The 575,354-nt window shown below is 42.8% G+C and overlaps 6 protein-coding genes, 3 long non-coding RNA genes and 3 pseudogenes across 13 annotated transcripts; 6 read left to right on the top strand and 6 right to left on the bottom strand.

The window, feature by feature from the left end:
* Positions 1–11,338: 11,338 nt before the first annotated feature.
* Positions 11,339–28,429, bottom strand: LOC123647411. Its single transcript, XR_006738227.1, has 2 exons — positions 28,264–28,429; positions 11,339–11,564 (listed from the first exon to the last, which is right to left on the bottom strand). It is a non-coding gene; the product is annotated as an uncharacterized LOC123647411 (long non-coding RNA).
* Positions 28,430–36,591: 8,162 nt separating this feature from the next.
* Positions 36,592–54,362, bottom strand: GCC1 (GRIP and coiled-coil domain containing 1). 2 transcript variants are annotated; one of them, XR_006738226.1, is made up of 3 exons: positions 52,933–54,360; positions 49,765–52,066; positions 36,592–36,675 (listed from the first exon to the last, which is right to left on the bottom strand). XR_006738226.1 is itself a non-coding variant. In XM_045564824.1 (2 exons), exons 1-2 carry the CDS (start codon positions 53,965–53,967, stop codon positions 50,771–50,773), a joined length of 2,331 nt encoding a protein of 776 aa, XP_045420780.1. In that variant the 5' UTR covers positions 53,968–54,362; the 3' UTR covers positions 49,361–50,770. The 2 variants fall into 2 exon arrangements, 1 of the variants encoding a protein (XP_045420780.1); XM_045564824.1 differs by lacking the exon at positions 36,592–36,675 and having other exon boundaries at positions 49,361–52,066; positions 52,933–54,362.
* A 1,559-nt stretch (positions 54,363–55,921) lies between these two features.
* LOC123647409 lies at positions 55,922–57,558 on the bottom strand. The gene is made up of 2 exons (XR_006738225.1): positions 57,224–57,558; positions 55,922–56,478 (listed from the first exon to the last, which is right to left on the bottom strand). It is a non-coding gene; the product is annotated as an uncharacterized LOC123647409 (long non-coding RNA).
* Positions 56,925–60,002, top strand: ARF5 (ADP ribosylation factor 5). Its single transcript, XM_045564823.1, has 6 exons — positions 56,925–57,140; positions 57,663–57,743; positions 58,070–58,179; positions 58,658–58,729; positions 59,266–59,391; positions 59,516–60,002. Exons 1-6 carry the CDS (start codon positions 57,074–57,076, stop codon positions 59,600–59,602), a joined length of 543 nt encoding a protein of 180 aa, XP_045420779.1. The 5' UTR covers positions 56,925–57,073; the 3' UTR covers positions 59,603–60,002.
* A 1,403-nt stretch (positions 60,003–61,405) lies between these two features.
* On the top strand, positions 61,406–69,075 carry FSCN3 (fascin actin-bundling protein 3). 2 transcript variants are annotated; one of them, XM_045564821.1, is made up of 7 exons: positions 61,406–61,722; positions 62,779–63,475; positions 63,818–63,936; positions 65,637–65,796; positions 66,262–66,432; positions 66,754–66,954; positions 68,847–69,075. In XM_045564821.1, the coding sequence occupies exons 1-7, from the start codon at positions 61,579–61,581 to the stop codon at positions 69,047–69,049; spliced, it is 1,695 nt and encodes a 564-aa protein (XP_045420777.1). In that variant the 5' UTR covers positions 61,406–61,578; the 3' UTR covers positions 69,050–69,075. The 2 variants fall into 2 exon arrangements, with proteins under 2 accessions (XP_045420777.1, XP_045420778.1); XM_045564822.1 differs by lacking the exon at positions 68,847–69,075 and having other exon boundaries at positions 61,453–61,722; positions 66,749–66,954.
* A 6,444-nt stretch (positions 69,076–75,519) lies between these two features.
* PAX4 (paired box 4) lies at positions 75,520–79,835 on the bottom strand. The gene is made up of 10 exons (XM_045564820.1): positions 79,727–79,835; positions 79,269–79,399; positions 78,769–78,984; positions 78,386–78,461; positions 77,674–77,799; positions 77,371–77,453; positions 76,934–77,003; positions 76,608–76,663; positions 76,179–76,320; positions 75,520–75,656 (listed from the first exon to the last, which is right to left on the bottom strand). Exons 1-10 carry the CDS (start codon positions 79,737–79,739, stop codon positions 75,520–75,522), a joined length of 1,050 nt encoding a protein of 349 aa, XP_045420776.1. The 5' UTR covers positions 79,740–79,835.
* Positions 79,836–102,682: 22,847 nt separating this feature from the next.
* LOC123647925 lies at positions 102,683–102,883 on the top strand (annotated as a pseudogene).
* Positions 102,884–105,784: 2,901 nt separating this feature from the next.
* Positions 105,785–107,875, bottom strand: LOC123647319. The gene is made up of 3 exons (XR_006738199.1): positions 107,827–107,875; positions 106,619–106,682; positions 105,785–105,978 (listed from the first exon to the last, which is right to left on the bottom strand). It is a non-coding gene; the product is annotated as an uncharacterized LOC123647319 (long non-coding RNA).
* Positions 107,876–108,037: 162 nt separating this feature from the next.
* On the top strand, positions 108,038–524,753 carry SND1 (staphylococcal nuclease and tudor domain containing 1). Its single transcript, XM_045564681.1, has 24 exons — positions 108,038–108,491; positions 140,849–140,998; positions 147,422–147,542; positions 151,591–151,669; positions 154,033–154,193; positions 155,533–155,624; positions 156,274–156,432; positions 158,035–158,141; positions 160,394–160,484; positions 173,831–173,944; positions 260,179–260,268; positions 293,397–293,497; positions 331,778–331,888; positions 346,753–346,825; positions 369,158–369,299; positions 424,986–425,095; positions 508,451–508,639; positions 514,913–515,054; positions 518,186–518,309; positions 519,153–519,222; positions 520,353–520,466; positions 521,987–522,190; positions 523,998–524,042; positions 524,152–524,753. The coding sequence occupies exons 1-24, from the start codon at positions 108,414–108,416 to the stop codon at positions 524,215–524,217; spliced, it is 2,733 nt and encodes a 910-aa protein (XP_045420637.1). The 5' UTR covers positions 108,038–108,413; the 3' UTR covers positions 524,218–524,753.
* Positions 218,627–218,732, top strand: LOC123647801 (annotated as a pseudogene).
* Positions 433,908–464,141, bottom strand: LRRC4 (leucine rich repeat containing 4). Of its 3 annotated transcripts, none has more exons than XM_045564684.1 (3): positions 463,911–464,027; positions 461,850–463,723; positions 433,908–434,302 (listed from the first exon to the last, which is right to left on the bottom strand). In XM_045564684.1, the coding sequence occupies exons 2-3, from the start codon at positions 463,621–463,623 to the stop codon at positions 434,259–434,261; spliced, it is 1,818 nt and encodes a 605-aa protein (XP_045420640.1). In that variant the 5' UTR covers positions 463,624–463,723; positions 463,911–464,027; the 3' UTR covers positions 433,908–434,258. The 3 variants fall into 3 exon arrangements, with proteins under 3 accessions (XP_045420640.1, XP_045420639.1, XP_045420638.1); XM_045564683.1 differs by lacking the exon at positions 433,908–434,302 and adding an exon at positions 451,006–451,104; XM_045564682.1 differs by lacking the exon at positions 433,908–434,302 and having other exon boundaries at positions 460,052–463,723; positions 463,911–464,141.
* LOC123647854 lies at positions 487,027–487,083 on the top strand (annotated as a pseudogene).
* Positions 524,754–575,354: the final 50,601 nt, after the last annotated feature.

The raw sequence follows: 575,354 nt of genomic DNA, 5'->3' as shown, positions 1-575,354 counted from the left end.
GTCATTTGAAAGAATTATATGGACATATATACTGATATGGAAAGTGTACTAAGACATACTAGGAGAAAAAGTGAACTTGAGTCAACAGTATTATCCAATTTATGTAAAAATCTAATCCTATATTTTTTTTATGAACCTATAAGTATATGTAAATGCATAGGAAAAGAACCAGAAAGATGCAAACCAAATTGTTCATGATAATTACCTCCGGGGAAGAGAGGAGAGTTGGGGAAAAGAAACTTTCATTTGTTACTCAACTGTTTTGCTTTAAATTTTTACAACAAAAATGTGCTAGTGTCTAGTACACTCTTATTAAAATTTTCAAAAAACAAAAATCATTCCAATGGCAAAGTACAGAAAAATTAAAGAGGAGCAAGGTTAGAAACAGTGAGGAGGAGGTTGTCATCATGTAAACAAGAAGGCAGGGGAGCCCAGAGAGGGAGGCACTTGGGATAAAGAAGACATGCATTCAAGAAAGATAGGGAAGTGGAATTGGTGATTGTTCAGATGTGGACATGAAGAGGAAGGAACACTAAAAATATGTAAGTTTATGGGGCAACTTAATAGATGGATTGTACCATTTACTGAGATAGAGAGCCTGGGAAGAGAAGCAGGTTTGGAGAAAATATGTGTTCAGGTTTAGTCATATTTGGGGGTGCTGTGGAGCACTCCAGTAGAGATATTCTTTAGACATTAAGCTGAAGATATAAACACAAATAATCAGTATACAAATGGGGCCTGAACTTACAGGTCTAAATGAGATCCCCTAGAAACTACATATAGAGTGAGAAAAGCAGAAATCCAAGAGAATGCCCAGGAAAATACTGACCTTTAAAGGGGTGACCAAAGGAAGAGAAAATCATGAGGAAGGCTGAAAAGGAATTACCAGGGAGGTGGGGGAGGAAAATCGAGGGAAAAGGGTGACATGGAAGTTAAATGGGGAGAGAACTTGGAGAAGGGAGAAATGGTCAACAAGGTTTTTCTAGTACCAAGAGCAAAAGACCCAGAAAGTGTAGAAATCACTGCTGAGGGACAAGAACAGCTTCAGTGAGAGGGAGGAGCTGACACCAGGCCACAGAGGCTTCCATGGGGATGGCTGTTGAAAAAGGGCAGAATTCATGTCTTAGTCTGTTCAGGATATTATAACAAAGTACTCTAGACTGGGTGGCTTATAAACAACACAAATTTATTATTCACAGTCCTGAGGTGGGAAAATTTGGTGTCTAGTGAGGGCTTGCCATCTTGTTCACAGATGGCCATCTTCTGGCTGTGTCCTCACATGGTAGAAGGAGCAAGGGGTTTCTCTCAAGCCTCTTTTATAAAGGCACTAATCCCATTCTTCATGGCTCTACCCTCATGACTTAATCACTTCCCAAGGCCCCACCTCTTAATACCATCACCTTGAGGGTTAGGATTTCAACACATGAATTTTGAAGGTCAAATCATAGTAATCCCCAAGGAAAAGGAAAGGATGAGCTCCAAATTAACATAAAAAGGGTACCATCTCTCTTATTAAGACAGAAGAGAAGAGGAAAGAACAGAGCAGACTGATGTGTTTTCTTCAAGGAGGAGGACTTTTCCAGTTTTCTCCTGATAGCCTCTACTTGCAATGTGAGGTGAAGGCAAATTCTCAGAGAATCATGAAGGAGGTAATAGAGAACAGACTTGAGGACCAAAGATAAATTTTTAAATAGCTACCGAAGACACTGGACACATTAAAGAATTGCTAAACAGTATACAGCAGTAACTGTCAAACATTTGTATTCTACATTAAGAAGTACACTTTATATTATGGCCCAGCACACACACATATATATGCATATAACTAACACAAAAGATTTATGAAATAATACTTACACTTGCTTTCTGAGATGAATGTTTTCTACTCTATTCTATTTTACCTTTAAAAAATACACTACTCATGATTAAAACTTCAATAGATTAGGTATAGAGGGAATGTATCTTAATACAATAAAGGCCACATATGACAAACCCATAATTAACATCATTCTCAACAGTGAAAAGTTGAAAGCTTCTTTTCCTCTAAAATAAGAGACAAGACAATGGAGCCCACTCTCAACACTTCACTTCAACATAGTATGGGAAGTCCTAGCAACTAGGCAAGAGAAAGAAATAAAAGGTATCCTAATAGAAAAGAAAGAGATAAAGTCTCTATTTGTGGATGACATGATCTTATATATATAACATCATCCTAAAGACTGTTAGAACTGATAAATGAATTCAGTAAAGGTGTAGGATACAAAAATCAACACACAAAAATCTGTAGTGTTTCTATATACTAATAACAAATTGAGCAAAAAGGAAATCAAGAAAATAATCCCATTTACATTAGTAATGACAACAACAAAAATACCTAGGTGTACATTTAACCAAGGAGGGAAAGACCTGTATACTTAAAACTATATAACACTGATGAAAGCAAATGAAAAAAACACAAATAAATGGAAAGATATTGCATGTTCATGGATTGGAAGAATTAATATTGTGAAAATGTCCATACTACTCAAAGCTATCTATAGATTCAATGCAATCCTTATAAAAATTCCAATGTCATTTTTCACAGAAATAGAAAAAGAACAATCCTCAAATTCATACAGAACCACAAAAGACCCCAAAAACCTAAAACAATCTTGAGCAAAAAGAACAAAGCCGGAGGCATCACAGTTCCTGATTTCAAAACATATTATAAAGCAAATGCAAACAAAACAGCATGGTACTGGCATCAAATCAGACACATCAAACAATGGAACAGGATAGAAAGCCCAGAAATAAACTCACACATTTATGGTCAATTTATTTTTGACAAGGGTGCCACAAATATGCAATGGGAAAAGGACAGTTTCTTTAATAAATGGTGTTGGGAAAATTGGCTATCCACATGCAGAAAAACAAAATTGGATCCTATCTCACACCATATACAAATTGGATCCTATCTCACACCATATACAAAAATCAACTCAAAATGAATTAAAGACTTAAATATGAGACCTGAAGCTATAAAACTGCCAGAAGAAAACATGGGGAAAGTTCCACAGCATTGGTTTGGGCAGTGATTTTTTTGGATATGACCCTGAAAGCATGGGCAACAAAAGCAAAAATAGACAAATGGGATGGCATCAAACTAAAAAGCTTCTGCACAGTAAAGGAAACAATTAACAAAGTGAAGAGATAACCAACAAAATGGGAGAAAATATTTGCAAACCACACATTTGATAAGGGGATTAATATCCAAAACATATAAAGAACTCAAACAACTCAATAGCAAGATAACAAATAACTCGTTTTAAAAATGGACGAAGGGCCTGAATAGATATTTCTCAAAAAGAAAACATACAAATAGCCAACAGGTACATTAAAAAATACTCAGCATCACTAATCGTTATGGAAATGCAAATTAAAACTACAATGAGATATCGCCTCATACCTTTTAAAATGGCTATGCCAAAGAGATGAAAGATGACAGAGCTATCAAGGATGCAGAGAAAAGGGAACTCTTGTACATTGTTGATGGAAATGTAAGTTAGTATAGCCATTATGAAAAACAGTATGGAGATTCTTCAAAAAACTAAAAATAGAACTACCATATGATCCAGTAATCCCACTTCTGGGTGTATATCCAAAGGAATTGAAATCAATATATCAAAGAGATATCTGTACTCCCATGTTCATTGCAGCATTGTTCACAATAGCCAAGATATGGAATCAACCTAAGTGCTCACCAACAAATGAATGAATAAAAACATGTGGTATGTATACACAATGGAATACTATTCAGCCTTAAAAAAGAAGGAAATCCTGACATTTGTGACAACATGGATGAACCTGGATGACATTATGCTAAGTGAAATAAGCTGGTCACAGAAAGACAAATACCACATGATCTTACTTATATATGGAATATTAAAAAGTTGAACTTACAGAAGTAGAGAGTAGAATGATGGTCACCAGAGGCTGGGGGAGATGGGGGGGTGGGGGCGGGAAATGCACAATTGTTGATTAAATGGGACAAAGTTTCAGAAAGACAAGTTTTGAGATCTATTACACAGGGTGACTATAGCCAACAATGTATTACATATTTCAAAATAACTAAGAGGAAATTTCAAATGCCTCACCATAAAAAAGATAGGTAAGCAAGGTGATACAGTAATTAGCTTGAGTTAATTATTCCACATTATGTACATATATCAAAGCACTACACTGTACCCATAGGGGTATACAATTGTGATTTTTTAATTAAAAATTAATTTTTAAAAATCTACTATGGAACCGGAGAAGTTAAGGGGGATATGTTAGAGGATAAGGGTTGCTATATTCTAGGATAATGGCAAGAAAAATGTATAGACACTAGGCTGGATAAAAAAGAAGTCATATGAGAACAAATGGAGAGGTCCAGGAATTGGAGGTCTCGGTGTACCTGAAGAATAGGTGTTGTGGGTACTAGTGAGCAAAGCAGCTGAAAACTAGTACTTAAAGTGTCAGAGGCTGAGTGATTCTGGGCGATGACAAGGCCTGGGTATGACCCTGAGATTCTGGGTGATTCAGGGAAGTAGACTGCAAGGACTGAGAAATCAGAGAGAGAAGATCACAAAGTGTTTGGTGCAGAAGTCTAAGCATATTGTGGATATTGCCTAGGTTAGTTGGTAGAGAAAATTAAAAGCTCAAGACATATGAGAGGCTGGATGTGGTGGCTCACACCTGTAATTCTAGCACTCTGGGAGGCCAAGGTGGGAGGATTGCTTGAGGCCAGGAGTTTGAGACCAGCCTGAGCAAGAGTGAGACCCTGTCTCTACTAAAAATAGAAAAAAGTAGCTGGGCAACTAAAAATAAAAACAAAAAATTAGCCCAGCATGGTAGTGAGCACCTGTAATCCCAGCTACTTGGGAGGCTGAGGCAGGAGGATGGGTTGAGCCCAGGACTCTGAGGTTGCTGTGAGCTAGGCTGACATCACGGCATTCTAGTCCGAGCAACAGAGAGAGACTCTGTCTCCAAAAAATAAAAAAAGAAAGAAAGGAAAAAAACCAGGATATGAGACATGTTTTAAATTTTAAATCAGCACTGACCAAGGGAACTTCCTCTAATCCTCTAATTATGGAAGTGTTCTATATCTGCTCTGTCCAATTCAGTAGCCAGTAGCCACATGTGGCTATTAAACATTTTAAATGTGGCTAGTGTGACTGAGAAACTGAAATTTTCATTGTATTGATTTCAATTAATTTAAATTTAAATAGCCACATGCAGCTAGTGGCTATGGTAGAAGGCGGTACAGTTCTAGATGAAAAATTATCAGGAAGACATACAGTCAATTAATATTGCCACAATGGGATGGGTCTAAAGCACCAGGGACCTAACGGCACCATTTATTTTGATGGGAAAAAGCAATGTAACCTTTATATTTTAATTAACAGAATTTCAAGCATGCAGAAATGTCCTTTACAGACCCAGAATGCTTGTTCTGCAGAGAATATAAGATATTAGGGCAGGAAATGTAGACATACAATTCATCTGTATAAGCTGGTGTGTAAACTAATGAGTGGATGAATTCCCCAAGACAGTGAAGGCTGTGGTAAGCCAATGGTGCTCTGTATGACCACCATCACACACTTTGGGGAGCTTGGAGGTTAATGATGTGGGAATGAGACTGAAGAAATTCATAGAGGGATATAAGATGAAATTTTAAAATACTTCAACAACTTTCATAAAGATTTATTTGCATATTCATAGCTCTTTCTGTTAAATTTTTCTACTTATTCCCATATGGCTTATGTTTCTCCCTTTAACTCGAGGAGACTCAGCTATCAATAAAAGCTATCACAGGCTTTGAATCAAATTATCTCAGGATGAACTGAGCCATAGCTCACCAGGCAACTGCTTCCCAAGTCTGGAGTGCTCAAATACAATGAAACATCACACAAGGTGTATTTTCCAGGCAGGAACTCTTGAGCTATAGAAAGAATGGCTGCACTTTATAGATTACACCTGTGGGGAAACATGGAGGAACATTTGAATACCTAAAGCTTTACCATTCTGTCCATATCATCCATTTTTGTAGGATCTGTGGCATCCTATATTCTAGATGGAAGGTGTTCATTTTAGGGAAATACTCTAGATTTTATGGAATTAGATAGCTAAGGGAGAGATTTCCTCGATTAAGATCCTCAAAATTTGGCTGTAAGTACTATGCTTCCTCCGAACATGTGCACCAAACTCTCCTTCCCCAAGTTTTTCCTATCCCGGAGTACATTTCCCATACTTCTAGTGTCATATAGCAGTCCCTGTAAAAGCAGCCTCTTCCAGAAATGGAAGAGATTCTTTCTTCTGCCTTGTCTAATCTATTCTTAAAACTTTCCACTGTGTTTTGTATTTCTTTAAATGAATTTTTCAATTCCAGAACTTCTATTTGTTTGTTTTGTTTTGTTTTTTCTTTTTTTTTATCTCTTTAGTCAATTTTTCATTCATTTCCTGAAATGTTTTTCTGGTTTCTTTGATTTAGTTTTCCATTTTCTCTTAGATTTCATTGAGCTTCCTTACAATCCATAATTGGAATTCTTTATCTGTCATTTCAATATTTTCATTTTGGTTGGTACCCCTTGCTAGAGAGCTGGTTGTTCCCTTTTGGGGGTGTCCTTTTGCTCTGATTTTTTGTACTTCTGGAGCTCTTTCAGTGATTCCTTCTTATCTGGGGCAGCTGTCACTTATTTTTGGGTTTTCTTTTATTAAGATGGGGCTTCCCGCACACATACACTTGTAAGGTTTGGTCTGTAGTATATGTTGGGTAAGAACCTTTGGCTTTGCTTGTGGGTGCTTTGAGGGTGATCTAAGTTCTGGATGGATGCGTTGGTTATAGATATCCTTAGTTTGGTGGTTTTCTCAGTTGCTAGTTGTTTGTAGGCTATTGCAGTGTTGAGCTATGTGTGTGAGCAGATTCCCTCTCTCTCTTTGATGATGGGGGATGGAGGTCTTTGAAATTCTTCCTCTTTTCCCAGCCCTGTGGTCTTCTTAGCAGTGTGAATTGTATTGGCATACCCAGTTTAATCTCTGAGACAGCAGGTAATGCTTGTGGGTAAGAATCAACCACACCTTGTATGACTGAGTCAGCAAATGCTGTGAAGTGTTGTGCAAATTGACCTCCCTCTCAGTAGGTGGCACTTGCTGGAAGGAACAGGCTGCAGTGTTGTTTGGGGACCTGTGACCAGCTCTAGCCTCTCAGGAGAAGCACGTGAATGCCCGAAGTGGTGGGCAGGGCCCTGGAACTTCCAGGTGAGTTCTTATTCTCCACCACAGCAGAGGCAGGTTGGGAGTGAGGCTGAGTGGGGCTGGGTCAGATGAGCTTGCCCTTAGTCTCCACAACAGCTATAAGATAGCTGTTTCAGCAGGGGTCAAAAATCTGCTCCCAGCTTCTGGAGAATGCCACCAGAGAGGGGCTGAAGTAGCCCCACCCAGCCAGAAATTCTGCTTACGCAGGCAGGACCTTTTGAGATTCACAATCTGGCTGTCAGGATGGGTTTTGCTCTTCTATCCCCTCTCCTGATTCACAGTCTTTTTTTGGCGTCTGCCGGCAGGCAGGAGCTCAAACTAGCTGAGTTCCCCCACAATAGCCCTGCAGGCTGGGAGACTCCCTGTCCAGGATCCCAACCTGTGCTGAGAGTGTGGCCTTCCTGTAGGGGAAGGGGTGCTCTACGAGTGCCCTGTGGCTGGGACCCACACTGTGCTCTCTTTTCAGTTCTGCCCAGGGCTCCCTCCGAGATTCATTCACAAACTCCCCTCCATGTCCCCAGGCAACACAGTGAAGTCCTGGGGGTACAGGATCTGACCTGCAGACCTGTCCCCAGGTCCCTGAAGATCAATCCCTGGCTGTGCCAGGGAGAAGTATGCTGGTACCGAGTTGCCTGTGGGGTGATCAAGCAGGTTTGATGTCCCTCCACTTCAGGGTGTGCCCTGCTCTGATGGAGCAGCCAGGCAAGCAGCACGGGGGAGGGCCAGTGAGCAGGGAGCTCATAATCCAAGCACCCCTTGGTCTTCTGCAGTTCTTTAAGAGGAACGGTTTGAGTCCCACTCTCTGTGGAAGCCCCAGTGTGGTGTATGTACCAATGGGGGGAAGCAGCAGCTCCTGAGAGCCCTGGCTCTATTGTCTCTCTCAGTAGCTGCAGGCAGGGGAGGGAAAAGGGATGAAAAGAGTCTGGGTGGTGGTAGCTAGCACTCTGGTCCTCTCTGTCTCTCTCTCTCTGGAAGGCAGCCTGCTCAGAATGTCCAGGCTCTGGAGTCACATGGATTCCCCTGGGACCCACTAGCCTCCTGTGGCTCCTGTAATCTGGGTCGGAGTTTGGAAATGTTTGTGTGGGAATAAGCAAGAAGAAAACTGAGGAGCTGAAGCCCCCAAGGAGGACAATGGCACATGGAGGTAAAGAAGCAATATGGCACCTGTCGTCTCAGCTTGGGTCTCTGGTGACAGGAAGCACTCCAACAGGGCTGGCAGGCTGGTGCTTTATCTTCAAGAAGCTCTCAGTTCATTGGTGGCAGCAGATTTTGGGCTCATGAAGGTAGAAAAGCTCTCCATCAGCTCAGGAGCCTGCTGGTTGCCAGAGATGTGGGGTAGGAAGAAAAACTGCTCCATCTACCCTTTTTGCTGGACTCCAAGCCTTTCTCAGGTAGTCCTCTGCCGGTATCTTGCTCCTTCTTGTCCTGCTCCACAACTTCTTCCCAAGGAATCTCTTGTAGGTTCTGGCATTTTTCCCTCAGAATTATACTCAATCTATGATTGTTTGTTAGTTTTTTCTCTTTCACCTAAAACTTTTCCTTCTTTCTGAGATGATCTGGCAGCTGAGTCTCTGGTCAGCCATCTTGTCTGTGCTTTACCTTCTTATTGATGCTATAGGAAGCCTGTAGAGTCTTTAAACTTGCTAGGTAGACAATTATATTATCTGATGACTATATAATGACTAGTTTGCTTCTTGTCTATTTCTTGCCTTTCTGGAAATCCAATAAAATGTTGGTGAGAACTGACAATCATGGGTGTTCTTGCATTTTCCTATTCTTAAAAAGAATGCTTCTAAGTTTTCACCATTAAGAAATAATGTTCACTGTAGGATTTTGTTTGTTTTGTTTTGTTTTGTTTAGAACACCTTTATCTGGTTAAGAAAATGTCCCTCAGTTTTTAGTTTCATACAACTTTTTAAAATCATAAATAAGTTTTGAATTTGTCATGTTTTCTGCTGACTTCTCATGCAAGTTTGGATCTCAGTTTTCCCAGTTTGTCTAAGTCAGTCACCACTCATTCACCTGCTTTCCGCCTTCCTAATTTTGACTGCTATTATCTCCTCACTTGTTCTTATAGGTTTATATCTCCAAAATACTTTCATTTGTTATCATTTTTGTGATTTAGGGGAGGGAGTGAAAATAAATACATATATTCAATCCATAATCTTTAACTGGACATTCCCCATCTTTAAAATTCTTCCTTCGTATTGAAATTAAATTCTGAAGTTAATCAGTACCAGACCCCTCCCTCCTAAACACCCTCCCCACTATGCTATTTTCACCCTTTGCAATTTATATGCTACTGTTGTCTATCATTTAATTCTAATTTTTGAATTTCCCAAACAAGACATTATTGTTTTAGATAGATAAGATCCATTAGATTATCAATATTTTTGCCCACAAGACCTTTTACTTCTGGAGGCACTTTTTCTCATTACTTTAGAATTGCAGTCTCAAAGTATGATTTATGAGCCTATAGGGACCCCAAGACCCTTTCAGGGGCCCACAAGGTTAAAACTACTTTCATAATAATATGAAGATATTATTTGTCTTTTTCACTGTATTGACGCATACATTGATGGTGCGAGAGCAATAGTGGGTGAAACTTCTGGTGCCTTATCACAAATCAAGGCAGTGGTACCAAACGGTACTGGTAGTCATTGTATTCTTCACTGCCACACATTCACAGTAAATCTCTAAAATGCCAGTTTTTCTTAACAATGTGCTTGGTGAAGCAGAAAAATATATATTAATTTTATTAAATTTTGACCTTTAAACAATGTCTTTTAAATATTCTCTGTGACCAAATGGGAAGTACAAAAAGCACTTCTGCTGAATACCAAAGTATGATGGTTGTCTCGAGGAAAAACACTTGTGTGACTGAGCTGCAAGCTGACGTAACCATTTTTTTCCTTGGAACACTATCTTTACTTAAAAGAATGACTGACAGATGAACTATGGCTATTCAGACTTGAATAACTGGCAGACATTTTCTCAAAATTGAACAAAGTAAGCCTGTTACTTTAAGGAAAACAACTGACAGAATTTGTTGCCAATGATAAAATTTATGTTTTCAAGCAAATATAAGAATTTTAGAAAACTTGTATTTGCCACCATGAGCTTTACACCTTCCCAATACTTGGACTTTCCTAATGAGATCACTGATGATGTTGATGAATGTACTTTTTGTGTCAATGTTTGGAAGATCTACATTACTCCGTGAAACAATATTTTCAAAACAGAAAAAAAAAAAACACAATTGTTGAAATTCTTAAAATTAATGTTTTGGTGAAACAGGTTTGACAATTAAAAAGAGAATTATTGATATGTAGATTAAGAGAAATTACCCATAAGGTGGCATAGAAAGACAAGAGATGGAAAATATGAAAGAGAATTTATCACCAACAAGTATATTTCCATTTTGAAAATTCTATTTGGTTTATTTTCTATATTATTGATTATTTTAGAGATTTTTCTTATTGATTTTTCATTTTTTTTGAGATAGCTGGGTATTTCTTTAAATTTTATACATAATCGTTTGATATTCTACATCTGGTAATTCCAAAATCTGAATTCATTAGGGCTCTAAGATCCTTCATTTATTGTTTCTGCTGACTCTCCTTATGTGAGACAGAGGCTTTTTCTTCTGTCATTTTGGTGATCTTTGTGAGTTTATATTTGATATATCTTAATCTACAGTTATCCTGAGGGGCTAATTGAGGTTGCCTTCCTCTAGAGCCGGTTTCCCTTGCTTCCACTGGGGGTGCTAGACCTGGGGCTGCCTTATTCCCCTTCCAAGTTCCATTGACTGGCTTTGCACTGAGCTCAAAGCTTAGTCTCCTGGTTATATTTGCTTACTGCTCACTGCATCTCCTTTTCATATTTCAACAAAGTATTCTTTTCCACCCTTGAACATTTCCCTCATTTCCTACAAACCTACCACTGCATTTGAAATTGCACTGTTATTCGAGCACATACTATAATATAATCAAAATACAACTTTATTTTTGCTGCCTACTGTTCCATTAGGCTTAATTTAATAGGTGTAACGTTTCCCTGAGCCTGGATGAAAAACAGTCTTTATTTAGAAACTAGAATGTCCAATTCTGTATAATAATAATAACTCTGGGCTTGACTTAGCAGTGAATCTTCTCTCCCACCTTGGTTCTCTTCAGGCTGGAAGCCTACAGTGAGAAAGAGAGGTTAGTTGGCTTCTTCCTTGATTTGTTGCCTTGTGCTTCTCTTCTCTCCCTTCTTCTTCCTACTCCCCAGCGGATGTTTTGATGTCCCTATTATCAAAGCAGGAAGATGGCAAAGAGAAAATGATCTTACATGAACTGATATCCTCATGATGTGAGGGTAATGAACTCTTCAAAGGATGTGTGTCTCCTGTGACTTCTAGCCCCACATTGGTGTATTTCTAACCTGAATGGTCATTTATGATTCCTCACTTAGTCTTTGCATACCAGTGGTACTTAACCAGCCCCTATCTTCTAAGATCTTCTCACTCCTTCCAGATGGCAGACCCTAAGAGAAATCATGCTGGTTCTCTCAAGTGCCCACATGTAGTCACTTTGAAACAATGAGACAAGCTTTGCTTAAAAAAAAAAAAATCTAGGCCAATCCCTTCCCATATCTGCCAAGAGAGTGGTTAGTCAGTTCTTCTCTTGCCCTCTAGACTTCCAACATCAGAGAGTCAAACCACAGCCTACACACATCAAAGCTCTCCAGGTGCCGTAGTAATCCTCCTCACTAGACCTTAGACAAAGAAGGAAGTATCTTCCTCTGTGCAGAGTGAAGAAGTGGAAATTATAGCACTGTTTTCTCCAAAGATACCTCTTTACTACACACTTTTCCTCTCTCCATGTACTAACCTCTTTTCATATCATCATCATGGGGCTGGTTCTCAGAATATTCGCGTTGTCTTTGGTACCCATCATGTTGGTGTTTCAGTCAAAACTTAGGAGGAGCCAGGCGCGGTGGCTCACGCCCGTAATCCTAGCACTCTGGGAGGCCGAGGCGGGTGGATCGCTCGAGGTCAGGAGTTCGAGACCAGCCTGAGCAAGAGCGAGACCCTGTCTCTACTAAAAAATAGAAAGAAATTATCTGGCCAACTAAAAATATATATAGAAAAAATTAGCCAGGCACGGTGGCGCATGCCTGTAGTCCTAGCTACTCGGGAGGCTGAGGCAGTAGGATCGCTTAAGCCCAGGAGTTTGAGGTTGCTGTGAGCTAGGCTGACGCCATGGCACTCACTTTAGCCAGGGCAACAAAGAGACACTATGTCTCAAAAAAAAAAAAAACTTAGAAGGAAGAATCTCAACCCAACATCCTGTTGGACTCATCAAAAGAATGTTTTATCCAAGCTCTAGCTGTGTATTTAGTTCAACATACTAGAGGAAGCAGAAGCCTGTTCTAATAAACTTAATGTAAAGTAACTCATTTAAATGTCATAAATATAAGATAAACCGACTTAAAAACAAGGCTGCAATGTTTATTTAGTCATATGCTGAAGTCCCTGAGCTGTGAAGAATAGTGTAGCCATAAATCAAAGTCATTTCTGGGAAACAATTATCAAGAATTATCGATTATTGAAGGGCCTGGCTTCTCCACCACACATTGTGCTTCATGTACCATGTTACGTGAGTATGTCCAAGCCCACTTTTACCTCATTTGGATGCACATGAGGCCATTTATTCCTCTAGATACACATTGTATAATTATTTTCCGCTCTAGTAAGTAAATAGCTTAATTAGCACCTTAATTTGATTTTAAAGGCTGAAAAATGTAAGTAATAATGCATTCCTTTTAGAAAAAAATATTCTAAATAATCACACATTATGTCTAGTTCCTAAATATGAAAACTGTACAATTTTCTTACAAAAATAGAAAAAAAGCAATATATACTAAAAGCTATTTTGGGCAATTAGGAGGAATTCTCTTGTTTACATTAGAGGAGAAATAGTACAAAAGTAACTGAACACTTGCCAGAATAATTAGCAGCTCTTGGCTCATTTAAATTATGTGCACATTGCCATTTTAATGCATTTTTTAAACACCCACTTGCAATCCTATTTTATTCTTGGAAGAAATTAATAGCTTTCTACTAGGTATAACTAGTAAAACCAGATTTGTTTCCTGTTTTCTTAGAAAACATAAATATTCCTGGTTTTATAGACCTACTTTTAATAATAATTAAAAACATGAGACAATAATAATTATACTTTGGATTCATACAACACTTCTGCATGAAGACTAAAGGCATTTTATGTAAGCTAATTCCTCTGTAAGAATATTATGCTATTTCCTCACTATTTAATATGTTGATTCTAAGGATCATCTAATATTAATAATAAGAGGATTAAGAGAGTGATTTTCTTTTTTCAGGAAAACACCAAAGTGAGACCCTCAAAAACAAATTCAGGGCATGAATTTTACACATTTTCTTCTAAATTTAAGGTCTCTGATGATTAGTCACAGAGTAGTGATTAACAAGAAGTGCTTGTATAAGCATGCATTGTATTCTAGGAGATAAAAACAGGGATCAAAGAGAGAAGATAGTCATTTCTCTTTTTGAAGACGTAAGTGCAAAAAATTTGGTCATAAGGACAGCAGATCCACTGATCTGAAAGGTATGATCCAGACCAACAAAAGCTTTATCATTAAAATGTGACAACATACACAGCTCAGCTAAGCATGATATGCCTCACTCAGACTTCAGAATATGTGGAAAACATAAACACAACCTGTCCACAGCTATCCTGTGCCAAATCAGCCCCAGGCCTCAACCAGATGCCATGTGAGAATGCAAAAGTGACTCTGACAAGGCATGAGTCCTCCAGAGGCTTCTAGTCTATCAAGAAGAATGACTGGGGCACAGGTGACTATTATGTCAAAGTAAAGTCAGAAAATCCCTAAGAGAGAATCAACATGCTGAGGAAATTCACAGAAAAGAGCTATTACTTTTGCAAGGAGGGACCAGAGAAGTCAAACATTGCCCTCAAGCAAGTGGCCAAATAATGCAATGGAAGTGAATGGACCTCAGGAAGGGCCCCTCCAGGCTAAAGTGAACTTTGTTATACTCAATCACTGCGCAGGGATGCACTCCCACTTCATTCATGCAACCTCTGTTTGCATACTATACAAAAATAAATATTGGATGTGAGGGCGATCTGGCTGTGACATCTGTCACCCCATTGATCACCTGGGTTGATTTGACTGATCTGGCTGGCTAGGTGGGTGTCCCCTTCCTCCCTCACCACTCCACGTGAGTCCCTCCCGAAGCTGCACGCTCTGTATCGAAGAGGAAGACCTTCCCGGATAGAGGAGGATGGTTCTTCGGTCAAGGGTATAGAGTAGCTGCACTCCCCTGCTAGAACCTCCAAACAAGCTCTCAAAAATAAATATTAATGATAAGGATATCACTATCTTGGAAATGTCTAAAAGCAGAAGCTAGTGAGTCAAGGTCAGAAAATGTGATCAGGTTATTCAAAAAGATAAAAGCAGAGACCCTGATCAAGTAATTAGCCTCATACATAATATTTTACATTGGGCCTCTTTAGCTCTAGATTTAAGTCTTAAATAGGATATTTAGAAAGTGCAATCTGGTCCCACAGGACCTAGACATGTAGTGTTAGGAAGCTGTCATGTAAGGGAGGAGTCTGCATGTCACAGGACATTTCTGTGCTCTCTCTGAGACTGAGAATGAGGAACAACTAGCATATAAATTGAGATGAAGTGAAAGGAAGAAACTGGACTGTTAGCTCAAGAAGCCCAGGGTTTTCTGCTTTCCACTAATATCTCTATTCCCCTCTTTGCTTTGAAAGAAAGAAGACTAATCATAATAGTGTCATCTTTATTTTTGGAGATTTATTCCCTTAAAACAACAATTATGGAGATACATCACCAAGGTCCTTTAAATTATTCATTTATCATTTTCAAGGTTTGTGTGCAGTAATGATATTCATATTATTCTATCACATTTTTGACAACAAAATAACATGTATAAAATATTCTCTTTAAAACTAATAATTTTTGCAAAAGAATAAAGATTTGATCATATACAGTATTTTAAAATAGCTCTTCCAGTACATGTAGCTACTAGTTTGTGAGCTGATTTAATTTGACATGTGAAAATTAATCAACATTCTATCTTTGATCCATGCATGTAATTTCATTGATTTCAGTGGAATCTATCTTCGAGGGCCAAGGGTAGAACCACTCCATAATTATCTTTACCAATCTACTTGCTATATTTATTACAAAAGCCACTGTACTTTCCACACTGACTTTTTGAAACTCAGAGTACATACATTATATTCTATTGGATTTATTCCTTCCATGTGCGGAATATGAAATCCATCATGAAATTTGTAATATAAAATAACCAGAACAAGTATTATTTATCTGAATTGATGACAGTGAAAACTCCCAAATATTTCAGAGTGAGTTTCAAATTTATGTTTACTTCTTCAGTATACAACCTGGGATGCCGTCAAAGACATCTGATTCTCCCCTTCATGGGTCTGTTATTACCATGCAGTATTAATACTAATATACGTTAATATATGTAAACCTTATGTTTTTGTCTCATCCTTCGAGATGATAGTTTTAAGCTTTTATAAGTTTCTCCCTGATCCCTTTTCAAAAGTCACTCTACCACTTACCCTCTAGCCATAGTCCAACAACATAACATGGAACTTAATTAGATGCTTAACCACTGAAAAAGTCACTTCCTACTTCCAAAACCAGAAGAATAGATAATAAAACAACCAGTATCAAGAAAATTAAACCAGTTCACAGAGCTCTTGACTAATAAGGCATCAGTTAAAATTACTCAAATCCACATCAAAACAAATTGAGCAGTATGTCATAGATTCAAAATGTCATAAAATCTTTTTTCATTATTTTTCTTCATGAAAGAACTACAAAGTCTGGCATTCCTTTTATACATACACATGAAAAAGAGCCCAGGGCTATGCCTGGGGGAATCAGAAACATTTTAGATTTCTTTCTGCTACTAAAACCTTTCATCAGGCAGAGTTATCTGCGAAGTAGATGTCTGTTGTAGCACCAACTGACAGTCTTACTAAATAAACTAGGTGACACCAGGAATACCATCTTCAGGAGCCAAAGACACTGAAATCAGCTCATATCACCCAATTTTTTTTCTATCAAAAACATCTATTCCTTCTCCAAAAATTAAGTCAAAATGGATCACAGGAATCATTGTAAACAGAAAACTAAAATTTTTGGAGAAAAACTTCAGGTCTAGGGCTAAGCAAAAAGTGCTCAGATTTGACACAAAAAGCATGATCCATGAAAGGAAAATTGATAAACTGGACTTCATAAAATTAAGAACTTTTACTTTGCAAAAGACCATGTGAAGAGGATGAAAAGTAAGCTACACACTGGGAGAAAATATTTGCAAACCACGTATCTAACAAAACTCTGGTATTAAAAAATATATAAAGAATGCTCCAAATTCAACAGTAAAAAGATAATCCATTAGAAAATGGGCAAAAACCATGAATGGACTTTTCAATGAAAAAGATATGCAGTGCCAAATAAGCACATGAAAAGATGTTCAACATCATTAGCCATCAGGGAAACACAAATGAGAACCAACCACAATGACATATCACTACACACTTAATCAGAAAGACTAAAGTGCAAAATAGTGGCAGCATCAAGAGCTGGTGAGAATGCAGGGAAAAAAAATGAATCACTCTCACATTGCTGGTGACAGCGTAAAATGGTACAGTCACTCTGGAAAACAGTTTGGCAGTGTGGGAGGCTGAATTATGGCCTCCAAAACATGTCTAAGTCCCAATCTCTGGAAGCTTTTAATGTGTTACCTTATATATGGCAAAAGAGACTTAGCAGATGTGATTAAGTTAAAATCTTGAGACGGAACTATTATCTGAGATTATCTAGGTGGGTGCAATATAATCACATGAGTCCTTGTAAGAGGAAGGAAGAAGGTTAGAGAGAAAAGAAGATGCTACGAAGCTGGCTTTAAACAAGCAGCCTCTAGAAGGTAGAGGAGTCAAGGAATAGATTCTCTCCTGGAGCCTCCAGAAGGAATCAGCCCCTGCTGACCCTGTAAGGCTTATTTCAGACTTCTGACCTCTAGAACTATAAGAGAACAAATTTGTGTTGCTTTAAGCTATTAAGTTTGCAGCAGCAACAGGAAAGTAATACAGGCGGTATCTTACAAAACTAAATACACAACTGCCATATGACACAGTAATTGCACTCTTGGGCATTTATCTCAGAGAAATGAAAAACTTTTGTTCACACAAAAACTTGTACACAAGTAGTTACAGCAGCCTCACTTGTATTAAATAATAGTCAAAACTGCAAACAGCCCAGATGTCCTTTAACAGGTGGGTTAAACAAATGGCGGTACATACATACTGCAGAATTATTACTCAGCAATAAAAAGGAATGAACTATTTGTTACTAATAGGATACTAAAATAATCTCTTCCTCCTTAGTAGGCATTTTATGTCCCTCCTACAAGCAAATACCATGAGCATCTTAGTAGAGCTACTTTTTGTATCTATTACAACTATTTATATGCTGATATATATGAAATTTTTAGTAATAGAGGAAAACCACTCTTAAGTCAGATATGATTTCATACTCCAAACATTTGATTTTATTTTTGCCACGTATTCATTTCTAAATGGCCTACTCTACTAAATCCTTCATCTCTAATATCTCCAGTAGAATGGTAGATAAGATTTTTGGTTCTAAAATCAGATTATTTGTGTCATATCCAAGCTTCACTATTTATGATTTATGTGTCCTTAAGTTCTCCATGACTCAGTTTCCTCAACTGAGAAATTGGTTAAAAACTAATACTTATGTGAAAGAGTCATTGTGGTAATTAAATGGTTAATGTGTATATACATATAAAGACACAGAGTATTACACAGATTAAGCACTCAATAAATATTAATTATAATTCTAGTATAGACCACTATTCACGCAATTTTATCACCACCAAAGTGCATACTATTATTGCACACAGACAGGGTCCATAGTTTCTATGAGAAGAAACTATAGGGTGCAGCCCATTCCATGAGGGAGCGTTCATCTTTGTGATGGCATGAATGCAACCCCTCGAGGCCAGTCAAATGACTAATTTCTGGAAATCTCCTTTGTATTTTCCACTAAGAAGTCAACTTGCTATCTTCCTTCCTGTCTGGATGTCCATTGCCCACATTCTGATAATACAAACTGATCTCTTTGATTAAATTGAGTTGAGGGTACCTCCAACTAAGTACCTTGCCCCTTGCCAGGCTAGACAACCTTTTTTCTCCCACACAGCTCATGCACCCCAAAAGTCCACATTTACTAATACTGTTTCCTCGGGCTGGAATTCCTGATATCCCCCAACATTTTCAAACTTCTCCTACATAGCTCATGCACCCTAAAATTCCACATTTACTAATACTATTGCCTTGAGCTGGAATTCCTGACATCACCCCCCCAATATTTTCCACATTAACAATGATACTGATCTTAGATCAACAGAAAGTTTGTGAGTTGAATTCAGTGACTATGATGCTTAGGCAGCCATGACAGCCATCAACTGTGACCCTGAACCTGACCATAACACTGGCAAGCACAAGAGCAAATGGTCGTCAGTTCTCCCAAATCTACTCCTGGAACCATCATATATAAACCTTGACTACCCCACTCCCACTTCCCAGAACACCACCACCCCAGTTCCTGACTGGTGCTCAAAAGGGAACAGGGCAATATTGACTACTTTGCCCCTCACAACTGGCCTTCAACTACTGGAATCCAACCTGAGCTCTCTTTACTTTGTGTCTCCTGGTTTGGGCTTTCTGAGTCATAATCAGATCTGGGCACATCTTCTACAACTTCTGGTGAGCCACTGGCCTTTCTTAGCACTATCCTAGCAAAATTATTGGTGCCAAATATGTGCTATTATAGTGTTAAGATCTATCTTGAATATCCACCTGTCAGACTTCTGGTTTCTATCTTAGGCTCAGCCATTGACAGTGAGACTGACACAGTGTGGCTCAATGTCACAGGCAGTAAAATATCTCCGAAGGCACCGTGGTCATTAGCATCCACCTTGTGTGCTGATAGAATCAGCTTCCTACACTCTAAGGTTGAATCCTACTACCACACAAAGTAGTTTAATAGTCATGAGGGCTAAGTTGTAACTATGTGCAAATTCTTGCAACTGCTAAGAAAGTCAGTATTATTTCTATATTATAACTAGGTAAATGGAATTACGGAAATCAGGATTATTTTCTCCAGTACCAACCATCAGAGTCCAAGTTCCCTTCCTTTCAGAAAGAATTTTACTCAAAAGAACAGTTGGCCATATCTAGGAAGCCAGACAACCAGGAAGATCAAATCCCCATGTAGACTTGAGAATACGGGGTGGCTGGGGTGCTGCTGGTTCTCAGAGGTGGGGCTTGTCTTCCTGTGACCTTGGCCCCATGCCATCCCCTCTCCTCACTTGTGCTTTCACCAGACACTTGCTTATACTGTCAGCAACTCTGTCAGGGCCACAGGAATAAGACCTAAAAGAGACTGGACTGGGCCAAAAAGAATTAAGTCTGCAAGCTTATCCTCATTCGATTCAAAGTTTAATATCCAAGCCACCACTTTGGGTAATGGTCTAAAACAGCAGTCCCCAACCTTTTTGGCACCAGGGACCAATTTTAAGCAAGACAATTTTTCTACAGACCAGGGTAAGGGATGGTTTCAGGATGATTCAAGCACATTACATTTACTGTGCAGTCAAACCTCTCTGCTAATGATAATCTGTATTTGCAGCCGCTCCCCAGCGTTAGCATCACTGCCTCAGATCCATCTCAGATCATCAGGTGTTAGATTCTCATAAGGAGCACCAACCTAGATCCTTCACATGCGCAGTTTACAGTAGGGTTCTTGCTCCTGTGAGAATATAATGCCTCCACTGATCTGACAGGAGGTGGAGCTTATGTGGTGATGTGAGTGATGGGGAGAGGCCATAAATACAGATGAAGCTTCGCTGGCTCGCCCGCCGCTCACCTTCTGCTGCTTGGTTCCTAACAGGCCACGGACTGGAACCCGGGGTTTGGGGACCACAGCAGCCTGGTGAGATGTGTATTTCAGCCTCTAACAATAATACGTGCTTTTGGTCACAGAATCAGGCTGTCTGAAGAACAAAAAGAAATCAACTGCTTACCTCATTCTTAGTCCTCTCAGGTTGTTCAAACCCCACAAAACAACTGGGCCCAAGCCTCTGTAACACCTAGGCGTGAGGCAAGAAGGACACAGCAACTACAGAGCCATTGAATATTTTAAATCAGCATAAATTTTCAAAGGATATGATGAAGCCTAATAAAAGAGTAAATATGGCCCTCTTAAGAGCCAGTGGCTCTTAGCAAAAAGATCTGTGCTAACATTTAGCCAACTTAGCCCTTACCATTAACTATTCATTCCTCCCCACCCTGGTCCCTTTTAAGACATTCTTTGGCAAATACAGTTTAGCCTAGGTGCTATCATTTTGCAGTTTGTTGCAAAAAGATGCATTGAAATGGCATCAACTCTCCTTCATTCTCACAATCAGATGGAATTTCCAGGGTGTAAGAAGCTATTCTCTGTATATAGAAGAGCTTTCATTATAATGTACTTGTGTTGACATTTTTTAAGGGGGAGAGGTAGCTGACAAAATTGATGCATTAAATCAGAGCCTGAAGTATGGCATGAGAGGAGACTCCCAAAGCCTGCTGTGTATTGTATCACAACACTGACATCTGTTGGCTACAAGTGTACTGAATTCTCCTTGTCTGGTCCTGTGCCTCCTTTCTCTGTGGCTTTCACAGCTCCTAAATCACTAAATCTCTTACCCTAAACCATTTAAGGTATGTTATATCCTTCATCCCTAATAGATTGCAAACTCAGTGTTCATGGTTTCTTGTGTTAGCCTTTAATTCTCTTAGGAAACAAGATTTTATGCCATTTTAATTCTTTTCTAAACCAAAATCAAACACCTGTTCATGCAATAGCTCCGTTAATCCGAGCACAAGCTACACAAATAAGAACTGTCATTTTCCTGATAAAATTGTGAAATGTAAATTTTGAGGAAGATTACACAAACATATTTATTGACATATCATGTGTCCCCATACAATGCTTTCTGCCATTCACACTGGTAACTACTCTCTCCTCCTCAGCCCTCCTTTAATCCCCCTTTCCTGGCCCCATCCTCCACTGAGTGTTCTCTTCTCTGTGACTGACACTCCCCTTTTCCCTCTGCCCACTATCTGGGGGCATCCACAAAGACTGCTTGTCTAGCCCTCCAGAGTTTTCCTTCCAACACTCAGTACCTAGGGGACTGCATCTAGGCATATGGTTTAATCTCTAACAATAAGAATGCACAAATCAAAACCTTCAGCCCTGACCTTCCCTCCTCTTTCCTAGTCTGTATCTCCTGATGTCTCAAAGACTTAGAATAAGAGGGATTACCTTCAAAGGCTCTTCTTTGATGCTATGATTTTATACCCTATCGATATCTATAGCTCTAGCATTCTAAAAACTAAGAATTATCTCCCTGCTGAATCATCTTTTTCCAATTCCCCTATCTCTATCAAATCCTCCTAGCCCCATCACTGATGTTGTGGCTGGCTCCTCTCTCTTCTCCCATAGAACATTCCGTATCTATTCCTGCAGCAAGAGTTCTGATCTCCAATCCCACTGCCTCTCACCTGGGCAAAAACAACAGAGCTTCATCTTCCTCCATGACACCCATCACTCTCTGTGCCTGATGACTCCCAAATCCCTGTCTCCAGCTCAGACCTCTCAGCTAACCTCCAAATCCACATAATCCAAATGGCTATTGGTCACCCTCTCTTGAGTATCTTGAGGTATATGACACACCACACATCCAAAATCACATTTCTCTTTCTCCCCGACACCTGCCTCCATCCCTTCTGTTCCTTATCTCTGTAAATAGAAAGACTAGTGACTTTACTGTCCAAGCTAGAAACCTGGGTGTCATCTACAACTCCTTCAGATATCATACCCAATCAATCACAGAAGCTTAATTAATTTGTCTGTTGATTCTGGCTCCTGTGTTACTCTTTATTTCATTGATGTCTCACCAACCAGACCATAGCAGAGACTGCTATTCAATCACCCAAGATTTATGTTCCTCTACAGTGGTGTGGAATTGTTATGTGGAAACAGCTGTCAAGCCAGGAACTGTATCTTCCAAGTCCCTAGTGTCTGGAGAGGAGAAGAGGGCATATGAGTAGTTCCTGCTCGTGGAATTTAAGCTGATGTTACTTGTACTGCTTAGTACTAACAAAGCAGGTGGGCCTTTCTCAGTCTCATTCCTCATCCCCAGCTGAGTGGAGTGGACTCTTGGGTCTTAGAGGACCACGAGGCCACAAGATAGAAGGAGCCTGGGTCTGCGAAGGAGCCCTTGGAAGGCCATCTACAAGGAATATCTGTATTGGGCTGTGACACAGCATGAAACAAATATGTATTGTGTCAAGCCACAGGGAATTCTGGGCTTATCTGTTACAGCACCTATTGCACTCTCTGACACTACCTAGTTCAGGCCACCATCGTTCTTCCCCAGATTATTATGGGTGGCTCCCAGCTGATCTCTGTGCTTTGGTCTTATCTATATCTGTGAAGGCAGAGGCTGGTTCTACCTGGTTTGTGGGGCACCCCATCACATGGCACAGTGACTAGTATCCAATAAAAATAACTAGGGTCTTTTCTTCTCAATTACTCCCTAGCTCATACCTTCCATTCCTGGTTTTTATTACCTAACACTCCTCTTCCAGTCTCTTATCCCAACATACATATGTGCATGTGCATGTGTGCGCACACGTGCATACACACACACTCTCTCATGGAAGGTTGATGTGAGACCTCCATCTAGTCCCCGTTGCTGACAACTCCCCCAAACCTCCCCCCATCCTTCCTACTAAGGTCCTCCCTCTTTCAAGCTGCTCATAGCTGAACTTCCATGAACTTTTCCCTGACTTCATCTAGGACTGATTATTCTAACAGTTATCCTGTTGCCTATGTACCTTGTCCTAGACTTCCGCGTGCATTTGCTATAACCCCTTTGTGTCTGGTGTGTATTCCTTCCCATCTCCCTCGCTACATCACACACTCACTGAGGGAAGAATCGAGGTTCACTCTTTATAGAGTTCTTCCGTGAATCCTCAACAAATGTCACCCACTGAATCCAATAATTCGCTTTGTATAATACTCTGCCTTGCATCTTCTGAGGTGTTTCTGGGTCCAGCTTTTTTTTTTCTTTTTAGTATACATCAGTATGAGGAATTTTAGTGGAAAAGTATACATAAATCTAAAATGAAACACCATATTTACAAAGCAAAGTACCTTTCTATTACCCCCTTTGTGCCTCTGTAGTTTTTCCATAAAGGGGAAATGGATTGTTAGAGTATGAAATAAGCAACTAGGCCTAAAGTACAATTATTAACAATAATAACAATTAATAATAATTTAATGTCTATTAAATCAGTGCCTAGCACACAGTAAGTGCTCTGTAAACATCTCATTTAATTCCAACAGCAACCCTATAAAGTCATCTTCTTGCTGTTTTTATTTTTATCAGCTTTTTCCTGCACTTCCTTTCTTGAAAGCCCATAACTGGGGAAGGGGCTGCGCTTGAGACATCTGAAAGGCTCTCTGCCAAGGGCTTCCAAAGACAAGGGGTTTGGTGAATGTGTCAGAACACAGCTGAAGAAGAGGCACCAGAGGGATTAGCTGTGGAGAAGACTCTCCTGTCTTACCAGGGTGGCTGCTGGGAAGCAGCAGGGGAATACTAGAGGTTAGAGGCCTATTCCTAATACCGTAAGCCACCATTATCACCACCATGAGCCACTGTTATCACGACCGTAAGCCACCTGCCCCTGTGTTCCACTCAGCACACGACTCTATACACCAACGTCCAACAGTTGTTCTGCCCAGTTGTCGTGAGTCATCCTACTACACAGAAGCTGCGCATCCCACATTCCTGGGATACTGACACACAGGCCAGCCCAGGACGCAAATCTCTTCAAGCCATTCAACTTAGCCTTCCTCAAAGAGACGTAACCTAGCTCGCCAGTAAATTTGTTAAAGCTTTCAGGCATGCTTCACCCTGCCTTTGAAAAATTATTTTTCATTTATGTGCTGTACATTATTACTTTGCGTGCAGGCATCATCTATATTGTACTGCACAAAAATAATTGATTACTCATGAGTGACAGAGTAATTGGCACTACCCTGGTTATTCAGCTATTTTTATGCATTATAATTACCAGCTTCAGTACACTAGACAGAATTTAATGTTCTTGAAAATTAATATTATCGAAGGACTTGATACAAAAGAATGTAATGTTCTTAAATTAAAAACTTGTCACATACTGATAGAGTCTCACATTGTTGGGTATTTATCAACATTTTATTTTAATCATTTCAGACCCTTTTATCAAATTGCAGAGCCTGTAGCCCATGCCAATTCAGTACAACTGAATTCTTGTATATTTACAATCTGGATTAGTGTTTTCCATAGTAATATTACATGTTTAATGCTGTACATGTATTGAAGATCTAGAATCTTTTGCCTACTGACCTGAATTATAACTGTGAGTTTCTTGAAAGCAAAAAAATAAAATAAAAGGGAGTTATTTATATATGATCCTAAGTGCCTGATGTGCTAAAGTTACATGAAATATATTAAATAAGCAAAATAATATACAACAATGATGCTTAAAATCTAGAAGAAATTCCATCCTCTCTGCACTGTGGTCTAGCTGTGATGGAAGAGAAAGACCCTTCCAGGATAAAGACAGACATGGTGTGGCGTGGCTGTTAATATCATCCTACTCACAGTGACAGGACCAAGACAGGACATATTTACGCTTTTGATCATATAAAGAGAACCCTCTTTTAAATGACTTAATCACAGTATCTCAAAATATGTATCACTTCATGAAACTTGGTTTCTCTTCATCACTATGTATAATGCCTATGTTTACTCCAGTCTCTTTCTTTCCTCCTCTATTCTGTCTACCTTTGCACTTTTAACAGCCCAGGTGTCTCAGTGTTTGTAACTGAGTGCCACTCACAGGAACTCTCCACTCTGCCGCAGTCCTCACTCCCTCTTGCTCACCCCCCCCCGCCCCCCCCCAACCCCCATTACCTCCCAAACCATGTGAACTGCCATCTGGGTGGCTTCCTGAATATCCATCTCTCTCCTGTCTTCATTTTATCTCATCCTCCCTTCCAATCCTTTCTATCTTTTTCTTTTGCTCAGTAGTTGGTCAATGTACAGAACTACGGCACACTTAAACACTTAAGTACTTAAATAATGATGTCAGTTGCCTGTTCCTAATGCAAAAACTAGATTAGTGGACTCTTTTTCTTTAATCTTGTTATTTTCTTTAAAATGATAAAGTTACATTGTACTCTTGAATTGCTTTTTTTTTTTTACTGGGAGTTAGCAAAAGATCCTTAATAGAAAATTCTTTCCCATCCCCATTATAATTAATGGCTTAATAAATGTGAATTGAAGAATCATAGAATATTTACTATTATTACCTTTAGGAAAATTAAAGTGAGAAAATACAAAATCTATCTTAACTTTGGAGCCAAAATTCTATTTTTTCACAATCAGATTAATAGATTAACATAATTGCAAGTAATTTACTATATTAATATACTTAGTAATCAAAGTGATATCTGCCAACTTGATTAACTCCCATAAATTTTGTTTTTATTTCAAAGTATTGTGGGGGTGCAAATGTTTCTGGTTACATGGATCACTTTTGTAATGCTTGAGTCAGTCAAGTATGCCCATCACCCAGACATAAATTTACATAGAAAAAAATGCTCAGAGTGGAGGCAAGATGGCTGACCAGAGACATCAGCTGCCAGATTGTCTCAGAAAGAAGCAAAAATTTTAGGTGAAAAAGAGAAAACAAATAAACAAACATAATTGGGTGTAATTCTGAGGGGAAAGTGCCAGAACCTACAAGAGATTTCACAGGAAGAAGTTGCGGAGCAGAACAAAAAGGAGCAAGATATCGGCAGAGATCAACCCCTGAGAGGCTTGGAGTCCAGTGAGACTAGAAAAGCTAAACATAGAGTTATCATATGATCCAGCCATTCCAATCCTAGGTATATACAAAAAATGTGAAAAATATACATCCATACAAAAAGTTGTACATGAATGTGCATAGCACATTATTCACAATATCCAATTGTGTAATTTGGAATAACTCAAATGTCCATTGACTGATGAACAGATAAACAAAATGTTCACGGAAAAAACAATGGAATCCATACAATAGAATATTATTCAGCCTTAAAAAGCAACTGATTTATGCTGCAACATAGATGAACCTTGAAAATATTATGCTAAATGAAAGAAGCCAGACACAGAAAGCCACACATTGTGTGCTTCCATTTATATGAAATGTCCAGGATAGGCAAACCCATACAGACAGAAAACAGGTAAGTGGTTGCCAGGGGATACAGAAGCAGGGTGATGAGAATTGACTGCTAATGGGTGTGGGGTTCTTTCTGGAGTGATTAAAATATTCTGGAATTAGCAAGTAGTGATGGTTATACAACTCTGTGAATACACTAAAAACCACTGAATTGTATACTTTAAAAGGGTGAACATTATGGTATGTAAATTATCTGTTAATAGAGCTGTTATTGCTCTGTAAATGTTTGCTGATAGGAAGAAGTTTACATTCTGATTGGTGAAGGAGTTCCCAGAGATAGAGACTGAGGTATGGGGTCCTAAACCCTGGCAAGGGTAGAGCTCCATTCCAGAGCACCAGGTTCTTCAACCTGGCCTTCACCTCTTTCCCCCTTTTTAATTCAGAAAATCAGCAGTGTATTGATGTTACTTTAGGTAAATTAACGTCTCCTGACTTTAGTTTTTTTTTCTAAAATATTCACCCAAGGGAGTGTTATTCTAGACATTAAGCTCACACATTGGAGTCAGAAGGGCTACTATTTTAATCCCAGCTCTTCCAGCTGGGAGACTTCGGTCATGTTAATTAACCTTGTTGGCCTCATTTATCCTCACTGTAAAGTGAGGGATGATTATACCCACCTTACAGATTGTAGAGATGAAACAATGTACATTGCACCAGCTCGGGTCCCTGACTGGGAGTGAACACTCTGTAATCGCAACCGTTCTCTCCAAGCCTCTGTCCAGTTCTAAAATTCTCTCAGATGTCTAACAGCATTACATTTTAAGTCATATAAATTACAAAAATAGTAATGAACATAGGATAATAGCTTAAGTTGACATGACACAGAGCTTGAAATAGTAAGAAAACGTAGACGTCCTCTGGTCATTCTGCACAAACACTCCTGTTACAACAGCGTGTACTTAAATACTTTTTCCCATCTTCTGTCAGTTTCCTGATTTCTCAGATAAAATAGAGTGTCCCATAAGGTTTGATATGGCAGTTCAGTTGTTCCTGAATATGCAAGCATTTTCTTTCCATAATGCAGCTAAATTCTGGGCCATGACTTTCTGATCATAGTTAAGACTGATTGCTCTGGTGGGTCACAAAATCGGCAGATGTGCACGTGTAAGTCTATGGCAAGTCACCTGGACAGATACTGTTCTCTGCCCTTTATGTTCTGAGTCAGAGAGAAGATACTTTGATGATGGCTTGGGGTTTTTTTCCTTGCTAATGTTAATGGCTATGTGCTTGAGATGCTATTTCTTAGATCACCAAGCAAACATTACTGGAATCATTTGCAAAATAACAAAATTACAGGGACATCTCCACTGACTGTTTTGACAGACTGACTTCCAGCTCTCAAGGTGTCTTCCCTTTTCTTCAGGCAGTAACTTATCTAAAAGCTAGTTACCAACCATTAGTTCCCCCACAGAGCTAGGCTAGCAGTCTAAAAAGTTGAGAGTGAAGAAAAAGTGAAAATCATATAACTTACCCCCAGAGCAGCCACTGATTTTTCTCAGATAACAGAGAAACAGAAGTAAGATTAGAGGAGAATCTCATTAATAATAATAATGCGGCCGGGTGAGGAAGCTCATGCCTGGAATCTCAGTACTTTGGGAGGCCAGGAATTCGAGACCAAACTGGACAACACAGAGAGAGACCCCATCTCTACAAAAAATAAAAAAAATTAGCTGGGCATAGTGGTACCTGCCTATAGTCCCAGCTACTCAGGAGGCTGAGGCAGGAGAATTGCTTGAGCCCAGGAGTTCGACGTTACAGTGAGCTATGATTGTACTGCACTCTAGCCTGCATGACCAGAGTGAGACCCTGTCTCTAAATAATAATAATAATAATAATGCCAGTAACAATTAATTCCTGCAAAAAAGACTCCCTTAGACCTGGTTTTGAGATAATAAGGCCATATTTTAATTTTAAATGTATATACGCCACACCAAGAAACAGCAGCCAGTGATTAAATGTAGAGCCATTCAAATCCCTCCAAGCCTACGAACATCCCATAAAATTTTAAATGTTCTGGTGTTCATAGATCAGCCCATCTGTAGTGCATTTGTTAACCTGGGAAAGGGGGAAGAGCAGATATATGCTGCAGATAATTCCTCTAAAACTCATTAGGGTTTCTATAGCAAGCTTGTCCTTCATCTTCAAAGGTCTCTTGGGAAAATAACAACCAGTGAATATAAACAAATGACACATTATGTTGGATGATAATCTCAAATAAATGAAAATGATACAGTTCAACAAATTATTCCCTAGTACCAGTAAATTATGCAGGCCTCATCAAAACAGATAACGTGCACAATGAAATTTAGAATAACATTACTCCATCTTGATCTTGTTTTGCCATCTGAAAGACCCTACAGTTAATGCATCCTACTGTGACTTTACTGTCTTGTTAAACCAGAATATTGCATGTAGGTCCACAGGCTTTGTGATATAGACATTTAATGGATAAATTGATTCAGTAAAAAGAACCAAAACAAATTCCAGAAAATTTGAGCATATTAAAAAAAAATATTTGGCATTCAAATAGATGATCTATTAAAAAGCCTATACATTTACATAGTTTTTTGAAAGGAACTGGCCTACACAGCCATAGAGTGAACTGAGTTCTGCTCTGCTAAGCTTTCTGACACTGGTTCTTATGTCTATGGGACTAAAGGTGGGAGGTCCGGTGCGGTGCCACTTTAGCATGACCAACACAAACGAGCCCTTTAGCTTGATACTTCAGGATGCCTAGACCCAAAAATCTAGTCTTTTTATGAATCATAGTTTTGGTGTCAATTTGAGAACCCCATAGCAATTAATGCAATTACCGAGAAAAAAAAAAAGAAAGAGAACCCCATAGTAATTAATGCAATTACTGAGAAAAGAAAACAGAAAAAAAAGGAAAGAGAACCTCATAGTAAGAGTCATTGCACTAGAACTAGGGTGACCAACTCATCAAGTTTCCCTGGGACTTTTCTGGTTTTAGCACTGTAAGTCTCACATCCTGGGAAATCCCTCAGTTCCAGAGAAACCGGGACAGTTAATCAACCTGCATAGAACCTGCCCTTCTTTTGTACCAAAGAAACCTCAGCTGAACAAATGGGGCTACTGCCAGGGAGACACCATATCCTGTGATTTAGAATCAGCACGTGACGTAACCACACATGAGCCTGTCGTGACGCTACCGACTTATGACATGCACACATAATAACTTTGCCGTTCCCTCCCTCACTGTGTGGGCCTCATGCTCTGGAAAGCTGGGCAGGCAGGGAAAGAGGGTGTCCCTTGTTTGGTCCTCCCACTGTTGCCCCAGCTCTGGAGTCTGGGCCTGAGGCAGCTTTTCTCACAATTCCCACCCACATCCACCCACATCTAGTTCAATCCTCTGGGCCAGGGGTCCTCAGTCCTGGCTCCACTGAGGAGCTCTTCAAAAATGCTGGTGATTAGGCCCCTCCCAAAATAATTAAATTTGATTCCCTGGGAGTGGGAATGAGGCCCAGGCATTTCTCAGTTATAAAAACTCCCCAGGTGATTCCAGTGTGTGGCCAGGGCTAAGCCCCACTGCACTGGGCTCTAGGAGTGCAAACCGCTGAAGGGCAGGGACGAGATCTGTCTGCCACCACCGTACCTGCAGCACCTGGCACAGTGCCTGCATACAGTAGGCCTCCAACGTTTATCTGGTAATTTTTAAAATCAGAGAATAATACAGAAATGATCAAAGACTGGGACCAAATATTGTTTACTTTCTTCCCTCTGCTTGAAAATGAAGAATCAAATCAGGTGCAAGATAAACCATAAGATAAGCCTTCCTAAAACTAGACTGTCCCCAAACCCCTAGTCATCTCCCAAAAAGCTATTGGAGTGGAAAACTCAAGAAATCTCTCATCACATCAATAGGCATTTTTATCCCCATCATTGACTAGATATTAATACTCTGGCTCTGGGATACTGCGAGCTGTACCTCATCCCCAGGCAAGCTAGAACCCAGAGCCCCAGGCATCACTGGCCTCACCAGGGAGCGTGTTAGAAATGCAGATTGTCAGGCCCCATTCCGAACCAACTAAATTAGAATCTGCACAGTAACTAGACCCCCAGGTCAGCCACATGCTCACTGAAGCCTGGGGAGCACTGAGGGACAGAATCCGGTAGCTCCGCTGGGGCAGGGTCCTCCGCACCTGAGACAGCTATGACCCCCCTCCCCCACGCAGCCCAGGTGTGCAGGAAGAGACCGCAGATGAGGATGGGGAAGGGGTGGAGCCACACACAGAGGTCAAATCACAGAGGTTTCAGCCTTCACAAAACCTTTAAGTTATCTTACGACTTGAATCCTTAACCTTTCAAGTCTAAGCCTTGAACTTGGGAGATTAATGAGCAAGCCACCCAACACAGCAGAGGAGAATAACCTACAAATACCAGGTAGTATGTTTGTTTTCACTTCCTGAAGGATTTGGGTGAAAACAGAGCCAGGAACAGGTACTAAGTGTCACCCTGAGATGGATCAGAGAATGTGGCCGTGTCCCTGAATTACGTGGCAGCTAAGGCAAGCCCTTGGGGGTTGTTCCTGGGAGGCAGGGTGGGTGGGCCTCCTCACTCCCTCCCCCACGTGGCCAGAGTTTGGTAATTCCCACATGACGTCCACCGTGCCGGGCAATCCCCTCACAGCACCAAGGAACTGCACCAGGTTCCCTTAGAAACCTTTGCTTGTTTCTGTCCCCTTTCGTTTTTAGTTAGCTCATCAGCATCCTCACGAGCATTTACGATTAGTAGCTTTTAATCATTTACTTCATTCTAAAAGCAGCCTTCTCTGGGATTTGAAGACGAAAAGGGATGGCTGAGGTCGTCTTTTCTTTTGTATTACAGGGGAACGTACACCTGCGAGGAAATTATTTATTTTCTGAGAATTCTAGATACCTCATTGTACCCCTTTATGCAATTTTCTCTAGATTCTGGTATCACCGGTGCATCCTTTCCTGCAGAGACAATAGTTGACGCCCATGAGAAGTTTATGGAGAACAGCTCCCAAACCATCAGGGAGACAGCTAAAAACTGCAACAACTCCATTCAAAACCCCTCTCTGCCCCCAACCCTAACCTGAGTAGGGCAGCACAGACACAGAAGCACCAGAACGGGTGAGCTCGGCTAGAGATTGTGCTGAAACAATTGCGCTTTTGCCCTTGATGAAATTGCTTAAACTATTTACTGCTTTGCGACATCATATACAGAAAACATTTTTCATGCTTCAGCCATGGCTTGAGGCAGTTTTTGCATTCTGCATCAGGAGGAAATTGATTAATGTGAATGTTTTAGCTGTGGTTGTTGTTTGTGTATAAACTTTTGTTAAAACAAGTACGGCAGAATAAATGACCTTTATGTAGACACCTATTAAGGCCCTAAAAGGCTTGGCTACATTCATCTGAGACGCGTACACATAACGAGTGGAACAATGAGGGGATCAGCAGCTGCAAGGGGTTGAATTGAATTCTTCAACAATAGAAAAGTTTTTCAGACCCAAATACCAGCAATCAAAGAGAATTTTTGCAGATAATCCGAGAGAAAGAAAATAAAAAAAAAAAATGCTAGCCAACTTTGCACCAGTTAGCATAAGGTTGCCATCTGAAACATGTCAGCTTAAGAGCAGACCGTCTCTCCATTCTTTTGCCCAACTGCAGTATTCAGAACTGTTTCCCCAAATAATCCCAGATGGCATGCCACAAAATTTCAATTCATTTTAAAAGCTTTCTTTGCTGTTATTATGTGATTGAAAGTGCAAAAGCAAGTTGCCATTCTCATGGCACTATTTGCATTGGCTATTATCCCCTAAAATCCCCTTTAAACAGCTACATTGTCAGCCCATAGGCCTCATTTAGAACTACAAAAAAGCCCAGATTAATTCGATCAAAGAAAGAACCAAGTACAAAATGCACTTTTCAAACTGTATCAGAGTGGGTTCGCCTTACAGATCGCTTCGGGGCAAGAACCACAGGGGAAAGAAAGCCCTGAAATAAAGCTTGGTTGCGAAGCGAAATAACTAGGTTTGGCTCCCTATCTGATTTACTTGAGCATCTCAAGGTGAAATCCCCAATTAAAAATTCTTCGAGGGAAATGTATTTAAATATAAATGCTGAAACAGACCCCTACAAATTGCAGCATCCCATTTGCAACCATGGGCTTTTAGCCACCCTTCTCAGGAGGCAGTTCGAAGCCTTGCATGGGTAACCTGGTTAGTAGGAGGCATTTCTGAAATCTGTACACTGAATCAAGCCAAAGTATTTTGCACTTGTAAAAATTTATAGCTGACTTTTTTCACCCCATCCCAGAGGAAATGTTTTACATTACCACAAGAAAATAAATTGCTGGAAAACAAAAGAAAACGATGATGACAGCATTTCTTTTCACAAAACCAAACATGCTAGGATTCAGGTCGAATTCCAGGATTAGAAGCATGCTGCCAGCCTACATTCTTAGAGGAATGCTGACTGAGCCGTCTGCTGGTCGCGTGCTTTGTTGGTTTGTTTTAGTCTCACCTGGGGGTCTGGAGGTGGGGGAGAATGCTGGGTGAGCCAAGCTGGAGTTTGGGTTTCTTAGGGACGCTCCATTAGTTTCCTAGGCAGGGCTGGCAGCGTCACCGCTGGAGATGGTGCAGCGGTGTACCGCAGCCGGCAAGCTCCCCTTACTCTCTGCCGGAAGCTCTTCCCGTCAGCCACTGCTTTTGTATGCTGAGAACATTTTACTGAGGAGGGAACAGCTGCACAAAGGTAGAGCTACAGGACGTGTGCAGCAAGATGTGCAATTGCCTCTTCAGGCACAGAGCAGAGCAGGGCCGGGAGAGCTCTGGAAACAGGCAACAGCGGTAAATATGAAAGTCATCTACAGGAGGAAGCAACCAGGAGTGATTTTAGCCAGTTGTTTGGGCTCAATATTTTGCTCCAGGAGAGGTGAACTCAAAGTTCTGAGCTGTCTGCTGTTCCCCAAACCCATCCTGGAAACAAAAGACCATCATGCTGCTCTAAGCATCAAAAACAATGTCTAGAAAGGGCACGTTTACCAAGGGGTTCCACCCACAATACACTGGTCCCAAACTTCTTGGTCACATGTTTAGCTAGAAATTTACAGAGCTAATAAGTTGTTCAAATTGCATATAGGTGTCCACAACCTCCATCCACCAAATCCACCTAACCATCCTGAGAACTACATAGAGAAAACAAATATGGATAGCAAAACTCTGCAAATTGGAAAAATACTACCCACCTCCCACCCCTAAAATCAGAAAGAGGGAAAGAAGTAAATGGCAAACACATACACAGGAAAGGGAAAATAGAATTGAATTGTTTTCAGTGAAGGAAAACATTCAGTTTTCCTGCAAATCTTCCAAATTATTTGGAGTCCTGATGGTCCTAACTATTAATTACAGCAATACCGTATCCAAAAAATGCTTTTGATATTTTTTTGAGAGCTGTATAAACCTTCTGAAATTTTGCAAACCTAAACTTGTCAAGGATAGGGGGAAAGACAACCACATTTGTTGATTCATTATGAGACAAACTATGTCACTGTGAGAAAACACAACCGATGTAATTTCTTTCTAGTAAATTTCAGTAGACTAATAACTAGTTGTAATGAGAATGTTTACTGTGACTTTTTAGGTCTCACTGGAGTCCTACATGAAAATATAGCGACTTCCCTTTGATAATAAATATGTGCCTGATGATGACTCAAGAATAGTCTACGCAAAACTGGAAAGGAAGATCAGCACCTTCCTCATTCCCACCACTGCAGGATTCAGAGACCCCTGGTGATTCTGCCAGGACGTTGTTTAAGGGAAATCCTATTGGGTTTGTTGTTTTGTTTTTCAGTGTTTTTTTAGGGGGATAGAAGGATAAAGGAATGGGTACCATAGTATATTGTAAAAGTTTGTACTCTTTTTTAGGAGCTCCGAATTCTGGTCTTGGCTCTGCCTCTAGGTAACAGAATGACCTTAGACTAGTCACTTGCTCTCTCTAGACTACTTCCCTCATCTATAAAGTGGGAATACTAAACTAGATGATTTCTAAGGGCCATCCCAAAAGTAACACCAAAGAGCAATGAGAGCGTCCCTCTGGAGAATTTGTACAATAGTAACGTGAGGGTTCTAAAATGCATGCCTTTACATTGTGTGCTTTCCACAAAAGAACCTCACCGGTACAGGCTGTGGTTTCCAAGATTTTCTCTTAGCCTCCTAGAGGCTCTAGTCATCTCTGTTCTACACAGATGAACTAACTTCAACATGCTCAATTTAAAATTTTCAGCCATATTAGTCAGAACTAGCTAAACCAACTGATCCAAAATCCAAATTCTCCTTAAAAAAGCATAAATTTCATATCTAGGCCATGGACTCAAACTGTTAGTCCTCTGGAAATAGACTCTACATTTTCTTTAGTCAAATGGGAAAACTACATGCTATTTTTAAAAATTATTCTAAAGATATATTTATTGGGCATTTTGTATTTATAAAGAGGAAGTCTTATTTTAGTTATAAATACTTCCATTGTAAGTATCAATATCCATGTGCTCATTCAAGAAATATTTATTAAGTGCCTACTTTGTGCCAAGCACTATTCTAGGTACAGTAAATATTATACAAGAGGGAAAAAGTGACAAGTTCTCTGCTGTCATGGAGCTCACACACTAATGGGGACAGGGCAGAGACAATAAAGAAGCAAAGATGAAATTAGAAATAAGGAGATATGACAGCTACTAAGTAGGCTACATTGGGCTGGGCAGATTCTTTGAGATGACATTTGAGCTGAGCCATGAATCACAAGAACCAGCCATGCATAAATCAGGGAGAAAAGCATTCTGGGCAGAGGTAACAGCCAGTGCAAACTCCTCAAAACTTAGGACAGAAAGAAAGCCAGTATGGCTAGAATGCAGCAGTGGAGGAAGTGAGTGGTGTCAGATAGGATGAGAGAGACGAGCAGGAACCAGACCATGCACATCATTGGATTTTCTGCTAACTACAGGATGGGGGCATATAGAGAGTTTTAAGCAGGGTAGTGACGTGATCTACTTTATATTTTTTTTAAAAATTACTCCTGCTGCTGTGTGAGGAATGGACTCTAGGTAGAGCAGGTGTAGAATAAGGGAGAACTATTAGGAAGTTATCATACCAGTACAAATTGAGGTAAAAGTGGCTTCAACTGGGATGGAGAAAAGCAAACAGATTCAAGATATGTCTTGGAAGATTTATTACTGGGGTAAATGAGGTGATTAGAGAGGGTGGTCACTGAGGGAAAGAGAGGCACAAGTGCAACTTCTTGGGAACTGACCAACTCAGGGGAGAAGCAAATCTGATGGGGCAGGAGGAACAAGAGTTCTGTTATGGACACGTTACATTTGAGATGCTGCTCCCTGTGGAGAGACCAAAGAGGCAGTTGAGCACATGAGTTTGGAGCTACAGGGACAGGCCAGAGCTGCAGATGAGATTTTTGAGTCATTGAGATAAAGTAAATGACAGACATAGTTAATAATTCAGATTAAGACAATTCATCTCGGAGATAAATGCAGCTGAATCTCTCTGATCCAATTCATCTCAGACCTGTAGTTGATCGATAAGTCAGAGGCTCTTGGGTCTCACTTGAATCTAGGGATTGGGGTCACTTGTTCTGCACCCAGCTGCCAATGCAACAGTACCTACCTTTGTGCCCATATCCCACATCTCTCACATCCGCCCCCCAGGTTTCTCCTGGGGTCCTCCCTGTTAATACCAAAGACGTCCAAAGCTGAGGCAGACCTGCTCAGCTTCCCCCGGGGCACATTTGGGAAGTGTGAGGAAATTAATGCCCATAGCATGAATCTTTGACTGAGGCAAGATGACAGCTGACAGATAAATTCTTCTTCTTCCAACTCCATATGGCCTGCCCTGAGGGGAAAAAAAAATCAGAGCCTGTCAGAAAACAATCCCACAAGATTGAGAAACCTGTCATTCTTAAATCCAAGTGGTGGCCAGTTGAATCATAGCATGCTTATATTTCCACTCTCCTCTCCTGCCTCGCTCCCCTTTTCCCTCTTCCTACCCCCCGCAATTGCACTTGGAAGACAGACACCCAAGCAGAAGTGCCAGGTGCTCTGCCATCTTATCACTTAGCAGATCTCCTGGTGCCAGAAGTATCTGTGGTGGATAAGAATGATTCGTGGAGGGTCTGGAAAGCCTCAATAGGAGAGTTAGCACTAAATGCTAGGGTCATGGAGCAAGACCACACCTTCTGTGGCCAAGAATTATTTTCCATTTGAAAAACAGCTCCTGGTATACCACCAAGACCTAGTAGAGATTGAGAACCTGACCTGGGGGCACCAAATGGCTGGACAACTGGAATTGCCCATCAAGCTGGATATGAGCAGATTCACTGAATCATGAGTTCAGGCAAGCACAGGAACAATTCTCTGTGAGATGGAAATGGTATATTCAGGATTGGGCCTCCACGAGTCCAGAAGGTATGAGTATTTATATGTGAACAGGTCCAGAAGGTATGAGCATTTTTACATGAACAGACAGCCCAGATTCCTATTCACCTATCTCTATTAAATTAACACCTCTTCCTGAACTCAATCCTAGCTTCCTAAAGGATTCCTTAACACCAATTAACAGAGGAAGGAAGAACTCAGGCACGATTCCTAGATGGGTCAATACAATATATTGGTGGTAAAATAAAATAAGCTATGCTGCAGCTGCAGTACCCAGAAGTGGGCTTAAAGGACAGTGATGAAGGAAAAATCTCCCTGTAGGCAGAGCTCTGAGCAGTATACTTGGTCATCTACTCCATATGGAGTGTCTTGAACACAGATATACGTATATTCCTGGGCAGTGCAAAATGGTTTAACTGTTTGGTCAGGGTCCTGAAAAGAGCAAGATTAGAAGATTGGGAATAAGGAGGTCTGGGGAAGAGGTATGTAGATGGACCTATGCATGTAGACACTAAGTGTTTAGACCTTTGTGTCCCACCAGAGAGTGTCCCTCCCAGATAAGGCTCTTACCAACTGGGTGCACAGGGTGACTTATCTTATAGGCATGAGCTAGCCTAGGTCTATTGCCTAGCACTGCTGCAACAGACCCATGCTGCTTGGCTCATCCATAGGCTCCATCCATGTTACCAGGCTGAGGACAACCAAATAGCATGAATTACCCCCTCACTAAGGTCAGCAAAGCTCATACCACTGCTGAATGCCCAACCTTCCAACAGCAGAGACTAACACTAAGACACTGATATACTCCTCAAGTAATTGCACTTACATCACCTTCCATCTTAGACAGATCAGCAGCTGTCCTTTCCAGATTTGATATCTGCTTTAGATAAGGTTTGCCTTTCGTCTCCAAAATGCCTCAAACATCCAAGCCATCCAAGGCTTACAAAGGCCTATTCTTTTGACATTATAGCACAAATAATATTGCCTGCTTAAGAAGACCCATTTGATAGCAAAAAAAGTGTGACAATGGACACATGACCAGGGGCTCAAGTGTCTTACCATATGTTTCATCATCCTGAAACATCCTGCCTAGTAGAACACTGTAATGACCTGGTAGGACTCATTGAAGGTGCTAGAATAACACTCTGGAAAGTTATTGTGCTCTTTTCCAGTTTGTGATGTAGGCACTGAACCTGTAGACAGTGTCTGCAATAGCTAGAATACTAACGTCCAAGAACCAATGAGTGGAAGTAGGATTAACCCTTATCACCACCACTCCTAGTCACTCACAGACTCTGTCTAGGTTCTGCTGCATTAGGGGTCCTGGTCCTGGGTGGGGATACATCCACCAGGGAACACAGTAAGAGCTCTACTGCCTTGAAGCCTCAACTCCTCCTTGCTCACTTTCATCTCTTCATTTTAGTAGATCAACAGCAAATATATGAGTTTATTTCTAATCATCATGAAAAGCTAGGTGATGCTATACAATGAGGTCAAGAAGGAATATATCTGAAACCCCAGGCAACTCACTGGAGTGTCTCTTGATGCTTCCAAGCCCAATGATATCAATAAATGGACAATTGAGCAACCAGTGCCTGACTGAGCTAAGGCAACTATAGATCCCTCAAGGATGAAGGTCCAGGTCACTCTACCAGTAAAGAAATATAGGCCAACCAGGTGTTGACCAAAGGAGACGGAAATATGGAATGAGTGGTAGAAGAGAGAGATAATGAATATATACTATGGCAAAAGGACCAGCTGTGGCATCAGGGACTGTAATTCATTTTGGTAACTCTCTTACTATAAATCTTTTCAGAAATTGTAGGTAGCAACCATCTTGAAGATGACTCTGCGAATGATTGAACTTGTACCTACTTTCTAAGGGAAGAGAGAACTTTACATCACAAAAATAAAAGCCACATATTACAGTGTGAGAGGCAGACATAATGACAGGGCAGAGCTAATTTCAATGATGTAAGAGAGAGAATTGTGTCAGCACCTTTCATGTACCAGTTCAGATCTTCTTGCTTTTAGTAAGTCAAAGCAAGAAACATGACCATGCCTGACTTCGAGCAGGTGACCAAGTGCCAAGGAGGAGATCTGGAAACACTGGTGACTAATGTACCAGGTTCCTTGATGTCAGAAACAATGTCTTACTACCTTTGTATCTAAGGATCTCAGTAAATGAAGAATTATTTGCTCAATGGAAGTTTTAAAATCCCCCCAAATCAGCTCATCAAACCAATCACTCCTAGAATTCATCCAGGTAGTGAAAAAATTAAAACTTGCTGAAAATTAGATTCTGCACAACTCCATCACCTGCCACCATCCAGGGTAAGGACTTTCCAAGAAAGTGCAGGCACCAGCCCCTAGAGGAGGAAACACTTTGACTTTTGTGCTGCAGCACTATTTGATATGTGAAAATTCTGTCTTTAATCTGCCCTTTCACAATGTAGTAATAACAAATGTTGTTATGGGAATTACATTTTTCAGATGATTAGATTATATAGCAGACTAATCACTTTTGCTTTAATGAAGAATAAAATATACCACACTGCTGGCATTGTTGTTAGAGATTGTCAACTAAATAATTTAAGCTGTGCTATTTACGTAAGTCCCTAATGACTTCTAAAATTTGTACAGTAAGGTAGAGTTAATGATCTTTCCAGTCATATCTCTTTTGTAATGTGATGCCTTTTGTGAGCTTCTTCCTTCTAATTGCACAAAACAACTAAAATGCTCTGTTAGGGAAAAATGGGTAACTAAATAATGATGAGTCAAAACCCACTTAATTAAGACATGAGTGCCAGAACCATGTCTAGAGCTGCTTAGGGGCACACTTCTAATCATTGCTGGATGTCTCAAAAACAAACCATGCTTTAATATACCCAGGGAAAGAGCCAATATTATCCACCTAAGCATCTTCTTCAATACATTCCTGAGCCTCTGGGGTCAGGATTTCAACATAGTTAGCAACAGAATGCTAGAATTAGACAATTTTATACCACATTTGGAATAAATCTTACGTGGGTTCTCATCCCACTTCTCAACTCTCCAGCTCACTTCTGGATCCATGAACACTTTAAGTTAAAAAGAGGGGCCCTTAGCCATTGCAGCCTTTTAATCTTTCTTACAATTTCATGGACATGTTTGCTGGTCTGGACTACCCAGGGGGGTGGAGATAGAAGTGTGATGGCCCCAAGGCACAGGACTCAGGACAGCAGATCAGAACAGAGGTTCTAGGTTCATCCACCTGCTGGAACATACCAAGAGCAAGGCCAGGAAGGTGACATTACAGAGAGGAAGGGCAGACTCTAGCTGCAGAGTTGAGGAGTGGGACAAGAAAAGACTGCTTTTCCATCCATTTAGCAGACTCCACAGGGCTCAGCCTGACCTTAGGACGAAACAAGGTGACCAAGAAGAGTAGCCCCTATGTCAGGTCTGAGAAACGAAAAGGAGAGAGACTAAAGGATCTGGGAGGAGCTATTAAATGCATTATATTTTTGCCTATAACTTCCTCAACCGTGTTTATTTTGTGTCCTAAAATCCCATTGTATCATGTTAAAAGTTAGCTCTGATAGTCTGTTGATTGGGCAACTACACTGCCACCAACCATAATTCTTTGTGTGGTTTTTGGTTTTGTTCTTTTACTTTCTCCAAAACTGTTCAATATCTATCTTTTTAACTTAATAAAAGCTGCATGAATTCTTCATTTTGAAAGAGAAGAGTCCGTGTTTCTAGCCAAGGGAAGAGAGAAATTAGCAAAGGGCTTGGAGTATGCTGAGTGTGCAGTGCTGGGCACCTCCAGGCGGAGGCGCTGCACTGACCACATGAAGCTGGGGCTGACAGAAAGCTCCACCTGGAACAGAGACTCTGGAGTTGCATGGTGGGTGGGGACTAAGGTAAGGAAGCTGGGTGGTTACCCAAGACGATTTTAGAGTGTTAAAAGAAGACCAAATACAGAACCCAAGTGAACATCATCATTTTTTAGCAGAGTAGAAGAAGAAAAGACAATTAAGTCACCAAAGTAAGAAAAGAGGAAGTCACGGGAAAAAGAAGAAAGAAGTATTTCTGCATTGGGGAGATGTTTCAGAAAGGGATGGTTAATAGTATCAGAGGCCACAGTGATTAAGTAGGTCAAGGATCTAAAAAGAGAGGTACTTCTGTTTGGAGCTGCAGGAAAGGGAACCCTAAACAAGAAAAAATGGGCACATACCATGAAAGATGGGGCAGTCTTTGCAGGAGGGTTCTACACCTTTTGGTTCCTTCAGAACAAGGATTTCAGAAAGAAATCCCCCTGAGGGAGCCTTCACTATGGGGATTGGAAGGCAAGAAGTAACCCATTTTATCACCTGTACTAATTATTAATTAATTTTCGGACGATGTTGGAGCCCACAACTATGAAGCACCCACTTCAGGCCTCAGATCTGCCAGGGAACAGGAATCCCCACAGCCCAGGCCCTCAAAGGGACCTAAGTGGCTAAGTACCGTACACCCTCTCAGCATCGTCCTCACCAAATGCAGTTTGCAAAGGTTTCATTTCCTAGGACTGCCATAACAAAGTACCACAAACTGGGGGGCTTAAAACAACAGAAATGTATTCTCTCACAGTTCTGGAGGTTGGCAGTCCAAGGTCAAGGCGTCAGCAGGGCCATGCTCCCTTTAAGGCTCTAGGGAAGAATCCTCTTGCCTCTTCCTAGCACTGGTGGCCCCCAGAAATCCTTTGTGTTCCTTGGCTTGTAGCCACATCACTCCAATCTCTGCCTCCATCTTCATGTGGCCTTTTTCTCTGTCGTACCTGTGTGTCCTCTCCTCTTATAAGGACAGTATAACCTCATCTTAACTAATTATATCTGTACGACCCTAATTCAAAACAAGGTCATATTCTGAGGTTAGACACAAATTTGGTGGGAGACACTATTCAACTTACTAGGCTGAATTGTGGAAGCAGCTCCTGGGAAAACGAGTCTCAGCTTGAAGAGTAGGACTGGCTGTCAGGGCATCTCCCTCCCTCCACCTCATCAATCCTCTTTCTCCTCATCAGGGCCCCTGGAGGGTGGGCAGTAGTTTCGGGGGTATCTCATTCAGCCTGACTACCTGTCTTCAACGGTCTATCGCAGGAAATATGCTGACCCCTTGTGCATGTGATCAGATTCCCAGGCCCCAGAGCCCCTTCAGTCACACTATCTTGTGCAAGCCTGAGCCCCTGTTTATTCTCAGACTGAACTCTCAGGTTTGGCAGAAAGGGTGGCTACACCTTCAGTTCCTGATGTTTATGTGGCTCTGTGTCCTGGCTGCAAAACTTGCTGCAACTCTCCAAGATGGTGTCCTCATGGATTGATCCTTCCCTAACAGCCATTTGGACGTGGCCCAGGTTTCGTCCATGTTGAAGCATGTATCAATACTTTATTCCTTTTGATGGCTGAAAAATATTCCAGTGTATGGATATAATCACATGTTGCTTTTCCATTGATTGTTGATGGGCATTTGTGTTGGTTCCACTTTTTGGCTTTTATGAACAACGCTATGATGAACATTCATGTGCAAGTTTTTGTGTGGACACATTTTTCAATTCTAGAAGTAGAATTGCTTGGTCATATAGTAACTCCATATTTAACTTTTTGAGGAACTGCCAAAGTGGTTTCCGAAGTAGCTAAACCAGTTCTTTCCCAAGAGCAAGAAATAAACTTCTCTGCTGTTTAATTCACTGTTCTCTTGGGTTTCACTTTATGTACAACTGAACTTAATTATAACTGGTACACTTGGCCCTTAAGTCTTAGTGCTTTGTAAATGAGCACCTGTGCTTTAATCAGAATGTGTCTCATCTGCCCTGTGAGAATATAAGCAATTTGAGGATAGGGATCACATTCTTATCTTTCTGCATCTACCACAGAGCCCAGTATGGTACCATGCCCCAAACAGAATTAATGTAAATACTTTTGGACAGAAGCATAGATGTGGGGACTCAGAATAAATCTAAAGAACATATAGAAGGAGAATCAGCAGCCTTCTCCCTCTTTGCATAATGAGAATTTCCTCTCTCTTCCATCAGTCACTGAGTGTAATTACAGGACACTTTCAGTAAGTTTTCTGTTGAAATTTATCTAGAGAACACTAGGTGTTGCTGGTTTCTCATGAAAGAGAATATTGCTAGGCTTCATTCAGCAGTTCCTGGAGCAAATTAGGAAGAATTTTGATTTTCCATTTTGCTTTTTCCAAAGTTCTTTTCAGATATAAAATTTACAAAACAGATACTGTGGCAGTCAGACTAATAACCCCCGACAGAGGGCCACATCCTCATCCCCAGCACCTGTGACTACGTTAGATTACATGTTACATGGCAAAGAGGCCTCACAGTTGCTAATTGGCTGACCTTAAAGTAAAGAGATTATCCCAGATTATCTGGGTGATCCTAATGTAATCACAAGGGTCCTTAGGAGTGGAAGACAGGCAGAAGAGAGAGGAGGGTGTGACTGTGGCAATGCAGCATCGCCAGCTTTGGAGGAAGGGACCCACGAGAAAGTAACACAGGTGGCCTCTAGAAGATGGAAAGGGGAAGAAAACAGATTCTCCTCTTGAGCCTCCAGAAGGCATGCAGCACTGTGGACACCTTGATTTTAGCCCAGACAGACCCCTTTCACACTTCTGACTTCATCATTCATGGCCAGGCGCATACCCTGAAACCTTTCTTCCTCACCCGGGATCATTCCTGCCCCCACCCTCATATGACCCATTCATCATCCCACTCTTGGTGTACAGAGTCCTCCTGCAGTTGCAGTTTGGATGAACATGATGTGTGAATCTCAACAAGCTGTGAGCAACTTCAGGGCAGGAATCATGATTTATATTGGGGAAGCATCAGGGCTGAAAGGGAGAGAGGGATGGAAAGAGGGACAGAGGAGAAGAGGGGAGGGAGGGGAGAGGAGGGGAGGGGAGAGGACAGGAGGAGAGGGGAGGGGAGAGGTGCTGCAGCAGCATCACTCATGCCAGGTTAGTGGATCCACTCTGGTTGGTGGATCAGCCTCTGATTCCCTAGGCCTCTCAGCCAGCCAAGTCGGCCACCACAACTCAAAAGGATCACAGGAACAATCACAGGAGTCATCCTTCTGATTCGTATAACACCCAGATATGATCAGTCACCCTGAGGGCTGAAGGACCAGGGGCTGCTGGCTTGAGTGATTTTTGCCTCAGGTGTCTCCAAGCATGCTTCACCAATCACTGAAAATGCTGTTTCCTTCCGTACCCAGGGGACTCACTGACCACCAGCCATTCACGAGTACTGACCAAGGTGCTCGAGGGGCTCCCAGAAAGCTCACTGGTAAGAGTCAGAAGAGAAAGATTGTGCCACTCTCGACTCTTAACTCACGCCAGGCAAGCATATTGTGGCTGGTCCCTCTCCAGAAGCTGGGTGCTGGTCTGAAGGACCAAGTGTCAACTCATAGAAAAAGAATATTTGTTCATGACTAAGCCTAGGCACCAGACAGGAAGAACAACTTCCATTTGCCACAACCACAGAAGGACGTGAGAGGAAAGGAAGATTCCTAATCCCTTTGAGAGATCAGGCAGGGGAGGTGCCTACTCTACACAGCCCTCACGCACAGGGCCCTCCAAGGACAGGTTCACGCCGACGAGAGGCTTCCTGCTGCAGTCTTCATCAGGAGACCTGCAGCCCAAAGCTGGGCTTTGTGCCTGAGCCTAAAGCACTTGTCACATCTTATACTGTCCTTTTCTCAGTGATCTTCCTACTAGCTCTGAAGAGAATTCCGTGATGGGGCTAAGACTAGCCCCTCAACTCCTCTAGCAACAAAAGGAAGCTATTTTACCTAAAGTCCAATCTAGTCATATTCCCAGAGACCTAGAGAAACAAAGCACATCCACTAATATGGCTGAAGAGATGACCAGGGGGAGAAAGCAATACTAGCAAAGATTGAAGCTTTTGCTCTGAGAGGACGTGATCAGTATTGGTATTTGTCAGTCTCTTGGTCATTCAGCTGTTTATGGAGCACTTACTGTGTGTGAGGCTATGAAAAGCCCTGAGAGCACAAAGATGAATGGGGCATGGGCATGACCTTGAGGGGGTTATAGAGAACTCAAGTAGACAGGGAAGTAAACTGAAAAATGAAAGTGTAATAAATCACTTCTGTGTCCAAGGTCAGTATGAATAAAGTGTTGAGGGACCTCAGAGGATGAGGAACCTGAGCATCCCTGGGTATCACAGACACTGATGGAGGAAGTGACATTTCAGTAGAGTCTTAAAGGGTAGGATCGTACTACAAGGGTTAAGACGGGGGAGGGATTTTGAAGGTGGAGGGAACAGTGCGCCTAAGGATCCTAGATTTGAAAAATGTACACTCACCAGGTGATACAATGCAGGCATTCAAAAACACCACCAAACCAAATATTAATAAGTTTGGCCTTCCGACTCATCTCAAATCTCATCTCAGCTGGCTGAGGCTCCCTGTTGGGCACCTACCCTAGTGGAGTAAACAGGATGCCAGGGCAGCATATCCCCAAAGGGCCTGTGAAATTACCTAGAAGGAGGCTTCATTTTCAAAGGCTTGGTAGCTGTTCAACTAAGGGAAGGACAACAGACCCTACTCTAAATATTAGTCTCCAAGTATTTTGACTGTGGACAGCATAGCCTCAATTAATATAAAATTTATGTGTAAATCTACATTTTAAAACACATTTGTATAAGGTGGTATCAATATTCAGATTCCTTCTCTCAGATATGAAAGAGATACTTTTTGGTCCCTCAGCAACAGACCATGGCGATGGATGAATTTACACTGAACCAGAGATGGTCTCCTTGCTAAAGTCAAGGGACAGGGTTTTTCTTCTTATAAGGGTCATTGGCCTCCAAGCGTCCTTTGCTTTTCTGGGCTCCCTGCACTGTGAGCTTGTCAGCCCCTTTGATACTTAGGTTATCCCAATCTGGGTCCCAGGAAAAACAGGCTGTCACTACTCAACTCACATAAAACTGACTTACAACAAAATAGTCCATTTCATAATTTTCGGTGTGAAATAGCTCTCCTGCTAGGAAAGTAGAAGCCTTCGGAGCAATTATGAGGCAGTCAGTTGCCTCCGAAGAGGGAACTACCTGGACAAGGACCCTTCTTCCCTGGCCCGTGCCAGAAACATAGCCCCCTACGTTTCTCAGCGAGCAACGTGTTTTCAGTATTCCATGTTGCCCTCTGCTGGGAGACAGCACAGACAGCAGAAAGGGCCTGGTCTATTTGGTCCACATAAACAAACGTATTTGATTCCTAATTCTGCCGCGACTGGCTCTGGGCTTTGGCTAATCCATATCATCTCACCAAGCCTCCATTTCCTCTACTGCAAAAGATAGACTTTACAAGACTGTTGTGAGAGTCAAATAAAATAATACTGGGAAAATGCTGTCTCCCTCATAGTACGCACTTGATAAAAGACAGTGGTTATTTTTCCTTTTGTTTACAGAAAAATTTGTGATTAAGAAACACTAGATTGAAATCCAGAAGACCTCAGTCTGGTTTCCAATTCTGTCACTTAACATTCTTGGGGAAAAAAAAAAAAGGAGTGGACTGGGCACAGTGGATGATGCTTGTAATCCTAGCACTTTGGGAAGCCAAGATGGGAGGATCGCTTGAGGCCAGGAGTTCGAGACCAGCCTGAGCAACATAGTGTGACAGCCCCTTCCCAATCTCTACAAAAATATGGAAAAATTAACCAGGCATGCTGGCATGCACCCGGAGTCCCAGCTACTTGGGAGGTTAAGCCAAGAGGATTGCTTGAGCCCAGGAGTTTGAGGTTGCAATGAGCTATGATGACACCACTAAACTCTAGCCTGGGCAACAGAGCAAGACTCTGTCTCAAAAAAAAAAAAAAAAAAAAAGAAGTGAATGTGTTTTAGCCCGCTCTATATGTACTTAGCTTTTCTTTAATCTGAGGACTGAGGATATAACCCTGAAACAGGTACTATTAATAGTACCCCCATTATAAGAAAATTAAGTTCACAGCCAGGCATGGTGGCTCATGCCTATAATTCCAGCACTTTGGAAGGCCAAAGCAGGAGGATTGCTTGAGCCCAGGAATTCGAGATTAGGCTGGGCAACATAGTGAGACCCCATCTTTACAAAAAATTAAAAAATCAGCCAGGCGTAGTGGTATACGCCTCTAGTCTCAGCTAATCAGGAGGCTGAGGTGGATCATGAGCGTAGGAGCGTCAGGCTGCAGTGAGCTATGATCATGCCACTGCACTCCAGCCTGGGTGACAAAGTGAGACCTTGTCTCCAAAAAACAAACAAAAAAGAATTTTTTTAAAAAGGAAAATTAAGCTCAGAGAGATTAAGAAATTTACCAAGGTGACATAGCTGGCGGGAGGTTGGACTTGGATTTCAACAAGTTCCTTGCTCCAAAAACCATCTATCTGACATGACCAAGCTGCCTGAGGTGGGGAACCAAGGTGGGGGGAAGGGAGTAAAATGATCCATCCGTGAGGATTCTTTCCAATTCCCAAAGCTGTTTTCCCAGCTTTACCAGAGGTGACAGTTGGAACGCACTGAAGCAATAGCTAGTACCCAGTCTTCATTTTGTTAGAATTATTTGAGTTCAAAAGTTAGCAACAAACTAGAAACTGGGGACAGAGCAGCTTTAGGGCTGTTATGAGGCACTGTGGCCTGTTCATATCTACAGTGTAGCAACTTTGCTTGGCTGAAATTTATACCTGGAGTCATTCTCTCCACTTGAACCAGCCCAGTTCAGCCTAGAGATCAGACTCTCCCTCACTAGAAATCTCTGGAGACACGCCCTGGCCCTCCCGGTGCTAAGGAGGCAGGAGCACACCCAGATTAAGTGGGCTTTGGAGATAACGCGACCTGATTCAAACATGATCCTCGGCAAATTTAACATCTGTAAAATGGGACATAAGAGCACCTAGGGGAGTAAATGACAAAAGGGTATAAATGGCTCAACATGATACTGGCATACTTGACAAGAGTTAGCAAAAACCACCCTTACTAGTAGCTTCACGAGACAACACTGAGAGCCTTGGAGTTCTGGATATTGGACAGGAACTTAATATAGCAACATCTAGGGTGTGATATACAGACATGTTTATTCCCTAGATGGGAGGTACCCAAAAGGGGAGAAAAAGAGAGAGCAGAAAACCCTTACAGCTGAGTGGTCAGATGGCCTTCCCTCCACTTTCTCCCTCTGTCTCCTTCACGGTGATCCTCTCTGAACTGTGTGGTAATAAATAAATAAGGCTTAGTCTCATTACCTCACTAACACACCTCTTCTACTGTCTAATATTCTGGGACCAGGGCCCAAGGAAAATTTATTTTTCTCTGACTGCTTCTGATCTTAATTCTTTCATTCTCGCTCTCCTTTTCCTTTCATGAAGTATCTATTATAGGCAAACTGGTCAAATAACTGGAAAACTTATTTGCGGGAAGAGGGTGTAGAGATAAGGAAGGTTGAATTTAGCATGTCTGCATTAACATTGCCTGTTTCTAGGCTTTAAGTGTCCTTAGAGGTAAAAGGTGATCAAGTCTTTTCTTTTCAGTTGGGAGCACTCACAGCTTTCTATATATGAAGATACTTAAAATTATTAATCAGAAATTGACTTGCTTCTTTGCCTATTTGGTATCTTCTCAAAAGTCAAAAGCACAGGAATTATTACTCCCAGGAAGGTAACTGGGACTATGGATCTTTTGATTCTGTCCACAGCCACCTAGAAATCACAAGATATCCTAATTAATACATTTAGAGGGAACAGGGCAAGAAAACTAAGGAAGTCTATTATTATCATTATTTAGTTTAGCTTGATGTCCTGAGATACTTTTTCAAGAGATGATGAATCCTGATTTTAAGGATAATAAAGTTTTCATAAGCAGATTACTTCTGGAGTTTGAAGCAGTAATTACAGAAGTTTCAAGCCCACCCACTAAACCCACGAAAAAGCTTTTTCCAGTATAGCTGCCTACACACAAACACATACACACACAATTCCAGGCTAGATAACTTGTGCTGTAACTGAAGTGGTTAAAACACTGATGGATTTAAGCTCATGAATTAATACATGGAAATATGTCCATCCTTTTCATTCATCATTTACATTCACTCTATTTTTGTCTACATATAGATACCATTAGGGAAACACACAAGTCAAGGTACTTGGGTTTAATGATTCCGTGGTTTATATCATTATCATTTGAACACATCTTCTGTTCCATTTAAGTCTGCTCACTGTAGATAATCCTGGTCACCTAGCCTCTCGTTCAGAACACTTAAAGTTGTCTGCACTCTAAACCCTCATAAAACAGACCTCTAAAATGAAATAACAGAAAAATACACATTAGTCCAGTTAATGGCCAAGCATTTGTCTTTAGGGTCCAGAAACACCTATAAACAGTAAGAGCAGATAGGAGAAAGAACAGAGGCACTGATAATATTTGAACCCAAGTTTTTTGAGAACCTCCTTTCCAGACTGCCAGAATAACAAGCTGCCTTTCCTTAAAGAGCAGAGTTAATCTACTTATGTAAAGACCCAGAGGGCAGAAAGTACCTCAGCCCAGCTTCAGCTGAACTTTCACCACTTTCCGGCTAGAGTAACAGCAATCTTTTAGAATCTTCTGCAGCAAATCTTCCTCCTCTTCCCTGTCCCTGCAAAGGCAGAAATGGGTGGGAGCAAATCTCTGGGCTAACTCCTTATATCCAGACAGGACCAGAGCTTACTATTCAGACTCCTCTCTGTAAGAAGCTAAGATCTTACTTCTTCATGAAGTTCCAACTTTGTGGAAAAGACAGCAAAGTCATTCACTCCCAATCTCAAGCCAACCTTAGGTAGATAGGTAAAGGCAGGGACAAGCAAGAGGTCTATTTTAACCCTATCCAGACCAAAAGGAGGTCACCCAAGAAATCCCTAAGATCAAACTGATGCTCAGAGCCCTCTCTAGGATGGTCCCAAGTGGTATGTTTAGTCTAGATAGCACAGGTTGTCCCTAGGCCCTAACTAGACCAAGCTTTCCAGTTCCAGAATGAATTCACTATTCCTTGGCCCTTTGGACTAGTAGACAATCTGTCACTATTTCAAACTTCCTGGTCCCTTCTCAGCCTGGCTTTATGTCCCCAGAGAATTGGGGCAGCAATGGACCAGACTCAGATTGTGACGAGGTGGAGAAAACAGCTGGTCACTGTGCCTGTTCAGAAATTACCTGAACTCCCTTTGGAGTCACATTTACTCCTAGCTCTGTGCTAGGAACATAGTATTAAAACAAAAAATTGTAAAGGATCCTTACTACTTTCCCAACTTTTGTACCTCTCAGTCCTAACCTCTTCCCCCACTTCCCCTCACATACACCCCACGAGAAGATGCTGTCCCAACACTTTCAGTATCACTAGGGCCCAAAGACAAAGCAGCATTAATGGCATTTGGCAGAACATCCCATCCTCCCAATTTCAACACCGTAAAGTAATAAATGATAATCCAAGAGAATAGGCAGTAGAAACCAGAGCCTGCCCCTTCCCACATAAAAGAGGCACAGAAATTTCAGGAGTCAGTGAAAACGGCATCATCTCTTGCCAGAAGGCCACCAGCTACCACTGGTTGGGAGCCGCATTATCACTTGTTTCTCCTCTGGACTAAAGTGTAAGATAGTCAGTATGGCTGTGAGAGTCTGTTGGCGGCCCAGGGAGTCAGGTAAGGTCAGGAAGCGGTAGATGATGTTTTTGAGGTACTCCAGGTTGGCTCCCTCCCTGCTCTGGTCCCTGATGTTCTTTTCGATGCGGCTCTGCAGGGCTCCAACCTCCTCACGATGCCGCTCGCCCTCCTCCAGCAGCCGGTCCTGCAGCTGATGCACCTCCACCTCCAGCCTGTGCTTCTGCTTCTTCAGCGATGTGATCTCCACCTCCTTGCGGGCCAGCTGCTCCGCGTACAGGAAGAAAGTGGGCTCATTGGCTGCAGCAAGTTGTAGCGCTTGAGTCAGGCTATCTGGGGAAGATGTGTCAGCCGGGTCCCCAGGAACCCCACCACCCACAGGGCTTCTGCGTCCTGGCAGCCCAGAGGACAAGGCCACAGAACGCAGCTGCTCCAGCTCCAAGTCCTTCTCAGCGAGCACAGCCAGGGCACGGTCCCGCTGCTTGTGCAGCTCCTCCTCGAGTTTCAGTGTGCGGTCCCTGAAGTCCAGCTGACTTCGCTCTAGCTCCTGCCGGTGGAGCTGCTGCAGGCGGGCCAGCTCCTGCTTCCAGTCTTCAGCCTCCCGCTGGTGCTGGTGTTCGAGTTCCTCGCAGGACAGCCGCAGGGAGATATATTTCTCCTTCAACTCCGCAAGCTGTTCCTGGGCTGCCTCCAGCTCCTTTGCCAGGTTACCATCTTTGGAATTCTTGCTCTTAAGGACGACCTGGGCCCTCATCTTGTACCTCTCAAACTCTTCCTTCAGCTGTTTCAGCTCCTGTTGGTAGTACAGTGCAGTAGCTTTCTCCCCATCGGCAGCCTCCGAGCTGGGTATTATCTCCAGGTCGCAGAGCTTCTCCACATCCAGGGTCACCTGGCTTTTCCTGGCTGCAACCTGCAACAGCCTCTTCAGCTTCTCCATCTTATCCTTCAGGACATTGACATCCAGACTGGACTCGTCTCCATGGCTGTCTAGAGAGGACCGGCTGGAGGCTGCTAGAGCCAGCGTCTTATTCTCCAGGTCCAGCTGCAGAATGCGCTCCTTCAGCTTCTGGATGGCCAGCTGGTCCTTCTGCTTGGCTTTCTCATAGGTGCCCAGCAGCTCAGACACTTCAGATATTTGATTCTCTAGGGCTGCAACCCTCTGCTCTTCCACCTGAGACTGCTGACGGAGTTGATCTTCTGCAAGGGCTGTCTGCAAAACATGGGAACAGACAAAAATGCACCCAGAAAAGCCACAAAGCCCATAGCAAACTCTGGGAAGGCAGGAGAGGGGAGCAAAAGGGTCACAAAATTGGGATGGCCTAGCAAGAATGGGAACTGGGGATTTTTCTGTTGATTCAGGAGCTAACAAAAGTTACTATAACCTGCTTGGGTTCTGCTCCAAGACACATATTATAGCAAACAATGTTAAGCACCTTTATATATCTGCTGTTGTTTTGCTTCAGAGCTTCCACTTTCCCCCTAACTCACACATAAAGTGCATTGCTCTTGGTTATCATGTGCTTCCCCAAATCCAAATAAGAAATTATATAACATTCTTTTCCTAGTCCAATATTCCTGGAATTTCAAAACTGAGTTGGAGCTCTCTCTCCCCATGGAAAGGAGGCACCTTAAAATAGCACTTTTCCAAAACAGGCAAATCTTGACTGAAAGCAATTACAAGAGGTTATTTCTTCTGAGAAAATCCCCTTTGCCTTCAGCCACATTACTTACCGGCACACACCTATAGGCATACACAACACCTCTCACTGTACAGCTGCCACTATATTGCTTCGTAGAGCACAGCTGGTAAGATGCCAATGCCCAAGAGCTCAGAGTCGTCTGGCTCCAACCCAACCCACACTCAGAAACTCCACATCCTGCTGGAGGCACACCCTGTCTATGTCATTGACACTATATAGAACAGGACTTCCCAGGACTCACTAGTGGAACTTTTCAGGTAGCATCAAAAATGACAGTGTAGCCACTCAGTTCTAACTACCAAAAGAGAAAAATAAAAACTAATATTTCCCATTTTAAGTCAAATGACTAATATTTAAAGGAGATGAGGATAATTACCTTCCTCATTTCCTGCTGCAACTGAGCCTGGAAATGGCTCTTAAGGCGGGTAGCTTCTTCCTGCAGTTCTTGCAGCTGGGGGTCTGGCTGATTCTTCTCATCTCGAATGGCCTGCAGCTCACCTTTCAGCTCCTCTACCTCACGGGTCAGCTGCTTGGTCTGCAATTCAAACCCTTCCATCTGTTCAGCTGCATATGCCCGCCCTGCCAGGGCTTCTCGGGTCTCTTCTAACCGAAGCTCCAAGTCCTGGCGCTGGGTCCTCTCCTCCTGCAGCAATTTCTGGAGCTCACGAAGCATTATTGCATGGTCACTCTGCTCTTGGGCCCGATCATGCTGTTGTGTGATAAGTCGGGCTTTGGTTTCTGCTATCTGTTCCTGCAGCCCCTTCAATTCTCCCTCCAGACGGCCCCTCTCCTCCTCTGCCCTTTTATTGGCATCCTCTAAGTCCTGTTTCATTTTCTTCTTGTCAGCCAGGTAAGAAGCCTCCATGCGGGACTTCTCCTGGGTGACTGTAGCCAAAGAGCTGGTCAAAGTAGCCAACTGAGTCTTCAGCTGGTGCAGTCTTTTGTCCACCTCCCCACCTGCAAATGGCCCATCCCCACTGCTACTGCTAACGCCACTCTCCGACCCACTGGCCTCTTCGGACTTTGGAGGTGGTGGTCCCCCACGGGCAGCTCTGTCATCTTCCAGTCCAAACTCACCCTTGGTGCTGGTGAGACTGGCCGCAGTATCCAAGCTGGTGGCGGTGCCAGTGCTGTCCTCGCTGTGAGTGGAGCACCGGTCATCCACAGAGTCAGGAAAGGAGAGGCCTGGAGACTGGACACCTGCGAGGCCCACATCTGCCTCGTGGGACACCGACAGCACCTTTATGCTGGCCTCTAACGCCTCCTTCTCCTTCAGCAGGCTTTTATAGGCGCGGACCACATCCTTGAGCCGTGCCTGGTACTGGAAGAGCTGCTTCTTCTGCGTCTCTATCGTCTCCAGCAAGTCCTTCTTGCTCGGGCCGCCCCCGAAATTCATCCCAAACTTCTCCATGGGAGTTCCGGGCGGACAGCTCCCCGTCAGCGTTCCGGTAGCCCGAGAAAGGGTCGCGAAGACGCGAGCGGGGGCTTAACAAGGCAGGAAGGGGGCTGTCCGGCCACGGGCCGCACGCCCGCTCTACCCAGCTGTCCGCGACCAAAAGCAGGTCGGTGGGGCAGCCTGGCAACGGCGCCCGCTGGGTCCCAGGCCCGGAAGGCGGGACCGGGTCCTACCCGGGAGGCGGGCAACGCCGCCAGGGCTCGTCCTCACTGGCCCTAAAGCCGCTCCGCACTCTCCGCTCGTCCGGGCCACAGCGGCCCCGGCCAGACCCCCCGGCCCGCGGTCGGCCGAGGGTTTACGCTGAGCGCGGCTCCATCGCGACTTCCCAACTACAGCTACCCAGCGACAACGGCGCTTCCGGGTTCGCGGGAAGTGACGTCAGCGTGACGTCAGTGGGCGCGAGGTGTGCGGGGCCACTTAGGCCTGTGGGTAGGAGGCGGCCTGTAGGGTACCCGACCCGGCGGCCAACAGAAGAGGACCGGCCTTGGGAAGAGCTGAGCAAGCTAAGCTGAGGTGGCGGGAGTGATGTTGGTTTGGTGGGAGCGCTCGGGCTTGACCTCGGGCTACGATCAGCGAGCGACAGAGGGCGACGTCGCACCGCGTTCTCACCAAACACCCAGGGGAAGGAGGCAAACAATTATTTGGGGCTCTGTGCCCCTAAAGGGCAACAATTAAGACTCCCATTTAGACTATGAAAACTGCAGCCCTCTCTAGCACAGTCTTGGCACCTGGTAGGCGTACGGTAAAATAGCACCCTTAGTTCTGCTGAGTTAATGCAATAAATATTTATAGAGAGCACTCTACAGCCATGAGGTCAATCCTAAGTGCTGACTATATGCCAGGAGTCTCACAAGAATTTTGCTGTTTAGTCTTTACAATAATTCTGCTCAGGGGGTATCCTCAGCACTATTTTACAGATATGGGAGCATGAGGCACAGAGAGGCTAAGTAAACATGCCCGAGGTCACACAGCTAGTAAGTTTAGGAATTCTATCCAAATTAGTCTGATTCTGAACATACCAAGTGCTGTGCCAAGTCATAACACCATGAAGAGGCATGGCATTGCCCTCAAGGAGTTCACAATCTAGTGAGGAACCAGACATGCAAACAAGTCCTGCTGTCACACCAGTATGTATGGGTATATTCAAAGTGGTATGACAATTAAGAGAAGGGACTCACCTAGGAATCATTAAGAATCATCTCAAGGCAGTAGCTTAGAGTAGGTGAAGGACGTGACAACAGATGGGGTTGGCACAAGAGGTGGGGATCCAACTTATGGCATTTAGGTTTTATCTTGGGTGATACGAAGGCCTGAAAGGATTTTAATCTGAAGAGTGAGGCACCATCAAGACTTTTATGACAGGATGCAGATACCAAGGGACAGGAGACCTGTAAGGAGGCTCTTTCAGTCATGGGGAAGAGAAGGCAGTGAAATAAAGTAGTGACAACAGAGATGGAGAGAAAGAGGCTGATAAGACAGCCAAATATAGAATTGACCTGACTTGGTGATCACTAGTTCTGTTATTATATTGCGACTCTTTAAGATGTACTCTTCAATCTTGTAAAAGCCTTCTGATGAATGCAAGTCTATGACTGAAGAGAAGAGGAAATTCATGCCCTCACTCACACCTGTTTCCCAAAGTCTGTTCTCCTTACAGACTTTGCAAGTAGGATGGGGCAAGCCCCAGAGGTGTGTTCAGACAAAGATTTAGTAGCCCAAATAACGTCCAGCTGCACTATACATAACATGCAGTTACATTACTTCATCATCTTAATATTCACCATAACCCCTTGAGTTAGAACAAATTTGTCTGCTTTTATACCTGAGAAAATAATGGAAGGGTTGTGAGTACTGTTAAAGCCAAATCCTCAAGAAATGGCAGAATTGAGATTTGAACTAAGGCCAGAAATAGTGCTTTCACATTTATTTACGGTCAATAAATATGTGTTGGAAAAGTGAATGAATGAGTGAAAGTTTCTGATTTTCAGCTCAGCTTCACCTCTAGCCCATAAGCCATGCATCCTGGAAGCCCAGTAGGAATCCGGAATATGCATAACGCCTGCCCTAGCTCCACTGAGCAACCTGTCAGTCCAGTTCAACCCCACAGGCACCTGTTAAGCATATTTGTTAGATGCCTGGCATTGAGCTCGTCCCCACTATAGAAGAAATTTCCTATTTTACTATTCTCCTAGATGCTAAAATGAAGGGGGAAATTACATGTGAAGCTCTTTGGCTCTAGGGAGGCAAGATTCTCACAAAATCCTGAATAGGTGCGCATTAATAATCCAGGTCCACAAGTCTGTAGCAAAGTGAAAAAGGAACTTCAGAAAGGCAGCCTGCGCCTGGATTGAAAGACGGTGTCCACAGGGCGATCAAGGGAAGGCGGAGTTCTCCAGTTGGTCCAGGAGTGGGTCTGTGACACTCGCCCAAGGCTGGGAATCTTCCACTGGTTCCGCTGATGGGGACCTATGAGGTAGACGTTTTAAGGATCCATGAAAGCTAGCAGAGACTTCTCGGGCATCTTCTTCCCCTACCTCCGGCACACTCACACGACCACCTACTCCGCGAAAAGCCCTCGGTGGAAGCCGAAAGGGCAAAAGGGGGGACTAAGCCCCCTGCACTCAGCTTCCGCTCCCCTAAGGAGGGTGGCGCACGCGCTCGGTGCTGCTAGTTCTCCAGAGCTAAACCGGAGCGCACGGTGGGCTGGACGCAACAAACTAGAGCTCGGAGGCCGGCCGCCGCTGCGCAGCGATGAAGCCTTTCCTCAGCCCCGCTCGGGCCGCCGGTGTCGCGGCCACAGGCCCGACCCAGACCCGCCCCCTCCCGGAGGCCGCGCGGGACCCGGCCGCACCGCGGAGCACCGCTCGGCTCGGGCGACTCCGGGCCCGAGCTGGGGGCGGGGCCGGCGGGGGCGGGCCCGCGGTGACGTCGGGCAGGCCGGGACGCGCGGAGGCGGCGGCGGAGCCTCCGCCTTCTGCTGCTGCGCCCCATCCCCCCGCGGCCGGCCGGTTCCAGCCCGCACCCCAAGTCCGCGCCCGCGCCCCCTCCCCCGGGCCCCGCCATGGGCCTCACCGTGTCCGCGCTCTTTTCGCGGATCTTCGGGAAGAAGCAGATGCGGATTCTCATGGGTGAGGCATAGCAAGCGCGGCCCGGACCGGGGCGCCGGCCCGGCGCAGCCCTCCCGCCCCCGCGTCCCTCCAGCCCCGCTCACCTGGGTCTCTGACGCCGACTCACCCACCTCCTAACTCCCCGCTGCCTCTGCTCTCGGGCGGGTCCCAGTCCGCGGCGCTGCCCCCGGGGCCTGAGACCCCGAGCTGTGGGCCTGGGTGGGGTGAAGCTCCCTCCGCCCCAACCCCGCTGGTAAGAAAGGAGGATTCCGCCCTTGGAGACGACTTTTAAAAGGAGCGCGGCCTTCCTCCCGTGCCCCTTACCTCCCAGTCCTCTCCCGTCCCTCGCCCACCTTGGGGGCCGGAGTTGGCGCACGCCACCCAGACTGCCCTCCAGGCCCCGAAGGCAGATACGAGCGCGCACCTGGAGGCGCTCCCGCTCTCCGCCCCGATCACCATCAGCTGTCCTGGCCTCTCCCTTTCCCTGGTCTCTAGGGGGCTCCCTCGCTCCCATCTCCATCCCTGTGCCCCTCTCCGTTGCAGTTGGTTTGGATGCGGCTGGCAAGACCACAATCCTGTACAAACTCAAGTTGGGGGAGATTGTCACCACCATCCCGACCATAGGTGAGCCCAGGGGCGAGGCAGGGAGGAGCGGGAGCGCCGCGGCGGGCCTTCTCGGGGTCCTCTGCGGGTTCTGCCCCTTTCCTGGCACTGACCCTGACATCAGATACGGCTACTTGAGAAGTGGGTCAAGGTATCTCTACGGGCCCGCGGGGTGGATGTGACCTAGCCCCGCCCTGTCTGTTGGCTGCGGGTCCTCTTGGGGCTCTGTTCGCCTGGGCCTTGATCGTTGCTTTCTGGTTCTGTGTTCCTGCTGAGATCCTAGTAGTTTTAGTGAGCTTCTTCCTTTCGGGACTTTTTCTCATTTTTTTGTTTCCAATTATCTGCAGGCTTCAATGTAGAAACAGTGGAATATAAGAACATCTGTTTCACAGTCTGGGACGTGGGAGGCCAGGACAAGATTCGGCCTCTGTGGCGGCACTACTTCCAGAACACTCAGGTGGAGTGTGTGGGGGGACTTCCCAACTCCAGGGAAAGAGGTGTTAGGGCTGGGAGGACTGAGATATTGGCCTAGGCTGGGCCCCCAAGCCAGGAAAAAACCCTTCCCTGCTTATGCTTCCTTTGGTTGGCCTGCCTTTACTCATCCTTCAGAATTCTCCTTAGTCTTCTTAGACTTGGCCTCCTGGAACTTCTCCTGAGAAGCAGGGTTCTAGGGCCATGCTGCCTGATTTAGCGTCATCACGTATCTCTCTATTCCTTTGCACATCTTTAGATAACCTGCTTGCTCCTTGAGGGCAGAGGCTATATCCTTTGCAGTGGCATCTCTAGTTTATGCTAGGATTTCTGCAGAGCCTTAGTAGAAATTTACCAGATGAGAAGGGTCAGCACAATTAAAGATAGGAAGAAGAGAGAAAGGGCCAGATTAGAGTTTGTCCCAGGTGGGAGTGATTGACTCTCCTTCCTTCCTCCCTGCCCAGGGCCTCATCTTCGTGGTGGACAGTAATGACCGGGAGCGGGTCCAGGAATCTGCTGATGAACTCCAGAAGATGGTGAGTACCCACAGTCCTGGGAACTGATCTGTTGGCTTGGGGACAGACAGATCTCGGTGGTGGTATGGAAGTCAGGGAACCTCCAAGAGGCATCAAAGGCCAGGAATGTGAGTTTGTATTTGTGGGCACAAACACGTTGTGTATCTCACCTGGTAAGGATAGGACTGACTTTTCCCCTTAATTCTCATGCCTTTACATTTGAGTCTTAGAAGTTGGTGGATAGAGGAGAATTATATGTGGTAGAAAAAAATGTCATCTTATGTTCTTGCTTTTTCCATTTGGAAATCTTGTCATTTTACCTAAGGCAAGTACTCAAATTAGAAAAAGGCCTTTTCTGGACTTAAGGCTTAGGTGACCTCAAGCTCATTAATAACTCTGTGTCTGTGTTTAGCAACAGACTACATGATACTGTATTTTTCCCACAGAGAAGCTAGAAGGTAGGAAGGGGGACTCCCCAGCATAGCAGGGAAAAAGGAACCTGGGGACCTTGCTGCGAGCTGAGTCCACAGGTCCCACCCTGTCTTCTCTCCTTTAAGTTGCAAGAGGACGAGCTGCGGGATGCGGTGCTGCTGGTGTTTGCTAACAAGCAGGACATGCCTAACGCCATGCCTGTGAGCGAGCTGACTGACAAGCTGGGGCTACAGCACTTGCGCAGCCGCACGGTAAGGGTCCTGTCCCTTCACGCTGGACCCTGCCTCTCCAGGGGAGCCACAGGCTGGGGCACGGATATAAAGGCATCCCCTTTTCTTCTCTGCTGCTGACCTCTTTCTTTCCTTCCTCCCACAGTGGTACGTCCAGGCCACCTGTGCCACCCAAGGCACAGGCCTGTACGATGGGCTGGACTGGCTGTCCCATGAGCTGTCGAAGCGCTAACCAGCCAGGGGCAGGCCCCTGCTGCCCAGAAGCTCCCGCGTGCATCCCCGGGATAACCAGACTCCCGGACTCCTCAGGCAGTGCCCTTCCCTCCCACTCTTCCACCCCCACAGACACAGGCCTCTGCTCCTGCTCCTGCCTGCATGTTCTCTCTGTTGTTGGAGCCTGGAGCCTCTCTCTCTGGCCACAGAGGGGTCCACTCTCCTGCCTGCTGGGACCTGTGGAAGGGGCTTCCTGGCCAAGGCCCCATCTTTCAGAGGAGGAGCAGGGATCTGGATTTACTTTTGTTTTTTCAGTTTTGGGTGTACCTTCGGGGCCAGGTTGGTGGGGGAAGGTGAGCGCTCGGGTGGTGCTATGATGTGGCACTGGATATTGAGTAATAAATTTGCTGTGGTTTGTATACGGTGTTGTCTGTAGCCTAGAAATGGGAGGCTGGGTTGTTGGGTGCAAAGAGACAATGTGGGAGAGGCTCAAAGAAGCTCAATCTGCAGGACTACCCACCCCCCACCACACAAAAACACACCTTCATCCAGCTCAGCTTCTCCCTCCTTATTCTTGGGCTGGAAATACTATAGGGTTTCCAGTGGTAGAAATCTCATTCCTTCCCCAATTCCAAGGAACCTCTGCTGAAGGCAACAGTATCTACCTTCATGGCTGCATAAACCATATAGCTCCACTCCCCATGATTCTCCTAGCTACTTAGAGCAGCTGTTCTTAATGATTGCTTTGCATGTTAAAATTTGAGGGGGAGGGAATGTGTGTTTAAAATACAGGTCCTGAGGTATGCATCAGAAAATGTGATTCATCAGGACTAGTATGAGGCCCAACAATATGCATACTTAAAATCATGCAGATGATGCTGGTACTAGTAGTCTGTTAGCCTTATTTTACAAAACATTGGTGAAGCCTGGGGGCTACAGTTCCTCACTGTGCAGCACTGGGGTTCTTTCTACCCAGAAAGACCCCATCTATGAGGAGTAGGAAAGCATGCGTAAGGGACCAGGGCTGTGGCCTATTTTCCAAGTGTGGTTGACTCTACCCATTTGCCTTTGGATCCCAGCAAAGCTTAAACAAAACTCATTATTTATGTTTGCCTTTCTCTGTTTTTTTATGTTGTCAGTTTCTTCAGGTTCTGGGCTAGCTTTTCTCCCCTTGAGCTTTGCAGGAAGTGAGTCCCAGAGACTATTAGAGAACAGAGACTCTTTGGAGGGGAAAGGCTGGTCTTCTTACAGGAGCTCTGGCTGTCTGCCCAGCCATCTGTCCTACCCACCAGAAGTGCAGCTATGGGTTGATGAGGTGGGGTGCTCCGTGCTCTTTCCACCTCAGTCACTCCTTACCCTGGTTCTGAGCCAGCCTTCCCAATTAATATGGGTAATTTGATCCTCACTGGTTATCTATCTAGGGTTTCCTCATATTTCCTACAAAGTAACTTCTGGACATTTTGGCCCCATCCTCCCAAAGGCCATAAAAGCTGATAGATTTTCCTTGGATATTGAACTTAAAAAAATACTTGAGCCAGAAGGGAGCCAGGCAGAACCCATTTCCTAGGGAGGAAAGAAGTTGACTTCTATGCAGTTATCAAAACGAGAAACAGAGGTAAAGAAAGGGAGGGACTTGCCTAAAGTTGAAAATTGAAGTTCTGATTCCCAGTCTCAGATCACCCTACCTTGGTGCCCGGAGTGGCGTAGGAGGGCAGTTGCCAGAGCCTCTGGACTCAATTCCTCTGGGCCATGGATTGACCTTGCTGGGCCAGGGCCCTTTCCCCGCTGTGGTGGGATAAGAGGCAGCCCTCACAGTCACAATGCTCCCGGGTCACAGAGGCTCTGGGCCCCTGGCCAGCCTCTGCCTGGAAATTCCTTCTGGGAACGTCTTGTGGTGAGTACTACGGGCCTTATTCCAGGCCCTATGGCCTGTAGAACCTCACCACTGGGGGGAAGGCTGGGCCGGACAGAGTCATCACCTGTGGCACCAGCCCCATGGATGAGGTGGAATGGATACACAGACATCCCAAGGCTGAGGACCTAAGGATTGGGCTCATCAGCTGGGCAGGAACCTACCTCACCTTTGAGGCATACAAGAATACGGTCACTGCTACTGCAAAGAGTTTGGGCAGGAGACAGGTAACAAGGCAAATTTGTACTGGAATCAGTTTAGTAGCCAAGCTCTTTGTGTTTGTGTGTGTGTGTGTGTGTGTGTGTGTGTGTGTGTGTGTGTGTGTGGCAGCAGGGGTGCACTCTCAACCTAATCACTTTCCTAGCCTCTGTCATTGCCAGCATGAGACCTTTCTACTCCAGGCTTTTGCTCACAGGTCCCCATTGCTCCATCTCCCCTCTAAACGTATTCCACGAGGTGTAGCCTCAGCCCTGGCTTTGCTGTCTTGTCCCTCTGGCTGCTCCCTACCTTCCGTCTCAGCACAGGATGGTTGTGTCATCACAAAGAGCAGAGGTGGAAAGCCCAGGCTGGAAGGCAGAATTCTGGACATCCAGGGGAGGTTGGACCAGTGGAGTTATTGCAAGGCCTCTGTTTCTGTTCTGGTTGAAAATGAGGAACTGTGGAAGCCCGAGCAGTACTGGTCTTCATTTGAGAGAGGAATATAGGCACCTCTGGAATGGGTGCCAGAGTTCAGCAGAAGCAAAGTCCTCTCACTTATAACAAGGTTGATCAGCTGAACCAGACAATTGCATCTCAACTGTCCGTGCTCCGATCTTTTTCCCTGGAGCCTAGGAGAGCTCTTGCTTTTCTCCCGCCATGTTGGGGAGGCAGCCTTTGGGGATGAGAGTATTGGCTGAGTGTGCCATCCAGGGGCAACAGTGGGAAAGAAAAAAGTAAGACTCTTAAACTACAGCATTTCTTGGAAAATTAGGTATTGCAGGATAGGATCAAGGAAGGGAGAGGGAGGTTTACCTTCAGTTAGCTGAAGGAAGTGGGCATCTAGAACTTCTCTTTGGACCTTAAGAAGCCCTATGGCTCCAGTGGTGGCAGGGCCCAGAGATCTTTTAATTACTGTTGGGTGGGAGGGTGGAAGAGCTGACGGCAAGGAGACACCAGGGCTGACGTGGAGGTGGAGGTGGTTGGTCTTGATGCAGGTGCTGGGGTGACAATAGCGGTGACGGTTGCAGGGCTCCTTGGCTGGTCACATGGCAGTACTGATTTCCCTCTTCTCCCAATGCCTGCAGACCTGTGAGCTCCTGGTGAGCAATGAGCATGAGACACAGGCCGTGGTACGACTAAAGAGCTTGCAGGGCTTCTATCTGCTGTGTGAGGGGGATGGCACTGTGTGTTATGGCCGGCCAAGGAACAGCCACCATGGATGCTTCCTACTCCATTTCCACCGTAACAGCAAGTGGACCCTGCAGTGCTTAATCTCTGGTCGTTATCTGGAGTCCAACGGTGAGGATGTGTTCTGCAACTCCAGGGTCCTCTCAGCTTACCACATGTGGACACCCCGGCCAGCCCTGCATGTCCATGTGATCCTCTATAGCCCCATCCACCGCTGCTACGCCCGGACTGACCCTACCGTGGGCCGCATCTGGGTGGATGCAGTAGTCCCCTGCCTGGAGGAATGCGGATTCCTATTGCATTTCCGAGATGGATGCTACCACCTGGAGACCTCGACACACCACTTCTTGTCACACGTAGACCGGCTGGTCTCCCAACCCTCATCACAGACAGCTTTTCACATGCAAGTGCGGCCTGGAGGGCTCGTGGCACTGTGCGATGGAGAAGGAGGCATGTTGTATGCACAGGGCACACATCTGCTCCTGGGCCTCGGCTCTAATCCTGTGAGGGGTGAGGAGTGGTTCGTCCTACAGCACTGCCCCACCTGGGTCACCCTCAGGACAAAGACTCGGAGGTTCATCTCAGTCACCTACGGCAAGTGCTGGGTCCAACACAGCCATGGAGGGAGGAAGGGCTGGCTGCTGAAAAGAGGAAAATGTGTTTGGGATCAGCAAGGATTTTTGAATCTGCTAATAATGAAGATTCTGGGGTCCCAAGGGGACCTTTTGTGCCATGGAGAAGGACAGAAAAGCAGGGATATGGGCTTTAGGGGAAAGTCACTTGGGTCTTCTGCAGACTACCATGGTCTGACATGAGGTGCTGAAGGTTGAGAGGAAAAGTAAGGAGAAGGAAGCCCAGTTATAAAGCATGGAGGAAGGGCTGAGACTTCGGGCAAGGCCAGACTCGGGCTCCTACTGACATGTTCTTCCTCTGCAGATGCTGAGGTACATGCCACCTCTGAGCACTTAACCCCGATGTCCTTGTTCCAGTTTGAATGTGACAGTGAGAGCCCCACCTTGCAGCTTCGTACAGCCACTGGCTACTACCTAGCCCAGGTGAGACCTTGGCTTTCTGAGCAAGAGAAACCTTAAGCTTTGAGCTCTCCCTCTCTAGATACGCTTTCCGCTTCTTCAAGGCAGATGACCAGATGGTGAGGTGAGCTGGGACACCCTTGTCTGTACGCATGCATTTTCACCCAATGGAGCGTCTTTAAAAAAAAAAAAAAACTTTATTGAGGTATAATTTAAATATATGCAAATTATATAATATACATATGTATAAATTATGTGTATTATGTACAAATATGTACAGTACATATATTTGTTTTATAAATACACCTATTTTAAGTATAAAATTCTGTAAGTTTTGACAAATATTAATATATACACTCGTGCAACAATGCCATAACCATACCACAAGTTAGAGAATATTTCTGTCACCACAAAAATTCCCTCTTGCCCCTTTGCAGTTTTCCTCCATCCTTCTTCCCACCCTTACCCCCACCCTGCTATCACTGGTCTCTGTTCTGCACTATAGACTAGATTTGCCTACTTTGGAATTTCATATAAACAGTAACATACAGTATGTATGGTATATGTCCTCCTTTTTCTTGGCACAATGGTTTTAAGATTCATCTGTGACATTGCATGTATCAGTGGTTCATTCCTTTTTATTGCTGGGTAGTATTCTGTAATACTACTCATAAACAAAATTTATTTACCCATTAACTTGTTGATGTACACTTGGGTTGTTTCTAGTTTGGGCTATTATGAATAAAATTGCTATGAGCACTTGCGAACAAATCTTTTTGTGAGCCTACATTTTCATTTATCTTGGGTAAATACCTAGGAATGAAATTACAAAGTTATATCATAGATGTGTGCTTAACTTTATAAGAAAATCAGTTTTCTAAAATGACTATACCACTTTACATTCTCACCAGTAATGTATGAGGGTTCTAAGTGAGGGCTCCATATCCTCACCAGCATTTGGTATTGCCTGTCTTTTTCATTTTAGCCACTCTAGTGGGGGTGTAATGGCCTCTTTTGATGGCTTTCATTTGCATTTACCTTAAAATTAGTCATTTTTAGCATCTTTTCATGTGCTTCTTTCCCATTTGTATGTTTTCTCTGTGAGGTGTCTGTTCAGGTCTTTTGCTATTTGTTATTTGCCATTTGTTTTGAGTTGCAAGAATTCTTTACATGTTCTCAATTCATAGTCCTTTGCCAAATATATGTATTGTAAATGTTTTCTCCCAGTCTGTGGCTTGCCTTTTTACTTGCTTTATGGTATCTTTTGAGAAGCAAATTTTTAATTTCAATGAAGTTGAATCTGTCAACTTTTTAAACAGTTACTGCTTTTCTTACCCCAAGAAATCATAGCCTACTGCAAAGTTACAAAGAACTCTTATGTTTTCTTCTAGACATTTTGTAGTTTAGCTCTCACTTTTTTACATCTATGATCCATTGCAAAATAATCTGGGAATCAGAGCTGAGGTTCATTTCTCTCCATAGGCTATCCTGACCCCCTTTTTATGCTGTCTCTGGGACATGACACAGGCTGGGGGAAGTGGGCAAGCCACAACATGTTTTTCAAAAAGGATCTGAAGGCATAAAGCAGACTCTGGGAGAATGAAAAGGGCTGGCGGGGGGTAGGGGGTGGGTTGTGGGAAGAGGGTCTGGGAATAAAAATGATGGGAAGAGGGCTGAGATTGTTAATCCTCACTCCTTGTCCCTGTTCCTGATATTTTCTCCAGAGGCGCCACAAGATAGTGATGGCTGACGGGCACCCCCTGGAGACTGACACCTTCTTCCATGTGCAGTGGAACTGTGGCAGGATCATCCTGCAGTCCCTCAGTGGGCGCTTCCTGGGCGTTGCAGCCAATGGTCTGCTGATGGCCGGTGCCTCCCTTCCAGGTGAGCTGAGCAGCCCTCCTGCCAGGTTATTCCAAGTCAGGGATGCTTTTAGAGAGAAGTGGAATATGATTTAAAAAAAAAAAAAAAGCACTGGAGTTGGGTCAGAAGAGTTGGGTCTGAATTTTTGTTATCGCTTGAACAAACCATCTCTGAACCTCAGTTTCATTGTCTATAAAAGCAGAGATGATATTCATCCTGGTGCTTCACACGGTTGTCATGAGGATTAAACAGATCAACACATCTCAAGGAAGGAAGAATATTAAAATTTCTTGGGCTCCACACTGTGCTAAGTGCTCTCACAAACACTCCATAAGTACTTAACATTAGACCTGACACATAGTAGGTGTTTGTTAAATGTTAAAATATTGACAATACCCTTCTGCAATTACTGTTCCCCCTCCTGCTTCCATCTGAAAAAACATCTAGAGGCAGCCTATCCAGATAACTCCTTCCTACTTCTTTCAGGCCCCAATGAGGAATTTGGGATTCGATTAGCCAACCGCAGCTTCCTCGCACTGCGGGGTCGGTATGGGTACGTGGGCTCCTCGTCAGAACATGACCTCATACAGTGCAATATGGAGCAGCCCGACTGCATTCACTTACTGCCCTGCCGCCAGGGAATCTACCACTTCCAGGGTGAGTGGCTCCTCTTGCCTGGCCCTGGGGTTCACAATCTGGCCCCTGCCTTAGCCCCAGCTCAGACTTCAGGCCTGCTCATCAGAAAAGTAAAAACAGGGCTTCTGTTTGTTTTCACACTTCAAAGCCCCAGAGTGGGTTAGCAGAACAGAAACCAGTGGAACCCTGCTGACCCTCCTGCATTTCCATAGACAGACCTGCCAACAGGCAGGATGGGGCACCAGGGGAGGGTGGTCTGCCTTCAGGAAGCCCCCTGGAGGCAGCAAGCAGTTCCTTCGGAAGAATGGCCCATGAACCTGAGCTCTTCCCTCCCCAGCACAGGGTGGATCCTTCTGGTCAATAACATCCTTTGGCACCTTTCGCCCATGGGGCAAGTTTGCCCTCAACTTCTGTATAGAGCTCCAGGGGAGCAACTTGCTCACCGTGCTGGCACCCAATGGCTTCTACATGCGAGCGGACCGCAGTGGAACCCTATTGGCAGACAGCGAAGACATTACCAAAGAGTGTATCTGGGAATTTTAGGTAAGGGAAAGAGGGTAAAGGGCTGGGGGCTGGGGGGCAGGAGCTGAGGGTGAGAGGAGAAGGGAGGTGGGTGAGGACATGTGATGGGAAGACCAAAATGCATGCACAGGATGACTTCTGTCCCACAATTTGATTGACTCCAGACATTTACTCCAAATCTGTACCATTCCTTGAGGGCTTCTAAACCCAGACTTGGTAGAGAGAGGAGAAGAAAATGCATCTGAGTCTCCTGCTATTATGCTGCACTGGCATGTGGGCTTGCAAGCAAGCCTGGAGGGGACAGGGTGAGGTGTTCTTGCCTCTCTGCCTCTCCACTAAGATGCAGAATTTTTCCCCATTTTCAGGGAATATAGATGACTTTAACTATGTGTATAAGTGAAAAAAAAAAAAGATGTGATTTCTATCCTATGGGCTTTCTATCCCTACCCCCGGATCTCAGACATTTATCTCCAGCCCTGACCCTCTTCCTGAGCCCTAACGTCATCTCTCTCCAACTTCCTCATGGACAGTTGACTTGACTTCGTCCTGCCAGTCCCTCAAAATCTGCATAGCTGAAGTCAGCTTCCTTATCCTCCCCTCCTAAGGTGATTCTCTTCTTCCTGCCATCCCCAGGCATACCCAGGCATTCCACCCTCCCAGATGCTCAGGCTCAAGACCTCAGCACCATCTCTCTGTCCTCCATTTCTCTCCCTTCACCGGACCCTGCAGGTTCTTGGGTACTTCCTTAACAATGCCTCTTGAGTGCCTGCTCCTTCCTGATTAGCACCGTTGCCACTTGGTTCCAGGCTCTTCACCAGCAGGTGTATGGCTTCCAGGGCTCCCCAGCAGCACACAGCCACCAGATCTGTCCCTATCCAAAGTCATCTTCACACCAAGTTTGCTTCCCTAACATGCTTCTTCCCTTCCATCATTCCCTATTCACACTCTTCAGGGCACCTCTTTGCTCTTAGTCCTGTCCCTTCACAACCTTGCTTTCCTTTCTTGTTTTGGAAGGCACTTCAGTTTTGACATCAGATAGACCTGGAATCAAGAGCTAGTAAGCGGCCGAGCACAGTGGCTCACACCTGTAATCCTAGCACTTTGGGAGGCCAAGACGGGGGATCTCTTGAGGATCTGAGGATTTCTTGCGCTCAGGAGTTCAAGACCAGCCTGAGCAAGAGAAAGACCCTGTCTCTACTAAAAATAGAAAAAATTAGCAGGATGTGTTGGTGCATGTCTGTTTTCCCAGCTACTAGGGAGGCTGAGGCAGAAGGATGGCTTGAGCCCAGGAGTTTGAGGTTGCAGTGAGCTACGATAAGGCCACGGCACTCTAAGCCAAGCAACAGAGTGAGACTCTGTCTCAAAACAATAACAACAACGATAAAAGAGCTAGTAAGCTTTTTCCTATAAGTTAACTTGACATATGTCTGGTGTTCATCAAGAATAGGACAAATCACTTTTTTTTTTTTTTTTTTTTTGAGACAGAGTCTCGCTTTGTTGCCTGGGCTACAGTGAGTGCCATGGCGTCAGCCTAGTTCACAGGAACCTCAAACTCCTGGGCTTAAACGATCCTACTGCCTCAGCCTCCCGAGTAGCTGGGACTACAGGCATGTGCTACCATGCCCAGCTAATTTTTTCTATATATATTTTTTAGTTGGCCAGATAATTTCTTTCTATTTTTAGTAGAGATGGGGTCTCGCTCTTGCTCAGGCTGGTCTCGAACTCCTGAGCTCAAACAATCCACCCGCCTCAGCCTCCCAGAGTGCTAGGATTACAGGCGTGAGCCACCACGCCTGGCCTGGACAAATCACTTTATTCTCTCTCCTCGTACAGGATCTTACCCAGTGATCTAAAAGCCAGAGATCAGCAAATGACTGATTACTGAAGGATTCCATTTCCTGTTTCCTCCCCAGGTCAATGGGAGGCCATCTACCAAAATCCAAATCCTCCAGGAAAGACTACTGCACCAAACAGAGCAGGAACCCCAGAGTCAAGATCCAAGAGAAGAATATCTGTTACATTTTTCCTACCCAGTTTAGCAAAACACCTGCTTCAAAGAACAATACATCACAACAGGCCACCCCCAAGATCCTGGTGTGCATCTGACTCAGTATAGAGCAGGGGTCTGGATGTGAGTGGAGATTGAGGCCCCAGGCCACAGCTCTAAGTTCTGTTCAGAAGAGGGGACACCAAATAGTACCCGTTTCTTCCACCGATCCTCCCCATCCCCACCCAGAACCACTAGGCTTTTCCCAAGGACTTCTAGGGAGCCAGCCTTGTCCTGAAGGAGTCAGAATCCAGTTGTGAGTTTAAATGTCTTTTTGGTTTAGAAAGAAGGAAGGATTATTAATCCCGTGGGCATAGGGTAATGGCAATAACACCTTATGCCTGTGTAGCTCACCCGTCCCTCCCCTACCACATTTCACCACATTGTTGTTACCTTTGACCCACTGAGGTGGATATTTCCTCCACCGATTCTTGTCTTTTACAGGGAGCTGGAGGGATTTGCCCAAGGTTCCATGACTAATCATAACAGAGCTAGGCCTAGGACCCATGTCTTCTGACTCTAACGTCCATTATTCTTTCCATCAAAGAACGTCTGTCATTCTTGCACTGTCTTCATGATTTCGGCTTTTAGCTACCTACCACCTGCCTTATTAATCTTTTTATTGACAAAGACTCTTAAATAGATTTATTTAGAAAGGCATAGTTTTTTTTTGTTGTTTTGTTTTTGTTTTTTTTTTGAGACAGGGTCTCACTCTGTTGCCCAGGCTAGAGTGCCGTGGCGTCAGCCTAGCTCACAGCACCCTCAAACTCCTGGGCTCAAGCGATCGTCCTGCCTCAGCCTCCCAAGTAGCTAGGACTACAAACATGTGCCACTATGCCCAGCTAATTTTTTGCATATATATTTTTAGTTGTCCATATAATTTCTTTCTTTTTTTTTTAGTAGAGACGGGGTCTCGCTCTTGCTCAGGCTGGTCTCAAACTCCTGAGCACAAAGGATCCGCCTGCCTCGGCCTGCCAGAGTGCTAGGATTACAGGCGTGAGCCACCACACCCGGCCTAGAAAGGCATAATTTTATCGTTATCATAAAATGGAAAACCAGAATCAATTGCCATAAATGGAAAATGACTATAGAAATAAATACAGAGATACCTCAGAGATATTGTGGGTTCAGTTCCAGGCCACAGCAATAAGCAAATATCATTATAAAGTGAGTCACACAAATTTTTTGATTTCCCAGTACATATAAAAGTTATGATTACACTATACTGTAGTCTATTAAGTATACAATGACACTGTCTAAAAAAACCAATGCACATACCTTAATTTAAAAATACTTGAAGACTGGGTATGGTGTGGTGGCTCATGCCTATAATCCCAGCACTTTGGGAGGCCATAGTGGGAGGATGGCTTGAGCCAGGAGTTCAAGACCAGCTAGGCAACATAGTGAGACCCTGTCTCTGCAAAAAAGTTTTAAAAATTAGTTGGGTGTGTTGGCAGATCCCTATAGTCCCAGATATTCAGGAGGCTGAGGCAGGAGGATTGCTTGAGCCCAGGAGGTTGAGGTTGCAGTGAGCTACGATAAGGCCACTATACTCTAGCCCAGGCAACAGAGAAAGACCCTGTCTCAAAAAAAAATGCTTTATTGCTAAATAATGTTAACAATCATCTAAGCCTCCAGGGAGTTGTAATCCTTTTGCTGTTGGAGGGTCTTGCCATGATGTTGACGGCTGCTGCCTGATCAGGATGGTGGTTGCTGAAGGTTGGGGTGGCTGTGGCAATTTCTTAAAATAAGACAACAATGAAGTTTGCCACATTGATTGACTCTTCTTTACACTAAAGATTCCTCTGTAGCATGTGATGCTGTTTTTACAAAATGATAGCATTTGACTCACAGTAGAACTTTCAAAATTGGAGTCAATCCTCTCAAACTGTACTGCTGCTTTATCAACTGAGTTTATGGAATATTCTAACTCCTTTGTTGTCATTTCAACAATGTTCACAGCATCTTCATCAAGAGTAGATTCCATCTCAAGAAACCACTTTCTCTGCTCATCCATAAGAAGCAACTCGGCCGGGCGCGGTGGCTCACGCCTGTAGTCCCAGCTTCTTGGGAGGCTGAGGCGGCGGGCGGATAGCTGCAGCTCGCCGGTTCGACACCAGCCCGAGCGCAGTGAGACCCCGTCTCCGTAAACAAAAAATCATAAAAAAGACCAAAAAAATACTCAAAACCAACAAAACCCAGCCGGGCGCTCTGGCAAGCGCCTGTAGTCCCAGCTACCCGGGAGGCTGAGGCACGAGGATCGCTCACAGCCCGGGACCTGGAGCTTGCGGTGACCCAGCCTCACTGCACTCTACCCAGGACACCGAGTGACACTCTGCCTCCACAAAAAAAAAAAAAAAAAAAAAAAACATAAGAAGCAACTCCTCATCTGTTCAAGTTTTATCATGAGATTGCAGCAATTCAGTAACATTTTCAGGCTCCACTTCTAATTCTAGTTCTCTTCCTATTTCCACCACATTTGCAGTTACTTCCTCCACTGATGTCTTGAACCCCTCAAAATTATCCATGAGGGTTGAAATTAACTTCCTCCAAACTCCTGTTAAGGTTGACATTTTGACCTCCTCCCATGAATCACAAATCTTCTTAATGGCATCTAAAATGGTGAATCCTTTCCAGAAGGTTTTCAATTTACTTTGCTCATATCCACCAGAGGAATCACTTTCTATGGCAGCTGTAGCCTTACAAAATGAATTTCTTGAATAATGAGACTTGAAAGTTGAAATTACTCCTCAATCCATGGGCTGTAGAATGGATGTTATGTTAGCAGGCATGAAAATAACATTAATCTCCTATATATCACCATCATATCTCTTGGGCGACCAGGTACATTGTCAATGAACAGTAATATTTTGAAAGAAATCTTTTTTTCTGAGCAGTAGGTTTCAACAGTCGGCTTAAAGTATTCCATAAACCATGCTGTAAACAGATGTGCTGTCATCCAGGTTTGGTTATTCCATTTTGTAGAGCACATGCAGAATAGATTTAGCATCATTCTTAAGGGCCCTAGAATGATAAATGAGCATTTGCTTCAATTTAAAGTCACCAGCTGCATTAGCCCTAACAAGAGAGTCCACCTGTCCTTTGAAGCTTTGAAGTGAGGCATTGGCTTCTCCTCTCTAGCAATGAAAAGTCCTAGATGGCATCTTCTTCCAATAGAAGGCTATTTTGTCTGCACTGAAAATCCGTTATTTAGTGTAGCCACTTTTATCAATGATCTTAGCTAGATATTCTAGATAACTTGCTGCAGCTTCTACATCTGCACTTGTTGTTTCACCTTGCACTTTTATGTTGTGGTGATGGCTTCTTTCCTTAAACTTCATGAACCAACCTCTGCTAGCTTCAGACTTTTCTTCTGCAGCTTCCTCACCTCTCTTGGCCTTCATAGAGTTGAGGAGAGTTAGGGCCTTCTATCCAGACCACTAAAAGCAATGTTTATCTTTCTTATCATTCATGTATTCACTGGAGTAGCACTGTTTATTTCTTTCCAGAACTCTTCCTTTGCATTCACAACTTGGCTAACTGTTTGGCACAAGAGGCCTCGCTTTCAGCCCGTCTTGGCTTTCAGCCTGCCTTCCTCACCAAGCTTCATTATTTCTAGCTTTTGATTTAAAGTGAAAGAAGTGTGACTCTTACTTGAACACTGAGAGACCATTGCAGGGTTATTAATTGACCTAATTTCATTTATCTCAGGGAATAGGGAGGCCCGAGGAGTGGGAGAGAGAAGTGGGAACAGACATTTGGTGGCGCAGTCAGAATATATGTGACATTTATCAATTAAGTTCACCATTTTATATGGGCATGGGTCATAGCCTCCCCAAAACAATTACAATAGTAACATCAAAGATCACTGATCACAGATTACCATAACAGATATAATAATAATGAAAAAGTTTTGAAATGTTGCAAGAATTACCAAAATGTGATACAGAGCCATGTAGTGAGCACATGCTATTGGAAAAATGGTGCCGATAGACTTGCCACAAACCTTCAATTTACAGAAAACACAATATAACGAGGTATGCCTGTATAATGAAAACAAAGTGCTGTTATCAAATCCTAGTGAGATTTTCCTTCCTGGCCCAAGGCATAGAGCCTGAGGCTCCCTTTCCCTTTGTTAATAAAGGAGATTAAGAACCATTAAAGAGATACTAAAGACTATGACCAAAATGAAACTTTCTCCTTGGTGCAACCAGAATTAAAAGGGAGTTGAAAACGGGATGATTTTCTCACTTCTGGCTCAATATTATTTAGGATACCAACAGTGATGCCTGTTCCCCACTTTGGAAAAATTGCCGCATATCATAATAAATGCCTGATTTTTAAATCCATTAAGAAGAGAAGGCTGAAACTGGAACATGAGAGAGATTCCGTTTGGATGGAGGAAAGTTTTAAAGTATATTGTTTCTCGAGAGATAGAAAAGAATTTTTTTTCATAATTTTAATCCAATAAGTGAAGGTTGAAAATACTAGGGACTAGGGCATCTCCTTTCCTCAAGAGCATTAAGAACATACCAAAGATGTGCAGTTTGGATACACTCTTCAGAGAGATAGGACCTCGGAGGTTATTTAATGCAGAATCTCTTCCTCAGCATTCTGTAAATTCATAGACTTAGTCCCCCCTGATCTGCAGAGGGAATGTTTCAAGACCCCCAGCTGATGCTGAAACCACAGATAGTACTGAACGCTATATATACTAGGTTTTTTCCTAAACATACATACCTATGATAAAGTTTAATTTATAAATTAGGTGCAGTAAGATATTAACAACAATAACTAATAATAAAATAGAACAATTATAACGATATGCCAGTATCACCACTCTTGTGCTTTGGGGCCATTATTAAGTCAAATAGGGGTTACTCGAACACAAGCACTGTGATACCACGACAGTTGATCTGATAACCGGGACTGCTACTCGAGTGACCAGCAGGTGGGTGGCGTAGTAGACAGGATGAAGACGTGAGATTTCAGCATGCTACTCAAAATGGTGTGTCATTTGAAACTTATGAGTTGTTTATTTCCGGAATTTTCCATTTGATATTTTCAGACTGCTGTTGACCACAGGTAACTGAAACCCAGAAAGCCAAACCATGGATAAGGGGGACTACTACTCAGATGCCTGGGCACGTGTGTACATGGGGATATACAAGCACGTGTGCACGCGCACACACACACACACACACACACAAACGTGCGCACACTGATGCTGCGCTCCCCACAATTGGCCAGCCACGGGGCTTCAGCTGAGTAGCTCCTTCCATTGCCGACATCAGCCCTGTCGCTGAAGTGCACGGCTTATTCTCAGGCTGTGTTGTCTTATTTTTGTCACCCCATGAAACCTCGACTATTTCCCTGGACAGTTCTGCCCAGCAGGGCGTCCAGCTTGAAATAGAGAAGGCAGGGCAGGAGCAGAGTGTGCCCTGTTACCCTGGAAATTTCACTCTAGAGCTGTGCGGTCCGGTAGGACTTTCTGCACTGATGAAACGCTCAAAAATCCTCACCATCCCACACAGTAGCCAGGAGCCACGTGTAACTGTTGGGCATTTGAAATGTGGCTAGTGTGGCTAGTGAGGATCTGAATTGTTCATTTTACTTAATTTTAATTACATTTTGAATAGCCACAGGTGGTTGGTGGCTGCTTATTGACCAGCACAGCGCAAGAGTATTTGGTAATAAAGAGACTTCTTGAAGGACATCCAGGTCAGTGCCTGTTCCAGATGGGAGTAAACAAACGTGCCCCCACTCCCACTCCCACTCCCCCCCGGCACACACCATCATCATCCATCCCCTGCCCTTCAAAAGGAAAAGAATCTAGAGGGATGAGCCCATCCTCCTTTCCAAATATCCCCTTCTTCACCTCCTTCCCCCCTTTCCCTGCATCTCAAGACCTCTCAGGAGGGCCCTAGAGCTTCCTCTGCAGAAGGACAGAATTGAAACGATTTGCAACTTGTTGCCAAGAAGAACCAAGCAAACGTGACCCTGGAGCATGTAGAAATGGAAAAGCAGAATATGAAAAGTGGCATTTCACTCTATTTCCTGCTGTGGCAAAAAATACATAAGCAATTAGGGAACTGATGTCTATTTTCTTAGATTAAGGAATTACAGTAAATTTTCTTAGAGGTGGATGAGGTATTGTGGTTATGTGAGAAAAAATCCTTATTTTTTTGCGATGCATGCTGGAAGACTTAGGGATGAAGTGCCGTGATGTAATATTAGTGTGTGTCTGTGCACACACGCATATGTGTGGGCATATGAGCACCCAAACACCAAGACAGATAGACACATATATACGTATATAGATACATGCGTGATAGATGCATTGATACATAGATAAATACATCGATTAAATACATACATGCATAGATTAGATGATAGATATAGATAAATGACAGGGCAAACTGTTTATAATTGTTAAATACAGGGGTGAGCATAGGGACGCTCATGGGGACAACATGATGGACAAGAACCACTGCTAACAAAAAATGCTTTTATTACTGCTGAGTGAAGGCCTCTTAAGGTCAGTGTGAGAAGCATGTGAGTGTCGCTCCTCCAGCCCCTCCAATCAGGTGGTGCACGGGGTAGGAGGCAGCAATGCAGGGGCAGGCAAGGTCCCCGTATGAGGGGGAGACCACAGGAAGGAGGAAGGGGCCATGGGCTGCGTGGGCAGGACAGTATTAGATGCCCCCTAGCCCATCTCCTTCCCTCTCGGGGCCTCTTGCCTCCTCCCAGGCCTTACAGTAGCAGGGGGCCCGGCCAGGGCAGGGCCTGAGGGGCACCAAGACTGGTGAGGAAGGACGCGGAAGGCAAAGTAGTACTGAGTCCTGGGAACTCGGCTGTGGGGGCAAGTAGCCTGCAGGGATAAGGAGAAGGGAGCTTGGGCTTATTCCTGCCCCACCCCTCAAAGTGACTTTAGGGAAGGGGCTGAGACCTCAGTTTCCTACCCTAGATGTACACACTCAAATCTCAGTTCTACCCCCTTTACCTGCTGTGGCTATCAGTGGTGCTACAGACTCAGGGGGTGCTAGTTTCCCCAACTTTGTGGGCCATGCAAGGAATGAGGAAAGCTGTACAAAGGTTCATTTAATGATCCCAACTGGAGATCCATGCCTCTGGGGGTTAAAGAGTCCATGGGCCCTCCCCATACCCTTCAGGATTGAGGCCAGGCCAGAATTCTTACCCCAGCAGGGCTGGAGTCGGGCTTGGGGTTGAGCGTCACTCAGAAACCTGTCTGGTGCTGTTGCCCAGCACAGCTGACAGCAGGGGGAACCCAGTGGCTCCAGGGCAGGCAGGGCTGCTGTGGGCACGCTGCCAGGGGACTGCTGGAAAAAGTGAGAGGAGATCCTTAGCTGCTAGTGATGCCTTCTCTTCAGAAGGCCTGGGACCCCAGGGCCGCCTGCCACCCAGGCTGTATCCTGCACAACTCCAGAGGGCACCATTCACATAGTAGACTATGAGGATGGAACTTTCTAGAAGTGTGCACTATGGGGCCCTGGGGAGTCATGGCCCTGGGGAGTCATGGATCTTAGCTCAGGCCTTCCCCAGAAATGGGAGAGGCAGTGAGCCCTTTGGTCTTCCCAGCACACAAATTCTCTCGCCTCCAGAGTACCTGTGCAGAGACGATCCCTGCGGAGACCTTCGGTACAGTCAGACCCTGGGAAGCACCTATAAGGTGAGGGTAGATCTGCTCAGAGGGAGGATTTGGGGGTGGGGCTGGGGAGTGCAGTGAGAGGCAGGCAGGTTCCAGGGAGGGCAGCAACTTCTGGCAGGGTTGGGAGGAGATGGTTGTTACAACCCTAAACTGTCCTCCTCCCCACTGCAGAGAACAGTACAGCCCTTAAAACAGGGACTGTGTGTGCTCAGCATCTGGCACAGGGCCTGGCACATGGGAGGTGCTGGGTAAATGTTGGATGGATGAATGTGCAGAGAAATCACCTGGCAGCTGCATTTCCCACTTGAGCTTCTCTTGCCGGCGCCATTTGGCTCTTCTGTTGGAAAACCAGACCTGAGGGACGACAAGGACAATGTAGCGGGCTGCGCTTTCTGCCGCCTGGCACCTGCTGCTCTCACCATGTGTTCCTGGCCTGTGCTCAGAATGTGACCCTTCCTCAGGCCTCACATCCTCCCTCCCTGCTCTAACCCTTGCTCTCTGGCCCCTTCCTCAACTCAGAGGCTTGGGGTGGAGAAGAGAAGCAAGCAATCAGCAGAAGGGGAATGAGGAGGGTCTCATCTCCAGTTTTTGCACCAAATTTGTTTCCACCTCCTTGCCCCCGCTCCACCTCATCAGAACCCAAATCCCTGGCGGCACAGACTCCTGGCAGAGACTCCTCCTCCTTGTGGTTTGTGCACACCGTGTGGCAGAGCTCACTCACCCTCACAGTGTCCTCAGGCAGAGAGGTGGCAGCAGCCAGCTTTCCACGGGCCACTGAATCAGGATACTGCCCACGCTGGAACTCTGCAGAGATCGGGGCTCACACAGTAAGGGCACAGGGACAGGAGCAAGGCATGGGTCTTCCCTGGCCTCATTCCCTACCTGCCACAACCCTAAACTGCCTTCCTCCCCATGCAGGGCCACCCACAGCCTACACCTCTCCACCTTTGCCCCCAGGCCTCAGGCTGCTGCCTCCATGTCATACCAAGCACCCTCTAATCTGCCATCTGCCCCAGCCCAGCACCTTTCTCCAGTGCCTCTGCTTGGCCTGGGGAGAAGATAGTCCGATTCCGGTGGCCGGTCCCAGGGTGGGGTCCCCGGGGAGCCTCAAAGCCACTTTGGGGAGTGGGAAGAGCCGGAGCCAAAACAGCTGCAAAGGAGGACAATGGCTTATGGCAGTTTGTGACAGTGATTCCTCTGGTCAGATGGGGTCACTGAGTTCCTGTGCCTGTGCCCAGGGGACAGCATGGGGGCAAGTGCAGAGCTGAGTTGGTGGGGCATTCACAGTTACCTTGGAGGTCACCACAAGGACACTTGGTGGGAAGTGCACTCAATACCTTGGTGGGGTCACACTTAGTGTTTAGGGGGAAACAGCAGCAGGGTTGGTCCACATTTGTGTGATCCCAAAGAACATGAAGGATGCTCTAAGAAGCAGTGCACGAGGCAGAGGGAGGATTTGAAACATCAGTACTGCCTCTTTCTCAGCAGAACCAAGGGCCTAGGGGACCTGGGCTCAGTTCCAGGCCCTGCCATCAACTAGCTGGTGACCTTGAGTAAGTCACTTTACTTCTCTGAGCCTCAGATTTCTTCTGCCAGGTGGGAATGAGACTCCCTGTCTGGCCCTCCTTACTGGGTTGTTATGAAGGTGATCCAAGAAAGAATGAGAAGGGCTTTGAGAACTGTAAAATGCTGAAGATTTGGCTCTGATTGTCCTTGGGGGCAGCTCCAAGACCCACCTGGTGACCTGAGCTGTGCCCAGGGCAGTCCCTGTTCCTCTTGTAGTGCCCGCAGGACTCGGTTGATGGAGGAGACCTGGGACGTCAGGGTGTTAGTGGGGGCATGGTGCACAGCCCAGGGTTGCATCCTCAGGATATTCCCCCCAATATCTTTTCTCCCCTCCGTCTCCACTCGCACGTCATTCCCAGGGGCAGCCTCTTCTCTCTCCCCATGCTTGCACCTTCTCTCCACCATCACTTTTTAGAAGAGAAACCTATGGGCCAGAAGGGCCCAGGAGCCCTTCCCCCAGCCTGGCATGCCCACATTGCCAAGTAAGAAGGGCTCCCATTCTCCCCAGACAGCCTGTTGGCCAGCCCCAGCACAGGCAGGGGAGCATACTTACACTGGGAGTCTTGTCCTGGGTGCAAAGCCCTTCAGCACAAAGCTGGCGTTGGATCTCCCAGGCAAAGAGGGCTGGGCACTCACCCTTCAGCTGGGCAATTCGAGCCACCACAGGGGGTGTGGCCAGCCGAGGCTTGCTTCCCCCAATACCTTTGGGCTCCAAGACACCCGTGCGGTAGTAACGCCCTAGGATCTTGCTCACACAGCCATTAGATACCTGAGTCAGGTGAGAGAGAAGCAGGGACAGGTGAGGCACGATGAGCAGAAGGAAAGGGAGTATCCCTGGGACAGAAGGAGGCCACACAGCAAAGTGAGACTTACAGGCTGTGGAGGGGAGACTCTAACCTCACCTGTGAGAGCCTGAAGCTCCCCTTCTCAGCCTCCAAGAGGGTCTTCTAGGCAGTAGCCCAAGCCCCAGAGGCCCTCAGAGTCTACAACAGCCCAGACTCTTGCCTTCAGAGAGGTCTTTTCTCCCTGCTTCTTAAGGCCCTGGCACTCTACCTTAAGGCTCCGTGAGATGTCGCAGGGCCGCATTCCGCTGACTGCCAGCTGCACAATCTGCTGCCTGGTGTCCAAAGGCAGGGGCCGACCGTTCACAAAGAGCCCGCCCAGCTGATTCACGCTGCTGATCCCTGGCCATGAGAAAGAGACATCCGCATCCCACCTCTCCCCACTCCCCCACCCACCTGTGGAGAGGGTCACTCAGGCCCCTTCAGCCTGGCTTCCCACCATGGAGAAAGTCCTCCCCCAGGAAGATGCCCGCCTTCTGCTCCCAGGCTCTCAAAACCTGCCACTTTCTTTGGCAGCTGGCTCTTGGGTGACTCTCCTGATCTAGGGGAAGTGGGGTGGAGCAGAGGGAGTGTCTGGAAAAAGCTTCCCCCAGAACTTTGGCCAATGGCAGATGAAACTGTGTTGATGGAAGCCAAGCCTTGAGACCTTCCCATCTCTAGGCTCCTTACCGTCCTGCTGCATGCTCCAGGCTGGCCCTCCACAGAGGGACAGGAAACTAACTGGGAAGACTGGAAAGGGGAGTTCCTTCTAGGAGCTTCTTTTCTGGTTTGGGGCTGGGTCTGCAACAATAGGGGGTTATTTGGATGAAATCTCTTGCTTGCAATGGTCTTAAGATGTAGTGTTTTGTGATAGTCAAGTTTCTAAGATTTGCCAGGAGGTTGGCTAAAATTAGCAAATTAGGATTCCTTTTACTTAAACTCTGAAGTGATGAACTAAAACATCAAAGGTGGCAGAGGACTAGATCTTTCTGGATGTCCTGACAAGGGGCTGGGAGGGTTGGGAGGGGTCTCATTTCCCACATATCCGTTACAAAAGGTCAGGGAGGTAGAAGGGGATGATGCTTCCAAATGCTCACGCTTTCCCTTTCCCAAATGGGCAACTGTTGTCTCTGACCACTCATGATCCTCCTCAGTCCTGGCTGACACACTGGAGCCAGAGACTCTGGAGTCCCCAAGTTCAGGGCTCTACTTTCACTATCAGGCAGTCATGGGTTAGGTTCTCCAAACCACCAGCTGGATGGTTCAGAGCACTTCAAAAGGAGGGCTTGTGCCTGTTTTTTATACTCTCCAGGAAGCCTTGGGGAAACGTAGGGCTCAGCTCTGCACCCCAGGTATTGGGGCTCTGATCCCACACATTGGAGGTAGAGATGAACAAGCCCGAAGTGCTGGCTTCTCCTAGAAGACACACCTCTTGGCATCTCTAACTTGCTGGGGTTGTTGGTTCCTGTTAACTCAGAGGGGTTCTAGATCTCACAGTGAAGCTTCAGTTTCAGAGACCACCTTTCTCAGATCCATACTCATTCATTCAACTAACACTTATTGAAAGCATATTGAAGGGAGGGAATGGGAAGAAGAAGAAGGATATCTGTGACTGGCGCAGAAGCCATCATGAGCACAAGAGAGTCTCTGGGTGGCAAGGGACACAGGTCACAGGCCCCCATGTCTTTCCTGCTCTCATCAGAAGTTCATGGGAATCTACCTCCCTTCATGCCTGGAACCCCGGCAGGGCTGATGGTCAACCCAGGGAACAGCTTTTGCATAGAACTTTCTTATAATAACCATGTCATCTTGGCTCAGTTAATTCACCTGCAACTATTTACTGAATAAAGTATTAAGCAGCTGCTCACTGCTGGTTGTTCAGGATGAAGGGAGTAAAAAGAAAAGGAACGAGGTTTTTGCTCTCCAAGAGATGACAATGCCACCCAGGAAAGGAGACTAGCACAGGTGGAACAACGCTGAATTCCAAAGAGTATGGAATCCAGAGCCTACTTTTTCAGCTCAGTAGCTAAATTGGCTTGTACTCACTCCTTTCTAGGCAGGTAGAGACACAATCCCCTTTAAATTCTCATCTCTCTAGGAAGTACGGAAGGAAGGCAGAGGTTTTGCCAAAGAAAAAACCGAGGCACAGATTGGGGCTCCCACAAGTTGGGGGCCACCCAGAGAGTAAAATTCAAGGTTTGGGAGCCAGTTCCTCACCAGAAGCCAAAATTTCTGGCTTCTAATCCTTGGCTGTCATTCTCTGCCCCCACCCCTGCTCTATGTTTGTGTAATTGTCACCAAAACAATGGGGAGAGGAGAGTCGAGCTGGGAATGTAAAGGGCTGTGCCAGGACAAGGAGAAGGAGCTGAGAATATCAGCCAAACCCGGAATTCCTGATAGGATTAGTCGTCCGAAGTGACCAGAACTCAAAGGAGCAGTGGGGATGCAGGTTCAATATCAAAACCTAAATAATCTCCAAACCTAAAATCATCATGCTCCAACTCACGAACAGAAACCCCATTTTCAACAGCCATCCCACACATCCCCAACATTCACATCAACTTGTCTGAAAAAGTAACCAGTGCTGGCAAAATGGGAAAGCAGGATGGGGGTGGAAGGGGAAGGAGGGTGGGGAGTTGCAAAGACAGAGGGGAGTTGCAAAAACAGAGGGGAGTTGGGCTTGGCCACACAAAGACATGGAGACAGCATGGGAGACAGAGCAGACAATGAGCCTGCAGGTGAGCTACCTGTGTATAGGAAATGAGGTGGGAGCGTCAGTGGGAGGTCTCAGTTTCTTATGCTGGGCTCCTGAGACCCCTGCAGGCTCCAGGGGTGGTGGTGTTCTGGTCCTGGTGACAGCCTCCACTCTGCTCCTGCTTCAGTCCTGCCAGGGGGTCCAGAGCTACAGAGAGCCCGTGCTCTGGAACAGAGGGCAGCCTTCTGGGAGCAGCCAGTGATGTCACAGGCCATGAGCAGAGGAGAGAGGAGGAGGGAGGTGTGCATGGGCTGACTGACACCAGCCCTGAGGCAGGGCAAACCACAGCCAATGACCCATTGTGTCCTTCCATGGGGAGTCCTCAGAGCCCACTTTGTGTCCACCTATCACCCTGAAGCAGGGACAGAGCCATTCTCATGCAGGCCCCCTGGACCCAGAGAGCCCACACACAGGTACCAGTACTCCTGAAGGGCACAGGGATGTGGAAGATGGGGAACTTCAGACTGTGTCCCAAATGCTTTGAATGCACAGAAGCACAAGGAGCCTTCCAGCACCACCACCAACACAGCTTCTTAACCAGAACACACATGCCTGGGCTTTGGTGACGACTTCTGGGTCATGTGTGTATTACTCTAAAAGATAGATGGGTATATAGACTGATACCTAAACACTGATTGAGTTGGTACCTAAAACTCTGAGAGAATGAGGGTAAATGGAGAAGAATGTACGTCACATAGCATTGGTTCTCCCCAGGGAATATCCTCACCAATTCTCCAATGGACTCCATGACCGAGGTGACACCAAGGCTGAGTTCTTGCCTGGAAGCAGGGGTATCCTGGGCTTTGGAACACTGAAATGGTAGTGGTGGTGGGAATGAGCCTCTGAGGGTAGTTAGACATGCGTGTGGGGTGTTTATGAGGAGGCGTGCAGTCTGTTTTTCCTTCTGCCATCGCTAGATGTTATCGGGCTCCGTTCTACTAGGGATTTGGTGCTTTTAGACTCTAAGTTATTAATGGCACTGCTGTTCCCACAAAAGACACCACAGGTTATCTGGGCCACTGGTGGGATGAGGGGCCCCAGTTGCTGGGTAGGTGGTTCCTGCAGAGTGGGATGCTGGAAGTGAAACACGACCTCCAGTGCACGGAAGCTTTGTTGCCAGCATGGGCTTGGGTAGATCCCTGGTGTGGGTGTGTGTGAAGAAGCCAACATGGAAAGCCTTTGGGGTCCATTCCATATCTCAGATTCTGTGACACTGCTGCAGAAGTCAGGCAGAAGGTAAGCAGGGTGTAGGACAATAAGACTAGACCCAGAAGTAAGAGGAAAGAAGACTGGATTCCACTGGTAAATGCTTTGGGTTTGGGGGGGGTGAGAGTGGGTGTTGTACATTCAGCTTGATCCTAGGGTTAAGAACTCTTGTTCTCAAAAGCCAAATGTCTCACAAAAGTGGGTTTCCTACTTTACCCAGACACATACTTCCCTCCTCTTCCAGTTTCCTCCAGCCTCCTCAGGCTGGGCCAGCGCCGCAGGGTACAGGGGAGACTGCAGCAAGTGGTTTCAGCACCCGCAGGCAGGACAGCACATGTCCCCAGGCAGTAGAGCCCATTCCATTCCAGGGCAGCTGGGGACTGCTGGTCACTCTGCTTAGCCATGCTAGGGTGAGAGCAGGTCCCCAGCAAGGCCTATGGTGGCCCTGCTCTTAGTCCCCCTTTCCTGCCTCATGCCTCCCCCCTGGATCTGCCCCTGCATCTGGGGGCTCATGGCTCATGCCCTGACCAGCTATTCCCATAGACAGCTGCATGAGGGCGGAGATAGGGGTGTCAGGGGGAGAAGAGACAAGCCCTGGCAGATGGTGGTGGCAGTGATTTCCCCCATAAACTACCCTCTCCCTCCGCCTTTATGACTACGTGCTCTCAGGTCTGAACAAACAGAGGCTTTCGACCCACAAGTGATGAGGGGAGGGAAAACGGGGAAAGGGCCCTGGCAGGGGGGCCTAGCGAGCCCAAAGGCTCAGCCACTCAGCCCTCTGCCCAGCGCGCCAGACTGTTTGAGGAGCAAATATCTGCCTCCACTGTCTGACTCTCTCAACCACCCCCACCGGGTCTAGGGCTAATTGTCCCTCATTAGCTGGGCCCAGGCCCCAAGCTGCCGCCATCCCCCGCCATCTGCTCACAATTATACATTAACTCATAGGTCTTGCCACCCGCCAACCAGGCTGTGCGCCCCTCTCCAGGGCCAGCCGTGGCCATTCCAGCCTGCCCCTTGTCCTGATGCAGAGCCTTGAGCGCTGGCTTCTTCTGTCTTTGGGAGCCCCTAGTACAAAGCCCTGTGGCTGTGGAAAAAGTCCTATCCTCAAGAGAGGCGGCTGGAGTTCCCTTGCCCTCCTCACGGGGCCAGAAGGCGACCCAAAGCCCGTGCGTAAAGCTGGAGAGGAGAGGGCGCGGCTAGCGCAGGGACTCGCCGGCTTTGGTCTGACACCTCGCCGCAGGCTCTTGGCACCCGCTGGGGAAGGTGACACCAATTCTAGGCTTCCTCCACCCCTTCCTAGAGCGCCTTTTAGTAGGCTGTGGGGTCCTGGCCCCCTTTCCTCTCTCCTGAGAGCCCCATCTCTTGCCAAACCTCAGCTATCCAGAGCGCACGCGCCACCTGTCCAAAAAACCACTCTCAGGCAGCTGGCGCCTCCCACTTTAAAGTCAAAGTGGTTCCCTTGCTACAAAAACGTGGATATTCCACGGATATTCCCGAGCTTGGGACCTTCACCCTAAAGTTGCACACACCCCCACCCCAAACTTTATGCAGTTACCCTACTCTCCCCGCCCAAACTCGCTGTAACACCAAAACTCTCTCCCTGCAAACGCCTGCGGCTTTCAGCTCAGTTTCCGGAAAGCAGGCAACCGGCTTCCTCCCTCTGAACTCCCCAGAGGGAGTGAAGAGCACACCCTCCCAGCCGGGGCTTTGAACTAGGGCACAAAAAGCCCTCCTTTTCCCCTCTTTTCTCACCGTAAGCTCCTAACCTCTGCACTCACCCCTGCCTCCTGTTTCTCTCAAGACTACCGTGAGTCGAGTGGGGTGGTGAGCTGCACACCCCTAAGTTAACTCCCGCAGAGCTGGGGAGTTCGGGGGCTAGAGCCAAGGGCCTAAGGAGGCTGGGGGAGGAAGCCCATGGGATGTGAAGCGCAGCCTGTGAAGAGCCCAGGCCAGAGTCACCAGGACAGGCAGGCACTGTATGCCCCGACCACAGCCCACCAGGGCGGTCCAAAGACACTGCCAGCCACCCTCGGAGAGTGCCTCCGTGGGTCCGCGTGAGCACCCAGCCTGACCGTGTGGGGAAGGTTTGGGAACTGCAAGTTGGGAACCCGTTCTGTTCCCTGGGAATTGCCAGCTCTGCTCTCCCGGAGGCTTTTCTCACCCCACCCGGCCAGACTTTGCACCAGATGATCTGGAGAGGCAGATAGCCAGTTTGTTTGTTTTTAAGTAAACTTTATTTTAATGTGCTTTATTTTTTAGGATAATGTTAGATTTACGGAGAAATTTCAAAGACAGTACAGATAGTTCCCACGGCACCCCACACTGTTTTCCCTACTACTAACATTTTACGTTACGATGGTGCATTTGTTATAATTAATAAACTCCTATTAATATGTTATTATTAACTAAAGTCCATACTTTATTCAGATTTTCTCAGTTTTTCCCTAATGTCATTTTTCTGTTCCAGAATCCTTTCCAGGAGACCACTTTCCATGAATTATGGTCTTGGGCTCCTCTTGGCTGTGACAGTGTCTTGGACTTTTCTTGTTTTCTATGACTTGGACCCTTTTGAGGAGTCAGGTATTTTGTAGAATATCCCTTGATTGGGATCTGTCTAATGCTTTTCTCATGATTAGACTGGGCTTATGGATTTGGGGGAAGAAGACCAAAGAGGTAAAGTACCGTTTTTACCATGTCATATCAAGGGTATATACTGTGAACATGATTTATCACTGTTGATATTGACCTTGATCACCTGGCTGAGATAGTGTTTTTTAGGTCTGTCCACTAAAGTTACTCTCCCCCACCCCCTTTCCAAACAGTGCTTTTGCTAAGGAAGTCATTATGCACAACACACACTTAAGGAGTAAGGAGTTTTGCTCCATTTACTTGAGAGTGGAATATCTACATAAACCATGTGGATGTCTTCTGCTGGGGAGATTTGTCTCTTCTGTCTCATTTATTTATTCATTCATTCATTTGTTGATTCAATAATTTATTTGTATCAGTATGGACTTATTTTATTTATAAGGAAACTTATATGGGGAGTTATAATCCAATATAATACTTTATTTTGTTGCTCAAATTGTTCCAACTTTGAAACTCAGTTGACTCTATCCTTTGGCATACCTCCATTACTGTGGGCTTTGGTTTATTTGTTTGTTGTTGTTGTGTTTTTTTTTTGTCAGCACTTCCTTACTTTCTGATACTACCAGATGTTCCAAGTTCACCTTGTATATTTCTTGCCCCAGTCCTACTATCAGCCATTTCTCTAAGGAGCCCTGGCTCCTTTTATTGAAAAGTGGTATAAGAAACCAACATCTGGGTACCATTTGTGCTTGTTGCTACTGGGATGTCAGTGCTTCTTAGTTCTCCCAGCTGACAGAGCAAAGAAATATATGTGTGTATACTAGCCTGTGTATATACACATATCTATAAATATTTCCATCTGTAACTATTTGTATCTATGTTAAACTAAACATAAATTCATACTGATGTCTCCAGCTCTAATCCATTATTACATGGATCATTCTAGTTTCCTCTCTGCTCATCTATAAACTCCCACTCCAACAGTAAGAAACCTGGCTCCCATAATCCACCATCTATCTACTTAATCGTTCAGTTCCAGTACACATTTTTGTAGCATCAAAATTGTTAACACAAACCCTCATAGGAAACAACTTTATCAACTAGATTATAATGCTTATGTACAATTTCTTTTATCTTTAATCTTACAGACTCCACTCATTCCCAAAGTTACTTAAATCAGCACCTTTATCCCCACTCCCTTCAGTGGTTTTATACATTTGTAATACAGTTTGATTATTTTGTCACATTCTGCATTCTTAGAATCCCCTGACCTCCTACATGATTTTTTTAAAATTTGCATACATTAAGGTTCACTGTGTTGTAAAATTCTATAGGTTTTGACAAATATATAGTGTTATATATCCACAATTACAGTATCATACAGAATAATTTCACCACCCTAAGAAATCCTAGTGATTCACCTACTCAACCCTTCCTCTTTCCCCCTAACCTCCTGGTAACCATTGATTTATTTACCATTGCTGTGGTTTTGCCCTCTCCAGAATGTCATACAATGGAATCAGAGTATATAGCCTTTTCAGACTGGTTTCTTTCCCTTTAACATTCATCCATGTCTATTTATAGTTTGATAGTTCATTTCTTTTGTATTGCTGAATAATATTTTATTGCACAAATGTACCATAGTTTATCCATTCATGTATTGAAGGACACCGAAGGACATCTTGGGTGCTTCCAAGTTTTGGCAATTGTAAATAAGGCTACTATAAGCATTTATGTGCAGGTTTTCATTTAGACATAAATTTTTAGCTCATTCGGGTAAATACCAAGGAGCAGATTGTATGTGGACACTGTGTCAACTTTGTAAGAAACTGTCTAACTGTCTTCCAAAGTTACTGTACCATTTTGCATTCCTAGCAACAATGGTTGCTTTGTATATTTGCCTCAGTTTTTTTGTATGTCAGCTGTTCTCTTAGGTGTATAGTGGAATCTGGTGGTTGTTTTAATTTGCAATTCCCTATTAACAAATAATATTGAGTATCTTTTCATATGCTTATTTTCCATGTGTATATATTCTTTGGTGAAGTATCTGATCAGAACTTTTGCCCATTTTAAAAAAATTGGATTGCTCATTTTTTATTGTTTTTTTTAATTTTTATTTATTTTTTTTTAAAAGAGATAGAGTCTCACTATGTTGCCCAGCCTGGACTCAAACTCCTGGACTCAAGTAATCCTCCTACCTCAGCCTCCCAAGTAGCTGGGACTACAGGCATGTGCTGCCATGCCTTGCTCATTGTTGAGTTTTAAGAGTTCCTTGTATATTTTGGATATGGGTCCTTTATGAGATATATGTTTTGCAAATATTTTCTCTAAGTCTGGGATTTGTCTTTTGATTTTCTTAACAGTGTGTTTTGCAGAGAAGAAAATTTAATTTTAATAAAGTCCAATTTATCAACTTTTTATTGATTATGTTTTTGGTTTGTATCTAAAAACTTGTCACCAAATCCAAGGTCTTCTAGATTGTCTTCTATGTTCTCTTCTAGAAGTTTTATAGTTTTATATTTTACATTTAGAGGCTGGGCACAGTGGCTCACGCCTATGATCCTAACGCTCTGGGAGGCCGAGGCAGGAGGATTGCTTGAGATCAGGAGTTGGAGACCAGCCTCAGCAAGAACAAGACCCCCGTTTCTATTAAAAATAGAAAAAAATTAGCTGGGCAACTAAATATAGAAAAAATTAGCTGAGTGTGGTGGTGCACACCTGTCGTCCCAGCTACTGGGGAGGCTGAGGCAGGAGGATCGCTTGAGCCCAGGAATTTGAGGTTGCTGTGAGCTAGGCTGACGCCACAGCACTCTAGCTCAGACAACAGAGCAAGACTCTGTCTCAAAAAAAAAAAAAATTTACATTTACGTTTATGATCCATTTTGAGTTAATTTTATAAAATATATAAGATCTGTGTCTAGGTTCATTTTTTTATTAAAAATGTACCCTTTATCCATTGAATTGCCTTTGCTCCTTTATCAAAGGTTAATTGGCTATATTTGTGTTGATCAATTTCTGAGCTCTCTATTCTGTTCCTTTGCTCTATGAGTCTGTTCTATCGTCAATATCATGCTGTCTTCTTGATAATGTCTCTTTATAGTAAGGCTTGAAATTGGGTAATATGAGTTCTCTAGCTTTATTCTTCTTCAATATTGCATTGGCTAAGCTATGTCTTTGCTTTTTCATATAGACTTTAGAATCACTTTGTCAATATCTATAAAATAGCTTGCTGGAATTTTGATTGGGATTTCATTGAATCTATAGATAAAGTTGGAAAGAATTGACATTTTGATAATACTGAGTTTTCCAAATCAATGAATATGGACTATTTCTTTATTTATTTAGATTTTCTTTGATTTCTTTCATCAGAGTTTTATAGTTTTCCCCATATAAAGCCTTATATGTTTTGATAGATTTATACCTAAGTATTTCACTTTTTTGGTGGTTCATTTTGGTAAATGGTATCATTCTAAAATTTCCATTCCAATTGTTTACTGATGGTATAAAGGTAGGCAATTGCCTTTTGTAAATTAACTTTATATCTTGAGAATTTGTTATACTCACTTATTAATTCCAGGAGGTTTGTTTGATTGATTACTTGGGATTTTACACATAAATAATCATGTCTTCTGTGAACAAAGACAGTTTTGTTTATTCCTTCCCAATCTATATATCTTTTATTTCCTTTTCTTGTCTTATTGTAGCTGTTAGGATTTCCAACATGATGCTAAATAGAAGTGGTGAGAGAGAACATCCTTGCCTTGTTCCCTATCTTGGGTAAGTATTCAGTTTCTCACCATCAAATATGATGCTAGTTGTAGGTTTTCTTTTAATCTTCTGAAAATTTTATTCAGCTTAATTTTTTATTTCCATGTGGCTACTACACTTTCAAACTTATAATTGTGCTATAATGCATTTTAAGTAGCTGAAGGAGCTAGTCCCTTTTACATTACTCTTTGTTCAGAATTTTTTATTTGTCCTGCTTAAGTTTAGTTTTCAGTTGAGCATTAGTATTTTGTCAAGTTAAAAAGTTTTGATTCTATAATAATTAATTTAGAGAGATTGACATCTTTACAATATCAAGACTCCCTATCCAAGACAATATGTATTTTTTAATAGACTTCATTTTTTACAGCAGTTTTAGATTCACAGCAAAATTGAGATTTCCCATATACCTCTTGTCCCCAAACATGTATAGCTTCCCACATTATCAATATCCCCCACCTGAGTGGTACATTTGTTACAATTGATGAACTTAAGCTGTAGGATTTTTGTAGATGTTCTTTATCAAATTGAAGAAGTTCTCCCTCCATTCCTAGTTTGCTGATAGTTTTTATCACAAATGGGTACTGGATTTTGTTAAATGCTTTTTCTACATCACCTGATATGGTTATATGATTTCTTCTTCTTTAGCTTGTTGAAGTGGTGGGTTACAATGAATGATTTTTTAATATTGAACCAGCTTTGTGTACCTGGAATAAATCCCACTTGGTGATGGTATATAATTCTTTTTATAAGTGTTGAATTTGATGTGCTAATATTTTGTTAAGGGTTTTTGCGTCTGTGTTCGGGAGAGATATTGTAGCCTCCGTTTCTTGTAATGTCTTTGTCTCTTGATATTAGGGTAATATTGGCCTCATAAAATGAGTTAGGAAGTGTTTCCTCAGATAGCCAGCTTTGAGGGTGAGAGCAGGGTTTATTAAGCAGATATGACTCAAGCTGAGAGACACACAAAGCTCATCTCCTATAACAGCATCTAGGACAGTACGACTCAGTAATTAACAGTGAGACTTCTAGAGACATCAAACCTCATTTCTTATCCCAGCCCTGCCATGCCATCTGCATGATCTTGGATCAGTTAACTGTTAATTTAACAAATAATTATTGAACATGTGCCAGGTATTGGGATAACAGCAGTGAATAAAAAAGACAGAAATCTTTGCCCTCTTTGAGCTTACATCCTTTTTTTAAAGCTTACTTTTTTTTTTTTTTTTTTTTTTTTTGAGACAGAGCCTCACTCTGTTGCCTGGGCTAGAGTGCCGTGGTGTCAGCCTAGCTCACAGCAACCTCCAACTCCTGGGCTCAAGCAATCCTCCTGCCTCAACCTCCCGAGTAGTTGGGACTACAGTCATATACCACCATGCCCGGCTAATTTTTTCTATATATTTATAGTTGTTCAGCTAATTTCTTTCTATTCTTAGTAGAGACGGAGTCTCGCTCTTGCTTGCTGGTCTCTAACTCCTGAGCTCAAACGATCCTCCTGCCTCGGCCTCCCAGAGTGCTAGCAAAGCTTACATTTTTTAACTTTCTGTACTTCATTTTTCTGCATTTATAAAATAGAAATGACAATAGTAGCTACCTCATGGAATTATTGAATTATATAAGTTAACATATGTAAGAACATTCTATGTAAGTATTTGATATTATTACTACTACTATTATGCACCAATAGTTACCATTATTATCTATGGACTGAGTTCAGTAGTTACAGTCTAGCAGACCACCAGGCCACCCTCCCTGCCCTGACTCTGTGTTGCTGTTATGTCTGTCTCTCTGCTTCTTCAGCTGGCCCTCTTGATCTGCAGGTTCATTAGCCTATTATATGAAATTCCTTCTCTGACCTAGGGTTACCTTGCCCAGGAGATAGTTGGGTGGCTGTTTTCCTGCTGCCTTTGAAATACACCAAAACTTTTGCATGTTTTAAAGGGAAGAAAATGAGTATCCTAAGTTACCAGTGACCCAAGGTCTTTACTTATATGCTGTCTGAAGGTTGTGGAGACTTGTCCTGTCCTAGGTTAGAGTAAAGGGGACCATAGTGGTTTTTTCTAACCATCACTGAAAATAAGTGTATGACAGGCCCCACGTAGGAAAACTCAGTACTCCAGCTTGTGTACCTTTCTACTGCTTAACAAGACCCAAAGGAAATGGGAAAGAAAACTCACTCCCTAAGAATAAGGATCCTACCTCTGTCCCAGAGCTCTTCATCTTTACTGTGCCCACAAAGGCCCCCAAAGCAACACCTGCTCAGCCCAACAGAGGCACTACACTACCCAGAGAACAAGCTAGGTAAAGATAGAAAATTATAAATCAAGTCTCATTACTGTCTTTGGCTTGGCACCATTAAACAAAATAACCAGACTTTGACTGATCCATTGTCCCAGGTTTTATGATCAGCCCAGCTGGCCTCTCCTCTACCACTAACCCTCAGCTCACCCAGTTCCTCTTCCGGGTCCTCAGGTCCACTTCTTGGTTCTAGATCAAAACAGCTCTTACTCTCTGAAGTCTCCACTACCTGAAATCAGTGATGTTAGCCTTCCCTGAGAGGCTCCACATTTATTTCTCTTTCTCTCTCTCTCTCTTTTTTTTCTGGAAGAGAGCCCAATACTAATCTTTAGAGGAAACCTCTTTTTTACTCTCTGATTTTCTTTCTTTTCTTCTCCCACTCTCCAGCATTTAGACCTTTCACAGCAACACTTTTTCCACCTACTATGCTGGCTTCTCTTCAGTCTCTGGTATTTTGAATTCTTTCTCTTAGTTGTCTTTATGTAATATTTCTCATAATTGAATGTTTAATTATAGTTGGTCTAACAACCAGTGTTTGGAGAGAACCCTCACTGGAGCTGCTTGACCCCAACCACCTAGATCAGTCACGTGGGAGGCTGGCACACCCCAATAGCCCCCTGGGTCAGCACCAGGGTGCTCCCTGCATTCTGCCCAGTGCTCTGTATTTTGTAGGGACACTGAGCAGGAGGGTTGTCAGCAACCCAGGCTCCCTCTTCTCCACTTCTCCGGAGAGCCTAGGAATGTGACTGGAAGGGGAGTCAGCACAGAACAGAAGGGGCAAAAGGAGATGCAGGCTTGGGAAAGAGCTGCTGTGAGCGCCTTGGGGGTGCCAGCGCCCGTACCATGTGTTGGACTTTCTCTAGGGATGGAATTGAAAAGACAGACTCAAACCTAACAGAGTGAAATCCTTTGGATGTTATTGACACTGTTAGAGGAAGCTGGGTCTGAGAATGGAATTATTCTTCTTCTTGAAAAAATGAGGAATTTATTTTAAAACAACGTAAAAAGATCAATCAAATTATCTAACACAATTGCCCAAAGGTGCTGATCTTAGTAACGCAGAAAGAATGGTAATTATGTTGGATTGGTAGTAAAGAATGCTGATTTTTACCTCTAGGATTTTCTTTTCTTTTCTTCTCTTTTTCTTTTTAATTGTGGTAAAATATACATCACAATAAAATTTACCATTTTAGCTAATTTTAAGCATATAATTCAGAGGCATTAAATGCATTCTCAATGTTGTACAACCATCACCAACATCCATCTCCAGAATTTTTCATCATCCCAAACAAAAACTCTGTACCCATTAAAACATAACTCCCCAGCCCTTAGTAAACTCTACTCTACTCTTTGTCTCTATGAATTTGATTTGCCTATTCTACACACCACATATACATGGGATCATGCAGTATTTGTCCTTTTGTGTCTGGCTTATTTCACTTAGCATCATGGGGGGGAGTTTGTTATTGTGGTTGTTTGTTTGTTTGTTTGGGTCTCACTCTGTTGCCCAGGCTGGAGTGCAGTGGCACAATCTTAGCTCACTGAAGCCTCAAACTCCTGGACTGAAGCAATCCTCCCACCTCAGCCTCCTGAGTAGCTGGGACTACAAGCACACACCACCATACCTGGCTAATTTTTTTTTAGTTTTGTAGAGACAGGGGCTCATTACGTTGCCCAGGCTGGTTTCAAACTCCTAGCCTCAAGCAATCCTCCCACCTCAGCCTCCAAAAGTGCTGAGATTACAGGTCTGATAGAGTTCTTATGTATGCTTTTACTTTCCTCCTCTTTAACACCCTGGTCTCAAGAAAAAATGAAAGCTGCTTTTGGAGCTATTGATGAAGCCCTGGGGAAGAATGGAGATGTCAGTCTATGAAGATAAATGGTAAAAGCAAAGCAAGTGTGCAAAGGTTTCAGTCTATGAAACAAGAACAGATGTCCTTAGAGTTCAGTTCACATATCTAGAGCTTTGGGAGAGCTCCACATGAGAGAAAAGACAAGGCAAAAGAAATTCATCAGCAAAACCACAGAGACAATTCAAATAGGAAATGGCACCTGGCCTCTCTCTCCATGTTTCCTCTCACCAAACTGGGCAAGGGGGTTCCCACAAGGGAGTGCCCCAAACTGTCCTGAGATGGGGCCACTTGGGATTCCAAAGAGAGAAGCACTAAATGTCTGAGCAATCAGTCCAAAGCATTTATTAGGGGAACTTGCATGCAGAATGGGCTGCAGTGTATCCTCAAGACAGACAGCAAGAGGAAAGGCATGTTCCACCTAGGTCTGTCCACAGCAAGGGGTCAGGGTATGGAGTTTATGTGAGAGTTTAAGGAATTTAGCTCCTGGCCAGGGCCAGTTTCTTTCAGTGTTTTGAGCAACAACCTAGATACCTTTATCAGCGCCTAGGGGAATGTTCAAGGCCCCATGTTGGGTTCAAACCTGCTAGAAAAAAACTTGCTGCTGGCTGGGTCACAAAGCGGTCAGGGTACTCTGCGATTCTCAGTCCAAACATAGAAAGAAAGTTGGGTGAACTGAGGGACCCTGCACCCCAGATGCTTGGGTTTCTCTGAACTGAAGACTAAGAACCCCTGAGTTGTCAGAAAGGCAACAAAGAGATAGGGGGGAAACAGGAATTAAGATGCCAGAGTGAGTCCTGCCTCCTAGTTTCTAAATTTCTTCCTCTCCCAATCCATTTTCATCTTTTAGAAGACCTTTAAGCTGCAATCTCAAAAATTCATGGAGTAGGAGACAAAGGGAGAAAATTTGAAGTAGGAGGGAGGAGTGTGTGGGAGGGGAATGGAGAAAGAGAAGGCACAGGAAGCTCCATCCTCTGGACTTCTGGCTGCTTCTGTCCTGCCCATTAAGGGACAGTAGGAAGACACCATTGTCCAATGTGTGGAGGGGAGCACATTGCCTAGAAAAACTGAGACTTAGGCCAAACCCTGCTACTTTTTTGCAGTGGGATCTCAGCTATCTAATGAATAAACTAACACTAGTTCACCTTTTTCTTTTCATCATAGGGAACTGTATTCGTTTGCTACAAGCTACGGTAACTAAGTGGCTTAAATAGCATAAATTTATCTCATCTCACAGTTCTGAAGGCTAGAAGTCTGTGATTAGGATATTATTTATTCCAGTCCTTTTACCACCTCCTGATAGTTCCTTGGCTTGTGGCAGCATAACTCAAATCCTGGGCATTTGTATATCATTTTACTCTGTCTTCGCATTCTTTTTGTAAGGACACCAGTCATATTGGAATTAGGGCCATACCCTGTGCTGGTATGCCCTTGTCTTAACTAATTACATCAATAATGACCTTATCTCCAAAGATAGTCACAATATGAGGTACTGGGGATGAGAAGGTCAACACATGAATTTTGGAAAGACACAATTCAACACACACCATGAATGATTCCATTGTTCCCATTAGCACCTCTCCTATGGTAATCCTTTAGCATTGAGACCTGGAGAATCAGGCCCCTTCCAAGCCACATCCCAAAAAACACGCACCTTCTGCTCAGTCCTTTCCTACCTGGCCCTGAGGATGAGGCCTTACCCTGCTTCCTGGTCAGGGATTGTAGAGGGAGTGCCCAGCAAGGCAGTAATTCTCCCGGCTCTCACCAATGTGCCATTTCTCCTTTCACCCTCACCGCGAGCTCTTCTTTGGGGACCACTCCGTGGAACCAGCACCACTTTCTACTGGTCATCATATTCCTGTCGGTGCTTTTAGATCTCAATTTAAATCCATCCTATCTTTCACTGAAAATTTGAGGCTACAGGGTGAGGAGAAGACCAGGATCCATCTGGAAAACACAGTTTCAAGTTACTTGCTGCCTCTGGACAGTGTTTGGCTATTAAGGACTTGGGAGGAAGAAATCCCTAAAAGGGGGAAAAGGCCCTGCAAATGAATCTGAGCTGGAGATAATCAAGGTCTATTAAAGCAAATCTCCTTCTTAAAAAACATTCCCAGGTCTTCTGAAACTTCTCAGATATTGTCAGCTCTGTCTTAACCCAGTAAAGAGGTTAGAGGAGACTCCCTCTAATCTCTAATTTGTAGGAACAAAAATTTTCTTGGCAGATAAAGGACAGACAATCAAGTTGGCTAAAAGGGAAAAAACTACTTAAGGTTCTGGATAAAAGTTTCTGTAGGAGGAACACAGAGAATTGCCACAGTAGCTTGAAGCAATGATTCATCCAACCCAGCATTTTGTTTCTAGGACTGGAGGAAAAAAAGGGCTCATCTGATGGGGAAAACAAAGATGAGTGGGCAGTAAGAAAAAATGGGCATGCACAGTGAATGTTATGAAATGGAAGAGGTCTTTGGCAATGGTCCCAGCCTTTGTGCAGGGTGGGATGGTCTCTGAGACTTCCAAAAACAATGCCTCATGAATAGTTTAACTGGTAGAAGGACTAGGAGCTTGAATTTAGAAGTCAAATAGACTGGGTTGGAAACTTGTCCTCCTGAGCCTCAGTTTTATTGCCATTAAAATGGAAACAACATGTCCCCTATGGGATTATTATAGCAATTTCACGAGATAATATGATAATCCATGTAAAGTATCTAGTACTGTGCCTGCTCCACTGTAGAGGTTGAATAAATGGTAGCTTTTATAATTTACTTAAGCACCAATAGAAGGCAACAAGAGACTTCTGAGCTATCAGAACTTAAAAGCATGTGGATTATACAGGTATACTGAAATGGTGCACAACAAAACAAAGCTAAGCAAAAAACTCAAAATAGGAAAGAGTCTTTTGCTGCTTTTCTGGGCTGCTGTTTTATGGTCACTTGGGACTGACTCCTATTCATTCTTCTCACCTAGGTGAATTCTGTCTAGAGGTTAGAACAATGTAGCTATCAATCATGCTGGCACTGAAGAGAAGCAATTTGCTCTCCTTCTAGGGTACACACTATATTGTATTGGCCGGTGCCCAGGGCTGGTAGGACCAAGTCCTGCAGAGTAACAGCAACACTATTCCCTTAATGAGTGATTAAAACTGAACTTCTGGGCTTTTCTTTAGCATTATACAACCAGAAGCACCCCCCTTTCTATCCCTATGGGAAACTGACCCTGAGAAATGCCCTCCTTATGGAGATTGGGAGTAGGAGGGAGGTGAGGGCCTCTGTGAGCACCCAGGCACTTCCGGGCCACCTTGTTGGAGAAAAGTTCACCAGTACCACCACCTCCTAACCAATTACAACCTTTTCTGGGAGCCTTTATTATGCTACCACTATGTTCTGACTCCTTTTCTCTCTCTTGCATTTCCTGGCCCTAGAAAGTTTTTATACTATTACGAGATGGAGGCTAAAAATCTTTAAGGTAAATAATGCATGAAGGTGGAATATTTTTTGGGGTGCTGTTTAATTATAATTTGGTTATTTTTAGTTTGCAAGAAGAGACAAAGCCATTTAACCATATGAAGTCATAAGCAAGAAGAAACATGAATGGGAAGAAGAGAAAAAAGAAGAGGAAGGGAAGTGAATGACTGGTAGAGTCTGTGTAGCAGAGAGCATTAGCATAATGGAACATATTTTCCCATTTGCCTTTCCTGTGCTAGGAAGAAGAAATTGGTCTCATATCTTAGAAAAGAATAAGTTAGAAATCTCACTTCCTTGGAATTTCACGGGTAGCAACCCCCAGGAAGAGAATCCATCCTAATCCTTCCATGGGAACCCAAATACCAAGATGGAAATGTCTAAAGTTACAGTGAAAATGAACTAACATCTTATGTTTGCCCCTGAATCTGGGTATCCAGTGTTCAGAAGAGGCACTCCACTTAATTACCTTGTCTTAGCCACCAGGGCCAGATGGGAGTGAAAAAGTTTATGCTTGTTTGGCTATCACAGTGAGAAAGGCGGAAAGTCACAGCTTCAAGTGGAACTTGGTTTGGAGGAGAGGCCTGAGATGGGGAGACCAGAGTGAGTAGGCAACATAGGTGACCTCTTCTGCAGAGGTTGGGTCCCAAATGACTTGGGTTAGACTGCTTGAAGAATAAAGAGTTTTACTCTTGTAGGGCCTTAGGATTTTGATTTTATTATTTGGTTTGCAATGAAGAAATTCTAAATTCTGGAAACAGGAGACTGACTATTCCAGGGTTAGAGCCTCTCTGCCTTTCTTACCTCATTTTGGATTAGATAGGATATAAAAGGCTACAAGAAAATGATTTGAGGGAAAACAAATGAAATGGTATCACCGTAATTTCTGGAATTGTTGCTACTAATGTGAAAGGCAAAATAATAAAGCTCTTAGAAGATAATATAGGAGAATATCTTTATGACCATATGCCAGAAACACACATTATAAAATGCTTGACCTCATTAGAAATCAGGGAAATGCAAATTAAGACCACGATGAGATACTGCTACACATCCGCCAGATGGCTGAAATTTAAAAAGACTAGCAATATCAAATGTTAGTGAGGATGCAGAACTAGAACTCTCATATACTGCTGGTGGGAGTCAAAATTGCTGCAATCATTTTGGGAAAAGTTTGGCATTATCTACCGAAGTTAAAAATATTCATAACCTATGACCTCTATATATTCCCAAAAGAAATGCACGCACATGAATGTTTATTTGTAATGATTAAAAACTGTATACAGTCTTGTTCCAAATACTATTTCTGTGTATTAAACTAATTCAAACTTAGTGGCATAAACCAACCACTATTTTATTATGTTTATAGATTCTGTGGATCAGAGTTTGGAAACGGCTTAGAAGGGATTGCTTGTCTCAGTTCCACAATGTGTATGGCCTCTGCTGGGAAGACTCAAAGGCTGTAACTCAATGGTGAAGGGCTGGAGTCAGCTAAAGGCTTGTTCACTCATACATCTGGCTGTTAATGCCAGCTGTTGGCCAGGAACTTACCTGGACCTGTTAGCCAGAACATGGGTATGTACATAGCTTCTCCATGTTGTAGCTTGGGCTTTCTCCAAACAAAGTGGTGGATTCCAAGTGTATGCATCCTAGAAAAACAAGGGGGAAGTACATGGCATTTTTACAACATACCCTCAGAAGTCACTTTTGCTGTACTCTATTGGCTAAGGCAGAGCAAAGGCCCACCCAAATTCAAGGGGGAAAGACATAGATTCCACCCCCTAATGGGAGGAATGTCAAGGTCACTTTGTAAAAAGAACTTGTTTTGAGAGATATTGCTGCAGTCATCTTTGGAAAATACAATCTTCCATAAGTCAAATGTCCATCAACAGATTGGATAAATATATTGTGATATATTACTTACAGTGGAATACTATGTAACAATGAAGATGAACAACAGCTACATGAAACAACATGGATGAATCTCACAAACACAATGCTGAGCAAAAGCAGCTACACAAGGTAATACATATTGTTTAATTCCAGTTATAGGTTTTAAAAGCAAGCAAAACTCGTGTTTCAAGATGCATGCCTAGAAAGGGCAATGATTAGGAGGTTTCTGGGGATGCTGGCCATTCATTTTCTCGACTTGGGTGGTTTTTGCTTTTGATAAATCCATTAAGCTGTGCATTTTTGTTTTGAGCACTTTTGTGTGTCTTATACTTCACAATAAAAAGGTTAAGAAATTAATCTCCTGACACTGAGAACAAAGTTTATTTGAAAAAGAATTCACTATGAACCCTAGAAACATTACCTAGCAAACAGAGCATTAAATTCTGTTCCTACCTCTAAACATTCTGTTGGATTATTTTTAATGTACACATGTCTTATTACTGTGTTGAAATCAATATGCAAAACTGTTTTGTGTTCTGTCTTTTTATATTACACTTAATTTATATAAAGTTAGTTTACATACATGTCATTTTAATAGCTATCTAGTATTTCATTGTGTTTATATATCATCGTTTTCTTAGTTTCATATCCTTGAGACTTTGAGTGGTTTTAAATTCTCAAGACATTTATAATTATCACTAACCTTATTAAGAGCTTCCTAGATCCTAGGCACAAGTAGAACTTTTCATTCATTATCTAATATCGTAACAACCCAGTGAGGCAGGTACTACTTTTATTCCCATTTTAAAGATGAGGAAATTGAGACTTACAGAGATTAAGTAACTTGCAAGTTTCACAAAGAATAAATTTCACAAATAATTGACACTCTGACAATCACACTGCAGTGCCCTTACTTTCAAGCCCTATGCCATAATATTTGCTTTGAACTCCTCCCATTCTGCCCTGGACATTTTTTTTCCCTTGGAGTTTCCCAAAGTGAAATTGCCAGGTCAAAGGGCATGAACAAGTTTTGAAGACTGTTATGCATATTCCAGGTTATTCTTCATCCACTCTGAACCAATTTACAATGATATTAAGAGGGTTTTGAAGGGCTAGAGTCATGTCAAGTTTAGGGAATCCAATTCTAGGGCTTCTCTGTACTGCTTCCCTCACCAAGGTGGTGTGTGCTAGTGAATGCCTAAATATTATCTTCTTCATTTGACCCACTTAAAATATTTTGGAAGGTCTTGTTTTCCCTCTCTCTCTTTTCTTTTCTTTCTTTCTTTCTTTCTTTCTTTCTTTCTTTCTTTTTTTTTTTTTTTTTTTTGATACGGAGTCTCACAGGTAGAGTGCAGTGGCATCATCATAGCTCACTGCAACCTCAAACTACTGGGCTCAAGGGATCCTCCTGCCTCAGCCTCCTGAGTTGCTGAAATGACAGGTGCACACCACCACTCCCAGCTAATTTTTTCTATTTTTAGTAGAGATGGGGTCTCATTCTTGTTCAGGCTGATCTTGAGCTCCTGAGCTCAAGTGATTCCTCTGCCCCAGCCTCCCAGAGTGTTAGGATTACAGGTGTGAGCCACTGGGCCAGGCCTTGTTTTCCCTCTGTTACATGTTTTGGTTGACTGTCAGTACCTGGGAAGAGAGAAGTAGGTATTTTGGCCCTATTGTTTTTAAGTACTTTTTTTTTTTTTTAATGATCACTGTTTCCTACCATGGAAGCTTTCACTGAGTTACAATCCAATAGTATTCCTTGAAGTTTTATGTGATCTTTTATAAGAAATAGCCACACTTCTGCATCTCTTACAAACCTTTGTTAAAAACATTGCCCATTATATTACTCATTGTTCTTTAGATAGAGTCATGTAATGAAAGCCTTCTAGAATTCAATGTCAAGGGAAATGTTTGTCTCTTCCCATTAAATAATATGCTTCCTTTGATCAGACAGTGAGACTTACATAACCTTAATGTGTATTTTTTGCTTTTGCCTTGGTTGCAAGTAATTCTAATCCAAATTTAAAGTTTAACCATCATAATGATCCCATCTTGAGTTTCTGATATTAAAATGTGAGTTCCTGGGAGGCAGAGATTTTATCCATGTTTGTTCACTATTCTAGGGACAGAGCTCCAGGCTGAGGGAAAGAGCACAAAGGACCTGTGGTGTTGGGAAAGAGCTTTCTTTCTTTCTTTCTTTCTTTCTTTCTTTCTTTCTTTCTTTCTTTCTTTCTTTCTTTCTTTCTTTCTTTCTTTCTTTCTTTCTTTTCTTTCCTTCCTTCTTTCTTTCCTTCCTTCTTCTTTCTTTCTTTCTTTCTTTCTTTCTTTCTTTCTTTCTTTCTTTCTTTCTCTCTCTCTCTCTCTCTCTCTCTCTCTTTCTTTCTTTCTTTCTTTCTTTCTTTCTTTCTTTCAGCATATAAAATCACGTAACTCTTTGGTTGCTTAGTCTGTTTCAATTGCAGCATAAAGCAACATCCTATCCTCTGAAGCACTCTTAAGAGAGCAAACTCTATTAACTGTTCTCCACTGAACAATGGGTGTAGTATAATTTTAGAATTATCATGCCATTTCATAAAATCATTTCTATTGCAATTTATGGCACTCTCAAACGCATGAAATGAAGGCTTGGGGTAAAGAGGAAAGAGAGATGATTTTCCATTTTTTGGTGTCTCTGTGGTATTTGTGGGAAAAGCTGTGTCTGACCTGAGCTGAAGAAGGGCATTCCAAGTGGAGGGAATTGGGTGTGGGGAAAAACACAGGGACAGGAAGCCCTGGGTGTATTGGGGTGAGTTTCCCAGTGTGGCTAGAGCTGCTGGACCTACAGTGAGCAGCAGAGGGCAATGCGCACAGGGTTATGTCCTGCGGACGGAAGGCCTTTCCACAGGAAGGAGACAGGAGGAAGCCCCTGCTCCCTGGCCTGCGAACTCCACGGAGGCCGGCCTTTGGGAGTGGAGACCCTGGTCTAGAGACAGCAGCGATGAAACATAGGCTAACTGCTTTGGGCTTTTTCAGTCTGGAGAGAATGAGGGGCCAGGATTCTGCCTTGATAAAAGGGAATGAGGCTTGGGAATAGTCCAGAGTTCTAGAACAGTAGAAAGGGGCCAAAAGCAAAGAAGGGGTCCAGTGCTCAGGTCACTCTAGCACGAATTCCTGATTCCCTCTCCCTTGTCAATCTAAATGCCTTCCCAGCCCCCGCCTGCAATGAGGAGAGGCCTTAGGACAGGCACTTCTGGGAAAGCTTTTGCTGTCCCGATAAAAATGGGCAGATATTTCTGGGACGGGCACTTTCCTTCTTCTTGAAGACTCTTCCCCTCCCCTCCTCCTCCTCATCCCCTTTCTCCTCCCTTCCCCGCCTTCCATCCTCCCCCTCTTCTCCTTCCTCCTCTTCTCTCTTCTCCCCCTCCTCTTCCCGTCCTCCTCATCCCCTCCTCCTGCTGCTCCTCTCCTCCTCCTCTTTCTTCTTCCAGTGTTTGATGCTGAAGCAGGTATTTTGCAACTACAAGAGAAAAAGCCAAGAAATTTGCAGAGATGCCTGCGCTGAGATGTTTGAGCCTCTAAACAAATACCTTCACTTTTTGATCTGTGAAAGAAAAATGTATAGTAGTCTCTGCAACCCCCCACCTCCCCCAAATCTGAGGTTTTGCTTTGTGCAGTTTCAGTTACCGGTAGTCAGTTGTGGTCCAAAAGTATTAAGATATTTTGAGAGAGAGAGAGAGAGAGACCACATTCATATAACTTTTATTACGGTGTATTATTATAATTGTTATATTTTATTATTGGTGCTGTTAATCTCTTACTGTGCCCAATTTATAAATTAGATTTTATCATAGGTATGAAGACTATACTTTCAGGAGTCATTTCTGTAGTTTGTTACTAGGGAAATTTCTCTGAGCGTGTAGAGCACCAGAAACCACCAGGAGGAGGTGCAGTGTTCTCTCCTGAGCATGAAGCTGGCTTTTGGTGTTGCTTTGCTGCAACTGCCACTTGCCATTGATGATTGTTCTTCTCTTCAGAGGGAGAGGACACAGTCTGAGTGTCTACTGTATAAAAAAATATGTATGTATAGGAAAAAACATAATGTATATATAGGGTTTGGTACTATCCAAGGTTTCAGCATCCACGGGGGGGTCTTGGAACGTATCCCCAGCGGATAAGAGGGAACTAATGTATGTTTATCTCATGGGTAATCTAGCTTGCTATCACTTGCTGAAGTTTTCCTCACTCTGAATTTGCTGACTTCAGAATTCCGGGGATAGAGAGGAAGGAATCTTCAATTCCATCCTTTCTTGATCTTCTCAGTTTACAGAGACCCAGAACAACACGCTGCCATATAATAAAGGTGGTACCATTGGATGGGGTTTTCCTTATGCCTTTTTCTATTAAAAATTTGTGTGGCAGCAAGGTCTGGAGTGATGAAATGCGACAGTGGTCAAAGCCTATAGCTGTAACAGCAGCAAATCAATATACAATTATCTAAGGCCACTGAGAGAACCCAGAGGCATTGATTAATAGCATTTGGGAGAATAGAATGAAGGTTGGCCTTGTCATTAAATGACAACAAGCCAAAGTATAAAGTTGACCCATTAATTAAAAGTTTTATAGCCATTGCTCAAATCATATAGTTGTAAAAACACGTATTATAACTTCTTAAATCCTTTACATCAAGTTACTATATAAATAGGGCAACTTGGGGGGAAGAATGCATTGTCTTCCTTAAGTTGAAATAAATTTTGTTTTACTATGAGGTTTGAGAAATAATGTCTAAGCCTAAAGCATAGGACAAATTGTTTTCCTTTTCTTTTTTTAAACAGGATTTGCATTCCACTTTTAGTTATAAACTTTTGTTGTCTGCAGCCTTGACCTCCTGGGCTGAGGCAATCCTCCCACCTCAGCCTCCCAAGTGGTTGGGACTACAAGTACGTACCATCACACCTGGCTAATTTTTTTATTTAAAATTTCTTTTTGTAGAGATGGGGTATTACTATGTTATTCAGGCTGGTCTCAAGCTCCTGGCTTCAAGCAATTCTCACCCTTCCAGAGTGCCAGGATAATAGGTGTGAGCCATTATACCCGGCCTTAAAATGTTTTTTTAAATGATAGCTTATACCATTATGCATTTTAATTAAGTTTGAATCACTCAAAGCATACAGAAATGATTATAAAGCCTATATAGAAGATTAAAAACCTACATAGAAGGTTATGATAACAGATATGACAGCAATATTCAAATTTAACCACATAGGCTGACACTGTGCAATAAAGTCACTAGCCACATGTGTTAAATTAATTAAAATGAAATAACATTAAAAATTCACTTCCTCAGTTACACTGGTCACATTTCAAGGGTTCATTATCCATGTGTGGCTGGTGGCTCCCATGTTGGGCAGAGCATATATACAACATTTTAATCACTGCAGAAAGTTCTTTTAGATAACATTGATCTAGATGACTTGCGTTTGTGAAGCTTTTCTTTTAAGTAAACATACAGTGACACTTCAAAACAGGAGGAGGAAGAGAAGGAGAAGAAGGAAAAGAAGCAGAAGCTGAAAAGTAGGTCAGGGCCAGGTGGTGAGGGTGCTATACCATATGCTATGCTAAGGAGTTCAAATTTTATCCTGAAGAGGGAGGAGCCACTGGAATTTTAAGGAGGGAGGTTAATGTGATTGAAAATTACATTTTAGAAAGAACACCAGGTTCATAGTATGGAGAATGGGTTGAAGTTGGAGGTGGGCTGGGGAGAATGGAGGCAGGAAGTTACTTCACAGTGTTGAGTTTTCTCCTGTTTTCCCAAATGAAACTTACCAGAGAATTGAAAACACTTGCTTTGCCCAGCTTCTGAATTCTACAGGTGCAGGCCCAGGCTGAAGGGGGCACATTTGTACACCTTAGAAGAAGGCCAGTCAAATAGCGAAGAGCAGACTATTTACGGTAGAAAGTTCTGGGTTCAAATTTTGACTCCATCCTTATTAGCTGTTGACCTAGAATTGGTGGTTCACCTTTTCTATGCACTAATGTTCTCCTTTGTAGAAACAGATTGATTATATCTACTTCATAGGGTTGTTCTAAGGATTAAATTATGTAATGTGGGTAAAAGCATGGAATCTGTTAAGTGCATATGTTTTTTTTGTTTGTTTGCTTTGTTTTGTGGTTTTTTTTTTTTTTTTTTTTTTTTTGAGACAGTCTCACTCTGTTGCCCAGACTAGGGTGCCGTGGCATCAGCCTAGCTCACAGCAACCTCAAACTCCTGGGCTCAAGCAATCCTCCTGCCTCAGCCTCCCGAGTAGCTGGGACTACAGGCATGCGCCACCATGCCTGGCTAATTTTTTCTATATATTTTTAGTTGTCCAGCTAATTTCTTTCTATTTTTAGTAGAGATGGGGTCTCGCTCTTGCTCAGGCTAGTCTCGAACTCCTGAGCTCAAACGATCCTCCAGCCTCGGCCTCCCAGAGTGCTAGGATTATAGGCGTGAGCCACCGCACCCGACCCAAGTGCATATGTTTAGTGCTCAATATTTAGGCCATTATTACTGCTAGGAACATATTTCTTAAATTTACTTTCAAAGGAGTTCAGGAAATAGGGTGTTTTGTTTGTTCTTTTCAATGAATCTTATCCATCTTCAGATTGCACACACACGTGTGTGTGTGTGTGTGTGTGTGTGTGTTGTCCACTGCACAAAAGGAGTCTTCTTTAAGGATTTCAAAGTCCCTTTCCTTCCTGTAAAGGTACAGTGGAAAGATCATGAGATTTAGAGTCATAGGAGCTAATGTCAAATCCTTTCTCTATCAGTAATCATAAAAAATTTAACACATAGATTCAGGTAATATTCTAAGTTTTTAGTACATAGTAACTCATATGATTCAGAAAACTGAAACAACCCTTAGAGGTAGATCCTTTTATCATTTTTATTTTACAGATGAGAAATCTAAGGCACAGAGATATGACACAACCTTCTCAACGTTATACAGTGTCGGGATGTAATCCCAGGCAGTGTGGTTCCAGGGCCTGTGACTGTTCTGTAGATCCTACAGATTTCAGAGATTGACTCAGGAGTGGGGAGTGAGGAAGATGACATCCAGGTTTTGGCTGGCAACTGGGTAGCTTTTGGTGTCATTATTTGGGCTGAGACACACACTAGGGAAGAGCAGGTTTGGGAGGAAAGAAAATTAGTTTCTTGTGAAACATGTTGAATTTGAGTTCTCCAAGTGACAGTCATAGGCAGATCTCCAGAGTATTGATGGATGTATGGTCTGGAGCTCAAGAGAGATTTTAACAGGAGCTATGTATTTGGGAATCATTGGCACACAGTCATGGGAGTAGATAGGATGTCTTAGGAAGAATGTTTAGAATGAGAAAAGATGCCTTGAGAAGAACCCCGAGGAGCAACAATATTAAGGGGCAGGCAAAGGAGGAGTCCTTCACAGCTGACATGAGAAGGTGCAGCTAGGAAAGGAATACAAAAAGTATGGTATGTGATATCTTGGAAGGAGAAATGGATTTCAAGAGGCAAACAGTGTCAAATGCTATGGAAACATCAGGAAAGTGAGGTCTGAAAAATGTCCGTTGAAAAGTAGTAACAAGAAGGTCACTAGTGACCTTGGAAAGAAGTATTTCTGTAAACTGGTAAGGGCAATAGTCAGAGTGCAGTGGGCTGAAGATTGGATGTGGGGTGAGATTGTGGTGGCAACAAAGAATTTCACTCAGAAGGTTTGCCTGTGAAGGGAGATCTCTGGAGAGGGATGTGAAGTAAAGAAAGATTTATTTAATTACTTACTTCTATAATGCAAGAAATTTGAGACTTTTTAAAGGCTAATGAGAATCCAGGATAAACTGAGAGTCTGTAAAAAGAGGAGAGGGTAAATTAGTTCAACCTCTACGGAAAATAGTATGGAGATTCCTCAAGAACTAAAAGTAGACCTATCATTCGATATAGCAATCCCACTACTGGGTACCTACTCGACGGAAAAGAAGTCATTATATCAAAAAGACACATGCGGCCGGGCGCGGTGGCTCACGCCTGTAATCCTAGCCCTCTGGGAGGCCGAGGCGGGTGGATCGCTGGAGGTCAGGAGTTCGAGATCAGCCTGAGCGAGACCCCATCTCTACTAAAAATAGAAATAAAAATTATCTGGCCAACTAAAAATATATATAGAAAAAATTAGCCAGGCATGGTGGCGCATGCCTGTAGTCCCAGCTACTCGGGAGGCTGAGGCAGTAGGATCGCTTAAGCCCAGGAGTTTGAGGTTGCTGTGAGCTAGGCTGACGCCATGGCACTCACTCTAGCCCGGGCAACAGAGCGAGACTCTGTCTCAAAAAAAAAAACTTGACTCTGGGGAATATGAAGTGTGGGAGAATAAGCAAAGCTCATCTCAAAAAAGCTGCAGGGGAAGTGGTATCCTTTGTATAGATTCAGGTTTTAGGACTAAATGACAACTCATGCAAGGTCCAGGGCTTCACTTAAATATTTGTAGGCCCTGGTTCTTCCGTCCCTTCCCCCACCTCTTTACTCTCAAACCTGGGGCTAGGTGAGATCAGGCGGTTAGAGACGCTTCACAATCGGTCAGGGGCTGCCTCCTTCTGGCCCAGGGAAAGCCTGAAGCGAGGCTTTTCCTAACTTCACTGGAGCAGCTGGGAAGAGGCCCAGGACAGGGCACGTGATCATTTATTCCTTCCCGGAGACACATTTATCCCTTCCATCAACAAACATTAATGGAGCGTCTTACAAGTGCTAGACCCCAGGTACACAAATACGAGGGAGACACCCTCCCGACTGCAGGCAGGGCGCGCGGCCGCGTTCCAGGTCAAGGCCAATATCGGTGGGAGGTTTCACAATGCTCTAACTTTTCCAAGTTCTTCTCTCTCTACTTTTAGCAAACATAAAATGTCGGAAGTCAGTGTGCAGCCAGTACAGAGACTCCTTCAGGACCTAGCCTGCGGTGATCCCGCCTCCCAGCCCGCACCCTCCACTGCAGTTGAGCCCACCTAGCTCGCAGGCGTCAGAGTGGGCTCCCCCGCGGCCGCGGGCGGGGCGCAATGGGCGGGGCCAGGCGGGAGGGCGCGGCTGGCTCCGCCCCCAGGGCTCCCATGGCCCCCCGCGCCCCGCGGCCAGATGCTGACGTGTCCTTTCCTTTCCACTACACCTCCCGACACCACCTACTCCGGCTGTCCCGGAAGTCCCGCCCCACACTTAGCCCGTCACCGCAAATCAGCTCTTTCAGCGCTTCCTGGAGCTTGCCACCCCTTTGGGGACCAAGGGGCGGAGCTCCGCGAATAGGGTGTCTATTGGCTTGAGGTGCGGCGGGCTCTGGGCGCTAATTGGCCTGGGGACGGTGGCGCTCTGGCACGCTTGCGCGGCGAGTAGAACGTGTGGCGGTGGCGGAGATCGCGTCTTCTCTTTCGCTCCTAGTCCCGCTACTGCTCTTGTGAGTGCTCAGCGCGTCCGTCCCGTCCGTCGCCCGCAGCTGATCGCCTACTCGCCCCTCGCCTCGGCGGCCTCATTAACACCGACACCCACATTGACACCTCCAGCCGGACGGGCCGCCTCGTTCGCTGCCTTTGCATCTCCACACATGGCCTCCTCCGCGCAGAGCGGCGGCTCCTCCGGGGGACCCGCGGTCCCCACCGTGCAGCGGGGCATCGTCAAGATGGTGAGAACGGGGCCCCGGACACTGACCCCTTTGCCTGCCTTCGGGGGGGAGTCAGGTGTTGAGTCCTCTTCACCTCCCGCCTGCCTGCATGGTTTCCCAGATGCCCTTACCTCTCTCCTTCTTCACTTTTCACCCATTCTGCGAATCCCCTCACTAGACGGCGGAACTCGACACGGGCTCCCCTTGGTCGTTGCTTCCGGACACCCTGGCATCAAGGGTCACAGTGATTTCCGTGGCCGTGGCATTCTAATCTTCTGGCTGTCTACCGGGACAGATTGAATACTGATTGATTAACGGAGATAATTGGTTGATATCTGTCCTCCCATCCGCCGTCTTTCTGTCCATTTTGACATATGCTGAACAGTTTGCAGTTTTTCGAGATCCTAACATCTGCTCTTGCCTGGAACCACAGGAGTGCTTGACCATCACGAGGCTTTTCTCTTTCCACTGAAGCTCAGTTACTTGAAGTTTTCTCACTCTCTGGCCCTCTTTTCCTTTTTTCCTCCACCTTTTGTTTCTAGTGTGTAGGCCTGAGAGCTCCTGATCTTTGTGTCCTTTTGACTTTTGAAACGTTAGGCTGGCAGAATCTTAGTACTCATTGTTGTTCTACGTCTTACAGATAAGGAGACAGGTTTAAAGAGGGCAAGTGACTTGCCTAAGGTTGCATGGTGGTTTGGGTTGAAGCCAGGACAAAAACCCAAGTGTTCTGATTCCCAGTCTAGGGCTCATAATACCATAGATTCTGCCTGATTTTATATCCCGTCACTTTCTACATTGTTCAATTTTGAATGTAACCCTGCAAGGTTCATTTTAAAAATTTACCCGTAGCTGCATGATAATTTTGTAATAATATATTATAAATTTGCTTTACCACCTGCTCCTGCTGTTGTCCTTCCGCCAGCCCTCCCAATTCTTGGAACCTGACGTTTCTTAGTTATTACCAGATTTTCTGGTTGCAATGACTGTAAACTTCTAGGTTTCATTTCAGACTGCAGTTCTGACTTTTCCATCTGGAACAGCATGTATCCTTTATGATACTTTCTCCCAATCTCCACAGTTTTTGCTATTGTAGAAAGTTTTAAAAATTCTATTTTCATTGTCCCATTGTCCTTGACAGGATTAAAATGTTCTGTAACTTGTGAGTAAATTTGATTTCAAGATTTTTTTTTTCCCCCCTAATTCCCACGTGTTCTTTTCTTAGGTTATATCCTGCCGCCAGCTGGGATTCTTGGGATTTTCAATATTGTCTTTTCCCTTTATTTATACATAATGGAGAGTCAGAATTTATCAGAAACTGAATGAGAAGGGAATTTCCAACATCCACATATTTTTCCCCCCTTGAAATATTGACCTGACTCATGAAAGAATTATCCTGAAGCTGCTCCTCTTCAATTGGGCTGATCCTCCCTTCACCATAGGAACAAAGCATCGCTTGGCTGTCTGGTGTTGGGATTGGCAGCACCAAGTGTATCTTTCAGAGTTTTTTCCTTGCTAAGTCTTACCTCTCATTTGTGGGATGGGAATGGAATGAGGCTGAATGTATTTTCACTTCTGCCAATACTGGAGACTTCCAGGGCAGCTGGGTTCTTTGAGGTAACTGCCTACAAATTACCCCCATGGATACTGAATGTCCATAATTGCTTTTTAATTGTCATGTCTTGTGCTAGGTATTCTGTTTATATTATCTCATTTATAATACCTAACAAGTAGATATGATTTTTGGCTATATTTTACAGATGTGTAATTTGAGGTTTAGAAAGATTGGTTTACTGAAGGGTAGGTACTCTATGTTGGTAATAAGAGGCAGAGCTGAGACTTGAACCTAGGCCTATCTGCCAGAGCACGCACTCTTCAACATCATTCTATGATGCCTCTGACTCCAGGACTCCAGGGTATTACTTTATAACATGGAGAGCATGACCAATGATGCATGGCTGCAAATTGCAGGAAAGTGAAGTGGACTATAATTGAGTTGAGAAAAGATTAGATGTTACTCCTTGTCTTGTCCGGAAGCTGCTATTGTGGTAAGTGACTTCGTTTGGTGCTTATGGTCTTTGTGTGCACAGGAGTGTGGTGGAAGATGTTTGAGTATGGGAGGTGGCATTTAAAACTCAGTGATTTGAGCAGTCTTTGTTGAGCAGACTGCACTGTATTCTCTAACCACACTACAGAGGATGGGTGAATGAGTTACAGGCAGGGATTAGGGGAGGGAAGCCGAGTGAACTGAAGAGTGACAGGCAGATTTGTGCCAGGCTTAGAAGCCTTGTCTGGAATGAAAAATTGACCACTGGCAAACTGCTCTGTGTGAAGCTCTTCTGCTAAGCAAAGTTGTATTTTCCTGGAGAGTAATCGTTTCTAGTGGTACTGGGAACTGCTTTGTAAAAACTGTAAAGGAGTTTGGAGCTCTATGACAGATGAAAGTGAGAAAGAGTTTGATGAGTAGGAAAACAGGAGATACTGCTTTTCTGCTTTTTGGGAAAGGGGCAGAAATTGGAACACTGACTAACCAGAGGTAGGTGTGCTTTTCAGTGTGAACCCTCCAGATTTGTCTGGACTCAGGCTGAGCTGAAGGTCTGAAATGGTCTAGGGTTGAGGTTTGCCTCGGTGAAGTGGGGGGAATAGTCCTTCCTCTTTTCACAAAGTGTTCTAGGGCCACGGAATGTATAAGTTTCTTCTGGTCCCTGCTTTGCCATTCTAGTAAATCTTGTATTATTTTGTTTGAGGTTGAACAACTTGGGAATCAAGTTGTAAAACACTTCTATCAGTTTTTTTTTTTTTTTTTTTAATTTTTTTGAGACAGAGTCTCATTCTGTTGCCCGGGCTAGAGTGCCGTGGTGTCAGCCTAGTTCAGAGCAACCTCAAACTCCTGGGCTCAAGCGATCCTCCTGCCTCAGCCTCCCAAGTAGCTGGGACTACAGGCACATGCCACCATGCCCGGCTGATTTTTTTGTATAAATATTTTAGTTGTTTGGCTAATTTCTTTCTATTTTTAGTAGAGACGGGGTCTTGCTCTTGCTCAGGCTGGTCTTGAACTCCTGAGCTCAAACGATCCGCCCGCCTTGGCCTCCCAGAGTGCTAGGATTACAGGCGTGAGCCACCGCGCCCTGCCTTCTATCAGTTTTTAAAAAGTGATGATGATGGTAGTGCCTCTGTCTGCTATTGAGAGTAGGGGTGAAGGGGCAGAGTTGGTTCTGGAATGTTTAAGGAGGAAGTGGGCAGTTAGTCGATAGTTATAAGCATACCGGAGCTGTTCTGTTACGGAAAAAGTCAGTAAGGATGATGGAAAAACTGAAGATGGATTTGTATTTTCTGAGTTAAGATGAGACTAGCAAGAGTGTGGGTGGACAAAATATAACCTGGTTAAATAAATGTCTTTTATTAAGTTAGATCTTATTTTCTTAAAACCGTGAAGAATTCTAACTCTGGGTTTCTTTGAATAATTTGCTAGACCTTCTGTAGCTGCAACAGAATATTGGCAGCAGATGTTAAGCCGATGAGGTTGGAAGAAATCGTAGGGTACTTATTAAATAGTATAAATTCAGTTACCCCACTTGGCAGCTACTTAGAGATGGCCACTTTCTCTGGTTTTACTGACCTGGTTTACTCTCTGTTTTTGAAATAGAGACCTTTTCTATGTCTTTTCACATTTACTTTTCCTCTAATTTGGTATGTTTGCATGTCTTTTCAAGCAGGAGAACATTTCGTAACAGCAGAATGAATTAGCCACAGTTCTTTAATCTTCTGTGCTTATCAGAAGCAGCCATGGAAACAGCCTATCTTGTCTTGCCTATGGTGTGAAAGGCTAAAAGGAGGCCGTTGCCAAATCCCAGTTCCCATTTCCCCCCTACCTTCTCCCCTCACCCATTTAATTGCCTGAGAAGGGGAAAGGGATCCCTCTGCCAGTCTCTGTTTTATACTAAGAACCATGATTCTCACTCCTTGAATGTCTTCAAGTTCAATGTCCCACTTAAATGGTATGGGTTTAACCTGAGTTATTATGTAATACACATGTTTAAGGGTGATAAAAGGAAGAGAGGCAGTGGAGGTGGTCCTTGTTCTGGTACCCTGGTGAGATCAGTAGCTGACATTAAGCCCACTGAATAAATATAAAGAATAGGAAACAGAAAAGAAAAAAAACTTGCTCTTAGTCATATGCTTGCTTCTTATAGGGCCAAGACTAAGGTTTTCAGACTTACTGTCAGCTAGTTTTGTGTATTCCGAAGTCATTATTTTTCTTCTGATAGAGGGAACATGCATGAAAAATGTCAAAAGCAGGCTCAATAAGAGTTATGTTAAATAACATCTAGAACTTGTCAGTGTGTATACTCTTGTTAGCATTTTGTTACTCCATGGAATTTACTGCTGCTCTGGCTCTGGTGAAAAGCAAAGTAGCATGCTTCAGGGCTCGAAACTAATGGTCAGGAAGAAACTAGCTCATATACAGTGTGGGTCATCAACATGGGTCAGGACTTCTGAGGCTAGTGACCAGTGATGGCAATAGTGGGCAAATGATTTGGTGAAGTCTGTGCCCCAGTTTCTTGGAGAGTGAAATTTGGGAAACAAGTAAAAGTTTTAGTTTTCATTTTTAGGTTCAAAAGAGAAAATTGGCCAGGTTTTCAATTCAGGTAAGGTTATCTGAGGCCTGTTGAGCACTCACTTCTCAGCATGGGCTAACTATCCATCTGACAGGTGTGGTTCTAGCAGGGCACAGTAGATATCCTTTGGGCTCTGGTCTTTGGATTTATTTCATTTCTTCTAGCAGAGCATAGCCAAAAACTGTAGGAAATTCTGTACCTTACCAGGGAAAAGGAATAAAATAGAAACTCAACTCTTAGTGGGTTTATGTAGCTTTTCCTCTTATTTCTTGTTGGGAGATGGATACACACCCAGTTTCTGTTGCTGCTTCCTCTCTTGGGAGACTGACATATGCTTTTTGTTTTTACAGCAGAAATTGATGCAGAATCACAGGTTGTGAACATTTGATACAGATGGAGTGTTACGGGATTTCACTTTCATGAGACTCAATATGATAAATTAATGTTATGTTTTTCCTCACTTAACTCTAATGTTTAAGAAATAAATGAACAGTGGTTTCAGTTAGCATTTTTTAAAAATTAGGAAGTTCAGCAACTTATAGGAAAAATAAAACTAATGAAAATGTTGATGTCATTTTCAGGTGCCATTTTTGGAATGTTTAATCTATGCTATAAACCTGGCTTGGCACATTTTCTCAGTTTATATGCTTAGAGTGAGTGACTTAAGGCACCATCTCCTCTTTATTCCTCAACAAAATTTGAGCTGCTTTAAGTTCTATTTATGTGTGAAGTATTCTTCTTGGGATGGTCTTGTAACACCAACTTCATTTGTAATAGGAGGAATTAGGGAGATTTGGAGAATCTAATATATTAAAGTTAATAAATCTAATTTCCAGGAACATTGTTCCTGGAAGCAGCATGGCAGAGATGTGAGGTCATTGGCCTAGAAGTTGGGACACAAGTTCTGGCCTGGGTGCTGCTGTTCTCCATCTGGGTAATGTTGAATAAGATATTCCACCTCAAACTCTCCTTTCCTCTGAAGTGAGGTGGCTGGTCTCTAACCATCTTGCAGTCCCATAAGGCTGTGATTATATAAGAAACCTTGTGTTACGTTTCTTTTAGGCATGCTGAAACAAAGCTGAGAAATGTCATACCTATGGCAGGCTTGACTTTGAATTGTTGCTTATCCTGCATGAAGCATGTTTTCTATTCCCACTGCTTGGTTTTTTTTTTTTTTTTTTTTTTTTTTAGAAGGTAGATTAGTGGAAATATGGTTTTCTAGCATGGAAGGCTAGAGGGTTAGAATTTGAATTAGACTAACTGGATAGTGGAGTGGGTAGAGAGTGGATAGAAGTTAGGGGGGTTCTTGGCTTCTTTTCAGTGGTGGTATCAGGATAAACTACTGAGAGTGGTTGTTTGTAAGCCAGAGGAACATGGTGCCAGCGGATTTTATTCACCCAGTTTTATCTCTATCTCAGAACACCCTGACCGTGACATTTTCCTGGAGGTAGCAGGTCCTGACTTGAGAAAGGTAGGGATGAGGAGGGAACTTAAGGATCCTCTAGCTCATGGGGAGAGTCTATTCTTGCCCTGCTCTTGATTGGGAGACACAGGTGATAATGTGGGGCATGATAGGGTTCTGAGCTCTACTTTTCTTGAGTGGAGCCAGATCTTTGTTTTTTTCTTCCCCCATGTCTTTTCCATTTCCATTTAATGTGCAAATACAGTTTGAGTATCCCTTATCTGAAATGCTTGGGACCAGAAGTGTTTCAGAGTTTTTCAGATTTTGGAATGTTTACGTTCTATTTACAGTTCAGCATCCCTAATCTGAAAACCTGAAATCTGAAATGTTCCAGTGAACATTTCCTTTGAGTGTCATTTCAGTGCTCAAAAAATTTTGGATTTTGAAGCATTTCAGATTTTTGTATTAGAGATGCTCAACATGAATAGCAATCATCTTAAGCTATTCTTGGTAGTTCCTCACATGGTTTCTTTTGAGTTTGTTTTTTATAGTAAGACTTCTTAAATCCTTTCTGGGTTTAGATTTAGAATGAGAGAAAAGTGTCCAGTGAAGTCCTAAATCATTGCATCAGGACCACCTGGAAGACCTTTTATAGCAGCTGTCCCCCACCTTTTTGGCACCAGGGACTGGTTTCACGGAAAACAATTTTTTCACGGATGGACTGGGTGTGGATTGGGGGTTGGGAGGAGGCGGAGCTCGGTTGATGATGCAAGCTGCAAGCTGCAAGCAATGGGGGAGCCAGCTGCAAGCGATGGGGAGTGGCTTTAAGTACAGGTGAAGCTTTGCTCACTTGCCACTACTCTCTTCCTGCTGTGCTGCCTTGTTCCTAAGTTTCAGGGAAGAAAATTTTTTCATGGCCGGGGGTGGGTGGGGAACTCAGGTGATGATGTGCAGCCCATTTCCTAACAGGCCATGGGATTGGGGACCACAGTTTTATAGGCACTGAATTAGGATCTTGGGGACTGGCTTGGGAATCTGTTTTCATAAAAGCTACTGCTAGGCAATTCTGAAAGAATTGGTTTGGGATTAATCTGAGGCAGGCATATGAGACCCACTGATCTTGTTTAACCCCTGTGCTGTATGTAGTTGAAGGGGTAGGACACAGATCATAAATGAAGTAGATGTTTGTAGGGGTGGGTGCACCAGAATTTTATGAGGGGAGGAGAGTTGTTTCTTTCTTTTTGGCATTTGCCTTGATAGTTCCCAGGGCACTTTATATTGCTTTTAATTTGTAGCTTCTTATTGGGCTGGTGTCCTTAGGGTCCATTTACGGTGACTCTCAGATGCTATTCCTGGGTCATAACTGACAGCTGAGTTGTTGTTTTGTGTGCCTGATTTAGGCCATGTGCTCATTTTAACACTCATCTGCCACTTTTCCTGCTATTTGCATAGATTCCTAGCATCTTCCTATAATTTGGCACCAATAACTTGGCACATTATTGCTATGGAAGTCTTTAGTGTCATTTACAAATACAAAGATTCTATGTTCCTCACTTTCTGCTCTTGCAATCCTGAGGAGCCTCATCCTTGGGCCTTTTGGCTTAACGGTCTATTTAGATCTGTCCTCTCTTATTTATAAGCCCTATTCTTAACAAAAACAACTAAAATCCAAAATGATCTACCCAGTGGTCTCAGTCTTTACTTTTTATTTCACTAGTTGTCTAATATGCAAATAAACTTTTCTTGTAATTTCAGGTCTTATAAAGTCCTTACGATTAGGGGTCACATTTGCAGTTTACTTAGGGGCCTTTCCTCATTTTGGCCAATGGTTTTCCAGTTTATTCTGGAATTCCTTCAAAATGCTCAGGTGGATACGATCCAGTATTAGTAATTTAATAATTGACATTTAAATTATGGACTTGCTTTTAAAACTTCAAACAGTATAGAAGTATGTAAAGTTAAATACTAAGATCTTTCTCCCTTTGCCCTCCTTGTCCCTCAGTTTTCAACCATTCATTCTCATACCCTTCAGCATATGTCAACGGTATGTTTGCTTCCAAAATTTTTCATGTAGATACATGCCCTCCCCTCCTTTTTTTTTTTTTTAATTTTATAGAGACAGGGTCTTACTCTGTCACCCACGCTGGAACTTGTAGGTTCAAGTGATCCTCCCACCTCAGCCTCCAAGTAACTGGGATTACAGGTGCAAGCCTCCCCAACATTTTTTAAGAAACAGAAATGGAGTCATAGTCTATGTGTCTGGCAATTTTCTTTTTTTAGTTAATTGTCATGGCTATCCTTGTATGTCATATTTATAGATCTACCTCATTCTTTTTTAATGATTGGGCAGTACTCCATAGTTTAGGCATTTATCAATTTTTTTGTTGACATGTTTTTAGCTTTTCATAATTCTAAATATTGCTGCATTGACTGAACTGTACATCTTTGTACTCTTGTGCTAGAATTTCTATAAGATTTGTAAAAGTGTAATCGCTGATACCTTTTTTTAATCATTTAGTGTTTTTGGTGGTGGTTGGGGTACTTTAACTGTTTGTTTCTTAGAAGTATCTTATATCAAATTTAGGGCAAAACACAGCTTAACATCTCATTACTCATTAATTACATGTTTGGTGGTTTTGTTTCCCCAGTAAGAGTATTCTTAAAAGCCACTTTGTCTCCTCTGTGGAGGGCAGAGCCTAGCACTTGGGACTTGGTAAATAACTACAGTTGCAGCCATATGGTTCCAGTATCCCTTCCCCCGCCCTTGGATATCAAAATCCAGAGATGCTTAAGTCCCTTATATAAAGTAGCATGGTATTTGCATATAACCTATACACATCCTCCTGTATACTTTAAATCATCTCTAGATTACTTATAATACCTGATACAACAAAATACTGTGTAAATAGTTGCTATACTGTATTGGTTTTTAATTGTATTATTTTTTATTATCTCCCCCCACAAATAGTTTTGATCTCCAGTTGGTTGACTCCACGGATGTGACGGCCTACTGTACTTCTTAATTGGTTGACCCCTAGGTATTTTAAGGTCTTTGTACTGACAAGTGGAGTAGGCCCTTTTGAGCTTTGTCCTTGTCTGCTTTCTGAGTTCAGGAGAGCTCCATGACTAAGGAAATTGGTGACTACCTAAGGTACAAATGACAAACGGACATGAGAAGCAAAGTCATGGGAGAGAAGTCTGACTTTTTTCCTACTGGCTGGCTCATAGCTCTTCCTCTTTTTTTCTTCTTGGATAAGCAGGTGGGGGTGGTGTGATCTTGTGATATATAAGAAATATATATTTGGTCTTGGTCACCCTGGCACAGAGCTCTTAAAAAGAACCCTCCTAATTTCTTGAGTGATAAAGGTGAAAGGAGCATCTTCAGTTGTTTGTAACAAACCCTTTTAAACCTCACCTGAGTTTATGTTAATGAGTGACTTTGGAAAAATTTTGGAATGGGGGTTGGTCTCTTCAGCCTCACTCTGCCCCTTCTCCAGGGAGGGGAGAAGGGCTAGAGATTGAGCATAATTGCCAATGGCCAGTGATGTAATCACTCATGCCTGTGTAAGGTAACCCTCTTAAATGATGGGGTTTGGAGGGTTTGGAGAGCTTAGGGGTTGGTGAACCCAGGGAAGTACATAAAAATTCCAGTAATCTACCAAGTACACTATTTTCTAGAGTTATGTGAGCTGTTACCTGAGAAGAGGCTCATGAGGTCCCCCAATGTATAGTCAGTTAGTCATAAGGGAGGCTTGGACTTGGCATTTGCAGTGGGGGCAGTCTTGTAGAACTGTCCCCTGAACTTGTGGGATCTGATGCTAACTCCAGGAAGACAGTGACTGAATTCAGTTGCATTATAAGACACCCAGTTGGCTTGGTGTGGGGAAAAATCCCACACATTTGGTATCAGAAATATTGGTGTGAGTACAGATGAAAAACAGTTATTTTTTCTTTTTAGGGTGGCAGGTGATAGTAAGCATTACAACATCCAGCATGGGGAACACTGTCATGTTTAGAGTTTGGAGAGAAACCTCTGGGCTAAGGGATCTGGTTTGCAGGCTTTCAGGATTTGGAAGTGCTCATCTCAATCCTGATATTGGTTTACCTGGCTTCAGATGTGTGTGTACTCACTTCTACCATGGTTTTTGACATACACTTTATTGAATTTTTGGAAATCTTTGACAGTCAACTATTTTTAAAATTTAAATTATTTTATTTTAAAAGGTAACTTAACTTTACTATTAAAAATGAAAAATCAGTATTAAAGAAAACATTATTCATGACACTTGTTAAAGATGGTACGGCAGACTTTGTTCAAGGGGAGTTGTGGCGCTAGGAATAGGGACCATTGTAATGGGGTCTTGCAGTGTGGGGGGGTGTGGAGATTTAGAGGTTGACTCAACTATGACTCCAACAAGGTCAAGTGGGAGTTTATAACCAAGGAGCAGGGAGAGTGGAGGTCAGTGTGGATGGGAAATTACTAAGCGGTACATCAATCCTAAGGGATTTCTGACTAAACTGACTTGGTAGGATTCTTGCTGAAGGCTGGCCAGGGTGATAAGATATCCAGGGTAGTCAGGTGCCAACGGTGGAGAATTTTCTCTAAATTAACTTAGCAGGATTTGTGCCCAAACTCAGTTCTACAAGGATAGAGAGGGAAGCCCAAAGTCCCGTCTAGTCAAGCAGAGGACTCAGAGGAGCCTGGCTAAAGTTTTAGTCAAGGGAGAGAGTCTTTGTCACCCCTGTTACTTGACATAAGTAGAAAGTACTTTTAAATAATCCACAATGAAAACAAAACAACATTACTAAATTCTAGCTAGGTGTTGTCATTTTGCAGAGAGTTCTGAGTTCTGTTCTCCAACAAAGAAATTGGAGGCTTCCTAGCACCAAGCTGAAACTTTCTTCTTGATTTTATAGGAAGGATTGAAAGAGAATTGAAAAGGTAACAGTCTTATGTGTGTGAAAATACTATTAAATGCTAGTACATACAGTGATCATGTACCACCTACAATATTTTTTTTTAAACTAGTCCACGCTTAGGGAAACACACATACTTTATGTCTTGAAGCAGAACTGAACTGATTTTCTGCCTGTGGTTTAAATCATTAGTTTCACTGATGACTAGCTGTGTAGCCTTGGGCAAGTAATTTTACCCCTTAAAGTTCCAGGTTCACCTGTAAAATGGGGATAATAACAGAACTGACTTCATGGGGCTGTTGCTGATTAAATGAGAGAATGCTTGTAAAATACTCAGTACAGTGTCTGGCACATTGGGTGTTCGGTACACATTAGCTATTTTTAGTAGTCCAGAGGTTTCCAGAAAGACCCCAAGTCAAATGAGGATGCAAATGGAACTGACTGAGGCAAAATGTGAGGAATACACACACAGCAAGTTTTTGTGATGTTATTCAGTTTGAAGGACTGGCTTTAGTTTTGAGATTATGTTATTCCTACCCTTTTTTGGGGGGCGGGTAGCAGTAAGTATTCTTTATAAATATATTTTCTTTAATGTCTTTGGCAGAAAAATAAACAATGGATAACATGTCAGTCCTAAATTTTTGGAGCTGGGGGAGACTTCACAGTTTTGTGAAGTTTCGTGTGGGAATCCCTGGCATAGCGGAAACTGGCAAATGTGTAACTCTTCTGAGTTGAGAGGCATCATCCATTAAACTGTTATTTAGGAAAGATTAAGCAAATTTAGGCACTTAATGCAGTTGTGTGTGTGAATACTGGCTGTTATTCAGTGTGTCTAAATAAGCAAATATACAACAGGCTTTCTCTGTCCTACCCCGTCTTCTAGCACCCATATCTTGGTCCCCCCAGGAAAAACACTTACCAAAACTTAATACATTTGGAACAAAAAAATACATTTGGAACAAAAATTTTACTACAATGTAATGCATTTTATATTTTTTTGCCCCAAGGGGGAACTCGGTAATTCCAATTTGTTTTTCTGTTCTTCTTTGCTGACTCCCAAAACTGCCAGGGAAGTCTCTCAGGGAAGAGCAATAGGCTCAATCAGTAGAAATTCATTCTTTGCAAATAAGAACCCCTTACTTGGCCTTAGCACCATTATAAGGACAGGGTGACTTACATTTACATTTGGTCTGCTCAGGAATGTTGTGGTTCACACATGCTGTTCTGGCATAATTATCAGTAACACCCTGTTTCACTCTCTGAAGTGTCCTGATCTGAGTGATAAAATGTATGCTTTATGGGTTTAGTAAGAACAAATTTGGGGAGGAAGAAGTGTGAAGTGGCACCATCCTCAGAGACTGGTATAAACTGAAGGTCGATCATCTCTGTGAGTCTCACTGCTGGGATGGCCAGAGAGGAAGAGGGCCTCATAGCTGAAAAGAGAGCCTTTTGTGGAGAGTTAGGGTAAGCTTGGGACCCTAGGCTGTGTGTTTGATTCTGGGTTAAAGCTTTGGGCTGATAAGGTTTTAGTTGTCAGTCTCATATTATGTTGCTGGTAGAGTCAAGTAGCTTTATTTTATCGTGGAAGGAGCAACTTATGAATTTAATACTGATGTTTTCTTAGAGAATGGATGGGTTGGAAAATTCAGATGTGATATTTTTAGATCAGTTTATTTGTTTAAAAAATCTTTTCAGGAGAGAGAGTGAAAGTGACAGGTGACTTGACAGAGACAAAGGAATAAATGGATGAGATAAAAGGCAGGAGAAGTATAGGTAGGAATACTCAGAGGTATTCTTTTTCTTAAATTAAGAAAATTTTTTCTTTCTAGAAGGCTACACACAGATGTTCTTGAAAGCAGCTTTGAGCAATCTGGATTTGACATGCCTAAAGTGAATAAGGGTGGCTTGATGTTTGTAGTAGAGAAAGGAAAAAGAAATAAGTGTCCAAGTTTTTGTTTCCAGTCTCTGGAATACACTCATGTGATGTTAGTGAACTTCTCAACTTTATGAATTCAGTTCCAGGAGAGGGAAAATCCACTGTTTTATAGCCTTTAACACAGGGGCATTTTTATTTTTGGTAACAACCCAAAACAGAATGACTATGCCAAGTGAAATTTATCTACTTACCTATCAGGACTCTATCCCAGGTCTTAATGAGAAAAGTGGTGCTTTCTATTCCTCCCTGTGTGGAAAGTAGAGGGAGACTCCAGAGTACCTGGGTCCTGGAATCCCACTGAGATCTATTATTCTGTGTGCAGTAATTACTTGCATTATTGTAAGTGTGCAGTAATTACTTGCATTATTGCAGGTGAGCCCTTTCACAGCGTAAGAGGCCAAGAGGCTGCCCGTTACTTAAAAACTGAGTTATCTTGTTAAACTCCTCTCTTAGGAGAGCTTTATAATCTCCTGAGACCTCCTGCAGGCTCTCTCTGGGGCACAGGCGCAGCCCTGCCCTTGTATTAGGCATCAGAATTCCAGCTCTAAAGAAATAACTTTCTGTTACATACACAGCAAAGCAATGTGGGGCTGCTAGTCTGTACTGCTTGGGTTCCATTAAATTCTTAAGAGTTTCTATATCGATGCTTTTAATGAAAGTACGTACCTCTCTTACTCTCGGGTGAGAAGAAAATGTCTTTCTTTGATTATCAACAGGAGAAGCTGGAAGGCAATGTAGAAAGAGTAATAAGCTCAGGACTCAGATTACTCGAGGAAAAGGAACTCAAAACATTGATTTTTGAAAGTGGTGATGGCACAAGGTTAAGCATATAGTAAAGGTGCCCCATGAGTCGGAGCTGTCCATAAACTTTCATTTGAAATCTCTATGCTTTATATGGTAAAGAATTTATTTAATTTGTTATTCACTGGAGAAAGTGCCCTCCTCAAAAAAAAGGTACAGGGAATCACAGGGCTGTGCTTTAGTGATAGCATTAGGTTAGGTAGAAGAATATTGTGGGTGTTCTTAATAAAAATGGATGAGCAGTCTCTTTTATTAGCACTACTTGCAGTGAAGGTATGATAAATAAGTTCCAAATGTGGCCAAATAGCCTTTGGTTTAACTTCTTGAGGAGATATGCGGTTTTTTGTTTTTTTTTTTTTTTTCTGAGAGAGACAGAGTCTTGCTCTGTCACCCATGCTGGAGTGCAGTGGTGTGATCACAGCCCACTGTAAACTGGAACTTCTGGGGTCAAGTGTTCCTCCCATCTCTGTCTCCCAAGTAGCCAGGACCACAGGTGTGTGCCACCACACCTGGCTAATTATTTATTATTATTTTTTGTAGAGAGAGTGTCTTGCCATGTTGCCTAGGCTGATCTTGAACTATTGGCCTCACTTGATCCTTCTGTCTTGTCTTCCCAAAGTGCCAGGATTACAGGCATGAGCCACTGTGCCTGGCCCAGATCTATACATTATGGTGAAGGACAGACGAGGCCTGGGACACCAGCAGCAGTGGGAAGGAATAACCAGTTCTCTTATAATCTCCAGCTTTGTTAGATGACCGGAGACTTCGGCTTTTATTCCTTTATGATAGTCTCCCTAGGATTTTAATGGTAAGGAGAATCCTGGAGGGTGTGTTAATTCAGCAGTAAAGAACGCTGGAATGTTTTTGGTGGATTTATACTTTGTACTTTATTTTGACATTGAAAATTGACTATCAACATTTCAAATATGAAAATAAATTAGGAAAATTAATGCTTTTCATGGGTAGCATAGAAGTTGTCTTATTTTCTCAAGTTCTATGATCAGTCCGCATTAAACTAAAATAAATATATTAGACATTCTTTAGAGATGATTCACTCTGAATAATATTGCATATTATGCTTAGCATCCCTATTGCTGTAGGTCAATTTAAAAAAAAATGTACATGACTTTACATAAACAAACCTGAGGAACAGTAAATGCAATACTTTTCATTTCTCTAAGATATTTCGGGATCTCTGGTATGCTTTCATTTAGTTGTATTTGGTACACAAGTCCTCATCCCCTTTTTATCATTTTATTATCATTTGATATTTTGTACAGTACATTTCACTCAGGGACCCAGTGATGGTATGCTGTGAGAAGAGGTGATGGCATTCTCAGTCACTGGGGCTAGTAAGTAATACAGCAGCTGTGCTCTCCCTTTCTCTGGATCAGGAACTGTAGCTGCACTTCTCTCTTTTCTCTGGGGAGGAAGAAAGAGTCACAGTTAAAGGAAGCTGGGGCTAGACATCCGGATCCAGTGAGCTGAGTAGCCCTGGAGTGGGATCCCAGGCTTCTCCACCCTGCTTCACCTCCATCTTCCCCCGAAGCCAGGCAGACTCTTTCATCATCTTGAGTTTCCTTAACAGAAGACCACTAGTGTCTTTGGGCAATTGCTTTTTATACCTGCAGTACTATATAACGTACATTCAAGAGAAATAAGACCCTCAACCTTCCTCTCTAGTATGTGTCCACATGGAATAGTTCTGAAACTATGTATATTCTGAATGTGTCTACAAAATATCAACAGAAAAACTTCATCAGTTCTTTCAAACCCACAGAATAGGCTGAGGCCAGGTACCCTAGAACTGTATATTTTGAAGTGTTTAAGAAAATAGTAAATAATTGATGTCTTATTAAAATACTTTTAAGCGCTTTAAAATTTCTGGTAATACCAAAACCAAATCTTTGGACTAGGACTCCAGTCCATCATTGTTTGGTAAACACTGTTACAGCTTGGGCATTGGAAAATATTCAGAAGGTCTGGTCCTTGGAATTGTTAACCGTACACCTGACGGGGTGCAAGATCACATCTGTAATACACACATATGCACATACATTGCCTAGACTAGACCTTTACATCAAAGTCATAGAGTTTAGAATTCGATATTTGTAGGGGCTGCATTGTGTTCCATTATGTAAACTGCTGCATTAACTTTGTCCAGCTGGGATCTGGCAAATAGCGGTGGAGTTGGATTTAGAGCATGTCAGAGACTGTGACCTTGTTTGATAGTAGCCTAAGCTTGTTTGAGCACCTCCCTCCCTGTCACAGTGTGTTCTTTGCCCATCCACTTACATTTCTGTCTGAGCTTTTTTCCCAAAGATAAAAGGAAATAATGTTACTCTCTCATTGCTATCAGTTTAAGCATTTGGATATGTTTTTGTTACCATAGTATTTGGATATAAGCTTTGGGATATAAATCTACTGAGAGATTCTTGTCTATTAAGAAAGAATGAATATAAGAATTAAAGAGAATACAATCATAGAAGAGATAACATTTGCTCAGACACCAGGTATCCCTTTGGGGGAATATAGGAAGTGACAGAGAAAAGTTGGAAGATAATTGAATATCGAACAGTTAATTGGGAGATTCTCCAAAGTGGTTAGGGATATAGATTTGAGTGGTTTCCATTGAAAATAGAGTAGGCTTGACAGCTCACAGGAAATAATCAATTGAGTGGTCAGAAATGAGTTAGGTAAGACATTACTGAAGGAGGTAACAAGGGAAATTCGACATCCTGTAATAAGAGGACTGATGAGGGAAGCAAGCTGGACAGTATATTGCCAGAAAGAACATGCACTTCCTAGGAGAGCGTGAAATGATGCTGAGCAAGTTGGAGCTGTATTAGAGAGGGCAGAGAGAGAAGGCTGGACAAGGGATTACACTCTGGGGATGGAGAATCCAAGTGAGGGGAGGAGTAGGTGAGGGTGTGCTTGCCTGTAGGTCATGCTGAGGGGACAGAAGGCTTCAGAGAACATTTGGGCTACCTCTGTCATTTGGCAGAGAAATGGGTAAAGTACCTGTGAGTGTAGCACATGTTCTTAGGGGTTTGGCTCTTGTTAGCCTCAGTAGAAATTCACTAAGCTTTGAGCTACTTCAGGACAAGGACCCTGTCTTAATTGTTCTCTTCTTCTTTCTCCAGAGTCTAGCACTGTACTTGATATATAGTAGGGCCATTCATTTATTCAATAAAAATATTATCCTTTGTCTCTGGTCTTGTTGTGGGCTCTGGGCTTACCATGGTCAGCAAGATAGATATAGTCCTTGCCCTTATAGAACTTCCAGCATAGAGAGTAAGACTGTTACTAACAGTTACACTATTATTTAATATGGTGATGAGCTCTATGGGAGAGAAGTGTAGTTTTCAAGGAATATACATTGCAGGGCAGCTGACCTAAGTCTGGCGATTGGGAAGGCCTCTTTGAGGAAGACCAAAATGAGCAAATTTGCTGGTGCTCATATGGTTCTGAGCCAGGTAGTTAGGGTGGGGAATATAGGCAGGGAATTAATGGTCAGCACTCCTCAAACTTCACTGTGCATAAGGATCACTTAGGGATCTTGTGAAAATGCAGATTCTGATTTAGTATGTCTGGGGTAGGGTCCAGTTTGCATTCTTTCTTTCTTTGTTTTGAGTCAGGGTCTTACTCTGTTGCCTGGGCTAGAGTACAGTTCACTACAACCTCTAACTTCAGAGCTCAAGTGATCCTTCTGCCTCAGCCTCCCAAATGTGTAGCTGGGACTACTGGGGCACACCACCACACCCGGCTAATCAGGGTTCATATTTCTAACAAGCTTTCTGGTGATTACAGGTCTGTAGTCTCCTTCAGAAGCTTCCTATGCTTGCTTCTCCTCACTTCTGCCTTTTTTTCTCTTTTGTTTCTATTGAAAGATGATGGAATTCATTTTTTCCTTCCCTCCAGTTTGCAGCTGTGGTAGCTGCAGTGACATAACCTAACTGTTTAGTGCTTTCAAACTGTAGTTGATGAGCAGTAGAGGCTCTTCTTGTCCCCTCTATGTGTCATGCTAGCTGAAAATATTACTCTACTGCCCTTGCATTTTGATCCAGACAGCCTACATTGTAGAGAAGGCCATAGGTATGGGGACAGGAGGAGGAAATCTGAGGATTTGATAAGGAAAAAAGAAAATAAAACCCAGTGTCTTGCAAATTAACAGAATTTCTCTTGATATTTCCCAAAGCATCTTTTCTGTTTCTAGATTAGGGTGGAGGACTCAGGCATTGTTTTTGATAAACTAATACCTTTTTGGTAATGAAGGCCAACTCTTAGAGGTAAAGGGATTGTAAACAAGATTATAAAGCTTCACTTACACTAAAAATATATATAGTGAAAGTTCCTAATCACTGTAACTCTGAACTTTCATCATTTGTTTCTCAAAATTTTGAGACATTAAGGGGTTTCTGGCTTTTCTGAATATAAAACCTAATTAGATCATATTTTATATGTGATTTTTAAAAATCCCCGCCAAATAACTGGCTTAGAAAGGAAAAGGAATCTCCTTAAAACCGAAGGTCTTTTTTGGGGTGATAGACTTTTTGAATGGTATACTCAGAGAAGGTCTGATTTCTCTGATTTGCAAGCATCTTACATTTTATTTCATTTGGAAAAGAACATGAAACAATGAATGGATCACATTGAGAGATACAGGTTCTGCAATAAAATAATAGTTTGACATTCACGTTCTTGGAAGTTGTGTGTGCATGGAGAGGGAAATTAGGGGTAGGAAGAGACAAAGTTTCAGAACCACCAATGAGACCTAGTTCTAGTGATATGTTTATCATTGAGACTCTAAAATAGCCTGTAGTATGTTTAGCATCTTCAAAGGTGTTTTTTTAAAGCTTTTTATTTTGAAATAATTTCAAACTTTAAGAAAAGTTGGAAGAATAGTACAAACAACTCTTGTGTTGCCTTCCCCCGAAGTCTCCAATTGCCTTATCATCGTCTGTGCATATATGTTGGTATTCACCGTAGTTATGTTTTATAAGATTGCAAACACAGAATTAGTGAATACTGAACCATTGCTGCTAGGGGAAATACAGGGTTAGGTCCCTCTGAGCCTCTGGTCACAGCATTTTCATCAACTGATCAATACATAACCTTGTTCCATGTGTGCTTCTGTTTAAAGACAATATATTTATATTATTAGTATATAAATATGTGATATTATATATAAATATATTTAATATATAATATATACAATTTAATATATATTGTTGATTCATTAACTTTGAACTTACAGCCAACAGCACTGTAACTTATGCCTGAATGAAGCTTATCTAACACATGTGTTTTCTCTGTAAGGTACATCACAACAGCTTTCTTGTGCTTGGGAATACTAGATAGCACATCAGGACTACCCTTAGGGGCTATTTTAAACAGTGAAATCAACAAAAAGGACAAAAATATTAAAAATGTGGCAATAAATTGACCACAAAGAGAATACTTTAGCATGTGAGAACTAAAACAAGAAGGCAGCGCATTGTCTTGTTGGACCTCTGCTGGGAATGCGGGCATCAGGCAACTCAAATTTTTGCTTTGTGTGTGTGCATACCTGTGAATGACAGCAAAAGTGCTACGAGTATTGATTTTGGGGTTACAAATAAATTACAGTGAGTTGGCGAATTTGCAAATTTAGAATCTGAATAGTGAGGATCTTCTATATTTTGTTTCTGAAATATTTTAGCATTATTCACAGATATGATATCCCATTACCCTTTATTACAGTGGTCCCAACCTTTTTGGCATCAGGGACCATTTTAATGGAAGACAATTTTTCCACGGACTGGGGAGTGGGGGGATGGTCTCGGATGATTCAAGCACGTTACATTTATTGTGCACATTATTTCTATTATTACTACATTATAATATATAATGAAATAATTATACAGCTCACCATAGGTTGGGGGCCCCAGCTTTAATACTTCTTAGTATCATCCTAAAAACAAGGTCATTCATCTGTATGACACAATAAAATCAGAAATTAACATGGATACAATACTGCCATCCAACCTACAGACTCCCTTCAGATTTTGCTGTTTGCCCTGATAGTGCAGGATCCATCCCAGGATCACCTATTGTCATGTCTGTTTAGTTTCTTTAAGATTAATTCTTCAGTCTTTCCTTGATTTTCATGACCCTGACATTTCCCAAGAGTTACTTTATAGAATGTCCTTCATTATAGGTTTGTCTTTTGCCTCTTTATTATTAGATTTAAAGCTATACATTTTTGACAGGAATACCACCTAAATGATGCTAGGTTCTCCTCAGTGCATCCTATCACTGAGGCCATACCACATCATTGTCCCATTACTGGTGCTGATAACTTTTACTACTTAATTAAGATGGTATCTGTCTGGTTTCTCCAGTGTAATTTTAGTTAACAAGAATGTTATAGAACTTTTTCCTTCACATTAGTTCATTTATTCATTTATTGAATTATTTTAGATTTTCAAGTTGTCACAGCTTTGGTCAATGAGAGCTTTTATAAGCTGGCTCCTCTCTCATTTTGGTATGTCCCCATCATTCTTAGAGCACTTTCTTACTTCCTGACACAGCAAGATGTTCGAGGCTCATATTGTACTTTCCCTGTCTCAGCCCTGGAATTGACTCTTGGTTCTTGTTAGCAGGGAAGAGTACTTAGAAGCCAAGATCTGGGTACCAGGTGTGCTCATTGCTACTACAGTATCATAGTTTTTAGGCCCTCTTTCTTCTTTGTTGGAGCTAAGAAATACGTGTATGAACACACACATCTCTGTCTATTTTTATATTAATCTTTATATATTAAAAAGCAGGGGTTTACCTTTACTTACAATTCAAGAGGATTTTTTTCTAACCTTTCTATATTTGTAATTCTGCTCTGAGAAACCTAGCTCTCATTATTTTCAGTATATGATTTGCTCACTTCCCCTGTGGGTAACCAACTTCCTGCTTGCAACATGTGAATCCTCAGCTTCTAGTGACTTGCCAGTAAGGGCTGGCTGACTCTGCAGGCCCCAGTTTCCTACCAGCCTGTGCTGACCAAGGGAAAGGAGGGTTTAGGGCTTTTTTGATCTGTTGGTAGCTTACGGTGATTTGGTCTTGTAAATGTTCACCCTTAAAATAAAGACTGCCTAGCATCATAGCAGAAATATAACATCTCTTCTGTTTTTGGAGGAAAAAAATACTTTGCTTTTAGGCTTTTTTTCTTTGAAATATTTCCAGCTTCCTTTTTAAACTTCTTAGAAGGCTTGAGCTGGGTTGTTACTTCAAATACCATGTGCTTTTGGTATTTATCTGGGATTGAAATAAAGCACTTTAAAAAATTACCTCCAATATTTCTGTAGTTTATTTTGTGTTTAAAAAAACCTTCATTTTTTTAAAAATTAAAACATGTTTCTTCACCAGAAGTTTATAAATTCACTCCTATTGTATGTCTTTGATTTCCTTTTTCCTGTCAGAACATTGAATTTAGGAGTTGTGATCACTGTTAGATTGCGCTTTCTCACTGGCTATTCAGAATTAAACCTCACTGATATGTAGGTGTCTACATTTAGACTTCTGGTTTTTCTGACTTAATACTTTTATTTTTCAAGAAAATAATATGTAGTTATTAAAGATCCTGCAAAGAGACTCCTGGAATTGATAAATAAATTCAGCAAAGTCTCAGGTTACAAAATGATGTACACAAATCAGTAGCATTGCTATACGCTGACAACAGTCAAGCTGAGAATCAAATCAAAGACTCAATACCTTTCGCAATAGCAACAAAGAAAATAAAATACCTAGGAATATATTTAACCAAGGAGGTGAAGGACTCTACAGGAAGTATGAAACACTGAGGAAGGAAATCGCAGAGGATGTAAACAAGTGGAAAATATATCATGCTCATGGATCAGTAGAATCAACATTGTTAAAATGTCTATACTACCCAAAGTGATCTAAAGATTCAGTACAACTCACATTAAAATACCAGTGTCATTTTTTCACAGATCTGGAAAAAATAATTCTATGGTCATATGGAACCAGAAAAGACCCTGTATAGCCAAACAACCTTAAGCAAAAAGAACAAATAGGGAGGCATCATTTACCAGACTTCAAGCTATACTACAAGGCTATAGTAACCAAAGCAGCATGGTACTGGCACAAGAAGAGAAACATAGACCTATGGATCAGAACAGAGACCCTGATATAAAGCCATCCTCATATTGCCATGTAATCTTTGACAAAGCAGACAAAAACATACACTGGAGAAGAGAATTCCTGTTCAATAAATGGTGCTGAGAAAATTGGATAGCCACATGTAGAAGACTGAAACAGGATCCACACTTCTTACTACTCAAAAAACTTAATTCACGGTGGATAACAGACTTAAACCTAAGGCATGAGACTATAAGAATTCTAGAAGAAAATGTTGGAAAAACTCTTATGGACATCAGCCTAGGCAAAGCATTTATGAAGAAGATCCCAAAAGCAATTGCAGCAACAACAAAAATAAATGGACCTAATTAAATTAAGAAGCTTCTGCATAGCTAAGGATACAATCAGTAGAGTGAACAGACAATGTACAGAATGGGAGAAAATATTTTTATGCTATATATCTGATAAAGGGCTGATAACCAGAATCTACAAAGAACTCAAGCAATTCAGCAAGAAAAAAATCAAACAACCCCATTAAAAAGTGGGCCAAAGATGTGAAAAGAAACTTTTCACAAGAAGATAGGTTAATGCCAACAAACATGAAAAAATGCTCAGTATCTCTAATAATCAGGGAAATGCAAATCTAAACCACAGTGAGATATCACTTAACTCCAGTGAGAATGGCTTTTATCAAAAAGTCCTGAAACAACAAATGCTGACATGGATGTGGAGAAATAGGAACACTTATACACTGTTAGTGGGACTACAAACTAGTTACAACCTCTATGGAAAGTAGTATGGAGATACCTCAAAGAGCTAAAAGTAGACCTACCATTTGATCCAACAATCCCACTGCTGGGTATTTACTCAAAGGAAAAAAAGACATTTTATAAAAAAGACACCTGCACCTGAATTTTTTTTATTTAAATATATAAATATTTTATAATCTTTATATATTTTTACTTCTTTTTCTTTCTTAATTTTTCTCTCTACCCTGGTTTATGTAGCACGCACCCAAATATTTATAGCAGCACAATTCACAATTGCAAAGATGTGGAAACAACCCAAGTGCCCATCAATGCAAGAGTGGATTAATAAAATGTCATATATTTATATCATGGAGCACTACTCAGCCATAAAAAGAAATGGTGAACGAATACCTCTTGTATTAACCTAGATGGAACTGGAGACCATTCTTCTAAGTGAAGTCTCACAGGAATGGATAAAAAACAAACACCATGTGTACTGACCATTAAATTGGAGCTAATTGATCAACATATATGGAAATAACACTCAACAGAAATCAAGCAGGTAGGAGGGGGGAGGAGAGGATGGGTGAATTCATACCTAATGGGTACAATAACTTTGACTGAAACTATAGAAAAGCAATTTATGTAACCAAAATGTTTTTCCTCCTGTAATATTCTGAAATAAAAAAACTTATTGAATGGTTTTGTTTGATGCTCTATTCTTCCTTTATACTTTGTTTCCAGATTTTGATACCAAAGAAAATTCAGAAATGTTTCCTTTCTGAAGAGAGTATGGGAAGAGAATAAAGGGCCCTGATCACTGCAATTTTCCTTTACCTTTAATAGTCTGAATGCTTGACCCTAACCATTTAGTAGAGGGGAAGGTACTCTCTGTAGTGATATTCTTTTTTATGTTCTGGAGTCAGTTAATTTTTGGTTCTTCCTCTGGTAAGTTAACACATGACTGTTAACCACTCTGAAAAATTTTCTTTTGACAACTGGGGTGGATGTCTCTGAAATGTCCCTTCACATTTGTCTGCTATACGTGGCTTCCTGAGTTCTCTCTTATTTCTGAGTAAATATGCCTTGATCTCCCAGACCCTTGGCAATGGCAGAGCTCAGCATGAGGTACTGAGGACTTGGCTTTGCAGAGGACTATTTTCCTGGAGATGGTCGTGATACTGGTTTCTAGGAGATTGAGTTAGTTCCTTCATGGTAAGGCTTTGATTGTGAAGACTAAGCTACAGGATTGGTGGTGTTCTTTTATGTAAGTTACCAATATTTTGGCTTATGGTTCTCATATCATAGAGGTAGTATTTGGGCTTTATTAGAAAGTGTTCTGGGAAAATCTGTGTTCTAGCCCTGATGCCATCATCTTACTGTGCCATAGTTTTCTTGTCTGTAAAAAGAGGATAAGTGTGCCTGCCCTGCTTCCTGAGAGCATTGTTGTGAGGATGAAGAGGGGTGGAGAGTAGGGAAGGGAGACCAATGTTCCCTTAACATTTATTGCGTTACCCACTAGGTTTCAGGCACTGTCAGGCATGTCAGTTAATAGTCAAACAACCCAGAGAAGATAGTAGTATTGTCCTCATTTACAGATGAGGGATTATCACAGTGTTCAGAATGGTTTTCACTTGAGTTTGTGTTCAGACTAAAGACTATCTAATTTCAGAGCTCGTGGTGGTTCCAGCTGGCCACACCAACTGAGGCTGTGATTGCCAAAACACTTTGTCAAGTACGAAGTTCAGTACAAACTTAAGAGATGATATTTATTACCATTACCTCTGAGGACAGAGATTCTGACATAGGCACTTAAATTGTTTTCCTAGAGAGTGGGTATCTTAACTGGTAAATCAGGGTAATTAGACTATAGGTTATCTATTAATTCTGTCTGAATTCAGTGGTGGTAGAATTTTTGTGAGTTTGATATTTACTTTTATACCCCTGGAGGAAATATCACATCTTTTTCTATTGTACATACTACTGTGATCTTACTTTAGAGCACAGTTTGAGCCATTTCTTTATAATAGCAACGTTGGCTATTATTTATTATATCTTTGGGCAGGGCTCTCTTGTTTAGGTTTCATAACAACTCTTAGGAATATTCTTATATATTTAACTTTGTAAGTGATGAAACTAAGGCTAATGGAGCCAACTGAGTAACTTTCAAAAGTTACTGTTAACATCAATTTGATTCTGAAACTAAATTCTTGTTGCCATATACTGCTGCTCCTTCTCTGATTATAAACACAAGCAGTTTGTGTAACTTAAAGTAGTCCAGAATTTATTTTTGCCGTGTACTTGCTATTTAGACTACCATAAAACCAGTTTTCATCTCACTCCCTTGTCATAATGCTTTCTATCAGAGGTTGGCAAACTTACTCTGTAAAGGACCAGGTAATAAATATTGGCTTTGCCAGCCATATGGTCTCTGTCGCAACTACTCAATTCTGCCATTCTAGTGTGAAAGCAGCCGTAGACAATACATAAATGAATGAGCTTGGCATGTTCCAATAAAACTTTATTTATGGACACAAATTTGAATTTTATTCTCTTTTCACATGTTACATAATCTTTTGATATTTTTCCAACTATTTCAAAATGTAAAAACCATTTTTAGCTCATGGACTGTACAAAAACAGGCAGTAAGCTAGATTTGGCCAGCGGGCTGTAGTTTGCCAATTCTGCTTTTTGTAATTCTGAAGTTTTCTTTCTTGTGTCTTCTTTTTGGGTGTTCTTTTGTAATATTGGACTCTTAGTCTCTGCTTGCCTTACAGATGGTAGTGTTTAATAAATGCTGGTTTGATTTGGGGCAGCCAGCTTAAGGAAGCTTTACTTGCTTAGTGATTTGGTCTCTGACACCTGCTCTTCTGGCACATATAAATGGAGATTTTTAATTGGGAAAAAGATTTAATCAGTAGGTAACTTCAGATACCATTTTAACAGAGAAATAAACTCCCAAATTCTTGTTTCTATATTGACCTAGTGGGATACTAGGATTGGGAGACTTCAAGTACGGTCCTTCTTCCACTATCAGTACCTTGTTGTTTTAGGCAAAGGTTACTTTACCTGTCTTGCTTTCAGGGTTTTTAGCTGTTAAAAAAAAGGGAGGGGGGCCCAGATTACCTTAGATGTTCTTTTTATCTGACCCCTCTCTGTATATGACTGTCATGGTTCTCCTGAGATTTCAACTGTTTGCAAACTGAGTCTCGATTCATGGCACAACTGGCTCAGGAGCAGCAGCTTGTGTTTGCGTCTGCTGATGTATCCAGAGCCAGTGAAATGGCAACGCTGTGAGCCCTGGGCTTCCACTTCATTGGCTTTGAATGTTGGGCTCTCTAATTTAGGTTTGACTCTTGCTCTTGCCAGAAAAAGGAAAAAAAAAAAAAAACAACAAAAACTGGCCATGTTGGTGAATATTCTGGGAAAGACCTCCCAGACCACACAGCTTATATTCTTTGGGGATTGCTCGCTTTGTCTAGATGACTTTTTAATTTTCAAGAGATGATTCTTCCTGTGGAGCAACAGGCCTGGCTGCCAGGAATCTTTTTCCTGGTATACTTTTCGATATTTTCCCCAGTTGAGTTTCTGTTTAGTTACTTTTCCTTTTATTCAGTTTCTTCAGATGTTTTTGCTTTATTAAAGTGGATCTTAGTAGGACCAAACCTTGCCTCCTCTTTCTATAGCAGCTCCTTCCTCATCCTTTCATGGTGTTTTCAGGTGTGGAAAATGCCTTCCATGGAGGAGAGTTCCTGGCCTGCTTCTCCGCCACCCTGTCAAAGAGCCCCTGCACATGCAGCCTTTGGGTTGTTGTAGCTGAAAGCTTCCAGATGGCATTATGGAACGTTCAACTCGATGACTTTGCTGGTTCTCCTTTCTGTGTGTCACACAGAATACTTGTGTTGCTTCTGAGAAAAAGCTTATATTGTTTCTGGCCATTTTTATCCTTTTTAGAGCTTTATAGATTTCACTGAAGTTCTGTGTCCTTCCTGTGGCTTCCTACCTAGTTATTTCTAGAAGACTTAAAGGTTTACACTACAGCCTCTTTTGTGGTGAGTCACTATGCCTGACTTTTGGTTTTCAGTCAGCTGCTTTTTTTCCTTTTTTAAAATTTTTGTTAATCTTGTTCAGCTAAGCATCTAATCCTCCTGCAAGAATATGGAAATCTCTGTAATGAAATATACATTTATGTCCCCATATTTTTTACTTCCATATGGGGCCTTAAAACATTTTTTTTTGAGATATAATTCGCATACCATGAAATTCACCCTTTTAAAGTATCTAATTCAAAGGTTTTTACTGTATTCACATAACCACCACCACCATTAATTTCAGAACTTTTTTTTCACCTCAGAAGGAACCTGTACCCATTTGTAGTTACTCCCTCTTCTCCCCTTCCCATCAGTCACTGGGAATCACTATATGTTCTGTCCCTGTGGATTTGCCTATTCTAGACATGTCATATAAATGGAATCATTCAGTATGTGACATCTTGTGTCTGGCTTCTTTCACTTAGCATAATGTTTTCAAGGTTAACACATGTTGTAGCATCAATCAGTACTTAATTTCTTTTTGTTTCTGAATAATATTCATGTTGTATGGATATACCACATTTTATTTATCCATTCATCAGTTGATGAACATTGGAGTTTTCTGTTTTTCGGATTGTTATGAACAATGTGGCAGTGAATATTTGTGTATAAGTTTTTGTGTGGGCATATGTTTTTATTTCTCTTAGGTCTATACCTAGGAGTGGAATTACTGGGTCATACGGTAACTTTATGTTTATATTTTGAAGAACTACCAGACTGTTTTCCAAAGCAGTTGCACTACCAGCAATGTGTGAGGGTTCCAATTCCTCCACATCCTTGTCAGCACTTGCTATATTGTCTGTCTAACTAATTGTAGCCATCCTAGTGGTTGTGAAGTGGTATGTCATTGTGGTTTTGATTTGCATTTCCCTGGTAACTAATGATGCTGGGCATCTTTTCATGTGCTTCTCTTTTGGGTACATGTCAATTCAACTCCTTTGCCCATTTTTAATTGGATTGTCTTTTGATTATTGAGTTATAATAGTTCTTTATTCTGGGTACTAGATTCTTATCAGATACATGTTTTGCAAATTTTTTTTAACACTTTCTTGATAGTGTCCATTGAAGCACAATGTTTTTAATTTTGATGAAGTCCAATTTATATTTTTTTAGTTGCTTGTGTTTTTGGTGCCATATCTAAGAAACCACCATTTAATGCAAGGTCATGAAGATTTACGTCTGTTTCCTTCAAAGACTTTTATAGTTTAACTCTTACATTTAGATCTCTGATCCTTTTTTGAGTTATCTTTTGTATAAGGTGTGAAGTAGAGGGCCAACTTCATTCTTTTGCGTATGGAGATTTAGTTATCCCAACACTCTTTCTCCATTGAATTATCTTGAAATGCTTGTTGAAAATCAATTGGCCATAATTGTATGGATTTGTTTTGGACCTTTTGTAATATTCATTATCAGGTGTCTGCCCTCATTCCTTATATTGGTTCTTCATATTGGCAGTATTGCCATTACAATATACCTGTTATATATACCTTACTGGGTAGATGTGCCTGTTAAGCCAGTCCTTCTTGCAGGGCTGACAAGATGCCATTCTCAGGCCAAGATGATTTTTGTTGTTGGGCTGGGGAAAAAATACTGACTTTATTGACAAATTTCTATACCATCACTTTTTTGCCCTAAGAATAGTATGGCTAGGTTTTTGTATAAGAAGTTTTCTATCTTCTTGTATCAGTGACTTGGGGGATGAAGAGTTAAACATACCAAATCATTAATCAGAATCTAGTGAAGGTTTAATGTGTTCCTGGTGCTGGGCAACATTTTAGTGGCTGCCTATATAGTGTTACACTGTAGGTAAATCTCCCAGTAAACCTGTAAGTGGGTTTGAACAGTTTGAGTCCCCATTTTACTTCTCATTTGCCTTGTTTCAGCTTTTGTAACCGTCTGACTTGTGCCCTGAAGCCAGGTCCTTTGAATCACACCACGTCCCTCTGCAGCCTCTGCAACCTTTATTGGCAGAGCTGAGAAATGTCTAATCCATAACCTCACTCAAACTGACTCATTGTGACAGCTGGTTTCACAAACATCCTGCTGTATCAGGTAGTCCCATGATTGTTCTTCTAGAATGTCATTTTATTAATATAATTGGATAAAGCAGTAACCATTTGACTTGCTTTCTATGCTCTATAAATTAGCAATTAAGTATAATTACTGCATCCATGAAAGTTTGCAACATGAATCAGTACAGCTTTGGCAGACCAATTACCCGTGACAGTTTCTTCTGAATCTTAATATTATTTGCCTGAAATTAAAATTCTGATAAACAATGTATTTTCCTTATATGTGATATTTATTATTTGTCTATCTCCCCCCACTAGAATGGCAGCTCCCCAAGAGCAGAAATTTATGTCTGTTTTGTTTCAATGCCTAGCATATAGTTGGCACTTAGTAAGTTTGTATTAATTTAATAAGTGAATAAATGAATCAATTAATGAAGAAAATCATAAAAATAGTCCAATTTAGATGGAAAGTCTTTCAGAGAGGAAAAATGACTTATTTTGGTGCCGTATGAGGTATAAGTCAACTGACATATCGACTCTTGGCCTTTTTAAGTATTTTTCCCCCAGAAGATACTTTTTCTTTGCTTTATGTAGTGGAGAACCTTAGATATGGGAAGGCCATTACAATATTTTTATTAAGGGAGAAACTAGAATAAAGACTGTTGACAAGTAAGACAGGTGGGAGAGGTTTAACAGTGCCTAGAAGATGAAATGGAGATAGTGAAAAGGTGTAGTGTGCTTTGAACGATTTCAGTTCCGATGAACAGTAGGAGGGAAACTAGTTCTTCCCTAAAAGAAACAGGTCTCTTCCTTCCATAATGGTCTACAGACACAGTTTTTTCCTACCTCACCACCAAGGCAATGACCAAATGAGAGAAAGAGATTTTCAGAGGAAAGATGTACACGCCAGTCCTTTCCTCATGGAGGAACAGGAGTAGCAATGCCTGCCACAATGAATCTATTCTTGTTGCTTGGGAGGTTGAACTGCTTCAATTTGTATACTCAATAGTATAAAGCTGTTGAGCACCCTGTAGAGTAAAAATCGTCTCTCTAGTACTATTGCAAGCATCGACTGTTGTCTGAACAGCATTTTTGATGGCATAATGCAAAGAACTTCTGACTGCAGCCTTTAGAATAGCATTCAGGGAGAGGGAGGGCGTATAAAGGAGTTTTGCACAATTACTACCTACAGGTTGTTTGCCAAAGCCCTTAGTGGGACCAGGATAATAGTTGTGGACTCATTGCCCCCAGGGATCTAGTTTACTAGGCAGAGGAATTAGAAGCAATACATTTCTGATATTTAGAGGTGAAAAGGGGCTCTTCTCATCAGTCACCGTGTCCTTGAGCTTTTCAGTAGTGTTTGGCATGTTTGAGAAACAAAGATGGTTTCCTAGTCTGGGTCAGTGCTTATTTATCAGAGTTTACTTTGATCAACCAAGGTAAATAGGAGTTTTCTTGTAAATGGGTCTTTGCTTTTCCAATTGGACTTTACTAAGAGGTCTCCTGGAATGCTTTATTACTTTTTGTGAAAACTTTACTAAAATTGAGGAGCAGGCATGGGAGACAGATGATCTGGTTTGTATGCTGTATGTAACTTGGCTCTCCTCAGCCCCATTTGGAATTTGTGCTTGAATGATTTTAAGTGCAGGTATTTTACACTGTGCTGTGTGTTTTGTTTTGACCACTTATGAGGAAGAATTGACTATAAATGAGTCAGATCCAAGCTTTTTTCCATTTCTTCCTTGGCCATCCTCATTCAGGAAGTTCAAGCATCCTTTACTCTAGTATATCTGCTCTTTTCTGGCTTGTTTTTGCTTGAGAGCTTATCTTTTCAGAATATCAGTTCCCTGGGATGATGGCCAGGGTATGGGTCCTCAGGATAGGCTTTTAGCAAGGTTGTTTGGTTGGAAGTTTAAGGGACTAATTACTGATAACACTTGATCAGAAAAGGTAAAAATGAAAAGCATGCCTTTTATAGCTGGATTAGGAAGAGAGTCTTTTTGTGTGTGTGTGTGTGTCATAATATAGCTAGGGAGAAGTGATTTAGGCCAAGATCTATGTGCTTAGGGTATTGGGGATAATTAGACATTAACCATACTACTAGTTGTTAAAAATCGGCATATGTATATTCGTTTGATAGAGTTTTCATAAAAAAGTAGAAGAATGGGTAAATGAATTGTGGTATAGTCATCAAATGGAATACTATACAGCTGTGAAAATGAATAAATTACAGGTTGAATATCCCTTATTGGAAATGCTTGGGACTGGAAATGTTTCCAATTTTGAATTTTTTCACATTTTGGAATATTTGCATTATACTTACCAGTTAAGCATCCCTAATTCAAAAATCCAAAATCTGAAATGCTCCAGTGAGCATTTCCTTTGAGCCTCCTGTCAGCACTCAAAGAGTTTCAAATTTTGGAAGATTTTGTATTTTTGGATTTGGAATGTTCAACTTATATAGTGTTTCATATCAACACGGATGAGTTTCACCAAACCAGATGAGCAAAAGAAGCAAGTCATTGGTGGGCACATGCAGTAGACTTTATAGAGTTTAGAATTAGGAAAAATGAAACCACATTTCTTAGGGATGTGTATGTAGATGAACTATACAGAACGAAAAACAAGGGAGGGATTATCACCATGGTCAGGATAATGGTGGGGGTCTGGAAAAGGGGCTAGTTAGAGAGGGGCCCAGAGGGAATCCAAGGTACTGGCAGCGTTCTAGTTCTTATCTTGGGTGGTATTTACTCAATTGTTTACTTTCCTTTAACTTGTACATATAGGTTTAAATGTACTTCTGTATTTATATTAATATTTCACAATTTAAAGCATGAAGAGAGAGGTGAGGGAGAAAGGTCAACCAAGTGGAAAGTGTATGTATACGAGTGACTTCCCTTTATACTCCTTTTTCTTTTCCTTTGATTCAGCTTCCTTTACAGGGATCACTCCTTTACAGAGAACTCTATGGTCTTGTCTGAGCAGTGTTCTACATCGACAGAACCCTCCAACTTTCTATCTACTAAACCTTTCAGCACCTATTTCTTATTTCTTGGTTTTGTTTTTTGTTTTGATTTGTTTTGTTTTGAGAGACAGGGTCTCACTGTTGCCCAGGCTGAAGTGCAGAAGCTATTACAAGTATGATCATAGTGCACTGTAGCCTTGAATTCCTGGCCTCAAGTGATCCTCCTGCCTCACCCTCCTGAGTAGCTGGGACTACAGACCTGCACCACCATGCCTGGCTAATTAAAAAAAAAAATTACTTTTTTGTAGAGATGAGGTCTCACTATGTTGCCCAGGCTGGTCTCAAATTCTTGGCTTCCCAAAGTGCTGGGGTTATAGGCATGAGCCACCGTACCTGGCCTGAGAGACTAACTTTTTAATAATTGAAAAGAACACAGTAGTGGTGCTTGCTGGGATGAAATTACAAAGGTCATTAATCTCCACGTCTCACATGCCTTTTCACCTCAGTCTATTTATTTTATGACTTTTCTGTTGTTTAATTCCTACTTGTATTTCTGGGTCCGTCATTTCAGAATCTGACCTAAAGCTTAATGTAGGCATTTCACTTACAAAATTAAAACAATCCTATTCATTCAGTCATTCAAATATTTGAGTGCCTCTGATGTCATTCTAGATGTTGGAGATACAGTAGTAGACAATCTACATTATGGTGATATTTCATGTAGACCACTAATTTTCTCATTTCCCCCCCACTTAGGTCCTCTCAGGGTGTGCCATCATTGTCCGAGGGCAGCCTCGTGGTGGGCCTCCTCCTGAGCGACAGATTAACCTCAGCAACATTCGCGCTGGAAATCTTGCCCGCCGGGCAGCTGCCACACAACCTGATGCAAAAGATACCCCCGATGAGGTACGTGCTTCCTGAGGCCGTAGACCTATGTGACAGCCCACTCTCTTCCTTCACTGATGCAATTTTGATGTACTCTTTTTCTGTGTATTTTGAGCATTTTTGCATCATAGGACTGATGATTCTGGATATCCCCACAGTGGCTTCCATCTGTTGTTTATACATTTACTACCTTTAGCAGCAGTTGTAGACTTGGGGATTTTTCTCATACCCTTTTCCGTAGGCTTAGGTTTCACTACTCCGTGTCTTGGAATATGTTAGGAACATTTCCTTGGTAGTCTCAGCCATTTGAAGTCACCATTGGTTATGGCAGAGCTCTTTTATTAATTTATTTTTGAATTCTTTATTCATTCACATTGCTCAAAATTCAGAAGGATATACAGTGAAAATTCCATCAAATAGTACTTCTTCCGGAGATAACTGATGTCACTAGGGTCTTATGTTTCCTTCCAGAGATATTTAATGCTTATAAGAGCAGACACTTTCAGTTTTATAAGCAGTAGCATACTATAAATGCTAGGTGCATACTTTATTGCAGATTCTTAATCTGGGATCCATGTACCTCTAAAGGCATCTGTGAATCCCAAGAAATTGCAAAATTTTGTGTAAACCTGAATTTTTTAGAGAGGGAGTTTTTATCAGTTTCTTAAGGCAACTTGTGGTTCATGAATAGTTCAGAACCATTGTGTTATGTTGAATTGAGAAACTGAGCTTGTTTCCCACCATTTCTCCATCCTCCCCACCGCCCCCTGGGCCACCTTGCCTTCGTTGTGGTCTGCCTTCCACTCCTTAAGTTACTGCCTTTTCAGGAAGCTGCTATGAGTCCAACTTGGCATTGGTAGTCTTCTTGGCTCCTGTGGCTCCTCTACAATTGGAAACATCGGTGCTTGGCTCTCCCTTAGTAGTACTTTGGCTATCAGAAATGAAGTTTCTGGATTGTAATTATTTGTCCTCTACCCCAACTTAGTGACATTGGGCAGGTTACCTCAGCTTTCGTATACTATGCCCTGTCAAGGAGGTGAAGAAAAGGCAAGAGTTCATGGGGGTCTTGTATTTATGGAAAACATTTAGTTTTTTCATCTATAATAAAGGACATTTTGTTGGAATTAGGAAGATAGTGAAGCAATGTTATAGATAGTAGAGATAGAGAAAAATCACCCACAATTCTGCTACCAATAGTAATCAGACTAAATAGATTAAAATAAGTTTAAATAGATTAAAATCAGTTCTTTTTCATTGGTCCTCCACTAGTGACCACAGGTATTGGGAATAATAGTGTATACCTCAGGGTTATTTAATGAGGATTAAACAACATAACATGAAGTACTTAGTGCATGTTTATGAAGTACTTAATAAATGTTAGTTGTGGTAGTCACTACTGCTTGTTAATTTCTCTTACTCCAGTTAGTCCGAGTACTATTAGCCCAAGCACTGAAGATTAAATCTCTTTCATCATTTTTCAAATTTTGGGTGCTAACCAAATGGGTGAACCAACATTTTGAATAGTTCTTTTCCTTTCAGTTATCTGTGTAAGTGCTTGACTGTTTCTGAGAGAAGAGTGTTGACTTTTCTTGGAGCCGATCAAGTTCATTTCCCTAGATGTAAGAAGTAGTAGAGCCTCTAAGAGAGAGAGGTTGGATTTTAATTTCCCGTTTCATGGATGAGAATTGAGAAAAACACAAGGCCAGTTGGAACTTACTGTAAAATATCACAACTGTATCCCATGTAACAGGACAATAAAATATTACCAGAACTGTCCTAGGTGAGCAGATACTATGCAGTCTGATCCCAGCATTGTATATTTAGCTCCATATAAATATACAGTCTGGTGCTTTTTGTCTCTTCTAGAGCAACTCAGTTTCTCTTAGTAACTCTTCAAAGATCCCTGTGAGTTAATGTATTTGATAGCTGGAGATTTCATCATCCTTTCCTAGCCCACAGTCATTATTTCTCCTTCCTAATAATTCAATCTCTCCTTGCCCTGCTGTGATCTGGTTTTCCTCCTACCGTGCCCTGAAAGCTGCTCTGACGCGAGTTGCCAGTAATGCCAACTGATCCCAAAACCTGATTTTGACACAACCTCCTCACTCCCCCTTGCCCCACGCCAGCATCCAGGCCTTTATCAAGACCTAGAGATTCTGCCTCCTCAAAACTTGTTTTATCCTTGACATTTCATTAATACTGCTATTGTTCTTTGTTCCACTCTGATAGGGTACTTGGAACATTGACATAATAGTCTCTTTGCCTTCATTTTCCTCCTTCTATTCCTTTCTCCATATGCTCCCAAATCTTTTTGAAACATAATTTCATTTATTCTCTTGCTCAGTGTTATTCCCAGACTCTAAAGTGATTCCTCATTACCTCTGTGACAAATCTAAATGCCTTAGCCTGTGATACAAGCCCATTTGTGATTTGACTTTTAGACTTCTCTTACTGAAGCCCCTCTGGGTTGCTAAGCCCTAACCATGCTGAAGTACTTATTAGATCTTCTCAGAGGCCGCTTGAGTCCTGCCTCCTCGCGCTGCTCCCTCCATTAGGAGCTTCTTCCCCACCTTGTGTGGCCTCGTACATGCCGTCTTTTAAGATTCGACTACTTGAGAAGTCACACCTGACATTTCCTTTCATCATTCCATCTTCGTGTTGTCATAGCATTCACACCATTTCATTCCATGTTTATGTGTCTTTTGCTACTAAATTGTAAGTTCTTCAAAGGGAGAGACCCTTTCTCTCCATACTCTTTCTCTCCCTGGTCAATACCTGACACAGTGGAGGTATACAGTGAATAATGAGGGAAAGAACCCATGTGTCTCCTTTTTGGTTGAGTGTCCGTGGATTGTACAATGTGGCACTACCCTTCTCTCTGGCTTTCCATTGCTTGGAGCATGTTTTCTAGTTTTTTTTTTTTTGAGACAGAGTCTCACTTTGTTGCCAGGGCTAGAGTGAGTGCCGTGCGTCAGCCTCGCTCACAGCAACCTCAAACTCCTGGGCTTAAGCGATCCTACTGCCTCAGCCTCCCGAGTAGCTGGGACTACAGGCATGTGCCACCATGCCCGGCTAATTTTTTCTATATATATTTTAGTTGGCCATATAATTTCTTTCTATTTTTTAGTAGAGACGGGGTCTCGCTCTTGCTCAGGCTGGTCTCGAACTCCTGAGCTCAAACGATCCGCCTGCCTCGGCCTCCCAGAGTGCTAGGATTACAGGCGTGAGCCACCGCGCCCGGCGTAGTTTTTTTACATTGAAGAAGAATCAAGGACATTATTATTCATTTGCTTCCCTTTGTATCACTGTCCCAAATATCACATTTGATTATTCTGTGTTTTCTCTCATGATATCTTCTCTCAGAGAAACTCAGATCTCTCCTAAGTCCTGTGGCAGTGAAAGAAGCTCCACTCTATGTCCCTAGCCGTCTCTGCCCTGCTCCAGGCTAATCCCCAGTGTTGCCTAGCTACTCCAGGCAGCCTAGATACTTCATTGATGGGCACTGTGGGAATTATATATTTATTTCTCACAGATTTATTGAGCTCTTGCTGTGTGTAAAGCTGTATATTGGTTTCATGACAAATATAGTAATGAATGTCATAGTCTTGTGTTCATTGGAGCTTTTGAGGATTGGGTTGGTGCGGGAGAGATGGCAGAGCAGGATTATCAGTTCTAGATGGTACAGTGGGACCGTCAGAAGAGAAAGAGGGACAAGAAGTATTGAGCAATTGGGCCATACATACGAATAATTAGTTTTAAGGTTTTACATTGTTCTGGGGTTTAATCTTGTCCCAGTAGTTTTAGGAGTCTACCTGATGAAAGAGAAGATTGGAATTAAAAGTTCCATTTCATTGTGGTAGACATCACAACCTTGCTTGGGTCCTGGAGTGCAGAGTGAGCTACCAACACAGCCGGGCTTTTTAAAGGAAAGAGGTACTTCTGCGTCTCAACTACTTAAAGGCCACTTGCTTCTTAAATGGAGTTCCAGGGTATCATTTGAATAGACCACAGTTATTCTTCCTCTTAGACCATTCTGACCCTTTTTTGATAAATGCTTTGAGCAAAATTCTCTATACCTGAATCTTAAAGAGTTGTTCTGGGAGATTCTGTTGGGACAGATGTCTCCATCAGATAGCCTTCTGCATGGCTGTCCTCTGCGTGGACACATGGATAATACTGGCCTCACTTCCCCAAGAATTCTCTCCCAGAGTGCTCTCTTGCCCTTGTGAGGAGTGATGTGGTCAATTACTTTCCTACATATCTCATGGAGTCTCCTGGTTGCCTTTCTTAGCTGGTATCTTGTGCAGTTGCTGAATTTGCCCAACCCTGGATGAAGCACAACTTGAGAAGGTTGGTTTAGGAAAGAAAGATTAGAGAAACTAGATTATTTTTTAAATAAGGTTAGGTATATGTCCTTTTCAAGACTTCCAGTATGGCTTCTTCTTATTGACCAGTGACTGACTAGCTGTAAACATGAGGTCCTAAGAGGAGGATGTCCCTTGAGCAAGCATTAAAAGGTTTTAGAGACGTTCTGCCTGGTTGGTAGCCATTGGAGGTTTCCGCACAGAGGTTGGATATTTCCTTTCTAGTTTGGTGAACTGACCCTTGATGAGTGAGTGTTCACCAAAGTCTTGGTTTCCTTTAGGAGCACTTGTTTTGTCAGAGCTTTTCCCAGTATTAAAGAAAGCTTTTTATTACTGAATTGTAAATATTAGTGTGGTATTCAGGGCTAAATCTTACATATATCTATAGCTGGGGATGTTCTTAGAATAAGTTGATTACTAAGGTTATAAAAATGTGGGAGATTATGTTCAATACTGTTTCTGTGATGTGTTTAATAATTGAGATGATTTATCAACAATCAGACTTTTAGAGAGTGGTTGAGGTAGAAATGGGACATAAAAATAAAATGAATTCAATGTTGCCATTGAGTGAAGTGCTCCTTTGCTTGTTGGCACTTTGAGGAGAGAGCATCAGGTTAGTGAGGATATGCTTCATTTTGTGTCTTTGAAAGCCCTTCCTCGGGCTCAGCTCATCTTAGAACCATTCATGATTGATGTTATGTGACAGTACTGTTTTTATGAATACCAGAACAACAGATTGGTGAACTTGCCATCTTTTGATTGGGTTCTGGTTTCTGGGAAGTCATATGGATGCTTTTCTCCTAGAAAAGCTTGTTGGATGACTCCATGGTATAATCTTTGTAGACCAAAGAGGTTAGACGCTTCCTTTTAGGCCACCAATGTACTGTTTTGCCTTTACTATGTGTCACCTGAGTTCTGTGGTTTCAGGAGATTATAGTAGACAACATATGCATACTTAATACCACTTTCCCCTTTTATACTTTGCATTTTTTCAGCACATAAGCTCCTACTGATCATATGCTCCTTGAACTCTCACACCATCCCTCCTCACTTCTGTTCTGAAGTGCCTTGGGATGCTGAACTAGGTCCAGACCATAAACTCAAGTGCCAGTGGCCACTGTGACAGGGCTGCTTCAGAGGAGATATCTCCCTTTGTCTAAACCATCCTAGGAATGATGGGATGGGGTTGAGGCAAGACCACCCCTTTGCACATTATCTTGAGATAACATGGAGATTCTGCTTCCTACAGTGTGGATGTCTGGCTCACCCCCTGTGTCTTTGTCTTGAATGGGTGAGAGGGAAGAATTGCCATTGTCAAGGTGATCCTTTATCAGGGTCTGTTACTGGTGTCCTCCCCAGGATTCTGAGACCTGTAAAGGCTTCACACTAGAGCAGAAGTAGAAGAGAAGACATTTTGGGGAATGTCTTCTAAACTGTTGATGATCTTTGAAAAGGAGATAGAAATGACACAAATAAGGCTCTTACTTGAGCAGCAGATTCACCCTAAAATAATAATAGCAGTAGAACCTTGTCTCTCCTCCAGCAATGCCTTCAATTGTTTTCAGGTTAGTTTAATTGTCAGTGAAAGTGCTTTTGTAAACTGGAGAGAGGTGAACAAATGGAGGTGGTTGTCATTATTTATGACTTCTCTCTGCCTAGGTGGGTTCCTGGGGCCTGGACTTCCATTTCAGTGAGTGGGTTGATATATATACAGCATTTAAAGCAGTGGCTGGCACATGATAAGTGTTATAAAAGTGTTGGCAAATGTTATTTACAAAGTAAGCTATAACTCTGAACAGACAGTGATGGGAAGAAGTGCTGCTACCAGTGTCTGGGAAATTCTCAGGCCTGTTTTTAGGGTCTGTGCAAGTTAAACCAACTGCTGGACCCTCCTTTTTTATGAGCCCCTTAAGGGTACTATCTGTGTTGTGTGCATTTCATTTTTATATTCTCAGGGCCTAGCATAGGGCCAGGATGTGGTAGGTACTCAGATATTTATTGAAGGAATGAAGTTGCTTGAATGCTGATTGGGGTCTGGAGCTAGACAGTTCTCCTATGACACATTTGTTTTGTCTTTCAGCCCTGGGCGTTCCCTGCTCGAGAGTTCCTTCGAAAGAAGCTGATTGGGAAGGAAGTCTGTTTCACGATAGAAAACAGGACTCCCCAGGGGCGAGAGTATGGCATGATCTACCTTGGAAAAGGTGAGCTGCAAGGAGGAGAGAGCTCATTTCTCTCTGAGTCTCAAGTTCCTCTAAAGATCAGTTTTCATGTGGTGGAAGGCCAGTGTGGGTGCTGGTGAAGGTAGGTCTAGGACAGTTGGCAGAAGGTGTAATTGGAAGTGCTTTGGGTACTCGGCACAAAACACGTAGGTGCAGAGGAACACACCTTGTATTCCTGCTCCTTGTTTACTCCTTTGCCTGCTTTTTTGGCTTAGTTTAGGTGTATGTAGTACAGAGCTGCATTCTTCCTCGTATTTAGGCCATCAGCTCGTGGAACTCAGTGGCTCTGTGCTTTAGGTCAGAATGCTGATTGAATTCCTATAGATTTCCTATTGCATCTTCTATTTCCTTTATCTATCTTGTGGCTTCTCTTTTCCTCTTGGGGACTCTCTTTAGGAAAGGAAGATTTGTCTAGGGCCTTTGATTTTTTGCAGGCTACGTGTTTTGTAATGGAATGGAAGGAACACAGATGTTGGAGTTGTGTGGATATGCGTTAGAATTCTGACTTCGTACCGTGTATCCTTTGCCCTTCCCCTCTCTATGCCCTAGTTTCTTCATTTGTAAGTTATTGAGAGAGTTTAAAGAGATAGTATATGTAAAGCACCTAGCTCAGACAGAGTATGTACTCAATAAATACATTTGTGTGTGTACACACATATACCTATTGTTTATCTGGGCCACATGACTCATGGGATATTAGGTGTTTTTGGTCTCTTTTTGAATTAGGTAGAAGGAAAATAAGACTGAGCAATGGAGTTTGAACAGAAATAAGACATTGAAAGAATTGGTAGGTTGTTCTCCAAAAAGCATCTGATGAATCTGAATAGTCATGTTCATTGAATTATTTGGGGAGCAGATTTTTTAAAAGGTTTCCTGTGACTCTGTGATTTAAGAAAACCTTCCTGATAGCTCATATAACTGAGCTGCTTTAGGTTAATCTACTTGACTTGGGTAGTCAGTGCTAGTGGTAAGCAAATGGTAGAATGGCAATGCAAATAATATTCTGTTAAGATTTTGATTTTAATTATAGATGTGTTAGAAAAATAAGTTGGGAATGAACTTGCAGGTGTCTTGTCCAATTTCCCACGTAGTAGAGAAACACCTTTTTTAGCTTCCCAGAAAATGGCTCCTTCTTGATTGAATGGGAAATTCTAGAAATAAAAGGAATCTTTTCAAAAAGGGAAATGAGCAAATAAATAAATTTGCTTTTTGCCCTTAATTCTAATAATATAAAAGGAAATCAAACACTTAAGGATTATCGTTGAGTGGTTATTGGTTGGAAAGAATGTAAGACAAAATGAAGTCCACTATCTTCAAAATGAAGTTGTTCAAGGATTTCATTATCTAAAAAGTTTCGGTTCCGTAACAGCTGGTCAGTCTAATATTACCCTGCAAGGGACCTTACTGGACCATGGATCACTGCCGGCACAGATATTTCTCTTAGAGGTGGTAAGGAGACCATCTCTAAGAGTTCATTTTAATAACCTTGGTTATGTTAAGAGAAGCTGACATTTTAAATTATCTTTAAAGTTGTTTTTAAAAAGTTTGTTTTTTTAAAACTGACCCAAATTACAAACTGGATATAATTTAGTATACTAACACATGAGTGTTTAGAATAAAACCTGGCACATAGTAGGTGATCAGTAACTATGTACTAAAGGAATGATTGAAATTACCTGTATCTTTCAGTTTTCAGTTTTAAATGTTAAATTAAATGGTTTAATGTTTAGTACCTTCACTCAGATATTTTAACCAATTCTTAATGCCAATTCTAATGAAAGAAAACAGTGGCTTAGATAATTATTACTTATTTTTTATTATATCTCATTGTTAATTACTCTTTTTATGATAGGGAAGAGTGGTAGAATTTGAGAATTTGTGGTTACCCTAGAACTTATTAAAAAAGAAATGGTTAGTCTTCTGACTAACCTTCTGACCCACCTGCTCTGAATACTGTCTCCAAGTGTGACTTGATCAAATTCATAATTTTGTAAGTAATAAGCAGGAAGGAGATCCTTGGCCTATAAATTCTTGTCTCACTATCCTATCCATCACATTTGGTTTCCTCCTTTGAGGGTTCAGCCCAAGGAGATGCATTTTTTCTTTTTTTTCTGCTTTTTGCAGGAACATTCAGAACTCACTCTTTAGAAATGGGCCATTTTAGAGTGCTCTGTACCAAGAAAATGTTTGAGAGCTAGTAGGTGTACTGTTGATTGGCTGGTTTTATGGTCACTCACCTTGTTTGTACCTGGGCTTTTATTTTATTTTATTTTATTTTATTTATTTTATTTTTGAAAAGGGGGGTTATGAGGAGGGATGTTCAGTTGCCTTGTTTGTTTTTGTTGAGACAGAGTCTTACTTTGTCACCCTGGGTAGAGTGCAGTGGCGTCATTGTAGCTCACTGCAACCTCTACCTCCTGGGCTGAAGGGATCTTCCTGCCTCAGCCTTCTGGTAGCTGGGACTACAGGTGTGCGCTGCCACGCTCGGCTGGGTTTTTTTTTTTCTTTCTTTTTGGTAGAGACGGGGTCTCACTCTTGCTAAGGCTACTCTTGCTAAGGCTACTCTCGAACTCCTGAGCTCAAGCAATCCTCCCGCCTTGGCCTCCCAGAGTGTTAGGATTATAGGTGTGAGCCATCATGCCTGGCCTGTACCTGGGCTTTATTTTTCACCCCTGACCTGCTCAACTTTTCCCTTAATTGTTGAATTTTTCCTTTAGACTTTTACTCTTTGGGGTTTCTGTTGCTTTGAAAGAACCAGTGTAAAATTTACTATTGTGTTTATGTCTGGCCTCAACAGTAATCTCAATGGAAAAGACTGGGTGAACCATACTTTGCCTCAGAACCTGAGCATTTTTTGTATAAATATCACTCATCTCAACTTTTCTTGGTAGGAAAAGAGGCTTATAATTTGTCTCTGCAGAAATTTGGGCATGCTAATGGCGAGACATTTAGGTTGGGCTTGGGGGTGGTATGTAATCTTGTTACTATTTACAGAAGTCCATGTGTAGCGTACAGATATAAATCTTATAGAATGTTATTCTGTGCTGATATTACTTATCTGTTAGACTGCTGTGTTTCAGTGTATCCAGGAGCTTGTTCTCTGCCATATTAAAGACTTTTATGTTATGATTTCCTCATAGATGTCTTCCTTTATGGTTTTAGCTGACAAGCAGAGATTTAAGAGAAAACACTGAGCCTAAAAGCTTTTTCAATAGCATAGAAATGCAATTAATGTTTCAAGTGCCTGGGTAGAACCTAATCAGGTTGGGTTTTATGTTTAACTTCATCTTTCTTGCCAGTTCTGATGGCTGCTGTGTGAAAGAGCAGAAATCTAGCCAGTTTCTCTCAGTATTTTTGTGAGAACAAGAGAAAGTCATTGTCAAATAATGTAGCTTGTCTTGGTGTCTTCTTGGAGCAGAGAATAGGAGAGGAATTTGACTTTCTGGTATAAAGTGTGATAGACAATCCTAAGTGAATCTCTGATTTTACAGGGTGAAGGGACTAACTTTTCCTGATTCTTGCCATGTGCTTGATACTGTGCTTGGTAATTTATGTACATTATTATTTCATTCCCATAAGAACCTAGCAAGGCATGAGCTCTCCCCACTTTAGAGATGAGTAAATTAAGATGGTAAGAGAACATGTCTAAGCTATTTAGCGGCAGACTTTGTGTTCAGCTCCAGGTCTCTACTTCTTCAGTCACTGCTTTAAACTCTGTTGAGCCTGCCAGCTGCATGTCTTGCTTTCTTTTCAGTCTCCCGTGATTCCTGAGATTGCCTTTGGCCTGGAAGATACACTGGAAAATTAAAAAAAAGTCCTGAGAAGATTGATAGACCTTTGGGTCCTAGAGACTAGACATATTGGTAGAAGAGGTTTTCTGAAAAACCCAGTGCTGTGTCGCTGCCTTGTCCACTTCTCTGGCAGCATTATTCTCCTCAAAGAGCTAAGTGTGAAAGTGGTCCCATTTGGGCTCTGTTTCTGTTGGAGGCAGGTTTGAATCTTGTTTTTAAATTCCTTCTTTCTTCCTTAGATACCAGTGGGGAAAACATTGCAGAGTCACTGGTTGCAGAGGGCTTAGCCACCCGAAGAGAAGGCATGAGAGCTAATAAGTAAGTATTCATTACCTTTCTGTCCCTCCAACTTCCTGGAGATGTCAAGGGTGGTTGGGTAGTCAACTGTAAATTGGCTTTTCTACATTTTCATTCTTGCCCCCTGCCATAAAATGGTTAACTTCAGATGCTTCCATGGCTTCTAGGACATTCTTGCCCAGATATGGATTATTCTGAGCCAGGAGGTCATTCAGAATTCATTAATGGTGTTTGACATGTGTAGCTCCTTTAACAACAGGCTTTGAGAATAGGCAATTCTACTCATATTTATAAGAGTCAACAGGTTTTAGATCATAGATATTCTGCTCCAGAGTATTTATCCATCCATCCATTCATCCCCAGATATTTATTGAGCACTTACTATGTTCCAGGCTGTGTTCTAGGCACTGAGAATAGAGCAATGAACAGACTTAGCCTCTGCTAACATTTTAATGGGGAGGCAGACAATAAACCAATAAACAGATATACAATATTATATCTAATGTAAGGAATAGGTGCAATGAAAATTAAGTGGGTGAATAAGTAGAAGACAGAACAAAATCAGCTGCTTAGGATCTGGGGGAACTGGCAAGACGTCAGTTGTTTTGAGATGTGAACTTGTTAGAAAGGAGTGTTAGATATGTAACGTTTATAGCACATATATCGTGATCAAGTTCACTAGTGTTGGCTCTCAGTAGAATGGATTGCAGCTGGCTTTAATTAACACTTTAGTCTCTTTTTTTGGTTTAATATTTAGTAGTTTATTAATTAATGTGAGAAATAGATAACAAAATATGAATCCTTCTTTTCCTTTAAGAACATATTAATGAATGAAATTCAGTCTTATTATACAAGTGTGTGTCCTAAAACTTACAGACTGACATTAACAGATCCAGTTTGAGTGAACACTTCAGTCTCTGAAAAGTGATGTGCTACATTAGTAATTCAGAGGCTATAAACATGCTGTTTTTAAATCATTAAGTCCTTGCTATATTATATGCCTGTTGTAGCTCTAGAAAAGGCTTTAGAGAAATATTTGCATTAGGTGTGCCAGTGATGAGGATGAGCAAAGGCAAAAATGCACGTTTTGCATTCTTTCTGCCTTCATAGACTTTGTAGTCATGTCTTTCACCATGTACTTCTGCAGTCCTTTCTGACTGCAAGGAGATATTTGCTGGACTTCGTAATTGGGGTGTGTACATGTGGGAATTTGGTGAATTAAGATATTTGTTTTAGGTGGTGTTTTTGGAAACATGCCAGAGTTGTATCTAAGGACAATTACTGGCTTGATTACCATTGCAGTGTTTTTTGGGAATTGAGTTTGTAACCAGAATGAATAATAAAATTTCACAGCATTATTGGTATTATCTCAACAAGGAAATCCCCCTATTGAGTACCATCTTTCTTTTGTCTCCAAAATTGTCTTGACCTAAAGTCTCCTTTTCTCAGTTTTGTATTTGCTTTTATCTCTTACACTACATTTCTTCATCTATTCTGTGAATTTGGATACTTGAGGATATGCTTGCCTTTTGGGGCAGGAGAGGGAAGAGAAGTACTAAAGACTTCTAGCTTGAAAAATGGTAGGTCATCCATGCTTAGAAATGCCTACTGGTGAAGGTGGGAGGAGATTCAGTTTATGCATGCAGCCAGCCATTGGTGGTTCCAGGTGTGTGAGACTATGCAAAGGCCTTGCAGTTCACGGCTCCCTTTAGCTCTCTGAGAAGACCCATTTCTAGCTTTTTTTTTTTTTTTTTTTTAACTTGCTTTGGTCTGTCTACTGACTTACACACCACTGTTCTTCCATGTAGTTTGGTTTCCTGCCTAATGAAGGAGGAGGCTTTCATTTTCAAACTGCTTTTGCTTAGCTGGTCTTATTGAATGTATAGGTAGTTTTGAGGTTATGTTATCTGTAATAACAGCATTCACTCCGCATTCCCCAGGCTAGGTCTGTGGAATGAGAAAGAGTAAGGCTGGTTCTTAGTCACCTTCCCTGCACTGTGTCCTGCTGAGCTGTGTCTGGATCCTGGTTCCTGAATCTGGGATGGTTAAATGAAGCTGTACCCCCTGGAGCAGCTCCCCTCTGAGCCACTAACTTGTTCTCTTCTAATCACTAATAGTGGCAGTACCGAGATGTGTGTTCCTTAGATCTTCTCATTAAATTTCTCTTTCAATTTAATCTGTTGTTTGAAGGAACAAGTTTGGAGTCTGGAAATTGCACTCATGGTGATTTTCTGGTGATAGGCTTGAGTCTTAAGCCATAGATCCGAAACAAATGCTTTGGTCTCTTCAAGGGGAGAAGATGCTGAAGAAACCCGTTGTCAAAGGTCCTCATATTTCTGTTTGTGAACTCACTAACCCCACTTGTTTATTTTTTCATGCCCCAGTCCTGAGCAGAACCGGCTTTCGGAATGTGAGGAACAAGCAAAGGCAGCTAAGAAAGGGATGTGGAGTGAGGGGAACGGTTCACATACTATCCGGGACCTCAAGTATACCATTGAGAACCCAAGGCACTTTGTGGACTCACACCACCAGAAGCCTGTCAATGGTGAGGCTGGCGGGAAAAGACAGATGTGACTCAGGGTCATTTCTTTCTGTTTGCACTTTTTGCTTCTCGAGGTTTATAAAAATCTAGTAAGCCTTTCTTCTGCTTATTTAGTATCCAAAGGAAATCTTTAAGGGTAAAACAACACGTTGGTATTTTGGAAGGCAATTTGAATTTAGTTCACATAGGTTATATCAGATGCATTTTGCAGAGGCTAGTCCTTTGCTGTTACAAGGTATTAGTAGTAAATTACTGGTATTTTGCACTTTGGAGATTTTTTGTTCACTAAAATAAGGCCACTTAAATACCACCCCTAAAACTTACAGGTAGAAACATGTATTCTATATATATCTAAACACATATAGTCATCCCTTTGTATCTGTGGGGAGGAGTATCACCCACAGATACCAAAATTGAGGATGCTCAAGTTCCTAATATAAAGTGGCATAGCGTTTGCCTATAATTCATACACATCTTCCCATATACATTAAATCATCTCTAGATTACTTACAATATTTAATACAATGCCTATGCATCACTTTATTTTCTTGGATTCAATGTAATACTTGATGTGCAGCAAATTCAAGTTTTGATTTTTAGAAATTTATGAAATTTTTCCTTTTTTCCAAATATTTTCAATCTGTGATTGGTTGAATCTACGAATGTGGAACCCACGGGTATGGAGGGCCTACTGTGTGTGTGTGTGTGTGTGTGTGTGTCTGTGTGTGTGTTTGTGTGTGTCTGTGTGTCTGTGTGTGTGTGTGTGTGTGTGTGTGTCTGTGTGTGTGTGTGTCTGTGTGTGTGTGTGTGTGTGTGTCTGTGTGTCTGTGTCTGTGTGTGTGTGTGTGTCTGTGTGTGTGTGTGTGTGTGTGTGTGTGTCTGTGTGTGTGTTTGTGTGTGTGTGTGTGTGTCTGTGTGTCTGTGTCTGTGTGTGTGTGTGTGTGTGTGTGTGTGTATTTATACACTATGTGATTTTCGGCCCTACTTTGAGACCTTGTTAACTACAGACAGTAAAATGAAATTATTATCAATCCTGAATTATTTTTTGCTGGTACTCAATTGAACATCCTAGTTTATGGATAACAAAGCTTCATTGTGAGCCACGAGGTCCCAGAAGTTTTGGAAGACAGAGAAGCAGGTCTGATCTGTATTCTCCAGGAATCATTTGCTCAAGTGTCTGTTGTGTGAAACCTCATGATCTGCCAGTGCATCCTCACTTCTCAGAGGGAGGCTCTGTCAGGGTTTTGGGGAGGGGAACTGTGTTAAATGCAGTTTGGTTGGACATTGTTTATCCTTGGCACAACTTTTGCTAATGATTTAAGGTGTTTATTCTGTCATGCAGCTATCATCGAGCATGTGCGGGACGGCAGTGTGGTCAGGGCCCTGCTCCTCCCAGATTACTACCTGGTTACAGTCATGCTGTCAGGGATCAAGGTCAGACCATACGCTGGGCTACGTGGTGGGTATAGGGTTTGTGGAAGTGTTCATTGATAGGTAGATTCTTTTACTTGGGGATTTCAGATCTACTGTTTCTTCCTAGTATGGACCATTAACATTGACCAGAATACTTCATACTTGTTTTGGTTTAAACGGGCAGTGGCACAGTTCTAATTGGATCAAATAGATTTTTTTTTTTCTAAATACTCTGGGTCTGTTTGGAATGGTCTGTGCTTAGAGATTATTGAATATATAAGCCTAGAAAAGGAGAGATGAGAGAGACTCTGAAGTTTGTTGAATATGGCATATATTAATGTAAAATATTCATTTTAATTTTTAAAAATGTCAAGAATTGAAAGCTAAGCACTGGCAAATCTTTTCTTGGTAAGGGGCCATTCTCAACTCTAATTAAAATTATTTTCTTCATGGTAATGTGAGTTTTATTCGCCTTTATCAAGAAGTCTGAAATGATATTTCCAGTGCCTTTTTTATCAGTATGTTTTTAAAAGGATTAGAAGACCTAATTTGAAACCTTCCTGAGCTTAGCTTTATGGCATATGTGCTATTTGGAAAGCTCACTGTGGGGTGAGAGTGCCTAGCACTCACATTTAGGCTGCATAACTCACCTGTCTTACTTTTGCTTTAGTGCCCGACTTTTCGACGGGAAGCAGATGGCAGTGAAACACCAGAGCCTTTTGCTGCAGAAGCCAAATTTTTCACTGAGTCGAGACTGCTTCAGAGAGATGTTCAGATCATTTTGGAGAGCTGCCACAACCAGAACATCCTGGGTACCATCCTTCACCCAGTGAGTGTGCCTGTGCAGACTGGGCTGTAATGGGTTAGGGTGCTTTTGGGGTTTGAAGGGCTGGAGATTGCTTCTCTTCTCTTCTTTCTCTCTGTGTTTAACATCCATTTAAATATTTTGGCAGGATTATCATCTACTGATTTTTGAGACATTTTTCTAGGGAGATATCATTTGTCTTAAAGAATTGGACAAATCTGTGCAATTTCTCGCCTTTAGAAAATTAATATCCAATCTTATTGGGTTTATAAGGGAAAGAAGAACTTTATCACTTATTTTTCCAAGTGTTTGGTCCTAGAGGTTGCTGATAGGAAAGGCTGGAGGTTGCCACATCCATTAGAAGTAGAGCTGAAATTTGTAAAATAAGATTGGTGAGGTTTGTATGTAGGTCAAGAAGTCAGCTTTCTGGAGTATTGGTAGACCAATGAGGAGGAAACTGTTGTGTGGAAAAATTACTTTGTGTATTCCAGGCATCTCCTGACTCTGCTTTTATCAGGAAATAGGTTCTTTATGTTCCTGTAGTTCTTTTTTTTTTTTTTTTGAGACAGAGTCTCGCTAGAGTGAGTGCCGTGGCATCAGCCTAGCTCACAGCAACCTCAAACTCCTGGGCTCAAGCAATCCTTCTGCCTCAGCCTCCCAAGTAGCTGGGACTACAGGCATGCACCACCATGCCCGGCTAATTTTTTCTATATATATTTTTAGTTGGCCAGATAATTTCTTTCTTTATTTAGTAGAGATGGGGTCTCGCTCTTGCTCAGGCTGGTCTCGAACTCCTGACCTCGAGCGATCCACCCGCCTCAGCCTCCCAGAGGGCTAGGATTACAGGTGTGAGCCACTGCGGCCAGCCTTGTTCCTGTAGTTCTGTTGGGAGTTTTACCCTATCGTATACTTAGGCAGAATGGTTATTCTTAGACCTGATATGACCTTGTTTTGTAACAACCAACTTTGAATGGATTTCCATTATTGTAACCTATGTCCAATACAATTAGACTACTGTTACTTATTCTTTGGCTGGATAATTCTTTCATGGTGGCAGTTGTGGGAGGTTGGGAGGCTTGGTTTGGAGTGTGCCAAGGTCACGTCTGTTTCTCCTGGAGTACTGAATGTCTGGCTGTGCCCTGCCAGATGGCTCTGTGTCACTGGAGAATGTGAATTCTAATTCACTGGGCAAAATGTAGCTTCTTTTATTCCCTACTCAGCCCGTTCTTCAGCTCTCCCCTTATGAAAAGGGGAGGAAGTGCTGATCTTAGGGGAGGGGAAGAATAAGGTATAATCTCTACTGAAGATTAACATCCTCCTCTGCCCACAAGATGAGCTATTGAAATGTCGATTCCATTCAATGCCACTAGCATTTATCCTACTCCTATTAAGTAGAATTACCATGCTGGGTGTTGTGGGGATGTGAAGCTAAGGCTGTTCAGAGGAGTCTCAGAGTGGTGTTTCCCATCTTAAGGATGGTTTCCTAATGGGAGAAACTACTTTAAAAACGACAAACAAACTGCAGAATAGATTAGGGCTATGTTAATTTTGTCAGAAGTCTAGAGAATGGATTCTCTTGTGACAATTCTAATCTGTGCTTTCCTTCTCATGCGCCTTGCTTTTCAGAATGGCAACATCACAGAGCTCCTCCTGAAGGAAGGTTTTGCACGCTGTGTGGATTGGTCGATTGCAGTTTACACTCGGGGTGCAGAAAAGCTGAGGGCGGCTGAGAGGTAAGGTGGGGGGGCCTCCTAGCTAATATCTTGCTAAAGATCTTTAGAGAAAGAAACCTAGTGATCTTCTCTCACCCTTGTATGTCAATGTCCATTTTATTTCAGTAAAGGAATAGGGGAATTCCTCATAGAGGAGTGACTTAAATATTAGTTTTTAGGTTCAGTCTAATTCAATGCTGGATAGTAAGGGTTTAGATTTTTCACTCAGACATTATTCTTCACTTGATTTACTTTTTTTAATGGTTTCAGGTCATTTTTCCCCAAGCCACTCTTTTAAGTTCTGGGTTTAGGCATTTGGAATGAAATAAACTTGAGGCTCATTTGACAAAGATGAAACAGAAAGGCTGGAGCAGGGGTACGTTGGAAAGATAGAGCCTGTGGGTCCTAAACCAGGATCATTTCATATTATGAGGCTTAATGCCTAGTTTATTTAAAAGTATTTTTTAATTATAAGTGCTAATACAACTCCAAGGTGCTATTGTTGTGTTTTTGGCTTGGTGCCTTGTGGTTAAAGCAAATAGAGAACTAAATAATTTCCCGAAAACCAAGGGTGGAAATTCTAAAGATTGGTGGCCATTTCAAGTGTCAAGGTCAAGTATTTCTAGACGTAGGTGAACTTCTTCCATTTGATGGGGTAGATGGAAGAAAATAAAGCAGGTAGCAAGAGTAGGTGAATGGAACTGATGCTCAGGAAAGCCTGAATCACCACCTCCCAGGGTACATCTAAGCAGAATACAGCGAACAGTTGATGATGGTGGTCCACTGTCAAAGCTTGTTGTATGGCTTGTTTCAGAATCTTAAAATTATAATGGTCTTGATAACTACATTTTTGCCATTGAGATATACAGCTAAGAGATATTCAATAGTGTGAATTGAATAACTATAGTATTCATTCCTTTTCTTAGGTCTTTTATGTCCTTCTGTACCTGTAAGCAGAAATATTTGCAAGTTTTTATAAAATGAGATTTTAATCTGGGCCATTTGATATGGCATATTGAACAAATGTACATTGTTTGATGAAAAAAAGTGATTATTTGAATTTTTTTTTTAGTTTTTATGTTGTTCCACAGTTAAATTAAAGATGTAATACCCTTATCAAGTACAATGTTCCAAATACTTCTCATTACTCCGTGATGCTCAATTTCTTTTTTGTGATTCAGAAAATCTTGTTAAGTAGTCTAAATTATTATTTTGGTTGATAAAATTTTTTTGCATTAAGTTCCTGCCTTTCTTTTAAGAAAGTGAATACAGTGAATATAATATCTACATGTTTTATAACATCTCTAGAAGATTTTATAGATTTTTTGCAGAGTGTTCATCATTAAAAAATAGGCTTTAGACTAGGGAATGCAAATCATATTTCTATAATATGTGATTACTTGTCTGCTGTTTTGCATGCTGTATTTGAGCTATTTGTGTTGTAGATAAGATTGCATCGTCTGTATTGAATTAATGTGTTTTTTAACTGCTACATCCTGCTTTGTGTTTTTCTCATTTTAGTGCTTCTCTAAAAAAAAGATTGCAATTCTCTTTTCAGAAATAATAGTTCCTTTTCACTGCACATGTATATACTTATTTGTAAGTAGTTTAAGACAGCTGTTCATTGCTTTTTTTTTTTTTTTTTAATCTTTGCGCATATTCCATTTCCCATTCTTAGTCTGACTCAGAAAATATCTACTGGACATAATACTTAAAGATAAATTTCTGGCTACATGGTTTTTAAACTCTAGTCAGTGAACTTCTATAGGGGTTTTGTCCATTTTTCAACTATTCTTTAGATAGATGCACTATGGTGACAGTTTTGCTCTACATAGGATTTGGTTGCTGATAACCTTTTTATGATTCAAATAGAAATTGAGCAGGCCCATGCCTTGTAAAAGTTTGTTTAGTTGTGCGTATTTTTCCCATTTAAGATAGCAGTTGCTCTGTATTTTTAACTGAGATTTTGTAGTGGTCACTCAGAAAATAACGGACAAACCAAAGACTTATTGTCAAGGTGGACTTATACCATCCAGGCTCAAAAAATTGCATGCCTGGACCCTATTCTACCAGCCTTGGGCTTACAGTATATAGGCATCTTGAATATTTTCATTTGCTGTCACTCTTTATTCTGGTTTTACTGGTGGTCTTTCTTCTGAATGTGTCTGTAGGGTAGGGAAGGATTCTGCACTAATTGTGTGCTCCCATTGGTGGTGGTGGATTTCATTTGCCGACTCAGTCTGAATGATCTTGCATCTTTGCTTTCTTGCTAGGTTTGCCAAGGAGCGCAGGCTGAGAATATGGAGAGACTATGTGGCTCCCACTGCTAATTTGGACCAAAAGGACAAGCAGTTTGTTGCCAAGGTGAGTCATTCTCAGCATTTTGATATGCATAGTGGACATCGCCAGGCAAGTGATAATAGAAGGATTTGAACAATTAGAAATGCAGCAGCTCTTGAATATATCAAGGCAAGCCAATGGGTGTGTGTGTGTGTATGTATGTGTATGTTTGTTTATTGTAGGGGGCTTAGAAAGAATAAGAACTTTTAAATTGCTTGTTGTAAATTAGCATAACTTCAAGCTAGCTTGAAATATCTCTCATATTTTGGGGGTTCTTTTTTTATCTGCTTAGCAAATGGCATTCTCTAAGATTTTCTATGCCCAAGTACAGACAATCCATTCTGACTTAAGATGATTCGACTTAATGATTTTTCGGCTTTACAATGGAGTAAAAGCAATACATTTCAGTAGAAACCATGCTTCAAATACCCATGCAACCATTCTATTTTTCACTTTTAGTACAGTATTTAATAAATTACATGAGATACTCAGTACTTTATTATAAAATAGAGTTTGTGTTAGATTATTTTGGTAACCATAGGCTTATATATGTTCTCAGCATGTTTAAGGTAGGCTAGGCTAAGCTATGATAGTCAGTTGGTTGTATTAAATGCATTTTTGACTTAAAATATTTTCAACTTATGATGAGTTTATTAGGAGGTAATTCCATTGTAAATTGAGGAGAATCTGTAGGCCTCAAGTTTCCCTTCTTTCTGTTTAGGAGCTCTTACGGTTTTGTTTTTTTCCTGAGAGTTCGCTGTTGATATATCTTGGGATGGTTTGCTTTGAAAGGAAGGAACTAGAGCTATGAAATAGATTCCTTGGTTGAATCAGTGTTATAAAAATATTTTTTCTTAATTGCAGGTTTTGGTAACTTGAGTGGTCATCCTGTTCTTCATGTCTTCCCAGAATGCTATAATGTTTTCCAACCTATTCTTACATTTGCCAAGAGATTCTGGAAGTTTTATCTTTATGGGCCAAAAGTGGTTAGGTGTTCATATTCTTGGATGGTGAGATGGCTGTCTCATCTGCTAACCATGAGTTTAGGATGGAAAGCCACTAGGTGGCACTGTCAGCCTGAAAAATCCTGAAGCTGTTTGTCTTAGAATGGTAAAATTTTAGCAAAGTCTCTGAGAAATTGGCTGAATTTCTTCACTTTCTTTTTTATGATGTTTTAGGTCACAGAGTGGGCAAGTGGCCTCTTTCCCCCTTAGTAGGTGGTATCCAAGCAGCTGTGAGGTTAGCCATAATCACCCCTTTCAGTGGACATGAGTGGGAGTTGTCCCTGGTGTGATATCCTCACATCTTCCAGATCTTGATGTGGATCAGAATAGACCTCTGCTTCTTTTCCGTGTGAGGAGTGTACTAATGTGGAAACTTGCACTTGGGTTGCTCTACCTACTTGGAACTCACTTAGCTGTGCTTATGTTTCCTTGAATATGTTCTTTGTTGTAAGAATGTAGCCAGATGATGAAAGGATAATTGTTCACTGGACAAGGGAGGTGGGCCTTCTGTTTTTTACCATCTTGGTTTTGAGAGTCTGTGATATTAGTGATGTAGATGAGGCTTGTGAGGGTCCTCTACCGTGCTTCTTCTACCCGCCTCACCTCAGTTGCAACTGAGTTTGTAGAAATACCTAGAGTATTTGGAGAATTCTGGGCCTTTGCTGGTTGGGGAACTAAGGCATTGCAGAATGATGAAATTCAAAGGATTTAGATAATTGAGCTGACAGCTTTGCATTTATCTTAAATATGACTTTATTGGCAACTAGAAAAGGGAGAACTGCCTGTAGGCGCATTTTCTTTATTTTTTAAAATTTAGTATCCTAGGATCTTTTTTTTTTAAAATAACAAAGTGAGGCTTTTATCATTACAATGAAGTTTTATTCATTACAATGCCAAAGTAGAAGAGATTGCCCCTATAAATCATCTGATTGAGAATTATGAGGAATAACCAGTCTTCTGCAGAACCTGAAACATACATTTAGGTCATTTGGATATAGGCCTACTTAGAGAGTAGAGAGAAAAACGTATTCATAGGTAGATAAAGGGTTTTAGTTTTTGGCGTTATTTTTGTTTTTAAAACAGGAAAAATAAGCATAAAGGAGATAAGCAAAAACACCCATACACATGAAACACTATGACATAGCTTTTTTTCTTTAAAAAAAAAAACAAAAACAAAGTTGATCATACTATTTATCTCAAGGTTGGCAAACTATGGCCCATCGGCCAAATCTGGCTCGGCACTTCTTTTTGTGTAGCCTGTGGATTTGACATTAAAAAGTGGGTTTTGCATTGATAAAAAATATTTTGTGGCATGTGCAAATTATGTGAAATTAAATTTCATTGTGAATAAATTGGAACATAGCCATGTGTGTTAATTAACGTGTTTGTCTATGGCTATTTTCACGCTATGATGGCAGAGTAGAGTTGTTGTGACAGAGAATGGATAGCCTGCAAAGCCTGAAATATTTGGTATCTGGCCCTTTACCCAAAAGTTTGATGATCCCTGATCTATCTCACTCCTACTTAAAGTATACTGATATGACATGAGGCCGTTGGGCCAGATTGTAAATTAAGGCATTGCTTCCTTTATCAAGGGAAGCTTACCACAAAAACAAACACACACACAACAAAACCTGTCAGCAATGTTCTTAGTGGTGTAATTGATTAATGTTTAGTACAAGTTTCTTATCTTATTGGAAACTGGCAGCCACTTTTGTGTATAATTTTTAAGTTTGTGTATTTTTATTTTTAATACAGAAAAATTTAAAAATTGCTATAGGCTTATTAAAATATGTAACAGTTCAATTTCCCTCTCCCTTGAGGCTGCCACTTTAAATTCTTGGCTAATTCATATCTCTGAGTAAAATGTTTATATGGCTGTTAATTTTTCAGTTTTGGGCATAACTCCTTTCCTTCCTACAATGAAAGAGGAGGATTTAGTTTTTTTCCCTCAAACATGCATACGCACATGGGCGCACGTGTTCTTTCTCAATCCTTCCAATATGATTATATCATAATTTTGGTTAAGTTAATATTCAGTATTTACTTTGTAAATGTTAATCAACACTGTGCTATGTAGCATTCTGTGACTACAGTCATTTCTAATTTCCTCCCCAATCTTTTGTTTTCCCTGAAGTTAATAATTTTTAAAATTTACATTTTTAAAACATACTTATTATTAATTCAACTTTTAAACTCTCTGCCTGTCTAAATCTCCTCTCAAGAGGCGACTCTTTCAGTCTTTTAATTTGATCTTCGATAGTACTTTTTTGGAGCCTGTGACCCGCACCCGTCTGGACTAGTTCCTCTTTTTGCCAGTTCTAGAGCTGTCATCTTTGGATTTCTTCACGATTATCCTGAGGCAGTTTCTTTGCTCTACTTTTAGATTGCAACTAGGCTTACTGGACTGTGGCTGCTTCTTTATGATTTGCTACTTCATTTTGGGGACATACATTCTTTAAACTTCAGGGCAAAACAGTGCTTGGGAGGTAAATTTTCTTAGAACTTTCATGTTCATTCTCTGCTTACTCTTGATAGTTTAGCTGGATATAGAATTTGATTTTGGAAGTTATTTTCCATCAGGATTGTTAAAGTATTGCCTCATTGTCAGCTATCAGAGATTTTTTTGTTTTCTTGGTTTTTTTAGGAGTCTGAAACCATTCTTATGTCTCATTCTTATATGATTTCTTCATTCTTTCTGGAAGGTTTTAGCAAATAATTCTTGATCCTGGTGTTATGACATTTCACAGTGATATGCTTTGCTTATCTCTATGTGAGCATATTATGCCTCAATATTTAGTTTTTTAGTTTTGGGAATTTTTTTTTCCCCAGCTATTTTGTTGGTTTTCATCTAGTTTCTCTGTTTTCGTATTTCTAGAACTCCTGTTATTTGGATGTTGGACTTTGTGAGCTGGTCTTCCAATGTTTTCCTCCTGTTTTTTATCCCATCTTTTATTCTTTTTGGATTTCTTTATCTTTCAGCACTTTTATTGGTGTGATACTGTTTTAACTTCTACAGAGCTCTTTTTTTGTTCTCTGGATATTTCTCTTTTATTATTACTGTCTTAAAAAATAACATTGAATACTTATTTCAGAGATGAATATCATCTCTTAGCTCTCTGAGGAATTAATTTTTTTTTAAGTTTTCTTTTATTTACATACCCTCTATATTCTTTGAGGCCCCCCTCCCTGGCCCACATCTCCCCCTTCTCCCCCTTTGGTTATTTTGTTCCTTATTTTTCATATTAGAGGCTTTCCTCAGATATTTGCTTATCCTTGGTTATCTCTCTTATTTAAGGATGAGCTATTAAAACACCTATAAGCAATGAACCTGTATGTGGGATTTAGAGTATAGATCTTAAAATCTAGCTGCTGCTTATAGAGATTTGAAACCAATCCTAGTTTTTGGACACATTTTCATTCCCAGCTGAGATGCTTGATTTAACAGTTTCTTGAGTCTTTTAGCAAGTTGCAGGGACGAGGGGGGATTCTGCAGTATAAATCAGTTTGACTATTGTGTTTTATCACCATTAGCTCAGGATTTTGCTTTTGCGAGTCAGTGGCATCAGGTACTGTCATCCATCTGCTTTCTAGCTTCCAAAGTTTTGTTGCAGTATTCTTCTCTTCCATTATTTTTGTCTTTTTGGGCTTATGTAGATAGATGGATGGAAAGGTTAAATAGATTCCTTTATTTTTATCTAGAGGTGTTTAGAGAGGGAACCAAAATAAATGTTTGCGCTTACTTCTTTAATTGATGCATAACATCCATCATAAGGCTGTACCATAATTTAATCAATCAGTCCCTAATAGGTTGATATTCACATAGTTGATAATTTTTCCATTATGTAGAAAATAGAATGAATCTCCAAGTAAATGGTAGTTATTTCCTTAGGAATGACTTGGATCATATAGCTCTTCAGAAATGTTAACTAGTATATACCCCTAAGTATGTTCATTTTCTAATATGTTGTAGTACACGGGTTAGCCAGCTTTTTCTTAAAGGAGCACATAATAAATATTTTAGGCTTTGTGGGCCATGTAGTCTGTGTTGTAACTACTGAACGCTGCCATTGTAGCATGAAAACAGATACATAATGTGTAAGTAAATGAATGTGGCAGTATTCCAGTACAACTATGTAACAATATGAAGTGAGCTAGATGGTCCTTGGACTACAGTTTGCCAATCTCTATTGTAAAACAGTAGATAGGAGCATTAAATTTAAAAAGAAAAAATTATGTGCATTTTTATAACCTAGAACCCAACTGCAGTTCTGTAGTCATTTTACCTATTTAAAATGTCTGTTAATGCCAAACAACTTTTTCAAGGAAACCTAAAAAAATGTCCTAAGGTACCCAGGGCTCTCACACACAGGGTCTGAAAGTTCTACATGTCTTTGCTGAGTTATTCTGCTCTGAGGATCATGTAATTGTAAGGCCTTAACAAATAGTGATTCTTTCTTCAGCAGTCACCATGTTTTTTTAGGAATTAATTGTACAAGACATAGCTAAAATAGTCTGAAAAGCCTGCAGAAGGTAACCTTTGACCTCTTTAACTGGTGCCTCTGGGGCTCTATCATTGATTTCTGGAAATGATGCAAAGCTATAGATTAGTGTTTGCCAAGAGGCTCACTCCCGAGAAATTTGAAACTCCATAAAGTATTCTCTTGATATTAAGTGGCCTACTGAAAGACTGGTTTCCGTTGTCTGCTTAAGCAGTTTTACTTCTTAGGGAATGAAATGCAAGGGAGGGCTCCCCTTGTCTTTCCAGGTTAGCAGAGAAGCATGTTCACTTCACGGCGATTAGCAGAGCCTGCCTGAGACTTTTGTGCCTGTCGTGGCCTGCCAGTTCCCTCCCTTCCTTCCCTGTGGCGTTTTAGCTGATCTGTGCTGTTTGTAGCCATATGGTCCCCTGAGCACGTGGCTTAGCTTCCCTGTTCCTGCTGCTGGATCCATGGGCACTGCAGATTTCACAGACCTGAATAACATTGCTGGGGCAGGGAGGAGGGCTGGATTGGAAGCATGTCCTCAAGAAATGCCTTCTTACTGTCCTGCCTAGTGAGAGGCCTCTTGCTTAGTTCTCTGTAACTATGAGATAGCTTAAACAGACCCCTGAATTAGGTGTTTTGAGAAAATATAAAAGAACTAGAAGTATTTCCTACCTTCAAGGAGTTTACCCTCTAAGGCTTTGGTCTGGAAGTCCTAACTGGTTAACTGGCATGTCCAGTTTTAGAGATCAGATTATAAGCTATCATGGATGCAGTGGATTTTAGAATGTATTTGGTTTTGCCCTAATCATTTTTTGCTGTGTTTTTAGTCACAGCTCTGGATGGAGTTAATTATCATATCTCTGAGATATTTCCCCCCATTTTTTTTTATAGGTATAAAATTCACACAACATAAAATTTACTATTTTAGCCATTTCTAGGTGTACAGTTCAGTGGTATAAAGTATACTCATATTGTTGTGCAACTATCACCACCATCCATCTCCAGAACTCTTCATCTTACAAAACTGAAACTCTATAACCATTAAATAGTAATTCTTCATTCCCCATCCCCTCCAGCCCCTGGTAACCACCATTTTGCTTTCTGCCTCTGTGATTTTGACTACTCTAAGTAACTAATGTAGGTAGAATCATACAGTATTTGTCTTTTTTGTGACTGTCTTATTTCACTTAGCATAATGTCCTCCAGATTCATCCATATTGTAGGATGTGTCAGAATTTTCTTCCTTTTTAAGGCTGAATAATGTTCCATTATGTGTATATACATTTTTTTTATCTATTCATTCATTGATGGGAACAATGCTGCCATGAACATGGGTATACGGATATCTTTGAGCCTGTGTTTTCAGTTCTTTTGAGTTTGTACCCAGAAGTGGAATTACTGGACCATATAGGAATTGTATTTTTAAGTTTTTGAGGAACTCCTATACTGTACCATTTTATATCCCCACCAACAGTGCAGAAGTGTTATAATTCTATACATTCTTATCAACATTTGTTATTTTCTGGGTTTTTTTTGTGTGTGTGTTCTTCTGTTTGATAGCAGTCATCCTAATGCCTGTGAGGTGGTATCTTATAGTTTTGGTTTGCATTTCCCTAATGATTAGTGATATTGAACACCTTTTCATGTGCTTATTGGCTATTGGTATATCTTCTTAGGAGAAATGTCTATTCAGGTCCTTTGCCCATTTTTGAATTAGGTTGTTTGGTTTTTTTGTTGTTGTGGTTGTTGTTATTGAGTTTTAGTAGTTCTCTATATATTTTGGATAGTAATCCCTCATCAGATATATGATTTGAAAGTATTTTCTCCCATTCTGTGGGTGAGCTTTTACTCTGTTGATAGTGCTTTTGATATATAAAATTTTAAAATGTTTATAAAATCTAATTTATCTGTTTTTTCTTTTGTTGCCCATTCCTTTGGTATCATATTTGAGAAATCATTGCCAAATCCAATGTTGCAAAATTTTTGCCCTGTGTTTTCTTCTAAGAGTTTTATAGTTTTAGTTCTTATATTTAAGTCATGAATCCATTTTGAGTTCATTTTTGTTTATGGTGTTAGGTAAGGGTCCAACTTCTTTCTTTTCCACGTGGATATCTAGTTTTCTCAGCACCATTTCTTGAAGTCTGTTATTTTCCCATTGAATGGTCTTGGCCTCCTTGTCGAGTATCATTTGACCATATATGCAAGGGTTTATTTCTGGACTCCATTCTATTTCATTGGCCTGTGTGTCTGACTTTATGGTAATACTGTATGGTGTTGATTACAGTAGCTTTGTAATAAGCTTTGAAATCGAGAAGTTAGTCCTCCAGCTTTATCCTTTTTGCATATTGTTATGGCTAATCAGTTCCCTTAGGATTCCATATAAACTTTAGGATGATGGTTCTATTTCTGCAAAAATTGTCATTGGGATTTTGATAGGGATTGCATTAAATCTGTAAATCATTTTAGGTAGTATTGACATCTTGACAGTATTAAGTCTTCCAATCCATGATCACAGAATATGTTTCCATTTATTTATGTTGTCTTTAATTTTTGTCAGCAATGATTTCTTGGCTTTATTTGACAAGTTTTTCGCTTCCTTGATTAAGTTAATTTCTAGGTATTTTTTTTCCTTTTGATGCTATTGGAAAGGAAGTTTTCTTAATTTTCTTTTTTGGCTTGTTCATTGTAGTTTATAGAAATGCAGCTGATTTTATGTGTTGACTTTGTATCCTGTTACTTTGTGAATTTATTTATTCAAAGAGTTTTTGGGGAATCCTTAGGGTTTTCTACGTACATATCATCTGAGAACAGTGATAATTTTATTTCTTCCTTTCCAATTTGGTTGCTTTTTATTTCTTTTTCTTGCCTACTTGCTTTGGCTAGGACTTTGAGTACTGTGTTAAATGGAAGTGGCTCTCTGACATGGTTTTTAAGCAAAAATACTTCTTAATATTGTTGGCATTATTAGAACTTCTCCAGTGTACTTGCATGTGGTAATGTGGAGAGAACTAAAAAATACAGGCTACTTCCTTACTTGTCATATGACTTTTAGGTGAAAAGAAAGTTCTAGGGGTGGGTGGTCTGACTAGAAGTGGCCTCTGCTGCACCCACCAAAAAGAGGTCAAGATTTAATTTACAACTTTGTTAATAAACCAATTTGCTGGTAAGAAAAAGAAAATGATTGAATTAGAAAAGATTAAAAAAATTTTTTACTTAGTGCCAAGCACAGTGGCTCATGCCTGTAATCTCAGCACTTTGGGAGGCCAGGACTGGAGGATCACTTGAGACCAGGAATTGGAGACCACCCTGGACAACATAGTGAGACCCCGTGTCTACAAAAAAATAAAAAAATTAGCACGCATAGTGGCGTACACCTGTAGTCCCAGCTACTTGGGGGGCTGAGGTGAGAGGATTTGTTGAGCCCCCAGGTGTTTGAGGTTGCAGTGAGCTGTGATCACACCTGCCACTGTACTCCAGCCTGGGTGACAAAGCAAGATTCCATCTCCAAAAAAAAAATTTTTTTTATCTGTTTTTCTAAAATTATTATAGACTTTATTTTTTTAGGACAATTTTTAGATTCACAGAAAAATTAAGGAGACAGTACAGAGTACCCACATTACCCATCCAGCCCCACCTCAGGGTCCCCTATTATTGATATTTTGCATGAGTATGGTACATTTGTTATAATTAATGTACTAATATTGATATGATTATTAACTAAAGTCCATACTTCATTCAGATTTCCTTAGTTTTCCCTAATATCCCTTTTCTGTTCCATGTTTCCAGAAGACTTTTAATTGTCATATCTCCTTAGGCTCCTTTTGCATATGACAGTTTCTCAGACTTTCCTTGTTTTGACAGTTTTGAGAAGTACTGGTCAGGTATTTGTAGAATGCCCCTCTGTTGAACTTTGTCTGATATCTGATTCCCTTTTAAGTGCATATTATGGTGTCTGGTGTGATTGTGCTTAGGTGCCTAGAGGTGCTTGCATCAGGATATTGTTATGGTTTTTTGTTGAGGACAAGGGTGGCAGCTGCACTTTTCTGGAGGGGATGGGGAAAATAGACATAGCACACAACCTTAGGGAGCAGGAAAAGCAGCCAGGTGCCATGATTTCAGAGAGGAGAAAGGGCAGTTGTGTCTCATTCTCAGTGACCTCATCAAAGTACGCTCCCTGGTGGTGTCTGTAGAAGCCCCTTTGGGGTTGAGGATCCTTCTGTTTCTATCTGGTACTAAAAATTTTGGCAGCATTGGGCCTATTGGCGGTTGTGCCTGGAGAGCTATTCTGAGGGTCTCTGTAGCTCAGGAGGCTGTTGTATGGCCCTTTTTGTTTGTTTTATGTGTGCTGCAGGGTTTTAAGAAGCCAAATAGCAGCGGCTCTTTCACCCAGTGAGCACTGTGGACGAGCTTGGAGATAGGGATGAATGTCCTTTGCCCCTCACAGAACTGTGGTTTTCTTAACTTGTGGCAGTCCTTAGCCCACACCTTGTCATCATTAAACCGTTTTTCCTTTTATAGTTGGGCCTCAAGAAATGGGGAGGGAATTGCACTCAGTCCATGTATCTTGAGTCTAGCTAGTGACTTTTTCTGTGTGGATTTCAGCTCCTATGCCTCAGGTTATCTCTTGGTATGTGTGGTATGGTGAGTGTGCGTGGGCTTGGCTTGATCAGGGATCTATAGCTCGTGGAAGGTGAGCAATGTGGGCATACTTCAGTTATCCTGATGAAAAGCATCATAAGAAATGTCATTGTTAAAATGCTGTCTGTAACGGTGCTGATGAACAGGCTTCGGATAGTAATCCACTCTGCATTTTACTTATTGCACGGTACGTGACTATAACCAGTATTTTATTGCATATTCCATGTCTCTGCTCAGGTGCTGCTTGTTCTCTGGACAGTAATGACACAATTTACAGAGGAATAAAAAACCACAAACCCCACTTACACACACACAGACATGCACACATGCCCTCACCTCCCCCACTTCACCAGAAAGCTAAACCTCGCTTAGCTGGCAGCGGCAGAATGCGCAGTTCCTGAAGAGGAGGTTTCTAATCAGGGAGCTGCTGAGCAGAGAGAGTCTGCTGCTGGGGCCTAAAATTTACAGCTCCAAGAATCATTCGTTGCCGCTGCTGCTAACGTATTATAAAGGGTGAAGAATACCAGGAACTTGTCATAGGGTCTGCTTAGGGCTTCATGTTTTGTAATCAGGAAGTGAAGGTGTGAGCACTATGATACTTTCCCTGGTTTTATTCCTCTGTGAGCATGACTAGGGAGCAGAGAGTGTCTACGTATTTCTCATGTCTTGATTGTAGGAGTTTCCTTATATTTTTGGCAATTGACAATTTAATAAGGGTTAGTTTTGGTTTGCGAGAAGGTATAGATCTTGCCCAGCATTAAGATTTTGGAAATGTTGTAAGGTGTGTGCATTTGAGATGCCTGCCAATTACCCTATTATCCTTTGGGTATCCTTTTGAAGGAGTAGCTCTATTGATTTACTGTACTAGCTATTTTGCTTGGTATGGCTTAGTGGAATTTTTTTCTTCTCTTTTGTTTGAAGTTAGAGTAGTAGAATAGCTCATATCATGGAAACCTCTCCGCCCGCCTCCCCCCTTGTTCTGGTATCCATTTTATAATAATTTCCCCTTGACCCAAATGCAGAACTTTGAAGAATAGGGAAATCATTAGCTGGGGGGTATTTTGGTCAGTTGTCTATACCGCTACTGGGATTCTATTACTATGTGCATTTTTACCTGGCATTAATGTGTCTAGATAGTAATGGGAATAAGATGTACTCTTTTCTTCCTTTTAGTGACTGAATCTGTGGTTTTAGTTATACCTTCCAGGTACTTTTTAAGTTCCAAATTCATGACATGTTTTTGTGATTGGGCTGGTATTAAGAGGCTCTTTGATTTGGAGGATCCTATGCCCTTTGGTGCCACCTATACCTAGGTAACCAGCCCTGACCTGCGTTCTGGTGTGATCACACATTACGCCTTTCATTACCCTTGATCTTTAGGTTTTTCTGGCCAGGTGAATTTTGGGGTCTGACTCTCTGGGTTTTAATTCTGGTTTAGTAGAGTCTGACAGATTTTCAGATATGTCAAAAGATTATAGGAAACTGGTTATGGTTATTTGAAACTGTCTTTTTGCTGCTTTCTGCGTAGCAACTTAATCACATATATTAGAAAACTAAAAAAAAAATTCCCCTCTCCTAATCTATTCAGTTCTCCCTCAGACCTTTCATTACTTTTCTGATCAATGGGCTGTTTTCTCTACACTGCTTCCCGTATTTACAGTGGAAAACCCAGGGATAGCCTCCCATTCACCAGCCATAGTCAACCTTCCATGGAATTATGCTTGATTCCAACTGTCACCTTTCATTTTTCATGTATTCTGTTTGTTGGCACTTAGCTTGTGCTGTTTCCTGCTATGTATAATTTCTCAATTGTTTTGTTTTTTGTCTTTCTTCAGATTGTCCCTTAAAGCATTCTTTACTCTTTTTGATGTGTAGTTGGCTGGTTCTTTGAAAAAGGTAAAGAATTTATAACATATCCAATTAGCAGTGGCAAAAAGAAAAAAAAATAGAAAAAATATATTGAAAGAAAATTTTAAAATATGTTAGAAAATTATTTAAAAAAATAAAAAAGGTAAAGAATTGCTGTTTTTGGAAGATGGTACAAGAAAATAGGTATATTCTGTGATAAAAGATTTGGGGCTTTTCAGGAAATAGTGAGGCTTCCTTTAAGATACTTATCAGTGTGACATCCATGATGGCAAAGGATAGTCTAGCTCCTTTTGTTTCATGCATAAAATAGGAGGGAAATTTTGCCAGTCTACCCTCACTGTGTGGCAGCTGACCCTATAAGTTTGTTCAGCTTGGTAGCTCCTAAAGGGCCCTGTTTGAAGCCTAGAAGAGTTTGATTTTGATTCTGCAGATGAAGTGGATGGTGACAGTGTTTTGTAGTCAGCGTGCACCTTGTAGCAAAGTGTTGCTTGCAAAAAAACCCAAACAGCCTTGAAACAACAGACTCTGAATGTAATTGGGTGAATTGTAGACTACTGGCCGTGTTATGGGTTCTAGTTATAACCCTGATTTGGTACTCTCCTGGTTTGAGTGGAGTTTTATTATGTACACACTGGTGGAATGTTTTAATAACCTTCATAGAGGAATACTTGTGCTTTTGCCCTTCGAATAGATATCATTGTAAGTCACCCCAGACTAGAAGTTAATCTTTTTTAGTGGGGCCCAATGTTGCTGAATTTGGGTTCCAAAGCAAAGATGTCTATAGTAGTGCTCTGAAAAGGTGGCTTTCAGAGTACTTGAGGTAATATTTTAGTAATTTAATGTTTCTGCCTGTGAGATTAACAGCTGAGCGTCTCCTTTCCTGTGCTGAGATGACAATTCTTTTTGCCCTTCACTTGCCTTTGATTTTTCTTCTCTCTACTGGGGCATCCTATTTTGGTTCTTTCTCATCTAGTGCCGGTATCTTCCTTTAATCCAACCCTTGCCTCTTTTCCCTGATTCACATTGAGATTTTGATTTTAGTCTACTGTTTCAAGGAAAATCTTTAATAACATGTATAGACTGGATTTCCAGTTCTTAAGCTTTGTAGTTAACCACGTGTCTTGGTCAGGGCAAAAGATGAAAGATTGACCACTTTTATGGATGATACAGATTTTGTCTCATTGAGGGATCATAATAAGGTGTCTGGGAACTGACAGTTGTAGCATGATGTTCTCTGACATTGTTGCATCGTGAAGGATATTATTGTATCTGCCTCAGAGGGCTGTTGATTTCACTTTGTACCTGTGACTGTGGTGGGCATATGTTAGGGGACATCGAAGCAGGTTTAAGCATTTTGCCTTCTTGCTCACAGGTGATGCAGGTTCTGAATGCTGATGCCATTGTTGTGAAGCTGAACTCTGGAGACTACAAGACGATCCACCTGTCTAGCATCCGACCACCGAGACTGGAGGGGGAGAACACTCAGGTGAGAATAGGGAAGCAGCCGAGCCTCTTTGCAAAAGCAAAGGGAAAGAGCTGGAGAAATTGATTAAATATGCTACATACAAGCGAGAATACAAAAGAACAAGTATTTCAAATCTCTTGAGTATTATTTTCTAATATTTGTAGACTGGCTGGTGGGTTTCAATGTCTTGTGAACCATACTCACTGCTCTGCTCCATTTCAGATGGGCACTGTTGGCACTTCTCCCCAGGGAACTTTAGAGCAGTTAAAGTTGGGATATGTGAGGTGGTGAGTGAGTTGTATTTATTACCAAGGTCTTATTTCTCTGTGAGTAAAGAAAGGAGAAGGTCTGTATCTCACATACTTGATAATAGGGCCTGTTTCTACTGGTCATTTTGATTTGATAGTTTCTCATGTTTTTGCTCTAGGAAGAAAGGAATCTTGGTGTATATATTAACTGAAGTCACCTACTCATCTTTTGCAGGTGGTAACTATAATTGTTAGTTACACTTTTGTGTGCTATTTTTTGGGTTTTTGGCAGAATAGTGCAGTGTATCACTGGGGCGTATCAATTTTGAGAAATTATTCTTTGGATGAAAATTCTAATAGGAGTTGGTATTCAGCATGCAGATAAACAGAGGTTTTTTGTTTTGAATTTTGTGGTTGTTTTCTTTCTATCTTTATGAGTTGTGAGAGACTGGGAACAAGAATTGAGGTTGAACATCTTGGGGGTTTGATTATGTCTTATTTTACAGACATCTTTCTCTCTCCTATTTTTGCCTTGTGATAACTAAAGTATCTAACAGTGTTGACTAGTTATGGAAGTAGGTCTTCACTGAGAGCCAGTGAGTGCCAAAGGAGTGTTTGGACAGTTTTCAGGAATTTAAATATTGTGGTTGAAATTAGTGCTATGTACTGTCTACCTTTTTTTTTTTTTTTTAAAGAGACAAGGGTTTGCTATTTTGCCCAAGCTGGAGCACAGTAGCTATTCACAAGTATGATCAGAATGCACTGCAGCCTTGAACTTGTAGATTCAAGAGATCATCCAGCCTCAGCCTCCCAAGTAGCTGGGACTATAGGCATGTGCCACTGCACCAGGCTTATCTACCTTTTTTATTTTGTCTCTTTTGTACTTCTGAAGATGGGAAATTTACTTTTCTGATGTTTTGCACGTATACATATCTTGGTGCATTCACAAGTTGAAATTCATGCACTGTTTTCATTTGTGTGAGAGTTTATAGACAGCCCATAAGAGTAAAATAAAAATATCATGATTGTCTTTTGAATCAGATCATGCATAAAAAACACATACTGGATGGGTGATTTGAATGTCTGGCCAATCAGTTCATTCTCTCCCTTTTTTCCCCATAGAGGAGGCAGTTTAATGCAGCAAACAATATTGTGGAGGGGTTGAGAATTTAAATGCATAAGAGCCTAGAAATGCCAAAATAAGGTTCTTTCAGTAACTGTAGCTCTGCCTCATTGCACAGAGTAAATACACATCTCCAATTTTATCAGTATTGGGAGTAGTCCACACTTCTGCATCTGTGCCATACAGTTGGAATTAAGGTTCCCACAGCAACCACAACTTTGAAATTCTTGAACGTTAATTTTTGTGCCTGCATCATCAGCCAAAGCATTATGTTAATATAGACTGTGTAGCTGAATTTTAAGCATTTTTAGGGGGGTGTTATAGCTTAGGTAGGATGAAAGCAGGTTTTCTGCAGTAAGAGCTAACCTACTGCAGAGTATTTTTGGTTTTTCCAGGATCCTTTGGAACTCCTCAGTGGGTAAAAGATGCATTTCCCTTAGCCTAATGGCTGGTGGGAAATTGTTGAAATATATTTCCTGGTTTAGGCTAGATCCTGATTTTAAAATTTCTTGTTTCTTATGAAAGCGTGTTACCTCTTTCTTCTTCTTCTTCTTTGCTCTTCACTCCTGAGATCTTACTCCATTTTAAGAAAGTTCTAAGTAAGGCTTAGCTATAACAGTCTACAGCATATGGCTTGTGAGGGAAATGAGGAATGATTTCCATTATTTGTTCATTAAATTACTTTGGAAGAGTTTACTGAGGGGCCACCTAGGAAACAATATCATGTGCCTTGAATACAATGATGGAGAATACCCTGAAGAGAAGCCAGTTTGGGTACATCATGAGTGTTGAAGAACGAAAAGTTAGCAGATGGGAGGAAGGGTTCTCTAGACCAGCACTGTCCAGTAGATAATTAATGTGAATCACTTAGATCAGCTGTATTTGTTATTTTAAATTTTTAAGTAGCTGCATTAAAAAACAAAAAAGAAACATTAATTTTAATGTTTTTAATTTGACTTATATACAAATTATTATTTCAACATTTAATGAATATGAAAAATTAATGAGATATTTTCCTTTTTTTTTTTTAAGTCTTTGAAATCTTGTATGTATTTTACACTTGCACCACATCTTAATTCATTCTAGCATATTTCAAGGACTCAATAGCCACACAAGGCAAGGGCTACTGTTATGCACAGCACATCTCTGAATGGGGCAGCCATCATCGATAAATATTTGTTAGGTGCCTGCTTTGCACCAGGTGCTGTGCTGGGGATGCACTAGGGAATGAACAGATGCTGCCCTGTCTCTGCCCTAATGGAACTTTAAAGTCTAGTAGGGGAAATATACAAGTAATTTCATTTATCCTAAGTGCTATGAAAGAAAACTTCAGAGTTTAGGAGAGTATATAATCTGGGGAGGCTTCTTTGAGGAAGTGACATTTAAGGCCTGAAGGGTGATTAGGAGTTAGCTAGATGAAAAGTGTGAGAATGACATTTCTGACATGGAGAGCAGCAATGACATAAATTAGGGGTGAGTTTTGGGAAATAGGGAATGGATGACCACTGTGGGTGATGCATGAGTGTTATGACATCTCTGTGGCAGGGCCAGATCACACTGGTCCTGCGAACATCTCAGGATACTCATGAAGGGAGAGAGAAAACAGAGCATATGATGAACTAGAAGTGATTTTGTATGACTGGAATAGAGGATAGTTATTAATAAATGCCAGGGAGTGGTAAGAAAATGGGGTTGAGAGTTAGGCAGGGGCCACATGTTGAAGACTTATATGCTGTGCTTTTTAGGTTTTATTTTGAGGAATTTTAAACTGGGGAATGGTTTGTTTGGATTTAAGCATTCTTGTTTTTGGTGGTTTGCATTTACAAGATGTGAAAGTAATTTGCATTTATAAGAAGAGTATACTAGATAAAAATTGATTGTGGCAAGGAGTGCTGGTGTTTCTTTTGGTAAGCCTCGGTTAACTGAGAACTGGGGGAGAATGGTGTGATGAGTGAGAACTACTGTGGATGTTGCTCCACTCGTCCTTCTTTATACTGGAGGAGTCAGAGTACTTAACTTTCTACTTAAAGAGTTTTCCAGAATTCTTGTAAAGAGTGCAGGATTCTGCTCTATGCTTATTTTAAAATTAACAGAGATTTACAACATGGGCATACGAATAAAAATCACCTGGGAATCCCAGTGCGGCTATAACTATATGTGTGTAAATCCCCTCAAGAATCTTGGGTTTGTAGTTTCCTTTACTATGTACCAGCTATTCTTACAGTGATGAGGGGAGCCAGTAAAGTATTCAAGGCATATATGTTGGGGCCAGGACATATGGTACCTTTATGCAAATTTAGAGAAGGGTACTCCTTCCTCTAGGCAGCCTCGTGTCAGGGCACATGGCTTGGCAAGCAGAATGAAGGCTGAGTTTCAGCTCTTGTTCTCCCTTTGTCACCTTGGCTAGGTGCCCTTCTGCAAGGCACAATGTGCACAAGAATGTGTGCCTGCCCTAGTTAGGACAGGGCTGGTAGAGTCTCGAAGGAAAACATCAAGGGCACGTTTTAGGGATTGGGGAGTGGTCTTGTAGTTGCAGAACCACGGGAGTACTGAGGATTGTTTAGAGATGAAGGTATGTGATGAATGGATTGTGGAGGGCCTTGAAAGAAACACTCAGGAAATTACAGACTCTAATTATGGGACTCTTTGTGAAGGTCAGTGGCTTTGAAATGAGGAAGATAACCTGATAACTTGTGAAATTGGAGCGTTTTCTAAACCTAAGAGCAAAGTGGGAGAGGGTACAGATTAAGGACCTGGAAGAGTGGGTGAAGAGGGAAAGTCTGTGGCCAGATGGCAGGCAATGATTTCTGCTGCAGGGCAGGGCTCCCTATAAGCTCTTAGATGAGGACCCAGGGGACTTTCACTTCAAGGAAACTTGGAGAGATTCTTTTAATGTTTCTTTTCCTCTGAGACATCTATACATTTGGGGAATAATAGGGCAAATTGGATTTTTCTTTTTTGTACACAGAGACGTGTTCCTTTCTCTTAAATTATATCGGAAGATGAGGTTTTGCCCTTGGCTAATTGTACACTTCCACTCTCCTTTTTTGGTTACTTTCTAATTGGAGCTAGGGGAAGTGCTTGGACAAAACACTGTGATCAAAGGAACTGTTTTCACCCTAGACTTTCCAAAAATTACCCAGGAATTCATGGGTAGCCACTGCTCCTGGATTTTGGTTTGTTGCTGGATAGTGTCGGCAGCAAGAGTTGATATGTAGTAAAGGAAACTAGAAACCCAACATTCCGAGAGGATGCCTGTTGCCCTGTCTTTACAATATATAGTTACAGCCACGCTGGGATTCCCTGGTGATTTTTCTTCTTACAGCTTCTTTAATGGGGAGAGTTAAAAGCAGCGGTGTGTAATATTTCCCTCAGAAGGATTCGCATCGGCTGTGTCTGATGTTGATTGTGTTTCTGTGACATCATTCTTCTGGATTAATCCAGTGTCAATTCATAGGAGACTCTAACTTCTTTAGGCTGAGCCAGTTTAGAAAACTGACATGTGATGCTCTTGTGAACCTGACCATGTATAAGAGTTTCTCTAAAGGTACAGTTTGTTTTATCCAGTTGTTTTCCATAAAGAAATAAGTGCTAAGTCTTGGAGAAAGGCTATGGGTTTTCTGAGCTGCTGCCTTAAAGGAGAAAACACATTGTGCAATCTCAGGACTTCCTAGAGAGCTCCGGGCTTTGATCTGAAACTGGAAAGCCTATTGCTCTATTGCCCAGGGCTGCTGTGGGCTTTGTGTTACACTTGGAGTATTAATGACAAAGGAAACAGCCCCCAGGCATCTGATGAAGGGGCTGACTTATTCCCCCATGTAGTCTGCTCTTGCAGTGCTATTGTAGTTGACTAAGAGAACCAGACCTGAAATTTACCTTGAAAACAGGTACATAATTTACCCAACTCCCAGGTGTTATGTATATAAATTTGCTTTCAGTTGCAGGGCCTTTTTCCTAAACTCCTTTCCTTAGCTTGTCTGTTTCTCCCTGTTCTCTGTCTCTGTTTCTGGACTGACACCCCCTCCCCCCACCACCACTACACACAGACACTGCCCCCCCTACTCCCCCAGCTTAGTACTCCCGGGAAGTGTGGAAACCCAGAGGTAGAGTCCTGGAGTCTTTCCACTTAGCTGGTAGTGCCCCCTGCTATCAACTTCTATTCATTTCCACCGCCCTGTCTTTCAGCCTCCTCCCTGTGCATTTATTTACCACATAAAGGTTCTTTCACACCAAGGCCTCTAAATGTTCAGACGTAGACACTAAAGAATCAGTTTTATTAAAGCTGCAATCTGCCTAATCTCCCAGTGTCTTTGCTGCCTTGGTTTTGGGAATTCATCTTCCAGACCTGACCCACCTGGGTCTCCTGTTCAGGCAGTTGATAGAGAGGAGCTGCAGGTAAGTACACTATTAATGATGTCGTGGGATTCTTAAGGGCTTTTTGTCAGAGGCAGGGTAGTGTGGGGCGCTGATAACTCCATTGCTTGTACAGGGCTCCAGGGTGCTTTGCCATTAAAAGTGGTTCTCAACCTATTCCCTCCAGTTTAGGTTTCTGAAAGCAAGATGACTGGTCCCTCTAAATCCTCAAGCAGACTTTGCCGATGCTGAGGTGCATACCAACAGAACCCTGTGGGGTTGGAGTCCCTAAGTGAAGTGGGGGCAGGCCAATAAACCCACTGACTGTGATCTTGCACTGTGACTGGGAGCATAAGGCAAATAGCAAATTAGACAGGGACTCCAGCCTAGCATTAAGGACCTTGGAGAAAAGCAGAAGCTCTTTGAAATGGATATAGCATTTTACCAGTCTCCAATGGAGAGATTTTGGGACTGTCGCAATGTGATCAAAAGAATTAGAATATGTCAGAGGCAGGCAGAGGCATTCTGTACCAGTTTCAGATTTTTTTGATCTGGGCATTTTTGAGAAGAACACTTGAAATCTTCTTTGTTAAAAGACTGAAAAAAATTACTATTAGGAGATTATGGGTGGGTCTTAGCTCATCTATTTAAGATTCCAGGATGTATATGTCCTGTTTTTGAAGATTCGTATCTGGGTACTGCCACTTAAAACATTGCTATGACCTGTTCCTTAGCTGGAGAAGGGGTTGGTTTGGCACCTGACTCCTTGTGATGTGGTCAAGACATTTGATATTTGGGTAGATAGCAGAGTTTGTTAAAATGTACATTCCACTGATCACTCTCAGTGAATTTTAAACTGGAGAAGACAGCATGTGCCTGTCTTCTTGCCCTTTATTTGCTTTCTTCTCTCTATTACAAATTGTATTTTCTTTCATTTCCTTTAATTATGTATTCCCTCTCCCGTGATCTTGCCTACCTCCTTCAAATAATTTTTGTGGGATTTTAACAATCTCCTAGTGGGTCTTGGTGGTTAATCCTTCCCTGAACCAGGTGCATTTACCTCTTTCAATCCATCTGTCTCTCTCTCTCTCTCTTCCCAGTTCCTTTAATCATCACTATCACATAGTTCTACACTTTCCATTTATCTAAATCTTCCTGGTGCTGATATGTTCATATTTCTTGCCTCTTCTCAGTCCTGTGAGCTGCAGTAATTCTCTGTTGTTTCCAGAGTTGACAGCACTATCATATTCACTGTCCTGTGAGCATTTAACATATTTGCTGTGTTGAGGTAACACTCTTTCTTGCCCTGCTTCTTGAAGGCCCCTTTAGGCCAAAGATGTCCGTAGGCACAGTCTTTCCCTTTTCCATAACATCTTGTACTATTTATTTATGTACATGCCGACTTTCCATTGTGAAGTCTAAACTCCACTGAAGCCAGGAATGGCATCGTTTTCTCAGCTTCATATCCCTTCTTTCTGAATCTGGTAGAGTGCTGTGAATATAGTAGGCATTTAATAAATGTTAAGACTTAATTCCATGTGTTCCTTTTGAGTGGGCATCATTTTTAACACCTCGCAACAACTGCTACCCTCCCTGACTGCTTCTGATAGCCATTCCAGCTTGAGCCAATGTGCGGGTGTCTACCGGTATCAGGAGTTTTTGTAATCCTGTATTTTTTCTGCTTCCTAATTGGATTGCTTGTTTTGCTGCTGGCTAGGTCACACATGGCTTAGTTTTCTGTAGGTACTTCCTCTTCCCCACTCCAGTTTTAATCTGGTTGCTGCCATTGGGTTGACTAGCCCTGCCTCTCTCTGTATGATGGTTTCCTCATAATGTGTATTCCATTAGCACAGTGCAGGCTGAGTTCAGTCCACCAGAGGGGTTAATTTCAGGATTTTAAGTGCTTTTGAAGATTGGTCCCCAATTGACATTCTTTCAACACCTCTAGTCTGATTCAGGCTTTTCTGAATATCTTCCTTTCATAGTAGTTCAGGTATCTTGATTCATTGAAGTTTTTAGCAGCACTTTTTACTGAGGGGTATATATATTTATATTACTGTTGTCGACCTTGTTGGTTGTCAGATTATTTCTTTGCTTGGAACTAATTTTAAAATCAATTAGAGAGCTTTCCCTTCATCTTTCTCTCTTTATTTATGAGGTGCTGATTGCAGAGCTACCTACACTGTGTTTAGATAAATTACTTTTTTAAAATTTTGCATAACATTTATATTCACGGCAAGTTTAGTGCAGTCATCCAGTGCTTTGCATTTTTGCAGTCCAGAGCTGTAGGTTTCATTCCTTGGTGGGCTAATTAGCTTTGTATTGGGAAAATTTTGTTCAGTTCAAAAAACTAAACATTTAACTTCCTCATGTAGGAAGTTATACCTATATAGGCACTATGGGTCTGGGAAATTTTTATGAGTAAGGTGTTTATAATTTTAGGAACCAAATCTCGAATCCTGACCAGTTTGTTTGTGTGTGTGTGTGTGTGTGTGTGTGTGTGTGTTTTGGTCACCAGGTAGCCTTTAGACTGGATGATGGATTAAGGATGAAGCAGCATCAGTTCATGCCAATGTTTTAGCAAAGGCTTTTCAGAACTGAAACTAGAAGGGAAAGCTGAAGGACACAAATCCTTGTTGTTGCTTTTTTTTTTGTTTTTCCCTAGCAAATGACAGGCCTATTGCTTAGGCATATTTTTGATGTCACTTTTCATTTTAGACTTCTTTTGAAAATCTACAGTCAGTTTATGGGTTGTTCACATTTTATAGTCTTTAATCTCACCATCTACTGTGATGTCTGTTTGGGGCTGCAAATGCAGTAGTGTATTGGTGGCCACCATGGAGTATTACTGTTTCACAGTAGGATCTCTGTTCACTTTATCTGTGAAGACATTCTGGAAACTTTGTGTTCCTTACCTTTTCATTTCTCTGCTAGAAGCCTCTTGATGTAATCTCCTTCATCCTTGTTTCACTTTATTGGGCAATTAGTGAGGCTAAGCAGAAATGTGTGTTCAGATACTGATCCCCAGAATTTGGTTGCTTCTGCTGTCCTGCTGATGCTGGATAACCCACATGATGGATGCCTGTAGTTTCTAGTTTCTGCTTTAAAATACTTTTTCCTTTTTTTCTCTCCTGTGTTTTTTTTCTCCTTCTCTACTCAATTTGATTTTCTGGGTCAAGTAGATTTGTCATTTCTTCAAATCTGTTGCTAGCTAACTGCCTAACACATAGTTGATACTCGGGTATTATACAATGTCTCATTGCATTCTCATTGGCCATCTTTACTCATTGTTCATAATTTGAAGATGGGGGACATGCAGAGTATACTAATGCTTGACTTTCTGATTCTACCACTCCACCATTCCTAGGACATTTTCCTCATCGGTACTTTACTTGCTCTTGTCTTTTGAAAGGTGGGCTGCACTTAGGATAAAGCCACATTTTTATTCATATTTAGCTGCCTTTAGCATCTGCTTCTCCAGCTGGAGGGGCTTGTTTTAGAAAGACTGGTGTGCAGAAGCTGGAGGTGGAGCTCTGCAGAGGGCTGCTGCTGGGCTGCCTGCCCAGGGCTGTCCTTCCCAGCCTCCCGGCTCCTTCAGGCTCTGGCCTGGGGCCTGGTCCCTGAAAATGGGGTGCAGACTGTACTACCTGCCCTATTCTTGTTGGACCTTGTTTCCTCTGTGAAAAGAGTGTGAGCTAGTGCACTGTGTTCTGCATGGGAAAATTGGCAGACAGCTCCTTTTGCTGGTTTTGGCCATTGGGGCATCCAGGATTATTAGGGCAGTTTGTACTTTAAGAGGAAGGAGACTGGATATCACTCAGAGCAGCTTATTTTATTTATTTCTTATAAAAGGAAAAGAAATTATCCTAGCCCTTGGCTATTCCTTTTGGAGTGCAGTAAACAACCAGCTCAGCGTTTTCCTCAGGAAAACATCCAGGGTTCCTCCCAGCCATTTGAGCCAGGCTCTGTCTTGCCTTCTCAGTTTGCTCTGTGATGCCCACCTCTTCCGTCTTCAAGTTTTTTGGCTTCACCCTCTGTCCCCATCCCTCCCATTCCCCTTCTCCCAGAGAAGTGACTGGTTCTTTCAGCCGAGACACTCCTGTTTGCATACCAAGTTATAGCTCTTCTGGAGGTACGTGGACTCCGTAGTATCAGTGTTCAGGAAAATGTAAGGTCCTCAATTGAGAAACCAGTAAATGGCTTCAGTTTGTAAAAGTGTTTGGGCCCCTTGTTATTAGATTTCCATAAAATACAGCAGGTAGAGAATAGTCATTGGGGCTCTGCTGGAGAGATATGCCTCAATCCTAAAAGATACAAAGTAGTCCCAGGGTACCTGATATTGTAGATGGAGCCTGACAAATTGGCAATTCAGTGTAATAAAATCCTATAGCCTTTCATCTCTCACCCACACCACCCAGCAAGCAATGAATTCTGAGGGCAGAAGCTGATGGTGTTTCATGTCTCTGTCTTGCCTCTCTGTCTGGGAATATAATCAAATGTGCTCAGGTGGGAACATGCTCTCTTCTTGCTCTTGTGCCCACCCCAGAGCTGATAGATTTGGAGACTTGTGACCTGAATCTGGTCCCTTTTCTCCAAGCACATTGTCTTCCTCACCTCATGATTCTCAAAAGTTTTCTTTGTTCATTTATTTGCTTTTGTGTTTTGGCTTGCAAATATTTCTGGCAGTGTCTGAATGGTAAGAGTATAGATATGTGCTCCTGCTACTTTAGTGTTGGTCTAAATTTCTTTGAATTACCTCTCCCATCCACACCGTGGTTCTTCCCATTTCCACCTGCTACCCTTCCTCCTGGAGTGCAGAGAGGGAGTTTGTAAACTTGGATTTGAACGATGTGGTCATTTCTGGCCAATAGCATTTGTTCATTCTCTTACTTGTTACTACAGACCTTACAAAGCAGCTTGTTGCTGTCCCTATATCTCCCTTGTTTTGTGTGGCCATTAAATCCTCTGTGCTATGTTTTGGATGCTACATGAGCCTGAAAATGAATGCTTGGTGTTGTTGAAGTTGACTTTAGCTATTTTGCTTTGGATTCAGCCAGAGACGGTGGCATCTTTAACCTGGATTCACTACTTAAAAAAAACATAGGCAAAAACAAAACTGTATTGTTCTACTTTTCTTGAGCAACCACATTAAAGCTGCTTATTAAATGCAGTTTTATGTTCTAGAAAACTACATTTGTACAGTTTAGGCAAGACCAATATCCTTCTGTTCCTAGAAGTTACCTAAATTGATATCTTAATTGGTAAAATCTCTAAATCTATAGCTCATAGGTATTGGTTTACAGAAGGCACCTTACTGATCGCGGTGGAGTTGCCTTTGAACGAGTGAGCATGTGTAGCATCCTCATGGTGTGGCGTAGTTTTCCTCATTTTGGCTTGTTTGTAATGTCAGGTTTCAACCTTGGTATTTGTAACTAGTGGTGGAAAGTTTCAAAACTCCAGCTATGTAGAGACTGTAAGGTTTACTTCCTTGGTGCCTGTGGGAGGAAGCAGGCCTTAGACAGTTGCAGCTTCAAGATACTTTTTCTAGCTTCTTTTTCTAGCTTCTTTTTCACTCCCCCTTTCATTTCCATCTTTACCTTTCCCTCTCTTCCCTCCTCCTAGCTTGGTCCTCATTGTTACTATCTTGGTGTTAGTCAGGGTTAATATGAGGGAATGAGGAATGAAGAAATTGGTTTTATTTCCCTTATTTCTCCCTTTATCTTAAGTCTACACTGACTCTGTCTTTTCTGCCTCATTATAACCCTCTGCCATGGCTAATTCAGGGATGTAAAGCCCCTCATGGTATTTGAGATAACTGATCTTAATGCAACAGGAGACTTAAAAATCTAAGGAAGCAGTTCTTGATTCTTTGCACATGCTTGTGTATCTTTCGGCATCATGGTACCACTGAGATGACTTGGGGTGCTGAAACTGGGGAGTAGGTGTTCATTGTTATTTCTGATTGCTATTTGACCTTAGTACATCTCTCTTTTACCTAGGTCCGCTTCCCTGCCAGGGAAATGATGCTCATATGTGTGGTTCTAAGGTATCCCCTGATGCAAAGTTCTACAAGGGCAAATCATTTGATTGTTAACTGTTAAATTCACTGCAAACATGGCTGCCCAACATTTGGTACAAATGAGCCTCAGGCCTTCTGGGTTTACACAGGACTGCTCTGAGGACAAAGATTGAGTGGATTTCTGCTGATGCCATGTATTTTGATTGCACAGCAGAGTTGCAGTGTGTATTCAGGGTCTGCCACTGACTACCACTGCCCTTCTCTTCATGGTTTCTCTCCCCCATTCTTTCCTCTAAGCCCTAGCTCAGAGGCACAGGTGTGTGCCCTGTTGGCTCTCACAGTGAAATCCACTTGAGCTTTTCCCCTAGAGTAGAGGCCAGATCAGTTTTTCATAAGATGTAGTTTTCATAACCTACTTGTGTTAAGATCTCTGTGATTGGAAGGTTCATTTATCACAATTGCCAGGTATTTCTATTGGACTTCAGCTTGAGAACTGCTGTTCTAGATTGTTGCTCTTAGCAGTGGAAGAGTGGGGGCTCATTAAGCTCTCTCTTCAGGATTTTGTTCTCTGGCAATGCCATTTTTCCTTTTTGAGCCAGACTTAGACGCAGTAATATTTCTGCTATTTCCTGTATAAGATTTCCCCCCTCCAGATCTCAGAGCCAGATGTTAAGCAGACATGTCCCTCTTAGCTTAGAACATCTCCTGAGGATTCCAGTGAAAGGAGATATGAGAGTTCTGCCTGAAGAAATTTATCTGCTTCAGAGAACAGGGTTCTCTAGGGAATAGTAGAGTTGTTTTTTTTTTTTTTTTTTTAGGGTTTATAACATACTATTTGAGCTGATGTTTAGGTGGGGCCTGTTATTTACAGTTTCAGGGTGAATTTCACTTCGTGTTAAAAAGAGAAAAGGTTTATGAAGTGGTGCCTTGTTAGATCTGGGGTCACACCTCATGTGCAATTATATTAGCTGAACTCAGTAAGGCAGAGAAAAGGGTACAAGTTAAGGAATGTGCTTGCCTCCAGCATGTGCAAGCAGTTCTCAAATGGTTGGAAGAAAATACAGGTGCTTTATGGTACATACTGAGCAGCCAGGAGCCTGATAGCAATTCAGGACACAGCACAGCAAATCCTTAAGCACCTTCTGAATTGTGACTGGCACACTAAAGTACATGGTACAGGTCTAGTGTTAGGGGATGACTCTGTGTTAAGACTGATGGGGAGGAGAGCGTCTCGTTTTTTTTAAGGCTTTCCAGTAGTCTGCTGCTAAGTTCTTTTCAGGACTCAGCTCTGAGCTTCACAGGCTGAAAAATGCTGTGTGTTAGACTGATTATCTGATTTATGTTAAATAAATACACAAAAATGTGATTTAAAAGTCAGTATGTGATGTGAATTCCAGCTGCTAAACAGACCAGAATGTTTGGATGGGCCAAGGACGTTCTCTTTCTTGTGGAAGAAGTTTGCTTATTTACAGAATCTGAGTAAAGCAAGTTGCTGAATACTGAGAAAGCCTGAGGTGCCCCTGAGTACCTGCAGGGTCTAGATGGAGTGTGAGGGGCTGGGCATGCACTATATTTTCTTTAATCTCCACAACCATCACTGTTAGATAGATGAAGAAACAGAGGGTTGGGAAGATGTGATAACTTGCTCAGGGTTCCTTCTCTGGTAAGCAGAGGAACCAGGATTCTAACTGCCTCCTCATGTGCCACATGGACTTGGGTGGGTGGGTTGGTGACCTTTTCCTGCAGTGTCGGGTGGACTTTTCCTCAAGCTCTTGTCTTTTCAGAATTTCTGCTATCTACCAGAAGCTTTAGTTGATTGTCTTTGTTACTGTAACACATGCTTTCTTATTTCAACATATTTTTACAAATTAAAATATTTCCTGCAACCGTTTTTGAAGGCACCATAATATATTTCAAGAGAAATTCTAATTTTTATTTCTAATGAGTATTTAACTGCGGATAAGTGAGTGACCTATACCTCTTTAATAGTCTTGTCTCCTGTATGAAGTTTTCCTGGCAATAATCTCACTGTTGAGAATAGTCAGCCAATCCTATGAAGGGATTGAATTCTCCCTGTTAAATAAAGTCCCAATACTAGTCACTTTTGTACAGGTTTTTGAGCCCTGTGAACACCTGCTTCTAGATAGTTCATTATCAATTTAATTTTCGTTCATTATTTTCGTACATTAACCCCATTAGATAGATGGCTTATGTTTCTCTACCCTAGAAATTTTTTCCTGATTATAAATACCATATAATCATTTTATAGATTTGGGAAAATTTAAAAAAGAAAATATGAATTACTTATATCTCACCACCCAGAGGCAGCATCACAACTGTTGATAATCTTGGCCTTTTCACCAGCTTCTCTGTTCATGTTTTATAACTGAGCATTTCCTTGGGCCTTTAAATAATTTTCTAAAACATGATTTTTAATGGCTATGTGGTTGTTAATGTGGCGTTATCATAATTTAACCAGTTTCCACCTATTTTTGGATATATCAATTATTTCCAATTTTTTGGATTATATCTTCATTCTTGAAATGACGATTTGCCTTGAAGTAGAAAGCATTAAAAGCTCCATTCAGATTGGAGGCAACTGTTAGATAAGTTGTGCTATTGTACAATGTATGAAATTCCTACCACAGACACATGATCCCTAAGGGGCTGATATTTAGTCCTGCTGGCAGTACACTTCTAATCAGCTAATTCCTTATCTATTTGTTATTTAGAAGCTGGTTATGATCCAGACCCTTTGTGTTTTGTTGCCAGAATGGCTCTTCCTCACCGCCCCCCGCCCCCAATAGCTGAATGTGTTACTTTTGAAATAGAGGGTAAAGCAAATGGGTAAATCTTCTCCTGGGGACCACTACTCTTTTCTGTTGTCCTGGCTGGGAAACTGTGAGACACTTTAATGGGGACACAAAGGCTCCCATGGCAGCCTCATGCATGCAGCCTGGAGTATTTACTTATTTCTTTCCATGTGCTGTTCTGTCAGATATTTCCATAGTGCACTTGTGTGTGTTTGCACAATTACATTGCTGATTATTAAATTGCACCCTATTGTGATAAAAACAATCTCTCCCAAGTATGTAAAGTAATTGTATTTAATTAAAATATAAGAGCATAAGTGACCAGTAGATAATTAAAATCACTAGTGCTAGTTTAAAGGAATATACCACATCCCCACCTTGAGGAGGAGGTTGCTGTTAGTTCAGGGTTGGCAGGAAATGAGGGTTCTCCACAGCCATTCTGTCCACTGTGCATGAAATCTCAGCACTGTCAACATAGTCTTGTTTGATCTCAAGAAGTGGTATGTACAGGGAATTAAGGCTCAAATTGTTAAGAGTGCTACAGGTCCAGTATCCCTTATTTAAACTGGTTGGAACTATAAGTGTTTCAGATTTCAGATTTTTTTTTTTTGCACTTTGGAATGTTTGCATATATTTACTGGGTAAGCATCCCTAATCTGAAAATCAGAAATGCTCCAATGAGCATTTCTTTTGAGCATCATGTCGATGCTCAGAAGATTTTGGGTTTCAGATTTTCAGATTAGGGATACTCAACCTGTAGAACCTTGCATCTCAAATATACCTTAAAGCAAGAAGGCAGCCATTGACAAATGCAGACCCAGGTACAGTGTACTGTCTGTATTCCATGTCATTCAGCAGTTGAGCTGCTCACTCTTTATTGGCTTAGTACAATAATCCAACCCAGAAGTTGGTATTAATATAATAACTCTTTATATGGTTAACATCTGTATGACATAATTAGAAGATACTTTCAAATACTCAAATTTGCATTCTTTTCTCTGATTATTTTCTGTGTGTCCTTTCTCTAGGCTGTGGTCAGCCTCTCCCTCCAGCCCCAAGGACTGACACTTTAATTACTCCTACTGCATTCTCTCAGCTACTGGCAGTCTAGCTCTAGCCTTGCTGAAAGCTGTTTCTTTAAGGATCAGCTGTTTATCTGGGAGAAGTCCATCAGCAGGAGGGGAGAGGGCTCCAAATGAAAGTTGCCTCTATTTGCCTCTTTTTTACTTGGGTCTTTTTTTTTTAATCTCCCTTCCCCTCAGAGAGGATCATCTCCTCAGATAAACATGCTCCAGGGTACCTAGGAGGAAGGATAAAAGCTGAGTTACTAGTTGCTGGTTCACTGTAGGGGGTCACCCTGTATGACCCCAGAGGGTGGTCTCCAGCTGTTTTCTTCCTACCTTCTTGCCTCCATCTGCTATACCTTCTCCCTGTTACCTTCTTACTGGCTATGGAGAGCTGGCTATAAAAGCCAGTAGAGGGCTTTGGAAGGGCACTTGCAGGGTTAGTTGTGTTTGATGCACAGGAAGTGTGAGTGGAGATATTTTAATTTGTGCACAGGTGTGTAGCTTGAAGCAACATTGGCTCCCTCTGGTTCAGTTCTGATGAAACAGAGCAGTGGGTTTATGCTGAAATGTGTCTGCAATTTTAGGAAGGGAAAGAACAGGTTCAGGGCTGGTGATCATTCAGCGATACTGTGTCATTTGCTTGGGTCATTCCCCATGGTTCTGAAGAAGAAATTCGTATCTCGGTCATTTGAAAAAGTAATTTTAGCTCATAGACCCCTGCTACACTTGAGTAACTTTTGGAAAGTATAATATTTTACCTAAATCCCATTACATTTAAGCATTCTTTCTATATTCCCTTTACTGTCCTTTTACTGATTAGTGAAATATTTATGTGAACCCAGAAGGCTGATTTATTTATTTTATTGTCTTTTTTAATAACTTGCTTCTCCCTAGTGCAAGGTACTTTCTGAGGCCCAGACAACCATTGTGATTTCCTTGGTGATAATCTTCTGCCCTCCCCGGGCCTGCATCCTTAGGGGACCAGTTGGCTCTACTAGCGTTAATAAGGCTCTAGCTGTTCTGTCCCCTGAGTGGGTAGAAATAAATCCACCCAGAATGCCCCCAGCAAGGGACAGTGTAACTCATATTAGGGCATATGGTACAGCAGTGGATAAGACTCAGCATCCTGAGCTCCTGATTCCCAAGGACAGCCATGGTGATTAATTTGCTGGCCAAGGTACTCCAGACATTCTCAAGCATCTGCCCCTGTCTGGACAAGAAATCATGCAGTTGCTGATGAGGATGGTCTCTGAGATGTTGCGCTGATCATAGATAACAGACCTTTTGGCCCACGTCTTTAAAGTTGTGGTGGTAAAAGATTGATCCTAGAGTCTCTTAATGGAGAGACTCCGTTTGCACAGCATTTGTTCCCTTCACTCCCTTCCTTTTTGCCAGCATAAAACAGTTACACATCTTCCTGCCAGATTTTCCCTTGCTAAGCCTGTGCTCAGGTTGTTCTCCATGATTGAATTCACACTGCCTGCAAGGACAGATCTCAGGTGCTATAAGGTTTAGGGCAAAACAGGTTTCTGTACTCTCTCCTGCTTGCAGGGTAACTGGCTGCATTTGTTTGTAATGGACACATGCCTGGCTGTGTGTGTGTGTGTGTGGGTGGGGGGTGATATCTTTCTTTTATTCATCAAGCAGCTATTGAATGGATAAGGTTTTTTAAAAAAAAGTCACTTTCCTTAGCAAGTAGCTTGGGTATTTTTTAGCATTTATTTTTATATGTGTTAATTTGGTATCATGAAAGGAAAAGCACACACAACTTGGAACACAATAAAAGATTAATGAGAAACAAAGCCATGAACTCATCAGTGTCTCAACTCCACTAAATTAGAGCCCCAAAGAGTCACGGTAACTCATCTGTGTATAAAGGAACAGAAACGTTTATTGCCTGCTTTGGGTCTGACTCTGTAGCAACATGGCTCAATCAGCAGAGTAATGCAGAGGAAAAATGTTAGGTGTCAATGCTTTTAATGCAGAGGTTCTGGACCCTTGGCTGCACATCAGAAATCACCCAGGGAGCTCTTAATTGGCATACATGGTCCAGGTCTACTTAATCAGAATTTCTGCGGGGAGAGGGGTCCCTAAATGGCTTTTTTGTTTCTCACTCCCCTCTTCCCCCAAGGCCATCAGATACTTCTGATGTGCAGCTAGGGTTGAAAACCACTTTTTTGTATGTCCTGGGTGGCCGTGGTAGAAGTGGAGATCTGGTGGGTTGGATTCTGAGTGGGGGTCTCATGATTGAAAGTGATGGCATCTAACCCAAATAAAATCTTGTAGATCCAGATGTTGTTTAGCCTGCCTTAAGACTTGTATGAAGTGATCATATTCTTTTACACTTTGGAGAATTTTTACTTGTTCCATAATAAAGATGTCATCACCACTCAATTTCTTCAATGATGAGTTTAAATATTTTCCATCTGGAAAGCTCTTCCCTTATAACGCATTATTACTTATCTGTCTCTTCTAGAAGTAGGGAGAGAAAATCATTAACATAGTAATAGTGTCTGACTTCTCTTTCCTGTCCTATGGTTTCAGCCGGTAGTTGCCTTAAAAGCCATAATGTGGCCTGATTTATGAAATTTTCTGGGAAATTTTTATTGTGCCATAAGTATACCTGTAATACAGTCAGGATACTTAGGTGAGTGTTTCATTCTGGCTTGATTTGTCCTGTATATAGTTAACTCTCTCAAGACATAAAAACTAAAATGACTTTTAAATATTGAATATGTTGGGTTATTATTATTTTGGCTTTCTCTTTTATAAAATGGAACCTTGAAATACTCCTTTTCTCTTTCTTTTGCCTGTTTATATATTTGTTTGCTTGTTCTTTTACTGTTACTTATCTCTTATAGCATTACCTTTAAATCACATAGAGATAACTTAAAAACAAAATAAAAAATCAACCAATGCCCAAGCCTCAATGAGAATAATTAAACCAAATCTCTGAGCAAATTGCTATGCTATAGCTGATTCTAGTTGTCAAACAGGATTGCTAGCCACAGGGTTTGAGCATTGCTTGGAAGTATGTTTCCTGACCAGCCCTTACTCCTCCTTCCTCACTCTTTGCTAACATTGCCCTCAGCTATGTTTCTGTTATGGACCCTATGAGAGAGACTCATCATTGCACTTCTGCATGTGTCTCTAAAAGGCCCACTTGTTAGAATGGAGCACAGCAGATACCTCTACTTCTTGAAATTTGCTTTTAATAAATGATAACACTGTGTGCTTATTTCTTTTGGGGTAGTTGATATAAGTTTAAAATAAGTTTAAAAACCTTATTATTAATTACTTCAGTGTTTCCCTAGAGTCATGTAAGGGTTTCCTTGTTGTTAAATCTAATACCCTGAAATTGCTGGGCTCTGTTATCTTGTTCTAAAGTTGAATCCTCTCCCTATGGGATTGGATCGGTTCCAGGATGCCTTTCTGATAACCTGAGTAGTAAGATTTACCACCTAGTTTTTCTTAGCCAGAAGGTAAGTCTTGCAAGAACTTCAGAAAGGTGTTCTTTCTAATCTTTGGTGAAGAGATCTACTTGATGGGCTGCTGGTGGATTGTGTGTGGGTAGTCTTAGAAGGATGTTGTAATGTTAGTATTAGTGTGTGAAAGTGGGTATGAAAGCTGGACTGATCCAAGGCAGAACCAATGAGTTGATAGGACAGCATATGCCACCAAGTTGTGTCTTTGGCTGATGTTTAAATTGCATCAAATTAAAGGGTATTTTTCATTCTCCATTGTGGTGTCACAAAAGGGCAGAATTAGTGTCATTTTCAGCAGCTTTGAGCTTCTGCAACTGTCATTCTTCCTGAGAGTCATTAGGGTTAGTAACTCAGTAAGTATTTCACATTCCGAAAAGGCAAGAAACTTCTCTGTTGGAGAATTTCTTAGGAGAGTTATCCTTCTAGGTCCACTGGACCCTACTCATCTTTTTTTTTTTTTTTCCTGTAATCCTTTTTTTTTTTTTTTTAATCTAGAATAAGAAGAACTTCTTTTTAATGCCTCTCTGTCATTACTAATAGGGCAGAAAGTATTGGGGGTGATAGTGGAGGGATTGTGGCAAGTACCATGTACCTTTTCTTTTATGAAAGTGCTCCACAAAGAATCGGCCATAGGAATGTTTTAAGTGTCTAGTCATTTTCTAACAGCTTAGTTCATCAGGCGGTTTCTTAGTCCTTACTTTAGCACTGTATTGTGTTGGGGATGAGGAGTGCTACAAAGGTATGGAAGATGAAACACCTGTTGTCTGGTAGTGGGAATGACTCAAGCACATGTTAATCAAGGCAGCGTATGATACATGCCGAGAGGGACACAACCCAAATGGGGTGGGGATTCAGAGGAGGGGGAAATCACCTTTGACTTGTACTTTACCACTTGGATTCTGGAGCTGTTCTGGTTGTATCTCTTGTGGAGTAGAAGCCAAAGTATAGGGCATTCAGAGATTTATCACTGGGCAGGGTTGTGGAGGTAACATATTAATTCCCTTTACTCCCATTTTATTCTTGCTTTAGGAATTTTTGCCTCTATTTTCTCCTTTGAAACCCTTTTGTCATTCCCAATGTTGTAGAAGCCAACCTCATATCCAAACAATCAAACTTAACTTTTTGGTGGAGGTTGCTGGTGAGCTTGAGACTAGGGATGGAGTTGAACCATAAACTGGTGCAAACCCCGTGAACCTGCAAGGTGTTGATCTTATATGTGTGAATGTTTTAAATTTGAAGAGATTCCTATATAGTCTGTAGGAACCTCGGTATGCAAGGTGTTTTCCCTTAAAACTTTGCTTCTTACCTAGACATTTTGTGAAGGCCACTCCTCAGGCAGCCCTTGTCATTTTCCTGAATGTCAGCAAGCATTTACTGTCACTGCTCTGATGTCAGGGAAGAAGGTGACGCTTTTACTTTCTACCGAAATAACCCCTAGCTTTTTGGTAGCAGTACATTTAAAGGTTACTACCCTCTCTCTCCTTCTCTTGCCTCCTCTGTCCTCACTGTCATCTTTATAACCTGTTCCTTCTGAAAGCTGTTTTTGTAAAAAGCTTTGGAGCCATGTTTTAAAGAGACTGGTTTCAGTAAGTCTGAAGGTGCTAGTGTTGATGGTGAGCTTGGGGTGGTCACCTTGTTCCTTAAGTTCATGATTTATGGTTTCTGGCTCTTGGAAGAAAGTAGTTGTGATTTTTGTTGATGTTGATGATGTTGTTGTTGTTGTTGCTAAAGAGTATTTTTTACTTGAACCATGTATGCCTGTCATTCTTGGATTATTTCACAGCTTGAGCATATTGTACTCTTGACTGGTTTTCTTGTTGAGATTGACTAGGGCAATCATGGTGGTTTTAGTAGTAGACTGCTGTTCAGGTCCCCTTTCACTTTGCAGGCCTTGCACCTGTCTTTTATTGATCAGCATGTAAATTGCACATAGACACAAATATTTTTCAAATGTGTGATGATGCTAGTTCTAATGAAGAACCTAGACTTGCTGTAAAACCTCTTTTAAATTAATTTGTATGTGGTGATTTTTAATGATACTAGATTTTAATATATCTTTCATGATGGTGATTAAGTTGTAAGTTTAGTCAAACATCTGTTTATTTAGCAAAGTGATCATGAATATTCCCTTTGCAATTAACACTGATTTAGGGAAGATCTATATTTATAATTAATAGATATTGAAGGTGTGCTAAATATATTTAGGTTCCTGTTCTCCCCTATTTCTTCCATGTTCTTTTTATTCATTTTGTCTTTTTTGGTGGATTTAAAGATCACCCAAAGACCTCTGCTTATGTTTACTTCCCTTTGTACACATACACTGTGATTTTTTTTAAACCAGTGTATTCTGTGATAAAAATATTTGCTTGCTAAGTAAGCCACAGTCTTTATACTTGTCCATCCATGCATTGCCAAGGTTAGAGATGTTGCATGTATAGCGGGCATGAAGTAAATATTGTTGCCTGACTGGGCACATATTCCTATGTCTTGTGGCCTATCCTGTCTCCAAGAAACATTTTGAACTGGGCCATGATTATGTGATGATGTGCTCATTTCCCCTTAACTGCCTTATGCTTTTTCTCAAAGGAACCACCTATATATGATCATCTTTTTCCTTTTTTGTGTTCAAGAAGATAATGTACTTGCTAAAGTCCCTTGTCAGATGATAACCTTTACTCTTGGTCCTTTTGGCCCAAATTTAGAAATATAAGTGCAGAAAGGGAAATGACTTTGAAGAGTATAAAATAAATAGTGGGAAGAGAGGGTTTGGAGATAAATATTCCTGTTTATAAAGACACACTCACAACTCCCCTGAATGCTTAGGATTGCTGCTTGGGGTAAACTTTAAGATGACCACAACCACAATGGATTATTCTGTTCTAAGTATTCATTCTGAGAAATGCATTGTTAGGTGATTTTGTTGAACATGATATTTATACAAACCTAGGTAGTAGAGTCTACTTACTGCGCATCTAAGCTATATGGTTTAATCTGTTGCTCCTAGGCTACAGACCTATAGAGCATGTTTCAGTGTTGAATACTGTAGGCAGTTTTACCGCAGTTGTATTTGGGTATCTAAACATAGAAAAGGCACAGTAAAAATATGGCGATATAATCTTATGTGACTACCATCATATATGTGGTCCATCACTGGCTGAAATGTCACGTGGAGCATGACTTAACTGAGTGACAATTGGGAAAAGGGCGGAAACAAGGGACTTGATTCAGAATTTTTATTTATTTATTTTTTTGGTAGACAGCTTTAAGGATGTTGCTGTGTCTTATTTTCAGAATTCTAGTTGGTTACCAGAATCTTCTCTGATTAAAATGCCTACTGTGGCATGCATGCCCTCATCAGTGATGAGTAATGATGCTACAGAGAGGCATCTTGTTAGCACAAGGGGAAAATGAATTCAGATTAGGTGCATTTGCCTGTGTGTGAGGTTATGATTGATACAAGCTTCCTCCTCTCTTTCTAAAGGCTGCCACAAAGTTACTTAAAAGTGGTTTTATCTTCTTTTGATCCCTGAGTGAGTGGCTCTATCATAGACTTGCTTTGTGAAAATCCTCCCAACTCCTGATATCTTGTATAGTCTGATTAAATGCTGACTACCAGTGATAGTCCTGGGTGGCCTGGGCCCTTCAAGGGTTTGAGTGTTTAAGGTAGGTATCATGCCAACGGTTCTCCAGCAGAGATTCTTAACTTCAACCACTGTCTGTCTGGTTGCTTACACTGTTTACTTTGAGGCCGTTTTGGAGTAGTCAGCTCTTTTATCTGGTGAGGAGGCTGTGATTGTGTGCACACCTGTTTGTGTCAGTGTTGCATGTTACCCATAAGCGTCTGTGGGGAAACAGTAGGGAGTACCTGGAGGGAGTAGTCATGGTGAATATGCATCTTTAGGACTCCTTTTTTGCTTTACTTCATAACATAGTCTCTGCCTGCTATTATGATGCATTGTAATTTTAGAAGTATTTTTTTAAAAATATACAGCTTTGATCATATCATTGTCTCAGAAACAGGCAGGGGTCTTAATTTAATTTAATTTAATTCTCGTGCAGAAGCAAGATTGAAGATTTCACTCACCTTTCTTGCCAACTATACCAGCTTTTTGTGCCCTAGCCTGTGCAGTCTTACATTCATTTCCATAACAACCAGTTGTTGTGCCTCAAGCTCTAAGGGTAATGATTTGAGGTGGGAGTGAATAGCAGGAACCAATGAATGCTTAAATGAGAAATCTGTTAGTAATGTCACAGACTCATCAGAGGAGGGCATGAGAGAAGGAAAGGAAGAATGGAAACACAGATATCCTGCTGGAAGAGTGAAAAATCTCCCTCCTTTCCAATTTTTTGTGCCTTATTTCATTGGGAGATATTTCATATTGGTTTATGTGACTGGCCTTTTCTTACTAATTTCTTTCTTCCTATGAACATTCATCTTTTGAGTATGGCGGTGCCTTAGGCTAGAAAATGGATATCTGCCCTTTGTAGTACAAAAATACCTATTTATATCCTAACTTCTTTGACTTCACTGCTATCTAATATCTGGTGCTCATCAGTCCGTGTAACACTGACTAGCCACTTTGAGCTTATGGTCAGTGAGCTGCAAGTGTGGTTAAGCAAGACTGCTAGCATTCAGTCTGAGACATCTGAGTTTAGTCAGCCTATGCTAGTAATGTTTTATTATATTCAGTATGACTTGAAAGCAAGATGTTCTGTACTTCTTTGCTAGCACATTTTGTTTTTCTGTATTTTTTTGTTATTAAAGTAATTTAAAAAAAAACTTATGTTGGAATAATTGAATCAACGCCTTATGAATGACTTTGTGTTCAGTACACGTTTTCTGATTGTGTCTGTGGATGATGTTGCTTGGGTGGCATAGTTAGAGTTTGTATATAGAAATTAAGGAATAATGTCATATGCAGGGCTACTTTCCAGGTTGACCAAGTTCTTCAAAGTGACAAACATCTCTGTTCCTTTGAAAATTGCAGGCATGCTGGTGTGCCCTATCATTAAATGAACTGTCTAAGGCCCTGGATCCTATGCTTTGGCTATAAATAGCACATGTGTCTGTGGAAAGGACTCTGTTAAGTGTAGGATTGACTGTGGCAATTCCTGCCCTTGTCTCTCTGAGGAATCATCATGGACTTGGACTACTCTTTGCTTCTGCTTTTCACTCATGTAGATCACCAACAGTTGTACTGATGTGGCAAATGGCCGCACTACATTGTTTTCATTCAAGGCTCAGATGGGATTACAAGGAATTGGCGTGGGGTATTGAGGAACATTTCTGTGAGAGTGGATACAAATGGTTTCTCTAGCTGTAGTCTTGGAGGGAAACTGGAGCAGATAATCCAAAAACATGTCCAGCCTGGATGAGCCTTTAGAGAAAATTTTTTCCTACTAACAGCAGTTATCAGTGCCTCGTTATGACATACTTGACAACATTCAACATCAGTGCTTTGAGGAAATGACTCTTGCTTGTATAGGCCCACAGCATACTGTTTTCTTATAAGGACTAATTTTTTAGGACATGCCACTGTAATAATTTTTGGCAGTGCTTTAGCTAAAGGCGACTTCTATCTTTCCATTGTCAATGTCACCATGTTGTATTGTCACTTACTTGGGTTTTCTTTCTTTTCTTTGCTTTTTATTTGACTAATGTAGGAACAGACTGTAGAAGACAACAGAGAAGAGTGGGTTTTATTGATCATTGTAGAATTAACATATTTTTGTATGACGATTGCCCAAATGTAGTTATTGTCCCCTTTTCCCAACCCTTTCTCTTTGTATATATTATTCCTTTAAACTAGGAAACGTCTTTTTTTCTGTCTTATATATTTGGTTACCAACTGCCCAAGTAAGTGTTGACCTTGTTTCTGGCTCAGTGCAAACACAAACTTGCATGAAAACAGGATACTGAAATGAGAATCTGCTGCTCATGGGAATCATTCAGTGTTGGCTGGACTGTGCCTATGATTCTTATTTTTGTATCCCAAGCCTAGTCTCCTACATCTTCCTGTTGACATCTTGTTTCCTGCCTTTGACTCCATGCAAACTAATCAAATGCTGACCATAATATGCTTGCTCAGACTAGGTCTTTCACCTTTTCTTAGGCTTCTCCTACCAGCAAAGCTTGTCTGCAAGATACTATACTTCAGGAGCATGCCCATCCCCCTTTGCATTCTGGATTGCATATCAGCTAGGTGTACACTGTAGTTGTATGTCTGAATTGGTAGCCATGAGGTCTGTTAACCCTCCGAAGTTTGTCAGAAGTAATTTTAAAATCAAAAGATACACTAATACTAATAGTACGCATGTGAGTTAGGCTAAGTATCTGCTGAGAGTAGAAAAGAGATGAAATATTTCTTCTTTCTCGAAAGAGTTTATAACCTAATTGAGTGATAAGCTTATGTACACAAAAAGTTTTAAAAAGTAAAAAGGAAAATATCATATTTCTACTTCAGTAGAAAATAAAGTTACAAGAATTTGTTAGAAATTTCTATAGCTGTTAAGATGTAGGAGAAAGTACTTCAAGATGGGGTGGAACTTGATGGTTTTAGTAGAAGAAATGGCATTTGAGCAGGCCTTGAAGGGTAGCTGAGGGGAAGGTTCAAAGCCTAAGTGGGTGTTTGGAGTAAAAAGTTTTGGGCACACCTGTAATCCTAGCACTCTGGGAGGCCAAGGTGGGAGGATCTCTTGAGCTCAGGAATTTGAGTCCAGCCTGAGCAAGAGTGATACCCTGTCTCTCTACCAAGATGGGAAAAAATTAGCTGGGCATGGTGGCACATGCCTCTAGTCCCACCTACTCAGAAGTCTGAGGCAGGAGGATCTCTTGCGCCTAGGAGTTTGAAGTTGCAGTGAGCAGTGATGATGCCACTGCACTCTAGCTGGGGTGACAGAGCAAGACTATGCCTCAAAAAAAAAAAAATAGTTTTTCTAGACCAGTGGCCCCCAAACCTTGAGTACACACTGGACTCACAGAGGAGTTTAAGAAATACTCCCCAAACAAAGAAAGAGCAACAATAACAAAACAGCATTCTACTGGACCACCTTCCTCCCCAAGAGTATCTGTTTGGGAGGGATATGTACAGACATGGATATGTTTCTAAAAGCTTCCCTGATGATTCAGATGTATTTCTAGCCCTAAGAAGATAAGCCCGGAAAAGCAGTGTGGAACCAAAATTGAAAAGTCTTGAAAGCTACCCTAAGGGTAGTTTGGTTTCCTTCTTGTGGGGTGAAAAGTCATCGAAGGTTTTTGAGCAGGGATTTAATGTGATTGAAATGTTGTCTTAGGAATATTCATCTTGTGGTGAGGATGATTTTAGTGGTTTTAATAATGAGGTGTGGAGAGTCTTAATTAGGTAGTGTACATGAGAAGGAAGGAAAGGATGCAAGAATGTTGGCAGCAGGAAGAGTCAGCAAGGTTTGTTGATTAATTAAATTTGGAATAGGGTGACCCACTGTAGATCAGTGGATGCGAATTTATAAAGAGACTTAAGATTTTGATTCAGGAGGGTAAGTACTTAGTTAATAAAAATAGGTGGAACCGGTTTGGGAGACTCTGGGTGGCCACAAGAAGTTCAGCTTCAAATATGTCGAGTTAGAAGCACAGCCTACAAGTGGGAAGGTTCAAAGAGGAAGTTGGAAAGCAAATGAGATTTAGCTAAACAAAGTTTTGTGTGGCAACAAAAAATTTGATTTAATTGCATAAAGCTTTATTGTTAATACAGTAGAAGGTTGCACAGGCTGCAAATGGGTCATAGAATAGGAATTGAGAAGGAGGATTTGGAGGCCCTCAGTGTGCTGGTTCTCATGAGTGGGAAGTTTAACAGCTGGGTCACTGGTGGGAGTGATGAGGAAGATTACGGTGATGTAGGTCCACAGTCCCTTGACAGAAATCCTTAGAGATTGAATTCAGAAGTTTGTAAATTTTAGAAGGCTACATGGTACGTGGTGTATTAATTATGTGCTATCCTCAGTGAGGTTGTAGGTGGCAACACCATAATTAAACATACTGATATTTCTGCAGTGAAACATGTGTATATAGGTTGAGTATCCTTTATCTGAAATGCTTGAGACAAGAGGTGTTTCTGGGTTTTGCTTTTTTTTTTTTCCAGATTTTGGCATATCTGCATTTTACTTACTGGTTCAGTATCCCTAATTGAAAATCTGAAATAGTTTAATGAGCATTTCTTTTGAACGTCATGTCATTGCTCAAAAAGTTTCAGATTTTGGATCATTTCAGATCTCAGATTAGAGATAGTCAACCTGTATTCATACTAAATGGGATGAAGACTTTAATCTCACACCTGTTCACATGAGGTGCAGCAAATAATTTCAGGTTAGGCTAAATTTACTACCAAGTGTGTTATAAGAACAGCCATTTGTTTCTTAGACCTTTTTGAAATTCACAGTTGTGAATAAGGGATTTTGGACTTGTAGTTTGAGGCTACTTACTCTGTTAGAAACCTTTGACAAGAAATGGACAAGGAAAGGAGAAAGACCAAAAATCAAATGTAGCAATTTCCTTTGAAAGGATGAGTGTATACTAGTATTTTTGGACTACTATGAAATAATTCTTTCACATTCTTCTTCTCTTCCTCTTAACCTTGTCTTCATTCTGGGGAGTATGTAATGGTAATATGTACCTTTGGTTTACCAATGGCTCTGAAGAGGTAGAACATACTTTGTTGATATTACTGAGGCAGATCTAGAAAATTAGACAATATAAGCAAACAGTGTCATTTCAGGTGTCATTGATATTTTGTTTCCATGGCAGGATTCTCTGTTGGAACCTGTTTGCTCTTCCCCCTCTTGTTGTAAGGTGGAAAAGCCTAGCCAGACTTTAGGTTATGAATAGCCAAACTTAGTTCTAAAGAAGCATTCTTAGCTTCTCTAGTGGCCTTTTGCAGATTTTGGTGTGGCTCTGAGTGCATGATTCGTTTGGTATTGTGGCCCCTTAACTGGGACTGTGTAGTTTCAAGAGATAAGTCCTGGCTCTTTCCATGGTAGAGTGGTATGCATTGTTTAGAAGGTTAGATGAGGAGTGGAAGCTGCCTTTCTGCCTGTGCATTGCCCATATCAAACTACCCATACCACTTCTGGTATTTTTCTTTGTTTTACATAAATTAATTGAGCGATGATTTAGAATGAGGAAGGTTTTCCAAGGCAGAGAAGTTTACTGATTAAGAAAGAAAGTTGGCTGGAGGAAACCTTAGGTTATAGCTTTCATTTGGCTTAGGGACATTCTTTCCAGAGAGACAGGCCTCCATGTCCTCACGTGATTGAAGGATAATGGTGTGGGGTTCTGTGTGACTCACACCACTATCCCTGTTCTAGCAAATCTGTGGGTAGGGCACGATTTGGAAAATAAGGAGAGACCTTGCAGTTTTGCAGGAGCGTTGTTGTGAACAAATGACCCTATTGCATTCCCTGGTTACTCAGCAGCCTCTGGACACTGGCCTAGTCACGGGCAATTGGCTGTCCAAATAGCGTGTACGGGTTTGCAACTGGAGCTCTTAGTGAGGATGAGGCACAGTGTTTCCCCAGCTGACTGCTCGCAGGAGCATTACCCGCTGTGCAGCTGTTGCCTGAATCCCAAGTAGCATCCGAGTGTAAGACTAGCGATTGCCCCCTCCCCTTCCTTTCTGCTTGCTGCTCTGTGAATATCTGATCGATGGGGCTGGGTGTTGGCTGGGATCCAGCTAAGCCAGCCATGTTGTTAGATGTAGCGTTTCTGCCTCTCCCCTTCTCATCTTTTCCTTTTTGTCACATCCTAGGATATTGTCTTCCTGATAGAACTGGACAGTTTATTCCAGCAGGAATTGTACTGGACATGCTGGGCTCCATGTAAATTATAAGAGTGGTTTTCATTCTGTTCTCTGTTGATGTCTTGTGGTTTCTAAAAATGATTATGTGGAAATTTGGAGGAGATGGGTATGTTGATAAACCCTGTGTGGTGAACCAACAACGTATATTTAATGAACACCTGTGGTGTGCCAGGCATGGGAAATAGAAGGATGAATATGACCACTTTCCTTCGGAGACCCAGCCTCTCTCTGCCAGACAGGATGCTCTGCTGTGCTCCATGGTTATTCCAAAGGTGAGCTCCAGAGTTGTAGGCTCTGTTTCCTTTGGCCAAAGCAGAAGAGGAATTTAGAGAGTATAAGGTGGGTGGTTGTACTATTTTTTTTCTATAAAGGAAAATAGTAAATATTTAAGCAAATATTAAGCTTTGTAGACCATACAGTTTCTGTCACAACTACTCAACTCTGCCATCATGGCAGATATCACCCATGTAACACTGAATGAATGAATGGCTATGGCTGTGTTCCAGTTAAAACTTTATTTTTAAACACTGAAATCTGAATTTCATAAAATTTTCATACCTATGTTTTCAAACCATTAAAAACTATAAAAACCATCTTCAGCTCATAGGCCACACAAAAAGGCCAGATTTAGCCTGTGGGCTCATGTCTGCTGACCTCTGATATAAGGCGCTGGGCATTGGCCTCTATATTCAGCTTTTCTTCCATTGTTGTCTCAGGAGTGTCTGTTCTAGGAAAGATAGCTTAGCATTGATCGGGTGCTGTGTTTTCCTGAACTCTTGAGTATTTTGGCACCATGGTGGTAAACATGGTGTTGACCTAGTGATCTTAATTCATTCGTAGTTTTTTTAGTGTCCTCATTCAGAGTGGCAGAGTGCTGAACGTTCAGTGCCTGCTCTTGGATAATGAATTCCTGTCTAGTGTCTTGACTCAGAGTTCGATATAGAAGAGACTAGGTTCAATTGGAGATGTTTTAAATTCTTACTGGAGTAATTTCTGCTTTGGGGAGGATGATCTGAATGGAAATTTTTACCAATAGCCATAATGATAATGGGAAACAGTATACTTTCATGTCTTGAAAAGCAGAGACAGTACAGAATAGGCCCATTGGAACCTTGAATGCTGGGAGCCAGATGTTGTTTGTAGGTGTGTTTGGCATGACAATTCAGATGTTGATTTTTCCTAAACCCCTGTCCCACTTGTTTTTGATTGAAAAAGTCTCTTCTTCTCACTCATGCCACTTGAGATGAAACTCCAGTCCCCAGCTGCCAAATCCTTGCTTATTCTGTCATTATTGGTCGCATAACAGGGCTTGGACAAAGGTAAGCAAGAGGTTCCTAGGGTGCCTGGGTGCATAGCGCACCTCTAATTTCTGATAAATCTTTTGATGCTTTGACAGAAAATCCACAATGTGTAAACAAAGTAAGATGGAGCAGTGTGGTGTTGTGGATTTTCCTTGCCTCTGTGTTATGTTCATTAGGACATTGTTTATTATATTCTGCTTTCTTGGGGTTCTGAAGAATTTTTTTTGGCCCTGAAATACACTTCAACCCTTATTATACCCTATCTCTTGAAGTCTGCCTAGCTGATAAAACTTTGTAACACCTGATTACTACTAAATGGTTACCTCCCTTTGTCAATGCCTTACCTATCCAGATTAAGTGAGAGTAAAATTTTGATACCTGGAGAACCAAAATAGATCTCTTTCCCAAAATTAGCTTTCACTAGAGCCCCCTTGAACACTCAGAGCCTTAGTATTTTATTCACATTTAGCCCAAAGTAGATTATCAATTAGAAGTGAATTGGAGCTACTATCCTCATAGTAAGATAAGCAAAGAAAGATAAAACAGATATTAAACTCTCTGAATATGGTGTGTCATTTTGTGTCATAGTATTTTCTGTTTGGAGAACAGAAAATGATTTCTCTGTTGGAATTGTACAGATTATCTTCTTGAGTGAAAATGGGGCTCAGGTTGTGGAGGTCAGGTAGAATAAAATAATTTTTTCTTTCTTAAAGTGGGTCATATCATGCTTTGAAAGATCCTGTTTTGCCTCTCTGATTGGATGTTTTGTTGCTTTTCACTATTATCAGTATCCCCTTGCTGGGACCAAATTTCCTATAGGCTTTATTCAGTCTTCTTAGGCTAAGCTGTGTTGCAGTAACAGAAGGTCAGTGGCTTATAACAATAGAGGTTTATTTCTCACTCACATGTCCATCATAGGTAGGGTGTAGCTCTGTTTCAGGTTGTCCTCATTTTAGGATTCAGGCTGACAGATCATTTGCTATCTGGCCTTTTACCAATATCACAGTGAGGAGAAAAGAGAGATATGGCAATCAAGAGCTGACTCATTCTGGTTTCACTAGCCACCCCTGAATGCACCAGAGCAGGGATGTATGTGTGATCCTTCTTCATGGAAGGGCACATAAGTGGCCAGGCCCAACAGTGGGTTGGCAGGTTTATCCTCTCCCAGAGAGGGGCAGACAAAATTTTGAAACAATACCACAGATTTGATGGTTGGTGAAATTTATCCAGTCCCAAATGGGGAACCCATATTCCTTCCAGTGGGTAAAAAGGTTAAAAGCTATTTTTTGCCTATAAAAAAATTTTACTGGTCCGATGGGTCAGTAATCAGCATTAAAGCCTAAGGAAATGTAGTATTCAATTTGTGGGTCTTATTTTTATTTGCATTTTCACTTTTCCAAAAGCATCATTTCATTTAGACCTAAATAAATCCCTTTGGGTCCATGGACTTGTTCTAATTTGCATAGCTATACTTAGCTCAGGGGCTAAGTTGTAGGGGTGATCTCTGTAACCTACAGAAACATTTGGCACATGGTCTTCCACCTGCCACCAGTTTGTGTTTTGGGTAACTGATGCCAAGAAGTATATATTGTAACTGACATCCACTTCCTGTTGCCTAAAATACCTGAGTAGATTCATGCTAACTTAATTCACTATGTCATTACTTATCTATGGGGTAGCAAGGAGCCCAAGAGGAGAGTGACAGCTTGTTCTTCTATAACCAGTGAAGTGGCAACTAAATGCCCCTAACTCTGTGCAATTGTAGTGTGGAGGCATCTGATTAAAGCTGAAACAAAAGGGGGTTCTGTTCAGGAAGGGTTCATTTCTCTTCCTTCTTTCCCCCTCTTTGACAGAGAAGAATAACATTTGGTGGTTTGATATAAGCCAAGTGCTGCTGCTAAAACCCAGTGTAAAATCTGACCACATCTTTTGTCCTTGCCAGCCAAGCTGAGGACTTGAAAAAAGTTGAATCTGTCCTGTTTCAGAGACTTCTCAAAATATAATCCTGCTGATGCTGGGAAGCCGTAGGTGCCTTGCATTTGGGAGTGAGATTTAAAATCTCTTTTGCTGCTGGTGAACGGTAGGATGTATGCAGTTTCTGTGTCTGTGCCCTTCAGAATATGCAGCAGCCGGCTGCAAATGATGGTCTAATTTGATGTGGTGGCTCCATTTGAAAGCGGAAGCTGCTGGTTTCAGACCGGCTCCCTGTAGGATAATGAATTGTCATGCCTCTGCTGATTATCTAACAAGTTTGTACAACGTGTAACACAAGCTGACAAGACAAACAATTTTATTAATTTAAGCCTGGTGCTAATAGGATTGCAGTGTTATATGAATATAGGAGTATTATACTCAAATACAAGAGTGTGCTACTCCATAAATACTTATAGTCTGGGTTTGGTAATAGGAATAGTCTATTAATTTTTTTAAACACTGTTTAGAGTTTCCATTTGTCTTCAATAAAATAAAATTCAGTTGGATTTGAATTGAAAAATACTTACGAATGTTTGGAGGATTTATGGAGCTTAAGTAAAATGAGCCATAGTATCAGCCTTTGAAATATTAGAGTTGATAAATGCCAGTGGGTAATAGATAAACTTTTGATTGTTACAAACCAATTACAACTAGAGGAGCCTTTGTCTTAAATATGTCTAGAGTTTGATCTTAGGTGGGAGAGTACTAGAGCCCTCAGGGATATGGATTACATTTTAGTTTATGGCTGTCGATCTGCAGTATTTTAATTTTAAATTTTATATATGTTCTTATATATGAACTTGATAATGTGACATAGTTGAATCTTGGACTGTTGACTAGGATTGATTATCTGTGTTTATGAAGTGAATTTATCATCCGAGAGAAACTGGGCTAGTCCAGGTGGATAAGAAAGAGGTTTTTCTGTGAATTCTGTGTAATCTGATTCTGGGATCTGAGAGCTGTGTTCCTAGCAGGGACAATGACCCAGCATAAGCACCAGGGTGTTTCACAACCTGTAAGACTACACAGATATTGGGATAATTTCAGCAAGAGTGGTTATATTTCAGAGCTTCGGACGCAGTAACAGTGAATTTATTCTTTGAGGACATTGGGTAAGGAGTGTAACAGTGTAGCAGGCCCTTGTCACTTATGTAGCCTACCAACATGCAGACATTTAGAGAGTGCAGGCTGTAAACTGTGCCAAGTTAATGTGGCAGGCAGTCAAGAATTCAGAGCACAGGCATTAAAAAAGTGACTTTTTTTCTTTTATTATGTTTACTAGATCTAAGTCAGCAAGTAAGTGAGGCCTTGGCCTCAGTAGTGTCAGCTTTATGTATTATTGTGTCTTGCAGCCATAGGTGCGCTAATTGCACCCCACCAATTATGATGTTTCTGCCTGTTAGCCCTCCTTTTCTCTCTCCCTGGTACCTCCCTCACAACATCTGCTTTAGTAGTAGCTTATGTGCTTCAGACCTGTGTGTTGTTTTAAAACATATGGGGGTGGGAGGGAGGGAGGACTCCAGCCAAGCTCTGTAAGAGCATTTTGTGTAATTTTAAAAATCGCAAACTAGAGAATAGTTGGGGGTATGTTTCCCATTTTAGCTTCATTCTTCTGAAGCAGAAGCTGTGTTCTAGAATGTAGAGCCTCTAGGCCTTCTACTGTCTTTAGCCCTCTTCCGTATTATATCTTCTTGCATGTCTTGAAATCCTTCTTGTCACCAGCCTCTGCTTGTAGCCATTTCTCTGGGATTCTTGCCCTCCAAGGATCTGTGGCAACGTAGAATCTGAGCTTCCCCAAATTATATATCTGCCTCCAGAAAAATTAGATATACAGCTTCTTCATTTCTTAGAAGCAGAATTGTCAGCTGCTACCAGGAATAACAATATATTTGCATGGTGGTACAAATTTTAGAAAGTAATATTCAGATTCTGTTCCCAATACTAATAAAAATTATTCTTTCCTTAAATGTAAATGGTATTACTCTACGTATCTTTGCCACTTTCTGAAAGCTTTTTGTAACAAAATTTTTTTATTGAGACCAATATCCAGTCATGTGTATATGGTACAATAATCTTAAATGTACAGTTTTTATATACTTATATACTGGTGTATCTACCATCCAAATCAAGACATAGAATATGTTTAGCATCTAAAAGATTTCCCCATGTCCATTCCCAGACAATTTTGTTTATACTTTGAAATAACCATGTTCTGTTGTCATCATTAATTAGTTGTACCTATTCTTAAACTTCATTAAGTGGAGTCGTACAGTAGGTATCCTTTAATACCTGGCTTTTTTCGTGCAATGTAATGTCTGCAAGATTTATCAGGCTGTTATTTGTGTCAGTAGTGATTCTTTTCTATATAGTATTCCACTGTTTCAATAAACTGCAATTTGTTTATCCATTTTCTTATTAATGGTCATTTAGATTGTTTTTATCTTGAGTCTATTATGATAAAGCTGCTAATGAACTTTCTTGTATATGTCTTTTTGTGGACATGCACATGCATTTCTGTTTGTGTATCCCTAGGAATGGTATTGTCCGGTCGTGGGGTAGGTGAATGTTTTGCTTGAATTAATCCTGCCAACACTTCTCCAGTGTCACTGTATGGAAAGTTGCTCCATATCCATGCCGACACTTGGTGTTTTTATGTTTTTAATTTTTTGCTATTCTGATGTGAGAGATTAAAATCATCTCATCTGGTTTTAATTTACATTTCTCTGATGACTAATGTGTAGAGCAACTTTTCATAAGGTTGTTGGATATTTGAATATCTTTTGTGAAATGTTTTTTCAGGTCTTCTGATGATTTTAGTTTATAAAATTGAGTTCATCTTTTTCTTAGTGATTGTTAGGAGTTCTTTGTATATTCTAAATGTGACTTTCTAGTTAAAAGTGTGTTGTGAATATGTTTTTCTGATCTGTGGCTGGCCTTTCAACTCTCTTAATAGCTGATAGTGTTTATTAAATGTTTCTGCAGATGTTTCCTGTGTCCTTCTCATTTTATGTTTGCGATGACATTCATTTTTTTCTGTTCACTTTCATTTGGAAAACTTCTCTACCATTTATGCTCCTGCCATGCTGGAATATAGGTATTATACAACTGTAGAACAATTGTTATGCTGTAAGATCTTCTTAACTCTCATGTGAGCTCAGGATTTCCTTAAGGAACCCACACAAAATTCACTTTGGAGAAAGTTAAATTAGCATTACTCCACAGAAATGATAGTAATCGCCATATATTGAGACACTACTATGCAATTTCTAAGCATTTTAAATACATATTCATTTAAGACATAAAACAGCATTGTTGAATAGGTACTACTAATACTATTCCTATTTGACAAATGAGGAAATTAAAGCTCACAGCAGTCTTCTATGGATAGATGGTACACTAGGCATGGCATTGATGGGATCTTACAGTGTCATGTCCTTATTTCATTGACAGCTGGGGATCTGTCCTCCTTAGTTATTTAAGTGAGTTTTTACTGTGTTTAAAGCGCATCCATAGAAAGTCAGTTGTAAAAGAAACCGTCCCCATCCTCATGGAATTTACATTCCATGTCCTATCCCTACTGTGAATTGCCTCTATTGAGTTAGAAGGTTGATAGTATATTAAGGGATATACACGGCTAGAGTTATTTTGTTCCTATAATATTTTTGCTATAAAATTTCTGATGTGTATGGCAAAAAGTGTTGAAACTACCCAGTCATGTGATTTTGAGGTGTAACTTTTTATAGGAGAAACATGCTAATATTTTTAACTGACATATAATCCATTTTGATTTAGTGGAAATTTGAAATAAGCAATTTTCAAAATGAAATGGAGTTGTTACTTTCAGACTTTTAAAGTAACAGGTACATATTGCTTAGTAACCAACTTGCAGACCAGTTGAATAATTAGATAAGAATTGTCAGAATGTAGTTTGTGACTTAAGGTGGTATCTGTCAGGCTTTTCTACTATGAAGGAACTCCCTCTTTGCAATTAATAACTGTTTTGTGAGGAGGTACTATCAAACCATTTAAACTTGCATTAATTTATATCAGTATAGACTATGGTTTTATACTTTATTCAGTGAGTTATAATCCATCAATATTTTTTGTTTAAATACTCAGTCTGTCCTGATTTGGCCAGTTGAGAGCTCTTTAACCTGGTTCCTGTGTCCTTTTGACATGTCCCCATCATTCTTTGATTAATTCCTTGCTTTCTGGGATGAAGCAGCTGTAGAGTCAGCCATTTCTCCAAGGAGTGTTGTTCCTTTTAGTAGAAAATGATATTTAAAAGTCAAGATCTGGGCATTAGGTGTGCTCATTGTTACTGTAGTGTTGCTGCTTCCAAACCTTCTCAATTGATAAGAGCTAGAGAATATAGATAGGAATATACATACATATATTTATGTCTGTATCTATTTCTGTAACTACATATTTATGTTGAAAACCATTTATTCACATCTACACCTCTAATTCCCATCCAACACCACAGGATTCATCTTGTTTTCTCCCTCTCTGCATTTGTAAACTACCTCTGACAACAGTGAGAGCCTTGCTTCTGCTACCTTTAACGCACTTACCAATTTAATCACCCCCCCAACCCCTCGTGTAACAAATTCTGTAGCCAGCCTCTCCTCTAGGTACATACCCTGTAGCTCCCCAATCAGTCACCCTCCTCCCTCCCCATGTGGACGACCTGCTGAACATTCTTGGGCTTCTCTGTCTCCCATGTGTCCCTTTGCCTTCCTTACCCAGCTTTGGTCCTGACTTCTCATGGTAGGCTGATCTTCCTATGGACTCTCCTCAGCCCACTTGGACTCTGGCACCAAAATGCCAGACCTGGACTAGAAATGTCACCCTAGTCCACTCATGATTTGCATTTGGGCTTCTTTGACTTATCTGGTTCATTAATCATTAATCTGTCCTGTTTATTTATTAATATTACTTGAGAGACCAGATGGGGAATGGAAAAGGAATGGACTTTAAAGGGTTGGGCTATTTGTGTCTGAAACCAGCCCCACCATTGGAGATAGTGAGATAGTTCTGAGATAGTGAGAAGATATTTAAATCTAAATTTAAATCTGTGTTTGAACGTATAAAATGGACACTATAATGATGACTTTTCATGGTTGTTGCTTAGTAAATGGAGTTGAATAAGAGAATACATAGGAGACATTTAACAAACATTGCTATCTTTTTGTTTGCTTTCTGGAGGAATCTGATCATCTGCTCATAGCCAAATAAGGTCAAAGTATTTTGTTTGACTTTAATAACACTATTAATTTTGAACTTTCCTAGCTTTGCCTAGGAAAATCATTATGTACCTTGATGACAACAAGAAAAATTAGTCGTGAGGTTAATGTATAACTGTGCAAGATTCTCAAAAGATATCACTGTGCCATATGTGTTTTTCTGTTTTCTCTTTGCCATCATTAAGGGAAAACCCTCAGCTAACTCTTTTTTTAACCTAATTATCCTGTGGCCCTTTAGTGTTAGCTTTTTGTCTGATGACTTTTCCCATCTTTAGTTGTTTATTCTTATTTTCAAGCATTAAAACCCTACTATGTGTCCAGGCTTCACTAATTGCTATTATTGCAAGGATATGGACATGATGAAATAGAAACTACATTATAATTTCAAACTGTATTCTGAACAAATTTCTAGATCCTCAGAATTCCAGTTTATAGCATAATTTTTAGAGAACATTTAAACTGTATAAAAAGATTTCAAAAATAGATTTCAAGTGGTATATTGCTCTCCATATATACCTTAACTAGGACTTGGGAAAGCACAGTTTTCAGCACATCTCCATATGGTTTTCTAGGCCACCTACCTCTATCATTTTGGCCATCAAGTACAAAATTAACATGCTGAAGAATTTTGAATATTTTGCCTGCATCTAATTACAATTCAGCTTTCCCGACTTCAGCTAAGTTAATCATTCCTGAATCCAAAAAGTTTTGTGTGAGGAGTATGAGAGTTTTGGGGAGGATAGCACTTTATATCTCTCTATATAAATTGCTTTATAAAAGAAATCCCTAGACCCAAGGGGTTAATATCTAAAGCTGTCCATGGTTTTTGTTTTCTCAGCTATAGTTTGGTGGATTTGTTTTAGAATTTCAAGGTAGGAAACTGTGGTCACTATCTTATCTGGTATATCAGGGAATCTTACCCTGTAGATTAGCTGAGAAAGTATCAACTAAGAAAGGAAGGCTACACAACAGTAACAAAAATTACATGCCAAAGATAGAAGGAGATCTGCAGAGACAGAAACCTTTACGTAAACATGCAGCCATAGTCATACTGTTCGGTAACACTCAGCAGTCTCTTCCATCTTTTTGTAGAAGTCTTTACTTTTGAAAAGCTGAAACTTATTGTTTTACTGAATTTTATTATCCACAGTTCTAAGCTAGTATAGCATCCATGTGGTCTCATTGGTTGTTTGGCCTCATTCTTGTAATACTATCTTTCCTTGAAAGCTGTTAAAATTAGCTTGATCCCCCTACCCCCTCCTCTTATTATAGTCCTTGTCTTTTTAAAAACTGTTCCAGTTTTTCTTTGAAGGCATATTTGTATAGCAGCTGTGATTGTTATAGTATTCTCCAAAGGTTTGTACCTTGATATGTTTTTGTTCCAAACTATGTTTTATTCAAAACTATTGGCTCTTAGGAACTGTGTTCCAGAAATTAATTGATTTAAGATTAAATTGTGGGTCCTTGGTATTGATGCTCAGAAATATCTGGGGCTCTCATTTATAATCGTTGTAGTAATGTGGTGGAAGGAGATTGGGTGTGAGAGAATGAGATCAAGATTTTCTTGCTTGATTTTCCACTTAATTGCTTTGTGGTCACAGGTGAAAACATAACCCCACCTGAGCTTGATTTCACTTCTGTAAATGAGAAAGTTTAGAGTAGATTGGGAGGACACATGGAAATCTCCTCAGGGGTCAGATTGATAACTTTATTGGTTTGCTAGGTCTACCATAACAAAATACCTCAGACCTAGTGGCTTAAACAACAGAAATGTATTTTCTCACAGTTCTGGAGGCTGGTAGTCCAAGGTGTCTCGGTGTCCCTTGTTCTCAGGTTTGGTTTATTCTGAGGCCTCTCTCATTGGCTTGCATGTGGCTGCTCCCTTGCCATCTCTTCCTGTGGTTATCTCTCTCTGTACATGGCACCCCTTAACATCTTTCATAATCTCCTCTTCTTGTGAGAGCACCAATCAGACTGGGGCCCACCCTAATGACCTCATTTTAACTTCATCACCTATTTAAAGGCCCTGTCTTCAAATACAGCCACATCCTGAAGTACTTACATGGGGTTAGGGCTTCAACCTATGACTTTTGGAAGAACATAGTTCAGTCCGTAACAGTTATCTAAACGTGTTAGGCAGCCTTGTCTAACAGAGAGACGATTTTGCCCTTGTCTTTATGTCTACAACTATGGCTGAGACCCAAGTTAGTCATGACAGATTATGCTGACTCCAGTGAGCCTCAGAGTGTCTGAAGTAGACTTGACACTCTTAAATAACTTCTAAATTCAATTCATAGCTGTTACACGTTTGTAAAATTCTCTTCATTTTATTTTCAAGGAATGATCATGAAAGAAACTATATGCAGTGGCATCATATGCTTTGCTATTGGCAAGCAAACTGGCTAAATATGTAAGTGATTTCATCCAATGTACATAATGTTTATCAGAGTAGTCCCCCTCTTAAAGCTCTTTCTAAGGAAAGAATTTAAAGGAAAAACCAAGCTTTGTGCCTAAAGATGTTCGCTGTAGCATAGTCGCTCAGAAAAAGTAGAAGTAGACTAAGTAGCCATAAATAGGGGAATAGTCAACATGTTCAGGTGGCAAAACTCCTAGAACTCATGGTACATAAAAAATATTTAATGTTGTCATTTTAATCTGAGGTAATTCTCCTGGTATAAAATATACGTATGTTATCCAAAATCAAGTATATGTGCGCACCAGATGCATGCATCCAGTCAAATTAAGCATGATTTATCAACAGTGATTTGATATTTGTTCATTGAGTTGTTGGCATTTGATAGCAAAGGGGTCTTTTTTATTAAGGAAAAACTTATGGACAAAAATTCCAAACAGAGACTATTCTATGTACTAACTTAATTTTTGGTAACATTTTTTTAAGTAGTCATGAGGACACTTTTTCTGCATTCTGTTTTAGATGGACCAGTATTCTAGAAAGGCACAGATTTAGACTTGCTGAAATACATTGTCAAGACTTATTAAGACTAATTTCAAAAAATGATATAATTATTTGTGGGATAACATGTCATTTTTTCATTCCTTACAGACATCTTGCATAGCATGTAATTCTAAACTGAATATTGGGGCTTTCACAACACTAATCTGAAGGTTGCTACTGACTTTTTACCTATTGATAATAAAAATGTTTTTCATTCCTTTTGCCAGAGGAGCTGTGCCCATTGCTACATACTGTGTGCTTCCACATTTCTTTTGGTTAGCTGCATTGAGAAGGTGCAAAGTGTGTGAGAGTATGAAGTATTTTAATAGTGCAATTTGGCTTTTCATGGTCCTTAACTCTGGAAGGAACTCCACATTCTCATTAGGCTTCTGATGTTACTGAATTGCAGATGCTGCCAAAGGCTTCCTTTGTACTGGGCCGCCATCTTCAGTTTGCTTGGTGTAGAGTAGAATAACAAAACCAAACCAAACCAAACCAAAGCAGAACCTTGATACGCATGTAACAGGCTGTGGTTATTATCAGAATGTCTTTTAAAAAAATGTTTGTATATTTGAGCTTTCTTTGAGCTGATTTTCACAAAAAATCTTGTTTTTTTAAATTTCATGTTTGCATTTCTGTGTCAAAGTGAAGGATTTGGAATCAGAAAAAGAATAATTTTTAAGTTGTTACCAAATGATGTTTCCAGGACTGGTTTGTAGGATCAGATGTGAGTTTTTCAAATTGGAACCTTTTCTAATGGGCCCCTGGGAAATGTCTTAGCTAAATTGCAATGGTGACTGGTGAAGTCGATCGAGGTAAATTGCTCCCACTGCTGAGGGTTCTGAAACCAGGCAGTGGAAGCTAAAATTTCAGGGGAAATCGGGCAGAACTATTGCAGATGGTTTCCCCTTTCAATAGAGAAAGGGGTTGGTGTCCCTGTTGATGAATGGAAGGAGATTAAAGTCTGATTTTTGCAATGAATTGGTAACATGCTCTTTGGGAGACTAAAGGGAAATTTATGAGAAGACTATCAGAATCAGTTAGGTGATTATTTTCAATATTGGCTATAAGTGACATCTGAGAACACACCATGATGCCATGGACTCTAGTGGTTTGTAGTAGGAAAATAATACCAAGAGACTTTTTGTGGTGGTTACCCTCAGTGAGCTCAGAAGTTGAGGGATTGCCTAGGAGCTTTCGAATTTCCATTTAATAATCAACTACTGAGCATTTTTTATTTGCACTTTAAAAAATGGACCTGGCTAGTTTTGACTGTTTGTGGTGGTATGTTAGAATAGAGGCCATCAAGCATTTGTGATTGGCATTCTGATGACTTGGGTTATGTCTCACTCAGACATCTACTTCGTGTTTAGGAAGTCCCTTAAGCTCTGTGCAAAATGGAAATAATAAAATATCACAGAATTGTGTGACAATGTTAGAGCCTTTGTAACTGGTAAAACTTGATACTAACACCACCTGTCTGTGCATTTTTCTCAATCTCTGGTAAGTGCAGAGAGTACTGAATTAGGGGCCAACCTTTTAAAATCCTTCAATTAAAGATTTTGAGACTGAGGCCTGGAGAGAATTTCTTGTGTTTTAGCTCTGCGACTCTTGGAAATTCTTCCTTTGTAGAAGTTTTAGAAGACCAAATCTTTCATTTGTCAAGGAGACTAAAGGATGTGATGACTCCTGTAGCTGATGAGAATTGTGGGTCCATCACGTGTGTGGGCTGAACTTAATATAATTAATAGGTTTGCAGCTCTCCCAGACCCATTATAAGATCATATTTTGCCCTATTTCTCATTCCTTTTTTTTTTTCTTTCTTTTCCTTCTTCTTTTGTTTTTTTGTTGAGACAGTATCTCATTCTGTTGCCTGGGCTAGAGTGCAGTGGTGTCATCATAGCTCACTGCAACCTCAAACTCCTGGGCTCAAGTGATCCTCCTGCCTCAGCCTCCTGAGTAGTTGGGATTATAGGTGCATGCCACCACTCCTGGCTAATTTTCTGTTTTTTGTAGAGATAGGTTGCTCAGGTTGGTCTCAAGCAGTCCCTCCACCTTGGCCTTCCAAAGTGTTAGGATTACAGGTGAGAACCACTGTACCTGGCCCTTGTTTATCTGTAAGCATTTGGATGTTTATTTAGCATTCACATTTTAATATGACTTCGATGAACTTAGAATGATACGATTAGAAAACCAAAATGCATGTATAATGCCAGCCATGATGTGAATGTGTCCCTCCAAATTCATGTGCTAGAAACTTTTAATCCCCAATGTTAACAATACTGGGAGGCATAGGGCTTTTTGGAAGGTGTGTAGATCCTCAGGGCTCTGCCCTCATGAGTGGATTAATGCCCATATATAAGTGCTTGACAGAGGGAGTTTGGTCTCTTATTCGCCACTTCTGTCTCTTCTGCCATGTGAGGGCAGCAACAGTTTTCCCTCTCTCTGGAGGTTATAGCAACAAGGTGCCATCAGAGAAGCAGAGACTGGACTCTTACCAGACATTGAACCCACGAGTGCCCTGATCTTGGTCTTCCAGTTGCCAGAACTGTGAGAAATAAATGCTTGTTCTTTATAAATTACTCAGTGTCAGGTATTCTGTTATAGTGTCACAAATGGACTAAGACAATGCTAAAGGTGGAAATTACCATAGATTTGCTATGATGTTATCACCTCTTTGCCCTCCAGGAATTAAGCCTTTGGATTACTGATGGGTTTATTTTGGGTTGTGAACTCTCCTCCTGATCACTATTTAATAGTCCCTTTCTAACTATCTCAGAATGGTTCTTGCCGAAAATTTGGTGCAACTAAATATTTTCCTGTTTTCCCACCACTGTTTGTATCTAATTTAGACTGAGTTCCTCCGGGCTCTAGTGCCTATGTTTTGTGGATTCTAAAGTGCTGTATACTTTTATAGCCTCTATAAATAACAAAATATGGCTCATGGCAATAACACTGTGGCACCCTAGATGTTTAGAGATAGTGTGTGTTAGAAAGATGGGGAGAGAGAGATATATATCTTGGGTATAAAATGTCTAGCATGCAAAACTATTCATCATCACATACTCATCTAGATTGCTTCTGATTTTTGTTCATTTGTTAGTGGATGACATCCCTTTATCTTTGGGACATTTTCATACATAGAAACTAGATATGGTACTGTTCCCTTCTTCTCTCACTGCCCTGTCCCTGTCCCTTCCTCCATTTTAAAGTAGTAGAGATGAAGAAGAGAAAGGTTGGTTCACAGTATGGTGAGATTTCCAACCAGATGCTTGCCTGCTGGGGGCCCAGCTTCCTATCCTGGTCTTCCTGTTTTGTTTCAGTTGATCACCACAGCTGCCTTTTTGTATTTGGGAGATGTGAAGCTAGGAGCTAGAAGCTATTTCTATTAGCCCTGTCAATATAGTTTGATAAAATGCAAATGTCTTTAAAATGGTAGAGTTCCAATTAAAAGGCTCCAGCAGGGAGTCTGTTTTGATAATGAAAGTGATTAAGAAGGCTCTATTTTTTCCCGTTGGTATGAATGTTCAGCTAAAATGCCTTGGCTTTCTGTCTGTAATTGGACTCTGCTAATGAGAGTCTAATAACTCTTAGGTGCTAATAATGACTCTAACAAATCTATTAGTTCTCTTTGGTGATCAATGCTGGGGACCAGAAGGACCCAATTTCTGGAGAGTAGTGTCACAAGGTACTTAATGCCATCAATTTCCTTTTTTCCAACATTCTAAGGAATCAACAGGCGTAAAGGATTATTGTCCTTTAATTCTGCAATCTAGGTACATCGTAGGTCTGAGTAAAGCCAAACATATGTGGGTTATCAGTGTTTATGTTTGGAATTGCCCTCAAAACTTGCAATTTATAATAGACCTTGAAGCTTTGGTTTTGGTATGAAGGGTGTGGGGGTGCGGAATAAATGCATCCACAGAATTCATTGAAGACTAGGCACCATCTGAAACTTAATTTCTAGAACATTCCATCTGTTCAACCCTTCCATACATACCTGGCAGCCCCGTGGAACAGCATGGGAGAGGATTTCCTGGTAAAATTGGGCTGGATAATTGAATATGCTATGGCTCCACAGCAGCATAATCTGGGATGTGTAGTGAGCTAGAATAGTTGGCAGGGTTGGGCTATCTCTCAGCACCTCATTAACAGCCTGTCACCCTCCATCTTTCATTATTAGAGGCAATATTTGTGTTCTCTGATTGTAATCAAAGTCTATCTTTTCAGTCTTGTTCACTCTTCATTCTCAAAGGACCTTATACTTTTCCCTTAATAAAACCTGTGGATACTCTGGCTTTTCTTCAGAGTGCATAAATCTTTTGTCTTTTACTGAAGATTTTCATGGAGAGGAAATTTTAATGAATTTCTTGAGGCCTTGCTTTGTCAGGGCTAGTATAAAAAAACAAACACTTGTGAGGCAGAGTATGCCTCTCTAGTAGGAGAGGATTACAGAGGGATTAGACAGGCAAGTAACTGCTTTGGGTGTGCTCAGGGACTCAGAGTGGTCACCAAACATGCTTTGTTATGTGGGTTCCTGATCTCTCATCTTACAGTTGTAGCCTTGTCAGTGTAGCCATCTGAATGGAATCATTGAGACTATTATGGAACAGAGAAGTTTTCTATGATCTTGATGGTTTAGGAATATTTTCAAATGAAAGAATAAAACTGACTCAAAATTTGGAGGTGATGAGTCTTGTCTTTGTTGTGAATGTTCCTGCGGTTGGAAGAGCTATTTTTCTGTGGTTTCAAACTTGTATAGATGGTGTTCATATTCTCTGTAGCTAATCAAATAGGGGAGTTTTGGTTTTTTATGTAAATATCAGAATGACAAAGTATAGTAGAGTTGTATCTTACTGTGGAGTCTAAGGTCAGAGTATGAGATGAAAATTGTATATAGTGAAAATTACCGAGGAAAATCCATTCAATGTCATTTTGCTCAAACTGAAGTGCTTCAGGGTAGGGTGGTCAGATGCACTCTCTAGGATCAGGAACACTTTATAGTCAAGTCCTTTCTCTTTCGAGTGGAACTGGGAGGGTGTAGGGCTGCATAGATAGCCAGCAATATTTAAAGTTATTTTCCCTCCTTCCCCAACCCCTCCTCCACAGTCTTTCTCTCCGAGAGAATACAGTTATACACCAATAAGTTAATTATGTGCGTATGGCAAATTCTTTTGTCTTCATTGCTCCTCTGGAGTTTATAATTAATTGCCTCTGGGGAAGTAAATACCATATGATTTGTGTAGGTATTAGGAGATTGAGCTGGGGATAGACAAGGTCTTGATACTGCTGGTAAAAATATGTCAGCTGCAGATGCAGAATTAAAAGTGGTCAAGAGAGTGAGTTTGGGTTTGTTTCTCGAGTCTCAGAAGCACCAAGTAGTGTTTTTTAGAAGTGACAGTGCTTAAACTCTTCCTCAGGGTGGTGATTAATCAGAAGCCCAGGTTATTTGTCCCCAGTTCAAGGAGGTGGATGTCCCCAGGTCAGGGAGGTGGATGCTCGTCTTTGCCACCGGGCAGGATGCAAACATGTTCACCCAGCCCTGATGAATTATGGTGACTTCTCCTACCTAGAATATTGAGTTACTGCTGAATTCAGAGGACTGTTTTGGTTTCTCTTTAGCAATCAGTCTGGTTACTTCTTTTTCTGGCAATCCCTCTTTGGTTTCTCTTCTGTTAGGTATATTCTGAGCAGCTTCAGTTCCTAGTCTGGGTCTGTGTTCCACGTATCTTGTTCCTGAGTGGAGTTCTTTGAAATGTGTCCTTTTTTTCCCCTTGCATAATATTGATGGAATCTTTTTTTTTTTTAATCTGGGTTTGTGTGTATATATGTGCATGTGTATATATATATATATATTTTAATATAGAATTCCATATATATTTATCTTCTCTTTTCCTTTTCCATTACAAAGGCAGCTGTAGTAACCGGAACAGTGCCCTTTTGTAGGCCAGTGCTGGAGTATGCATTGCTTAATCCTCTATTGCTTTTTAAACTCTCAGCCTATAATGAATTAAATAGTTTTTGACTCTTCCTGATAAGAATATTTATGGGTCAGGCTGGCAGAATTCCACAGAAGCACATTAGTGTCTCTTTTGAGTTGATGCATTTATGGAGAGGCATCCTTCTGAATGGAGGGAAATGGAAATGCTTAGGGACCTCTTGCTGCCGCCTAGCCTTCCAACTTTATGCCAGTCAACCTCACCAGTGTGCAGGGTGGCAGGCAGTGAATGCTAAGGCCCAGAAGATCTTAAACCTGCAGAATTATGTGCATTCATTGCTCAGATATTTCTGTAGCCCCTCTATAGGACTTAAATATTTTTCAGTACCATGTTAGCTACCAAGGGGCGGGAATACAAAGATGTTTTTTAAAGTAAATGGGGACAGTGGGTGGATGAGTCAGGATAAAATACAAATAAATACAGCAAGGTAAAATAAAAGTGTTTTGGGAGAGGCACAAAAGCAAAATACCAAAGAAATTCAGAAGAAGATTTTTCTTTTCCTCACTGGGAAAAGAAAAAGCTATCCTCCTATAGCTTGATAGTGCTATAATTGGTACTAATGATAAGTAACACATACCATTTTGCGTGTTTATCCTGTGCCAGGTACTGAGCTAAGACCTTTACTTGCACTATCTAATTGATTACTGACAAAGTCAAAGCCCTGTGAGGTATAGGTTTTATTTTTATTTTTGCATGTCAGGACACTGAGGCTTGGAAAGGTTAAGTTACTTGAGCAGGGTCAAATAGCTGATAAGTGGAACCTTTGGGAATAGAACCCAGTTCTGGCCCAAAGGCTGTACTTGTAACTACTACATCTTATTCTTTAAATTCTCTTGATTTTCACTTAAGTGCTTTATCTAGGTCACCAATTCTTTCAATTAAAAAACTGTGGTGGAATGAATGTGTTGAGTAATTTGTGTTGTGCTCAATGCTTACTGCAATTTCATGCTATACACTTAATTGCTTCTATACGCTTATTGCTTAATTACATAAAATACAGTAGTCCCTTTATCATCTTTCTGCAAAAGTGCCCCTTATTTACTGTGATCTAGGCAGACCAAAAAGCAAGAGAGTGCTAGTTTTTAATTTTGGTGGCCAGAGGTTATTTTTGGTAATGTTTTCTTTATGAGTGCACTGATATCTCATTGGTCAAAGCATGTGTCTGGTTGGAATGCAACTATTCAGCATGGAAGCATCAAACAGCTGTCACTGTGTAGCATCTTTTCCAGGCACCAGGATGACATCTGGACTCAGTATTTTGGTGTAAGAGAAATGGTTCTTGCTAATCGTGTTGTCACAGGATCATACATCAAACAGAGCTGGGGGCTGTGTGTCTCTGCCAATTGCCTTCTGATCATTATTCACCCTGAGTTAATGCAAAGAAAATGATCAGCTTGGGGGCCACAGGCTAATTCTTGGCATATGTGTACTACTGGTTTTTCAAGGGACCAAATTTAAATTTTTTTAATTTCCCTGGATTGGTAAAAGTAACTCGAATGGGTGACGTTTGGCCAAGCTGTAAGCTGGTTAGGTGCCTTCTGTGTTCGTGTTCTTCCAGATGGCTGGCAGAGCATACTGTTAACTCTCTGAGGTCCACTTGCAGGTAGAGTGATTATGCTCAATGTGAATCATAACAAATGCATTTAAAGAGTGGGATTAACTATTTAATATAAAGTAGTTTTTGCCAATAAGATTTTTCAACTGTGACAGATGAAAAAAACTTTTGGATCTCCTGCTTCCTTGTCCTTACTAGAGAAATACCAAATTTCTGTAATTCTTAAAAATAGTCCCCTGCCCCTTAACATCTCTGAATTTGTGATGAAACTTACAGTGATAATTGATGGTGGCATATAACAAAATACTGCATCTTAAAATAAGTGGGATCTAGATTTGATATAGTGTGTCTTACAAAAAGTGGAGCCTTAGATTTCATTAAATATGATGGCTCTATTATGCATCATTATTTGGTTTTAACCCCCACTTTCATCTTTATTTCTAGTGACTTGATAGATTGCTCAGCAGATTTGGAACACCTGAGTTCTTTTGCTTCTGACCTGGCCATCTATTTAAAAAGATGTGTTACTCACTGTTTATCACTGGTATTTTTGTACCTATCAGATAATATACATTAACACTTCAGAGTTGATGTAATATTTGAGAGTTGTGATAGAAAAGATGCTGATTTAAATGCATTGGAAACATAGTCTTCTCGAATATAATTTTAGCCCCTCAGTGCAGAGGGGCATTGGTGGAGGGGAGTGCAGAATATATGTTAGTGCAAACTCATTTAGATTTAATGCTGTTTGCATTCACCAAGATAAAGAAAGAGCAATCACTATGTCTTTGAATCTTAAGAGACTTAAACCTGGAAGAGATCCTGAGAGTATGTGTTTTTTCTCACTAATCAAAATTAGGTTTAAGTTCTTCAGATGAATGGCGCTTTTCCATGTGAACAAAAGTTTAGTATTTCCTCACCCATTCTGTAAGAATAGTTTCCTGTACTCACAAAACCTTTACTGTTGATAGTGGTACCTTCAGTTCTAGAGAGATGTTTCTTTATTATTATTATTATTATTTTTTAAATCAGGTACAATGTCTGTGTTTAATTTTTCCCCCTTATACATGGTCATTTTTAGGTTTGGAAGAAATGGAGTGTATTAGATTAGGTGTTTGTTTGCACCAGATCTAGATCTGCTCCTAAAATATAACCATATTTTGGCTCATTATCAGAAAGTATAAAAAAAATTCCTCTGGCTTCTCATCTGTGCCACCACAATGCAGAATGTTAAAAAGGGTATATTAGAGGACCATTCTGACACTTGTTTACATGCTACATAAAATTAAACAAATTATGAAACATGTTTTTTTTTAATTACAAAAGAATATACTAAACAAGTATCTCCAGCTACTATAACTGTCTTCATTTTCTTCCTTATCAATAGAGTAGGTATCATTATTTAATTTCAGCTAATAGGTATTAATGTATTTCACTGTTTAATAACAAACATTTTGTTTTCCACTTGAAAATCTAGAGAATGGGCACTAAGTTTTTATTTTCCACATTATGTTAATTTTATTTGATTAGCACACACTAGACACTGAATGAGAAGCCACAGCTCTGCACTAAGAGTACATTGTAACAGTAGTGTTGTCTGTATATGTAAATAAGTGTATACATAAACATATTAAAGATTATAAAATACTTTAAAATGACACTTTGAAAGGACAAGACTAATACCCCCTTAGAACCAATTCACTTAACTTAAACAAGCTATATTTTCCCTTTTTTTTAGCTCCCAAAATTCAAATAATATATTTGAGAATGAAAATTATTAATGAGAGGCCATTAGGATGGAATAATAGTGGGGGGTGTTTGTTGCAAATGTAATTTTTAAATTAGAAAAAAGAAACAAAAAGGAAACCAATTTTTGCATTTTGCCAGCCATTTTGAGGTTTCTTGATTCAGTGTGAAATGACCATCACCAAGTATTTAGAAGTGAAGATATTTCTTGCTGTGTTAACTGAGCTCTCACTCTTCCTCATTACTTCCTCCTTGAAGAATGAAAAGATATGTTAAAATCCTACATGTGATTGTGACATTATTTGGAAATACAGTTATGGGCCACATAACAACGTTTTGGCCACATATATGATGGTAGTTCCATGAGATTATAATAAGCTGAAAAATTCCTATTGCCTACTGACGTTGTCGTAGCCTTGGTAACATCATAGCACAACACATTACTCATGTATTTGTGGTGATGCTAGTGCTACTGCGCTCCAGTCATCTAATGATAATAAACCACTATTTGTTGGTTTATGTATTTAATGTACTATACTTTTTATCATTTTAGAGTGTACTCTATCTACTTATATCTACTTTATATACTTATATAAAAGTTAACTGTAAAACAGCCTCAGATCCTTCAGGAGGTATTCTAGAAGAAGTCCTTGCTATAACAGGAGATGACAGCTCCATGCATGTTATTGCTCCTGAAGACCTTTCAGTGGGACAAGATGTGGAGGTAGAAGACAGTGATATTGATGATCCTGACCCTGTGTAGTCCTAGTCTAATGTATGTGTTTGTGTCTTAGTTTTAAAACAAAATGTGTACAAAGTAAAAAATAAATAATTTGAAAAATAGAAAACAGCTTATATAAGGATATAAAGACAAAATATTTTTGTGTAGCTGTACAATGTATATTTTAAGCTAAGTGTTATAAAAGTCAAAAATTTTAAAAAATTGAGTTTATAAAGTAAAAAAAGTACAGTAAGCTAAGGGTAATTTATTGTTGAAGGAAAATTTTTTTTATAAATTTAGTGTAGCCTAAGTGTGCAGTTTTTGTAAAGTCTACAGTAGTGTATAGTAGTGTACTCGGCCTTCACATTCACTCACCACTCACTCACTGACTCATTCAGAGCAACTTCTAGTACCACAAGCTCCGTTCGTGGTAAGTGCCTTATACAGGTGCTCCATTTTTTATCTTTTATACTGTATTTTTACTGTACCTTTTTTAGGTTTAGACATGATTAGATATACAAATACTTGCCATTGTGTTACAACTATTTAGCACTGTAGAGTCTTTCCAGTTGTTATCACATTCAGATGAGGTCATATGGGCCCAGGGTGGGCCCTAAATCCAGTGGTTGTTGTCCCCATAAAAATAGGTTAGGACACAGAGATACACAGAGGGATGAGAGCCATGTGATGATGGAGGCAGAAATTGGAACGATATGTTACCAAGCCAAGGAATGCCAGCAACCACAAGAAGTTAGAAGAGGCAAGGAAGGACTCCCCAAGAGCCTTGAGAGGGAGCATGGCCCTGTCAACACTTTAATTTCTGACTTAAGCCACCCAGTTTGTGGTTATTTGTTGTGGCAGCCCTTGGAAACCAATCTTTCTCTCACCCCACTTTTTGTTTTTTTTTGGAGACAGAGTCTCCCTCTGTTGCCCAGGTAGAGTGCAGTGGCCCATCACAGCTCACTGTAACCTCCAACTCCTGGGCTTAGGGGATCCTCTGACCTCAGTCTCCTGAGTAGCTGGGACTATAGGCATGCGCCACAATGCCCAGCTAATTTTTCTATTTTTAGTAGAGACCGGGTCTCGTTCTTGCCCAGGCTGGTCTTAAACTCCTGAGCTCAAGCAATCCTCCTGCCTCGGCCTCCCAGAGTGCTAGGATTACAAGTGTGAGCCACACCCCCCCCTTCATAACAGTTTACTTTTTGTGATTAAGAATGACTTAACTTTTTATAACAACAACAGTAAACACACACACACACACACACACAGAGGATTAAGTGAACATCACATATATGAAGGGTGTTCATTTGGGTTTCCAAAGTGTTGCTTTGAATGTTTCAATAGATCATAAAAGAACTGTTGTTTCTGGAAATTATTAGACTGGGCTAATTTCCAAACGTTGTTATCCTTCCTGTGTAGAAGGTTTCCCTTCATGTTTCACCCCTAAGGAGCACTCTAGTTGCCCTCGTAAAATTAAGAAAACATTTCTCTACTTTCTCTGTTTGTATCTCTTCCTGTTTTCCAAGTATCTTGTTATTCTAAGTATATTCTCTCAGGTTGGTGCTGGTGAGACTTTTGCTTGAGAATGATAAATGTAGAACAGAGAGATACATCTTATGAGATGTATACATTTATTTTGTATTGTATATGTTCTATACATTTTGTGTACATGCATTGCATGTATATGCATCTTGTACTTTATACTGTATTTAAAATACGTTATAAAAGTTAAAAAGTGGTATACCTGTATAGGGCACTTAACCATGAGTGGAAGCTTACAGGACTGGAATTTGTTCTGGATGAGTCAGTGAGTGAATGTGAAGGCCTAGGACATTACTATACATGTATGAAAATGTCTCTTCATTATGATCATGGCCAAACTCTCCTCCAGCTCCTATTTCTAGTAAATAAGAATGTCTCCTTACATTAACTAACTCTGTGAGTGTCAAAATTAAAAAACAAAAAAGGTAATTAAGCAAAACTCCAAAGATCTTAAACTTTATGTAGATGACTCCAAACTTCTGATCATTGTGGCCAGTATATGCACATTACAATGTAATCTGACATTTACAACTGCTTTATTGGGATTTAATTGATATGCAAGAAAACAACATATATTTAAAGTGTACAGTTTGGTGAGGATTGAGAAATGAATATAACCATGAAACCATTACAGCAAATAAGATAGTGAACATATTCTTTATCCCCAAGAAGTTTTCTTATACCCTTTTGTATTCTCTCCCTTCTGCCCCTTCTGTACACTCCCCAACCACTGGCACTATGGATTATTTTGCATTTGCCAGCATTATATAAGTAGAATCATACAGTATGTACTGTTTCAATTTGGCTTCTTTCACACAGCTATTTAAGAAATGTATCCATGTTGTAGTGTATATCAATAGTTATTTCTTTTTATTCCTGAGTATTATTCCTTTGTATGAAGCCATCAGGGTTTGTTTATTCATTTACCTGTTGGTGGTTATTTGGACTTTTTACAGTTGTTTTCAATTTTTGGCTGTTTACAGATAATGCTGCTATGAACATTTGTGTACAAGTGTTTACATGGACATATTTTTCCTTGTCTCTTGGGTAAATACCCTGGAGTGGAATGGTTGGATCATGTGGTAGGTGTTGACACTGTTCTTTCTAATTCTTTCTGATGGCTCTTTCCCTGGCTTCACTTGATTGACTTTTGCATGCTCATGGGCTGATCAGTACTCTGCTTAAGGGAGGGCCCTTTGCAGATCTCAGAGATCTCTCTCTCTGTGCTACACTCTTCTCCCTGTTACTTTGTGCCATGAACTCTAGCCATCTTGGTCTCCCCACACTGTGTCTGTTCCCACTAGAAATTCTCACAAGGCAGTAAGCTGGGACAATTGTAGGGCACATTTGTTTCCTGTCTTTTAGGGAACACTGTCCTTGGTTGCCTATTATCCAGTGCCTTGAAAACCATATGCTGTCCTCTCACACACACACACACACACCCCGTTTAGGCAGGAAGGTGTACATTTTGGATGGCAACAGAAGTTCAGGAGTTCTACACTTTTCTTGAATTACTGCACTTTAAATTTTATACATGTACATATGTATATGTATACATATGTACGTATGTATATTAGGTTAATATACTATTTCCTTATTCCTTTATTCTAGATTTTAATTTTCTTAATATGTTAAACATGTTCTTTTCCCCCTAGTTTGGATTATTTATTATAGAACTATGTCTCATGCAATGTACGCTATTTGTGTGATGGGTACACTAAAAGCCCAGACATCACCACTACACAATTAATTTATCCACATAACCAGAAACCACTTGTACCCCTAAATCTATTGCAATATAAATTTTTTTTTAAGTTTTTTTTTTAAACAAATAGAATAAGAGATCAACAAAAATGTATTTATACTTTTTAAAAAAATTTTTACCTATGCTGGTAACCTTTATTTCTTCATGTATGTTTGAGTTACTATCTTGTGTCATTTCATATTAGCCTGGAGGATTTCCTTTAGTATTTCTTATAGGACAAGTCTGATAGCAATAACTATTCCCAGTTTTTGTTTAAATGGGACTGTATTAATTTCTTCTTTATATTTTGGTGTTAAAATTTTATGGTTTATAAAATGTTTCAGTTATAACAACAAAATAAAGAACTATATCCCTACAGTAGTTTAATAGGTTGAAGGGTATATGCTAATTTTATGTTGCACCTCATAAATTTTTTAGATTTCTTATATATAATCCAGTTTTCTTTTTTTTTTTAAGACAGGATCTGACTCTGTTTCCCAGGTTAGACTGTAGTAACGACATCATAGCTCACTGCAGCCTCAAACTCCTGGGCTCAAGTAATCCTCCCGCCCCAGCCCCTCAAGTAGCTGGGGCTACAGGTGCACAACACCATGCCTGACAAATTTCTCTATTTTTTTGTGGAAATAGGGTCTCGCTATGTTGCTAAGGCTGGTCCTGAACTCCTGGCCTTAAGCAATCCTTCCAGCCAGGCGTCCCAAAGTGCTAGGATTACAGCAGGTATGAGCCACCATGCCTGGCCATAATCGGTTTTCTTTTGCCATTATTTTTGTTAGATTTCTTGTATTGATAGGACCTTAAAATGGTTTTAATTTGCCTATAATATTGCTAGTAAGGATGTACATTTTTTATGTAATAATTTACCACATTTTATTTTACTTTGTGTAAACATTTTTCTACTTTAATTAAAGTAGAAGAATTATTTTATTGGCTATATAGTTTCATCTTTCTTGTGTGGCTTTTATATGAGTTTGATTATTTGTTTACTTTCCTATATTTGGATATTCTATTTTAAAAATACATTTCACTTTGTAGAACTTTTTTATTTTTATATTTTAGAACATTAGTCTTGCCTCTGATGTTACCAGTTTACAAAAAATTTATTATTTTTCCGCAGCTGGGTTTAAATCTTTCTTAAATCTTACTTTCTCCATCCTATCTCTCATTTGTTTGTTTATTTGTTTATTTGTTTAATGCTTCAGTCTATGATACAAGTGGAAATTTATTGCAATGCCATGAAACGAATAATGTTCTTTTTAGATACCAACTCTCTTGATATAGTCTTAATTGGTGTCTTGTCTTATTTTAGTCCAGCCTAAACTATCCTTTTAAAACTGCTTGTTGAAAGCTTGTTTTTTTTCTTTCAACGAGCTGCTCCTTTGAATCAGTCATGTAGATACTTAAAAGCCTACTAAAGTTTAAAAGTTTCCTAGTCACAAAAACACTTTGTACCTAGTGTTCTTTAGTATAAAAGTTTAATAATCTCTGAAAATGAAAATTGGCTTTAACATGGACATTGGTGGACATTCCATGAGGTATGAAAGATCTGGCTGGAATACTCCTTAAGTTTAATGTCTGTTAATTTATATATAAATACATATGCAAAGCGTGTGTGGACCTAGGTTTGAATAGCAGTAACAGACATCTGTTGATGGTGCTCCCTAGGTGCCACACACTACTTTTAGGTTGTCTTCTGTTTTGTGTTGCTATAACAGAATACCAGAGGCTAGGTAATATATAAAGAAAAGGGGTTTATTTAGCTCGAGTTTCTGCAGGCTGAGAAGTTCAAGGGGGCATGTTGCTGTCATCAACATAGCTTCTGGTGAGGGCTTTCATGGTGTGTCACAAAATGGTGGAAGGTCATAGGGGAAGTGAACATGTGGAAAGAGGTAAAACCTGAGGGGAGCCCCAGCTCTTGAGGAAACTGGTCCATTCCCATGAGAACTAATGCAGTCTTGCCAGAGAACTCACTACCTAGAGAAGGGTTCCCAGCCATTCGTGAGAGATCCAACCCCCTGACCCAACCAGCTTGCACTAGGCCCCATCCCAACATGAGTATTGGTGGGGACAAACAAACCATAGCATAAGTACTTGACAAATATTTGTAGATTTAATTCTAATAGTATGTGACTGAAAGGACTTACTGTTTCCAGTTACTGACTGAGAAGATAGAGGCACAAATAGTTCAGTGAACTTGCCCAAGATAATGACTGTAATAAGTGGCAGCTAGTTAAGTTTGGGGGAAAAAATGTATTACCTGACTGTTCCCTGTTTTCAGTCTGTAACTGCAGTGTAAAGAAAAGGATGAATAGCTAGAAAACTGTGTGTTTACTGAAGTTAAAAACTAGTCATAAAAGTTAACAGTAGTCACAGAGCACAGGTTTCGTGAGCATAAACAGATAGGACTCCGCCTAATTTACTGATCTTTAGGTATGAAAAAAATGCTATTGATACGTTGTTAACCTTGAATGATACTGTACAGTTGTCCTCATATTGGCTAACTTTTCTTTTAAAATCTGAGATACTATTTCACAGGAAATTGAACATTGTTAGGGTGATAATCTGTATCATCTTAATATAAATTTACTGTTGTACATAATAGAAGCTTACTGGTCTATGTAATGATCAGGCATTTCTAGCTGTACTTTCTATTAATAATCACTGCATGAATTTATATTGACCCTTTCATGTTTTGGCCAGACTGGCACAAAGTCCTCATCTCATTGGCTCCTGTCCTATTGTTTGTTTTAGGGCAAAACCTGGTAGAATCTGAGTAATTAATTTATTTGTTTGAGTTGACCTTAAACACATGATATAGCTCTTGAACTTGCTTTAATAAAAGGAGCAGCTTATTTTTATTATGATTTTTATATGTCAACTTTAATTACCCATTGAAACTGAAGTTTATTTTTATTTAACTTTTCTTCTTTGGTTTAAAATCCAGTGTTATTTTGTTTTGGTTTTAAGAAGATAAAAAATATATGGGTGGCAGTACTTAAAGTTAAGACGTGTGCTTGGTGAAGTTTTTTATCATGAAGGCCACACCATGAAGTATGCAGTTTCCAGAATAAAACAGAAATAAGTTTATAAAATATTTCTATTACCCAGCAAACAATTGTGCTCCTCTCCACGTTCTGGGCATTTCTCAGGGGTAGTGTAGCAAATGTCTATAATTATAAGTATTTTGTAAAATGTGTGAATATGATAGTACCTGTATATATGGGTATAGTAAAGAAATAAAAGAGAGAGCCTTTTTTGCATGTGAATCCAGGTACTGTGTCATTTAGACATCCAAGTAGGGAGGGGGGTGATAAGAAACTGTGAGTATTTCTTATAACCAAAGGGTCAAAGCATTTATATTAATGGCCAGCAACAGGAATAAAAATGTTGGGGTTGTGTGCACTCTCAAAGGCTGGAGCTTATATAGACAAGGCCCCATTTAACTGTAGCTTAGAACAGAAATTTCTGCTAGGGGACCAATTAGTTTTCAGAACTTCATGGCCTTTTGCCCTTGGGGATCTGTGGGTACAAGGAAAGCACATTCTCCTTTACTCCTGTTGTCACCCACAGAATTGTGATACATTTCTTCTGTAGTCTGCTGCATGCTCACTTCCTGGTTTTTAGTCGTTAGGGCCCTTTTCATCCTCATTCACAAATAGTAAATTTTATAACTGTTAGGTTAAGAAGTTATTCACTGACCCAGCTTGTTAAGAGGAAAGTCAAAATTGTTGCCGCTTCATTTTATGATCAGGACTCTGTGCACTCTCCTGTCTACCTCCCCATAACGAGTGGAAACAAATTGCTGAACAGAGGAAATGAAGTCTTATGGCAGAAGAAATTGGATTTAAGAAAAAACTATATTGTTGTTATACTGATATCTTAACATTATATGTAAAATATCATCTTGGAATCAGCAGAAATAAATGTTGAAAAATTCTCAGGAAGAGTTGATAAAGTTGTTCAATATTAAGGAGGATTTGGTAGAGCAAATAGATTGTTTTAGCTTTGTAGCACAGACTTGGGTATCTACTCTTCTTCCTCCCTTAACTGGATAAATGGAAGAGGGTGTTTTGTCGTCCATATTTGGGGATGAAAGCAGGGCCAGGAATGGGCAGTAGTAGAGCTAATGTTACCAGATGAGGTTGGATATTACATTGTTGTTTTCCAAAACATATAACTATGATATATTCTAGAGGAGAAAGTATAATATTTCAAGGTATGCAATGGAAAAAGGCAATATATTTGTCAGTTTACAAATGAAAATCACTTGATTTTGAGATTTTTTTCACTATAGTATTAAAGTTTTCCCTATAGCAGAGCACATGCTAAACCTTCAGACAGTTCATGAATGAAAGAGAAAGATACTGTGTTTTTGTTGTCCGTTATCTGTACCTCTTTCTACCTGGGAGATAGTCCGAAGACCTTGCTAAAATGAGGTGCTCTCCTTTCGTCACAGCCACACTGGCTCATCCTAGTGGCTCTGTTGGTCTTCCTCAGAAGTTAGCACATGGTTTTATATTATGCTCCTTATTCTCCATGTAGGATTTCTTTACCTTAGCTGGTCAAGTTTGTACACCTCTTTGCCAGCCCCATTTACTTGTGTTTTCTAAATGCTTGCTTTGTCATCACATAGTGATTTCTGAATTGAATACCACAGAAAAAGAACAGTTTGCAACAGTGACTTAGGGGTGACTAACCTTGGATAAGTTATTTAACATCTTTGAGCTCTGGTTTCCTTGTCTGTAAAATGATGTTACTGTTGAGTTCTAAGTCTGTGTGAATATTAAATGGTTTCATACAGTGCCTATGCACATTAGGCATTCAAATGTTACAGAGTTATTTACTAATTATTATTGTCACTAAAGCTTATTTAGTAGCTCCGAGGAGCTCATTTTGGATCCCCAAATCAGAAGGTCCCTAAAAGCAGCCTCTGGCTTTTCATTTATTGCACATTCACCTCACCGAACTGAGGGCTGCTGGCTACTTCCCTTAGGTCTGATGGATTTTTTTTCCCGTTGAAAGAAAGACTTACACTAATAATCTTGGCTTTCATTTTGAATCAGCTATTCTTAGTTGTTACTTTAAGTTGATTTGTAATGCTAATGCCTTAACAAATAATGTGCTTCCTAATGAGTCCATATGTAATAAGGCAAGGTACTTACCTGCATACTTGCATACAGAATTTTCTATGCAAAAAACCCTCAGCTCAGCTTTACACCGTGGGGGGCATTGTTGTAGTACACACAGAAATCTGTTCTTTCTCTGATATGAGTGATAGTGACATGTTATACTGGAGTAAATTACGAAAGCAAGGGATACATGGTTGTTGGAGTCATTTAAAATTGTTTTGGACAGTGTGCTGTTGAACAGAACACCTTTTGAGTAGTTATGGTCCTAATTAGGTCTTTCCTCTACCACTATAATAGCCTCCTAACTGGCCTCCTTATTTCCAGTTGTTACCCCCTCTAATCCAGTTCTATATATGGCTACTAGATTAATCTCCCTGAAATATACTTCTGATTCTGCCATTCTCTTTATTCTCCACTTTTAAAAAGCTTATCATTTATTTCACAGAGAAAAAGGCAAAATTCCTAAAGTCCCATGATGTGGCCAAACTTCTAAATTTATTTCTTACAATGCCCTTTATATACTGTTTACTTTTAGAGTGCTTAACAGGGAGAGTTTGAAAATGTATAGGGACATTTTTTGCATGCATGTCACTGGGGACACTTGATGGGGGCCAAAAGTGCTAAACGGATGGTCTTGCCTATTTGACCTAGCCAAAATAGCAGTGCTGCTCCCATTGAGCAGTTTGGCACAAGTTTGCCAAATTGGATTTGTGGTTTTCCATCCCTGCTTCATGGATTCTTCCTTTTCACTTTTCCTAATCTGCCTCCTGCCTGGATTGCTCTTTCCCCTTATCTATGTACAAGTGTCATCCACTTTTCAATATTCAGACAGGCAGGACCATCTCCCTGAAGTTTCCTCAGATCCTTTGTGTCAGAAGTAATCGCTCCTGCTGAGCTGCCATAGTACTTTAGCCATATCTTGTTTTATGGTACCATTTTTCTAGTTTGCATTGTAGGCACATGTCTCATCTCCATTACTAGACCTTTAACTCCTTTCTAGGTAGATTCTTGTTTGATTCATTTTTGTATCCCCAGTGTGGTGCCTTACAGGTCACAGACACTTATTTTGTGTCAATGAAGAGGTCTGTTCCTGCTTTGAAGCATGGTAAGTTTAGGAATTGTTTTTGTTACTTGAAAATCCTTACTATGGGGACTGAATAATTTTGTGGTAGTTTTGGTTTCTCATATGTTTTATATATTTTGTACTTTCACATCACACTGACTAAAGTATGGTAGCTTCCAGTTGTGAAATCTAGCCAACATGAATAACAATTAGAAGATTTGATGGTGAGTAGGATCATGTTCTTTGGAGGAAGCAGTAGGATGGGTGCCTGAGTCAAAATTCTTTTCACCAGTTAGGATAAGGGAGTATCAGTGTCAAAAGTGTCTGGGCCTTTTAAAGTACATGGGTCCAATCTCCTGTAAAGATGTCTGTAAAGATATCATGTGAGGCCTAATGAGACTAATTTAACCAAGGCAACAATATGAATCCCAATAGAAATAATTTCTGCATTGTTATATTTCTGTTTTCTTTGACATCTCAGATTTGGACTTCACATCACCTGCTTCTTCAAAGATAGCTTCCTTTGTAATTTTTCTTGTTGACATAATGAAAGCTTGTCTTAGTGTTCTCTGTTCAGGGTTTAGCCCACTAATCATAATGGCACCATTAGTCTTTCTTATCTCTTTTGCTAGAATTGTTTCAATGCCTTAACATGCAAATTAGACAATGAGAAGAAGAAATCCTTCATTTTAGATCCCTTTTTATCCAGTGTGGTCATTTAGAGCAATAGGCAGGCTAGTTCCTAAAGAATGGGTTTCACTGTGCACTGGGGATTTAGTTGCCTAAGGCGTCCAATGGCTGAAAAGTGAGTGCTTTATGATTTGGGCAGCATTTAGAATTCTACTGAGCTACAGAAAACTCAAGTTTTATGACCTCTTTGTTAGGCTGCACTGCAGAGACACTGTAATATTGCCTAGTCGGTGAGAAAGATTAGTATGTTTGTTCTGTGGGACATCAAAGAATAAAACTAGGATCAGATATATGGGAACATATTTCTACTTAACGTGAAAAAAAGGACCTTCTAAGAAAGGTGTCCAGTGAGAGAGAGAGTAGGTTGCTCCAAGAGGAGGTTATAGTTTCTTTTCATTGAAGATGTTTTAAGTATGAGCCATATAACCATATAGTAGGAATGTGGAGGGGATTTGACAATACATAGGAGGCCAGACTTAAAAGACTTGTAAGTTCCTATCCAGCCCACAGACTCTGTGAGTCTATAGTGTTACAAAAAGGAAGAGACCAATTAGTTCACTAAAGGAATAATGCTTTATTTCACACGTTGATTACAAGTGATTTAGCTGGTTCCTGTTGAAGCTGCCTATACCACGTGGCAGTGATCCTTCCTTTTTTCCCCCTTATTCATCATACTAATTGATGTAATTGAACTACAGAATTCATCAAGAAAAGGAGAAACTGGTTTATTGCCTATGATATTGAATTTCCTTTATAATTGTAACTCATCCCAGTTATGCCAAGTTGCTGGGATAGAGATAATAGCAGCTATAATAGCAATGTCTGACTCCCTAGGAGTCGACAAAGGAAGAAGAAACTTGTTTGCTTTTTTTTCATTTGGAATAGAAATCCAGGTCTGAACCTTATTTCATGGTTTGATTTATAAGTCCTACTTTTTATCCAAGGAATATCTTTTGGCTAACTTTAGAGCAAATTAGCCAGATGCTATGTATTTGATAGAGCTTTGCCTTATTAATAACTAAAGTAAAAGCAATCATAATGAAATGTCATTCCAGTAATAATGAAAATGTTCGAAAGCATGTTCAGATTTGTAATCTCATAGAGATATGGGAATAATTACCTGGATTATTCACAATAATCATTTTATGGAAGAGAAACCCAAGATACTGAAATCAGGTAATTATTTGCAGAACCTGGTCCAGATTTCCTCTTTCCATTTAAGACAAGTTCCCACATAATTTTAGCCCGGGTTTATTATACCATTTATCTAAGTGGTGATGACCAGTTCCTTTTAGATGTCTTCACAATCAAGCAGTCATGTCTATGATTCTACTCAAGGTTGTATGTCTCTGAGGAGGCGGAGAATAGTTTCATGCCATGCTTGGCTGGATACCCTGTAACTATTCTTGGCCCAGTACTTTATTTACCTGTCTGATTTCCTGTTGTTTCTTGATTGTCTCTCCCAAGGAAGGGAGATTAATTTAAACCCATTGACCTTCTTTGTGGTTATTGAGGATGATCACAGCTGAGGTCTGATTGTTTTCTAGGGGGAAAAGGGAAGTTAATTTAATAGGGTCTAGTCAGAATAGTGGTTTCTGTGATATATGTGTATGAGTTTGAAAAACAATCCAGGGGTCCTGCATTCTCACATTGGCCTGCACTGCCCTTTGCCAGGGATTCTAATAAGATAGTGGTCTTCAGATGAGATGTTTATTTCCTTTGAGGTTAAGACATCTTTAAGCAGCCCAAGGAGCTTATTTTTCTATTTAAACCTCATTCTGTCATAGGTTACAATACTTTGGGGGCAGAAATGGGTTGTTAGTTTGCTGAAAATAGAATTTAATTGGCTACTGTACAGAGTAATGATTTTTAATTTGGCAAGAGAGTCATGATTCAATCAGCCTATTAGGTCTTTAAAGTCATATGGAAGTTAGAGAAAGTAACTAAAACTCCACTTGGAACACTTTGTTCCTCCCTCTGCAAACCAGGTACATAGACCTCTATGTGTGATTGTGGGTTATACATTCTGGCCATCATGAGTAGCTGGGGGAGCATAGGGGGAGTGGACAGGGATGTCTGCCCTACCACTGATCTTTTTTAGTGGCCTGGACTGAGTTTTTCAACTGCCCTAAGTCTATTTGCTATAGAAATGCTGAAAACAAGAACTGCCCAGCAGGTGAAGTAATGTGTGTGGCCTGTGCGTTCCTCTTAAATCTAACAAAGATATTGCAGGAGAGCAGGGACTCACGATAAGATTCTGTTCATTGGCAATTGGGGAGGGGAATCCATTCCGGATATATTTCCATTAAAGGGTAGTTTTCAGATGCCTTCTGACGCATATGTGTTCACCTTCCAGCATGGCACCCCTTTTCATTTGGATATGTAGCGCTATGGTTACTGTTCCCAGCAGACGTCGAACCAGATGTGCCTGCTATTATAGAAGTGAAGTCTGACATCTGTTACCTAAATTCCCCAATATTCCTTATTCTATTTACTTCAGGCTTTTTAGATTTTTCAAAGGTTTATTAGATATGAACAATTTTTGCCCATGGGGAACAGGCTTTCTCTCCTTGGTGATTGACAAGATACTGGTCAGCAGACAGTGATTAGCAGAATGCTGTGATTCTTGTTTTCCCCTGATGAATATTGTGTTAACAGACTAACAGCAACTTTGTGTTACAGCAGAGTCGTATGATGGCATAGGGAAATAAATTTCCTTTCATTTTTAGGTTTTATATGCCTGTACCTATGATAGAGAGGCTGGGTACTCTTATCACATTGATGATAAAAGTCGCCAGGTTAAAGGGGATAGTTATAGGCCAGGCACACTTGCTCATTTCTGGGACCCTTGTAGCAGCTGTACTTGTAGTTTAGCTTGAGTTTTTCTTTGCTCATTTGCTCAATGAGACATTTCATGAGAAAAAAATTTTTTTCTTTAAGCATTAAGTATTTATTGAGCACCTACTGTGTGTACTCAGATCTTTTTATGCTCTGTGTTGAAGACTTATAAAATGTCCACTAGTTTGGTTATGTCTTCAGTCATGTTATAAAATAGTACAATTTGGACTTGGATAATTACTGTTCATTAAGGTAGGGACCTATAACAGCTATTTTACATTGACATTTTCATTGTGTTGCTAGCAAGCATGTTAAATGGAAACCTTTGGGTTCTTAGATATTCGTGGATCAATGCCATCACACCTAGATGAATATTCCAAGGTATAAAGAAAAGTAAACAGAAAGTTAGTATTGTTCAGTTTCTACACGTGGGTTATATTTTAATAGGTGCAATTATGTACATTAACTGATTTAAGCTTCAGAGTATTATCTCACAATTCTTCTAACCCACTTCCATTGAAGCCTTCACCTCTTGTCTCATTTATTGCACAAGCTTTTCAGCTCTCTGTTTCAAATATCATCCCTGCAATCTGTTGTCCCACTCTGCTGCTCATTTGGTCTTTGTAAAATTGAAACCACATCACTCCCTTTCCCAAAATTTTCTTTGTTTTTGTGTTCTGCAGGTTAACATATCTGCCTGGCAAACAATGCTAGGCCCTTGCAGATTTGTCTGCTGGCGCCCTGTCCAGCATTGTCTCTAGTCATAGTCCTTTTTGAATTTTCCATTCTTTCCTACTGCCTATCTCTCTTCCCTCCCTGCAAAACTCGAACTCATCTTTTAAGTTGGAAAGTTTGAGAGAAGTGTCTCTCCCCCCTTCTATTTCTGACGTCCTTATTTCTTAAAAGAATGAACAACTTATTCTAAAGATTTTTTTAAAAAGATATAATTTCAGAATAATAGTCCTTCAATCTGGAGTAATTTATAATAAATTCATCCAAACCCAGACTCACCTCATTGTTTTCCCTTTTTTCATTGTGTGAGAATTGGGGAAAACTCCACAGTTGTCCCTAGTTCATCACAGACCTGTGTCTTTGAACCTCTTCTGTAGGTATTGAGTGTGGCAGAGAGGTTGGAATTGTGGAGATGTGAACAAAGCAGGAAAAGTATGAAAAGGTTCTATTTATTTAAATGTAGATTGTATTGGAAAAGAATAGTTTTTAGAGAAAGCCATGAGCAATATGAGAGCAGAACGGCCTGAAGAACCCTGGTAATCATAAAAGGGGGGCTGACTTAAAGGAATGCATTTTGATTGACCAGTGGAAGGGAGGTAGGGAAATCAAAGTAGAAATTAATCAGAAGATGAACAGCATAGAGAAACAAGGACAAGGCATGAAGTCCTCCTTTAAGATTCTTTAATGACTGCTTCAGTTTTGTGAGTTGATTGCTGATTATGCAGAGACAAAAGTGATATTGATTCTTGAGAATTTTGGTGCATGCTATTCAAAGAAGGAAAAAAAGAAAATTCTTATTCAAGTTTATTAGTGGTAGGATGACATTTTTAAGAAATATCATCCATAATGGCCATTGGGGAACTTGAGCCATTTAAGCCTTTTGGCCTAAAAGTAATTTAACAATTCAGTATCTCTCTGGGTGACTGTAATTGCTAGACGTTCAATAGTCATGAAATTTAGTTAGCATCCTTGCTGTTGAATTGATTCTTAATGTTTATTTGCAAAACCTCAAATGTGTATCTAAAGCCTTGAACACCTTCCCAGTTATCCATTGCATACTTGCAAGATATGAAATATCAATTTTACAGGCTAGCAAAATGGTATTTAATGGTGGCTGACAGGATGGTGTTTAAGGACAATATGTATTGGATACTTAAATTTTTCTATTATCTGACTCTTGGCACAGATCATTGAATTTAAGTTGTATTGAGATTGCAGAAGATCTGGCTGCCTTAATAACCCCATGCTGCATGTTTATTTAGTCCCAGGACCTTCCTGTGCCTTCTGCTTTCTAAGCATGTATGGAAGAAAATAAAACAATTTTGGCTTCTACCTTCACATCTACTTGCATTAGGAAAGATGTCTAAAATAAAGAGAGGTACGTTTTTCAGAATGCTTCCTAAAGCCTGTGGCCTGGACCCTGGAGCAGATTATTTTTTTGTGATTTGTTGACACTAGGTTTTTATTTTTATTTTTTTCTTTTCCCTTTTCTAATGGTTACCCTCTTCAATTATTCTTAAAGACCTAAGGTTTTATTATACCACATTTCAACTTAAAATTTGAGGGTAAATTTGGTAAATCTAGAGCTCTGTAAAGGATGGTGTTTTATACCCATATCATTTTCTCTTGAATTTCATTTTAAATTGATCACTATGTATTTTAGGCATATACAATGTCCTCTTAATGGCTTCTTGGATAAAATACATTGTTCAGTTAGATAAGTAAATGAAATCGTCTGGGTTACTGAGCATGACTCACTTAAAATCTCATTAGGAACAATTTCCCTGCCCACCCTTTGTTAACCATATATTCTGTCAGTGTGTGGTGCTTAACTTTTCACAAGAGTGAAAATAAACCATGGAGATCAGGATTTGGGGTAACAGCCCTCTCCTCAAGACAAAGACTATGGCTTGCTTTACTCTCACTTTCCTTTGACCTATTTCTGGTTTTGATCGACCCTTTCGCTATAGGTTTCTTAGCTGCTTGGGTTTCATTTTTTAAGGAAAAGAATGAGCACATGAGTTAAACTACAAGGAAGTTTGGAACAATTAAATGAATATCATATCGTGTACATAACCCATAGGAGCTGTCTGAATAAGAAGCCTGTTCTTTATAATTGACCCAGTTTACATATTTGCTTGTAGTTTCTCCCCTGTCTCTTTCCGAGGGAACCTTTGGTACACACCTTAAGCTTTTAATCATTGTCATCTGCTCACTGGAACACTTTCTACTTAATCCTCTGGCCCTACCACTCATAACTTTTAGGTTATAACCTAATCAGGAGGGATAATATCTGTAACTGTTGAGTATTACATAAAGCTCTTGTGAAAATGGGATGAAAATGAGCAAAACCCTCAGTGTTTTCTCCATCTCTTACATCTTCTCTTTTGAAGAGTTAAGCTTTACTGGTGCTAAATTAAATAAAGAGTTATTTTGAAGTCATTGGAAACGCAAAGGGAAAAAGTGTAGCTCCTTATTATAATGTTCCTGGAATGCTGCAAATAAAATTGGTAAATCAATTTATGTTTTAGAAGCACTGGGAAGATAACTTTGTAAAGAAACAATTTTTAAGATTTCTATATAGGAAGAAGAGTCTTTTGTATTCTAACATGCATAATCACAGCAGTATTTTTTTGTTGGAATTTTTTTCCTGCAATACATTTTAAACAGTGCCACTTGATTTCTATTTGAATTGATTGACATAATGGACACCTAAATGTTTGCTGATCATGACAGAAAATAGAGAAGACAATGTAATGTAATTTGCCAAGTATGAACACATAGCCATTTGGGGACTTACATTATGTTCCTAGAAAGTGATCCCAGGAAAAAACTTTATTGCTAAAACCCATCATTTAGATATTTCTAATGGATTAAGGTAGATCAACTTGTTGATACCTGTTCCATTTGTTCAAAATCCCTAGGGATAGGGTCCAATTATTTTATATTTAAATTCTGATTTTGCAGGTTAAATAGAAGTTCTAGAAAAGGTTGCAATGATTTAGAGGACCGTTTGGAGGTACTATGGGTAGGGAGTTGGTGTGGTAATGAGGCAATAGCTTTGTCTGAAGACAACTGCAGCTCTTCTGGCTATTGATTCTATTCCACACACACCCCCACCCCACCCCACCGAGTTGTTAATTTTGGTGGTCATGGAGGCAGGGCATAGGTTCTTATTGCTGTCTCATCAGAGTCTGGTTCTGTATGGCATTTCTAGCTTTTCACAATATCGGACGCAGTTGCCTTCTGATTTTATGGCCGTGTGGCTTTCTTGATAATAATGGGAAGCTGATTATTCATTTGATTGCTTTGAGGATCTATTGATTAGTGTTGATGTTTTAATGTGTCACAAGCATTTCCTTCCTGTTAGCTGCCTACAGATACAGGGGACTTTTGAAATTTATCTTTGTTCCATTTCCTTCTCTCTCTGTTCTTCCTTTCCTTCCTCCCTAGCTCCCAATTTGGATTAAAACTTAAAGAGTTTATGCCTAGAAGACATAAGACATTTACACAACTGTAGATTTATTACCTTTGAATTTTTGAAAATGAACTGTTAAAGGTTTCTTTTCCATTTTTAAGGTTTCTAAGTCCTGCCAGTATCTTCTGTGTAGACTGACAATTAACATTGTGGGAAGGGAAGACAAGAAAAGTCATAGTCATCAAACAGTTTCTGAAGTGATCTTACTTCTGTTTCCTTTCTGTGATCTCATTTAATGGAGGCATTTCCACCTCAAAGCAGGATCTCAAGAATGCATATATTCTCACTATGAGACAAACTGGTGCTGCTTTGATGTTCTCATGCTCTTGGTTGAATGCGAATATTACGACATGGCATGTTTTTGTAAGGAATCACAGGGAATTGACCCATTTTATGTAACATTTACAAGCTGGTGGGCATTTAGAGCTAGAAGGAACATCATTTAGATCTGGTTAATTCTTTTTGGTTTTTTTTCATAGAGGAAGAAATTGAAGTCCAGAGAGATTAAATAATTTTATTCAACAAACATTAATTGAGCATATACCATGTGTCAAACTCAGTACTAGGTGCTGGGGGCTACAGAGATGAATAAGTTTGAGTCCCTGTCGGAGACAAACACATAGTTCCCAGATCATACAGTTCGTAATGAACAGATCAGGGAATAGAATGTTTATGAATCATTCATGATTAAATCTTTCTATATTGATGTGACAGAAATTATCTCAACCGTTTGTCCCTTCCCCTACCTTTTAACTTACACAATCATTTAATAAAGATGATTTTCACTTATTTTTGAAAACGGAATCATGCTCTCTCTAGATCTAATACCCCCTTTTAGCTACCACTATTTCTTGAAAGGTTAGTGTACACTAGCCATCTACATTTATCAACATGCAGCCCACTAAAATCTGACTGAAGCTACTCCTGATGAAGCTATACCTCTTGTGGACATATTTTAGTGTTTATTGTAACCCCTCTGAATGTTATGACTCTGTTGTCATACCTTCCTTCTTCAAACTCTCTTCTCCTTTGGATCACTGGTGCTGTAATTCTTCTGCCTCTTTTCCTTTTCTGGTTTTCATTTTCCTTAGAATTTCAACTGCTTACCTCTTATTCCCCAAATGGGCCATACTTTTGCACATCTCTGTAGCAAGTGGTCATCCATCCTTCAAGATTTAGCTCAATGTCATCTCCTCATGATGCATATTTGACCTTTGCAAAAATTTAGGCACTTCTTTCTTTATGTTCTTATAGCACCTTGTATATATTTCTCAATCCTATAATCGTTTGGTCTGTATGTCCAGCTTCTTTTAACTTTTTCTCTCTCGAGAACCAGGGACAACTTCTCTAGTGACTGGCACATACATTTTTAAAAATGTGGTTTTATCCCAAATGACTTGAGGCAAATATGTGTGAAGGGTTCTTGGTCCCTCACTCCCCAATCCCTCAGCATTCAGTCCCTATGTCTCTCCCCATCTCTACTGGTTCTCTGATCTAGGCCAGTATATTGCTGCCAAGAAACAGCCTATGGTGATTCGCTGTTAATGGTAGATTTATAGTTCTACCAATTGTCTGTCAGTATATTAATTCAGTTAAGAAGCTTAAACATAACGCTTAGTTACACTCAAATTGATTGCCAACGCTTTTTTTTTAAAAATTCACAGATTATATATGCATAAATGTGAGCCTAGCCCTGTCTGATTAAATCTGAGTTCATAATTAGTGAACTCAGATTTAATCAGATAAATGCAAATAATTGAAATTTTTTATAATTAAAATAAGGGAACTCTACATCTCTCTCTATAGTAGAGAGAATATGCTACGTAATGGTATTGTTTCCATACTTAATTGTAACCTAAACATTTATGGTCATGAGCATGCTGGCAGCATCCTGACATGCAAAAGACACCATGTCTGCCTTTAAGGAAATCCATCATCGTACTGCAATATAAAAGGCATACAGGTTAGTTTTCCCTAATGCCTAATCATCTTCTTATTATGTGGTCATGATAGTTCTTTTGGGTCTGTTAGCATGCTGGTTCATTTGCTGAGCTAGAATGTTTTTCTCTTGATTTTTCCATTTCATTTAGGTTGTTATCCCTTCATCCATTGTTATACACTTGGACCTGATCAAAATTAGGTGAATAAAACTAAATAAAGGTAAAAAGAGAAGTATCCTCAAAAGAAATAGTGACCATGTGTTACCATGAAACTGTTCAGAAAGAAATATTTGTGTTTTTTTATTATAGCCTTTATTTTTGATTAGTTCTGGTATCAAACCTTACAATATACTATTAGAAGTTTGAAGGTAGTGATGTAGATTTTTAGGCTGATGGTTCTGAATTTTTTGTTTGTTTATTTATTTTTTCTTACAACCTCCTGGTCTTGGGCTGTGTTCAAATCTGTAAGATTTATTAGGTGAACATTCTGTAGCTAGGTGGCAAGATGTTCTGGCTTCTCATTAACAGTGACCCTGGATAGTTTTCTCAAATTCAGCAACATTTGTTAGGAGCTGTCCAGCATCCTTGTCATTTGGGGGTGAGGCAGAGCTTGGGCTCAGGTTAGAAGGTGACTTTGTGCACATCTCCCATCATGAGAGGGATTGAGGGTGGGAGGTGCTTTGTAGGGAATGCTCAGGCTGACTGTGCTTTCCCTTTTCCTTATACATATGAGTTCTGCTCTTCTAGCACAAGGAGTTTAGGGCTTGAAGGGAAGGAAAATGACAGTTTTTCTCTTGCTCTAAGCTGTTGGAGAGGCAGCATTGGATTGTTAGATGCTTTTGTGACACCATCCAGTGGCTTATAGAGATGGGGTCTCACTATGTTGGTCAGGCTGGTCTAGAACTCCTGGCCTCAAGCAATCCTCCTGCCTTGGCCTCCCAAAGTGCTAGGATTACAGGCATTCACTTTTCAGCTACCAGTTTTAGTAGTGTGGCCAAGGGTCTCAATTTCTCTGAGCCTCTTTTTCTTCATCTGTAAAAATATAGATAATATTTGCTGATTCTGTCAAATTGTTTTGAGGATTAAATGAGCATAGTGGTATCAAAAAGGTCAGTAGTAAGATAGTTTTTTTTTTTTTAAATGTCAGATGGCTTCTCATCACCTGTGAGATATAAGATGCATATATACTGAATTGGGTCAGGTGTGCAGGAGAGTATATTAGCGAATTCACAAAAGGCTTCCTGAAGGCAGTGGATGGCAGTTGAGCATGACTTGCAGGCCATTTGGCATTTTACTAAACAGAATCTTTCACACTGAAATAGCAGTCACATCTAGGCAGAAGAGATAACATAAAACGAGGACTAGAAGATTCATTCATGGAGCTTGTTCAGCCAGCAGACAGTTTGGAATATAGCTGTTGGGAGCAGAACTGCTTGATTATGTCCGTAAATAGTAACTAAGTAATCTCTTTTTGCAGTCAACCAAAGATCAGGATTCATATCTGAAAATTCTCATATTAACGTGGAAATTGAATTTGATAGCATGCCTGATGCTTTTCCCAGATTAAAGAAATCAGTGGAATATTATCTTGAATGAGCTTTACTTTTTTTATTGTGGTAAAACACACATAACATAAAATTTAATATCTTAACCATTTTTAAGTACTGTTAGAAATGTTAAGTATATTCACATTGTGAAACATATCTGCAAACTTTTTCATTTTGCAACACTGAAACTCTATCCCCATTAAACAATTTCCCTTTTCTCGCTCTTCTAGCCCTGGGTATGCACCCAGCCCCACTTTTTAAAATGCGGGGTTAGGAGAACTTTCTAGAGTTCATTTAGTAACATTGTATGATAAGACATGTGATAGCAACCCGGGATTTTTCATCTTCCTATAGTAGAAAGATGACATTTTGTTGGTATTTTGGGCTTCCTGTGGATTTTGCCATCTCCATTAACCCTTACTTTATTTATATGCTGCTTTATGCAATATAGTGACCATGTTGGCACATTTAAGCTAACTTTAGTTTTCCATCTTTACCATGATTGCTATTTGCAAAGCCGTGAATGCAGCCTCCGTGTCATTTTGCTTTAAAACCACAAAATGATCCCACTGTCCTCTAGAATATTCAACAACATATCGGGTAGAAAAAAATTACAGGTTATATTGTTCTCTTGTCATGTAATTTTTATATAGTATCTTGCAGACTCCATGGATTAGACACATACTGGCTTGAAAATCTTCTCTTTACTTTCTGTTACCAGTTGTTAAATCTTTTGAGCTTTTCTCTGTGATCACATATTTTAATTGTGGAAGCTCTTTATGTGCATTTGTTCTGTTTTTGTTGGGTCTTTTGTGCATATTTGCACAGTGTAAGTGGCCATGCTATGTTGGGGCAGGCCAAGTGGAGGTGAAGGTGGTGTGGAATAGGTAAGAGGGAGTTTTCTCTGTGGAGTGTTTGTTATCGAGAGACGTGAGCTGCTACTATTTGATGGTCGGTTTTCTTTGTTCAGTCATATAAAGAGGGTGTTTTTGGCCACTGGGTCAAGATCCAGTCAGGAGACAGAAACCACACCAGTTATTTTAACATAATATAAGAATTTATTAACCAGGTATGGGAATACTAACAAGGTAAAAAGAGAACCCCAGGATAGCATGGAGGAAATAACTACAAGACATAGCTCCCACTCGGAGGGTTGAGGGAATAAAGAAAAGAGATAGAAAATGTGAAAACTTAGAAATTTGAAAGTAGACCCTTTGAAACTGGGACACAGACCTTTGTCCAGCTGATGTTTGTGTCTCTAAGCTTGGAGACTGGGGCTGGGACTGCAACTCCATGGTTCTGAGACCCAGAGCTCCCAGGAGCACTGCCAGTGGTTGGTTCTGGTGAATTTGAGGAGGTGTGGTGAACCTGTTTCTGAGAGTGTTGGGAAAACTGAAAGCTGACCTCAACTGCTGCTACTGGAACAAACCGCCATTGTGGGGAGGAAGAAGTGGTGTTCTGGAGAAGCTGACAGAAATAAGAAAGAGTTTGTCCCTTCATCCTGTCCAGTCTTCCTCTAGCCCCCTCCATGGGCAGAGTTTAACAGGGAACCAGCTGGCAAAGCAGAAACACGGTTTCCAGGTTCCCTGCGACAGCATCACAGAGTAAAATTTTAAAAAGATCAGTTTTGAAACTGAATGACCATAGCTTCATAACTGACACAACTACTGGTTCCAAGTTTTTAAACCTTGGTGAGCTTCCCAGGAGCTTGTGGCTTTGAGTCGGCAGGAGCTACATGTAGAAATTAATTGACCTTTTCAGATCTGTGGGGGACTGTGGGTGGAACCAGGTGTGAGTAAAAAGCCAGTGGGTAATCGGCTAGCTCTTACTACCATCCCAGCTGGGGGACAAGTGATAGAGAGAAACTCACATGGGTTCTAGATCAGACATATCTTTGTTGGGGTCTCTTGCTCTGACATGCATGATATTGGGCATGTTGTTTCTCCGGGCATCTAGCTTCTCCAGTCTCTGTGAAGTAAAGCTAATAATTCCAGCTTTATTTGTTATTGGGATCAAAATTAATGTTTAACCTGCCAACCACATAGCAGGCACTCAGAGAGTTAATAGTATTTATTTTGCTTTTTAGTGAAGTGTAGAAATTTAGAGAGAAGCCAACCCTTTGTGCTGTTAAGGAAATTAAGTTGGGAGGCTAGCAATAGGAAAGGCAGGGAGGTTATGGTTGTTACAATGCGATGGTGATAAGATTGACATAAAAACATTGCTAAAAAGGCACCATTTCAGTTCCTCTTATGGCTAGAAGAACAAGGGAATTCAGGGTGACATTACATGAAGCAAGAGATAAAACTGTATTCTCACAGATGAAGGCACCAATCTCACATACTGTGTCATTTCCCACCATGTGAAACAGTTGTGCATGACAACCATGTTTGCAGAGTGAGAAGCTCTCTATTCTCGCCCTCCTGGTCCCCACTCTCACCTAACTGTTACTGTGGACTCTTATTACTTGCCTGCTTGTTCACTAGGTGCAACCAATGGAGAGAAAAGAACCCCAACAAATGCCGAAATATGTTTATCTCAGACTGGATGAAGGGGCACTCTCTTTCCCAGCTGCAGCCTCCACTGCTTCAGGCTTGTTAAGGTCCCTTCATGCAGTAGGGCTGTGGTCCCCAATCCCCAGGCCATGATTCCCAACCCTTGGGCCGCAGACTGGTTAGTCCAGGGCCTGTTAGCAACTGGCCGCACAGCAGGAGGGTGAGCAGTGGGTGAGCCAACCAGGCTTCATCTGTATTCACAGCTGCTCCCCATCACTCATATAACTGCATCATCACCACGTAAGCTCCGCCTCTTGTCAGGTCAGTGTTGGCATTAGATTCTCACAGGAGCACAAACCCCACTGTAAACTGTGCATGCAAGAGATCTAGGTTGCACGCTCCTTATGACAATCTAATGCCTGATGATCTGAGGTGGAGCTAAGGCGGTGATGTTAGCACTGGGGAGTGGCTGCAAATACAGATTATCATTAGCAGAGAGGTTGGACTACACAATAAATGTAATGTGCTTGAAGCATCCAGAAACCAACCCCCCACCACCCTGGTCCGGTGGAAAAATTGTCTTCCATGAAACCGGTCCCTGGTGCCAAAAAGGTTGGGAACCACTGCAGTAGGGCAAGGCATATTATGTCTACATAATGAAATTGCTATCCCAGCTGAGTGCTGAAGCCAAATGTCTGTGCTGTTCATAGTTCTTTTAACTTCATTTGCTCACATTTCTCCATCTTGGTAGTGGGTGATAAATGTTTGAGTTTTCTGATTGATGTCAAGTAGACTATACAGTAAAAGAAAGTCATCTACCTTCTGTATGGTTAGGCGGATACCTATCCTGAAAAGATACAGGCCTCATTTTACTCAATATTTACGCATAGGCTGAGAGTACTTTGAATTTGCTAGATAAAACATGTGGCCCTACACCTGGCAGCCTGATTTAGACCTTGAAGGGATGCAACTGGCAAGACAGAAACCCACTATCTAAAGGGAGACCTTTCTGCCGTGCACTTACATAATTCAGTCTTGTGTTTTGAACTGCACAGCAATTTATTGCACAAATTTGACTGGAAATCTGGCTCAATTGAAGGCTCCACTGGCACCAGCTAAATAATGGTGTCATATCCAGCATCATTTTCCGTTCTTTGTTCTTTCAGGAAGGAACTTTAATAATTATTATTATTTTTTAATATGGTGAAAAAAGGAAGACATTCACAAAGAAGCATTTCTCTAACAAAATGATATTATCCTCTGAATGGTCTCACCCGCTCCTGCTGTCTGTTACAGAGAAAATTGGTTCCCTATTGTCAGAGATTTATTTTCTTTTCCTCCTGTTCCTTTCCCCTCTTCTAGAACTGTGGGCGGGCTGGTGTCACATCACTGTGCTGGATGGGGTTCATTTGGCCTGGAGCCTGTACTTTAAGTAACGGGGTTGTCTCTGTGGAGGGCATTGGCTCTCCATTTTTAGTCTGGGTATGAACAGTAAGAAATGTGGGAGAAGACTTCTCCATTACTAGAAAACATGATTTGGGGCCAACTGGTTAATTATGAGCTTCCAGCGAAGAGGAAAGTAGTGCCAGAAGGGCAGAGCCAGTTGTGATATGCCGGTCCCTGCTGCCGCCGTTTACCACACCGGTTTCCATTACCTCCCAAACCTCCAGTCCTGCTCTTGTCTTTGAATAGTTCTTTCTCTTCACTCCTTTTTCCCTACTGCTTTTAAATTCTGGTTTCTTACTGGTTGATTTTTTTATGTCCTTTGCAACGAAGGAGTTTTCCCTTTTAACATTGATTCACATTTCCAATTCCTCTTCAGAACTATTTAGCTAGGTAGAAAGAGGTTCTTCTGCACAGACACTATATTTTTGTTCTCAACCCTGTTTGCTCATTTAAGCAGCATATGAAGAGTACATTTAATTCAGCAAAACTTCACACCTGTTAGTTTTGCTGCAGATCAATTTTTCCAAAACAAAGGAAGGGCTCTACGATCTTTCACTACTCTTCCCTTCTTTTCTTTCATTTTAACCCCCAAATATACTACCGCAGCAACTGCCCTGGCTCAAATTTGTGAGTGTTTTTTGGAGGAAGCTAGTTCTTTTGATTCTATGTTAGGAAATTACCCCTTTTTATAGTGTAGCTTAATATCATATTTATTTTAGTGTTGAACTGTCACACTTGAGGCATTTTTAATATATGGTTCAGCTATACTTGAACTCAGAATGGTATTATATGTGTTCTGTTAGGATTTTTGCTAACTATTTGCTAATGATAGATTGAGGGTGTGTTTTTTCAAAGATCATAAGTAATAGAATTCATTATGTAAAACTTACAGTTATAGAGAGAACAGAAGATTGCTTTAGTCTTAGCCAGGTAAAAAGAGACCTTTTACTGATTATTTGGATTTTATAAATTTGGATTTTCTCTAACATTACAAACAAACTGCCAGCAGTACTGCTTTTGCATCAGTGATTACAAAGAGCCTAGGTTTTGCAGTTGTATAAAGAGATTTCTAGTCTTTTTGATCTTTATTCATTAATGAAATTGTGTATAGCATAGAATCATATTTAGTAATAGCAACCAGAAGATTGAGAAATACTTTGTATTCAACCAGTACAATATAAGTGGCCTTCCTTTGATGAATTTGCTAACAATGAAGCTGTGGTGATATTGTCCCCCCCTTTTTAATTCACTAGGAGATTATTAACTAGTTTCATTTATTCCAATAATCACAAGAGATAAATTTGAGTTGTCAAAAATCTTTGAGATAGTCCTTTTTGTATTCTCCATTTATTCTCTCAGTATGTTTGCATTTTCTAGGAATGTGGCACTATGCTGGGCACTTCCTAGGTACCCTAAATATCTTTTTTTCTCTCACATAGATCTTCCCTCATGTAGTCTGGTAGAGAAGATAAGACCTGTGTGAAGTAATTAAATTATAGTAATACAAGGCAGAAAGTGATTAGTGTTGTAAGTTTAACTTATCTCCTTTTCTGTCTCAACATTTTAGCTCTTGTTAACATCCATGTTTGGTGTTGTAAAACTTAGCACAGCTAAGTAGCGTTGCTTCTTAGAAACAGTAAAAGTGTAGAATTGGTTTTCCCATGGAGTTTAATATTTGCTGAAATGTTCCTTAAGTGAACTTAGAATTGCCTTCATTTGTGCTAATACATGTAGTCCTTTTCTGATTTTTTACAAAGTTTTAAGATAATTTTGCTTGGCTTTCACTGCAAAGTCATACTTAAGGCCAGATAATTCCTATTTTGCTGATTCTTAAGAGAAAAGTGAGGCAGGTGACCAGTTAGGAGGCCTGCTTGTGCCAGAATAACTGTCTAGAGCCCAGGTTTCTGTTTAGATCAGCAAGAAGCTGCTCACTTAACTCTTGATCATTCGGTGCCATGAAATATTTGGAGAATGTTTGATTTCAAGGTCCAGGATGGCTCTTTTCATCATTGACTTCAGGAGTACTGAACCTGAGCTTTGTTCTCTTCAAGGATACGATGCCCTTTCTGTCTCATTATCCCAGGCTCACTGGCTGAACCCTTACTATTCCTCTAGGAAGGATATCACAGACTTCATTCCCTCTTGGAGCAGATTTTTGCTTCCAGAATATTTTGTGGGTCGGAAAAGTTTATGCCCATGTTGGAAGCTATACCTGTGTGGGTCAGGGAAGATGGGGCAGGGCCCCAGTGTCTTTTTTATTTTCTATTTTCTTCAGTGGGTCTGGGAGGTACTGTGCCAGCTTCTTGTGAGCGTTTGCTTCCATTAACATTAGTATTTTATTCCAGTCTTTCTCCTGTTCCTGCAGAAGTATTTGTAGCTAAGTGAGCAGCTCACATATGGTTTGCTATGTGGATAATGGTTTGGGAGTCCTTAGCACCTTTAAGCTATTTATTCTTAAAGTCCTGACAGGGTCTTGGGGCAAAAGACCTGATACTTGCTTGGCTCCTCTTATTTCCCTTCTCGTCCCTCTCTTCTCTCTCCTCCCCCCCACCCCATCCTTACTGCATCTGAGCAATAAATAGCAAGTACTTCTGAAAATGCCCTTAGTTGGCTAATGTAATTGAGTAGAAGAGCAGTCTCCAGAGGCAGATTTTTTTTTTTCTTACATGATGGTCTTGAAAATGGTACTTGAATTTTGGGATGTGCAAGTTCCTGTGGAATATAATCATATGCTGTGCACTGGAGATAACGGGTCAATCTCTTCAAGAACATGAGGCTGCCCAAATTTGCTTTACTTCTTTCCCTCTTTTATACCATGAATCTCTTCTTCTACTGGCAGGTTGCCAGGAGACATTTGTAACCAGGATTGTTTCTTAGAATTGCCACTTCCTCTTCTTTTCTGCTGTCACCATGGCCAGTATAGGTCCAATCCAGACCACTGGGTGCCTGTGTGGAGATGGGCAGGGAAGGAGAGAGGATGTGCCTACTTCTGCTATTCCTGGCATGATCAGGTTGGTTTGTTCTCTTAGGTTTTCAGATCCCACATCCAGTTTTCCAGTAGTTGGAGCCAAGGACTATTTGGAAATCTTGTTTTGCCACTGTTACTAGAATGTTTCCAATTGTCTTATCTGTATAGAAGTTTGAGAAATATTGAACTCCTGAGTTGTTAATAACCTCCTTACTTCTTTGTTTAATTTTTATTGAATCTTTTTTTTTTTTTTTCTGAGACAAGAGTCCTGCTCTGTGGACCCAGGTGGTGTCATCACAGCCCACTACAACCTCCAACTCCTGGGCTCAAGTGATCCTCCTGCCTCAGCCTCCCAAGTAGCTGGGACTGCAGGCACATGCCACCGTGTCCCTGGCTAATTTTTTCTGTTTTTTGTAGAGATGGTGGGGGGGGGGCAGTTGGGGGTGGGGGGGGGCGTCCCTTTTTCAGGCTGAGCTCAAGTGATCCTCCCGCCTTGGCCTCCCAGAGTGCAAGGATTACAGGTGTGAGCCACTGCCCCCAGCCTATTGAATCATTTTGACATTAATAAGCTCCCTAGTGTGGCTTTCTGGCTTTTTAAAAACTTCTTACCGCCCCCTCCCTCTTTTTCTTTTATTGCCATTAACTTAAAAGTCATAGGGCCAGGTGCTCAAAAATGTATATATAACAGCATTTCTTACAGACTTCCTTGCTACTTATTTAAAAATACAGATTTGTGGGAGTCACCAGACCTACTGAATCAGAGTATCTTGTGTGAGCCTGGCAGTCTGCATGACTATAAGTTTCCAGGTCATTCCTAGGCACACTAAAACCTGACAACCATTGACAGGCGGCGATTGCGTTTTGGCAGTAACAAACCAAGAGAGTGCAGTGTCTGTCCTACAAGTGATGAGCCTCTGGGAGAGCTGGGATCAAAATCTCAGCTCTGCTGTTACTAGTTATGTGACGTCAGGCAAATTTTAAACTTTAAACCTCTTCCTTGCAGTAAAAGGGGGCTCCTGTTCCTTACTGGGTAGGATTGCTGTCAGCATTAAACCTACATGATAGGGTTGTTATCAATAGCTATTATTACACTTTAAATTTTAGTGCTTTTTAAACATGCTAATAGATCCTTGAACATAGGATCAGCAGGATCAAATGGGGTTGTCAGAAAAATAGAGACATTTGAGGGTCCTATAAAAGCAGTGAAACACTTAAGGTAGCTAGTCTTGCATAATCACCCCCTTCTAAGCCCACATCTGTAAATTTTGTTAAGTAAACTTTAGTTTTTAAAAAAAATATGTTTTCAATTTTTATTGTTTACCATTTCTTCTTTGCTTCCTGGATTATATACTAAATGTGTATTACATTGTTGTGAATTTGGTACTTACCTAGGTTATGTCTCTACAATATACTCTATTTTGAATATTAAGAGTTATTTTGAGTAGAGAGAATGAAATAGAGCTGGTTGGGAAATAAAGCTTCTTTTTCTTTGAAACAACTCCTGAGGAGGAATTTGGATATGTGAAGCTTCTGCATATGGTCTTTCAGGTATCTTAGGAAGATAAAAGATATCTTCCATTTGGCCAAGGTGTTTACAATTTTAAACCTTCCCTCAGCTCCATACTTGTGGCTTTCTAGTTAGCAGACTTGCCTTTTATAGAATTGTGCTACTGTATGTGTTAAGGACCGTAAAATAATGGCTATCCCTGTGTATTCTGTCTCCTGGCTGCCAAAGGAATTGAAAGGTCCTTAATTGTAAATATGCCCAGGGCATGTGGTAATGTTCCTATTTTAAGTCTATAATTGAAATGGAAATTGCAGCCTTTGTTTATTAAAATGGCATGTGTGGTAGGGCTACTGGGACTGGTCCATTATTTACTGTTTGAAATTTTATCCATTTTAATTTGATCATGTCTGTAGTTCTTATTTTAATTCAACAGTCAGTTTTAAGATCACCGTGGAGTATAATTCCGCTTGGCTACATTAATTAATATTTATAGTTTGAATCTCCTTTTAAAAATAAAACTAAAACTTGTTTTTGACCCTGTTTATTTAGTAGCATGTTTGTAGTTAAATTATTCCCTCTGCCTCACAGGATATATCTATGAAAGAGGATCTTTTTTTTTTTTTTTGGTGGGAAAAATGGAATTTAGTGCATTTCTTATAAGGAAAAGAATGGCTACTTATTCTGCTAAAGAGAGGAATGAAAGTATAAGACACTGTGAGAAATGGGAAAAGGAGATCAAACAAGGTTTTCAGATTTTTTTTCTCCCTGAACATTTTTGGCTTTAAGAAAATTCCAAATTTATAGAATAATATAACAAACATTTGGGTTCCTTTTTCAACCTTTATATTATCCCCTATTTGCTTCAGATCCTTTTTTTTTTCCTTTTTAACATTAAATGTTAAAGATACAGTTGAAAGTCCCTGCATATTTCCTCGTCTCGTTTTCTTTGCCAGCCCATCCCACATCAGTAATCTTGTTTTTCATTCCTGTGCATTTTTATACTTTTGCTGCTTACATAGCTCTATGAATAGTACACTATTGTTTATGTCTGGTTTTAGACTGCATTTATATGGGGTATTACTATGTCATTCTATAACTTGCTTTTCCAGCTCAATATCATTTTCTAAATTTGTTCATTTGTTAGGTTACTGTAATTCAGCTTAACTGCTATGTATTCTATTGTGTGAGTATACCATACCCAGTGTTAACATGGATGTTGTTATACTTGCACATGGTGAGAATTTTCTAGGATACATACCTACCTATAAGTAGCATTTCCTAGTTAGACGTATACATATCTTCAACTTTAACCAAATAGTGCCATGTAGTCCCATATAAAAGTACCAAAATAGTTAAACCACTTTATAGTCCCATCCGTAGTTAAAGGGCATTCCCATTTCTCCACATTCTTACCTTTAAAATTTTTGCCAATATGATGTAACATAGTATATCAATTTACATTTCTCTGATTATTATCAAAGTTATACTTTTTTCCCATACTTAATACCTAGTTGGAGTACTTTAGTATATATATAACTTTTGCCAATTCTTCTGTTTGTTTCTCTTTTTTCTGATTGATTTGTTGGAGTTATTTACTGAGTAAATAATCAGAAGAGAACTTCCATGGACTCTCACTACCACATCTATCCATCCACCTAAAAGAATCTGCATCCGTATACCTACAGATGATGCCCCTATGTAAAGCCATTCCTTCCATGGCATGAACATTGCTTAGCAATTCTCTTTTCTGTCTTCTGCATTGTCATTTGTTCATTCACCACTGGCCTGTTATTTCTCCCCAGCTGAAATCAAAACCGAAAACTTTCTTTTCATTCTGCTCCTCCCCTGCCAGTTAATCTCTTAATCCACATAATCTCTTTATACTCCTTTGTAGCACAAGTTTTGAAAGGACTGTATATACAGTTTAACTCATGAACAACGTGGGGGTTAGGGGTGTCGACCCCCATGTAGTCTACAATCTTCATATAACTTTTGACTCCCCCCAAACTTGAGTACTCATAGCCTGGTGTTGACCAGAAGAGGAGGGGCTTGGTGGCAGAGGCATGAAAAAAATCCAAGTGTGAGTGGACCCACACAATTCCAACCCACATCGTTCAAGGGTCAACTAGTACAGTTGCTTTTCTTCGGGTTTTCTGTTTCCATTCTCTTGTGTATGCATCCATTCCTGGTTCCAACCAGGCTTTGACCTCTAATGCTTCACCAAAACTATCCTTGTCAGGGTACCAATGACCCGCATTTAGCTAGATCCGAAGTGCAAATCTTAGTTACCATTTTGCTTGCGTTATTTTGTGGCATTTGACACAGTTGATCATCCCTTCTTGTCAACTCACTTTCTTTCTTGGCTTCCAGGACACAACAGTCTGGTATTTTCCTCCTGTTCTGTTTACTAGTTGGTTGTTCCTTCTCAGTCTCCTTTGTTACCTTTTAATGTTAGAAGATAGCACCTATATGCCTACAACTCCAAGTGTATTTCAGCAGTTCAGGCCAAACTCCATATTTGTGTAACCATCTGCCCACTCACCATCTCCACTTAAATATTTAACAGCTGAAGCTTAGCGTGTCCATAACTGAACTCCTGATCCTACCTATTTCCCTCCAGTCTGTTCTACTTGTGGTGTTCCCCATTTTATCTCATGACCCCACCCTTCTTTCCATTTGGTTAGATAAAAATGTAATTCCTCCTTTTCTTTCACACTTCACTTTCCTTCTATCTACTTTCAGAATATTTCCAGATCTCAAGCTGCTACCACCTTGATGTAATCTACCATCATTTCCTGACCAAATTACTATCATAATCTCCTAATTTGTCTCCCTTGCCCCACCCTTTCCTTGCTACAGTTTCTGTTCTCAATACAAAGGCCAGAGTAATTCTTTCAGATGCTAAATCAGAACTGTGTCTTCATCTTCTACCACCTCCCCATCTGCTCTCTGCTCTAGCCACAGTGGTGTCTTTGTTTTCTTGAACTCCTCAGGCATATTCCTAATTTGCAATGGCTATTCTCTTTGCCTTTCTTCAGATGACTAGACATCCCATACGTCTTTGAGTCTTTGATAAAATGTAATCTTAGTGAAACCATACACCCCTGTTGCTTCTCCTCTGCTCTACTTTTTCTTTCTGCATTTCACTTAACACCTACCAACAGTCTGTGCTTTGACCTTTCACTTTGTTCATGATGTCTTTTCAGTAAAGAACTTTTTAAGTTTTAATCGAGCCACAGTTATCAATCTTTGTTTCATAATTTGTGTCTGTTCAGCCTTTTTTAAGAAATCCTGCAGTACCCCAAGGTCATTAAGCTTTATGCCTACAGTTTTTAAGAATAGGCTAGGTAAAATTAGGTTTGAACAGAAGTTGAAAATGGAGACTTCATTAGAAGTTGCTTTCATTCCTTCCTAATGAACATTGACCAGACCACCCATTTTGGCAGCCAGCCAAAAATATCTTCTGTAAAAATGCCAACCATGTCTTTAGATGCTGAGATGTGGGTACTAGACCTCTCTCTGAAACTGGTGAGAGGTATAGATGACTGACATCTCTTCTGTCTCTACTGTGAGTCATTGCAGGGCCTACGTACAATGTCATTTCTCAGGATGAATAGTGATTACAGCACATATTGATTTGTATATTATCTGCCCACCAGATAAAGCAAGCATTTTTTTTCCTATTTTTATTTTTTTTATAAAAAAATTTCCATGTAAATTAGAATCTAAACTAGACAGTTCTTTTTAAGCAGACAAGATTCAGCTAAAGTCCTGTTTTCTCAGAATACATTCCATACCTCAATTGCCTCTTAGAGATTTCAAAGGCTTTTATGTACCGGGTAATTTGGAGGAATTGCTTTTATTTTGTGGTTTCTCAGGGACTTCTAATATCTCTCTTGTAAGATGTTTGCAGATGTCAATACCTACTAGCTCTGAAGGGTTAGAGTAACAAGATCATTCTGTTTTCACTTGTGATATCTTGTTTTCTGCTTGTGCTATTAGTTCTTTCCTAACTTCATGAGAGACATATAATCAGACTCTGAAGTTGTCCTGTTTTTTATTGAGGTGTTTGTTGATACACTATTTTCTTTCATTCTTTCAAGGGTATTTTGTCTTGGCCCAGTCCTATGGAGTATCTTAAAAGCAGAATTCTTATTTAGAGAACCTCATCCCCATGATCTTCATTTGAAGTCTTATTTGTACCTCTGCACTGTGTCAGAATATGTAGGGTAAGGTGCAGAATTCCAGGTTCTGTGGCAAATTGTAAGGCTATGTAAGGTCAATGTTGTTATTTCATTCAATTCATTTTTGGAAATGTTCACTTAGGCTTTTGTAATCACACAGCTCTCTCTGTAAATAGACTGTCCTCTGTTGCTTGGTGAATGTGAATACGCTGGCACTTCTTTATTTCTGAGGGCTGATTGTGAAAACCATTGATTTTTGTCTTTATTAAAAATCCTGTTTATTACTGGCACCTAGCATCGTCTGCATTCTTGCTGTATCAAGTGTCACCACTAACTGTTTTATGGCTTTTATGTTACGCTTGTCTCTGAAATAAATCTCTAATTTGTGACCTGTTTTCAAGTGGCTTCCAGGATGTTTATAGAATATCCGTTATCTTATACATCTGTCCCTTTACCTAGCCTGGGCAACTTTTGTGCATCCCATTTTCATTGTTATTTTCTATTAATATAAGAAAGCCTTATTTTGTTCCTCTAAAGAATCTCATGTTTCAAATCATATCCCACTAATAGAGAGTGATCATGACACCCCGGACCTTGATCAGAGCTGGACCACCCCAGTTCTTTCTGTGCAGAGTAGGTGGATTCCCACACATCATCTGCGAGAAGGAAGTACCTTAACTTCCTAGAACAGCACTGGACTAATGATGACAATGGACTTTATTGTGTTTTTTTAAACAATAAGTAGAAAATAGTTGGATAATGAATGTGAAGCTCAAGTTTCCTTGCAACTGACAGAATTATCTACATTCTCGTAAGAGATTTTCTTAGTCATAATCAATTAATTGAAATGTTTATATGATGTGTTCAGTACACTGAGGCTTAGTTTGCATCTGCAAGGAAACATCTATTTCGATCCCCTTTATCTAAATAAGGCCGTGACCATAGGACAAATTTTAAAATGGGGGATTAAAATGATGAAAGTTCTTTACTTGAGAGTAGGTGGCTACTTAAGAAAAAAAAATATTCTTATCTTCTTTGAGTACAGAATGTATTACACAGAGGTGTCTGGTTTTGTCGGGTGCGTAACAGATGGCAAAGGTGTGACCTGTGGATAACCATAGAGGACAGGGGATCTGTGGTGCACATCTAGGTTAGGAGTTAGTCCTTGATTTTCTCTTCCTGTCTTTGTTTTTTTCCAAATATTGTCTGGTTCCGGGAGATTCTCAAATCTGTACATGCAGTCCTATTCTAGCATACTTAATCTTTGTGTATCATTCTGCATGTTTCTTTTGTAGCTACTTAGTCTGACTATAATTATTGAGTATGCACTATGAGGGAAGTACTGTGTTGTGGAGAGTTAAAAACAAGCAGACAGCATCTCTGTTGTCTTGGAACTTACAGGCTAGTGGGAGAGAGACATTAAAGTAATTATACCAATTGGTCTAGCCAAGATCCCATGTTTCTTACTCACATCTTCCACTCCTCCTCTCCTCCTGCCAAAAGCCAAACGTCTCTTGACTTGTTATGCATGTCATGGTGACTCAATATTAGATTCCTACTCTTTTATCCCCTCTCTCTATTCCATTGTCAGTTGCTGTTACTTCATTTCTTCAAAAGGTTCTCATATCTCTCAGGTTCCTATCCCTTCCCACTTAACGTCACCTTTATCTTAGACCCTCTTGCATCATCTCAAAATGACATTACTTTATTTGAGGTGAAGGAGGAGGAGTCTGGGGCCCATGAGATAATAAAGTAATTGTATGTTTGTTTGGGTGTGCTTTGACATATTATTCCTTCCTGCCTCTCTCCTTCTGTTTGTTCTGTTTTTTCTAACTCTAATTATCTTCCTAGTTCCTTCCTATCCTGCAAACTCATATTAAATCCCACCTTGTCAATGAAACATTTCCTGATTACTTCTTTCTTTCCACTTCCCTGAACTCTTATAGCATTTAGTCCCTAGTCTGCATCACAAATTTAGCACTTAATCAAAACTGCTTTATGTTGATATTTCATATCTGTAGGATTTCTTTTATTACCATGTTAAGTTTCAAGAGTTTTGAGTATCAATATATACATATATTTACAGAAGGCTTTGTATAGAGCTAATAGTTGGTAGGTGCTCAATAAGGCATTATAGTAGTAGAATTAGATTTATAGAGTGTCTCTGAGTATTTGAAGAGTCCTAATACTTTTGAGCTGCTTCTATATTACAGTTTATGTAGCTATTTCCCTGTTGATGAACATTCCTGTTTACATAATTACAAACATTTCATTGCTTATTTTTGAGCCTGTCTTGTGGAAAAGATAATCCTCTTCTAAATAAAGAATTTCAACCAAATATTTATTAACCTTTTTGTGTGTCTCACACTTACTTAATATTTGTGATACTAGGAGATAGCCAATTTCCGATACATTACAGTATCTTGTGCTATTGGCAGCGTTCATTTGTTTTTGTTTTGGTTTGTGGTTTTTTCATTCCTAATGTGGTATTTTGTTTTTAGGATAAGAACAAGAAATTACGCCCCCTGTATGACATTCCTTACATGTTTGAGGCCCGGGAATTTCTTCGAAAAAAGCTTATTGGGAAGAAGGTAAGTAAGTGATTACAGAAACATATTTGCAAATGATTGGGCTTAAGCTAATCCTTTGGAGATGATTATTTTAAGCTGGGCCCTTTACCAACAGATGACACTCCTCCATCAAGTCAAGTAGAATTACTTTGATATGAAGAGACATGTGTCTGTGTGTCAGGAAGTGATACCCCTTGGGAGAGGTTTAAAATGGGGGCCCTGACTACAGTTTGCTAGCACTCTCATGACAGAGCCCAGGCTTAGGTCCAGTTTCCATAATTGCGTATTGGCCTGAGCTCCATTCTTTTGGCTCTTTTGTTCTCTCCAGCCACCTTCATTAAAGGTCTGGGACTACAGGATTTACTAGTAAGGGAATGTTGCTGCTTTTTCATGCTTCTACTTCTGAGGGATAGGCTGTCTATAAGGAGGGGAAGAGGGGCTCTCCTGGGATAGGAGCATGCTTAATGGAACACACTATGATGTGAATGCTACCTCTGTTCCTCTGGCTTGTAAAATTTCTTATAGCCTCTATTGTAGATGCTGTGGGAGCCTTTTTGTCAAGAAGGTGTGCATGGCTTCTGGGTAGTTCCTGTGCAGATTTTTGTGTAGCACATTGACTTTATATTCTAGTGTAACAGCTCAGAGACCCTAGGGTACATTTCCTTGTGACCTATATTAAAGCATAATATTCTATGACCAGCTACAAAATTTGCATTCTGGGAAGCTGATAGTGAGCCTTCAAGTATACCCTTATTTTTCTTGACTCTCACCTCCCCTTTTCCCCCAGGAAAAGTCCTGGGTGGTTCCTTGTGTCCTGGATGAACAAAGAAAATGAATGGAATGGTTCTTTTCATGGTAATTGAGAGAACTCTGTTCAGGGAGGGACTGTGATTCATCTTTTCCTGACTTAATTTCAGTTTGGATTCTAGGAGTTTTGGGTTGATTTTTATTATATCCTCAGAAAGGTAAGGCCATTCCTTTTTTTGTCTGGCCATAGCACATTAAAGCCATATTAGCATTCCTTAAACTATTGATGTTGTGACAGGTTTGATAAGACTATAGCTTTTGAACTAATGCCAAAATAGTGTATTATAAATATAAATATAACCTATTTTATTATATATCATAGTCACTAGGATGTTAAATTATAACAAGATTTTGAAGTTGGACATAAGGTGAAATTGCTAATTTTGAGGTAGAGAAACCAGATTCCCTAAAATGAGTATTAAATCTTCTCAGGTTTCTTCAGAGAATAGGCTCATTTGTCATTGTATAAAACCTGACAGAATGCTATATTCATTCATGAAGTGTAGTGCGAATGATGGCTTTGAGCCTCTTTCAATTTCTAGATCTCCTGTTATCTGATCTAATGTCTAACATGTCTATTTCACCAAGTTGATATCATATCATTCATTTACTGGCTCATAAACAACTGCATATAGACAACCGAGGAATTGCCTCACAAGTGTGGATTTCTGTTGAAATCCATCCGAAATCACATTGAAAAGAGTGGCAGCACATATCTGATTTGTGAGCAGCCAGTTGTGTGGCATGTTTTATGGCATCCACCTGGTTTCTTTGAATATTGCCTTACCCTGATTCTGTTTCATCCCTGGGAACATAGATCACAGTTTATTGCAGCAGCTGCTGAATGGTCCTGGGAGGTTAGCCCAAGCCTCTGCTCTCAACAACTATGTGCCAGGCCATTGTAAAGTCTTCTATCACAGCATAAAAGGACTGACCTCCAGTGTCAGATATGGTGTCAATTCTTAAGCAATTAGGTTCCTTCTTAGTAGGAGAAGCCTTGCTTACTGTTTCCTGTGCAACAGAGTTGATTGGATTATTTGTGCTGAGCCCAAGTTTTGTCCCCCACAGTGACATTGTATAAATGACGAATATTGTTTCCCCATGTAGGGAGTAGGATGCAGCTCAGCTCTGCTGGGCTGGAACATTCCTGATGCAAACTGCTTTTCCTGACTCACCACCTGAAACCACTTGCCTGTCTTCTGGGCCTAACAGTTGCGACAGTGAACGCCCATGTGCTCTGGCGTCTGGGAGCAGGCAGGGCAGTTGCTGCCTCAGGGGGGGTGGCTAGCACATCATTGCACATTTCTGCCAATTCCCTTCAGACCTCTGCAGCTGTTCAGCGTGGCACGTGGTGATTAAGAGGCACGGCAAGGGAGCATGTGCGTCTATGTGCCTGTGTGCACAAAAGCTGATTAGGGCACCCTGACACAGCTAAAGGAAGTTAATGGCAGTGAAATCATCTTCTCTGCCTAGATAATAGTTTGACCTTCCCAGAGAGTCCATAATATGACAATTTTGAGGAGTTTCTAGAATGTAGAGAAATAAGATTGAAGGTAAACTGCTAAGGTTGTTAACTTTGATGACCTCTATCCCATTTTTGGAAATTCATGTTGATTTCAGTCCTAAGATTTAATTCTGGATAAATGCCTTAAGTAAAGTAACCATACTACTCTCAGAGCGTTGGTTTTATCATTTGTGAACTGGGAATATTACTTGCCTTCCCTCTCTCTTGGAGCTGTTGTAAGAATCCAGGACGGTGGTAGTCCTGGATTCAAGTGTTATCTAGTTAGATGTGGCTTCAGGGATTTAGATTGCACAAAATGAGTATGTGCTAGTGCTAAAGAGTGTGTGTGTGTTTTTCTAATTGAGGGAGTGGTAGAAGAATACGTGTTTATTTTTGAAGTGTTTCAGCAGCTGCCTAAATTGCCATCCTGCTTGGTAGAATGCCCTTCCCATCCCCCTGTTTGCCATCTGCCGTCCTTCCACTAAAATCTTGACTAAGGAATACTCATGGTAAAAAATGTTCTTGTTAATTTCTTTAGGGGTTTATCATGGAAATGAAATTCATGGTAACTTTAACATGTCTTCTAGTTTTCCAAAATGATTTCTTCAATGTGTAAGATGGTGAGGTTCATGCCCTTCTAAAAGAACCAGGGCTACAGTCCTCTTGTATTAATAATAGCAGGAGCAATTTATTTCTGTGTCAATATTTTTTTGTCCTTAATGCTTAGAGGTCAGCTCATGGAATATCAGAGTTTTCATGTCCTAGTCATTTTGCTTTCAGCAGAATAAGGTAATAACTGGGATATTCATTGGAATTTCCCCCCAACATGGAATATCTAAAGCTGAGTCTCAATATTTTTTATCCATGTAATACAGCATTTAAAAATGACATATGAATCATTCGTATAACTTCAGTCCCTTAATTGCAGAATTTCTATCACCATGGGAACCATTGTATTTAAAGTTGGAATTCGTTTGGACAATTGGAGGGTCACAAATGGTGGAAGAGATGGAATTCCAAGAAGCCAGAGTGCATTCACGCTTCAATGCTGGCAATAGATGCTCGTTGCAGGCTGTCCTATCATCATCATCAGAGACCTTTTTCCCAAAATATATGCCTATTCCCTTAATGTGTTTTTTACTGTTTCTTTTGAATAAGCAAATTTTGGAGATGGTCTTCATTTGTAAACTAGCAGCAGCCTTTGTATGATTTTCATGCAGTTGAAATTTGTCCTGTGAGCAAGCCTGGCTCTTTTTTAGGCACTTGAAATTGGGCATTTTTCTTGATCAGTGCAGGCATTTGCAAAATGATGGGGCTATAAATCATTTAGTGAGTTATTTCAAATCCAGGTGGCTTTAGATTGTTTTTCTCCTTTCCAAATCTGTCTTTCCTGAGGTATGTACTTTTGGGGTATGGAGATGGGAATGATCTCCATGTATACACCAGAATTATAAATCCAGCATGCCCAAAACTAAATTCATGATCATCTAGCAGACAGCTGGGTCTCCTCCAGTGTTTTGGGAGTTACTCCATTATCTATTGCTGTCTGAGACATCTTTGACCCCTCTTGTTTCAGTCCCTCACCAAGGCCTGCTGGATGTATGTCTGAATGTTTCTTCTTCTTCCAGTACACCACTGTTGCCTTGCTTGTATCTCTTCTGGCTTGGACTCCTGTAGCCGCCTTACTGGTTTTCCCACAAGAATCGGAGTGAGGTGGCTTGCTCATTTCAGTAGTCTGAAATCAATTTGGAAACAGTTAATATTATATGTAATGATATTATCTCTGTTCTGGGTAAATGTGCTTCTGTGAGCTAGGTTGGCAACCCAACTACTGTTTATAGCCTTGTTTCTATGGAATAAAATCTTCTAAATGTCTAAGTGGTCTTTAGGAGATGTGGTTCATTTGTAATTTGGTGGCTACATTTGTATGATTTTCATACCATTCAAATTTGTTCTGTGAACTAGACAGACTCTGTTTTTTAAAGCACTTTATATAATGCCCATTATACCCTAAAGGATTAGGACTGCCATTTATTGAGTTCTCTCTTTGTAGTAAGCACTGAACTCTAAGAGCATTGTTTTCACTTTTAACTTTCACCTCAACCCTGCAAGATCTACATATTGTTCCTATCTTTACGGAAACCAGAGCCCATAGAAATTAAGTACTTTACCCAGATACCAGTGCTTTTAATTGCTATGCTGAATTAAAGACCATCTAGAAAGGTCCAGTTCTCTGATGGGTATACTGACTGAGATGGTAGACAGGGTCATGGTACTTTTGGGGATAATGTCTGTTCCTGTATATAACAAACACTTTACATGCTACGGGAAGTTGATTCTTCAGCTGCTTTGTCCTAGTCTACAGCTATCAGGAGGTGGGAACAGCACCATGTATCTGCCTTCAGAGTGCTTTCAGCCCTCTAGACATTATCTCATTAGTCTTTGAGATGTCCCTGTGAGGTGGTGTTTCATTAAATTGCTCTTCAGAGAAACCAGTGTCAGATTACATGTTCTGCTCCTAGTTATACAGACAATGTGAAATCATAGGTAACATTGCTAAGCCAATATTGAAGCTTGATTTCCCTTTCTCTTCAATCCCTTGGCATAGATGAGACCTCTGGGAGCATCAGGGAGAAAGGAAGGACAGGTGTTGCTTTTTTTTCTTGGCCCAGGGCCAGGGAGAAGTTGAGGAGCACTCTAGGTGCTTGTTCTACTGTACAAGGACAGATCTCTGAAGGTAGCAACAGCAACATTGCCTAGCAGGAGCAGTTTTTTACTCAGCTAGTGAGAGCTCTTCAAGGGCACAGAGCTTTCCTAAGGAGGACTCCATCCTTCTCTCTGGCTATTTAACAGGGTTGTTCTTTTCTTTACAAACACTTGTAAGTTCTGTCTGTTGCAGTGTGTTACTTGATCAGCTGGGGAAAGTACAAAGCTTGGAGATTCTTGTTCTCAATTACCTCTGATGTATTTTAGTTTGAATTTTATAAATATCTCTTTTGTCATTTCCACATTTTTCACTTCATATTAATTTGATTCATTCACACTGTGGAAAATTCCTTTACATTAATGATCAAAACAGGCCCTAAGGTTGTGAATGCATTGTGATTTAAATTGACAGGTGTATACAAGGTTGCTTGTCCTTGCCTTCTCAGTGCCAGCTGTTACCATCAGTGTGGCTGTAAATTTTTTTTAATAAATGACTGACTGTATTCACCAAATTTGAGAGATGTTTTGAATGACTTGTAATTTCTGACCATGCCTTTTTCTAGTAAGAGTTCTCCCACTTGGATGTAATGGGAATGTGTCAGTATGTATTGGAGACCAAGGTTCATTGTATATACCCTTTACCCTCTAAGTTTTGGGAATGATCCTAATCTTTTACACACTGAGTCATTAGCTCCCTTGTTTGGTGAAGATTGATTAACAGAAATGACTGTGGAGTTGCCTGTTGCTGGAAACTCAGCAAGTACCTTTCTTCCTGCTGCCGCCTAAATGCTCTTTTTTGATAAGAGTTCTTGGTTTTTTGTTTTTTGTGTTTTCCCCTGAAGATTGTGAAAAGTACCTCTGCACTTTGGGGGCCATCAAGGTGTTGAGCTGAGCACACAGCTCTTTGGTGAAGTGTGTTATTTGTATGATGTGTATTGTAATACCCTCTTCAGAAAGCAAAGCATCTCTAACTTAAATGAAGAGACTAGAGTTTTCAACTGCATTCCCAGAGATTTCTTCTGTATGCTCACCTGTGGGAAATGATTTATTAGCTACCAGAATCCTCAAGATTCTCACATCTCTGGGTAATACTGTTATATTACTTTGCTTATTATTAAAGATTTTCTTCCTTGGACTCCCAAGTTGCTCGTAGTTTTCTGGTGAAAGTTCTTATATTTATAACATGATTTGTGGTCGGCTTGTCTTAAGCCACCTACTCCTGATCTTTTTAGCTAGGTTTCTGAAATGTCGTCCTTGGGGCTGGAACTTTCCATGCTTATTCTCTGCAAACTGAGATTTTATTTTAGGGGGAGGTTTGTGCTGAATCAGCTCAGCTGTGTTTGGGGGTAGGGAGAGGACAGGCTTTTTTCCCCACTTTAAAAATAACCCTTATGTGCCAAAAAACCCTATAAAATGTGCTGAATTGCAAATCTTCCAACTTCCTATACCTCCTGGTTTACAAAGAATAGATTCTTTTGAGCTTGGGCTTGATGATACTGTGCAGGATGTCTTAAGTTGTAGAAGAGGGTAAAGCAAGACTGGATACAGATGTGCTTATTTGGAAAGGAAACCTGACTTGCTATCTTTTTATAATATTTTTTCTCCATAAGCAATTTTATCTGCTTATAAGGGTCTATGTAGGGATAACATATACAACTTTTCTAAAGAGAAAAAATTTTGTTATGTATTTGTAAAATAATACGTATCATTCAGAAATAGTCCAATTTGAGAGCACCAACATTCCAGGGTTTTCTTTTTGTGTGGCCTCTCTGTTATGGTCAGTAAAGTTAGGCCAATCATCTAAGTTACTTGAATATTTCTTTCCCAAGGGTATGAATAATTTGTGCCTGTGTGAGAAGGTAGGATACACAAGCGACTGTTGGTTCTAATGTTGAAATTTGTCAGCTCTTTATAGCCAGGTGGTGGAAGTGATATTTTAAGGCTATGTCTTCATAATTGGGGTCATGCATTTATAAATTTAAAAATATGAGCTCCTTGTTTTAATGTATTTAAAATCTGAGTGACACTTTTTGCTCTTATCAGAAACCAGTTTTTTTACTGATACCTAGAGCTGCCCTTTTTACTTTCATTTATGCGGTTATCTTTTTTTCTGGCAAATTTTCAGATATTCCTAAAATGCAGCAATTCTACCCCATGAATATTGCTGCCTGCCTGATGATATGTGTAGTGGGTTGAATAGCATCCCTCCAGTACACCTGTCCATCTGGAACCTCAGAGTGTGACCTTATTTGGAAATAAGGTCTTTGCGGATATAATTAGTTAAGTTAAAACTTAACTAATACTGGGTTATCGTGGGCCCTAAATTCAATGACCAGTATCCTTATAAGAAGAGCACTGGACGCAGAGGGAGGAAGGCCATTCGGCAGTGGAGATGGAGATTGAAGTGATTCAGCTACAAGCCAGGAAAGGCCAGTGATTGCCAGGAGGTACCAGAGCTTGGAAGAAGTAAGGGAGGACTCTTTCTAGGGCCTTCGGAGGTATGATGACCCTGCCTACACCTTGATTTTAGGCTTAAAGCTTCCAGAACTTTGGGGGGGATAAATTTCTGTTGTTGTAAGCTTTCTAATTTGTGGTACTTTGTTACAGCAGTCCTAGGAAACTATTGCAGTAAGAAAGCAATTTAGATTCCTCTTGTATCTGGCCACTTAATTCTTGGCCAGACTTCTTGTTTCTGGGTTATACTTCAGTAATTCTTTGCCAAAGTAATCTGTGGGATAGTGTTTGATAATGTCAGCGTTCTTTCATCTCTGATTCCCTGCCTATCTTGTCTTGCTTCCTTTATTTGTGTTTATTCTTTCTGTCAATACTCTGCCTGGGTGGTAATGCCTTCCCTCCTTCAGACCCGCTGACAGTTGATGTGGAGGAATTGATACATTCAAGCACATTTCCAGTTTTGTCGTTGGTTCACTCTCAGACTGTTGTCCTGTTTTCCTTCCTTGAGGGATGTGTGCTGATGTCCACTTGAGAAGGCGGCCCTGTCTCATGGCCATCCCAGTCACAAGGCCTCCATCACTTCTGCTTCAGTAATTAGCATTTTGAAATATGACACACCCTGGGAGAAATCATTCCTGGCTGTAGCTCTTGATGAGCCATGCTCATCCCATTCAAGGTTGATGAATAGAACATTAGGAATAATTAGCACGAGCCTGTCTTATGGAACACCACCCCTAACGTTCTGCCTGCTTACAACGAGCATTATGTGGAGCTATGCAGGAATTTTCTTCGGTAACATCGAGGTTTTCTCTTCAATATGGCATTTTCTTCAACTTTGCCTTCTCACCACTTCTAGCCTTAACAAGTGGGCTGCTGCACTGCGCTGGTCTGGGCTGATGAGCAAGTAGTCCTCTGAAAATGACTGTCAACAGTTGGTATGTTTATTCTCTTTAGGACTCAGTCCCTGAAGCTTTGGTCATGCATAAACATTATGTTAAGAAGGCCTTAACATGTTAAGAAGTAGCCTAGTAAAATCAATCCATTTCTATTATTTTTTGAGGAAATATTTTTTAATCAACTAATCTGTGCCAAACCATCGTGTAGGCATTGGGGATAGAGCCTATTGTCATAGAACTAATACTTGAGAAAGGCATATAGGGTTGTTGAGTACCTTTGTGGAGGTGAAATAAAAATGAATAAAATATCATCTTTGTTGCAAGTTGCTTACAGTCTATCTTACAGTAAGATTGTCGTGTGGGAAGTTGAATAAGAACAGATTTGAATAACTGGTAAGATAACAGAAACGTGCCAATTGGCAGTATTTGATTAATATTCATGTGAATTGTACAGATCATGGCTATCTTTCACAGAAAGGAAAGGTCTCACCTGCTGTGTGACCTTATGTATTAATGCATAACGGCCTCAGCTACTAGGGATACATACTGCTGACTCTTATTTATGAATATTTCCACCCCTGTCTTCTTTCTCTGCTTACAGATCTCTCTTTCCAGCTACTGACTACTGTATACTCAACTACAGATTCCAGTAGATAGCTGACATTTATTGTGTCCAAAATAAAGTTTAGAGTTTCCACATGGGTTTTTTTCTCTACCCATAAACTGACTTGGCTTTGTTGATCTTTGTTAATGTCACCACCCATCCATTGTGCTAAACTTTAGAGCCAGCAATCTGCCAACTGCTATTCCAATCTTCTCATTTACCAGATTCACCAGATTCTGCCTTAGTCATCCTGCTTTGTGTGGTTTTTCCAGTGAATCTCTTTTAGTCTCTGTGTTCATTATCTCTCATTTTCATTATTGCAACTTCACCTTAACTAGTTGCCCTATTCCCTCAGTCTGTGCCATCTTGCACGTTGCTGTCACAGTTGCTTTCAGAATGCATCATCCTGATCGTGTCACCAACTCTAGCGATACCCAGTTGCTTGCAGAAAAGAATTTAATTCCCTAAATGAATATAAAAGCAAAAGAAAGGCAGCTGTGTGAAAAATATTATAATTTTAAGTGAACATCTTGCTTCCATTTCCTGTCTTATTTTCTGCTTTACTCTCCGTATAATATGGCACAAAGAACTCACCATGCCATGGACATGCCAAGCCATTTCACAGCCTCCTACCTTTGCACTTGTTTTTCTGTCAGGAATCTTACCCTGATTCTGTATTCCTGGCTCCCCGTGTAAAGTCTGGCACTCTCTGCCCTCCTGTACTTCTGTGTCCATTTCTATAGTAGTAGTTCCAGGTCTAACCAACCTCTCCAGCTCCATAAGGCAAACAGCCTGTCTTGTCTTTCCCTCAGCTCACAGTTCCTGAGATTTTGCCTGATGTTGAGAATCAGGTTAGGGTCCTCAGTAATCCTTGACAAGGTCCTGTGCCTTGTTGTAAGAATGGTCAGGCATATTTATATATGGAGAAGGGATGAACAAAGCTCATGATGTATCTCTGAGCTGGAGAAATGGTTTCCTTGTCACCTGCTTTTTAAATTTCCTCCTTCTAATATGGACTTGCAGCCCTGATTCAAGGAGACTTTACATATTGCATTATTTGACTATAATATAAACCAAGACCTTAAAAATAGGTAGGATACATATGTTTTGCTTACGTTTTGCTATTTATAAATTATAATTATTAGCTTATCAGTCCATTTGATTGGCAGCATGCTTGATGATGTAGTTAGCACCCCATTGTTTGGCTGATGTTTGAAGTCTTCATGAGGCAACCTGAGTAGTCAGTCACTCCTTAGTGCTGTAGGTCTGGTTAGAGGCTATTTCTGTGTTGTGTTTTTTTTCCATAATTGAGAATGTACAGCATTTATAATTTGTTCTTTTTAAAAATCACAGAAGAATTTACTCAACTAGTAGGCAATAAACTAATTTTTTTTTAGTTTGAATTCTCCATTGTTATTTTAAAACTCTAAGTGACAGAGGTTGATAGACCCTGACAATGCCCTGCTGTTCCATCTCTCCACTGACTTGGGATTCGTAATGTTCCTATTCCCCAGTAGTGGTCCAAATGAAGTGGAAGTAAATAAGTCGGTGACTTGCTCCATTTTGCCATGTCTGCAGTGTATGGTGTACCCTTTTGCCTGGCAGGTTGCTGCTGAGCCCAGTCCCTTGGAGCCTGTCATCGTAGACTTTGATGCACAGTGGAGTACTGAGAAACGAGTGGCCAGTTAAACACCTGACTTCGCCCAACCAGGCCACACTTCTATCACTTCCAAACCTCTAACCCCCTTTATTTATTAAAAAAACATGAAAAGACAAGGAAAGGGAAAGTAAGGAATAGAAGAAAGAAAAGAAGAAAATCACACGAGTGACCTGGTCTTTTATTAGAAGTTAGATGACCATGATTTGATGAGATGGTACCACATGCAGCTAGGGAGCTGGTGGGGCTTCTTTAGCTTCCTGGTTGGATCTCAGCATCAGAGAGAGAACATCATAAATTTATGGTCTGTATGTTCGTGATGCCCCCGTTTCTTCATTTGCAAAATGGGCACAATATTTTGACAGCTGTGATTCCTTAGATATAATAGTATAGGGAGGGAATCTAAGCAGACAGCTGCATTGGAATAAATTTTGGGTGGGGCAGTTGGGTGGAACTGTGTAAGTTCCTCCGAATGGAAATAGAAGATAGCACCTCCAATGCAGACCTGCAGCCTTGTTCACATTTGTCAGGCTACATCAAAATGAAGAGTTGGGACATTTCTGTGACCTCAGGGACAGGAATATATGCAGTTAAAGATTGTGTATGTTCAAATTCTTATACTTGGGATGAATTCATTTCTTTCAGTATTCCTTATTTTCTTAATTTGGAAAATCCAGTGGAACCTTTTTCATCCTCTAAAAAGATGATCTTGCTAAGGGATCCAGAAAGGCTCTATTAGTTATCCTGGTATCTCTAATCAGACTCTGATATAACAACATTTACTTATAAATGTGTAGTTTTCCTAGTTTTGATTCTAAGGAGGGCTACTACACAGAGGCAGATTTGCATTGCAGGACACTGGCCGCCCTCACAGTATGGGCTGGAGCTAGAAAAAAGCTCAGTCTAGATGGGAGCCCTGAACCTGAAGTGCTCTAGTTGTTGTTGTTCACCTCACTCCATTTTTATTTTGGCCCTTAGTTAATTCAGCTCTAAAAAGGGAAGAGATTGGCAATCTCCAAGGATCTGTTTATAAACCCTTTTTTTAAGATTTGTTGCCCTGTTTTGCATTCATTGACCTACTCTTGCAGTTCTGAAAGTTTAATCTTTTTGTCATCAAAGATTTGTTCTATTTTAAGTATCAATAAATGTGAATACCTGGCGTGATGAATGTGTGTCACACACAGACCTCTGAGTCCTGTGACCGTGGGTGGTTCTTTGTACTACTATTACTGTGAACACTGAATGTTAGAGGCCTGTTTGTTGAGAATGCTGCAATATAAATCTCTGCAACTTTTGTAGAGTGGCTTTAATTATCTTAATTACCCACCATGCCTGACTCCCCACCCCCAAACTCCCAGAGCTAGGCGATTGAATTCATTCTTCCTCACCTCTGCTTATATTACTGAGTTATGGTCAAAGCATGTCTCTTTATCTGAAATGTTGAAATGGTTATGCTTGGGGTTACAGTCCAGTTATTTATTGGAGCAAGGACCTCTTTGCTCCTTCTCTAGGACCTATGGTTCCTAATGGTTTTCTCCCATTTGAGGACAGGTATTTGTTTCCCTTCATCATTCGTTGGTTCACTAAATTTTGAAATAATGGCTTTAGGAATCAAACTCCATCAGAATGATTGATTCATTGACATTAGCCAGGTGCTTTTTCACATTTTCCCTTCGTTTCTCCCATTGCCAGTGGTAGAGTTTGCTTGCTGCCAGCAGTATGGAAGAAGAGCAGCATGTAGTTTGAACTCCACAGCATGGGATAGTTTTTGAAGATGAAAGACAAAGATGAGTCATGTTGCTGTTCTCTGGTATTTCTGCTTTGGTGGTAGTTAATCATAGCTTTCCAAGGGGCAAATGGTAATAAGATCACTAAGTCTAGATAGATTTATTATGTTTCTCTCACCATTCGGAGACTGAGAGTGGTATTGATAGTCTTTTATATCCCCTACTTCACAGGCACAAACTTCCCCTTCTTTCTGTCTCTCTAACCTTCTTATTTTATTTCTTCCTCCTTTATTTATCCTTCCTTTTTTTCTGCCTTCCATTTTCTATTCCCCTCCTCAAAGGTTCTTAGACTTTCAATATGAACCATGTCAAAATGCTAAGCTTGTAGTAGCTCTCATTTTCCAATATATACACTCCATCTGCCTTAATGTTTAACTTGGCTGTTGCAGTGGATCCCTGGGACCTTTCTGGCCTTAACAAGAAAAAAGTGATTTGCTGAATGCCCTTTTTTCTTGTTTCTGTTCTTCTTCCCAGCAGTGTGAAGTTTGGTTCAGTACCAGAATTAATAAAGTGTTAGCTTCTCTCTGAACAGGGTCCACTTAGTTTTTGCTTGATGGTCCCAGTTTTTTCTTGGGCTTGGATTCTCTTGAACATTCAGAATTTTCCAAGCTAGATAATATTGTGATACATTTAAAGACTCTGCCTGCTTTAGCTGTCATTTCCTGCTGGTTTTGGAGAAGGGAAAACATGGACAAGGAAGAAGTCATGTCAGTCACCCCATTTAGTGTGGATTTCCCTTCCCCAAAGAATTTTAGTTGAGGATCCAGGGCCAGGGGATGTGTGTCCTTGCTGCGTGCTGTAATGATGTGTCAGCTGGATGCTGCCCCAAGCACAAGTAGCATGTGAGGAGCTTGGATATTGTATCAGCTAGTAAAAAAATAGTTAATTTGGGTAACACTCTGACCTGCTTCAGAGTCTGTGTGTTTCCTGACCCAGCTTCCTATAATTCTCATTTGGATTTGATTGTTTCTTCCTTGAGTCCATGTCATCATCTCAGTATTCTACCTCTGTCTGGGGTAGCAGTGCAGCAGTGATTTCTCTGCATCCTTGTTTTCTTTCTTTTCTTACAGGGATTGCTTTTTGCCTTGGGATGATTTTTATGGCCAGGCAATGCTACTTTTCCTTACAGAATGTTTTCTCGTTTAATTTTTAAACAGACAGGAAGACATAATTTTTTAAAATTTTGTTTTATGTAACATAACTTGTTCTTTACATTTTAAAAATAGATGTAGAAAGGATGTGGAAAAAAAATAGATGTGTAGAAAGTACGTATATGGGTAAAGCAGTGATTCTTTTAAAATTTTCTCCTAAAGATTTTTAAAGTCAAATCAAGAAAGTAAATGAATTTGGTTGTTTTATTTGCTGAAACAGACATTTTGACGTCATTTGGCAGGAAAGCCAGTATGGAAATATAGGATATTTTTTGACAAACTATTATGTAAAACAGGCAGACATTTAAGTTATTTAACATATCTTTTAGACATTTTTTATTTAATGGGAAACCAGTGTCATTGTTTTAAGTTTCTCTCTTGATGTGGTATTCATTTTTTATTTTAATTACTATTTTGAGTAGGTAATGCATTCACTTGATTCAGAATTCAAATGCTAATATATACAAGTGAAGATCTCTCTTTGGTCCTGGTCCTTCATGGATCCAGTTTACCATCCCAGAAGCAACCAGTATTACCATTTCCTTGTGAATCCTCTCAGAGATATTTTAGGCCTATATAGGAAGATGTGTTTGTGGGTGGGTGTTTATTCTTCTACTTTTTTACACAAACGGTAGCATCATAAATAAATTTAAAATTTCATACATGCCACCAAAAATAGTATCATCACATTTGTGTTTCATTTCTCTGTGCTTACAGGTACTAAAGGGTTATCATATTTGATCTGTATAATTTCAGGCAAGCTTACAATTTTCCTACAAAATTTTTTGTATGAAAAATTGGCCATAATTTTCCTACTTGAAAAGGCAATTATGAATTCTGCCAATACTAGTGATACTGTCCATTTTATTCTTATTTATGATACCGTATTTTGTTTTTGCTATTTTGTTGTAAATAATGTGTACTGCCCAATTTATCAATCATAAAATCAACACTTGTTTATTCTAAAAAATATTTTGAGAAAACAGGAAAGCATAAAGGAAAAAGGAAAACTGTTGCCCAGGACAGCATCTGTGAAATCTGTTAATTCTTGAATATGTATTATTCCAATCTTTTTTTATATGCATTTGGGTATTTGCATAATTTTCAACTTAGCTAGTAATTATATGTTACTTACTATTTTGTAACCTTCAATATGATAGTTTTTCTGTGTCATTAAATAGCCTTCTACATGAGGTACTTTTATCATTTAATATCAAGTGAATGTTTAATCAATATCCTGTTGGCTATTTGTAGGGGTTTAGTGTATGGATTTTGGAACAAAACAAACATAAGTTTGAATCTCTAGGGTAGCATTACCTAACTCAGTCCTGTCATGAGCATTAAATGAGGTAAGTATATATGTTAAGCATTCAGTTCAATGCTCGACATATCGGCATATTGTAAGAGTTCAGTTGATAACAGCAAACTACTGAGTCAGGGCTTAGGAAAACTAAGAACAGGGAGTAGTATATAATATGACAAATAAATAAACTAGTTCTATTCTATGTCCTGATAAGGCTGAGTGAGAGAGAGAAGGGGAAGGGTAAAATGTGCAATGAGTGAGGGTGGGGTGGGGGGATATATAGAGTGAGTTTTTATGAGGGAGAAAGTGGCCAACATTTTATTTTCTTTAGCCCCCTTGGTTGCTTTCAAAACCAGTCTAACAAGATTGCAGTCTGTAGCTTGTTCTGCTTTTTTAGAAAGTCTTTTGCATCCCCAGGTACTCCCCAGGTGGTAGGATCTCCTGAATCTGAGAGGAAGTTGGGAGAGAACTCTTAACATTTCCTTCTTTGCTGAGGTTTTTTTTTTTTTTTTTTTTTTTTTTTTGCACAGCCAGAGTTCCCGTGGGAACTGGCAGGACATCTGAGGAGAACTTAATTTACTGTGAGCCAAAGGAAGCTAAGGAAAGGCCAAAGTATACCCCCACCAGCAGTTTTTTTTACCCCGAAATTCTCTGAAAGACTCAAACTTGAAACTCAAAATCAAAGAATCTTAGTTTCCTAAACTTACCTATCTAACCATAACTGATCATCAGTTGGAAACAAATGTTGGATGGCCTACTTTTCAGTTCCCCAATGAATGCTCAACTGATTAATTCAGCATTTCAAAATATTCTCCTCCCCCCCCAGTTTGACACATTAGCTTTTAGAAGCTGGACTGTTAATTGAGGAGGTGTTGATGAATTCAGGTATTGATTAAGTTTAGGTAATATTATGCAGTGGATTTATTTCTAATCCCATAGGTAGCATATTTTGTTTAAAGTACCTTGATACTTCAAGTGAAAGATTTGTTATGATTTGTATTATAGAGTGATGCTTCTTGTTTACTCATATCAAAATCAACACTTAAGCAATGAAGGATTTGCTCTGGTATTAAATATGGAGTATGTTGAAAACAAAATGAAGTAGAAATACTGTTTTATTAAAAAAGGTAGGCAAAATGTAAAACAAAAAAAATTAAGCAAACTGGTTATATACTTGTGACATCATATTGTTATATTGTCCTTTTCCCATGGTGTTACATTTTAAGTTTCCACTGATTTTAAATGATATACCTTTCAAAATTAAGTGTATAGGAACCAAAATATTGGATAAAAGGTCTGATTTTATATACATCTTCAGCAATAGTGTCATTTGTCATCTCAGAAAAATTATCTGCCAGTTCTTTGATTTCGTCATGGAAAGTCAGTGCCTCGTTTTTAGGAAAGTATTGAGGTTTTGTTTTGCCTTTATAAGCATTTAAACTAAATTTCCTGATGTAGATGAAATCTATTTTCTCTCCTTATTTATTGGACCAGAACAAGTATTCAAAACCACCTCTATGATATTCCTTCTTGCTACTTGATTTTTCATTAGCTATTTATTTTAAGGACTAAAGTGAGTTACGTTTAAGATTCATTTCAGTTCTATAGCCTAAAAAGCAAATTCTAATTTTTAACCATTTTTATTGTCTTTATCCCTTTATCTTTCCTTCTCATCAATCACTTCAGTAAGGATAGCATTCCCGGTGGTAAGAAAAGGGGGATGATTCCTTTGCAATTTGTACATATACATGTCTTCTCATGCATTTTTTATCTTAAGCTTGCTTTAAAACATAATGGATAAGCAATGGAATGTCATCATTTTTGGTAGTTCTAACCATCTTGCTGTTGTTTACCATCCTATTTTCTTAGTTCTTGACTTGGAAAGCTTTGCAAACCTCTGGTCTTGATCTTTCTTTGTGTATAACCCCATTGACTTCCATCTCAGGTAGTTTGCCAAATTTTTGGTCTGTTTTTGCAATGTATATACAGCTGCAATAGTTTTATTAGTTAAAAATAAGGAAGTAGGAACATGTGGGTACCAAATAAAAAATGGTTGGTTGATTACAAACCTTTTGGAGAATTACACACAGGGAATCTAGTCTTCCCTGTTGTCAGTAATATATGGGTTACTGCTTTTTAGGAATAACAATAACTAATGTTACCTTAGAACGTACCTTAACTATGATGATCTTTCATGTTCCTTTTGTAGTTATTTTTTCTGATTATGAAAACTGTAGGTTTATTATAATAAGTTTGGCAAGTATAAAGGAAAAATAAAAGCAATTCAAATGACATTTTGGGGTATTTTCTTTTCCTTACACATATGTCTATGTCTTTATATTTAAATCAATCTATGTGTCCTTTTTTTAAAATAATTGACAATAAAACTTAAACATCTTCTCACATCTATAAATGAACGTTTATGTATTGATTTTAATGACTTTGTCATTTCATTCCATGATTGCATCATTTATTTAAACTATGTTGTTCATCTTAAATTTTTGTTAACTATGGTGATGAAGTTTATTTTATGTTTTAAACAGGCCATACTATATAATGATATCAACTAGATTCTCTGAGCCCTACCATATCACAGTCATCTAGATCTGGGAGAATGTAAAGATTAGAAGAGTTAAAGACAAAAAGCTTCTATGTCTATTTATTGACAGTGTTTAGTACTTTCTTAGACAGGACTTGGTCACTTAATAAGGATATTAGCATTTTTCCTTTTTTAAGCCCTGTATATTTTATTCCTCTAAAAAAGTCATTTGCTTTCATATAGATCAGCAAGAGATATGGCTATAGGGTGGGTAGTTTTGGAGAGAACCAGAATCAATAATAGAAGTTAGAGGTCTCTGTATGTCAACCTTCTCATGAACTACCCTCTCAGCCACCTCATTTGTGTCATCTACTTACTTTAAGGACAGCTTCTAAAATGACACATATTTGAAGACCCTTGGGCTAGGTCTCCTGGACTGTAATTCTATCCGGGTATATAACAGACTTAACTTATTGAAGTGATATTGATACTGTACCTTTTACTGTGGTTTCCTATTCTCACACTTAAGATTTTTTTTTTCCTGATAATTAGGATTCTAGTAGATATCTAAATTTGGAGAAGTCACATAACTGCTCTGAATCTGTTTTCTCTTATATTGTAATGTATGCTTGTTCTAGGTGGTAACAGTAGTCCCTTTCATTCTAATATAAAATAAGTTATTCATTTTAATTTATCCCACAAAAACTCAGTTAGCCATATAAGACTTGGAATTAAAAAGGAAATCATCAAATAATTAAAATGTAAATAGTAATCATTTTAAAATAATTTTTTTCTATTAATATGCAGATATATTTTCTATTTTTACTCTTTTATAAGCTAGCCTAACTCCAAATTGTATGACTTGCCATTTATATTTTATTTCTTTTGCAGAAGACCCCTTCTTATAATTTGGGGGCAAATGGTTTAACCTCTCTAAATTACTAATCACTAATAACTATTATTGTATATGTTGTTAATGTGTCTTCCTACTGCTCTCCCATCCAATCACCCCTACCTAAGCATCTAAAAAAAAATTCACCAAATATTCATAAGAAGCAAAACTGTAAAACAACAAAAAGCAATACAGAGTTCCCATTTACTGATAAAGATTGATTACTAATATATTAGGGAATTATTAACACTTGGTTTTATGCATTCTTTTCAGGTTTGGAGTTGTTTGTTAGACCAATACCAATTGATTCTTCTCTATTCTCCCTATTTGCTCCAGATCACAGACTATCTCTAACATGCCTACAAAGTCCTATTAACTATAGGATGTTTTTCTAGACATTTTTTAGCCCCTGACTTAACATTGAATATTACTTTATTTGTTATATTCTAATGCTTATTGTCATGCTTATTCACAGGAATTATAGCAGATATCACTAAACAAATACATACTCATTTTATTAGATCTGATACAGCTATAAGTGTATCATTTAATCTAAACATTCCTATGTGTTTTGGTTTGTCTTTTACAGAGAAAATAAAGACAGTATATTATGGGCCTATTTTTATATTTCAGCAGATAATTATCCTGACATTTAGTTATTCTTTAATATATTTATTTATATTACTACTTTGTTGGATTTCTTTAACAAATATAGTTAGCACTTTGCTTGCTATTTTTCTAATAAACAGATTTATTTTTATTTCCTACACCTCCTGGTTGTTCTGATATATATTCTTTAAGTGATTGAGCTTTAGATCGTTCTTTTCCTTTGCATTTTGAGATTGTTTGAGAACTCTTCATTTGCAGTGATTTGCTGGAAGATCTTGACCAGTGATTGCAGTAAACTCTTTCCTGTAGTTGGAAACCTCACTTGCTCATTTTCTAGTGTTTGGAGGTTAGTGCTTTTGTGTAATTTTGGTTGTTGAATGGAGATGGATTCTGTCACTGCCTGGTTGTTTTTTTTCCCTTTACCCTCTAGAGCTGCTAGAAGTTTTGGCTTTATTCTTCTTTCCCATAGAGTTGTCTAAAATTCTCTGACAATTCTATAATGTCAGAATATTATTAAATATCATCACTTTCTTCTTCGGCTGGTCTTTTAACAATCAGGATAATAAACTTATAGCTCAAAACATTACTTTAAGAGTAAACCAACTCTTCTATTCTTTAAATACTGACTTATCTCCTGGGCTAAAAGGCACAGAGACTTTAATAGCACCAGAATAAAAACTCTTTCCATAATAAATTATGAAGCAGAGCTTACTGGGTCATTTTTGTTTATTCGTTTACTGCTGTGCTGTAGAATTTATCTTTGGTTTTTCCACTGTGAATTCTTAGAGGTAGGGGCAAAAGAGGAGTTAGGTTAGCTGATCTGAAGATTGTCGCATAGAAATTACCACAGGTAGTGCATCCAAGAGAGATTCGTTGCCGTATATACCAGTGATATATTCAAAGGCTATGTAATCAAGATATGAGAGTCCTTGAAACCTGAATTGTAGTCTGGTTCATTTTAAGTGAATGAGTGTGTGCAAGGAAACTTGGAAGCAAATGCAGCAGTTGAGGGTCAAAGCCTATAGGAATTGGTTTTTTCCACCTCATTTTATCTCTGGGTTATGTTTGCGTTCTAAACAGTGGCTGTTGTCTTTATCTTAAGCAAATGAATTGCTGTGAGGAAGTGTCCATTATTCTCAAGTGGCTAGTTGATTGGTTGTTGGTTTGGACATTGCTTTGAGACACTGAAAGATTTCCTCCTCATGATGAGAGTAGCCTTTTTTTTTTTAATGGATTTGGTTGAGATTAGGAGATTAAAATATTCCTTTTGTGTGATTTGACTCTGGTGGCTTAGTTTGTGCTTGTTAATGATGACTTTTTTTCCCTTTGCCACAGGTTGCTCTCTACTGATTCTCAACACAATTTCTCTTATTATTAAAGATAATATCATTAGATCTTATTTTTAAAGTGGTTCTCAACACAGTTTCTCTTACAGCTGCAGTCCCAAAAGTACATCTTCATGTATAAACAAAATATGGTATATCCTTACAATCAGTACTTCTGCCAGAGAAAGCAATGAAGTCCTGTTGTATACTACAATATAGATGAACCTTGAAAATACTGTCTTAGTAAAAGAAGTTAGACATAAAAGACTACATATTGTGTGAGTCCATTTATATGAAATTTTCAGAATATGCAAATCCATAGGGACAGTAACTAGATTGATGGTTTCTGGGGCTAGGGAAAGTTGTGAATGGAGAATAACTGATTAGTGGATATAGTGTTTCTTTTTGGGATGATGAAAGTGTTTTGGAATTAGATAATCAAGATGATTGCACTGCATTATGAACATACTAAAAACCACTAAATTTGTACACTTTAAAGTGGTTAAAATTGTGAATTTTATGTTCAATACATTTTTAAAAATATGTATCTATCTATCTATTTATTTATTTTTGTGACAAAGTCTTACTCTGTTGTCCAAGCTGCAGTGTAGTGGCATGATCATAGCTCACTGTAACCTCAAACTCCTGGGCTCAGGTGATCCTCCCAGCTAAGCCTCCCTAGTAGCTGGGACTACAGGCACATGCCACCATGCCCAGCTAATTCTTACTATATATTTTTTTAGATAACGGGGTCTTGCTATGTTGCCCAGGCTAGTCTCAAACTCCTGGGCTCAAGCAATCTTCCTGCCTCGGCTTCACAAAGTGCTGAGATTACAGGCGTGAGCTACCATGTCCAGCCTATATTACACAAATTTTATCTCAGTTAAAAATTACATCTGCATATTAGTGGTGTTGTTGCAGAATGAAGAAGTCCTTGGTGTTTCTTGGTGCTAATGCTGGCTGGCATTTTATCCAGCGGGTTAGGTGGCTACTGGAGTGGGAATGGGCTGGCAACTGGAATGCATGAGGATTCCCTGATTAAGAGAAGCATGTACTTGTCTGCCTCGTGGACAAGTGGTGAGTTTTTGGTAACACAGTGACTCCTAATTTATGGAAAGTGCCATTGGATAATCATCTTTACATTCTCCCTATCAATGGGAATACAAGGGGTTTGGGTAACATGCTTGATTGATTCTAGTCCCTTTTGTAATCTCATGTGTTTGCTATCTTTTATCTAAGCTCTGTGTTGAAACTCTCCTGCTCTCCCGCTTTTCAGAAACTAGTTCTTAATTTGTTGACTAGGAGTAGATAACAAGCCTTATATGTTGAAATTCTCTGGGATATACAGTTATGAATATATGAGTTAGAGTTCTGCTAAGAGAGGCAGACCGTGGAGGCAATTGATTGGTATATGAACCATATTTTTCCATATTTTATTCTCATCCCCAGATTGCTGCTCTGAGACAGGGCTCCATCATCAAGAATTCTTGACTTCTGGTGCCATACCCTATGCTCACCAATGCATTACATTAGGGTACACAACAAAACCCCATGGAATGACATCAGTTTTTATTGACTGTACCTTGATGATTCAGGGAGACAGAGTGAATTCAGTTTCTTGCAGGGGGAAGTCTGGGCTCCCTTTCTACTCTACTAATGAGAAACAGTATCACAGAGCACAAATGGGGATAGGGCACAGCCTTTCACACATTAGTAGGTCTTAGTTTTAAAACTAAAGGAAGAACAGCTGCTGAGTCTGTTGCAAAATGTTCGGTCTTAGTGAATGGTCAGTTGGCAAAGCAATATTTTATATCCTTCTTCCACTCTTTCCCAGCTCTGTGAAGGGCTGCAGCTAGGTATAACAAACATCAACCAGTAATATCAGATTGTCAGTGATCAGCATGCCAAAATGCAGTTCCTTGTTACGTGACAAGTAGAGAAAACATATGGCAGGCAGGTGGTGGTGGCAGGATCATTATCAGCTCAGAGTGAGATTGGCAGTTCATTTGCAGATAGTGATGCCCACCTGCCATGGCAACAGTACACCACTGGGCACCCGGAAACCTTTGTGATCATGTCCTTCTAACAGTGTTTAGCCTGCCCTGCATAATCCTTACTGGTTGGCAGACACGACTGAGCAGTGATCATGGCCTCAGCGTGGGAACTATTGTGATGAAATAGATGCTCAATGTTGAAGACCCTGATTGTTACATTTTTTGTATGTTTTTGCTGTTATTTTTAAAGGTAGATGTTTTCTTTGTCTACTTAGCTTACCATATTGTTTATTTTTCTTAAAGCTTAATCTTATTTTTCCCTTTTGCAAATATAATTTTAACATTTTAATATTCAGGAAATGTATGATGTACAAAATGGAAAGTGCCTTATAATTGTACCTTCAAAGGTAAGCCCTTCTAGCAGCATCAAATATGTTCCTCCAAGTTCTGTTTCTTTGCTTCCCTCACTTTTGTTCCCCTGATAGGATTATATTATACTTACCATTGTGCATTTGCTTTTTTATCTGGACATCTTTCCATAGCAGAATGCATGGATCTCCCTTGTTGTTTTCAACAGCTACATCACATTTATTGAAAAGTACACCAAATACTTTGGTGAAAAAAATAGGCATGGTCTCTGCCAACTCTAGAACTCATGGGTTAGATCTCAACTTGTAATTATGAATTTGTGTGCAAAGGCCACAATTCTTGTACATACATCTTTGTGTCTATAGACTGAATTCCTAGAAGTGGAATTGCTAGGTCAAAGCACATCCACATATTAAATGTTAGTAAAATTGCCAGCTTGACCTCCAAAGATGTAATAATTTAGGCTCCTGCCAACAGTGAAAAATATCACTTAGAGAAGCACATGAAAATTGAATGTTCATTAGATAAAAGCACAGATAACAGTGATTAAATCCAGCAACTACAGAAGTAGATAGAGGTAGGAAAATTATGTTGAAATGCACTGAAAATTCTGTAGATCTGTAGGTGACAGATTAAGGAGGGCTATTCCTCATAAAGGGAATGTTTTAAAGCACAAGACATCAAAATTTGCCAATTTTATAGGAAGTCAATGACCCATAGACTATTCTTATCCCCCTTCTACAACTGCCTCTGAAAAATGGTAAAGAAGGTACATTCAGGTAGACTTTTGTGGTACCTAAACATGCAGCTTGTGCCTTCTTCTTTTTATAAAGTAGAAAAATAGACAAATGTGTTTTATATCCCAAGAAAGGTGGACTATTTTGTCCCATGTGACTACCCAAGACCTCTCTTTCTTTACTAATGGGTCATTGAACATGACTCCTAATTATTATTGCCTTTGGGGAACCATCTAGTTTCCTGGGAATGTGATTGAACTGTCCTTGAAGTAACCAATATATTCCAGAGTTGGCTGGGTTTGGTCTTAAAGTTGCCCAGCTCATGCTGCTAAGTTGTTCTTGACTTATGGAATGTGTGGGAAAATATCCTAGGGGGGAAAAAGAGAGGAGAGGGAGAGAGACTCTCCTTCTGGCCCCTGGCAACCACCCTCGTACTTTCTAACTTTATGAATTTGACTAGTCTAGTTATCTCATTTAAATGGAATCATACAGTATTCTTTTTTTAAGTCTTTTTGTGATCAGCTTAATTTCACTTATCATATTGTCCTTGAGGTTTATCCATGTCATAGCAGATAGCAGAAGTTCTCTCCTTTTTAAGGCTGAATAGTATTCCATTGTATTTATATACCACGTTGTGTTTGTCCATTTATCCATTAATGGACATTTCAGTTGCTTCCACCTTTTGGCTATTATAAATAAGTTGTGCTATGTACCTGGATATTCAGGTATCTCTTTGAGATCCTACTTTCAATTTCATTGACATATACCCAAAAGCAGAACTGCTGGATCATATGGTAATTCTACTTTTAATTTTTTTAAGAAGCTAAGCAATATTTTTGCTTCATATTTCTGATAACTTATGAGTGGAAACAGGAGCAGAGTGTTTGTGGTTTGCGGGGTTGGTTGTGGATATATATACAGTTTTTCAAAACAGTGGCTACAAGTCAAGAGACCTGAATGTGGAGGTGGACACAGATGCAGTGCAGGATAGTCTTTGATCAGTCTGTGTAATTTCTGACATTGACTTAAGGTGTCATTGCTCTGTGCACCCTGTGCCTTTGATCAAGGAACTTTGTTTCATTTAGTAGGCCTCTACTGTGAGAAATAGAGGGAGAGGGTAGCACATCACAGATAGAAAGGCCTATGATGTTGACACATGGTTGAATCTTAGAATGCTTACTTAGCAACAAAACTAAGGGTAATTTATATACACAAATGCTGTGTTTTGGGGGCTATTTGGTCATTGGCGTGTATTGGTGAAGAATTATTGTATTTTTCTCCATAATTCTCCTTTGAGGTCATGATATACTTCCTTGAGGCCAAGTCACCACTCTAACTTTGGCCTCTGGTTAACTTACCTGAATGTACATTTCCTTTGCTGCATGACTTCTTAATGCCAGATCATGGGCGTGCTGCAGAAATGGGAGTGCTCTGTACTGCAGTGAATGCAGGATGGCTTTTCTGTACTGACTTTGCTCACCCACGCAATACCTAGCCCCCAGAGCAATAGGAATTTATTGGAACTCTTGGCAGGGTGAATACTTTATTCTCCACTTTTATTACTTAGATTTCCCATTTTCACCTTTTGGTGAGTACAGACATGCCAAATCTTCATAGACAGAGCAAATGGAAAGTAACCTTTTATTTTTATCCATTTCTTAATAATATCCATCCACCCCTCCCCCTGTAATTCTTCTTAGAAGCCATTAAACAAATCCCCTTTCTACATATCTGTGAGCCTTTCATCGTAGTTTTATTGTTGTTTTAAAGACTGGGTGACATTGTGTGTATTCTGCACAAAGGCATAAGTATCTCTATGTATTTGTGCTGCTTGTGTGGCTGGAACTCCTCCAGGGAGAGTTCTGGACTAAGTGATTTAATTTCCCCTGACTGCTGGTGACCTTGGAAATTTTGGCCACAGATGACTGTGATTGACACTTGTATAAAGAAGAAAAAAGACCCACACTCATCTTCCATCCTTAGAGGAAGGCAGGGTGAGATGGCAGCTCTGATGAGGAGTAAGAAGGGACATGCAGGGGACACAAGGGACAATTTCCAGTAGTGCCTCTGAGGGCCTCTGGCATTCCTTCTTAGGGATAAGCAGCATTCTATTAAAATTATGTATTGATATGAGTTATGCCAATGATAAAATAATGAGTAAGATAATAATTCACAAACACTGGTTATACTTTCTCAATGTATTTGTAGGACTATAAGGATTTAGGAATCAAGAGGTTTAATGAAACTTCTGGCAGCTGTGAGGTTATTTTGAAATAGTGATCTCTGCTTTTCTCTACCCATCGTATTTGTTTAAAATATTTTCAGTTGTCAAAATTAGATTTTTATATGTGCCTATTACTCACCTCTATACACAAACTGCATTATATTTTCAGATCATTTGTTAGGTTATAATCACTACTTCTAGAAATCTTTGCTGTTCTCTAATGGCCTCTTACATAAAATGTTTTAATGTATATTTGTGGATCTTGCGCTTGTGTATGCCTCTAATTAAATATTTATCAAGGTGCAGGTTTATCAGGGAGCAGTGATGTCCACTTAAATGAATGTCTAATGTTAGGAAGAGATTCTTAATATCTCCATAGGCCCTATGTCAAGCCGTATTTTACCTTTCCTCTCCAAACAGATAAAAGCATCTGCCCATCCACTGGGGAAAGGGTTGAGTTAGGAGACTCATTTTGTCGAAAAGAGTCTTAGTTTACCAAATAAAAAAACCTGTTTGACTCTGGGCTTGTGAGAATTTGTAAGCACGGTAGGTTAAAATTCCATTGATGAAAATGAAATATGCTCAAAATAGTTCTGACTTTCTAGGGGGGAGGTGGAAAGGGTGATTATAGATGGGAGAAAGCAGCATAAATACATGTGAACAAACAACCATCCTAAGCACCTAATTACAATGATTTGGAAAGGGGTGTTACGGAATATATTTAGGCTGAATTGGAGAGGTAGGAAGGGAGCATTGGTCTATCTATGTCTCCTAATCATTGCAGTGTAGATGAGACAACAAAATGTATAATTTTTTGTGAATGTATCTGTTATGTTCTAATTTAAGACATATCAGCTCAAAGATGTCCTAATGGAACAAATAAATTTCAGTGTTTTATAATTATAAAAATTTATGAAAATAGATACTTTATATTTACCAATTGTTCATTTTCTTTTTAATAATATAAGTAATCAGCAGAAGGCTTGATTATTAACTACAAAAGAAGATATTTCTTTAACCTCAGTTTCTGGCCACTATCCACTCACCATCCATGCATTAGAATGAATTTCAAACACAAGATAAAGAATTTTAGAATTATATTGATAAATCAAGAATTAATAAAATCCAAGTAAATTTTTTTAAAAAGTATAAAAAATAAAAATCTGAGAAAGCCTTGGCAATAAAATTTTTTAAAAGTATAAAAAAAGAATTAATAAAATCCAGCTATTGGTAAAAGGCACTGAAAAGTATCTTCATTAAACCATTTGAATAGAATATATTTTACAATAGTAGTTACAGAGTAGGTAATTTTTCCTTCCTATGTATAAATTTATCATCACACCTGAAATTGTTTCTTTGGAACTGAAAAAGTATATAGCTTATCTTTCTAATATAGTCAGCTAATAGATTTGAAAAAGAAAATGAAGGATAAACATTTTTTTAAATACCTGGTTTTTCATACCATAATGTTTCATACTTGGTCTAAGAGCGTTTCATAAAACTAAGTTCACAGGGAAAAATTAAAGGAGAATGTTTGAACCACAAAAGGTAAGATCATGTGATAGACAAATGAGGCTAGGACCCTTATTCCTTAACAGAAAGTCTGGGTATGCACAGTCCCATATGGTGACCATCACCATATGTGGGTTTTGAGCACTTGAAATGTAGCTGGTCCAAATTGAGATGTGTTGTACATGTGTAAAGTACACATCAGCTATTAATAGGTTAGTACAAAAGATAATTTCAGTACTTTAAAAATATTCATTACATAGTGATATGATAATGTTTTGAAAATTTTGAGTTAAATAAAAAATAGTATTAAAATTAATTTTACTTGTTTCCTTTTAATTTTTCAATGTTGTTACTAGGAAAATTTAAACATATACATGTGACTCTCATTTGTCACTCTCCTTATATTTCTATTACACAGTGCTTGTCTAGGAGGTAAGTTTGACATCCTCCGATGAGAGATGAGCAGCTCTACAAGTGCTTGTGTCTGCATAGATCACTTAGCTGGGAGGTGAGCTGAGAGCATGCCCAGAGGCAGGACCAAGATGCTCCTTAGCATTTTGTTTTGAAGCTCTTCCTGTACCTAGATGAATGCGTGATTGATGTGTTTCAAAATTTTTAAAAATATGTCACTGGTATGTTTTTAAAATAATTACGTAAGGTACTTTTAACAGGGGAAAAAGATCAGGAATACATCATTTCATTACTGAGGAGTACTATATATGGAAGGTCCTGTTAAGTCCCAAGCAAACGAAAACTTGGTCACTATCTGATGTTCATTGTCTTCCTAATTTAGTAAGGCAAGAAATATCCTTCCTAAAATATCTCTGCTAATTGAGATGTTTCATAACATTCTGCTTCAGTTATCTTCAGCAAATAAAATACTCAATAACTGGTACCTACAAAATTAATCTGTAAAATGTCTGAATAAATACTAAATAGTATATCATTCTTTAAAGTAAGCCCTACTTAGCTCTAAGTTGGGATGAATATGTATGAGGTACATATTTTTGTTTGCTGTGGCTTCTTAAAGAGAAAAGTGTATTTGATTTATTTTTGCCTAATGATTTGAGTAATCTAATGATTTAATTCAGCATGTATCTTAAATTTATCCTTATATGTGTGTGTGTATATTTATTTATTTTATCTCATGGATACTTGTTTAGCACTCTGTGCCAGGCACTGTTCTAAGAAAACCAGTACATGTTTATCTAAAAATAACTGACACTTACACAGTGCCTACTGTGAGTCAGGCCCTGTTCTAAATGCCTTATGTATATTAATGAATTTCTTCCCATAGCAGTGAGATAGGCACAGTTACCCACGTTAAACAGAAGCACAGAGCTGCTAGATAACGTATCCCAGTTCACACAGCTGCCATGTAGAATTGATGGGAACCAAGCCCTGCCTCCTGGTGCTCCAAAGTGTCCATGCTCTTACTGAGGCTGTGTGACATATTTTGTTTTACTTTTGTTTCTAGGCAGCATCAGTCAGACTTAGACCAGATGGCATTGTCTTCTCTGTGTCGGGTGCATAGAGGCTTTCCATAACTGCCTGAAAGTTGTGTCATGAGAGAGGGGTTATAAAGGGGTTATTTTGAGAGACAAAGTATTTATTATGGCTCTTTGTAAATTTATGAGTGGCTATGTAAAATGGTGGGATTATGTGGCAATTATGCGAAATAGCCTCACATAACAGCTCTAGTTTTATTAACACTAAACTTAGGGTATGACATGGAATTGTTGTGGATATATATATCTTATAGTTGTTTTTCTTACTGGTTCATCTCATCTTTTATGCTTAGGTAGTTCACATTTTGTTATTTCTTTATCATCAGCAACATCAAAGTCTATGAAGTTCTTTGGTGATTTGATACTGTTCTAGTTGTATGAAGACTATCCAGAGATCCCTGGAATTCCTTAAATGTGGCCCACAGCTATTCTATTGTACTAACCTAGTTTCAGACTTTACAATCGATTGAGATATAAATTTAGTTTTAAGTTACCGTCTTAGTTCCTCTGAAGGGTCCCTGAAATTGCTTTCAAGGAATATTCTGAAATTGTTTCCAAGGAATAATCTGATGAACCAAGGATAGATGAGATTGCCTGCTACCCTTTCTTATCTTTGAGAAAAAAAATATGAGAAATTACATAATTTTGCTTGCTTAATCTTTCATAGTCATTGCTTTGATTAAAGTGTTAGAGCATTATCACAATTTCAAAGTATTTCTCATCCTTCAATATTCCCCCTACCACCCCCACACCCATGGTTTAAATAAATATGTTGTTATATAAAATAGCAGAATGGTCAACAGCTTGACCAAATGGGCCTCTCAAAATGCCTAAACTTTTCACTTCGAAAATGTCCTTCAGAATGTTCTGTCTAAAAGAGTTTCTGATGATAAATATTTATTCATGCAACAAATGTTTACTGCGTACTCTTCTACTACTTTGCAGGGGCTATGCCAGCTCTTTCAGTGAGTAAAAGACATGGTCTGCACTCGCATGGAGCTTACAATCTGTGTCCCAGTTGATTGTAATAAATGTGAGATAGGAAATACAAAAGTGTAAGAAAACACTATATAGTATACTATGACTGGCTACATTGTCTCTTAGAACTCCAGTTAAATCATGCTCTAAAGTTCTAATCTAGTGCTCTCGTTTTCTAGGAGAGGAGAAACTGAGCTCCAAAGATGATGTGTGAGTCATTTGTAAGAGAGTGTCAGGGCTCCTTGTGGTTGGTCATTGTTATAAACAAGGATCAGGCTCTGGGTCAGCCTTTTGGTCATGTATTTGTCAAATACTTGTATAGCAAACATTTCAGGAGTGTCTGCTTTAAAAAGGAAGAACACACGTATATGAATGTGTTTCTTCTCTTTAACTCATGCCTTTCCATATGTACTTAACCCAAAACACAAAGTTCAGGTTTTCATTTAGTCAGATGAAGACACTGATAAGATTTACAGTGTTTTCAATCGAAACTGTTTAAACTGTGGCTCATTTTCAAGTGACTGGCAGTCAGAGATGAGTATCTAGAGATGAAAAACTCCAAGGTAGAGGAACAGATCTTGGAATCCACAGGAGAGGATCATAATGCTAATTACACATTGACTTTAATTCCTGATTTGTCATAGCTGCTTGCAGGTGTGTTTCTTGGCTATGGGCTAGTCTCAGGGCCTCGTTTGTATCTGAGATTTTCTTTAATAATGTTGTATCCACAAGGAGCTCTTTAATCTCTGAGTTATTTGCGGTTCTTTTTCTCTAGATATAGGAACCAGTTAATTATTGGCAGATGAATGTAGTTGTTTCTTTTGGTTATTAAAGATTAAGTTTGTCTCTCTTCCCACTGATTCCCTGGAAGACAGTTTTGGAATAGCACACCAGTTTGGCCTTCTGGCCTGAAAGATCGCAGGTGTTCACTTTTGTTTGTTATTCCTCCATTACTCCCCACGTCATTTCCACCTTCACCACCACATCTGTGGCCTTCTTGATGAATTAGTGCTCTCTCTGGGTAGAGCTCGTGTTCCTCTGTGCAGTGTTTCTGTGCTGAGAGCTGCTGTCCCACCTCTGTGTGCGTGCTGAGGAGGAGGCTTGGCATTGGCAGGTGCAAGGTAGCCTCGAGAATCACTTAGTTTATTTTTATGCAGTGATGATTTTTTTCTCCCTGGTAATAGAATTGAAGGCTTGTTAGATGGATTGGGTGAAAACACAAAAGATATGTGGACCTCTTCCCTCATCTCCACATATTTATTACTTCCCACTGAATGCCCCCAAATTGGACTATACTGTGGCTGTGTGTGTGTGTGTGTGTGTGTGTGTGTGTGTGTGTGTGTGCTTTAAAGAAAAGGTCTCATTCTGTTGCCAGGCTAGAGTGTAGTAGTGTCAGCATAGCTCACTGCAGCCCCTAACTCCAGGGCTCAAGCAATTCTCCTGCCTCAGCCTCCTGAGTATCTGAGACTACAGGCATGCACCACTACACCAAGCTAAATTTTCTATTTTTTTGTAGAGATGGGGGTTCACTCTTGCTCAAGCTGGTCTCAAACTCCTGACCTCAAGCAATCCTCTTGCCTCCAGCTAAATGTAGTTTTTAAATTCTTTTTTTAATTTTTAAAGTTTTTATTTACTTATTATTTTAGAAACAGGGTCTCATTTTGTTGCCCAGGCTGGAGTTTAGTGACTCGTAGCTCACTGCAGCCTTGGACTCCTGGCAAGCTCATACTGTAGTGCTAAAGGGTACCGCATACTTGTTTCTTTTGATACACAAACATGTTTATCTTAAAATGCTTTATAAAGAAAAAGCATTGTTCAATGCGTTCACATCCAATTATTTAATATATGCTAGGATTAAACAGTTTTTCCATTTTATGCTCCTAACTTCCTATCTGTATATGTATCCTTTATTAATTCAAAACCTAAAGATTCTTCTGGTCTACTTGATCACCACCACCCCCGACACTCCCCCAAATGTCAGAACTCCATCTGTGTTGGTATTAGACCTAGTTAGCTGCATCTTTTTTATTTATATACTGTGAAACCAAGCATCTTTGTGATTGTCATCTTGCTTTATTCTTGATCATTCTTAACCTGGTCCTTGAGAAGCTAGGGCAGACTGAAATTACATGCAGATTTTCTATGGAGGCAGTTCATATTTTAAAAACAGACCCAGAAAAGGTTAAAGATCTGCTTTATCATAATGTCTAGCAGTCCTGCAGGAATGTTGCAAACCATTTCTCTGTCAAGTAGAATTTCTGTGAGGCCTTATGTGTTCAGCCAATCATCCTGCTCTTTTGGTTATCAGCTTTTTTCTTTCTTTTTGAAATAGACTTTATCTTTTTAGAGCAGTTTTAGGTTCACAGCAAAATTGAACAGAAAGTGGAGAGAATTCCTGTACACCCTCTGCCCCCACCATATATACAAAGTCCCATACTGGAGTGGTGTATTGGTTACAATTGATGAACCTAGATTGACACATCACTCAAAGTCCATAGAGTTCATGCTTCGTGTTATACTGTCTGTAGGCTTTGACAAATGTCTAAAGGCATGTATACCCTGATAGAGTGTCATATAGAATAGTTTCACTACCCTAAAAACCCTGTGTACTTTACTCATTCATCTCCCCTACCCGCAACTCCTGTCAACCACAGATCTTTTACTGTCTTCGTAGTTTTGCCTTTCCCAGAATGTCATATAGTTGGAATCATATATGACACCTTTTAGATTGGCTTCTTTCCCTTAGTAATATGCATCAAAGATTCCTCAATGTCTTTTCATGGCTTGATAGCTCATTTCTTTTTGCTACTATATAATATTCCATCACTTGGATGTACCACAGTTTATCCATTCACCTAGAGGAGGTCATCTTGGTTGCTTCCAAGTTTTTTATGAACAAAGCTGCTGTTAACATCTGTGGACAGGTTTTTGTGTGAAAATAAGTTTTCAACTCCTCTAGGTAAATTTCTGCATGTAATTTCAGTCTGTCCTAGCTTCTCAAGGACCAGGTTAAGAATTATCAAGAATAAAACAAGCTATATTCCTGGATCAAATGGTAAGAATATGTTCAGTTTTGTAGAAACCACCAAATTGTCTTCTAAAGTGGCTCTATCAGTTTGCATTCCCACCAGCAATAAATTTAAGTTCCTGTTGCTCCACATCCTTGCCTGCATTTGGTGTTGTCATTGTTCTGGATTTTGGCCATTCTAATAGACGTGTAATGGTATTTCAATGTTGTTTAAATTGGCAGTTCCCTAAGGACATATGATATGGAGCATCTTTCCCTATGCTTGTCATCTGTATGTTGTCTTTGGTGAGCTGTTCAAGTCTTTGGCATTTTTAAATAAAGTTGTTTTCTTGTTGAATTTTAAGAGTTCTTTATATATTTTGTATAACTGTCCTTTATCAGTTATGTCTTTTGCAAATATTTTCTGCCTGTCTATTGCTCCGCTTTTTATTGTTTTTTAAAATCCTAGACCCAGAAAGTCAAACTGTGAGTGATTTGATCTTTCACAATTGTGCGGGCATATGTGGCTGCTAGTGAACTGTCTTGCAAACTCCCAACCCTAACTCCCTTGGTTCTTTATTTCCAGGTCAATGTGACGGTGGACTACATTAGACCAGCCAGCCCAGCCACAGAGACGGTGCCTGCATTTTCAGAGCGTACCTGTGCCACTGTCACCATTGGAGGAATGTGAGTGTTCTGGCTGGCAGGGACTCAGCTGTCTCTCAAGTAGATAAGGGTTCTCTGCTCATTCAAATCTCTCCTTTCTTTCACTCTGCATTGCTTTCTGTTGCTCTTAACCCAGTGGTTTATAATTATGTGCCTGTGTAGCACTTTATATTTGCAAAGTACTTTATAATCACTCATTAGGTAATCATATACTTTCATTATTGTTGTTATTTAAGATTTATTGGGCTCTGTGTGCTTGGCACTATGAGGTACACAGTATTACTATTAATAATGCCATTTATTGAATATCAATCAGGGCCTATCCAAAACTACTTAAAAAGATTCTCTGCATATTGGTTTAGGAAATTCATTTATGTAGGGGGAGTAGGGGGTGGGGGAAGAGGGAAGAAGAGATAAGGTTAACTGGACATTTTCTTTGTATAGAGGAATGTCGTAAGTAGATGGTAGGGTCTTCCTATTCTGCTGTACTGGCTGTAACCTGATTCTATTCCAAGGTCTCTTGGCAGCCTTGTTGATAAAGGGCCTATCAAGGGAGGTATCTGATAGGGGAAGGAGGAAGCCTGCTGGGCCATGCTTCCACAATAAATATTAAAACAATCAGTCAGACCCCAGTAGCAGTTCTTACTTTGCATAAAATATACCAGCCGCTGTAATTGTTTCCTTCTCTATTTAACAGCCTTAAATGCTATTTGTTACCAAACTGTTATTTTTCTTTTCTTTTGAGGGGACATAGTGGAGGGGAGGAAAAGAATAGGTTTCTCATCAAAACAAAGATTGTCTTATTGAAAGTACAATGAAGCCCATTAGGAGAAATACCTCTAAGCCACAGCATGCCTCTGAAAAGAATGAGGATCTTGTAGCTATTTAGCTTCTAGAAAGTCTCCTACTACACAGGAGCCTTTTTCCCCTTGTTCTTGCTTTCACATTTGGAAATTACTATTTTTAGCTACTGTTACCATTCCTATATTTATTAATGTTGTTGTTAATGTTCACACAACAGAGAGAGGTTTCATCTTTGCCAGGAGGAGCTCAATATAGAGTTTTGATGTTATTACCTTCACACCATCACAGGCATCAGGTTTTGTTATGAGCAGGGCAGGTTCTTGACAAATCAAGTGATATTTTTGAAATGGGAAAAACTAGGACATATTTTGGTCATTCTTCTATCTGTATAACTTACAATAATGATTTATTACTCATTTATCACCAAGTCTTAGGAACTGGATGCATGCCTCTCTACTGTAAAGAGTTGGAATGTTAGTATTCCCCTATATTAAAATTTTTACAGTCACTAATTACTGGTGAAAACGACTTCACTATTGTAAAAAACACATCTCTTTATTTTTGACAAATGGCCTCCACCAATGTTTATCTAACACTCTATTAGAGTGGATTATCTCATTTAGTTACCAATGAGGTAGGTATATTTTTAAAATAAGTTTATGCTGATTAAAGGAGATATTCAGGAAGTATTTTATTAGGATTCTTTTGTTTTTAGAATAATTTAAGACAGATGACTTTTTAAAATTTCCAGCGTAGAGTGTTGTGGCCATGCTTTGTGCCATAAAACCTTGAGGTTTCGACTGCGTTTGTTTTGGCTGTACTGAGATTATTCCTTCAGCCTTCCTCTCTGCAGAGGTGGAGTCACTCTGTGTTCCAGTCTGGGTTTTGATTACATTCTTGAGTCTTTGTAAGAAGGTGTCAACCCTGTTTTGCATTTAGTTGTTTAACAACACAAGTTGTCTGGTCTTAATCCAATATCTGTACTCCAGGTTCCTGCCAGGCAGGATAACCTTGAGTTTTCTGCTTCCTAGTTCTTGTAATTGAATTGTATGAAATACTATTTTTGTGATTCACTGAAGTAAATTTTTTTCAAATCATAGAAGTATATACAAGTTTAGAAGAATTTTAGAAGTATTCTTCTAGATATTTAAATTGTCTCCTCGATTAGATCAGCCTTGCAGGTACCCAGAATGAATTATAATTTTCTTCATAGGGTTGTTTCTACTGAGCTAGACTTTGTGGTTTAACTGCTAGGCTGCAATCACTAGACATGTAAAGACTCTACTGATATTATTGAAGCCAGCCGTCATTAGACTATTGTTTCCCTAAAGATAAAGAATTTTGTCTCTTTCATTTGCTGTTATGGCCCCAGTATCCAGCACATGGTAGGAGCTCAATGAATTTGTTGAATGATTTGTTCACTGTATTGCAAATCATCCCTTTATGAAGCATAACCAGGAGTATTTGTATGTCTCATTACCTGGGATGGCTACAAGTTTGTTTTTATCTAATCAATACTGTAAAACTTGTAACTAATAGTTTTCTTCTTTTATTTTGTGATTGGAAGCTCATTGCCAAAGATAGGCCATCTGCAGCAAGTGGTCTTAGTAGCATGCTTTTTATGTTCTAACTTTACTCATAGCTTCTATTTATTTTCCCTTTGCCTTGACTTTGTTCTCATTTATCTTTTCTCTGAATTTTCTACACTTTAAAAAATCTCTGCAGGCCGGGCATGGTGGCTCACGCCTGTAATCCTAGCACTTTGAGGGGCCGAGGCTGGAGGATCACTTGAAGACAGGAGTTCAAGACCAGCGTGAGCAAGACCCTGTCTTACAAAAAATAGAAAAACTAGCCAGGTTTGGTGGCATGCACCTATAGTCCCATCTATTGAGGAGGCTGAGGCAGGAGCATTGCTTGAGCCCAGGAATTTGAGGTTGCTGTGAGCTGGGATGATGCCACTATACTCTGGGGTGACAAAGTGAGACCTTGTCTCCAAAAAATCCAACTCCAAATAATATTATATAAAAATTGCAATATTAATAAATAAGAATCTTCAAATAGTCACCTTATATTCAGAATTAAGGTACACTACTAATAGCCTTCTGTCTTACTTAACACTGTCTAGAGAAGGGAACTTTTTAAAGACATGTCTCAAATATTTTATTTATTTTAAACATAAAAATGTGAATATCTTTCTAAATCTTTGCTATCTGGGCTGCATGGACCACCTATATGATGTCCTGGTGAATTACATAACTTTATTTAGAATGAGGACTTCAAAACACTAATTATAGAACCCTGTATCTTTGTGATTTACATCCTCCTCATCTGTTCAAATTGTCCCACTCGTGTATATTTTGTAACCACTTGAAAGCCATTTCTCTTTATTAAATTTTTGAAGCATGCAAGTGTTTTCATAAGCACACATTCTTTGTGTGCTCATATTTCAGTGATTAATACAGTTTTTAATGAAGTACGTAATTAAAACAACAAGCACATCCAGTGTAAACTAGATTTGAGGACAAAAACAAATGGCTTGTCTGGTTGGGACAGAAGTGCACAGGGTGTGTTAGAGTAGTCCTCAGTCCACTCATTTGCTGGGATCATAGAATGTGTGAGTCAGTGGAGGGAAGTGTTAGGTAAAAGAGCCTCTGTGGTGTGCCTTGCCTCTCTGAAAGGTGAACTTTGTTCAAGCTCGAAGAAATGTGGAATTAAGAAGAGATCCAATCTAAATTATGTCTCTTATAATCTGTGGGTTTATATAACTCCATTTAGGCCCTCACAGCACCTAGTGGTTTTCCTGTTATTAAAGAGAACAACAGACTTCTCTCAATGTAGAAGAATTTCTTTGAAACTGGTGATTTTAAGGAAAAAAGAAAGAGGCAGATGAGATGTTATCTCTTAAAGGGTTATTTCAATGCTGATTGTTAGATGTATTTCACATGCAAAGTGTGTGAATTGTCTGTATCCCCAAGTGGGTTCAGTCTAATCCTTTTGTTTCTCCTCTTAATGTATGGGGGGAGTTGAGTCACAGGAACTTAGAAACAACTTACTTCTGTGACATAGGCTATGGCTCCTTATCTCTTGCCTTCTAGGGAATCAATGGAAACAAAGTTCATGGTTCCTCTAATAGATTAAAATTTTTTTCTTGATTAACTTCACTGTGGAGTTGGCAAGAGTTGTTATCTGTTAATCAAAACAGTTTAAATAAAAAATAAAAAGATCAAACTTTGCATCGTTTCTCAGTCTCTGGCTCTCAGGTTGGGAATTAGCTGATCCTTCTAGGATTGGTTTGCTACATGAAGCTGTCAAGATGGTGCTTCCTGTTAATTACTTTTTATTGTATTTAAGACACTTAAATAACTCTTCTTGTGATTTAGTCGTCTCTGTAATTAGCTGCGGTGATTAAAATCTTCTTTCCTTCTTGCCAGAGCCTGCTTGAAGAGTGAGATTTTCTGGGGTGACCTTTCCCTGTGCTGGACTTCCCAATTACTTTGATTTCCAATTTGGCAAACCCATATAATCTATTAACCCCTTGCTCATGTCTTTCTCCATATCACATTTTCAAAGAAAGGAGTTAAAAGAAAATGTGTTCACATTTAAAATGGGGCACCTACAAAATATGACTAGGATCAACCCTCACACATACAGACATGCATTCTCACCAACACTTTACCCTTCACGCCTGGAAAATTGTCACATATCTAGAAGATATATTGTCACTAAGGCACTTCTCCATTGTTTCTCATTATGCGAAATATTTCACCATGGTAGAAAACAATAGACATGGCCCATCTTGTGCAATTTAAAGAATGGCACAGAGATGGAATGGTTCAATATTAGTGATTTGGAAAATTCCTGTTTATTTTATGCAGGAATCACATCTTTTTAGAGAGATATTGTTTTTTACAAGTATTTATTCTTCAATCAACCACTTCCTTGCATTGTCCATCTCTCTTGATCTGTGTATCACCACTGCCACCCACCTTGATGTCTGCCTGAGTATAGGGCCTTGCTACCGGAGGTACTGTTCAAGTTCTGTGGGGCTTGGAACATCTTAGGTGACCTTTTTGCTCTAATGATTATCATCCCACAGATTCAAAGCTGTCTTTATGAACTTCCTTTCTGTCTCATAGACAGTGCTTAACTTTATTATATTTGTATGAATCAGACTATATTAAACTTGCAAGGAATAAGGCTTCTATTTCTTTGGGTTTTTTTTTTTTCTTTTTGGGGGGGGGATTCTAATTTGGAAGGATACTTTTTTCTTCTAGTTGTTCTATTAGTGACTGAAGCCTTAGGTTAGGTCTTATCTTTACTTTGCTAAAATCATCTTTTTTAACCCTAGTTTGGCTTTTCTCAGTCACAGAAGGAATAAGTATCATACTACCCTCAGCTTTTCTGACTAGAGTTCTGTGGCTTTGAGGCTTTTACTGTCAGCCAAACCTCCTGTATCTCAGAGTTTTCAAATCTTAAAACCTACTGCTAATATCTCACTTTCAAGCTGCACTTGGGAAGAAAGAATCCCTCTTTTCTGGTCTAGTATTCTTACCCAGAGAGTCCCACAACAACCTGAAAGTTCTCTTTCAGCTCTGGAGGAAGTATGGTGAGAGCATTAATGGCAGCAGCTCAGCCAGGAGGTAGATTCTGAGAGATAACCAACCCCTTTTCCCACAGATTGATCACTTACACTTTATCATATTTAATGAAACATGTGGTGAGTTTTTCCCCCTTCTGCTTTGAAGAAAAACAAGACACTGGAATGAGGATTCCCCCTCCCCACCCCTTAAATCAGAAATAAGCTGCTAACCAACCCAATCCAAGCTCCCCCCTTCCCCAAAAGAGCAGCTTAGATGGTTTCCCAGAAGTCGTGGGCAGCTTGATTAATATAATTGTGCTACTTCTCTTACATTGAATAGTAGAAGCATGCCTGTCCATTCTGAGGACATCAGAAGCATCTGTGGCATTTAGTTAACAAAAATTTGTAAAGAAGTGGTGAAATAACAGGGCCTGTCCTCTGCTAGCTCACGTATAGCAATCATTTTAAGAGACTCGTCCCATAAGGCACTGTAAGAAAGAACTTGGCTGTTGCACAGGGTTCAGGATTGCAGTCAGGAAAATACTGTTGAGTTTTAGACAAATCTGTCTCTTTTGTTCAAATATTTTGTGGCTGTCTATCTATGGAAACCTCATGCTGCCAAGTCTTATTTTCTTTAAAAACTCTTGGTTTCAGATTACTTTATTATCATTTCTGGATGGAAGTTCAATTTAGCTTTTTATAATGGTACCCTTGAATCCTACAAATCAGCAAATCCTTTGCTGAGGCACATGAGAGCTTTTTCTTTTCCCTTTTTTCTTTTTACGGTATCAGTTGAGTAGAGTGCCAAGCTGTAGATGGATGACTTGAATATTTACTGAGCTGATCCTTGGGAAGCTCCCCCTTACCTGGGAGAGAGTAAGGCTTTTCTCCAAATCTATTTGTGTTATAACTATAACTTTTGCTTCATGTCTCATTGTAACATTTCTCTAAATGCTTTACAACTTCCTTTGCATTTTTGTCCTATAGTCAAAAAGATGTCTTTAACTTAATCTTCCAGGTTATTTGCTTAGCCAGCCAACCAGCCATGCATACTGACTTACTTTTATTCATCCTCATTCTCTTGCTTGTTCATTCATCCTACTTGTTCGTTTACCCACTCAAGTCATTAGTTCATTTATCAAGTATTTATGGAATGCTTGAAATGTAGTAAGCACTGTGTTAAGCATCATGAATATATTGGTAATTCTAAAACTGAAAGGATTTTCACCTCTCCTAAAATGTATGGGCTATTCTTTTAATCTAGCCCATTTTACCTTTTTTAAAATTTCAGCACTTAAATTTAAATTTTTTGTTCGTTAATTGTTTTAATAGCATTCTGTTCCTAGTTCATGAGTACAGTATTTTCTCTAATGTCTCTGAGAACATTTAAAATTAAAAAAAAATGACATCCTCGCCTATTATCTGATACATGTTTCCTCCATGATTAGATATTCTCTTTATTTTATTCCTTTTCTTTCAAAAGTCCTCAAATGTTTGTAAACCTTCACGTATATTTATGAAGGAACAACTGTGTCGCTCACTAGTTGGAGAAGACCCGATCTTCCTGTGCAGGTGTGTGGGTCTGCTTTCCATGACATCTGTCATGAAAGGGAGGAAGTGGGCAGGGAGTGTCAGAGGCAGGCTTCCTTGTAGGGTGCCTGAAAGCATCAGGGCCTGGAGCACAGAGGAAGCAAGCAAATTATAGACCCCACTAAAATGTCAAGGGAAGGGGGCTGGTAAAGAGCTTTCATGTATTTCCCGGGATCCTAGTATGAGAGGGGACACAGGGGAGGGCTGGGATAAGCTTTATGGAGCCTATCTCGAATGCTCTGCTTCTGCTGTTCTTTCAGGTAGCTTGTCTATCTAAGGTTCTTCCCAAGTTAAATACCTGTCGTCTGTTCTTCTATAACACGTGTTTCTTTGAAATGAATTAACTTATGACATTGATAATTTGGGGGGTGATGTTGGTGTAAAGTTGAAGTCATGTTGGCTTATAAGCAATATTCCCAAGTTTAAACAATAAAGGATATGCTTTCTCACATTTAAAGAGAGAGCTTTAGCAATATGTAAAGACTTAAAAAAGAAAAATCTGAAAATTTAAAGTTGGGAAATGTACAGCAGTAACTTCTGCTAGCGTAAGTTGTGAGCTATTAATACTTTGTGCCTTCAAGAACCTTAATGCTTTCTGCTATGTTATGGGTAAGTTCGGTAGCTAGCTGCAAGTGTTGTTGGAAGAGCTGTGAAGACACGTCTAGTATTAAAACAATGGAGTAATGAAGAAGGCTAAACCCTGGATCAGATTTTATCTTCTGATTTAAAATGGTCTCCGTTAGAAGCCAAAATCCTCTAGTACCTCATCTACAAGAAGAGAAAGCACGAGAGGCCCAGGGTTTTAGGCTGCTCTGTCAGTAGAGATTTAACCATGCTTGTATTTTTACTAGTGCCTGGGCTACAAAGTTCCATAGAGTTTAGTTTAAGTGGTTGACCCATAACCCTATTTTTCCCACATCCCTATTTGTTTAGAGTTTTCTGTGCAGTTGTGTGGAATGTGTATGGTTTGGGAACACACATACAAGTATATGATAGCAGCACTGCCTATACTTGTTCATAAGAGTATTTCCTGGGTTTTGCCAGGGGTCAAAACCCTCTCTGCCCCTGGCTGTTCTGTAGGCATCACAGGGAAGAGGGGGAGATGGGGGAGATTCTGGCTGACCAGCCCAGCTTTGCTTTGCTTTGCTTTGCTTTGCTTTTCTATTTTCTTTTCTTTTCTTTTCTTTTTTTTTTTTTTGAGAAAGAGTTTTCCTCTCTTGCTGGGGCTAGAGTGCCATAGCGTCAGCCTAGCTCACAGCAACCTCAAACTCCTGGGCTCAAGTAATCTTCCTGCCTCAGTCTCCCGAGTAGCTGGGACTGCAGATACTCGCCACCGTGCCCAGCTAATTTTTTGTTTCTATTTTTAGTTGCTTGGCTAATTTTTTCTATTTTTAGTAGAGACAGAGTCTTGCTCTTGCTCAAGTTTTTCTCGAACTCCTGACGTCAAGCCTCAGCTTCACAGAATGCTAGGATTGCAGGTGTGAGCCACCGCATTGGCCCAGCCCAGCTTTTCTGAATGTGGTTCCTAATTAATTGCTGGGATGATGTCCCTTAAGCCCACTCACTGTGGTGCTTTGTATTTGTTGCTAAAGGCCCTTGGAGTGCTCTTCTTAGTGTTTGTGCTACCGTTTCTCTAGCAATCTGATCTTATCTGCGTTTTGATTTGCATGGTTTTCATAAACTTTCTGATATGCTGTTAACATACTTTCTTATTTTTCAGCATCATTAGGGCTTTATGCTTTTCCATATCTGTCTTTTCTCTTATTTCAGTGGGACCTTGTAAAAGATGGCATGTGGACTTAAGTTCTTGGTTGGCCTTTCTGACCTCCCACAAGCATTCTTTCTTTCTTTCTTTGAATAGTACAATTGATGTGATAAGGAGAGGAGACATTTGACATGGTTACCAATAAGTGAAACTTCTGGGTCTTTTGTATGCCATTTCTCAGCCCCTTTCTCTTTGTAATTCCTGTGGTCAGCACAGTACAAAGTGTTAAGGGAAATAGGAATAGAGTTTTTATAGATTTTTCTAACTCCCAGTAGTGATGCTACTTAAAAGGGTTTGCTCCAATTCATGCTGAGTGATCTTTTAAAAAGTAATAAAACTTGTAGTAACATTTTCAAAAAGTTTAGAAAATAGGGGAAATTACCCATTATTTCATCCTACTATAATAATAGCTACTATTTTCGGGGTACTCCTTTTGAGTGCTGGTTATTTTTTAAGAACTTAATTTAGGAGCAGAAAACCTTTGACCACTTGGCATAGTGTTGAGATGAAGTCTAAGGCAAACTATTGTTGAATAATAAAAAAATGTAGACATTGGAAGTAAACGGGCCGGAGGTAAAAACCTCACCTCTACTATTAGATACTATGTAATCTTGAGCGTTAGTTGTTTTCTGTAAGTTAGAGAACATCATAGGGATGTTGTAAGGATTAAATCTCATATAGTATTTTAAATGTTTAGCACAGTGACTAAGACATAATAATCAAATATTAATACTTAAATGAGCCCTGAGCCTCTCCAGGGAGAGCTGGTCACTGTTGACCTAATTTCAGATCCAGTGGTCTTTTCCATCCTTTCTTTTTCTTCTCTCCCACTTCTCTCCTACATCTCTGGCCATTTCTTTTAGCTCAGACTTTTTGCTTTTGTGAGGACTTTTCATGAGTGTTTTTATATTCCATTCTCTTCTGATTTTTCACCATCTCTGTGGCTAACTCCTCCACTGATAGTACTGCGATCTAACAGATTGTTCTGTGGATGAACTCAGTAAGTAGTAGTTGCCCAGTGTTTAATTTAAAAAAAGAAACAAAATGCCCCATTGGATTATGGTCCAGATTTTGTCATACTGAGCCATTTTATTGTTCCATTGGAGGCACTTCGGTTTAGATTTATCTCTTCTCTTACTTTTTCAATTGTCATGATGGCTAAATTACATCCATTTCCCCCCTAAATATTGAATGTATACTATGCTCCCTTAAGATAGTAATGATTGATAAGTACTTGCATAAAAGTAGAAATAATGGATATTCATGAGTAATTCTTAATGTTTCAAGAAGCTTAACACACATTTACCATTTAGTAGGCATAAAATTTATTTCTTAATAAAAACAATTTATTGGATACCTTTCAAACCAAAAGGTTTGCTAGCTGGCTCCTTCCCTGGATGTGTTTGCTGTAGCTAATGAGCTAGCTATCTACTTGCTACCTATTTATCTGAGGTAGTAAAAACACAGAGTGCTACCAACTTAGCATTTTAGGGAATTTTTTTTTATACCCCCACCTTAAAAGGCTTACTCAAAGTCATGGTCTGTGGAGCTTTTAGAATGACTCTCTTGGCTTTGATGCCTTTGTGAATTTTTGTGCCTTCAGTGAAAATGTGTTTAAAAGAGGGAAACACGTGGAACTTGGAGGGATTTAGCAAATATTGGGACCTTGGAGGTGCATATTTATGGTAGAATTTGGATATGTTTAAGGTCATGAGCATCATAAAGGGACATGGGACTGCCTTCTGTTGGATTTCCAGTGTAGGTTTTACATGGAACCTTTTGACTTTCTTCTATATTTGCTTACATATAAACGGTGATTCAGGATACTGATGCTTTAATGTGAGCTTCTGTTATATTAAACAAGTGATTTATAAGCCATATCAGGTCAGTAGCAAGGCGAACTGTATTACAGTTCTCACACCATCGCTTTTCCTTCCCCAAAAACGGGGGTGTGGGAGGGGATCATCTTGAATTGACTGCAAAATCACCTTTTTTAAAAAAAAAAAAAAACAAGAAGCAACTATACAATGCATTTATTTCTGTCACCACTTTTTCTGAAACCTCCCTCTGAAATGTTTGTGTTCCTTCATGTGTCACTTAGCATAGTCTGCAGCTGTGGAAGGATCAGATCATTGAATGAGGATTGACCACAGAGTCTCTATAGTGGCTTATGGTATTCCAAAGCTAGGAACCAAAACAACCCCTTCCTCCCCAAAGGGAAGGAGAGAATACTAAGAAGTTTCAAAACCCTTAACCTTTTGCTGGGTTCATTTGTTGCTTATACTAGAACTATGAATTGTTAAGTTAAAAAATATTCTGGTTTCCAATTCTTAGGAAAAATGTTGACCATTTTTTGTACATTTTATTTTCACTGAGTTAGTTTTGTAAGTGGGATCTTGTCTCTAGAGCTTTTACCTGAAGAAGTTCTGTACTTTGTTTATACAGTGAAAGTCTACAGCAGCTGCCATAATCTAGACCTCAGCGACGCTGACATTGGGTTTGGTCCAGTTGCTAATGGACTCTGGGGAACAAAAACACCACTCCCCTGCTTCCATGGTGCCAGCTGGCTGGATTGTGGGTCATAAACCATAATGGGGTAGGCAGTGGAATTCCTCTTACTGGACCTCTTTTTCCTTTCTGACCCATAAAACTTATCTTGAGCTTCCACCCTAAGAAGCAATGTGTGTTGAGTCAGATTTCTTCTAACTTATCTAGAATGACTGGGCTTGGTAGAAGAATGAAGAGTTATATTTCCAGTGAGTAGCATCTCGGTATTTCTCTGAGCAGAATGACAGTCTTCCAGAATCTAGACTATTATTGTTTGAGTTTCTTCCTCTAAACAAAGCATTGTTTATGTACATCAGCATTTACCTTAACTGTAGGGGATGTTAGGATGACTCTTTGGGGCTACCCCATCCCCATTTTGTACTTTATTAGACCTCTCTGGTTTGGCTGGTTCTGCTTTCACTGTCAGAGCAGATCATTCCAGATGCCATTATGTAATTTTCTGTCTTGGGGTATGTGTTTGTGTGGGTGGGTGGTTTTGTTTTGTTTTTAAGTGGTGGTTAATGTCAAGCTAATAATAAACTGCGTACGTAGGCCTGGTTTTGTCATAATGGCCACGAGTCAGCTTATTTATCCCTATTCTTTAGAGAGATGGAGAACCATTCTCTCCCACCCCCAAGTGATGTCTACATTTTGGAGGGTGCTCTTGTCATCACAGCTGCCTAGGAAATGCAGCATGGCAGTTGGCAGTTCTATTCTGAAGAGACAAAGATGAGGAATCTTCTCTCTGGTTGCCACCACAACTGATTGCTTGGCTTCCTGTGACCTAAATAGAACCAGTAAGAATGAGATTGCTGTTCCTGACACACTTCCAAAGTTTGCTGTATTACCTACCCACAATTCTCAGGTTCTTATTCTTTGGGAAGTGCAGGTATTTGGGTATATTTATGATTCTGGGGCCTTAGGTTGTATGAGGTCATTCTTGGCCCTTGATCTCTTGAGAAGAACAGTATATTAGTTGAAGTCTTCTGTCTGGGCAGTTTTTTACAAAACTTGATAGAGTCATTTGGGGCACTTACAAAAAATATGGAGCCCAAATTTAAAATCCAAGTACTGATGCTTAGTGATTTAATAATGTAGATCTTCACCCCCAGAGGTTCTTGTTTTATTGTTCTGGTGTGGGGTCTGGCAGTGGTGGTTTGAAGGGTGATTCTAATGTGCAGCCAGTATTGATAAGAAAGTCTAGTGGAAACAGGAGATTTCAACCAACAACATTCTCCTCTATTTTCCGATTATGTCTGCAGCATAGATATAGGTAATAGGAATAAACAAAGACATTATACAAATGTCTGTGTTCTCAGATCACTTTCAGTTCCTAAGCCCAGCCTTTTACAACTCCATTAATTTCTCCTGTACCAACTATATTTAGAAAATGTACGTGATGGCAGAGCACTGGAGAGGCTGAGGGTATGGTGGTTATTTCTAGCCCTGCCTCCAGGTTAAAGAGTGACCTTGCAAGTCATTTAACCTCCTTTCCTAAGGCCCTTATCTGCCCTTCTTTTGTTTTTTTTAAAGTGGCATAAACAGTACTGTTAATATTATGCTTCCTTTATGTGTCTCTCTTTAGTAATCTACAATTCGTTTAAGCCTCTTCCCAGGTTCATGATAGAGGGGGCTTTCACTGGTGGGTGTGTTTGTGGGTGAGAGTAGCAGTAACAATGAAGCCACAAGTTTTCCATTGGCTTTAACGTTCAGCTACGGATTTTTCCTTTTGTAGCCCTTTCTTCCCAGGCTCTTGATCATAAAGTAATTAGGTTTGCGTGAAGTCTGTAGATTTAAGTCTGCTCAAGATGCATGCTCTTTATTAATGTAATTAGACTTTACCCAAACAGTTAACTCTTTTTTTTTTTTTCTTGGTAGTGATAATTGAAGGCATGAACAGTTAACTCTTAGTGATCTCTGCCAGTTGGCTCAGTGGCCTCATTGCCATTAGCCACTGACATCATCTTAACTAAATTGCTTACGTGAGAGAGTGGTGGTGTAGTGGAATAGTGGTGTAGTGAATTTGGACCTGTAAGGTTCTTTTTAACTCTGCTTGTAACTGATTGATTACCAAATTTATAGATTTTTGTCTAGTTAGTAAGTGTTGTATTACTGTTGTTTTAAAATTTCTTCCTCAATAGGAACTCTTAAGCAGTAAAAGGTGTTAACCTCTTTTCTTGTCACTGTTTTGCTAACTAGCGAAAACTGTATCTCCATGTAATAAATACCTTTGGAGACAAAAGAAATTCAAGAATAATTTTTCCATTTTTCAGGCTCTATAGTGCCAGTTTGAGGTTTATAAAGACTTAAGCCAATAGTTAAATATCCAAGAAGCCCTGGTTTATTATGTTCCGGAGGGGGGGTGGTGGTAGACTGATGTATCTGGAATTAATATGTGTTTTGGTGACTGAAGCATAATTATTGGCAGCCTTTGATCCAAACTAATATCCTGGAGTAGATTCACTGTTTTATGTTGATGCCCTTCTATATATAACCCCATTTATGACACTGGCTGTTTTGTTTCACACCTTTCTATTTGTAACAAGGGCTTTTATTAAGCCAGTAAATATGGGATATAACAAATTAACCAGTGCCATATGTTATATTTTTAATATTGTCCATGTTTATAATGTGTAATATCACCTGGTCTTAGAGAACCCTTCAAGGCTGCTTTTCAGGGAGAGACATAAATCTTATTTTTATAATGGGTTGGCAGAGAGGAGAGCGTCAAGAACCCATTTTGGTTTGAATCCTTTGAATTGGAACTGTTTTCTGTACATTGGCCTGCACTGTTGAAGTTTGTATGTTGAGAGTGCAGCTGTGAACCATTGCCTGTAAAGGGATTCTCTCAGCCTGACCATCTAATTGGTGTCCTTTGTTTTTCTAATCAATGCACCATCCTAGGACAGAACCTAAAACAATAAGTAGAAGTCTCTGGAGGCTGTGATTTTCACATCCAGAAACTCAGGGGAATGGTTGGAGTATATAGGCCAAGTATGACAATGCCCACTGTGCCAGTTTTTTGTTTGTCACCATGCTTTGTCTTTAATTCATTTGTTTTTCTTGTTTTGGAGACAGGAACTTACTCTGTTGCCTGGGCTAGAATGCAGTGGTGTCATCATAGCTCACTGCAACCTCAAACTCCCAGGCTCAAATGATCCTCCTCCCAAGTAGCTGGGACTACAGGCATGTGCCACCATGCCTGCCTAATTTTTTTGTAGAGACAGGGTCTCACTATGTTCCTCAGACTGGTCTTGAGCTCCTGGACTCAAGCAGTCCTCCTGCTTTGGCCTTTCAAAGTACTAGGATCATAGGTACAAGCCACCATGCCTAGCCTTTAATGCATTTGTTGAGGGCTTTTGTTTTTTCACATTGATGGATTATGTCTAGCAATAAAACAGTAGTATTTATCGTGGATTGGAAGGTAATCCCTGTGTTGCCCCTCAATCTCTTTGCAGTTTACCCTTGATTTCACTAGCTGAAAAGTCTTTCTGGAAAGTATACTTTATGTATGACAGCTCCAAAAGCATGAGCTGAAGAATTCATTCACTTTTCCTAGAGTCTGCTAAAGTCTGGAATTGTGGAACTCACACTGTAATTATTCTAAAACTTTTCTAGATTAAATTCATTTCCTGGACACAAAGTGTTAACAGACTGCACCCTCTAAAAGAGGTAAAATCTGGCCAGATTGCCAGGCCTCTCTTCTCCCTCTTTATATGTCTCTAGGATATTTTTTGCTCTGGAATTCTGTGCCCTGTGATTTTAGGATGATAATTCCCTATTCATGGCATAACTTATATGTTACCTAGTCTCTCTAACCTCTGTAATAACAAAATTGCTGTGATAGCCATCCAACCAGTTAAAAAAAATTAGGTAATTCGTTTCTAAATTGGAACTTGTTTCTTTTTAATCAGCCTTGTAATGTATTATAGACATCACTCTCAGCATTGGCTACACAAGTGATTTAATGCTGGATTTTTAATGACTCCTTCATTAATCCTAGTATTCTGGGATTTAACACTCAGTGGCCTTTGACCATTGGAAATGATGAAAACTTTGATTTCATGCATATTGGATAACACTGGATTGTTGCCCAGGCCATGAATCTTGTTTTTGCAATGGCATGTGTGATTGAGAGTGCTGCGGATGGATGGGTGCTCTCCCAGGCCGTGCACTGCCGCTGAAGAGGTGAGCATGGTATCTTTATCAGCTCAGGGTGACCTCTGCCTAGGACAGTTGGATTTGAAGCAAGAATGCGCACTGACAGCTTTGTCTACTAGACAGATCTCTGGACTTGTGAAGTCAGGCTTCACCTTTTCAACTATTTCCTAAAAGATGCTTTCTTTGAGAACATGTACCTGAATGTCTGTATTTTGGACTTATTTTTCTTTTAATAAAGTCATAGAATTTTATAGTAGCAAGACACCTATAAGACCATCTAGTCCACCTCCCTCATTTTACAAACAAGGCAGCTGAGTCCAAGAGGAGTGACCACAACTAGGCCAGTGTTAATAATAATGAAAACTATTAACAACAATGACCACCAGCTTACTGTGTGCCAGGCAGTATCTAAATGTCATTATTCATTTTTTCCTCACAAAAGCTTTAGGAGGTAACACTGCGCAGCAAGTCCAGTATTCCACACAGCTTCTCTCTGTATCTCCTGCTGTTGTTAAAAGCAGAGATGACATTGTTGGTTGCTCTCCTTATTCTTATTGGAAGCATTGTGAGTGTTCCTTGGAAGAGACGTGCTAGTTTGTTTACTATAGAATCTTATGGCCAGAGTGTTAATACCCTGAATAAATGCCAGGTTCTTTTTTCCCTCAAAAAAAAAAAAAAAACTGCTCAGGAGAAAGGAAGTCACTATACTCAGGCTTCCCAGAAGCTATCATATTACAGAGTGCTTCCTCAGCTACTTTGTTTTAAACATATGAATTAGCCTGACACAACCTCAGCCAGTGCACGTGGGAAAATCATAAAAAAAAGAGCCTTTTTTTTTTTTTACACAAATGCAGTAATTATTCCTGTGAATATGACCCTCTAATTACAAGTTTCATGGAAAGTGACCTTTTTAAAGCTCACCTTAAAGGGCAGTGCTCTAAGGTAGAGGTTGGCAGTCTTTTTCTGTAACAGGCCAGGTAAATAAATATTTTCAGCTTTGAGACCCATATAGTCTGCCTATTCTATTCTGCCTTTGTAGTGCCAAAGCAGCCATAGATGCTATGGGAACAAACTTGTGTGGCTGTGCTCCAATAAAACTTCAATTAGAAAAACAGGAGATGAATTTTCCAACCCCGTTCTAGGGACTTTAGTGGAACAAATAATAAAATTTTAAGATGAGGAGATGAGAGGAAACTTTCTGAAAAAATGTCTCTAATGATGAGGTATACTCTGGTGTCGAATACACTCATACAGAGTTTAGCTTGACTTAAATTTTTCTGAAATATAATGGTATAAACAGAAGTAATACTTGTGGATTTGTAAATATTACAAATAAATATATGATGATTTCACTTATCTGAAAAGTTAGATATTTGAGATGAACAAGAAATTTCCCCCACTTTCTAAGTCTTTTTAAAGGCAATCTGGGAGCACCTTTTATGCAGTTAGCATTTTCTTGTAATCTTTTTCTCATGACCCCTACTAAAAGCTCAGTTTATGAGAAAATGGCTGGTTTTGGAAATTGTTTGCAGTACAATCTGATGGCTTCTCACTTCCTTCTCATTGAGCTGCACTGGTCGCTGGGGATATGACAAACAGTTCACCGCTTCCTCTGGTGGTGGCACCATGAACCATCCATCCACTTCTTGCTGATTATGCTCTGCTCCTGGTTATTTGATTCTGTGAGCATGTCCCTGTTTTTCTGGGAGACTGTCTGATTCTCATTGTTTGTTAATGCTACCTAAATCTTGCTATCTAGAATACTTCTGAATCTGTAGAATAGCAGAATCTTTCCTGTTAGAATTTTAATACTTTGCTACCTATTTAATTTTCCAGTTTCTTTCTGGTGTCTTTTTCGCTTTGGTCACTCTCACCAGTTCAGTACTGAGTTAACCTTTTTTTTGTCTACCTTGTTGAAGTTTTTAATCTGATCTAGCTGAAGGCACTTCTTGTGCAGTGAGTTTTGCTGATCTACTAAAGACAGTTTTTCTTTATTTTCAGCTTGCCCTTTTTCAGATGCATCTGGAATGACAGCTGCATTGCCACTATAATAAAATGGGTTAGGAAAGCTACTCGTTGGCGTTGGCAAAACACCTGGACTCTTTGGCAAGATTGGGGGTAAATTTCAGACCAGATCCATCACCAGCAGGGTGGGAGGACCAATTTTTATCAGGTGGGAGTAGATCATAGGAATGAGAATATGAATAAACTGGTGTTATAGAAGAGCCAATTGTATCTGTTAAATGTAAGGGATTAGATAATCTGTCATTATGCTAATTCTGGGTAACAGATGGAGGAGGATTCGGCATCTCAACAGCAATATTCACCATGGGGGAAATTAGCCTGCACCCAGATCAGCAGTCAGGCAGGAATTCCATTGCAAGATAAACACTACTGGTGATTACATTAGTGTCTCCCTCTGAGGACCTTAGCACATCTTGAATTTCTCTATAGGTTTACATATCCCTGGCCATGACTCTAAGTTACAGGACCACTTTCCTTGTATCTATAAGGAATTTGAACTGTTTTCTCTCCATTTGATTTAGGAAGATCAAGATTGAAAATAGGTTAGGTAAATGTGGCTCAAAGCATTACTATATCATATAGTTTTTCTTCAAGGAAAAATGTCAAAAACATCATTTATTGTCTGTCTATAGAAATGAAGTTAAGAGATGAAATGAGACACAGGAACTGAATGTGCTTTAAGTGCTATATTTTACCTTTGGTACAAGATTTTAAAAAATTAAGTCCTTTGACTTCACATTCTCTAAGGGTCTTGATCCTGAAGTTTTTTTCTCTGTAAATGATTACCCTTACATATTTTATTAAATCATAGCTTAACCTATCCTCTGTATTCTGATGATTATCAGTTTTTTATTTCTCTTTATATATCTTATCTCTACTCCCAATTTACACATACCTGCTTTTTATTTTCATTTATATGTCTTAACTCTCATCTCAAAGCCAACATGCTTAACGCTAATGTTGATTAAAATGAAAGTTTGAAACTCAAGTGTGTTTCAAACTCACCTATGTAGCTTATTAAAACATACCCCAGGCATTGGGGTGTACCCACCTTTTGTAGTACTCACTAAAAATAGCCATCTCCTCTCAACTGATTCTGTTCCTTTTTATGTGAGGCATTGACACATTGAGCTTGGAGAGAAGCCAAGAATCTAGACAAGGGGCATTTTGAAGGGTTTTCCAGGTTGATTGGACAGCTATCAGAATTGATCACTGCTTGCACAGGGAACAGTTCCAGATGTGCTTTATATAGACATGGTCATTCAGATGTAATGGGTTAGTAAGTTGGATTATGAACCATGGTTCAAGAAGCACATAAGCATTTTAGACTGGGAAACCTAAAACATGGGGGCTGCCCATCTATAGCTTGGGTTCCTACCAGGACCTGAAATAATTGAGGGTGTTTGATCCTTGGGGTTTTGGGAGATAGCAGTTGCGTTAGAAGGGTGGTGATTTAGTTATTTATATGTTAAACAATTCCCTCATCAGTTCTTTTCTCTTACTCTTGCCATTACTCTATTCCATGGCAGTCAGCAAGTCAGATCTAAGCCTTTTCTAACTGTAGGTTTTCCCCTTTGCAAATCTTCCTGCATAATGTCGTTTTATTTTTAAGTTGTTATTTTACTACAACAGCTATTTTTGACTCTGACAGCTGTTTTCAATCAAGCCCCCTACTCAATTATGTCTCCCCTCACTGTCGGAAGACAATCTCATCTCTTTATGAAGAAAATATAGGCTTATCAAGAAAATGCCTTTAATTTCTTGTTCTATCAATCCCAAATTTGTTTTCCTCGTGCTTGTTTTTTTTTTTTTTTCTTTTTGTAAAAAAAGATGGCCCAGATAGTCTCAAACTCCTGGGCTCAAGTGATCCTGCCTCAACCTCCTGAGTCCCTGGGATTACAGGCATGATCCACTGTGCCCAGCTCTCTTGCCTGCTTTCTTATTTTCTGCCTTCCCATCTCTGTAGAAGATTTTACCTTCTTCCTTTCCAAACTAATTTTTTTTAACCTACATGCTCTGGATTCTGGTTCTTTTGATCTCAGGATTTTGACCCATCAGTTATTTCTTTTTTAACTAATTTTTCAAAAATTGTTCTTCAGTGCTCTATCCTATTACATCTGCTTTCCTTCTTCTTCTTCTTGCCTTCTTTTCATAGCCAAGTAAATTAGGAGAATTAAAAGAAATTTTTGGGAGGCTGAGGTGGGAGGATCACTTGAGGCGAAGAGTTCGAGACCAGCCTGGGCGACATAGCGAGACTCTTTCTCTACTAAAAAAAAGAAATACATTTTAATTCTGTCTCCATTTGCTATTCATTCCTTTACCTCTGGCTTTGACCCCTCCACATCATTCACAAATGCTTCCCTCAAAGACACTTCTCAATCCTTACATTTACTTGCTCTTTCTACAGCATTTAATGTTTATCTCAATCTTTTTTGAAATTCTTTTCTCCTATCTTTTCAGTACACTACACTTTCCTGGATTTCCTTCTACAACTCTAATTACATTTTCTGAGTTTGCTTTGAGTGCTCCTTAAAAATCTGTCCTTATGCCTCTTCTTCCCTCTGCTCTTCTGTGGATGATCTCTTTCATCATATGGCTTCAGTTTGCATGTACATGCTGCTGATTCCCATATCCCCATCTCTAGCCCAAGTCTTCTACCAAGGGTCCCACCGATATTCATCTGCTGCCTAGACATCATCACTTAGATGCTGAAACACAACATGGCTAAAAATGGGCTCATGATCTCTTTAAAAGCTGTTCCTTCACTCAGATGATAGCATCTTGATTGATGGTGTTACTATTTACATAGTCTTTTAGTCCAGAGATTGAAGTGTCATTTTTATCTCCTCTGTTACTCCCTGTACCTTATTTCTGCTGGTATATCTCAGGTTCATTTCATCCTTTCTCTACTTCCTGGTTTATGCTGTCAGCATAGAATAAGCCAACAATTTCCTTACTGGCCTATTTCTAATCTTACTCCCTAACAATCATTTTCTGCGTTACTGCTGTAATTCTCTTTCTGAAACACAAATCTAAATATTATTCTCTGGCTTAAGAGTCTTCATTAATCATTCCATAGTCTTTAAGATTATACAAACCCATGATCTGGCCCCTGCCTACCTCTCTATGTTTATATTTAACATTCCCCTGTTCTCATCCATCATCTCTGTAAAAGACAACATAAACACACTATTCTTGAATTCACTCTGCCCTCTCTGCCTAGAACATACGTTTCACCTGGCTAGCTCTTAATCACCCTTCAGCACTCACTTCTTGGAAGGCAGTTATGCTGCCTAAAATCTGAATTGGGCCCCTGTGTATATCCTTCCCCAGCCCCCTGTGCTTACTTACGATAAGGTTCATAGCAGTTGCAGCACTCGGTTACAAAACTCGCTTAATTTGTTCCCAGCCTATAATACATTTCCTGTCACGTACAGGGTCTTTGAGTTGACAAATGTTCAAATCCTTTCCATGGCTACATCATTATTTCCAGGTTTGGCCTGGGTCTGAAATACAGGTGTACTATGCCTTATGTAGCATAATATAGAACTTGAGCTTTGTCGGGGACCCTGGAGTTCCTTCACCTTAGCCCCCTTGGTATAGTAGAACAGAAAAATATGACTTAAAAGGCAAATGTCTTTCTCAGAGTCTCGTCTAACTAAAGGCAGAATTGAAATTTAGAATCTCATGATTCTACATGTCATTGAATCACAACCTCATTTACAAGTAATACCCAAACTATACCTTTTTCTTAGGCCACATGAGCATTACATAATCATTTCACTTTTGTGCTTTAGTTTGTGTTCTTTTTTTCCCCCTCTATTCAACAGATTATTTACTGAGTTGAATACACGATGTTGCCAGGTGCCGTTCTTTGCACTGGGGATAAAGCAGTGAATATGGTGGAGCGAAATCTGTTTTTTGTGGAGCTTACATTCCGATGAGGGCAATCAGATAAAGAAACAATGAAATACATAGATGATAAAAAGTCCTATAGAGAAAAATAAAGCTAAAAAGAGTAGAGGGAGGTATTCCAGGATTGGGAGGAGGAAAATTTTCAGAAGAGTAGTTGGGAGGAGTCAGGGAGGCCTCAGTGACAAGCTCATGTGAGCAAAGACTTGGCGGATGGGAAGGAGCAAGCAGTAGAAGGCAAATGAAACAGCCGAGACAAAGGTCTGCTGGTGCAGGTGTGCCTGGATAGCAAAGAAGTCTTCATGGCTAGAGCAGAGGTGGGCGTGGAGAGAACTTGGCTTTTACTTTAGGTGAGACAGGAGTCACTACAGAGTTTGGAGTAGAGGAGTAGTGACACATTCTGTCTACTTTCATCTTCAAAGATTTATTCTGGCTGAGAATTACTCTGATTATTCTGGTTGAGAATGGAGTTTAGGGTCTTATGTATTTTTCTTCTCTCCTTTTAGTAAGTTTAAATCCTATTGACTATCTTTCTTTCTTTCTTTTTTTTTAAAGGCAGGGTCTCACTCTGGTGCCCAGGCTAGAGTCCAGTGGTGTGATCATAGCTCACTGCAGCTTCCAACTCCTGGTCTCAAGAACCCTCCTGCCTCAGCCTCCGGAGTAGCTGGGACTACAGGTGTTCACCACCATGCTCAGCTAATTTTTTTGTATTTTTAAGATTTTTTTGTAGAGGTGGGATCTCACTATGTTGCTCAGGCTAGTCTCAAACTCCTGGGCTCTAGTGATCGTCCTGTCTTAGCTTCCCAAAGTGCTGGGATTACAGGTCTGAACCACTGCACTCAGCTCTATTGACTTTTTTTTTTAATCTTTTTATTTTGAAATAATTATAGATTCACAGAAGTTATGAGAGAAGCAGAGAAAGGTCCGTCCCATGTATCTCTCACCCAGTTTTCACTAATGGTTATATCTTACATAATTATAATGTGCTATCAAAACCAGGAATTTGATGTTGCTACAGTGTGTATAGTATAGTCCCATGCCCTTTTACCATACATGATGATTCACATGCACCACAATCGAGATAGAAAATTACTCAGTCACCACGAAGATCTCCCTATGCTGCCTCTCCTACTGCTTTTGCCTCTTATCATCCCTGACAATTTACTAAACTGTTTTCCATCTCTATAATTTTGTCATTCAAGAACATTACATAAATGGAATTGTACAGTATATGATCCTCTGAGATGGGTTTTTTCATTCAGCATAATGCCCTTGAGACCCATCTAAGTCGTCATTACTTATATCAGTAGTTTATTTCTGTTGACTTCTAATCTGTATATGAAAGCAGCTGGCAGGCTGTCGTGGTGAAAGGACACCTGTTTTATGGCTTGAGACCTGAGTTCTACTCCAGATTCATCACTAAATATTATTCACTGTCTCTGAATCTCAGTTTAGCCACCTATAAAATGAAGGAATTGGAGTAGAACACTGAGATTCTTTCAGTAATAAACTCTGATTTTTTCCTGATGTAGTAATGAAGTCCATCTGCCTTCTTAATACTTCCTGTACAGTAATCTCCTATAGCCATTAGGATATTGTCAAGCTCATAATGCCACTTAAGAAGCATCTCATAATGGCTTTATTGACATGTTGCTGCTACTTATATTTTTCTAAGCATAAGCTTGATAGGCCAATATAGCACTTGATGTACAGCATACATCCCTCAACATTAGGGATATCTTCTGAGAAATGCGTCCTTAGGCGATTTTGTCACTATGCAAACATCATAGAGTATACTTACACAAACCTATATGGTATTGCCTACTACACACCTAGGCTATATGATATAGCCTATTGTTCCTATGCTACAAACCTGTGTACAGCATTTTGCTGTACTGAATACTATAGGCAGTTGTAACACAATAGAAAAGTATATGTATATCTAAACATTAAAAAAAATGCAGTAAACATACGGTATAAAAGTTAAAAAATAGTATACCTGTATAGGACACTTAAAATGGATGGACCTTGCAGGACTAAAAGTTGCTCTGGGTGACTCACTGAGTAAATGTGACGGCCTAGGACATTATTGTACACTCTATGAACACTGTACTCCTAGGCTACACTAAATTTATTTTTAAAAATTATTCTTCAGTAATGAATTAACCTCAGATTAATGTAACTATTATAAATTTTAAAAATTTTTTAAAACTTTTTAAGTGTTAACAGCTTAAAACACACATTGTACAGCTGTACAAAAATATTTTCTTTCATTATATTCTTATTATATAAGCTTTCTTCTATTAATATTTTTTTTTCACTTTTAAAACTGTTTTGTTAAAAACTAAAACACACACATACATTATCCTAGGCCTACACAGGGTCGGGATCATTAATATCACTGTTTTCCACTTCTACATCTTGTCCACTGGAAGGTCTTCAGGGGCACTAACAGGCATGAAGCTGTCATCTCCTGTGATAACAATGCCTTTTTCTGCAATGTCTCCCAAGGGACCTGCCTGAGGCTGTTTTACAGTTAATTTTTTTTTAAGCAGAAGGAGTATGCTCTAACATAACAAGAGGTATAGTATATTATGTACATAAATCAGTAACATAGCTGTTTATCATTATCTAGTATTAGTACCATACATAACTGTATGTGCTAGACTTTTACACAATTGACAGTGCAGTAGGTTTGTTTCCACCAGCATCACCATAAACACATAATGCGTTGTGCTATGACATTACAATGGCTATGACAACAAAGTCTCTAGTCCTATTCTCTAGGAATAGGAATTTTTTCAAAACTTTAGATTTTAATTTCCCTATGTAGCCCATGCTTAGAGACCTTTAATTTTTTATTTTATTAGAGACAGGGTCTTTCTATGTTGCCCAGTCTGGAATGCAGTGGCTGTTCTCAGGTGCAGTTATAGCACACTGCAGCTTCAAACTCCTGAGCTCAAGCGATCCTCCTGCCTCAGCCTCTCACATACCTGGGACTAGGTGTGCACCACCACTTCCAGCTGGATCTTGTATTTTTAAACTCTGGGAAATGAAGCTTCATAATGAGTTATTTAAAACTGTTAGGATGTTTTTGGTTGCAAGGAACAACAATTCTAACTATGCTAAACAAAAGAAAGATATGTGGGGAAAAACTGATAGAACTGATGTAAGCTAGAATCTTAGGCTTGGAAGATAATAATAGATGGGGATCCGGGCAGCTGCAAAGGGCCAAGAAACCAGAGCTGATGATCTCTGACTTCCCCTCTATTTTGTATCCTTTCCCAGACAGGAGCATTTAATAGGCAGAGCCTCTGTCATGTGTCTCTGCCCCATCTGCTAGGGACAGGGACAAGTGTGAGCAGCTGATGATTTTCATCTTCCATAGTGTATGGCTTAGCATTGCTTCCCATTAAGACTACAACAGTGGGATATGCTGAAAGACAGATGACAATTTGGTGTTACATCCATTGTTTAATATGTAAATATTTGGCTTTCAAATATGTATTTAAAGACCATATTATGCACAAAAGTATGGAATAACTACAATCAGTTTTTGTTTCAGCACCCCTCATAGGCTAGTGACTTCAGTCAGGAGTCTAGGATGACAGTAGGATAAAGAAAGAGTCCCCTGAGTAACTGTACTCTCCATCACTGAGTGAGAGAAATGGAAGATTTTGTTTTGTTTTGTCTTGTTTTATCTTTTTAGAGACAGGGTCTCACTCTGTCCTCCAGGCTAGAGTGCAGTGGTGAGATCATAGCTCACTGCAGCTTCGAAATTCCTAGGCTCAAGTGATCCTCCCACCTCAGCCTCCCATATAGCTGGGACTACAGCAGATGCATGCCACCATGCCTGGCTAATTTAAAAAAAAAATTTTTTGTATGTATGTTGCCTAGGCTGATCTCAAACTTCTAGCCTCGAGCAATCCTCCTTCCTTGGCCTCCCAAAGTGCTGGGATTATAGGTGTGAGCCACTGTGTTTGGCCAAGGATGTTTTGATACCTCTATTCACGCTCCTCACATCATTCTTTTGTGAAATTTTATTTTTCAAAGGAAAGTGGGACAGAGAAAATAAGGAATAAAGGAAACATTCTTGTATGTCTACAATGAGCATTTCTACTTTGTGTTGGAGTGTATTTTGAGACAAAAAGAGAAGTCATCAGACATTTTCAAATGTTTCTCCCTCACCACTCAAAAAAGTCCACTGAATCCCCAGAAGGCTTGCAAATTATTGTAATTAAATGTTTAATATATAATTTAGCTAGCGTATTAGTATTAGAGTGGTCAAATTTATAATGTGATGTGGGTAGATTATTTTTAATGTGCTGATACATTTTAAATTTATTAAGGCAATCTTAGATAATTATGTGCACAGTATATTTATTTCTATTTTATAGAATTTTAAAAGGACAGCAGTATAATAAAGGGAAATAGGCTGAGAATCAGAAGGCTCTTTGATGACCATTATGATGTTGTTACTGTTTTTCTCTTAGTTGACAACTTCTTTAAAAATTTTCTTGGTTTCTCTCTGGATCTGTCTTCATCTGTATATAGAGGCATTTGGATTAGTTTATCTCTGTGGACTCTTTTTGCCCAAAAATTCTGTGGCTCAATCAATTATTATTTTGTTTTCATCCAGCAGCCCACAGAATCTCCTGAGAACTCAGTGAGTAAAATCAGTCAGCTAGCCAATAAATATTTATTGAGAGCCTACCAAGTATTTTGCTCTTTTTGGGCAGGAAGGGATATGATCTAGTTGGGAAGATAAGATATGTACATGGAGAAGTAATAATATACAGCAGTAAAAGATAAGTGCCAAAGGAGCGATGCAGCCAGACACATAGACATGGGGAGAATGCAGGGCTTGGTTGGTGCCTAAGAAGTAGCCTGTTTGGGCTAAAATGGGAAGTTGAAAGGGATTTATATAATAGGGTTAGAGGTATGTGAGGGCTAGATTGTACAGTGCCTTTAATAGTCTATTACTCTGTAATTTGTGGCACTGTTAAGTCAAAACTGGATTTGGAATCAGAAAACCTGACTTCTGAATGTGGCTCTAACTCTTACAAAAACATTACTTGTGGCAAGTTGCAGTGGTTTACTGTCTTTTGGCAGCAACACGTACTAACTACCTCTGTACTGCTGGAAGGGTTAGGCTAGGCTAATGAGTATTAATGCTTATCCTATAGTAAACATTCAATGGATGGTCATTAAATCTGAAATTATCTTTTGAGTGAAAATGAATGAAAGAGTTTTGTCACCAGATGTTTTTAGGTTAGGTGTTGGATGAGATGATTGGCAAGGTCGTTTTCATCACCGAAATACCACGTTGCTACTGCAAGCCTATGTATAGCTCTTATTGGTTATAGCTCTGTTACTTACAAGCTTTGTAACCTTTCTGTGCCTCAGCTTTCTCATTTGTAAAGTAGGGAATGATAACAGTGCCTGTCTCATCAGAATTTTGTGAAGATTAAATGTTAAATGAAGTAATAGATGTAAACCATTTAGAATAGTGCTCAATAAATCTACTAGTCTTCCTCCCTGTCCCCTAGGTCTTTCCTTTCCCCTCCCTGTGCTCCTCGCCTTCTCTGTCCTCTTCCTCTGTCTCTCTCCCCATCCCATTTCCTTTTCTCCCTTCTCTCCTTCCCTCTTCATCATCATTTCAGATATAATAAGTTAATATTTGTCTCCATATTGGAATATTTCTAACAAGTTTCGTGTAGTGGTAGTGGTGCATTTGAAAATGAGATTTACCTCAGCCTAATGCTTTATGAGGATTAAGCTAACGGTGTTGGGGATTGGTCACTAGTGCAAGGAGACCAGGCAGGGGAGCCTGTAATAGTCCATGTGAGAGGCAGTGAGAAGCTTAATTGGGGTAGAGAGAAAGAATGGAAAAGAAAACATTCATGGGAAACATAGGTTTGGGCTCAGATATATTGTACAGGAATGAGAGAGACTTCAGGCCTAGGTGCTGAGAGTATGATGGTCCTACAGGTGGGGCTGTTGGGAGGAGCTTATTTGGTAGGATTCAGAAAAGCTTTAGTCTAATGAAGTGAATTTTATGTTTAAAATGCTGAGTTTTACATGATGATGAATCATACAAATTCACATGTCCTGCAAATAGTTGGAAATGTGAATTCATAGCATATTTAGCAATGAGTGAACCAATTTGGCTAGACTGGAAATACATGTTTGTTAGACAGTTTACTTCTTCAAGCTAGAGCCAGTATTTAATTTGTGATCTTATTGTTTTTGAAGAATCTATTTGGTCTGGGAGAGAAGCATTTTTAGAGGGAGTGCCACTTTGGGGACATTACCCCATGTTCTGTCATATAGCAAGATTCAGACAAGTCCATACAGTTTCTGTCTATGAAACAGGCATTTTTTTCCCCACTGTTTTTCTTTTCTCTTATTGTAATGGTTGGGGATCAGGGAGAATGTTAGATATTTGAAGATGGACATTGTTTTATTGCCACTTATATTTAATATGCCCTGCATATTTCAGCCAACATTCATCATTCTCCTAACTTCCCCCAAAATTTTGCTGACTTAGAAGTGCAGTGGTACTCAAGAGAGGAGCTGGCATAATGGAGTATAATATCACAGTTTTACTTGTCTTATGAAGCCCTAACCATGATATTGCTGAATAAATGAAACTATCACATAAGAGGTGGCAATAAGATTACGGCACTGCAGAAATCCTGAGGGCAGAATAAAATTGTCTATTTACTAAGCATAACTATTTGATGTTATACTTCTTCCCCCTCCTTTTCTAATCGCTTTGACCCATAGTTTCCACACTATATTCTCTACTAGCCAGATTTATGAAGTGAGTTAGTTGTTTAATTTTACTGCTTCCAAATATATTTCTATCTTACTTTCCTCTGTTAGTTGTTCTTTCGGAAGACCAAGGCTAGGTATGCTCACCTAGGTAGGTAGGGCATGAGTGGAAATAAGGTAATGCATAGAATATGGCTCAGAGATATCTTGGAGTAGACAGCTATTCTGGCAAGGTGAGTATGAAGTAACATCTCTTTGTCACCCACTTTTAAAACCTAAGTCCACAGATATCTTTGGTTTTATTTCTTCTCTCCCCAAACTGAATGGTGCTGTTGGTGCTCACTGAGGTGTGGCCTCTGTGGTGCTCAAGTGTAAGTTTATTATCAGTAATGAAGTTTAGATGGATATATGCTGTAGGGATTCAAGGATTTATATGTCCATAAAGCAGTAATATTTTCATGGAATGACTTTCTTTTTTTTCCCCTCCTTCCCCTGCTGTCTTCCCTTTCTCTTTCCCTCCTTCTGTTGTTTCTTTCATTAAGCATTTCTACCAGTCTTGTTTATGGGTTTCCTTTGGTTTCATTCTAACTGTGCATCCTTTTGAGTTCTTAAAAATAGGACTAAGTCCATATCAGTCTTCATTGTTTTCTTTCCACCTCGTTCTCCCCGTAAGGAGGAATGATTAGGATTCATTAAAGCACTGTCATTGTTCCCAAGAGTTCTTGATTTTCACATCTCAACTCTAGTGTCTAGAAAACACTTTCAACTCTCACATGTATTTAGAATCACAGACCTGTACTTATTTTGAATGCTCATTAAATATGAACTAAAACTTAATGGGGAGATTTGTTTGCAAGAGTGGTTTTTTTGTTTTGTTTGTTTGTTTGTTTGTTTGTTTGTTTGTTTTACTTTTAAATTCCATTCCATACTTGCCCATTCATGGAGTTTGGTTTTTTAGGATCATGCTCTCTGTGGGCTAGCCTGTGCCTTTTCTTGTCATATAAGGACTTCTGGCTCTCGGCGCCTGGAATTAGGATGTCCTGCCCCAGGACTCCCTGTGCCTTAATGCAGCTCTTAATAAACCTGGATTTTCCCCTCAGTTCACCCTAGTTACTAAAGCCTAACTTTAAAGGGATATAGAAGCATTTGAATCTTCCTCTTTGTTTTCAATCTGTATTGTGAATGCTTGCAAAGTCTTTAGCCACTACTTAGATCCATTCATGGAGTTTGGTTTTTTAGGATCATGCTCTCTGTGGGCCAGCCTGTGCCTTTTCTTGTCATATAAGGACTTCTGGCTCTCGGAGCCTGGAATTAGGATGTCCTGCCCCAGGACTCCCTGTGCCTTAATGCAGCTCTTAATAAACCTGGATTTTCCCCTCAGTTCACCCTAGTTACTAAAGCCTAACTTTAAAGGGATATAGAAGCATTTGAATCTTCCTCTTTGTTTTCAATCTGTATTGTGAATGCTTGCAAAGTCTTTAGCCACTACTTAGATCCTCTGGTGGCTGTCCTGGTGACAGGACTTTTTAAGTAGAAAGAGGAGCCATTCAGTGTAAAAAGATTTAAAAAATCAACTTCAGTCATTTTTAGAACTACATAAGTTTAAGGGGGAAGTAAAAAAAAGAATAGTGAAGATGATAGGAGAGAGATTTAGTAAATCTATTAATATAAAGGATGTGTGCCACCTAAAATGTTTCCAATTATTGATGCTTCCAAAACAGAATCTCCTGTCTACGGATGCTGCTTGGTTATGTGAGAAGTGTCTCCTAGATGTATATGAAGAAAAAAAATAGGGACAAAAAAAGCAGTGATCTAGATTCACAGGAATTTAGCCAGTGGAGATTGTGCAGTAAAAAACACTGGGTAGGAGAACTGTAATGTAATGTAACTCCTTGGAGATGCCATCTTACTAGCTTTGGGAAGCTGTCTGTTGCTTCATAGGACTTTTTCCTGGTTCAAGGCCTGGTTAGAAAATAGAAACTTAATAAAAGATATTTGCTTATTGCCCATTGTCCCTAGATCTCTCTCATCTAAAATTTTGCTCTCATCCTTTACAGACTTACTTTGTCGGCTTACAAAAGCCTAGTCTGTCTCAAACCTAAAACTGTCAGGTTCCTGCCTCAAAGAGCATGGATGTTAGAGGTCTTAGTATTAACCTATAGGGAAGATCTGAAGGGAACCTGGCTTTGGGCCTGTTAGCCATTGAACATTTTCCCTACCTGTTTACTGTCTTTTGGGATAGGGAGCCCATGTCTTCTATATATATGAGCAACAGTGGAGCTAATATTCCAAAGACAATAGTTTTTCAATCTTCAGAGCTTTCTACTTCCTTATTGAATCCTGCAGTGACCTCTCCTTCCTTCCTTATCTCTAACCTAGTTGCAGAGAAAGACACCAGCACCCTGTAGCTTCCCTTGTAGATCAGCTCCACAGTAGAACATCCCCTGAATAGCTGACAAGAAGTGAGATCAGCCATCTGGTATGTCAGAAATCAATACTGGAACTTGGTCAACTGGGGATCTCCATCCCAGCGCTTACGAGAATGCCTGTATTTGTGGCAAAAGTACAGCCAATATGTAAAGGATCCCAGTGCTTGCGAGAATCCCTAGTGTCTCACAGAAAACAGCCTTTTGTGCTTAGTATGTAAAATTTGACCCCAGAGCCTTGAAATTATTGTGAAGAAATCATAGGTGCATATGTACAGGAAAAAACACAGTGTAGATATGTGTGTTCATGCTATCTGCAGTTTCAGGCATTTGCAGGGGGTCTTGGAACGTATCTCCTACGAATAAGGGAGGGACTATGGTATTGTGAATATACTGTGTTGTTAGTTATCTTTCAGACCTTTCCTTTAACTTTGAGTTAAATACATTGCAGAAGCATTTCTTTATAGGTTTACTTTATTCCAAATATGTGCCCACATGTGTCTGCCTTAAGGAAAATATTCTGCTTTTATAATCTCCATGGACACCCCAGTGACTGATAAAATGTAGATGGTTTTTAAGTAGAAAATGTTAAGCTCAAAGAGCTAGATAAAGATCTGTGAGCCAGAGCCACTGAGTTATCTGTTACCTTTTTCAGATGGAGAATAAAGGGGTGGGTATGTGAGGGGGTGTTGCAGTATTATTCCTTATGTCCACTATTTTGATATTGTTGGGGCTGAGGATGTGATACCCCAAAGACTAACAGTCTGACATGCAGAGAAGCCTTAGAAGCTGCCTCAGAATCAAGGTCCCTCTAACCTTGTCCTGCTCCCTCAACCCCAAGGGCAGAGAAGGGCAGATTCTCTGGAGTTTCCTAATCTAATAAAATTTCTTTCTCAAAGAAATCCATTTGCCTTCAACCGCCTCAATAGGGATCTTATCAAACAACCAGAAAAGATGGACCATTGGAGTATAGGAGAGACTGAGAGTCATCACCGGGCTCAGACAGACTTTTCATCTGTTCTTCTGAGGGCAGCTCCAAGAGATTACTCGGGAGGTTTTATCTACTTAATAAGACAACTTTAGCTCAATATAAGCAAAACAAAACAAAAAACCCAAAAACAAGACAATCTTTGTTCCTGTGCAGCTCTGCCTGTTACCTTCCAGCAATGTCTGCCTCCCACCTGCTGAGTCCACTTATTCTCCCTAGTGACTTACTGCCCCTCCAAAGAGTTGTCTACGTTCGCTATCTCCCCTGTCGCTTATGAAAAAGGGTACATAAGCTTGGGTGTACCACACAAGATTACTGAATAATCATTCTCCTGTGATTCCTCCATGCTATGCATTTTAAAATAAACTTTTGTATGCCTTATCTTATGTCAATCTGCCTTTTGTCAGTTGATATTCAAGGAACCTTCAGAGGGCAAAGAGAGCTTTTCCCTTAACCCCTACAATATCTTTACCCATTTAATCCAGGTTCTAATATTTTATCCAGTAGTATGTTCACTTAAGTTAGCTCTCCATATAGGCACCAAATCCTTGAAGTCACAGAATGTATGAGTTGAGTGAGAAGGAGTATGTGTGTGTATATGGAGAAGGTTTTATGTGTATTGTCACTGTTGAAATATATATTACTTTTGGCTGTGAGTATGTGGACAGGCGAATGCATAACACATAGTCTGGTTCTCTCATGAAGAAACAAGATCATCCTTGAGAAGCTTTCTCTGCTTCTTCATGGCTTGGCTGTATAGAAGGTTAGTGATGGTTGTCGTTTGGTGTCAATGGAAACAATTCAGTCTTAAAGCAATTTGGGCAGATCAAAGGAGGCCTGTCTGCTCAGAGGGGTAGTCTGGCTTAGAGTATCAGAGCCCCATAGGATGTTAAGAGTGTTCACACAAGATATCAGAGTCCAAGCTGGGTGCAAATATCCATGTGGGAAGGTGGCTTAGTGGCAGGGCATTAGAGCCTGAGTGTCCACTTGTGAGGGAGTGACATCAGTGATACAAGATTGGTTATATTCAGAAAGACTGATCCTGTAACTAAAAGTACTAAGGATAAGCCAGGTTTCTCACTCCAGAGAAAGGAGTTACAAATAAGAAAAAGAAGAAAACTAGAAAGAACCCTGTAGTGGTGAACTGGATTGTAAGTAACTGCGTGAACTCATGCTATTTTGGTTCAGGTTCACCAAGAAGAATTAGACGTGCAAGAGATTATAATTGGAGAAAACTCATCTGAGAGAAAATGGGAAGGGAGCCACAGGAGGCTGAGAGCTGTCAGACTGCAGTGCAGGTCAAACCAACATGGAGAAGAAAGGGAATGAAGGCAGGTTGGATTAGGAAAAGTCTTAAGTTGTGGAACAGTTCTAAAGAAAGTTTCCCTAAAACTGATAAGGAGTCAAAATTGCCCATCAGAGGAATCTCATGTCTCTCAGCAATAAGCCTGCCTTAGTATCTCTGCTATGCTCGGCTATTGGCTGGAAACAGCTGGTAGGAAGCATAGCCTTGGCTGAAATAGCAGTGACGGATTTCAGAGCACGGCAGCTGGGCTGTCAGTCAATTATGCTTCTTGCATTTGGAGATCCAAAAGGCACACTTTCATGACTGCCATGCATGGTTTTCAGTAGTTACAGATAGACATAGAAATAAATACAGATGTACACGTGGGATCCTTAGATAAATGGATAATTCCAGAGCTGGGGAAGACAGTACAAGAAGACCCTGGAACATGCTGTACCAGAAAACAGAGAAGTGCTCAAAGAAGGAAGGGAGACATGTCCAAAGGACACAGAAGCCAGTTTGTACTGGCCAAATTGGGAACAATTTGACCATCAAAATGAAAAACAAGGATAGTGGATTATAACTGTTTGAATATAATGAGATTCCATGAATTCTTCTAATACAAATAAATAAATGAATAACTTGGGAGTTTGTTGAGGGATGAAAATTATATAGTTCAAAGTGTCTCCTCACAAAATACCTTTTCATTACAAAGAGGAAAAGGTAACCTTACAGTGGAGAAGCCTGGTAGACCCCACCCAAATCAAGTTATTAAAGTTAACATTGTCAATAAATTACACGTTAGTGCATAACTTGAATATCATCACTAAGAAACATGCCAAAATAAGTGGCATGTACTCTTCAAACGTGTCAGGGCCATGGTAGTCAAAGATTAAGACTGAAGAATTGTTCCAGACTAAAGAGACATGACTACCAAATGCAACACCTATTTCTGAACTAGATCCTTTTACTCTAAGTATTCCATTAGAACAGGTGGCAAAATTTGAGCAGGTTTGTGGATTAGGTGGTACTAGTGTGTCTTAATATCCTGGTTCTCATTTTCTGAACATATAGGAAAATGTGCTGGCTTCTGGGAAATGCATGCTAAGTTATTTGGGGTGATGCTACTGTGAGTCAGCCACTTGTTCTCAGTTGGTTTAAAGAAGAGGGCATGTCCTTTGTACAGTATGTGCAACTTTTCTGTAAGTTTAAAGGGTTTCAAAATTACACACATGCAGACATACACTGGGAAGTAATCTATGCAGTTTTAGGTAATTATCTGACCTATTGATATATTGTTTGTTACTTCCAATATTGGTAGAGCTGGGGAAAGCAGGCAAAATTGTGTTCAAATGATTAAAGCTTACTGTAATTGAAATTTACTCCTTAAGATTCTTATTCTCTTATATGGGCATAGAACACCTTTCTCCATGTTGGCATAATATAGGACCGCAGAGTTTCACAGCTATCTTATACTGGGAAAGTATGAGCTTATTACAGCCTGCTTACTGTGGAAAGGAGTTAGAGGGGAAGATGTCAACTACTTATAGATCTTTTGAGAAAGCCTGTGTGTGAGACCTATGTCGCTTGTGTGTTTGTGTCAGGAACACCTGATCATGACTAATGGAAACTGTTCACTTTTAATAGAACCCTAAATTTCTGTTTTAGTTTAGAGAAGCATTTCAATCCCAGCACTAATTCTCTTTGTGTTTCAAACTGATACAGAGAGATGACTTACTGTGAGACTTCAAGGCTGTTAGGTCCCTTTTTATATGCTGATTATGAATTATCTATTCAGGCTAGACATTTGTAATTGGAGTAGAATTACTGATACACTCAAGAAAGCAGAACTTACAAATTTGTCCAAAGCAGCATAATGTCATGGCACACAATTTAATGTTCTCTTTTTTTTACTGGACAACTGATCAACACACTAGTGTCAGGTTCTGAGCCATCTTTAGCTAGGGGAAAATCTCCTGACCTTTCATTAGCAGCCAAAAGAAATGAATGAGACAGTCAAGTATATGGATCTAGGCTAATTCCATTTTCTTTCTCTTTCTTTCAATCTCTTTTTAAATTGAAGTCTCAGATAATTGGGAGGAAAAAGACAAAAGCTATGAAGGAATGTAGAAAGTTACTGTCCTTGATGCTATGCTAGGCAAACTTGGCTAGGAAAATAAATTACGTTCTAAGGCTATATTCCCAAAATGATTAGGTGTTTTTCTTATACTTAAAAGAATATCTCAAATTTTTCTGTATGTTTGAAAACAAAAGTAAAAGAATTTGCTTTAACTTTAAAATATTATTATTATTTTTTATTTATTTATTTTTTTTTTTTGAGACAGAGTCTCGCTCTGTTGCCCGGGCTAGAGTGAGTGCTGTGGCATCAGCCTAGATCACAGCAACCTTAAACTCCTGGACTTAAGTGATCCTACTGCCTCAGCCTCCCGAGTAGCTGGGACTACAGGCATGCGCCACCATGCCTGGCTAATTTTTTCTATATATATTTTTAGTTGGCCAGATAATTTCTATTTTTAGTAGAGACGAGGTCTCGCTCTTGCTCAGGCTGGTCTCGAACTCCTGACCTCGAGCAATCCACCCGCCTCGGCCTCTCAGAGTGCTAGGATTACAGGCGTGAGCCACCACTCCTGGCCTAAAATATTATTTTTATTTATCCTAGATGAACTAAGTAATTCCATTCAGAAAATATTTGCTGTCTACCTTGTGCAAAGTGCTTTGCTAGGCACTGGGGTACAGAGCAAGAAAAATGTGACCCATACCCTCAGAAGTTCATCACTTAACAGGGAAGGTAGATAATGAATTAATAATTGCAATATATTATTACATGATGATTTATCACATGGGGGACACATCGAGAAGACAGTACATGTGATTTTGACATGCCTGGCACATAGTAAATGCCCCATGATGATAGTTGTTATTTCATGTATTTTTACTCTCCTTACTGCTAAGCACGAGCACCACAACTGTTCCTCCAGGAGAAATATGTAATTAGGGATAAGAAGCTAAGAGAACATGGCTTAGATGCTAAGCTTTAAAGGAAAGGGAAAGGAAAGTAGTGGGCAGGGTGTGAAGTGATTTGGGAATCTAAGGCCTTAGGAACTCCATATGGCAGGTCTTAACAGGTCTGTAACATTTGCCAATAGGATAAAGGGGCAAGGGCTAGGAAAAGTAGGGAAAGATTGTGCCCTTGGTTCTTTGCTGTCCAGGCAGGTAGGTATTCAGTAATTCTGTGAATTGATCTGAGCAGCATTGACAGGAGTGGATCATTAAACATTTGTGTTGGTTTACTTAATATTCTCTAGCTTTTCATACAGAAGCTTGTTTGTGTGAACTTTTCCTTGCCTGCTCTGCCATTCCAGCTTTCTCCTGCAGAGCCCATGTATTCCTTATAAAATGTCAATGCTCTGTTATTCAAAATGCAACAACAAATATTTCTTTGTTTCTTGGCATTTCAAATCGCCAGGACATCACAGGCTGTCAAAAGTGGAATTGTCCCCTATGCCACTCCCCAGCCTTCTTGCTGGCTTTCTGGGGGGTGGAGCCCCCCTCTTGCCCTGTTAGGGGTTCTTGGTGACATCTTAGTTAAATCCTCATTATGTATCAGCATCTACATCTGCTGATTTGGGGCTGTTGCCTTTTCCATGCTGCCAAACACAACTCTGTGATAATGACAGCATTTGCCAGCACACTTATGCAGTGACTCAGGAGACAGGGTGGCCAGCAAAGCAGCCTCTTTGTGGGAGTGGATTTTGAGAAGTGCTAATTCCGTGGCAGTTTGGAGATATTAATATCGTGCTGGCAGTAGATAAACAGGCAGCAGAGGGGCATATAATGAGAAGATATTCAGCCACAGCATCTTTTCTTCCTTTCTCTACGGGGACATTTTTTTTCTTCTTTTAAAAAAAGTGTGTTCTCCTGGGTTTTGATGAATAGAACTCTTAAATGGCTTAAACATACACAGATACTGATTAGTTCAGCCCCCAGCATCCGCACAGTGTGAGTTTCTAAGAACCACTAGTGTGTTAAGAGTTAAGTATGTTTTCAAACAATAGTAAATCATAGCATATGGCACAGTAGCCTATTGCTTACCCTACCCTCTCCCTAAAGGGCACCGAACCAGATGGTTAGAGTGGGGCCTTTCATGTAATTATGACAGACACAAAGAAAGACATAAGCACCACATTCCCTTAATAATATCATTCTTCTTGCTTTCCGGTATTTGCTATAGTTAATTATAGTTAATTTTTGAAAAATTGTGTTTGCAGTTTAATTGTTTATATCAAAGTTCCCTTTCCAGGTTGGGGAGGAACCGTGCAAATGTGCTTCTTTAGTCGTCTGAGTGTCAGCTCCAATGCACTTTTCTCTAGCTAGTAGATGCAGGCCACTTGTAATGGTACCTCTCATTCCAAAGTGAAAGCACTTTTCTTATTCTGGTGAAAAAAGAAGACTGAATGCATTTCAGAATTGCTTTAAGTTAGATTCTAACCTGAGATCTATAGCCTCCTTGGAGTATTGCTCCAAAACTGTTCATTTCAGTTTTTATACATTTTTACTTTCTTTGTTCCCCATCTCAATTCATTTTGCAGAAAGAATTTCCTTTGTACTAGAATGCTTCTCTTCCACCTGTCCTCTTCTCTCCAATTTGCTCATGACTCTTGCCTTCTCCGAGCCTACTTTGGGGGAGATCCACTCTCAAGAGTTGATGAGAAGATAAATACTTTGTTACTTTAAACCGATGTTTCTAACATTGCCAAACTAAAACAAGACATTTTTCCAGCTTGAGTAAGACCGTGTCTCTACAAAAAATAGAAAAATTAGCTGAGTGTGGTGGCATCTCCTATAGTCCCCGCTACTTGGGACGGTAAGGCAGGAGGATCTCTCGAGCCCAGGAGTTTGAGGTGGCAGTGAGCTATGATGATGGCACTACAATCTAGCCTGGGAGACAGCAAGACCCTGTCTCAAAAAATAAAATAAAATAAAACAAGACATTTTCTAGTAGCTGTAAAGGCTAGAAAGGAGATTTTGAGAAATTTAGGCCATGCTTGTATGTGCTCAGTTTTTTATCTATGTGCCTAATATTTTAGAGCAGACTTTTCTTGAGGGTAGAGGCTTGTTTATAACATTCTGTAAATAGCCTGGCTTAATGTGGGCTTTTTACAGACATTTTCTGCTAGTTTTTATGTGTGGATTGATATAGCATCTGACTGTACTAAGCAGAAAAATGCTGAGCTAGGGAACTTTGTTATTTAACCTTTTATTTGGATTTCTAGCTTAGCAACTCATTGGTCTTGAAATCCTTGGCTTCTCCCTCCCTCTGCCAGAATGCGTTAAGACCTCCAGGTGCTAACTGTTATTATTTCTGTTGACTGAGCCCCATATGCACTTCTAGTGCTCACTGACCTATCTTTTCTGTTGCAGAAACATCGCTGAGGCTCTTGTCAGCAAAGGTCTAGCCACAGTGATCAGATACCGGCAGGATGATGACCAGAGATCCTCACACTATGATGAACTGCTTGCTGCAGAGGCCAGGTGAGACAAAAAATTACTAAACACATTGGGACCTACAGCCCCACTTTTGTCTTTCCCACTATTGTGCCTCTACCTGGGGAGAGTGTATTAGAAAATAACATACTGTGAGAAAGCTTATATCTTTTTATTATTCCTGTTTTTCCCCATGACAAGAAGGGCACACTTTGAACTTGCTGTCTAACCTTGGTTAAGCTCACTTGGGCTTCTGTTTTTTTAAATATGTGAAATTGGTATATATTAGATATGATCTCCCTATATAGATATTATAGAAGGAGACATGAATGAGCACTCTATAAGATATTTTTATCATCATTCCTGGGACTAACAGTGAACGTCTGCTTATGTAAGGAGTACATTTGCCTGTTTCTTACCTCCAGAGACCTACTCCCAGCCCCTCCCATTAATCACCTCTAGACCTTTTGTCATGTACAAAGGAAATGAAAACATTTATTAGGAAATGAGTTTTGGTTTCAAACACTTTCTGACAGCTGGCAGGAGAGCACTTGAGAAGCCCTGTGACATTTTACTTTTGTCCTTCATCCCTGTGGCTGGTTACCCCAAGGACATGCATACCGCTCAGCAGTATTTCTTGCCATTGACATTCCTCAAGGCTTTTACTCAGAGAGACTTTTGTCACTGGGTGGTATGTTAGTTGAGTGATTCTCAGACTTCCTGGGAAGCAGAGCAAGAACTGAGCCACTTACGACTCGGATAGCTCAGCAGACTGCTTGGACTCAACCAAAGTATGTCCGTTGTTTCAATGGGCTTGCCTCACCCAGCAGTTTTTCCATGGTCTGTAGGACCCATTTAGTTCTAGAAGTTTGGTGATTGTCAGGTTATTCTCCACATTTAGAGGAGGAATGCGTTTGGGCACATGTTATCTAATCTCAGCTTCAGACTTTGTTGTGGAGATCACTTCTCTTGCTCTTTGGCCCAGAACATTGCCCTGATATGTGACATTTACCTCTAACACTGTGTCACATCTTGATGGATAGAGCATCTCCAGAATGTCAGCTGAGAAATCAGTCTGTCAAGCTGCTATGGCTTTTTGGATTCTTTCTTGTGGGCTTTTCCCAGTAGGACCGTCTGGGACCTAATTCTTAAGTACAAAGAGTTCTGTGAAAATACCCATATCTTGGTTGTTTAAGGTTGGTTAATGGCCATGTAAAAGTAATGTGATAGATAATCTATAATTGGTGTTTGTCATAAACCTCACTTATTTTCTTCTCTCCCTGCCTCTATTGCCACTAAGCCAGGTAGGCCCAGAGAACCCGTGATAAGAAATGTGGCTTCACATTTCTTGGTACTTTTTGATCATCTAGCTCCTGTAGGACGTAGACAATTACTAAATATAGGTGGGATTCAGGGGATAGATCCATAGTGGGCAGCCTGACCTGATGGAAACTTAAAGAATAGGTAATAGATTTCCAGAGAAGCAGGAGCAGTTTACAGTCTAGTGGGATATGTAGTCATATTTTCCATGCTGGGTTCACATTGCCACTAGTGAATATTTAATTCTGACAGGCAGGTAAGCATGGAAATAATTTGCAAAGCAGCTCCAGAAAGTGAGGCCAGAATAAGCTCTTTTATTATCCTGTTAGAAATAGCCATGTCGTGCTATAATGTTTAATGAATATGCATAGATAGTGAAATTTTTTAAGTTTTAAGTTTTAAGAAGAAAACAGCCTCTGTAGTCTAGTGCTCATTTTGTGCTGAAGTCATGTAACAAGATGCTTGCTTGCTAAAGCAGTGAGCTGCCTAGAGATAATTGTGTTGAGCCATTGCTTTCAGACTGATGGTGGAAAAATTGGCTTTGGGGTCATTGCACTGTTGCAGGTTGAGTAAACGAAGAGAAATTAACCACTTCTCTAAGCCTGTGAGGCATTGACATAAGGCAATACAGGCCTCATAAAGAATGGGGAAAAATATCCAGCATGAACTGTGAGTGGGTTTTCATTTGGAATAGTATCGTCAGCAAGACCCAGGATAGTGGCTGAGTGCCATCGTCTAGATGCTAAACCCCCAGGGAGGGGAAGTCACATTCAGGAAAGATCAGAACACCTGCTAGATAGGAATGGTGGTTTTATAGCCAAGATTTTCAGTGCAGAATTTACCCCTTTTTTTAAAATGATAAAGTCGACCCCTTTGCATGACCACCTGTCTTCTGACAATGCTCTATTTGAGTTTGCCTTTAGTTTGAAGGACTTTGTTCCCTCGTGACACACCCCCTGTGTTCCCTTAGCATTCTTACCTTCTCTCACGTTACAGCACATCACACAGAGCTCTTTGACGTGTTCTTCTGCCCCATATCCTGTCATTTATTGAATATTATCTGAGTTAAGGGTTGTTTTCCCCTAGATAGATTACCTATATTTTTTTCAGCTGAACCCTGCTTTGTGATTTTTATGCCCCTGTCAATGTGGTTTTTCTACCTCACAGTTTCATGTCCTCTGCAGATCTCATTAGCGAGTTGTTTACTCCTTTTCTGGGCCCTGAATAGAACCCCTAAACAAGAATGGCTTTGGTGTTGACCCCAAGTCTCTCACTGCATGGACTGTCACTTAACTGTCTTTTGTTTATCATGCTTCAGCCACTTTTTAATCTTCAGTGATTGTGTATTGAACCAAGCCAGTCTGAATTAATTTCCCAAGTAAAATTTCTTGAGGTACTGTATCTAATGCTTTAGCAAAGGCCAAATTCATAACATCTGCTGCATTCATATCAGTCATTCATTCTCAAACTCTTTAGGTAAATAATAGGTGGGTGAGGGTAGCAAAGCAAGGCCATCATTCTGATTAGTCCCTCCCCACAAGGGTGTTGATTCCAACAGGTATTTTTGACTCTGACCTGTTTATCTCTCCGGTTATCGCTAATGATATTGGCAGTGTGGTACAGGGTGCTCTTCCGTTGACTTTGCTTTCCAGTGCTCTGCTTGGTCGTTAATCCCTTTAGAGGAACATCGTAAGCTTTAGGGAAAGGTCGGCCTGTTAAACTCCTCTGACTTCTCAGGTCAGCGCAGCTGCCTGCCTAGGAGTTGATGAGCTTTCACAGGGTTCTGCAGCCCCTGCTTCCTCTGCAGGGGGGTATGATCTGCTGGCCTTTCTGATTATAGATCATCAGATGGGAGTGATGTGGTAGGTGCTCTTTGGGAGACCAGATGAGACAGAAGGGGAAGAAGAATACCAATTTGCAGTTTGGCTGTTGCTGAATGAAACAACCTGCTAGAAACAACCTCTGCCACCTCAGCAGCTCTGCCCAGTTTGCTGACCCATTGAGACTCCTTCATCCAGATGCCTGTCTGCTTTTGGGAAACCCTCATTATGTCTCAAATACATGGCCCATGTAGAAGAAGCCACATCTTTTTTGTTTAAAAGATTAAAAAACCTCAAATTCCCAAAAGGCAGCTTTTCTTTCCAGCTCAGTTATCTTATCATCAGCTGCCTCTTCCCTCATTACCTTGTGTCATGGCAAGATAAGGTTTTGGCATTTTCTCACGTACTCTCAGGTCTTGTTTCTCTCATGGGCTCCATTGAAAAGCCATTGATTTTGTCCCAGGGTTCTGAAAGCTCCAGTACATGTGTCCTCCGTATTTTTTACAAGAATTTAGGTGCAACTGACCCACAGTTCTTTGTGCCACTCCTGAACTTGGTCCCCCCTTTTGGAGGCATCATATAGACTCCTTAGGATGTGTGACACATCATTTCTGTTCTGTGTGAAACTAATGTTCTATCCCCATATTGACTTTCTACCATTTCCAATTCTCGTTTTACTTCAGTATTTTTCCCAGTTAGCTGGCCTGCTGTGTTCTTAGTCTTGATATGTGTTCTAAATTTAAGGAAGAGTTTTTGACTCCTTCAGGGAATATCTCTTACATCCTTGTGAGGTATTTCCAAGATAGTCATTATTGGGACCCTTTTTACTTTTTAAGGTGCTTTAACAATTTTTCATATACCCTATCCCATGTATTTGGTATAACACATCCAGTATGATTCTGGAGAGGCCAGAATGTGAATTTCATCATCATGCTAGATGTCTTCCAGTTGGGCTTTTTTGTTGAGCATGTTATGGACACTGAAGACAGATTGATAATGATTAGAGTCAGTTCAAAGCCTGGCTGTGTGCTGTTTTCTTTAGATATGGGGGATATCATCTATGTGAATTCCTAGAAACTATTAGAATCTGTGGCTCATTGCAGGAAAATACAGAAGTTCAGAAGTTGGGGCTTTATTCCTTTAAGGCACCTTTTAATTCTAAGATTTTGTAATTTCAAGATAGGATGTATATATTCAGAAAAGAAATTGATGCCCCAGCTTGACTGTGGGAAAGCAATTGTATTGAACAATCTGGTGTCTGAGCAGATTTAAATGAATTTAGATTCATTCTGGACATACCTAATGAGGTTAGGGTTATCTCGGGAGAAGAGAAAAGGGCAAAGTCTCTCTTATCTTTTCATGTGTATTCTATTTCTTGCCTTGCACACTGCAGATTCAGAAATCGTGGTGTTGTCCTCTGTCTTTGAGAGGCAAGCATGAACCTGCCCTCTTTTCAGCTTTGCCTTAGCTCCCTCTCTTCCCAGTCCCCTCAAGGACTCATTTTTCTGATTGAGGAAGCCCAAACAACTAGTGTTCTGCCTTTCTGACTTCTACATCTCCAATCTCCAAACCCCATAAGCACCAGTCTCCTGCTTTTTTTTCAGTGTGCTTGACAGCACCCTCCTTTTGAAGGCTTCTCTCTGCTTAAATATCTAGGAAATCTGTGCTGTCATTTTTATCACAGACTTTGATCAAAAGGCTATAAACTTGTTGATAACTCTTTTTTAAACCAGTATCAGTGGTCATTATTAAGAGGGATAGAGTTTTAATCATGTCTCTCTCTTGGTAATACAGTTACTGGGGACCATGGTGGGCTTTCTGATTTCCATATGTTCATAGCAGCTGCTGGTAAATATATTTTGCAGTTTCGCTGAACTACTTTTGATACCACTGGGAAGAAAGTGTTCTTGGTCTTCCACTCTTGACTTAACCAGAGGAGCCTTACTTTTCTTCTGATTTATCAGGAAGTTTTTCCATAAAATTTCAGTGGGGAGGGGGAAGTGACTTGTGCCCTTTAAAAAAATTTGATAGGGTCCTTCATATCTGTATCTTCAGTTTTACTGGCATTCACATACTGAATATGAACAGATTGTATAGAGTTACTTGCTAGCACTTTCTGTTGCTATGTTAAAAGATACAGCTTTAGGACTGTTAAATGGAAGAGGTCGGTATACTGGTTTGACACAGTTCTGATTTGTTAAATGTCTTGGTAAGAAGAAGCAGGTTTTATTCCGCACCAATCCGTGGAGAAAATTTGGCATTTAATTTGTGTGTGTGTTGAAATTTTAAAACTAAGATATCCTATCTTATGGTACAGATTACCTGGGTTAACCGGTTCTCCAAGAAATCAAATCTTTCCTCTGTCAGGAACAGTTATTCAAGGCTGGTTGCATGTGATGGCTTTGCGTTCATGTCTTCTCTTTCTTCTCATTTACTTGAGTGTATCCTGGGTCCCAGGCATTGGGGATAATAGTGGTGAAAGAAAAAGGTAATAGACTCAACCCTTTACAAAGCATGCAGTCTCAGAGGGACAGGCATTAAATAATTTTAATAGTACCTCTGGATATTGCTATTTTTCCTATTTCTTCTCTACCTGTTTTCTTAGCCCTTCCTCTTTTCTCCTGCTTTATTTTTAACACTGCTTGCCTTAACACCTTTTTTATTCCATCTCTCATTTCTATTAAATTTTCCCATGAGAGCATCTCTTTGAAATTCATCTTTTCTGTCCAGCCTCTGTTCTTATCTTCTCAATGGTTTAATGGTACAGCTTTAAATAAAGCAAGATTTCTCAATCTAATGACCTCAACAAGAGAAAATTCTTTCTGAATAAAACTAGAACCTACTGAATACTGTTAGAAACAGAGCTTTTACTTGAAGTTTAATCATAGATTCCTGTAACACCAGGGTATTGTTGGATTTTTAGCTCAAGCATCATAGCAAGCAGGAGTTGGGTGACTTATCACTGCCCTCTTCACCCAGCTGCATTACATCATGCTGGTACAGGTTGGAAGCCAGCACAGAGAAAGGAGACTGGCCTTCTCTTAATATCCTAATGGCTTCCTTTCTTTTTTAACTCTGAAAATGCAGACCCCCACTACATTTTGGACTTGCAGTTGGGTGTCACGGTCGTGAGGCTGCTAGTTGCATCCAGCACGTGTCAGTGTGTGTTGGGGGTTCACTGTTGGGGAGTAGGGAAGATCAGCCATTGCCAGTGGATATGATAACAGGAAAATGTGCTAAAAGAGCTGGTGTGGGGAAGTGATTTGACGATGCAGCTGAATGTGGGGAAATTTAGCTTTTCCCTTTCTTCAGAAAAGATGATGCACTCAACATCCAAATAGCAGTAATCAATCTGCATTTAAGGCAGCACAAATGGCCACTTCTGGAGAGCTGTATAATGTCTCCATTTCCAAATAGTTTTCTCCTTCAGGATATTAAGAGGATCTGTTCACTCCCTCCATCCTATCCTTCTCTTCCCTCCCCACCCCCAGTTCCTTCTGATGTAACTCAGCTGTGAGACTTTTCTTGCTGACTAGCGTGAGGGGCCTGGGATATAGTTGGAGCTCTTTAGCTTTGTCTGCTCTCTTGCATACCAAACAGCGAGTAGTTCTGCGGTCATGGTCAAGTGATGATCTGGTGGGAAGAAATCCTCCTTGCCCGATCTTTTCTGTAATGTTAGCCTGCACTGGTTGTATTCCTTTGGAAGAAATTTTTCTAGATTTACCTCCCTAGATGATTTGGTTGTCATTGTGTCCTCCTCCAACCCCACCTTCCAAAATATATTCAGCTACAACCTGTTATCTGTCAGAGCAACTTGTCCATTCTCTCCCATGTCACTATTCTTGGGGTAAGAGGCTTTTGCCTCTTTCACAGACCACCAAAATATTTGATATGTTTGGTTTATACTGGGAATATCATTTCAATCCAAATTAAGTTGTAACACTAAAGTGATAATTCTTGACTCTTGACTTTCTGGAATGTCTTATTACTTGACTCCATAAACCATTGCTCCTCAGACCGGCAACATCATTGTCACTCGGAATGTGTTAGAAATGTGAATTCTCAGCTGCCACCCCTCCCTCCTACCACAGTCTCTCTCCACATGTTCTTCAGGTGATTCTGATGCATGCTAAATTTTGAGTAGCATTGCCCTAGACAGTTCCTGACCACTATGAAACAAATCACTTGGTGTCCTTTTATGGCAGATTAATCATTTAATCTTCATTTTAATCGTGTTTATAAGTCATGTTTGTAAGTAACAGCAAGACATGGAGTGGACCAGCTCTGGATTCCTATAGTATATCCTGGCTCTTTATTCCCTTTGATTCCTGTCTCTTTCCTCTGCCTCATACTCTGCATTTATGGCTCCTTAATTTGACTCCTTCTGAGTAGCTTCCACCAGCTCTTGGTTAATTTAATGTGAAATCATGTTGAGTGTTACAGTGCTTGCGTGCTTTGGTTCATCTGCAGTGTCAGGTGGCTGAGTGGGTCGGAGAGCAGAGTCTCTATTAGGCATATCTCTATCCTTCTTTTGCTCTAATCCTTGGAAATCTCTCAGGAGGACTATAGTTCGAATAATTAATCACTCATACATCAATGCACAGAATTTTACAGCTGCTTGTGAACGGGAAATCCGCTTCATAGCTCTTTCATTTGCAAGATTCTTTGCATCTACATGTCTTGTAAACTCCCTTGTGCGTTTCTGTTTATCCTAAGCTGCTTCTGACTCCTCCCCCTCCAGCTTTGGGCCCAGAAGTTGAGAAGGATTACTTCCTATTCCTCTTGCTTTTGCATCAAGTTTGGAGACCCAATCTCTGGAGTATGGCAATGAATTTTTTCCAGTAGGTCCAAGTAAATGTAGCTCACATTGGAAAATGGTTTTCCAAACTGAATGTCACAAAACTGTTATATTTCACTCGGTCAAAAGACACGTTAAAATTTTCTATAACTGATTTGTTCATGTTACAATAACAAATATTTTATCAGGTATTGGGGGGTAAAAACAAAAATTCATGACCGAGTGGTGATTGGGGTGACAGATAAATATTGCAAATAATTGCAAAAATGGAGACATATATGGGTAGCTGGGATGCAGAGGAAAAGGAGCACCTAAATCGAAAGGTTATCCACAAATAAGAGTCCACGAGGCAAAGCATAGTCTGTTTGGTTTGCCTTGGCAAAGGGAAATAGAAAAGAAATACTACTTCTTTGCCCTATGACATAGCAGTTGCACTTCTATGAATTTATCCTAAGGAGGCAATTAGAAGGTGCTCATCAGTTTGTTTAAAAGTTATTCCTCATGGCATTATTTATAATAGTAGAAGCATCATATTCACATAAATACCTCATAGTAGAGGATTGATTAAATTTTGAAACATGCATCTATATGTGATGGATTTACTGTGCAGCTATTTAAAATGATGTAAAGAAATTAATGACATAGAGAAGTATTCATTTAGCTATTGTTTCTGGTAAAAGAAAAAAGAGCCTGCAAAACTTTTTCCTCCATGGTGCAAGTCTTTATACATGTAAGTGCATATGTGTGTGTAAGCACTCTGTTAAGGGTGCTTTAATCTTGGAATAGGATTATGAGTCATTGTTTTCCTCAATTTTTGATCCTAATCTGGGACAGTAGAGTTTGCTTATCTTTTGCAACTGTGTTCCCTCATCTCTAGCATTGGGTTGATTTTTCCCTGCCATGGAGCTCAGGATCCCCTCCACTGTGCATCCATTGTCATACTGGCACAGTAGCATGTGTCTTCATTTCTCTCTTACATTAGTTTTAGACAAGATGATGACCTAGAGTTCTTTGTTATTTGCTTCACTGCCTCATAATACCTACTGACTCATTAGTCCGCCCACCTCCTCTTGACCGTAGGACTCAATTTCCTCGTTTCCAGTCTATGTACTCTCCATATTTTCTGTCTTTCTTATCAGTAATTCTCATTTTCGTTGGAATTGCAGCTGCATAACCCTACCTCTCCCACCTACCATTCTGCACCTGCTCCTGCTCTGTGTCTTATTTTATGATTGACGGGACCCTGTGGCTCCCTCCAGCTGCCAAGGAACCAGTAGAAAAAAGGCTGAAGGAATTGTTCATTGCTGCCTTGTTTTATTGATACCTGTATTTGATTCATGCTGTAACACCATGCTCATTAATAGGACCTGAAACACAATGAGAAGTACTTCAGAAGATTAGCAAGTTTTTCAATCTTTGTTGGAATTATTTTTTCTTTCTTTCTGAGTCATTTCTCCTTTATTGTCTAGTAGGAATTCCTTACATTCCTGCCACAAGAGCTCTGTTTTATTATTTATGTGGCCAGAATTTTGCTCCCACTCACCGCCACTCAGATGCTTCCCCATCTCCTCCTGTTCCAGTGGACTTGATGTGGGATGTGATGCTTTTGTTCTGGATACTCCTCTGTTACTGTTTCTGCTCAGAGGCCAGACTTTAACCTCTCTTCTGCCCTGGAGCACTGTGGCTCCAGGAGGGCCAGCAGACCTCATTCTTTTGCCCTACAGTTGCTTTGGCATTGTCCATGTCTCCAATTTGAAATATTTTCATTGTTCGGCATCAGTTAGTCAGTTACCAGGCATTTGTTCAACTTTTTCTTTTCTTTTTTTTTTTTTTAAAGATGAGTTCTCGCTGTGTTGTCCAGGCTGGTGTCAAACTCCTGGCCACTTCCTGCCTTGGCATCCTATAGTGCTAGAATTAGAGGTGTGAGCCACCACACCCAGCCTATTCAGCTTTACTAGGTACACTTTAACTGAACTAGATGGCCCCGAGTTTATATAATTATGGGAACATAGATCTGTGATAAGTACCATAATAAATCTTAAGGACAACCCTCAAGGGGCCTCTAGTCTAGCTATAGTAACAAAGATTAACACATGAAGCAAATTTAAAGTCATATGTTCTAGTTTATAATTACATACTGAACTAAATGATCATACTTTCACATTTATAATTTTATTACCAATTCAAAGGAGTTTACCTAGGACCCCATATTAAGAATTTCTGTTATGATAGCTATTGTATGATTATAGTGAGGTTGTGGCTACAGATATGTGATAACTCTTTTCATTCTGTTCACCTAGAAGGACAGGTAGGGTCAAGGGGAAGCAAAAGTCCAGGGAACACACATAATCAGTAACTTGCATGGAGGGGCCATGGAGAGAATGGGCCTAATTGGACTCAAGGGAGTAATGTGGAAATCATGTGAATACATATACTGGGGCCAAGCATAGAATTTCCACTTGATTTCACAGGCTGGTGGTCTTTGTTTTGTGTATAAGTAGGGGAGTGAGTTGACAAAGTAGATTTTTATTCAGAAGTTATCTGGCATTCTTGTGCAATGTTGAATCAAAGTGGTGTGCAGCATCAAAAGGGATTGATTGAATTTAGTTAAAATGTTCCTGATGTAATCTTGAAATAAATTGGTGAGGGCCTGGACCAAGAAGGTTACCAAAAGGGCCAAGTAAGCACAGTTATGAAGGAAGAAGGTATTGGATGTAGGGATGAAGCAAAAGCAGAATTAAGGGACATCGTGGACCCCAGTTACCAGGAAAGCGTTGTTAAAGGAGATTACAAATGAGGGGACACATTCAGGGGCTCCTGATCTCTCTCAGCTCTGCAGCCTCCTTTGTCCCATCATCTCCCTGCTACCTCTTTGTTACACACCATTTCTGCTTCCTATCACTTGATTTTCGTTAGATCTCTTTTATGTGAGAAAGTAGTTCTTTTTGTAAAAACTCTGTTGAAAACTTCTGTTCCCTAGGAAAATTCACTTATATACTTCGGGGGAGTTTGCAGATATTTCTAACATCCTAGCTGTAGTTTACTATGTCCCCAGGTTAAGAGTTCCTGATGTGACAACTGTTTTTTTGACTATGATAAGGTGGGATCTAACCATAAATGCTTTGAGTTTCTTTGTAAGCTCACAAAAATATTTGTTCAAAATGATAAGCCACCATCACTGAATTGCCAGTAAGACCAAGGCCTGTGTGCTGGCACAGGAGGGACTGTGATGCTGAGACTTCTGACTTGGAGAGGGCTGATCTTAAGATTTCCTGGTTGAGCTAGGGACCACAAAATCTGAGAGCAAACTCTATTCCTTTGCATAAAGTGTGCGTGGAGATTCCAATCCTGCTGTGCTGAGGCCGTGGGGGTGCTCTCACTATATATAACAAGGTCCTCATCTTTCTTTGCAGAGTTGTAGGTTTTATCTTCTAGAGGGAAGGCAGTCACATCTAATACGTTAGAATGTCAAACTTTGCTGTTTAAAGAAAACGGTTTTTTAGTGATTTGAATGGAGTTTATCTCCTGCACTGGAATACCCTACAGTTATGCGGCTCCTAGAAAAGCAACCTAGAAGGCTGAGTTTTCATCTCTCTGCCGCCCTGTCATCCCTTGGCATGTATATGGGTATGTACTCACTTTTCCTGCCTGGTGATGATTTTTGTCCATTATTGACACTGGTAGTCTTTGCGTCTTTGTATTGCTGCATCTTGGAAAAGAAAGCTTCTGAGAGGAGCAGGCTGTGTTCTGCCCCACTGCTTCCTTTCTCCTGGCCAGCCTGAACACCAGCCTGCCTTTGTGAGGAAGCGGCTATTAAGCAGACGCAGCAGGAGAAGTTTAGAAGTCAGGAGTTTCATTCCCTGCCTAATGAAAAGGGATGTAGAGCTGTGGTCATGGCCTGCAGGGACAGGCAGTGTGGGGAGGGAGTCAGTGTTTGCTCTGTGGAGCAGGCATCGGTGGAAGCAAGCCTGCCATCTGCCTACGCTCCCATGTCGCAAAGACAGAGCTCCTCAAATCTATCCCAGAGAAACTGGGTTATGTGAGATGCAGAGGCGAGCCCCACTGAGAGATGATGACCAGGCAGCATACCTTGTTTTCAGCAGAGCCTGGACCTCCACATTTTATTTCCCATATGTACAACTCTTCGTAGTCAGTCATGGTGTGTGTCCTCATGGTCCTGGAACACAGATGTACACTCCCTTTGGGGAAGAGCTGTGATAAGCCTGCCCCTCTTGGCTTTTGCTCCTTTCCTCTTTGAGATACATGCCTGGGTTTCTGTCCTGGGCAGTTCCTCCTGATAGTCTCTCAAGAATCTCTTGGTGTGGCATGAGCTTTGCAGAGGGAAGCCTTCTGCAGATAGCTCATTTGGGGTCATTTCTGCAGCAGTATGGGGACAAGAATCAAAGCAACCTCAGCACAGGGAAGGAGACCCAAGCCGAAATAGGTCAATTGGCTCATTTCTCACAGATCTCTCACACTTAGTAGCCTGGGTCGGGTGTACCACTGCAACTTGGGCGTGCTTCCTCTAGGTGGGCATTATTTGAACTTAGTAGTTAACTGCTTATTCACTGACGTTCAGTGTTGCTTCTCTTCTGTTAACAAAATAAGAACTATTTTTCAGTGTATATATGATGTTACAGTACTATTTTCTTGCTGCCTCTTGAATGTACCAGAAATTGATCTAATTTAATAATATCTTAAGTGTAAAAAAATTAAGTCTTTGAAAATTTTTTCAAAATTAATACCTGAATGCAAATAATATCTGATAATAGGTTTTTAGGAACAGGGTAGAACATAAATACCTTTTTTCTTTAAAATTAAGATTTAATTTTCAAGATTTTTATTGTTTTAAATGTCAAATATACACTATTATCCATATTTTCCAGTTTTTGGTGTTATATTTCCCCCCTTTTGGTAGCATGTACATTCTTGGTTAAGTCCTGGATTTTTGTTTATGGCACAGAGCTACTTTGGGGTGAGAGAAAGAAGAATTGTAGTTTACTACCTCACTGCTTTTGCCTAGAGGACCTTTGCTTTCTAACTTGCTGCTCAGACCCTGTTCTTTTTTCCTCATAGTGTATGAGATGTTCTCTAGCCCTCAGGAAAAGCCAGGAATTCAGCAGTGCTCTAACGTGAACCTGTTTATAGAACCTGCAGATCTATTTATTTTGGTTGTCCTTGTTGTTAGCAGATAGGGCTGTAGACATTTAGTGCCCCATAGGACCTATAGAAAGTTTTGCAAGCCTGGCTTGAGGGAGGTAAGTAAGGCACAGTCAGGGTCGCAGGGAGCTCGCCTGGCCTCACAGAGGCTTCCATCTTAAGGCTGCTTCTTCCAGTTTACAGTAGCAAAAGTGAGACCCTGTTGGTGGCAGATGAAGTTATAGAAATAGGACGCAGACAAGACATAAGCAGGGCTTTGGGAGTTGGAAGAGTTATATCATTATTTGGCTTTGGTTTCCCATATAAACCATCTTTTAGTTCTCTACTGTTAGCTTGCAAATCCCAAGTGACAAGGGGCAAACCTTGAGAATCAGCCTTGGTCAGTGACCATTGACAGGATCCCTGAATGATAAATCATTAGACTTAATTGCAATGGGAAATATTCTGACCCATTTGCAATTTCTAAAGCTGAAGCCCTTGATTCATATTCAGGAGGAACCACAGGATTCACAGAACTTGGAAATGCTTTATTTGAGTTAGCTTTCACATCACAGTGAATGAGAAAGTGTGTGGTTTGTTTGTTTTTTCCTTGTTAATTTTGTACTTACCTCATCATGGAGTAGAAACTAGATAGTAAGGAAAGCTTTTGTTATTTCTGAACCAAAAGCATTTCGAATCAGCTGGGTGAGAGATCCCCTGGGATGGAGGAAGGGGCTCAGGTGGATGATAAAAACCCAAGGAGGTAAGAAATATGCCTGTTCTACTTTGCACTGAGCAACACCCACACCATTTGGTTTATGTGGGTTTGGTTTAAAAAGTGATGACCCTGAAGTAACCCCCTGCAGAGTGGTGTGCTCTTCTCCTGGTCCTTGAGTGAGTGCCTGAGTGTGAAGAAGGTAGAAATGTGGCTGCTCGTGTGTCTCACAGACTGACCTTTGCCCTGGTCTGATCTGGGCAGCTTTCTCTGTATTTCCTCTGGAATTCAAAAACCCTAAAGTCTAGTCCACAGAGTGGAAACACCCTGAATCTCTGTTTCTCTATCTCTGAACTCAAACTTGTCCCTACTAGAGTCTGCAGGCTGGCAGTATACACAGGAAGGCCTTATCTAATAATATGGGAACCTAGTGATTTACCAGTCATTTTATCCTGTGTTCCTTCATTGTTACACCAGTGATCATGCCCAGTGATGCCTAGGCTTCTGTCCCTGATACGACCACTGAAAGGATTGGGACATTGGAGTAAACCAACCCATGATCCAGTGTTTGGCGGAGTCCCAGAGTCCTTTGTTAAATCTCTGTTACTACAACCTGAGACTGATTGAAAATGAGGCTTCATGTCAGTTATGTAGCATTTGCTAATGTTTTTTTGCTTACTGTTCAATGACTTTTCTGTACAATATTTCTCCATTCAGTGCAACTTTTTACCTAGGAGGAGCTTCCTTCCATTAGAATTGGAACACTAGCTACATGTTTTGCATTTAAAATGTTTCATGTGATTAAATGCTGAAAGAAACATTATTACTTCTGTTTCTTAGGAGTGTGCTCTTCCAATTTATTCTTCTTTTGTGCCTGGAACAAAGCCTTTAATTTGGAAACAAGTAAGGGAGCCCTCTGATTACCAAGCACACAGTTAGCTGGGTTTAGGAGAAGAGTAGCCTTGTATTTTTCCCTCCAGCAAATCCTCTTGCAAAGACTGGCTACTTAGCATTGTACAGTGTGACTTGTGTAGTCATATATCCCCATTTTCCCACTGTTCTACTCTTTTCAAACATTGTGATTTGTATTTTAATCGGTTTTTCTCTTCTTCCTTTATAGAGCCATTAAGAATGGCAAAGGATTGCATAGCAAGAAAGAAGTGCCTATCCACCGGGTCGCAGATATATCTGGGGTGAGTCATATCCCTGAGTGGAGCTGTGTAGCTCCAAGGCTCCAAGAACATGTCTGTGTATTTGCCGAAGGACGTCAGCTTATGTGTGTTCTCCAGCTTACTCTTTTTCAGACATTGAATGTGAATTTTTCCAGGGCATCCACTTAGGCTTCTGTAGGGATCTGGAAAGGCAGAATTGAAAATCTCATTCTGTTTCTCTACCTGAACTATCTCTATGTTGCTTTTCCCTTTTTTTGGATCCCCAAGTCTATGATTATTTTTATAATTACAATTACTGTATTTTGTGATTAGAAAGTACTTCTTCCCAGTGTTATTAAAATAAAATTATTTTTTTTTCCACTTCCCAAGACAGAATCAAAATACCTGTTTTTTAAATTCCTGTTTAATTCTCACTGTGAGTGGGAAGTCTTAGTGGTAGAAGGTCTCGTATAGGTTTTAGGACAAGTATAAGAATTCATTATGATTTCCTCATGACTTCTTTTTCATCTGCTTGCCTGTAATAAGTGGGAGAGAATGGAAAAATGTGTGAATATCCTTTGCAATAATAGATATAGATTATATGGAAGAATCGATGACACAAATAAAATTCCCAAAAGGCTGCGTCCATATGACAATTTAGCAGTAAGGGCTTTGCTTTACCCCTTGCATGTTAGGATCTCTTTTGCCGAATAGATCCCCTTGTTAGTTGAGTGGGTCTATTCATTTATTCCACAAGTGTTTATTGAGTGCCTACTGTATGCCACAATTTGCTTGAGGCCCTGAAAATTTAATAATGAAGAGAAACCGATAAAGTCCCCACATTCAAGTGGGAAAGGAAGACAATTACAACGTCAGGTAGTAACAACTACCGTGAAGAGAAATAAAACTAGCTAAGGGGACAGTGAGTAGTACAAGATTTTGATCAGATGGCCAGCTGTGTTCCTGAGATATACACACCATTCATTTCAACTCCCATAGTCATTAATGGTTAAGGATCAGGTGTGTGTCAGGGGTAGGGAAGACCACATAGCCCATGGAAGATGAAGGAGGAGGGGCTAGTAAATCTTAGCTTGGACACTCAGGGAATTTGCATTGGGCACTGAGAAGAAAATATTATACTAGTATAAACAAAAGGTTCCAGAGCGCAGCCTAGCCCATAGCAGTGATGAATTACAGTGTATTATCTTCCTGTTGTGTGCCCAGACCTGGCTGAGGCTTTTTCTGTTATTCTTGGTGATTGCTTATTACAAATATGTCTGGCCAGCTCACCCTTAGCTAGGTATGGTAGTACTCTGCTCATTTTAAGCAATAGGACTCTGGTGAGCTTTTCTCTCTCTATAGCTAGTCACTGCATATTACAGGTTAAACAGTGTTTACCTACCACGCATCAGTTGGATGTCAGTTTAGAAGCTGGGGCCTCTGTTTAGTGGATGAGGTACTGTGATAGTCATTCTTTGTGGCTTAGAATTCTGAGAAGCTCAGAAACCTGTAGTTAATGGCCTTTGAGGCACAGGTAACCATGGTGTAGCTGCTAAGGCTCATTTTTAACAGGTGTGTCTCACCCAGTGCAATGTTATTCAGCCTATTTTCTCTGTGGCTTACCTGGCTGAGTTATTCTTTGCATATATATTATTAGCTTTTATATGTGTGTGCTGTGGCATTCTCAGCAATACTTTCCTTAATGTTCTTTTGGTAAAGATGTAATCAGAGGGTAATTTTTTGGCTGTTCAGCTGCCGGGGAAAGTCATAAATACCTGGTTTGGAGAACACAATGAAGTCTCCTCTATGTGAGGGCCAAATATGCCCATGTAAAGGCACACACTCCAGGGCCTTCCAGAAGCTGAATTCAACCTTCGGGATATGTGGTCTCTTTTGGCTCGTGCAAGTTCATGTTCTTGCTTCGATTTCCCACTGGCGGTGAGGAGAAGTGACTCTAAGGAGGTTTTTGAGGTTGAAGTGCACCTGCCTCAGGACTGGACAGCATCTCCCAGTGTAGTGTCCAAAAGATCCTTATTGCTTTCTTTGAATCTTACGCTGCCTTTTACCTTGATGCTTTCTGGTGCTTTCTCATTCCTTTGTTTTTGTTGTTAGTAGTTATAGGACTTGTGAAACTTGTCTTCTTCCCCTCCCCCCCCCACTCCTATTCCACCAACTCCCCTATAAGCTATACCTCAGTTTCATACCTATCTGGATATTGGAGAATTGGTTTGCTCTTAAGTTATTTAAAAATAAATGCCAGTTAAATTTCCCTCACTTACCACATAAATAAAAGAGGAAAGCTTGAACAAGTGGAAGACTGAAAGTGAAAAAGCTATTCAATTTAAATAGATGTCATCTATGACCTTGTCTGTTTGAATCATAGATTATCCAGCTAAGATTGCAATTTTTTGTGTCCTCTGTAACAGAGGAGTTTCGTCTTTTCCCCCCGTCTAACCTTCCCTCCTTTTCCATCATAGTGTTAAGTTTGTGTGTATGTTTGGGTGCCATTGTCCCATTTAAGTGAGATACATGGGTTTTCTGCTTTCCAAAGCATGCTGGCCACTTTTGCTGTCTGAGAGACAGGTAGACATGTGTGGTCAGACAGGCAAACAGCTTACAGCCTGATGAAGAATAAACACCTGGAATAAAGGCTGTGTATTATACACATATGTAATATTTTCGTAAAGCTTCTTAATCTTTTTAAATTTTTAACTGTGTTCCCCACAGTTGATTGATCCCCCTCTTAGGTGTAGGTCATGGTAAATGGAGGTTTTTGTTGAGCTGACAGGATAGCCAATATGCTGGCAAAATAATCTACTATGAACTTGTACTTGTGAATAATACCTCTCACCATCCTCTTCTCCACCCCCAGTATACATCCTTGGAGAAAGGAAAAAGAAAACATGAATAAGCACACATTTTTTTCTCCTAAACACGCTCAAGAAATGTGCTGTATGCAAGAGGTTATATCATTGTTGTAAGGCAAATGACCTATAACTTTGTTGTCATGTTAACTCCCTCTAACTTTAGGAGTTGAGTTTCTACCCATTCTCCATATCTTTTCTCTTATAAAAGAGACAAAAACTAAAATACTTTTGTATCAGCCTGGCCGGGTCGCTCACCCCTATAATCCTAGCACTCTGGGAGGCCGAGGCAGGAGGATCACTTGAGCTCAGGAATTTGAGACCAGCCTGACTACAGGCGAGACCCCGTCTATACAAAAAATAGAAAGAAAAATTAGCTGGGCGTGGTGGCACTCACCTGTAGTCCCAGCTACTGGGGAGGCTGAGGCAGGAGGATCACTTGAGCCCAGGAGTTTAAGGTTGCTATGAGCTATGATAATGCCACTGCACTGTACCCTGGGTGAAAGAGTGAAACTGTCTCCAAAAAAAGAAAAAAAAATGTTTTTGTATGGAGATTTAGCAAGTGTAAGACCTGCTTGGCTGACTGCATATGGTGGGAAGTAAGTAACCCAAGTATAGGAGTGAGAGCTTGATGGCCTGCCTTGGCAAGTGAGACACCCGCCTCTTCAGTAGCCAAAACTACCAAGGCTTTTTGTTTGTTTGTTTGTTTGTTATTACAGATGGCTTTTTATGTTAGTGTCAGCTGAGTGCTGTGTTTTCCAAAAGACAGACAGAACATGTGCATGTAACACCAACTGAATGAAAGCCCTGCTTGTCTAGGGCTTTGATAAAACTTGGCCCATCTGCATCTTTTGCACCTATTTTCAGGGAAACCACTAAGGAAGAAAAGTACTTATTGCCAAACTGGTAACTCAGATCATGAAGAAGTAACTAGTTCTCCTTTATTTCCAGTTTCTCAAGATATATAGGAAGTGAGCTATTGCAAGTACCAGCCAGTGCTGTCGTTTCTATAATAGTCTGGTTTCCTTCAGGCCAGGATGTTCCTATGTATATGGAACCAACTAAGAATTTGACCAGCTTGGTACTATTAATAGATATGATTTGCTTTGAAGGATGGTTCTATGGTGACTGCTTCATTTCATATACCCATGTTTTCATTATCAGTTGGTTTTGTTTTTCCCTGATTTCTGTCTCAACTCCCTCCCTTGCCAGCGTAGAAAAAGTTGGAATGTGTGTGTCAGTGTTCTTTATCTTAGATTTCTCAGTTGTTCTTTATCTTAGGTTTATTATTGTTTTTGCTGTAGCCTGCTCTGTAATAAATACAATCTCCTGCAGATACAGAGTGTAAAACAGGCAATAAAATAGGGCTGGTGCATGGCTTACTGTTGTTTTGGTAGCTCAGACAAATCAATTATGGTTCTGAGATTAGAGCAAGCTCCCCACTCCTCAGGTTGCAGCCATCCCTGCCAGTGCTGATTTCCTCCTTTACCCCCACTCCTCTTTCCTCCTCCATTTGTACTTGGGGAGTGCTCGATGGGTGAGAGTGACTATTTGAGTTTTTCTCTGCATCTCTTTCCTCTGTGCATGAGAAGTTATGATGTTTGTTTGTTTGTTGACGGCACAAAAAGTAGAGCCTAAGACCAGCATCCATGTCAGTCTTATTCTGAAAGTCTCAGATTGGGGATTATCTTTCTCTGAATATATTCTGCCTTTTCACGTTAGGTAGTCCTGACAACTCACTTGTTAATTTCACTTTTTATGATATTTACTCTCCTCATCCCTAGGTCTTTTTTTCTCTTAACTGCTGCTGTGCTTTCTTAGACATTTATCATGCTGTGATTTGGTTTCTTGCTCATGTCACATACCAAATTTTTTTATAATCTTCTCTCTCCATGACTGATTTTGTTGGAGATGCATAGTATTACTGATAAAAATATGCCTAAGCCATGGCCTGCAGTGATCCAGTGACTATCTCTGGGGGAGTACAAGGGGAGGAGGTCAGACTTTTAGGTCCCTGTTACTCATGAAATGAAGTGAGTCATGACATGAAGATTTGCAGAGTTGACCAGTGGGATTCTAACTAACTTGCACATATAAAGGATAAAAGTGTTCCTTTAAAATAGTTAGATAGATAAAACTAGATAGATAGATGAGAAATAGGTATCTAGAGACACATAATCAGACAGGGTAGGATTTTTTTCTAGCCTCTTTTCCTGATTTCTTCCTTCAATGTCTGGTTTTTCACTTGAATAACACTGTGCTCCTTTCCTTGAACTTTCTGAAGCAGTCCTTTCTGTAAGAGGCTTGCAGACCTTTAAAGGAGTTACCTTTCCTTAGCTACTTATGGACTTGGGGCTTGATGGAGGAATAAGACAAAAATTAATATTCTTTTTGGCTAAAGAGAATTAAAAACAGAAAAAAAGTGATTTTCCCAATAAGTGTGAAGAAGGTAAAAGCCACAAAGTCACCCAGGGGCTTTATAAGTTAGGTCTGTGTTAAATTGCAGTTTCCCTTGTATGTCTCTGGCCCACTTAGTTTAGATTTCCTTCTTATATTCTTCTATGAATCTAAAGTTCCTTTCAGCCACCTTTCTGTTCTTTTTAATCTCTGGTATTTGGTGGCACAAATCCTCCTCCTTTGAGTGTTGTTTTGCGTTGTTTTTGTTTTGAAACAGGGTCTTACCCTTTTGCCAGGCCAGAGTGCAGTGGCGTCATCATAGTTCACTGTATCCTTGAACTCCTGGGCTCAAGAGATCCTCCTGCCTCAGCCTCCCGAGTAGCTGGGACTACAGGTGTACACCACCACTCCTAGCTAACTTTTTTTTTCTGTTTTTAAGATTTTTTTTGGTAGAGACAGGATCTCACTATGTTGTCCAGGCTGGTCTCTAATACCAGGCCTCAAATGGTGCTCCCTCCTCAGCCTCCCAAAGTGCTAGGATTACAGGCATGAGCCACCATTTTGTTTTTTAATAGGTCTTCCCTTGGCCTATTCTCCCTTGGCCCCACCTTATTCTGCCTTGGCCCCACATGATGTTCTAATTTATCTCTTGTGCCAACTGCAGTTACTGTACAAATGACACAAGGTAAAGGCTTATGGTTCTGCCTGGTGGGTTTCCATGACCTGCAGGGGTGGCCTAGCACTGGAGCCCCATTCACACACTAGCCACTGGCTCCACTGCTGGGCTCTCTCTGCATTTGTTACCCTGGGAAAATCTCAAAGGAACTCTGAAAGAGACAGCTCACTGGTGAACTTGCTGTCTAGAGCAAGCACTGTGTGCTCCCTGCATATGGTTGGCCTCTTGCTGGGAAGCCATGGTTGGTGGAACGCTGGGTTCTCCTGGTGGCTTTCTTGCATCTCTGCTATATTCAGTAGATCCAGTTGTTGCTAATTTAGGAAAAGATATTTCTCTGTATATTCCCTTCTTCCTCTTCCCTCAACCAAAGTTTCTTGAACTCCAGTTGGATTGCAATGTGTAAGTAATTGACTTGGATTCTCCCTGCATGGAAACATGCACACAGCACCTCTTATGCCAAAGTGGCAGCTACCTTGGAAGTTTCTACCAGGCTCTTTCTTTTTCTTTTCTATTTCCCTTTCCTATTGCCTTTCTCTTTCCCTTTCCCTTCTTCTATTAATAAAACCCCTTCTGTGCAAAAGAGGTCGGTGTTATTAAGACTTTGTGCCAGAGAGTTTGCTTCAACCAGTAACCTTCACCCTCTTGGTGTGAAGGTCGTTGCTTTATTGTTTTTTTGTTCATAGTTTCTTTGTTCACATGGGTTCAGTGTGGCTAGTTCTTGGTTTTTGAAGCTCTCCTATTCAAACTTCCCAGAACTGCAGGAACATCCTTTTCTCCTAAATAAATCTGGAAGCAGTTATGAGTACCATGGGAATTTTTTTAAGATTGCATTTTTGGCATTTATTACAGTTAGTGGTGGTTGTATTTAAGGTACCTCCTTTTACAGATTTTAATCCACCTGTTAATTGAGTTGTGTTCCTTTTGTAGGGCACCAAATTTAGGACATGGTCTCTTACTTTTGTTTGGTTGGGAGAAAAATTGTTCAGGACTTTGAAAAGATCAAGAAGGTTACTGGGTACCCTTCCCATGAAGTGCTGGGTGCTGCCTAGTAAACGTTTGTAGTTATGTGATTCTGTAGGGATTCTGCTGCTGGGTGGTTCGTTTTTGTTACAAGGAGTGACAATAGCCCTGTCTCTAATGGTGTTCCACCTCTGGGCAAGTCACCTGATCAAATATTTCCTCAGAGGCATTGAATTGCAGAGCTGGGATACTCCCCCCAAAGGGCAAGACATCGTGCCCTGCCTTCACTGTCCAAGCTCACTCAAGGTTATCTGCTACGGTGCCTGAATATTCCAAAACAGGATTATTTTGAATAAAATGGTAGACCAAGTAAGGTACAGGCTAAGAACCAAACATTCTGCACATGAAAGGACATAGTCACTTTAGAAATTTTTATTTTCTTTCTTTCTTTTTTTATCTTCATTGTTTTTAGAACTTTCACATCCATATTACTCTTCATGTTCCTAGGTACAGAGGAGGCAAATAAAACAAAGGTTTTCAAAGTACATAATTCTGTTATCATTTATTGCCCACTGTTATAACAGTTTGGTATTTCTCTTGCTTGTGCAACTTTTACCCATGTAAAAGATAATTTCCAATAAGGTCAAATCATGACTCTTATACAAATATAAAATAAACACATGTCAAAAATTTCATTTTAACCCACAAATTAGTGAGGGAACCAGAAAGATGCAAAGGAGACTGAAAAACAGATGTAGATAGGTTACTAAGAATGCTGAAGTGAATTTGCTAAAGATGCAAAACGTAGTCAAACTATAGAGTAAAAATGTCAAGTTTGAAATCATCCCAAAATAATCAGTAACCTTGATATGTCATTGCCATGAATTCTGTTATCAGGAAACTTTCTGCTGTAAATTTTTCTACTTCCCTTCTGATTCCTTGTTTAACTATGACTTCACAGATGAGCGTGCATGCAAATGAGCTCCTCAGCAACAGAGTCCTAGCGTTTATTTAAGAGTACTGAGCTATAATGATGTTTGCCTTTCTTCTTTTGTTCAAAGACAGGAGAAAGGAAACTGAGGGAGTTCAGGAACATTTTTTTCCAAACAAAGTGGCATCTTTTTCCAAAGAGATTTCCGTGTAGCATAGATTCTGCTATAGCTGGTTCATGCTCTCCTGTTCTCTTTCTCATTCTCTGGGTGCATGTAGATATTGCTCTGTGATCCTGTTTCATGGGTACAGACTGGTTAAATGAGTCCATTACTGGCTTGGCTGGGATGAATGTAAGCGTACTGTGAAGGCAGTTGACAAAATTCCTGGATCCCCAGGTTGAGGTGTATGATTGTGTTGTCTGATCTGTCCCGTGAATGCTGAGTGATGTGATAAAACTTGAAATATTTCTGCATAGCCCCAGTTTTACTCTCCACTTCACCATCGTAACACTACTTACCCTTGGATTGAACTCGTTTTGTCCTGTGGCTATTGCTTATGTAAACATCTCAAAGTAAGTCATTTTACTAACATAGACATTCTGCTTACTTGTATTTTAAGTCTCTATTCAGCATACTTCCAACATTTTCCCTACAGAAGATTTTGTACAGAATTTTGGACACTCCTTGCAGTGTGACACCCAGATATTTTGAAATAGAGCTCAGGGTTGCTTTGGAATGCCCTAGTAGTTTTCTGCCTCAGTTCTCCAGGAAATGGTGTTCTCAGGAAGAAACTGAATTCCTCGTACAATACTGTATTTGTAAGGTGCCTGAGAGTATAAGCTGTTACCAGGGTTCCTAATTTGGAAGAAGACCTATGTTCTTTTGATTGTGCATAATGGCAACAAGCCAGGAAACTTCACCCACAGTAGAGCCTATTTATTTTCTTTTTTATCGTATTTATCTATTCCATTGTTTAAGGTTCTCAGCAGCTGACTTGCTTGTTAATTAGTGCTTGTTGTGTTGAAGAAATGGCATTTCTTCTTTTTGAAATGCTGTGTCTTCTTTCCTTACCAGGCCTTCCTCCTCCTTCAGTGCATGTCTCTTCTTCCAGGCAGTTTCCCCTTTTTGTCCCCTCTGCCTTGTGATCATGTCTTTCTTCAGCATTTACATAGTTACATTACCATGATTTTGTCCTTGTAGGTAAACTGATTGGTAACTTCTCACTTCTCAAGTTGACTGGTTGTCCTTACTAGTTTCTAAACTCCTAAGAAAGGGGGAATCTTTTTTTATATCTCTTCACAGTGACAAGTTTAGATTTGATTTACCAAGTGATGGGCTCAAACAAGATGAACTTATGTTGAGAAAAAAGTGACACTGGTTTGCAGCTGCAGGATTAACCACTGGTTAGTAACTATTAATAGAAATGGGCAGGCTGGTAAAAGGATACAGCAGAAAGTGTGCTTGTGTTCTAGAATTTAGTGACAGTATGGAGTCATGATTATTAGCACAGGTTCTAAGATCACTGGAGTTTAAGCGTGGCTCCGTTGCTTATTACTTTGTCACCCTGGGGATGTTATTTAATCTCTCTGTGCCTTAGTTTTCCCATGTGGGAAATGGGTATGATAATGGTACTCAACTCATTAGGTTGTGGTGTGATTCAATGAATGAATACATGCAAAGTGTTTAGAACAGTTGAAATAGTAAGTGCGCAGCAGAGAGCGGTGGTTCACATGGTAGTGTTCATTGTTATTAAATTGCTTAGCATTTTGCCTTGCACAAGAAAGTCCTCTATAAATGATAGCTGTCATTATCATCATTGGTAGTGTTCACATTGCAAACCCTTCAGCCAATTCAAGCCTCAAATCATACTGTTCCCTCTCTTGAATTCTTTTACTGCCTCTTTATCTCTCTTTTGACATTTAACATATGCCATCTCTAGCTTGTTTTTTAAATGCATTTTTCATGTTGAATCAGTGAATGAATGATCAAACAGTAAGTATTTATTGAGAGCTTTTTATATGCCAGACACAATGCTGGGTGTTAAGGATATAAGATTAAACAAGACAGATAAAGTCTTTATATGGCATACACAGTTCGCTATGTAATTACAATCGTGGTGGAAGTAGAGTCCTGTGAGAGTATATACTGATGGCCACAGCTTATTCTAGGCGGTCTGAGAAAGTCTTCTAAATGACTTTAAAATGAGGCCCAAAGAAGGAGTTAGCAGAAGATCTTGTTCGGGGCCAAAGGATAAAAGTATGTATAGGAAGGTCCTGAGGTAAGAGGAGGCTTGGATTCAACAGGTAAGGCCAGTCTTGCTGCAATGTGAGGATAATAATGAGAGACATGACAGTGAATGGTTGAATCATTTGGACTTTGTAGTCCTTGACGAGGATTTGATTTTGTCTGAAGAACAATGAGAAATTACTGAAATGGGAGTAAAATAATTAGATCCATGATAATTAGATACATATTATGTATATATCTGTATATTTTTTTCCATTCTGCCCATTATGTGGACTTGATAAATATGTCTCCAGGACAGTGGTTAGGGTGGAATCTGCAATGGACTCAGTGATAGCTGAATAGAGGCTGGAACTAGGGTTGTGGCAATGGAAGTGGAAAGATAAATTTGAGCTCCAGTTTGGTAGAAGAACTGGTACAATTGGGTGATTGTTTGGATCAGAGGTCATGCATGAGCATTCTAAATGCCTGACACAAATAACTAGCTGATGGTGGTGCTCCTTTTCCAATATGGCAAACACTGGGGCCAGGCATGGTTGTTCACACCTATAATCACAGCACTCTGGGAGGCCAAGGCAGGAGGATAGCTTGAGGCCGGGAGTTCAAGACTAGCCTGGACAACATAGTGAGACCCTGTCTCTACCGGGAAAAAAAAAATTCAACAGTAAGAAAATGAATAACCCAATATTGTAAACACCTGGCAGATTAGATTTGGAAGGAAAATTAAGAATGTGTAAACATGTTAAAATTGTAGCACTCAATGAGCCATTCTAATGAACCTTTTGATGAAATGTCAGTAGCCCAGAAAATTGGCCTGGGCTTAATGCATGAATTTAAGACTATTGGACACACATATATATATAAGTATACAAAATTGCCCAGAGAATATTAAGAGAGAGGAGTCCCTAGACCAAGCCTTTTATTTAAAGATCATACATGGCTGGGGAGCCACTGGCCAAACTATAAAAGTTACTGCCCAAGTTGTCGGAGGAAAATCAGGCGAGTGTGCTGTATAAACTAAGAGGAGAGAGCTTCACAACACAAGAGTTGACTCCACTGCTTCAAGATCAAGTAAGATGAAGGTTAAGAACTGTCCAATGGACAGTTTAGCCACATAGGTTACCAGTGACCTCAGAGCAGTTTTGTGGAATGAAGGAAAACAGGGGTGGTGGGGATGTGTGAAAGCTAGATATCTTCCTGGCTGAGTTAACAGCAGGAACATCTCCAGACCTATAATTTTAGGAGTTTCCTAACAATGGCAAATGCATAAATGTCCATAGTGATGATGCCTGTGTAGTTCTGAATGAGTAAGAAATCTTGAAGGCATCCATGCACTGATGGAGAAAGAAATAACAATGATGTGAGGTCCTCGATTGAACAAACTAGCTTTGGTTATCATCACAAAAACTCACTCTGTCTCAGTTGTCCGCCATCACTCATGCTCTCTGTGGTATGTGGTTTTCCACTGATAGACTAGATCCCTAGAGTCTCAATTCTAGAACCCCAATACAACACCCACATGTGGTTACATCATACCAAAATTGTAAAGCCACTGGGCGGAGGTAGAGTTAATTCTATGTTTACCTTTAAAAGAATTAAAATTCCCTAAAACACTACATTTCTAACTACTTTAAAGCTATTTTTTAGTAAAAGTAGTTTTGTTATTGTTTAAGCCTATTATCACATATGCATGGAAGTCTGGTACACTTTATCAAATCCGTTGCTGAGCCTGACTCTGGGACTCTACAGCATGCTGCTGTCTTTACTAGGAACGTGTTTTTTATTCTCACATCATACTAATGTGTGATTTTGTTTATTTTCTGCCTATTGCCCACACTGTTTTTGGCTCTGAATGATATTTATCTACATTGAACTTTTAATCCTTAGGAAAGGACTACTTAGTTTAATATCATCAGCCCTACAGAACACCGTGCTTAGATCTGTTTTTGATGGAATTGTAGAGCAAATGTCATATGCAGCTTCAGATTAAGATGTTTTCCATATCAATTTATAGACTTTATTAGCATGTCAATAATATTTGTTTGTCTCAAAATATGTAGAACAATTATAAAGAACTAATTTACTGTAGAGAATGTTGAGTGCTAGCATTAACAAACTGGAGGGATAATTATCTGACCTTCAATAATTTGTAAATTTATCTGGGCAAAGCTGAATCAGCCTTGAATATTAATATGGACTATAGAAATGATCCCCAAAAGTATAGTCATATTGAATGTTAGTTTATTTTCTTCTTTTATGTATTTCATTTTATTTTGTTTTGCTTTGTTTTGAGATATGTTGTCCTGGCTGGTCTCAATTGATCCTTCAGACTAGATCAGATTACAGGCCCACCCCACCACAGCCATCCTTATTTTCTTCTTTTAAAAACAAAAATGTGTACATATTTTTCTTTACATAAATTTTCTGTCAAAATTTTTGTTCATAAATACATCAGATATGAGTGAAAAGAAGAAAACAGAAATTATCTGAATTGCTATTACCAGAAATTTTTTTATGCTACTACTTCTATTTACCAGAAGTTGGGGGTATGGGGGGTTTTTTGTTTGTCTGTTTTTTGGTCAGGTTATAAGTGGAAGTGAAATTTCTTCTTTTTTTTTTTTTTTTTAATTTTTTCAAGCTTTTTTCTGGACAAGAACCTTCTGTGTGTTAGTCTTAACTATACAGTCAGTGCCTAGAACAGTGTCTGACACAAACTAGGTATTTAGCAAATATTGTTAGATGAATGAATGTTGCAAATTACCCTACTATGATTGATTTAATCAGCCTCCTGTTATTGGATATTGGGCCTGTTTGTATTGTTTTTCCTATCATAAACAACATTGGTTCATTGGTTCCTTTAGCTAAATCATAGTCTGTAATTATTTTCTCAGAACATGTCCATAAAATAGAAACCTAGGCCAAAGAAAATCTTTACTGAGTGAAATGATTGAGTTTTTAATGTGATGCCTTTGTTGTTCTTCAAAACAATGACCACCTTCTGTTTTAATTACTAATAAATTTCTACCATAACTGTTGCCATTTTTCTTCATGTTGAAAAAACTAGAACTTTCTCTTCCAAATTGTATTATTATCTATTTTTATTAACTCTTTAAAATGGAGGGCTTTAAAAAGACTAATTAGATGTAATAAAAAAGCTTTTACTTAAGGTTTATTGAAGCTACACTGGTATGTCTGCAGGCAAAAATGAATATTCGAAGTACTTCTAGGGCATGTTGAAACTATTTTAGCCATCTGAAATTTACTAACTTTTATTTTGATTTTAAAACATTTTTTATTATATGTTACTTGCTGACATTTTTTTTCTCTATCCTTTTCTAAAGTTGCATAGTTGCATTCTTGCCTTAGGTGGGACACAGTTTAGCGTGACATCAATTTCCTCGCCCCTGAGTTTTTGATTTGCCCATGAAATGAAACTTGTGCTTCATTAGATGTCTTTTAAATCCTTTACTCTACACATTTTATTTTAATTATCTCTCAAGCTATTTTCTGATTCTATAATAAATTCTTACCTCGTGCCTATAGAGACTTTCAAGTGATAAAAATTGATCTAAAGCTTTTAAAGAAAAAATAGTATTTCAAACTTGGAAGTTATTTTTTAATCCTAGCCTTGTAATTGATATCAAGAGTTGTAGGCACTGGCTGATATGCCATATTCAATATTCTCAATGCTGCATACCATGTATGAGTTACGGTTTTTAGACTAGTCTCATGTCTCAATTCTGAAAATGTCCAAGCTATTCATTGTGGTAGTCCTGTAAAAATTCATTATCTTTTGAGTCTTGGAAAAGTAAGAGTAGAGGTATTAAAAGTCTAAATGCCCTTTTTCTTAGATCCTGATTGGTTGTGTTTATCTTTACCAGTTCAAAGTAGAAATGCTACCTTTAATTATTTTCTTATCAATTTAATCGTTTGTTTGACATAAATTGTTTGCTTATAATTTGAATAAAGTACCTGATTTTAGAGAATATTTTACCTGAAAATAATTGGAAGGTATATCTCCCAGTGTGTTAAGCTCTCTTATAAATATTTTCTTCTTACAGATTGATATTTCTAAATCACTATGTTTTATACCTGTATTTTTTAGTAGATACAATTAAGTTTCACACTAAAATAAGTTTTCTTGACATCATTATTAAAGCATTCAGTTATATCAAACTGTAGTGTATTACTCTGCTGATGAATATTGAAAGGAGTTTCTCTGTTGATTCAAAGCACTCATGGGTAGAATAGTCTTTCTCCTAAATATTAATAAAACTGCGACAGCAACAACAATTCTGTATTTACTTACTTGACCTCAGAGAGGTAAGACAATTTCTCTATGAAATAAGAACAATTTTTAAATTTATTTTTATTTTTGTACAAAAGGAAAGGGGAATAAACCAAAAAAGCAGAAGACATGGGTCCAGAAAACAATCAGAGAAAGGTCCAGGGTCTCGGTGAAGAGAAAGCCTAACAAGCCACCATGCAGAGGTCAGCAGGAAAACTGAGAGTTCTCAAGAGGAAGCTCTCCAATTGGAGGGCAATTACTTTCAAAGTCAAGATGTTATATACTCTGAGTATCAATTTAACCAAACATTGTAATCATAACCTGTTGAGAAGTTAGAGTCTGGAAAAATGGGAAAAGGGACATTCTGGGGTGAAGTAGGGGGCAGGAAGAGGTGGAGATTACTTGTGGAAACTTTTCTGGACACCGTGAATTGTGAGCTATAATTTTCAGGTAGTTCTGTGGATTGGCAGGCCTGAGGCGGGATATCAGTTTGCACTTTTGGAACTGCCTTGATGGCTACATCTCATCCAAGTTAGAGAAAGGGAATTGAAGATAGGAAGAAAGCAAGTTTATGTAGTTGATACTTTAATTAGGTATATACTTACTTCCACCCTTTTTACGTGAGGCATAGATATACCATCCTCTGCACTTTCCATGCCTAACTTATCTTACCAAAAAAAGTTCTATAGAGTAAGCCAAGGGCGTTATAGTTCCTGTTGATGATAAATGCAGATTTTACCATTAAAAGGCAATGACTTCATTTCTAAAGGTTAAATTGAATGGTTCTTACAGCATAATTTCAGCTGGTTAAATGTGGGAAACTGAAAGTCATTCAATAAAAGAACAGTCTCTGAGCTTGTATAGAATTTTTATTTGATTGAGAATTGGATATTTCTTTATTTATGTGAACCTGTATCACATGATTTTGTTTCAAGGTAGAAAATAAATGTTAGTAGGCATATGTATTTAGCAGAACTTTTTTGTTTATTTGAACAAAACGTCCTCTGTGTGGCCAATTGGGGATGACCTCATGTTCCTGATGCTTTCTTTTAGCCACTGTCCAAGAATTAAGATGTTCTTGTGCTACATTGGGGAACCAATAAGATTTTTTTTCTATGCTCTTCTAACCCCTTGCTTTCTCATCTAAACCACTTTCTGTTTAAATCTTTTAAAGTACTTGAATACATTGAAAGTAGTTGATCTAAAACATAATTATTGAATGGTTAATTTTGAACTTGTTATTCTTCCTGAACTACAGACTAGTTTATTGGGGAATAAAAGTTTTCTTGAGTTAAAAAATAAAATATTACATATTCTTCATACCTTGATCATTTTTTGCATTGTATATTTTTAAAATTGAGGTATACTTTATATGCATTATATATATCATTTTTCGGCATCTAACTTTATGAGTTTTGACAAGCGTGCATTTTGAGAATCATGTACACATGCAGCCATCACCACAGTCAAGATGATAGGACTGGGCCAGACGTGGTGGCTCATGCTTGTAATCCCAGCACTTTGGGAGGCTGAGGGGCAAGATCGCTTGAGCCCAGGAGTTTGAGACCAGTCTGGGCAAAATAGCGACACCCTGTCTCTTTTAAAAAAAAAAATTTAAACTAGCCAGGTATGGTAGTGAGTGCCTGCAGTCCTAGCTACTCAAGAGACTGAGGTGAGATTGCTTGAGCTCAGGAGGTCGAGGTTATAGTGACTGTGATTGTGCCACTGCACTCCATCCTGGGCCACGGAGCAAGACCCTGTTTTTTTTTTAAAAAAAAAGGATAATGAGATTGTTTCATCATCCTAGGAAATTGTTCTTTCCCTTTAGAGTCAATCCCTAGTCCTTGGCAACCAATGACCTGTTATGTCCCTATCATTTCACCTTTGTCCGTGTAAATGGAATGTATTTGAGGTGCATCCATGTTGCCTATATCATTTTTAGTGTAGATTAGTATTCCATTGTGCATCGTACTATAGTTTTTTTTATCCCCAGTTGAGGAATACTTACGTTATTTCCAGATTTCAGTGATTACAAATGAAGCTCAGGCCATTTTCTGAGTGTCCATGATCTATTTCTGTAACATGATTTGACTCTCTTGTAGTTGGACTGCCATGATTATCAGTCAAAATGCTGCTTAGTGTATTTTCACTGTAAACGCAAGGATGTGTCTTCTCTTCATAGCGTTTGCTAAGTCCTGGTTTCTTTTCTTGGTATTGTATATTGCAGAAAGGAAATAGGTGGGAGGCAGGATCAACCAAATAAAAATATTTATAGATGCCTGTCCTATGTAAGGCTCCTTAAGTTGTAGATTTAGTTTCTTGCAAGTCTGATTGCAGAATAATTGTTTTCCACCATATTTGGAAGATGAAGCCACACTTGCACTAACATGCTCTGAAGCTTCCTTCTTCTAGTTTGGGAAGCCTGCCATTCCTGCCCCTTCTGCCCTTTGGTCTGTCCTTATCTTGCAAGTTCCCTTTTGGAAACTTTGCTTAGCCAGGCTATCCTCTTTTAATAATTGGTGAAAGAGTAGAATCAATGAAGAAAAAGGTTGTACTTTCTGTTGAGGGCATCACAGATTAGAATGCTAGCCTCCCAACCCCAGGGCTTTCTTCCAGCTTAGTGCTCCTACAAATGTGGCCTTAATCCATGCTCCCAGGAGCAGAGCCCAGGGCCTGCACTGTGATTTCTCTTTTGCTTGGACATGGTGGAGCCCTGAGCAAGTTGCTGTGCCAGCTAAGGAAACAGCGTGAGAAATTGTAAACCGCAGGCGACACTTAATGAAAGAGTATTGATGGCGTAGCTTCAGCATCTTTTTTTCCTGTTGTAATTTTTTTGGTGGTTTTTGAGTTTTTTGGTCAGTGTTTTTTTCTAGTGTTCTCTCCTATGTTCACTTCATTCCTGTTAAATTTTAAATTCACTGAAGCTTATGCCCTCCTCCAGGCCCTGTCACACAGCTCTCACCACGAAACATTGAAAACCAGCAAGGGAAGGTTGGTTTCCCATTTTTAAGTGCTTTGTGGCAACACTGGAGCTGGAGGGCATTCCCAAGTGTCCTCCCCACTCCGTCCACCCAGGTCCCATTTATTTCAAGAGATTATCATGCTGTATAGCTGGCTCCTCACAAAGAATCATAAACTCATTCTGTGAATTAAAATGTCACTTGGGGCCATAGAGCCCAGGATGTGGAAAGGAGGAAGAGTGTGGAGTGATGGATGATGTTTTTGCCTTGTTGGTAGGGGATATAGTTGTAATTTGTCTTCCACATTGCTGCAAAAGTAATTCTCCTGGTCTGTGCAGCCCTGAAAAGATAGATAACTATGGCAATGAATGATCACAGTACACCTTAAAATGAGAGAGCACATTTGCTTCAGTATCCTTAGCGATTAGTTCTGATCCCATGCTCTTTTATCTGCATCTGTCCTCCTGTTCACAAGGATTTTGCTACTTCAACATTAAGATTGGTTGGACCCAAATAGCACTGTGCTCTGGAGTCCTTTATCCTCAGATTGGCCCTGGTGAGACCTAGCAGTACAGTCGGCTTTCACAGGGAAGAAACATTCTGGGGTGGGCAATAGAGTGCATGGTTGGACCTCCAGGAAGGTTCATCGTGGTGGATGGGCTTCTTTCCAGTTGACTTTCTCAAGTGCTGGTAAAATACCCCCACGTTAACATAATGAGTTCTGTATGTATTTGTTTTTAGTTCTTTTTCCTATGATGTTAATCAAAGAGAGATTGTGATGATGAGACTAATTAGTGAGCTTCATTATTAACAGTTCCCATTTGAGACTTGCACATGATAATCCTGAGTAGTTAATTGTTAACTAATAGATTTACTCTATTCCCATTTCCCCATGCAGTTTTGTATGCTATGATGTTTGCCTCTCGCCAGTCCTTTCTATTATAGTGTCATGCCTACTATATGGAAATTTCACTGGAAAACTCAGAGGATTCACTTTGCAAACATCTAATGCACACTGACGGCCTAAAACCCTGGTCTAGAATTCATAGAATTTTGATTTCTCTAAGTTCTGCTCTTCTGAGATGCTGGTGACCTGTCTAAACAGTGTTTCACTTCTACCTGTGCCTGCTCTATAAGGATTGTGTTTCCCTTGCTCCCCCACCTACTCACCCAACTTTCCCATTCTCTCACACTTGGGAATTCATTGTACTAAATTATTTTAAACATGTATTTGTATTCACAGCAAGGTACTTTGTGGAGATAAGTTGCAATCTGACTACTGAAGGAGATTTCTTATAGCTATGGACACATGTACTCATGGTTGGAAGAGATCTGGCCTGACTAGTCAGAAGTCGGGGCAGAGTGGGAATGTATAATTAAGGTGTCTTTGTAACCTTTGCCTCTGTCATATGGATGATTCTGCCTTTCTGGAGGGTCATTCAAATGTTCCTCTAAGTTTGAGATATAGATATTAACATCCTTTGAAATGAAGTCACCCAGGTGCATTTGTTGCTTCATTACTTTCTCAATTTCAAGGTGCATTGAAGAGCCAGAAACATTCCTTAAAAAGATGCCATCCACAGTAGCAGGTTAAGTGTAGCTAATGCAACCTTAAATTAGCTTTTCTAAGAATACAGGAAAATATTTATGTATGGTTTGTTTTGGAGCACAGGTAATGTGAAAACTACCAGTTCCACAACAACAAAAGAAGACTTCTCTGCTCACAAATACATTTGCTTCTTGATTATTAATACTTACACCAGGGAAGGGGAATATTACTATAGATAACAGAAAACCATAGCTAATTTATCTGCTGGAATTCTCAAAGCCATGAGTCAATGTAGTGCTGGAAAACTATGTCAAGTAGAATCCTAGATCTTATGTAAATAAGCTACAACATAGAAAACCTGAGGGTGAAAGTTTCTGCACGTAGATGTTTAAGCAGAAATTTTGATATGTAAAGAAATATTTGATATTACCTTGAAATGAGCATTCTGTATAACAAATGCCAATGTTGTTATCTCTTTAAATTCTGAGACCTTTAATCTTTATTTTTAAAAATACATTTTGGGGTGCAAATTTTCTAAAGAAATCTTTAATTTCACCAAATGTCACTGACTCCTGTTTCAGGATTATTGGAGGAGAATTAGAAAAGTCCTCTTAATGACTTTTTTTGTACTTTATCACATTAAAATCCATCTGGCATCTTCACCTTTTAAGTAGGGCCTAAACTGGTCTCTGTTATAACTTGTTCCTCATAATGAAGTTTTCTTTTGCTTACATTTTTTTGGGAGGTGAGGTCTCACTGTTTCCCAGGCTGGCCTCAAACCCCTAGGCTCAAGGGATCTCCCAACTGAGCCTTCCAAGTAGTAGCTGGGACTACAGGTGCATGCCACCAGGCCCAACTTATTTACCTTCTATTTACCTTTCTCTTTTTAGCCCTAGAAATGAGTATAAGAGACTTAAGCACATTACCATGCTTACACAGGCTCTTTGGAAGGCACATTACTTAACCACATTCAGTGAATTTTATAATGATATGATCAAAATACCTAAAATAATTTTCCTAACTAAATCATCAGGCTACGTCACCTGAGGAAGCTTGCCAGTCTTCCTTACTAGTCTTTTCTTTTGAGCTACTGAAACAAATTATTAAAGTTTTTAAGAATTTTTGTATTGAAATAGAACATGCCAAGCAAAATTGCATGAGATGACAAGGAAAGACAGGCACCATTTTGTGGCCATGACTGAGATTTGAAAGAACTGACATCTTTTAGTGATTACATTTAATTCAATTGACTTAATAAGAATTTAAAATTCTGTCAGCTTGGATGAAATGTCCATCTTTTCTCTTAATGGGTGGTCCACAGGCATATCATCTCATCCAAGCCTTGGGGCACTTGGCTGAAGAAGATGGGAAGCTCCATGTCTTACCTTATAATTTTGTGTCTGGAAATAAACATTGCCAGTTCTGGTAGGCTTTTAAAATTTGTTTTTATGCCTTTGATTTTTGTATTGGCCTTTCACTTCTAATCTTTGTCATAATCAATGACATGTCATTCTCTTTGCTGTCTTCCTATATGTCATTTCTGGAACAGGGCTGTTGAGTTGTGGGTTGAGACTTAGAAGGAGTCAGGAGCATCTGTTGATTTTTATTATGTATACACAGTAGTAAGGTGCCTTTGATTCTCTTTAATCATTCTCAGTCTGGGTAGGTATCTCTCTTTATAAAATAGGTAATAGTTAGCAAAAAGGGGTGAGATTATTTATATCATTCTAACTAATAATGTTAGTGTTAACATTAAACACATGCCTCTGTGGATGTGTGTGCTGCTGCTATTCTTATAAACAGTTTTTCGGATAAATATATCTGAAGGACAATCATGAGCAAAAGTCTGTTTCTGAAAAATTTAGATTACCCCAGTCTTGATGAAAAAGGCCTTCCCTTCAGAGACATTAGGTTGCCTCATGATTTGCTATAATCAATTTGATAATTGTTGTTGACTTACTGGCTCCACTCATGAATAACGTCCCAGATTTAGACTAGTGTGGCAAAAGGATTTTAATCAGGTAGTGCTTTCTATCCCATGGAGCATTTGTCTTGCTTGACTGTTCTGGACTTCAGCCAACTGCCAGAAAGGCACTTTTCATGCTGTATATGTATAGTAGAAGGTATGTTGCTTAAGTGTTCAATGGGGAAGTTTCCAACCCACTAAAGCTCATTGTTTTCTTACCTTTTACTACTGTGCCATTCAAGACACTGAGAATGGATGACTGTCTCTCTTTTTCTCTGAGAATCTGTTTGATGGGAAGGATGAATCTCATTACTATAAATATTGTTTTCATCCCAGCCTACCTCACTGCTTCTGAATGAGAGGAGCCCCTTTGGCTGCTGTGAAAACTCTTGAAATAGTTGATGGCTTGTTAAATTTTCATTATCTAGTGTGCATTAATTTAGATACAATAGCTCTGTTGCTAGGAGAAGAGTCAGAAAGGAAGAGCTTGGCTGGGTGCAGACTGCTTGTGTCACAGAAGTCAGGAAAGTGTGTTGAACTTGCTGTCCTTAGAGGGAGTTTACAGTTCTGCTGGCTGGGCTGAAAACCTAAAATTCTGACATCCAGTGAGTATTCTCCCAGCATATGGGATGTGATATTTTGATGTTTGCTTACTCTGTCATCTGTTTAATTAGCTTGAGAGACTGAAAGGATTTGAAGGCCCTTAGCTCCTATGTGGCTGAGAGCTCTGAGGTCCAAAATGTCCACTATTTGGCACTCATGAGGATAGAATGCATGGACTTTGTGTTGATGCATGAAAAAAGTTTAAAAAATGCTATGCCGTTTCATGTGTTTTTATTGTTTCTATAATTATTTGTGCTGACATGACATGCTGTTTGTTTCCATGGAGCACGTCCTGCTGTTACAGATTTCCCTAGATAGGAACAGTATGCCCCAGGTACCATCACATTCCCAAAATGCATATAGAGCAGGAGTTGCTGTACTGGTGCCCAAAGAAGGCTGGCCTCTTCTCAAGGTTAAGAAACAGCGAGCTCTGAATCTTACATAACCTATTTAAGATTGAAAATGAACTACTTTTGGTTTCCTGGGAAAGGGTTTTAGGAGCTTTATGAGACAGCCTGGGCATCACTTGTATTTTAAAATGAAAATTAGAGGTGAAATTTACCTCCATAGAAGGCTAATTCTGGTCTTCTGATCTCAATTTTTGTTAAAGGAAGATGAGCTGTTCTTCCTGTCCAGAGAACGTGTGAAAGTCTCATTTTCCAAGCACTCTCCTAATTCATTCATAATTACTTAATAACTGAACAGAGGGAAAAATTGAGTCAATGAGAATGTTGTGGAAACCACTGATTATATCTCCTCTATTGGGTCACATGGGTATCAGGTGTACATCATGGTTTCAGAAATGTCTGATTTTATAGGGTTATCTGCTTAGCTTCCTGTGGTCTACCAGACTTTTTGTCCTAGACCACAGAGAAGGAAACATTTATTTGGGTTCCATTACTTTCCAGTGATTCTTTTCTTTTTTTCTCCATCAGGATACCCAAAAAGCAAAGCAATTCCTGCCCTTTCTGCAGCGGGCAGGTCGTTCTGAAGCTGTGGTGGAATATGTCTTCAGTGGTTCTCGCCTCAAACTCTATTTGCCAAAGGAAACTTGCCTTATCACCTTCTTGCTTGCAGGTAAGTCTTATCTGTTGCATGCTACTCTGAACATTCTTCCTGGAGCTCAGAAGTCATTCCACACACCTCCCTTCCTATGTTCTAGATAGGCCCTAGGGCCCACTGAGATGCTTTCCTCTCTAGTTAGGATATGAACACACAATTTCTAGATTGGATCCCACTGTCACTGCAGACCCAGCGCTGCACCCTCTTCCCACTCCTTATTTTCACCAAGCTCAGGATGAAGGAATAGAGCAGCTTAAAGGCCAGCACATAACCTCATATAGTTCAAGCAAAGGGAACTCCAGACTTAGGAAAATCTTAATGATGGAATTCTCAGACTTGGCATTATTCACTTGAGATCGACCATTCCTGCCACGTTAGTCATGGGCAGGCCTCAGAGAAGCTGAGGAACCCTGCCCTGGTAGCTCCCTAGGCAGTACCATTGCTGTTTTATTGTTTTCAAATGCCATTAGGATCTCAGTCCTTTATGAAATCCCAGCCATGACATTACTTTCACAGGCTCCTACGTCTGTAGTATTTCTAGTTGCACTAAGGTTGACATCCCAAGGCAAACCTTGCTCCTTTCTTTGCTGACTGAATGTACATCTCTCTTATCATATCTTTTCGGGTAGCTTAATACTTCACAAGCCAGCAAGGCTGTGTATGCACTGTGCTCTTTGAGCAATTTACATTTATGCATTCAAGGAGGAAACTGCTTCATTTCTTCGCTGCTGGCAAATAATAGTTATTTATTTCCACTCAGTACTTCGCAGAGACTGTGGTCTTTGAGGGGAAGCTGTCATTTCACTTCCACACTCCCCAGCTCAGCCCTGCATACACAAACATTCATTCACTCACAAAGGACATATTCCATTGTGGTCCCCAGATGCACATTGCCTTTTCTGTTGCCTCAGCACTTCTTCTGTTGAATTCCTGAATAGGATTTGCTGTGGAGAAAGAGAAACAGGAGCCATGCTTGCTGTCTCTTGCCAGATTGCCTTGGTCTCCTTTTCCTAGAAGGCACCGGTAGTTTCTTGTCTGGATAAGGGTCTCCCTCAGGCCCCAACTAAATGGATTGAGTTATGTGAGATAAATCACTCCCTGAATACATGACCGTAAAGCTTGCTGCTGCTGCTTGGCTGTCACTTCTCATTGAGGCTCTCTTGCAAACTCTTATGAACTTGATCACTACACAGCTCTACAGGCTTTCTGAAGGGACTAATTGAAGTGTGACAGCGAGCTCGGGGACAGCTGTTGAAAAGAAGGACCACAACAACAAACCCCCTCCTTGTTGGAAGGCTGTGCTTTTGTTTCTGCACATGTGAGTTGTAGTAAAACCAAGGGATAGCATAGCAGTGTGGGAGAGTTCTTTCATGGAGCCTTTTGTGCCTTTTTCCTAAGGTTTCTGTACCTGAGAAGTATCTTAACAGTGAATTCTTGTTACACAGTTTGGTATACAGGCATATCTTATTTTATTGTACTTTGCAGATACTGGCTTTTTACAAAGAGAAGGTTGTCACAACCCTATGTCAGTCAAGTCTATTGGTATGATTTTTCCAACAGCATGTACACACTTCATGTCTCTGTGTCATATTTTGGTAATTCTCACAATATTTCAAACTTTATTATTATTGTATCTGTTACAGGGATCTGTAATCAGTGATCTTTGATGTTACTACATTACTTGTTTTGGGGCACCACGAACCACAGCCATATAAGATGGCAAACTTAATCAATAAAGGTTGTGTGTGTTCTAACTGCTCCACCAACCAAGTAATCAGCACTTATCAGAAAGCAAAACAAAGCCTGGTGCAGTAGTGCCTGTTAGCCCAGCTACTTGAGAGAGGCAGAGATAGGAGGAGGATCACTTGAGCCTGGACAACATAGTGAGACTCCATCTTAAAAGAAAAAAAAAAAAAAGAAACCAAAACAGCATTATTGCTGATATGGAGAAAGTTTGAGTGGTCTAGATAGAAGATCAAACCAGCCACAACACTGACTTAGGCCAAAGCCTAATCCAGAGCAAGGCCCTAACTCTCTTTAATTTTATGAAGTCTAAGAGAGATGAAGAAGCTGTAAAAGAAAAGTTTGAAGCTAACAGATGTTGGTTCATGAGGTTTAAGGAAAGAAGCCATCTCTATAACATAAAAGTGCAAGCTGAATTAGCAAGTGCCAATGTAGAAGCTGCAGCAAGGTATACAGAAGATCTAGCTGAGATCATTGATGAAGATGGCTACACTAAACTCAGATATTCATTGTAGACAGAATAGCCTTCTATTGGAAGCAGATGCCCTCTAAGACATTCACAGCTAAAGAGGAGAAGCCAGTGTCTGGCTTCAAAGGACAGGCTGACTCTCTTGTTAGGGGATGATGCAGTTGGTGACCTTCAGTTGAAGTGAGTGCCCATTCACCATTCTGAAAATCCTAGGGTCATTAAGAATGATGCTGCCACATTATCAGACTTTAAACTATGCTATAAGGCTATAATAACTCAATCAGCATGGTATTGGCACAAAAATAGAGACATAGACCAATGGAACGGAACAGAAAACCCAGATATAAAACCATTACATACAGCCAACTGATCTTTGACAAAGAGCAGCCAACAATATACACTGGGGAAAAGAATCAATAAATGGTGCTGAGAAAATTGGATAGCCATATGCACAAGAATGAAACAGGATCCATATCTTTCACCACTTACAAAAATTAATTCAAGATGGATAAAGGACTTAAATGTAAGGCATGAAACCATAAGAATTCTAAAAGAAAATGTTGGAAAAACTCTTTTAGATATAGGCCTAGGCAAAGAATTTATGAAGAATACCCCAAAGACAATCACAGCAGCAACAAAAGCAAATAAATAAATGGGACTTGATTAAATTAAAAGGCTTCTGCACAGCCAAGGAAATAATTAACAGCAAATAGACAACTTACAGAATGGGAAAAAATATTCACAAGCTATACATCCAATAAAGGACTAATAACCAAAATCTACAAAGAGCTCAACAAGCAAATCAGCAAAAAACAAAATCAAACAACCCCATTAAAAAGTGGGCAAGAGACATGAACAGAAGCTTTTCAAAAGAAAATAGACAAATGCCCAATAAATATATGAAAAAATGCTCAGTGTCACTAATCATCAGGGAAATGCAAATTAAAACCACAATGAGACATCACCTTACCCCAGTTAGAATAGCCTTTATTAAAAAGTCCTAAAACAATAGATGCTGGCGTGGATACAGAGAGAAAGCAACACTTATGCACAGTTGATGGGACTGCAAAGTAGTACAACCTCTATGGAAAACAGTATAGAGATTCCTCAAAGAACTAAAAGTTGAGCTACCATTTGATCTAGCAATCCCACTACTGCGTATTTACCCAAAGGAAAAGAAGTCATTTTATCAAAAAGACACCTGCATGCGAATGTTTATCCCAGCACAATTCTCACTTGCAAAGATGTGGAACCAACCCAAATGCCCATCAATTCATAAATGGATTAACAAAATGTGGTATATGTACATCATGGAATACTACTCAGCCATAAAGAAGGATGACTTAATGTCATTTGTAACAATCTGGCTCAAACTGGAGACCATTATCCTAAGTGAAGTATCTAAACAATGGAGAAAAAAATACCACATGTATTCACTACTAAGTTGAAACTAACCAATGAGCACACATGTGCATAAAGGGTAGTAAAATCCAATGGAAATCAAACAGAGGAGAGGGTGGAGAAGAGGACAGGCAAAAACTTAACCTAATGGGTACAATGAGCAAAATCTGGGTGACAGCCCCTCTTATAACTATGACTCAAGTATTATAAAAGCGATTCATGTATCCAAAATTATTTGTATTCCGTAATACTTTGAAGTAAAAAAAAAAAAAAGAATGATGCTAAATCTATTCTGCATGTGCTTTATAAAATGAAACAACAAAGTCTGGATGATAGCACATCTGTTTACAGCATGGTTTATGGAATATTTCAAGTCCACTGTTGAGACCTATTGCTTAGAAAGATCTGTTTCAAGATATTACTGCTCACTGTCAGTGCAACTGGTAACACGAGAGTTCTGATGGAGATGTACAGGGAGATTAATGTTATTTTCATACCTGCTAACATAATATCCATTCTGTAGCCCATGGATCAAGGAGTAATTTTGCCTTTCACGTCTTATTATTTAAGAAATACATTTCGCAGGGCTGTAGCTTCTGTGGATAGTGATTATACTGATGGTAAGTAAATTGAAAGCCTCGTATAAAGGATTTATCATTCTAGATGCCATAAAGAACATTTGTGATTCATGGGAGGAGGTCAAAATAGCAACCTTAACAGGAGTTTGGAAGAAGTTGATTCCCACCTTCAAGGATGACTTTGAAGAGGGATTCAAGACTTCAGTGGAAGAAGGAACTTCCTGCAGATGCAGTAGAAATAGCAAGAGGACTAGAATTAGAAGTGGAGCCTGAAGATGTGACTGAATTGCTGCAATCTCATGATAAAACTTGAACAGATGAGTTGCTTCTTATGGATGAGCAGAGAAAGTGATTTCTTGAGATGGAATCAACTCCTGGTGAAGACGCTGTGAACATTGTTGAAATGACAACAAAGGATTTTATTGGCCTTTATTACATATTATATAAGCTTAGTTCATAAAGCAGTGGGCAGGGGTTTGAGAGGATTGACTCCAATTTTGAAAGAACTTCTACTGTGGGCAAAATGCTATGAAACAGCATTGCATGCTACAGAGAAATCTTTCATGAAAGGAAGAGTCAATCAATGCAGCAAACTTCATTGTTGTATTATTTTAAGAAATTGCCACAGCCACCCTATCTACCAGCAACCACCACCGTGATCAGTCAACAGCCTTCAACATCAAGGCAAGAACCTCCACTAGCAAAAAGATGACTGTCCTCTGCCGAAGGCTCCAATGATTGTTAGTATTTTCAGCAATAAAGTATTTTTCAAATAGGGTATACACATTGTTTTTTAGACATAATGCTGCTGTACACCTAATAGACTACAGTATATTGTAAACTTTTATATGCACTGAGAAACTAAAAAGACTCACGTGACTCACTTTTTTGCAATATTCACTTTACTGCAGTGATCTGGAACTGAACCTGCAATATCTCTGAGGTATCCCTGTATATATTCACCTCATTCTCTGCTATGTAGCTGAAAAACAAAAGCATTCTTTTAGTAGTGTAGGGCTTTATACCAGAGATGAAAAAGAGAAACAGTATTATTCTTTCTGGGGAAACTTGGCCACAGATCTATAGGGGAAAGAAAGAAAACATTGAAGTTCTGGCATTTAAACTCAAAACTACCTGAGTGGAATCAGCTCAGAGCACAGACCTCTCTTGGCTGGAGTTTTTCTGCAGAATCCTTCTGATTTTACCTTGCTTAGACACAAGCAGTCTGATCACTCGACTCTGCATCAGCCAATTCCTCTATGTACTTGGCATTATTCTAAGCTTAGCAATTCCAAAGGCATTGCCTGAGTTAACTTACATTCTGAAAGATAGATTACACAGAGGCAAATACATGATAAAAATATAAGCTTTTACGTTTTTGTCCTGCCATAGTATATGCTGTTATATCACGCATCTTTTGGTTTCTTGAGAAGACTAGCAAAGATACAGGATATGGAAAAGTCTTAAGAGAAAGCAGATCTCAGTTTGAATCCTGGCTGTACTGTATATAAGCAAGTGACATTAGGGAGGTTATTTACCCTCTTCAAGCCTCAGTTTACACGTTAGTTATAACTGGAAATTATTTCCTGCCTCTCAGAATTGTTGGGAGGTTTTAATGAGATGAATCTAGAACAAGCCTACCATAAAGCAAATAATAAGTATACTTCCTTCCGCTTGCAAAGAGTTAGTGTTTCTATAACTAGACTTTGCGTTGACTCTCAATTTGGAATGGTATTGTTGTGTTCCATGTGTGCATATAGCTATGGCTCTACCATGGAGATTTTGACTTTTCCATTAATGGAAATAAATCAAGATAAGGAACTATGCCAGCCTCCTTCTGACTAAGCTCACTAAAAGGAAGGCTCCTGGTTTTTCCCTTTGAGACTTCGGAGCAAGAAAGTCTGTGTTGTCCTAACACCTTGTCACAAAGAATACACAGGTGAGACACAGTCCTAGGTCTCGGGAAACGCTCAAAGGAATACAGACATGTAAGCAAACTGTAGTGTCAGACACTTGGTGAGATAATAGAATTATGGATGAGATACAAAAGTAACACTGAGGAGGGAATGATGATTTCTTTAGGCAGAGATCAGGGAACACCTCCCTGAGGTGTTGGTATCTGAGCTGTGTTTTGAAGGACAAGTAAGAGTGTGCTGTGTTGAGAAAGGGGAGTAGGAGGAGAGGCACATTCTAGGCAGAGGTAGCAGCATGTACAGAGTTGTAGAGGTCTGACACACATGCGTGCCTCTGGGGAACCGCATCCTATTGGTGTACAAAGAGTGGGGAGGGTGGAGGTTGGCATGAAGGTGAACCTTCAGGTGCTAGTCTTTCTTCCTTGAATTATGTTGTTTACCCTCCGAGTCACTGGATGGTATTAAACATGGGAGTCACATGCTCAGACTTGGGTTAAGAAAGTTCATTCTGGTGGGTACATCGGAATAAATGAGGCAAGAGTCTGGGAGAACAGTTAAGAGGCCTGAAATCTGACAGTGGAAACAAGTGGAGAGATTTGGACAAGGAGGAGGTAGACTTGACAGGATTTGGAGACTGGACTTTTTTTGGTCAGGGATCGGGGATGATGTTGAGTACCGGGGAGAAGGTGAAGTGCCCTAGGCTTGAGCAGTCAGATGGATGGTGATGTCCACAAATCAAGGGCAACAGGGAAGTTAAGAACAGGTTTTAAAAACAGTTCACTGGGGTTTGGTTGTGGAATATTCATGGGAATGTTGAAGCTCAGCAGAGGAGCCAGACACAATATTCAGGTCAGGGAGTCATCAGCATATAGCCAGTAGTTAAAACTGTTTCAGTACCTAGAGAACAAGTTTACAAGGCATATACAACTTGGAAAACACCAACTTGTGTGGAGCAGGCTAAGGATTCATATAAGGGCAGAGAAAGCAGGGTCAGAGGAATAGGAGAATCATGAGTGAGTAGTTAGTATTCTGGAAGCCAAGGCAGCAGAGAATTCTGAGGCATCAGCAATGTCAAGTTTTACATTAAAGATCAAATATATGAAAATTATGAAGTGATATTATTTATCAGTTTCAATTAGTAAGACACAGGTGATCTTTGTTGGTATAATTTCATCAGAGTTGAGTCAACTAAAGGCAGATTACAGGTGATTGGGAAGTAAATATGGGAGGTAAAGAAGAGTTATCAAGTTTAGATTACTTTTCACAAATAAGTATGTAACAGAATAGAGAAATAGTGCGGAAAAGTGAAAGCTAAAGGGTCTGGGAGGCCGCAGCAGGAGGATCGCTTGAAGTCAGGAGTTCAAGACCAGCCTGAGCAAGAGTGAGACCCCCGTCTCTACTAAAAATGGAAAAAAAATAGCCAGAAACTACAAAAAAATCGAAAAAATTAGTCAAGCATGGTGGTGCTCACCTGTAGTCCCAGCTACTCGAGTGGCTGAGGCAGGAGGATTGCTATGAACTAGGCTGATGCCACTGCACTCTAGCCTGGGCAACAGAGCAAGACTCTTTCTCAAAAAAAAAAAAAAAAAAGCTAAAGGGTCAAGATAACTACATTTACATTCTAGGGATGTCAGCATTTTTAGTACTTTTTGAACTGTAATTCTTAATTCAGGAATCAAGAAGGTAGCATATGTAGTCGAAAAAGCTATTCTGTACACCTATTGTTTTCATAATACCAATTACAGAATGTAAAACTCAACAAAATCTTCTTGGCAAATGAGGTTATAAAAAAGATGGAGTGAGAGAATATCATGGGAACATGAGATTTAAAATCTTAAGAAGCACTGGAAGCACTGGTTTGAATTCTGAGAAGGAACTAGGAAAGGCTGCAGGGGATAATTAATAGAGCAATGACCTAGAAGAGACAGAATGAATGACATGGACAGAGAACGTGGGTGGGGAGAGTAGCTTTAGTGAGAGAAGGACCCCTTGGTCCTCTGAAGCTAACTACAAAGCTAAGAATGCTTGTAGGCAGAGACACAGTATTCATGTGGGATTGTTCACTGGCATGGTGATTGTCATGGTACAGCTTTGCAGATTTCTGTGGTATGTACTCTCCGTTATGTGCATTCTGCTGGACATGATGTCTCTTTGCAGCAGCAAGGGAGTTGGGGTTGTGACTCTCAAGGGGAAAGTCCAGATAATTGTTGGGAGCCGTCCCTTATGTGCTGCTCTCATTAATCCCAGCCTTTTGGAGAGGCCTCTCTTCTTCAAGGTGGGGTGGACACTTTCCATTTTTGTGTGGCCTTTTTTGGGCAGACGGCCCCACAGCTTGATAGGGAGTGGCATTTGGCCCGAGCCAGCTGGCCTCTCTGTCACGGTTCCTGCACCCCTGTATGTGGAGTGATTGCGTGGTCAGATGGGCTAGCAGGTGGGGCCAGGGACAGTCAGCTGTAGCTAACAGGTCAGTGCCTCCTGAGCGCTCTTGCCCTTTGGTCCTTTGAGCACCTGGCTTAGGTTTGGTCAGCGAGCAGGTGACCTTACACTATCAGAGCTGAGACCGTTCAAGGTCTCTCAGCCTGCTGCTGTGGCAGCTTCCTTTGCATGCTTATTTCAGTCTAGCAGGCAATCACAATCAGTTCTTGTCCTGAGTTAGCAGGGAAGCCAAGATCCCCATGCAGCCTGCATTTGTTAAAAAGCTCCTTTTTTCATCAGCTAGCATGTAGTGATCCCCATACATTTATTTCCTTGCATGAGAGTAAAAGCAATTCTTCCACAATCTTTATTTTTAGTTTACTTTCACTTGTCATATGTGTTAGACTTTACTTATCTTGTCTAACGGGAGACTGAGTCACATATTTGGAAATCACTTGGCCCTTGATTCACATTTTTATTTAATAGCACCAGTAGGCATGGAGTGTGTCTTACTACTATGACCTTTATATTAAGTTTTCTTATTTTGAATTATCTTCTTAGCTCTTGGGTATCAGGGTCATGCTGTGGGCATAGTTCAGAAAGTTGTCCTGTTGGATAAGCATAGCAGGTCTCAAGGTATGGTGCCTGTAAACTAAATGCTTTTCTCCTGAATTGGAAGAGAATAATTTGAGATTTCAATGCAAAGTAATCTAAAGAGTCTCAGATCAGACATTTAAAGTCTTCTGCAACTCATTGAGTGAATCCGCCCATTTGCATTTTCATATTCTTAAAGGTGGTATAGCAATAAGCGTGATGAATTACAGACTGAAGCAGGTAGGGGGTTGGGGAATGGATGTCAGTCACCTTGCTCAGAACTCATGGTACAAACCACTTAGAAGCAGCAGCCACTTGGCAGGGGGTTCCTGTGTGGATCACAGCAGGTAACTTATAATTAACCAGTTACCTATTCATATAAAATAAGACTAGAATATAAAACTTTCCTTTTCCTCCGGCTTTTTTCTTTTTCTTTAATTTTATTCTCTTTTCTCTGCTCCCTCTCCCCCCACCCTCCCTCCCTTGAGCCCTCCAGCCCTCTTGCCCTCTCTGCACCTCTCTCCCCTCCCCCATATTACAGCTCCCCGCTGGAGCTGCATTATGACAAAGGAAGCAATGAGAAAGGTTCTAGGTGTCTGGGATTTGATAAATGGTGGTTGGTTTGTGCTTGGTAAACTAAAGGTTTGGCTGTGTGTCCTTCCACCCTGAATGCCTTTGAATAAAGTGCCTCATTTCCTTCTTTCTCTTTAAGGCCTCTTCTCCAGCCAATCCTAATTGGAATATCAACTGCCTATTTTAATAGACCAAAAACTTCTAATGAGAGGAAGGGAGGGAAGGTGAACAGGAATATCCTCCTCATCTCCTGGCCCCAGGAATGGTGGGTCCCCATTGATTACCAGTGCCTAACTAAATTACACAATTAAAGCCAATGTATGTTTAAGTGAGAAATCCCATTCTGCTATCACGGAGGTGCTAATGAATCAGGCTGTTATTGTGGTTGTGTGTTTGCTAGGCTTCTATCCTTAATTAAGCAATTACAGGGTCTGCTGATACTTATGAATTCCTTTCAGATGCTTTAATTGAATTGCAGCTTAATGGATATTTGTAAAGTGGGGTATTCTTTCTCTTGGGACTTCCCAGTTTGATTCTGTCTCCACTGCCTACTTCTTTTCAGTTGGGTCCCATTACTAGAAATGGGCAGCTTAACATGAGACTTTTTTGGAGTTGCTCTAGTTCTCTACTTTTAAATATATCATTATAGGAATTATAAGAATTATGTTCATGTCAAGGGATCCTAGAGGGTCACATATAGGAAAGAATTAGCACAATGAACAGATTCAGGGATAGTTTTTTAATGAGGTCAAGATTCTTGCAAACACACCATATACAAAACACAGTCTTCAAAAGATAAATTGTGGATGATACATAAATTAATAAGATGTCTTCTGTCTTGAATATCTTTTAGTCTAGTGGTGTATACAGCCACACAAAAAACATAAACAAGGAAAAACTAAAGAGCAGTTATCAAAAGTATAAGCAACACACTATGAGAGTGCAGAGGAAAGAGTGCAATTAATTGTTAAATGGAAAAACTTTCCCTAGGGAGATGGCATGTGAGCTTCCAAGAAGGTCTGCAACATTTTCTTTGGTCAGGCTGGGTTTGATTCCTGTGGGCAGGACAACTTTGCCTATATCAGATTTCAGGAGGAGCTGCCTAACAGAAATGAATGTGCTCATCAATCATTTTTCTCTCTGCTTTTGTCCTGTTGTGTAAATCTCGTTCTCAGCTCTCCTCCCATTGAGCATTCACTGCTCTGCCCTCAGCTCCCAGTCTCTGCAGGCACACCCAGTGCTCCCGGTGGGTGAAGGTGCAAAGCTCCAATTATAGCCTGATTATCTCCCATATTTACATCACAAATCATCCCCAGAATGAGCCTCATCATACTTGTGGGTCATTCAGTCACATGGTTATTTAATAATTTTCTTTATATATACTGGGCACAACGCTAGGAATACAGAAATGCATAATAATAGTTCCAGGCTTCAAGCAAAGTAATTGTGTCTACTGACGTAAAGAATATGTAAACGTGGAGCAAAAATATTTTTAGAAAATATAAAGATAGGAGAAACATGTTTTAAATACCATACAAATGAAAACAAGTCAGATTTTATAAAAGAGTAAGAGTAAATATTGTTCTACTATCAAAAAGTCTAAGGCCATCCTGGTCCGTAACCCAGAAATAATCCAGATGGGGTGAGGCCCAGTGCTGGCTCAGCCGGGGTCAGTGCCAGCCTGCAGTGTGGTGTTCCACCTGAGGTCCATTCTTTTATGAAGGACATCAGCAAACTGCAGGTGGATCAGATCACAGGAGGGATTTTATAGCCTAAAACTGCCTATACCTGAAGGCTAATAGTAGGAATCAAAGGAGAGACTTCCATGGCATAATGGAGTGTTTCAGGGTAAAATAGGGAAGGATTCAATTTGTTCAGTAACAATTTCAAATATTTTTTTGATTGAGGCAGAGTAATAAATAAAACTGTCAATAAAAATAAGAGTTATTTAGCATGGTTTAATGGCAGTTCACAGACCTTGGAGCTAAAACATTTAAAGATGAATTCTTGCTTTCCTGCTTTCTAATTAATAATTTCCGTCAGACTGGCCTGCTTATCTTGGTGATGCTGGTGACCTGGAAGTGAGGGAGGCAGCGAGACCCATGTGGCATTTATGTGTCAGCCTATCCAGGGCCTCCTATATCTGAGGGAAAGATAGTCCTAGTGGTGGCATCGCCTTCTGTGGAATCAGACTGATGAGGATGGTGTGACTTCCTTGTTGGGTGTTCAGTCCTCACCATCTCAGTCGGGTTTTATGTGCCAAGAAAAGATAGATGTTGATTTATCCTCTGCTATTTCATGATAGGCCTATGGATTGGCTCTGGATGGATAGGTCAGTGAGGAGAATTCTTTCCTCCTAAATTCTCTGACTAGTGCTTCTAGTCTTCTGCTCTAAAGCCTTTTACGAGTGCTTTTTATTCTTAGTTTTGAGTTTTAATATGGATGAGACAAGGGGGAAAAGTATCCTAGAGAGGAATGAGGTGTATTCTGTACAGAGTAAATGAGAGCCAGTAGAGTGGCCCAGAAGGTCGGACCTGTGAGTTCTCCCCAAACATTCCTTTTCAGGTCCGTCTCTGCGTCTGTTTAGTGTTGTCTAGGCTGCCTTCCACCTTGTGGGTATCGGGGAATAGAATGGGCAGCTTACAGAAATCTGATGGCTTTTCTCTGCTAGATTGTTTCCAGTTTCAGCACCTGTGTCTTTGATTGTGCCCAAGTGCCTCTGTTCTAATCCCATTCTTGTGGCTTTCCCAGAAGAATACATTTCAGTGTAGATTTTTCAACACCATCTTGTCAACCTATGGGTATTTCCCAGCAGCCACTTAGCAGTAATGTTGACAAGCTACTGGGCTTCTCACCACTGTTCCAGCTTTGTAGGGGGAGTCCATTTGGCCATACTAATAGTAGAAAATGGCAAAACCTAGATTCAGGAGAGGGAATGTAAATGGTTTGGTAATTTGAAATTAAAGGTTAATGCTTTGAAATCTGGTAATGGGCAGCCCTGGGGTGAACAGTGCACATTGCTGGAAGACTTAATCTTAGTTGCTATGGAAACCACCTCTCACATCCCCCCCTTTCAAAAAGATTTGCCTGGGTGTAAAAAAAAAAACCAAAATCATTCCTCATCATTGAAAAACTGTTTGCCCCCCCATCTCCCAAACCCCACATCATTGCTCACCTTGAATTTCTTTCAAAGTTTCCTTCCAAGTTTTCCTGAGGCTTCTCCAGTCTTATGGGCTGGATTTGCCCAAGTTTGTGCCTGGTCCTTTGTATAAAATTTGAATAAATAGCACTAACGTGGGAGTTAGAACACACTAGGTGTCCACTCTGGGCAACCAGTGAAAGCACACCCACCTGTTGGCTTTGAGGGGGCGTCACAGAGTTTCACTCCTGGAACTGGACAGGGCCCCTGGCCACAGAGTAGACTTCCTCACGCCCCATGCGTGGGAGGCTCTGAGGAAGCCCAAGGAGCTGCCCTTCATCTCAGCGCAGCGGAGCGTTCCCAGATTCTGCTGCAGGACTGCCAACCACAGACATAGTAGGAGCAAGAACAATTCACAGAAGTTCCTTTCATATTCGGAAGTCATCTGAGACGCAACTGTATTCTCTCAGTTGTGTTATTTCATCATTAGAGCTTTTTTCCATTTATTTAAATTACCCTCTTAATCCAGACCTTGCAAGTTTTTGGGATTTTTTAACCAAAGCTTTTTCACCCTTTGCCTGTGATAAAGCAAATGAGATCTACATCTCCTATGGCTCCCTGCAAGATTAGCTTATAGGCTTCTAAAGTGGGCTTTGGAGAAAACTTTCTATTCAGGCTTTCTGGATTCCCTGTAGTTTTTCCTTATTATACTTTTATACTCTGTAATGCTTTTACAATAGCATTCCTCAATAAACCCTAGTAACTCCCATGCTTACCTTTACTATATGTAGGAAAATATTTAAATCGACTAGTTAGTCTACGTCTGATGGAGAAGTTCCTATTTCCTTGCCCTTGTGTGCCTCCTTTTCCTGAGCTTGTACATCTGCTAGTGATTTTTCTGGGGTTAATTTGGGTGTTTTTATTTTTAAATTGGAACATGGTGTCTGTCTCTTCTCTGTGTGTGTTTTGGATGCAGCCCCTGTGCTAGGCATGCGGTTATTAACTCCACTGATATACCAGTTCACTCATTAGCATTTGCATTTTAAATTACAAGCTAGAGCAGACGACATTTATGCTATATTTGTACCATTGCCTTCTTCATGAATGATGTCGTATGTGCAGGGAATGCAGAAATAACTCTTCTAAGGCTCCGATGTATTTTAGTCTGTTTTTCAGCAAACTGCTATTTCTTTTTTACTCTTGATTCTCATTGTTTGATAGGGAAATTTTTTTTGTTGTTTGTTCTTTTCCAAGTTTAGACTTATTTGTGAGTGCTACTGATTGGGAAGTGCTAACGACAGTCCAACCCTTCAGATGAAAATAGGCATATTGCGTAGAGTGGCCATCTTTTCCTTGCACGTGGTGTTCCTCGTAAGCAGCCTGCCTTGATTTGAGAGGAGGGAATTTTCTCCTCCAGAGTTTGGTGGGTGGGAAGATATGGTAATGGATACTTGTTCTTGCTAGTATTTGTGCTCACATCCCTCTTTTTTTAATAGTTGATTAATCAGTGGTTATTTATTAACACTTGTTAATTGCTTGGCACTGCAAGGGAAAAAAGGAAATAGTATATGCTTTTAAGGAGCTTATTTTTGACAAAAAGTTTTTAAAGCACAAAATACCAGGTTATAGGTAGGCTTCTTAAGTGAGAGTTGCCAATACTCAAGTCCTCTTGGAACAACCATTGCTCTTGGCAGATGGTGGCTTCAACATCTAAAGGACAAGAACCAAATCAGAAATGCACAGTCATGGATCATGAATCTGTGATTGGAGGCTTCCTAGGCCTACCCAAGTCTGCGTAACCTAGTCTCTGCCTGGTTTTGGTAGCAGGTTGGGGGCAGAAAGCAAGCTCTGGTGGATAGGTCTGTGGTCATGTCATTGGTCATTGTGCTTTTCCTCTGTGATCTCTAATTTTGATCCTCTGATTTCTGATGCAGGGATCCTTCCTATTGGTAAATTCTAACTTCTTTTTTCTTTCTTTCTTTTTTTTTTTTTTTTGAGATAAGAGTCTCACTCCATCGCCCTGGCTAGAGTGCAGTGGCATCATCATAGCTCGCTGCAACCTTAAACTCCTGGGCTCAATTGATCCTCCTGGCTCAGCCTCCCAAGTAGCTGGGACTACAGGTGCACTCCACCACACCCAGACAACTTTTCTATTTTTTGGAGAGACAGTATCTCATTCTTGCTCAGGCTGGTCCTGAACTCCTGAGTTCCGGCCTTTGCCTCCCAGAGTGCTAGGATTATAGGCCTGAGCCACTGCACCAGGCCAAGTTCTAATTTTTAAAACATAATATGAAAAATCCAGGGAAGTCACACTAGAAATAGATGTGCATTGTGGGTAGGGAAGCAAAAATTCTGCAATTGATAAAAATTATTTTTATTTTCCCACCTTCTCTCTAACAATTTTCTCCTATATAATCCTCATTCTGCTAAAAACTGTTGGAATAACCAAGACATGAAGAGTTGCATTTGGGGCTGATGATCCTAGTACAGATGATAGACTAATTCAGAACCTGATCCCATTAAGGCATCTCATCGCTACACACGGCATATCCTACAATAATAAAAGAAGTTACAGGGTATGGAGTAATAGCATTCTAAGCCTACTCTGATGTTAACCCATTTCATGCTATGAAGTTGGCCTCACAGTAAACACTGTCATGTTGTACTCACTCTCTGTTCCCTTAGAAAATAGGTTTTAGCCATTGGAATGAGGGCTAGGGGGTTGAGAGCTTTTGTGCCTGCAACATACTAGCACTTGAGTTGTGCTACTTCGCAGTCCACATTCTAGTTTACATTTGATACAGCTTGCTATATTTCTTTGGTTTTATTAATTATTCTTATGATTTCTTATCCTGGAATCTGCTGACTCAGAGTTCTCTAAGAAACTCACACCTAGCACTACAAACATTACTCAGGGTCAGATTTCCAAACAGGGTCCAAGTCATGTGAGGAGTCCTTCCACTTACATATCTAAGAGTTCAGGCAGGGCTGGCTTCCACCTCACATCTTCACATTAGTTCATTTTCATGAACAAAGTACTCTTGAAATTCTTTTGAAAAGTTGATGGGCAAGAGAAATTTGATAAAGAATTGTCACCTACCTGTGTATTTCTTCTGTGAGATAGTCCCTTTCTGGCACATTGTTTTCTGTGTCCTTTTGTGGCTTCCATTAACTCCAGGCTCCAAACCTAGGCCTTTATGCCTCAGTCTTTAGCTTCTTTTGGTCTCTGTTACCTAATGAAATTGTCCCCTAGAAACTATTAAGCTGTGCCTAACAGGGCAGGCCTAGATGTCGCGAAGGAGATGAGTGGGGCCCTTGGCTGGCGTCACCTGTGCAGTCACATGAAGGTACACTGGGATGGTGTGGTAGCAGGCATCTAGATGGCACTCGGAGAGTTCATTCAGTAACATTTAGAAATGCTACTTAACGATACTGATGAAAGCAGTTTTAACAAACAGCTCACTAAAGAGTTGTGGAATCACACGGATTATCTTTCATTTTTTCATTACGTCTGATTGCTGCCAGTCACTCCCCATCCTGCTGAGCTGGTGCTCCAGAGGGAGGTGGATGTGCCTTGACTACATTCCTCCAGCTGCCAAGTCGTCCAGCCCTCTTGCAGTCCTCTGCACCTACCTCCACTCTGTCGTTGGCTCCTGACAGAAACCTTGAATTAAGTGAGTTAGGAATAAACTGCTTGAATGCGTTTGTGCAGATAGCTTCTCTCACCAGCTATCTGAAGTGCTTTTTGAAATACACGGGAGTCCTTTGTAAGCTACTTTATAAGCTGTGAAGTCCATTGTTGCTGCTCTCTGCAGCCAGCGTGTCTCTAACCTAAGTAATGTCTACTTGGCTCTGGGCCAGGGCTTGGTATTGGAAACTCGCATAAGCAGCAAAGCCGCCCACCAGAGTAACTAGCAGCTGTTGCAAGTTGGAGGAGTTGCAGAAATTGAGATTGCTGTTCCCAGATATTGGCACTTGCCTGGTGATGAATGACCGAGTCTGTGCGAGGGGCTCTGTATGCTTTCCTTCGGCCTTTTATTCTCAGCCCTCTATTGTGGCGCCTGCTCAATGGCCCCGTTGTGGAAGAGGGCGGCTGAATGGAGGGTGCGTGGCCTGCCTCTGCCGCCGTTCCCGCTCTCAGTTGGCCTAAACTGAGACATTAATAATAGCTCTTTGATCCCCTGAACTGGTTTTTGGGGCCAGGATTTCGTGGCACATAGCACAAATGCCAAAGGCTAAGAATCCAACCTCCAGAGGGTAGAGAAAGGAACTTCACCTGAAAGAGAGTGAAATAGGCCCTACTTCCATTACTGTGGTGCCCTTTTGGTTTAACCCACCCATCTGCTCCTGACCAGCCAGGGAGGTAGGACTCAAAGACCAGAAAAGGTCTATTCTGATAAAGTCATTAATGGGTAATAGTGTGTTTCTGATATGATTTGCCCAGGAGTGAAATTTTTAGAGGGTGCTGCCACTTTGTATCATTTCTGCCTATCATATATATATTCATGCACATTTATATATTCATACACTGAAACGAGTGTTACAATGCCATCTTCCTAGAGATTACACTGCAAAGAAATGGCCTCTGTCAAGGGACATCCATCCTTCTGCCTCCAACCCCCACCATCGCTCCCTCACATGTCACTTTTTCCATCACTGGCATGTAAGATGCTTGAGGGTAAGGACCATGTCTATTTTGTCATCACTGAAACCACCATAACTACCTAGAATAGTACTTGACTGAGTGAGCACTCGGTAGTTAGTTCTTGGGTGAATGAATGAGCACTGATATTTCTATGCTAACATTTTGATTATTTTAAAATTCAAAAACCAAAATAACCCTACTGTTCGTAGAGAAAGAGTGCTGGAGCCACAGCAGCCTTGAAATCACAGAGAACCAAACTGGATGGCTCTCAGGAGACTTGGATTAATGCCTGGATCTGCCCCCAAAGTCACAGAGCCTTGAGTAGGTCACATAGCCTCACTGAGCCTGGATTTTTTTTCACAGAATAAGGAGGTTGGATTAGGTTTCTCTAGGGTTCATTCCAGGTCTGAATTTCTAGTAATGGCTTTTATTTAATGAGTACTTAGATTCTGTGGTTTAATTCATTTAATCCTTACCACAGTCCTATGTGGTAGGTACCATTGAATCCTCATTCTGCAGTTAAGAAAACCGAGGCCTAGAAAAGTTAATTAACTTGATAAATAAATAACAGAGCACATTTTCTTGATCTCATTGTATGTGCCCTCATTTAGAACATAGTGCCTGTATTGACATTGAACATACTCTTACCCAGGTCTTACCTCTTATATTTCTCCAGGTAACAAGGGAACTTTCCAGTCTTCCCTTCATCCTTCATTCACTGCATCTGCCTATGCTCTCTTGTTGACTAGAAATCACCCTGGCACTGCCTTTCTTTTGGGATGACCAAAAGCAAAGCTTACGAAGGGGGCAGTAGTAGTGGCCCTATTTAGGAAGTGAAGTAATGGAGGTATGGATTTTTAGTTGTTGTTTTTGGGTTTGGATTTGTTTCACTGGCCCCAGAGATGACACCAATAGGAACACACATCCAAGATGAGAGCATGGCTAGGACATGTGATGATGGTAGAGGAGGAGAGAGAGAGAGCAGGTCAGACCTGTGGGATGGGTTTATGAGCTAAGGCATTTATGGACAAATTAAACTTTAGGCCTGAGTAAGCAAAGTCCTAAGCCAGTTATTACTGCTCTGGCACTTCTGATGGGCCCTATGCAACCCTTATAAATTATTCAGCTGCTTTATTAATAAAAAGCCAAGCAACTTGCCTGGTCCTGGTGATACTTAAGAGTGTGGCTTAAAGAGAATAGATTAGAGGAACAGAATATTTGCTAATCACCAAGGAACCCTCCTTTCTAATTTGGAGATGAAAGGGTTAAATGGACTACTTTGAGTACCAGAGTTTTGAGGGGGAATGCATGAAACTGGTGCTGAAATGTTAGCAGTGTCTGCTAACAAGGGGCTTTCCTCTGCAGGTATGGCTGCTGAGGTTTCCTGAACTGTTGCATCTGATGCAACTTTCACAGAGTGGCATGATTATGGTGATTAAATGTCCTAGGAGATCCAACAGAAGTTTTTTTTTTAATAATTCTTATGCCTTTTTATTTTGATATAATTTCATATTTATAGAAAAGTTACAAGAATACATGTACAAAGACCTTCCATTTACCCTTAATTGAATTGTCAGTGTATTTCCCCACTTGCCGTCTCTGTATTTTTATTTATTTGTTTATTTGAGACAAAGTCTCAGTCTGTCACCCTGGCTAGAATGCAATGGCATCATGATAGCTCACTGTAATGTCAAACTCCTGGGCTCAAGCGATCCTCCTGCCTCAGCCTCCTGAGTAGCTGGGACAACAGGTGCGCACCACCACACTCAGCTGATTTTTCTATTTTTTGTAGAGATGGGTCTCACGCTTGTTCAGGCTGGTCTTGAACTCCTGACCTCAAGTGATACTCCACTTCGGCCTGCCAGAATGCTAGGATTACACACATGAGCCACCACACCAACCTCTGCATATTTTTAGAATCAAAAGATTTTGGCCAGATGACCTCTCATATTCATAAAAAAAGTTCAAGTACTCACCATACTTGTTCCATGGCAGCAGCGGTCATATTGCCCCAGTTTGGAAGGTGACCGTGGCAATTATATATCATGGCTTTTTCAGCAAAACTTCTGCTTCTAAGTTCCCTGTTCAAGTTTCAGGCCAAGTGTGAGGCCAGTGGGTCTTTTTGGTTCAAAAGATATCATTCCAGCAGCTTTGGGGCGTCTGTCAGGCCCAAATGTTTCCAGGGGTGAGAACATTTAAGTAATATAGTTTACAGCCTTGTCTGGAAGCCACTGGGAACGTGCACATCCAGGATATCCACGTGTTTGCTATCTGGATTTTTCATGGTGCCTCTAAATACGATAGGAGTTTTATATCCTAGTTCACATTTCAGGAAATAATGGGTTAGAAGTATGGCAAAATGATTCATTCATATACACTTCAAAGGATGTCTGGATTCTATTATTTAATGACATTATGAGAATATCAGTGATTTCCTGATGAACTGTAAATACTGGCTGAATTTTAACCTGCTGAAAACAGGGACACCGCAGATAGAAGAGGGATCTCAAAGCCAGTGCTTCCCAACGTTCCAGCTAAAAAAGCATGAATGACAACTAGTACCCGAGGGCAGTGAACTGATTGTCACTCCTATCATATTTGCTCTTTCCCAGCCACTCTGTGTCTTATGTCCTCCTAAATTTTCGTTGAAACAAATACCATGTTGAGGCGTATACTTGTCCTCATTGATTATCTCTTTTAGCCTCACTCAGCCCTGTTTTCTCATTATTCAGTGAATGATCTTGATTTTATAACAGCAAGCGTTGTGCCAATAATGACCCCACCATTCTTAGCATTTGTACTTCTTTTTGCCCCCATTGCTTTCTGTGATCCTGTAGAGGAGCACTGCAAGGAGATTGTGACTTTTCAGTTAAGCAGGAAATACTCGATGTAGTAGGGTTAGCATAGGAAGCCTAATTCTAGGGGAATAAAATACGCGAAAGATGAGCTGGAAATATTTTAAAGGAAAATTGGTAATAGAAAGTGTACTGAATAAGAAATTAGAAGACCTTGTTTCTCAACCAGACTCTGCTGCTTCCTGTAGAGCCTTAAAACAAAGCCCACGCAGGTGTCTGTCTCCACTTCTCTGAGTCTCATTGTCTGTGCTTTTATAGGCTCTACCCCATCCCCAATCCCCCATCATTAACTCCAAGTTATAGTCTTAGTTATGTGGCCTTGGATATTAAATGGTAGCTGACATTCTTTCAAGGCCTAAAATGCCATGATCTTACGAACTCTTCTCCTTACTCGCTTACATTTTGAGAAATCAAATCAAGTCAGGTGATCAGTAAATTGAGTTGATTAAATTTTTACCCTGACATAAATGTAATCTGTATGAGTAGGAGGTGACAGTTTAGAAGACAGCTTGTGTCTTCCCTCAGTTCATCAGATAAACACTCTAATTGGATGACAGAGCTCAGTTTTAAAGTATCCTGAGCTCAAAGGTGAGCTAGCCAAGGGCTAATGCTAATGCCATCGATCCAGTTCTCAGAAGAGCAATTAGGGTCTTAATGAGATGAGGACTTTGGGCTTCTGGGATAGCACCAGGGAGAAGTTGAGAAGCTGTGTTTAACGGTCTAGTCCTGTCAGCTTCTTTGGGGCAAGCTGCTTGTTTGGGGTGCACCCTTTGCTCAAATGTCTCCCAGATGTTTGTGCAAGATCTAGGCCCCTACGTAGCCCAACCCTCTTCTTTTCCCAGTTCTCTTTTTGTTGGGATTAGAGTTTCATTGTGCTAACCATTTGCTTTATCTGGGATTTGTCATTCTTTGTCAGGTGCCCATTTTTAAGGTTACAGATTTAAACTAATAAGCTGAGAAATACATAAGTTTAAAATTCTTTTAGAACGCTGGTTCGCCCACTTCACACATGTGGTATATTAAGGGTTCACCTTTAGCAACAGCCGAATTAGTAATTGCCAATACTGCTTATGTGCACTGTGGGATTGTTAACAGTTGCTATGAGAACCTTAACTTTTGCATTCCCTGACTCATTTTACTTGAACAGTGCAAATGTGAGCAGGTTTGAAGGGGAAGGATAAGACAGTGAGCTGGCAAATAAATGAAACTATCTTCTCTCTTAAATCACTTCAAATGGTAGGTTCTCAGTGCTCATTCAGTTCTTCCACCTCTTGCTCTTGTGCATGTTTGTTTTCCCTAAATCCTTAAGAAGAAAGTAAAATAGTTTGACCTTTATTTGCATCAAACTTACAAGCAGTTCAAGTTCAGTACTTAGCAGGAAGATTGCCTTTAATGAGCCAAGTTTAGAAGAGCTGGATTTTAATCTCGTAATGTTTGGAAGGAGATGAGATGTGCATACACACTGAGAAAGTACGTTTACAGCCTTAACTATTAAATTCAAAACTGAATCAGTCTCCCAGCAGCATTTAAGAACCAAAAAACTGCGTGGGTTTCCTTTTTTGTTGTTTTGTTTTGGGGGGGCAGAAAAACATCTCATCTACAGTGTGTGCCTGTGTGTGGAATCTTGAATTTAAAAAACACTCTTTACTCGGTAGCTCAGAAGTCATGTTTACTTGTTTGGAACTTCATCTGAGAACAAAATTTCTGTTAAACCAAGCTCCTCCTCCCCCCGCCCCCCAAGCTCCCTGCTCAAGATTGGGCCCTGCCCCAGGGTTAAGTGTGGGTTAGAGCCTCCAAAGAAGGAAAAGGTGCTTCCCTCAGCCTTTGTCAGCGCTAATTTGTCAGCCAGCTGTGTTTAGTGTTCTAACACTTTATTTTTTCCTTTCCCTTGTTATTTGGTGGGCCAGGTTTTATGCTGAATAGGAGATAAAGAGTGCTTATCCTCCCCACCTCCCCACTCCCGCCCAGTTCTCCTCCTCTCACTGTACTTGAAGGAAAATTGGACTGTTGGGTCAGAACTTCCTGGTTTGCACTTGGGAGCAAAAGTTGTAGAGGGACCATGTCACCAGGACCCTGATGAGCTCTAGCATTGTGCTTCCCAAACTTGTTTAATGAGTCTGGAGAAGGGCCAAGAGATTTTTCATTTCTAACAAGCTTGCAGGTGATGTCAATGCTGCTGATTTGCAGACAGCTTTTTTGAGTAGAAAGGGTGCCCTCCGCCTTCTTTTTCTTTCCCCTAGGTTTGGTAATTATGAAATATGCGTTGCACACACAAAGCCTTAGTGGCTAAGGGAACAGGTTTTGGAGCCAGTCCCCACCTAGTCTGAGTTTAGGTTCCCCACTTGCTAGATATGTGAAACTCTCAGTTTCTGCATTAAAGAATTGAAGATAGAATAGTGCCATTGTGATCAGGAAATCATCCCTATGAGGTGCCTCTCATCTGATGATGTAACATTTGTATGATGCAGGCAAAACCCTAGGTGTCCATTTTGAGCCAAAACTTGATGCGTGATTTGAATCCTGTCCGCATAAATGCCATTGTCTGGGAAGGCCTCTGTCTGCCTTATGACATTTTAGGACATATCCTTGAACTAGCACTGTATGTGGCTTTCCCTCCCATCCATGAAAACAAAACCATGGTCCTACTATTACATTTCCCTTCCTCTTGCCCAGATTAGCCCTTGCTTGGTCAAAGGTGCTGGGCCTTTATTGGAGTATACTAGGCTGGTTTGTCCTGTGGTCACATCTTACAGAGCTGTTACAGTGGCTGTTTCCTGCCTTGATGTCTATAGTCAGGTCCTGTGTGTGGTATATAGGAGGGCAGTTAGCCCCCTACCATGAAGGGTTTTCAGTAGCAGTGATGGTTGCTGATTAAATCTCAGATGTGTATGAGATTACAAAGTCTTTAAAAGATTCTGAACCTCACAGCCATTAGGATGGCTACTATCAAAAAAAGAAAGGATAGCAAGTATTGGCAAGGATGTGGAGAAATTAGAACCCTTGTGCACTGTTAGTGGGATTGTAAAATGGTGCAGCTTCTATGGAAAAACAGTACAGAGTTTCCTCAAAAATTTAAAAATGTAATTACCATATGATCCAGCAATGCTGCTTGTAGGTATATATCCAAAAGAAATGAAATCAGAATTTCAAAGAGATATGTGCAATCCAATGTTCGTTTCAGCACTATTCACAATAGCCAAGATATGAAAACAACCTCAATGGCCATCCAGGAATGAATGGAGAAAGAAAATGTAGTATACACCTGCAGTGGAATGTTATTTAGCCTTAGGGAAAAAAGGAGGAGATCCTGCCATTTGTGACAGTGTGGATGAACTTACAGGTCATTATGCTAAGTGACATAAGCCAGTCACAGAAAGACAAATACTGCATGATTCCAATTACATGAGGTAGCTAAAATAGTCAAACTCACAGAAACAAAGAATAGAATAAATGGTGATTGTCAGGCAATGGGTTAAGAGGGTAGATCTCATGTTAAGTGTTCTTACCGCATTAAAAGGGGGAGGCAGGAAGAAATTCTGCTTCTAAAAAGAAATTCCTTCTAGGGAGTAAAGCTAATTTGTTTGGGACGGAATGTGAAGGTCAAAAGCAGGGGTTGGAAATGTGAGGCTGAATTGATGGAAGAATGTGCCCGACATAGGGGGCCTTTCCCAAATCCTGGTCCCTGGCCCCCTCTTAAGTAGTAAGTGTGGGAGCCTCAGCAAGTGGCTTCAGGTGTTGTCTCACATCACTGAAAAAGCAAAAAACAAAACAAACAAAAAAAGGCTACTTTCTCTCTCTAGCTGAGAATCCTTTATTTTTTTTCCTAACCCTCTTTGGGGCCTGCATGTTGGAAAATGCACATTTGCCACATTGAAGGAGCTAGCTCCCACTCATCCTTCACTTCTCGGTTTAAATACCACTTTCTCCTGGAGAACTTTGAACTTTCTTGGCTTATAGAGTAGAAGAAGGCCTTCCCCCTCATTACGTGTTCCTGTAGTTCCCCTGCCTTGCTTATATGTCTAAGTTTAATGTAGGCCTTGCCCGGCAGACTCTACTCCCTGAAGTCTTTGTGTTGTTTATCTCTGTTGTATCCGCAGTGCCTAACAGTCCCTGTCACATAGTAGGCACTCAATAAATGTGTGTTGAATAAGTGGAGATTTCATATACTTTCAAAGCTGTGCATTCTTTAGCAGAAAATAGGGAACAAGAAAGTTATATATATTCTTACATAAAAGTTCATTCCTTTAGCAGCTTTTGATCTAGATTTCCATTGGATCTCATTTTCAAGATGCTCATGGATTTTTGTTCCGTAGTTATATTTGTGGCACCAACATGCTAAGAGTCTCTTGAGAGTATATTCTACCTCCAAGAATGAAGACTGTCCATAAATAGAGATCACATCTGATTTCCAAAGGGTAGACAGCAGCCACAAAGGGTGCAAATTGATGGAACAAGCTCAGGGAACAGGAGAAAGCAAACTTCTCTGAGAAACTATTAGCTGTATGCCGAAAATTAGGAACTCTTAGGTTGCTTGTTTTTTGTTTTGTTTTTTTTTTTTTTCAGACCTCTAGAGCTAGCAGCCTCTGGAGATTCCTCAGTAGATCCATCAGCCACTGCGTAAAACAGCTGTTAGATTTTTATGGCTGTATGCTTTAGCTTCCTGTGCTAGTAACTCATTTTTGACATGACAGTTTACAACAGTCTAGATTTTTTCTGAAGTTGCTTATCAAAATTGAAAGTGTCAGTTACCCAATATTTTGAGGCCAGTAATTAACTATAACATTTTTACATAATGTAGATGCCTGTAAAACATCTTTTTTTATCAGTAGAATCTCGACCTTTTTTTCCTAGTATGGGTGACTGTAGCACAAGACAGGCATACGGATATACGGTTAGATAGAAAGCATCTGTGGTGAGGTGTCTGACTCCTCACCCACCAGCCCCCGGGGTCGGCCTAGGGGAGCAGAGGCCTGTGCAGGATTGCTCTCTTCCCTCCCCTGAACTTCTCCTCCTGCCTACTTCGCCACACACACTTCTCATTCCTTTGTCCTCTTCCAGTCCTGTTTAGTTTCAGTGCCTTTTCCTCTTTATTTGTCCCACTTACTCTATTTTTCCTGCCCCTATTTTTCTTCTCTCCCTGTTCCATCTAATGGGAAAAGGAGGCAAATAGGAAGTAAATATTTATATGTGTGTGGACTGAACCAGTTAGTCTTTGTGTTCACAGCTTTTACATGGATTACTCATTTAATCTCCCTTAACTCTCAATCTGCCCCTTATTTAGTTTACTGTCACGGTACTAATTGGGGCAGTAAAAGAAATATCAAGGAAACAGGAAAAGGGCTTTTGATGAAATGAAATTTTTTCCCCCATCTATTCCATCGGCAAATCTTTTTCACTTAGATTTGAAGCTATTGGAAAACAAATCTTACTAATTTTCATTTATTCAGCGGCTGCTTATCCAATTTGGCAATTATGACTTCCTTCTCTGGTTTCTCCTGCTGCTACTCTTAGCCTTTTCACTGTTCCTCCTCCACCATAGAGAAGGAGAGGGGGAAGGGAATAAAATTTAAACAGTAAATGTAGTTACTTATTTTCCAATTTGGTCAGTTGATTATTGTAAAGCAGCATTTAGGTTTGGGACAGATCAAATTTAGGTTTTGGAAATTGATTTGGCTTTTTAAGAAAAATCTGCTATCAAACAAGCTCCACCTGGGATTGTGGGCAAAGATGGACTGGCTGACTGATGTGGACTGGAAAGTAGATAGGGTGGCTAGGTAAGTGCCTCCCGATGAAATGAGTCTGGAAGAACTTGCTTTCTGTCCCTCCCCCTGTATTTCAGCAGATATTTGTTGAATGTACACTGTTCTGGGAACACAACAGGGAACAAGACAAAAGCCCACCTTCATTAAGCTGAGAGTGGGGTTCGTATGGAGGTGCGGTACTGAAGATCTTATCTGTGAAAATATATATATTTTACTCCCCCCAAAATGCATAATGTAAACCTCATGACTGCAGGAAGAGCCTTTGTTATTACCTATTTGGGTAAGATAGTTCCTCCCCAATTTCTGCTTGATTTCTGCTTCTCCATGATTAAACAGTGGCTCTGATGGTCTCTTGAAGCAGGGTTGAAAGAGACTCTGGGGAGACTGTCTCATCTTTTAACATCTTAGGTCTTCAGCTTTGTGTGGAGCAGCCGTCTTCCTCGCCGCCGCCCCGCCCGCCCCTCCCCACAAACTCAGGCTCCATCCCAGTGACCACTCTTCAAGAGCTTTGTATTTCTGTTGGCAAAAGTTAGGATCTGGACAGCAATATTTCTTATGGATTAATTGCCAAAGTAATTATCTTGTAAAATAGTATGCATGATTGATATTTAATATATCCCTCTCCAGGGAGCTGGAGAGCTTTGTTGATGTGAGAATTAAGCCAGTTGCCTGCGTTGTGTGAAAAGCCAAATTGATGGCCTGAACCTAAAGGCAGCAAGTGGGTGATAAACAGGTAAATAAAGCACAACCACCATAGTCATAAAGGGTGTGACACCAAGAAGTCTCCCACCAGTTAACACCTCAAGAACCTGCCAGTATGGAGGAGAGGACAGGCAGCAGTTCAGACCCATGTCTTATCCAGAATAAGTAGCCCTAGTGTCTGCAGAGGGATCTTGCCCATAAAGAGTCTCCTCCCCTGCCCTCTTGCTGGCACTGGTTTGAAGGACACTGGCTCAAGAGCAGTATCTGGCAGCTCTGTAAAGTCTCTTCCTCTCCTTTCTTGTTGAGCAGGGCATATGCAGCCTCTCCATGTGGGCGACGTCCACTTAAGGAGAATGCCTTATTTATTTTGGGTCCATGAGCTTGTGTAATGTGCCTATTTAACACCCTCCTAAAAGCGCTTTTCAGCACATGAGCAAGTAACTAAGCCCACTAAATCCTGCCTCTTCTGGGCAAAGTGGGCTGTTTAAGGTTGTTTCTGCCGCTGTGTATTTATGGACAGGGCCTGGAGTTATGACATTTATCTGTGTTGGTTAGGGCACTGATATATATCAGCATCTCCCATGGAGAGCTGCACCTTATCTTGAGAGCAAGAGAGGAGAGCATCCCCGTAACTCATCCTGCCGGGCACCGGCCCTGTCAGTGTGGAAAGCCGGTGGCGTGGGGGGAGTGGCACGTGGTTATGCATATGAGGGAGACTTCGGTGGTAAAATTATCTAGGATTTAAAACAGGAGAGAGAAAAATGTAATTTCTAATAAGCTCTCCTTAGGGTGTCATATTTTGTTTGACCTTCCTGGTGTACTCCCCCCAGCCCCCTTTCTCAAGCATATTGTTAGGAATCTGTGGTGTTTATAGAGTCAGTTTATTCCCGTCTCCCTGCTCAGACAGGATTCCCATCTCCTAACCGGTCTTCCGGCTTCTGTTCTCCTGACCCTTTTGGTGTGTCTTTCTTGTGCCAGGGAAACCATCCTAAAACACACATCTGCTCACATTATTCTACCACTTCTAACTTCTCAGCAGATCCTTTGTCTTTAAAATAAGACATTCATGGCCCTTCATGATCCAAACCCTGTTTATCTTTCTAGCTTTGCTCTCTGCACCTCTTACCAAGCCCTCCTGCTGAGTGGAGGCACTTGAAGAGTTATCCCTACCTTGGGTATCTTATGTATTCTGCTCTCTCTGCTTAGAATGCCCATTCCCTTCTCTCCTTCCACCATCATCTCCCCCCACCCCGGAACCTGGTGTAGGTATATGCTGCCGAAGAATCCTTGGTTTAGCATACGTGTCTGTCGCTTCCTGTATGTGCCTGGTTCACCTCTGTATGCACAATCCTTAGCACAGTGCCTGGCACATAGCAGGTATTACATCTGTGTATGCTGAATGTACACAGATTTGTATATGGTGATCCCCCACCAGGTCTCTGCTCCCATCTCCTTCCTCCATGACCCTGCATGCTCCCTGAAATCCAGAGCCCAGGTACTCCACTTTCTCCAGTTGCCCCCCACTTTTTTACAGGAGGACTATAGAGGATACATACAGATACCTTATGCATAGAAGCAAAGAGGAAGATGGTGTACTTGTTAAATCTGATTAAATACTTAAGGCAGTGAGCATCTGAAGGTGTGATTACAGGTTGTCTCTAGAAGTTCATGTGAGAAAGAGGTGACAGATCTGTAGTATCAGGAGAGGCTCCTTGGAGGGTCTGGAGCTTCAGCAGAGCCCTGAGGGCTGTTTCCTGGTCTGCCAATGATTACTATTGGCCTATGGCTAAGTTGCAAGAAAAACCGAGCAAACCACAATTTAAGACAAATTATCACCTTGTTATCCCAGCCATGGGCACTGTAGTTTGGGATGATGATACATATGTGTATATGTGTAATTTTTTCTCACCTCCCTGATACTATCTCTCTTCTTTATTTTACTGCGCATCACTTAACACCTCTATCACACTGTATAATTTACTTGCATATTATCTTTTTTCCTCTTCAGAATGTAAGGTCCATGGAGGCAGGGATTCCTGTCTGTTTCATTCCCTGCCATATCCTTAGCACCTAGAACGTTGCCTAGGTCAGAGTGAGTGTTGAATCGGTAGTGACCATTTCCCTAAACAGGGAAATCCTGAGAGGCCATCTGGAAACCTAGCATTTACTAGTCCGCTATTCAGTGTTCTGTGGCCAGTGGACAACAAATTGTCAAACTGCATGATCCTATCCCCAGCTCTGCAAGAAGATAAATCCAAAGTGCAGTTTTTCTTCAGAGGTTTCTTGCCATGTTGTCCCTGCTGCTTCTGAACCATGAGAATAGAGAAATGACAATATTATTAATAGGACCATGGTGGCATCACTTGGAGCCTAGCAAAGCTAGTTGGTAATTCACTAACTAGACTCCTCTCCTGCATAGGTTCTCAACATCCTGATGAAAATCTGACCCTGTGTGGGCAGTAGTAGCCACTTAGGCGGCCATATCATTTTGAGGGTGTGTTTGATGAATTGAAACCCATTCCCTCATCTTGTTCTTCTGGTGTCAAAACTGCCATCCTGTTGATTCAAAAGGGAACTGAGACTATGTCCTCCTAACTTTCTGTCTCTGACCATTGTGTTTCTTGGAAAGCTATTGTTTCTATTCCACTAGTTATGTACCTTTTAAACAACAGCAACAACAAGATGTAGGCTTGTCCTTGCCAGCCTCAGCTATGCAAGAGGTTCTGTATCTTCCAGAGCTGGATTCCTTAGGATTGTTAGACCAAGAACTGTGGCTACAGTTAATTGGGCTGTGATCAGCAAGTGTTCGACTGTTTCTTCAGTTTGTGCAGGGATTCGTGTTGAAGGCTAGTGGGCATGAGGGTACAAGGTGAACTGTATGGACCAAAAGCCCCAGTAGAATGTGCTGAAACATGTGTAGTATGAGGCCAACCCAGATTCAAGATTCAGATTGGCTCTTGGAAGCTTCTTCCTTACCAAATCTCACTGGCCCTTACCACCAGTAATTTAAGATGAAACTCTAGTGAGTTATTTTCATAGGTGCTTGATGTTTACCAACACTATTACATGCTTTATAGTAAATTATCTGATTTAATACCTGTAATAACTAACCCTATTTTTATTTTCACTTTTATCTCTATCTTACTGGTAAGGAACCTGAGCCCAGTCGTCTATGTACGTCACCCCTGTACAGGGCATGAACTGCATGGCTAAGCATGTTGGCCCTGAGATGCACAGAACTAGGACTAACCGTGAACCTCTTTACTCTGCCTTCATATGTGAAGCTTGCCAGGAAAGTTAATAACAGAGAACTGTAAGGCTAAGGTTCAGGTTCCCCATAGAGGTTCAGGATTCTGTGTGAAGGTATATGAACCCCTTGGATAAAGATGATACATCTGAGGTTGATAATTTTACCTTACTTCCATCCAGACTTATATGTCCTGAGTGCCTGCCCCTTCTTTACGGAACTCTGCCCACTCTATTTTGAAAGAAGCAAGTGGGGTTCTCCTGGCATCTGCAGTTGCCTCTCCTGCCTTCCCCTAGGCCGCTGTAGAATACATGGAGAAGGGAGAGCTGTTAAAGAGTGAACTACTGGACAACACTTTAGAGGCATTAGGTACAAGTGCTGGAACAGAAACAGTCACTACTCTGTTTCCTGAATTCTCTGCACACACAGAAAAATATGACCTGTGATGAGAGTTGGGGGTGCAGGGATGATGAGAGAGAGCATGCATCACGCTGGCATATTCACTGATTGCCGTTCTTATTACAGTTCTAAGGCAGTGTTAAATTAGCCAATTAATAAAATTGAATATACCATTGGAAGCTACATTTGTGTGGGGCTTTTTGTTGTTGCTGTTAAATTGGCTAATTTAACACCACCCTAGAATGGTAGTGATAGTAATAGCAGCAGCCCACGAGTTCAGGAGAAGGTGGGGGTGATTTCCTTCAGAGCCTCCCAGGCATGGCTGCATGCTCCGTGTCTTTACCCTGTGAGGAAATGGGATAAACAATAGCTAGACATCAGCTGGCAGTGGCCCTTGGGACTCTGCAGTGCGCTAGCCGGATCTCCATAGATCGTGGTGATACCGCTTAGGAGTGTTTCCCTGGTGGACTACATTGCAATCATTTTTATATACACATTGCCCCACATGTTGCTGTCTATATATTTATTCATCCCTGGATGCTATTCTAACAATGGCTTTCTGAAGCACAAACTGTGTTCTTACTGTGGCCTAGAATGTGGCCTGTCCACCCCACCGTTTGTTTTCTCTCTGACCTCATCTCCTGCTCCCCCACTTCACTGTCTCTATTCCTGCCTTGGGACCTTCACATTAGGCACTCTCTTCTTCTGGGTATCCCCATAGCTCAGTCCTTCTGCTCCTTCGGATCTTTAGTCAAATGTTACTTTGTTGGTAAAGTCGTCCCTACCCCTCATCTTCAAAACTGCAGCACCACCTCCGTCCCCTCTCTCCTTTCACGCTTTGTTTCCTTGATAGCACTGTTACCATCTAACATAGTACACGTTTTACTAGTTTGTTTGTTTCCTTCCACCAGGATGCTACATTGCAAGAAGGCAAAGATGTTTGTCTGTTTTGTTCATTACTATATACATATCCCCAGCATGTAGAATAATGCTTGGCATATAGTAAGCCGTTGATAAATATTCAATGAACAGATTCTAACTGGTAGCCACAGTATTCCCCAATGATATGGAAATCTAGAAAAGTATGTTATGCATGTAGGTTTCCATTTCATTCTTAGTACTTGGCAAACATCAACCAACAAAAGAGTTCATTCATGGTCCCTCTCGTTCCATTTCTCATTCCCCTGTCCCCTCTCATCTGCTGTCTGTTTTCACTCAGGTTGAGAAGGAAGTAGAAATAGATCCACTTTGCTAGCTGTTACCCATTTGTCCTCTAAATAAAATACTTACTGGCTGGTAAGATGAGGTCCAACAGCAGCTCTGCTTCTGTCGTTTCTTTCCCAGGTTCACATTACAGTATCTGGGCCAATATCATAATTGCTGGCACAGACACCCTGTTTTTCATAAGCTTCTAGAATAGGTTCTCATTATTGATTTCCTAGCCATGTGGGGGCAGGGAGAGGCATAGGCAGTAGTACCTAGCACAGGGCGTAAATGCATTGTATGGGACTGCCCACATTAGCATCATTCGTCCTTCCTCACCAAATGCCATTAGCACCAGCCTCAGCCATTACAACAACCAAAAATGACCACACACACACACACACACATACATATTTTCTAACATCATTTGGAGGCTGATACTGCTCCTTCTTGAGAATCACTTATCTACAATAAAAGAAAGAAAACATTTTATTGCAGTCATCTAGAAAGGGGTAGGGTGCAGAATTTTTGCTGGGGAGCATTGCGGCCCCAGCTGGGGTTAAGTAAAGATGAATTAATAATAAAGTGCAATCAACCTAGTTAGGTGATTTTTTTCCATTCAGCTATGTTCTACAGCCCCAGGCACATCGGTAGCTGAGAAAATAGACATTAAATCTGTATTCACCGTGATCCATTTCTGTTGATGTATGAAGAAAAAATGGACCAGGTTGTCATCTATATTCAGATCATCTCTGCATTATATTTTAGGAGAGAGATTAGGACTAGATTTTGAGAGCCTTTAAGGGATTATATCAGATGCTGCAGTGTTATAGTGAAATTGGAATGAAAACTTAACTTCTGTAAGATTCACTACTGTCCTGCCAGCTGCTCAGGAGCATCCTGGGGTGAAGTTTAGGGAAATCCGCAGGGAAGTTAGGTGTTGGGAGAAGACCTTCTAGTGCCAAATGTGTCCTTTCCTTTCTATCTGGACTTGGGAAGCATAGGCAGATCTAAAAGGGTCAACTTTCCTTCTTCCTGTCAAGAGAGGACATTAACTAAATGCACCCCTATCCTTTTAGACCATGTAAACCCACTCATATGTGGGCCCACTTTTGGTTTTTCCACAGCCATAGCATATTATGCAAATAGTTATTAAATTTGTAGATACCATCTTTACAAAAATAAAACTATACTATTTGGTTAATTTAGGAAGATAAAGTTATAGTATGTTACATGTATATTTCTAAAATAATCATTGGCAAATTTTTCTCATACAGTTACTACAAATGGTGTTTACTTGTATGTATTTTCTTCTTTACAGATGAAGCTACATGATAGTGAGATCTAGATGTAGGCATCTCTGTTCTGAGCTACTTGAGAAACAAGCTGAAACTTGAGAATACAAGAAACCTTAGGATGATAGCAAAACAAATAAAACTAAATCTTTGATTGTTTGCCACTGTAAAAAACACGTGCAAAAGCACTCATTTTCGAGAAAGGAAGAAAAAGGCATAACCTAAAACCAAAACAACCAAAATTTAAATACTACTTTTGCCATGTGAAATTGTCTAATCAGCCTCATTTTCTTCTATTGCCATCATCAACTTCTGTTTGTTCTGATGCTTCATTTTTAGTATCGTTATGGGCTTACGAAAGCAGAAAGATTGCCTGGGTTGGAACAAGCTTTTCTACCATTTCCTATGTGTCCATTCTCAACCAGAATAAATCAGTGCAAATGCCAGTGTCTGCTCCCTCACCAGGCCATTGAGACCCAGTTGGAAGAAAAAAGGTATATTTTATCAAGTTATGTGAAAATTAATGAACAGGACACCCTCCTGCAACAATGTAGTTGCCTTTTAGAGGCAGAGGCAGAAGGGCATCTTACCATCACCTTTGAGAGCTGACCTGACCATTCTCACCACCTATCCTGTGCATTGCAGTGATCTGATCCTATAAGCATATCAAGATCATATTGCATAACTCTTAGAAATTAGAGAGTTTAAAGGTAGGATAGCTATGTTGGTGCACATAATTTATGTCTTTTCTTATTGTTACTAAAAAGAAAAAGTAATTCCAGAGAGTTGTAATATGAGACTGAAGTACTCTTTGCATAAAGTTAGTATGATGTATTCCCCCACTGCTTGCAATTGCTGTGCTGGAAGGAAGACGGGGAAAAGGAATGAATATAGTCAAATAAATTAAGCCTTGAAACCCAAATAGTGCTGTGTAAGCAAGCTGACTACAAATCAAACAGAGAAGTGTTTGCTAAAGAATACATGATCCTAGTTGAGGCTAAACAAAACCAGGCTCTTTGTACATATGTGTATATTTCTCTTGATGTGTGCAAAGAGTCTTTCCATTTCCACTCCCTTGGTCTCAGACTTCTTTGGCAAAAAGTATTATCCATCTGTGAAGAAGAAAACTGAAGAGTATACATCCCTCAAATGGAAAAGGGTAGAGTTTATCAAATGTAGACAAGCCTATTGCCAACAGGAAGCAGGCCATGTATGGTTTTTCTACTTTAAGGATCCCCATATTTCCCATATTTAATTTTTAAAAATATTTGAGTTTTGTTTCTTACCATTTTTCTAGCTAGCATATATAAGTAGGGAAGGTTAGGTCATGGTGTGGGTGACAACGATCAAGCCTAGTCTGTTAATTCGTCAGCCGCGCAGGCAGCTCTGACAGCATTTCTGGAGCAAATGTTGAAAACTATGCAATCATCTCATGTTGTAGATGAGGAAACAGAGCACAAAGAAATGGAGTGGCAGACATTGTGACAGTCATAAACTGTGTGGCAAAGCAGGGGCTTCGTCTACTGGACTTCCAGCTCTACAGCTTGCACTCAGGCATAACATATTCTTGACTTCACTTACCTTTTCTATACAGGTAGCTCTCAACACAGAGCAAAAGCTACATTAAGCATCAGTTCAGAGGACACTGTAATCTCTTAGAGTCTGAACGCATTTTCTTCCTTCTTAGAACCTCAAGTCAAATCAACAATTACTTTACAGTTTATTCTGACGATTGCATTATTTGATCTATTTTTCTCTACATTGTTAAATAGTGTTTAGCCACAATCATTATGTTCTGATCTGAACAAAGAGATTGGGATAGCTCTTTTCCAAGCTGTGTGAAAATGCAGAGCATGGACAGGGTGCAGCACATTGTTCACCTTGTGTGGAGTGTAGGTGGTGTCTGAGTACAGACAGGTATGACTACAATTCCACATTTCTAACAGAGGACACTAGTGGCATTTGGGGTGGAATGCTTCCTTCTTGTGGGGGACTTCCTATGAATTGCAGGATGTGTAGCATCTTAGCTCCCCCTTCCAAATGTCATAGCGTCCTTCCTCCAGCAGAAACACTGGGAGCCTCAATAAATCACCTTCACTGTTTTCACACACTCCCAGGGTGTGTTGAACAGTCATTGGATCTGTTGGTTGGTACACATGTTGGAGAAAACAGAAGGTAGAAATTGAGGGACCACTGACAAATAGTTCTGGTTCAGGAGTCGGCACTCTCCTTTTCAACAGAATTGGTATTTATTGACATGGCATCCACAGAGAAAACTCCCATACCTCCTTGATGCTTCATGCACAAGTTAGTGGCAGGGATGGAGGTGGTGGAAAAAAATGTGTTTGCCAAAATCATGATGGAGAGAATCAGCAAGGAATGTAATTTCTGCTTTCATGTAACTATCACTTGTTGCTATCCGTGCGGTATCTTTCCAGAAGCCTGAATAACTGCAGCTAGATTTACTTCCTTCCTGATTTCCCAGCTGTTGTCTGTTCTTCATGCTTCATAAACTTCAGCCCGAAACAGGTCTTGGGATCTTGGAGATGCAAGCCCTTTCTTCCTACTTAGCACCCTACCCCTGCTGGCTCATCCTTACTCCTGTCTTGCTCTTTAGAATCAAAAGTATTCTTTAATTGCATTGTATATATTTATCCACACTTGATTTTTCTTCTAGTACCCTGCTTTTACATTAGGATATGGTTACTTTGCTTTGCCAGGAAACTACAGTTTATAAAAATATTTCCAAGAGGTATTTCTTGAAGTTAGTGACATCATTAGCTCTATCATCACCATTGTGGCCATTTTAAGCACTGGCTTAGACTGTAGTTAAATAAACTTACCAGGAAGATTATCCTCCGTAAGTGTTAATTTATATAATAAGACATGCTTGTCAGGGTGTTTCCCCATATATTTTTTCTCCTAGATGTTTGTTACAATGCTGTGACATAGGAGGGGCTATTATAGCCATCTAACAAGTGAAAACATTAAGGCCCTGTAAAGTCGTTAATTGGCCAAGGTCATACAGCTTAATTAAGGATGGAACTGGCACTTCACCATTTCCTCCCTCTTCCTTTTCAGGGACTGAGGGAGGAGACCAATTTGATTTGTCCTCTTCAGATGTCAGACAATGTTTCTTTTTTTCAAAGAATATTTTAAGCTTTTCAATTCCAATCTTCCATTGAGACAAGTTCTTTATTCATCTGCCAGTGAATTGTGACCTACTGTCAATCAAATATCTCTGTCCCCTTTTAACCACTCTACTCTTGGTTTTGAAAGTTGTCTCAGTAACACGGAGACCTGCGGTCCATGTTGTCTGATATATGTATGTAATGTTGGGAAAGCCATTTCCATAGTTAGTAGGAAATCAAAGATTTTTGTAAAGCGAGGATGAATTATGAAATAGTCCACTTTTTACTCTTTTAGCTCCCTTTGAATTTCTATTCAGAATGTTTAATGATTAGACATTGACAGAGGGAAGAAGAACACTGTGATAATGGTTCTCAGATCACAATTTTAATTAAAACTAAATCTGACTGCTAACATGAAATGCTATGCTCATGTAGTAGTTACACACACAGTCTGAATAATTATTACCTTTTTTGATGTCTATGAAATTATAACAAAAATTTTTAGGGGGAAAGATTACATAGGATGTAGGTGTGTTTTATGAACCAATTCCTTTTCTGGCTTAGAAGCAAGAATGTGGCAGAAGACTCAGTATTGTGTTGTCCCGAGGATAACGCAGCAGATCTGACATCTCCTGAACTGGGCTGTGGTTCTCAAAAGAAACTCGACTGCCCTGCTAGGTCACATATACCTTGCTTTGCTCCCTTTTGTTACTGTAAACATCAGGAACATCATTTAGTACCCTCACAGTTGCTCAAAGCATGGTCCTTTGGGCAGTTTTATGTTGTTTAGGACTCAACTCCAGAGTTGGCCTCCCCTGCAAGTCCTCTGTACCTCCTCTGTGCTCATGTGGCATCCTCTGCTGCCTCTCATTGCATGAGTCCACTGCCTTGTAGCTGCTCCTTTGTCTGGAGTTTTGACACAGCAAAGTGGAAACTTCATAAATAGTTGGTGGGTAGGTAAGTTCATGATCTGATGATCAACATACCCAACCACTGAGTCCTGAGGAAGAGGGTATAATACAGTGCACATTTCTCTAGTCAGTCATTGTGAGCGTCTTAAACCAGGGAAGGGAAGAGCGTGTGTTGAGCTTCTTCCACACATATCGAGACAAAACCAGCTAACCTGTTTTATGTCCCCTTAAGTACTGGTATGGTAACATGGTAATGTGTTGGATAGAAAAAAGAAAATGATTTAAGAGACAGGCTGCTCAGTTTCTGGTCCTGGTTCCACTCCCTCATATATAAAATGAGAAAGGTGAGCAGAGATGATCAATGGTCTCTTAATAACTCCAGCTTTGGAAATTCTATGATATATCACTTTTTGAGGGATGCACTTTACTATATTCATTTCAAATATAAGTTTAAGAATCGGCTCAAATTGTTAATCTGTCCTTTATAATCCGTGTGATCTAGGACAAATTATTTAACCTGTCTTCTTGGCCTTAGTTTTCTCAAATATGAATAAGAGTTGTTCTAAGTATTAAATAGCATGATGCAAGTTTTGCTTTGTTTTTTTAGAGACAGAGTCTCACTGTGTCACTCAGGCTGGAGCACAGTAGCACGATCATAGCTCACTGTAGCCTCGAACTCCTGGGCTCAAGAGATACTCCTGCCTCAGGCTCCCAAGTAGCTGGAACTACAGGTGCATGCCACCATGCCTGGCTTGTTTTTTTATTTTTTTAGAGACGAGTCACACTGTGTTGCCTAGGCTGGTCTTGAACTCCTGGCCTCACACGATCCTCTTGCCTCAGCCTCCCAAAATGCTGGGATTAGAGGTGTAAGCCACCATGCCCGGCCAGCTTTGCCTATTTTTGAACTTCGAAAATGGAATCATAATCTTAGTTTACCCGAATTTGTCTGTGAGATTTATCCATGTTACTGTAGCAGAAGCTCCTCCTTTTTCATTGCATTATGTATTTTTAAAAGATCAGTTTGCCCACAGTATGGAGACTAGGTTGGAGAGGGCCCAAACTGAGGTGAGGAAGTGTGGCTGGGAGGTGGTTGCCATGGTCCTGAGAGGAGGAGGTGTGGCAGCCTGAAGTAGGCTGCAGAGTGGGAGTGAAGAGGAAAGGGCAGCCGTGAGAACTGTTTTAGGAGGGCTTTAATCTACAGGGCTCGGTTGGTGATTTGATAATAGAGGGTGAGGAAGAGAAAGATCAGGTTTTCTGGCTTGTAAATCATGTAAGGTTTGATGAGGTCAGTTTTGATACCTTTGATGTTAGATGCCTGTGGATGTTTGCAGGTCCAGATGAATTCAATAGAAAGGTCAGAAATGGAGATAAAAACTTTGAGAGTCAGCAGCTTATAGTGGAATTTGAAGCACAGAGAGTGAATCTGATTGCCTAGGGACTGGGTTCCGAGTGGGAAGCAGCTAAGAACAGACTAGGGTGAAGCTCTGAGGCTTTGGAACAGTCAGAAGAGGATCTGGCAGCAGAGACTTAGAGACAGAAGAGGTAGGAAGGACACCAGGAGAAAGTTAACAAAGAAGCCAAGCCAAGGGCAGCGTAATATGTCACAGAAGCCCTTAGGTTAGGACCATCAGTGTCCTTAGATTTGGGAAGAGGAGGCTTCAGAGCTACCTAAGGTGAGGAGGAGTTCGTTAACACCTCTCTCTAGCCACCCCCACTCACTGTTCCTATTCCCTGACTTAATTCTTTCAGTTCCCTTCCTGTATCTTTGTATTATGTTGTATCTGTAAATGTGCCTGTCTTCCACACTAAACTGTGATTCTTAAAGGAGAGAAGCCATGTTACTTCTCTTCCTCATTACCTTCCAAAATCTAGCAGACAGACCTTTTATGTAGTAACTGGTCACTAACTGTCCGAGGTGCCTTTGTTTCTAAGGCAGCCCTGAATTGGATGACCTTCCCTGGTCTGACCGACTGAACCTCCTTGGTGGCTGTCTTGCTGAGGAAGCTTGCACAGGCCAGGCTGTTTGCCTGCTTTTTAGCAGGGGACAGGAATGGGTTGAAAACCCAGCTTTGCAGAGTCTCGGGGGCAGCAAGCAGTACTGCCTCTCTGGGAACACTGTCGTCTTCCAGCAAGCTAGGTGGCTTCTCCAGTTACATAAGATGTGTGTGTTCTGGCAGGGAAGAGCTGCCTGAGTGAGTGTTTAGCAAAAATGATTTGTGTGGAGTTATTTTGAGACCCCAGGGGAGGCAATGGCAGCCAAAGCCTGCGGTATTTTAAACCACATCACTCTTCTACGAAGATTAATACGTTACAGCATCTCAGCTAGAACATTGGTAAAAGGGTAATAAGAATGTTAGGGCCCCATCAAATTACAGATGCCAGTTCTCACAGTCCACACAAGGTGACTTCAAGTCGTTTGAATCAAACCTGGTCCCTCAGGATGCTCTCATACTCCTGCCTTGGTCCTGTCTGGCCTGAAGATACTTGGTGGAATGCAGAGCTGCCTTCCGCGGGGTTGGCCTGGCTCCCTCTGGAGCAGCACTTTGATTGCCCTCTCACTCACTACCTAGGGAGCAAATTGGTTTCCTAGGAGATAGAGAAGTGAGCCCACTTTTTGTGGCAGCCCAAAATACATTATTTAGATGATTGATCTTCTTCAAGTTCCAGGCTGGCTAGGAGAAATCCCCTTCCAGAGCAGTCACCTTTCCTTCCAGCTCAAGCAGGAACTGTCTGCCAAGGGTGGGTGAGTTACAGAATGTGGGATTTTCCAGTTTAGTGGCATTAGGAGAGACAGCCTCCATATGAAATATTTCTCTTGCTTTTGTTTTTCTCTTGGTTGTTAGGCTGTGAAATTTGCCTCACCGCTCCCCCGCCCTCTTGGTGACAGCTGTCCTCTTTGCCATTCAGGAGCTGGTGTCTCCCTAGGATGGCTGGCTGAGATGGAAAAGGGCATCTTCCTTTTTACCCTGGGTCCACAGTTGTGTAGCCAAAGTGTTTCTTGTGCCAGGAGATCTAATTGCCTTCTGACCTGTAGGGATCCATTTGGGCCAGAGGGCATCCAGGCAATTGACAGATTGCAGAGGGAGTGCCCAGATAGAAAGAACCCTATCCATGACCCACCACTTTATTTTGTTTTTTCTTATATTTTTTAGAAGACATACAGTTACTTTAATGACAAAAACTATGGAAACAAAAATATATCGTTATGTAAAATAGTCAAAACCACAAGGCATACAGCTTTCCCAGATTCCCCCAAGTTCCCTACAAGGAGGTACAGCCCTACATTTTTCTTTTAATTTAGGTTCCTTTTCACAGGCCTGCTATGTATACGCCAGCACTGGGCGTGGTAGGGAGACATGGAAGGGGGCACACTTTAGAAGCGTTGCTGATGTTTGCATGCGTGCACATGTTTGTGTGAGAGAGAGAGAGAAAGAGAGATTTATTTCCTCCTCCACTTGTACCCCTGAGGATCCAGTAACCACAGTCAGAAAGGCTTCAGCTCAGTTTCTTTGTGCTTGTGGTACTGGACAAGAATGGCCTGGCAGAGGGTGGGGCTAGGATATGGTGAAGAGTGAACAGGAACAAAAGTGAATGAGAAGGCACCCACAAGCCAGCATCTACAAAAGTTTGCAGGATGGTCAAAGGGAGCAGGCAAACAGCTGGGGGCTTTGGAAGAGATGTGAAGGGTGTGAGGTGGGCAAATCACTTGCAGAAGAAGGGGTGGCTCCTCTCCTTTTCCCTGGAGTGAGACTTTATTCTCATGGGAGCCATGCCGAACACGCTCACCTGCTCAGCCGTTCCTATCTCTGCTCTACTCCACTGCATACGCCCCCACCTCTGTGCCTGTCGGCAGGTCAGTACGGCCTCAGGATCATTCCTCCCACATTCTTCCCAAATATCAGTTTCTGATTTGGGTCATTATGACAGCTGCTGTCTCCTACCATAGGCTCATACATGTGAGCTCAGCCCTCGGAGATGGCCACTGTGGTTTCTTCAGCCCCTCCTCCTTCATCCTCCTCTTCCTCTCCTCCCCTCCCCCTTCTCCCCCCTCCTCTCCTCTCCCACCTCCCCACCCTCTTCCCTTGGGTGAGTGAGCACTCACCAGTGCGCACACTCACCCGCACGCTGTCACAGTCACTAGGAGTCACCGTCAGGGCATGTGCATGGTTTGGTTGAGAGCCGTGTTCGGGACGTTTTCTTCCCCTACCCTCCCGAATCACTCCTCGCCACTCCCTCCCCTGCCCTGCCCTTATTAGGAATCATTATTCCTGGCCAGTGTCCCATTGTAGTGCTGGCCTTCAGTTGTGCAGAGCATATCAGAGCAGCTTTCCTCTCTCCAGAAGACAGGCACAGCCTGATGGCTCGGGTTAGTATCTCCCGTGCGGCTGCAAAAACCCCAGGATCAGGCACCTGATTTTTTTCTCTCGCTGTCCTCCTTTCTCCCCTCCTTTTCAGCTGAAACTTTGTGTCCAGCATCACAGTTCAAGTCCTGGTGCTTTGGTGCCCTGTTGCCACACTGACAGGGGCTATAAAAGCCTCAGTTAAACACACACGCCGTGTCTTCCCTGTTCACCAGCCACAATAGTGACTGAAACAGTCATTTCTGCAGTGTTGCCTCAGTGGAAAGTAAAGGATGCAGAAGTCCTTTTTTTTCCCCTCAGGTCTCCCAAACGGGGGAAAATAATCACTTTAATAGAACAATCTTTCCCTGAATTCTGCAAAGTGGATTCTAGGCAATGGTTTAGATTTGCTATTCCTTTTTATCCCCAAGAGCTAGTTGAATGAGTGAGGGAAATGAATAGACTGCTTGTCACAACACCACTGGGGTCTCCACAGTGCCTGGGGCTGCTGCCGAGAGACAGAATGAAAATGGGCTGGAACGGAGGCCATGGGGGCAGGACCTTCCCCAGGACACCTCCACCTCCCTTCTCCCCCCACAGCCTCTTGAGGGTTTCCCTTTCTTCTCAGCCTGGAGACACCTCCTGCACTAATGGAGCTGTCTGTCTCTTGCTACAGCATCCTGCCTGGAGTAAATGTCTAACTCTGCCTGGTCACAGACCGATAGGCAGTCGCTCCACACCCTGCCCCATTTATCCAACAAAAGCGGCACATTCGCTGCCTCAGCGTCCGAAGTTGGCTCTCCACAGTGCAGAAGCAGGGATGCTCCCCGCTGCAGGCTCTGCACCACCCCCATCAGACCTTTTTTAATTAAATCAACCAGAAAGGTATTTTCAGTTTGAAGATTCCTTTCATATTATGTAGGTTTAAAACGGAAAAAGTAGAATGGTAGGAAATCAAAACTCACGTCTCATGAGGACCTTGGGAATGTTCAGCCCAGAGAAAATAAGACATGAACATGAGAAGAAATAGATGTTGCAACTATCTTCAAATACTTGAAGGGCTGTCAAGTGGGTAATGAATGTTTAATGTGGTCCCAAGGAATTAGACTAGATCTTAGAAGGCCTAGAATGTCAGATTGTGGAGTTCCAATTTTATCTGTAAACTATAGCAGAATGTTGTACTTTAGGAAGATTAATCTGCTAGCTGTGTGTATGCAGAGTAAACATAGGAGAAAATGGAGGGCAGGCAGGTAGGTAAGAAGATTGTTGGCCAGAACTGACAAGAGCCCAAACAAGCAGAGTTATGTTGAAGATTGAGATAAACAATGATGGAGGTGAAATTAATAGAATTGAAAGCAATATAGCAGTCATTGGGTTATGTGAATAGAGTAGGGAAGATTCAGAGATAAGTGAGGTTTTCAGCCTGGGAGGATGGTAGTGCTGAATCCAGAATAGGGAACCCCAGGAGAGGAGAAGGAGGTAGAGATTTAGGAGGAAGAAGATGAGTTTAGTTTTTAAGACTTGTTGGGTTTGATATATTGGCAGGACATCTGAGAGGAGATCTCTGGTAGGCATTTGGGAACTGGGTGTCAAGCTTAGAGGATAGTTGACAATTACATGTCTGTGAGTTCTACATGATCATGGTGATGAAGAATGTGAGACTGGATGAGCCTGCCAAGGGATGACACAGAAAAAAGAAAGGACATGACTGAGGGCAACAGCAGGAGGCAAAACAAGCAGCCCAGAGAGATTGGACAACCAGCAGAGAGAAGCAAAAAGGAGGAAAGAATCTCACTAAGGGGTTGGTGTACAGTGGTGAATGCCATAGAGAGATCTAGTAGGACTTCTAAATGTCATTTATTAAAAAGGTAAAGTCTGAGTACAGAATCTTAGGAGCAAACGGGTTCTGCACAAGAAGTGTGATAGTGATGGGATATTGTCAGAAAGCAGTTCTGATGGGGAAAGCAGTTATGATGAGTAACAAAGAATGGCAGCTCTGGCATTTTCAGGGTTTGAGTGTATGGGGTGTATGTTTTGACTGGGGAAATATGAGTCTGTGGAAGGAGAGTGGGAATGAAGGGGATTGATCACAAGTACAGGAAGGGGGACATTCATAAGACAGGGCCCAGGGAGGAAAAGGTTGAAGTCACATACCTTCAGTTAATGTCACTTGCCTCAGACAATTTTCCTTTCCTTTTACCTTCTAGGTTACATGACCGTAAGTTTTTTTACTATTATTTTTATTTATTATAATTTAAGGTATTCTTATGCTGTCACCTGTACTGACATTATATTTATGGGAAATTGAACTCTCTGCCTTGCCTGTATTTTTTTTTTTTTAAATCACCATGCAACATCCTTTAGAGCAAAAGTCTGCAAATGTTTTCTGTAAAGAACCAGATAGTAAATATTTTAGGCTTTGTGGGCCTCATGATCTCTATCACACTCAATTCTGTCCTTGTACCATGAAAGCAGTCATAAACAGTGAATGCATGCTGCTGTGTTCTTATAAAACTTAACTTATGGCTACTGAAATTTGAATTTCATATCATTTTCATGTCACAAATATGCTTTTGATTTTTTTTCAACCATTCAAAAATATAAAAAAATCATTCTTAGCTCATGGACTGTACAAAAACAGATAGTAGGCAGACTTAGTCCTCAAAAAGTTGTCTGCTGACCCCTGCTTTAGAGTACTGTAAACAAGTAACCAAAAAAATGTCGTTCTTTACCCACAGCCCAGAATTCAAAGTACTCACCAGGACTGGATGCATTAAGATTGGTCTGCAATCTTGGAGGACCTCAGCTTTTCAGAATTCCTTTCCTTTTTTTGTTTTTGTTTTTGTTTTTAAAGGCTCATAGCTATCCTTTTTTGTTTGCTTTTTCTTTAAAGTTAGTGAGGTAAAGGGTTTACTAAGAGTTTCTCAGCTCCCCGATTTTGTAGTCATTTTCTTTGGTTCTTGGGTCTTAGTGCACCTGACACTAGCTGGTTTTTTTCTTCCCTGTCCCTGAGTATACTAATCTCTAGACATTTGGAATTCACTTGCCTCGGGAGGAAGAGCTCAGAGCAATTTTCTTTGAGTAAAAGCTCAAAAAAGGCAGTAGTTTAGAAGTATACTGCACACATCTCAGAACCATTTTGTTCAAATAACAACACAGCTTGGTTTAGAAAAAGTCACTCTAAATTTATGCAAGTAAGTAGCTTTTTACATTTGGCTGCCAGGTGTGTGCCAGAACACCTTCTGGAAGCCTAGACTTGCAAGATCCACGTGGGCATTTCCAGTGGCTTTCTCCCTACGTTATACCTAATCTCCACCAGCCTGGACAGTAGACTGAAATTTTTCTCTTTATCCATTAACATGGAATAAAAAAGACCAAGATTAGGAAACATTTGATGCCAAAAATGAAAAAAGGGGGGAAAAAATCTAAGTTTTATTTGATAAAGATAAAGTTCTATATTTAAAATAAGTCAGAAAAAGCAAAAGTTGAGGTTCTCATAGAAACCAACTCCCCCTCCTTGCTCAGACATAGTGTTTGTGCTTGTTGGATGCTGTCTTACATAAAGGCTCGAGCCGTGTAGGAGCTTTCTTGTCATTCAGAAGACCATGTATCTCTAGCTTTTGACCTCAAATGCTTTGTTTTCCGTGTCTTTGTTAATGAAGGTATGAGATTATTGTTTTGATGTGGATAATGAAGAGAAACCCAAAGGAAAAAATTTTGGAGGGCACAGATCTTCCCCATGCCCGGCTGTTTTGTTCTGCTACTAGTTGACATTACTGCAGCTGCTGCTTATAGCAAACCCAGAAATGACCATGTGTATTGGGAAGCAGACAGCCTGCCATCTCCAGTCCCCTTTCCCAAACACACCCCCAGAGACAGCCTGGCAGGGTTGTTTACGGCCTGCTCTTGGGATGCCACAGGAAGGGAAAGGCCTCGTTAATCAGTGGGAGTTTATTCTCCCTTTAAAAATCATTGTTTTCAGATCTTGCTCTGCAGTAGGGAGAATTATAAAAGGTTATTCCCACGCTGGCCTGATTGTTATCTGTTGTACCAGCTCCATCTGAAAAAGGTTTTCTCCCATTTGGGAGTGATTTTGTGGTATCTAAAGCTAACAATAAATCAAATTTGGTAAAGCTGGTTTTGCACACTGCCCAGCTAGACTGAGAGCGAGAGATCCAGTATAAGGCCTCTAAACCATCCCTTCCTTGTCTCTTCCACTGACTGTGGTCAGTGATTGTACATTTAATACACACCTTAAAGTCCTGGAAATAAGTGGAAATACACAGTACTAGAATTCCTCACCAACTCTCCGTGTGTTAACTTATACGCATACTGAACTTAGGAAAGGAAATTATTGTAACAGGTTCAGTGTATCTGGTTTTGTTAGGTTTTCTCCTCTCTGGCACTCATGCAGCAAACAATTATTGAGCATCTACTGTTTGCCAGATTATTGAGCAAATAATCTGTTTGGGGATGTAGAACAAACTGAAATAACTGCAGAATCTACTATTCTCAGGATCTACTACTAACAGGCTAACAGCTATTATGACTTCTATCAGAGAAACTTCAAGCATGTTTAACAGCCAAGCACTTTGCACTTCCTTTCTATAGATGCCTCCCTCTATTCCCCTTCCTTTCATCAAAGGGAGCTGCAGTTCCTGTTGCATGGTCTTATTGTTCCTATTCCCAATTAACTTCAGTTCCTGGTCTTTCAGCAGATGCATCAGACATTACAAAATCAGAACAACCTAATAAAAGTCTATCCTAAAAAGCTAGAGCTATGAACTAAAAACAGCTTCAGTCTCAGCTTCTGCCCAGTTCTGACTCCCTTGACTGCAATTACCTGAGGAGTTTCATCCCTTTAATTAGGATCCCTTCATTCTTCCTTTATCCCTTTATTCTGATCATTGAAAGAGCTTTAGCAGTGACATGTTCCAAAATTGGCCCACAAGATGCTGCCTCCCCTGAGGTAACAAAGTAGAGGTTTAGAGAACAAGGGAAAGAATAAAGAATTTGAGACAATGCAAAACCCTTATTTTACTTCTGAACCTTTTAATACAAATCGAAGCCTCATACCATGTAGAACAACTCTTAGGAACCAACTTGTCTCCACTTGCCTTTCTCTTTGGGCCATTTTAAGAACATGAAAATGTAGGTCCTAAGTAAAATGGCTTGCAGTTTTCAATTGTTAACTGACTCATTGACAGCATTTGCAACTTGAGATCTCAAAATTCTTTCTGCTTCAAATCTTACGAGCAAAAACTGAGAGCAAGTTTTCAGTGTGTGAGATGTTCCAGTTTTGAGAACCAACAATGTGAATTGATTTGGCTTTGTATATTTAAGTGATAACCACATTCCTTAAAATAGGCAGATGGTTTGTCTGCTTCTGCTTTTCGTGGTTGACGGTTAAGAGTTCTTCATTTGGGGCCGGGGGCACAGTGGCTCATGCCTGAAATCCTAGCACTTTGGGAGGCTGAGGTGGGAGGATTGCTTGAGGCCAGGAATTCAAGGGCAGCCTCAACAACATAGTGAGTCCCCATCTCTAAAATATCAGAAAAATTAGCCAGGTGTCATGCATGTGCCGTACTCTCAGCTACTCAGGAGGGTGAGGACCACTTGAGCCCAGAAGTTCAAGGTTATAGTGAGCAATGATCATGCCACTGTGCTCCAGCCTAGATGACAGAGCAAGACTCTGTCTCCTAAAAAAGAGAAAGAGTTCTTGATTGTGTTTTTGGTGCTTAGGAAGGGAATATCTATCTATATATTGTTATTGCCAAAGGGTTTGGGGTTTCTTTGTTTGTTTGTTTAAGGTAGGGTCTCTCTCTGTTGCCCAAAGCTAGAGTGTAGCAACATCATCATAGCTCACTACAACCTCAAACTCCTGGTTTTGAGCAATCCTCCTGCCTCAGCCTCCTGAGTAGCTGGGACTACAGGCACGGGCCACCATGCACAGCTAGTTTTTCTATTTTTTCATAGAGATGGGGTCTCGCACAGGCTGCTCTTGAACTCCTGGCCTCAAGTGAGCTTCCCATCTCGGCCTCCCAAAGTTGTAGGATTATAAGCATGAGCCATCACACCGGGCCCACCAAGGGATTTTTAAAATTAGCCTAGACAGACTTAAAAATGTTGCTTTTCTTAGTCTATATAGAGAGTTTTAAGTGGCTTAAACGCACTACACTCTCTACGTGTAGTGGAGCTTTTCAAAATTTTGTTTTTTGGTTTTTGGTTTTCTTTGGTGGGGAAAAGGATGACAGGATAAAGTATAGAAATGGAACTAATTGAATCTGGGGGTGAAAAAAACTCTGCAGAGAGCCTGTGGATTATAAACTGAGTAGCTGCAGCAGCAGGAACTCAGGCAAAGGTATAGGAGGGCAGTCAGTGTGACAGGAAGCTTATTTCGGTTTTCTTTCTGTGCCTTGACTTGTCCTTGACAATTACTCCAGGAGACTGTGTACGGTGTGTAGAAAGAAGGGAAACATGCTGATAATTTCCCATTAGGAATATTTTTACAGCATTCCTGCCTGGGGTCTTAGAGACCAGGAAGGAAGATGAAAGCTAGATGGGATAGTCCAGATCTAGACTCCCGACCCTTTCCCAGCTGTGTGTTCCCCGCATGTGTACGCTCAGACCCACGTTTTCTGTTAGCAGGCATGTGGCTAGCAGATAAAGCCTGTTTTTATTCTGAAAGTCCCACCAAAGCTGCCATTTTGTCTCCTCTGTGGTTTGATCAACAAAAATTATATTGAAATTTCAGGGAGCAGTATTTAAAACAGAGGTGTTTAGATTTGAATATTGTCAAAGAGGTCTTTGCCTAAATATAAAACAAAATTGCAGTTCAGTGATCGGGGCAGTGTCGCTGTAAGCAGAGGGGTGGACTTATTGACCAACTTTCAGCTTTAGGACCAAATAACATTTTCTTTTCCATTGGGAAACTTATTTATATCCCAGTAGTCATCCCCACACTTAAGTTTTTTTGATATTTTGTCCAGATTTTCTTTCCCCTAATAATTACACCCCTTGTTTCCAGACTAAGCATTCTCCCTCCTTTCTTCTGTTTACACCTTTCAAATATTTACAGATTGTTATCGTGTCACCCTCTTAGTCACCACTTAGCTGAGCTGTACAGATTTAGCACCTTTTATCTTCCCTTTAAAGGCTGGCCTCCACGCCCCTGAGTCATTTTCTCCTGCTCTCTTTAAGTGTGCTCCAGTTTTCTGCATTTCCATGTGGCCACATAGCTTCCTGGAACTGAACACAGGTCACGAGTGAGAATTAATTTTTCTCCTTTGTTGTACTGGAAGCTAAACGTTTCTGCTGCACTCCAGCTTCAGGTCTCTCTGACATTGCTGGTCAGTGTTGACCACCTCATCTCTGTATTTAAACCACATTCTCCACACGTGCCCATTTAAGGGCCAGTGGGGTAAATGAATGTAGCTATGCTGTATTGTTTCACCCTTGAAGTATTACATAACCATGGGAAAGTGGGATATATGTAGTTAGGGATTCTGTAAGCCTCTCTCCTGGTATTTGCATAAAACACCTTTGTTCTCCAAATGCATCAGACTTAGGTCTCATTTAAGGTCTGCAACCCTGACAGTTCTTACCATTTCTTTCTGTGCGTTTACTTTTTCGAGAACTGTTTTTCACTAATATTCATGCAACATTTATTGAGGTTCTACAATGCCACTGTGTGCTAGACAGTATATTGGGTGCTAGGGAGAATAAAATCTGAGTATGACACAATGCCCTCCCTAAGAAGCAATTTCTATTTTAGCTTTAGTTTTATTTTGGTTGAAAATATGACATTTTCACAGACTGGCTTATAGCTCATGGTGGCAATGAGGGGAAATAGCAGAGAATATCCATGAAGATCTAACAGGATTCTAGCTAGGGGCAGGTCTTGCAGTTCCTGGAACCTGGAGGGAGATTCTTGGTTTGAGATCGCTCCAGGGACCTCACCGTGGATCTCCAGTGTTAATGCGAGTTAGTCTCTGCTTATTGCCTCCTTCCTTTGACTCCTGTTGGGCTTATGTTTTACACACCGTCCAGTTCAAATTCCAAAGAGAGACTCTTGTTGGCTCACCTGGTACGTTTCTGTTTGAACGGAGTTTTTTTCCCACTGCTGTCCTGGCTGCAGATTTGCTGCCCTTGACTCTGGTGCCGCAGCTCCTCTCCCTCCCCTCCCGCCATACCCCGCCTTCTGCCCTGACTTCCCATTCCCAGCTTGCAGTGAGGGGAGAGAACAGAGGCCAGGGTCATGTCCTGGAAAACGTAGCTGCCGGAGGCTGTCTCCTTCGCAAGGGATGTGTCCTGGTGAGCCCCATCATTGACTTTTCCATTGCGTTCTGCCGTCTCCCAGACACACATGCATCTGCCTCACATAATCCAATTATCTACCACATCTTATTTCTTAACATTAACATTCTACAACCTATAGGCCAAATGGCAAAGTCAGTGACCAGTAAATACCTTATACAATAGTAGGGGAAAATAATCTTTTTTACCTGGTAATTAAGCTTCATGAACACAAAGCATTCTTTTTCATCATTGAGTCGTCACCTTCCCACACAGCGCCTAGCCCAGAGTAGGCACTGGCAAGTATTACTTAAATAGAGCTACAGAAAGTCTTCTAGGTGAACCATGAGGTTTTGAAGAATCCTAAGTGGGCAGAAGGCAGATTCCGCACACCACCTGTGCCCTTCCCTCTGTGATATCTGATGGACTGGTGGGAGCACAGTAGACATACAGTAAGCACTATTGACTAATCCTTCAAATTGGTTTTTGTTCCCACTAGAGTTTTGTTTCCTTCAGCTAATACCTGGTCTCTTGTTGCTGGACTAAGTGCTATCGGGAAGCTATCATGTACTTCTAGCCACGGTAGATTTGCCACACTTCCCCTTAGGTCCCTTGCCCAATAAAGGAAAAAGTGAACACACTTAGAGTCCTGAGGCTTAATTATCATAAAACTCAACACAGAGTGTAAAATATTCAGAGCAATACATAACTCTCACATAGCCATCAATAGAATCTCTTATACAGCCATTATCTTGTCATTAACAAGAATTTGCACTTCTTGTTCCAAAGCTGACTGACCAAAGTGTTTGTGCTAATTGACCTAGTTAGTCAATGTCTCTAAGTGTATAATTTTTTTAATAGAATGATTGCTCCATAGCCCAGCATTTTAAGTTTGAAGAGAGGCACCCTGTACTCCACTAGTCAAGCCTTGTGTGAGAAATCTCAAAAGTGCATAACCAAAACTGTAACATTTTATGTCCCGGTGAGATTTTGCAGATCCTTCATTTTGTAGACAGAGACCATGAGGCCTAGAGAAGTTTAATGCTCTGTCAGTGGCAGAGTGGAAACCAGAACCATGATGTGTTGACGGCTAGTAATAAACTTTTTCTTCCTAAACCATACAAAGTCAGGCAAAATCTTCTTTTTTAAATTTAATTTAATTTTGTCTTGTTTTAAGTAATCTTGGTCAACCACTCATATCCCAGAATGTCTAGAAAAGGTGTGAAAAATAATAGGCAGAAATAATAGGCAGATGGGCCCATAGTTTTAAAAGGTCAGGGAGCCACATGGGGCACAAGGGTGGGCCTGTGCCTTGCCCGCCTCTTCTGTACCTGCCCTTGTGGAATTCAGCAGAGAAGGCCCCACTGGGTGTTCTGGAATGCTTCATAATAGGGAAGGAAAATGCTCAAGAATGTTTGAGGTTTTTTTTAGGTGTAGTGTGTTTTGTTTTGTTTTTTATTAAAACAAAATAGTTTTGTTTCTCGAATGCTTGTGTCAGAGGTAAACTTGGCACTTAACGTGCACCTGTGGCATTTGAAGCACAGCTGAGTTAATATGTCCTTATCAGCAGGCAGCACTGTACTGTTACATTATCAGAAATGACAGCTTATTAGTGGTAATATGCAGGATCCAGAATTATGGGCACTTCCACAACTGGCTGGGGAGAACGTCCGGTGATGTCTCACTTTATATTTTCAGTCCATGGCTTTGGAGCTCTCCTCTGCTGCCTGTCAGCCTGCAGCAGCCTAGGGATTGCCTCCTGAGAACCCAACTTTCTTCCTCTTTGTCTGTTTTCTTTGACTTTTTTTTTTTTCTTTTTAACTCCATTTTATTGGTAAGAAAGCAGCACAGCAGGGACACCAGCCCAGCAGTGCTGGCATTGAGTAAAGGTTCAGTATGGGCTGGGCTGACTTGCTCCCTGAGCTTGTGCGAGAGGAGGGCATAGCAGAACTCTTCTTGCTGCCAGCATGTGTCTTCACCTGGTTTTCAGCAGCAACAAGTAACTTTGTGGCTTTAAGATGTTAACATTTGTGTGGTCTTCTCTCTGTCAGTAGAAAGCACATTTCTTACCCTGTTTCACAATCCCTTAGGACACCAGAGCAAGATTGGAAACTGATAAACTCTCAGCTGGAGCAGCTTTTGAATTGCCAAGATCATCAGGACCTGCCCAGCCTTCTGGCCCTCTGTCTTCACATCTCAGTCTATACCAGCATTTTTCAAGCTGAGTATTGTGCCCCACTAGAGGTCTTAATTTGGTGTCAATAGCCATCTTGTTTTTTTCTTTAATGAAGTGGAACAGGAGACTATCAATATAACACATATAGTCAAGATCAACCATTGCTTCATGGAAACTTTGTGTTATACATGTGTCTATACCCATATACATGTAAATGTGTATGTGGGTCATAATAAAAGTAAAAAGTTTGAAAAAGGCTTTGTAGATCTATACTATCGTTTATCTGCAGATGTAACTTGGCTCAGCAAATTTCTAATGCTCAGACATTCAGATATCATAAAAGCCTTCCTGCTTTCCTGGCCCTGACTTTGCACCTTGGTCTGGTAATAGAGCCTGCCTCCTCCTGCCCACTTCACCTTTCTAAGTCCCTGTTTTGGTTTCCTGTGTAGGGCTCCCTTGTCCCTTCGGGGAAGGGGTTACTTCAGAGGAGACGGATCAAAGATAAGTTCCTTTCTTTTTTCTTGTACCTGCCTGACAGGAATGTATGTGAATGTTTACTTACTTCTGCTCTAATAGGGCACAAAAACAGCCTACTTCGGAATACCAAGTGAGTGACAAAGGAGTGGGTACTCAACCAGTGAGACTGACAGCAATCTTTTGTGCCCTCTTAGGGAAAATTCTTCCCCCCTAGTTCCTGCTGCCCAGTAGATTACCCTAGCTGCATCCTAGCACTAGTCCGCAGTTCATAGCAGCCTCACTCAGCAGCACCCCAGTCCTGTCCCTCCAAAATGGCTGCTAAGAGTCAGAAACAAACTGAACACTTGTTTTAGCATTATTTTATTTATTTATTTCAAAGTATTATGGAGGTACAAATGTTTTTGGTTATATGGATTGCTTTTGTAATGCTTGAGTCAGAGTTATAAGTGTGCCCGTCACCCAGATAGTGTGCATTGTACCCATTAGGTAGGTATTTGCCTATCCCCTCCTCCCCCACCCCCACCCCCGTTTGATTTCCATTGAGTTATATTTCCCTCTATGCACACGTGTGCTCATCAGTTAGTTCCAGTTTAATAGTGAGTACATGTGGTGTTTGTTTTCCCATTCTGTAGATACTTCACTTAGCATAATGGTCTCGAGTTCCATCCATATTGTTGCAAAAGGCATTAAGTCATCCTTCTTCCTGGCTGAGTAGTATTCCAAAGTATACATATACTGCATTTTATTAATCGTCTCATGGATTGATGGGCATGTGAGTTGGTTCCACATCTTTGTAATTGTGAATTGTGGGCCGGGCACGGTGGCTCACACCCATAATCCTAGCACTCTGAGAGGCCGAGGTGGGTGGATTGTTTGAGCTCAGGAATTTGAGACCACCCGGAGCAAGAGCAAGACCCTGTCTCTACTGAAAATAGAAAGAAATTAGCTGGACAACTAAAAATATATAGAAAAAATTAGCTGGGCATGGTGGCGCATGCCTGTAGTCCCAGCTACTCGGGAGGCTGAGGCAGAAGGATCGCTTGGAGCCTGGGAGTTTGAGGTTGCTGTGAGCTAGACTGACGCCACGGCACTCTAGCCTGGGCAACAGAGTGAGACTCTGTCTCAAAAAATAAATAAATGAATAAGTAAAAATGTGAATTGTGTGGCAGTAAACATTTGAATGTGCATAAGACATGAACAGAAGCTTTTCAAAAGAAGACAGATTAATGGCCAATAAACATATGACAAAATACTCAACGTCACTAACCATCAGGGAAGTGCAAATTAAAACCACAATGAGCTATCACCTTACCCCAGTTAATAGCTTTATTAAAAAGTCCAAAAACAATAGATGATGGCATGGATGCAGAGAGAAAGGAACGCTTATACATTGTTGGTGGGACAGCATTATTCTTATTTGCGCAACAATACTTTTTCTATGGATACGTGGCAAGGTAGTTCAACAGAATTGTTTATTTTTCTCTCTGACAATTCTGTTCTTGCTTAGTTTGCAGATATAAAATGAAAAATATTTTTGGCTGTTGATGTAAAAAACAGAGGCTATCTTTCATTCCATTTTTCTCTCACCTCATCTCCCCCTGCAGGGTTAATCTCAAGCTCTTTGGCTCATGAGTTTATTGCTATCTTTTACAAAAATAAATTCCACTCCTCCCCTGCAGCCTGGCACTGAAGTGCCAGGCAGCCCTGGTGATCTTCTTACCCGTGTGACATTTGGGTAGGGCCTTCATCTGTCCCATCTTTGCAAGGGTGGGAGAATGGTTCTTGCTGCCAGCTCAAGCTGCTCTCCTGCTACAGTCTCTCTCCTGGCCTAGCATTTCATTTGATATGGTATCTTCCATTTGTGAGGCCTTCAGGCTCAGAGACAGAGAGCTCTGTTCTTCATCTTGTGAAAGCCTGAAATATAGGCTATTCCCTTTCTTCTGAGCTGTGTCAACTTGAATCTATGTCCTGGCCAGAAACATCAGCAGCCACCTTGCTATGTTCATACATAAAGAGATGTACCTTCTGTCCTAGCAGTGGTGGGACCTCTTCTCCCTGTGGCCCACCCAGCAGGTGTTTGCAGTCACCTAAACACTCTGCTTCTGGTCTTCCTGTGCCAGATCTCTCTTACCTTCCCTTGAGGCTGTTTGTAAATAGGTTGGTAGCTCCTCCCAGTTCTGCCTTATTGCAGCAGGAGATACCACCTGTGACTCAGAGACGTGGACACAGAATGCATCCTCTCCCTGAATTTTCATCACATTTCTTTTCATATGTCTCTAGCCCAGTTCAACTTTTTGTCTCGTAATTATAGCTACAGTATGAATTTCTTTGAAATATTTGTAAGTTTTACTCAGATAAAATGCAACATATATGTCATGATCTGTCACAGATGATCACTGTTAGTGATAAATATATTTGCAAAATGAATGATTGAATCAAAGACAGAAAAGGCAGACTAAGTTGGCCTGTGTGCACTTATTTTGCACAGAATACTATGGTTGGATACAAAGAAGTATGAAGGATAGGATTCAAGAAGACTTTGAGCATGGGAGTTGCTAGGAGTGATAATGGTAACGATGATGCAGATTATGTTAATAATAGCTAAAATATATTAAACCTTTCCATGTGGCAGACATCATTCAGAATCTCTCCGAATTCACATAGCAACCTGAAGAAGTAGGTATATTATAAATATCTGTTTTACAAATAGGGAAACTGAAACTTTATTCAGTAGTTTGGCCAAGGTCACAAAGCTAATAAGTGATAGTTAAGATATCAGTCTAGGTCTTTTCGGCTCCAGACACCTAACACTTCATCAGTATTCTGTTTTTTACTGTCTCTCATTCTGAATGAAAAACTGACGGTGCTATTGTCCAAAATATAGCCAGAGGACAGAGAGGGGAGGGGAAGGTTATTTGAAGAAGAAAATGACACTGAATTAACCCTTTTGAATGTGATGTGAAGGGCAGATAGTAAGGAGAAAATGTCTGGGAGTCAGCAGGGATGGCTCTCAGCAGGCAAAATGGCTGGGACATCAGTTACGTTCAGGTAAGAGCCGTTTCCGTTAAGTGATCCCAAAGCTGTGCGACTATGGCTGTAAGGCGTGAGCAGTACAAACTAAGGATTTCTCTTTGAGGAGGGGAAGTTTCTGCTCATCTTATGTGGAACATTCCTTTCCCACAGGTGTTCTTGATAATTCCCAGGCGCTGTGGCTGAGAGTCGCTCTCTGTTGCTGCTGCTGTGACAGTGTTGGTTTTTTCCACCTGGGGAGAACTAAACCCCTCCTCCACTCCTCTCACTCTCTCTAACTTAGTCTCAGATTGGATGGAAGTTACATGTAACAGCTGCTGCTTTGGAGGCGTCAGGGGCCTGTCCTTGCTGGACAGCAGGCCTATTGGGCGCCTTTTCATCACAAAATCTCCTTTTCTCCTGACACAGGCATTGAATGCCCCAGAGGAGCCCGAAACCTCCCAGGCTTGGTGCAGGAAGGAGAACCTTTCAGCGAGGAAGCTATGTTTTTTACCAAGGAACTGGTGCTTCAACGCGAGGTAGGACATCTTCCTGTTGATTCTTCTATGGGGAGGGGTGAGAAAACAAGGCTGCCTTGGTCTGATGCTTTTCTGCCATGTCAGAGATCAGTCTGTTGCTTTTTCCATTGCTTAGCCTTGCACATCCATGATCCATTCTGTGTCTGCCCACATCTTATTTCCTTGAGCCCTGTATCGTTGGCCAGGCCAGCTGCCCCTAAATTGCTCCTCTCTGCTGGTGACCTGGGATGTGTGGTGAACCCCAGGCCAGCCTAGCCATGAGCCGCACGCACAGAGCCTACAGCTTTGCATTCCTCCTCCTTGGTGAATTAGCCTGAGCTGCCTGCCTCCAGCTGGATTTAGAAGCTTGACTAACCCTGTCAGGGGCCAATTTTCTTTGAACATTTATTTGTATCTTTGAGTAATTGCATTTTCTGTAGCGGGTTTTCTGACTTAATTTAATTGTATTTCCGTTTCTGCCTGTTGGGCTGGCTCTTGCAGGCAGGAGTTGGGCTCTCAGCTGCTGTGGTGCCCTTTTACCTGCTAATTTTGCTCCAGCCTCGTCAATAGATCCATCTTCTTTCCTGGAGTATGCCAGCCATTCATCCTGCTAGGTGGGGGAGTGTACTAGGCTCAGGCTTAGGATTGTGGATCTCCCTATGTCCCCATTTCTTTTACACTCAAATCTATAGAGTCCTTCCAGCTTTCATGCAGTATCATAATATGCACAGAACTACAAGAATATGGGGTCCTAGAGGTTATCTCTCTCATGGGTCTTTGTACACCCTGGAGAGCAGATGCGTGGAGTTCTTTACAATGTTCAGTGATACAAATACCTGTTTATAAGCTTCAGCATCTCATTTTGATTTATATCACTAGCAAGTACATTAGGTGTGAGAGGTACAGGAGAACAAGCCAGCCCATGATGTTTATGTTGGACTCCCCTGAACCTGAGAGAAGCACCGCTCTGACTTCTAACTAAGCAGTATTATTCCTGTCAGTTGCCACCTCCTTGGGATCTCTCTAGCTCTTGCCTTCTCGTTTTGTGAAAGAAGGTGGCAAAACAAATCCTGAATTCCCAGTTCCATTTCCCAGACATCAGCTGCGAACACCTGGGCACTACAGCTGCTTTGTTAGCCATCTGTACAGTGGTTGGGGGTGTTGTGGGGCTTAACTGTTTTGTCAGAGTCACGTTGCCCCCTCTTTTGTTTTTGTGAAGATGCTTGTGAGTAGAAATCCTTATATTGACATGGAAGGTGCCTCCCTCCCTCCTGTTTTATAGCTTGAATTTTTATCAATTAAAAATAGCCCCCTGCTAGAGAAGTATTTCAAGCATCTAAGCACTCTACTTGTCTACCAGTACCTGTTGCAGTTTCTCAAGTGGCCCAGGAATTAGGTGAACGGCAAATGTTGTAGGTCTCCTGCTGACTTTGTGGGCCTTTGGATAATGAACTGCAGAGTAACTGTGCTGGAAAAAGCAGGAGAGTCCACTCAGATTTATAACTTAAAGACATTACAGAAGACGCAGCACCAGATTTTTGGTTTTTTGTTATGTTTTGGATAGAGGGAGGAAATCTAGCATTGGATTGCCTAGGACATTTATTGGTGGCATTCTCACCACTTATTGTCGAAATCAAATTTCTCACCATAGTCATGTTCCTGTTGTTTCACATCTCCTAAAGCAGGGGTCCCCAAGCTACGGTGAATTGTATAATTATTTCATTATATATAACAATGTAATAATAATAGAAATAAATTGCACAGTAAACGTAACGTACTTGAATCATCCTGAAACCATCTCCGGCCCCCAGCCCTGGTCCATGGAAAAATTGTCTTCCATGAAAACAGTCCGTGGTGCCAAAAAGGTTGGGGAACGCTATCCAAAAGTTTCTTTCCCTTTCTTTTTTAACTCTTGTTTTCCCTGCCACTTTTCCTCTTGATCATGTTTCTGGCACACTGGTGATATCTAAAAGCACAAGGGGGTCAAAGGGAATACAGACCAGCTGCTTTATGCTCATGGTATTGAGACCTTACCTTTGTCTGTATATTTGCTAATGTTTGGCTGTTGAAAAAGATCAAGCTTTTCACCCACCTTCATTGATGCCCCTGGCATGTGTCTGAGTCTAATCGAAAGTTGATTTTTCTTGATTATAGTGACCCAGTCTTTCATGTGCCTATGTTGAGGGTCTCTCAGGAAAGAACTTTTCTTGACATTTTAGGTGAGATAATTAAATTGAAAACAGAAAGTACTTTTTTGCATTTTCTTAGTTGCTTATATGATTACTTGGGCTGGCTATTTTGAAAGGTCTTATCCAGAGGAAACATGAGTATAGCCTAAACTAGGAGTGATTCAAGATTTTCACTAAAGGAACCAGTTGCAGCCTATTGTCCTGGACATTTCCCTTCATATAATATATGAAAACTGTTTTCTGAACAGTGTAGGAATAAAGAGAAGTGTTCGTTTTGTTTCAGGTTTATTCATTTACTGTTACCTGTGTAGTACCTTCGTTTTCGTACCATAAGTTGTCTTGGGAAATATTACTCGTTGCCTTACTCCCCTTACCCCACAAAGAGACAGCAAAGGAGAACAACATGATGCTTTGGTACTTCTGGATGCAGAGTCCTTCCTGCCCTTAGTTGAAGTACCCAGAAATTGCATGAATGCCTGCATGTGGGCCCACAGCCTCCCACCTCATGCAGCTCTTACCTTCAGGGCAGCCTCTGTTGTGCCACGGTGCACGCCAGGAACTCTTCTGGAGCCAGGCTGCTGCTGGGATGCCACAGTTGAACTGGTTTTTTGTACCTTGTATCTATTCTCCTTATAATCAGATTTAGCTCAAATAACCAAGTATTTTGAAGATGTGATTGATTGTCCCTGACCCTGCCCCATTCTTTCCCTTTAAATTTTAAAATTTTGCCGAGCGCGGTGGCTCACGCCTGTAATCCTAGCACTCTGGGAGGCCGAGGGGGGTGGATTGTTTGAGCTCAGGAGTTCGAGACCACCCTGAGCAAGAGCGAGACCCTGTCTCTACTAAAAATAGAAAGAAATTATCTGGCCAACTAAAAATATATATAGAAAAAATTAGCCGGGCATGGTGGTGCATGCCTGTAGTCCCAGCTACTCGGGAGGCTGAGGCAGTAGGATTGCTTGAGCCCAGGAGTCTGAGGTTGCTGTGAGCTAGGCTGACGCCACGGCACTCTAGCCCAGGCAACAGAGTGAGACTCTGTCTCAAAAAAAAATTTTTTTTAAATTTTGTTCATATTATCTGATTTTCCTCCAGGATTTCTCTATCCCCTGCATGCTTTCCCCAGTTACCATACATGTGCATTCTCATGGAAAAGCAGCATAGAGATTTCATGATTTCAGAGTGCTTCCCGAGCCCCTCTCTGTGATCCCAGAGAGGCCTTATTGTCAAGTTGGACTCCACTCTGTGAAACTATAAACTGATTTGAGGAGGATCTAGAGTGGGGGCGGGACTGTGTAATGGTCACTGATGCTGGAAAAATGACACCATGTTTATTAAGTGCCTTGTCCTGGCTTCAGGAGCAGTGCAGGAATTCCTGCCCGTCTCTTTCTCTGTTTTGGGTGAAGAGAGAATTATAATCTTTCCATCCTATGTCCCCACGTGGAGCCTGCAAGTGTAAGACAGGTCTTTTCTCTGCAGTTTCAGGTGGCCTGCATTATCTTGAGACTTTGTTACCCTGATTTCCTTAAATTTGTTTTACAATGACAGGAGTCAGCACAGAGCTACTTTTCTGGCCACGACTCAGCTCCATTTTCCTGACTCACTCTCCTGCCACCTTTGCATTGCATTTCTTCTTTTTCTTCATCGTTTACATGTTGCTTCTCCTCACCCATTGATTCCTATTGATTTTGTTCTTTTCCCTGAGTTGGAAGTCTGGGAAGACTGTTCCAGGTCAGTGGTCTGGACGTTCTGGTGGTGCTGCTAGCCTCAGGGCAGGAAGAACAGTGTCATTACCTGATTCTCTTTGTGACCTTGAAGCCCAGAGCAGCCAAGGAACTACCAGAGGACTTAACACTTACTTTTACTTAAAGGAAATCCAGTAATCTCAGCATTTCTTTCCAGCCTGATTCAGTTGGTGTATAGCAGGGATGGGCAAATCTCAGCCACCACCAGTTTTTCACAAATAAAGTTTCACTGAAACACAGCCATGCTAATTCTTTCATGTATTGTCTGTGGCTGCTTTCACACTTTCACACTTAGACAACAACAAAGTTGAATAGTTGTGACAGGATATATGGCCTGCAAAGCCTAAAATATTCATTGTCTGTCCCTTTTCCAAAAGCATTTGCTGGCCACTGCCACATAGGGTATGCTGAATTGGGTTCAAATGGCTTGTTATGACCTAAAAGTGCAAGTTGGCTTTCTTGTCCCCTGCCATTGAAGCTGGAGTACTTCCGGACCATACTGCATGAGATTGTTGTATCTGTTGCTATAGCTGTGCCTGTGAGCCAAGTGCTGTGTCCCATTGGATAGCATGTGCTTGGGGACACCCCCTCCCCCTGTACAGCTACCTCTTTAAGGCAATTCCCTGCCACACTGACAAGGACAGGAAGATCTGGTGTGATTTCCCAGACGGGGAATTGTGCCCGTTGCTAGCATCCTCTCAGAAGTAGTGATGAGAGATAGCATTAGCTAATGATATCTGACTTAAAAGTGCAAACTCCTAGGTTTTCACACTCTGGTTTTTATGTGGTCCTGGGTATGTAATTCTTTTCTGTCTTGGTATTCCTGTCTAAAACACTGATCTAGCAATCCCAAGCCATCTTCTCCCCTCTTAAGCCCTTGTTCTGAATAAAACAGTGATTTGGGATCTCTTCCCACCTTCCTCCAGGAGGCCAGCTTGTCAGCACACACTGACTGGGGGCTGTACGTACAGCACTGTGATCGCTGCTGTGTTGGGGAAACCTGAACTTGTAGAGAAAGGGCCATAAGGTATTATTAAAAGATCAATGTCACAATTTAACTCTCTTCACAGTTCAAGGCTGTAGGCGGTACAGTTCTCAGAGGACAGGGGCAATATATGGGGGTTTGGTGATCATTTCCAAGGTCTTTTGCGATGACCCCTTTGTCCTCTCTGAGACCTCAGAAATTGCTCTTTGCTGCTGCCTGAAAATGACATCCTCTTGCTGGACAGCCCCAGCTGAAAACTCAGACTGCTGCCCTGACCTATTTCCCTTCTTCCTGCTGGCATTAAAAGGGAGGCTGTCCCCCTGGGGAGCTCATTCTGCAGGCTGCAGTGGCCAGGGCACAGTCCTGGATTTCCTCTTTCTCCCCTACCCTCTGCTTTTTTAAAAAACAAACAAAAATACATAAAAGCATTACAAGTAACTGTTGCTGTTTGAAGAAAGTGTATTTATGTTTCAGGGGAATGTGGCCCCCATGAATATTGGTGTATATGTATGAAGGGGTGTATGTATGTCTGGGAAAGAAAACATACAGTAAAAGAAAAAGTGATTTTTGTCTCTTTTGTTTTGGCTCCAAATGTGCTACATCCTGTCTGAAAAAGATAACCTGTTCTAAGCAGTTTCAAGTTGATCTAAATGTGTGTTCCTTCCCACACCCTCTGTCTTTCCTCACATTGTTCCGTGAGTGCTGTGCTATATGCTCTCTTAGCCCTTTCTATTCCGTCTGTCTGTGCGGGTCCCTTCCCTGCTGAGCAGACACATAGGATGAGGAACAGTAACAAAGTTTTATCTCTGGATCAAAGTGATCAGGATTGTTCAAGCCACAGGGAATTCCAAGAGGTTAAAGGACACCTGGTGTGGGTGAAGCTAGTGAAATCTGCTCTCGGACTCTCCCTGATTGCCATGTCCCTTGGGAATCCTGGCTGAGCCACTAATAATTACCTGCTGGAAAAGCAAGCAGGCTGTCCGGCAGTGTTTCATTTATTTACACAAAGACACCTTATTCCAGATTATCTCAGCCAACGCCCAGGAAAAAGGGAATGCATTATGGTCAGCTTTCTAAACAGCTCTCTTATCCCTCGAGGTTTTAAAGGCTATTTGGGGGCTAAGGCCTTTCTTACCTCCTCACACATGCTTGACAGTTCATCACTCACCAGTGGTCTTTAAATTCAAAGAGTTTGTTCTTAAATGGTATTTTCTTTGAAGAGGACTCAGGTTAAAAAAAAAAAAAGATTCCTGTCTTAATAGTGATCAAACCTTAATTTTATATAGCATTTTCTAGTTTAAAAGTACTTTCATATATATTTCATTTTAATCTCACAGCAAACCTATAAGAAAAATGCTATCCCAGTTTTACAGTCAGGAAACGGAGATGCACAGTAACTTGCCTCTCTTTGCATAGCTAGTGGTAGGACAAATACTAAAACTCAAATGTCTGCATTCTAAGTCAAGTGCTGTTTCTCCCCAAATTTTGCCAGTTTTGCCATTAGAAGTTGATCATTCTTTTAGCCATATTTTATCATTTTTCAACCCTAGACTAACTGAAACTAATTACAGGACTAGTAGAGGACCTCCCTGAAGGTCCCACATTCACCAAGAAGAGTCATTGTTCTATAAGGCCTGGTTTCTGATCGCGAGTGCTTGCAAGACTGCAGAGGGATTTGAGGTATTGTCACAGTTCTTATATCTTTTGACTGCCTGACTCCTGCGTCATCTATTGTTTGGCCTTTGTGGGCCTTACTTTTTTATATAATGACTGCTTAATTTCCATTTGCTCATGTGTATCCATATTCTTATTTCTAGTGTTTCTTAAAAAACAAATCTGACTGTGTAAATGGATTTATTTAAAAAGATATAACTCCCCATTGCCTCTGGGATAAAGTCTGATCTCCTTAGTTTACAGATATCCTTGTTTACCTTTCCAACCTTGTGTCTCACTACCATCACTCACTTTATAATTTGTACCTTATCAGAATGGACCTATTATCCTTGCAGTTCCTTTTATATGTCATTACATTTTGTCTCATCTCTCAGGTAGACTTATGCTCTCCACCCAGTACATCAGTCGTCCCCCTTCCTTGCTTTCCTATTCATACCTGTTCCTTAAGGTCCACCGCCTTCCCTCAGAAGCCTTCCCTCGCTCTCCTAGGATGGGTAAGATGTCCTTCATTTGGTCCGCACAGCACCCTGTGCAAACATCTGTCATGCACTTACCAACAGTACTGAAGGGATCTGTGACCCAAATCTCTCCCCACTAGACCGTAACCTCCTCAAGGACAGGAACCATGTTTTCGTCTTTGTATTCCCAGTGCCTAGTATATTAGAGATATGCAGTAAATAGGTATTTGTTAAATCAACTAATCAATTCCTTGTCACCTAATTCTAGACATTGGAAAAAAAAGCCTCTTCTTCTGTTCTTTGTGGTTCTTTAGGAAAGCTCTCTAAGTTTGGCATTTGTGAGGGAGGGAGGGAGGAAGGCTTTAAGAGTACTGAGGATAGACACTGACTGCTAATTCAGGAATTTCTCATTGAAAAAGTCCATAACCAAGTGCAAGTCCATAACTGTGCACTTACTATGGGACCCCGACCTCCCTGGGTCTCTCTGTCTGTTTAAAGGTAATGAGATAATGATGTGTAAGTATTTTGAAAACATTTTAGCATTGAAATAGAAACTGTTAGTGTCTCTTCACTCTCCTAATACAGGCTATCTGTCTCTCCCTCTCTGGTATGTTTCCTGTCCTCTGCTTTCATAGATTAGTCTATTAAATGAGGTGAAGAGTTTATTTTGAAGTTTAGGTCAACAAATTCCCGTTTGGAGATGGGCTGTAAGCACTATGTGAATACCAGGCTGTTATCTGCCCACCCATAGCCCCTTCCTGTCTGGGCTCTTGGCCCTTGCCAAGTACTTCTAAAAGCCCTGGAAGGAGGGTCCTTGAGTCCCATTCCAGACCATAAATGAAAGGAGCATCACAATGAAAAGAGATGAGAGAAAAATTTAGAATGGAGGATGCTGTCCCATTGCCCTTTTTTGCCCCTGGCTGCTGGGCCTCCCTTGTAAGATAGCTTAGCCTCCAGTCAATGGTGGCCTGCCCCAAACAAGCTCAGCAGTGTGTGCTGATGGGGGTGCCAACAGTGTGCTGGCTCCAGTGGGATTCCTCTTTGCAAAGCTGCTGGCTCAGCTAGGCTGTTTCCCTATTCTTCCACTTAGAACTTTCATAGCCAGTCAAGCATAGAAGTGCATCCATTCTTCTGAAATAGCTACTGTGCCTAATTTTTCATTGGCTTGGCCAAGATCCTATTACCTGTAATTATGTCACACAGGCTGACTGGTGTAGGTTTGATAGGCTTCACTGCCCTCCAGAGGCTAGTGTTCACATCCCAAGCTGGCCATTGGGATTGGGGGTGGAATAAGTATGCTTTAGGACCACAAGAGATTTGGCTTCCTTGGGACATGTAGGAAGGTCTCGAGGATTTAATTCTATCCCAGGGAAGAAAATCCTTTTCAGCAGAAGCATCTCTTCCCTTCCCCTAGGGAATTGGTCCCTACTATTGTAAACTCTTCTTAAGAGACTTATGTTTTCTCCGCCAGGTCAATTTATTTTTCTTAGTATTGTTCCTATCAGAAAAAGTAAGAAAGAAATACAGTCCTTAGACCTGACAGTTTACTTTCTTCCTCTAAGTAGAAGTAGCAGAAACCTTGGCAGTGCCAAGACTATCCTGGCACTTACTTTTCCTCTCCATCTTTAGTTCTGACTCAGCTCAGTCCCAGAGTAAAGATGTGAAAGGCTCAAACATGATTTCCTCTTGCGTTTTTCTACTAGAAAGGTCCACAGTACGTACTTTATACCTCATCTAAATTGAGGCCTGGTCATGAGGATAGTGGGTGGTGAAAGCCATTGCATTTACTTGTTCATACATGGTCATGAAAACCCACACAGAGCCTTGTGAAGCAGAACCCTTGTTGCTCATGCTATTTGCTACTGTCTACCCATCTTACATGAAATGATATTCTTTATGAGCCATCCCTCTGGAAGACAGCTGTTGCCAGGCACATTCAGTCTCCTGGTCTACCTTCCTTATACCTATGTAGGGCCTGTGACCCACAACAAATGGAAAAATGTTATCAGGAAGAAGAGACTGCTGGAGTCCCCCAGAGGTAAGGTTTGTGCTAGGAGAGCTGGGTGCCATTTATTTCACTTAGATGTATCAGATACTCCTAGTAACAACAATTCCTTGTTTCTCTTACCTCTTCAATCATCCTGAATATTCACTGCTTCTTGAGCTTTGGTGAGGGTTCTCTAAAAAAAAAAAAATGGAAGCTAATATTCTTAGTGTATAACAAAGGGCTGAAGAAAAGCAGCTCAAATTTTTTTTTTTTTTTTTTTTTTTTTTTTGAGACAGGGTCCTGCTCTGTCACCCAGACTGGAGTGCAGTGCCACTAAACATGGCTCACTGCACCCTCGACCCCTCCCCATCCCACCCCCGGCTCAAGTGATCTCCTGTCTCAGCTTCCCAAGTATCTGAGAGTACAGGCTTGTGCCACTACACTAATTTTTCTTATTATTCTTTTTATAGAGACAGGGTCTTGCTGTGTTGCCCAGGCTGAGAATTTTTGTTTTTCAGGTAAAATACCATATTGTGAAGTCTGTCCACTTCCTTCTGGAACCCTAACTTGGAAATACCTTCTGAAAAGCAGATATTTCTTTTACAAACTAAAGATGACTTCATACAGACCTGCCTATTACCTGTTTTCAGAAGAGCTTCTGAACCCAACACTTTGGCTATCAGCCATGTAGCCTTGAGTGCGAGCTTTCATGTGTTTGGAGTGTCTTCAAGCCTTATGCCTCCCTGCTCTGTTGTCCTAAACGTTGCAAGCCATGCCCACTGTCTGAATTTCTTTCTTGGAATTACGTAATTCAACTCATATCTTTACAGAACACGGCTCTTAATGTACAATAGCAAGGCTACCTGAGCCACCAGCAAAGCATAAGCAGATTGTAGATTGTATTTGCTCTCCAGGTAATACAAACATTCTGGTTTCACATGTGACTCCCCCAAGGACACAGTGACTGTTCTGGTGGATGAGCTGACCTTAACCCTGCCCTCCTCTTGCATGCTCACACCCTGTGTCTGTTGCCAAGGACTTAAAGAGAACCCCTGTGTTCCAAACTTGCCTTTATTGATGAACTTCCCACTTGCTACTCCACCCTTGACGGTTTCTGGTCAGCTGAACTTAAATGGATTTTGCAAATGAAAGTGACCAATGGTCTGTTATGAAATGCTGTGGTGCATGAAATAAGATTATGAGCAAGCTTGAGAATTAACAGCAGATAGCCTAACCTGGCTCAAATAACATGTGTCCCATAGTCAGAAAGGAATAGCTCATTCTTAGACTCCTCTTCAGGACATGTAAGGGCATCTTTTTCTTCTTGGTTATTCAACAGAACTCTGTTAGTAACATGGGAAGAGTCAGAGCTGGGCTCTCATTCCAGCTTCACCATTTCCTTTGTGACCTTGGGACACAATCCTTAGCCTCTCTAAACCCAGGGCAATCTTGGTGCCTGTTAGGATTCAGTATGAAGGGTGTCCCTAGCATTGTGTGGTGCAGCAGCCCTGCTACACATAATTGCCTTGCCTATGTAAAGAGGGTACCTTTTCACCAGGGTTATTGTGAAAAGAAAGTATGCATGTAAAATACTCAACACAGAACTTGATAGATATTAAGCACTCAGTGAACAGCAGCTTACAGCATCATTTTTTTTTATTAACAGACATTCAGAGTTGAACTAAAATCTAGGATTTGAACTTCGTGGTAGACAAAACAGTACACCCTAATAGAGTTGTAGGCTGAATATAGGTATGTGTGTTGTGAACAGCATTCGTATTAGAATCAGCAAAGAGCAGTCCTCTCCAGTGCTCCTCACTCCCCAGATCTGTCTGTTTAAGCAAGTGATGGCAAATACATATACGCTCCCCCATCCATCTATCCACCCATGCCAGACATGGCTAGTCAGTCACGGTGCTGCTTTAGCTTGGGGCTCAGATCTTTCTCAAAACAGGGCTCATGGAAACCTATTTGCCATCTTTAGTCTAAGTTCGCCAAAGAGCATTTCTTTAAGTACCTTCAGGGCCAGTCTTTTTCTATGAAGTAAGATGAGACTGTCTCTCTTCCTCTGATTCTGCCTACACATTAGGCAATATCACGTTCTGTGGAAAAGCAAAGATCTGGAGGTAATGCCAGTGAGTCCTAACCTATGCAAAAGGCCTTTTCTAGGCTTGACTATGGACTGATAAAGCCAACCATCACCGAGGGGTCGAGGGATAAAGCCAGGACTTCAAAGATACCTCATAGATGACTAAGGAATAATGGCTTGAGTATCTTTGCCATGTACTCAGGGGATATTTGGAGAATGATCTGCCAGCACCAAGGGCTCTCTATGCTTTTTCTCTATTTCTAACAGTCTACTTTCCCCTTGTCACTGTGACTTGAAAATGATACCTGTATGACCTCTCTAGATCGCTGGCTGGCCCAGGCTTCCTTATCCTCTGATGGAGCAGCAGTGCCCTTTTTTGTCCCCATACTTCCTACCACAACCACAGCAATCTAAGATTGCCGTGGGTCTATCCTTGATCTGCATTAAGTTGGAGAGTTGGAAGATAGCACAGTGCCAGCAGGAGCCCTAAAGAAAGATCTAGGTGTTAACTAGGACTCAAAAGGATAGGAAAAGAACCTCAAGAAGAATCGTTCAGGAAGGTCACTGCAACAGGAACAGCTATCCATGGAACCAGGAATGAAAGGTTGACTGGAAACTGCCTCACTGTGCCATTATTCTTCCCAGGTTAGCATAATGCCTTCCTCTTCTCCCTTTCCCTTCTCGTGATGCAGTGGAATTCTTTTTAATGACTACCAAAAAAGTGTCTTGGCATTGGGCATATAGCTAGAGGTAGAAGATCATGCAAATAAGACAGGCAGGTTGCTCCATTCCCTCCCAAAGGCCTGCGTAGGCCACGTCACTTCACAGGTCTCTACAGTGCTTGCAGTGCTGGGGTGCTGTTACCTCTCCAGTTAAATAAATCTAAAACCACTGACCCAGGGTTTTTATAGCAGTGCTGCAGCCCTATATGAGGACATGCAACAAATAGTCCATTACCACTGATTGGATATGGATTTTTGGCCTGGCCACATGCCACTTGGTAATTTTAGAATAGGGTCACTTTTGGAACTGGAAGATTCCTTGTAGGAGGAGACTGGTGTTTGCTAAATAGTTGCTTCTTATCGTCATGAACTCTCATAGCCATGCTCCCCACCTCCAGAGTGGGGGGCCAGTCTCGTGGCCTGCCTGGCAGGGAAGGCCAGAGCTCCTTCATCATCAGCTTCCAGGGCTGCAGACATAGCCATTTCCAAACGCCTAGGGTGCACTTAACCACTTCCTCCTTCTAATCTCAGCACTTCCACTCTAAACACATCAGCAGCTTTGTAACTTACTGTTTTGTTTTTTTGTTTGTTTTTTTTTTTTTTTTTTTTGCTCCATTTCAGCCCTTCAGCAGGTATTTGTGGGAGGAAGGTGGGGAAACTGGCAAACTGTGGTGTCACTGATTTCAGAATGACACATTTACATCCTGAGTCATTGTTTCTGGTGATTCCTTTAAACAAGAATGCCAGTGGTGTTCTGAAGGGCTCTCGTTCTCACACACCAGTGACTGCCCACCTCGGTTTCACCAGCTGCAAAATGGGTGTGCTAAGCCCTCTCCTGCCTTGAGAATGCTGAAACGTGAATACTCACATGTGGTGGGGAGGTTTCTGAGGAGCTCCCAGCCCCAGAAGACATGCTGAGGGTGCTGTGTGACCTAGAGAGCGACCTCTGGTCTGACAATTTCTTTTTTAGGCCCAATTGGTGGAATAAGAGAACTGTTGGTCTGGGACCCTGATATCTGACCATTCTGTCCTATTGGGCTAACTTTGGTTGGCATTCCCTTTTCTCTCTGCCATGCAATCTGTCTGTTGCATTGCCTTTCTCTTGACAGGAGCAGGGTCCTGAATTTGGTTTTTGATAAGCAGTGCATCCTAAATAGAATCTGTCCCAGAGAAATTAGGTGTTCTCTCAGTCATCTTTGTGGCCTACTGGTTGGACTAAGCCCTGACTTGAAGATGAAAATCAGATGCTAAATGTTACATCTTTGTGTTATGGGTTGTTGTGCCCATCTATCATAACACTATGTCCTGTTTCCTGGCTGTCTGGATAAGACCGTATTTATGTATACAGTTTGTCCTCTTGCCTGAGTGTGGTCAGTATCCCTTTCACCCTGAAATTTCCAACAGACCTCTAACATTTTGACCCAGACCTCTGATATTTATGTCATGTCTTTCCACCCAAAGTGTTTCCAAGGACAGGCCTGTGCCCAAGAAGTCATGATCTTTATCATTTTCAAGTATGATGTGAGATAGTTTCACCTTATTTGCTGCCTGTCTATATTTTCTTGGCATGTGACCTAGGAGCAGAGTTAGAACAGTGTAGCTAGAGATTACCCTTGACATTTTAGATTCTTGCTTTCCTGTCCAGAATTATAGTCAGTTGTTGAGACAGCCCAGCCCAACAACAGTAAAGTGCGGCAGCTTCAAAATTTATGAGACTTTGGGATCCACAGCACCTCTCAATATATAGGCATCTAGCCTTATATCAAGAGAAGTCATATGGCTCCACATGCCCTGTGGCCCTGGTGACACATCATCACATTAGGTGCAGAGGGAAGCATTGAGACTGCTCTCCATGGCCAGCTCCCCCAGGTTTGAGAAAGGGCTCACCATGCCACACTCTAGGTGCACCCAAGCATGCCTAACCCCCAGTGACAGGAAGATGACCTCCAGGAAAATACAGCAGCCTCACACTGCCCAGACTTTCTTTCATCTGTCCTTTCTCTTTCATTCTTTCACCCACCCCGCTGTGTTCCTGTAATTTGTACAGTATCATTGAGAGGTGTTGAAGAGATCAATAGCAATTCACCTTTTCCCTTATTGATTAAAGTGACGGCAAGAAAAAATGACAGGCAGTACCAATTCATTTATCATGAGCCATCCATTTCCTACCAAGCCACCAGTGACCTCTCCCTCTACCTGTTACACTGCTGGTCTGCAGTCGGGATTACTCCTGCTTCCAAGCTGCTTTAATAGGGATGAGAGAACCACTGTATTTGACCCCTGGAATCAAAGCTAGCTAAGGGAGGAGACTGCAAGTACTGAACAGGAAAATTGCCGTGCAGCCTATTCTTTGGCTTTATTTGAGGGGCTCACCACATGTGCTGCGCTCTTGAGCCGAGGCAGTATGGAAGTTGATGTCTCACCCATCCCTTCCCCAGCAGCTGCCCCACCACCACCAATATGACATTTGTCTAAAGGGCATAGCCTTCCTTTGTTATCTGTTTTTCCACAGAATGTAAATTGAGTATGGTGAGTGAACAGTCCGTGAGCCCTGTGAACTGGCTCCATTTTTGCTGGAGGGTCAAAGGTTCTGTCACTCCCTTCATGAGCCTTTTAGAAGTAGCTTTGGCACACCCTGGGGGAGTATGAGATTCTGAGGGTCAAGCCTAGTGGGGTTGGGGGTGAAGGAAGGGTTTTTATTCTTAGAGGTTCTGATCAGACCAGGAGATGAAGAATAGAGAAAGTTCTTGTCAACTTCTTTCTCTGCCCTAGAAATAAGCACAGGGAGGACATGTGTGTATGTTTTGTTCACTCTCACTGGGAACACCCTCTGACTCTCACTTGGAAAAGGTGATGGGGAGCTCTCCCCCCATCCCCTCAAATATGGTATTTTAGCTGCCAAACTGTGCATTACAAATACTTATTAATTCACTCACCTGGTGGAAAGGCCAGGGTTCTTTGAATCTCAGGACTCTTAAAAGGGAAGTTAGCACTAACTACAAAGCCCAAGAGTGGTTAACCCAGCTTCTACTTCTCTCTGATGTATCTTATTTTGAATTTTGTTGCTTCTTACACAGAAGCAACCATTGTCTGCCATGCCCAGTGTGGCCCTAAGGGCCTCTTAACCCCTCCACCAGTGCTGAAGTTTGCTTTCATAGCACAGGGTGAGCCAATTCCCAGAAACTCCTGCCTGTGTAGAGAGTTGGCAGAGAGGTAGTCTTTGGAGGGCTACCTGGGTAACTCTGCTCAGCCACTTACCTGAGTGGGCAGTTAATGTGACCAGTGGGAGTGGCAGTTCCCATAGCTGGCTCTTGTCATCAGGGGGGTTGCAGTCTCTTATGTCAGCCCCAGCACACAGCCAGGCTTCTGCAGAGGAGCACTGCCATCTCAGTCATGTTTCCTGAGCGCCCAGTGGGTTGAGGTCACTATTTTGGATGCCCCTCTCCCAGTAGGCAGGTTTCGCTAGAAACCCAGTCGCTGTGTCAGGTAGCTCTGCGGTCTGCGGATGCCAGAGCTGGAGAAGGCAGCCAGCTCTCTGTGAAGCTGGTTAATTACATGTGACGCTGCCAGCAGGATGATTGTTTTTTTCCCATGGATCATTAATAAACCATTCTGGCCTGACAATTCCATCATCTTCCTCAGCTTTTTCGGACAGGTCTTCCTCCTTTTTAGTCTAAAGGTTTAGAAATGGCTGGGAATGGCAAGAGAGAGGGAAAAGAAGAATCTATTTCCATTTAATGCACATGTTTTTTCCTAAGCTGGAAAGTGGCCCCCTGCTTTCAGATCATCTTGGCAGCCAGAGTACAAAGGGTTCAAGGCTTGCCGTGGGTGGGAAGTGCTAGTGGCTCGGCTCCTAATATTTGCAGCAAACTACAGACCAGGCCTGATTTGGAGACGAGGCAACCAGTGCAGCAGATGGCAAATAGTCCTGCTCCACTGGGGCTCGAGATACAAACCATCTTCTTCCTTCAGCCAAGGCAGCCTCATCCCTGCTATGCCTGCGTACAGATAGCATTTCTGATTTTTTAGAAACTCCTTTTTTAGGCAAAGACGGAAGAAGGCAAGCAAATATAATATGGGAAACTCAATCTAGTTACAAACATTTCCCTGTCAAACAAACTAAAATAGAGCATTTCCTTTGTTGGCTAGAAGAATTTAGAATAGAAATCTACATTTCTCCATAGAGTATTGAGTGCAAAAATAATAAACAGATTATAAATAGAAATGAGTATGACCCATTCAGTTTCCAAGGACTTAAGCACACAGCCTTTGTAATACTGAAATAGAGCATTTTATAGCTATAAGGGCTCTAGAGGTTCCATAGTCCAATACAAACATTTCACAGTAGTTGAGGAAACTGAGGCACGCAGAAGTTAATCACTTGGGCACATTCGCTTAGTAAATTCCCAGGAGGGCTGAAGTCTCCACATCCCCGTTGTGCTGCTCTTCCCTTTATCCCCACAGTGCCTCCCAGACAACTGCCACCACCACCTGATCATCCACTTGAAGTACGAGTAATAATTTTAGAATATGACAGTGGCATATAAAAGGGAGTAAGTGATGTGACGGAGGCAAACAGAAGAGGTAAACAAGTGAATCCTCTTTAAATTGTATTGTTTTAATGAGAAAAGGACAGGAGACTAAGTCAGAAGAAGTCATCCGGGGCCTCCGCCTTCTGTAAGGAGACTCTTCCTAGACAGGGGTGCAAAGATAACTACGCACAGGATGAGAGGCATGCCAGAGAGGGAAGAGTACAGGTGTCTGACAGACCTGGAATTTTCCACTGCTTTTCCTGATATGCAATTGTAGAAAAGCTGCTGCCTATTCATGCCAAATCTAAGCTTCAGACAAGCCCAAAGGAAACAACCAAGAAGTGCTAAATTGTGATATGTTGAGGTATTTTTCTTTTTCTTTTTTTTTTTTTTTTGTTTTTGTTAATTGTGAGAGTCAGGGGAGGTCAAATTGCCTAGCTGGGATTGCCCTTGAACTCCCTAGGTGGGACTCCAGCTCAAACACTCTGTTCTAGTCAAATTCAGACAGGGCACAGGGTGGGCCCACGGGTGCCATCCCTTTGAAAACCCCAGTATCTTGTGCTCTTGGACCTGTTCCCTCCACTCTGACAGGAGGCTGATTCGGCAGCCGTGCCGTGTTGTCAGGGCCGGCGAGTCTCTCCCACTCTGTAGCTGAGGCTGGTTACCCATCTTGTTAGCAGTGACGTCTGTTTGTCTTTTAAGGGGTTGTCAAGTGGGGGAGGAACAAATCACATTTTCCGGCAATTTAATTTTATTAACTCTGATTTTTCCCCCTTTTCCAAAGCACAGCTAAATGGAGCTAAACATACACACAAGGGCTATATTTAGTCCTGATGGTGTGGTAGAGTAGAAAAGGCACAAACATAGAGGTTTATCTGCTACCTAGTAAACACAGGGAGGTGTCAGGGCTAGAGAATTCAATAGTGATAATAAGCATTTATATGGTGCAATGACAACTTTGATACAGGCCATAATTTTCCTGGGACTGCTATTAATTGTGCTTCTGCCTGCAAGCGGCCCCCTGGTGAGGGGCTTGGAACACCACGCAAGTTAAGCTATATTAAACATCAATTAAGACAGCGTAAAATAGAATCTGAATAAAATATGCAAAGGTCAGAGTGGCTGTGAACATACAGACAAGGCACCGGGGAAAGAACGGTTAGGACCTGGTGAGCCTGGTACACTGTGGATTCGTGCGCCCAGGTGCTCTCAGCTTCTGGGAGATGCCAGGTTCAGCAGGTTTGCTGGAGAGTGAATATGGTACCCTCTAGCTTTTCCAAGTTCAATCCTTCCTCAAAGGGGTTTCAGAAATTACTCATTGTAGCCAGCAGGAGATTAGAGAGGACAACCAGAGTCTACCAGTGCTGTCTAACAGAACTTTCTGTGTGATGGAAATGCTGTTTATCTGTGCTGTCCAATACAGTAGCAGTATGGATATTGAGTACTTTAAATGCGGTTGGTGCACCTGAGGAACAGAATCTTTAATAAAAGTTAATTAATTTTAATTTAAATAGCCACATGTGGCTAGTGGCCACCATATTGAACAATGCAGGACTCTAGACAGTCCCTTGCCCACTGGGCACTCTGAAAATATGATTTCCATAGTGATTGCAGAACAAATCTGCACCTTCCCCCATACCAGTGAGTGTGTTTTCTCAATGCTTTTTTTTTACCCTTATCCCTCATGCCCTTGACATAAACTTCCAAATTCTTTGATAAGGGTCACACACAATGCCAAGAAATGAGAAAGGAGGTCAATGCCTGAATCACATCAGACAGCCTTGGCCTTATCCTTGCCCCCCTTTCTCCTGACAGCCCTTCGTCAGGCTAATACGAGGTGTCTCCCACTCTCCCAGACAGAAAAGAAAGGAAAGGCTGTGGATCTGTGGCTGAAGATCGCAGATCTACAGAGTTGTCACCGTTCCCACTGAACATCTGATTCAGTTGCCGAGTCCAACCCTGAGTTTCCCAGAACTGCAGGGATTGCAGAATTCCCAGGTCATCCAGGCAATACTCTCCTGACATTCTTTGTGGGTTTTCTTTGGCTTCTGAGATCAAAGTACCTTTTCCCTATAGCTTTTTCAACACTTGTTGAATGCTTATAATGAATATACTCATTTGGAAGACATAGTATAGTGGAAGAAAGAACCATGCTTGCAATCAGAAATCCCATGTTTAAGTCCTGACTCTCTTCATTTACTAACTCAGTGACCTTGACAAAATCATTTCACCTCCTTGAGGCTTCATCTTCATCTTCCCCAATAAAAATGAGTGTGTTAGACTGAATGACCTGTGGGTACTGAGAAGATACAGAAAGAGGTCCAGAGGAAGAGGCCCTTACTGCTGTGAAGCCCTATGCCTCCACGCAGTCTCCCTCTGCAGATGTCAGCCTGCACGTAAAGCAGCCCTTTCCTGAGGCCACCCAGAGGCTTCAAGCGGGCCTAGTTGCCACTCACCCACACCTACAAGTTGTTGTCCAGCAATACAGACACACCCTGAGCCAGACTGCTTGGCATTATTGCCTCTGGTGAGTTTTATACTCCTATGAACCCCAGGGAAGCCAAGAAGAGTTTCTGAGATGCCATTTGGGTATGTTGCAAAAGAGGGCAAGTGGTTTCTTGGCTTGGGCATTGGGTCCATACAGCAAGAGGGATTTGGGGGCTACCTGAAGTGTGCAGAGCTCCATGTCGGCTCACTGGCTGTTTGCCAGCCCCCCTCCACCCAGCAGTCACTAGTCACTGCTCCAGGGATTGTCCCCAGCCGCCCAGAGCCCCTGTGGAGCTGCCAACACTGCACAGCTCACAAAGGGCCCTGTAGCATCTCTAATTGAGGAGCTGGTGAGCGGACGCCCTCAGTAGAGGTATTTTTAGCTGCAATGATACAGCCTCATCTTTTTGCAGGATGTTTTGTTTGGTTATTTTTTTAATGAAATAAATAAGTAAAATTGAAAACTGTGGTACTTACACCCCAGTGCCAACACCCAAGAAGTTTTGGTGCCCCCCCCCCTCACCACAGGCCAATGTAATTAATCCTCTCTAAGATCAGGTGCGGAGGCTCAGAGTTTGTCAGAATATTAGGCCAGATAGATAGTGTGCAGAAGCAAGAAGAGCTAGAAATAGAGAGGAGAATGATGCAGACTGGCTCGGTGCAGAGGTGCTGAGGGCCCTGTGAGCAGCATGGACAGCTGGGAACTACCCTCATTCCAGGCCTTTCAGACCTTTGATGGATCTGGTGGATCAAGTGAGTGGGCCTCAACTCCTGAGGAGAGGGCAGCCTTGCAATGTACAAAGGATCAGTTCTGTGCCTTGCTGACTTGTTAATGCTTTTGTTTTCCTTCTCTTCATCCTGTCTGTGACTTGTCAGTTTTCCTTGGCTTTTTTATCGTGTACCACCATATGATCAGGGGCTAGAGGACATTCACGGAGCTTGCCTCAGATTCCATGGCAGCATCCTAGATTGATCAGGGCAGTGGTTCTAAGCCCTGGCTGCACATTGGAATCATGGGGCAGGGTGGCTTAGGAAAGCTACTAATGTCTGGGGCTCCTCCAAAGATTCTGGCTTCATCAAGCACCAGCTTTTTATTTCAAGTTCCCCAGGTATATTAGCTGATACCAAGGAAAAACTTTGTTAATTTTGGTAGGTGTGATAACAGCACTGTAGTTATGTAAGAAAATGACTGTATTTTTCAGAGATGCATACTGAAGTATGTAAGGTTGAAATGGCATCATGTCTAAGCTATACATTAAAATACTTCCCCAGAGAAAAGGGGATAGATGAAGCAAATATGACAACTTTGGTAATTGTTGGAGCTGGCTGATGGGTATATATATGGGCGTTAATTACCATTTCGGTGTTTCAGATTTTTCATATCATAAAAGTTTTCTTAATAACCCCAATGGGTTTTTGGTCTTGTTTTGGGGTGTTTTGTTTTGTTTTGTTTTCTTTCGTTTTGTTTTAAGATGGGGTCTTGCTCTGTCACCTGGAGCTAGAATGCCGTGGTGTCACCATAGGTCACTGCAACTCAAACTCCTGGGCTCAAGTGGTCCTCTTGCATCAATCTCCTGAGTAGCTGGGACTACAGGTGCGTGCCACCACACCCAGCTAATTTTTGCATTTTATTGTAGAGATGGCCTCCTGGCCTCAAGCAATCCTCCTGCCTCAGCCTCCCAAAGTGCTAGGATTACAGGCATGAGCCACCACATCCAGCCTAGAAGTGTTTTTTTAAAAAAATTTTATGGCTTCCCGTGTGATTCTAATGTGTAGCTAAGATTGAGAACTACTGGTTTAGGAGAGTAAAGTTAGATGACCATACCCTAGATCAGCTTTGACTTTGAACTTTGTCTAACCTAAGCCTGATCTTTCTGGATAAATTCCCATGAGCCAGTGGGGGACAGGATGGGCACAATAATCAAATTAGACCTGTATGTAGAATCTGAACTCAGGAGTGGCTTCACTGTAACTGGCCCTGAGAGCTCTTGTGCCTTGGAGTTTACCTGCCTTGTCACCTGCCAGCACTGCATGCCCCATCTTATGGCCCTCTCTGGCGATACCCGGGCAATGGAAGACAGCTGCAGCTGCATTGTGACACATGCCACTAGAGAGCTCTGATCCCAGAAGTGCTCAGCACTTCACCAGGTGGGATTTGGCTAAAGCTGGGGAGGGAGGACTGAAGCTTGTACCTCCCCCCTTCCCAGGAGTCCTCGTGCCCCCAGCTCTGCATGCATGTGTGTGAGGGCTCCCTTGTGCCCTCGGTGCCTGTTCCACTTCCCAAGCACGATTTTGCTCTGGCTGCCCAGCAGGTGGGATGAACAGTAGCTTGCTGCAGCCAAAGTAAAGGGAGCTCTGGAGCTCAAGCTAGAAGCTTCTATGCTACATTTTTACACCACAGCCTTGCTTAGGACCCTGGCTTAGCACTTCTTCATTCAGGGATAGGCTGCTAGCTCTTCTTTATTCAGGGGGCTTTGTGATTTACACCTAAACATTAAGCTAGTCTGTGTGTTGCACAAGGATGCTGAAGCAGAGGGAGGGCTATGGATTGCCCAGGTCACACATCTAGCCCAAAGGTTTGCATGGCTGCCCTCCTTCCCGCTCTCAGGGAGCCCTGAGACAGTCCTTTCAGCCCATGCCTGCCGGAGAGAGGTGCAAAGTCACCCTGTACCTCTGTAGGAGGGCCTGGGGCATCTCTGTCTTCTGCACAGAGTCGAGTCAGTATTGGTTCCACCACTGTCCTGTGCCTATGTCTAAAATCCAAACTGCCACATAAACCAGGGTGGAGAAGAAAAATAAAAAAGAAAATAAATAAAATAAAATCCAAACTGGGGGATTTTCTTCCCCAGTCCAATCCTAAGAACACGTAGCCTCCAAGGCACTAAAATTTAAAAACTATAAGCGTACATCGCTTCATCTGCATTTCTTCACAGGACTGTTTGGACAGGAGGCAGAGGCTTGCCCTGACTCTGGCTTGCTCCCTCCAGAGTGCCCCGCTGCACACGCCTCCACTGTCACCACTCTCAGACCCTCCATCATAACTGTTTGCCCCTGGGTGCCGAGCGCCTCACGGGCAAGATCAAATCTTTCATCTCCATTGTTCCACAGCACCTGGTAAGGTGTGGGCCACCGTAGTGGTTCTAAATAAGCATACTCATGCATAAGTGAACCACGGAAGGCTTATGGCAGCGAGTGCCACCGTGCTAAGGGTCAGAAACCTCACATTTAAATTAGTTTCTCATTCATTTGGGCTTATGAATCTAAACTCTATGGTGATCTAGTGCCCTGCCTAAGTTAGCTTGGAGAGCAGCGTATGACTAACTGGAGACAGTCTATGGCTGGTAATGGCTAGAAACATGCTACTCGCCTTTGGAATAAAGGGTAGCCTCTCTGTGCCCTGGTTTCTCCCGTTTGATATTAATGGGTCTCTGAGCAATCTGTCTTCTCCCTCCTTGCCTGGGGCTCTGAGGAGGATGACACGTTTATAGAAGAGGTTTCTATAGGAGGGGTTTCTCTTTGTTTTTCCCAGGCAGTCAGCCAAGTGACACCTGGCCAGCTGTCTTGGAAGTTACTCTTCCTGAACCTGATTGAAACCTCAGGGATAGTACCTCGGCTTAAGCAAAACCATGTACAACGAGTGCTTCTGGAGTTAGTGACAGGACTGTCCTGTCTATCAGAAACCAGTCTGACCATCGAGTCTTCTCCCTGCCTCCCTCGAGAGTGTAGAGCAGAGGTTATTATCCTGGGTGTACCCTCAGATCTCCTGGATGTTCTTCAGAGTGTGTCAAAGTCCTGTCACCATCCCTAGAGATTGCGATGTATTTGATCTAGAGACTAAACACCGGTATTTTTTAACAGCTCCCTCAGTGCTGCTAATGCGTACCTGGGGCCGAGGGGCATTGTCTCAGTCTTCACCAGAGGAACTGGAGTAGCACCTATCCTTCCTGAACAGTACACTGCTGGCCCTGTCCCCAAGGAGGGTTGCAGAGCAGAGCACTGGTGTCACTCTCCTCAGCTAGTTCTGAGACAGAACTCCCACATTGTGCAGTTGGTTGTGCAGCTTCCCACCCACCCACGCACACAAAGCACACTTCTTAACCATGGACAGATAAGTGGATGGGAGATAGATATATGTCTGTGGACAGGGGTTCTATTTTGCTTTGGGGGGCATTAACGAGGGAGAACAATCCACAGCCATGTCTGCAGTTTGTTACCAGAGATGAAGGTTTTTAAAAATACTAGCTCAAGGAATGTTCGCCTGCATCCATCCACCCGCTCCCAAGCATCACATCCCACCCATTGGTAGCTAAAGAGCCTGCCTTAGCAGGGAGAGGCAAGGCCAGACACCAGTTGAAATCCCAGACAGCTTCCTACCCTCCCTCCATATCTTGTCAGATATTTCAAGCTTTAAGGCCTTATTTGTGCTCTGCCTACTTGGCTGGCTGTTCTTGCACTTGAGCGGCTTGTTTGCCTGGACAGGTCCAAGCTGTCTGAGCCATCAGCAGCTGCACCTCCTCCCTCGCGCCTTCTGTCTGAGCCAACCTTGATTCACAGTAGTGCAGATGGCCCCCGCCGTACCCAGCGATGTCTGCCACTCCCATCCCCTCTCCTGTCCTGCTTTCCCAAGATGAAGGGGCTGGGCCAGGCCTCACCTGCAGGTCAACCTGGAGCTAAGATGAAGACCACTCTTAGTTCATGTTCTGGCATTTTAACACAGGTGACATGATGAAAAGAATTTATCTGAAACTCACAGGAGAAGAATAGGGCAAGGTTTAAGTTCATATTTTGCCAAAAACACTTTCCAGCCAGCATCAGAGCTACTGTTCTTGCAAATGGCCTTAGTACCATGCACTTTGCTTCCTGAGTATTACTAGGAGCTGAGAGAGAATCAGAGCAAAGAGCAGGTGTCAGAGGCCACCTTTTTTTTTTTTTCCTACCCTTTCCTTGTTTTAATATAGACTTTGGCAACCTCTCAAAGTACTGCTCCTCATTTCTTCATTGTGGTTCAAGGTTCTGAAAGATAGTGCCCTGTAATACACCATTGTAATCAGTTTCCCTTCTCCTTGCCCCTTTTCTGTAGAAATGAAGTGACTGCTCACAAGTGTGAGAGGGGTGGTGGGTGACCTTGTACAGGAGAAAGATAGGCTGCAGCAGCCCTGGGGCGCCACCCTGCCTTTCCCCACGCTGGCATATGCTGAGCAGCAGAAGTTTGGAGCTGCACAGGCATCTGATGTCCCATCTAGTAGGCTCGCGCTGAGCAAGACCCGCAGCCATCCACTCTGGCAACAGCCTGTGTAAGGGAGGGAATCCTGGGGCAGCAGTCTGCTACACTGTTTGTTCTTCTTTGGATGGGGCCGTACAACGCAAACACATTGGCTCATTAGGGTCATCTATTACCTGAAGGGATCCTAGCAGCTGTTGGAATGCCATTGGTACAGCCATACAGTATCTACATTATTCACCCTGATGCTTAGTTAGCTATTACATTATTTCAAGGCCTTTTCTCCCTTGAAGAAAACTCTTCCAGTCCTAGGCTGCTTAAATAGGAAGGAACGTAAGTCCCCAAAGCAAACCTTTTTTATAGAGGACTGTTAGGATTGAAATATATTATCCACTCTCTATACAACTTGAAGTGTTTTCTTCAGGATAAGGATATTTTTAAACCTTTGATAATGATAAAGTATCTTTATTGGCATCCAAGGACTAATAATATACTAACTAAAGAAAACAGAGAGGCCTGAAGAGGCATCTGCTTCTATCCCTAGAACCTGAAGCCAGTCATTTGGTGAGCTCTTCATGCCTGAGTGGACATAAGGCCATGTGGATTGCATAGAATTGAAAGGCCTTATTCCACTGAAATGTCATGGTTACCTAGGCCTAGGGCCAGGGTCTGCTCCCTTCTATTCAGTTTGGTAAGGAAAAAAGATCCTTTACCATAGTAGAGCACCCAGGAACCTCTGTAAAGCCACATGATAGATCTTCCAAAAGCAGTCAATTCTGTGTTCTTCATAACTGCCCCTGCCCTCCTTATGTAGAAGTATATATCACTTTCTCTTCCTGTTCCAATTGTTATTTAACCTCTTAACCACAGGAGACTTACTCTCTTGGGTCTATTCTCTTGTGTCTGACCAAATCTTAGTGATCTGCTTGCTTTTGTTTTTGATCCAGAAATTCTAGTCATTTGTAAGTGCTAGACTGAGTGACCTGCAGGCACAGTCCAGGTTCTTGGGGTATGGGTCCCAAGACCCTGAATTGACATTATCTGTCTTGGTCCTTAAAGTAACCATCAGATTGATAACCAAAAACTTTAGCCAGCAACATGTAGCAGATACACTACTGCCTCATCCCACTACACTCCCATTATGTCAGAGCACTGCCCTGGAGCTGCTCAGCACAGTGCCAAGGGGACTGCTGAGTTTCAGGAGGGATACTGCCTTCCTCAGCCTGCAGTGAGGTATGATCCAGAAGAGTGTGTGCAGGTCAGAGGCTTGGAGATTGGGGAAGGGAAGTTCTGCCCCCGTTTTCACATGGCATTGCCTGCAAACCTGCCTAGATAGGGACTTACAGAAGGCTGCATGGCCCTCAGAGCTCTCCTCACTGCTCAAGTCATATAGGTATCTGCTTGCTGCGAGGATGCCCTGGACGCGAGGGAGCTGTACAAGTACAACTAGTAACCCAGGAAGATTTTTCCCGTTGTCCCAGTACAGGGCTACTTCTCAGGCTCAATGTGTTGCATCCACTGAAGTTCTAGACATGAGAAGTGGCTCTGTTCTGTCCGGGGACAAGTCAGGAAAACATTGCCCGGCTGACTCTTCCCAGTCTCTATTCCAAACAGAAAGCCCGCCACGCGGGCCTCAGTGTCTGCCACTCCCCATCCCACACCTGATCCCGTCTCAGGCCATTTCTCAGCAGGGGGAAGCCCTCTTATAGCTCTAGCAGCACTACTTGAGGGACAGAATCTTTACCCTTGTGATATTTTGTAGGCTGAAGCAGTGAGACCTGCTTCCAAGAGGGAAATGAAATGACCTTGGGGTTGGGGGGTGACAGGTTCAGCACAGGCAGCGTTTGTTTTGGTTGCAGATTTCCACATGTTAAATGCTTCCAGTTGCTCCTGACCTTCCTTGCCTCTGTTTGTTGGTCAGGTCCTGTACGCACTGTGGCATCCCTGCAGGGAACGGGGGAGAGGAAGCTTTGCTGCTTTACTCTGGCACCTGACAAGGGTTCTCTCTCCAGCATTGGCATTGCCAGAGGGGAACTGCTGAAGTAGCACTCTAGAGAATCACCCGGGAGACCCCTCCATCTCCTGCCAAGCTAAACAAACCCTGCCCGGGCACTCTTCTGAATCACACCTCACTGCGGCTTAGTTCCTTCTTCCCCGGTCCAGCACAGGGCACCGTCTTATGGGAAAGTCCTTGGTATCAGCAAGAGAGGCGTCTGAGGAGAAACAAATTGATGTAGGAAGGGGGAGTGCCGCCCAGTCATCTTTTAAGTAGAAAAGAAAAGGTCATCAGAGCCGTGTGGGGCTCTGGTTGGATTATTGTTGACTCTGCCTTGCTGCGACAAAGGAGCCAGCTCACTGGGTCCAGCCCTGGGCATTGCCAAGCCCACCCAGCTGCTGACAGCCCAGCACAAAGAAAACGCATGCTCTGTGTACACAGATGGGTTTGCATGTCAGCATGAGCCCATTTTTAGCCTTTGCCCAGGAAGGGTAGTTCACAACACAGTAATTTAATTAAAGTTGCCTCCCTCTATAGCCCGTGTATCTGAAGAGGTTTGGGGGGAAATGAATCTGGCTGAGGAACATTACCCTGCCGCTCTGGCACTGCCCCAGAGCCGAGCCGCAGTACCATAAAGGGTCTCACCGTCCTGAATACGGCCCAGGGCATCTGTCTGCACTGCAGGCTCTCCAGCCAGGCTGCCTGCCGGCACATCTGGCAAGGCAGCCTCTGGAAGCAGTCCGTCTTCATCACGGGGAAGCCACTGGAGGCAAAATAAGGGGACTCCCTACCCCCTACTCTAGATCTGCTGGCAGCAACTTTAGCAGTAACTAGAGCCACAATGTTAGCTTTTACCACAGATGTCAGTGTATTTAGAATGGAGAAGGCAGAATGCGAAGGCCCAACCCCCCCCCTCACCCGACACTGAAGCCTCGGTAACAGGCACAGCCCTAACTTCAGCATTGTTGGACCATATCCCTGTACTTCTGCCCTGGAAATGACTGACATTTAGGGACCTGAAATCGATGCCCTGCTCTTGCTTCCAGTGAAGTTATTACCATGTTTCATATTTCAAATGTTCATCAGTTTTATCTGTTATGCCTGAGCTTAACCCACACTGCACGCCCCAAAGACTTGCCCCCGCCTCCCAGCCAGCCGGTGCTTCTCTTGCATTGAGTTCATCTACTCATCAGGAGGCACCTAGCGAGGCTTTTACTTTGTCTTGTCGTCACCCCCTTGTCCAGAGAATCTGCCCGTGGTAGGTAATCCTTTCTAACCTCTCACTCAGCCTTTTCTGTCCTAGGTAAGCTGTAACCAAGCCTGCTAGAGAAGAGCATTCTCTTTGGTTATCTTTCTCTCTCCCCACCAAGAGCACATCCTCCTGGCTGGCTAATCTCTCCTGCGTAATGACAGCAGCACCTCTGAGAGAAAGGGAATTTCAGCAGCACCTCTGAGAGAAAGGGAATTTCTCTGGCACAGTTCGTCTCAGCACCAGCATAACACAGGCTGTTGCTTAGGAGTGGGAATCATTAGAGTCAGGCCATTATTGGAGGGGACCGGTCTCTAGGGGAGCTAGCAGAAATTACTGCTCCTTAATAGATGGAAACTCATTTGCTTGAAGCCCCCGCCCTCCTCTTTATTTTTCTGCATTCCCCACCTCCCTTTGCTTCTCAGCTTTGAAGTTGAAAAGAGAGGTAACTCCACCCAATGCAAGACGGCAAATTTCTGCTAAATTAACTTGGTTAAAAGAGATCCTTGGCTGAAAGCGGCTGTTCTTTTAAAATGTTTCTATTGGGATTTCACTTGAAACAATCATGGAGACAAATTCTAATTAAATGTATGTGATAAAATTATGGCCAGGGCCACTCCAATTCCCAAGAGAGGGTTTGTTGAGATGGGAGGAAGAGGAGACAATTTACTAGCTTCTGGGACCCCTGTTTCAGAGTGGGCCCCTGAGTCAGCCTGGACTGTCTACACTTTCCCTCTGAGAGTCCGTTTGCTTACACAACACCAGGGAAGGCAAGGGAGGTGGAGTGGGACTCTAGACTTCTCTGCTTCTCCAGCAGTCTTCATGACCTTGAACAGACCACTGACGGCTTCTGTAAGGCTTTCCTACATGGGGATAGATGTTCTTTACCTTACTACCCTGCACTCTTGTAGGGAGAAGGGGAAGGCTGCATAAGCAACACATGCCCCTTTTGATTTATTAGCTCTTTGGGCTGCAGTCAGAACTCACATGCCCTGGAACACTTGTGGTTGAAGAGAAAGGAAAAGTTGCCTTATTTCTCAGCTCTAGCTGTTCGAATGAAATCATGAGTGGGCACCATCTGTCTCAAAGCATTAAGCACAGATAAAGTGCTGGGGAGAAAGGCTTTCGCCTTTCTCCCCTCTCCTCCCCTCCTGGAAGGGAGCTAAGGGATTGCACTGAATTGTAGACTCTAGGGGCACTGATCACTTGGCCATTTCTGTAAACGGCGCCCTCTGGAGGTGACAGTCATGGTGGCCTTGCTGGTGCTCAGTGATACTCTTGGGGTGAGAAACAGAGATTGGAGATCTGGTTTCTGTATCAGCAGCTGTGTGATACTGGGCCAGTCACATCTCCCTCGGATTTATTTTTTTCATAAGTAAAATGAGAGGTTCAACTAGATTTCTGAATTAACTTGGAAGTTCCCTTCACTGACTCCACATCCTGGAAGCTACAAGCCACGAACCCACATTCCATCTCGGTGTCCATTGCCATCCCAAGGTCAGCCAGCCTTGTTAACACACCCGTGATGTGAAGATGCTCCCTGACATGGTACCACTAGGCAGAGTAGATGTGGGCTCCGACAAGAAGGGGGAAGGGGGATTAAGGAAAGGCACAGCTACCCAGCGGACACAATGGACTGAAACGGGAAGAGCACAGGGTAGGCCAGTGCCTTATTCTCCTTGTGTCCATACTTCTCTGTGACTTCAGAACATTTCTTCTGACACACATGCACACAGCATCCCCAGTGCTTGGAATCACTTCCCTCATGAGAGAAACAAAATGAAATGCAAACATGCTTTGAAACAGCCAGTCTTGTCCTGTCCTTCTGTGTCCCCTTTCATCATTTCTAATGGGGAAACTAGTTTTCCCTTTCCCTAGTTCCTTTAGCAGTCTCTTTCCTTAGGCTTTTCTTTTCCTCCCTCCTTTCTTATTCCAGACTCCCCCTCCCCAGCCTTAAAGAGATGAATTGGAAGAATATTCTGTCACGTCAGAAGGAAGCCATTGTCAGTTCACACAGGCAGACACTAATAGGATAAAGTATTATCCGACTTCCTTTAAGTCCAAAAATTAAGTCTTCTTGCAATAGTAATAGATTATAACTTATAACCACCGTGGCTGGCAGGCTGCAGGGACAGGCTGTTAGTATCTGTGGCCTCAGCTCCATTTCTGGGCCTATTGTGAGGGATGCACTGTGCTCTCCCCCAGCCACAGCTGCACAATCCAGGGAACTGGTACTTGGTTCCTGGCTGGAACTGCCTCCATGGAGAGCTGCCTATAACTCATTCAGTTCACCTACAGAGGGAGAAGCTATCTGAATGGTTTTAATGAACCTGGATGAGTGGGCAGGTGAAGGGAGGAAGCCAGGGCCTTGAAGACTAGGTAGGAATAGCCCGAGGCCAGGAAACCAAACTTTGCACAGGGAACAGTTAGTGCATGAAAGCTTTTCTCACTTATCCTTGCTGACTCATTGAGCAGGTAGAGTGACTTACCTAGTGACTAAATCAGCACCAGCTTAGAGATGCAAGGAAAACAGGGTTGAGAGCTTAAAGGAACTGTAAGAGAGACTACAGATTAAGGGAGTTGCCTTGAAGAGGAAATATGAGCACTGTTAGAAGGGAGAAAGCCATCATTCTTCAAAATGGAAGGATCATACAGTACTTCCCAGGTCCTGTCATGGCAGATGAATGTACTCAAATGGGGATTATGGGAAAGAAAACTTGATATGATAATTAACTGAAGGGTGTTTTTTATTAGTGGAGACACAAGAAGATGGGTGGGTATAGAAGAAAAGTGAATCAAGGGCTACTGATTTGGCATTCTGTAACTGATCTAAACTTGAGTAGTTGCTCTAGTATTGTTCCTGGGTACACAGGATGAACGAACCTGAAGGGCTAAGTGCTACTTTGGTCCCTTTAGCCCCCACACCTGGCATTAGAGTAGCCTCTCACCTCAGTGCTTCCCTACTATAGGTTCAAAACTCTTCTTAATGGGATAAGCTAGAGAAGATCACGCCATCCTCCCAAATGCTAACTTCCTTTGACAAGACAGCTTCTCCCAGGGATATCCCCACAGGCCTAGGCCTAATCTCTCTGACGCACTGCAAGGGTCCATGTGCACTGAACTCATAGTCATCATTATTTTCACTGGAAAACACAATTTATATAACATTCTTCCTCTGGAATAATACTCTTTTTGTGGACAAACAGCAAGCTGCAACCTCTTGTCTCTCCCATGGCTATGCCTTAATAGAAATGAGGGAATGGGTTCAGAGCAGATCACTGAGGGAGCCTGTCAGAGTCAGGATTAGATTACAGCCCTTTTCCTCAAGCAATGGACAGCCTCCAGCATAGGGAACAGCACTGTTGTGGGTAGGTGGTTTGGCCCGAGTACTGACAGCGAAGCTGGCATGTACCAGAGGATAAAACCTGTGATCATCCTAAAATCTAATTCTAGCCTCTCATTAGGAAATCAAAACGCATTCTTTCTTCACCTCTCTTGGAAAGTTGATCTCCCTGCTTTTCTTCTCCTCTGTTCCGTGACATGAATTTCCCCCATGCTTCCCCCATCCAGGGTCCAGCCAGCTTCTTGCTTGCTAAGACAGAAGAATCTCCTTGGCTTTTCTCCTTAACTGCATTGCAGACCCTTTGTGTATCTGCCACATAGCTCCAGTCTTCTCTCATTTGCTCAAATTATGGGGCCTTTTTTTTTTTTGCCTTTCTGTTCTCCAAGCTCTCCAATACTGCTTGGACGCTCTAACAGCCCTCTCTGTGCTACCTTCCTCCTCATACCTCCCCCTTCCCCTCCCAGTCCTGGTGACACTCTGTGGTCAGGGAGGATTTTATCATTGACCTTCTTAATAATATTGCTTTGACTGCACCCTGACAGAGAAACAGGGGTAGGTGGAGAAGACTCTAGGAAGCTTGCCTTCTTGGTAAAAGCCCGCAGTTTCCTAGGTAGATATTTCCTGTCCCAGCCTTCAGCTTGTGTACCACTTTCGGCACCTTTACTTTCTTCTGTTTTGCCACAAGAAAAAGTAATCCATTCCTGGGCTAAGACAGTACCTTAGGCCAGCTGTAGTGCCGATTTAGGGATCAGAGCACAAGGCAGGGTTTTCCCAGGAAGAAAAGTATAATCGTATTTTTCCGGTGCTTAGGCTTATAGATTACTACTATCTCTAGTGGTATCCCTAGATAATCATCCTTCCTCTCTGGAGTAACTCAATAGGCATGTTCACTCTTGGGACATATACAAGGTTCAAGAGTAGAGGGGGTGATAGGGGCTTTTCTGTTGATCTATACCTTTGCGTATACTGTCAAATAACTACCAACTATATAGCATTTGCTATATGATGTAGGGCACTATTCTAAGAGTGATATATCTGTATGTGTGTGAGGTATATATCATTTCAACTCTCACAACAGCCTGTGAAATATTGAGATAGATACTAATATTGTCTCTACTTTACAGATGAAGACACTGAGTATTTGCCCAAAGTCACACAGCTAGTAAGTGATAGAACTATGATTCAACCCAGGAAGACTGGCTCAAGAGTGTATGCTTATAAGCACTACGCTATATTGCTCTGTCTGTGTATGTGTGTGTATATATATTTCACTGATCTAGTTCCTAAAGCCCTTATCCCAGCTCCAAGAAGTAATTTACTTCATTTTAATTTAAAGCAAAGATGAAAACATTAATCCACTGCCCAAACTGTTCTTCCCCCTGCAGGGGTATAGGGTGTTTTCTGAATGGATGGAGACCAAGAGAGTTGCTTTGAGCCAAAAGCTGCCTTGCAGTTTAGCTGAGGCAGGATTTAGAAATGGCGTGAACAGTGCCTGCATTAGCCAGTGGCATGGAGTGCTGAGTGCCAGCAGAGGAGATAAAATCAGACATATGTTTGGATATAAATGTTCTGTTTCTCTCTCTCTTTTTCTTTTTAATTTTAAGCCCCTGCTGCTTTGTTTCAGTGAAATAGTGGAGCCTTAATTGTGGGCTGTGGCCCCCTGAGGTAGAAGCCTGGAAGGAGCAAGGCCCACTGAGCCCTCTCTCACACTCTACCCATTGCCACTAAAGGAAGCCAGAGACCACGGACTCTGGACTCTGGCCCTCTTGCAGGGACTCTCTGTACATTGTTCCACCCAGCAAATTGCTGGCCTCAATACATGTAAAATGGCCATGATAAAGCTAATGTCTCTAGGCCTTAGAAACTAGCTACCTTTACCTTCATTGGTAATGGGATGCAGCCGTTATGCTGAAGGGTGTTAAAAAGCCCTGGAGCAGATTATCGAAGTGACAGCTACAGCCTGGCACTTAAAGAGTTAGAGCTGGGGGGTGGAAACAGTAGAGCGGGGAGTTAAGGAGCCCCCAGTATTCTCACTGTTGAACCAAATAAGCAGAAACCACTCCACTATGGAGAACAACTCTGGTAGGTGCTTGAAGACTTCTGTCAATCCTCCACTTTGCAAAGCTTCCAAGTTTGAGGTTGGGAGGAGGCCAAGCCACCTTTCCTACTGTAAACACTCCATCTTTACCTACTTTTCCCTCTCCCCTGTAGTTGTCATCCTCTGTGGGACTCTGCAGTTTCTGTCTACCAGTGGGCCTATCAGGAAGCTGTTATGTACGATCCTGAGAATCCAACCCCTTAGTAAGCACATGTGGCCCTTGGGCCAGCTGTGGAGCCCCGGTGGTCAGAATTTTGGTCAGGCCTTCAAGGGCAGTGGAACCAGTTCTGAAGGAAATTGAACAGCTCTCAGAGGAAGAAAAGAACACAGAAATCTCTGTAGGAAGGTCTCATTTTAACTGCGTATTGGCAGGAAAAGAAATGTGTTCTTGATAGCCAGTAAGAGCCTGAGCACACTGACTTGCAAGTCAAGGGTTCTGAGTTTAGTCCTACCTCTTCCACTAACTAGTAGTGTGACCTTGGATATGTCTGTCAGTTTCTCTGAGGCTCAGTTTCCTTAACCATAAAATGTGAAGGGATTAGGCTAAATGATTTTTCACAGCCTTCAGTTCTATAATGAAAATTCTCTAACTCCATATATTCAGCAACAGTCTTTACCTCTAATGTGTTGCTGTAACTACCCCTCCGAAGCGCTACCAACCCATGTTCCATTCCCAGGTAACAAACCTTGGCCAGGCCTAAGGATTAGTCACCAACAGAGCATTAATAGCTACACTTTGGTCCTCATGGGACTCTTCTCTGAAAAACTGTCCCAAGTGCCTGCTCCAAAGGAGGATATACCCAACATTATGGCAAAGGAAGCTTACTGCTCTGAAGGCTGAAACAGTGCCCAGATCAAAGGGTAAGCCCATTGGGGAAAGGAACTACCCTTGCAGCTCCAAGGATAGTTACACCTAGAATCCATATTCTTAGTCTCCCCCAACTTTAGTACTTCCTCCACAGATTCTAAGATCTGAATATGCTCTTCCCCAGGACAAATGCATTTGTTCTTAGGACTCCTCCCCAAGATTGTTTTGGGCCCATTTCTCTACCTCTCCCCTCAGACCATTAGCCACATACCCTTAGTCATTGCAGAGTTACTGCACAATTCCTTGTCTGCCCAAATAGCTGACCCAAAAAGGGGGCGGAGGGATGTTAGGAAACTGGCTCCCCATCCTCTATTTCTGAAGCAGCAATGTCCTCCACAGTGGTTTCTGAATGCATACTCAGGAAGCTGTTTTCAACAGCCCAAATTTAAAACAGTGCTTATGGCAGTAGGAAAGGGAGTGATTTCTTGCTTTTTCAACTGGTCCTAGCCAAGTCCTACCCTTTGCTCTGCTGCAGTTTTCTTTCTTTTTATTAGGGGTATGGTGGTAAAGGAGAGGCAGAGGGAACGTATCTTTGGTGCCTAGAAACATGAGTGGCAGTTTATGTGTGTGTGCCCATGCATATGTGCTGCCACAAACACTGATACCCAGAAATGATCTCTATACCCAAGAGGATTGAGAATTGGCCCTTTCTTAGCCAACTGCTGCAAAGTGCTGCCTGCCCCTCTTTCCCTCCTCAGTGCCAGGGAGTTCACACCCACTCAGTCCTGATTCCCTGCATTAGTATAAATAATAGTGCTGAAGAAACCCAAGGTCCTGGTTCATGCATCCTCCCTGGCCATCGTTACTCCATAAGCATCAGGAGACAGACACCCACCACCAAGACATGTTTGACTATTTAGCTCCCAGAGAACAGAAGCAACATTGCCTGTGGGAAATTTAAGCCAAACTGCATTATTGCAGACCTCTTAAATCTAGATCCCCCAGGGTCCTCGGATAGAGCTGGTACTGCCTGACCAGCTTCTGCTGAGGTGGCATTTAACTTTTGGCCCGTTCCCAGGAGCTGAGGCTGACCCATTTCCCCTGCTTTTCCAGGGCATAGGGAATTTGGTTGTACCCCCAACAAAGCCAGCGACTAACACACTTAGCTGATTGAAGGTGCACTAGAATTGGGGTGCTTTTATTTAAGCTAAAGAAAGGTTGTTGACAGCTTCAGCACTTTCCCATACTTTAAAAAAAACGTAACACTTGTCTTCCCCCCCATTGTACCTCTCCCCTCCCCTCCCCCCTTTTTCTTTAAATAGAAATGACTTGGTTGATGCTCATAAGAATCTATAGGTTCAGGGTCTTATTCAATTTAACCCTTTGGGGACATTGAATTAAAAATTGAACAATATTTATTAAAATACAAAAATACACTTTTCTCACATTACAATCAGTGTTCTTTTGTTGGCAATTCCCCACCCCCCATACCACCCCCTTTCAAATCTGAGCCCCTTATTTCCTTTTAAAGCTAAAATAATAACTGAAAGAAGTTACATCAATAAATGGACCAGAGTAACACAGATCTCTGCCTTCCCCACCCTTGCCCACCCCTTCTCTTCCACCTCCTCCTGAGGTGGGCCTGGGAGAGGGAAGCTTCCCCCCAGTGTGCTCCATTCAACAGGACTCCATGCAGAACTCATTCACGTGTGCATGCGTGTCACTTGTAACTGTGGATCTCACATCTTTTTTGTGAACCATCCTGGTTGGGAAAGGCTTCATTACTTTAAATGAGCCTGTGCCCTTTTTGAAATTTCTCCTCTTTTCATGTTCTGCCTAACCCCATCACCATAACCAGTTGATATCAGCTGTAATAATCCCTAATGAATCAGCACTTAGAGTAGTCACCAAATCACAAGCATGAGAAAAGCTTCCACTCCCCCAAGCTCCCCATTCCCAGCCTCTCCTTGCTCTCCACCTTAAAACAAACAAAACCTTTTTTAAAAATCTTAAAATGCCATCTACAATCATTTGTCAGATACCAGGAACAACAGGTGGACGTGGCACAATGCAAATTTATGGCCTCCTGTGAATACATTCTCTGCTGCTGTCCTCTCTTCCCAGCCCCCCTCCCCGTTGCCGCACCCCCTTCAGGGGCCTCCTCTTTCTCCTGGGAAACCCTAAATAGACACATGCCTTGCAGAGTGGGTTAAGCCCAACTGCAGGAATCTGGTGCAATGTGCAAGCATTACACTGAGAGCTACGCCAGCTCCCTTCTTCACTCCTTCCTGAAGCACTGTGTCAGGCAAGGCACATGCATGTCCCAGTGCACAAACCCAGAGGACTTGTGCACATGGACAAAGACTCAGCCCCTATATAGGTTCATTTGAATTTTGGTGGTTTTCCTGTTTAAAATACATTTGCAAATCTATCTTCCCCTTGGCCTCTGAAGAAAAAAATTATTGCCTCTAACATTTGGCACAGTACAAATTCATGGTGCTTTTTTTTTTGTATTTTTTTAAAATAAGATAAATCTGCAAAGACAGCTCTCAGCTTAAGAAAGATGTCTGTAGAAATGGGTATTCCTGTATCCTATGAAGCAGCTTCTAAAAAATGACAGATTCAGTCTATCCCTCCTACCCCCTCAGCAGCCCACACCCTATCTCTTTAGGGATGTTTGTTGTTTTAGTTTGTTTTATCTTAGCAGTTTCAACCTTATAGCAGAAATCCCTTCTGGCAGCATGGCAAGTTGACTTGTGGCTTGTTCCCCACAACATTCCCAAGATTTCCCCTCCCCCTCCCCCTTTAAATAGAACTTACAAGTTAGAAAATAGTTTTGTTTTGATTTTTTGTTTTTAAATTTTAATATAATCTGTTTTTTTTACCAGCCCATAGATTTAATATATAAGCATATACAAGAAAAAGTCTCTCCCCACTCTGTACAAAAGTTGCTGTCTCTTTTTTTTGTGCATTCTATTGCATTTATAAGTTTTTTGGGGGAGGGGGGTCATATTTGAGTTTCCTGTACCTTGTCCTTGGTATGGGTCTGAATTATATAAGGTTCAGAGATAGTGGTGACTGTGGGGTGCAGAGAGTTCCCCAGGCTGTTTTCTGTCCAGTGGGCCCCGTGTGCTGGTTTGTAGGTGTTGTAGTTAATATGGTCATGAATTGTGGGCAGCACTACTGCCCCCTCACCTGATACACCGGATGGAGCTGCTGTTGCTGCTGCAGATGTTGCCGCTGGGATGTCTTCATCCACCTGGATAATCTCAACTGTCCGGGCGGCTGTGACTGTACTCCGCTGCTGGTGCCGCTTACGAAGTTTATAGAAGACAATCAACATGGCGGCAGCTAGCAGAGTCACTGCCACAAAGCAGCCAATGATGATCTTGGTGGTCTTCATGACTTCGTCCAGGCTGGTCTGCATCTTGTCAGTGGTGTCTGTCGCGGGTACTGCCACCTGCTTGGGCACACCGGTGGTCTGAATGAGCACCGTGGTAGAGGTGGTATATGCCGGCTGGTAACCAGTGGACGTGGTAGGAACAGGCTTGTACTTTCGCGTCGTGTCCTCAGGCGAGATCTCTGTGGTCTCCACTGTCACCGTGGTGAAGAAGCTGTAGTTGGAGGTGTTTAGCTCAGCCGTGCTCACGTTGAGATAGGCCGAGGCATTGGAGTTGCCTGCCACATTGGTCACCATGCATGTGTATATCCCAGTGTCCGAGAGCAGCACATGGGAAAAGTTCAAGGTGCCATCGTTGAGGACAGAGATCCGTGGATGGCGGGAAGCGTGGCTGAGCACTGTCCCATTGGGCAGCAACCACTTCACAGAGGACATGGGGGGAGTCCGACACTTAAGTTCCGCCATCCGACCCTCAGAAATATTGAGGTCTCGAGGTGCATCCATGATGAAGGGGGCAGAGCACTGGAAGGAGGTCTGGTCCACCTCCACCAGATAGCGGCCTCGCATGTGCATGGGAGCATGACAGCGGCCACAGCAGGTGGAATTGGTGGGTATGTACTCCCGAAGCCACCAGGCTAGCCACAGAATGTCACAATCACAGTTCCAAGGATTGTGGTGTAGGTGCAACTCCACCAGGTACCTCAATGGGGTAAAGAGGTCATGGGGCAAAGAAGAGAGATTATTGTGGGCCAAATTGAGTTCCACAAGTGAGGCCAGCCCATCAAAAGCATTCCGCTCAATCAGGCTGACCTGTGAGTTCATGACCCACAGCTTCTTGAGGGAGCTTAGGCCATGGAAAGAGCCAGGCCTGATCTCAGGGAAGTGGTTCCCTGACATCTCCAGCTCCTCCAGCCCCACCAGGGGGGTGAGATTGGGCATATCTTTAATGTTGCACATGCCCAAGTTCAGGTACTTGAGGTTGAACAGCCCCTCAAAGGCCCCCTCAGAGATATACTCCAGCTTCTTAAGCTCCCCCAAGTCCAGGCGCATAAGGGAGGGCACTCGGTTGAAGGCGTAAGAAGGGATGCTTTCTATGGGGTTGTTGCGAAGCCAGAGCTCCCGCAGCTTGGACAGGTACTCAAAGGCCCCACTGGGGATGACTGTCAGCCAGTTGTCAAACAGCTCCAGGGTGTTGAGGCTGGCCAGGCCATTGAAGGCCCCCACCTCTATCTGCCGGATGGAGTTCCTGCCCAGCTGCAGGACCTCCAGGTGGTGGAGGTGTCGGAAGGTGTCGGCCTGGATCATCTGGATGTTGTTTTCCATGAGGTTGAGGTACCGGGTGTTGGAGGGAATACCCTGTGGGACCTCCGAGAGGCCCCGGCGGGTGCACACCACCTTGCTGAACTGGTTACTGCACGAGCAGACGGAGGGGCAGTTCTGGGGCCCGGCTGAGGCGGCAGCAGCGATGGCTGCACACAGAATCCACACTTGCGCTGTGAGGTAGACTACCGGGAGCAGGATGGCATTCCAGGTGTGGTGGTGCACAGTTACCTGCCACAAGAGCTTCATGGTGTGGCACGTTCATAATTCACCATCGCCTGGGATTTTGGCTCGGAAAGGAGAACCAGCCCTACCCCGGCTTAAGTGAGCTAGGAGCTCCTCTTTCCATCTGGAGAAGGAGGTGGGGAGGGGGCGATTAGAGAGACGGAGCAGATCGGCCGAAAAAAAAAAAAAAAGCCTGCCAAACTAAAGAGCGGCCCCTCATCTCCCAGCACCCCCCTCAAGGCAAGCCCTCCGAAAGCTACGACTTTCTCACCCACACTGCAACCATCCCCACCCAATTCGCTGTCACCTACCTTGGAAGGAAGGCAGGAAAGAACTGGCGTGGTGTCCTTAAGCTTTCTCCACGGGAGCTGGGCACCTCGATCCCATTCTGACTTCTTAGTTTTAATTAACAAAAGGGGGAAGAAGTGGGGGTGGGGAGGGCAGAGGGGAGGGGAGGGGAGGGGTGGGGGAGACAAAATGGCTTCTAGTAAATCCGGAGCAGGAGACGGCGAAGCCGCGGAGTTGAGGCGCGCCAGGGAGAGCCAAGGCCCGGCCGGCTATGCAGGTGCATGCCCCCCCCTGCGCCCGAGGAGCGGCGCCACCAGCGCTTCCCAGCTTTGTCCTTGGACCCTGGCACCGGCTCGCTCCAGCCACGGGGGAAGGCGCTTCATTGCCAAAGTGTGCCTCCGGCGCCCCCAGCCCACTCCCTGGGCCCCGCCGGAGTGGGGTGCGGGGGCGCCCCGAAGCCGCCCAGGCCGCGCTCGTTCGCTCGGTGCTGCGCTCTCCTCTCCCGGCGTCGGCCGCTCCGGGCCGGCGGCAGCTGATTGCAGTCGTGTGCTCGCGGGGCTGCGAGAGTTAAGAGGAGGTGTTCGCGGGGCCTTCGCCCTCCCCAGACACACACCCCCTTTCTCCTGGCCTCTTCTCGGAAGGGTTAAAAAGACAAAAACTGGGCTTAGTTCTCCAGTCCGCCGTCTGCTGGCTCGAGGAGCGGTAATCCGTCCGTCCCCCTGAGGGTCCGCGGCGTGGTGGCTGCGCTGGGACCAGGTCCGCTAGCCGGAGGAGCGCGCAGTGCCAGCGGTCGCGCCTGCACCGCAGGCCCCTTCAGGGAGTCCGGGGGCGGGCGCGGGTCCGGCGGCGGCGGCGGCGGCGGCCGCAGCCCCCGGCGGCGCGCAACCACCCGTCTCCGCCCGCCGCTGCCCGGCCCCCGGCGCGCCGCCGGCTCCGGCTTTGTGCGGAGCGAGCGAGTTCGCGGCTTCGGCTCCTGGCGCCTTCAGTGGCTGCGCTGCCCGCGGACTGCTGCAGCGGCGTGAGCAGCGGGGGTCGCGGCTGCAGGAAACGCTCCGGAGCCCGGGAACATGGTCCCTGCTGGCTAGTGGCGGCGGCAGCAGCGGGGCCCTTGCGCTCCGCGCCCACCGTCTCCTCCTCGCGCCGGGCTCGCGGTGTTGCAGGCAGCAGCCACGCAGACTGCTCTCTCATCCTTTTGTCCTTCAGTCAGAACGTGAATGTACTGCTGACGCATACTGTTCTGGGGAGAAGATTAGCGTGATGCAGTGCTCTTATGTATTAACACAGCTCCCCCTCCGCCGCCTGCCCTCGAGGGGTTAACGCCAGCGCCTTCCAGCGCTGCGCCGGCCCGCGCCCGCCGCGCAGCCCCGCGCCTCCGTCCGCCCGTCCGCCTCCCTTCCTCCTTCCTCCTCCTTCCTTCCTCCCTCTCTCCCCCACCCCCCTCCCCCCTCCCCGGCCGCTTCCTCCCCGCCCCCTTGAGACGAGGGGAGCGGGCCCCGGCGAGCAAGCTGGAGTGAGCGTCAAGTGAAGGGCCGCGCGCAAGTCGCAGGCGTTCGCAGCTATTTTGGTCCGGTCGGAGGGAGCCGCCGGGTGGCCGCTGATAGGCTGGAGCGAGCGCGGCGCTGCCGCAGGAGAGGCCGCGCCGGCCCCCGCCCTCGGCCCGCACCCAGTTGCCCGGCACCGTCTGGCCCCGGGGAGGTGGGCTCAGGGGCCGGCGGGCCGGAGACGCGGCGTTCCGCGGCGGGGCTGCTGCAGTTGGTCGGCCTCCCGCCCGGACCGCGTCATCCTCACCCCCACCGAATGCTGACGGGGCGCCTCACCGCACCGCCCGGGCAGCGGACTCGTACTGGGAGTTCGTAGCTGCATGGTGGGGGCTCGGGGGGGCTCGGGAGCGGGCGCCGGGGCTGTTTGGAGCCGGAGGACTGGGAATGGGGCTTCGCTGCTGCACTGATGCCTGCCCTGCCTGCCCCGCCTGCCCCCGTCCCTTGCTCGTTTTCTTGCCCCTCCTGGGCTCTTCCTAGGGCTGTAAATGATAGTTTCCTTAATGGGGGTTGCGGGGGCGGGAAACAGTGCAAGGAAAGACCAAGTGCGAGGAGCGTGGGGGAATGACAACCTGGGACAAGATCGAGGCCGGTAGGAACCCAGAGCCCACAGCACAACCACTTCATTCATGGAGCTACAGCGGTGGTTTCTCACTCTTTTCAGCCCTGCTTCGCGTCTTGCCTCTCCCCTGTCCCCTGCACCGGGAGAATGATGGCGGGGCAGGGGGATAAGCCGCTTGCTCTGTGCGCTTCACCAGCCCCTCTCTTACTGGGAATTCCTGAGAAGACTAAAGTAGCAGCCCAGGGTAGCAGTTTACTGGAAAGGAAGTTCTTCCTCCTATTTCTGATTAGAGAAGACTCCGGGGCCTTTGACAGACTAGTGGAGAATAGGACCAAGTCAGCCTTTTGCAACCCCAGAAAAAGACTGCCCCTTTCTCTGCCGAGTGGGGGTGATACAATCAGTGTCTAAGCCCTGAGAAGCAGGTCCAGTAGAATATGGCATGATTTAATATCCCTTCCTTGTAGGAACTGCCTCCAGACTCCTCACTCCCCACCCCTTCCTTGTGTGATTTCTGACAAGCTCACTTGTTAAAAACTCATCACCTGCACGTGGGCTGTTACCTAAGAACAAGGAGGTCCTGGATTTCTCAGCTCTCTGGTTTCCAACACACCCACATCTCAGTAGTGTCTGTTGGCTAGTAACCTGAATCTCCTTAAAGATACCATTGAATTCCTGAAGTCCTGGAAACAGTTCCTTTGTAGTAGGGAGGTTGGATTCCCCATTCTTTACCAAGACCTTTCAATTTGCATTTGTGGTCACATAATAACATTAATAGTTAATATGTATTGGACTCTTACTCTGTGTGTACCACTGTTAATCTTCCCAGCAACCCTATTATCTGTTTTATATGGGTCAAATATGTTGCCTAGGGTCACTAGTAAAGTGTTAGTGGATTTGAACCCTGGCAGACCTCAGATGTCAAAGAACTTGGATATGAAAATGATTTCCCAAAAGAATTCTCCCAGTGGGATGAGAACTCAGGTTTCATTCATCTACTTCATTAGTCATTTATTGGGATATTTATCTACTATGTGCTGTCCACCATACTAAAAGAACTTGGATCTGTTCTTGTTCAATCTTTATTTACCCAGTGAAGTAATTGCCACACTTGTCTCCATTTTACAGATGAAGGCACTTAGCTCAGGCAGGCAAATAACTTACTCAAGTTCATACACCGGAAAAGTGACAGAGCCAGTCTTTCAGTCCAGTCTTCAAGCCCTGAGTCCACTGTGTCTATTCTGCCTAGAATAATGAGTGGAGGCAAGAGGGGAGGGAAGACTGTATGAGAGTTCAGTGAAGTGTCTGGGAAATAGGATGAGGGGTGGACAGAGGCTGAGAAAATGAACTTGTTTCACTCATGATGTCTAATCAAGAAAAAGAATGAGACAAAAATGGAGGCAAGTCAAACTCCGACACTGGAGTTTCATTTGGGCTCTGTCAAGACTCTTTCTTGACTAAAGTCTCATCTGCATATTCTCAGCTTCAAACAGGACACTACTTACAGACCCAGGAAATATAAACCTAGACTAACTAGGATATATGGAGGATAATCAGAAACTTTCTGGTGAAAGGTGCTGCTCCTTGCCACAGTGGACACCAACCTAATAGTGGTCTAGTACCTGAGGAGACCCCTGGCCGGCAGGGTCAGGATGTCTTATTGGCATGTAGCTGTCCCTCCCTCCTTCATGCAAAAGAAGGGCTCTGCCTGGGCTGGTTTCCTGCCCTTATAGACAAACTTAGACCACATGTGTTTAGCTCCACACTCAACAAATGAAAGCTGCTGCCTTCACTCTGTGGAGGTAGATGGGAGGGTGGGCTGACTGGGATCAGATCAGTAGTTAGTAATGAGGTTGTCTCACAGTAAGTATTTGTGACTGCTGTTGGTCAGGGTGAATATGCTCGAGCTTCATGGAGCTCTGCATGGGGCTGCTTTGCCCTCTGTAGGCCAGCTGGGCGAGGAAAGCACCATCAAACCTAGGGACTGGGCTGCAGCGAGGCTGTGGGGCCATTGTAGCACACAGCCCTTCTGAACTGAAAGTGGGGCTGCAGCTTCTCATCCTGGTACTCCAAGTACCATCTGGAAGTGATCTGTTCCTTGATTTGGAGTGATGCCACCAAGGAATAAGGGAGGAAGGCAACTTAAACCTTAAGAGAAAGAGAAGGAAAAATGCTGGATTGAGGTTTTTGTTTTGTTTTGTTTTTTTGAGACAAGAGTCTCGGTCTGTCACCTGGACAGAGTGCCGTGACGTCAGCCTAGCTCACAGCAACCGCAAATTCCTGGGCTCCAGTGATAACTCCTGCCTCAGCCACTTGAGTAGCTGGGATTATAGGCGCATACCACCACACCTGGCTAATTTTTTCTATTTTTAGTAGAGACAGGACCTCGCTCTTGCTCAGGCTGGTCTCGAACTCCTGACTTCAAGCTATCCTCCCACCTTGGCCTCCCAGAGTGCTAGGATTACAGGCATGAGCCACCATGCCCAGCTGAAAATGTTTTCACTTGCAGTTTCATGCAGAGAGACTGCTGTAATAAAGCCAGAGTGAGCTAAAGAAGCCAGCAGTGATTGGGCAAGGCCTGTGTCAGGAGTTTGGTATTAGAGAATGGGCCCTGCCCTAAGATTGGAATACCTGAGTTCAACTCCCCTTTCTGCCACTGAGTAGACATGTGACAAATCTTAAAATAGCTCTAAACCTCGGTTTCTTCATTTATAAAATCAAGGAAATGGACCAGAAACTTTCTTGCAACTCTCTTAGTCCATGATTCCTACCACTTCTCAGATGCCTAGCTCTGTGTAGAAGGTTGATCCTTTGGGATTGTAGCCAAGTCTTGGAAATGGGCCACAAAGTTGAGGAGAGGATGCTTCCCTCAGTTTAATCTAGAGATCCAATGTGCCAGAGCAGAGCAGATCAGACTATGTTTTCCCAGCTACTAAAAAGGCTCATAGATCACAGAATGTTAAAGCTAAAAAGACCTTGGAGATTATCTGGATTTAACCTCTCATTTTACAGATATCACTAATGAAACTCAGATAGGCATAATGACTTATGTAAAGCCATGTGACTAATTAGTATCAGAGTCTGTCCTTTCCGAGCTCAGTCTCTCAGTCAAGATAACAATGTATAGCTAATTGGCATTTAAACCTGAGGCTTGAAGATAGTTCCAAATGCCTGTCCTCTGTGGTCTTGTATGTAAGTGCTAGTATACTTTGTTAGATTAGGATAAAGATGGGTCTTCAATAGAGCCTGTCTGCCATTTCAAGTGACTTTAGTTCCCTAATAGAAAGTGACAGAAATAGTCATCTAAAGGACTCAGGACTACCCCATCCTGCCAGGATTACTGGGCTCCTGGTAAAGGCCAGAGCTAGACCACTCCCCAACCTGACATGCATCCCGGAGGCATTATCCTGAGCAGCCACTAGATGTCCATAATGCCTCGCAGGGTGTGCCAGGAATCAGCAGTCCCTGAGGGTACCATTTTGCCTCCAGTAGGCTTTTGGGCCCCTTTAAGGTAGGTCTGTCAATGGCAGGAACAGAACAAGCACAAAGACAAAACAGGAATTTGAGAAACAAGAAAGAAAAAAATAGTATGGAAATTGGCACAAAGGGAAGGAAACATATCTATTGATTGGTAAACTAATAATGACAAAACAGTAGTAGAAATCATCGGCATGGAAATAGTCACCTCTTTCTTCCCAAGGTAATGAACACCTTTTGTGTGTATATCCGTATGTGTGTATCTCTCTCACCTCCACCCATGTGTGCAGATACCTCTCAGGGCCACCTAGTCCTGAACTTTCTGTTTAATAGTTAAAGTTAGAATTGCAAAAGGAAGGTTATTTTTCTTGCCTGTGGTCCCATAGTGAGCCCGGCTGTACCATTACTACCCACAGTCATGAAGGGAATGGATTTTATTCCTCGAGCCCACGGATTCAGGGCAAGACAGCTGTTCTAGAGTTACCCACTCATCTCAGTGTGCTCAGACTCCATTGTTCTTTTCCCCCAAGAACTCACCTCTTTAAGGAAATCAGAAGGGAGTGGACCAAAAAAAAAAAACCACTCTCCCTCAAGAGCAATTTTTAAAAACCTAGACTAAGAAAAAACAAGATACTTAAAATGAATGGCAAAGAACTATAATATGGAAGGAAACTTTCCCTCTCTTCTGAGGTTAGTTTTGGGGCTTGATTTCTTCAAGGGCTGCCAGGCTTGATGGATAGGGAAAACCCCCCAACTACCCCACTGCCGCCTCTTTGGGAATAGTTAGTTTGGTACCCTTTCTAGCCACAATCACCTGCATGTTCGAACAGACCGGAGAGGTCCAGCCAGGAGCCTTGAAAATGCACCTTTGCAGGTGCACTGGCCCATTCCAAGCCCTTGTGGTTTATCCTCTCTAATTGCCTGTGTATAGCAGTAATAATAATGATTTTAATACCAACCTTTACTGCAGTATTGATAGGTACTTGGCACTGGGTTAAGTTCCACATATTTAATCCTCACAATAGTTCTGTGAAGTGGGTACCATTAGATTTCCCCATTTTGTAGATGAATTTAAGAAGCTTTTTCAGCATCACAGAACTAATGAGTGACTGAATTGGTTTCTTGAGGCTGCCGTAACAAATCACGACATAGTTGGTGATTTAAAACACAGAAATTTATTCTCTCACGGCTCTAGAGGTTAAAAGCTCAGAATGTGGCAAGGCTGTGCTCCCTCCACAGGCTTTCAGGGAGAATCATTCCTTGCCTCTTGCTCCTTCTAGTTCCTGGTGGCTGTCAGCATTCCTTGATTTGTAGCTGTGTCACTTCAGTCTCTGCCTCCGTGGTCACATTGCCGCCTCCTCTCTGTTTGCCTCTCTCCTTTTAATGACTTATGAGGACACTTGTCATTGAATTTAGGGCCCACCTGGATAATCTAGAATGGTCTCTTCATCTCAAGATCGTTAGTTATGTCTGCAAAGACACTTTTTCCAAATAGAGTAACAATCACAGGTTCTAGAGACCAGAGCATGGCACCTGTCTCTCTGGGACTCATTCAAGCCTCTGCATTGATGGAGCCAGCTTTTAAATAAATCTCCATCCAAAGCCCAATTTTAGACCACTCTGATGTTGTGATGTGCCATTTAAGAGAGAGGGTGCATCTGACAACCAGCAGATGACTCTTCCACACACCTGTGCTTGTGAGGCGTTGAGGAGCCACACATGAGCTGTACAGCTGTGGGTCTTCCCACTGGGAAGGGAGAGAGTCTGTCAATCAGGAAATATCACATGAGCTGAGAGAAGGGGGCAGGCCAATAAGAACAAACTCTTCCAAGAGAAATCTGCCTCTTATTTTCTTTCTGTTTCTTTCAAATTCCATTTCTTAATGATTTTCTCTTTCTTTACATAGTCTCTAGATTTTATCCCATAGATCTTAGAACATTAAGGCATTTACCAGCAACACTAAAAGTACCTCACTGGCATTGCTACAAAATTTGGCTCAACTGTCCTAGAGACGTTGATCTTCATGTTCATTGGAGATTAAAGGAGAGCTGGCAAGTATAGATGTGGACTGAGAGTTATGAATAAAATGGTTTTTCAAGTATCTCAAACATAAATTTGATTGTTAATCATGCCTATAATTACCATTAGCCTTTTCACAAAAGCACGCACAATGTGTATTTAAATTTATTCATATTTTGGTTGAGGGAAGCCCAAACATTTTTTTACCCCAAATTGACTTTTACAAAATTTGTTACATGAGAGAGAGAGTGTGTGTGTGTTTATGCTAGTGGGCATTATAGCATAGTGGTGGGTATGAAGTATCTCTGTAGTCAGACAAATTTGGATTCAAATCCCAGTTCAGCCGCTTGTACACTGTGTACGTGTAAGTTAGTTCTTGAAGCCTCAGATTGGTCATGTGTAAAGTGGGATTAATAACTGTGTTTATTTCATGGTGTTGTTGGACCGGAAGCAAGTAAGGGAAATCACAGCCAATCTCAGCAAACAGTAGTAGTGGTAGCATCTATCCTTTTGTAAGATGGAAACTACTATAGAAAGGCACTATTTCATTCAAAGTCAGTTATTGAGAGAATCCTTTTTTCTTTTTCTTCCCCCCCTCCTAGATTGATCTGCTATTGGTATTATGCCTAATTTAGAACTTTTAATTCTTTATTCAAGATATAAGTGGTTTTTGTTTGTGTTTAGCAGTTAATTTTCTTTTAAATTTTGAGATAATTTTAGATATACAAGCAGGTCAAAAATAATACTGAGTTCCCATATACCCTTCACCTGGGTTCCTCTTATGTTAACATCTCATGTGACCGTAGAACATTTATTCAAAACTAAGAAATCTATTCAAGACATAGGTTTTTATTCTTGCCCTCTACAGTCTCTTTTCCATAGCAACCAAAGTGATCTTTGTGACTTTAGATCAGATTATGTTATTGATTTGCTTAAAATACTCCCATGTCTTCCCCTGATAATTTGAATAATGACCAAATTGCCTACCATGGCCCACAGGCCCTGAGCCTTCATCCCCTGTCTGCACCTCTGCCCTCATATTTTATCACATTCCTCTTAATTTCCTGCACTTCAGCCTCACTGGTCATCTTTCTTCTCCTGGAATACTGTTAAGCTTGTCTCCCCATCAAGGCCTTTGCTTTCTGCTCCACCGAGAGCGTTCTCCCCCACATCTTCAAGGGGGCTGGCAGCTGCTGGAGCAGCTCTCCTCAGAGAGGCTTTCCGTGACTACGCTGTCTAATGCAGCCCCAGCAATCATCGTCAGATCACCCAGTTTTATTATTTTATTTACCATTATCTTGTTTATGTGTTTGTTTACTTTGTTGCATACCCCCATGAAAGCAGAGGCCCTTTCCATCTTGTCTCCGATACCTAGATCATGGTAGTGAATTATTTATTTTGGAAGGTTTGAGGACTGTTTGTGATGTCCCACATGGGTAAGAGCACAGGCCTCCCTGATGGTATATCGATAGCCTTAGCCCCACCCCTACTCTGCTTATATTCTTTGAAAAGGTAGGTGAAAAATTACCAACCTTATTTTTTTTAATACTGGAAAACTTAAGGAGGATCCTGATGACCTTAAGATTTCTCCAGTCCTCAATTTTTAGAATTCTAGCCCCTTGCTGACAAATTTATGAATGAGAGTTTTAGGGAGGTATTACAAAGACTCACAGGTTCTTGGCAGTTTTGAATATGTGAAGAGTGAACGTAGGCATATAAATATACATATCTGGGCTTGTGTATGCATATGCCTGTCATTTTCAAATTTGCTAAAGTGCATTTTCTCCAAAGGGAGTGGGGGCTGTTCCTGAAATAGGGAACACCAGGACAGTAAGATCAAATGCTTTGAAAGTGGCTGTGCCAACACTTTTTGCTAATTAAAGAATGTTAGGACAATCACCACTAGCAGCAGTAAAGGGCGCCCCATTACCTCGCTTTATGGAGAGCTGGGTAAATTTAAAGGCAGCTATAAATATCCCACTGAGTGCCTGAGCTGTAGCACAGTCGGAGAGCACCCGGCTGGGCAAGCAGAGGAGTCCAGAGCTTCTGTCCCCTTCTCTCCAGGGTCCTCATCTCTATTAGCTGTCAGTCCCCAAATTTTGTTTGACTAAAGAACAAACAGTTTCATCAACAAACTCTTAATGTAAAACACTCCGGGGGAGGCAGAGCAAACAGCTGTATGGTGAGTCTGACTGGGAGCCCCGGCCACCTGAGTCCTTTTCCAGATTTGTCATTAACTTTCTTTTCCTTTTGCCTTGAGGGAAGATGTTTCTTCAAGTTGTGACCCCATTTCCTTCAACCATGGATGTGTCACAGAAATTATTTTTTTTTAAAAGTCACATAGCTTAAGGCCACTCTCCTAGGAATGTCCTAGGGTCCCTTACTGAGCAACTCTGTGCTCCAGAGGAAAACTTAGCATTTAGAAAGTGTGAACAAAATGGGAACGTGCTTTTTATATGTATCCTATGGAATTTCTGACTAAATTTAAGACGTACTCAGGTTGGAACTTTCTCCATGTTGTTAATCTAATCAATTTGGCTTGAAGCCTGTTGTGTCCTTTTCTGTGGTCTCTTCTTGCATCTCTTCCATGGCCTCCAAGCCACTGTAATCCCCTTGGTCTGTAGAGCAGTGCCTTCTCTCTAACAGCTTTCTTCATCTGTTGTTAAGTTTCTTTGTGCATCAGCATCTATGGCCACCAAGCTGCCTTGCACGATTTGCTAATTGTTTTCAATGATATGCTTTCAGTATTTATGGTTGGGGTCTTCCTACTTCCAGTTGGTATGACCTCTATCCATCATCCAGTACTGGCCTACTAACCTGAGAGCCTCAGTGTGTTCATTTGTGTCATCTAAGGGGTTTCAGAGGGAGAATTAAAGGACTCAAAATGGAAATGTGGGCTTGAATTTTGTCTCTCAGTTGCTGATGTGACCATTCTCACCCCACCACATCCCATTCTTGAGCAAAAGGATAAACACTTTACCTTAGAGGTGGAGGGGAGTACAGCATTGGGAACACTGGGGCACCAGCCTGAAGCCCACACCACTGGCTTCCGTGAGTCATCAAATGACCGATGGGTAGGTTGGCTGACACCCAGTTTCCTGGATACTGCATTCCTTTTCAGTATGATATCAGTTTCCCCAAGAGTTAGATGTACCTGCCTCCAGCCTGCTTCTGATCCGTGGTTTTAGACATAGCTCTGTTACAAATGCTTCCAGTGGGAAATCACCTTTATATCTAGAGGAACTATGGATAGGTGAGCATGGACTAAAGGAGCTAGGGCTCTCCGCTCCTCTATCAGATTTAGAGAGGATTGGAATGTCCCCAACTTGTTGGTTGGTAAATTCTGTTCATGTACGTATTCTCTTGCTTTTACTTCCTGTCTCTCTCATATACAATTCTGAATTTGGCCAGAACTAATAGGTAGATTTGTATATTTCTTTTTAACCATGGGTGATGTGACTACCTTGAACCTTATTCTCCTTTACCCCGAATCGCCATCTTTCAATTTTTGCTTCACTGTCAGCCTAGAATGCTAAGCAGGCTGCTCTAGGGAACCTTTTATCTTGGTCTACTTAAACTATTTCTCTGAAGGACACCAGACTGAAATGGCTCTGATTCTCATCAGAACCCCTATAGCCCCAGACCTTGTGGGACTACCAGCTGGGTGTCTGGGGTCTTCTACCATGATGCCTGGACACTGATAGCCTGGCTAGAAGAGCCCTCGTTCTGTATCACTTTCTTGGTGACTGTGGCCAGTTTGTGTGGTAGCCCAGTGAAGCTGCTTAATTTGTATTCAGGGCACAAACCCTGAATAAAACCTGTGAGGAGCTCTGCCAGCCAATAACTCTGAAAGGATTCTTTGTGTAAGTGAGCAGTGTCTGAGCTGAATCGGGCTCCCCTCCCTCCCCCCAAAATGGCCTGTCCGCCCCAGCAACTTGGTGGTGCTTTGGAGCTGGCACAGAGCCCTTGGGGATGCCTCCCCAAGGGGAGACCATCTTGGGATCCAGACACACGGAGCAACGTAGGCTCCGTTCTTCCTACCCTGGCTTCTGGCAGTCTGCCTCCGAATGCCAGTCAGTGGGATCCGTTCAAGTCTGTCTGCACGTGAGAGAGATGGTAAGTGAAAGAAAGAGAATATGAACCTAAACAGAGCAACCAGCAAACTGGGGACATTCTCATTCTTCCCAGACGTCTGAGAAGGACGTATCCTGTGCTCAACACTCTGCTGCTTCTCATCCTGCCAGACTGGTCCTTCTCTCTTTCCCAGCACAGGACCTGTGTTGGCCCAAGCCTGTTTGAGTTCCTAACCAAGAAAAGCCATCTTTTGCTCCTGTTGTCTGAAAAGGGACAGAAATTAGACCCTCAGCTCCTGAATATCTGGCAGCTTAAGGGTAAAATTTCTTATCAAATTGAGACCAAGAGGTGTTCCTGCCCTGATAGGAGGCCAGGCATACCCCAGGCATGTCAGCACTACCAGCACCAACCCTGCCTCATTTTAAATGCCTCCTAAGGACTTTTCTCCTGCCAGCTGCTGTCTGAGTCTGTCTCTTTTAAAATGTTATTTGTTATTAATGAGTTTTCTAAACACATAACCTTGACTCACTTGCTTAGGTGAACAAGACCATTCTCATTAAGTACTGTTTTCTCTAGGGAGGAAAAGAATTAAGTGGGTGTTGAAGAATTTTGTAAGGTCTCACACTCACGTGAGAGCCTAGAGGGCAGTAGCACTGGCAAATGAGTGGAGAATTGGTCTCAGTGTTTGGCCCCCTGAACATCTGCATCTCAGAGGTGACACCAGTTCTCCCTACCCCTCCTATTTCAGTGATGCTGGTTTGTTCATGCTGGCTTCACCTTTGCCAGGGTAAAACCCTCCTTGTATCTCATTCGCCCTAATTATTCTGAATATATTGATCAAGGGGCCTGACGATAGGCCCCTATTATATGACAAGCATATTTAGTTGCCCATATTTTGTCCATCGTAAATAATATACATGTAATAAACATTGCAACACTTTTTAAAGAGTGTCTGTTAAATAGGACAATGTAACCAATTTTTTTCCCATTTTATTTTTGAAGCTTCTAGGAGAAGGATAGTGCAGAGGGAAGGGCTATGGGCCTGAGAGAACTTGGGTCTGGGGACAAAAGCTAGCAGAGTGGGCTTTCCTGCACTAGTCTGCATTCAACTTCTAAGGAGCATTTATTCCCCAAAAGGAACAAAGATGTGGCCCCCAGACTCCATTGCTTTTGTATCTGGGTAGCTGGAGGAGAAGAAAACCGAAGGAAATGTTTCCGTTCAGTTGAAAGAAAGAAAGAGGTTTTTCCAGGCCCACCTCCTATCTCGAGTGCCCCATTGCCACACTTGGGCCAGTGACACTTGCTGTGTGGGTCTTATCACTTCTCTACTCAGTGTGGTCAAGGAGCTTTGCAGCCCTGACATGTACTGTAGAAAGGTTTATTCAGGCTGAGTCCACAAACGGACAGACAGGCTCCTAGAGAATCAGGCTTTGTAGACAAATGCAGTCCTGCCTGATTCCCAGAGACCTTTCTCCCCTAGGATAAGTCAGGTGAGCAGAAAATGTGAAATCAGTGACTTGAAAACCGGTTACCGCAGAATTTTCTGCATGGGCCCCATGCATGAACAACACACTTATTTTAAAAATCCTTCTTTGTTCTTACCTTACTGGAACCATTCACTGTTTTTGCACCAAAGAAAATAATAAAAAGGAGCTTGTCTTCTCTTTCTCCACCTTCCTCCACCTTTTATCCCTCCTCTCATTCCTGTTCCAAAGAAGTTTAAGAGAACTTTCAAGAAGGGACTTGTTGAGATGGCTTTGTTCTCATCCTCAGAGGTATAGCAGCCATTTCCCATTTGGTCTTTTATTTTTCCAGATAGCTCATATGGAGTAGAAGCAGTATACTGTATCTGTTTCTCTATTGATGGATCTCATTCTGGTATTGTATGCATTTTTCTCTGAGGCCTGCTGATGCCATTTTAGTTTCTAAAATCCTTATTTTTACAAATCCATTTGTGTCCTGGGTTTAGCTCCCGATTATAGGATTAGCAGAGATTATAGGGTTTGTCTGATGTCTTCTCCAAGCTTCCTATCAGATTTATGGCTATGAATTGAGAAATTTGCATGTCGATAGCATGGAAACCAGAGGCAGATATGGGCCGATGAGGGGAAAAAAAGAAAAAAAATCTCATAAAGAATTGGAGAGGCATCAGCCCTGGTATTTGGATCAGAACCAGTTGAGCACATGAAAACGTCGACTTCTTGTCTATCTCTTGACTTTACAACTATGCTGAGCTGCCTGTTCCCTCTTTTCTAGACCAACTTTCCATGGACCCTGAATCTGCCTCCTCCCCATCCGGTGGCTACACCCAAATGGAGCTATAAGCCAGTGCTCCAGCCCTCTGGGTGGCATCCTTTGCTAAGAGCTCTCTCTCCTATTGTCAGCAGTCCCTCTGGCCTCTGTCCTGTCAGTTCTCATTAGACAGCTCTTCTCTACATCAAGGAGCCTGAGAGGCTGGAAAAAAAGGACAGAGAAGGGCTTGGGGCACAGAGCAACCCCTGCCACTCCTACCCTGTGACACAGAAATATTAGGGGATACAGCCACCTGGATTTGTTATGGAGGCTGAAAAAAACATGTAGCTGTAGTAAAGACTCGTGGGTCACTTTAGGCTATAGGTGTTTTATGCTGCAAGTAACAGAACATCCAAGGAGCTTAAATAATCAGGAGATTTATCATCTCACATAAAAAGTCAGTCCCAAAGCAGGACAGCTCCAGGGTGGGTTGGTTTAACTGAGAGGTGGCCCCAGGTCAGAATCAGGCACCTTGGTTCTTTCCATCTTTGCATTCTGCCATTCATTCCCTATGCCCACAAGTGCCTTTCTTGGCTGCACGATGGTTGCCATAGCTCCAGACATTGCACACTCACACACCAATCTCCAAAGTCAGTAGGAGCGTAGTTTCTTATTTTGTGCACTTTTAAAAGCAAAAAAAAATCCTTCCCTATGAGCCTCTCAGCTGACTTCCTTTTACATCTTATTATCTAGATCTGGACAATTATGTGCCCACTCCTAAACTGATATGTGAGACCAGGAAAGGAACTCTTGTCCCCCACGCAAGTGATTGACTGAGACCAGGGATTTGTAAGGTCCATAAATTTGGATAAGAAAAAAAAATTACATCTTTATTTTTATTAACCTCTAACTGAAATTTAGCATTTCCTTTAAATATGAATGTATGGAACAAATCAGAGTAAAACTAGTATATCTATGACTTTACCACCAATAGAAATAAAAAATATTTTCATATCACATTACATTAATTGCAGGAATTTCAAAGTATTGTTTAATGTTATCACTGCCTTGAAATTATAGTAGTTTTTAGACCTGCTACTAGATTTCGTTTAGTGTGTTAGTAAAGAAACATGTGTTTATTATATCCTGATTTTGATGGATTTTAAAAAATATTTTAATAACTGTTTTGCTGTAATTGGTTTCCTTTGCAATCCTAAGTATTTTATTTCATGTATTTAAAAATATTCTATGAAGGGGTCCATAGGCTTCCCTCAATTGCCAGAGGGGTCCATGGCACAAAAAATAATCCAGTTAGCGTTTTCCTGAGTCACATACAAGAAAAAATAATGGGGACCTGCCAGCAGGGAGCAGGGAGAAATGGCTGTTGATTGGGCAACCCGTGGCCCTTTCCACAGTGCATGCCCATAGACTCAGGCAGCCTAAGTGCCACCAAGTGGTCCCTTCCCTGCTATTGCCCAGCTCCATTTCATTTACAGCAGTATCTTCTAAACTTCTGATATATTTGTACCATCTATGTGCTTTTGCCAAATCCAGGTATACCTATACGATATTATTATATTTCCTTAATATTTTTCTTTAAATCACTCTGTTCTTTCTGAAACATTTTTTTTTAACTGAAGCTTCCTTAAATGAAAAAATATCACTAACCATAAATGAAAGGAACCCTTAAACACATAGAATACACAATAGTGTTACTGAATCCTGGTTAAATCCTATTTGTCTGCACGGCTCTACCCCTCTTGCATTAAAGAGGTGCTAAAGACAAATGCTGCAAACTGAGACTTTTGTCTTTAACATAATCAGCTGAGAGATAACTGAAAAGGGAATAAGTCAGTTTATGGTTTTCATTTTGTGCCCTCTCTTTGGCCCACCTAAAATAATTCAGTGACGGGGAAAAAGCAGGTTTAAGATAGATTCCTTGTTTTACAGACTAGTGATCCCACCTACAAAGTAAATGAGGTTAGACTTATTTTTTATAAACATGCATCATCTCTTAACCATTATTTCCTTCATTTTCTAAGAGCTCATAAACCATGTTTCAACAAATGGTTCTGGAATTTGGTCTGAGACAAACTGCACGCTTTCTTACCCGTGGTTTGTGGAATTCACCATCTTTCCTTTCCTTTTGCTTCTTTCTTTTTCCCCTTTTTAACACTCAGACCAACATTTGCCTGTCTTCATCCTAACAGCATCTCTTCTGTTCTCTCTGATCCCCCAAAGCATACAGACTGTAATCCAGCAACTGTTGGTTACTTGAGTAGTTTGGTCTTGTACTACGGGACTTTAAGGGGGAAGACATCAGTCTTGGAACCCTGTAGCAGAAGAGGCGGCCCTGCTTGGCACAACCTCAGAGCTCAAAAAGAGGCAAATTAGATGAGCCAGAGGCCCTGAAAGTCAGACAGCAGAGAGCTGCACCAAGCAGTTTCGGCCCTGGTGCCAGCAGGACTGGAACATGTGCGTGTGGATGGAATTGAGCAAGCTACTTCAAGGTGCAGGGCCAAGGGTCAGAATCAGGTATTTGAGAGATGGAAGGAAGCGCAGAGATCTAATCCCATTCCCCATCTAGACTTGAAGAAACACAAACCCAGAGAAGTTAAACGGCTTACCTTAAAGTCGCATGGGCATAAAGAAGTGGCAGAGCTAACATCTGCCCTGAGCTGTTTCCACTTAACTATATTAAGTCACTGTCGGGGGAAAATACAGTCTGTCCTGCCCAGAGTGTTAACATCAGTCTGCAGTCCCTCCCTACCTTCTTCTGTGCTCTTTTCCTTTTCTTTCCTCACTAGTCATTGTTCTACCCCTTCTTCCTTGTTGTTCTCACTTTTCCTCTCACCAAAGCCCATGAGGACCAGAGCAGCACGACATCTCAAGTACCTTGTCCTTGCCTGTAGCTCTGCTCCTCCAGAGCCTTCTCCTCTTCTTCCTTGAGCCTTACGGCCCTGCGTTGAAACTGTAGGAGAGGACGTTCTTTTTGACAGTAAACTTTTGTGTCCCCTCAACTTCTCTTTCTGCATTGCTGTTGCTTATAGGCACCTTTTCTGATAAGGACAGATTACAAGGAAATGGTGCCAACAGGGGCTTGAGGGAGGACCTCTTCCTTCTCCCTCCCTTTCCTCCTCTCCTAAACATTCTCCTGTCACCAAGTACAGTGGGATCTGAGGTCTGCATTTCTCTTCTCCATTCCTATCTGGACCACAGAGAATGTAAGAAGCAGAAGCTCTAGAGGGCCATGAGACCACAGCTGCATTTTCCAGGCCCCAAATGAGAATTGGCAGCAATTTTTTTTTTTTTTTTAATTCAGGAAACCCTGTTGAGAAAGACAGTCTGACACTTCCTGACTATGCTTTGCAGAATTTCTCCTTGAGCTCTGTTAGTTGTGTGCACGTTTACATGGTGAGTGTGCCTTATGGGCATTCGTGGGCATGTTTGTAAGTGTGTATTACAATGCCAGAGCAGGCCTCATGCTTGCTGCCTCAACTGAGCCACTTTTCTTAATGGTTTGAAACGACAAATGTTATTGTCTTTCAGTTAAATGGTTCAGTTAGCACTGATTGGAAAGAGTGGGATGAACTGGGGAAACACACAGCCTGTTTGGGAACAGCCTTGGGAACAGAGGAAGAGGGGGAAGGTGTTGCCCCTGAAAACAGCTTCCCAGTGGCCGCCTGGCCAGCTGCATGGCTGGGGAGAGCACTGCCAGGACCAGTTTTTGTTTTGGAGGGCAAGAGAGCAGAAAGTTATTAGAAGAGGGTCCACATGGAGTTCTTAAGTGATTCAGGGTGAACATGTATCATTCCTCTCCTGTGTGCCTTCTCTACCCCACTGGCTCAGCACAGTGCACTTTCAGTTAGTAGAGAGATTATGCTCTCTGGTTAACAGCTCCTTCTTCCAACCATTCACATGGGTTTTTATCCATCTTTCTGTCTGCTAAAGAGCAGGACCTTTGGGTTAACAGCATTGCAGAGCCTTTCAGAGCTTCGTCTAAGCAGCCTTGGATACTTGGGCCCTGCACTCATCGCAGGAGGTGGAAGTGGGTCCAGAGCCTTTCCCCTTCAAGTTCTACTGCCCCAGCCTTCCCTTGTCACCCCTCTTTCTTTGCTACCCTTATAGGGGCAAAACCTACAGGATTTTTCAGCCCGTACAATGTTCACTCTTCCCTTTCCCTCCAGGCCTGAGTTTCACAATGCTGTGGAGGGCTCCATGATTGATATGTCACTCTGTCAAGTCCACCAGAAGGTTTTCTCTATTCTGGATAAAAGAAACAAGTCCCTGCTCCTCCATGTCATCTCCCAGCTTCCTTCGTCCTGAGACCTCCTCTCTTAACAGCTCATTTCCCCAAGCTACCCCCACTCCACCCCAGGCCTCCAAGGCCTCCCGGCAAGGACAGTCTCCTTTTTAGGTGCCATCCTGACACAGTGCCCACCAGTTCCCCTCTTCCTTCCCTTGCCCCTCAGGTCCACCATGGTTCTAAGGACATTCAGCTCCCCAAGCACCACCTCTTTTTGGTAAGACCAGAAGACTCGAGGAGCTTCAAGTCTAGTGACGTGTCATTGCAGCAAGATGGCACAATGGGGTTAGAAGCATGAACTTTGGAATCAGAGACCTACTTTTGAATTCTAGCCCTTTCACTTACTAGCTGCATCGCCCTAGACATAAAGCACTTAACTCTTAACCTTCAGCTTCCTCATCCATAAAATGGGGATGATAATAATAAGTAGAATTATAGGGGGAGAATTTGCTAGAGCACCACAGTGTGCAGAATCTCTGGGGCAATGTGAAGGTGAATGAGATTCTGAGATGATAGCTTAGGATCAAATGAAGCTGGGCTGAATCTGGGGGCGCTGGGGTGAACACACTCAAGGGAAGGGTTTCCCAGAGAACACTGCATTCTGAATCACAAAGAATTGACCTCAGTAACATTCTCTGTCCTAGGCAGGTGGCCCCAGGGAATGCATGATTGCTTCCCCCAGTGCTCATAAGAAGGCTGAGCCAGGGTGTGTGCAAAGGAGGAGTTCCAGGATGAGGCATGGAATACTCAGTATACCCAGGTCTCCCTTTTCTTTTCCACCTTCCTCTTTTTTGCATGTGGAGGTTTTTTCTGTTTGAATGCCCCTATGGAGACAAAGAATTTTTGCAAAAGCCATATTTTCTGGCACTCTTTACTCCATTTTTATATCATTTGTAGACAAACTGAATCAATGTGATCTGGCAGGTCATGAAGGAAAAAGTGCAGTAAGAATCCCCTACCTCATTGTTTTTCTCCATACCCCTCTTCCCCACATAGCCCACACTGACAGCATCGACTCTGATACCAAGAAAAGAAAACCTCTGCTAGTTTTACCTTCACTGATTTGAACAATTCAGTTACCACACTGTGGCAAGGAATTCATTACTGCTGATCCATCATCTAGAAAGAGGGCTTTATTGCCATGTAAAATCTGGGGAGCTGGACCCCAAATAAATCACATGTGTTCCTGAGATTCCCAGCATCTTTGCCATTGGAGCAATTAAGGAGGAAAGCTCACTTTAGCCTCAAGTTTCTGGCTGATTTTTTGGCTCTCCCTCCCCTGGTCTTTGGGTCCAAATCCCTCTTCCATTTATCTTATCACCCGCAAATCCACTTTCTGTGCTTCTGCCAAGATCCTTCTCTGTGTTCCCACAGCCATCTACCTGTGGCCCAGCCAGTCTTCTCCAGAGAGTTTCTGTACTTATCTGAGAGAACCGTTGTTCTAGGAAGATAGGCAGAGCTGCTGAGATGAGGGGCTCTGGGAGGCAACACCACTTCCTAGATATTTCTGAGCTCTTCTCTGCCTTGCCTACATTCTGAGTGTAGACTGTGCTAGTTCCATCCCTGGGTCTGTGTAAATGGCAGTAGCTACACTTGTGTGAAAGCCTCAGGTCCAGTAAGTATGAAGGAGGTGGGTGAGCGTTCCCAGAGCATAGAGTTCAGGCCTGGTCCTTCCCAGGTTCTGCCCACGTGATCTGCCTCTGGGGCCTCCCACAGGTTCCATAGGGATCTTCCTTCTCAGCAGTGCTCACCAGATCCTTGCACATGGCGCATTTTGGAGCCATCGTGCAAGTTTGTTTCTGCCCCTGGGCTCGCCTTTTCCAAGACTTAGGCAGAGGTCCAGAAAGACATTTGAGATGAACAAGACTTTTTCTGTTAGAACAGAAAATCAAGCTTCAAAATTTCTTACAAGTATGGAGAGAGATGGGCTGCAACTTACAATGTGAAATGTAATTTACCGGTTGTAACAAATGCCACATCCTGTGTTTAAGTTGAAAAATCAGCTACACAATTACAAGATGAAGGTGACCTAGCTTGATGGCAATTTATTTGAAAATTACCCCAGGGGGTTTTGTTTACTACAAACTGTGTGCTAACAACAGTGGGAAGTGACTGATAAAAATTGCATTAATAGAGAAATAGTATAGATCGAAGGAGGTAATTATTCTGCACTGCCTAAACAGCATCTAGAATATTGTCTTCAGTTCTGAGCACTGTGTTTTTAGGGGGTTCTTGTTAAATGGAGGGGCATTCCTAGCAAGGGATCTGGCTGGTGTAGAATATGGGATTCAGGTCCAGTGAGTAATGGAAATCACTAGCAATGGAAAGAAAAGACAGAGCAAACATTAATAATACCAATGGCTGTTATGTGGAAGCAGGCAGGGAACGAACACTTTCCGTGTACTTGCTGTTGCTAAGCACTGTCCCCATGTCGTTTAACGGGTCTTTTCTCATTTTGTCCTCAAGGCAGCCCTCTGAGCTAAGTGATATTTGGGTTCAGAGAACTTACCAAAAGTCACCCACTGATAAGTAAGAAAAGAGGAATAGATTTGTTCCAAATTGCTTCAGAGTACAAAGCTTAGACCAGTAGGACGAAGTTCAGGTTAGAGGGTTTTCACTTGAAAGAGGACTTTCCTAACAGCAAAGTGGGCTCTTCTTGAAGCAGATGAAGTTGATAGAAGCTGATATCAGAGTTGTGAGAAGGGAGGTAACAACGACCTTCGTTCGGTTCAGGTAGGGTACATCGAGCACAGGGGAGCTGCCAGTGATCCATTCCTCTTGCTCGGGCTTACAGATCACAGGCCATTTGTGTCCAGCTGGAGCCTAACGCCCCTATTTGCTCATCTCAGCTATTGGAACATGCTCCCATCCTGGCAGCTTGTCTGTCAAGGTTGGATCTGTCTCTCCTTCCCTTTTTGACTCCGCTTCATTGTCACAGCTTGTCTTCCTGCCCAGGAATGGGCATTTTGAAGAAGCTCCATCCTGTCTCCTTTCCCCCATTGGTACAGTCTCCTCTCAGCAGCATCCGCTGAGTGGGTGTAGCCATCCTGGCCCCAGACAGAGCTGTCCTCCAAGCCAGGGATGGTGATGAGGCCTGTATGTGTATCTGCATGCTCACACCGCAGCCTGATTGATGCCTGTCAGAGCTCAGCATCAGAGTGACAGCTGCATGCCGAGCTGTTTGCTGAACACAACTCGTCCGTCAAGGGAAATCAGACGAAATTCATCTCCTTGTCCAAAGGCTGGCCCGATGGGCTGTGTCTGGAATGCAGTCTTGTATCCCACCCTACTTTTGTGCACTGAAAATCATTCCCCCTGGGATTTCAGTGTTACATTGATGGGTTCCCTGGGGCAGGAGAATTACAGTCGTGAAAATTATGTGGAAAAGACCAATACCCAGCCCCTACTCTTTAGGAACTCCCAGTTTAGAGTTAGTGCCTACTGTGTGGACAGTGCAGGTCTAGAGCATACAGAATTGACACATAATTATCTTAAACTGGTTGATATAAAATAGAGCATAAATCAAATGAATTTAATAAAAAAATTTTTTAATGTATATTGAGTAGGGAGTAGCCAGCTTAAATAAGTGTGTTGTAGACAATTGCTGGGGAAGGGTCTCTTTAGCAGGTCTCATTAGAGAGGCAATTATGGGGTTTTAAGGCTTTCAAAATTGACAAGGACAGGTTTTGGCAAAGGTTCTATGTTTGTAAACCATTTGGGGCTGCAAGAGGTTCTGTCACCCCGTGTCTTGGCAGTAAGCCAGCTAGCTGCTTCTCTTTCCTCTCCCTAAAGCCTCTTTTATCCCCTACAAGCATGTACCTGAAACTTCAAGAAGCCCCTCTCTAGCCTCAGCCACTCCAGCACGTCCATTTCCCAAGGCTGCTGGCGCTTAAGTGAAGAGCTGCCTCTTCCCACCTCTGTCAAAAGCTGTGCCAGCTAGTTCTCTCCCCTTTGCCTGCCCTCCCTTCAAGGTCTGAATGACTCTCAGGGTTCAAGGACAGCTGTTGCAGGAGGCCAGTCATTTTGGAGGGTAATATTTCCCTCCTCCCCCCACCCCCCCACTACCTGGAAGACTGTAGAACACAAAATTGTTCAAAAGACAAAGGTGAAATGTCTGGGCAGTGGGGGAAGAGATCAACCCAGGAGCCAGAGCGTGGACTGTAGCAGCTAAGAGATATGAGGTTTTTCCTGGGGTTGTGAACCTTGTAAAACCCGAAGCGGAGGATGGGGAACCTGAATGAATGGGAAACCGGGGAGAAGCCCTAGTTTCACAGTGGTTCCTTTTTCCGCTAGTCCTCAAAGGGCCTTTCAAACTACAGAAGGATTCTCTGGTGTTGCTTCCCTGGAGATAAGCTTGCTAGAATCAGCTCCTGCTTGGGCCTCCTTTCTCCATGTTGCCCTATTTTAGCCAACTGAGCTCTCCCCTACCCCAGGCCTGTGTGTGCAGCAGTCAAAGCTTTATTGCCCACACACTGGAGCTGCTCTGCAATAAAAGAAAATAAAACAAGGTAATGGGAATGGCTGGTGCAGGGGGCAGGCCCCCAGAGAACTGGGCCTGCTGCTGTCCGTCTTCCCAGCACCACTGATCACCGTTAAGGCCGCTGTCAGTAAGTCATCTGCGGTCTCCTGGGCGTCCTTTCTGGGGCTGAGTGAGTGACCCACGTGGTGGTCAGATGGAGCAGCAGCGTGTATGCAGGCATGCTTGTTCGGAGCTCCAAATACCACAGGCCTTGGTGCCTCGTCCAGGGGACAGCCCTCCAGTGGCAGGAAAGCAGGGAACAGAGAGAGGCATTTCCCCTCTAAAGCAAACCAGAGTGGGGTGGAAAGAAGTCCTGCCCACAGGTAGCAGAGGAACAGAGGTCGGTGGTCCTTAAAGACAACCCTGGCTGTACTGTATCTGTGATAAGTGCTGGTGACGTGGAACTAGCTGGAAGAAGTGTTACAGCTCTTTTAGAATTTGTCTAGCAGGTTTTCCGGACCGGAAAACCCCCACCATGCAAAAAAAAAGAAAAGAAGAACTAGCTGGAAGAGGTGCGTCTGGAAATGCCCGAAGGGAAGAGGAGGGAGCAGGAGCACTTGGCTGACTGTCCTACCAAGGTCCTCACCTCGCACGTAGATTGTTCTGCATAGCAGATATTTATGCCTTGCACGGAGGTTGGCATTAGCAGTGATTCAAAGTCTCCAATAATTTTCATTTTGTCATGTGGCGTGTCTGGCCCTTTGACCAAAGAGCTTTTAAATTCCTCCTCTCCGGCCCTCTTTCTCCTCTTCCTCTCCGTGGCTCCTCCGTCCCCAGGCTTGATCCAGACTTGTTGATGAGCCTCAGCCTTTCCCCTACATGAAGCACTAAATCTTCCTGCCTGCCTCGTGACCCACCATCATTTCCCGAGCTCACCTACGCCCATGAATACTTAATTTAAAACTTCTGCTGCCTCTCAGCAGTTTGTAATTCTGAGGCCGATCTCAACAGAGGAAACAAAATGGGCTGATGAATGTACTCAGGAAGGTGAGCAGAAAACCGTACGCAGCACCTCTGTGATGTGGGGAAAGCCTTTCTTAACCATGTGGTTGAATAAGATGGATATCTGCAGTGTGGACTCATTCTAATAGGAGGGATATCTGCCTGATCTATTGGCCTGCAGAATGGTTATGAGTTTTACATTTCCTCATCTCCACAGCAATAAATTCTCTGGGCTTTTCAATTACAAACTTAGTTTTTTCAGTTGGGGAAGCCAGAAGGATTTTGTTTTGGTTAAAGGATAAGAAAAGGCAGATGCAGTCAGGGTTGAGGCAGGGAGGTGTGCCAGGTTTTGTTCATCCTTCCGCTTTGCCTTCTCCACAGCCTGCACCCCTGCCCCAGGCAGCTCCGTGGGACCACAGTTTTCCTTGTTCTTGTCATCTATCTCAGTGTGGCGGCTGTTCCCACCGCAGGAATGTAAAGGAGCCCCTCTCTGGACATATGCTGTAGCATTCCTCTGCAGAGCAGGGCAGTGGGAAGGAATGAAATGGGAACCTCTTGGCCTCATGGCAAGGTGCTGCCCTAGGCTGACCACCTGCGATGCAGGCCCAAGGAGGACAGTGCAGCCAGCAGCTCCCAGGCAGTCAGGGAGGTGACAGTGAGTTCCTGTGGCTGGGCTCATGCTGCACAACCAACAGAGAAGAGACTCAACGAATCCCAGAGGATAATGAGCCCAGAACACTGTTAACTAGAGTGCTCAGCGTGGGCTCATTGGGGAGAAGAGCTCAGGCAAATCGGTGCTGAGGGGGATCACAGCTTTCTTAATGACTTTTCCTTTATAGTGACATATCACCCCTCGATCTGAGGGCACAGCAACCAGGGCCAGCAGGAAGACAGATGCCTTTCCCCAGGTCCACTTCCTGGCCTCGCTCAGCATGCTTTCATCCCCCTCCTTGGGCCAGAGCCTCCCCTCAGCTACTTCAGAAAACTTCGACATCTGGGAGTGAGTCTCCCAGATGTCAGCAGAATCATTCTGCCCACTGGTTAGTGACAAGAGCCAGGCTCTGGAATTAGGCAGGACTGAGTTCAAATTCTGGCCTCTCCACTTACTGAATAACCTTGGGCAAGTTCTTTAATTGCTCTTAGCCCCATTTCCTTATCAGTAAAATGAGACTTAACCACTTCACAAAATGGCTGTAAGGATTAAGTAAAAGAACGTGTGCAAACGTTCTGCAAACCTAATTCAATGTGTGGCACACAGCAGGTACTCAATAAATGTTAATTCTCTTCCCCTCTTCCCTGTAACAAGAAACTATTGGTCTTTCCTTCAGATGTGGAATTGGACAACTGCAGAGCCTCAGTAAAGAGCATTTATGATCCACCCCCTGCCGAGCCTGGCTGTAGGACAGAACCTGTGCTCAGGGGCCGTAGTGGGAAAGGTACAGCCATAATGAGCAGGCCTTTGCCCCAGATGCTATATGCCAGGGATTGCGTTTGGATTGGTAACAAAAGAAGAAAGGGCCTTGTTTCTCAGAGATTATCTTCCTTTTATGTTCTTTGAATCAAACATTCTTGAAAGCAAAGACAAATCAATAGATAAGTGCCAGTGATTGGCATCTGTATTTCCTTTTCATTAGATTCACTTAACAAACACGTATTGACCTTCTACTGTGTGTCAGGTACCGTGCTTGGAGTTAGGGCCACAAAGTCAAGCTGTGTGTTCTGCCATCAAGGAGTTGGATGCTCAGGAGCTCATCAACAATCAGAGCACAGGGTGGTACAGTAGTCCTCCTTGTATCCCACAGGGGATACATTCCAGGACCCTCAGTGGATGCCTGAAATGGCAGATAGTACTGAACTCTACAGGTACTATGTTTTTTCCTATACATATGCATCTATGATAAAGTTTAACTTATATGTTAGGCACATAAGAGATTAACAGTAATGATAATAAAATAGAACAACTATAGCAATATGCTAATATCCCTACTCTTATGCTTTGGGGCTACTCTTAAGTAAGGGTAACTTGAACTCAAGCACTGCAGTACATGACAGTCAATCTGATAACCAAGATGGCTACTAAGTGACTCACGGGCAGATAGTGTCTACAGCCTGGACACTCTGGACAGAGGATGATACATGTCCTGGACAGGAGGGCACAAGATCTCATCACACTACTCAAAATGGCACACAATTTAAAACTTACAAATTGTTTCCGGAATTTCCCATTTAATATTTTTGGACCACTGTTGACCATGGGTAACTGAACCTGTGGAAAGCAAAACTGCAGACGAGAGGGGACTGCTTTATAAGATCTGTGGTGCACAACTGGGGATTCAGAAAATATTTCCTGGAGGAAGTACCGCTTAGGCCGAGTCTGTAAGGATGCTCTGCCAGGCTAGGGTAGAGGAAGGATGCATTCTAGAGAGAGATACCAGTGCAACAGTTAGGATTTATATTCCCTTGCTGGTGATAAATATCAAAAACAGCATTTGCTTAAACAAGACTGAAGTTGACTCTTTCCTCATTTTTATTTTATTTTTTTTTTTCAGAGATAGGGTCTTACTCTGTCACCCAGGCTGGAGTGCAGTGGCCTAATCATAGCTCAGTGCAACCTCCAACTCCTGGGCTCAAGCGATCCTCCTGCCTCAGCCTCCTAAGTAGCTGGGGATTACTGGTGCACACCACCATGCCCAGCTGACTCTTAAATTTTTTGTTGTCTTACTGTCTTGCCCGAGCTGGTCTTGAACTCCTGACCTCAAGCAATCCTCCCACCTCGGCCTTCCAAAGTGCTGGGATTATAGACATGAGCCACTGCACCCAGCCTACTCTTTTCTCATTAAAAAAAAGTCCAGAGATATGCAATCCAGAACTGGTACAGTGACTCATGGTGTCAGCAGGGATCCAAGCCCCGTTATTCTCCTGTTCAGCTAGTCTTAGCACAGGGCTTCCATTCTCAAGGTCCAAGGTGTCTGGAGCTCCAGCCATTCACCTCTTCCTTTCCATCAGGAAGCCAAAGACAGGGAGGAGGCACAACAATAGTAAATGCTTTCCTAAAAGTCTCACCCAGAAATTTCTGTCACATCTCAATGGTGTGACCAAAGAGAAAGGAGACTGGGAAATGTAAAGCTGGCCAATAAAAAGCCTAGAATAAAAGGAAAAAGATGCCTGGAATAAAAGGAAAAGAAAAAGGACAGAATGGATACTGGGAGACAGATCTCTACCACACGCAGCACGTCCAAAGTCAGAGACATGAAACTTCAGTGTCTGTTGAAGGAACACAGAGTTCGGTTAGCCCAGATCAAAGAGACCATGCAGCATAAGGCAGATAGGAGGTGGTGGTCATGAGACCAGAGAAGCAGATCCACATTTCCGTCTAGGTATTGAAAGCTGCTGCCAAACAGTGCAGTGGCCAGTGCTCATCCAGGACTGTGCAGGCAGCATCTGCCCAAGGCACCAGTCCCTTAGCCTGGCTGCCAGGCCAGGACTCAAAGCCTCCAGTTCACACCCTCCCCTCTCAGGGGAAGGCTCCCATGTGGTTCTGGAAGTCACAGAGGCCTGACCTACTGCCAAGGCTAGGAGTGAACAAGCTGAGCTTTACATTGGCCAAAGGCCTACAGTTTTTCCCGTAAAGAACCACAGAGCTTGGTCACTCTGTGCCCTGAGTACACTCAACATACGTTTCTGTTCTCACTACCTGTGCTTAACCCAATAAGAAGAGCCAACATTTATTAAGTGCTTATTGTGCACTAGATGTTTCTCTAAGAGCTTTATGTGTACTAACTCATTTAAACATTGTGAGGGAGGTACTCAGCCTCATTACTCCTATGTTACAACTTGAAGAAACTGAAGAAAGTGACTTAAAATAGCTCGCCCAGGGTCACTAAATGGCAGAAGCTGAATTTCAACCTGGATAGTCTGGCTTGAGAGCCTTCACTGGTTACCACTGTACAGTTCTGCCAATGCCTATGGTCTCCAAAACCAGGAGGAAAATGTTGGAATTGAGGCAGATGGGTGAAGGTGGGACTAGGCACAAAGCATTGTTCTTATCTTTTATGCAGGGAAGGAGTGAAAATTCATGCCAAGTCTGGAAAAGGCTGGGCCTTCAGCCTTTTTTCTTTCTGACTTCTTTGATCTCTCTTCTGTACGTTCTGACTCTAGTTCAGCATGGTCCATTAACAAACTACCACCATGCATTTTCATTTCTTTCCATTCCATTCTCCCAAACATCGTGATTATAAAAGGATCCCTCTCCTTCCATCTTTCCTTCCTGCCTTCCTAAGAATGTACAGAATCCAGCCCCTTGTTCATCCGTCCCAGATCTGTCCCAGCAGGGAGCTGGGCTCTGGCTTGCCCCCTTACCCACCCTCAAGGTCAGCCCTCTCCAGCTTTTCCTCTGAGCTGCTTGCACCTCCTCCTGGCCTCTCTCCATCATCTTCTCTCTAATGTCTGCTTGTACCTCCACTGACCCCAGCACCGCTGTCCCTAAATTCCACCCTCATCCCTTCTCCTACCCTGCCAGTTATGCATTGCTTCTAAAGCATCACTGACATCACTCCTTAAGCTAGAATGTGTTTGCCTGTCTCTCCACCTGTGAAGTCCCATCCTTTAAGGCCTGGCTCCTCCCTAAAGAGTGTCCCAACCCTCCAGCCATCAGAGCTGGCTCTCTTCTTTGAACCCATGTAGCACTTGCTGGCTGTATCACTCAGCAGTTATGTGTTTTACATGGCATTTTTGTCACTAACTGACATGATGTGGCTTTATCAATCTTAGGCTCTTTGAAGATAGAGGTTGTTTTTTTCTCCTTTTAAGATCTACTGCAGTGCCTAATGCAATGCTTTTACTACTTAGTAGATGCCAAATAACTATTTCTTGGTCGATTGATTACAATGAGTCCTCAGTTTCTTTACATACTCTTAATGATTTTTATGCATTCTTAGTTCCCTCAGCATTTGTCTTTTCATTTTGAAGAATCCTGATCATTTTTGGATATTCCCATCTCTTTAATCAGCTCAACTAGGCATCCCTAGTCCTCCTCCAGCCCTGCTGTATCTTTCGGGACATGCAACACTGAACCACCACCCTCTTCCGTTGCAGTGTACATTGTTCTCTATTATAACTTTAACGTGCATTTCCTGCCACTTGCCTGGCCTTGGAAGCTGCCTTTGTTAGGAGAGCTCTGGACAGCAACCAGGAATATAGCCACCTGGAAGGTGCTGCCCAGAAACAAAAGAGCCCTGCCAAGCACAGTCTCCCCCAGGAGTCCAGGATCCTTCTCCATCCAGCACCTTCTCTTTATCAAACACCGCCTAGAATCCTGCTGCACATGACCAGGCTGTGGGGATTGAGGTTGGGTTTCAAAGAAACAGGAAAACAGCCTTATTTAGAGGGCTTAATATGTAAAAGGTATTGGGTTAACAAGAGCGAGCTGATGTAGGACAGAGCATGAGCACTAAGGTGGAATTATTTGCTAGGAAGAGCGAATCAGGGAAGGCTTCCTGGAAGACAGAAGTGGTGAGTGTGGGTTGCACCATGCGAGCAATTGCACATGTTTTCCTTCTGCATTCCTGAGCAACATCTTCCTGAGGGAGGTTACCTCAATGCTCCTTTACTGGTAGATGTACAGACTTCTTTCTCAGTGGGCTCTGCCTCCCTTGGCAGTGCAGGGGCTGCTGCTTGTCTGCCTTGGTAGCCATGATGCAGGTTCATGGCATCAGGGACTGGCAGGGCTACAGGAGGTGGGTTGGGCAGTTCACACAGCAAGCAGATCAGCTGGGCCACAGCAGAAGGACCTTGAAGGAAAGTCAGTGGAAATGAGGTTGATGAGATGGGAGCATGAGCACCATCAGATATACTTTCTCTTGAGAAGATACAAGATGCTGAGAATCTCCTCTGAGTCCTTTTTTTCTCCTGTCCTCCCTGCAACTTCTCTGTGAGCACCTGCTTACAATAAAGGATGGGCCTGGCCTTTCCCTTCCTGCTTGCTGCTCCTGACCTTCCCACTCTGCATTTTCCTGCCCACTGGCTCCAGGCGGCAGCTCGGGATCAGCGGGCATTGAGAACAACTCCAGATAGCATTAAAACAAATCAGATTGCTTAAACAGTATTTACAGTGAGTGGCAGTGGTGGCAGGTGTCTTGAAGCTTTTTCCATGGGCAGTGTGGCAGGAAGTCCACAGTGGGAGAAGCCATGGTGACAGCAGCAGCTACATCCGAGTTTCCACTATCAAAAGAGGCAGCTAGCTTATGCGAGGGCCAGGTCAGTGTTCTTCCTCCAAATTAAAGGGATTCTCTTTAAAAGCTCAATTGTGACTTCTGGGAAATCTTAGCCGGGAGACACTGAGCATCTTCATTTCCTCTCTCCATCTCAGAACACACCTACTTTGGAGGAGTGTTCCCCACATGGAGTGCAGGGCAGGTGTCAGTGGAATTCTGGTTAGCACAACAGAACTGGGAGGTGGGGCAGGGCTAAGGCGGCCACCCTGGCCCCGCTGTGGGACCACAGGACAGCTATTTCCTACCTAAGAACAGGGCAAAATCAACCTGGGCAAATAGTAGGGCTGAGGGCCACCCACTGGCTCCCAGGACCTCATTATGCTGAATTGTATTTGGGACATTTGGTTGAAATGGGAGAGAGTGCAGTAATTGAGATGAATGGGGCCCCTGGCTTCTGTCAAGCAAGTGGGCAGAGAGTCACATCAACAGCCAAGCTGCTGACCCATCCTACATATTATTCTTTCCTGTCACTAATATTTCTTTCTACCTGTCTTGCCTCTGATCTCACTGCAGTGGATTTGAGAACTTTTATGAGCTGAGCACAAGGCCCAAAAGAGCATCAAGAGCCTGTGCCACAGGCAGTGGGTAAAGTGGAGGAAGAAGGAATGTGACCCCCGTGCATCTCTGCACTGGGGATTGCTGGGGCCCACCGCAGAGGGAGGAGGGCAGGAGATGGGGCAGGGCTGCTGATTGTGACCCAGACGTCCCCAGGTACAAACTCCAGCCCTGCACTAGGCGTGTAGGAGGGCTGTTGCACATTAGACCTCCACTCTGAGAGTGTAAGCGATGCCATATTTTAATTGTCATTGGCAATAAAAAATCAGCTGCAAGGAAGCCCGACCTCTACACAGCAGAGGGCGGGGGCCAGGGTCATTAACCAGGCCGATCTGGCCTCTGGCATGCTGCATTTATCCTTACTTCCTGTGTAACGCTCAAACCTTATAATTGGTGGCTTTTACCCACAGGCTTTTCTTTGTATTTCTGAGAGGCCAGAGCTATCCCAGGCCCTCCAGGTCATAGTAAGCAAGAATCCAGTGGTCCTGTGCGCAGGAGGGTCACCGCGGAACCGCCCTCTAGCACAGGCGCTGCTGGACTCAGAGACCAGTCTCAGGCTCAGCATTGTTGCAAAGGTTGCTCACTTTCCTTGCTGTGTTATAATAGGTTTGAAACAGTTTGGGAACGTGCACAGTCCAAAATGCCCAGATCTCCTCTCTACTGGGCCTAAGAGCAGCTCCTTAGTGGGGTGAAAGTAGAAGCTGGGACTTTTTTTCTCTGTGTCCTGTCCAGAGGTGTAGGTCAACAGGGCTGCTGCCAGCCTGCAACAGTGCCTTTGTGTGAATCAGAACAGGGGACCCTCCCTGGGCAGTCGTGCGCAGCATACACGGTGCCTGGCTTGGTGAGGAAAGCAGGCCTGTGCCAGGCCTCCTGCTGGGTGGATTTAAGGAAGCGTAGGGGTGAGTACAGGGGCAGGGGCCTGCCTCAGAGGAGGCTCAGTGTGGATGGTACCCTCTCAGACAGCCTGTTGATAAAGGGAGACATGGGGAGGACAGGGAAGAGGGAGGGGCAAGGAAGTCTCCTCTGGTGACAGCACTTCTTCATCCTCTTGATGCGTTCAGCAGTGCCTTTCGTGTAGTTGATCTGACATTGGTTGGGGAGGGATGGGCATTTCATGCTTTTGTGTTGAAATTGTCTGGCGTTTCTTATGTTCGGTGTAATAAAGCAAGTAAGTTGCCTGATCCCTAGCTGCAAGTATAGAGTTTTTGTCTGGTGCCTTTTTCTGGCCTGCAAGAGGGATTAGCGTCTGTGTCCATTTTGCCAAGAGATCGGGATGGTAAAAGAAAAGATGGCATTCAGTGTCCCTTCCCCCCCCCCCACCCTCCCACACACACATAGGACACTCCTGCCCTGTCCTGACAGCTTTTGGCCTCCAGGGCCACAGCCCATTTTTGAGAACTCTGAAGTTACTGAGCCAGAGATTGGCTCCCCAGTCTAAGCCCCAGATTCTGTCAAACCCAATAGCAATTACCTTTCCTTGAAGGTTTCTCTGTTCTAGGGGTCTGAGACTTTCTGTCACTTGGCAGGTGACTTGCAGCTTCAGATTTTCTCAGCCTTTGTACTCAGATGTTTCCTAAGGTGACAGTGGCCTGACAGGCACTACCTAACCCCTTGCTGGGAGGGTTTTGTACTAGACAGGGATCTGGGATCCAGGAGTCTAGGCCTCCTGGCATCTGTGGCCTCACCCTGCCTCTGCTCAATCTCATCAGCTCCTGCCCTGTCCTCATAGCTCCCCCTAGGCTGTCTCATGTCTGCTTTTGCTCTTCACTCTTCCTTACTGAGGGATCGGTGGCCAGGAGGTGGTGGATGTGTAGGAGACCAGAGGGAGGCACACACAGCTGCTGCCTGAGCTCAGGCCTGGATAAATAGAGGAAGCCATCCTCACTCCAGTTACGGTCGGTACCAGCAAAGCTAAGTGCGAAACAGCCCCTTCTGCTCACGAAGTCTGGGCTGCCTCTGAGTCACCAGTGCTGTCTGTGCTGACCACAGTCGGTTGCTACCCCCTGGGCTCCTGTGAGCCAGCCTGCTGCAGCAGGGGCAGCTGAGAGACAACCCACTCACCTCAGAGGGGTTCTCAAAATAGGCCTTCCACAGTCAGTTTGGTGACCCTGCATTTTCCCAGACAGTATTCTGTCCAGACCTTTCTTTCTCCCAGTCACTGCTGGTGATCTGGAGAAGCTAGCACCTTTTATTAATACCTTTCATCATCAATTTACTGAATGCCCACCAGATGCCATTAATAACTGACCATTATAATATTGCCATAGTAATTGAACAATGTGCTGTGGGGAAAAGCCCTACCTAAGGAAATGATGGAATGGTTCGAGTGAAATCACATCTGTGCAAAACCCTAGCGCGTGAGTTGCGTAGGAGTTTGCAGATGAAGTGGTAGGAAGGAGCATCCAGGCAAAGGGAATAGTATGTGCCAAGGCCTGGAACCATGCCCCATGTGTGTGGAGCTGGGTGTTTGTGGCCTGACTAGAGCAAGATAATGAGGGCCAGATGGCAGGGCCTGACACCAGGAAGAGCCCAGCTATGAAGAGCTTATGCTCTTCTGTGCTGAGGAATCTGAATGTTAGCAGAGAACAAGGAGAGCATTTCAGCAGAGGGGTGAAATGATCAGACTGGGATTTAGGGGGAAAGTTACAACAACATTTATTGAGTACTTAATATTTGCTAGACTCTTCTTAAGTGTGTAACTTGAATCAGTTTACTTACTCTTCACCAAAGCCCTTTGAGGTACATAGCATTCATTATTCCCGTTTGACAAAAAGGAAAACCTAGACTCAGAGAGGGTAAATCCCCCACTCAAGGTCACACAGCTAATAAATAGCAGAGCAAGATTGGAATGAGGTGGTCTGGCTCTAGAGCCTGCATCTAACCGCTGTGCTGCACTGCCTGTGATAGGCTGCACTCTGCAGGAAAGAGGGAAGGCTGGTGGCAGGGACACAGTGAGGGGACTGTTACTCAAAGCTAGGACCTGAACTTGGGGAGTGGCGATAAAGGATAAAGATGAGGGCAGAATCCAAGAGACATTTCTGAAGTAGAACCAGTGTGCGCTGGAGATTGGTTTTGAATGTACAAGGATCCCAGAATGATTCCTATGCTGCTCACGCTGCCTCCTGGGATAGGAAGTACAGATGGAAGGGCCAGTTTTCATAGTGAGAGCAAGAGATTCAGGATGGGACTCGTTACATTGGAGATTTACCTGGTGGAACTGAATTCTGAAGAGAACACTGGACTGGAGGCAGAAGTTGTGGGGTGTCCTATAACTCAGAGAGTGGTGAAATGCAAGGCCTATCTGCAGCCTAAAAGGGCCTCCGGGGAATATCCGTATTCCAGGGCTGTGTTGTTGGGGAAGAATTCACAATGCAGACTAAGAAAAAGCAGGGAGAAAAAGCCAAGGTTGAGGATCGCAGAGGCCTTAAAAAAGAAAGTTCCACTAAAGAAAGGCGGGTCCTTAGCTTTGGCAGATTATTTGAAAGGTCAGAAATGATGAAATTTGAGAAGGAATTATTAAAATGGCAGCTAAGAGGTCCTGAGTGACCTTTGAAGTAATGATTACATTGGAGTACTGACCTCGGTGACCAGCCACGTTGGATACCAGAGTGCAAAGGGGCCGGGCGAGGGTGGGATGCTGTGGCTGAGGAGAAAGAGGTAGACTTGATGGAGTGTGAGGGCAAAGCAGGGCTCCCTAAGCTGGGCAAGATGCTTGTAGGTGAAGAGGTAGATGCTATAGAATAAGGTAAGTGATGGAAACGGTGCCTGAGGACGCAGGAGAGGGTGTGATGTAGAGCCAGGATAATTTCTTTTTCTCCAAGATGGATGGAAGGGAAAGTAATCATGGATGCCAACCTAAGTGTTCTGTTGTTTTGCTTTCATTGTTTTTAGAGACAGGGTCTCACTCTGTTGCCCAGGCTGGAGTGCAGTGGCATGGTCAGAGCTCACTGCAGCCTCCAACTCCTGTGCTCAAGCGATCCTACCACATCAGCCTCCTGAGTCTGGGGCTACAAGTACACACCACTATGCCTAGCCAATTAAAAAATTTTTTTTTTTTTTTTTTTTTTTTTAGAGATGGGATCTCACTATGTTGCCCAGGTTAGTCTTAAACTCCTGGGCTCAAGCAAGCCTCCTGCCTTGGCCTCCCCAAACGCTGGGATTACAGGCTTGAGCCACTACCCCTGGCCCTAAGTGCTTTTTAATGGCCAAGTATGGGTCTGCATAGAAACTCACAATGGTTCAGGTAGAGGAGCCTGAGAGTTGAGGTCAGCAAAGTAGAGTACACAGAACAGGGGTCTGCACCAGTCCCCAGAGCAGGCCTTGGGGTCAGTTACACAGGTACAGGTGCCTGCAGAGGGAGGGGAACTGGCATTTGAATTGGACCCAATCAGCATTTGGTTATTATATTTTCAGACCAAGTCATGTACTGATTTCCCTCCAAGAAAAGAGGCCAACCATCTTCTCCCTATCTCCATACCTTTAGGGCTCAGGTACTCTGGCTGAGCTTGGGAGAACACCACTGTGGCTGACTCCCTGACCTAGGCCAGTGTTCAAGGTAAAGACGCTGTCTGCAAGTACCTAATGGGAAGGCAGTCTGCACTCCCCATTTTGGCTAGGACTGCCCTTCTCCGTGTCAGCCAGAGAGCATGAGGAGGAGCTGGGCCGTTCAGGTGTGCCTGTTCTCAGAAGGAAGACATTCCAAAGCCTGCCTAAAGCTCAGGAAACCTTCGAGACAGGACTCCAGCAGTGGTGCCCTAGGTGAGAGCTAGGGGCAGAATGAGGGCCCCCTGATCCAGCCACATTCTCAGCAAAAACCTCAGGGAAGAAAGAGAGTGAAATCTCCCTCCAGCCTCCAGCCTCCAGCCTCCAGCCTCCAGCCTCCAGCCCGGGGCTTTCCTGGGAAGATGAACAGTCTGCTTTCCTTATTGTCTGCACCAAAGGAACAGATTGCGTCAGTTTGTAAACTGTGTTACCGCTTGCAAAGGCCTGGAGTCAGCAGGTTTGCATTTCCCAGCAGACCCAGATGATGCTGATGGCCTTGGCTGCTGCCTCTCCGCCTCAGGCAGGACCAGAAGCTTCCCCCCATCCCCACCCCTGTCATCCCACCCCTCACGCCTGAGGTAGGCATTCAAGGAAAGAGAGGAAGCTGCCCTGAGCTTCTAGAGCCATCTTGCTCATTGCCCATGCCTTCCGTCCATTTCCAGGAGCTTCTTGGCCCTTCTTGCTAGTACGCCAACCCAGGCCAGACTTCCAGGCATTGCTAGTGCTTCAGTGTCAGAAAAGAGGTTTTCTGGAAAAGCAGTCTGCTCTGTGGGCTGGACTTGAAAGAGTCATCTGGTCTGGAGGTGATGGGGGATTAGGAGCAACACTGCCCAGCGGCACATGGAAAATCTGTGCTGCTCACCTGCCCACTTCCCACGACGGTAATGAGACCCAGGAGGCATTTCATAGGCACTGCCTTTTAGCTCCCGGAGCATTGCATTATTAATATTAATTGCTTTGTGTTCGTCTCTCTGAAAGACATTGGTGTGGCACTGCGTGGCCGGGAGTGGAGGGGATGAGCTGGCTGTGTTAAACTGCTACTGTGTTAAGGTAAGGCGTCTGTCTCTTCAAGTTCACAGCTCTGGCTGTGGCAGCACGCTGCAGCCTTCATGCAGCAGCAGTGACGGCAGAAAACCCAGCTCCTCCGCGTGGCAGGAAAGGACCTCAGTGCCGCTCGGGTTGCTCTGGATCGCTACTCATATTCTCGCCAAAAGCTGTGGATGGCATGAGTGGGTTGGGAGGAGGCTGCCGTGCCATGGGCCCCACATTAGTACTCAGTTCGCCCTCCATTTCCCACCACCCTGCGGGAAGGTCTCCCACGGGACTTGACAATTAATGAGAGGGGCTTCCCCACTTGCTTTTTCTTTCTTTAGAACCTACTGCTTTTCTTCTCTCTCATCAGCCTCCAGGCACAGCCTCCTGTTCATCCTGTTATACTCCCAGCTCTGCCACCCTCTACCTCTGACCTCAGAAATTCAGAGCAGAGAGAACCTTAGAAACTTGGTTCACCCTCAGGATAGCTGGTGCTCTCGCCATCCCCCTACACCACCGTTTTATCTGGTAAAGCGAATGATTAGAGGTCTTGGGGCTAATAAAAAAAAAAAAAAGGAAAGAAACTGGGTTAAACTCTAATTTCACAGATGAAGAAATTGAGCCCAAAGGGGGCTGTGACATGCCCAGCCTGGAAGATGTGAGGCTGGTCCTTGGTCCTAGTTCTAGTCCAGGGTTGTCTCTGCTCTGCAGTGCCGTCCCCCAATCCAGGCCTCTTCCTGTGCTTGCTGCCGATTGCTTTGGAAGTATCTAAAGCAAGTGTGTGGCCAGACAGTATGTGGAAGGATGGAGACTTCTGCCTCGGAAGCCTGTCGTTGGGGCCCCTGATGTCACCTCCCCTGAGGTAGCTCTGAGCACTCCTGCTTCACCATCAGGGGGAACTTGCAGCTAGCACCCCACTTGGTACAGGAAGTCTGCCTTTCCAGATGCCCTTGGGCAGGGGTGTCCTGTGCTGCAGCTCTTACCTACCGGGGATGGCCTGTCCTGCCCGAGGCGGCCCACTTCCCCTGGGGAGCCAGCGTCCTCCGAAGCTGTGTTCAGGCTTTTGCAGACTCCCCTGGGGTTGAGGCTGGCTGAGGCTCAGTAATTTCCTGTGCTGCCTCAGGCATTGTGCATAGACGCATCTCCTGAGCACTTGGGGGAGATGGTGCCTCTGCTCCATCCTCCTGGCAAATCCAAAGGGAAAAGCTGATATGGGGGGGTCTCCCCTCCCCCACTGCTAGTAGATCCCCTGTGTGGACTACCTCTTTTGGCTGCCCTTGAGTCATCAAATGGAACATGCATCCCCCTGCTGTCTTCCCTTGTTCTACATTTTCTAATTCTTTGCCCTCAGAGCCCCTGACTCCCTGGTTTAAGCTGGCCTTTCCGTGGAGGCAGCTTCCAGGGCACGTTCTTCCTCCTCCCTACCCCTCACCCCCCACTTCACCATGCCCCAGAGGAGGGAGAGGGAGCTGAGCCCTCAGGTTTGCCACTCTCTAGAGCCTCTGGGCATCCAGCTTGGCCCCCAGACCACGAGAGTTAGGACGGACACAGCTAAATGAACCCCAGGGCGGTCAGAATTTACTCCCCAACATCCCCCCTAAACACCTACACACAGGTGCACTTAGGAAAGATTTCTGAATTTGAAGGCTGATTGCCTGGGAGGGCCGGAAGAAGGTGGAAGAGTGTGTTAACATGTATAAAACCATCAGCCCTTGCCCGGCCTTCACTTCTCTTCCTTCCTCCAAAGCCCTCAGCAAACTCCAAGTTCCTCCCGGCCCTGCGTTGCACCCCAGGCAGGGAATGCAGCTCACTTAGAAGAAGAGAATGACTTGGCCCCTGCTGCCTGTTTGAGCAGTTCCTGTTTCAAAGTCCAGGACAGAATCCAGACAGTAGGGAGAAGGGAGAAGGGGTAGATATTTCTGAGGCCAGGGTACTGAGGCTGCTGAGAAAGGGGCTCTAGGAAATGAAAAAATTCCTGGCACACCTTCCCCTGACTTTGCTCCCAGCATGGAGCTGAGGGTTGCCTCAGTTCTCCCCATCCTCACCACCCTCAACTGGGAGGGGTGAGACCACAGCCAGGCTGGGTGATCACTGAGGTGTGTGTGTTGCCTGGGCACGGGGAGCTCTTCCTCAGTAATTAGGAGGCATGCAAATTAACAGCCTGTGCCGTTTGTATTAATTTGGTAAATAAGCCAGAACAATTTCATTAGTGGCACATTAATGTGCTTGGGAGCAGGAGGACGCGTCCCACTGAGAGGCAGCAGGGCCCGCTGGCTGCCCCGGCTCACAGACAGGCCAGGCCCAGGGTGTCTGGCTGCTCTCCCGCTGGGCATGGCTGGCTGGTGGCACCCACTCTTCTGGCCATGTGGTGGGGAAAGATCCCCACATTGAGCAGAACGGTATCTATCTGTTAAGGGGGGTGTGGGGACAATCAGCCCCCACTTGCCTTACTTTCATTCTTGTATTTTGCATGAGGACCCCAGAGTGTAAGAACACAAAGCTTTTCAGGGTAGAGGGGAATAAAGGGGCTTATTAAGAAGGATTTGGTCATTTCTGGTGGGAAGACCCCTGTGCGCAGCTTGACAAAGCGGGACAGGGGCTGCATGTAACCATCCCAGAGAGACACAGGACCACCAGTGCACTGGGGCATTTGTTAAAGAGGAAACAGTTTTATGTTACCTCATTTAATACATAGGACCCTGTTCTTATTTTACAGATAGGGAAACAGTGTAGGAGAGGTCATGACTTGCCCCAAAATTCACAGCTAGAGCTAGGAGGAGTTGTGTCCAGTCTGTCTGAGTCCAAAATCCATGTTCTTTCTACTACCTCGCGGCCCAGTCAGTACACCCGCCCAGCTCTGGAGAAGTTTCTGTGTCCAGAACAAGCTTCATTTCCCATGGAGCTGACAGTCTAGTAGTTGGTGAATAAAGACATTTGGAAATGAAATAACTGCCTCTACCAGGAAGTAAATAATTTATGATGACCATGATGAAGCATTTATGTGCCAAGCACTCTTCTAAGTGCTTGACATATTTATATTAGCTCATTTAATCATAACAAATTCTTGAAGTAGGCACTGTTGCAATCCCAATGTTACAGCAGAGTAAATAGAGGCTTAGAGAAGTTAAGTGACTCCCCAGAGTTCATACGGGTACAGGCCATCTGGTGCCAGAGTCCACACTCTTAACCTCTGTGCTGTACACTGCCCCCTAAATGCCACAGGGAGGGTGGGCCCGTAGGCATTCAGAGGGCGGCTCGTGGCAGGTGGGGGTGAGGGACACCTCCACAGAGAAAGAGGCATTGAAGCTGGGAAGAGCACAGGCCAGGTATTCAGCAATCACAAAATCCCTGCCACTCTGCCAGCATCAGGAGCAGAGGGCAAGAGATGCTGGCAGACCAGCTGACCAGGGCTGCAAGTGAGGTAGCACCACGATGGCCTTCAACACCCGAGGGTCACGGCTGGCCTTCAGGCATTTAGGCTGCACTTCTGTCTTAACCAGTTACCACCAAGCCACTTGTTTGGTGTGGCGCCGCCTGCCCCTTCTCATAGTCTCTTAGGGAGCACTCCCCTCCCCCAGAGCCACATGTCTTCCTGGGTCTCAGCTTCAGCATGAACACTGAACAGAGGAGATTAAAGAGAAGAGCCATCATCTGTCCCTAGCTGACACTGCTTGTATACATGCATACACATACTCTGGTACCCTAAAGGTCATGTCCGCCCACATGTGTACACACCACATGCCCACTCGGATATGAAGCCTGCTCCCAGCCTCTGGCAGCCCATGGTCACCCAAGCTCCCTCACGTCACCTGCCATTGTAGGAGGCTGCCCTTGGAAGCTACTGAGTCCAGATCTCTTCCTGAAACACTGCAAGACGTGAGAGAGACAAGTAGCTATATTGTACAGCAATCTGCAATTTGTACGGCACTCCATCAATAGTATCTCGTTTAATGCTTACAGTATCTAGTTGGATGAGATGAAGGTTTCTTGCATATTTGACAGGAATGAGCCTCCCTCACCCAACTCCTGTCTTCAATTCGAGGCAACTTGTAGGAAATGGCTCTCTCTGCACATCCGTGTGGTATGTAGTTGATGCTCATTATCTGCAGATTATGTACATGCATATTCACCTACTTGCCGGATTATTTGTAACACCAAAATCAATACTTGTGGTAATTCTGCGATCGTTTATGGACATATACAGAGTGACAAAAAATTTGTGTCACCTGGTGAGCACGTTTCCATCTTAGGTTGAACAAGACAACAATCTGCCTTCTAGTTTCAGCTCTCATAATACAAACAAGTGTCCCTCTCATGGTCTATTTAGTACCGTGTTTTTTACTTTTCTTTTGCATTTTTGCGGGGCGGGGGGGGGTGTGATTTTATAGTTTTAAATGGCCCTCAAGAATAGGGCTGCAGTGCTGTCTAGTGTCCCTGAGCTTGTACAAGAAGCCTGGTATGTGCCTTATGGAGAAAGTGCATGTGTTAGATAAGTTTCATTCAGGCATGAGTTATCATGCTGTTAGCCATAAATTTAATGTTACTGAATCAATGACTTATGTTAAATAAGGTATCTTTAAACAGAGACACATTGGAATAAGGTTATATATTGATTAGATGAAAATATTGTGACCAGAGGCTCATAGGAACTCAAACCCTGTATTTCCCCTAGGAGCAGTGGTTCAGTATTTGCTAATTCAGTGTTTGTGATCACTTTATAGACCATAACTACCACAAATAACAAAAATGGACTATATCTCTATATATCTGTGTGTATATATCTTTTTATTGATACATATTAAACATACATATTTTCAGGGTACATGTGATAATTTGATACATTTATATTATCAAGTCAGGGTAATTGGGATATCCATCATCTTAAATATTTATATTTTCTTATACTAGGAATATTCGAATTATTGTCTGCTGGCTATTTCAAAACATAAAATCAATTAATTTTAACTATAATCACCCTACTGATCTGTGGGTGTTATTTATTCTAAGTATATATTTGTGCCCATTGATCAACCTCCCTTCATCTCCCTTCTCGCTACCCTCCCTAGCCTCTGGTAACCACCATTCTACTCTCTGTCTTCATGAGATCCATTTTTTAACTCCCACATATGAGTGAGAACATGCGAGATTTGTCTTTCTGTGCTTGGCTTATTTCACTTAACATAATTACCCCCCACCCCCAGTTCCTACACAAACACATGGAAATGAAGCCATGTGCTCCTGAAAGACCAATGGGTCCATGAAGGGATTAAGAAGGAAATTTTAAAATTTCATGAAACAAATGAAAATAGAAATACAACATACTAAAATCTATGAGATATAGCAAAAGCAGTGTATCTTTTCATTGAGAGAAAATGCCAGAGAAATTTGAGCCTTAGAGTTGAACAGAAATAACACTTGTACAGACCTGGAACCACATAATGTTACAGGTAAGCCACAGGTTCCTGGCAGTGTAAAAGAGAACATGATGAAGGATGAATATCCATACCAACCTGGGAGCTCCCTGCTTAACCCTCTGCTTGCAACTCCCACGCTTCTCCCCGGGCTGGAGAAGAGTCACAGTGAATTCCATGCAGCCGTCCAGGCTGAGGTGTGTCCAGAAGGGTTTGGCTAGAAAGGAGCCCGGCCCACCTTCCCCTGATTGCCTTTATTTAATTGAGAAATTACTGTGGCTGTGGCAGCTGTAATAAAAGGGGAACAGAGCCCCATGGGCAACAGCTTTATCTCTCTCTACAACCCTGATTCGGATTCAGTGGCAGCACAGTGCCCAAGGCCAGAGATTTCTTTCCTCTGTGGCTGGCTGGGCCTAGGGACTTGTCAAGCCCAAGTTAGCGTATTGATTACAGGAGAGGCTGGTTAAGTGTGAAGTCAGTGATCACCTGCCCAGGGGAGCCTGGCTGCTCCCTAGCAGTGCTGGCCCCAGGTGTGGCTGCTAGTTGTTGAGTTCTCTCTAATGTGAGCCTTAGAGAAAGGAGGGGCAAGCATCTGTTTCTGGCCTCAGAGAGCAAGGTGTGAATTTGGGGTTTGCATGGAGTGAGGTCTAAGCATGGGCACCTTATAGGATGACAGAGACAGTGCCTGCCTGGTTGCCTCTGCAGCCTATCTCTGAGATTCTTGCATCTATCCCAGCAACCCAGTGCCAAGAGCCACACTGGCCTACCACAAGCTGTCTTGGGCACTGCCAGGCCTGGAGAGAGGCCTTGTGTCCAAGCAGGGAAGCCACCTTCGGTTTTAGGGCAAGGACACTTGGCTCCTACATCTGTGGAAGGCAAGAGGTTAGGGAATGGGGAAACTGGCATGGGTCTGGCTCGGTGTTGGCTGGGAACTGCACCAGCCTTGTTTGCTTTTGATCAGGCATGTGTCTCCCCCAGCACAAGGCAAACGTGTTCTTCCTTCTGCTTCCCCAGAACTCCTCTGGAATCTGCTGCTTCTTCACTTTAGCATGTTTGATAAAGCTTAGCAAATTAAAACAAATAAAAGGTGGTTTTCCTGTGTATCATTTTGCCCATCACAGTTCTTGTCCACCCCGTCCCCAGACCTGACAGCCTCTTCCCCATCCCACCCCAGTGGGGGGTGCCCAATCTTCCAGTGGCCAAGCTTCCCCTGTGCTCTAGCGCCCTGGGCATTTGCAAGGTAGATCAGAGGTGTAGAAATCTGAGCAACCTCAGATTTTGCCCACCTACCCTTCTCTCCCACAAATGCAAGTCCTTCAGTTAAGTCAATTGCCAGAACTAGAGGAAGGAGAAGCCTGGTTTAACATCTGCAGGCACTAGATACTGGTTCTTCCTGCTTCTGCCCCTCAGCAGCGGGGTGCAGGCACTGGGTTGGCCCAGCCCAGCAGAGGACTTGGGAGCACCCTGTGTCGCAGTGCTTCTGGCAGGTTCTGCTCGGGAGCTGAAAGGTCCCACAGTCCTGGATAGTGGCCGTGGGAAGTGAGGAAGGGGAGCGCCTGAAACAGAAGGCTGTGGTTAGAGGGAAGGAGGTGAGGGGACAGTCTCTTCTGCCAGGAGGCAGTGGAAACCTGGATTCTGCCCTCAGCTCTGCCGCTTACTAGCTGCCCTTCCCTTCTCCATGCCACCTCCAGGATCTGCACTCTGGGCTGGGTCTCTCTAACCCTAACAGACTCCACATATCCCCTTCTGTCCCACACGCCAGCCAACCTCAGGCGTTGTTGAACTTGCGTTCCTCTGGAAAGATTAACTGTGGGCCTTAAGTAGGAAGATGCTGTTCAAGAATGAGAGGACGTGAGAGTCCTGCCTCCCTGGCCCAGCCCCTTCTTTTCCTCCCCGTGACCTTCTCTCTGCATACCCAGGCCACCTCTGTGTCTGAAGACACTCAGCATCTCCCAGCTCCCCACCCTCACCATCCCTTCTAAGCCTGTGCCACTAGCTCCAGCCCCGACTTCAGGAATTCCCAGGTATTTAGATATTCATTTTATTGCTTAATCGAGCTTGAAACTGTTTAAATTAATACAAGTTTTTACATTTGGCAGCAAAGACTTTTATAGGCCCCTTTAGCAGGAGAAGAAAGAGGTCAGGAAAGTATCAAAGAAGGAATTTATCCTGGGCCATTGCCTTCATGGCGCGGGAGCAGATGAGCCACCAGCAGGGCCGTGACCCTGAGGCTGCCCTCTTGGAGACTCAGTCATTGCTGGGTCCGGGGTCCTGCAGATGAGGCCCTCAGTGGAGGAGGCCCAGGAGCCCTTGAGCACTGTGGGGATTCCTTAGGGTTCTGGGGTTCAGCCACAGCCTGTGGCCCCAGGGATGGCCTGATGGCAGTCACCACACCCTTCTGCTTGCTCCTTCTGCTGGGTTGGCCCTAACTGCCCCGTGTTAATGCGGTTCCTGCCACGTCTTTCTGCCTCACCTGTCCTCTCCTGGCTTTCATGCAGCCACTTTAATTACCTTCATTAAACATGAATTCACTCAGCTCTTCCGGGAGAGCAGTCTCCCTCTCCCCGGGGGTTGCCTCGTTCCCTGTGGGTCTGCCTGTGTTCCTAGTGCAGAGCTGGGGGTGGGCGCTGGACGGCAGGTGCCCACAGCTCTGCCTGCTTCTCGTCTCGCTCCTGATCCCCAGCTGCGTGCACACACACATCCGTAAGCTAAGGACAGTCACTTTTGCCCCAGTGGCTTTCTGCCACAAGGAAGGGAAGGACATCCATGAACAAAGGGGGGTTTGGAGGTTGCTTCATCAGTGACATGTCTGTCAAGGGCCATTCTGGGTGTGAGTGGCTGTACACTTAGCCCTGTTTTACAGAGCTGAAGTGAAGGTTCTAAGAGGGGCTCCCTGGGCAGGGGCCCCAACAGGGTCCTTGCCGTCTTTGCTCGTCCCAGCTGCTACTGCCACACGGAATGAGTATGGCTGTAGCTGCTCAAGGCCTGTGAGCCCGAGGCCCTGGCGCTGCTCTCCTCCCCGTGGATTCGACCCCTGCACACCCAGGCCTGGCCCTGCAGACTGATGCGCGTCTCTCTGTCCCAGGTGGAGGTGGAGGTGGAGAGCATGGACAAGGCCGGCAACTTCATCGGCTGGCTGCACATCGACGGAGCCAACCTGTCCGTCCTGCTGGTGGAGCACGCGCTCTCCAAGGTCCACTTCACCGCCGAGCGCAGCTCCTACTACAAGTCCCTGCTGTCTGCCGAGGAGGCCGCCAAGCAGAAGAAAGAGAAGGTAGAGTGTGGCAGCCCATGCGTGTTCCTCCCACCCAGCCCTCCCCTCCCCAACACGCTGACTTGCTGCCTCCAGAGAACAGGTGGAAGTGCTGTCATCCCCTCACTGAGTGGCCCACGAAAGTGTTGGTCTCAGACCCGCCACCAAGGAGCCACACACAACCAAGGGAGAGGCTGTCAGCTCACGTGTCATCAGCCACAGCCTGTTGCAGACCTGGGGTGGGCTTGGGCTGCCAGCCGGCAAGATCACCAGGGATCCCCAGGCCTGGTTGGCTGGATCTGGGACAGAAATCTGTCTAGAAGGTGACTTTGGAGCCATGGGAGAAAATGCCTGGGGTGTCCCTCCCTCCCCAGCCCTGACCCCCTCTCCATCAGCACCCTCAGAGGAATTTCCTTCGCGTTGCCCTGTGGGGAGGCAGCCCCAGGAGATGCACATAGCTGCCCAGGCAGCAGATGTACAGCCCTTTGGTCTCTGTAGATGCTGCATTGAAGAGACAAGGGGGGTGGTTTTTGGAAATGCAGCTTTTGGAAACAATTGACAATTAAGGAACCCAGTGGTTTGGTGGTGGGAGCTGGGCCCAGCACCCCCTGTACTCAACCTGTCGCTGTTGACTTACAGCCCAGCCCTGATAATGGGGATAAATCAGCCAGCCACCAATTTGTCAGAGCTTCTCTGGGCTTGAGGAGGATTTCTTGGGACAGCCGTGCTGAGCCATAAATTTGTTCCAGGAATAAATGTTTCCTTCCCCATGGGGCAGCCATCTGGCTCGAAAATCACTTCCCAGAGCCAAGGCCCAGACACCTGCCAAAAAGAGTGGGGGGCTTTGGGACCCCCAAAGCCCTGCATTCTTCCCCAGCCCAGAGCAGCCACCTCCTCACTGAGGGCCTCTCTTCTTCCCCCAGGGACTGTCCTCCTAGCCCGTCCCTCTCTGTATCTATTCTTCCTGTCCCCTGGGGATTAGGGCAGACAACCAGCCCTTTGATGGTGGCAGGAGAATGGAGATGGAAGGACTCCAGGGAGAGGTGGACCAAAAGGCTAGGACAGGTGAAGGTGACTTTCCATGGCCCTGGAGGAGGCAGCCCCATAAGGCAGCCCCCATGAGGCCTCAGAGGAGGTTTCCACCTCCTACTGACATTAAACTCTGTCTTCCCGGAACAATGGGGGAAGCAGGCAGCCTTGGCTCCTAGGAGAAAGGAGTCACACAGCTTCCTCCTGGATTTCCTGCTTGTGACAGCTGAACTTAAGATTGCCACCCCTGTGTCCTCTGCCTACAGCAGGGAGATAGAGGAGAGGCGGTGCTGGGGCCTCCTGTTAATAGGACTGAACCTTCACAGAAGAGTTAGCAGCTGGGGGCAGAGTGGCAAGCGCCACAGTGTAATACCCAGATTCTGAAAGCACCTTTGCCCCAGGCCCTGCTTCCTGGCTCCTCAGCAAGTAAGCCTCACAGCTGCCTCTTGGATCTGAGGGACCCAGGGTAGGACAGGGAGGGGATTCTGGGCTGAGACAGAGGGGTGGGTTCCTTGCCAGGTGCTCCGCTGAACTGGGCATCATTATTTACTACACTAGGTTTGTCTGGAAGAGCCCAAGTCACCATTTTGCTGGTGCCACTTGATGACGCTCAGGAGTAATTACCAGTGATTAATTACTTACACGGGCTGCATGTTTTTATTCCAGTTCAATTAAAATGCAGTGCACAATTCTCGGTGCTGGGCATGCTGCCTCCTGGGTCCCTCTCCTGCACATCCCTGTTCTCAAGGATCCTGAGGAGCCTAAGCGGGCTTTCCTCCTCCCGGCGGGGCTGCTTCCTGGGGGTCGACTTCGTAGCAGCCCTCAGGCTTGGCTGTACCCAAATGAGAGCATTTGGTGGCCAGCTGGGGGACAGTAACCTGAGTATCTGAGATGTACCCTACCTTGCCTCACTTGTAACCCCAGTGAGGGCTGCCTTACCTGTCAAGAGACAGGGGTTGAGAGATCACGTTAGCATCAGGATGCGTGCATGTTTCTACCTGCCAGCTAACCAAGGGAAGGCAACATCGAGAGTTTGTGTGAGACCAGGAGCGTGCAGAAGTCTTAGAGGGAGTGTGATTTGTGTGCGTGCATCCGTGTGTCTGTCTGGGGAACTTGATGGTGCTGGTTTCCCAGCTACGAGGGCTTAGCTGCCTCTGCCTCCCTGCTGGATTTAATTCCTCCCTGTACCCTGTGGACTCCTCCTCAGTGAAGGCTGGTAGGAGCCCTTCCCTTCCTCTGCAGGAGGGTACCCCTCACCTCCCTCTCAGGGGCCCTGGGCAGACCCAAGGACCAAGGAGGGAGCCGCAGATGGCAGACACCTATCCTCCCTCCCCCTCAACCCCACCCCCACACTCATGCCCAGCAGGGCCCTGGACAGGGCTGGATTGGCCATTGATTGGCTTTTATTGAGCTTGGCTTCCCTGCTGCAGGCTTGAAGGCCTCCACCACCCTGGCCCTGTGCCAGCCCCACCCCCGGAGCCTTGTGAGCAGCGATATTAAATAGGATTTAGAAAGGAAAGACTCCAGCCACTGGATCCTCAGTCCACATTTCACATCTCCTGCCAGAAGGCGGACCTGGGGCTCCCCAAGGAGGAAGTACAGGGAAGAGGGAGGGCTGGGGCGGGAGGGGGACAGGAGGAGACACAGCCTCCACTCCCGACCTGGGCTTGCCTGTGGCTGGCGTGGTAGGCTCCCTCCCTTTGGGCGGCTGCAGCAACAGGGGACCATGAGGAGCCCCAGAGTATAGAGGGGACCTAAGCAAGGCAGGAACTTGTGTGGCAGAGCGGCCTGCAGCCCATTCGCAATCTTGGTCTGTAGCCAGGGCCTTGGAGGGTGCCAGCAGTGCCCTGCCTCTGGGAGGCACTCTATCCTGGCCCAGCCTTGAAGCAGAAAAGACACTGTTCCCCAACCTGACCACAGCCCTACCATCAGCCAGAGAGCTGGGGCGGCCTCTCCCCAGTGACACAGCTTGTAGTGGACCAAGAGCAGGAACAGACCCACCCCATGGGTGGGTCTCCCAGCATCCCTGGGCCCTGCTACTTAGGCCAGATTCAGGCTTCGCTCTGCCAAAGGCCCAGAGAACTCACAGGTCCAGTACCGCTGTCCTCTGCCCAGCTCCTTTACAGGCCAAGAGTCTGGGGGTGGAGCCAGAAGGCTCTCTCTCTGTGTCTGTGTGCACAATCACTGCTCCTTTGGGAAAGGTATGTTCCATGGTGCTTCCCCAAAACAAGCTTCTTGTCAGGGATCTGAGCTGTAGGAGGGCTGAAATGGCTGTGGGAAAGTGGCACATGTCTGGCAAGTGTCTTGTCAACGTGTGTCTCCTCCCTGCACCAGCTCTGCCAAAGGGCAGCGTAAGTCAACATGAGCAAAATGCACTCTTGTTTTAAGGGTGGGACATGGGTAGCCAAGCCTAGCTGACTGATTCCTTCCCACCAGGAAGTCACCTGGCCAGGCTGCATTTACCAGCTTGCCACTGGAGCAGGCCAAGCCCCAGGGAGCAGCTTGGTCACCTCCATCCCAAAGGGGAGGAGGGACCTTCATGGCTCCACTGTCCAAAGGGCCAAGTTCAGACATCTCTTAGAAACAAAGTTCCTTCATCTGAGGATTGAGCTCTCTTCTACCCTTTGGATGCTTCCTGGCAACCTCAGGAGCCAGCCACCTTGTGTGGAGATGCTTGTCTTCTCAGTTCATGTGGCAGCGTGTACTTCCCCTTCCACCCCCACGTGAGCTGTGGGACCTGTCATAGGGCTGGCCCCATTGTTGGGGGCAAAGGGTGATCCCTGAGGCTTTTGTTTGCATCCTCTGACTTCATGCTTGCTGTCCACCTGAGCCTGCCAGAGAAGGAAGCTCCACCCCCTCTCCCCAAGGAGGAAACCTGATGCTGTCGCCTGAGGCACTTTCACTTGAGGAGTCATTAGCAGTTTCTGCTCTCAGCCTGTCAGTCTGTTCCCAATTCGTCAACACAGCCAAGGGAAGCAGGGTGGGGCCCACTCTGGAACCAGCGCAAGGGGTCCTGTCCCTTTAACCAGTTGAGTGCTGGCAAAGGAAGGAGCTAGAAGGAGCAGCCAGAGGGGAAGAGGGAAGGGCTGGCTGCATGGTCTGGAGAGCGCAGGGTGTGCTGAGAGAGGGAGGGTTGCAGGATTGCAAAGGTGGGTGCTGCAGAGAGAAGAGGGTAGTGCAGGAAGAGCTCAGCTCCAGCTCACGTAAGGTAGGGCTGACAGTCTTGTCTCCCAGAGGCAGTGCGTCCCATCAATCCTCGGAGCTGCAGGGGTCCCAGAGGGTCTGGGGGCCCAGACGTCGATAGGAATGACTGGCTGACTAGACACCTGGGGAACTGGCAGCCGGGCCCAGGGGCAAAGCCTAGGCCTCATCAGGACATAGGCCTTGGAAGTGGAACATTTGTGGCTTTCTTCCAAGGCCCTTTCATGGGGAAGTCTGCAAGCTGCAGAGCCACCTTCCTATATGGGCAGCTGGGCCCTTGAGAGATTAGGCCAAGAGTCTCGGTTCTGAGTAGGGGCAGAATTGTGGATTAAATCCTGCTGCCTGCCTCCTCCCCTCTGGCCAACCAGGGCTGGAGGTGCTGAAAGCAGTGGCATATGCAGAGGTCTCTGCTGGTGATGAGGGGAGTGGTTGTGACAGGGACAGGTGTTGGGGTGTCTGGAGCCTGGAAGGTGAGAGGGGTTCAGGAGCCGTTTGGGCCGGAGCCCAGCGCCAGCCGCAGAAGGCACTGCTCCGTGTAGGATGGCAGAAAGCTTGGGCCTGGGAGATGTGTCAGCCGTTCCCCGGCAGCTACATCTTCTAGTGGAAGAACACACGCTCGTGCTGTGTGAAGTGCAGAAGTGTGGGTTCTGAGGTCTGAGCCAAGGTGGTTCTAGGATCCCAGCATTCCTGCCCCCCAGCTGCTTCCTGAGCCCCCAGGAATCTACATATTCCCTGAAAGGCATCATCTTAGTGATTGGGTAGTCAAACCAACTACCTAGTTTTCGAGAGAAGAAGAGACCCAGAGGAGATAGCTAGCTTGACCAAAGTCAGACAGCAAATTCAAGGGCCATAAGGACACAAGGCCACGTCTCCCCTCCACAGCTTTTCCTGCTGCTCAGTGCCGCCTTTTTTCTGCAGGATGCCCAGTCAATGCCAAAATGCCCCTGGAAGGGCTCTACAGCCAGGCTGCAAGGGTCTGGATCCTGGTTTCACCTCTAGCTGCAAGCCTGTGTACCTCAGTTTGCCCATTTGTAAAATGAGGATAATGTCAATACCTGCTCAGAGGGCTATGGTGAGGATTAAATGAATTAATATTTGGAGAATGTTTAGAATGGCTTCTGGCCACCTAGTAAACGTTGAAGTTTGGGGTGAATATTTTATCATCCCTGTTCCTATGTGCATGTGTCTAGGGGACCCCATGGTGGTCTAGCTCCACACTTCCCCACCCCTCACCGCCTGCCTGCTGCTCAGTTGAAAAGCCACCTCCCTCTCCTGCTCTGACAGGCGTCACTACTTGGATAATCTCCTGGCCTCAGGATTGGACTTGACTCACTGTCACCTCGAATCAACTTCTGAGCCACTGCAGCTCTGACAGCACAGGGCTCAGGAAGGAAGGGAGAGAGGAGGGAAGGGTGGGGAGGAGGGGGTCCAGCTTCTGAGCTGGGGTCAGAGCAACCTGCTGGAGGTGAGGAGGATGGAGAGAAGAAAAGTTGCAGTAGACAGGCATTCTTGCACAGTGGCGAGCCCGCCCCAGCCCAGGGCTGTCACCTGGACTGCCTGAGGAGTGCCAGTGGCACCATGAGTTCAGAGTGAGCTCTGCAGAGCGCCATGAGGAAGGGAGATGGGGACCAAAGCACCAGGGGTGGTGAAGTGGGGAGCCCCAAGCCAAGGCGGTTGATTAGAACAGGGTCTCACACTCTGGTACGCATGACAACCAACGTGGAGTCTGCTTTTGCTTGTTTCACTCTCTCTGGGACCCTTGGATTATAATTTGGTAGGCCTGGGGTGGGACCCGGGAACCTGCATTTTTAATAAGCTCCCCAGTTGCTTCTGATGCCTGCCAGAATTTGAGAGCCACTGGATGGGAAGAACTTCAGAGAACCTGCCTCCCCCTCAGAGGTACAAGGCCTCGGGGCTCAGCCCAGTGTGATTTGAGTACCCTGCAGTGACCGCCCCCTGCACACACTCACCTGGAGTGACCCCATTTGTCCAAAGCCTCTTTCCCAGTGTCCTTTTTGACTTCACTTCCTGGTCCCCCCTCACCTCTGCTGACTGGACGCGCAGGTCTGGGCCCACTATGAGGAACAGCCGGTGGAGGAGGTGATGCCCGTGCTGGAGGAGAAGGAGCGGTCGGCCAGCTACAAGCCAGTGTTTGTGACAGAGATCACTGACGACCTGCACTTCTACGTGCAGGATGTGGAGACCGGTGAGTGCCCAGGGGCTGCTGGCTTGGTCCAGCCCCCTCACGGGGGGGGGGGGGGGGGGGGGGGGAGGGGGGCACAGACCTGGTGGTCCAGGAGCCTCCCCTGGAGAGCCTACACTGTGCCACCCCACCCCCAAGCCTGTCACACTGCTCCCTGGGCCTGAGGGACATTTCATGAACCCACATGTACAGTGGACTCAGGCATGTGGGTGAGGCTGAGCAGGTCATCTGAGGCCCAGTGAGGTAACAGATTTTGTCTGGGTGGTGCTCTGAGACTCTTAGGTCATGGTTTGCCCCCATACATCCGGGCTGGGCTGGACCAGGCCTGGCCTGAGGCTCTGGGCTCAGCCCGTCTCCCTCCCAGCTTCCTTGAGGAGGAGGGGCTGGGCTGTCTCTGCTGGGGTTTCTCCTTCTCTAGAGGTTAACATAGCCCTGAGTGGTAGCCGGTTTCCATGGAAACAGGCAATGCTCTAGGGGAAGTCATCCCTGGGCCATCTTTTTAAAGGACCCTCTCCTCCCTCCTGTCCTGAGTGCTGTGCCCTGTGGCCAGGGTCCTCTAGGCAGAGGCTTCTAGAGACCAGAGGACAGGAGAGAGTGCTAGCGACAGGTGGCCCAACTTCCCTCCTCCACCCACTATGCTCTCACCACGCTGATCTCCCTCCTCTCATTGCCACCCTGTGCAGGGAAACAATTTAGTTGGGAGCAGAAGAAAAAGCTCTTAAAACCACCTCTGGGTCCAAGGAGCCCAATCCTGGCAGAGGGGGCTGAAGGTGTCGCTGGCACTCAGGACAGCCCCGAGGATGGCAGGATGCATCTCCGCCTGGCCTCCACAGCCCCACCCCAGGCCCACTCCAGATTGCCAACAGCCTTGTCTCAGCCACTTCCCTTCTAATGATATTTCCCAGGCAGCTGCTTCTGTGGCAATGTCGTCTCACCAGGAAAAACTTGACCATTCCTGGCCTTGAGCTGGCTATGCTTGCTTGGGAAGGAAAAATGCAGGGGACGGGGAGGGATGGGACTGATGAGCCTTCAGAATTAGGTTCTCGTGCTGTCAGCTGTCCTGGTGAGAGCTAGACAAGCAGTTGCCTTGGAAATGAACCCAGGGCAGCAGCCTCCAGGTCTGGGTTGTGTGACAAGAGGGGAATCTTGCGGTGGTGGCTGAGGCAGGAAGGAGAGCTGTGCCTGAGCAGAGCCAGCTGGAAGGGCCCTCTGAGAAGGGTGCGGGGACTCCCAGGCAGGCTCCACCTGGACACTGGGCCCTGCTGGGGCGCACCCGCCCTGCAGAGGAACAGGGCCCTGAATTCTCCAGGGGGCAAAGCTTCATGGGACCGCCCTACACCCCGCCTGGCTGTCTCTGGCAGTTCTAGGAAGCCAGGACACTGAAGTGAGTGTGTCCAAGGCAGAAAATAAGGAAAGAAAGAAAATTAGAGAAAGCCGTGTGTTCCTAGAATGTTGGAAGAGAAGGGAGTAAGGCACTTAGTGGCAGCCCCCTGGGGAGTTGTAGGCTCCAGACAGGACCCTGCCCTCGGGTGGCTCCATAGAATCCATGGAAATAAACCTCGGAATCCACAGCCTCCCTCTTCAGAAACCTTTTGTCTGCTTTGGGGGGACATCATCTCGTCCATGTCCCTTCTCTCAATTAAAGCCTGCCTTTGGGAAGGAGCTGACAAAAACACTGCCATTTGCTGCAAATGACAAACCAGGCTCTGCATAAGGACCTCCCAGAGGGCTTTGCCTGTTTGCAGTGGACAAAGTCCTGCTTCTATTGCCTTGGAGCACAAAAATAAAAGTAGACCAAGTTACGGAGGAACCTGTCTGTATCGAGGCTTCTTCCTAGTCCGTGGACTTTTACTGTCTGTGGGCCAGGAGCACTTGCTAAGGAGAATTCTAGAGGGTTTGCCTTTCGGTGGGGGAGGGGCAGCTGAGACCAGGTGTGTGAAGCTGCGCCCGTGGCCTGTGCCGCAGCCTGACAGGGGACACACATCCCGGCGTGCATACGCAGAATTTATTCGCAGTACAGCTGAGTTATTAAGCACCCTGCATATATTGGGGATTCTGCTAGGCCTTGAGTGAGTAAACAGAAGCAAGTGAGCTATGGTCTGTGCCCTGAAGGAGCTCACAGCATAATGGCAGCGAACTTACAAGGCTGACTGTGGAAGTGTAACAACAATGAACACATGTCGAACGCCGGTTACAGCGTGGCCTTGGGCCCCACAGATAAACCGCACATCCACGGTCACCCTCGCCTCTGAGAGGGAGGGGGCAAAAAAGGTCTGAAGCTGAGCTACAGTCAGGCCCAGAAGGGACATAAAAGGGAAGCCACAGGGGACTGATGCCTAGCAGGGTGGGGGTGGGGAGGGCCTCGGGAGTTGCTGGCAAAAACCTGCAGACAAGTAGGACAGTTGACCCAAGGCCAGAGTGAGTAGGGAAGACAAGGCAGGGAAGGGGACTCCCTCCCCAGCTAAAGAGAGGCACTGAGTAAGGGACGGGACTGTGAAGCCCCAGCCTCGCAACACTGGGAGCTCTGCTCAGCGTGTATCCTGCAGGGTGACAAGGGTCAGAAAGGCCAAGTTGAGGCTGTAGGCCCTGCTCCCAGAATTCCTCCCCGATCTTTCATGAATCCCAGTTCTGAGGCCCTTTCCTTGCCCAGGGCTGTGTGGGCCCCATCCTTCAGCCCCACTCGTGCACCTGGGAGACTTTGCCTCCTGGGCCCAGAGCTGGCGCTTGTGGGAACGGGTGTGGGCTGGCCGTTTCTCCCCATACAGGAGGCTGTTTGGCCTCAGCCTTGCTCCACGTCCCCTCACTTTGTCCACCTCCTTACTCACAGCCCAGGCGCATTCCCAAGGGCTCCCACGGCCCAGCCAGTAGCCTAGAGAGCCGAGATTGGAAGGCCCTGTGTGCCTTTGAAGCCTGATGTGTCAGCAAGTCACCAGTCCCACTTCTGAAGACAGCATGAAACCTCATGAGCCACCTGAGTGGGGACCAAAGAAGGTTTCCCTGCGTGGGTTGGGGTCAGAGCCAGGTGCCACAGTGTCCCCCAGAATTTCACATCCTACTCACTCCCCAGGCCCTCCCAAAGATGAGGCTCCAAAGAGCACGGCCCCAGGCCTCACTGTCCTCTTCCTCCCCTGCAGGCACCCAGCTGGAGAAGCTGATGGAGAACATGCGCAATGACATTGCCAGCCACCCCCCTGTAGAGGGCTCCTACGCCCCCCGCCGGGGAGAGTTCTGCATTGCCAAATTTGTAGATGGAGAATGGTAAGCCACCTGGGACGGCAGGAGTGATAGGAGGCCTGTCCTAAGGCTAGACCCAGACGTTTGCCTTTGCAGCCTGGCTTCCCTGAATTGTTGCTGATGGCCCCACCAGCTCTCCTGTCTTCTTTGTGGCCACAGCCATCCGGGCCCTGCACTTTGACCTGTGAGCCCCCTGCAGTCCAGCCAGCCCCTGGAGGACAGAAGTGACGTCCCTCCCTCTCTCCTGGGGAAGCCCAGTGTGGGAGCCCTGGCTGGCCGGGCCAGGCGTCTCCAGCAACTCCCCCGCCCCGTGTGGGAAGAATGATGTCACAGGGGCTGAGGGGGAGGCTGGTTCACAATAAGCCCAGACCAGCCACTTGACCCTCCACCCCAGCCGTCTGGAACATGAGAAGCAGCACTCACAGGCTGGAAGAAGGTCACTTATGTGTGATCTACCAAGGGTAGGGCCCATGGCCCTCCTAGGGTGACGAAGTGACTTGGATGTGTTCCCTGCTGCGGCCTCCCAGACAGATCTGCCGGCTAATTACAGCTGCTGTTTAGTGTGCTGGGTTTAAACAGCAGACATCAATCTAGTCATTAGTCTTGTTGCTTTATGCCCCAAGGACACATTAATCTGCTCCACATGCTCCCCGCTCCCTCCTCTGCTCCCAGCTATGCTCTGATTCCATTAGGTGGTGGCCACAGTGCCCGAGGCTGGGCCTAGATGGAGTCCAGCAACTGTCCTCTGTGACACCCTCGAAGCCTGGACAGGGAGGGGCTCTGCCCCCTGCCCTGCCATCACCTAGGCCCTGGGATCCCAGACCCCTCAAGGCTGCCCCTTGAGCTCTGCCCGTGCTGCCATTGCAGGTATCGTGCCCGAGTCGAGAAAGTCGAGTCTCCTGCCAAAGTACACGTCTTCTACATCGACTACGGCAATGTGAGTGTCGGGGACCAGGGCGGGGGGGACTGTCAAACACAGCAGCCCCTGGGTCAAATTGTCGGATCTCTGGAAGGTTCGTCTGAGCTTACCGACAGAACGATGAACATTTGGGCATCTCTGCTGTGCACGTGACAGGCCAGGCCCCCTGAGTGACCAGCCAAAACTGATGTCTGTGGCCAGTGGCTACAAGCACTGAAAAGTCCCGCCTCCAGGCCCCAAGTGAGTGCCCAGCCACATGCACCATTGCTCTTCTGGCTAACATCCTGCAGCAGGGGTGCAGGACTTCTCCAGCACGTGGAGGCCCTTTTCACCCCACAGCTCCTGTTCATGTTCAACCAGGTGTTTGTTCCATCTGCTAATCCCCAGCACATCCTAAAACCCAGATTGGCAGGAAAAGGAGAGCCACAGGGTGACAGAGTTACTGACTGGTACCCTTGGGGAAAAAGTCTCTTGGGCTGCACCTGGGAGTCTGTTGGCAGTTCCTGGGAGATTCTCTGTAGGTACAGCAGCAAGGAGCAGAGGAAGTTGTAGTTGAGGAACATGACGCTCCTGAGGTGTGGCTGTGGTCTGCTTTCCTCCTGTGCCCTGCTCAAGGACTAGCTGAGGATCTGTTAGCAGAGATCCCAGAACTGGGCCCTGCTCCCAACTGGGAGTGCTCAAAGGAAAAGGTCCTGCCAGACTGGGTGCCCCCACACACCTGGGCTAGGACCACAGGCAGGCCTGGGGACTACAGGGACCCTTGTCCTGGTGTGATCTCCCAGCCAGCAGCTCTGGGAAAGCAGTCAGGGAACCAACCCCAGAGGGAAGGGCATTGGAAGAAAATGCCAACAGCAGTTAAAATCCAGTTATCATTGTGATTGTTTTCAAGGGAGCCGCCAGGTGTGCCAGCACCATCCCCAGAGTGACAGAGTGTGAGTCACAGCTCCCCAGCTACTGCTGGCAGCAGCAGGGCAGGTTCTCCCAAGGCTTCACCAACTGGGGAAGCCTGTGCATGAGGTGAAGTGGAACTGGGCCATGGGGTGAGCAGGGGAGGCCCACAGTTCCCCAAGGCCTGGCCGCAGAGCTGTCATGTGAGAGCGAGGGGGCATCGAGTGTGTGATGCTGCTGACCTGGTGCTTCCTCTGCAGAGAGAGGTCCTGCCATCCACCCGCTTGGGTACCCTGCCACCTGCCTTCAGCACTCGGGTGCTGCCAGCTCAAGCCACAGAGTATGCCTTCGCCTTCATCCAGGTGCCCCAAGATGTGAGTCTAGACCCTTCCTCCTTCCAAAGGGGACTATGCACTGACAGCCACTGCTGCAGCCCTCAGGGGCTGATGGGAGAAGATGGAAACAGTCATGGATGTGGTGTGTTAGTAACAGGACTCAAGAGATGGGAAGTTGAGGGAAGGTACCACCGAGGAGGTGACATTAGAGCCTTACAGCTAGTTCCTCAGAAACAGATAGGCCTGGTGGCCAGGGTGTATTTGAGCAAAGACTAGACCACTGCAGCTGGACCCCAAGGGGCTTGTGGACAGTGGCAGGAGGTAAGAAGGGAAGGAAGTTAGGGCCTGAGTGTCATGGCTTTGTCTGCCCTGGTGCGGAGTTCATTCTTTGTGCTATAGGCAGGAGGGATGTGGCACGATTTTCAGCAGAAGTGTGACATGTTCCAGTGTGTTTCTGAAAGTTGGTTCTGGTGGCGCTGTGGATGGGAGGAATGGGTGGGAGACAGTTACAACAGTCTGGGCCGAAGACTAGCTGGTGCCGGATTTCTTACGTGTGGATGTGTTGCTGTTGGCCAAGGGGAACAAGAAGGAGTGAATTTGGGGCTGTAGGACCTCCAGGTGGCTTTATAGTTTTCAATCTGGAAGCGAGATGAGACCTAGAATTATGCAATTGAGTAGTTAAAACTGTGGCGGTGTACAAGATTACCCAGAGTGAGTATGTGGACAGTGCAATGGGGAGGAAAGAGCCTTAAGAAGTGCTGGGGTCCCACGACCTGAGGATGAGAGCCCAGAGGCAGCACGTGCAGCCAGAGAGGAACCTGTATTCAGGGTTGTAGATGCCCGTAGTTCCCAGAAGGGGACAGCCAGTCTGCAGTGTCATCTCCCCAGGGAGTTCAGGCAGGTTGAGACTTGCAGGGAGTGCCCTGGGCTTTAGCTTCGAGGAGGTGTCTGGTGCCAGAAGCAAGAGCTATGCGAACAGCGTGGTCGGCATTGCCTCCAGATGCAGGGTGGGTGCCCATGAAAAAAAAGCTTGAGTAGGAATCAGCACCGTTGACTGTTCCTTACATTTTCACAAAGTTGCTGAAGGGCAAGAGAGAAAAGAACAAAAGATGTTGAGGGCAAGTATCACAGACCCGGTGAAGGGCAGTCTGTGGGGATGGGGAAGACAGACATAGGGACGTGATGGGCTCACTGTGCCAGAGCAAGGTCCCAAGAGAAGTAGAAGGTGAGAGGGCTAGCCAGGGTGCCAAGGGTAGGGGAGCTTTGGGTGGGAAAAATCCACTTCTCCTCGGAGGCACAGGCACGTGGGAGGGGTGCAACGGTAGGAAAGAAGAATGGGCTCACGTGCACATAGGCTCGGGCTTCAGGAAAGGAAACTAGGGAAAGGGACACTTCCTGCCCAGGGCCTCTTTCCCCTCATTAGGATCCAAAGGGCAGTGAGTTGGAGGCCCCTGCTGGCCAGCCTGTCTTGGAATTCTGTGGACAGGATCTGAGGCCCAAGTGACTGTTCTTCAGCTTCCACTGACCCATGTGCTATCCCGGGTGTGTCCCTGCTCCAGGACGATGCTCGCACGGACGCCGTGGACAGCGTGGTCCGGGACATCCAGAACACTCAGTGCCTGCTCAACGTGGAGCACCTGAGCGCCGGCTGTCCCCACGTCACCCTGCAGTTTGCTGATTCCAAGGGCGATGTGGGGCTGGGCTTGGTGAAGGAGGGTCTGGTCATGGTGGAGGTGCGCAAGGAGAAGCAGTTCCAGAAAGTGGTACGTGATGCCACAGTGGCACCCCCCGCTATGGGGAGGCCTCACGGATGAGAGCACTGGGGACTGCACCAGGAGCCAGGCAGGAAGAGGGAACCCACCGTCCTGCTGCTTCTGCTGGGGAAAGATAATGGATTTGGGTTTGTTAGAGTTTAAAAAAAAAAAAAGCTAATTACATCCCAAATTAATTGGCTACGGGTTTGGCTGGGAATGCAGCTGCAAACTAGAGCGGAAATTTTCCCGTCCCTGTGCCCCCAGGTGACAGGCTCAAAAGCTTTGCCAGGCTTGGTATGAAGAGGGTCAAAACCTGTCTCTTCCTGTCCCAGTCTCACTTCCTTTCCTCCAACATGCAACTTCCAAGTCCATAACTAACTCCTAGCACCCAGTGCCACCTGGAGCGAGAACTGGCCAGGAAGTGGCCCCAAAGAACCCAAAAGGACTCTGCCACACACCCCTCCAGCCTGTTTGGAAAGACCCTCAGACTCGGGGCTGGGCACAAGTCCTGCCTCCACTGTTTCTGAGTTGGAGAAGTCAGCCTCCTGTAGCCTACATCTCCCTGGTGCAATGAGAGTACTCGCTGCCTCACGACTTCACGGGGCTGATCATGACGATCAGTGAGCCACTACCTGGGAACACCGTGCGCTGCGCAGCTACTGATAGTTAGGTTTGGGCTCTGGATACCAGCAACCCCACTCACTCAGCACCGCACGTATCTGAGCCCTCCCCAGCCTCTCACCAAGCCCCAGCTAAGGCCCCACTGCAGACCAGCCCTCCCCAGGGAAGCCTCCAAGAGGGCCAGGCTAGGAGGAGCTCGTGGCCTCCACAGTGCCACCACCTCATGGCAGGAACTGGTGGGAGAGCAACAGGATGTACCAGCTCCTCCCAACACTCCCTCAGCAACGAGGGGTGAGACAGGTGGGGCCTGAAAACCAGATTCTCTTCTCCTTTTGGTCTCTCCTCGGTGTGCCCACCGCCTTCCCTTTCCCCAGCGCGCTGTGCCTCTCCTCTGCCCACAGCACCTCAGGCCCACTGACGCACTGCTGGTTTGGGGATCAGTGGCGCTGGTTGTGCATGTTGATGACTCATTCGGAACAAGACGCCAGTGTGAAACGCTCTTGTGTCTTAGGAGAAATCTGACCCCTGGCTCCCCCCTGGGACACCCCCGGTTTCCTAAAATGGCTCCAATGAGGTTAGCTAAAGTTTCCCTGTAGAACTGGAGATCTTAATATGTCCCCGTATGGAGCTGCCCATAATGTCTCTAGTATCTGGAAAATTCCTTTTTCCCGGTCCCTGAGATAAACACGTAACGTGTTCATTCATTTATCCATTCTCTCAGGAAACACCTACTGAGGGCCTGCCATATATCAGTGAGCAAGAGACAGCATCCCTGCCCTGTGGAGCTTACATTCAAGCATGAGGAAACAATAAAAATGAATATAATAAGTAAATTAAATAGAAAGTTAAAAGATGATAGCTGCAATGGAAAAGGAAAAAAATAGAGTCAAGGAAATGAGAGTGGGTGGGAGGAGATGGTTTCATTTTACGTGGGGGCACGTGAGGCCTCATCAGGAAAAAGGTACTTTGTCATAGACTCAGGCGGTAGGAGCCAGGAGGCCCTGAGGGGAGGAGTATTCCAGGCAGATGGAACAGCAAAGAGTTGAGCGAACACCCAACTCTTCGGGTTGGGTGCACTTTGGGTTTCGCTCTGAGGGAACTGGGACTCCGTGGGAGGGCTGGGCAGGGTGGTGTGCACCTGCCCCGTGCAGAAGCCCCATCCTGAGCGCCCCCTTCCTCTCTCCCGCCCCTGCAGATCACAGAATACCTGAACGCCCAGGAGTCGGCCAAGAGCGCCAGGGTGAGTCCTTGCCTCGAGAACCCAGAGGATGCTGAGTTGAGGGGCTTGGTCCTGCGTGTTCCAGAAGACCCCACGTCCCTAAAGAGCTGTCTTCTGCTTTCTCTCACAGCTGAACCTGTGGCGCTATGGAGACTTCCGAGCCGATGATGCCGACGAGTTTGGCTACAGCCGCTAAGGAAGGGATCGGGTCTGGCCCCCAGCACCGCTCGCGCCAGTACCCCTTTCTCTGCCGGGAGGGTGTTTTCAACTCCAGACCCCAGAGAAGGGTGTAGATTGGGTCCAGCTTCACTTCAAGTGTGTGGAAATGTCTCGTAGGGTGGCATCGGGCTGGGCTGGGGGAACCCCATGGCTTTCTAGAGGCAGACCATTGTCCTCTGGGTCGACAGGCACTGTCGTCCACAGTCTCTCCTAGCTGATTTTGTATTTTTATTTGGGGGGTTGTGGTTTTTAAAAGTTGTCCTCAAATCAGGAAGAAACATTGAAAGACTTTGTCCCAGTGGAGGGCGTAATCCTAACACCTGGGCCAACTGCCAGCTGGCACCTGCCTCTACCCCAGACTGCCCTTCCTCCCCAGCTCTCTGTCCAACTGTTGATTATGTGATTTCTCTGATGTCCATTTTCAAATGCCAGCGTGTCCACCTCCACCCCCTGGCCAGCCCATTCTGTATTTAAAGCTTTCAAGGCCCAATAAAATAGTACATGCTGTCTGCAGCCCTTATTGGTCATAGTGGAGCCCAGAGCCTGGGGTCCTGGCGGCCCTGGCCAGGGGGAGACCCAGACACTTGAATGACCCCCAAGGTAGTCATCCAAATGCCTGGCCACCCCCTAAAACCTAGCCTGCTGGGGAAAGCAAGCCCGTTCTTCACAGTCCCAAGCGAGCAATTCCTGGGGCCCGGTCGGCATTGCTTGGCACCATGGCTGTCATACAGAGGCTGCATGTCTTTTTTGACTCATTGCAAGTGGCTGTCCTCAAGGACCTTAGAGATTTAGAGCAGCTCAGCCAGCAGCGCCCAGGACTGTTCACCCACTGTGAACATGTGCATGGCACGAGAGGCCCAGGCAGGGAGTGGCTGGGCCTGTCCACAGGCAGGCCAGCCAGAGCCCCACGAGGATCCAAAGGGGAATCAGGTGAGGGAAATGAGGCGATTTCTAATCCCTGCCCTGGGCTGACACAGAGTGGGCTAGAACACAGCCGTCTGTCCTTCACTGGAGAACAGGGCTGGGACGACAGGTTTCTCCAGCAGGATCCTGGGCCCCAGCAAGGAGAGGCCTGTCTACTCCGGGTTAGCTCTTGCTCATGTATGACTTGATAAGTTCTCCTCAAAGGTCCTCAGGGTAGGGCTGGCCCTGCCTCTCAGAATCTTCGGGCTACTTCTAGCTCATGAGAGAGAAGAGAGAGCCCCTGGACAGCCACTGTGGTGTGCAGTGAGGGCCTGTCATACACAGGTAATGCCAGGGACAGAAAAGTCAGCCATGCGAGGTAGACGTCACCACTCCTGGCGTCCCCAGTGTCCAGCCCCTCATTCTTCCTCCATGGCATCATCTGTGTGGCCCTGCCCCTCCCAGGCACATACTCTGGTGAAACCTGGTGGTGGCGCGTCTTTCTGGCAGCCTCACGTTCCATCCTGACATTCTCATCTGCAGTGATGCTCCAAGCTACCCTGTAAGATCGGTCCTTTGATCTTGGGGTAGGGGGAGTCAGTGGATGGAGCAGGGCCTGGCTGGCCAGCTCTCGTTCCTAAGCCAGAGATCCTGCCCTAACACACACTTTTTCTGGCCAGGGTTCACGTGGGGTTCTGCCCAGGACTCCTCCTTTCAGCCAAAAAGATGTGTGCTGCTTGTACTCAGGGTGTACTAGTCAAGAGAGATGAGAATGAGAAGAACCAAGGAGGGGCAATGGGGAGAAATGTTGAGTCAGTTCAGCTCCAGAAACCTCTACGTTCCCCTTCCTCCTCTTGAGGACTCGTGGTTTCTGCCTGCAGCTCCTCTGGTTTGGTGAGAGCAAGCGCTCCCTGAATCAGACGCTTCACGGTCCAGTGAACTGCGTTTCCCCAGACTCCATGCAGCCCTGCGGGGGGGCCGGAGAAGTCAGCAGGAGTGTGGATGATGACTTGGTGTGAGTCTCTCCATCATCCCTGCTCCCGGAGAAGCTGTCCCACCCCCAGCAGGCGAGCATACTCTCATCATGGGCTCATTTTTTATTTTTATCCATGGAGAAGAGAATGCCCATCTCACCCACTTCTCAACCTCTAAGGTGCTCCTGGTGGGGCCAGGAGGTAGGTCGGTGCGCATTCATGAACACAGTCAGCAGAGGGCAAGATGCCAGCCCACTCTTTTGTAAAAGGGTCTGAAATCATCTCACGGTCTTAACTGTTGCCGTGGTTACATCTGCGCCCAAGAATAAACCCTCCTTAGTTTTCCAATTGAAATTATGCGTGAGCCTTCCCACTTCTTACTTCCTTTCTCTTCCAAGGCTGGTTTAGACAAAGGTCAGAGCAGTCACCAGGCAGGAAGGTTCTGCTGCAGCTTGTCTGTTTTGGGCCCCACCTTGGTGTTCCTCTCTCCCTGCCACATTTGTTGAGTCCCTGAGGTTTGTCGGGGGCAGGGTTGGGACCATAGTGAGGCGATCCACGTGCCTGGGGTGCAGCATGAAGGAGGCATTCAGAGTGCACGGGCACGTTCTGTTCCCATCCAGAGCTGTCCAGTCAAATCCGCTTGCTCCAGGATCACAAACAAAGCTCTCCATAGGTTCCTCCCTCTCCCCTTGAGTTGCAAAAATGTGCTCCTTGGCCTCAGGGTCATGGGTTCTGCTTCCCCAACCACCTTTCCAGTTGAACAACAAAATCTCTAGAGCACCTGCTGTCCTTCCATCCATGCATCCACCAAACAGGGATTAAAACCCAGGAAGCACCAAGTACAGAGTTGGGTCCAGTGTATGCCGAGCCATCTCTGGGCTCTCAGGGGCATGCTGGCTGGGTGTGGAGGTGGCAGCAGGTGCCATAAAATCTGTGACAAGCTATGGGAGTGGGCATGGCTGCAGGACTTCAAGGGGCCAAGGCCCTGGCCTGGGTGGCTGGGAAGCTTCTCAGCAGAAGGGCGAGAGTTGGGGCTAGCAGGTGGCAGGAAAGCGCTGCTATCTCTGGGCAGGTTTAGGAGTCTCCCAGTCTCGGAGGTGGAAGCCCTGGGTTTGGTATGGCCACCTGGGAAGTGTGGATGCCCAAGACCCCCCTCCCCAGCGCCTCCCTCCTCCCTGTTAGTGCGCAGGATCAGTAGAGAAGGCGTGTTGTGGAGAGAAGGGCTCCCGTGGCTGCCTGCGTTTATTTATTGGTTTGATTATTTCGGCATCCTGGGGAGAGTCGATGGACCCCTTTTCTTGCATCAGCCCATGTTGGGAAGGAGTAGGGAGGGGCTGGAGAGCTGGTGCCTCAAGATTGGTTATTGATGTCCTAATTACAAGAGGATGCTAATTTAATTTGAACCTAATTACAGTGCACTACCCTGGGTGGCATGTGTTTTAATAATTAACGTCCTTCAGATGCGTAGGAGTGTAATAATATTTACACTAGGTTGGCCAGCAGCCTGGGGAGGCGGGCTGGGGGCCCATACGCCACCTTCCCCCTGGACAGCTTGGCTGCTGGCAGGTGGGGAAGAAGGCACATGAGTCTTGGTTGGCTAGAATCTTGTCATCCTTCCCAGGGAACATGCTTGGGTCTCATTTCCAGCCACTTCCTTGACCCAGCAGGTGGCTCTGCTCCGTGGGGCACCAGGCGGGAACTCAGAAATACGTCAAGACTGGCAGGATTAGGGCTCCGGGCTCCAGCCCCTCCGCCTGCCCCTCCATGTCACACGGGCATGTGTCTGGCTTCCCTAGCCTTCCTGAACCCATCTAGGGAAGGGCTTCTTTAGGAGAGAGGAAGAAGAGCTGCCTGGTTTTTCTCCATTCCATTTTGGGGGGTAACATCTATAAGGAAATAGACATGCAGAAAAGTACACAAATTTTAAAGGTGCAGCTCAGCATTCAAAGTGACCATTCCCCACGTAAACAGCACACACCAAAATAGAGCACCACCCCTCATGAGCTCCCTCCACAGTCACTGCCACCCCCAAAGGTAACCCTCTCTTGACTTGTAGCCCAGTAGATGAGTTTTGCCTGTTTTGTTTGTTCGTTATATTTTTGTGTTGATGTGTTTTTGTTTTTCTGTTTTGCCTGGCTTTAAATTTTCCATGAGTGGACTCATACCATACATGTTCTTATGTGCTTGACTTCTTTGACTCAGCCTGTCTGTGAGATTCATCCATGTGGTCACATTAGTTTTAGTTTGTGCACTCTGGTTTCTGTGTGGTGCACTCTATCAGCTTGCCACTCCTTGGTTCTTGCAAAGAAGTCAGACATTCAACAATCTGCTAGGGCCAGAGCTATACCAGGCCCTAAAGAAGAAATCTGCTCATCCTAATTATGCAGCTGGGGGACAGGAGATGGCAGTAGACAAGAAGGGGTAGCAAGATGACAGGACAGGGCAGTTCCACCCCAGCAGACCCAGAACAGCATGGGTCCCAGCCTCAGAGCTTCTGGAGGTGAGTGAGGGCCTGTCAGCAAGCCCAGAAGCCAAACCAGGGGCCTGAGAGACCCCTGTGGGAGCTTCAGTGTCTCCACCAAGGAGTCTCTAAGTGTGGCTGGCAGGCCACCTACATCAGAGTCACCTGGGTGCTCGTTAAAATGCAGCTTCCAAAAATAGTACCAGAACTATCTTGGGAGTGAGGGTGGGGAAAGTGAGCTAAGTCCTCATCTATCATAGCAGGAAAGACAATGGGTAGTGTTTGAGGTTGATAAAACAAAAAGTAGCTGATTATTTAGCAGTAAGATGGTAACCACCAGAAGATCAAAAACATGATTAAAAGTGGTTGCCTGTAGGGCAGCACCAGTAGGGGTGGAGAGCGCTGCTTTTTATTTTAATTCCTTGTCTACTGTTGAATTGTTTAAACCATATGCTAGCGTTTCTGGTGGTCTTTTTATTCCTTCTCATGTAACTATGCAGGTATGTAGGTGCCACTCCAGACCTGCTACCTCAGTCCCTGTGGGGCGGGGCCTGAAAAGCTGCACTTTAACAAGCTTCCTCGGCAGTTCTGCTGCTTCTCGCGTTCAGGAATTAGCTATCACTGTCCGAACTCATTTTACAAGTTGAGAAAGGAGACAAAGTGACTTGCCCAAGGTCACTCAGCTTATTAATGGCAGAGCCAGGAATAGAAAACAGGTCTCCTGGCCCCAGGCCTGTGATTTTTCTCTACATCATTGCTTTCACCTTGGTGGGTGTCCATCTCCGCGGGCCTGGACCTCAGGGACCTCTGGGGTGAGCTGGGGTCCTGGTTAAGTTGGAGGCGAGGGTGCCCTGCACAGGCGCAGAGCCCTCAAGCAGGATATTTCTAACCACGGCGTGTTTACAATGCCCTGGATTTGTGCAGAGCCGTTGCAGGAACTGGCACATGGAAAAATGCGGCTGCTCCTGCGGCCCTGCCAGCAGCAACGTCTTTTGAGTTGTTTTCCCAGAATGGGAATGGGTCTGCCCTGAGCCACCAAAGCCTCCTGGCATTTAGCATTTACTGAGCTAATAGTTCCACGCACCGTTCTGAAGTCTGGGGAGAAAGGGGGAGTGATCCCTCATGGGGCTCATAGTCTACCGAGAAAAACATATTGGTGACAGAAAAATCTGCTTAGTGTAATCGATGTATGTACAAATGCTGGGGCATTAGCTCGCCAAGTTGGCAACGTGCATGCTCCATTATCCAGCAACTCCCTCCTGGTTCCATGGCCAAGGACTGCTTGCACACGTAAGAACACACCCAGCAGGTCGTATGTGAGAACAGGCACTGTTGCTTTGTTCCTACTAACAAACTGGGCACGACATTCAGGGCAGGGTGTATCCACAATGGAATATCAGTCGACAATGAAAATGAATGAACTGTGGCCACACAAAACATGGATAAATCTTAGAAATAATGTTGAGTGAATAAAGCACATCTCAGAGGGCTGGTATTGTATCATAGATACCATTATTATAAAGTTCAAAATCAAGTAATACACTGCTTCATACATATATGTTGCGTGATCATTTAATTGTCCAAATTGGAATGTTTTTGAGTGACAGGGGACACTCTTAAAGCCTTACATTTGGGCCACAAACGTAAGCCAGCACTGTCTTGGGTAAACTGGGACATACAGACACCTGCATAGATGTGATAAAATACAAAGGCAAAAGGATGATGAACACACAAATCTGGATGGTGGTCACCTCCGGGTGGGGCAAGGGATCCTGGGGACAGGATAAGGAAGGATGCTGGGGAGACATAAGTTACTGGCAGTGTTCTGTGTCTTGGTCTGGGAAGTGGGGCCATAGGTGGTTTTACATTATTAAATTAATAGAGTGGTGTGGGGGCTCAGAGGAGAAAACTTTTCCTGGAACATACGTGGGGGGTGAAGCACTTCATTCTTCCAGGGATTGTGGAAGGTTTCAAGGACAAGGTGACAACTTCCAATAAATGACCAGATGAGGAATGGGTCTAGTTAAGGGGACACACCAAGCAAAGCCCTCTCCTGGCTGGTGGGGCTCTTTTGAGAAGGCTGCCCGTGTTCCAGTGTAGTGTGTGGCCACAGAACTAAGCGCTCTGTCCTCACCAGCCCTGGGTGCTGAGTGGCTGAAGCCCCACCCTTTTGGAAAAAGCCGCCAGTGAGGGTGGGAAGAGCTGACAAGGCCTACAGGAGACACTTCAAGCTTCCCTACTCACATTTCAAATTCAAGTGGAACTTGTATAGTAAGGTGCACGGATCTTAAGTATACAGCTTGTGGGTTTTGACAAATCTATGCACTTCTGAAACTACCACTCAGATCAATCTATAGAACGTCAGCATCCCAGAAAGATAATGACAATTTTTACCCCTCTCACCATGATTTCTGCTGCCGTTGGTGCCAGGGTCTTTTAAAATCGTTTTTCCCCAAAACAGTGCTGGGGTGTGATGGGACCACACAGTCTCTAGGTACCTTTGCTAAAGCACCTAAATCTGGGGCTTGAATTGACACTGGGTAGGACAAGGGCCTCAGAGCCCACCGCGGCTGCCTCAGGACCTTGGACAAGGCCTGCAGGAGACGAAGGCGCCTGCCCTCCTGCCTGAGGGCCTTGGCTGTGTCCAGCCTGGCAGTAGAGATCTAGCATCCCAGCTCCGTGGAGTCATTACCCTGGGCCCATGATACTCATGCAATTCAGCGAGCAGGCGGCCTCAGTCTATAGGAGTCATCTGGCTTCCTGGACCTAGGAGATAGGCCATCTCCCTTCCACCCCAGCGCAGATCTCAGGCCGGCTCCAGGGACAGATCCTATGGTATTAACATTTCACATTCTCAGTTGTGTGGAAGGAGAAGCCAACGCTACAATTCTAAATGATACTTCTGTTTGGCTTTGGAATGTGTTCACATGCTCTGCTCACCTGTGGTCAAGAGTGTCTCAGCTCAGAGGGTTCACAGAAGAGGAAATGGTGTTGCTGGGGCCACCATGCATGCACGCACACACAGACGCACGCACGCACACCCACAGGAGTCGCCCTGCCAGGGCTGACCGCCTGTCTCCAGCCTCTTCTACTGTGGGTGATCAGGAGTTTGGGTTTCAAAGAATTTCTTGCTGAACCTTAGGCTGCATTCAGGGACTGAGTCGATAGATAGATGTCAACCAGATTAGTAATCATGAGGCTGAGTTGATGCTGGCAGAAAACTTGGAAATGAGATTTATTTCAAAGAGTCAGCGCAGCGTAGTGGTTGAGGACGTGGGCTTTGAAGGCAGACAGGCTGAGCTTGAGTACCAGCTTGCCATGCACAGGCCGAGTGTCCCCAGGCGAGCTCTTGAACCTCTCAGAAGCTGTTTCTTCATCTGTAGACTGAAGACAAAAAATTAAAATTCCTACTTCTTAAGGTTGATGAAAGAATTCAGAGATAATTTGTGAAGCCCCTTGCACAGGGCCCAGCACAGACGCAGTGTTCAGTGCTGGCTACGGCTCAGGGAGGACACAGTGCAGGAACCGCCGGTTCCTGTGTAACCAGTGGCTGGCCTACTCGGTAGGAACGTGGGCCACCCGAACTATTGGTGAAGGGACCTAGTGATGATGCCATCAAATCAAAGACGTGGAAGCATCCTATTCTCAGAGCATGTAGAGTTGAGGACAGACGGGAGCCAGGATGTCAGGAGAGGAGGAGGAGGGAGCTGAGGTCACTTGATGGAGTCCCTGACTGTCTCCATTTGTGGAGTGGTGGGAGATGGGAGTCATGCGCACCCAGGGCAGGGGTGGGATGAGGCTGGGTCCCTCCATCTTGCTGGGCTGCCACTAGTCAGCCCATGTGTACTGAGCACTGACCATGTGCCGGGTACGGTTTGGTTGCTGAAGATGCAACAGCAAAAGGCACAGAGTCCCTGACCACATGGACTAGTGAGAGGGCGTACTTATGCCCGTGCTCAGCTCAGCGTGGAAGGATGCCTTACCCAGCCATAACTTGCACGTGGATACCTTCCCTTGGACCTATTATAAAATCTGGACTTAGCAGGCAGAAAGAAAAGGTGGTGGTAGGTGTTAGTTCTGTGTGTGTGTAGATGTCTCTTGCAGCAGCCATTCTGATCAGCAGCCTTGATAACTTGCAGCAAAAAATGAATGAATCCTACCCCTGTTCTGAGTGTGGCTCTTGGGAAAGCCATGTGGTAGGACAGCTGAGAGGACAGTGGGCAGAGTTGGGTGGGGAGCAGGGGCAGTGCTGGGAGGCAGGGTGCTGCCGTGCAGGAAGTCCCACGCTGGAGGTCACTGGCACCCCTTGATGCAGGGGAAGCAGTCACCAGCAAAGCCGCACTCCTGCCTCCTGGCTTCCAGCACACAGCCTCACTGGCTGTGAAAGGGGAAACAGGCTTCTCGGGGAGGGAGGGGCCAGCAAAGCCAGAAGAGAGCTATGAGAGGGAGCCCTCCAGGCTCAAGCTGAGGGTACCGTGCCTGGCAGAAAATGTTGACACCGATGTGGGGGCACTTCCTAGACCATTCTCACGTCCACTGAAACCCTGGGGTCTGAGGGACACACTTAGACACCACAGTGCATGACTCTTGCGGGGGAGGGAATTCCCGTTTGACAGGGTGACAGAGACCATGAGAAGTCGGTGCCCGATCCCGTTACACAGGGTGTGACCCTGGCAAACTGCAGGTAAGGCATGAGCTGCACAGAGGCCCACTATGGTGAGCCACTTATGTGATCTGGACCCCTAGTGAGAGGGACCTGTGTGGGCAAAGAGATCTGGGGCTGCATTTCACCCAGCCAGCTGTGAACAGCTGGGGAGGGCAATTTACAGAGGGGGCTCCCCGACATGCAGCAGCACACCCATTCTGGGCCATTTGGTGAGATGGGAGGAGCGATGGGCGTCCTTGGGGACTAGCCTGGCTGCCTTTTCTCATCTGGCCTGATATGTAGAGGGCAGCTCCCAGGGGGAGACCCGAGGCAGAGATCACAAATGGTGCCATGTCTGATCAATTGACAGTGGCTCCCTGGGGTGCTATGTAGAAAAGGATTCTAAGGTCATGCCAGAAAGTCAGCTGTAATCAATTATTGTCTACCAAAAGTGTGGGGGAGGGGGATGGTCATGTGTGTCCCATATATTTGCCATCCTTCTCTTGGTTCTTTCATGGGAGAAGGTTCTGGAATCTAACTCCATCAAAGTAGGGGTCACTTCCATAGCATCCTTGACAGCAGGCATCAGCTTCTGCTTCAACAGAGGACTGGAAGCCAGGCGCAGTGGCTCACGCCTATAATCCTAGCACTCTGGGAGGCCGAGGCGGGCGGATCGTTTGAGCTAAGGAGTTCGAGACCAGCTTGAGCAAGAGCCAGACCCCGTCTCTAGTAAAAAAAAAAAAAAAAGGAAAATTAGCTGGACAATTAAAAATATGTATATAAAAAATTAGCCAGGCATGGTTGTGCATGCCTGTAGTCCCAGCTACTCTGGAGGCTGAGGCAGTAGGATCGCTTGAGCTCAGGAGTTTGAGGTTGCTGTGAACTAGGCTGACACCATGGCACTCTAGCCTGGGCAACAGAGTGAGACTCTCTCAAAAAAAAAAAAAAAAAAACAGAAGCTTGGAAACTGCCTCTCAGTTCTTACCCTGTAACTGCTATTGTGTTCCAGGCGCAAAGAATGTTTTGATGTTTTGCAATAGACATGAGTTAAGCACCTACTCTCTGCTGAGCACAAAGGACCCACAACTGAGCCAGCCAAGTCCCTGCCCTGTCTACCAGACATCATCTGCAGATATTTCAGTCTGGTTCAGCAAGACAAATTCTCCTGGGGGGAGAGAGGCCCCTAAAGGCAGGGTCAGGGAGTTCTCCAGAAGCAGGAAGAATTACGGCCCTGATCCTGGAGGTGGCTACGCTCCTTGGACTGTGGGCATTTCCTGAAGACCAGACCTCTGTCTTCCTCTGGTGGGAGCAGGCCTTTCTGGTCAGCAGGCCCTCGAGCAGCGCTTCTCACACTTCAATGTGCTCATGAATCATCTGGGCATTTGGTTAAAATGCAGATTCTGATTCAGTAAGTCTGGGGCAAGTTCAAGAATCTGCATTTCTAACCAGCTCCCCAAGGTTCTTTGGGCTACAGGACCACCCTGTGAGGAGCTGGCTCCTCCCCAGCTCCCTTTTCAGGCCCAAGGCTACCAGCAGGAGGTAGGGAGGTAGAGAAGCCCACCTGGTCCCCACAGAGGTGCTTGGGAAAGAACACGACTCATGCTGCACAGAGCCAGAAATCAGGGAGCGAGCCAGCCCCTGGCATAGCTCTGCAGGTTCACCTGAAGGAGAGGAGCTGGGGCTGGTTAGGACTCTCTCTGCCCTAGGAGTGCCAGGGACAGCACAGCGCTGCAGAGCTACCCTCCAGAGTGTAGGCTGTCTAGACTGTAAGCCCCCAATGTGATCCTGATGTCAGTTTGGTGTAGAGTTCTATGTGCCGGCACTGGGCTAAGCACTTCACATAACCTTATGAGGGCGGGACCTATTGCCCTCATTTTATAGACACCCTCTGGAAGACCAGTAACAAGTACACAATGAATGTGGATGAATGAAGTGCAGCTCAGTCCAAACAGAGGGCATTGCATGGAGCTAGACCCAGATTCCAGGCCAATCCTCACATACCCACCAGGCCCAGGCAGGACTGGGTAGGAACAGGGTGGCCTGGGAACCTGCGGCCAGCCTTTACTAGTTGGAAAAGAGCAGTCCTTAACGTAAGTCCTGTATGGCTCCTGGTCGATGTTTCCCTAGTTCTATTTGGCAAACGCTAGATCCGTCCACTGTGCTGAGAGGGGCAGGGCAGGACCTGGCAAAGTTAGGGCTTTCAGCGCCCCGTTTTCCAAATGGCCTCATACATGGAGCTCTTTCCTTGTGCCGGGTTCTGTGCCACACACATCACATGACTGCCTCCCACGGTCACCTTGCTGTGGTCCACAGTCGCACCCTAGTCCAAGGTCGGTGGGAGACTGAGGCGGGTCTCTCTCCCCGGCAGCCGCGCCCATGCTCCGCAGACGGCGCCCCCTACAGGCCGAGGCGCGGCAGCGCGGAGGCGAGACGGGGCGGGGGGCGGTGGGACGCAGGTGACCGCTGGGGTCCCAGCCCCGCTCGCCGGGGCCGGCAACCAAGGAGGGAGGCCGGGGCGTCAGCAAAGGTTAGGGGCTCCCTGAATCCACCTCACAGATCCGCAGCCTCAGAACCGGAAATCATCGTCCCCAGCCCCATTTTACAGATGAGGAAACTGAGAACCCAGGAGGAGAAGCCACTCGGCCAAGGCCGCAGGGCTAGTCAGCTGCAGGGCCAGGGTTGGAACCCGGGCTGTGGCTCCGGCATCCGCGCCCAGGGCCCGCGGCAGAGGGGCGCCCGCCCCGCGCGCCACCCCCGCGAGCCGGCCGGCGCCACGGAGCTCGCGGGGCGCGACGGGCATTCGCTCGCGGTGACTGTGCCTCGCGTGCGCCCGTGGAGCTGCGTGGGGGCTCGACACGGGCCTGCACCCCTGGTCCGGCGGCCGCGGGAGGAGGCAGCAGCCCCAGAGGCAGCCGGGGCCTCGGGTCTCCCTGCCGGGTGTGTCCCGGGCCGGGTCCTGCGCGGCGTGGCCCGACCCTCCCCGGCAGCTAAACTTTGGCGCCTGCTCCTACGGCGCGGGACAGCCCGGGCCTCTGCTTCCCACGCCCCGGGGCCGCTCGGACACGCCCTGGAGCGGCCGGGGTGCCCCGAACCCCAGCTCCTCCAGAGAGAGGCCCACCGCTTCTCGGCCCCCCGGATCTGACTCCCCATGGGTTTGTCTCCTGGTTCCTCTATCAGTCCCTGCCCCCAGGTCTCTGGGGACTTCCTATCACCTGTTCTTACTCTCCCCGCCCCCCACACCTTCCCCCCTGCCCCAGGAACTGCCATGCAGTCACCGGATTGCTCCTCACCTCCCGCTGGGCCACACTACACACGCCTCTCAGTGATCCCCCTCCCATCAGGGTGACAGAGACACAAATAATCCGAGCTAGTGGTTCCCAAAGTATGGTTCCCGGAGGAGCAGCATCAGCATCACTTGGGAACTTGTCGAAGTGCAAATTCTCGGGGCCCACTCCAGATCTGCCTAAACAGAAACTCCGTGGAGCCCCGCGGGGGATTCTGACGCACGCTGAAGTTTGGGAGCCACTGGTCTAAGCATTCGGTCTTCACCTGAACTCCCAGCGCTGCCAGTGGAGGAGGGGCCGGGGAAGCACCAGTCCTGTGAGCCCCACCAGCTGACCACCCTGAGGACGCTTCCCAGGAGCTTTTGACGGCGGCCAGAGGCTCTCCAGGTTGGTCCAGTGCAGACTGCGAGCGAGGGGCTGGAAAGGAGGCCCCAGGTCCAGACAGCAGGGCGGAGAATGGCTAAGGGGTCCCTTCGGGTGGGGGTGGGAGTGGGGGTGGGGAGAAGCCGCCTGGATTTGACAGTGCTGCACTCGCAGCGCCCACCCTCCAAGCTGTAAGGACAGGAAAGTGACCCTCCTCTGCCCCTGGTAAGTGAGGATGGAGTCTCTGGAAGGCCAGGGGCGCCTCGCTTTTTGCAGGAGCGAGGAACCCTGACCAGGTGGACAACCAAGGGAACCCGACTGTCTGCAGGGGAGACAATTCATTCATCTCTCCCAAATAAGGGCGTCCATAAGCTGTCCACCTGCTCCACCTGCAAGGGAACCCAGGCAAAGAGAGTCAACGTGGAAAAGGTCAAAGTTCGGGAAGGGAAGCTTTATGGGGTGGGGGATTCGGGAACCAGGAAAGGAGCAGCCCCACAAGCCAGCTGGTTCAGGCCCCTGGGGCTTAAGCACAGCCCAGAGCCCAGCTTTCCTTGGCTGCCTTGGGACAGGCAGGGGGCCAGAAAGGGAGGGATAGACTATACCCTCCCTGGGTGGGGGTGGCGGAATGGAGCCCCGCCCCCTTCCTGCCCTCCTAACCGGCTTCAGGTGAGTGTGAAACCCGCCCTCCCCTACCCAAACTGTGGCATCACATGGAACCCGATGTTTGATGGCATTTTGAGTGCCCCAGAGCCCTGCCTGCCATGCAGTGATGGCTGATATTTATGCCCCGGCCCCACTCTGATCTCAGGGAGAATATCTCACCATAAATTGGCATGCCATGGCAAACAATTAAAAGAGAAAAATAAACCTCAGTGCAATCTCGGGGTGCTTGGAAATGAGGAATTACAAGGTAGCAGCATGAAAAAATTATATAAAAATCTATTTTTACATCACAATAATGTGCTTTTATACGGGTTGTAATTTCTGGATGTGCAATAAAGTGGCTTTTACATCAGGCAGAATCAGAGTTTATAGGCAATCGGTGCTTTTATCTGGGAAAATATAGCTCACCCATCTTCACACCATCCATCCTGCAGGCAGCAGGCCTCATCTTCCCGAGCACCACCGTTATTGAGGAAATAATTATGCAATTAAAGTGTCAGCCCTCCAGCCCCCCAGGATCTTCCAACCACATCTTCCCGCTCTGTCATTGGCTCCTTCTCAAAGGTGGGACAGGCTATGGGTCCAGGACAGGGTAGTAGAGGTGCCAGACACACAATGACACCATCTCCATTGGGCCAGGGAGGATCGTGGTGGGCTCAGAGAAAATAGCACAGGGCCAGCAAGTGCTCCGCAGACACTGGGGGTCTGCTATGGGCCGGGCACTGTGCCAGGAACCTGGGACCCTGTGCCAGGCTTTGAGAGCTCACAGTCTTTTCACAGTCATGCTGTAGACAGGACATCAAAGCTGTGGCAGAGCTAAGTCCAGGGAGTGCAAAGGGAGCGTGTGGGGTGAGGTAGGGTGGGTGGAACATGGCACTGACCTAAAGCCTCCATTGAGTTGCAGGTATGAAGATATGTGTGTCCCAGAGGGGAGGCCCCAGCCCAGGTAAGGTTTCTGATCGGGGCACTGAGACAGGCATATTGGAAGACATGGTAGCTGTCCTCAAACGCAGAATGTTAGTGCTGACACTGTCCTTAAAAATCATCTAGTCTGGCCCATCATTTTATGCAAGACTTTAAAGTATCAGACACTGGACATCAGGCAGAGTCCCAGCAGGAAACAAGTGACACATTCCATCCATTCAACAAGGGAATATGCACAAAGGTGCGTGGGCAGAGGTTAGGGAAATCAACAGAGATGGTGCGGTAGCCCAGGCCCATGGACACAGAGAAGTCTGCACTATCCGTAGGCCCCAAGGGGCGAGGTGTGGGGACAGTTGGCAGATCCTGTGAGAGGAGCTGTATGAAGGCCACCAGGCAGGTGACCTGGCTTGCTAGCACCTGGAGAGCTGAGGCAGGTGACCTGAAAAGTTGAGCAAAGAAGGCCTAAGGGAAGGAGACGTGTTGAGATGGGGGAACGGAGCTGAAGAGTAATGCCGTACGTCCCTCTCCCACCCCCTCGTCCCCTGCCAGGGCTTCTCCATGGCCGTCGCCACCAGAGGCCACAGATGGAGGGGGCCTGTGGGTGGCGCCAGGCAGATCTGCTGCAGGGCAGAGAGCACAGGTCTGGCGGGGCAGACAGGAGACCTCCGGCGCACACACAGGTCGGGGATTACTGGACAGTCTGGTCATTTGACAACCATGGAATGGGACACCAATGGTTATGATTTATGTGTCTACACAGTGCAACTTTGTAGGTTTTCTCTTCCCACATTTTTGGCTCACCAGAACTTACACTCAGTGTCAGCCTTGACAATCTCACACGACACCATGCTCTGTTTCACAGCCAGGGAGCCTGTGTGGAACGGTGGGAAAGAATTCTGCAAGGCAGTGTGGGTGGGGTGTGGACCAAAGCAGGCCCCCTGGCTGGTGGAATGGGGTCCTGATGCACGTGCAGGCCATGGCCACCCTGCGGCCCAGCATTTCTCCTTCTGGACGTGCCCCAGAGGAATCCTCACACCTGCTCTCATAAGGGGGGAGGTGTGAGGACATCTATGGCGATATTCCTTGAGGTAGAGGGAGGCGGAGGGCCCATCCCTGAGAGGCTGGACGGGTAAAATGCACCAGAAGCAAACCACAGATTCTCGGCAGCAAGAGGGAAATCCCTGTTCACATAGAAATGGAAGAGTTCAAAGCAGTGCTGAGTAGAAAGAGTTAGAAAGAGAATGAGATTCTGAATTCTGAACCACTCAAATAGATTAAAAATACATGCACGCACACAGGCACACACACACACACACACACAACCATTTTGCAAGCGATCTTACAAACCAAAACACTTTAGAATGGTGTCATTTTGAGAGGAGAAGGAGGGGAGGAATGGCATTGAAGGGGCATAAACGGCCCTCTAAGTGAAGAGAAGAGAGCATTGACTCCAGACAGAAGAACACCTGTGCTCAGGTCAAAGACGCTTTACTGTGTGTGACCTTGGGCAGGCATATTGCTGGCTGTTTCGTCTTTAAACCAGGAGGAAACAGTAATAAATAGATCCCGAGGCGTGTTAGTGTGACCTAGCTAGGCCTGTCTGAGACGCTGGTCCCCTGAGACCTGTTACAGGGCAGGAGGGAAAGGGGTCCTCAAGCGCAGGGCAAGGGAGCCCCTCGGCTGCTAGGAGGGGGCCCAGCAGGGGCTGTGCGTGTGGGGTCCGTGCACGTGGGAGGATGTCCAGAGTTCTGACAGAGCCCCTCAACTCAAAAACGTGTCCCATAGTCAGTCACAGGACTGACAAGCCACTATTCTGGACTCCTTTCTTCAAATTAAAACCTTTTCTGCACAAAAATGCGAAGTATGCCCCTCCCATCAACCCGCTTCATTGTTAGCAGTCGTTAACAGTTGCCGTCATTAACTCCCAAGTTCGTTGGAATTTGTTTGTAGGATGAGCTTCCCATCACCAGAAAAGCTGAGAAAAGAAGGCTTAAGGGAAGAGACATGTGCCGGAGGCATCTCCATTCCACGGGAGAAAGGGGAGTGTGTGTGGAGGGAGCCCCCCAAGGCGGGTGGGACGCTGGATTTGGCAGGGGTGGGGGGTGGGGGGTGCCTGGGCTCTCCAGGGAAGGACCTCAGTTTGAAAAGGGTCCAAAATGGAGGCAGGAGAGCTGAAGGCAAGCATCTGAGTTTGCCAGGAGCTGCCTGGGGTCCTGAGGTGTCATTCAACCTGTCACCTTTGTTTATGCCCTGCCTTCTCTGCCCAGGTGGCCCACGTTCTGTAGGGCTCAGATTTCTTTGGTTCAACCCCCTTTCTCTCTTACTTCCCTGCAGGGGGAAAGAGAAGGGCTGATGTAAACCTTTACTCAGTGCCGGGCTCAGCCTCTGGCCAAGCTCCTCATCTGCACCAGGACTGGGAGGTGAGTGAACAGCCCGGCATGGAGGTAGCTGTCTGGCAAACTGCTTCTTCTGCGGGCCTCACGCCCTCCGACCACGTCACACTGCGGCTAGGGGAGAGAACTAGGAAGCATCTCCGCAAGTACCTGGCTGTAGTGGATTGAACAGTGCACCCCCTACCACTGCCACCAAAAAAAAAAGATATGTCCAAGTCCAAATCCCCAGTACCTGTGAATGTGACTTTATTTGAAAATAGGATTTTTGCAAATGTAATTAAGTTAGTACTTGTTGTAGTCCATTTAGGCTGCTATAACAAAAATACCATGAACTAGGTGGCTTATAAACAACAGAAATTTATTGCTCACAGTTTTGGAAGCTGCGAAGTCCAAGATCAAGGTGCTGGCAGATTGGTGTCTGGTGTAGGCTCGCTCTCTTAGAGTGCAGTGGCGTCATCATAGCTCACCGCAACCTCAAACTCCTGGGCTCAGGCAATCCTCCTGCCTCAGCCTCCCGAGTGACTAGCCGGGACTACAGGCAAGCGCCAGCATGCCCAGCTGATTTTTTCTATTTTTGGTAGAGACAGGGTCTCGCTTTTGCTCAGGCTAGTTGCTCTCTTCCTCACAGATGCCACCGTCTCGCTGCGTCCTCTCGTAGTGGAAGGGGCTAGCTAGCTCTCCGGGGTCTCTTTTACAAGGGCACTAATCACCTCCCAAGGCCCCACTTTCTAACACTATCATGTTGGATTAGGTTTCAACGTATGAATTTTGTGGGGACACAAATATTCAGACCAAAGCAGTACTTAAGAAAGGATCTCAGGGAGATCAGCCTGGATCCAGGATTCCTGGGGTGGGCCCTGAATCCAGTGACTGTTGTCCTTATAAGGAAATGACAGGGAGATTTGGGAGTCACCAGGGAGAAGGAAGGTAGAGGCAGAGGTTAGAGTTACGTGACCACAAACTGAGGAACACCAGGAGCCACCGGCAGTTAGAAGAGGCAAGGCACTCTCCCCTAGAGCTTTCCCCTAAAGGGCGAGTGGCCTTGCTGATTTTGCAGGAAGGGGAAACTGAGACACCAAGCACGGGAGGCTGGGCCCACAGCAGCAGGGCACAGATGGGCTGGAAGCCAGGCGTCCTGCCTCCCCAGTGAAGACTTCTTCTTGCGTTGGGTACTGGCCTTTCACGCTGCCCCCTCGGGGCCAGATTGTCATACACAGAGCAGGGCGGGGGCACCCACGGGCCAGGATCCCTGGCTGGAGCCACCCTGCGGCCTGGGCAGAGGGGCTGCCTCCTGCAGCACGGAGCCCGCACCCTCAAGGTGATTTCATGCCCCATAAGACAGGCAATCAAAAATAATAGACACACAGCAACCTGCCCGGGGCCTGCCGCTGCAGCAGGCGGCTGCTGAGGTGGCTGCCTGGAAAATAAACCAATTCCCAGCCGTGGTGGGGAGAAATCACAGCATCAGCGAGGAGCGGGAGCGCGTCCTAGTCTGCAAAGCCCCAGCCAATAAGTGGGCTAAAAATAAGCAGCGTCTCCCAGCTCCAGCGGCGCCCTCCTTTCCCTGACTCGGGCTGGCCACGTGGGCCCCTCAGACTCCGGGTGGGTTTCTCATGTCCGAGCAGGTGTCTGTCTGCTCGAGTCTGGCCAGGGGGACCCAGAGCAGGGAGCACAGGCTGCAGGATGAGCGAAGGGAAAGGGCATGAGGTCCTGCGACGCCTCAGGGCCCCCCGTGGGGCCTTGGCTGGGTCATTCCTCGCCGGGCTGCTTCCTGTCAGCACTGAACATCCCACTGTCACTGGAGCAGGACGCTCTGAGCACCGTGTTGGCGCTGGGCACCTGGGGCCCATCTGTCTGCACTTGGCACCGGCTCCTTTGAGCACAGTGTGTGACCCACAGTGAGCAGACCCCAGGGTGGGTCCGGGCGTGCAGCATGTGATGCGTGTGCTTCCTGAGAACGAGCTGAGTTCTGCTTAAAAACAACAACGAAAACAAAGAAGGAACGTTTCAGTAAGGAATTGGGTTCCGCAAAGCATCGACCTGGGGTTAGGGGTTGGGACATGAATTTCTCTCAGTTCTGCTGCCATTGATGAGAAAACATTCAATAATGCTTCTTCTGTAATAGAATCCGAATGTGAGCCTCACAGAAATATTCCTTATGCTGCTTTTTGGTCATGCGCTGCATGAACTCTCGGGGGAGCCATTCTGTCCCCTCCCCCTTGGGATCATGCACAACCAGCTCCCCCCCCCACTCCACCACCTGGGTGCAGCTGGCTCTGGGTCTGCAACGTCCCTTACCTGGAGAACTGCCAAAGACTTCCAACCGTCTTCCTGCCCTCCAGCCCCGGTCCTCCTCCCTGCTAAGAGCTGGTTAGTCCATTTTCCAGCTTTAAAAAGTTCAAGGGCCTCTCAAACTGCTTGGCCTGACCCTTTCCAAGCCACAGCCAACCTGCTGCTTCACCCGTGCCTGCCAGTGTGTCCTGTTCCTCAGCAAGCTAAACTGCCCGTGGTCCCCAAAATGCCCCTTGTCTCTTCATGCCCCGTGCCTTTGCTAAAGTCGGTTCCCACTTCCTAGAACACCTTCCCCACTGTCATTGTCTCTCGAAATCCTTTGAATACTTTCAAAGCCCAGCACACATGCTACCTTCTATTCCCAATTCTTCCCGAGGAAAACTTGGTGCCTCCCTCTCTTTGTGTCCCCTGACACTTTGGACAGCTTCTGTCACAGTGCCTGCATTTGTCATTACAGTCAATTTCCTGTGTGTCTCCCCTCCTGGGCGGCTGGGTCCTGACAGTCCCAACAGAGCCTGGCACATACTAGGGAGCTGATAAATGCAGCCAAACTGCAGTTGACCTGCAGACCCGTGATGGAAATTATTTTTGTTACAAACCACTGAGATTTTCTGCTTTGTTACACAGCATCATTTTGCCAACAGCTGGCTGAGACAAATGGGCCCAGGGAGCCTGGCCACATGGGACCAAGCACGTAGCACTGGCAGAATGTCATTTCATAGGTATGGTAAGGACTGAATGCAAGGGTTGGGTTGCTCTTAATGTGGTATCGAGTGCTGATGCCTCGCCAGACCGCCAGGTTCAAGTCCAGGTGCTGCCACTTGCTGCTCTGTGTGTGTCTCCACCTCTCAGCTTCCTATGAGATGGCAATGAGCATGCAAGGACCTGTCTCACTGGGCTGCCTCGGGAGACAAGGGAGACAGTGCCAAGCCCAGGGCCTGGCACATGGCGAGGGCTCCGTGAGTGCTAGATAGGGACATCCATCAATCATTTCGCGTGACCATCACCTGGCCCTCCTCCCTGGAACCGGCTTGCCGGCTCCCTGCCCCACTCTGTGCAGGGTGCGCTGGTCTGTCGAGAGGAGCGCAGCATGGGGGAGGCGATGTTCCTCTGCTCGTTCCCGTGTCTCCTCTCCGGCTCCAGCTCTCCACAAGGGGCTGGCAGCAACCCGTGTCCTGCCTTCCCCCAGAGGAAGTGAGCGTGGCTCCAGCTCCTCCATGGAGCATGGAGAGGAAGTCACATCTCGGCGAGGAAGGGCTTGACAAAAACTAGGGAGGCAGTGGTAGTGACAACTCCATTTCCCAGCTGCTGTGAGTCATGTCGATCCACTTCCAGGACCACCAGTTTCCAGAGGTGGATGAGAGCCTTAAGAATCCACAGTCATCTCTTTGTTGGTGACATCAGCAGGCAGTCCTTCTGACCACATCCCCAGAAAACAGGGACTGTGGGGATTCAGAGATGGGGGTGCCACGGGCCCTGCCTTCTGGAAGCCTCTCCTTATTTGGCCGTCCAGCATGGAAGGGACATTTTTGCCCAGGTGGTCTCAATCCCCCTCTAAGCCAGCCCACAGGTCTGGGTCTATTGATCCTGAGAGAAGGAGGCATTTCTTAGGGAAGACATCTGTGGTAGGTGAGTGTCATCAGACACCAGAAAGCTTCTAGTCTGGCTGGGGTGGCCAGAGGGACACAGGAAATAGCTGGGCAAGTTACAGCATCATGTGTTGACAGGGCTCTCGAAGCACCCAGCCGAACGTCCCATGAGGAAGGGATGCCAGAATCTTTTAGGGCGACACCATTTTGGCATTAAGAGCCGGTTTCGTGGAGGACAATTTTTCCACAGACTGGGGATAGGGGGAGTGTCATGGGGTGGGGTGGGGTGCAGAGCTCAGGCGGTGATGCGTGGCCTGTTTCCTAACACACCAGGGACCAGTAACGGGGGCCCGGGGGCTGGGGACCGCAGTTTTAGGTAACACCTGAGGGGGCCTGGAAAGATGGCAAGAGCCTAGGCAAACGGAGAAGGGACAGCTGAGGCCTCCCGGGCTCCCCCGGGCTCGCTCCTCTGCTTCTCCAGATGGCCTGCTCTGTGTGGAGAGCTGCAACCGTCTGGTGGCCACCTGGGGACCACACGGCCCTTCCCAGGAGGGGCAGGCCTGGGCACAGCCTCCTTCCAGGCTGGACCACAAACAGAGAGCTCCTCCTGGCTGCCACCCCCCAGGGTTCCCAGCACCAATCCAGAAGTGGGGGAGGAGGGAGGTTTGACTCCTGTAGACACCTGGTGTCTCTGGGATCCGGTGCTGGCGTGGCCAGTGGCTCCCAGCTTCCCAGACCCCTGCGTCCCACCGAGGCCACAGGAAGAGATGGGGCGACCGCGGGAAGCCTGGGTTAGAAGAGTGCTGGGCAGGGAAGGTGGGGCACGAAGGCCTGCAGTAGGCCACTGCCCGTCGCTGCACCGCCCCTTCTCTGTCTTCCACTCCTCAGGGGGCCAGAGCTGCGACAGAAAGACTTGGATGGGACATGCACCAGAGGGCCAGGGTGGGGAGGTTGGTCTGTGGCAGGTGTTAAAGCAGGGTGCCTCCCTCCTCTTCCAGAGAGAATTCCAGGCACACAGCCCCCCCCAGGAGGAAGCAACCCCCCGACTGTACTCCCCGCCGCTGGCAGCACAGAGGCACAATACTAACAGCCACACTCAGCGTTCACCGGTACGCCCTGCTCTAAATGTCACGCGCACACACTCCTCAGCCTGTGAAGCAGGTTCCGTTACACCCCATTTTGCAGACAAGGAGACTGAAGTACAGCAGGTTGAGGAATTTGCCCAAGGTCACACAGCTGGTGAGTGGTAAGGCTCTAATTGGACATGGCAGTCTGGCTCCGAGGCTGAGTATGTAACTCGCACTGCCCCCGCCACGGTGCCCCTGCTCCTTGGTAAATCCTGAGACCCTCTGAGCAACCATTCACCCCAGACCCTGGCAGCTGGGATGATCGAGACGGGGCGAGGCCCCAGGGGTTGCCCAGAACCAGCTTCCTCTGTACCATGCTCGGTAGATTCCTGAGTGACCAAGAGGGCCTCTGGACTGGGGACAGGGAGACGCCTCAAGGCAAACTAAGTGGGCTGAAACCAACAGACCCACCTGGAACTGGGGGCAACTGCGGGGCCGGGAGGTGGGCTGGACGCTGAGGGGAGGAAATGCTCCTGTTAAAAGGATTTTGATGAGAAGCGGGAGAAGGACCCCAGAGAGACAGACGGACAGGAACTGACAAATGGGCGCCGAGCAGCCCGGCTTCCGCCTCAGCCCTCACAGAGGCACCACCTGCCTTGAGGGTCAGTAAAGGCCACGTCCTGACCAGGATGGCCTTGGAAGTCTGGCTGCAAGGCCGTGTTTGTAGCAATGATGCTGCCTCTGCCCCCCAGAGGTCCTTGGTAAATCCCGGGGCCATCTGCACAACCTTTCAGCCAAGGCCCTCGTAGCTGGGATGAGATGGGGTGAGAGGCACCCGGTGCAGCGGGGGCTGCTGGCCAGGCCTGGGGGCAGGTGTCAGCGGCCACTCACCTACCACACATGTCCTCCCCAAGAAATGCCTCCTTCTCTCAGCACCAATAGACCCAGCCTCGTGGGCCGGCTTAGAGGGGGATTCAGACCACCTGGGCAAAAATGTCCCTTCCATGCTGGATGTACAAACAAGAGGAGGCTGAGCCCACCCAGCACGGCCCTCCAGCCTCCGCAGGCCTCCCTGGGAGAAGGCACACTCTGCCCAGGACTCTCGTCATGCCTGAGAGCTGGGGTGGCGGGAGGGAGCCGGGCAGGGGAGGAGGGCAGCAGGGTGTCCTGGGACCATGGGAGGCTCACTCCCTCCTGCGTCTTGCAGCGAGCCTCAGAGAGCCTCAGCAGTCACAGAGCGCCACTTCCACCGTCCTGGCCAGCACCACCTTCTAGCCCTGCCAGCCACAGAGCGCCACCCAGGTTCAAGGAGTGGGAATGTGCACTCTCCCACACCATTCAAGGTCACGCCGTGAAAAGAGTGAATGGGATGGGAGACAGTGTCATACCCATCCCTGGAAGGTGTAATCTGCCACACCGGTCTATACCCACAGAGTAGGGTAACCCTTCCCTGCATATCTAAATCATCATGGCATGAGTCCCAGAATGCCCTCGCCCAGCGTCTCAGCCCATTTCCTGCTATTATAACGGATACCACGGAGTGCGTCATTTCTAAAGAAGTTGTTTGGCTCACTCACCTGGAGGCTGGGAAGTCCAAGATCGAGGGGCCACGTCTGCACTGTAACGTTGGAAGGTATCACACAAGAGACGCTCATGAGAGACACGAGAGACAGAGAGGAAATTGGGTCAAACTTATCCTTTTATCAAGAACCCACTCCCCAAATAACTAACCCATTAATAAGTAATTAACCCATTAACGCCGAGATAACAGCATTAACCCATTCCCAATGGCAGAGCCCTCCTGACCTAATCACCTCCTGAGGCCCCACCTCCCACTACCACCACATGGAGAATTCAACTTCAACACGAATGTTGGAGGGGACATTCAAACCATAGCACCCAGGTGTATCTGTGAGTGTCCCAAAGATCCTCCATGTCACATTGTCCTGTGGGAAATTACCTTGAAGCAATGGTAGCCTCTGTGTGTTAGCTATCTCGAGGTCACTGGACAGCAAGGCTCACAGATTAAATGAAGATCCTCGAATTACACGGCTTATTAGATTAATTAAAAACACACAGCAAGAAGCAAGAGGAAAGAGATGGGAAAGTTAACTCACTTAGGCTAGCGTGCCCCGGGGTGGAGGGAGCACACACACTGCTGAATGGGGGTGCACGATGTGACACGCCCCCTTTCTCTCTGCTGTGTCAGTGTTCCAGCTGGCAGTAGGGTTACAGGGACCAGAGGCAGGGTGAGCAGACTGAAGGCGCCTGGAGCCAGCGCTCGCACTCGCGTGCTCCAGCAGAGGGGTTCGGGAGCAACGCTGGCTTTGCCAATTAGCCTGATAGCAGCTGTTAGTTTTTTTAAAGATTCAAACCCATTTGGTGCTTTACTTAGATTATAGAAGGCATTTTCCACGGTAAGAGCTCATAGAAGTTAGCATCTGGGATGTTTTAAGTAAAACATTTACTAATTTTCTTGGGCATAGGACACGTGGAGCCAGAATGAGTGTCGCCAGTGGGTGGCCAATTTAAGATCTCATGAATATGGAACGTGTTAGGTGCTTCGCGTGCGGTTAGTGTACCACGGGTATTCCACGCCTCGCTGCTTCTTCGACCCTCCCACCCATCAGTAATACTCTTATTTGTCCCTTTCTTTTTGTATCTCTGTTCAACGTGCATATATTCTATGAGGTTTACCGTGTTTCAGCTATTTGCTCTTCTAAGTAGCTTCTGTTAGGTTTTCCATCAGAATTGAATATTCATGAACAATGTGGCCAACACACATCGGGAAAAGGCCCCTCCAGGTGTTCTGGCTCCGACTTCAACTTCTGACATGTTAACATGTCGCTGCCTCTGTTCCAGTCACCAGTCCCGCTCTTTTGGACACCAGGCCTCTGCTGGTGACCTGGGCCCCTCCCTCGCTCCAGCCTTGGGCAGGGCTCCCTCCTCTCCCCTCTGGCTCTTCCTCTGAATCCCGGGCCACGCCTTCCAGCTGCCCTCAGTGGCCCTCCGTGGAGCCCACCGCCCCAGCCTGCTCTGAGCTGGGCGGGTCCCTACCTGGCACAGCTCGCCTCGCCTCCGCCTCCGTGGGGCCAAGACCAGCTCACCGCCCAGAGAGTGTTCCAAGCTGAGCCAAGCGCGGCGCAACGAGGACCTCCCTGTTGTCAGGTCCGGGGGGCCTGCCTCGTTTCCCATGGGGCTAGCTTTTAAAAGTAACCCCAGGAGGGTGTGGGTGGCCCCTGTCCTGACAAGCCCATCCCCAGAATCCAGCAATGCCCTTCCAGAGCCTGGTCTGTGCAGTTAGGCCCTTGCGTGGGGTCACCAACCATCCATCCCAGGCTATGCTGGGCGGAGGCCACTGCAGTTCTCAGCTAGGTCTTTCCTCCAGTGTGAGGTGACAAGAACACTGGGCCTGCCTGGCCTCCCTCCCACCCCAGCCACAGCGCCTTGCGTGAGCAAAGGCTCCCTGCTTTAATCCAGTCACCCAACGTTTCCTGAGCATGCACCACGTGCCAGGCACTAGTCTGGGCACTGGCGACTCAGCAGTAAACAGAGCAGACAGGATCCCTGCCCCTGTGGCCCTTGCAGTCTAGTGGGGAGTGTTGTGAACTGAATGTTTGTGCCCCTCCCCCAAATTCATATTCAAAAATCTAATCCCCAGTGTGACGGTATTTGGAAGATGCCTATGGGAGCTGATTAGGTCATGAGGGTGGAGCCCTAATGAATAGGATCAGTGCCCTTATAAAAGAGACCCCAGAGAGCTCGCTCAGCCTTTCCACCGTGTGAGGACACATGAGAAAGCACCATCTGTGAGCCAGAAAGTGACCTTCACTAGATACTGAATCTGCTGGTGCCTTGATCTTGGACTTCCCAGCCTCCAGGACTGTGAGCAATAAATCTCTTGTTTACAAGCCGTTCTGTTTATGGTACTTTGTTACAGCAGCCTGAGAGCTAAGACAGGGAGACACACAAAACACCTCCTAATCCGTGATACTGTAGATTGGGAGGTGCAGGTGCCATGGTGGGAGGTGCCAAACCAGGCAAAGGGGTGGAGCTTGTGGGGTGGGGGCTGAGCTGCAGGTGAGATGGGGTGGTCAGAGAAGTTCTCACTGAGAGGGTGACATTAATATCTTGACGCAGAGCAGAGGGCCTGCCATGGGACTACACCAAGCTTCCACTTTGGGGCTAGGCTTTCGGGCCGGCAGGTGTCCACCTACCCTGGACCCCCAGCAAGGTCCTTGTCTCACACCAAACAGCTAAATGGCTTTCCAAAGGGCTCCATTTCAGAACAAAGGGAAAGTTGGTCCCAAAGACAAATTCAGGCTCCTACCCATCACGGAAGAAGTTGCTGTTAATCCAAAAAGAACAATCTTGCCAGCGTTCCCACATTTAAGTCCAGTCTTTCTTGGACAACCTCTCTGCACTTATTTAATTTTTTGAGGCCAGCATACCTGTGAATTATTATTCACAGGTACAATTATTATTACCTCACTTTGCAATTTGACTGTTGTTTGAGATTCAGGCAGAGGGTGTGGAGGGCCCCAGCCTGGCTGCCTGTATGGTTGGGAAAGGCCCTTGGGCACAGGCCCTGTGGCCCTTGGATGCTCTGTTGAGCCCAGAGCCAGCCACAGCCTCCTCTCTGCAGCTGGACAGGATTTCACGCCCGCTGTCCGAGTCCCTCCCCATCCTTTGCAGTTAGAGGCTGGGTATCCTTGGCCTCAGAGCCTCAGGCTGCTCTTCCGAGACGTGGGAATAATGCCCGCTGCCCAGCAGGGCGAGGCGGAGAACAGCCGTGGTAGAGTCTTGGCACACAGCAGGTGCTCAAGGAGTTGTGGGGATTATCACTGTGTTTACTCTGGGGTGGGTGAAGGGGGCTCCGGGTGCCTCAGAGGTGGCCCCCACCCCCACCTCAGTCTGGCCTTACATTTTGAGAGTCCCAAGGGGACACAGGATACGTGGGGGGCCTGGGGTTGGGGCTGGTTCCTCCTGGCTCTCTGACTGTTTTCCATCTTCCCTTTCTTCACGAGCTGCAATAATTTAACAACCTCAGGAACGAAAAGATAGCTGGGGGAACAAATGTGGAATAGCTGAAATTAAAGTTAAATTGAAATAAATTAAATTAAACCGGCAACTTTCCGGAGCTCATCTCTCAGGCCAAATTATTATGGAGTGCTTCTGGCTGCTGAGGAGAGGGCCCTGGTGGCGGATTCTGGCGGGTCCTGGAGGCTTCCCCAGAGGCCAGCAGTGGGGTACTGGCCCTCAGCTCCCCACCTGCCCTCCGGGGGCTGCTGCCTCTGGCAGCTTCTCCTAGTGGGAGAGGCCCCGCCCCCTCTGCCTCCTCCATCCTTCCTGCTTCTGCCATGAGGTCCCTGGCATGGTGAGCCCTGAGCCTGAGATGGACAGTGCCCAGCCCCAGCCCCCTTGGCTGGAGGGGTACATCTCTGATTGGCAGCGGTGGGCTGAGAGCGCCCACTGGGACCACAGTAATCTCCACCTCTTGGGTTCCCAAGACCTAAATTGGAGTGGGGGTGGGGTCCCAGCCACCCTGCAGGGCACAGCTCCTCCGGCTGCCCCTTCCTTGCTAGGCTGCCCCGCACACTGCGGGCCAAAGCAAACCAGTGTCCAGGCCAGGCTCGGGGCTCGGGGCCTGTGCTTCCTTTAACTTCCCGTCAAACTCCCCCAGGGCCAAGGGTGGAAGAAAATCTGCTGCAGGCACAGGATTCTTTCAAGTCCCCATTTTAAAATTCATGTGCATGTTGCATTCTGCTCTATAATGCATTCGTGTTTATTTTAATGTGCAATCTCTTACAATATCTACCAATGAGTAAAACTGACAAGCCTGGAGGCTGCGCCCCTTTATCTTGGTCCCGCAGGAGCCCACGTGAGGCCTGGCAGCCCCTCATGACAGCAAGCCTCCCGGTCCCTCTGCGCCTCCCCCCAACCCACCCACGCTGCAGTCCTGGAAGGTGGGAAAGTGCCCACACAGGCAGCGAGGACCGACCTCGAGGACATCATGGTAAGTGATACAAACCAGCCACAAAAGAAATACTGTGTGATTCCACTCATGTGGCGCCTGATCAGTCACATTCAGAGACAAGCAGAGTAGAATGGCGGCTGCCGGTGGGGGCCCCGGGGGAGGGGCACAGGGAGCTAGTGAGTGTTTCATGGGGACAGAGTTTCAGTTTTGCAAATGAAAAGTTCTGGAGGTGGATGGTGGTGATGGCTGCACAACAATGTGAATGTACTTAATGCCACTAAACTATTCACTTGCACATGGTTAAGATGGTAAATTTTATGTTATGTATTTATCACGATTTAGAAAAACGGAAGCAAAAATGAGGACATCAAGGCCGGGAGATGGCTGGGCTCAGTTAACAAGCCAGGGTGTCATTGCAGGGCCGGGCAAGGGCTGGCCCTCCTTTCCCCGAGGAAGACCCCAGCCCTGCCCTGCTCCCCAGGGAGGTGGCGGCAGACACAGTAGGTGCAGCCCTACTGCGGCTGCTGGAAGGAGCCCTGGAAAGCAATTCACTCCAATCTCTGAATTTTACAGATGAGGAAACTGAGGCCAGGGGAGGAGGAGCCACCTCCCTAAGTCACACAGCTGGCAGCCACCCTAGAGGGGTGATCTCTGATGGCGGCCCCCAGCTCTCTCCTGTGACCCAGCAGCTACCGAGGTCCAGGGGAGGTCAGACAAAGCCCTTCCTCCCAGCACCAGCCCCTCGCTGACCCCTGCCCGATTCTAAAAGGGTGGCAGTAACCCTTGCCCCCTCCTCAGGCCACTGGCAGGTGGATTGATTAACTAGCCCCAGTTCAGGGCTCAGGCACAGGCTAATGGGCAATAAGCGTCTCATTATTATTTTTAATCAGACTATGCGATTTATGGCTCCTATCACCCAGGGCTATGGAGTGTCTCTGGAAGTTAATTAAGACTGCCAGGGATGGGCTGGGGTGGGCAGGCCAAGGGTGGGGCTGCGGGGGGCCCAGAGAGCTGGATTCCCTGCCCCCCCCCAGGCCCACTCTAGGGGGAGGGGTGTGGGGGATGGGCCAGGGAGGCTGGCGGTGGGCAGCAATGTGATCACACAGGGGGCCCGAGCTCCAGGCTCTGACTTCCTCAGGGACAGGCTCTACCTGGCCAAGCAGTGGGGAAATTAGAGATGAGGACAGACCTGTTTCCTGTGGCTTTCATTCTGCAAGGTTGCCCCTCTGTGGAGCACCCCTTCCGTTTGCACCCCTTCTTCCGTATTTCATCAGACTATGTGTACACCTTGGCATCCTGGGTGTGCCAGGCCTGTCACGGGAGCTGGGACACATTGAGTGGTCCCAGCATGGTGCCCTCACAAGCCCCCTCCCAGCCCTGCCTGCCTGCCCCTTCCCTACCCGTCCACAGGCTGGGGGGCTGGCAGGGGGTGGTGTTCAGGCAAGATGCCCCTGTGCCCCTGGCAGGGAGGAGCAGCTGCAGAGGTTCTGGGGCCCCAGCGGGGTGCAGAGAGGGCCTCCCTGCCCAGGCAGCGCAGCCACCGGGCTCCAGGTCCCCCAGGCGGCCCCTCAGCCCGCAGCAGTGGGGAAGGACCCCTCCAAGCTGGCCCAGGGCAGGACCAGAGTGTGAGGCAGAGACGTGCGAGCCACTCGCAAGCCCGGCCAGAGCCCTTCCTGTGCCAGCAGCAGCAGGGGCCCCACAGGACTGCGAACATCAGCCCTGGCCACCTGGGAACGCAGGGCCCACAGCGCCCCACTTACAACCCGGGCCCCATCTTCTCAGCTGCCAGACGCACCCGGTGACACTGGAGAACCCTGGCAGAGAGAATCCGAGGGACGTGAGCTGTGGAGATCAGGAAAGGTTAGGAAAGTGAGCTCCCGCGGGCGCCCCGTGGCCGAGCAGCCTCTTGAAGCATGCCCTGTCACATAGACACGCCCCAAAGACCCTGGGCCACAGCTCTGCCTACTCTGCGGAGGGAAAGGCCCAGCCTCTCTATGAAGGGAGAGCAGGGATGAGCCCTTTAGGAAGACAACAAAAGGATTTGTTGAAAACTACAGGAATGAGTTTGCTCTCTATGAAACACAATTATGCACAACATACAAACCACTCTGATATAAATTTATATTTTTGATGACTTGAAGTTTGAATTCATTGCACTTACAAATTAATATACGAATACATGAATCTATTCCTCTTAAAAATTATCAAAAATAAATCTAAAGTCTCCATTGACTCAACAATTTTGCCCCTCCCCCATCTCCAGAGGGAGCCACTATTGTGATTTTGGTGTGGATCCTCCAGATATTTAAAAATATTTTAAACTTTGTTAGATATGCCCACACAAAATAGATAGTATTATTTGGGTGTGCACTTTAAAAATATATATGAGGCATGTAACTGTTCTTGTTACATTAACAATCGCTGGTTACTTTCCGGCAACCCTACTGTATAAATATTAATAGTATCATACATATTCTGCAGCTGTGTTTTGTACATCTATATACATTGCTAGATTTAAACCTGGTTCATTCATTTTGGTGACAGCAGAGTCTTCTATCCTAAAAACACCACATTGCATTTATCCATCCCACTATTTTGCTATTTCAGAAACACCCTGGTAATCGTTCCCAGGCATGTTTCCCTATATACACGTGTGAGCGTTTAGCGCTGACACACAGCAGCACAATCACTCCGTTACAGGACAAGCACACTTCATGTTTTCACTATACTACAGAGTCACTCTCTGGAGCGGCTGTTTCAACTGACACCCTTCCCCCAGGAGCAAGCCAATTCCCACACCCCCCGCTAGCACTTGATATTATAATAAAATTATTTTTTGCCAAGCTGGTGATTAAAAATAGTATCTCCTCGGGAGTTTTGATTTGCATTTCCTTGGTTGCTCCTGGAGCTGAGCATCTTTTGATATGCTTATTGGCCATTTATATTTTCTCTTTTGTGAATTGTGCACTTATATGCATTGCTAATTTTTTTCTCTTTTGGGTCATTTTTCCTTTTCCTATTGAAGTGTAGGTGCTCTATGAATGCTAGATTTTAATTCCTTTTTTATGTATTTAAAATGTTTGTGTCAGTCTGTAGATTGCCCTTTAAATAAATGTGTGTATGGTATCTCATGCCCTATCTGGATTTTAAATTCTGATTTGTAAAATTCCTTTATGTAAAAATCTCTTTTATGATTTGGTTTGTAGATTTTGTGTCTTGTTTAAATAAGCCTTCCCTACTCCAGAGTGAAAAAAGATGCTCTTCTTCATTTATTCTAATAATTTTAAAGTTTTTCTTTTTTACGTACAGGTCTCTAATTCATCTGGAGTACACTTTTTTTTTTTCTTGAAACAGGGTCTTGCTCTTTTGCCCCAGCTAGAGTACAATGGCTTCCTCTTGCTTAGCTCGCTGCAACCTCAAACTCCCCGGCTCAAGCCATCTTCCTGCTTTAGCCTCTTACAGTGCTGCCGCCAGATGTGAGCCACTGCTCTTGGCCTGAAGCATACTTTTGTGGCAATAATGCCCCAGAAAAAAACTATGTTTCCCAGTCTCTTTTGAAACAAGGGGCTCTGGTTTAGGAGAAGCATGGGAAGTCTATGGGGCAATTTCTGGGAAAGTTTTACTTTCCTGCTGTAGGCACCACCCTTTCCTCTTCCTCATTTCCCTCTTTCACTGCCTGGTATTATGAGTGTTTTATTCTTTCATAAAAATTTTAGAATTAGTTTATCAAGTTCCATAAAAAATCTTATTGCAGTTTAGTTGGGATCTATACCAGCTTCCAGTTAACAGAGACAAACAGACGCTTAATAGGAATTTTAGTTTTGCCTAACTAGTAAATCCAAAGGAATGCAGACCAAAGCCAATGTAGAGACCCCATAATGCTGACAAGAAACTGAGCTTCTTTTTTTTTTTCTCTACTTTTGTTACTCTTGCGTATCCCTTTTTGGGACCAGATGTGTTTTGGATTTCAGATCTTTTTGAATTTTGAAATATTTGCATATACATAATGAGATATCTTGGGGATGGGACCCAAGTGTAAACATGCAGTTCATTTGTTTCATATACACCTTATGCACAGTCTGAAGGTAATTTTATGTAATATTTTAAATAATTTTATGCATTAAACAAAGTTTTGACTGTGGTATTTTGTTTGTTTGTTTTTGTTTTGTGAGACAGGGTCTTGCTATGTTGCTCTGGCTAGGGTACAGTGGCATCATCATAGCTCACTGCAACTTCAAACTCCTGGGCTCAAGTGATCTTTCTGCCTCAGCCTCCCAAGTAGCTGGGACAACATGTGCACACCAGCACACCTGGCTAATTTTTGTATTTTAAGCAGAGATGGAGTCCTGCTCTTGCTCAGGCTGCCCTCGAACTCCTGACCTCAAGCAATCCTTCCCCACTTTGGCCTCCTGAAGTGGTAGGATCACAGGCGTGAGCCACCACACCCATCCCTGACTGTATTTTGACTACAACCTGTACATGAGGTCAGGTGTGGAATATTCCACTTGTGGTATCATATTGGTGCTCAAAAAGTGCTGGATTTTGGGACATTTTGCATTTTGAATTTTCATATTATGGATGCCCAATCTGTAATGAAATTTTTTATAGTTTTTTTTTACTTTTCTCTTTATTCTTGTTGTTCTTAACTGATACAAAAAAGTTTCAGGCTATTAGGTTACTTAATATCAGCACGCCTTTTCAATCTGAAAAGTTTTGGGAAATTTTTTATCAATTTTTCTACTTTATACTCCATTAAATATAGCCTTTTCTCTAATCTATTTTTTCTTCTTTGAATACCTAGTAAATGGATGTAAATTCTTGATCTGTTCTCCATATCTTATATCTTTCTTTTCATGATTTATATAACTTTATATCTTTTTGCTGCATTCCAAAAGAATTCTTCGCCTCTGTCTTTCATTTGCTCTTCAACTAAGTCCATTCTGATACTCTCATGTACTGAATTTATCTCTAAGCATATTTTTAATTTCTTTGATCTCTTACTGAATATTTTTCAAAATAAGCTGTTCTTGTTTCATGGATGCCATAAACTTTCATGCTTCTGAAGGTATTTTTAACATTAATTTTAGGCTGGGCACTCACATCTGTAACCCTAGCACTTCGGGAGGCTGAGGTAGGAGGATCCCTTGAGGCCAGGAATTCAAGACCAGCCTGGGCAATAGTGAGATCTAGTCTCTACAAAAAGTAAAAAAAAAAAAAAAAAGAAAAGAAAAGAAAAGAAAAGAAATAGCTGGGCATCCCAGCGACTTAGGAAGCTGAGGCAGGAGGATTGCTTGAACCCAGGAGTTTGAGGTTGCAGTGAGCTATGATGATGGCACTGCACTCTAGCCAGGGCAACAGAGTGAGATTCTGTCTCAAAAAAAAAAAAAAAAAATGTGTGTGTGTGTGTGTATTTTTTTTTTTTAAATTCTTTCCTACCCTCTCTTAACTGTTTCCTCAGGGATGATTCTTCCATGTGTTGCTGTAGTCAATGAGCACGGCTTTCCTCAAATGTGGAGGAGAACCTTCTGTGTCTCTATGAATGTCCTGCCCTGAGGAGTGGGCCAGGTACAATTGTTTGCAGTGAGTGCAGCTGTGGACCAGGGGACTCAGACACAGCAGATGGGGTTTCTAGTCTTCAAATGTAGTTGTTCTCTGTTCCTCCCAACCAGAAGGGCTGGAGTATGGCCCTATGTTTACAATCTAAGCTTTCACGTGCGCTGTCTCACCTGAGACAAATACCCAAGTCATTGCTGCCTGACCCAAAGTGCAGTGCGTGAGCTGTACCCTCACCTTCCGGCAGCTTCCACCAAGCCCTGGTCAGCTGTCCCTGGGTCTTCTCCTCCCAGGATTCACCTCCTCTGGTCACGAAGCTCATTCTGGTGCTTGGAGACACACTAGGACCTGTTTCCAAGTTCACTGTGTTGAGTCGATTTGCCCTTTCAATACATAGATTCAAATATCCCCTTATTTAAGAAAATTTTTTTCAATTGCATTTGAAAATATCTTTTTCAGTTCCATTGTTTTGGTTTTCTCCTCTGAGGATTACAATTATGCAAGGTTTGCCTGTCTCATACATCTGTCATTTTCTCTCTAATTTTTAAAATCACCTTGTTTATTTGTTTTCTTTTCTCATTTATGTGGTGTCCGTTCTCCTTTGTGTTCTTTGTCCTTTAGTCTTAATTCTAAAATGGTTTCTGTCATTTCTATTACAGGAACTGGAAGTGAGATTTCCATTTTCACAGCCTCGTTCTGGCTGCATGTGGGAGCAAGAGAGGAAGCAGAGAGTCCGGTGAGGAGATTCGTTGCAGAGGTCCTAGGACAACGTGGTGGCTTGGACTGGGGCGTGGTGATGAACACTGTGCGAAGTAGCAGTTTGGTGACGGAGTTTGAGGTATGACTGCCACAGTGCGCTGCTGGGTTAGATATAAGGATAGAGGCCGGGCGTGGTGGCTCACACCTGTAATCCTAGCACTCTGGGAGGCCGAGGCAGGAGGATAGCTTGAGATCAGGAGTTGAAGACCAGCTTGAGCAAGAGCGAGACCCTGTCTTTACTAAAAATAGAAAAACTTAGCCAGGCATGGTGGTGTGCGCCTATAGTCCCAGCTACTCGGGAGGCTGAGGATTGCTTGAGCCCAGGAGTTTGAGGCTGCTGTGAGCTAGGCTGATGCCATAGCACTTTAGCTCAGGTGACAGAGCAAGGCTCTGCCTCAAAAAAAAAAAAAAAAAAAATATATATATATATATGGTTAGAGACACAGAGAAATCAAGCAATTGAAACACTAGATGGATGAAGGTGTCATTTTCTGAAATGGGAAATACTGGGGAAGGAGCAGCTCTGAGAGGAAAGGTGAAGAGTGTGGTTTTGGGTGTGTTAACTTTGGGTTTTCTGCTAGGCATGCAATGAGAGAAGGCGATGGATGTTTGAGTGTGGAGTTAGGGGAAAGGTTGGGGCTGGAGAGAAAAATTTGGAAGCCCTCAGCATATGGTACTTAAAGTCTTGGGACTGGAAGATATCACCTAGAGCAGGGGTCCCCAACTTGCTATGGTGAGTCATACAATTATTTCATTATATATTACAAAGTAATAATAATAGAAATAAAGTCCACAATAAATGTAATCTGCTTGAATCATCCCCAAACCCTCGCCATTGTCTTCCATGAAAATGGTCCCTGGTGCCAAAAAGGTTGGGGACAGCTGACCTACAGAGTGAGGTGGGGGAGAGGAGAGGTGTGAGCAGGAGCCCTGGAGCCTTCCAGCATCTGGAGGTCGCGAAGATGAGGAGCAGCCTGTGAAGCCGGAGAAACAGGAGGCCAGGACTGGGGGACTAGGCCATGGGGAGGAGGCTGGGGGACTTGTACTGTTTCCAGATTACAGGGGGTTCAAGAGAAAATTAGATCTTCCTTCCTTCTTTCCTTCCTTCCTTCCCTCCCTCTTTCTCCCTCCCTCCCTTCCTTCCTCCCTGAATTATTCAGTCCAAAGGCCATCAAATGGGGCTGGACCAGGCAGGTGGCTGTGGCTGGAAGTCAGGGGGCTGGGGGGACAGCCCGGTACTGGGGGTTGGAGCCTGAGCGGGTGAGGAGGGCATCTGTGTGTTTGTGTGACAGCAGCATCAGTAGGAGATCGGTCACATACGGAGATTGGTCAAACAAGCAAATACAGTGAGCATCACGGGGTTTGGGCTTCTCGCTGGTAGCAAAAAGAGTTATAAATGTGAAAAGGAGAAAATTAGACAGGCTCCTAGGGTGTCGGACTGGAATTGGTTCCATCAGTGTAAACTAATGGCCGTACGTGTACACACGCACGCAGAGAGAGAGATGGATAGAGAAATATAGATGAAAATCTGTGGGGAGAGAGAGGGCCTGGGAACAGTGCCATCCAATAGCAAACAGCACCCAGAGTACTCAGATCTTGGTCCCCAAATGCCATTTTCCTCTAAAAGGAATCAGAGTTCGCTGGAGAAATGGCCGATGCTGAGCTGAGGCAGAGAAATTACAAGATAAACCTGGAATATCTTGTTCTGGGAAGTGAAGAAGTGCACAGGCTCATGGAAGCAGCCTTTCTCTGAGAGCTGTGAGCTCTCTGGTCAGATCTGGGTATATTTAGGCATCAAATTAAATCAAAATAACATATTATAACCCAGCAAATAAAATAGGAATCCATCCATGAGCCTATACTGATAGAAAGGGAGGGGAGGGGGAGGGAGAGACAGAGAGAGAGAACAAAGCTTTTTCTTATAATAGAACGCCAACTAATAAATACAGAAGGAATGGTGGCATTAGAAAATTTGGCTGCCCTCCTGGTAATAGTGAACTCAGCCAAGAAACATCAATGGGTGCTAAAACTAGTGAGTGGAAGTTTGAAGAGTAATGGGATATTACACAGCTTCCAACGTGTATTGATTACCAATGGGGAAAGGGTGGCTTTCAGTGCCTGGCAGTCCCTACCTCAGTCAACCCATCAAGGTTGACATCCTCAGTGTGGGACAAATTGAAGCCAGGTACCACCTGCCAGGACTCAGTGAGGAGAATGCCGCATCACCTCTGTGACACCCCTGCCAGAGTGCAAAACCCAAATCAAATCATGGGGAAACATGAGACAAACGCAAACTGAGGTACACTCTGCAAAATAACAGCAAGGTGAGAGATGAACAGGCAGGAATGGGGGAGGGGCTAATCTAGACTAATTTAAGATTAAGAGACACAGCAAACCAGTGCGATCCTGACTCCAAGGAACCAGCTCTGAAAAGGCATTTCAAAGGCAGTCAAGGTAATCTGAATGCGGGCTGAGTATTAGATATTACCAAGCAATTCTTGCTAATATTCTAAGCGTGCAAAAGCCATTGCAATGACATAAGAAAATGTGCTTTTTTCCCCAAAATGCAAATGGAGGTACGTAGAAATGAAATGACATGAGGTCTGGACTTGGCTTTAAAACACTTCAGAAAAAGGGGAGAGATGATGTAAAGAAAGACAATTTGACAATTATTAAATCTGGGTAGTAGGTGTTGAGCTAGTCAGCTCGGGCTGTGTAATAAGCTACCCACAGACTGTGCAGCTAAAACAACAGAAACTTATTCTATCACAGTGTGGAGGCTGGAAGTCCAAGATCAAGGTGTGTCAGCAAGTTTGGTTTCTCCACCTCAACACTGCCTCCTCGCTGTGTCGTCCCTCAGTCTGTGTCGTCCCTCAGTCTGTGTTCTTCGTGGTCCTAATCCCCTCTTCTCACAAGAACACCAGATACATTGGATAAGGTCCCATCCATATGACCTCATTTTACCTTAATTATAATACCACTTTAAAGGCCCTGTCTGCAAACACAGTCACACTCTGAGGTACTGGGGGTTGGGACTTCAACATGTGAATTTTAGGGAACACAATTTACCCTATAACAGGGATATGGGGGTTTATTATGCCATTCTTTCACTGTGGTGAATATTTAATTTTCATAATAAAAGTTTTTCATAATAAAACATAAATGCAGGAAGGTAAGTGGAGGTCACCACTGCAGACGGGGCTTTGGAGGAGTTTCGCTGCAGAAGACGTCAGAGAAATGGTATGATTCCTAGAGGTGGGATCTGGGGTCAATGGAGTTTTTTTTCTTTTAAAATGACTGTCCTATCTGGATGGTAGTAGGGAGCATCCTGTACAGAGAAAAATGTGTATGTCCAGTGAAAGAGAGAGAGGGGATGGATGCAGATGGAAGACTTCAGGTGGCAAGAGGGCATGGAACATAGGTACAAACAGGGGTGCTGCCCGGTCCCAGCAAGGGCTGGGGGGAGGCAGCTGTAGGAGGTGGCATCCGCTGCTCCCCAGCGAATACGAAGCAAGGGCATCTGTCAGCTAAGAGTGAGGAAGTGCTGGAGATTCTAGGAGGGGAGAGAAGCATGAAACTCAGTCAAGAGAGTGGAGAGTGAATTGAACAGGGAAATGGAGAGGCAATGCCAGGAATCAGGGAGCCTTCTAAGGGTTGTGTTCATGAATTTAAAACACTGACAGCTCCCTTCAGTGGCTCCGGCGGGGATGTGGAAGACATGGAGCTCCGGATTTAATAAAAGTTGGAGTTTGGTCAGGAAAATACAATGAGGACAAGGAACACAGGAAGCGAGGGATGCACGCAAAGGAGCGATCATAAAATGAGGTGATTATAATCATGTTGGTCCGAACATTAGAGGGAATTTGCTGAAAATATATGAGTGAGTAGGAGGCTTGAAATGGGAATTGGGGAAGGACGTGGGAAGTGACAAGGACAATGTCTACAACAAGGCCGTGGGGCGGGTGCCCTAGGTGGGTGGAAATTACTGGAGAAGAAGTCAGGGATCAAGGAGACGGAGAACTGGATGGACTGTCTACATGGATTTTGGAGCTTGTTATTTTGGCAGTTAAAATTTTAATCTCCTAACTTTCCTTCGGATTCCCTTTATGGCATTCCGTTCTTGTTTTATGGCTGTAAAATTTTCCCGAATCTTTCTAAGGATGCTAGAGCTTTTATCTTTACGTACATACAAAAATTTTTCTTTTGTTCTTCACATTATCTTGGTTTTCTTTGAAGTTGATTGCACTATTGGTTTATCTTAATCATTCTCATTTGGTATATGTAGCAGGGAGGACCAACGCTCCAAACAACCAATGTGAACATCCTCTTAACTAAGGCCTGGCCCTCATCCACGGTTATCCTTAGGGTGAGTCTTAAAAGGCCGGGTGACAGTCCCTCGGCCCCCTTTCCTGGGGAATCCTGCCGGTGCGGCCCGCCGGCGCTCTCTTGCCGTCTCTGCGGGACGCGGAGAGAATATGAACGAGACCCCGAAAGCAGAAGCCTCACTTTGGGGTCACATTTGGAAGCCCCGGCTTCAGCGGCCACGCAAGCGCCTCCTGGAACCTCCTCAAGCCAGGAGCAGGCTGTGGGACGTTGCCCTGCAAGGGGGGTCTGGGCGGGTCCCGGTCCCACCCCCGCCCGCGCGGACTGGAGCCCAGGAAGCGTCCCAGGGCGGTGTGGATACGGCGGCGGCGGCGGCGGCGCGGGGAAGGGGGAGCTGGGGGCCCCGCCATGAAGGGAGATGAGTCGGCCAGGCTGCTGGAGCGTGGAAAGGGGTCTCGGGAACCAAGGGGAGCCTGAGGACGTGGATCTGCCGGGGGCCTCGGGGTCCTTCGGGCGGGGGCGGCGCGGCGCAGTGCCCGGAGCCCCCACGAGGGGGCGCGCGAGCTCGGCGGCGGGCGCGGAGGCCGCGGGCAGCACCGGGGTTCCCTGCCCTTGGGCGGGGTGGGCTTCCCCTGCAGCCCAGCAGGCCCTTAGCAAGTCTTGGTCGGCGGAATGAACGCGCCACGCACCCAGTGTCACCGCGGCACGAGGCACTGCTCGTTACAGCCTACCGAGGCCCTCGCGGAGATTTACACGGGAAAAGGAAGCCCGGGCGGCCTTAGGTGATCTGTTTGGGGAAGAAATGACTGCAGGGGCGTGGTGGGGCCGGGGTAGCAGCCGGCCCAAAGGCCCTGGGGTCCCCGTTTCTGCTCCAAGGCGCCGCTACGATGGCCCCAGGGAGTTCCCCACCCTGGCCAGTTTCGGGAGGGGGAACACGGCGCCTGGGAGGGGCCCCTCCCCCGCAGCGCACCCCCAGCCTCCTGGCCCAGACTCAGGCTTTTTCTGGCCGCTCCTGCCTCTGGGAGGTCTGGGCATCACCTCCCCAGGAGGGGTCCCTAACCAGCTCCCGATGACGTGGGGCTCGGTGAGGGCCCCTCCCCTTTGTGTGTGGTGGTAATGACAATGACAGACTCAAGGTCAAATCCCTGTTAAGCAGCTGGGGATTTGGGGCAAGTCACTTAACCTTCCCGGCCTCTCTTTCTTCCCAGTTACACTGAAAAATGGGACCAATGAAGGCACCTGCTACAAGAGCAGTTGTGAGAATTTAATGAGAGGCTCTATAAAGACCTTGGAACTGGACCCCGCACACAGCAGGCTCTTGACAGACCTCTGGGCTCAGTACCTGCTTACTGGGGACGGTGTGCCCACCTGAGCGGGGCTGACAAGGTGTTCTCAGAGGGAACCTGCCCAGCTCCTGCCCACTCCCCGCCCGCACAGGCTCTGATGGCCCCTGCTGAGGTCCTGGGAACAGCTTCTCCCTCTCTCCTCTGTTCCTGCCCCCAGCCAGCTGCACAGCCTGGGCCCGGCAGCTCCTCTGTCACCATGAGGCTTTCTTGCCTTGGCCTTGCAAGCAACTGCTGGTCTCTGCATGCAGATGGTGCCAGCAGGTGACCCACACCCAGAAGGGCAGCTCCCTCCCCCTCAGGCCCCACTGCTGTGCCCTTGTTCCACTTTAAAAGTGAATACTGTAGAGGACTCAATTTTCTGCTCTCTGCACCCTCTGGGTGCTCACAGTTCCTGGCGGGAGTCTGGACGTGGGTATTGCCAGAGGTTCAGTAGCAAAGAGTGGGGAGGCTGAGAGTGCAGTGGAGGCAGAGGGCAGAGCTGGGCCCTTGGAACAGACCCCACTTTCCAGCACCTGTGCAGCCTCGCTTCAGCCCCCATCCTGTCACGGATCCCAGAATCTGGCCACATCAGCAATTCAGCTTCAGCCCCCAGGTTGGCGCAAAGTGTCCCCAAGTTGCTGTGGAAACAGACAGATACTTTGAGACTCAGCCTTTGCTTCATCTGTCCAGTAGCTTCCCCAGAGTTCATGGACCATCCCTGGTCCTGGAGGCCACTGGCGAGGCAGCTGGAAAGGAAACGTCCTATCTGCACCTCAGGGTTCTTGAGCGAAGGAGCCATCTGGGCTGGGAGCTCAGCCTGGGATGCTGGGCTCCCCTGGGGCATGTTAGAGCTGGCCTTGCCGGGCCCCTCTAATGGGCTGCCTTCCTCTAAATGACTGTGACGTGGACCTCGTTGGAGGCCCAGCTGTGGAGTGGCATCTTCTGCTTGGGTAGAAAGTGGCACAAGCCTTGTGAGCAGGCGTCATTGCCTTGTGGAGAGTTGTGCGTGTTCTGGGCCATAAACTTCAGCCATGAAAAAACATCATGCAGAACCCCACTCTTAAAGGCCCCTCCTCTGTGTTCTTGCAACCATTTAGCAGATGTTGAGGGGTCAACTAGTATGTGCATGGCATTTGCTAAGTGCCGTGGCTGCAGGAACTCCTGACTCATCTGCCTCTATCTGCCGTGTATGCCCTTCCTCAAGATAGCTGTATGGTCTTTCACTTCCTTCTGGTCTCTGCTTAAAGGAACCCTCACCTCTGCAATCCTTGTCCCCTTACTCTGCTTTATTTTTTCTATAGCACTTATTACCACCTGCCATATAGATTTGTTTTTTGTTCATCCTTCCCCATTAACATTTAAGCCCTACAAAAGCAGGGTAATGATTTATTAAAATATCTAAGGTGCACACTGTTGTCTCAGCTACTCAGGGGGCTGAGGCAAGAGGATCACTTGAGCCCAGGAATTGGAGGTTGCAGTGAGCTATGTTGACGCCACTGCGCTCTAGCCCAGGCAACAGACCAAGACTGTGTCTCAAAAAACAAACAAACAAAAAAAGCCAAAAAGAGAGGTGGACATAGAAAGAAAGAGGATAAAGCCCCAAACAAACCATTGAAACCTCCCACTGAATGAAAATTATAAAACACGTGAAGAATTCTAATGTTAAGAAAGACAACAAAATCTACAATCAGAAGATGAAGTCACCACAGATAACATTATGCAGGTAACATTAATTTTATAAAACAGTTTGACAAATATTTTAAATACATATGTTTAAGGAGCTCAAAGAAATGACTGAAGAAATAAGTTCTGTTAAATAAAAAAGGAACAAGACATTCAAATAAGCAGAAATAAGCCAAGAAGTAGAAATGGGGGGAAAAAATTAGCTATTGAACAAAATGCAATAGGATAAATTCTAAAATGGAACCAAAGAATGTATTAGTGACTTTGAAGATAGTAAGGAAGAATTAGCCTAGAATGCAGCACAGACCGATGAAGAGATTAAAATAAAGCCTAATTAAGATATGTGAATGATTGATTGAAAGAGGCTCCAAGGTAGGAAAATAGAAGTCTCAGAGGAAGAGAGTAGAGAAGTAATATGAGGATCAATAAAGCTGAGAATTTGGTGGATTGAAGAGGACATGAATTCTTTGATTATAAGTGCACTCGAGGTGCCAAGCAAGGTAAATATTAATAAAAATAAGTGTACACCTAGACACATTGTACTGAAACTGCACAGCATGAAGGATAACAAGGTAATCAAAAGCATCATAGGGAAAAGATAAAAACCACCTAAAGCCATGTCTATTAGACTGTCAGCCTACTTCCTACAAGCGGCAATACCAGAAGACAATGCAGTAATATCTTTAAAACCCTGAGTTTACATGCAGCTAAATTATCATTTAGGAACAAAGGCAAAATGAAGATATTTTCAGACATACAAAGAGTGAGAGAATTTACCTCCCACAGATGTTCACTCCAAGAAAAAGTCATTCAGCAAGAAGAGAAACGAACCCAGAAGGAAGACGTGGGTTGCAATAAACAATGGTGAGCATAGACATTGATAAAATGTTAGTAAATTTAATTAACTTCCAACTTTAAAAAGAAAGCTTTTATGATTTAACAAAGGTGAGAGGGAAACTCTAAAAAGACAATATGAACACACGGAGGGATGGTGTTAGCTGGTGTTCAGCTGGTGATTAAAATGAATGAATGGACTTCTGTTTGGAAGGAGAATAGAAAAACTAAACTTTTATAATGTCAGAAACATTTACAGTTAAGTATGTATATTCAAAATGTAATGATAATTATTAAAGGAAAAGAAATAGGATCCTTATCTTTCAAATCAGCAGAAGAAATGTAGAAAACTTGTTCAATCCAATGGAAGGCAAGAAAAGAGAAAAAAGAAGCAAAGAAAAAGGATGTAAACATAAATGACAAAACAGTGTGGTAGAAATGAGTTCAAATACATCAGTAATGAAATTAAGTGTTTGGCTGGGCACAGTGGCTCACGCCTGTAATCCTAGCATTCTGGGAGGCTGAGGTGGGAAGATCACTTGGGGTCGGGAATTTGAGACCAGCCCGAGCAAGAGTGAAACACTGTCTCTACTAAAAATAGAAGTAATTAGCCGGGAACTACTAAAAAATAGAAAAACTTAGCCAGGCATGGTGGTGTGCATCTGTAGTCCCAGCTACTTGGGAGGCTGAGGCAGAAGGATTGCTTGAGCCCAGGAGTTTGAGGTTGCTGTGAGCTAGGCTGACATCACGGCACTCTAGTCCAGGCAACAGAGCAAGAATCTGTCTCAAAAAAAAAAGAAAAGAAATTAAGCACAAACTGATTAAATTCACTAGATTGAATTTTCACAAATCCAGCTGTATGCTGCTTATACGTAACATGCTTAAAATAAAACCATAAAGTAAGATTGAAATTAGAGACATGTAAAAGATATATCATAAAAATACTAATGAAAGGAAGTTGGTATAGCAAAACTAATATCAAAGTCGATTTTAATACAGTCATACTAACAGAAATAAAGCAGGATATCACATAATAATAAAAGGAAAAGTCCAAAAAGATTTAAAATTCACATGCTTGTTTTTTCATCTTGCGACATAGCCTAAATATATATAAAGAATAAACTGATAGAATTTCAAGGAGGTAATAATGAAACCATAGTCATACTGGGAGATTTTAACCTACCTCCGTAGAAACTGAGAGATCAAGTAAGCAAATTGATAGGAGGAGCCAACAGATATATTTAGAAGTCTGCACCAAGCAGAGAGAGAATATACATTCCTTTCAAAAGCACAAGAATCATTTTAAATGAATTTCAAAAAATTTATATCCTACAGACCATTTTTCCCTGACCACAAGGCAATTAAATTTTTTAAATGATTTAAAATGTAGTAAAAATAAACCCAACAAACAAATACTACCTTCACATTTTGAAAACCTTTAAATAATTTACGGTTTGAAGAGGAAATCAAATGGAAAGTACCAAGTATTTATAATCAAATAACAATGACAGTGCTTCCTACATATCAAAACTTATAGGATGCAGTTAAAATGGTACTTGATAAATTTATGGCCTTAAACACATTTATTAAGAAGCAAGAAAAATTAATAATAATTAATTGTTCACTTCAAAGAGCTGGAAAAAACAATTAAAAAGTAAATGGAAGAAAATAATAAAGACAAGAGTAGAAATCAATGAAATAAAAACAAATGATAGAGGGAATCAAAAATAAAAATAGGTTGAGAAATAAGAGAAAAGGCATAAGTTATATTAAGAATGAAAAATTGCATTAGTATTACTGACTGATAAAGGAAAGATGAAGAACTCATCAGATTAGCTGCACACATAACAGTCTAAAATTAAAAACTACATTTTCCAGACTCTCTTTCAGCTAGGCATGGCCCAATGGATGGGTTCTGGCCCATGAGATGTAAATAGAAATGATGTGTACAACTTCTGATCTAAGTCCTTCAAAGGAGGTGGGGTGCCCTTCCCTTTCTTTTTTCTTTCCTGTTTCCTGGAATACAGACTTGCTGTCTAACGTGAGGCCAGCTATTCTGGAACATGAGAAGTCAGCCTCAAATTGAAGATGGAGGAGAAGGCATGGAGGGAGCCCAGGTCCCTAAGGACTTAGGAACTTCCACTCCAGCTTTGGACAGTGGATAGAAATAAACATCTGAGCCCAGCATGGTGGTGCATGAGTCTATTCCCAGCTACTCGGGAGGCTGAGGCAGGAGGATCGCATAAGCCCGGGAGGTTGAGGCTGCAGTGCGCTATGAGTGCCTGTGAATAGCCACTGCTCTCCAGTTTGGGCAACATAGTGAGATCTCATCTCTATAAAATAAAAAAAAGAAGAAATAAACTTCTAACTTGTTTAAGCTGCTCTTTTGTGGTTTTCTATTACTTATAGCCAAATATAAACCTGTGTAATAAAACCGATAGAAGGGATCTATCGAAAACTTATGGCAAACACAACATAAGAGGAACTTTGGAATCCTTCCTACAAAAATCAGAACCAAGACAAAAATTCCTACTACCACATCTGCTCAGCATTGCACTTTACAGCCTATGCAAAATGACAAAAAAGAAAAAGAAAAAAAGGTGTAAGAATTGAGAGAAATGGAAAATACTGTTCCCAGTCGCAGATATAATGATTTTCTATACAGAAAATTTAGCTTTTCAGGTAAAGATGATGGATTGAACACATGACTCTAATTTTTCTCCCTCCTGATATGCCACTAAAACTACAGCAAAGGGATTTTTAAAAATTAGACATAAATCCACAAGGACAAGGAAAACCAGAGAGAAGTTACCAGCAATAACATTTTAGAAACTGGGAAGCAGATGGACAAGAAGTTACTGACTTAGCAGGTCCAAGAAAGCCGCCCCCCAGCCTGACCGTGGTTAAGGGGGGCATGATCTGTCCCATCCAGCAGCATTCGCAAAGGGCTCAGGGACTGGCAGCCTCTGCTAATGCTGGGACAGGGTGTGCAGGGGTGGGGAATAATAAAAGGGATAATTGGTTGAAAGCCATTTAGGTGGCAGTCAGACCTAGGATCTCAGCCCTCCCCCGCTTCCACACTGCTGAGCAATGTCCCCTCCCACCCTGGCAGAAGTCTGGGGGATTATTTTTCTGGATTGAGAAAATCAGTTGTGAAGACTAGCCAAGAAGGAGGAAATTAAGTTATTATAATATATGCTTCACGACTGCTGAAACTGTCTAGCCTTCTTCCCTGCTAGGTTCCCAGGAAGAAAGACCTAAAAGTACTGACACTGTGATGCACCAAACAGTCCACCCGGATGGCTCCACAAAGAAGCTCAGAGTTGACACGCCCACTGCCACCCGACACCTCCCCTGGGCTCAGAGCTCTCCAATGGCTTTGTACCGTCTCCCTTTTGGTCATAAACAAACAACCAAGGATTATCAGCATCTGAAGAAAGCCTCTAGCATGAAAGGAAGGAGCCAAAACATTAAAGAGTACACAGGCACAAACAGACTAGGGAAGCAGAAGAAAACTTCAAAAAAAAAAAAAAGTTGAGCTGTCATATACTTACCTTTAGAGGCAAAAAAGAAGTTTTGTATCCATGAAATGAGAACAGGATGCAGTTCTGTTTCTTACCAAGATGCTGAACTATCACAACTTCTGACTCCTCTAGAGATCAACGCCAGAGGAACTTTTGGGGGCAGGGAACACTAAGAAAGCTCTGAGGAACCTCTGGGAATGGTTGGAATTGTGTTACTTCTTCTCTGCCATTACTTTGGGAGAAATACTACCTGCTCTGAACACAGCTGCTGTGACTTGGACCGCTGGTCCACAGGTCACCAAGAGTAAAATTAGAAGCCCTGTACTTGTGAGGAGCTGAGAAAAACAGAGAGGGCTTAACTTTCTTTGGGTAGTTTCTTTTCATTCTACAAACCCTCAAGGCTGGTAAATCATCATCTAAGTTTCACCTGCTAACGCTGTGTTTCCCTGCAGAAAGGAACGAGGGCATGAAGAATGATGCCCTGGCACAAGAAGTTGTTTTGTGGGTGAGGACTGAGGTTTTCTGATATCTGGGGCTTTCCACCCTTAATAGCATTTGCTCCACCCCCATGCCCACAGAGCTAACTGTGACTGACCAGCACAGAGGTCTGGCCTTCTGGGTTGCCTGACAGAGTAGCCAGTTCAAATGAGCACTGAGGAGCACACATATTTCAAAAGAAAAACAACATATTGGATTTCAGATTCCATAAGAAGCATAAATATTAGAACAGATGGGCCAAAGTTTTTTAATTGGCCTCATAAACATAGAAAGATAAAGGAAAATATAAGCAATAGGAAACAAAATACGAAAACAAAAAACCAAGCAGAAACAGAGCATTACGTATGAAAAATGTGACAGTTGAAATACAATGTTAGGTATGGAGAATATGATAGTTAAAATGAACAAAATGGTTAGGATAATTACAGGTTGAGGAGTGAATTGGAGAGTCATATGAGGAAATCCTCAAGAAGGAAGAAGGAAAGGACCAAAAAGTAGAAAATAGAAAAGAAAAACTAAGAGACACGGAAATCATTAAACTAAGCCTGCATTCAGGGGAGGGGAATTAGGATCCACCTTTTGAAGGGAGAAGTGTCGAGGAATTTGTGGATATTCTATCTACCACACTAGGAGTGGATATTTTTAAGGAATCTATCCTGCTTGGGATAAATGAAGATTGATATTTTTCATCAATTTTAGAAAATTCTCAGCCATTATCTCTTCAATTCTCCTCTATTTTTTCCTCTGGGACTCTTGTTAGACATATACAAGATTGTCTCATCTCTTAACCTTTTTCCTAGTTTCTATGTGCTAATCTGTACTAAGTTGTTGGTGGCATCTTCATATTTATCTCCCAGTTCACAAATTATCTCCTCAACTAAGTCTTCATTTGGACCTACTATGCCATTCACCACACTCTGACTTTTTTAATTTTAAAATTATGTTTTTAATTTCTAAAAGTTATATGTTTTTTTTAGTATGCATCAGGTCCTCCAATTTTGATAGTCTTTTATTGCTAGTCTATTTTTGTGATTCCATCTTCTATTTCCCTACACACTCCCTACATGGTTATTTTATTCTATCTAATGATTCCAGTATCTGTTATCCTTGGGGACCTAACTCTTTGGTTGGTTGTTTCCCCTGGCTCTCGATTATGGGAGTTTACTTCCTTGTGTCTTTGCTGATTTTTCCCCCCATCCCCCACCCCTTCCGATTTTTTATTGTGAGTTCACGTTGGTAAATATTCATCTGTGGGAATCTTTAGGCCTTAATTGAAGATGACCTTCTTCAGAGAAGAATTCACAGTTGCTTTTTCTGGGTGCCAAGGGACCAACCTGGTCACTTTAGCCATCTTCCAAGATATTAGCTTACTGCATGTGTTTTGGTTCAGTTTCTCCTTGCTGCTGGCCCAAAGCTTAGTCTTGCAAAGTTTATCTTGCTGCACTTACACGTTTGGACATTTGCACACAGGGAAACGCCATCTCTCCTGTATGGTTATGCCTTCACTTGGTTTCAGCTCACTTGGTCCCTTGGAGAGTTCACATGCTTCCTGCAATTCTGGTTGTACAAGAGGAATCATGTTTCCAGCTGGATAAACATGATTGTGACAAGACTTGTCAGAGTACTGAGGCTGCTACTGGCAGAAGGGAAGTCCCAAGAATTCTTTACCATGAAAGCAAACAGAAAAACAAATAGAACTATGAAGAGAATTCAGCAAGTTTGCTGAAAGAGGTCAACATAGAAAAATCCATATTATTCCTTACACAAGTAATAGCCAATTAGAAAATATAATAGAAAATAATGTCATGTAAAATTACAATAAACTTTAAGATGCTTAGGAATAAATCTAGCAAAAGATATGCAAGACATTTATGGAGAAAAATCACAAAAATATTATTGAAGGACATAAAAGAAGATCTGAATAAATGGAGATTTTTAAATGTTCCTGGGTAATATTCATGGGTCAGAAGATACTATCATAAAGGTGTCAGCTCTTCTCAATTTAATCTATAAATTTAATGCAACACAAATGAAAATTTCTGTGGATTTTTTTGTGGAATTTGAAAAGCTTATTCTAATATTAATGTGTAAGAACAAGAGGCAAAGAAGTGCTAAGATGATTGTAAAGTGCGGAGGAGGGGGACTTTTCCATACAAGATATGAAGATTTACTATAAAGTTATCCTAAGACAGTGTGGTATTAGCACAGAGATAGAAAAGTAGCCCCATGAATTCAGATAGACTAGAGTCCAGAAAATAAGCCCACTCATATTCGGAAACTTGATATATGAGAGAGGTTGCATTACATTAATGGAGAAAAGAAAGACTATTTAATAAATAATGCTGGGACAAATTATTATCTTTATGGGATAATAAATCTCCACAGATACCACGTAAAAACTCTGTGGATTAAAGGCTTTAATGTGAAAAGCAAAACTTTATAATTCTTTGAAAAAAAAAACCCAGTAAAGTATCTCTGTGATCTCAAGTTGGAAGGGGAAGGATTTCTTAAACAAGACTTAAAAGCTCCCAATTCCAGAAAATGACCAGTAAATTTGACTTCATGAAAATTTAGACTTTTGTACAACAAAAGATACTGTAAACATCGTTAAAGACAAGACATAGATTGGAGAAGATTTTTGCAATGCAAATAACCAATGAGTTAGCAGCTAGTATATATTAAAAACTCTGCTGGATGCAGTGGTGCACTCCTGTAGTCCCAGCTACTTGGGAGACTGAGGCAGGAGGCTCGCTTGAGCCCAGGACCTCTAGGCTGCAGTGTGCTATGCAGATCAGGTGTCTGCGCTAAATTCGGCATCAATATGGTGACCTCCCGGGAGCGGGGGACCACCAGGTTGCCTAAGGAGGGGTGAACAGGCCCAGATTAGACTCAGAGCAGGTCAAAACTCCCGTGCTGATCAGTGGTGGGATTGTGCCTGTGAATAGCCACTGCACTCCAGCCTGGGCAACATAATGAGACCCCATCTCTGAAAAGTCTGACAAATTATGTTTTTAAAAGATACAATTTTCATCACAAATGATGCAAACAGACAGTTCACAGAAGTGGAAGCCCACATAGTCAATAAGCATCTGAAAAACTGCTTGACCTCAACAGTAATCAGGAAATTGCACACTAGATACACATCAAGATAGTATTGTTGGATAGTAAACATTTAATATTAATAAATGTTTGGGAGTGCAAACTGGTATAAAACACTTTCGAGAGCAATTCAGCAAAATCAAGCAGAGCTGAGGCATATACCTCCGCCCCCAGCAGTTCCACTTGCAGGCATTTCTCTAGGGAAGTCACCATACATATGCATAAAGGGACTGTGTGCAGGAAGATTCACCCTTACCCGAGCACTGTTTGCAGCAATGAAAACCAGAATCACAGGAGAATGGATAAATTGTGATGGATCCATATACCAGAATACACTGCAGCAGTTAGAGTAAATGAACAATGAACAAGAGCTACATATATCATCATGGATGCCTTTAAAACCACGGGATCTAAATCAAGCAAGCTGCAGAAGAATGCATACTGTATAATGCCATTTATAAAAAGTTTCAAAATATGCAAAACTATTCTAAATGTTGTTTATGGTTATGGTTATTATATAAATTTGGAAAAGTATAAAAACCTGGATAGGAAGTGAATACAACAACATGTCAGAAATTGATAAAGCTGAATAATTGATAAAGTGGGTACATGGGCTTTTTATTATATTATTCTCTTTACTTGTCTCAAGTTTTGAAATGTTTAATTTAAAGGAAGCACTCTGCAGCTGTGTGCAGAATGGATAGGAGGGAGCAAGACCCGCTGGTGGCTTTTGCAGTGGTGGAGAGGTGGCGAGGGAGGATGGATTTTAAATTTGTCTTTGTGGATGTGAGTTTGTTGTCGTCGTTTTGCTTTTATCTTGAACAACTGTGTGGTTGGGGGAGGCTAAGTCAAAGTTTTAAAGTCCAGCAATTTCTAGTGTTGTCATGGTGGGGAAACAGCACTCTCACCAGTGCTGGCCTGGGTGTATATGGGCTCAGGGGCTTTGCTGGCAATTCAGTGGTGCTTCCAATGCTCGTCAAACGCGAGTGCAGGGAGTCCCAGGCAAGGACATCCAGCGCAGCAGCAGTCTCAATGTCCCGCCAGAGAAGGATGGATAAGTAGACCAAGGCACATACTTGGGCTGGCATCCTAGGATACTTGCCTTAGGTCGTTGCTAGACTGATGCCTTGGAATCTTGAGTAGTGCTCATGGCACACGAAGTAAAACAGGAAAGTGCCTGTTTCTAAGATGCAGCAAATGATTGTGAAGCCCCAAGCCAGAATGCTAGGTCTGGGTGTCGGGAGCAGATGTAGCCACCTCCAAATGGCGAGCGCAAGGTCCCTGTATCTTCTAACCAGGTGGAATCCTCACTCCTTGTAGGATGCTACAAAAGACACGCACCCCCATACCATCTCACTGAGGCAGGGGCAGGGGGCAGATCTGGATTGTGGAGATGAGTGAGTTCTGTGCATTTGCACCCTCAGGAAGCCTTGAAAGAAAACAGTCAAGTCTAAATTCTTCTTTCCAATCCTTGAACCTAGGCAGGCCCCTGGGGTCTGGCCTCTTGCCCTGCTTAGCAGTTATAAGAAATGAGTTAGAATGGTATGTATCAACATGGGTAGATCTCAAAAAATAACAGTGAGTAAAAAACCATGGCACCTAATGATGTGTGCAGCATTACACCAGTTTATGTAAATAAAAACCACAAAACAAAGCTACATATTTTCTGTGGACACAATTATGTACATGCAGTGCATTTTTAACGATTGGAAAGTGCTCATTAAATTCATAATAGTGTTTCTTCTGGTGGTGGGAGGGGATTAGGATGGGATGGTGGTAGAGGTCAGTTTTATTCATTATGCCTAATATTTTTTGTAAGGGACACTGCATTCATTATTTATGTCATTTTTAAAAGTATAAACATAAAATGTAGGGCAGAAGAGCAAAAATGCCAAAATGTTATACAGAGGTGATGTCTTGGGTATGAGAGTATAGATAATGATATATTTTATCTTTGTACTTTTTAAAAATATTATTTCAA

The sequence above is a fragment of the Lemur catta genome, chromosome 11 (assembly GCF_020740605.2).
Source record: "Lemur catta isolate mLemCat1 chromosome 11, mLemCat1.pri, whole genome shotgun sequence".
NCBI lineage: Eukaryota > Metazoa > Chordata > Mammalia > Primates > Lemuridae > Lemur > Lemur catta.
The sequence above is the reverse complement of the archived record's forward strand: the minus strand, read 5'-3'. Positions and strand labels throughout refer to the sequence as shown.

Bases quoted from the DNA above. Each gene is read 5' to 3' on its own strand.
- GCC1 (XM_045564824.1), bottom strand. From the start codon at position 53,967: ATGGAGAAGTTTGGGATGAATTTCGGGGGCGGCCCGAGCAAGAAGGAC. The intron at 52,067-52,932 runs GTAATTATCCTC...CATGTTTTGCAG, and splicing joins TGCAGCAGGAAATGAGGAAG to ACAGCCCTTGCAGAAGATCA.
- ARF5 (XM_045564823.1), top strand. From the start codon at position 57,074: ATGGGCCTCACCGTGTCCGCGCTCTTTTCGCGGATCTTCGGGAAGAAG. The intron at 58,180-58,657 runs GTGGAGTGTGTG...CTCCCTGCCCAG, and splicing joins ACTACTTCCAGAACACTCAG to GGCCTCATCTTCGTGGTGGA. The intron at 58,730-59,265 runs GTGAGTACCCAC...CTCTCCTTTAAG, and splicing joins CTGATGAACTCCAGAAGATG to TTGCAAGAGGACGAGCTGCG.
- FSCN3 (XM_045564821.1), top strand. From the start codon at position 61,579: ATGGATGAGGTGGAATGGATACACAGACATCCCAAGGCTGAGGACCTA. The intron at 61,723-62,778 runs GTAACAAGGCAA...CAATGCCTGCAG, and splicing joins AGAGTTTGGGCAGGAGACAG to ACCTGTGAGCTCCTGGTGAG. The intron at 65,797-66,261 runs GTGAGCTGAGCA...TACTTCTTTCAG, and splicing joins GGCCGGTGCCTCCCTTCCAG to GCCCCAATGAGGAATTTGGG.
- PAX4 (XM_045564820.1), bottom strand. The intron at 78,462-78,768 runs GTAAGTATGCTC...CTGACGTCCCAG, and splicing joins CCCAGGACAAGACTCCCAGT to GTCTCCTCCATCAACCGAGT. The intron at 77,004-77,370 runs GTGAGTGAGCTC...GTCGTCCCTCAG, and splicing joins TGCCTGAGGACACTGTGAGG to GTCTGGTTTTCCAACAGAAG.
- SND1 (XM_045564681.1), top strand. From the start codon at position 108,414: ATGGCCTCCTCCGCGCAGAGCGGCGGCTCCTCCGGGGGACCCGCGGTC. The intron at 155,625-156,273 runs GTCAGACCATAC...CTTTTGCTTTAG, and splicing joins TCATGCTGTCAGGGATCAAG to TGCCCGACTTTTCGACGGGA. The intron at 515,055-518,185 runs GTGAGTGCCCAG...CCTCCCCTGCAG, and splicing joins CGTGCAGGATGTGGAGACCG to GCACCCAGCTGGAGAAGCTG.
- LRRC4 (XM_045564682.1), bottom strand. From the start codon at position 463,623: ATGAAGCTCTTGTGGCAGGTAACTGTGCACCACCACACCTGGAATGCC.